The sequence below is a fragment of the Simochromis diagramma genome, unplaced genomic scaffold (assembly GCF_900408965.1).
Source record: "Simochromis diagramma unplaced genomic scaffold, fSimDia1.1 OVJJ01000321.1, whole genome shotgun sequence".
Lineage (NCBI taxonomy): Eukaryota > Metazoa > Chordata > Actinopteri > Cichliformes > Cichlidae > Simochromis > Simochromis diagramma.
This window is the reverse complement of record NW_024386772.1, coordinates 5,072,125-5,648,260: the sequence shown is the minus strand read 5'-3', so window position 1 is coordinate 5,648,260 and position 576,136 is coordinate 5,072,125. Positions and strand designations below refer to the sequence as shown.

Here is a 576,136-nt window from a genome sequence, read left to right as displayed (position 1 = left end):
TGGGCGTAGCGTTTTGTGGGAGAAACGTTTCGTCACTCATCCAAGTGACTTCTTCAGTCTCAGCTGACTGCAGGTTTCAATCTTATAAACAGTACATTTGCATAATGACTGAAACCAGCCCACTGAAGGAACAATGGCTGGGAGGTCAGTTCCTTAATCTTAATTATGCAAATTCTCATGACCATTGATCAACAACCACTGACCAAAACCCACTGATCAATGACCATGAATACCATTCACAGAGAGTTGGGGAATGGCTGCAATCACAGCATTGTAAGATGGCGAAAGATGTACCCTTAGGCCCCCTCCTCGATTCAGAGATGGTCTTTCCCTTTTCATGTAAATGGCCTCTTTTACGTTAACGACTTAACATCTAGTGATTTGTAACGGAGATTAGCTCAAAAAGACAGTCCTATTTGCCATTTGTTGTTTACATGATTGTATTTTCAATCCACGTTAATATTAAAATGATTAATGCAAGCACTAATATATTAATAGAGTCCATGCCACGTTTTTGTTCAGGGCTTTAAAGCAGTTTAATCCAACCATACTCAGAATTACCTTATGCTTGGTGTTATTAAGTCCTTCCGTTATTTTAATTGTAGTGATTAACCACACCTATGTGTCAAGCATTACCGGGCAGGCAGGCAATCAAACAATCCAAATGTCCTGTGGGCCATTCAGTACTTTCTTAATCATTTCAGAGCCTCATTCTAGTAACATCCTGAGAAATTGACCTCATATATAAGTTGACGACACCCATCGGCACAGAATTAATGTTATTATTCTCCATGCTGCGGAGCAGCTACGCAGCATTGGTCGTTAATATACGACAACAGGGATTATTATATTCCACGGAGCCCTCGAGGACTCTGTGCTCCAAGGGTGGGCTGAACAGGGCAGCGGTGGGAGGAAACAGAACAAATGCAATTTAAGTCCAAAGAAATTTTCCCCTGAAAACCCAATTACGTCTCTGTGGGAAAGACAGGGTGATGGGGTCATTTTGTTCTTTCTAATGGAACGACAGAATGGCTGCGTGTAATGATGGGGTCTCTTTTTATTCTCTTGGCTTTCACTCACAGCCCACATCACTGTCACACTTCTTTCGTCACCCCCCCCCACACACACACACACACACACACACACGCACACACAGCCTGTACAACAGTACATTGCAGGAAGATCGTGATTAAAAGTCCTCCAACATAGTGTGATTAAAAAGTAAGAAACTTTTCAGTGTCTGAAGATGGATTTCGAATAATGTCTCAGAAAAGTTCTCTTGCTTTTGCTGAAGTCTGTGAAGTGAGGAATTGAAAAGTGGGAAACACGGGGAGAAGGAGATGTTCAATCTATTTGCAACTAGCCTCTGATGTCAAGGTGTGTGTGTGCTAGAATTTCTGAGATCATATTTCATCAACGTGCGTGCTTGCATGTGACAAGTACAATTTCACAGAAGAGGTGGCCTCAGACAAATGATTTGTCCGGGGAGGAAAAGTGCTTATCGGGCACAATGTAACGAGCAGAATGCAGTTGTAAAAGAGCAGAAAGAGACCAAAAAGAAGTACATCGAGGAGGGCAGAGAAGGGAGTAAATAGATAAATGGGGCATAGGGGGGAGCCGTTGCTTGTGTTTACAAGTTTAAGTCCCAGAGTTTTCATTTATGAATGCCAGCGAGAGTTTCATGTAATGTAATTACGGTGTAGCGGTGCATGGAATTACTTTTAAAAGGAGATGTGTGTGTGTGTGCTCCATTTGATGCTTTGACAAATGAACAGAAACTAAATGTCTACCTTTAGGCGCACAGACTCTCTTATACACACCGTTTGTTTTCAAGTATCTCATTATTACTCATTTAGTCTTTGGGGACTGTGCCTAAAAACAACAGTGCGTTTGTGAGTGAATACGCATGTGAAAGGTTAACAGTGTCATTAGGTTTCATTCATTGCAAGCTGCTTAATTGTGGTTTTATAATCACTCTATGATGCTAGAGGCTTGAACTTTAATAAATCAGCCCGCCTCCAACACTTGCTTTGCAATTGAATTCCCAGACGTGCTTAAGCTCTCACACCTACAAAAATGTGATAAATATTCACGAAGCCTTTGATTTTTCTTTAAACTTTGCAAGTTTTCACATATTTGTTGAGCTACAACATGAATGCTGGAAAAACATTCTTATTAATAGCATTTTATTGATTTCAGGTAGCCAGCTTTTATCCAACTGAAGGAACAACACAACAAGCAGCACATCCCCTGAAGCTGACAGGGGTACAACAGAAAATAAATTGCACTGAATATTCTACTTTTGCAGCCACGATGATTTGCAACAACTAGAAGAGGCTAATTCTTGTTTTTGTGATCATTACACACAGGAAGATATTATATAATACAGCTGCATTCGTGTCAGAGGTGACATAGCATCCAGTTTGGGACATCATGTCTTTGAAGAAAGGAGTGCAGTCGTGTCAGAGTGTCTCTTGTGTGCTGCTGTGATGAACAGAGCTCAAAGCTATTGATTTCTTGCGAGGGGACGGGAGGTCATTGTGCTAGGTTTGCACCAAAGTTCTCTTTCAGCTCTAGATGGACGTCCAACCTTCCAGTCACTCCCTCCACCAGCGGTCCCCGCAGAGCAGAGTAATTTTCCAGGCCTCCAAGCATCGGATTGCCTCGTAGGTCGTGGGTAGGGTTGCGACAGGGAGACGAGTATTGATTGGTTCAGCGATCTTTCTCTTGGTTATGTTAGACAGAGCAATGAGATGGAGGTCCCCAGAGGATGTTTGCACAGTGCGTCTTCTCCAAGAAGAACTATTCATTCCAGCAGTCCAGTCACAAGCGCCAGCTTTAAGACCCAGTATTTACACAATCCCCACAAGCAGCCCATGGGCATGTATTATGGTAATATATGCATGGAAAATCAATGCGTCAGCCATTCATTATTTTCAAAGCATGTAAGCAGTGGTTATCTCAATTGTAAACTAGACCAGTTGATATTGAAATGCTGCACAGAAAGATATGTGCTGGTGTTATTTGCCATCTATCTCTTTCTGACTCCCACAGGGTTTCTCTTCATGGATAAGGAGGTATAAATCATATGCTGCAGATGAGGTGCTAAAAATCTGCAGTTTAGATCAGCGGCCTGCCTCATTTGTACATAGCAATGTGCAGACACACAAACAACTCAACCCAACCTCCTTTATTTGTAAAAAGTAAAACAAATGAATAGCAGATTTTATACTGCAAGATTCAAACAACACCTAAAGCAATGCAAGTAACACCAATAATAATGAAATCCTGTTTTGGAAGGAACTGAACCAATATCAATAAATGCATTTAATAAATGAATCTAAAGTATTAGGCTACAAACCAGAAACCAGTTTAAAATAGACGTCTTTAACTTTTAAGTATATGCATGAGTGCACCATTCTGATATCAAGAGGCAGAGGCAACTTATAGATATATAAAAACAGAAGGCAGTCTCACTGGCACTCTTAGAAGATGCATTTAATGGAAAAGCAGTTGAGGATCTTAATGATCTGGCGGGCACGTAAAATTGAGAAAAGTCTCTGAGGTTATTTAAAGGTGTGCAAGCAAGTAAAAGAAAGCTAAAAGTAAGCTGGTGTAATGTCTCAAGCAATGTGGTAACATGATCCATTTTCCTTGTCCGGTTTTATAATAGGTGAATCCAGTGAAATGGAAATTGCAACAACTAAACAGCTAGTCGTGGGCAAGAATACGAAGTTTGGCCTCTCACTGAATTAGAAATGATCTCAGTTTGATATATTTAAAATGGAAAACTGATCATCCTGAAATGAGAATCAAAATTTTATTCAGTTTTTGTTTTAAGCTGTTTGCTAAGACTTGCTGGTTGTAACTGTTAATCATCTGATGGTAATTAAAATGATGATTGTTGATGGTATTCGTAATATTTTCTAATGCTTCAGTCACACTAAGGGAAATGGCGGCTGTGGCCATGTGCAATGAATATTCAGTCTCACTGCTTTTGAAATAGTTGCTTTGAAGACAAGGGCCAGGTCTGCAACCACTCACAATAAGTTACCATCTTATAAATGTCTTTAGTGCATTAAGACGGCAATAAAGTGGTGATAAGACGGAGCCAGTCTCCTATCAGTTTGCGATTGAATGAGGCTAGGTCAGCAGTTACGTGCAGTCTGTGATAATACACATTAACTATTTAGATTTAGAGTCTGGCCTCAAAACCTTTGTTACTTTGGGACAAATTCAGTTGCCTCAAGGCGCTTTATATTGTAAGATAAAGACCCTGCAATACAGAGAAACCTGAGAAACCCCGAAAATCAGATGACCCCCTGTGAGCAAGCGCTTTGGCGACAATGGGAAGGAAACACTTCCTTTTAACAGGAAGAACCAGGCTCAGGGAGGGACGGCCATCTGCCTCGACCAGTTGGGAGCGAACGGAAGAACAAAGGCATTCAGTAATCTCGCGTTTGTATAAAAAATACAACCAGCTGAGTCGTGTCCCTATTGCAAAGAGATGTATCACAGATGCTTTGCACTCATTGCGCAGACTGACTCAGGCTGTTGTTGATCTGTCTGTGTTTATAAATCAGATAAATTAGATACTTTGCAGTCAGTCTGAGTCAGATTGTTATTGTTGGGAGACAGGTTGTCGCCCATCAGTCAACCAGTCATGTGAAAGTGTTCGCCTAGAGTTGGGGTGTGTTGCATGCTCAAGCCCTGGGCAGATTTAGCAGTAGCAAGGAAATTAGTGCCCTTTTTCTACTTTAGTGTGACTGAGACATTAATGAATCATTTATAGAAAAAAATTAATTTAGGCCCAGAATGGTTCCTTGAGAATTACCATATTTAATACCATGTCTTTAATACCAGAGAATCCAGGCTGACAAATAAATAAATAAATATATAATAAAAATAAACAGCCTGTCAAGTGGTTAACATTTTAATTTAGCCAAGACAAAACAATGGCACAGTGACCCAACCTGTCTAGTGCATGAATTAAACATTGTGATCACTTGTATCAAAATCTACACTGAGGTCTGAGACAAGAAGGACAGTACCCATGTTTGCATTCACGAAGAATTTAGGCCATTAACAGCTGTCTCAGTGCTCTGTGATGAACGTTAAGCAGATGGAAACTTTTTTAAGTAGCTGTTGTTGGTTGATTGAAACGCCCTTTCTCTAAAAGTGGAGAAAAGAAAGTAGGATGTAAAGTGAAGAGAACAGAAATGATGTAGATAGATTAGATTTCTTTGAGTGTTTTTACCACTGAAAAGTTGTTGGGAGACACTTGAGTTAAGAGCAGACTTCATTATCTTTGTTGCAGCTTGGTAGATGCTATAACAGCTTTGGAATTGGAATAGTATGTGGAGCTCATCATACTAGTATTTTAATGATTTAGTGATTTTCTTTTTTAAGACGCCTGCTTAGTAATCTATGAAGAGATACAGAGAAACAGAAACAGTAAACACAGAAACAAATGAATTGCAATATTACTCTGTGATGCTGTTAATCTGGTAATCGCTCATTTTAACCTTTTAATTGTATTTTGTAGTTGGTAAACCGGTGCCATCTTTCTCAAAGGACCAGATCGCTGATAAATACTCATGGCGGGGGACATCCCAGAGGTGTTTTTTCTTTGCATATGCAAAACAAATATGCAAATGAGTCATTATTGAGACTAAATAGAGATGGATTTAGAAGACTGTCACGTGCTGAAAAACCACTCGTCCCTCTCTCCGTTATATATAAAAATTAAATACTGTGTTTAAATTTCAGAGTGGGCAGTGGAGAGCCCTGAAGAAGAATACAGTGAAAGATACAGAGATCTCCATACTCAAACTCACATATACACCTCCGCTGTGTGCTTAGCCCCCACTGCCGGAGCGCAGAGAAGCTCCCATGTTGCCGTGGTGACTGCGATGGAAACAAGGGGCTTGTTCTTGACTGACGGCCGCTGCATTTGTTTGTTGTGTGTCAGTGTGTCTTCAGATGCACATGCATATGCGTGTGGTTCACTCAGGCACGTTTCCCTTTTAAACACCACGAGTGGCCTAATTAACCATTCATTCACAGTTGGTGCAACACAACACAAACAACTGGCTCGCTGTGGTTCATAAACGAACCAGTTATACATCAAAAGATCCCCCAAACAAATCCATCTAAAATAGAATAACAAATTAATTTACTTTTTTTTTTCATAGAAAAGAAATTGGTGTTCTTTGTCATTTAGGACATTTTCAACCCCCTCATTTTTGTGCTGTGGCATAGAAAGGCTACTAATGAGCCTCTCATTGCCTCGTCTTGTTATTAAGTATTAATGTTCCTGTTATTTTTAACATGTGGAGACATCAATTTTGGGGTCATTATAGCAGAGGCTCAGACCCTCAGAAACACCTCTGACTGTCTAAAACTGTGTGCCCAGATGTTACTTTAAATAAGCAGAAGAGGTGGCAGCGATGACAGTGCCACTGCTGGAAGGTTTTTACATTTGCCTGTGGCTGTGACAGAAAGTCTGTTGATCTATGCGTGTGTTAAGAAGGTTATATATATTTAACTATATTTTTGTGACATAAATAATTTCTTGTGAATCTCATTCCCTTCTCTTTTTATCCTGTGGAACATTCTTTTGTTTTATTTGTTGACTTAACTTTGGTTTTATATTTATCTTTATATTTCTTGCTTTTGTAGGAGCTTTTCATCATCCCCGGTATAAATGTTAATTTCCAGTATACTGACGAATCAGGATTCAAGACGTGAACCAAACTTGTGACTTTAGCAGTGCTAGGGAATTTGGACTGCTTATTTAAAACAGTCATTTTGATTTTTTCACCCCTCCTCCTCCTCGTGTTGTAACACAGAAAATTAAAATAAATCTAATTTTCTGCTTAGTGACATGCTGTAACAGTTGTCAGACCACAATACACGTATCAGCTGTTTAATCGGCATAATTCAGGTAAGCTTCAGTTTGTTGGACTCGGATGTTATTCTCTGCTGTTTGATTTGGGCAAGCAAAATAAATAAACCGCCATCCAAACATGATGTCAGAATTGATAACTTTTTCCACTATTGATGGTAGATCTGTTGCACACCATAAATCTATGGTCGTTAACTGGCAGGTTTGAAACCATAAGCGTCTGATGAAACTTTGATGAAGCATTTTGGCAAATGAACTTGTTTATTGTCCCAGTTAGCAGCTTATGACACTCTATTTATTAGTAAATAGAGTGTCACTTCTGGTTTTGGCCTTGGCTCGGTGCTGAATTTGTTGGTTTTCAGATTTGTTGCTATATAAATATAATTGAATTCCCCTGAATTAAATTATGGAGCACAAAGAAGTAGTAAACCAGCAAATAACGCTGCATAATAAAAGCAGTCTGTCACTTTTGGACATTTCTGTTCTGTTCGCACTTGGTATGGTTTTCATATCCCTTAAAAGTCAGAAACTGGATTAGTTCATTTGAGTTTGACTATTTTTCTCAAACTGGCACATAAAACTATAAATGGTCTTTCAATTACCCCTTTCCAAATTTCAGTAATAATTGCACTATGGGTGGCTCTCAGCTGTTGGTGGAAAAATGATTGCTAAAGAATGCATGAATACGATATGAGGTTATTAATATTTATTAGCCTATTACATAAAAAACCATAATACTTCAACTTTATTGATCATTCAATCAATAGATTGTGAAATAAAATGTAAAAAATGAACCACAGCTAGCTACATAAAACTGTCTCACTCTCATCAGAACTTTCTTCTTTCTCCTAACTTATCACACTCTTTTTTTCAGTAAAGCTATTATTATCCACTTCTGGCAAATCATACACAGCATGAGAAGAGTGGCAAAGCACATGCGTAGTTAGCAAACATACAAGCGCACTCAAAGCTCTCAGTGCAGCTATATTACAGGAATAGAGTGTGTGAAGCATATGTAGGCTCTTTATAAAGTGAGTGGGTGGTCGAAGCTGCAGATTGATGGGAGACCCCGTGCGTACTGTTAAAGCCAGTCAAAAATCCTTTTCCCTCCCTTCCTTCCTCGCAATAGGAAAATTGAGGCTTTGGTCTTCTCTGGATATGCTGACTCTGTATTTGATGATGATGATTTTGTTTTTGTTCCTTAATTGCATCCATGCTGTGTTGTGTGTTTATACTTGGATTTCATTAAGCCCTACGTGTTCAGGGTTGTCCTACACTTTCAATCTACTATTTCACCTGCTTTTGGTACAAATGCTGACCACATGCAGAACGACAGTTCAATAAATCTATTGTGTTGGCATAAGTTGATAAAAAAACAATAAGCCCCACTAACCAAATTGGTGTAGTCGTGTGTTCTGAAATATACTGGCGTGAAGACGGTACACTGCGTTTGGATATGCTTATTAAACAGGATGCCTCAGCTGACCACATTCAGTCTGCAATAACAGGTCATCTATAATCAGCTTCCATTCTCCAATAAACACATGTTTATATTTTCCATCTTAACAGCAGTGTATCTCATTATCATCTCCCTCTCTCTGATAGCCACTTACTGCACCACGGAGTTATGGGATTGTTCCTGCATAGTGTCGCTTGCCAATGTGGTAAAATTACGGGCATTAACAACAGCCTATTAAAGCTACAATTGCATCGCACTGCTGGATTACTTATTGATATTTGGCAGAATTGCAGCACTAAAAATTTTAATGTAAACATAATAAATTCTGGGGGGGCGGTAATAAAAACACAATAAAGAGAAAGATCAAACAGCATTTATTATCATCTTAATATAATTTATATTTAGATAAAACTAAGATTGACAGTTAAGTGTAGTGGTGCATACATTAAACAATGGATTTAGTGTATACATGCACAACTCTTGCAGAATAATCAAGTTTGCTTTAAGCTCAAAGTTTGTGTTTTCTGGTTGTGTGTACCAAAGCGTAAATTAATAATAGCATAGCCTCTGCTAAGCACAAAATCACAGTAATTCCAGTAAAGATTTAGTCTCAAGAAATAAAAATGAATAAACCTCTTGTTTTTTTGTTTTAATCAAAGCCTCCAAGGGTAAAGTACATCTTTGACTCTTGTTTTCATGTGTTTGTGGTCAGAGGTCACTGTCTGTACGTTGTTATAGTCCAGGACTGTCTGGATTTCAGCGGTCGGCATTCATCTTCCTTAGCTTTGGTGGCAAGTTATCCTCCAACCTCCCACCGGCTGAAAGAAGTGGGCTGTGCATGGGAACCGGAGCAGGGGACAGCGTGGATGGCAGGCTGTGTTGGTACAGGTCTCCAGTTGACTGGGTCATGGGTTCAAAGCCCACCTTGAGAGACTTTAACCCTAGACGATTTGCTGCCTCGGGGCCAGGTGAGGAACTGAGACGTTGCAGCTTTAGGGGGAGGTCTCCGGTGCTGCAGGCCTTCTCTGAGTGCTGGGAGCTAAGCATAAGCACTTTCCTCTGAAGGTCCTCCTTCCCCGATGAACTCATCCTCTGCAATTTGCTTGGAAGTCGAACCCCAGTCCCTACATGATGGCCCCTTTCCTCAGTAGTGTTAATACAATCCACAGAAAACACGCGGTCACGTCGGGCACCGTGGCTCTCAGTCAGTGCGGGGGTAGGAGTAGACAGAGGCGAGGGGAGAGAATTCTTCTCTTCGTGCTCCTTGACACTGTACGGTGGTGTCGGCACCTCGAACGTGCTGTGGAACTGAGAGTAGTCGACCCTGAAAAAACCCTCTTCCAGGGACATTACTGGTAGGAAACGATGGCCCCATAAAACCTCATCCTCAGTGTATGACGTTCTTGCCTGGCATGTCATACCTAGAAGAGAGTGACGGCAGTAATAATTTTAATAACTGCTATTAAATGGGGTTTCAGCAAAACAATTATAGGCTGATAACGAGGAATCTGTAGGATCGGCATCACTGCATGCTATCTCTTTTCTCTCTCCTTTATTTCTTGTGATGACAGCTTCGTGCTTTGCTCTGTGTGATTATCCAGTTCAGTTTAGTCACGTACTAGAAGATTTAAAATAAACCCACATGAAAGGGCTATTGCATTTCCCAGTTCATAAAAGTAACAAGAGGCTTTTACACCCTAATGTTTTTATTTTCAAAGCTTGCCATGTTCCAATACTGATGTACTGTAATGGAATATGTGAGATGAAGATCCTACATATGCATATATTTCTTTCCTGGATTTCATAAGCTTTGTAAGTTTATCTTTCCTTGATCTGGTAAATTATTTTCATATTTTCTTCCATTAATAGTGGCTAAAGCTGGCAGATGGTTTAGGCAAAGCTGGTTGTGATAATTGCTCATTTAAATCTGATCATCGTGATGCTCTTACATCAAAACAACATGGCATGTGTTCTGTCTTTACTTGTCTTTATTTAACTCTCTGTGTTGATTGCAGCTTCAGTCTTCGGCCAGCTAGAAGAAAATCATCTGTTGGCAAACTGGGATCAGTTTTCATCTCGCTCTGGTGGAGGGCCTAAATTATAGATGATGTATTAAGCAAAGAGTTCTAGTAATGGGGGTGCCTGTGCGTCTGCTTTGTGTACACGTTTTCCATTTGACCTGAGGCTTGTAAAGTAATTTTCTTGACATTTGGATGTTTGTTGGAGGTCATTCGTGATCAATAATCACTTAGTTTGAGTTTCTTTTCTGATCCAATGGCTTTGCTACAACCTGAGCTCTTCTGTGAAACACTACAGTTGGCTAAAGAGTAGGAGTCTGATCCAGTCCCTCTGAGGGATGATATGTTCTGTGTTATGTCATAACCTGATGCTATTCCAGGCACACGACTCATCTTCATCCACAGAAACTCTTCACCATTTCTGTATTTTTTTTCTAATTGCCTTAAGGCTCAGCTTTAATTGCAGTTGCAAGTTTAGGATAATTTTCCAGCATTTTCTCCTCTCTAACCAGTAAAAAACTGAACTTCAGTTGATTATAGTTGCACAAGACAACAGTAATATCAATGCAATGGAAGCTTTTGGGTCGAGTCTGACAGGCATGCTAGTTAAGGTTCATCATTTAAGCATACTTTAGGTATTCTGGTTAATGTCTACTGCTTTTTGCATAAAAATAAAAGCCCTCGGCACATCAAGACTTTATGTAAAATTCCTGACACTGGCAGAGGTTAGAGAGTACATCAACTTCATTTGCTGAGTGTTATGTTAGGGTCAGCGAATTTACATAGTTGCACGTCATCTGCATAATATTGTCAAGGGGCAGCCTAAAGATGAAGTCGATATACCATTAAAAGGACAAAAAAAAAATCTTATGCCATGTTGACTGCCCTTTAGTTTTATAGTTTCTTATATAGAGCTAACAAATTCTGCCATTCTCAGTTTTCATCTCATTAGGTTGCCAGAAGTCAGCACCAGCATGGATCTTGTGTGATGCTGGGTTCAAGCGACAACCCATGTGATCCTGTTCTATTGCCACACAGAAGAAACTAACTATAACTCGTTGTTTAAAATCAGACCTAAACGAGAGCTTGGAATTGATTTTAGCTGTCAGAATTTTTTTTTTTTATCAGCAATGAAATTAAGCAGTTTTGTCACATTGTTGAAAACAGGAAAAAAAAATGCCTTGAAGACACAAACTAAAACTGACAAGAATTAGAGCCACTGCATGGTAATCTGTCAGGTCTGGTTGAAACAAAGTGAATGAGTAGGAGAGACGATCAACAAGCTGAACAGCTGTGTCAGCAGCAGCTGGATATACCGGGAAGCTGTTAATGTGTTTGGGGTAATGGGATGTGGGTTAGTGTGAAGATGCACATACGGAAATGACATTTTAAAAATATGCTTATTTTTATTATTGTTATTATTTTTAAGCATTCCTTTTCCATACAGTTGACAGCATATTGTGGACAATTGTAGGCGACACTTCCAGGGCTTTCCTCTTCTACTCCTCAGCTCCGAGTGCTGTGCACTGCGACACTAGACTTCTAGCTGCACCCTGATTTAATGGTGTTATCAACAGAGCACAGCCGTGTTGCCTGCCTGGCTTCTCGCTTCCCGCTGATCCTTCCCTTCTGCTCTAAGCCTATTCAGCTCCATGGTTTCTCCTACAACAGTGACACAGGCAGGGTTATGGGGGGATGCCTAGAAGCACGGCTGAAAAGAAAAGAGGAGGATGGATTTATTTGTATTGGACTTTTGGGATGAATCATTGTGTTAAATATGCAACAGAGAGATCTGTGTTGTTGCTGAGGGTACTCCAGCATGGCTGCCTGTAGCGTACAGCAGCGGCTTTATACCAGTGTCTCACACCCTCTGAATTACTTCTGCTCTCAGCTGTCATGTGAAAAATAGAGTGGAACTTCAACTAAAACCTCATTCATCAAAGTGACACACGCATCTATGACCACAGGGTTTTATTATGCATAGAGTAGACATAAACTAATTCTGCAGAAATAAAATATCCCTTGAAATTCAATCAGTGCGTCATTCTCATGTGTTGATGTCATCCTTGGTTTCTCCAGTTCTCGTGCTGTTCAAATATGCCAAACTGGGAAGGTGGGGAAATTAGATTCCAGATTATGAGTATCTATTTGATAGGAGCGTTATGTGGCTTGTTATTAATGTCGGACTTTACATTTAGATTGGGAGTGAGTAAAGCGGGGAGAGAAAACAAACAATGGGAATGGGGAAGGACACAGTTTAAAGAAATGACATGTAAGATTGCTCACCGGTAGTTTCAACGATGCCCTCGAGGATAACGACAATTTCAAACTGTTCACTCATGAGAGAGCGCTGGGATAGGTCGAAAAAGGGGCTCTTGGGATTAATTTCATGACAAATGGTGAGAGGGGATACCAGAAAGAGCTGGTCTGCACCCGTTCCAAAGCCTACATCCAATTCGCACTGGTCCAGAGGCAGGAACTCGCCCTCAGGTGTCTGACGAGACTGAAAGATAAAAGTCACACATAAGTAGACGGAGACAGAGGAAAGTGTAAAGAAAGCGAAACAAAAAGGTACAAAAATAAAAGAAAGAGACAGGGAAGTGATAATTACATTCATGTAGTCTTTAAAAAGTCAATTCAGTTCTTCTGTCTACCTGTAAATGAAATATTTTTTTGTATTCTACTTGGATATAAGTACTTTATGACAATGTTAAAATGCCCAGTATTACAAGTCCAATGGAAAAGTGTCCTGTGTGGCAAGTTAAGTACCTCATTTGTAATTGAGCTGTATGTGAAAAACTATTTAAGCTGCTTTAGCATGCTTGTACTTTCTGCCCATCTGCAAACTGCTTTGCAACCCACTTCTGCTCCAACTACTCCTTTCATGCTGTTCTCAATGCTGCCTGCTTTCTCCTGTGCTGGGTTTTGTAGTTGATGTCTACCTTCAAATCTAAAGGACAGCAGATTGAAATAACATCAATTAATTCGAGTATAGTGGTATTTTAAAAGCAGACTGATAGAATATAGAAATATTATTACTTTCATCTAATTAATAAGCGTTCCAAAATTTCACGAGTCAAAAGGTGAGAAAATGCGTTTCTCTTAAAATATATAACTCTCATGAAAAAACGATGAAAGAGATTTCTCTCTCACTCTCTCTCTGTGCTATCTTGTTTGCCATGTCCACAGACTTTGCGCTTCACATTGATTTCTAGGAGAACTTGCAGGCAGACGTATGAGACAGCTGTGTTTGGACAGGACTTGCCCACAGAGCGTTAACTGGTGCGGAAGCATTTAATTGCCCAGATGATGTTAGAGCTCAGCACCGGGGTCCTGGATGTATTTTCTTCTTTCCTGTCTTATTCTGTCTAATCAATCTGTTCACCTTTTCTCTTCACATTTTCTCAATTAGCAGTCTGTTTCACCTGTTATTACAAAGTCTTTTGAATTTCAAGACATTTTCTGACATCCTGCTGCAAAAAGGCTTTCCGATTTTCAAAAGCTTCAATATATAATTAATATGAAATATTTTCATAGCTATAAAAATGTAGGAAGGGAAGATAAAAACAGGTGTGGGTGGGGAAAAAAGTCTTTAGAATCAAAGATTATTTTGGCAAAAATCCACATTTAAGATAATTAGGAACGATATCTTCTTTGGCATCGTGGAGCTCAGTTAAAGTCAGTTATCAAAAAAAGATGCTTAAACTCCTTTTAAAGTAAATTAATGTCATTAACTCCAAAGAAAATAATCTGCAAAAAGATGATTTTACTCTTTTCACAGATTAATTTTTAGATTCTTTTACATGACACCCTGCCTTCTCTACTCTTCTCTCTTTTTTTGGGTCATTGTTTTACCTCAAACCAATTATTTGGATGCGTCACTCACCAGCCACCCACCTAACAGCACACACTACTCCTCCACCTCAGCTCCACGCAGCTTCATAATGAACTCCCACACAGACTACCACACAGCCTCACCAGCTTCTCTGTAATGCTTTCTGCCATTTCTGGATCTTTTGTTCTTGTTGTGAATCTTAATAATAATCAACACACTATTCACTAAAACACAGTCCCCTCTTTCACCCCTGCCCGAAACACCAATGAAACTGGAAATTGGCCATTTGTAGGCTGCTTAACACACCCCTAACCTAGCTGGGTCATCTGTTTACTGATCTAAGCCATTCTGTTTTACTCTGACCCAAATGAGTAACCACTAATTTTGCTCTGGCTAGAATAGAAATTATCCACTGGAGTTAGCTAGTTAAGCAGATGCTTGCTCCATGATTTGGTTAAAGAGCCAGTCTGCAGACTCATTGTTGATGTTTTCAGCCCACTGGTCACCAGCTGATTGAAGAGAGCACGTTAAATTAAAGACACGGCTGTTGAAATATATTTGCATGCTTAGCCTAAACACTTATCTAAGAGAAAGCTTTCTGCTTTCAACTTGCAATAGAAAAGGAGTGAGAGATGAAGAGGGGCTGTAGTGTTTGGAATGTAGCTAAAAGTAGCTGAAGTTGCAGGTATGTAAACCTAAACCCTAAATCTGAGAGCAGACAGCTGCTGAAAGTTTCAGCGTTCAGGGAATACTTCTGGTAAATGGTAAATGGACTGGTTCAAATATAGCGCTTTTCTACTCTATCTGATCACTCAAAGCGCTTTATACAACTAATTCATTCACCCAATCACACCCATTCACATGAGCATTTTTTCTAAGCTGTTAAGTGCTCCCTATTTAACATTCATGCACATTCACACTCCGATGGATCGGAGAGCAACATGGGGTTAGTATCTTGCCCAAGGATATTTTTGATCGAACCACCAACCTTCCGGTTAGTTGCTGGCCTGCTCTACCATCTGAGCTACAGCCACCCCACTTCTTAACAATAGGGAAATAAATAATGATGAGATATTTGGCCTTGAAATAAACCAGACCAGGTGATGTGCTGATGCCGGTCTTGCTACAGGTGCTCGACAGAAAACAGCAGTTGGAGATCACAGCACAAACAACCTTTATTGTGACTCTGTGCAATGAACTTGCAGTCATGTTTCCTTTGAAATGGTTGCTTCAAAAATGGGGTCTGTGACCACTTAGAGTCAGTTGCCATCGTTAAAGCAACTGTGGTGCATTAAAATGGCAATAAAGTGGTAATAAGAGATTCCTGGTTGAAGGAGTCAAGTTTGCAATTCCATTAAATTTTTTTGTGATAACAGTGATAAATAGGTGGAAATTTACAAATCTCTTGCTGTCTGTTGCAATTTTGTTGCTATTTGCAAACACATAGACTGCTTACATTCAGAGTCCAGCCAGAATCTCAAAGATTTGAAACAGAAATTAGTGATGTCATTGCTCCAGGACATCATCTTAACAGCCGAATCAGACAGGAACTCAAGCAGCTTTCCTTTCATGTAAGAATATAACTAGAATACGACCAGTTGAGTGGAGTCCCCATATTACATATATTGATTGCAGAGTGTTTGCAGTCTGTTAGAAATCAGCAATTACTAGCAGACCTTCATTAGTCTAAAGGTGACTACAATCAGGCCCAATCCAACCTCGACTGTTTAGAGACAGTCTACCTTTTACCAGGAGACCTATGCAACCACACTGCGATTGAAAGTGGCTGCTGTAGTACTTTTAGATTGCTAAATGTGAAGAAATTAATTGGAATCATCTAAAAACTACAAAGGAAATTTCTGTCCTCTTCTTTATTCTCCTGTGTCTGGGCCATTAGATGAACATGTCTTCAAGAGAGCTTAAACACATAAGCACACTTTTTTCATGTATAGTATAAAGTTTATGGAATAAAATACACTTTGCTTGAGCGTTTCTCTTGGTTTTTGGTACCTTCTTTAAATGTGATGAAGTTTAAAGTTAACTAGGCTATTTTTAGGCTAGCTAAGCTATAACTGAGCATGACGTGAATGTAGGTAATCAAGGCATTATACCGAATGGGAAAACAAAAGTAAAAGCAGAAACTGTTTATAAAATAATCCAAAGACGATACATCATATTTATCTGAAACACTGATGCTGACTAGTTTAACAAAATGTCATCAGGTAATTTTTCTGATGCATGCACATAGACTGCATATTAGTCTTAGCTAATGTGACGGTGCACAGAGATGGTTCTGCATTTTTTTTCCTCGTGTAAATTACCTCAAAATGTTGCAGCAGGTAATCATTAATCCAAACTCCAAACAACCGTGCATATTAAACAGCATGTCTATAAACATGATTTATTGTTAGAATCTGTATTCGTTTTACTAGATAATAAAGTAGCTACTGCTGAGTTTGAAGTGCTGCAAAAATAAGTTTAATTCATGAAAATTTTCTTTTAGTGTGAACGCTCTGGCTTCTTTGTACTTCCCGCCCCCCGCGCTACAGTTACTAGTCCTAGTCCGATTTCATCCTGACCTGCCGGTGATATTGTCCTATCTCCCAGATGCAAACTGTGAATAAGGTGCGAGTAAACAGGTTTTGCATTGCCAGAAAACACTGCATTCTATTTCTATCTCCTGTGAATATCAATGAGATGCTCGTCTGGATTTATGTCGGGGAATGACTTTCGTGTCGAGCGGGCATTGTTCACTTGTCAGGTGCTTACAGGCCACTGAATACTATTTGGCATTGTTCCTCCTTTGAGGGTTATCTCATGTTAGCTTAGGGAAATTCTTCTTTTCACTTTCTGTCTTGGTCGCTTAAGATTAAAAAGATGGATGACTGTATGCAAACATTGACAGGCAAAGCTTCTTACAAAGGCCCCCTGGCACTCTCCTAGACTCCTTCTTGCACAAAGATCCCGAGATAGCTGAGCTTGTCTGCTTTTTTTCCCCTCCTGTAAATCTGACATGCTGTTTCAACCAATCAACAGATTTTTCTCTCCAAGCTCTCACATAGTCAGACAGGAACTGTTTTTATTTCTTCTCCACAATATTTTTGGGGAGAAGAAGCACTGGATGAGCACACAAACATCTCTCTTTGAATTTTTACCTGTCACGTCTGATTGCTCACCATGCCCATCAACGACTCAGCTACTCATTATCATTAGAAAAGCGAGGCGTTTTTTTTTTTCCCCCTCTGTGCTTGCAGTGGAAGTGTCTCAGTGGTGTGAATGATGCTCATGGATAAAGACAGGTGATAAATAAAACTGATTAGACCTAAAGGGTCCTGGTCTTCCTACTCAACTCCACTCCTGCTCGGCCAGACCCTCATCAATCAGCAGCCTCAGTGGAGATGGGGGTGGAGGTGCTTATAGGCAATCAGATCGACCGGCCGACAGTCCAACCAAATCACGCGCGCTTTCAGGCTGCGAGTTATGCACAGCCTAGTCATTAGATTTAGAAAAGCCTTGGTTAACATTTCATTCAAGCCAATCCAGCCAAGACTGAGTGAGATTAATTAGAAAAGTTAAATCACAAGTTAAATTAATTGGGAAAAACAACCTGAGGTAGACTGCATGGTGTTCTTCTGCTCTTACAAACGAGACTGCAACTGCAAACAACTGCTTGTGTTTAAGACTGCTTACGGTTTAAAATGAATGTCTGCATCTTCCTACACTTTCAGCTGTTGAAAGGCAGAATCGCTTAATGTAGCCAGCCTCTGGTAAAAGCATAAAAGACGGCTCAGTTTCTCTGCAGAACCTTTGTTGCACCATCGTCACCAAGATGTGTTCCTACCACAGCAACTCAAGATTTCATTTTTCCTATTTAAATGTGTTACTTTTCTCCTTTTATATAACTGAACAACACTTACATAGAGCTTTCATTGCTTCGCCTAAAAGCTCCCTTTACGCAGTCAAGCAGCCATTTCTGCTTTACTGTAAATCGCTTTTTACATCATAATCAAATACAGTTTAATACACCTCTGCATGATCTGTTAATGAAAGAGCTCAGAGGGGAAACCTCACTGAGCTGAGCAGGCACACAATTACACAATTGAATTGTGAGACCAGCATTTGGTGGATTTATCCACTTTAGAGAGCGTTTGTCTAAAGGTGCTCTTTTATGAGTGTGGAAATGTCAACTGAGAAGAGGCGAGTTTTCCTATTTAACATGTTTTACCGAGGGTAAGGTCCAGGTTACTTTTCTTTGAGAATGCATATTTTTGTTGTGTGTACTTTTTACATAATAGAACTGAAAGAAAGCTATTCAAACACACATGGGCGCATTAATCGGACACACATAATTGAGTCTTGAGGCACAAGAACAATGCGGCTCATCCTGATAATGTGAGACCAGCTATTGTGCACAGATCAACTGAAAAGCTTCCAAAGATGACACCTACTCAGGGCTGTACAACAAAGTTAATAGAGGCTCTCTTCTACACAACAGGGGGAGATGAATGATGGCAGAAAGATGTTAATCTTGAAATTTCGTAAATTAATGGTCTTATTTTTACTCTAAACGCAATCTTAATGCTGCCGTTCATTTCTAACGTGCACATTAGCGCCCATAAACTTTAAGCTCGGGCCAGTTAAACATGAAACTTAAAGAAGCATATTTAGGTCTAACACTATCCTTTAATGAAGGAGACGTGGGAATCCGTTTAGTTTTGGACGAGATCAAAGTAAAATGAATTTTATTGATCGGAAATTCTCTGCAGTACATACTAATAGACTAATCAATCTTCTAATCTGTGTTCTGTTAGTTGCAGCAGTGCAAGATGGGCTTTGCTGCTAATTGTGAATCCATGTAAATTGCCATGACAACATAAGCAGTGCGTTTGCGCTGCTCTAACTTTACTGCACAGCTTCATTTGTGGCATTATTAACATACAGCTTAACGGGCTCTGCATACGAGCATGAGAAATTATATTGTTAGGAAATAAATTCCTTTTAGTTATTGAAAATGTGGCGCTTACACCTGATTTTAATCTGGTTAGAGGTGCACGTTGGTTAAGCCAAATTAAGAAAGAGCCACTTTTGTGACTCATGTAGCCCATTAATGTTGAATTGTAGTACCCATGCAGTCCCTCAAAAACCAAAAATCTTCTGAGAGTTGAGATTAATTTTGGGCGATTGTTGAAACATGTTCACATTTTTGAACATTCCCTGCAAAAAAGTGGTATTTATATTTTTATGCTGCATCTGCATGTGGCTGCTCCACTGTACACTGTGCGCCTTTTAACAAATAGCTCACTTTAATTAGTTTTGGGATCCAATCTCAAGCCTCTGGCAGTGAAGTCAGACACAGCGAGACAACATGACCTCCACTGCTCCAACACCTCGCCTCTTCTCCAACTTCCCACACTAGACTCAGCACACGGCTTCATAATTAGTTTATTGCTAAATCTTAACGTGGAGATAATACCAAAGGATGCTTTGCTGCTTTCTCGGTGCGTGAAAATATGCAGTAGTAGTAGAGAGCGTACTGCAAAGTAACAACCTGCCACATTTGCCTGAGTACAGAGGCATGTAAAGTCATACTGATGAGGTCGCTGTAGAGGCTTAAATTAAATTAAATTAAATTAAAATGAGACAAGATTAGGTGTAGCTTGAAACGCTGAGACCAGGTTGGAAAGCCATTCAATTCTTCATGTGGCAACTTTGTGACTTTGGCAGATATGGTGTCACAATGTTCTTGGCCAAACTGTGTGTTTGTTGTCAGCGTGCACCCTGTGAGTTCTTCTTGTGTGGAAAATTCTTTAACGAGGCTCATGCTTTTAGTATTGTTAGGAGCCTAAAGATGCTGTATTTATGCAAAAATAATGGTCCAGTGCTTTACCCCTGATAGAAGAAAGAAAAACTTCACATTACAGATCCGGAGCCATAGCAAATGCCTCAGAAAGAAACCTTGGGAATCCAAGCTGTACATCTGTTCTTATGTATATTTGAGAATGCACACTCCTACATCAGAATGTTCTGTCCTGTGTGGACTGAATTATTTAAGTATAGAATACAAACACACGAGAAACATGAACAGAGCAGACTTTCCAGCTCTTGGACTCGCTCATCAATACATGCAGGGATTCCAGGTCTGTTTTTTCCAGCCCTCTGCAGCCTGATAGTATAATTGAGTCTTTTCTTATTAGAAAAAAAAATGGAAATCAATTCCAGTTCTAGTGCCTGTGTAACCTGCTGTGCAATCCTCTGAGGAGATATACAGCCACGACTATTTTACTCCCTTGTATATCTCTGAAATAGAAGGCACCATTCATACAGTGAAAATATTAAGAAAAAAAATCTGCCAGGCTCTACCCAGCTGTTTCACTGCTCTCCATCTCTTTCAATCAATGTCCTGCACACTCACACCCGCCTCCCGCCCTCACAGCTACACCAGAGTCATATTTTCAGCTTGGATGTTCCACCAGGATGCCCTCTGAGGCTGCCGTGGATGCCTTCCAAAGCTGCATTTCAGCTGCTTATGGTGGGACTTTAAATGTTGGCTGTCATTGGTCAGTCTTTTCCTTATTTCGTTTATAATGCAGGGATTCAAGGCCTTTTTCCATGTCCAGTGATCATCCACAGCAGTACTACAGGGCTCTTTCCAAACACAGCAGCAACAGCAATAACTTTTTGCAAGTTGAGCTGAATCCCTTAAATTCAAATTTTTAAGAGATGAGAAACAGCATATATGGCACAAGATAATCACAAGGCTGCTTCCTGTCTGAACATCACAAACACACTGTGTTAAATGTTGATTTTTGACTTTATCTAACAAAGATTGTGCTAAATTGTCCCTCAGTGCGGTGCAGATTTCTTCTTGGCTTAAGAAAGCAGCGAGCAGTGTTCCCCTCTGCTAATACGAGCCACAAACCTCTCTTTGGCTTCTTGGGCATGACCAAAATGAGAGGGAAAACCAAAAATTTTGCTCGTAGGTGTGAGCTGATGGCCCAAGGTGCTTTTCAAATGAAGGCTCAGTGTGTCCATGAATTCCAGTAGGAGGTGAGACAGACTGATATGTGATTTTTCTGTGTGGTATTTAGTGTATTTTAGTTGGCAGAGTACAAAAGGACAAAGAAATAAAGCAGAAATAAGGTTACTTATTACTTTACGTTTGTTCTTTCACAACTGGGGAGTCTGACAACAGACTACTCTACCTTTCTTTTTACATATGCATGAGGGGTACAGCCCAATTCCCTTGATTGTATCCGCGTTTCGGTCAATTGCGTCATTCTCTTGCATCTTATTTCCTCTCATGAAAACACAAGGCAGGAAAAAAAGGAACTGTCTTTTTGTCTGAGCCTTCATCTGAAGCAACGTCCATTTTTTATTTAATTTTTTTACATTTTTGTCTAGTGACAGGGACACAGCTGGTCCGTCCGTCACTCTGATTTCAAAGTACGATGGCAGCTTTTGTTCGTTTAGAGTTTGCACAAGTAATGTTACTACCATCAGCGCAGCGGCCACAGCACACGATATTTGAATGTGTTACCTGCACTGCATTTATATTGTGTTTATTTCTGTCAGACTTCACTGGTAGCATAAATAATGGCAACAAATAACTAATTTGAATCAACATTTTTTTATAAAAATATATTCTCTTTATTATTTCATATTAATCCCAGTTGTAACCTTCATATTTTTTCATTTTTGGGCTAATAAATCAAACTGTCTGTGTAATATTTATGGTAAGTGATTAAAGGCATTGCATAAGAACACTAGGGTAAAAAAAAATCTTTATTAAAATGCATGGTTCTTTTGACAGTCAGACCTACAGTTGCATGGTTCTAAATTTAAATGATGAAGACAAAATAAATAAAAAAATGCTATTGATGCTGACTTTTCTCTTATTCTTCTATTTTCTCATTTTAATGAGCTGACAAAAGCACTTTCAATGTGGAATTATTTAAGAGTAAAGTGAAGACTGAGTCTGTGGATTTACCTAAATTCTCTTATTTAATTGTTCTCCAAACACTACAAAGACGAGAAGATGCTATTTAATATAATAGAAACCTTGAGAAATGTGCTGGTACAACCCACCAATGTTTAAAGACATTAAAAAAATGCCTTGCAGTGCTGGATGAAGGAGTTGGTTCAGCTTTGTGCAAATCTCGTTTGATGCTTGTTTTGATTCCCACAGGAAACGGAGCTACGCAGGTGTTTTCAAATTCAATTCGGCTAAAGTGGTCCATGCAGAGTGGAGGGAAAGCTGATTGTTGTCATCTGTGGTGTCCCACTTCTTTTTTTGTTTGTTTTAATGAGTTTGGTAAGAAATACTGCGCAATGAAAAGATTTAGTAAGGAAACGAACTACTTTAACCACACTGGTGGCAGCAGGAGAAAATACCCGCTCATTTACATCTCTGCATGTAAATGAGGCGTTGAATGCTTTATAAGTTTGCAAGTTACAGTTTATGAGAAGCAAGAGAAAACGCCTCAGTTAGAAAGACCAACGAGTAACGAACATCGTATTGCAGGCACAAACTTTCTGGGTTGATTTATGTAGATGTTCAAAGCTTTTCCAGATAAATCTGCAATAGTTTTTAGTATTTGAACCCCACTGATACAACTATGTTTCCGCTTGCAGTTCAAATGATAGAGAATTACAGTTGAAGTTGAATTTTGATGCAGTGTAAAAACATTTGTTTTGATTTCTGAAGTTTGAGGGCTGTTCGCGTATTCCACTTTAGTTTCTTAAACTCTGCCTCTCTTTTAAACTCTTTCTAAACAAGTTAAATGATTCCACTGCCACTAATGTCTTTGGGTATCTTATGATGAGGCAAGACTTAAAAAAGGCTGTAGTTCAACAGCACCACCAACATTTCTATACAGGGACTGCACTAAAAGGCATCCAACTTAAAACAATACAACTATGGCAGTAGTTTAATTCAGCATCGTATTTGATGATAAATATTTACACGTATGTAAATCCTAAACAAGGCTTGTGGTCTGTGCACTGACTCACCAGACTGTTAGTTTTTTTTCTTTGTGTGTGTGTGTACTCTGGCAGTGCTGCTACAAATATTCTGTCTTGGTAAGAGAGTCTTTGAAGCGAAAGAATAAGGTTAGACCAGAAAGCCCTTGAGCAAAAAATGATAAAAAAAAATCTAAGAAGCACACAGTGGATGCTGTATTTATTGTATTTCACAGAGAGGGGGAGTGTAAAGAGGATGTGGGGTTGGCATAGGTCTTGGAATATATACTGATTGTATTTCTGGCCGTCTGGAAAGGAAGCAAATGGGTTTTACCTCAGCTCCATTTAAAAAAAATAAAATTAAAAAAGGAGTTTCCATTCTTTTTAGTGATTTCATGTCTGTTCCAATCTCATTGACACTCCTGTTTGTTAAGTTCTGGATACCCATGTTATTAAAAAAAATTGCCTTCATTTTCAACTTACTTAATTTAACACTGAGCTCCAGTGTACTGATGTACTGCAGTTCACACTATCACTGGTGTATTACGCAGGTGGAGAGAAGCCTATGGTTCAGTCTTACAAGGGAGGCGAGTGAAATCATCGCAAACATGTGCAATTTTACTTTCTGCCTATGGGGTTGTTCACTTTCTCCATGCTTGTAACTGTGGAATAGCACAGTCCTCCCTGCCTCCCTCTTTGCCTGCATGCATCATTAAGCTGACCAATGCTGTGCTTGATGTAGCTGTGCGGAGGAGAACACACATATAAACAAGCTCCAAGCACCTCTCTAATGCTGTTTGTCTTCTTTATGGCCCATTTTGCACATTGAACATGGATGTGGCTGAATGGAGCTCTATTACGATAATTAACACAGGGGGGCCTGTCAACCTTGGTGCTGTTTGTGGCAATTTTCTGCATTGCTGCCTGTTTTTAGAGTTTGAGGTTTATTAGCTGTATTCTCCCAAAATCTGCTAAGTTGAAGCCAAAATGGCACAAACCCACTTCAACAATGCATAAGCTTCTTCTTCTTTTTTTGCAGATAAATTCAAACACTGCAGTGCTTTCTAACTCTTTTTAAATTTCAGAAAGGAAATTTTTAAAAAAATGCATCACCTTAAATACTTTTTATGTCTTAACACTCTCTCTCCAGAGCATTGTTTTACTGAGTCCAGTGATCTGCTGCGGTGTGTCAATCTCAGCTCCCTACTGATTCACTGAGTCTAACTTTCTATCAAACACAAGGGGGAGGGGCATCTGTCTGTCACATCTGCTTACTGATACACTTCTATCTGCCCATGTGTCACCAGTTGAAGCGGAGCTGATGCTGGACACAGTAGGGACCATGCACACTGCAGCCCCCCCACAATGACAACACAGTCTTTTCTCTCTTATTTCAGTGGTTTGTGAGGCACCCATCTGGCTGCTGCTCAGCTTCACCATATATACTTGTTATATACTTGAGCAATTTGCAGCTTGTCTTTGGCCTCGTGGGCTTAGGTTAGAGATTCAGCGATGCAAGCTGTCATTCAAGTGTGCAGTCACGCTTAAAATAAATGACCGTGGAAGCTTAAGGAAAGTAAAAAACAAACAAAACACGGGATGCCAGCCTTCAAAGAAAGTGCTCCACGCTGATGAGATAACGCAGTGCTGCTGAAGCTCCGGTGTATCAGCAGGGAGTCTAATAAGTTAGTGTAAGTTAACTACATTGCATCTATTTCAAAGTCATGATTTGCTTTACTGATGAAAGGAGATGTGGTCTAAAACGAAGTGCTCTTACTCTTGCAGATTTAGCTTCTTTTTAAATGTATTTTAATGTTATTAGCCGAGTGTGTCGATATTAAGCTTACCTTTATAAGCTTGCACCTGATCTGTGCGGACACCATGTGGCTGTTCCGTAGGTTGCCCACACGGAACATGAGGCACAGTTTGCCGTCTCGCAGAGAAATCACCGCGTCCTGACTGAACATGAGCGTTTCTGCGCGTTTCTTGGGTTGGGACATTTTTATGAACATACAACCGATGAGAAAAGCGTCCACTATGGAGCCCAGCAGCGATTGGAACAAGAAAAGGATTATGCCCTCCGGGCACTTCTCCGTAATGTACCGGTAGCCGTAACCAATTGTGGCCTCAGTCTCGATGAAGAACAGAAAAGCTGAGGGGAAGTTGTAAACATTGGCCACACAGGGGGTGTAGGATGAGTCGTGGCCATGATTTAAATCTCCTCTGATGTACGCAATGACCCACCACATCGATGCCATGACCAGCCATGCGATGGTGTAAGTTAGGATGAAGATCAGTAGGTTCCATCGCCACTTTAAGTCTACCAAAGTGGTGAACAGGTCAGAGAGGTATCTGCTGGTCTCTCCACCGAGGTTTCCGTGCTGCACATTGCAGCGACCGTTCTTCTCCACGAAACGCTGGCGTTTTTTCTTGACCGGAGCAGAAAAAGATGAAGCCCGATTTGTGTTAACCACCTGATAGTCTTCGCCAAATTTTCTACGAAGTGCCGCCATTTCAGCTCTGCTGAAGAAAGTGGGGAAAAATACTTGCAGTTTAATCCATGCTTTGGTTGTTTTAGCCTCCAAAACACTGGTTACCTGTAGTGCGTAAAATGCGCCATGGCCACTTTAGCGCGCACATGAAATCCTATGAATAAAAAAAAAGAATCGTGCGTATTTCAGTGCTTTTAAAGCACAGTCATCATCCTCTCAGATAAAAATTTCCACTGTTCTGCCAGTTACTTTATATGACATCTGAGGATCGCTGACTGTAGCTGTGCGCTCTGCTCAGCCTCCCCACACTCTAACTGGTGTGATACTTGCCAGTGGAACGAAATACGATGAGTTGTCTACCATTCACAGCCTCTGGTGGGCTGTAAAGAATTGGAAAAAAAACGGAAGAGGGAGAGATGTGAAGAGAGGGAGGGAAGGGGCAGGGAGAGAGGAGGATAGAGTTACACAAGAAGGCGTTTGTGTGTAAGAGAGAGATGGAGGGAGGCGTTCAGTTTGACTCTTTTCTGTCCAGTTCATTCATACAGGTAGTCAGTGTGAGGCTTAATTGATATATTCATCAAAGCTTTGGTTAATTTATTCATTGATTCCCTTTGAGTAGTCATATTGCCTTTTATATTACAGCTGCTTATCCTGCGTCTGCACTGAGACACACAGCCACACAAAGTAAAGAGACTGGAGACATTTTGTGCTTTAAAGTTAGATTGTGCCATCTACTGGATATATAACATACATACATATTTATTTTAGTGGACTGGGCAACATGGGGGCTAGGGTATCACTAACATAACTGCTGATAATATTTGGTCTTCTGCTAGCCTGTGCCAAATTGCTAAAAACCTAATAATCTGAGATATAACTAGTAAATTAAGAGCAACTTAAAAGACAAATGGAGTAGCGGTTTATGTGTTAAATATTCTTCTTGAATGTCAGTTTTTATGCTGAAGACATTGGGTTTAGGACATTTTGAGAGATGACCATTCTTGGTTCCCTTTTGGCCTCATTTTAATCAAAGCCACAAAAGGTCTGCACTTCATGCAAGTGCCATTATCATTATTAACTAATGCATAATCACACTTTGAGTCACACAGATAGCATAGTCCTCCAACCAACCCTCACCTCAAGTGTCTTTGTTCAGCCCTTTCATTCGTGTTGAGACCCCAGTAGGAGTATTTCTGATATAAAAGAGCTGTGCCCTCTGAAAAACAAGATCTATAATCACTTTGTTCCTCTTTCAATGTATTTTTTAGCACTTAATCAATAAATGATGTAATGGCCTGATTTTTCTGGAACTTGATTTTTTTGGTTTTTGATCCCTGTGGACTTTTTAGTTGTTGCTTCTGGTAGGCATGACAGCGGAACAAAAAATATTTTTAAAAATATATGGCACCAGACAAAAAGTGCAATTTTAAGTAGCTAAAATGAATCCAGTCTAAGGAAACCGTCCAGCAAGAAATCCTGCTTTAAATATTGTAAGTTTTCAAGTAGATGTAGGCGTGTAGCCCTACAATTATTTTGAGAAAATTGGATAGAAAAAAGCACAACCTGCTCTTGCTCTGACAGTTCAAAGATTTCTGTTCAGCCATAATCAGTAGAAACAAGTACTCAGAGCAGAAATCTGACTGCTCAAGTTATCATTCATCACAACCTCAAGAAGAGACTGAGATAGCATAGATGCGCTTGTTCTAGCTCATTTGAAATTACTTTGTCACTGTAACATGAGTATATTTTTGCCCAACACGTGTTCTGTATCTATTGTTTGTCTTTGTATAAGTCAATCCCCTTTAATGATTTGTTAAGTAAGGCCGTCCGACTGCGGTCTGGGGTGTGGGGCCTCCCTGCTGCTGCGGAGTCGGGGTGGTCTGCCTCTCCCCACCGCAGGGAAAAGGGTAACACCACCTGGGTCTGGGTGCAATTCCCCCCTCCAGGGGCAAGGGTACCTAGACCCGGTTTGTAGAGTACGCTTGGGGAGTGTGATTGTGTGTACAGCGTCTCTTTATGTCTGTCTCCATGTTGGTTGAGTGTGGAGTAAGTGCCTATGAGAGCATGAGGGTGGGAATGGATGTTTGTGTCTGTGTGTGCCTGTATGTCTGTGTCTATATGTCAGGTTGGGTATCAGACGCCACCTCTCTGGGGACATCTCAGGCCCTCCAAGGTTTGGAGGCCTATCTCCACCCACCACCACTTCCCCTGCCAGTGGCGGACTCCCTCAGGTGTCGGTGCGTTGGTGGTTCTTTGTGTCTGGGGGTGGGCGTCCGGGTACACACCGGCTCACTCCTTGGCGGCCGCTTATCGGGGCCTGGAGCCTGGGGCTCGCTCGGGCCACTCCGGAGGTGGGGTGCCCCCGGCCTCTCGGCCTGGGGCTCGGTCACTCAGGCACAGCTGGCTGCCGACGGAGCTCACGGGCGCGTCACTGCAACTCCCCCTGGCTTCTGCTCCGCGGCTGCTGAGTGAGCCCTCATCTGGGACTCTCCTCAGCTCTTACTGGGACAGTGGCGCGGCTGCCCCTCTGTTGGTCTTCCATGGTCTCTTGTGTTCTGGGGGCCTCTGCATGTCTGGAGTTTTGATCTCCTCCATACCTGCTTCATGCCCTGGAGGACGGGGCTGTGGCTCCCCACACTCCCTAGCAGATCGTTACATGGAGAAACCTTTGGAATGCAAGCATGCTGATCCACACAGGTATGCACACAGGTGTACACACGGGTATTCACAGACGCGGACTACAGCTTTCTTGGCTGCTGCCTCAAAGCACATTGTGCGCTGTCTATCTTGCGTGCTGCACAATATCGTTTATTATTTAGTAACTATTGATATCTATGACTAGCTAGTTTATTGTGATGGTGCTTTGTTTTCTCTATTATTATGTTGCTCTTTGTTGTTTGCTGTCTCCTCTGTTTGTTTGTTTTTTGTTTGTTTTTTCTTTCTCCATACAGGTGACCCAGGAGTTTTTTTTTTTTTGTTGTTTTTTTTTCTCTCTCTTCCCCCCCCTTCTCACAGTCTCTTCTCCCCTTTGGTTTTCTCTCTTTCTCTCCCCCTCTTTCTCTCATTCATTCCCCCTGTCCTATTTATTTAAAAAAAAAAAAATGACAAAGGATGAACTGAAGCTCTGCCATCACGTAATGTCGCATACTGCTGTTTCTGATGTCATTTAGAAAAAAAAAAAAATGAAAAAAAAAAAATTATTTGTTAAGTAACAGCTTCTACAGCTTTATTTTTCTTTTATAATCTGTTCTTTTGTACTACGGGTTTACCTGATGGCTGCTGTTTTGTTGTTGTTTGTCAAAAGCACCTCTATTGTCCCTTTGGTGACAATAAAAGTTCTCTCATTTTGAAAGCAAAGGTAAGAAAAGCTGAGGGGTTTTATTATGCCAAGTTTAGACAAACACAATATCAGCTCGATAATGGCCCAACTTGAGAGATGTAGGGCCCTCGGCGAGAGGCAAGACAATTCTTCCCACTATTCTCACCTCACAGCATACTGACAAATAGACTCACTTTTTTTCTACCTTTCCCTGCCCTATAAAACAACGTCTGCAATGTTGAAATGCAAATTACTATCCCAGATGCTAATATACATGGAAAAGTAAAAGATAAGCTGATGAAATTAGGATCACGCTGTTCTCTTCAGACAGCCCACAGCTATTCTTTACTTTCTGTTTTTCAATTTTAAATCAGCCAATACTTGCTTTGAACATCATTCTTTATTTACTCTTTTGGTGAAATAAGTCGGTTTACACCCCTGCTCCAAGACATCGTCATGCCTGGTTAAAGTGCACTTAGTTGGGGACCAAAGTAACTGCATCATGTCTCACAGGCAAAAATTTGTAACACATAATTTTAAATATTATAGTTATTTAATATCTGTTATAGTCAGAATATCCGATAGTTTGGTTCTATAGCACCGGTAGCATAAATAGTACAGACAAACACAAGTAATTTTAGGGTACTTCATGTTGCAAGTTAAAGATCCTACAATATTAGAGAGAGCCAAGCACTTTGTTACTGTGGAAAGGAAAATTTCCTTTGAACAGGAAGGAAGAGAAGACAGAAAAGGAGCATAGATATATAAACAATCAAGACAAAGCAGGAACAGACAAAAGTTAGTGACATGCAGTAATGGCAAACAAAAGCACAGCATGCACAGAGTGAAAACAGCCATGTGACGGAGAAATGTTCAGTGCATCACGGAAAATCCCCGCACCTAAGGGATGGTTCAGGGTCACCTGACCCAGCCCCAACTATAAACCTTATCAAAAAGGAAAGTTTTAAGGCTAATCTTAAAAAGTAGAGAGGGTGCCTGTCTCCTGAACTTAAACTGGGAAGAAGGGCCTGAAGGTTCTGCCTCACATTCTCCTTTTAGAAATGTTTTGAAATACAAGTAAGCCTGCAGTCTGACACAGAAGTGTTTTATTTGGACGCTGAGATACTCAGTAAGATACATAATTTGTAAGTGACTTCAATTCAATTTTGCATTTAACAGAAAGGAAATTAGCTACATCCCTCATATTAGGTACACCAGAGTAGTGAGTTTCAGAGATGCACAAGTGCTCTTTCTAGCACCTGTCAGTACTCTCGCTGTGGCATTGTGGATCCAATTAAGGAGTTTTAAGGAGCATTTTCGAACAACCAAATGATAAGGTATTACAATATTCCAGGCTGCACATAGCAAATGAACAACAAACAGGATGTACCCAATTTTGACAAAAATCACATAATGACAGAAACGAATCCAAGAAATTTTGCAAAATGTGCAGGTTAAAGGAAACACTCTGTTCACAAATGTTGAAGTAAGTACTGAAATTTGTACGGTCAAATACGATGACTGAATGTTGTCTGAATTTACAGGCATGAAACTGCACATAATCCAGGCTGTTGTGTTTTAAGACATGCCTATAGATTTGTGCTGTTCTGTGAAGTGAGCCATAATGATAAAGGCTTTATATTCACCACATCAAGAATTTCATTTGCAGTGTCAGTTCTTCAGCATTTTTACTCAGAGTGACTATTGTGCAGTGTTAGAGTCTGCTTTATATTATGCTGAGATTCCTCCTAATGGAAAAATCTAACAGAATTTGAGGAGAATTAATGGCAAACTGAAAGCTTAATCATTTGAACACAGAAAAAGACGACTCTGCACTATCTTCAGGTCACAAATGCAAGAAAGGGATGAGAGAGAAGGCAGACCAGGATGAACAAAAGAGCAGTTATCAAAAGCACTTGGGAGTACTTCTGGAACACTCTGAAATATTTCTTGTGATAAAGACAAATTCTTGTAGACATTAAATTGCCTGGTATGTTAAAGTGTTTCACCTCTTAGTTATAGTAAAAGGCAAACCTGCTCCACAGTCCCAGCTGTGGGTGATAAAACTGGCATGATGCAACAAAATGGAATTTAAAATGCAATTTTCCAACTGATATTTGTTTTGAAAGGTACATTTTTATTAGAATAATAATAATTCTCATTATGAGCACGTTAGCTTGGAAACTAAAAGTGAGAAAAGTTTGTACACGTCACAGGTGTTGCATTTTATCTTTATATCAAAGCACATGAACAAACCAGGACAATAGAAACTCCTTCAAACAGATTTCTGACGAGATGAAAAACAAAAAACAAAAAGAGAATGGCTCATTTATGATCAGTTAAAAGTAGCGCTGTGCTGACTCGCACTGTTGAAAGGAGCAGCTGTTCTGGGTGATTCAGAAAAAAGCTTTTGAAACAACTTTAAATGGCTCCAGTCAACACGGAGCCTTTGAAAATAAGTTATTATGGCCCTGCCTGATAATGTTGTGCTAAGCAAATGTTTATCGTAAAACAAAATGTTTGCTTGCTCATATTTGTGCTGCGAGTTAAATGAAAAGATTGATAGCACTTGCTGTGATTAATGAGATGCTACTGGCAGCAAATGTTTTACTCAGCTTAATGTTAAGAATGAAAATTAAAAGAAAGCAGCCAGCACCAGTCTCTATTAAGGTAACAAAGATGCCTCTTGGTGACCATCCCCAGGCAGCCTCTGCATCTGCTGAGCTGAGCTGTCCTAGTACACCTTGAAAATAACAACACCTACATTAGAAAGCTGTTGCTCTCAGCTCTATATTCAATGCTGCCACACTGATTAGCATTCTGAGCTTGAGTGCTATTCCCTGGAATTGGTTATTGGTCTTCCTTACAAACAGACCGCACACACTTTGGGTTGGCAATCACATCTTCCCCACTCAACAGCCCCCGCGGTTTAGGTGCTCAGTTACCTCCTGTTCACGCTGCACATCAATGACTGCATGCCCAGACATGGAGAGAACACTGGGAAGTTTGCAGAAAGCATCATCATCATCAGTGATCTTTCTGTGTGATGCTGCTTAACATCAACAAAACTAAACAGGCAATCGATAAAAGGCAAAGACGGTGAAGCTGAGACGGACAGTTTTAGATTCTTGGGAATTAATTTCACAGTAAACTTGTCATGTGATCATACATCTCCACCCTGGTCGGGAAAACTCAGGATAGATAGATCATAATAGATAGAAATAGAAATTATGGGTTTTATATTATATCCGTCTGCTAGGATTGGCTGGTTAAAATCTTTATCTTAACAAGCATAAATATATACTGGAGTCTGTAACACATAATAGTGTGGGTTTAGTATTGATAGTGTTTTCTGATTTGTTTCAAATGAGCAAATATATCTCTTTTAAAATCAATATATAATATACCAGCTGCACAGATTAACTAATGAGGGACTTGTTTCAATAGGGTGAATTCATATACAGCTGTGACCCTCGTGACAATGGAGGATTAGAGTGCAGACAGCCAGGATCGCCATCTGTTATGTGAAGGCATCGGGCTTTCCCAGTGAGAGGAATTGAAATCAGCACAACAAAGGAAATCTCCAAACCTTGGCCCTTAGCTCTGCACTTCTTCTTCTTTTTGGCTTCCATCATTAGAATAGAGGCGATATTGGCGATAACATCCAGACTGTGTGCATATGTGTTCAGGGCTGAGGTACATGCTGCAGAGAAAGAAGGAAACAAAGACGTGCAGCACAGGATGAATTATTAATGAGCAGTTAGAAGTGCTAACCATCTGTGTCATAAGATACACAAATTGCCTGAGATGAAAATGTCAGATTGGTTGTTTTTTTTCTCGTGTTCCACCCTTCTTCAGGTTCAGACACGCTCACTCTTGTGTCTCCTCCACAACGAGGGCATTCATTGAACAGGAGTCCTAATGTCTCTGACCCTAATGTCCCAAACACTCAGCTGATAGTAGACACTGAGGGAAAGTTGAGCCATACATTGATGTTTCCAAACATTAGCTTAGACTGACATTGAAGATTCAAAACATGACTTTGTATGTACACCATATAGTTCCAGGGTGTCTCCTCACTGTCTGCAAGCTTGTGCGGACCATTTTAGATGTGTTTACATACCTTTTGTTTTGGGGTTAATGACACTTTATGGCAAATCTAAGCAGACTAGAGTGAAGTATAGTTTAAAGGAATAGTTCAAAATTTTTTAGAATGAAACATAAATTAATGTTAAACTTATTATGAAGTTATAAATCCAAGGCAGTTTGATTTGGGACAACCTTCAATATACCTAACAGTATATCTGACCATTGTATTTATAATTTTTGCATTGCCCCCATAATTCTTTTATTTTTATTTTTTGTGCTTTAATCATATGGTTGTCACTACTTAACACCGTATGCTTAAATAATCAGATTAATTTATTATTCATTTAATTATCTGGTTTGAAACAAATGCAAATTCTCAAATTCTAATGACTATTTTTCTACTAGACTGGGCTCATCAGGCCGACATCAACGCCATGCATATTTAAACACTCTGAGATGAGAGTGATTTCAAAGATATCACTGTCAGCCGTGTGGGTTGTCAATTTTGATATATGTAAAGATCAGACATCAAAAATCCATTCCCTGACCTTTTTTGCATTTCTCCACTCTCTGCATTTTCATTGTACCTCACTCTCTGAATTAATTGGTTCATTAGTGAAGGCAATTAGGAGCAGAGGGTGCGAGGACAAACTCTGATGTCCTTTTAGATGTATACAAAATCATTCATCCAGCAGGTCTGAGAGCTTCCAAGAACATCTGTCATGGTCCCTTTAAAACGCTGAGCTGAGCATCTGAGACTCGCTGTGTGAAAGAGCAGCCTCCGATATGTGAACCTAAGGAAGATTTATTGAAAACAAAAGTTGAAAACTGATGGGTGTTCTACCACTTTTCCACTTTAGTGCTCAATATTTTCAGAAACTGAGGTAGAATATTTATTGATATGTACTGACGCACTTGTTCCTCTACCTACTACTTAATGTCACTCCACTACATGTCATATGTCAAATTCTGTACCTACTTAAGGTACTGAGAGAGTAGTGTTTAAGATTTTGTTTACTAGATATTAATATACTGTATAACAGTATTCTGCTGTAAGGAGAGTCCTATTGTGTAATCACAGTCTACTGGTTTGAAATTTTAAGAAAGGGCTGCTATTTATCTTAGTGCATTTAACTGTGTATAGGTTACTTCACACCATGTATTTTTACATACCCTAATGGCAGTCTGAAGTCAGTACTCTTGCTTACAGTCGATGCTTTAGCATTTGTTCTGAACACATATTTTGCAATTACTTATTTATTTAGTGCTTTTTTAGAAAGAAAACTCCAGTAGATTTTCTACTTGCTTTTGAAAACATTACTCTGAACTGTTTTTGGTAACTGTGGCACTTTACCAATCTATATTCTTCTGTCCTATCTGGCTATTTTGTAATACCTTCAGAATTTAAAGGTGTTAAAACAAAGGCTTATACAGAAGTTGAAATGGTGTCTGTTTGATACTTTGCATAAAATACATTAATTATAGCGGATTCTCAAAAACTAATAAGGTTTATTTTGAAGGTTGTTGTTTTTTAAGACAATGAGTGATGTGAAAGTGAAAACCGAAATACTAGTACGGTAGGCTGTACGTGAACATAGGAGGTGGTTTGTTTTTTCTGTGTTTAGGACGCGTCCGCCTGCGAGACCCAGAATGCTCCGCGCCGAGCAAAGATGGAAGAACCCAGCAGCTGCGGGAGAACAATGTTTTGGCTCTAGATATTAAAAAACGGACAGCTGAGGGTAAACCACGCGAGCCAAAGCAGCAGGGTCATGGTCCTGCACCGGTAAGATAAATTTATAAAATCCAACTTTGGTTACAGGGTCGGCGGGAGCTGTGTTTGAACTCCTCGTACGGGACAGACAACAAAGCGGAGCGCAGCAACGTTACCGCTAGTTAGCGGCTAAGTTAGCCGTCTCGGCTAGTCGGGCGAGCATCATTGTTCGCTGGGGTTGTGTGGGCCGTTTGTTATGGGTCATGCCCGTGTTGTCGCTCCCATCGTTTACAATCGGTTAACTGTCCGGGAAACAAAGCCAACATTTAAAGAAGCCCCTCAATAATAGCACACGATGTAAGTTGTAGTCATTTATTTCATGTTCCCACTCAAAACAGCTTTTGTCCTTGATCATTTCTCCACCTCACAGATTTAGTTTGGCTTGTGTGTACCTCTGTGGTGATACCTGCCTCTAATTCAAATATTCAAACCCAGCGTTAAGAAAAAGTACTTAACTAACTTGGTTCAGATGCTTTGAAAGAAGTGTCTCTCTTCGTATTACAGTCGTTTTCCCGTTCGTATTCGCATCATTCGGCGTTTTTCTCATCGTAAATCTGCTTGCTGTTATTGCATGGCGATATTAATTATTGCCTGCTCCTGCATCACAAAGAAGGGCCCCGCAAGAGTCGTTAGCCAGATGGTTAGCCAGGGAGCTAATTTCATAGAAGACGAACGGTAGTTTTCCTAAATGTCCATATGGGAGCACACAGTTTATCTGCTTTAGCGCATTAAAAAAAAACCCATAGTTAAGTACTTCGACTAAGTTTTATTTACTTATTTATTTATTTTATTTACAAAGTTGGATTTTTGCTAGCTGAGTTGGTTATTTCTGCTAGCGTACCCCAAGAGGCTGCAGGCAGAAAGCACTCGCGGAGTGGTGAGAGACATGTTCAACATATAATTGTAGTTTTGTCCGGTTGTATTATTATCCTGGGAATCATAATGTAAACAGACATCTTAGCAAATATTGATAAAATTAGATTTGGATGTAAATAATGACGTTTTAACTCCTGATCTTGTTCAGATGCGTGCATTTGGCTCCAGCCTGAGTATGTTTACATGCACACTAATATCTTGGTTATGTGTTAGATGTAAACATCCCATTCTGGTTTCAGAAACTGGAAATACTACCTGGAGCTCTCTGTGATGGAACTTGCTTTGTGGTCTAGTACACGGTGGGTCAGATAATAAACGGGTCCTGTGTTCATGCATTATCCTCACTATGATCAAAACTGGCATACTAGCATGTGCTCTGATCTGTTCCCCTTGGTTGCTGTTGTTTATGTAGCAGCCACGTAATTACACCATCAGCCTTTCTAATACAGCCCGTGTGAGCTCTCGTTGGCAGATAAGCTCATTCAAATAGGATGACTGGGTCAGACAGCACCATCAAACAGATTAACATACAAGTTCAATCCTGTCCCCTCTTCTCATGTTGTGGCCAGAACAGCTCTGGCTGTCACCTTTTTGTCCTGTAAAATATCGAGCATGCACACAGTAATTGGGAAAAGAATTTTGCACAGTGTACCACCAGCTTATTTGCACTTGTCATTGTTCGAGACTGTAGCCTTTTGTTGACCCACAAATCGTCACTTTAATCCGACTAAGCGTCTAGTTGTGAGATCAGAGACCGTGACACCGATTCCTGTAGGCTAAGCTTAACCGGCTCCATAACTGTTGTCTATTGACTATTATTTGTATGTCCTCACATCCTGATAGCTAGTTATAGTTATCCTTTAAAGTTTATTGTGATTATGTAATATTATAGTCTTGCTGTCATTCTTTTCCTCACAGGATCACATTGATTTTCACCACATAGTTTTCCTGCCCGCCAGCCTTCACCATGAGCATCATTCAAGACAAACTAGGGAATGAATTCCTGCGCTGCAATGGGAGCATGGACTCCAGTTTTGGAGCAGGCATGATTATGTTCAGCCATCTCCCACCTGTCACCAGCTTCACACGGCTGGCTGCCCATTCCGTAATGCAGGACCTTCCACCTCAAGAAATGATCCTGAAGAAGGAGCGTGACTCCCCTGATTGCACCATGGACAACCAGGCTGGCAGCCTGGGATGTGCAGGTGTGGGAGACTATGTTCACACTATAGGTATCAAGCAGGAGAAGCTGACAGAGCACGATTATCGCTTGCCTCTCTACCCTGGTGGCCTGGTAAAGAGCACAGAGCTGCTGGAGGTGAATGTTGGTAACAACCAAGATTTATTGGTGCACGATCTCAACATGGGCAGTGTAAGTATTTCTGAGAGGATTGCAGACTGTGATTCATTTCTAGCAGTTTTGTGAGTCATACATGTGTATGATTTTTTTAAAAGTTGAATTTCTTCCCATTATCAGGTTATAGATACAAATATTTTAAAAAGTCATTTAATTTATTAAAGTGATCAATGGTTTTTCTTGAAGCATTTTTGAGCCTTCGCTGGACAAAACAAGAGAACAATCACTTGCGTTATTTTCTGAATTTATTACCCCCGAATGTACCAAAACAAAGATTTGCAATAACATTTAGAAATATTGAATTTTACACCATATATAACAAAGAAATTGAGCATAAAATCCTTAATTGTTTGTGCTCTAATCATAAGATGGCCTCATGTGGTTTTGATGAGTAAATAATATAATATTGGGAACGTACATTAGAGAAAATTGGTAATATGCATTTGATCATGAGTGTGTTTTTGGGTCTTGGATAGTCTGATCCCCAAGTAGCGCTGCTGTGTTGTCAAGCACGTCATAAGCTGAAAAACCTGAGGTGGAAGAGCCTGACGGAAACTAGTTATATGGCGTTAAATCTATTGACGGCATGAAATGCAAAGTAGTTTCTCTTTCTGGTTAGAAGGGTGACGTCATCCAGCCTCAGCATGAATGAGAACGTCGTGGCGAGGACACAGCTGTCTTGTTTGAGCACGTGCTTCATTTCAGATCTCCTTTGTGTTCATTCAGATACAAATATACACATCCATGTTCTCCTAACAATAGCAAGCCGTCAGAGTTCGCCAGTGTTGTTTATGGAAAAACAGCCAATTATTGTCTTCATTGAGCAGCATTCATTTAAAATTGATGTTTAACATTTTTTGTTACACAACATTGGGAGCCTTTAGAATCCACAGATTTTCATAGCAAGTTGCAATAAAAGAGTGTTTTATAAATGTAATACTTAAAAAAAAAAAAAAAAAGAAAGAAATTGCTTAATAATTATCATAAGATAGTGAAAAATATTTACATTTTACCAGATGTTTTTTTCCTTTTCTGGTAATAAATCAATGCCTACAAAATGTTGTCTTTTAAATACTCCATAGTCTAGACAAAATTGGACCCTTTTTATTTTGGTTGGACTTTCCCCAGATTGACCTAAAGACTGGGCTGATTTGAAAACAGCAGGTGCACCCACATTTGTCCCATCAGCCTCCATATGGCAGTGAGGAGAGTAGTGTGCTTACTGGGAAAGAAATTGCAGGGCAGGAAGGCAAACAAATAGAAGAAAAGGCACTCATTTTCCTGTTCTCTGAATTAATGCCATTCGTTGCAGGGAAGTTTACTAAGAAGTTGTCATTTTGAATGTTTAGTTTGCAAAGTGTGCAGTTTCGTAAGAATAGTAGATGAAAAGTGGTGAGTTAGAGGCTGCTAAACCATAAAAGAACAATAAATTCTGCCCGCTAGAACCACATCTTGCGCAATCACTTTCCAAGAGACAATTACAAGAGATTGTCCAAGCGTTTTGTTTGTTTGCATGAGCAGCAAACGTGGATCTGTTTGCGTGATAGTTTGAGACTGCAGGCCTTTAACCTTCAATCAAGTGATTTTTCTTGTCATGGCTCGCTCTCACGGCCCTCTCCCTCTCCTATTGTCATCCTCACAGCTGCCAAGTCAGTTAGAAAAGGAGCCCACTGGGAAAAAAGGTCGAAGGTCAAATGGTGATGGACAGGAGGGTAAACCAAGAAAGAAGAGAAGTGACGCAAAGGTTTGTCTTGTATTTATAAAACTGAATGCAACCATATTTTAGTTAGTCCTCATCACATCAATAATTATCACAAAGAACATACAAGTGTGCTAATTTGCTTTTGGCAGAAACAAAAAAAAAAGAATGTTGGGGGGGGGGTGCATAAAAAAAATGATTGGCACAAAGTATTTTGTCTATTTCAATCAATTTTAATCAAAGCAATACAAAGTGAAGTAATACAATCACTTTACATTTAATACAGTTTTGTTACTGGACCAGAGATTTCAATGTATTTACAAACATCTGTTTCATTTCAATTCTGTTGCGAGTTACATGGAGCTTTAAGTGCAAGTTGAGTTTAATGTTGAAAAAATAGATTATGCATTTTGAGTTAGAAGATTTTACCAATTGCAAAAAAGTGCAATATTTTTCAGACAGTGATATTTTAGATACATTCTGTAGAGAATGTATCTAGAGAAAGATGGCTAATTGTTACCCATCCCCCTCTCTCTTGTATTGTTCTATAGCAGTCAGTGATGCTGGATGCAGATGGAGGTAACCTGTCTCCAGGATCCAGGCCTCACATGTGTGAACATTGCAATGCATCCTTCAGAAGCTCCTATCATCTACGCAGACACGTTCTCATTCACACAGGTATTGTAGTGTGTCGATTTCACCACAGTGCTTAGATTTTTCTGCTCTGTGCATTTCCTTGTGGGTTATCAGTGGTTAGCACAATAAATACAAGGAAGGAAATGATGATGTCATTTGGCAGATGCTGCATTGGCCCATGCATCGTAGCTTATTGCTTTTCTACTGTAATATTATCTTCAAATAGTTCTTTGTCCAGTATTTACTAAGTGCTTTGGATTAATCAAATCTATTGAATTTGCTTCATTTAATAGAGGTTATCCCAGGCCATGAGCTTCACTGCTATCCTAACATTCAGGTTGTTTTAGATGCTCTTTGTTCGTGAAAGGCAAACACAAATATGATGCGAGGCCTATCCTCTACCTGTACAGCCTTTTGTCACTACTCATCATAGGGGAACCCATGCCTTTTTTCTATAATTAAGCTTAATTGTAAATGTGTTGTTTGCTGCTTACAAGGGCACATGATCGCACTAGCTGCCACTTCTAAATTAAATCCATCTTCTTTTAAGGTTTTGTATTACAGTTTCTGGTTACAATAAAGCTTAATCCATTTGCTGATTGAAGTTCCTGTAAATAAAAATAAAATCCCTGTATGTGTGCATAAGTGCACATGCTGGTTAATCTTTCTGTCTCGTTATCAAGTAAAATATAATTTGGCTCCTCCAGACCTTGTCTGAGAAATGTTTTATTTCCTTTGTTTGCTCTTTGTCTGAATGTTTAGCTGTGGTGTGATAAATGTATCGTCATAGACGATAGAAAATTGATTAAAAGAGCAGGCCAGGAGCTAGTGTTAATGTGCCAGATCTCCTTTGGGGTGTACAGAGAGAAAACCCAAATTTCTATTGTAGAATTTGATGTGGAAGATCATCCCTGAAGTGCCAAGTGCAGAAGGGGCAGATTTTAGGAGTTTTCTGTTGAGGAGTCCAAGCTTTAAGGTGGCACATTTGATGAGGAGCATACCATAAGCATTATGTCATTAATGGGATTTTTGCTTCGTGAGTTAATCTACAGAGGTAAGGCTGACAATGCAGAGTTCTACTACACACTAAGGTGTACCTTACATATCTCCCCATCCGTCCACTTTGTGTCACTTAATTGTGTCCGTATCATGGATTGTGTGTACCAACATGAGGTGGGTCTAAAGCGCAGAAGTTTTTGACCTGCACAAACATCCAGCTGATTCTCCAAATTTTCCTCCTTCCTTGAAAATGAAATTCACATTTAGTGTTTTGGCTTAATGGGGGTACACTAGTGGAGATTGCAGAGGCATAAGTACAAGAGGTCAGATCAGGACTTCCACAGCACTTTCTAAAAGTGGCAGGTGTGCTGAAAGTCACTCTGTATTTTCAGGAAGAGGATTTTTAAGTTGAGATTTGTCATACTTGAATAAATTTAAATTGAGAATGGTCTTTTGATTTTTGTGCGCTGCTTCCTTTTTAATAAACAGACCTCATACATGCCTTTTATAAAAAGAAAAGTTAGAGAAGAAGTTTTTCTTTCTCTCCTCCTTAAAACAATGGGCTTTAATCTAAGAGGCAAAATTGAGAGAATAAGGTATGGTAAGCACCTCTGAAATCCAGTGCCGTGTGTTGCAATAGCAGTGACACACCCACACACACACATTTTGTGTTGAGTGAGCCAGGTATTTGTTCAAGCTGCCAGACTGCCAAAGTTGAATAAACACCTTTATGACACACAGACGGCTTGTAAATACTGTCCTCAGTTGCGTAAGTTGTGCATGGGTACGTGTTATGTGTATATCCTGCTTTAAAGAACTATATCACATGAGTTATTATAACATCACAGTGATCATGTGATCTTATTTCAGGTGAAAGACCCTTTAGATGCACTCAGTGCAACATGAGTTTCATTCAGAAGTACCTTCTCCAGCGACACGAGAAAATCCACAGTGGTGAGTAATTTATGACAACTAATCATATGACCCAGGGGCCTAATGCAAACTCAAGAGTCATTATGTGTTTTTTACCACACTAAAGGATGACTAACCTATAGAGTGGCTGTTTTTGTGTAACAGGAGAGAAGCCATTTAGCTGTGACCAGTGCAACATGCGGTTTATTCAGAAATACCACATGGAAAGACACAAAAGGACGCACAGTGGAGAAAAGCCGTACAGATGTGAGACCTGCCAACAGGTTTGTGAACTAATTAAAGCCTCCTCTTTGCTATCCATCAAAAGGGTTTATTGGTACTGTTGTTATTTTAAAATAAGTTGAGTCATTTTTAAATGCAACTCGTGTTGTTTCAGTATTTTTCTCGGACAGACCGACTGCTTAAGCACAAGCGAACCTGTGGAGAAGCCATAAAGAAGGGGCTGGATCCTGGGATGATGGACTTGAGTTGTGTAGAAATGGGTAATGGCAGCTATGGGATCACTCAGGGAAATGCTGGGAGTGGCGGTAGGAAGAGGGGAAGGTCTAAAAATTCTGGAGAGGGAGGGGAGCGCAAAAAGAAGAAGGGAGATGGAGGGGGGTTGAGGGCATCCCACATGCATGGGGCTGTATCTGGAGGCTATACTATCCATGAATACTCACTGGAGAATCAAGCGGTTTCTTCCTCTACTGAGCCAGACCCTAGAATGCAACAAGGCCACAACGGCCAAGCTCCAAAGATGGCATTCAAAAAGGCCAATCGTAAGGGCTTGGATAAAGCAGGTCTGGGACAGGTCAAAGCAGGTACGTTGGAGCAGGGTGGGGGTATGGATGGCCTTGGGCTCCTGCAGGGTAATGGGGCTAAAGTCGGACCCGCCAGCAGCAATTACGATGACGCCATGCAGTTTCTGAAGAAGCGTCGCTACCTTCAAGCAGCAAACAATGCAAACGCCTCGGGACCTCCTGTAGCTGGAGGATCTAGCACTGAGTATGATGTAAGCATCCACTTGTCTTCCCAGCCTTCTGTAATCCAGGGTGGCATTTCTGGTGTAATGGACAGCGATGCTTCTCTTAGTCTTGACAAGTCAGGGATCCCCGATGAAGTGTTGCAGAGTCTGCTGGACCATTATGCCCAGAAACCTGATAACTCACACCAGGATGTTCACTTTGACATCAATGACCAACATGTGGCACTGAACCCTACCACATCTGATGGTGCTGACATCAGCCACAACACCAACACACCCAGCCCATCAGGAGACAAGACTGTGATGATGCACGAATACTCCCGCTTCTTGCTGCAAGCTTTGGAGCGCACCAGCCACAGTGCAGGCTTCCCTCTGGGACCTCCTGCCTCAGGACCCTTCACTGGTTCCCACCCAGGAAATCCCATCTACGCTGACAAGAACATCTACACTACGTCCCCACTGGAGTGCGGGTTTGGCCAGTCGCTGCCTTCGCTGTCCTCCTCTGTGCCAAAGTCTCACTTTGCGATGCTGACAGGCTCCTCACCACAGCACAGCTTCCACCTGGGCAGCCTGGAGGCCTCCACACACCAGCAGCTCACCCCTTCTCAGGAGCTCACCGAACAGATGGAGAAACAGCACTCCTCCACTCCCCCTTCATCCTACCAGATCAGCCCATCTGACCTGAGTAGCCAGAAGGACCACCCGCCTGTCAAAAATGGTACAGCGGCAGCCTACCCTCTGGCCCCCTCGCAGGATCTGGCCTCTCTGGACTCCTCTAAGCCTTCCTACCAGATTGAAAACTTTGCCCAGGCCTTTGGCTCCCAGTTTAAGTCAGATGGCAGAGGCTTGTCTTACGGCACTGACTCTGGCAGGGAGGTGGATCACAGGATACGGACACCTGTGTCTGAATTCTCAGGGTATAGTAGTTTGTTATCTGATGTCAATGAGCCAGTAAGTACAGGTTCCAAAACTCCGACAAGCCAAAGCTACAGATGAGAGCCTGAGAACGAGTAAATGCTCTGTTGTTAAAGTTGATGTCCTTATTTTAATTTTTCAGTGCTCCTATTTTATTATTATTATTGTTATTTTTTTAAGTGACATCTATATTTTAATTATACTGATGCTTTGTCTTTGTGCCCACTCCTCTTCCTGCAATGAGCCTGGAAGGCTTCCTGCAAATGCAAGTTTTTTATTATTTTTTTTTTAAGTATCTGTAATTTTAAGTTAAATATGTACTTTACTGTTTATTCTGGTCACATTAGTGACATTAGGTTTGGTCATTAATTATGAACTTTTTCAGTAAGTGTAGGGTAAGAGCCAGACGTATTTCTTTTTCAACGAGCTGAAGTGTTTGAGCAATCAACTTTACAACATAGAAATAACCACGATGGCAGGGATTAGCCCAGAATAAAACTAGCAAAAAAAACAAAACAAAATAAAACATGTGTTTGTCTGTTACAAGGTTAAAGTATTACTCAGGAAAAAGTGAGAAAGGAGAGGCTTACGAGGTGCAGTGAGCACTCTTTTCAGAAGTGTAAATTTGCGACTTCAAAGATGATATTTCTTATGTTTTATTACTTGTTGAATGAGTGTGACATAAACTGACTGCTGCCAGCTCACTTGAACACTGAGAACACTTTCTACTTGGCTATATAGAGATTATGGTACTTTAATGTCAATGTGAAACTCATGTTTGCTTCAATAAGGGCCATATATAAATACATATATCTATATATATATATTTATAAAAATATATATTATGTAAAAGAACAGTTTTAATCATTCTGGGCATCTTCCAGTCCAAATTGAGGAAGAAAGGGGGCTGGTTCAGGGGTCAAATGTTGTCCTTGGTGTATTTTTGGAGAACAAAAATGATGTTAAGGCTTTTCTTTGGCCAATAGAGGTTGCTGTTGGACAGCGATAGAATGGCCTTCCCCTTTTCCTCTTCTGTTCTTCCTCTTATTTCAATTAGCACTTTGAACCGATTTCTTACATTGAGTAAAGTACCACGTCGGATCAAGGAAGCTCAAACATCAGACATGTTGTATGCAGATGGGGGTTCTTGGGGCTGAGCATATGGGATGAGGGGAGGGTTGATATGGGAAAACCGGGATTTGATCTTTCTCCTCCTGTTTTTAGGGAGGGGTTAGAAATGCTAATATTTAATTGGGATAATGTAAATGTAATTCAAACCCCCTAGTTTTAGTTTGACTTGTTACTCGAGTTTATCAGCTTTGCTTTCATATTGACTTTAATGACAAAATGTGATAGTGATCAAGTATTTCTTCAGCTCAGAAACATGTATACACATAGAGAAATGTGTTGTATACATTTAGAGCTTTTGCTTGTGCTGGCAGTACCAAGCCTGTTTGTCCTGTTAGAAATTGGGTGCCTATTCCTTAGAAGTACAGCAACAAAATATTGTCTCGTAAATGTTTAATGTAATTTCTCGCTGGTTTGAAAATGTACTTTATGTAAAGACAACAACATAACAATAACTGCGCTGTCTTCCATAGAAACGACTGGCCCCGAATGCTGGAAATTATATCACTTTGCTGACCGAGTCGCTGAACCCCTTTGTGCCCTAATGGCCTCATTTAAGCAATCATCAAACATGGCAGACTGAATGCAATGCTGTAATATCTGAAATAATATGTTGCCATGTTGAGGCAAGAATTTGCCTCACGTATACCTCATATCACAGTAATCCAGGGACAAAAGGAGTGACGGTGTGACGTATGTAGCAGAAATGCTGTTGTGTGTAGAAAAACGTCATGATTCTGTGCGACTGTTTTAAAACATTTGTGTACATGACATTTGTACATGTGACCCATTAAGATGCTGTTTCTGTAAATGTCTCTTGCCAACCAGTGTTCAGTCTCTTAAGTTCAACCTCCTCTCGCCCTCACATCTTATTTTTGCCATATTGTTTCGGTGTTCTTGTTTACAAAAAATGTACGAAACACTACACATTACTGAATTGTTACCCCTGTATAAAATTAATTTTGCTACCCTTTTTTTTTTTTTTTTTTTTATAACAGCCAGATGTTTGCAGCTGATATCTTTCACTTTTATGTTCTTTCAAGTTCATGTGACACATTTCGCGAGGCTGATTGTCCAACGAATTAAGAACTGACAGTAGGAGAAAAATAATAAAAATTGTTACCAAGAAAACTGATTTGTTTCAAAGTTCTTATCAAATGTGTAGTTACTCATAATGAAGATCTTGGCACATTAGTGTAGTATAATTTATAAGAGGCTTACTAACGCTAGATAGAAAGATAGACATCACCATCTAGTGACAGCAAGCAGTTCTTTAAATAACTCATTTCTTTGGAAGGGGTGGGGCGGGAGTTGCATAAACAGCACAGACTCTAAAATGAGTTTGATAGATCATGTGTTTGTGATTATATGATTGTCATTTTTGACAAAGCATATAATAATTAAGGCTGGATCAGGTGACAAAGGTTTCTTCCTGTTGAAGGGGAGTTTTTCCTTTCCACTGTCAACAAAATACTTGTTCATAAGGGGTCATCTGATTGTTGGGCTTTTCTCTTTATTATTGTAGTGTCTTTACAATATAAAGCACCTTGAGGCCACTGTTGTTGTGACTTGGGACTACATAAATAAAATTGAATTAAATTGTGTTCAGGAAACAGATTTGTAACCAGTGAGTTCCTAAGGAGGCCTAATGGGAAGATTAGTTTGCTATTTGTTAATGAAAGATGAATCAGATTACATTCGATACACTGGTGTACATACACTCACGGGACACAGGTTGCCAGTAAATGGACTGATTCTTATGTAGCACTTTTCTACTCTCCCGGAGTACTCGAAACGCTGTATACAACATGCCCCATTCACACAAGCACTTCTAAACTCAAGTGCAAACTAATAAATATTCACACACATTCACACCCCGATGAACACATCGGAGGGCAACTTGGGGTTAGTATCTTGCCCAAGGATGTTTGGAATGCAGACTGGAATTGAACCACGAACCTTCCACTCAGTAGCGGATCTGCTCTAACACCTGAGCCACACTCACCCCAGTACCAGGTTGGACCCACTTTTGCCTTCAGAACTTCTTTAATTCTTTGTGGTATAGATTCAACAAGGTGCAGCTTTAATCTGAGATGTTGGTCCAGGTTGACATGATGGTATCACAGTCCATTCATGATGGAACGCAGGTTTTCATGTTTATGCAACATTCTGACCTTTTAATCCAAATCCTGCATCAGGTTGAGAAACAACAGACCAGCCAACATTTTTCCAGTCTTCTGTTGTTCAGTTTTGGTGAGCCTGTGGAAACCACAGCCTCGGCTATCTGTTCTTAGCTGACGGGAGTGGCACCCATGTGGTCTGATGCTGGAGCCCATCTACTTTAAGGTTCAAAATGTGGTGTGTTTAGAGATGCTCTTCTGCATATGTTGGTTTTAATGTTTTAGTTACTTTTACCTTACTAACAGCTTAAAATGGTCGGGCCATTCTTGTCTGACATCAACAAAGTGTTTTCAACTAGAGAACTGCCGCTTGCTGGACATTTTATTTTTTGGACCCTTCTCTATAAACCGTAGAAATGTTTGTTTGGGTAAATCCCCAAAATATCGTCAATTTCTCAAATACACAGACCATTCCATCAGGTAACAACAACATCAAAGTCACTTTTATGACCTTTCTTTTCCATTTTGTTGCTTGCTTTGAACTTCGGCAGGTTGTGTTGACCATGGCTATATGCCTAAATCCACTCAGCTGCTGCCGTGTGATTGGCTGATTACACATTTGAGGTAACAAGAAGTTGAACAGGTGTACCTAACAAAGTAGCTGGTGAGCATATATGACAGAAAAAAAAAAAGGAAAAGCAGCAGTAAATGTAAATCGTGTTTTGTGGACAATTGAAGAATCCTTTTACTTCTGCTCGTCCACATTTGTCACTTTCCGTGACAGCTTAAATGACATGGCACGGATTGTTTTAAATGCCACGGACATTCAAAACTATACTTACTTTGACTGGGTTACAAACATCTGTGTGTTATTGATGACAGACTACTGTGGAAGTAAATGGATTCGAGGCACTGTGTGCTTCAGATGAGAATAACCTTTAACTTTACCTCAGGGGAGGGTGATACTTCTCATTTCCCCCTTATTACCTATGAGGGGAATTAAACTGCTTCCTTATATAGAAATGGGAACCAGACTGTTTTTCTGTCACCACAAACAAAACTTAGCTGACTTCTAGGTGAAGTTTACCTAGGTTATGTTGTCCACACCCAGACTTACTAGCTCCATCTTGTTAATAAGTTACTGGATTTTCTATCAAACAATGACAGATGTTCCCATTCAGTTGATTTATTTCAAACTTTGACATTACCATAGGGTCATTATTGATGCTGAATTGTTGAAAGGAAGACCTAAATGTTGAAGCAATGAATTTGTGGGCAGAAGTGATGAAATTTTATTAGTAAAGTCATGTGTTGCTCGGAAAAGCAGTAACCTACAGCATTGTTGCGTTTGGCTGAACAGTTGTTAACCCTGTGGGAAGGTTGGCGAGCAGGCTGTGAACTCTGTCCTATGTGCTCTTGTTGACTCCTCCTGCTTTCAGAGGATGCAGATCTGTTGGAAGAGTGACGTGCATGCTGTTCTTATCTGTAGAGCTGAGAAATGGCCACCTATTGCATTGTGTACTCAGTGAGATAGCGTATGGGGAAATACAGCAATAAAGAGAGGGAGTGAGTTATAAAGAGGCTGTCTGTTCTGTGGCTGTCTCCTTCACAGCGACAGATCATAATGACTTTGGGGACTCAGATGTTCCTCGTGTCCATATTTCAGGTTTGAGAATAGGATGAACAGATCCCTACAAAGAAAAGAAAGAAAACAAATAGTCACTGTACAAATCTGACATTTGTTTTGTAAAGACAAATACACCAAATTATGTTAGAAAGCAAGCAACGCTACATGAAAGCTAGAGTTTGATTTTAGGGTATAACTGTTTTTGTGAAAGTACTACTTCAGCTCGTGTTCTGTAAAATAATCATGTGTGTGATTATTGGGGCTGCATTGACAGATCAGTGAATGTCCTCATGTTTCTTGTGAGACTCACATGTTGATGTAAATCACAATGTAGGAGGGATGCCAATTCAGTGTGTCCCCACATAAAGAGGGACACCTAGTCACCATATGAAGACACTGCGGTAAATGTCCTTGTGAGGAGAGTCGTGGTGCTGGATGCCTGTTGAATTTCTTGTGGTTCTAGCTTTTGTTTGGGAGTTTTGTGCCTGCTGCTTTTTGATCTCACCACTTGTTTTTAGATTGGGCTCCTGCACAGGAAGTATATTCTAAAATGCAATATATTTCCCCTCTTTGCTGTGTGAATTACTTAATTGCTTCTTCTGCCTCTCTGCTTTGTCAGTTTTAATCATTTGCATCAGGACTAGAATAAAAAAATGAAACGTGGTTAATGTGCAAACACAGTTAAGTTGACAATGATATGCTTTGATGCCAGCTCTTCAAATGTTTTCTTCATTTCGGGAACCCTAGAGGAAATCTTCAACCGGAAAATAAAAAGAAGGATAAATAAGTAAATCATTGCACGATATTAAGAAAGACTCACCTTTTACCAGAATCCAGCTCTGAAATAAGACACACTTTGTGTCAACTCTAAAAGGCTCCTCATGCCAGGCTGAAAATTAACATAAGGTACTGGAAAATGTTGCAATGTGAGTATTTGCATGAGATAAGAATGAGGTCATTAAGGTGTGTGTGTTTATGCACTGCTGGATATTTGGTATGGCTTTCATGTTTGAGAGCAGAGCCATATAAACTGAGCAGTTGGAGCATGAAGAATATGAAGAAGGAGAATGTGAATCTAACTGGAAAACTGACCATCTTAAGGTCTGATAAAGGCATTTTCTTTTCAAACAAAACAAAATTACTGCCTCAATAAAGTGTAAGCATTTAAATACGGTCACTGAAACTCGTAACACGAGCAATAGTAGTGCTACACACTTATTAATCTCGTAACTGAAATTATGGCACCATCGTTCACACTTTACAACTACAGAAGACAATAAAGACAATAAAATGCTCCTGCTCAGTTTCCTTAAGATAGAAACTTAAGGAAACTTTTTTTTATCTTTATAGTTGATCTATCTGCTTCCATAGTTCAGCAGTGTGTCATCCACAATTACCCAACAGTAGTAACGGCATCGCTGGTGTAATATAACGGTAACAATGCACGTCTCATGCCTCACTTCCGGAACAAAAAATGAAAAGCTGCAATAAATTTTCCAACGATGAGCTTTGTCATGGCGGTATAAATTAGCAGCCGTGGCCTTGATACTGTAAAACGTGAAAATCAGTGTTGGCTCAGAGTGAGAAAGGTCAAGCTGTTCCAGATCTCTTTGTAGGTGTTATACAGGGATCCTTGACCGCAACTATTTCCAGCCATTAAAAGTTAGCAGAGTTGTGGAGTTCTTGTGACAGAGCTATGGAAACGTGGTTCTGTGGAGGGGGAATGTTATTTATGTAGTGTGGTTTGGTTTTTTTTTATGTTGTAAATTTGAATGCACAGGCTTCCTGGAACATTAGCATTTTATTAGAGACATGTCAACAGGTAATTATGTTGTATGTGCCACAGAGGACTTTATGGCCACCTGAAGAAGGATTTATTGATCAAGATTCTTAATTAGTTGATATCGGTCTGAATTTCACCTCAATAACAGATCAAAGGATGAGTCTTTGGCACTTGCGACACAAGATTTCCACATAAAATAAAAGCAGTGGATTTTCTGTAGTCATCACATAAGCAGCCCATGTTAAGGATTACATATGATAGTCAGTGACAGTCACAGAAATCACTTTTGAAATTTTCACTTAAATAGAGTTTTCGTCGCTCTGTCTTAAGACATCCAGTCATCACTTTAAATGCATGTTCTTTCTGATAGTTAAAGGATAATTCTCCGTCAGACTGTCAGCAGGAGATGACAGGAATCTGTGTTTAAATCTGCATTATCATTATTTTCTCATTGGGAAATTGTTTCCACAGATACGTTGCTGAGTTTTGTGGGGACAAAGAGAGCTCATTGCACTGCATCTTGTTTGATTTGATGTTTTCTCACACTTGTTTTTTGTAATTGCACATGTCAAATTAGTGATGTTGTTTACTTGTGTTTTTTTCTTTCTAAATGTGTTTTCTTAAGATAGTGCGCACACTGAGCTCCTCATGCGTTTGACCATTATGTTTGAAATTCAAGTGAAGCTTTAGCTTTAGTATCTGTTCACTTGCTTTCTGTCTTTACTCGTTTTTGGCTGAATATTATTCCTGCTGTAAGAATCCTTTCAAAAACGATTCCAATATCTTCGCTCTTAGATGAATGGTAATCTTTCTGGCTGAGTCATTTAGTCCCTCTGCTTTAAATACAATTGCAATCATGTATTTCTAGCTTGCATAACTAGCATTATATGACCCTTCCCTCCCCCTCTTCTCCACCTCATCCCCATGGATGTTCACAGTCTGAGCCCTTTCATTGAGCAATCCTGCACCACTCCCTGGGCCTAGACTCCAGGGGATCCTGTCCTGTCTCCTACCTTTGTTTGAGTCCATAAAGCTACTTTTCATCTCTTAATCACTAAACACTGAAATATACTTCGAAATGATTTCCCCAAGTTAAAGATTTTCTTTGCTACAAATGAGTTGTTGGTAACGTAGATCTGAAAAAACTAAAGATAAGTGGTAATAAAAGCAATTTGTTGAAGTAAACTTTTAGGCTTTTAACTTCGGGAAAAATAGCAAAGGTCTGGGCAGAATTCCTTGTTTTGTTTACTAGCTTCATTGGATTGTCTGAGTGGTTACATAACAACTGCAAATATAATAGAATGCTGTACAGAACATCGCTTCTTTTCATATCCTGACAGGACCAATTTAGCCTGAATAGTCAAACCCATTTCGAAGTGCATAACAGCATGAAAGAAAGAGAGGATACTGTGCAGAGTTTATGTTTTCATCCAGAGGACTCGGTACTCTTGTGCTCTAATTCTTTGAACGATGGGTCTTTTTAAAGGAAAAAAAACAAACAACTAAATATATTAAAACAAAACAACACAAAAAGAACACCACAAAACATAATGAAGCACTTAAATAAGAAACACATCTCTCATTCAGGTTTTTCCTGCACATCCCATCACTCCATCTCATGTGCTAGTTTCACATTACTTGTTTGCCACTGAGATCACAGAACTCTCATTCTTTTCAAAGTCAGCATGACCTGATCCTGGTCCAGGCTTGTAGAGGCCAGAGTTTGATCCAAACCGGCTGAATTAAATGTGAGACAGTGCATCTCAATGGGAGGACAAAGAGAGTAGATTATCAAATTAAAAAGCAACTGTACCAAAGGGAAATATTAGGATATATTGAAAATCCATCGTGAGGTCAAGGTTTGCAGCTGAAGCACTTTTGGCTTTCATGTACTGTATGTGTCATATTCTTTCTGGAAGATAAGACTGGTGCTTTTTTTTAGAAACAGTCAGTGAGGCTGTAAAGCATCCACCTGATATGTGTATTGTGGGTTGGTCACTGAGTCACATTGTAAGAGAGATTTATAGTCAATTGATACAATTGGTTAAATATGAGTGGAATTTCTTCAATGTGTATTATTGTTATCTTACAAGTGTTTAGTTGAGATTTCAGTGGGTATATTCATTCTTGTAGGACTTTTAATCTTCTACTTTTATGGTTCTGGCAATTGGTCTATCAGCCTACCATAAAATTGTTACTAGGATAAAAGACTGAGTTTTCCTCTAGTTATATCCTGAAGTTCATCTAGTAATAGATGATTAAAAAAAAATCCTATCTGCCTTAATTCTTAAGTATAAATCCAACAAACTGCTGGAAACATTCCTGATGGTCCATGTTGACATGATGACATCACACAGTTGCTGTGGATTTGTCAGCTCCGTGATGCATATTTCCCATTTCACCAGGTGCTGCTCTATTGGATTGTGGTTGTGATTCTGGTACCTGTGGAGGCTAAGAAACAAGTTTGAAATGATTTGGATTTGGATTTTCCACTTATGTTACGCCCCACTTAAAAATGAAGTGTTGACTGGGGTGGGTGGTAACACAAAGTGAAAAAAGAAAACATAAACTACTGAAAAATAGATGTCATTAAACACGATTTATTGCACAAAACTACTAAAGTAAAAATGGTATAGAACATAAGTGTCAAACTCTGGCCCGCGGGCCAAATTTGGCCCGCAGCCTAATTACATTTGGCCCGCAAAGCCATACCAAATTACTATTAGAGCTGGCCTACTGGTATTATACAGCTAATATATATATATTGTTTAGTATTAAGCTTTGCTTGTTCCATATTCAGTTTTTCAGCAAAATGTGTTTGAGTCCATAAGAAAAGATTAATTCTTATATCTGGAGGAATAAAAATATTTCAATAAATATTAACGTTAGCCCGCGACTTTGTTCCAGTTTTGAATTTTGGCCCACTGTGTATTTGAGTTTGACACCCCTGGTATAGAAGATGGTATAGAAGCAAGCTGCTGGAAGCAGCCATCAGAAGATGGCTACACTGTGGTCGAAAAGGGATTGGCATGTTCAGCAACAACACCCTGGTAGGCTGTGGCATGTAAACAATGTTCAGTTGGTACTAAATGGCTCAAAGTGTGCTAAGAAAACACCTCACATCCTTAAACTCCTCTTCTATCTACTAGCCTGAACATTTGATAGTAAGCAGGATGGATACATGCTTCCATGTTCTGCCACTAACATCTGCATGCTGCACCGGAAATTGCTGACCTGATCAGTGTTTTTAAGGTTAATACATACCACCTCATTATACTATAAAATCCCCTATAACTAATACTGAAATGAATGAAAGTTAAACGAATGTAAACGCTACCAAACTGAAACCAGCAAACCCCCAGTGGAAAATAACTGAAACTGAGGATTTGTCTCAGAGCCTCTGAGGGGGGCAGCCCTAATTAACATCGTCACCGTGACCCCTTTGTTGTTTGATGAATTTTTCTTTGCGACTCTTTCGTCATTGATAAGGCGCTAATTGCTCTTTTTCAACTTTCACGTCATTGCAGAGCTAAAATTAGACTTGCACACTCTACCAAAGTCTTCTTCTGTGTTGTTGCTGGCAATAATTATAACCAAAGCCCTGGTCCGTGGGTGGAGGCAGAGCCATTGCAGCTCCGGTACAGTAATGATAAGTGACAGGACAGGCAGCCAATCAGAGGAGGGGATAAAGCTTTTAACCGTGTCAAAGTCTGCAGCTCCCAGTCTGAGATCCCCAGCCACCTGTAGCAGACCAGAGGAGACAGCGCCTGAAGTGAACCGTTATACACTGTTACGCCCGCCGGACACGAACTTCATAACCGGCTAACCACCTCTCTGAGGAGCGGCTTTACAAACTGTCAGAACAACTTAAAGATGTTTCTCATTTGTCTGTTTGCGGTGTTTCTCTTTGGTTCTGCAGCCAAAGGTGAGTGAAGTTTACTTCCAACGGCGTTAGACACCGTGTAGTTACTGTTTATTGTTCTGTAGTTGGGATTAAATCTCCACGTGAAGCCTTAAATTGTGATCAACGAAATGTAATGTAAGTACTTTTAGTTAAAAATAACACACAGTAAAGGTAAAATCTTCCAAATTGTACTTTAATCCGTACAAGCCAAGCAGCAACAATATTAGAATTTATTTTAGGGTCAAAGTAAATATAGCCCCTCTTTAAATTTAGTGCTGATACATTACAGAATATTGCGCCTATTTCTAACAAGAAGAAATCTCATTTTACTGTGCACACTGTATGCATCTATAGTTAGATATTTTTATTATAAAATGCAAAGTGGATTTATCATTATTGGTCCCATGATTACATTTACATGACCTGTAGGACAATAAAAGGGATTATTCATACAGTATGGATGAATCCTTTTTTTTAAAAAAACAAGTACAAAGATACAAATATCCCAACTTCCCCAAAACGACAAAGTCATTTAAAATACAAGATGTTAGATTTAAACTAAAGTAAATCCTTAACATATTCATACTGCGGTGGATAAGTGGAAGAAAATGGGTGGATGGATATTTATACTGTTACAGTGAGTATACAATGTAGCTGCTACTTAAAAGGATGTTTCTCTTTCTTAATTAGGTTGTTACATTGTTTTTTCAACAGTGTTAATGCAAACAGCTTCATTACTTAATTTCAATTAGAATACGTGATTTATATAAGTTTTTAGTTATATTGAGTTGTATTTTACTTATATTGAGGCAAGAAGAATGTAATTGGGCATTCTTGTTTAATTTAATGGTTTGATTTTTCTAAGCACAGAAAGCTCGTGGGGCCGTTGGTGTTGTGTTTAAATCCTTAATAGTGCCATTACTTCAGCTATGATTTAGTTAGACTTTGATTTTTCTGGATGGGTAATGTGGTTTCCAGCGCTTGTGTGGCCAGGAAAATTGTAAATGTTTAGCTATTAACAGGCCATTATGACTGAGACTGATGATTAATGACTCATGGTCAGTGTTCGTGTTCGCCTTTGTTGTACAAATGTTAATAAATCCAGTCTTCGTGTGCAGTAACCGAACTCACCTTCTAAAGAGTTTAAGGCCATTTATTGTGAGTTTGTTTAATAGTCAATTTAGGAAATTAAGGTTGAATAAAGTGCATAAACGTTTTTCCTTGGGTATACTATAATCAAACCACGTGTCTTATCCCCAGTAAGTGCTGCACACTCAACTTTTTGTTTTTTAACTAGACTTTCATTGGTGGGGATTTTCCCCAGATAGTTTTGAACCTGACTCAACTCCTTCAGTGTGACTCAAAGCTCTCTGGGGGTAGACTCATGCCAGGGAGAAGGCATCGTTCAAACACCAGGCGACCCCCTGAAGCGCAACACACTCCACACACAAAGTTTACTCTGTGCACCCTCCAAACTGTAGTGAAGCTGCTCAAGTTATTCTGAGAAAAATCTTCACTAGAGCCTTTGTCACTAAACTTAACTGCAGTTAAATAAATCTGTCGCTCTTTCTATTATCTTGCCTCTCAAGTGGATCTTTGTGTTTTAAGCTCCTCATATGATGACTGAGAGTAATTGTCGCTGTCATGTGCCGGAGTCTCACTTGAAGCCTGCAGGCTGCGTGTTTCTCTTTTCATGTCATGTGTTTACTTCTATAGCGACGCAGTTAAGCAGGCAGGGAGAAAACTGTGGGGAGCTGACGCACTTTAGCGAGTGTGAAGCGGCAGTAAAGAGTCCAGATGAAAAGACCTCCTGAAGGTTGTGCTCCTCCTCCTCTGAAGCTGCCGCCTCATGTTTTTGAGCCTCCTGTACGAAAGCAGCAGAGCACATTCAGTGCCTGTCTCTCCTCTTCCCGCTACTGCTTCCTCTCACGCCATGTGCTGCGTCTTGTCTGTTCCACGTGTCGTGTTTTCAGGCCAGTCATCATTAGGTCAGCATGGCAGACTCGGCAGTTAAGGAACAGATGTGGAAGTTAAAAAAAAAGGAGTATTTTTCTATTGAGTTTCTCTTGTGGACAGTTTTTGATTCACACATTACTAACCCTGCTTTTGCAACAATCATTTGTCCTACAACACAATTGCCTCTCAGTTATTCTTTGCTTCTGAATAATGGTAATTGTTCTGCCATATTAAACATTCCTATCTGTGCTACTATCTGCTTCACTTTCTCATTTCCCTCCATCCTACCTCTTGGCACCCGGTTTTATATCCACTTCTCATCACGTTTTCGCTGCTGTTTCTTCTCCTTCTTTCCCTCCTCTGTCACAGTGTCCCTGCTGTATCCAGATGGATTAGACCTGCTTCAGGGCAGTAAATCTCACTCTGTAATTGGAAAGCATGTGCTGGCGGAGCTTTAATTGGATATGATATGTGCAGAAGCCCTGCAAGTGAGCTCTTGCTCCAGGGAGCCATCTGTTACTCCAAAGTTGCAGTAAAAGAGCCCTGTTTGCTCACATACAGAGAATAGAGAACTCATGTCTGTCTGGCTCCTCCCACTGTTAATACCACAAATTGGTCTGTCTGATAAGGAAGGGGCCAAAGAAAAGACTAGAGTATGACATCATCTTCTGGAATGAATAGAAACTCAGATTAGATATCAGGTCAGGTTCATGTATTTATGTATTCATTTATTTAACTCCCACCTCCGCAGTAAATATGTTTCTATGCGTGATGGCCAGCACATGTGGGTGTCAGGCATCAAGCAGCAGGAAGAGCTACTGTTCTGACCAAGATTACGTTTATATGATAATCCAGATGTAAGTAAGTAAAGATTTAGTAATAGACTTTATAACCTGTGTTTGGATCATAAAAAATAAAATGTGTGATAAAGAATTTAAGAGTTTAATGAAAGGACTTCAAACAATAATGACATACAATAATATACACACTCCAATGCTAGCCTTTTAGATAGCATTTATTCAAGACATCCAAAATATAAAGATATTTAATATATTCATATATAAGACAATTAAAAATATTAAAGCCTTGCACCTTTATTAACCTACTGATAACCAACCAATAAGAAAAATGCATATTCTTGACTGTGAGCGGATGTTAGATGATGCTGCCTCCAGGTGGGGAATCTACATTTTTCCTTAGCATCCCAAGCCTGTGTGATTGAAGCTATAGCAACAGATTTTATATCAAGTGACAGCAACAACAACCAATCGCTAATTTAAGCTGTCTGGGAATCGACATGTTTTCTTAGAGACGTGTGGTTGTCAGGGGCTCAACAACTGACCTCTAGGCCTGTGTGATTAATGATCACAATCAAATTAAATTTAAGAATAATTTTTTTTTTCAACTTTTGCATTTAGGGGGCACTTTTGCTTTCATTACAGTAATGCGTCAAAGTGATTCAGCATCATGCCCTTCTATGATTTAGGCTATCAGTTGCATAAATATTAGGTACACCAAGCTTGAATTACTGCAGTTTTCTATCTGAACCAATAAATTCTGGTTTTAAGGTATTGACGAAAAAGTGCAGTAATCCTGGGTGCTGATAGACTGGATTTATTATATAACTTGGAAAAAAAAATACTTGCAGTAGTTAAAAAGCTGTAAATGCAAATTGTTTGTTGCTACTAACAAAAAGTTGTCTGTTAATTTACTATTTGCTACTCTTATCAGTTTTGTGTATATACTGTAAATAATTATATGCATATGATTAACTACTCTATCCAGCTTCTGAGGCATCTGTGTGCATCCTCTTATCAGAGCTGTTAACATGAGACAGTTAGCTGCATGACTGACTGTTGGTTAATGAATATTAAAAGTCTCTCTGTGTCCTGTAAGGACGCTCCTGCTCAAGTGGCATCAGCTGTGTAGCTTTGATGTGGCCTCCCTCAGTCCTGGTTTTACCCCTCTGTGGATACAGCAAGAAACTGACCTGTGTGTGTATCTGTCAGTGCTCCATGACATTTAAAACAGCTTTTAAATACCAGGAGGTCATAAAACAGCATGCAAGACTTGTTCGCTCCCATTAACCTACAAAGTGTGCGCAGTAATTAGCTGCGAGCCATGGTCCAATATGCCTGTAGCATTTTTGCCTTGGAACAGCATGTTTCAGATGTCATTTTAGATGATTTTAGGCGCACGACTACTGCACACACTATTGGCCAGACTCTTCTTTCTCCTTAATGAGATCCTGCCTTCTGGCTTCGGGCTCTTCCTGGCTATTGGGTCACAACCTGTCAGTTCATCTCCTGCTCTGTGTGCAGTCTTTGATCAGCTGGTCCAGCTCTGTGCTGCTGGACGTAATAGACAATTATTTCAAGACTGCAGTTTGCACTAATGAACTGAACGAACAGTTTCATAGCAACACAGAAGAGAGGAGATTCTTTGTCTGCAGCGCTGTACTGTTCCTTCTAGATTCCACTGGCTCTCGCCCAGTGTTATCGGCAATGACGGCCATGTATTATCTGGGAGTGGCAGCATTGAGAGGAAGTTAAGGATGTGTGTTTGGGGAACAGGATCTAACGGTCTGTTCATGAGCAGGTACTTTATAGAAATTCTACTGCGTCACTAAAGCCCTGAACTGAAACATGAGCATCAGTGCCAAAGTCTTGTTCTTTCTCTTTCTATTTCTGTGAGTAAATTGAAGTCTGGCGAAGCTTCGGCAGCTAGAAACAAACATCTCCTTGACTACAGATAAACTTCCCCATTGTGCTTGTTTGATGTTAGCATTGAGAAAATAAAGGGAAAGATAAAGGTGGACAGTCACAGGAGCTTTTAGCGATAGTTTATTAAACATCCTTATTGGAATCGGAGCAAAGCCGGACCTTCTTATCCATATCCTCCCGAGTGTGTGTTCACAGGTCGACCTTAACCCCACTTGTCACCCTGCCTGTCCCAGTCATCTCTTTTATATTTGCAGGGGATTACCCGGCTGTAGGCTAAATCCTTAGAGACAAGGCTGCCTGTTAGGCTTGCAACACAGAGTGTGCTCTTAATTACTCTTCTTTCAACAATACTACTCACTGATTGTCTGTTTGGACTGGGTCTTGGGTTTTTGGTAACCTTTTCCATTATGGCAACTTGCCAACTGAAAAATAAAGGCCTTAGGCTGGGCCTTACTACACGTAGTTTGGAAATGATGTGGTCTGTGGTCAGGCGGGCACAATTTGTTGCTATTGTGCCATCAGTCTTCAGCCAGGACGTCATCGAAGTGTGCTGTTCTGTACGGACTTTTTCAGACAATGTTTTCATGTGAATGGAATTGGAGAAGCGGCAATAAACAAACAATAATATGAAAATGAGGACAAAAAGAGAACCATTATATTTGTGTTTCTCATGACATATGCATTCATATCCGTGACACCCTATTGTCTGTTACTTCCCTCTGTCCATAAACAAACTATTGTTTTTATGATGTGACCGTAGCATGCACTAATCTTCATTCAGATAAATATCCGAACACTCAGTGTATCAGCAACGCTTTTAGATATTACCGTCCCTGCATTTTGGTTCCAGTTTCTTTCCAAGTATTAAGCTGTAAGCAAGAGATGAGATGAGACAGAGCTCTGACAAATCACGACTATTGCTTCTGAAAGCAAGATATTTCTTTTGTTCCCTTGTCATAAAAGCGAGAATGAATAACAGAAAATAAACAATAAATCAAACATTTGCGTTGGTATCTGCTGTTTGCCAAATCACTATGTTAAACTTAAATATCGACCCAGAATTTCACAATCAGTACAGCCCTACTTTAAATGGCTGTTAAAGTACACCGCTGAATTCAATTACTTTTTACTGCTGCCAAGACATTTATCTATAACTAATCCTCAAACGGACAAAGTGCTTTCATGTCTTGGTAATTAAATCTGCATTTCATTTAGTTATTGCCACATCAGTGTTTGTAAACAATATGTCCCGCAGACGAAGCCAGATGTCTTTCACTGCCTGAGTTGTTTTTCCAGTTTTGCGTGGCCAAAGTGGCAGATAGTTATTAAATAACATGCAGTAATGAACCTCTTGGTTTGTTTATGTGATTATGGCATTGCATGTGAACATACTTCCCATTCAGGTGCAGTGGTTATATTGCATTTATATGCATATATCCTTCTCCTCTGCAGCTCATGGTGTCAGTATTCGGTGATTTAAATTAAGATTAGATATAAGTTGTGATTTGATTTGTAAGATTTTGTATTAACCCAATCAAAACATTACAGCTTTGTTACAACAATGCCAGAAACCTGACCCAGTGACCTTAAAATGAATAACCATTAATCATTGATAGTTAAGTACTGTTAACTAGCAACAGGCCTCTGGGTGTGAAAAAGGAAGAGACAAATTTGACAAAGAGAGAGGCAGTCAATTGATTTGGACTTTGATGTTAAAAACTCCAAATGTCCAACTCCATCCTAAAATTGACAGACTAAAAAAACTGTTTTTGTGTCTATAGTTGATTTGTTGCATCGTAAAAGGAAGCGGTGCATTTTTTTTAAACTCATCCATCTCTCCGACAAGACTACTCGAGCATTATTGGCAGTGACCAAAATGCTAAAGTCGATGTTTCAAAAGTCAGAGCTGAGGAACAAATGGGTGATGTCATGGTGGTTTAATATACAGTCTGTGACTAACACTCACCATTACTTTGACAGTAAAAAGAAAAACCACTTCCCAATTGATGACTATTGACACATCAGATACAGCTAAAATAAACAAAATAAAATACATATTGTACTTTTTAATGCTTTCTTTCTGGCGGCAGTGTAAGGCCAAGAGATTTCACATCTGTTAAAAATGATTTTAAAGATTGGATGACTTGACGCTGCGGTTGGGATACTGCGGTGGGTACTATTATCTCTCCATATCTCTAAATTTGGAAACTTATTTGAGAGCATTGGGTTAGCATACATTTGCTTGCCAATTAGCTCTGAGCACAACTGTAGCTAATGTTAGGAATGGTAAATGGTAAATGGCCTGCATTTGTATAGCGCTTTACTCAGTCCCTAAGGACCCCAAAGCGCTTTACACTACATTCAGTCATTCACCCATTCACACACACATTCACACACTGGCAATGGCAAGCTACATTGTAGCCACAGCTGCCCTGGGGCGCACTGACTTTAGTTCCTTATTTTAAATGACATTGATACATATTTACCAAAAACTACTGCAACTCATGGAGACTGCCTGTAAACTTTCCAATCTGACCAGTATATAGAAATACTGATAACAAACGATAAGGCTCTTTGACAAAGTTTATTATGACTCCTTATACTTAGAATAAGTGCTACTATTTTTTTTTTTTTTTTTTTTTTTTGCTACTTCTATGGGGTCAACAAGATTAATTGCAATTGTAGAATAATGCTGTGTGCTCAATCGGCAGTGCTACTAAAATGTTCAGAATTTGCAGTGCCTCAAATCAGCACGAAAATGCACCTGCTGCTGGCAGTGACATTAACTCGGCTGTAGTGGAGTCACGCACCTGACAGGATGGTGTGCTTAGCTGAAACTGGCTGTTTAGTTTCAGTTAAAGCAAAACAGTTTTTAAAAAAACGATTAAAAACTTTATGTACTTTTGATAATAAATATTATTAATAAATATTTTTGACATAAATTTGATGTGAGATTGTAGAGAGTTGAAGATATGCAGGGAAAGATGTAAAAAGGTACAAATTGAACCTTCATCTTTAGTTGTTCTTGGAAACACGTCTACATTATATCTTATTAAAATTTCACTGAGAATGTAACGTCACTGCGTGACTGGCTGGATCTGATTTAAGAGGTTTTTCCATTAATCTAAATCTCTGGTTATCCAGTAAGATTAATAAGATGTATTTAAGCCATGATCTTGAATATCCAGGAACTGATATGCATTTCGTAGCAATGATTTCATGCTCTGTTACCTCATATATCAATATCTAGTTCTGCCACTCCTTTAATTTATGATCACTGAAAACGTCAACTGTGACAGTTGAATTTCAACTATCATTTGTTACTTCTTTATCTATTTAACTGCTCAATGTCTTATTTTTGTCTTCCAGTACATGACTTTTGAGGTTGGGTATAGGTGTGTGCTCACTGAATGCATCACAGGGTGTGTCATGTTGGAGCCTCTGGTTTTTCATCTTTAAATGAGTCTCGGTTACTAAGTGATAAAGACATTAGGTCACACACTGGCCTTGTGCACACAGTGTAATCAAATCAAGCTCAGGATCTGATATTAGTCTTGATTTTTTCACCACTGGAGAAAACTATTTGTGTAAGGCGTCCACCCATCTGACTCCTGGCAGTAGAATATCTATCCTCTCTGGCTGCTGAAAAAACATGCTTTGAATGTAATCACTCATTATCAAAGACCACCTACTGTTTGTACTGTTCCTAAAGAATGGGAACAGGCTAAATGAGAACAGGCGTCAGAACAGCACAGTGAACAAACAGAAGGCAGCTTGTTTACGGTAGTTCTTATCAACAAATTCAGTATTTTTTTTCAACTGTTCTATGTGCTGTGTTTTAGATTTTTATTTAAGTCATGACCTCGTGTGATTACAGCTTAAAGTCCTTGTCCATCAAAGTAACAGGGTCAACTGTTGCTGTGGTGGACAGTCCTGTCGACTTTACTGTTTAGGTTGGCGCTCATTGTGTGATTTTCAGCAGGATAATTCTGCAAATTTCAGTTAAAAATGATCTCTGTACAAGTCTGAGATGGTTGTGACATATGCAGAGGAGGGGTAGTGGATATGTTGTAAAGATGTTTAGCATGGAGCTACCAGGCAGGAGGAAAAGAGGAAGACAACAGATGAGATTTATGGATGTAGTGAAGAAGGACAAGCAGAAGGCTGGTATGACAGAAGAGGATGCTAGGGATGGGGTTTGGTTGAGATGGAGGTAGATGATGTGCTATTGGAGCAGCAACTACCTGGTGAAAGTAGTAGAGTATTTAGGACGTAAAGAAGGACATGTCCCCCAAGAAATGCTAGAAAGAAAAAACACACACACTTTAGTCAGTAGACATACCTGTTGGACAAAAACACAACATCAAATTTTATTTGTGACTGAATACTCTTGAACATTCATTTATATATTGTTGATAAAATTGTACATAAGTAACACATTTTTGTTTTAAAACCTCATCAACTATTTTACTGAAAGGTGATGCAATTTGGTGTTTTCAGCATACTTGCCTAGACGCCACAGCAGCAGAAGTCCTTTCATTTTTAATCTAGAGTAAAGGGCATCTGGACTTGAAAAGCATTGATAACATTTTCAATGTCAATTTAATTCAGTCCACGAGTAAACAACTACCCGCTCCACTACAGGTGGGATTGATTTAAATAGGAGAGTGTCTTTTCTTTTAGACATTGGATGTTTAGCATTAAAATCTGGACTAAACACTTATGCCTGAATTATACCTGAATCTATGTCGTAACTTGGGGCATAACCGATAACCCCTCTTAAGCTTACACCACAACCTTCCACGCCATTCAGTCAGTGCGGACTTCATCGGTCCGACATGTAGTTACATTTCTTGGGAGGGGCACTTCAGGTTACGTGGAAGGTTATGGCAGATTTAAGAAGGCTTTTCGGTTGCATTGTAAGTTATGACGTAGATTTCCCACTAAAGAATAGTTGAGGCAGTATATATATATCTGTCCTATACATGCCCTTTTTAAAAAAAAAATCATTTTACTGTGGCAAGCTTTGGACTTGAAGAGAAGGTAAAAATCTGATTATTTTTGTGCTTTTGTGTTCATTCTAGGAGAAACAACTGAAACAAATCCAAGCAGTGCCCTCACAGACGGCGGCTTGACAACTGCTTCAGAAGTGACTAGAGCAACAGAAAGTACTACTCGAGAATTCACAACTGTGCACACAACTCTGACCAATGCAGAGACAATTAATCTGAGCACTCAGTCCACGATCACTATTAATACTACGGTTACTGAGAACGGTACTGTGACCACTGGCAGCCCAGCTCCCTCTCCATCACCTCCAACCACTGACGCAAGCATGTCGACTGCAAGGCCAGGGACGAGCAATCCTACCAGCGATAGCGAGACTGCAAATACAACCACGGTTCCTGTTCCAGCCACGAATCAAACAATGAGCACAAGTACATTGATCCCACACACAACCACCAACATATCTCTAAGTACACCACACTCCACCAATGGCACAACTGGAAGTACACCAGTCACCCAGACTAACAATGACACCACTAGTAGCACAGCAGTTACAGACACTGGGAACGGCACAATGATGACATATTCAACCACCTACACAACTCATAGTACACCGTACACCAACAATGACACATCTGCGAGCACAACAGTGACAAACTCAACCTCTCACACAATTGCAAGTACGCCTGTGACCCAGACTAGCAACGACACCACTGTTAGCACACCAATGACCAACACCAGCAATGACACAACTACAGTTATGCCAATCACAAACTCAACTACCCACACAATTGCAAGTACACCAGTCACCCAGACTAACAACACCACTGCCAGTACACCAATTACAAACACCAGCAATGACACATCTACAAGTGCACCAGTGACAAACTCAACCTCTCACACAATTGCAAGTACGCCTGTGACCCAGACTAACAATGACACCACTGTTAGCACACCAATGACCAACACCAGTAATGACACAACTACAGTTATGCCAGTCACAAACACAACCATCAACATAACTGCAAGTACACCAGTCACCCAGACTAACAACGACACCACTGCCAGTACACCATTTACACACACAAGCAACAGCACGGCTATGGTTACATCTCCCACAAGCAACCATTCAACTAACATTACTCCAGTCACACCCACAAGCAACAACACAACTTTTATTACAGCAACTACACCACTAAGCAACATCACAACTTCAACTACTGAAGAAACCAGCAACAGCACAGCAATTACAACGACACTCACCCCAGTAAGCTCTACAGCTGTGTTAACTCCATCTACTCAACCAAACACTACTAACACCTCTCCTGAGACTGCTGCATCTACTACTGCACCCTTGTCCTCAACTGCTGCCATAAACACAACACTCACAGCTGGACCCTCACCCTCTTCACCCACCACCATCTCCAACTCCAGCTCTTTCCCTCCAAGCACCTCCCCAGGCAATAGCACCGTACCCCCCAGTGGAAATGCCACCACCCTTAGTCCCTCAACAGCAAGCTCAGGAGGTAATACTAACAGCATGATACATGTTGATGTGTGTTCTTGTAAATAATATACTATATCATGGAGGTGAGAAGGAAATTCATGACAATCCATCCAGTATTTCATGAGAGTGCATACTAGGATATAGGTTAAAGTAAGGTATTGTGTTTATTAAATATGCTTATTCACACAGTACCATACTTTAATACCCATATCCATGTATTTTCTATCTCTATTTCTGATCTGATTGTTTCTCTTCTTTTGATGATATAGTGACAAATCACACTGCAGTAACCGCAACTACAACTCTTTCAACTGAAGCTAGTGGCATTACAACTGCCATTCCAACCACCGTCTCTAACATCACAACCACCACCCTGCAACCAACACAGATCACTACCAGCAACCAAACCACTCCAGCTCCACCCACCACTACGCAGAGTCCAGTCATAGGTTTGTACCTTTAAATTGCTTTTCCATAGACTAGAATACACATTATGAAATCAGACATGCACCTTGACATGAATAATAATGTTCCCACATATCCTGGAGATATAAAGAAGCAACTGTTAGCTTGCAAAAAAATGTTATTTAAAAGCTGTATATAACTTATTTTTGTGCTCACTCCATGTGGCCAAAAAAGGTATTTTGTAATTAACAAAACAGAAATAACATTTGTTTATGGGATACATTTTCTTTTCTTGCTTGCCAGTGTGTCCAGCTGTCCCATGTCCACTTGAAAGCGTCTGTCTTAATGGCACTTGCCAGTGTCTCACTGGTACCTACCTGCTGAATGGACATTGTGTACCTGGTAAAAAAAAATGAAAACATTTTATGTCTGTTCAGACAAAAAGTCTAATGCGTAAATGAAAGTGTAATTGGGTGTTAATAGTGAATTTGTCGCCTTATATTCTCTTTTCCTCTTCATCACGCAGCCCATGTGTTCCCAGGGAGGCTTCATCTTACCACCTTAAAATTTCAAAATGAAATGTTCAACAGGTCTTCAAAGATATTCCAGATGACGGCTGCTAACATTTCAGCAACAGTAGGTTATGAAGACAGAAACATGTTGGGTAGCTCTAGAATTTGTCAACTTAATCAATAAACTGCGTTTATTCTGTTTCACAGCTTAGCGATATCCTCAAGAAACAGCCAGGGTATATCCGGTCTGATGTTGTGCAACTTGAGTGAGTGCATGTTTCACTTTCCTGTTATACAAAGATGCGATGCCACATGTTAAAAAAGGTGTCTAACCTCTGTTGGTTGTTTTCTATAAATCTCCAGACCAGGTAGCGTGCAAGCAACTGTAAATAATGTGTTTAGTGACACCACTGAAAATCAAACTACCGTTAATAACGCCATAAATGAAGCTATAAAAACTTCCACTGGACTTCTGGGTCAAGCTACATATACAAGTAAATGCTGACTACATTCTATACAAGTCAAGTGATCAGTTAATAATGTATCTTTGATTTACATAGCCTGTTCTGTTCTCGCCCCTTCTTAGGCATAAACCTGTGTGAGCTGAGCCCATTACCTTGTGAAGTCTCCACTACAGTGTGCACAAATACAAATGGCCAGGCTGCATGTACCTGTAAAGATGGCTACATCTCCAATGTGTACTCAAACACTAGTTGCAAAGGTAAAAGTGACTATTTCGGATTATTACTTTTTCCGTAATCCAGACCTGTGTTGGATTTAAATGAGGAAACTACCACATGCTCTAGTATTTACATCAAGTCTTTAATGTTTTTTTTTGCCTTCACAACGTCCTGCTGCAATAGTATTATACATTAAAGGCTCATGCATGGACCACTAAAGCTGACCACCTGCAGCTTTTAAGACTAAGCTCAAGCGAAATTTCCCGAGCTCGTCTACAGTCACGAGAACCGTAACAAAACCTTCTTATCCTTGCAAAAAAAATTCTATGTGGGAATGAGAAGAAGAATCAACAGGGAGTGAGACTCACGTACAAGGTCAAGAGCTGTAGCCTTTTTTCCATGCTGACCCCTGACACTTCCTTCATTTATCTCTCTAATTCATTTCTTTTTTAATGGGGATGTTTCCCTGGAAACATGTGGAAGAATTGCAGCTTTGCCTCTGTGTGTAGGGTTGTGACCAAGGAGATCGGCTATAGGAAATACTGTTAAAGAATAAGACCGTAGGCCTCAAACAAATCCAGCATACAACTCGTAAACTGTTTAATAGCAAGCCTTTAAGTGAAGAGACTCCCAGAGTGCTCCTATTTTTGGATGTGCCATCATGAGCGCTAAATGTTTCTGTCCAGCGAATCTGAAACATTCATTGGTCAAAACATTATCTCTAAGTTACAATTGCTATTTCTTTTTGCAGCGTGTCCAAGCGGACAGAGGCCAGTGGGAGAAGTGTGTGAAGCGTAAGTACACACATTTTTTTAAATTCTGTCTACTGGTTTTGCACGTCTTCCCACTGGTGCACAGTGTTTAAACATGGCTCCCCCATGTGGATTTATTGTTGAACTCCATTATGGTTCTGGGGAGTTCTGAAATGTGAATGTCACTGTGCTTTCTTTCAGATGTCCCTTTGGGTATGCTGGATTCAACTGCAATGACTGTGAGTATAACATCAGTATTACAAAGGGGAAATGCTAAAGAAGCAGAACTCATATAGACTGCACAGTATATGGACTGGTTCCTATATAGCGATTTTCTGCTCTCCCAGAGTACTCAAAGAGCTCTATACAACATGCCACATTCACCCATTCACACAAGCACTGTCTTCTATGTTTGTTTTAGTGCTTAGTTAGTGCTTTCTAACTACCATTCACACACATTCATACTCTGATGGATGCATCGGAGAGCATCTTGGGGTTAGTATCTTGCCCAAGGATATTTGGCATGCAGACTAGTGGGAGCCAGGGATCGAACTACCAACCTTCTGATCAGTAGATGATTTAAATATATATCTGAGATTTCTAACTAGGATATTATTACCTAAGGGAATACTTCTGAAGTAGCCACAGGGATATGTTAAAAGTTCTACTGTTTAGTTGAATAACTAAGTGGCTCTAAATATGTTAGACAGCCAAAGGTTATACATAAGGGATTAAAATAAAGGGCTGTCAAAAAGTATTTACCCGCTTCCTGATTTCTTTTTTTTTTCTTTTTTTTTTTTTTAACATCGTTGTCACACATGTTTCAACTCATCAAACTGATTGTAATATTGGACAAATATCACCAGAGTAAATACAAAATGCTGTTTTTAAAAGGTGATTTCATTTGCCATATCAAATCTTTGTGTTCCCAAAGACTTTTGGGAAAATATTCTTTGGACTGATGAGACAAAAGTTTAACCTTTCAGAAGGTTACTAGAGCTATTGTCCTAGTCAAATTCAGGTCCATGGCGTGAATTAAACTGGCTGGAAAAACCTCCAATGTGGCTGAATAAAAACAATTCTGCAAAGAAGAGTGAGCCAACATTTCTCCACAGTGAAGTAAAAGACTCATTGTCTGTTTCTGCAAATGCTTGATTGAAGCACTTGCTCCCAGTGGTGTTACTACCAATTATTAGCTGTTGTTTTCTTTATGTAGGGCTAGGTACAGTACGTTTGGTTAGTCCTTTTCCCTTAATAAATAAAATAATCTTTTAAAACTGCACTTTGAATTTTCTGGGGTTATGATTAGCTAATATTACAATCCGTTTGGTGATCTGAAAGTTACACAGTAGTCAAATCGATGAATGGTTTTGTAAGATGAAAGTAGAATACATCCAGTTTAAAATGAGTTTCAATAAGTACAAAATGATGATTAGTGTTGATGAAGGTGTTCTTGGGTCCATCTGACAGCACAATGTTTTTAATTGTGTCTTCACAGCGGCCCTGCTGGCAGTGGTGATCATTTCCTGCGTACTAGGAGGAATTCTACTCATTCTTATCCTGGCTTTGTTCATATACTGCTGCTGGTAAGAATATTATAGATCACTTATACCCCCCCCCCCCCCCAAACATTGCTCATATGTACTGATTGCTCTGCATCTTACAGCTCCACTTATCTGTGCAAATGGTCGTTTGTAGCTTGGACTAGATTGGCTGGAAATGGGCAAGTTGTCATATGCCCAGAATAAATAAAATGGCTATTAAAAATCTTTAGGACTCGGGGCCAAAGTTGTGATCATATTCTGCACTCCTGTGAAAAACAAAGGCCTCAATCATGTTAATTTTTCTCTATGAAAAACTATACTTAACTAAAGACTTAGTGTGTCTGCAGAACTGAATCCAAAACTGTTGGACCAGCAGACGGAATAGTTTTTAAAAACTGGCACAAATTTTAAGATTTTAAAAAACCTCAAGACTTTGTGTATATGCGGCAACTATAGCATTAGCAAGCAGGAGTAGCAAAATTGCTCAGCTGCAGTTAATAATAAACGATTGTTGCTGTGTCTGTGGGAGTTCACTGCTGAATTAAATAAGCAAGATATAAAATAGAACATAAAATGTGACTGTTGTTCTATTTTCTGTATGTCAGGAGGCTGTGCTCAAATAGAAAGCAAGACATTAGCAGCAGCCCTTACTCAACAGAAGACTTAAACCAGCCCTGGCCTACTGGCATCATGCCCATCCCCCGTGCCAACAGTAAATGGGATGGAGCTCCTCCTATAGAGATGACAGAAGGGGGCAGCAGTAATGTCCTGGTGGACAAAAGGCCTCAAAGCAACGGAATGGTGAGTTACCGCGGCTGTTTTTCTGCTGTCTCAGTTATTTACTGCTAATCCTCAGTCTGAAAGTCCTGCATATTGTTGCTTACTAACTAAATCAAATGTTTGTTCATTCAGTTGCTTCATTATCTCACATCTAGATTGCATCTGCTTATTAACCCACTCAGTAAACAAGGATTTGCAGGTTGAAAACAAAACAAATTGCATGGAGATGGAACATGAAACAGTACTTATATAAAAAAGTTTTTACTATAAGCCTCATGCACATAAATACATTTAAACAAGTGCTTTTTTCTATGCTTAAGAACTTAAAATATTTACACACTCACATGGATGTACTGGGGACAACTTCAGTAACTTGTCCAAAGATACTTCAACACACAGACTGGGAAAAACCAGGAACTGACCCATCAATCTATTGATTAGTAGGCAACGATCGCTAGCTCTCAACCTACAGCTGCAACTATGTGTGGGTAGAGCTTGCTTTCTGGCAGATTTAGCTAGACTAGACCTTTGTTTTTGACCTGCAAATTAATAACTGGGCACATGACCTTCTTGCATCACTACCCAGATAAATCAGATGCTTTGATGATGCATTTTAACTCCTGTGATCGTAAATAAAGTGCTAGCATGTAGCCCCCTGCCACGCTCCCTGCTTTGCCTGACTCCCAGTATGTTGCTTTAGGGGTTTCAGCGGAAGCAGAAAGGATGGAAAAAGGTAAGGCATGGCTTTGCTTTTAGATTCTTGATTTGCCTTGATACACCCCTGCTGATAACTTAGAGATGCCAGAGTGAGAAGGTGATGGGTTTTCTGGGTGATGGGGAGCTTTAACGGGGATTTCTCAGCAGTGCGCTTTCATCTTCACACTAAATCCAGCATGTTCAAAGAAATTCATCTGACAATATTTTTGTGAGTAGTGATAAATAATTTTTCAGTCTACACTGGTGACTGGGGTTACCTTTGTGTGTGGGTCTTGAGTTTTGTGGGTAAAAGTGTGTGAACCTATGAAGTCCCTGCTTCTTTATGAAAGTGTCACACTCACTCCTTCTACTGACTTTTCAGACGGGATCGTACGATCTCAACCCAGAAGAAATGATGACCTTCAAAGGTAAAAATACATCTCGTTACTCGTATCTGGTTCAAGGCCATGAAAATCCTTACTTCTTACCTGGAGACGAGAAGAAAAACTGAAACGAAAACACTAAAACCTACAAATGAGCGAGGAAGACGGGATCAAAAAGAAGTAACTGGTTTGAAACTCTGGGACGACAGATACATATCCTGAGAAGAGTTATTTATAAAGATACTTTACCCTCTGAGCTTATCTGCATTAATGATGAATCACAAATGACATTTAAAAAAAAAAATCTTGAAAATTACCAAAGAGATTCATTTGTGTGCATCATGTCTGCTCTTAATGGTTACAACCAGTGGATGTCGCTGTTGCTCCTTACATTCATATATAGTATAATAACAGTTTTTTTTAACAACAGAGCTGACTTTTAATCCTTATTTTATGCTTTGATGAATTCAAATAGAATTTTAAAAATGAAGCATCTTATTTTGCTAATTGCACTAAAGTATATAATAAGTTTACTATTAGTTTTTATATAAATCAGAGGTAAATTGAATGTGGGTTCTTATGGGGTACCTGCTATTTTTCCTAAAAGGATGTGATTTTTTTTTTTGTATTAAGCAAATCGTGAATGACTAAAGGGGCTGGATCCCTGTTTGGGAGTATTTAAAGGGATTTATGTTGTAGCAGTCTGTATCTGTTGAAGCTACACTTGCAAAATGTGCCTGTTTAATAGTCTGTTTGATGAATAGGAAACATTGTGCTAAGCTGGCAAAAAAAAGAAGCCTGTCTGCTTTTTTTCGATGTGCCAAAAATCATTTGTAAACATTTTTTTAAGGATTCTGTATAAATTATATATTTATCTTTGTGCTTCTGAGAGAATGGACTGTTTTATAAGTGTGTGTTTTTGTAAAGAAAAAGACTGTGTGCACACATCCAGCAGAAATAAATTAATTTAAAGAGCCTTGCACTTGGTTTTCATCATTCACATATGTGAGTCAGTGTAACTGTAGATTTTGTTGTAAAATTATAAATATATGTAACCAAAACTTGGAATATAGAGCTACAAGAATATTATGGCTGCATGCAGCTTGCACTAAACTCCCACTAAAAGCTCACATTGTCCAGTCCAGAAACTGTTAAATATTATTTTAAACCAGGTGTTTTGTGCACAGTGGAATTAAAAAAATGTGGGTTATATTAAACGACTGTAGGTTGTAGTCGATTAACAATAAGTAGCTGTTTTTGTTCAAGAGGACTTCAGTCTTTGGGACCTAGCTGCATCCATTAGTAACTTACATGTTCTCGCCCCTTCTTAGGTACTTACATGTCACATGTAATGCTTTCTTTTCTTTATTGTAAAAAGAAAAAAAAGGTTTGTGGTAATCTCTGTTTTATTTTCACGCATTTGTCAAATGTGCAACCTCTGGTGTTGAGAAAGAATAGCTCCGCACTTTAATAATCTCAATCAAGAACTTCCCTCAAGGCATTCCTAAGAAATCATGTTCAACAGGAAGGCACAGACAAACAGCCGACCTAAAAAACACGTTGCCTCCAGTCATCGCTGTTGTTGCCACTGAGGCATGAGAATGAGTAATTTACAACAGATACATCAGCGTGGCCTTATAATGAGGAAATAAAACAAATATAGTGACCCAAGGTGTTTTATTTTTGTATTCTTGATTTTGTTTTTATATCACATATCGACCAAAGTCAATAATAACAGTGATCTAGCCTCTGTTTGTTTATTAAGAAATTATATGCATAATTAAACATTTAATTAAAAGTATTGCTTTTGCAAAGATTGCCACTGTCATCATTTAAGCTGAATACGCAATAATATTACAGCTGCAGAAGGCTGTGAGATACAATTTAACTGCTATATGAATCTTGGTGTTGATGGGACTATTCTTGGAGGTAGATGCAGATGCACTTTACCTAGAAACTCTCCGCTCTGTATATTATGCTGCACTATGTCACATAGATTGACGAGGTGGTTGCTGCTGTGGTGTTGCAGTTAGCCGGCAGTCAGCCAAGCTCTTAAAAACTGGGATTTGGTTTGCTGGTGCTAAATCTGGCTTTGCCAAACCTTAATCTCGGGCACTGGGTCACTTGAACAGGCTGTGGCGAGTATACAGGAGGAACAAATCAGATGCACATCCTTGATGATTTGCATGTAAAGATTAAACATGTGTGTAGAATCCTGATCCTTAATAGCAATGCATCGTACATGGCTGGAACTTAACTAATCTGAGAGTGAAATAAAATTTAAATATACGGTCTGGCCCAATAATATATGTGTATATAAACCGTAATTCACAGAAGGTTGGGCCATGTGCTATTAAGAATAAAATGTGGATTTATGAAATTTACAATCATTTAATTCAGTGTTTATCTACATTTTACACCTTTTAAAACTGTGTTTGTATGTTATTGGTGCTTACAAATGTTTACAACCATTTTATTATGGAGCAGTGTCTCCATTTGGTTGCCTTCATTGTCAGTTATGGTAATAAAGATGATTTACTTTTAAGTCGTGCAAAATAATCTTTTAATACGTTTGATTACTTTGTTGCATTAATGAGAATTTAGGTGCTTAGAGGCTGAGTAACATGGGTCAATTACATTGATTGCTCAAGTCATGGATTTTGTCTTTTGGCTTCATTATCTTCTGTTACTTGCAGCAGTTGAGACTGATGTGTTTTGTCAGAGCTTTTGGGACAATTGATTGAAATTAGCAGTCTTCACACAACGTCACTTTAGTCTGCGAAGCAGCAAAACAACTTAATATTGCTGATATGGTCAATACTTATCTGAAGAGGCAGGAGAGCGAGGGTTCACGAAAATCTCTGACTTTGGGACAAAATTAATGAAAGTTTGTTCACACACATACAGTCGAAATCAAAAGGCTTTATTTTTTTTTATTTTTTTTTATTTTTTTTTTGCGCCTGTCCTGTTTGGTTCTTTTGCCATCAGAATTATTGTCTAAAGGCGAGGAAAGATGCCCAATGGATTTACTTTACCAAATAGACCTTGCTGTAATGGTCTATTTGATTCACCTTTTATTGTTTATTTTATTTATTTTTTATTTTCACTTGCTAGATATGGGACAGACTTGAATGAGGAAAAGAAAAGGGAGAAAGGAAGAGGGGGGAAAAAACAGCGGAGAAGAGGGACGGGGATAAAGGGCAAAAAAACAAAAACCAACTAAATAAGCAGACAGAAAAAAATACATATATCGATCACCTGGATCACCTGTTGAGAAAGAAAAAAGAAAACAAGCAGAAGAAAACGAGAGCAATACAATAAACAACATCACGATGATATATGGGAATATAACAGTAAATACTAAATATTAAACATTATTGTGCAGCACGTAATATCGACACCGCACAGTGTGCTTTGAGGTAGGAGCCAAAAAGGGTGTAGTTTGTGTGTGTGAGCACCCGTGTGTACACCTGTGAGCATGGACGCGCTTGTATTTAAAAGGTTCCTTCATTTCAAATTTTCCACCACTTTTTGAACACAGCCATGGAACTATATACTCTGGTGCTTCTCATCTGTGTAGGAATGCTTTGTATTTTACAGCCATTACCAGCTTGCCAAATCCTGGCCGAGTCTGCTGCAGCACATCCCATCAGCCCACAGGCTCAGCTGACTGATCGATAGACCACTTAGCGGCCGTGAGCTACACATCCCAGTCATTTGACCTGCTGGAGCTGTGGGAATGGGCACGCAATTCAATAAGCATCGAGCCACTGAAACAACTGAACTGGACCGCCAACTTGAGGAACTTCCTCCTCCCGGATAGATCCACATACATCTGCTCTGACTGCAGAGTAGGTGCGTGAAAGCTATCGTCACACACTCATGGTGAGATCAAGACGCGGATTAACATGGAGCTATTGATTCCTTCTTGTTGCATATAAAGAAATAGTTGAATTAACTGAAAGCTTATCCCTTGTATAGTTCAGGTTCTGGACTCGCCTTAAATGTGAGTCTGTGAATATATCGTTTTAGGATGAAGAATATTTCTGATATATGTATAATACAGTTTTAGTGCAGAGATACATTTAACATTGCAATGAATCTATTCAGCTTCAAAACTCAAAAACATAAAGAGCTGATTCAATCTAGTCTAACTTGAGATCACCACCTTCTGCAGCTTTGTCGAATTTTAAGAACAAAATAAGCAACAAAGTGTAGCAGCGTTGTGGTTTTGTGGTATTCCTCACACATGACCTTTAAGGTCATCCAGTCCCCTTACAGTAAATGATCCTTTTCATTCGGTCCTTTTGAAAATGAAGGTATTTTATATCAGTTAATAAAAAGACTGACATTTTGAGGTTGCACACTTTTCAAAAGACCGCACAGAGCATCAGATAAAATGAGCCGCTCTTTCTTTCATTTACGGCCAGTTATTCTGTCAGATTCTCAAAGCCCTTAAGTTCAGCTATTTAACATGAAAAAAATAATGATGAAAGTTTATTTTCAAGTTCATAAAATATGCAAAACCTGTCTTCTGTGTATAATATATCGCATGAGCAATGCAATTCTAGGACTTCACGCTGAAACAACAGTGGAACTGCAACATATGAAGCAGATGATTGTTTGCAAACACTAAAATTTACACTGCACCATTGCCAACAAACCAGTCTAATAAATTCCTGCCAGGAGGCCCACAAAGGAAGCTGAAGCCACCTGCTCTACCATTTTATCCATTTTATCGTTGTGAATGAGCAGAAATCAGTCGCTTTCTGTCTTCTCCCCTCCTGTCTCCCTTTCCCTTCTCCTTCTTTCTCTATCGGGTCACACAGAAGGCTGTAATTCACTTTCACTAATGCCGTTCGGCAGCAGCCTGTGAAGGACATGAAATTGTGGAACATTTCCCAGCAACGTTGTGTGTCTGGCATTAAGCTGCCAAAGTATATAAATAAATGAAAATAAAAGAACTGCAGTCTTCCTCTGCCTCGCTTTTTGATAGAATTATAACTTTTGATAAAGGGGTCCCTTAACTTGAGCTCAACATTTTTTTTTTTAAATGTGAAAAGAAGTTATTATTATTTTGATTCAGCTTACACCCCTCCCTTTACATGTTATATCACCTGTTTCCGGGGCAAATTTAGTGGACGTTGTGCACACGGTAGTGATTGTATACAGTGAGTAATAGTTGTTTTGTTTTTTCATTTCTGTGTTTTGCAAGTTGTGGTTGCTGGTTTGAATTTCTTTGCGGATTTTTTTGAATCATTTTCTGGTCAGAAGAAAGCATACTTAAACAAATTTCAAATGCAGGTTACCAACTATCTATCAGAGGTGGTGGAGCATGCTGCTACACCCGTCAGCTACTCTGTCTGCTGCGTCTAACCATGCATCATCATCATCATCAAGTAAAATATGATCAAGCAAGATAAAGTGTTCCAAAATTATTGCTTTAGCCTTGTTTCTTATAAGTTCCCTCTGACAAAGTGGTCAAATAATCTAATTTGTTATCCTTTCATCTTGCCCTCGGTATCTCAGGCATTGGAGAAGGGCTCGGCCTGAGTGCCAGCAGATAATGTACGAAGGGCCAGACAGACAATCAAATTGACGAGTCCTGGAGGAAGAGAGAATGGTGAGAAAGTTGTGGCGCCGGGCAGACGTTAGTCTGAAAGGACGTTAAGCCTTCTTCTAGATGGCTCTTCTAAGCAGCAGAGATCTGACTGAAGGGAGAACAGTAAATATGCATATCTTCTTCCTCATTAATCAGCCGCCACTTACAAGCCAAGTGCAGACTAAACTAACCTTTTAAAATCCACACGCCGGACGATAACATTATGACAAAATTGATTTTTTTTTTCTTATCCTTAAAATTAATCTGTGTTTGAATGTTTAGCTTTTAGTGTAAGATAAATTAGGACATTTTTAAAAAGTATCTAGTACACAGTCATATTGTGACATCCCTATCCCTGACGCTTTTATCTCTGGTGTTTTGGGAATGGTTCCGATTGAAACTGCAGTTCAAATAGGAATTAAGTATGTTTTTCTGCTTGTTTGATAAAGTCATTTCTCAGTTTCATTGTTTACTTACTTCATTCAATTTGTTTTTTTTTTCTATTAGTGCAGTAATAGAATATATTTCACCTTCATTCTAATTTAATTCACTTCAATTTTCAGTTTTTCTCCATATAATTAAATGAACTTTGCTTAATGTAAACTGTAGACATTTGTCAGATTTTTATCAACGTCAACTGAACGTTGGTACATTTTTGGCTCTTGAAACTGCTGTATTTTATTTTGAAATTATATGTTTTGTTTGTTATGCCTATCCTGTGGTACTAATTATTAATACATGAATTAATTCAACAGAATATCTAAAATTGGAAGAGGAATGCAATACATTTTCAGGATATTATAAAGCAAATGACTCAGTTTTCTGAAACTGAAGTCACTACCTCCATTAAACCAACATGGAACATCCAATCACTTGAGGCAATGAAAGAAAGTCATTCTCTGCCATTTATTTATATGGGATACACTGTCATTCGAACTGCAACATAAGATGGGGAACTCCCCATCTCACCCCTTAGTCAGTGACACAGCCTTGGCCAATCGTGTGACCAGCTCCACCCTGCAAAGGTGCCAGCTGTTACAGCTGTGCAGTAAATTTCACTGTCTGATTGTTCTCTTCAGTTTTTTTTTTAACTTCATCGGGCCTGTTGTTTTTATTTATCTGGTTGTTTGTGCATCATGCAGCTCTTGGTGGGAGGTAGTGGTGCAGAGATGAGTCATGCTCAATTTAGACTCAATTTTTAACAACTATGCGTAATAATCTACTGCTGCTTTAGCTTTTCGGTTCCTGCAGTCTGCTCTAAGTGTTACATAAGGCTGAGTTCTCATAGATTAAAACAAAGCAAGGCAAATCTGTAAGGAAACAATGAGAAACTCTCATGTACCAACTGTTTTGTTGGGTGGCTTTTTTCGAATAATTAAAAAATTACTACTAAATTACTTTCCTGATACTGATAGCGGTTTAATCGTGTGAAACTTTAGCTGTATAGGAGATGCTAACGCTTTCTGTCTTTCGAGACACTTATAGCACTCATATAAAAGTATGTTTTACATCTTATGTTGCTCATAGCTTTGCTGCTGCCAAAAATGTAGCTTCTCATACGCTACTTGGCAGTTGTGATGTTTAAACCAGTTACTCTCGTAGTTCAGTTAAGTTTAATTTCTTATAATGTCTTCTATCATCTTTCAAAAGGTTAGAATTTCGATGTTTATGGATATTTCCTGTTACCAGAATGTATTTAGAAAGGTTTTTTACTGTGGACAGGAATTTGCTATAAAAAAAATTACACCTGTTAGTACCCACTGCTAACTGATTATCATAATTATATTCACATCACTTTCATTTTTTCCGCTTGAATTCACAACATCACTTGCCTGTTGTTGTTGTGAATTAAAAACACACAAAACCACATATTTGTTTGAAAATGTGTTTTATATTTCTGACAATGTTTCCAAATATTTAGAAGTGATTCATAGCAGTTTCCCAAACTCTTTGTTAATTTTTAAAAATCGAATTTCATTTCATTTCATTATTCATCTCGCATGATGAGAAACTCGATGACAGAACACGTTAACACAGTAATATGGGTGGCTCTTGGTGCTTTTTAAAATGTAAGTAAATACAATCTGTGCCCCAGCACAGTCTCAAAAGCATGAAGGAGATTTTAGGAGACAAGCAGTTACTCTAGGAAAGCTGGACAAGGCTGTAGAGGTTCCTTTACCCCTCAGCAAGACTGATATCCTCTCCTTTGTGCACAGAGGATCAGAATGAGCATTGCCAAGCTCTATAAAATGACCTCCAGAACGAGACTGGTGTGAATGTTTCTGACCAAATAATCAGAAAAAGATCTTGTGAGGCTGACCTGAAGGCCTGATGTGGTCTAGTGGGCCCTGTGTTCACTGCCCGGCACTGTGGAGCCAAATTTGGCATTTACTATAGAATACCAGAACTCGGCAGGTCCACCAATGGCACCCTGTGAGAGCAGCTTCAACCTGAGCACATGTGACAGACATAAAAGTATCTGGAGAAGCTGTAGAGAACATTATGCTGCCTGTAACATCATTCAGCATGATCAGTTTGCTGATGGTCTGGGGAGGCATACCCATGGAGGAATGCACTGACCTCTGCAGATCAGGCAATGGCACCCTGACCACTATCAGGATGAAATCCTTGGACCCATTGTCAGACCCTACGCTGGTGCAGTGGGTTCTGGGTTCCTCTTGGTGCACGAGAACCTCATGTAGCAAGTGTATGCAGGCAATTCCTGGAGGATGTAGAAAGTGATAATACTGACTGCCCTCCACACTTGCCTTACCTAAATCCAATGCAACATATCTGGAGCTTTATATTTTGGTCTAATCAGTGCTGCCAGGTTGTACCTCGCACTGAACAGGAGCTCACTGATACCCTGGTCCACCTCTGGCGTTTATACAAGCACAGTGGGGCCTTGTAGGAGCTTTGTAGGTTCATCATTTTCATTTCTATCAAATCCTAACACATTACCCAATCCATATTAGTATTGATATCCAGCTTGATTTTTTTTTCCCTTGAGATGTGGCGTGTTTTCAAAGTGCTCCTTTACTTTTTTGGAGCTGTCTATATCAGAAGAGACTGGAAAAACATCCCTCTCCCAAAAGTCCAGATGTTTACACCATTGTTAAAACATAAGGAATGCTACACAGTAGTAAACGTGGCTCTGTCCCAGATTTTTGGGAGTTGTTGCTGCCATCAAATTCAAAATGAGCTAATATTTTTTGCAAAACAGTACATCCTCTTAGTTTCTTATTTTAAACACTTGATATATTTTCTATGTTCTATAGTATGTAAAATATGGGTTTATGAGATTTACACTGCGTTCTTTTTGTATTTAGATTTTATGCAGCAGCAAAACATTTGTGGAATTTGTTTTGTACTTGGCTTCAAAATTCTGGTTGCATCTGGACACAGCGTGGAATAAATTCTCACACAGTTTCCTGCATGTGTTCTATTATCTGATGACAGCTCCATCCCTTTGGTCCCGTTGGAGCAGGCTGAACACAGAAACCCAGTTTATGGCCTATTTGTGAGGTCAGGGGACAGCTTAGCCCTCCTGCCCCTCCTCTCACTGCAGAGCCGACCCTTCCTGGTCCTCGGAGAAGGAAGTTAACAGATGCTTCTGAATCAATTTGCCCAAAGAATCACAATGACCTTTCAGAATCCCTCCGTCCAGATCACCTGCTCTCACTGAACAGCCCTGGCTGCAAAAGGTCAGAACTCAAAGCTCTTTAATAAGTTTATTTCACAGATACTCACTGGGATAATAATTTATTTGTTAATAATACCGAAAAAACCCAAACAAATAAAAAAGATCATATAGGAGAAAGAACATGCACATAACATATTTAATGTTTAAGATAACATATATTTAGGTCATTCTCTCAGTGAATGTTGGCTTTAATATCATTAAAAGCTCAGTTAGTGGCAATATTTATAAAACATCAGAAAGAAAAAAGACATTTTGGTATTTCCCATTTATCATTGTACGTTTGATTTGACTGCATCGTGTACGCACATCCCTGAGAACAGATGGAGGTCACCAGTTCTCTGTGATTGAATTAAATCACTTGTTGGCATGTTCATGCCATATTTGTACGTGCAGTTCACTTCTTTGTGTACTGAGAGCTGTAAAGGGCTGCCCCCCCCAAAAAACCCCCAGAAGAGATCCACAAACACAGACTGGGAACGCCCCCAATTATCATAAGAAAGAAAGTCTGTCTGTGTGTGTGTGTGTGTGTGTGTGTGTGTGTGTGTGTGTGTGTGTGTGTGTGTGTGTGTGTGTGTGTGTCCACTCGGAACAGCATGCATGCAGACAAAGCGAGCAGCCGCTCCCTAACTGGATGTGGGCTCAGCTTCATCCTGCCTGGCTCTGAGAGGAGGGGGAGGGGAACTCCCTGTTAGTGGCAGCCAATCAGATCCAGTAAGTAACCACAACATGTGACAGTGAAATTGAGTCAAAATAAAAGGAGAAAATATTATATTGAATAAAACAATATGTGGATTCTTTGGCAGCATTGTGTTTGTGCCATTTTGTTCTACTGCTATTACTTTCTTGACAAATGAGTCACACAGCTAAAAATATAGATATTTTTAAAATCTATCTTGAGATGTTAAATCAACAAGGCTATAACCAACCCTAGTTGAAAGACTTTGAAAGTGTGTAATCAGACTGCTCTATCTGCCTGTAGATACAATTTTGGCTGCTGTAGTTTTGGCTCTGCTTTTGGTCTCCACCAAATTGTTCCCTTTTACCTGTTGTTAGTTATAATGTGTTAAAACACAAGATGAAAAACAATAGAATTTGGTGATATTTCTCAATACGTAACCTTGAAGATATTGCACAGTATTTCACCCATTGCTAATTAAGTACAGCTTTAATGGCATTTTCAACGGAATATTTTCATTCATTATCACATACTTGTGTTTTTTATCTATTTTTTTCTTTTCTTAAATAATGCAACTCATATTACAAAGACTGGTCTATTCTAACAACCCCCTGAAAAAAGAAGATTAGATAGCAGACTCAGGGGCATTGAGTATGAAAAATGTAAAATCTTAACCCCACTCTGGCATTCTTTACTGATGTTGTTAGCAGAAAGAGCATCAGAAATGTAAAGGGAGGAGGATGGGGAGGGGAGGGCTGAGAGAGGGCGCGAGGCAGAGAGGGAGAGGCGCTCACTCAGTGGTAGCAGGTTTGTGAGACCAGCAGCCAGAAGAGCAGGAAGAAAGAAGGAGGAGGGAGAGGATTCAGAGCGAGACAAACAGTGTGGCTGCAGTCAGGAGACACAAACGGAGAGAGAGGAGGAGATACGGAGAGAAGCGAAGGTAAGAAGGCAGCTTCTGTCCACATTGATCTGTTTAACACCTTTCTGTTTTTCAGAGTGAACGTAGGGTATCAGCTGGAAGAAAGGATGCTCTGCTACCCTGTGCGAGCTCTCCTTTTCTTCCTCTGTCTGCCAGCTGACGGCACGCTGTATGTCGGGAGAGCAGAGCGCTGTAGCACTGCAGGGTGATGCAGAGAGATGGAGGAGAGAGGAAGAGGAGGGGTGTGGGGGAGGGAGGGATGGGCAGCATTATGCTCTACAGACATGAGGAAGTAAGAATAGAGAGATCAGGTGGAAGAGAAGTGGAAACAGGAAGAGATAGCAGACATCTGCCTCCGTTTTGCTGTGTAGAATTCAGGAAGTGGGTGTAGGGGGATTTAGGAGGGGGGAGCCTTTTGTGTGACAGTGTGCAGGAGCAGGAGTGTGTCAGCTGTCAACATCAGTAGTTTCCCTCCATGTTGGAGATGATATAAGTTTCTGTCTGGCCACACCCTCTGCTTGCTCCTGTGAGATGAGATTAGATGATGGGAGGTTTTTGTGGTTGCGCAGAAGTGATGGTGTGAGCCTGGGAAGTGTGTGTGTGTGTGTGTGTACGTTGTGTGTGTGTGTGTGAAAAACATTTTGGATGTTGGCCAAAGATGCTTAGTATTGCCTCCCATTACTGTCAGTTCAGTGGATTAGCCGTATGTGAGCGGTGTTCATTCTCGAGGCAGCGACAAGTCGAGCCAAGCCGCTCAATCATGTGCTCACCGAGATGTTGCTCTCAGCTCTATGTGTGTGTGGAGACCAGCACGGATTCTCCAGTGTGTGTGTCTGTGTGTGACTGCCTATGTCTTTATGTGTGGAATACTGTAGTGGAGCACACACAGCTGCAGCTGTATACAGATCGAGCCTTTAACCCCCGGCATGATTCCTCTTTACAAGTTCCTCACATCCATTTTTTAGTGACACGATACAGAAATAATATACTGTAAAAGCACACTGGACAGACAGAGACCGGATGCTCCTGAAGCAGGGCTGACCCTTGCCATCTGGCAAACTGAAACAGTCTCTGAAAGGCAGCACACTTAGAACAGCTCGACCAAGCATTTGTTGCTTTAGTATCTATACCGAGGCATATTACAGCAAAGTAGACAATGCATTTTCATTAAGCACTGCTATGTTCAAGAGGGGGTTTCTAATGATTCCTACACACGGGCTTCACAGTAAGCACTGCAACTGGCCTATTTTGTGTTGTAACATCTTCAGATATACACAGAGAGCAAGGGCATAGTCTCTGTGCACAAAAACAATAACAAGCAGCACCACGATGACTGAATGGAAATATACTGTGACAGGAATCAACAGTCTGAATGATTCCAGATAATACTGTATGAAATATATAATATTTATGATGGCAAATCAGTTCTTTGTTATTGAAAATAATTACCAAAGAGAGTTTTAGCCCTGTTTGTTGGCCTTTAATGGAAATATAATTCTGTCAGTTGCATAATGAGCAGCTTATTTCATATGTGAACAGACTCTAGTGTGTACCTATAAAACACCTAGTTATGAATTACCTACAAAGAACCTGGAACCTTTGAGAACAAGCAGGATATAAATTTTACATCCATACCTTCCAACTTCTGCTGGAAATTGTTTATCACACATGTCATGAAAATGCACTTTTTTTTCCCTGAAAAAGCCATTATTTAAATGTCTAAAAGAAATCATGTTTTTGGAAACTGTAAATGTAGGAGGTAATAGCAATAAATTAAATAATAATTAAATAATTAAAAGAATTAAATTAATTGTTTGCGTCCTTGGAGCAGTGAGAAGTCGTCTTGTTTCCATGTAGAATTAGATTTATTATTTTAAATTGAATATATTTAAAGTAAGACTGATTTGAAACAATTTTCTTACATTTTATATTGAAAAATCTTACAAAACCCTGGATCCTTTAAAGGAAAGAGGAAAGCTCTCCCTCTGTTTGTTGCAGGAGAGCAGTGGCTGCTCTGTAGCTCTCTTAGGGCTAAGATTTTGCTGGATGAGGCGTCACAGAGACTCGAAGCGACCTGATAAAACTCTTGGCAGTGCGCTGAGTACTTTGAGGGCCAGTGACTCTCATGGTGAACCGCCTGATATCATGCCACCCCCGGGGCTCGTGACTGAATGCAGAGGAATAAAAGGCTTGTGGACCAGCTGTGTGGTTCTAACAAAGATAAAAGATGAATCAGGACAGAAGAGTGGAGGAAAAGTGAGAGCAGGATGTGGTGGGAGGAAGATAGAGGATGTCTGAGTATGTTGGTTGTGTGCTCACGCGGGGTGTAACCTGTTTGTTTTCTGTTAATGTGAGTATCACTTTGGATAGAAATCACTGACATTGCTGTTTAGAATATTTTTGATTTTTAAATGTTTTATTTAAGGCAGGATTATGTTATTAAAGCAGTAATAGGAATGTTTGCATTTTAGCAAAGTCCAGAAGAATACTATATGACGAAAGCTGTTATCTGGTCAGCTGACTTTTGAGCTGTGGCTTCACCACTCCATCGTGTTTATGTGATCTGCAGTTAAGCTCTTAACTAGATTTCAAGAGACATCAAACGTCATTTTTGCTGGAACAAAGTGCAAAAAAACGTAATGTCTGAGTCTATTTCTGGATCAGTGACGCTGGGCGATTTGGTGATTGTAGTCCTGCTGATGTTTTGAGCTACAACAACATGAACTCAACTGTGCGGGATTTCAGAATTCAGGGTGTGACAGAAGAGGCTGATATAAATATGCATGTTGACGGTGGATCTTCTGGCGCATTTCATACCAGGCCTCAAGATACCAAAATGAGAAGAAATTTCAGACTAAAATACATCATTTCAATGCACAAGACATCACTGCAGTCTGAGGTTTTGCCCTTAAATCCACATTAAATGTTCACAATGTTGTTTAAAATGTCCACCAAGTTTACACATGTAGCAGGTTTGTTCACTCAGCATCTTCCGGTCTCCTAGGAGTGCTCGCTTAATGGGCTGGGTTTGAGTTGTGTTGTGAATGATACAAACTTTGACCAGAATGCTGAATGTGCAGCATAAACAGCATCTTTGGATTTGCTTTGATTAAAAATGCTTTCTTTTTTAATCAAAGCACTTTTTTAAAATGCTTTTTAACCCCCGTGACCTTGAATTTGATAAGTGGAACTTTAAACTTTGTGAATTTGATGCACTGTTTGGCTGTAAACATCTTGACAACACTGACCTTTGAGGTAGCAAAGAGTTAAAAGCGAACAGGTGTTATAAACTAATGCGTAGCATAGTATATGTAGTACGTGTACTAGCTTTTAGCTTTCTGGATTAATCCTAAGCTACTAGTACTGTAAGACAGCAAATGATGATTAACTTTAACACACCGGTTCTTTAAAACCAGGTTCTAAAGGATGACACCCATGTGTCATCCTCTAGCTTTGAGTTTGGTATTTTGACTGTCAACATATTTTTGGCAAACAAAACCTAAAAAAAAACTAAACTGCTTTAAAGACAGCTCAATACAGAACATAAAGAAAGGATCTCCATCTGTGTCTGTGTGCCTTTTAGTGCATATCCTTAAACATTAATACAATGTAAATGGAGCGTTATTGATAATCAATCAGCAGACGGTCGCTATGATGGGGTAGATTAACTACTGAAACCAAACCTGTGTTTTTACTGGAGAGCAAACATGTTTAATTCTTTTCAGTTTTTAAAGTGGGATATTTTAAAAATGCAACCCCTGAAGGAACTGAACAGCTATTTGTGGTTTTGGCTTGTGTACACTATTTTTCATCTCTGGAGGTTGCCACTTCAGCAGAGCTAGTATTTTAAAAAAGAGACTTTGATTAGCATAATTTTAGCAACAATCCTTTTTCCAAACCAGTTAGGCAGCTGGGGGTTGTGTGGAGACTGGAGCCTATCCTAACTGCCACCAAGAGACTGGGTACCCCTGACCAGGTCACCAGTCTACCACACAGGTCTAATGAGGTGACACAGACAGCCACAAGTAATCATATCCACACCTACAGTAAATTTAAATTCAACAATTAGGTAATATGCATGCACAGGAAGGCCTGACTTAATGAAGAAGTTAATGAAGAAAACTAGGAACCTTCTATTTACCATATAATTGCTGACATTAGTGCACATGGTAATAATGTATATTTTGATATCTTAGTGTAAATGTTTTAGCAGGAATACATATGCAGTGATTGTAACAAGAGCAGCAAAGGGAGATGCAATAAAGCACGAGCTTTTGATTGTTTGAAAGCTGCAGTTTCAATCGTCAGTTTAATTATTCAGAAACATATCACTTGGATGCAGTTTCTAGCAAATTAATCTTAAATTCATGAACACATTTTCTTTCGTGCCAAGTCGCTTTTGTTTTTGGATTTTGACATTGTGCGTGTTGGGGATAACAAATGATCTGAACAGATCCTTCTAATTACCAATAAAAGGCAAACATTCATGTAACATGCTGTAAGCTGCTGAAACAGCAAGTTCTAAACTGAGTCAAATATTTGGAAACAAACGTCAAGCTCCAGGATCCTGCACACATAGCAAGTTCTACATACCCGGGATATCTTTCCATTATTTGGAATCACTTACCGCTACACGGTAGATCAAGATACGCAGTCACACTAAGCTGGTCATCAACTTACTTTGCCAACCCAGGGCTTTCTGATCTTAGGTATGAAAGTAACACAGCTGCTTCAGATAAATCTACACGTGAGCGCAAAAACACTATATAGTAGCTAATAGGGGTGCAACGATATTCGTATCGATATTGAACCGTTCGATACAGTGCTTTCGGTTCGGTACGCATATGTATCGAACAATACAATTAAAAAAAAAAAAAAAAAAATAATAATTTTTTTTTTTTTTTTTTTTATGTGTCCCGTTTGGATCTATAGCCATCAGAATTGTTGTCTTGAGGCCAAGAAAGATGCCAAGAGGATTTATTTTACCAAGTGGATCATCATATTGGTCCATTTGATTGACCTTTATTATAATTATGAATTTATTTTATTTTCAGTTGCAAACGGGACAGACATGACTGTGGGATAGGACAGGGGGAAAGAATGAAAGAAAGAGAGGGAGAGAAAGAAAGAAAACCAAAGGGGATAAAAAAAAAAAGAACAATACAAAATTTGTAATTTATTTTATCAACTTTCCTTCTGACGATGCTGTCTGTGTTGAGCGCTCAGTGAATCTGCATTTGACTACTCCGCCTAGGCTCGAGAGTGCAGCCTAGGCGGAGTAGTCGAACGCAGATTCACTGAGCACTCAACACAGACAGCATGGTCAGAAGGAAGAGCGCAGGGCAAGCTAGCGAGACAGAAGTGGACCTCCCCCACCCTCATTCAGATCTGGCGTTTGGAATTATTTTGGTTTTCATGTGACGTATGACCCTGAAGGTAAGCGAGTCATGGACTAAAGTAAAACAGTATGTTGGATGTGCCATGCAATGCTCAATTACATGGGTGGGAGCTAGTGTGTTAGCGCAGTTAGCTCGTTAACGTGTTGGCCGTCTAGCCCCATGCACGGGGCGATCGGTGGTAGCTCTTAACGGAGATTTGCCGTGTTGTGGCGTTAAGGTTATTTCAACGAGATTAACCTGAAAGCACTAGTGGGAACACAACGAATATGACTGCACATTTATGCCGACATCATCCTAGTGCAAAGACAAAAACAACAAGCACGCATGCTACAAACTTTAGCCGAGTCATTTAGACAGCTGTTAGCACATGATTCTCCTTATGGGGACCTGATATGTTTAATATGCTGCTGAGAATATAGCCCAGAAGAAGCGGATAGTATAGCTTTTATTTTGGAAAGAGACATTTCTCTGTAATAAACTCTCTTTTCCAAAGATGAGTGATTCCTCAATCAGATACAGGGCTCGCAATATCGCTAGCCCAACGTCCCGGGGCTATCTCTGCCCTGCCTGTCGGGCTATTGTAGGAAGGAAAAATATATGTCAATGCTTTTGCATTCTTTCAGAAATGTAGCTGGGTAATTATGTCATTGGGTGAGCCACTGTCAATATGTGACATATTGAAATCGTGTTTGAATTTGCGCTTGTTTTTTTGCTTTCACTTTGCAATCGCGCGAACTGTGTATAGAGAGCGACAGTACTGATCTGTGAGTGATGATAATTTGTGCACCAATTCCTCTGACATCGTCTTATTAATTGTTAGCTTACTATGCAAACATGACAAGTGAAATCTCCCGCAGCTTAAACATGTGAGAGGTTGATCGCGCAGAGAATCACTGAGCTTATGTGAGTGTGTGTGTAAAAGCAGCAGGATATATATTTTAGTTCTGCTGAGCCAAATAAGACAGGTCAGGGTGAAGAAGTGACAGCCAAAGAAAAGCTTACCACAAAACGGAGAAGTTATGACAAATCAGACTATAAGGCAAAAAGAAAGTGCAGCTTTATGGTTTCATGGACAAAAGAATTTCTGTGGCTGCAATATGACGAGCTAAATAACCAGGGCTGCACATAAGTGGTCCGCAGGTGCGCATTCGCTGTCAAAATAAAAAACACGCACAAGGGTTAGGGTTAAATTTAAAAACTGTACTTTTGAGTTAAAATATATATTTATAATTTTAATAAATGACAAATTAAAAATGCATGAACATTTTTTTGTATCGAAAAAATATCGAACCGTGACACCAAAGTATCGAACCGAACCGAACCGTGAATTTTGTGTATCGTTGCACCCCTAGTAGCTAAGTGTTAAAAGAACTGTATAAACGCATGGTTATGCTTTAAAAGTTTTGGTCAGTAAAACAGAAAAAGAACTATTATATTAACAAAAATTCGGCCTGTTTGATGGCAGGAAGAAAAGCTGGCAAAAATCCTAATTTTGTGAATAAACAAACTTATCAACATCCCAATTATTATGACAGGGAAAACTCAAGTACGCCATTAAATTCATTCTTAAATTTGCATAAGACAGTTTTGTTTTGTTTTCCTTCCAGCTGGAGCCCAGGTCGTGTTTAACTGAGAGCGAGTAAGAACTAACAATTAATAAATAACACAATTCAAATATAGGCTTAGTTAATGTTCAATTGATATAATAGCTAATAATTAATAATAATCCAGTAACTATCCATGCACAAAGGTCTGAAAGATCTGACACTATTTTCTGAAGTAAGGGGTGATGTCATACTTGGTGATAGCTAATCTCTAGCAATAATAATAGTAATTATAATATAAGTTATCATGGCAGTGTAACCTGGTAAGAGCCCTGAAATTTTCTGGATAAAACAAAATCCTGGTTTGTGGTACAGGCCTAAGATCAAGTATCAATCTTTGTATGCTAATGAACCCAACAATAGTCATCACATATCAGTTTAGTTACATGTTTTGTTTTACAGTGTTTTTAAGGTCACTGTGAAGTTGTTCACAACCTTTTCCAAGTCAATTTAAACAAAAAACAAGCCCCTCTAAAACCCACTGTGTTCCACCATCAGCACTAATAGATGAGCTTGCAGGTGAACGCTGAGTATTTAGCAGCTGCAGAATTAGATGTTTCCCAAAGCAGAAACCCCAAATCATCAAAAGAAAGAAAAAAAAATGCAGTCAGTTTAAAGGAGATTTGTGGATTTGTGGATCTGTATTTTTTTGTTTTTTTGATTTTTATTATCAGACACTGGAAGTAAAAGTGAAGGAAAATCTCCAGTATGTCTGCGCGTTTAGTTTTGCCTGAGTCAGGCTGCAGAGTAGGAGCTTAATTATTGATCCCACTTGCGGGAACTTTTCACTAAAGTAGCTTGGCTGCCTCCATGAGATGTTTGCTACATGGTGTCATGGCCATTATTGCTGTTCTGACTTCTGAAGTGGTCCAAATCACACACAAAAGAAACAAAAAAAATCAAAAGGAGACAGTGATAAAAGCTAAAACTGATAAAGACATCTAATCAAATGTGCAGGACTGACCCTGTAATTCTCTACAAGCATCAATACTTAAGCACAGTCTAACCATATATTTAATATAAATGAGCTGCTTGCTCATTACAAAGGAGGATATTAAATTTTCATCAAGTAGAGGATAGTTGTGAGGAGATGAGAGGAAACCTTTAAAGCATTCTTTGATGTAAAAATGTATCAGTGAAAGCAGTGACCACTAAAGCCAGTCTATCATTCCTAGAAACACAGAACTGGCATTTTGTTTTCTTCCTGTGAGTTAAGAAGTAAAATCTAGCTGACATAGTTAATAACAAAAGGTTGTCTCTTGTGTTGACAGTACAGAAAACAGTGCAGCCCCCTCCCTCTCTGCCTCCCCCACCTCCTGTAATATCATCTCTGTTCATTATTCATGAGCTCGCTGCTGTCTCTGCTGAAGTTAATCAAATTCTGATTGTGAACCATCAAAGGCCTTGAATAGATTTAAAAAATGCTTTAGGAGGAGTGAGACAGAAAGAAGAAGCAAAAGAGGCAAAGATGATCACACTTGCAGAGATTCAAGATCTCTCTGTACATAACAACATAATTTCCAATTTCTAGATGCATGGCCCAGGTGCACATGTCAAAATACAGATGGAAACAGAAGATTCGTGTTCAGGTGTGATTTATTTAACTGTAAGAACAGCGCAGATGAAGAGAAACTGAGCCAGCTGCAGTTTGTTGATGTTGCTCTGTCCTAATTCAAGAAGTCTTCACTTGCGCGCTGCATATCAGTGATGATATATTTAGGTTACAGACCCTAAGAATACACTGCTGCTCTGTTAGCACACAGGAATGAATGCTGTTCTATGTCACTGCAGACTCTTCTCACCTAATGACCACGGGTTGGCCACTGTAGTAATCCACCGCTTTGAATTGAATGTTCATCGCTACGTGCTAACATCCTCACTATGGTCACTGTTGGTGTGACTACCTGGTTTTATATTAGCATATACCCTATAGCATTAGCATTTACATTTTCTAATAGTGCTAAAGACGAATTTTAAGTCTTTTTGTTGCAGTTTTGCCACAGTTTGAAGGGTTTAATTGTATTGCTAAGATATTACACTGTAAAATCGAATTAGGTGTGAGTATTGCAATAAATGAATAAACATGCAAGCTTGTTGTATTAGAAAAACTAAAGTAGAGTTTACTTTAGATATTTAAGTTACGGTAGTACTTAGAATAACTTTATTATTTTGAGTGACGATACAAAATGAAGTAGTAAAGCTAACACAATAATTTTAAGTTCAGGGAACCTAAAGGAAAGCTTTGGAGTAACTCAGCTTTTGAGTACATGACACAAATTCAAGCCAGTTTAATCACTAGCCCTATATGACAAGCTTGTTAACTTTCCACTGAAAGAATTCGAGTACTCTTTCTATCAATATAAACATTAAATAAAAAATAATGTTAATCTAAAAATGCATTTAGAACACTCACCAGGCTCAGTCGATGGCACTAGAACTTTTATTGCCACAAGTACTTCAGCCAAGATTCAAAACTGGATCGATCTAGTGAAGAATAAATAATTATATTTCCATTATTACTGCAGCAAAAACAAAGATATATATATATATTTAACCAGGAAGACTAATCTGTCTCTGAACACTGAACAAGATCCAGCTCTCTAAAAAACGTTATATCTCACCTCTGCTCTAAGCTCCTTATCCCCTTGTATTTCTAATCCCAGACTTGCTATTCATCACCTGTCCTCTAGTGACTACTGCCGAGGCCCAGTCACTCCACCGCCCAGCCTCCACCTTATGTCAGTTGACCCAAACTGGACTGGATGGATCCTCAGCCTGGATTTTGAAAATCCACCTGCTAATTTTAGCTTACTGCTTTCACCCCACTGGCTACTGTTAAACCTGCCTCTGGAAATCCACTGCTTCACACCTGTTTCTTCAATGTGACTGAGATTATACAGTAAAAAAAACGGCTAGCATGCTGTGCTAACAGTACAGAAGCCAACGTTACTTCTTGGATTTATTTTCACTGACTGGATTTGTGGGTTGGGTATGTTTAGAAAAACACTTTGCTTAGGTGTTACTACTTTTAAAGTATGATCATCTTTGATAGGTAGACAGACAGATTGATATATGGATTGATATTAGGGCCTCATACTGTGAGATATACTGTGTAAAGTGTTATTTATGCAAACAGTGAGAAAAAAAACAAAGGAAATATGAAAATTAAACTCTATCTTCTAATTTGCCATTTCCTGACATGACTAAAAGAAGTCCCAGAGTTCATAAATGTCCAACATAACTATGAGAAACAACTGAAAATACTAATACTCTTTGTTAATGTTTTAGCCACAGACTGCGGTTTTGGCTTTGCTGCAGTTTTCTGTTGTTCTGTCATCAGATTACAGTGTGACATGAGTGACTCTGTGGGGTTTTTTTGTTTTGTTTTGTTTTTTTCATATTGATCCAGGTTTCCAAGTGAGGAAATATGGAGAATATTGAATCAAGTGACAAAGTTATTGATTGGCTGGGACTGCAATAATGCAGCAGTCTGTGCTGGGCTTACACTAAATAGATCTTTGAGTCACTCACAGGTCTGAATACTGAAGAGTGCTGCCTTCGTTTGTTACTTTAACTTTTCATTTAGCCCTCAGAATCCCAACTAAAGTTGTTGCGCTCATCTGTCTCATTTATGATGGTAAATTCCTCAAGACAAACTGGGATAAGCACTGCTTGTTTTGTTTTTAATTAAAATAAGCCTCAGTTGTTCTGAATTATATTAAAAGACTTGTGACAATAGATGGCTTTTGGTTTGTATATCACTGAAATTATTCCTTCAAGCAAGGAAGGGTGGCTCTTTTTTATGCAGCAAGGAGGACAGATTTACAACAGCATAGTGTACTGTAAATATGTGATAGGCATCCCTTCGAGTCCTCGTATCAGCAGCTTCTTCCACTGCTTGTTTCACACAGGTTTGTGCCAGAGTATCCCACTCTGCTCGTTTCACACATACCAACACAAGCTCAGACAGCCTAACGAGAGTCGGTGTGATTAATAGTACCAGCAGTGACTGTTTATCTTAGTAGTACTGCCCTATAATGCGAGCAGACGTGCAGATCCACACCTACACATTCACAGATGAGGTAACTACACTGCAAAATGGAAATTGCAACCCCAATTTATTGCTTGAAGTAGAAAAGAGGATGAAGTACAGCTATAATTACCAAACATGGGTTTCTAGGTACGTCAATCCTACATGCTCACACACAAACACACCCTTGCATTTATTTTTTTAGGAAGAAAGAAATTCTTTTTTTTTAATCACTCAATTAAACTTCTCGGAAAGCAACCGCCAGAGTCCAAGTGGAAGTGTGAGGAAATACTACTTATATTTTCTCCCCTCCCAGGTTTCCCCTCCTCACCTCACTGACCCATGAAAGAAGCCATGCCGGTTCTCACAGCAGGAGCGGGTAAGACAAGCGAGCGCAGATGCTCAACACATACTGTCCATACTGCTCAAGGCTAGCTGTGCCCCATCTGTTCATGCTAATATACATGATGGATTTTCTAATTCATGTCCTGTGCAGGGCTACATGAAACGCTGGCCCTGCTGACCTCTCAGCTGAGGCCAGATGCCAACCACAAAGAGGACATGGTGTTCCTCAAAGATGTCTTCAGTGAGAGGAGTTTGGGATACCTGATGAAGGTGAGGAATTATGATTCTTGTGAGGATGGTTCAAGCTTTACAAATGATAATTTGTAATATAATTATTTGGATAACTAATTTCTAAATTGAAACATCTATTATTTGTTTATGCAGTAAAGGTTTATTTTCTTTTTTTTGGATGACTACCTGATTTCATGGAACAGGAAACTGGTATCTAGTAGTTTCTTTGTGAAACGGTGCAACTACAGTAGCATCATGCCAAAATGCTCCCAATGTCTTTATAGTCTGTCTATAGGTCTACAGATGGCATAATTTTATAAAAACAAAACAAAACTCAAAACAAATCCTAAAATTTGATCATTTTGATGTGCACGATAATAAAAGTGCAGAATTTGGAAATAAAACCAGATCACACAGCTTTCATCGGAGGTCTGCTCTTCATGGAAGTATGCTCCTGACATAAAATAAGCATCTGAAGACATTTAGTCTCAATTATATGAGCATTCAGTCTGAATCAAAAGCATATACCAGTTATTTTTTATTTGGCTTACTTTCGATGTGGTTGGTCATTCTACTTGTAAAATATTACAGCTGATGGGTGGAATAGTCAGGATTATGTACTCTGACCATAGACTGTAGATAAAAGATGGACATAGTTTCCCATAATGCAGTGCCTCAAACTGGCTTTTAGACATACAGAGGGTGACTGTTTTGGTTGTATAAAAGTACTTGGTAAAAGGATCCAACTCACTTGATCTATGACCTCCATAAAGGAGGTCATAGATCATCCCTGCAAGGAGGTCATAGATCTCCTTTATGCCCATAGATCTTTAGGGCAGGGATGGGGGAACTCCAGGCCTCAAGGGCCAGTGTCCTGCAGGTTTGAGATCTAACCCTGGGTCATCACACCTGAATAAAATGACTAATTCATTACCAGGCCTCTGGAGAACTTCAAGACATGTTGAAGGTGTAATTTAGCTATTTAAATCAGCTGTTGGATCAAGGACATGTCTAAAACCTGTAGGACTTTGGCCCTTGAGGCCTGGAGTTCCCCCACCCCTGCTTTAGGGCATGGATACCTTGGACAAGTTGGTTCAGAACTTGAACCAATCATGGTGGCTGTGTTCATTTGTTGTTGTTTTTTTTATATCTAGTTGATTTGAGGCCAGCGGATTTATGCTTATGTTTTGTGGCTGTTGGAAAAGAATGGCATGAAGCTGGTACACATGTTATGGAATATCATATTACTGTACTTCACTTTTTGGCCTAACTATGCAGCACTTTATTAAAATTCTTCCTTCTATACACTGATTGTGTTTTTTCCTAGATTCACGAGAAGCTGAGACAGTATGAGAGACAGAGCCCAACACCTGTCCTCCACAGTGCTTCCTCTCTGGCAGAGGATGTAAGTTCCTCACGCACGCACGCACGCACGCACGCACACACACTGTAAATTACTTTTCCACTTGGGCACAGCATTCAGTCACCATGAGTTAGCTCCGACAGAGAAGCAATGTGGGTATGAAAAGTGAATTTTAATGTTCTCAAAGTGCTGAATCATCCCAGTGCTCCTCTAATGAAACTCCATATCCTGCTGCCCTGTTGCTCTCACCAGTTATCAGAAGAGCAAACTGCTGACCCTAGGTGCTTTCCACTTATCTTTCCCACTCTGCATCTCTGAATCTGCCTTCTGTTGTTCTACAATAAACTGTGTGTGTTACTAGTATACACATCCAGAGTTCATGTGTATTGGGATTGGCAGGTGGCAGAGGAGCTACAGAGTGGTTCGATGAGCACAGAGGAGAAGGAGCTGCTGAATTTGCTACTTTCCCCTCATCTTAAGGTAAACACATTTTCAATTAGTGGAGATTTTGTGGCAGTGACACACAAACTCTTATTTCATTCACCTCCTGTTGTGCTGGGTTGTTTCACTTGCACTCATATCAAACTGAAAATTCATTTCTGATGCAGTTCACAAGCTCGGGCAGATGTCAGACTGCTTTGTGTGCTTCCCGACAGCTGAACGTCAGCACTGTAATCTCAGCATGTATGTTTTCTGTCCCATCAGGCTGTTCTGTCAGTGCATGACACTGTAGCTCAGAAGAACTTTGACCCTGTTCTGCCACCGCTGCCGGACGACTTTGAGGACGATCTGGAAGAGGAATCTGTAAAGATTGTCAGGCTGGTAAAGAACAAAGAACCTCTGGTGAGTTGTGACGTAAAGTCGAGAGTGGGAATGAAACTAGAGAGCCTTCAAGAGAAGCAGATGAAACAGGAAGGGATTATGGGACGGAGACGTTTGGCCTCTTCTGCTAATGGAGTTGTTACTTCTTTGTACTCTAGGGAGCCACCATCAGGCGTGACGAAGCCACTGGAGCAGTGATAGTGGCTCGGATAATGAGGGGAGGTGCAGCTGATCGAAGTGGTAAAATGCTATTCATTTTCTAAAAGCTTGTATATCTTATAACTACTATAACAATATCTGTGGTACCAGCCTATGAGCAAGAGGATGTTATATGATTATCAGGGGAGAAACTAAGAGCATTTTTTAAAGGTTCTCTATTTTTATTTTCAAATAAAGATCTATCACGTTATAAATTTAATCAACAATCAATTCACAAGAAGAAGAATTACTTTTATAAATGATGTCAGTATCTGTCTTTATAAAACCAACAATTGGGTAAAAGTGTACTCTTTGCTGCGTTTCTGTTGTTTTTAATAGTCAGAAAAGGGGAAACTGTCATGAAGAAAAACAGGCCCAGCATGAAACCAAACTGCTGTTGCAGTAATGTAGCGTAGACTTGAGCCAGCATGATGCCTCAAGAGCCTCCTGATTTTTACAGTGGTGTGGCTTCATTTTTCTTCTTGCAACCAGCGAGAAGGAGATAAATAATTTCATTAAAATAAGCCAAGAAAACTTGATGTTCTAATGAACCCTCTGGTAGAAAGATTGCATCAGGACAAAACATTCAGCACAGTTGTTGGAAAAGCAAAAACCTCTTCATTAGTAAGTCATCGTGTACAACGTGCAGTGGTTACACCAGGAAAATATAAACTACCGAATGAAAGTAAGCAGTGAGTAATCTTTTTTTCTTGCTGTCAAGTGATGAAAAAATGCTCATCAGTATAATATCGTGTGCTCTGTGCTTCTATCCTGAGGGAGAAATATATCGACCTCCCTTCTCTCGTGCTCTTTGGTCGCATTGTTGTGGCTGCAGATAAACAGATCGCAGCCGAGGACAGAAGCTGCTCGTATCTGAGGATCTAACAACAGCACTGATCTTAAGATACAAATGCTAAACCCCAAAGACCCGGGAAGCACACTGAAGTCTCTTTGAACATCATTGATGTTTCTGCCAGCTCATCCAGCGTGTACGCTCTTCACAGGTTTGGTGCATGTAGGAGACGAGCTGAGGGAGGTGAACGGGGTCTCTGTGATCCACAAGAGGCCTGATGAGATCAGTCAGTTGTTGGTAAGATGGACAGAAGGACGTGTGAATGTTGGAATAACTCCACTAAAAAAACAAATGTCTTTTATCCATTAAAAATAAAGTTCACTGCAAGTTGACAGTTAAGCGTATTATATTTCAGTGTTTGTCTTTAATGTAAGGATGCAGTCATAATCTTCCCGTGCTCTTGTTTATTTGTGATCCAGTCCCAGTCCCAGGGCTCCATCACTCTAAAGATAATCCCCGCTATTAAAGAGGAGGACCGGCTGAAGGAGAGCAAGGTGAGATAAAGTATGATGGATGGATGGGTTTCCTCTGAGCTGCACTCAGTATTCAGAGTGTGCAAGGGAGAGAAAAAACAAAAAACGAAACACCTTTTATTGCGCTACGATTTACATAATATTCAGTCTTTGTGTGAATTGCTGAAAGTCCAAATCCAAGGAGATTTCAAATGTGGTTTTTGGCATTTAAGCAACGACAGTGACTGTTTACACTGAATAAAACATGAAAGATGGTAACCCTGTGGTAACCCCATTTAATTTCAGCAAATAATATTTATATTATTTTTAAATTTTTAAATATAATTGTGGCACATTGTGTTTTACAATCACCTTCTCACTTTGCCCTGTGTTTTACATCCAGCACACTCTGCTCAGATAACTCTAAACTCTAAAATATGGTGTTTCCACCACCTTGTGCATTTGACTCCAGGTGTACATGAGAGCCTTGTTTGACTACATCCCCTTGGAAGACAAGGCCACACCCTGCCAGGAGGCGGGACTTCCCTTTAAACGAGGAGACATCATTCAGGTTGTGACGCAGGATGACCCCACTTGGTGGCAGGCCAAGCGCGTGGGAGACAGCAACCTGCGTGCTGGACTCATCCCATCCAAACAGTTTCAGGAGAGGTGAGAACGCTTAGAAGAAGGTCTTGTCTTCACAATTAAAATGAGCCTGATGTCACAGAAGCTGAACGGTTCACCCATACACCACGGATATTTATTTTACCCAGACAATAATCTTTTAAATCCACATTCATGTGTTCCACTTTAAAGGGTCAACTGTGATTAGATGGAGCATCAGATCATTGTGGAATAAATTTAGTTGAAACTCTGACTTGAATAGGCATGCGCTGAAACTCTAAGTGTCAAAATTGCTGTTAAAATGATCTCAGCTGATCTCCAGCCAAACACCGCAGCATCTGGTGGATTAATAACCATAGCTTAAACACTGAAAGAGATATGGTTCAGAACTACCTAAAATTGTTTGGTTTTTTTCAAGTTTGGGACAAACAGATTAGGGTAAAACTGGATTACATTGATTGTCACTGAACAAAAGTGGCATGAGCTCAGGTCTGCTCATCAGGGATGGATTACTGAATAGGCCCAGATGTCTTTTTGTAGTGATTGTTGCCATTTCTTGCTGGAAAGTCCAATCTCTTCAGCAACACAAAGTAAGCACAAAAAAATGTGCAAACTGCTGTCTTATTTGTCTCTGCCCTCATAATAAAGCCATCCATCCATGTGCTTGTATATTCCTCTGCCTTTTCAGATTCACATCTTTTAGTCCTGACAGTCCCCCCTTACTTTTTGCTTACTCTCTTTCTGCCTTTATCGTCTCTGGTTCTTTGTTCCGCTGCAAACTTCCCCAGGCGACTGGCCTACAGGATGAAAATGGGCACACTTCCGAATCCAAAATCCCCTAAAAAGTCTCTCTGTAAGTTTCTGCTTCCTAGGATTTCAGTGCATCTTTTTATAATTACAATTTATGACTGACACTATCTCTCACTATCAGCTCTCCATTCTCTACTGTGATTATATTTTTTTCACTGGCTTTCATTTTTCTAACCTTTTTTTGGTTATTAATTAGAACTCTCACAGCCATTAGTATCAACTGTACATTCCCTAAATGCTGCAGTGTAGACAGGTTTTGAAAAAAAGATTAGAGTTGGAGGGGAAGAAAGACACTGGGAGGGATCACACATATGAATTAATCTCTTTCATGTTTAGTCCATCTGGCCAGTAAGCAGGCTGCAAATTCAGCTTAACTCAGACTCTGTAACAACAGTCGTCAGGTGGGAAACAAAGCCCTGTTAATATGCTGCGCTTCTCACTTTTCCAGTTGATACTATAGTGGGTTCATGTAAACAGCCAGGTGAGTGGATGATGTGAGCGGTGGCTCTTCGTGGCACATAAGCTGCAGGCGATCCGATTAGGCGGGAGCTGCGTGGAGACAACAAGAGCTTAGCAATATGGCAACTAGCCCTGCTATGCTGCACAGCAGCAAACCTGCGAGGTCTCTTCTGTCCCAGCCTCCATCCACACTCCCCCAGCTCTCTTTATTAATTCCACCCAATCCCAGCAGGGGCTTTAACATGCGGGTCCCCCTCCTCGTCTCAGAGTGACGTCAGTTTAAGGCCAATCTCCTAAATTTAGACTAGCTTTCCTCTGTAACAAATTTCCAACGTTCCTAGAGATTATCAGCACAAAATAATTTTTACTTTAACCGTGCTTAACATGTTACTCTGCCCTTCACTGCTGCATCAGATGATCCAGGATGTGATAAAGGTTGGTATATGTGCAGCCACAAACACAGCAAAACAACCAAACACAAACTACAGAGTAATATTGCCGTTTGTGTGCATATTCGTGTGTGTGTGTATGTGTGTGTGTAAAGCTTGCATGTGTGCTACTGGGGTGTGCATTTGGGATTTCTACAGCTTCCAGCTTAATTCCTTCCCTCCTACCATTAGTTACCCAACCAGAATAGAGATTCTTTGTGTGGCTAGTTTGAGTGTGTACGTGAGTGTGTGTGTGTTTCTTTTGTATCAGGTAAGGTGCAGGCAGAACAGCGTCCCTGGAGACTTTCGTCTAGCAGAGATTGTTGAATAGAACAATACCTCCACCCCTCTCTTGCATCAACCTCACCTCTTCTTATTATCTGTCTTTTGTTTTTCCATATTTGTCTTTACATGAACGCTTCCTGTTCCCCTTTAGTCTATTAAAGAAGCGTAGAAAGCACACATTTTGCTTAGGAATTACAGATGGGTTTGTATAGGCAGTTTGTACACAAGCTGCACATCTTTGGGGACACAGAGCTTGTTTGCGTGTGTGTACACAGAGATCTGTCTCATAGCTGACTCACATACAGATGTAGAGCCATCTCTCTTCTCTCCCTTCTACTTAAATCTCTTTATCAAGCCTTTGTTTAGTGGCTGTTGCCTCTAACAGCACATCTTCATCATCTCTTGGCTGCCCTTCCACTCTCTCCTCCTGCTGTCTGCCTGCCTGCCTGTTGCCCGTTGGGCCCTGCTTCCCCTCTACAGCTACCATGGCCCGCCCACCCCTTTCTTAAACTCTTCCACATCCCTTATTCCTCAACTCTTCCAGGTCTCTTACCCTGTGCTTACCCCCCTCTTTTCCCTGCTTGCCTCCCTACAGAGGACTGTGACTGTGAGGGCTATTTCAATGGACAGTACATAGGTGAGAGTGTGCACATCTTTCTCCACCTCCTTCTCCCTATCTGCTCTGTGCCTGCTGCAGCCTGGCTGTGTGCTGGTTCCCTGGGTGCTTTGGGCTGGGGGCCAAAATAACTGCTTGGAAGGTTGTCTCTTCGGGGGCCAGGGTTGAGGGATAAGAGCAAGGGTGAAGGTTTTGAAGGTTCAAAAAAGATGGTTTTCACAGCAGTCCGAGAAATTAGACGAGGGTCAGGGATTCATTTCTGATAGCTGAAGAGACGGTAGATATGCATGTGAGTGAAACACTTAACTGCTACAGTGTAAAGTGAGGAAGGGCAAAGGAAAGTGTAGGAAGTACCGTCTCACACTCACAGCAGGTGTTAGTAACAGAGTTGCCTCTTTGAGGACTCCACTGAATAATTAGTTAGGAGAGAGTTTAGGGATGCATCACTGTGTCAGCTCCTGTGGTGCAGACTGTACAGTTCTACATTATGCAAAACAAGTTATTATTTTGTTAGAAATTTCCTGAAGGAAAAAAGAGAAAACAGCTCGCTACTTGCTGCTGTTTAAAGCACAACTTTCGATTTCAAGCTACTGTGCTTCCACAGCATCTCTTTCAATGTCATGGAAGGACAATTTGAAAAATCCACATTCAGGTGGGGGATTTTTTTGCACATTGTTAATTGGACGTTTATCCATACAATCACTGGTCACTTTGTTAGTGCTATTGCTGGGTTGGACCCCTTTGGCCTTAATTCTTCAGGGCAATAAAAATGAACAAGGAGCTGCAAACATACCAGCAATATTGGTTCATATTAACATGATGGCATCACATCATTGTTGTTCCAGATTTGTTGGCTGCATCTCCATGATGTGAGTCTCTCATTCCATCACATCTAAAAAAGTGCTCTAATGCCCTAACATTACCAACATCCTCCTTATTTAAGGCTGGATGGCTCCATGGTTTCATGTTTATGCCAAATTCTGACCTTAGCATCCTAATGTCAGATGCCAGTTTTACTAAGCCCATGTCACTTCCAGCTTCACCTTCCTGGTCTTAGCTAACAGAAGTGGCACCCAGTGTGGTCTTCTGCTGCTGTGGTTCCATCTACTTCAAGGCTCAAAGTGCTGTGCATTCAGATATGCTCTTCTGCATACCTTTGGTTATAACGAGTGGTTATTTGAGCTAATGTTGCTTTTCTATTAGCACAAACCAGTCTGACAATTCTTCTTTAACGTCTTGCATCAACAAGACATTTTGTCCCAGACAACTGCAGCTCACTGGATATTTTCTCTCTGTAAACTCAGGAGATGGTTGTGTGAGAAAATCCCAATAGATCAGCTCTTTCTGGTATACTCAGACCACCTTTAATCCCCGTTCTGGTGCTCGGTTTGAACTTCAGCAGGTCGTCTTGAGCACGTCAACATGCCAAAATGTATTGACCAATTAGATATTTGGTTTAACGACCAGTTGAAGTAGAGTACCTAACAAAGTGGCCGGTGAGTGTTTTTTGCAAATGTAACACTGACATAACATGAAAAAAAAAGTAGTGCAAAAAATAATTGTGTAACTTTTATTTTTTTACTATATCTTTACCTCAGTAGGACTTAAATTCAACAAATGTGCTGGTTTTGTTCTTGCCTTTATTATTACTTTTATCATTATTATTATTATTATTATTCACTAAATACTGAAACTTTTAGAGAAAGATTTTTTTACTTGATATAAGTATAAATGAACTCCTAGCATACTGAGCTGGCTAATGTGTAGCATATACATTACATAATAATACAAATCTATAAAATAATCTAATAGCTAACGACAAAGTAGTTTATAAAATGTTGCTTACTGTATTTAAATGGACAACTAGGCCAAAGGTATGTTGCAATAAGCAATCTTTACTAACGTTACGCTTTGGAAGAGGGCAAAAAATGAGTCCCCAATTTTCTTCCTGTGCTCTTTAGCCTTCCGCTGACCTTCACTCCCTCACCCTTCTTTAACCCAGCCTGACCCCTCATCTGCTCCCCCATCCTGTGAGCTGCTGTAATAAGTGTGACAACAAGGAGCGATCTAAACACAGCCCTTTCTCACTGTAACACAAAATACTTCAGTAAACAGTATTTGTGCTTCCCGTTAACCTGCTTGGAGCTGTTAAACCCTTCCCATTCTCATCCCTCCCCCCACCGCCTTCACCTTGCAGTGTTTGGATCCCCTTAAACCTGCCCCTCCCTCCTGCCCTGCATCTAACTAACTGTCCCTGCTGCTCTGGTTGGTGCACTGCTTACCCCTACCCTCAGAATCAACCCCTTCCCCCATCCTCTCCCCACCCACGAGGGCCCTGCTGCGTTGGACGCATTGCACACTCAACCAGGCACGTTTGTTGCTTGTTCACCCTGTGTGGAGGTGTGAGGCTGGGTTGTGTGATGCTCTAACGCCAGTTATAGTCTCTCCTAAGTGTAAAGCAGTGGCGCCCTCCTGTGGCCAGGTGTTTTCCTGGGAATTTTATTCAGGTACAGTGCCCGGCTCATTCCTGCAGGTACACATCACTGACAGGGGAGGATACAGACAGTCCTGATCATGGGAGATCCAGTCTTTTCCTTTTAACGTGGCGTCTCCCAGGGCCAGGTTGTCCTGTCTGTCCTGCCTCAGCACTGTAGCCTTGTTGAAAGCAGCATGCTTTTTCTTAATACATAAAAGCAAAATGGTATTTACATTGGGTCACTAAAATCAGTTTTTAAATGTGAAAATTATCAAAATATGTAATATAACAGACTTTCACCTAATATATTTACTGTCAGCTGCATGTGATCCAATTTTTAGTTTAAGCATGACATCCAATTGGCTTCTACTTACAGTATATCTCACACTATCAAATATTATAATTGATATATTAAATATATTTGATATATAATATATATATATATAATATTATATATCAAATATTTAACTATTTGCACTTTCAATAGGATAGATCTATATTCATCCATGTGCACTCTTTACAAAGGTTTTTTAATGCATGATCTGTGGGTTGGTCTTTAATTTATCCAAAAGGTGTTTGTCCACAACTTTATCAAACTGCTGTGCACTAGTAAATGTTGTCGTACATCTGACCAAAGACCTCTTGTTTTCTGTTTCTTCTTCCTTCCCATCTGTGACCTCACTGTAGCTGGTTTGCGGAGGAGTTTCCGCCTGAGTCGTAAAGACAGGCAGGGATCATCAGGAGAGGGTTCTGATCCTGGAGAACCAGAGTTCCTGACCTATGAGGAGGTGACCCGCTATCAGCAGAGGCCAAATGAAAGGCCCCGCTTGGTGGTTCTGATTGGTAAGACTGAAAAGCACAAAAGGACTCCTGTGATGATGGCGACATCTAGTGGATTACAACTTGTGTTACAACATGCTGTCCTTTTGTTCACATGTATATTCACCATTTGTTTCCGAAAGGTTCTCTTGGAGCAAGAATTAATGAACTCAAACAGAGGGTGATTGCTGAAAACCCACATCGTTATGCAGTAGCTGTACCGCGTGAGTCACTCCACATTTTACACTTGCCTAAATGAATCGCCAAAACTCTAGAAATATCACTAAAGTACTCCTGTGTTCCCACAGATACAACCAGACCCAAGAAGCCGCATGAGAAGGATGGTGTAGAGTACCACTTTGTCACCAAACAGCAGTTTGATGCAGATGTTTTGAACAACAAGTATGTTTCCGTTGAATCCATGTTGAGTCGTGCAAGTTTGGTTTATTGTGTCTTTAAGAAAAGGTTTAATTCTTGCTGCACAGGTTCATAGAGCACGGTGAATACAAGGAGAACCAATACGGCACCAGTATCGAGGCTATCCGCTCTGTGCAGGCCAAGAATAAGATGTGTATAGTAGATGTGCAGCCTGAGGTAAGGGTCACATTACAGAGAACATCCTGTTTAATGTTCATCCAAAGAATCCACTGTCATAACATGTCACAATGAGTTACTTAGTCTGCAGGCAGCAGCACTTTACTGAGTACCTGAGTGGGCAGGGGCAGGCAGTCATGTCAGGCCTGCTCACCAAGCTGTTGACTTTGCTTCTTCCCAGCTCCTTCCTGACCTCTGTTTTCTCTGTTTGATGTAAACCTTCCACTACTCCAGGCTCTAAAGAGGCTACGGACATCGGAGTTCAAGCCTTATGTGATATTCGTCAAGCCTCGTGTTCCTGAGAGCAGACGTCGTCGCAGTGCAGCCACCTCCCCAGGAGGGGGCGAGCATGGCCGCATTACAGTGAGCCATGTTTCTCTAAGCAGTAACAGACGTCCTGTTAAAAGTTTTTTTTTAAATGTAGTTGGGCCTGTCATGCATTCTTTTGCTTAATAGATCAAAAGTATTGCACAATTCTTATCAACTCACAAGCTTTGTAAATACGCAGCAATCTCATTATACAAATGTACTATAGAATATCACTCCTGGAGCATTAAGCCAGTGCAAAACTGATGTGACACAAAAGATAGAAAATGGTCACTAACATCAATATATATTAGCATATTTTTTTCAAAGGACACTATCAATCCACAACATCCACTGTAAAGAAAAGAAAATTCTTTAATTGCCTTTCTTCAACAGGATGAAGACCTCCAGGAGATGCGTCAGTCTGCCATTCAGATTGATCAGCAGTATGGACACCTAGTGGACCGTGTCCTGATCAAGGAGGACTCGGCCAGTGCTTGTGCAGAACTGCGAGGTATTTTGGAGAGGCTGGAGAGAGAGTCCTTCTGGGTGCCTCTCAGCTGGGTGCGGACCTAAGCTTACCAACGCACTCCATAAATCGTTCCAGAAGAACTTCACAGTCTGTTCACCAAACCCTGCACTGGTCCTCTCCCAGAGAGCTGATATTCTTCTCTTCTCTAAAGGCCTGCTGGCCAGCCTTGGAGTCTGCTGAACTTCCTCTACATAGTCCTCTGAATGCTACAGGGCTGGTCAGTCAGCCAAAAATCGAGGCACCAAAGGGAGAGAATGATGTCAGAGGAATACCTCAGTTTTAAAGCAGGTTGGTTAATTAGCCCAAAAGTCAGTCTTACTTCCTCAAACAATCACTACTTTGTCTTGTCATATTTATTCAGGTTTTGATTTCAATTTATTTAGTTCAAAGACAAGGATGGAAATTGTAGTTTTAAATGTTTGGTACTGCTCTCTTCTTTTTTTAAACAGTCCCATATTTTTTTCAACAGGTTCTCCAAAAGATCTCCACAGTTTAGACTGGCCAAAACAAACAAAAAAAAAAACCCAGCTTAATAATAGATAAAAAAAATGTATTTGTTAAGCTTGGAAAGAGTTTATAAAGTTAGGAAAAGCAAAGTTTTCATTCATGCAGAAATAAACCTTCAGGAAAATTGGATGTTAAGCAGAAAATATAGATTTACATAGTGGCAACCTTCCAAACAGTTATTTTGGCCCCCTCAGCCTAAAGGTTTACCCTCTTACATTGAGTTATTTTTATAGCCCCTTCTACATTCACTTTTCCTTCATCTTAAGTTGGATAAATGAAGTTTGCTGCCCACAAGGCTTCCACAGATAGAAAACAGACGAAGCCCCGGCAGATAATTAGGTGGATCACAGCTCTACTGTATATGACCTCTTAAGAGCTGGCTGTCTTAAAAAATAATAATGGTAAATGGCCTGTATTTGTATTGCGCCTTACTAGTCCCTAAGGACCCCAAAGCGCTTTACACATTCAGTCATCCACCCATTCACACACACATTCACACACACATTCACACACTGGTGATGGCAAGCTACATTGTAGCCACAGCCACCCTGGGGCGCACTGACGGAGGTGAGGCTGCCGAACACTGGTGCCACCGGGCCCTCTCACCACCACCAGTAATGATAATGATGATGATGATTTCTTAGAAAGACTGAAAACACGTTTGATTAGATGGGACGTGACTGTGCTGTGTGTCAAGAATGGTTTAAGTTGGTTTGAAATGATTACATTTTAGCAGTTATGTTTAAATGATAGAGTATCTTGTACTTTATTGTGAGGCTGAAATACAAAAAAATAATTCCCAGCACAGGTGACAATTACAAAGAGACATCCAAGTTAATAACAGGTGTCAGAAATGAATGAATGTTTATCTTTGACAAATGACTCTTTGATGCCTGGCACTTCATAATTAAACTGCAGTTTTAATAAAAGTGATGAATACTGATATCAGCTAGTAGACTTTTTCATCTTGAAGAAAATGTGGAGTTTCTCATTAACTGCAGCTGTTCTGGTAATTTATAGCAAACTAGTTACTTTGTTGAAAATATGGGACTCGTTAAAAAAAGCATAGCCCAAATGTTTTACTCCTCAAACTATTGCACTTCTAGCTGAGTGTGTCAGGTTTGGTCTCCCACTCAGAGGATTGCTCAGTCAGTCAGTTTATTGTGACTCCTGTTGGAGTACCTTTTGGTAGCATGTTTCTTAATTTCAAAGCTTTATTCAACTCAATGCCAATTGCAGAATGCTTCCTGTTTATTCCTACTGCTCATGCATCATGTAAAGTATAATCACACAGTGACCAGAACAAAATAAATACACGCAAAGTTAAGTGACTATCATTTGACACTAATGCATTCTTTTCACGCAAACAAAAACGAAACAAAATAATCAAACGGAATGTGAAAAAAGTATTTTCTACAAGAGTTTGTTTTTAAGAAATGCATGAAAAAAACTGATCATTTAACCGCAGTTGTAAATACTGTAAAAGTTACTCCTCTCGTGCCAACGAAAGATCTCGTAGCACTTCAATGCAACCTGTTTACCTTGGATCCCTGGGAACCCACATGAGTTTGTGTGTAAAATGATGTTGTGCACAAAGTCTGTGTGGATGGATGTCAGAGTGTGTTTACATGCACCAATCTGTGATGCTCCTTTACATGCAGAAATGGATTTTGTAGAGTTTTCTTGCAGATATCTGTATTTTTGACTGCAGAAGTGATGAGTACTCATTTGTTTTTTCATTACTGTTGTAATGTTGCGCTGAAAGACACTGTGTCCGGAAAATCTGAATTAGAAGAACTGAACCAGTTTTTTTATTGAGTCAGAAAATAAGCAGGCTAGCCATCATTTCACCTTCTTTACTATGATGTCATTTTCTACTTCATCTGCTTCAAGTCATACAAATCTGAATTTGACATTTCACATATCAATATTTTATATATCATACTTTGAGCTCTTCCAATATAAAGACCTATATAAAGTCTAAAATGGATTTAATCAGAACGTCAATGAAAGAAAAGGGTCAAGTTATTATTTTAATTACCAGCACTCATAATTTCTCAGCTGTATTTTAACATTTCCCTCCACTGGTTGTGAAAACATCTAGCCCAGTTTTTAATAGGCAAAAGCAAAATTCAATTACTAAGTCTTCCAAAGTAAATTCTCTTATAAAATTACCTCAGCTTATGATGATTTCTGGTAAAACACAAGGCAACTTTGTAAAAGAAATACTTCACTAAGCTAACTAAGAGGACCCAGAACAACAGACTGTACATAAAAGATAGACATAGCCACTGACAGGCATAGGGATGGATATGACTGAGAACACTAAAGCTTAAATTACATCATGCTTCGTCTTTTTTAATTCAAATGTGACCCTAATCTACAAAAATGAACATAAAGATGTGTTAATGAAAATCGGAAACTAACGACTGAGAGTATTAAGTAATATGAAAACTGTTACAAGCTATTAAATAAAAAGGAACGGGGCAGTTTTATTTGAACTCTATTGTGCCCCCTCCTTACCATTAGAAAACATTCACTGACTCTATACGCGAAACAATTTTCACTTAGAAGGAGAACCAGTGTACAGAAGGGGAATAACACCCAAAAGCTGTTTGTATCATTCTAAGACAGGCCTGAAAAATATCAACCTGTCCTTAAATGACACAAAATCAGAAAACCAATCAGACACTCAGACTGTCTCACTGGTGATTACAAAAAGAAATGACTGGTTGGAGAAAATTTCAGATAAACTGTCACTACTAGACTGGGATTTGATTGAATGTAAGTGTCTGTATGTGTGGTAAAAAACTAAGCAGCTTCCAGAACCCTTCTGTCTTTTTTTTATGCAATGAAATAATGTTTTTGATTGTTTTATGTGCTATATGAACCAAGAAACCTAGAATGTTGAGTTTGTATCCTGACATGTACAAAGTGCCATAATAAAGCTAGCTGATTCAAACTTTCAGTGTTTATTTAAATACAGTTTGGTGGGTTTTGCTTTTAGTGCTACAGCTTGCACTGACATTTTTAATGTCAAAATGTTGAATGTGTGCGTTTACCTGTCACTCACTCTCTTTAGTGCCATTGCAATCTACAACACTGCCAGGAGTCCTGCCTTTGGTCCCAAAGAGCTCTCAACACATCGCATTTGTATTCTATCACCACTGTTTCTCCGGTGTTCTGATAAGTGGAGAGATTACTGTCACGGTGATAAATAAGTTGAAAACAAGCTAAGGTCCTGGAAAGGAATTTAAATGCAGTTCACCAGAACCTGAGCACCATCATTTCCATTCCTACGATGTGGCAGTGGAACTCAGGAACTAGAGATGTGCGAGGTCATCAATCTAATGAAGCAGTTGAGCATAATGTTGATTAGAAAATCAAATATTTATTACAATGATGATGGTTTCTTTTTATGTGACGAAAACTGGAATTTTAAACACAGTATCCTCATTTCCATCAGCAGTTGCACACTTCGTTTGAATGACCAGTCATTTATTATAATTTAAGAACTGTCCTTGTGGGCCAGTGGAGAACGGCACCGCCTATCAACAATAACAATAAAGATATCACAAAAAAATACAATGTTAACTTCAAGCTGCACTAATCATTTTCTCTAAAAAAGGCTATCACAAAATCACTTTTAGTATCTAAATGAGAGTTACAGTTTTCGATGAGCCTGTGTGGGAAAATCCCAGCAGATCAGCAGTTTCCTTTTCTTGAAGTTGGGCTAGCTGGTATATAATGATGTGCAATGTGGTGGCTAGCTACCAGTGATGGGAATAACGGCGTTACTTTTTTCAGTAACAAGTAATCTAACTAATTACTATTCCTATAGTTACAACGCCGTTACAGTTACTAACAAGAAAATGCGGTCTGTTACTATTTTTCAACAAACAGACGGTTAAAGCTGTGTTCAGCTCACCGCATCTTATATCAGTTGCACGGAAGTAGCTGTAAGTAATCTGGACGCTACAGCTTTAAGTAGCTGCGCGCGCTCCCGCGGACGGTAATCACGATCACTGTCTAGCACAACACCTGGAGCTAAGGGGGCAAAACAATCGAGTGCTGCTGTTTGACTGAGGAAGAATAAAGTAGGCGTGGTAAGCCAATCACATGACCACTTAAAGACAAAGCAACAAGGTGAAATATACCAGTTTTTAAATTGTGTTGATAGGCCACGTAAAACCAGAGTCATGATAAACAATATATACGCGGCGTTTTTTCGTCAATACTTTCATCACGTTTACTGTCTGACAGTGCAGCAAGCACTCTCTGCTTATGAGCAACACCCCCCCCCAAACAACAAAACAAAGCAAAACAAAACAAAAAAACAGGGGAAGTTTTAGGAGTGACGGCGAGAGAACGAGAGAGAGACAGCAGAAAAAGAGAGAGAGCGAGTTTTGAGATGTGAGAGATTTGTGACGTTTAGCATGTTTGGAGTGTGTAGTTAATGTGTTTTCTTGTGTAGTTAGTGTGTAGTGTTGTGGATAGTTTTGTGTTGTGTGTCAGAACAATGAGGCGACTGCTGTCTCCAGGAAGAAACAGGAGTGATACACCTGCTGCTGTCAGACCTGCAGGTATCAGGCTGTGATGTTCTCCTTTATAGTGGACAGAAATTATTTTTTTGGAGTGGCACAAATAATTTGTGTGGCATCATATTGAATGCAGAACAGCTGATTGTTCTGTAAATAGTTTGAAATGGTTATTTTTAAAAAAAAAGGTAAAATGTAAATGGATGCAAATAACTTGTTGTTTGCAAAACGTGTGCATAGGATTTTAAAATTGACAATTTATATTTGCATTTAAAGTTATGAAATATGATTCATTAATCATGTTTGTGGTGGTTGTTACAGTAAAGAATATAACTTTTTCTACTCTGATTTTATGTTTTTTGTCTGATTTTAGATCACTTGTGTTAATGCAGTATGTAAAAAATGAAAACATAACTGTAAATTCAGACACGTGAGGTTGTGCTGAAAAGGATGATTCCAAACAAGGCAGAGTAAATCGTTTTTAAAGGTAAAATGTGGAGGGAAAATCAAAAGTAGTTAAAAATGGCCAATTATACCCTGGACCCCAGAGGGTTAAACATTTTTTTTTTAAGTAACGCAATAGTTACTTTTCAAGTAATTAATTACTTTTAGAATATTGTAACTCAGTTACTAACTCGGTTATTTTTTTTGAAGAAGTAACTAGTAACTATAATTAATTACCTTTTCAAAGTAACTTGCCCAGCACTGCTAGCTACACAGCTATGGTTAGCATAACATAAACACAGTGAATCTGAAGATGAACGCTAACTTTTTTCCACCTGATAAAAGCTAATGTGAGGGTTCCCGATGGTCAGGGACAAATGTAATTGCATGGCAGGATGCTGTAAATGGACCAAACTTCAGTCAGGAGAACAGCTGAGATAATCCATCCACAATTCAAGGTTAGTCACTAATATACTGCTGCACGGGCTGGGCTAGTTACATCGTAAGGTTTTAAAAACTGAGCTTTAAAACTAATAGTAGTAATAAAAACCAAGAGAGAGGCCGACAGTGATCACTGAATTTTTTAGGGGCTTGTTCAGATTAAATGGAACAAGATACAAAGCACTAAAACATGTTAAAAATGAAACAGCCTTAATAAACACAGAGTAGTAGCAGAGAAGCAGGGTTCATACGGCATCACTTAAGACTGGATATCCCATCTGCTGTGAATGTTTTAATGCAGTGTAGTTGTTATTATTATCACTTGTCACATCTTGTTTATGACAAATAACATTCATACAAGAAATTGTCTCATGGAAACTTTATGTGGTGTTAAACAGGCCTTCAGTCATAAGGGTGTACTTCAACAGCCATATATTTTATGAGGTGGTACTCAATGTGAAAAGTTTGAGAACCACTGTGCTATCTGATCAGCTGAATACATATTTCCATTAACGAGCAGCTGAAGAGGTGTGCCTAATGAAATGACCAGTGAATGTGTTCCAACCATTTTTGTGCTTAGGTACAAAAAGTGACTGCATCACCCAGCTTGAGTCCAAGAGTAGAAGACTTCTAGTATATGCAAATAAACACAAAATACAAAATGATAATTAAAGTTCGATTTTAAAGACAAAGCAACAAGGTGAAATATACCAAAGTTAGACATGAAAACATGTCTCACTTATGGTGCAGGTCTTCAAAATTGCAGCGTCTTTCTGTGGAGTCTCAGACTCTTATTCCCTTATTATTACTTCTCTGCAGTGAAAAGTGGTCTTCACACTAATTCTTCATTGCAGTCCCCATTCAGTTTCTGTAATTGAAAAAAGATAGGAAACCCATTATTGTGCCTGTGAAGAGCGGCTTTTTGGGAAGTTTTGCAAGAGTGCATCAACCACTCTCACTCTGTCTCCTATGCAATTACCTCTGTGAGCATCCTGTGACTCCTGAGACTGCTGCTGGCAGACCCAATTAAACCAGTTAACAATCATTCTAATTAGCAAAGTTGCTCTGCTGAGAAAATGGAGCTACGTTAGTTGAAGGTGTGCTGCCGCTGCACTCAGATCCACATTCATTACGGACAAACAAAAGATGCTGCGTTTCAAAGGCTCAGTGGTTAATATGGAGGCCGTTTACTCCTGCCAAGTGAAATCTGTTTTAAAGGACGGATTACAGGAATCAGCCTCCAACCAGAAGGGCTGTTGTTTACGGTTAAAAAAGCCTAGTGTGATGTGATGCCACCAACTCCATTACAAATTGCCTAAAATTTGTTGTTTGAAGACACAGGGGTAGATTAACTGGGATTTTATACACTGACAATACTAAAAAAGGAAGGACAGGAATTGTATTTTAGGAAAATATTGAATTGAAAAGTTCATACATATTGTCAAAGCAATCTGTAGCTGCTTTTCCTCGGGAACCATGCACACATAGGCAGGTAAACAACCATGTCGGAGCCAGAAAAACAAAGGAGAAGAAAGGTGAATAGCATATGTTGCCAAATCATCTGGATCCTAAAATAAAACTTTCCAGTTATGACGAGCCGAGGGCTTAAAAGTCAAAACTATATAACTAGTTAACATATGTAACAATTTTTTTGAAAATTATATCACAGATTTAAGTATTGAAAATTTGTTGCACTTCCATGGCGCAACCTACATTACATTTTAAGGATTAAAGATGGAGGATATCATTATGTTAAACACAAACGGGACAACAGGAGGTGGAATGTTGGAGCTAAATAACACAAAGTAAGAATTTAATGGCGATACTATATTTAAACACTGCTGAGATGAGCAGTGGTGGGATGTAACTAACATTTAACATGTTTTAGTTTATAGTTATAAATGTATTAAATAATTTAGTGTATTGTGAGCTTAATATGATGCACTGATGTTTATAAATATAGTCTGTATGTATTTCTTAAATTAAAATATTTGTAGACCTGTGATTGAAGTGTTAAAAAACTATTCTCTACTCTTTTCATGACATCATAGTTTCCATAAATTTGTTTTGACAGTTGTCTGGACAAGACATTTGAACACCTCAGGAATTTAGGATCCTGTGAATGTAATTATGTAATTAATTAGAAAGTTAGAGGCATATTTAGCAGTTATGACAATGATTCTGCCAGCTTATTAAAAATTGTTCAACCTCAGACAGCAACAACATTAAAATGCCACTTTGATATTAATGCAAATGTCCATTATCTGTAATAATATACCGCTCAAACCAGAGTCTTTGATGTCTTTTTTTTTGCAAGTGTTCGGATATGGGAAAATTTTCAGCGCAAGATTGCTTCTGTATTTCTGTTTTTGCAAATACTATATTTGAGAAATTTTTATAGTGGGTTTTATTCTTTTAATGACTCTTGTGTGTATCTAGTTATATCTTGGACTTTAGAGACCTTGTTTATTTTCAGATTTATTTCCTAGACTTGTTAGTTCAATCTTTAGTTTGTGACTGAGGATTTTATGTAGTTAGCTCCCGATTGTATTTCCATTATGCTTCCCTGTCTGTCTTGTCTCAGGGTGTCTTTTATATTTACGCGTTCCCCTGCTTCGGTCTGTCCTGTGCCAAATTAATCCTGTTCTCTTTTCTTATTTCCTGTTTTATTTTAAGTGACTTTTTCATCTAGTTTCACTTCCTGTCCTCACTGATTTCCATGATTGTCTCCAGCTGGGTTCTCCACCCGTTTTCTCTCATGCGTGAATAAATTGTCTCAAGCCCCCTTATTCTTGGTTGCATTGTCCCTCACAGCTGTATCATATTCTGATTTCTTGCTCCTGTCCTCCAGATGTTTTTGGACTTTTTGTACTCATAATGTGCCTGCTGCACAGCTGAACAGTGTTGAAATTTGAAGTTCCATATAACCAAGCCATGAGAAAAGGCATTTTAATTAAATTTTATTAAAAAAGAGTGAAAAAATAAAATGTACGAGTCAGCTTTTTTAAGATTTTGGTGCTTTTAGATGGAGCCAGTCTACCCTACCCATGCTGTCTAAGAGAATATTTCCCATAAATTACAAACCATTAGGATCTTGAAATAAATAAAATAAATCCACTTGAAGCCTAATGTTTTTTTGTTTTACAATTAAATATCCAGCAAAGCTTTAGTTCACAGAGTCATGTTGGGCCAATGCAAAATGATTCAACTATAATGAAAAGATAAATTAACCTAATTATCAGATGATTGATATTCTTTGCAAACAGAAGAGCAGTGCATGCTTTAAGGAGGTCTTTAATATAACATTTTGCATGCTCAAGTGATTTCAAGACTCAAGACAAACCACAAAGGGCAAATGCCAAACTTGGAGAAATAGTTAAATTATAGAGAGGAACCATGCAGGGAATTGTAATCAGTCTTGTGTCATTTAACTTGATGATTAATGATGTTTTTTAGTTTTGCATTAGGTTCGTGGTCTGTTGTGTGCTTGCAGTGGTACTTTTATTTAAACACTGCAAAACCTAATGAAAGCAAAAGGTGAAAGCCTTAAGAAAAGCAATGTAAGCTTTATAAATGAGTATTTTCAGGAATGACAGAATATATTTTTTAATGATTTTTTTTTACATTTTCTGTGGCTAGAACTAGTCCGGGTCTTTGAAACAGCTATAATGACGGTGATATATTGTGCCATAATTGAACCTGAATTCAATTACAGTTACATGGTGTTCAGCACAAGCATTTCAGTATGAGCCAGACTGGATGTAATTCAAGTTAAGTACCGTAGTTGAAGATAAAGTGGAATTTGGAGAATAGCTCTCTGTCTCTGGGTGAACTTTGCACTGAACTCATATTTGAATTACGGGGTTGAATTAGTTGAGATGCAAATGACTGAGAAAAGTAAAGAGTATTGACGTATTAAATATTGAGAGATGAACCTTTTTAGGTTTAGAGACAGAATAAATTGGAAAAAGATGATTTTTATAATAAAAACCAAGAAACTGATGAGGTAATAGCGAATAACATGCTTCCACTTAGCACATCTTTAAATAGTTAAATTGTTGTCTAAAACTCCTTCATGAGTTTAAATCTTATCTTGCAGCATTGTCTTCTTTTTGTGGATGTTCTTTTTTCTTTAAAATTGTGTAAACAGTGATAATTTGCCATAAATTAAGACACCACCCATCTGGCACTTTCATCTGTGTGCTTGTTCTTCTTGATCTGAAGCTGGTGATGACAGGTGTTGTCAGTGAGTTGATTTCTCAGCTGCATAGTGGGTCACAATTGTTCAGGGACTCGCCGTCTCCTTGTAGAAGAAGAACAGCTGCTGCCAGATGTTGCAATTATACTAAAAAGTTTAGAATCTGTGTATATTTTAGTTTGTTAAGGAAGTCGTTAAACATGAATCTTAAATGGACCCAATTTAGGGTATTTTGGACTAATGTGATCTTAAATGACTTCTTTATATGCTGTCATTTTTGCTGTCAACTAAAAATAAATACAAACTGTGACACCAAGCATCTTAATGCCAAATTGCTTGTTTAATTGGTTTTTTTTTTTAAAGACTCAATATTCTACATCTACAGCTATATATTCACCGAAAGAAGACCATGCCAGAAAAATGCTGGAACACATACTTATTCTTGAAAATGTGCATATGAATGCCCACAACTCTTTGGCAACAATCGGACTTTTTGCTGGTTTAATTTCCCAAAGCTCAAAAGTAATAAATATAAATAAAAGAGAGCTGAGTTAGAAGAAAGTATTTTAATGCTAGAAAAAGCTACATCTGAGAGGAGAGACAAATCTAAAGAACGCCAAAGTCACTGAATCCTGCTCTGATTTACAGCAGCTGTACACCACAATAAGAGCAATGATAAGGAAGTGTTATGTTAACATTATTGTGATGCATAGTCGCCTCACACTTTTAATCTACTGGTTGTTCTCTTTGGAGTTCAAAGGTATACATTTTAGGTTAACTGTGTGTTAACCCTCAGTTAGACTACCAGCATGTCCACCGTGTACCTCACCTCTGGCCCCGTGATAGCTGGGAAAGGTTCCAGCCCCACCACCACAAACCTTGAACTGGATAATTGGAAAATGGCTGTACAGATGGATGGTCCATAAAGGTACTGTAAGGCTTTATAAGTTTGGAATATCTGTACTCGAGTCTCCAGATCAACCAAATTAATATTTGGAATTCCGGCTCCAGAAACTTTACACTCACTGCTGTAGAGATTGGAACATTTTGCTTTCCGTCTTTCATTTGAGGACCTCCTAAGTGGACTCCATCTTATTTACTGACAATGGATATAAATGCTTTCTCTCATGCTTACCAGTCTAACCTGGTATTGGGTGTGTTGATGAATTAGATATGTTAATAGACTGAGACAGTCTTCCCAATTTCTGGTTTTGCATTTTTATAGTCTTGTTTGAAAATACGTCTGCATCTGTTTGTAGCTTGAGAGTTTAAAAGACAAATTCCTGTCTTTAACCTTATTTGGCAGTGTGCTTCACTTGCTGCAGAGCCGTGCACCATGAGGGCAGAAACACTGTGATGAACTGGAATACAGGCTGTGAACCACGCCTTAATCATCTAGCATCAGTCACCTATCTCTGTGTTGCTCTTGCATTCCTGCCTGGCAGCAAAATTAGAGTCAGCATCTGCTGAAAAGCCTTTCTGGAGAAAGAGAGCCTGTAACAGAGACAGATTAATACCCACGGTTTAAACTTAGATGAAAAATTTCTTTTTTTTTTCCAGTGTGTGTATGTGTGTGTGTGTGTGTGGGGGGGGGGGGTATTTGTCACACTTAAAGGTCCAAGATCATCACACAAATTTAAATATTAGACAAAGTTAATCTGAGAAAACACAAAATGCAGTTTTCAAATGATGATTTAATTTATTAAGGGTGAAAAGATATCCACACCTACCTGGCCCGATGTGAAATAATACTTGACCCCTGAACCTAATAACTGGTTGTGCTACCCTTAACAAAAATGAATTACAATCAAGCAATGAGTCTTTCACACTGCTGGGGAAAAACAATTGGCCAACTTTTCTTTGCAGAGATGTTTTAATTCAGCCACACTGGATGTTTTTTGAGCACGACTAGCCTGTTTAAGGTCATGCCAAACCATCCCAATCAGATTTAACTCCAGACTTTGACCACGCCACTGCAAAACCTTCATTTCTATTCGTTTTTTGGAAACCTTCAAATGAGGATTTGCTGGTGTGTTTCAGATCATTGTTCTGCTGCGTATCCCAACTGTTCATGAGCTTCAGGGCACAAACTGATGGTAGGGGATTTCTCTTTCAGGATTTTCTGGTAAAGACCAGAATTTGTAATTCCATCAGCAAGTCGTCCAGATGCTGATGCAGTAAAGCATGGCAGACTACCACACTGCAACCACTGTGTTTGACCAACGTTCTTTTTATGAAATGCTGTGTTCGTTTCATACCAGGTATAATGGGAGTCAAACCTTCCAAAAAAGTTAAACTTTTCTCTCATCAGATGACAGAATATTCTCCCGAAAGTCTTTGGGATCATCAAGATACTTTTTGGCAAATGTGAGATGAGCTTTGGCGTTCTGTTTGGTCAGCAGTAGGTTTTGCCTTGGAACTTTCCCATGGATGCCATTTTTGCTCAGTCTCTGAATTATGAAATCAGACCTTAACTGAGACAAGTGAAGCCAGCAGTTCTTTAGATGTTGTTCTGTTCTCTTTTGTGACCTCCTAGATGAATCATCAGTGTGCTTTTGGAGTGATTTTGGCAGGCCAGTCACTTCTGGGAAGGTTCACTACTGTTCCAAGTTTTCTCCATTTGTGGATAATGGCTCTTACCATGGTTTGCTGGAGCTTGAAAGCCTTAGAAATGGCTTTGTAACCCTTTCCACACCGATAAAGAGCAAATGGACTAGTAATATAGCGCTTTTCTATTCTAATTGAGCTTTTTTTTTTTAAACTAAAAGCCTCATTCACTCAATCACCCACACATTCATAAAAAGCACCTTGTGTAACATACATTCACACTCCGATGGATGCATTGAGGGCAACTCAGGGTGAGGGTAACCCATGGATACTTTGACATTCAGACAGGAGAAGCTAGGAAATGACCTGGTAGATGAGACTCTGAGCTACAATGTCAAGGATTCTCAGCTGTTCTCGAGCTTCTATCTATCGTGGCATGACGCGTTGCTTTTAGAGATCTACTTCACTTTGGCAGAGATTTTATTTTTAAGTGATTTCTTGATTCAGCGGGTCTGGCAGTAATCAGGCCTGAGAGTGACCACTGAAATTGAGCTCAGCTCCACCCCAGAAAATGTAGTTAATCACAATGAATTCATGGTTTAACAAGGGATTCCTTTTTCACATAGGGCTGTTTCTTCTTTAACTTTTTTAACTTTTTTCCTTTAATAGAGAAAAATGATCATTTAATAACTGGACTGTTTATCATTATGAATAAAACTGACAATTTAAATGATGTCTACATAAAGTGATCAGATATATAAAGCAGGCCAAAGAGAACATAATTAAAGTTATATTAGCTGAGCTGCTCTATCGCCACTAGATGGCACAAGCAGAGCACGACACAGTCTGCTGGGTGACATGTTTCTGGCAGTAGATGTGGTTGAAGATGTTTCCCACCCTAAAATCATCTTGTAATGATAATCCTAACATCCTAATTGTAATTGCTTTCAGGCACTGAGAGCCATGTCACACTTGACTTTGTTTACTCACTTGTGCTTTGAGATACGAGATGAAATAAAAAGCCTGTAAATACATATTTCTCAGGAGTGATGCGTTTAAAGGCCATGTGTTATTGAATCAGGACTCAACATCTGGCGATGATAACGCACAGCAACGACCTGCTTCTCTGCTTTCGGGCAATTTAATCTAATCTGTGCGGCCTCTTAGGTACTGTATAGCACGAAGGCCACGTAGTAATCTCCCCAGATGACTTTTTTTTATAATGTAACCCCGACCAAGTACATTTTTCAGTGATGGATGAGGCACAGAACAAATGACTGCAATTGTGGAGGCTCTTCTCTAAAGGTTTCCCTGAAGCCCTCTGTTTCATTGCTGTGGCACAGATCTTCCCCACAGGTAGCGTTATTTATCACTGTCTGACACAAAACATTTTAGTGAGGAATACACACATACACACCACCAATAAAATACAAGCACACATAAACACTCACTTACTGTGACTCATTCCCCTCCTGGTTCCACCATTATCACTGTTTGTTTTGGGATTTGTGGTTTCTTTTTTATCACATTTAATTTAAAATCAGCAACAGAGATGGGGTTTTTTTTGCTTAAACTTATCATATGAGATAAAAGTTGCCTGGACATGTAATGGCTATAGAACAATTATGCCATCTGTCTTAATGTAAAATCTTGTTGGAAAATGAAGCACAGCCAAGTGCAAGAAGATGGCAATGCTTTTTTCTTCCAGCAGTTTTCCCCAGTTAGATAATGTGTAAATGATGCAAATGATGGAACAAGTGGAAGAACTGGAAAGAAAAGGAAAAAAGCCAACATCCTTGGGGGAGGCAAAGAAAGAGAAGAGAGAGAAATTACGAGCGAAAGGTGCAAACCTTGGATGAGCATTAACTCAATGAGGAATGCTCTGCAAAAGTGCAAGTGCAACATTCATTCGCCAGCGCTTTTATCAGTGACAAATCAGTAAGGAATGAAAGCTAGCTGTACTTATCAGATTTGATGTAAAACTTTATTTTACCTTCACTGACATTCTTGGTTGCTTTACTTCAAGCACAGTTTCCCAGCAACAGCCATGTAAGTCAACAGTGGAAAACTCTTGTAAAAGAGTAAAGCGTAACAGAAAAGCAATGACTGCAACTGATTTTAATGCTGGTAGGGAGACACACGCTACTCTTAGAATCCTGAATGGAAATCTATAGAAGAATCCTGTAATGCTAAAGATAGCTTTTCTCCCATGAGAGTCAATCAGCTACTTTATGGCAGACCAAAGCCCTACCAAGATGGCTGCACTGCCATGTCCTGGGATCTACACTACAAAAAAATTAACATAACCAGGATACCATCTACTCTTACCCTAACATGAGAAATCAGTCTAAGTGGTCACTTAAAGGTGGTTATCATCTTGATAAAAATCAACCCAATCGGTCTACATGCCTGTTCAGATGAAAAAGGAGGCACTGGCAGCATATAACAAGTTGCAAATGGAGCAGCAGAGCGACTGATTTTATAAAGTAGGTTAAAACTATGACATTACAAAAATATGAAGAAGTTAGCTGAAAGCACCAGAACTGCTTCAGACAGATCAGTGTTATGAGGAAAATCAGTACACCGTAGTGTAGTATTAAAAGTTCTGAATAAATGTGAACAAGCTTTAAGCTGTTTGGTCAGGAAGACTGGAGAAGTAGCACTATACTGAAAAAGGAAAAGAAAAACAGCAAAAATACATCTGTTTCACAGAGTTATCATAGTCACAGCTGTCACTAACACACTGACAGACTACAGTTTACTATGCCATTAAAGTTTAGATCTTTCTAAGTTAATTTCTCTCAGCTGCAGCACTGTTGGTGTTTAACAGTCTGTAAAGGACAAATATTAGTTAAATATAGCCTTAGACTACATGCAAATTTGATAGAAGGTCCACAACTACAAAAAGATTAAAGGATCATATATTGAAGCATATAGCATTAAAAAAAAGTAAAATTATTTGCAGCCAATAGCGAAGAAATGAAGGGAAAAGCGGAAATAAAGTTCTGCCAAATATGTTACCAACCCTCTTACTTTCTATGCGCTGAAGTTCCAGGAATATTCCAGGATTGGTGACCTTATTTTCTATTGAACTGACTGGTCAGTAGGCAGTGGTTTCATACCTGTTTGCCGCATAAGTTACCATGGAAATCTAAACCACTTTCATAATGCTGGAAACAAGGTTAACCCTGACGTTATCTCGTTAAGCCCAAATCCTGCTTGATAGCACAGAACACAAGTCTGACCATTTGCAGGTGCTCATTTGCATTTTCCTGTCTTTTTCTAGTGCCACCTGAGGGCACAGTGATCACAGCCATCCATAACAATTGGCTTTCAGACAATTGCATACAGAGATCTCCCCAGTTTCTTTACTGACAATATATAGTGCAAAGGATGAAATCCCCAAATTCTATGCTACTGTCCCCTCTGAAATATTATTGTTACATTGTTACTACACTCACTGGCAACTTTACTGGTTCATGGCACAGATTCAACAACGTGCTGAAAATGTTGATTCATATTGACATGACAGCGACATGATTTGTCAGTTATAGATTCATGATGTGGTCCCCGTACTCCGCCTTATTCCCCAAGGTACTCTGTTGGATTGAGATCTAGTGAATGAGCTCAGTGAATTCATTGCCGCCATCTGAATATGGGTACAACGTGGTCATAAAGCAGGGGTGGGCAATTCCAGGCCTCGAGGGCCGGTGTCCTGCAGGTTTTAGATCTCACCTTGGATAAACACACCTGAATCACATGATTAGTTTGTTACCAGGCCTCTGGAGAACTTCAGGACATGTTGAGGAGCTAATTTAGCCATTTAAATCAGCTGTGTTGGTTCAAGGACACATCTAAAACCTGCAGGGACACCGGCTCTCAAGGCCTGGAGTTGCCCACCCCTGTCATAAAGGGATAGACATGGTCAGCAACAATACCTGGGTGGACTGTGGCATTTACATGATGCTCAGTTGTTATTGAGGGGCCCAAAATGTGGCAAAAAAATATCCCCCACACCATTAAATCAGTAGCAGCAGCCTGAACTGTTGGTACAAGACAGGATGGATCATCTGTTCATGTTGTTTATACCAAATGCTGACCCTACTATTGGAATGCAGGAAACTCTTGTCCAATTTTGGTGAATGATAGCCTCGGGGTTTAACACGTTGTGCCCTCAGAGATGTTCTTCTGCATACCTTGGTCATGAAAAGTGGTTATTTTAGTTACTGTTACCTTCTTATCAACTCTAAGCACTCCGGTCTTTCTCCTCTGACCTCTGGCATAAACAAAACAAACTGGGTATTTTCTCTGCAAACCTTAGAAAATCCCCACAGATCAGCAGTTTGTGAAATACTCAGAGCGGCCCATCTGGCACCAACAACCATGCCACATGGTTTCAGCAGGTTGTCTTGACCATCTCTGTATGCCTACATGTCTGTTGAGTGGATGCCACATGATTGGCCAATTAGATATTTGCATTATCAAGTAGATGAGCCAGTGATGAGAATGAGTGATGACCCTCTGGAAAGCTCTTTTTAAACTCAGTCAAGTTAGCAAGCCTACTGAATATTCTCATTCATTACTAGTTAATTTTAAGATTAACATTTTACACTTAAGTAAATATTTAATAAGTTCAAATGCCTTATTAAACATTAAATCACTGGCTCCCTAGTAATAAAAGCATGGACATAAAAAAAAGCCTTGAAAATACAGAGAGCACTAATATCATGGCATTTCTTAAGTCAGTAGAAAAAATGGCGGGTTCATAAAGTGCCATGAGTTTGCATTTTCATCCTAACCAGTCAGTTTGCAGAATGCACCAATGAGCCAGGTCAAGATCTCAAGGGATGCTTCTATTGTGCACATTAACATGATCCAATACATGTATCACTTTATAGAACTGTACTTGCAAAGTCTTTCTGTGAATGTCATTAAGGGACTTTGTTCCAGGGCTTTAAATTATCAGGTCATGACGAGCCTGTAGCAGCCCTCTTTCAGTAATATCACTGCATAGACTCCTCAATGCATTCGAAAAACTCTCCTGAGGATGTTAGGGATGTTGACACATGATTTGTTAAGAGAGCTGGTCAGGTGGATGTGTATGTTGTTTCATTAGCTGAAAGGATTATTAGCCTTGTTAACTGCTCTGAATGCCACTGATTTCCCCGGGGCATGCTGGAAACACATGATGGGAGCATCCTGATGAGGCTGGGGCTTGTGATTAAATTAGTATTCAACTCCCCTTAACCAATAAACCGGTCAACAGGTAATTAAATATGATTCAGTCCCAGGTAGCACTCGGGAAGAGTATACGCAAGATTTAACGATGCAGCATCAGAGTCCTAAAACAGATCATAGTCAGTGAGATGAAGTCAGCACTTCTCAAAATGTTGTGTCTGTTTTGAGTGAACAATGCAATCATCTTTTCAAAATTGCTTTTGAGAGAACAAATTTGTGCAGGTATAAATTATAAATCAAGGTTAAGTAAACATTTAACCCTGATGTCCTTGTTTAGCTTTGCTTTCTCACATCAGGTAACAAAGAGCCTCTAAGATTAGATTGGAAAAAGAAATGAAAAATCCCCAATTCCCACTTCGGGAATGACTTTTATCTGGCAGAACTAAAGGAAAACTCAAACTCTGTTTTTCTCCCTGAAGTTCTCTCGTTTTTTCTACAAACCTCTCCAGTGGATGTCCCACTGTCAATGCCCAACTGTGTCTTTGTTCAGACTCCAATTATCTCTCATTTTCTCTTTAATCTACTCACTCTCCACTAGCTGCTTTTATCTCGCTAACATGAATGAAAAGTACCAAGTGATGTGGTGTCTGATCAACTGCGTTAACTGGTTTTAAAGGTGCTACTTGATGTGTGTTGTCTGTTCACTGATGAACATAGTGTGGGTATTTATAACAGTGTGAAATAGTTTAGATGCTACTATAATCTATGGCCAGGCCTCGGCCTGCAGGAGCCTCGTGGGTGGATTCGGGGTGTAATGGACTGTCAGGTACAAAACTACACAGCTCAAAAAATTAAAGGAACATTGTGAAAACACATCAGATTTCAATGGAGGGAAAAAATCAATCTGGATAGCTATACTGATATCAATTGGATAAAAAAAGCTGTCGGGTCATTTGATGGAAATAAAAATGATCAACAGATGGATGAATTGGAAGACACCCCAAACATCCGAATGAAAAAAATTTGCAGCAGTGATTCCAAAAACACACACACACACACACACACACACACACACACACACACACACACACACACACACACACACACACACACACGTTTTAATGTACCACCCTGGAGCAGCAGCAATACCTGGTCCTCTGTAGGGTCCAGGTATTGGCGATTGCTGCAAAACTAGTGGAAAAAAACAGTCAAAAAGATGAGGAGGGGAAGAAAATGTCATTGATCTGTAAAACGATTCCTGTTTTGGGAGTTCTCTCATTGCTCCTCTTCTTGTGCACCTGCTAATTTAATTAACACCAAAGCAGCTGAAACTGATTAACCACCCATGCAGATCAATATCCCAGAAGTTTAACTGACTTCATGCTATAGTCTGATTGCAAAATGTAAAGTTTTTGAGCAGTGTCTTTAGACAGTGACACAATTTTGTACACTATAACAGTGGACTTATTTTTTTTTAAAGATGTGGTTGAAGTCCCTACTTTCAGCTTTCAGGGTTTAACAAAACCACTGCAAGTGCTTAGGAATTATTTTCAGAGTCTCAAAAATAATTCAACAATTGACTGACAAGATGTTTTGTGGCCAGGCGAGGCCTGTTCTCTCATTATTCTTTGGCAGATCACATCAATAAAAGCTCTGGAGATGATTCAAAGTTTGATTTGGTAGCTAATCACTGGAATATGAGGTTGTAAGAGACGTTGATAAGGTCAAAGAGGCCTTGACAACAAACTTGACAGCTGATCCACTGTGCATACTCAGGTTAAATCACATAAATCATTTTAAATGATTTTCTCCAGTTTCTTAAAAGTAGCTTTGTAGTACTTTTTCTACTTACTTAAAAATAACACTCACATGGTGCTATTTATCATGTATGACTTACTGCTTTATTTGTTGTTGGATCTGAGGACAAAGGAGGATAATATGTGAACCTAAGATAGACAAAAAACCTTTAAAATAGACAAATTGGAAAATACATGGAAGGCAAATATTGTGTGTGATTTGGGTGAGTTTGCCCTGCAGCTGTAATGACTCCGGTAGTTCTGATGCTTTGTAGCACGGGTCATGGATACTCGAAGAAGAAAAACAAAACAAAACTGTATGGACGGTAGAAAATGGAGCATGTTTTCAGAGGCGATCTGTAAATTTAATGTATTCTTATGAAGACTGGATAAAATTTGAAGTTATAAAAAATTGAAAAAACAGCTAGAAATCTCTCGAGACATGAATAAATAGAACGCCAACCTTGAACCAAGAAAAACAGGAAGAAATCATCAGCCGTTTCACCCGTAGGCAAAAAATTTGCTTCAAAGTTTCTTCCCTGGCCCAAAGCAAAACTAATTTAAATCCATGTTTTTAAGTTAATCTGCTAATGAATACTGAATTTAGAACAGAAAACCTCCCTAACAGAGGCAGTATTTATTGTACATCTATGTGAATTCTTTCTATATTTATAATAAACACTGACTTCAAGTTAAAGTGTAAGAATATTTAGCAGATAAATGGTTTCTTCAAACTTAACTTTTTAACTATAAGTCATTTTTTTCACAAGTTTAAGCTTGTAAAATGTAATTTTTTGACATCTAACTACATAACTTTGGGATTTGGACTCGCGGTAAACACTGGGTATGTCTGCTTTTTTGTTGATGCTTGTTTGGTTCCAGCTGTTCAGATAATGAGTGTTTGCTTTAACCCTAAGAAGTCTTTAAAATTATCCTTCCCTTCCCTCAAATTAACCCTCACATTTATACTCGTGTCTAAAAGTAAACAAACCATGGCAAAAAACTGTGTCCATTATTACATTTGCAGGGTTTATAATGAGCGTGCAGACAAATGAACTGTGGTTGTTCAGATCAGAGAGCCTTTGGCTTTCCCTCGTGAACACCAGCCTGAACAGATGGATGCACATTTCTTTCTGACACGGGATTTGTTTTAAAAATCCATATTTGTGTGATCTTGCTTTGACACACAAAACATATAAACAATAGGCTTTTTAGAAAGTGTTTTTCATCTAGAAACAAATGCATCCTGACATATTTGGGCACACAGCCCCGTTGTGGACTCTGACATTACAAAACCCCTCTCCCTTTTTGTGTTTGGCAGAGCTCAGCCATTTTCCATTCTTGCTTTAACATGCAAAATTGATTCATGAAACACTTTAATGCACCGAAGCATTTGATTTTATTGTTTCTGCCATGCTCTTTTAAGTACTTGTGCAACCTTGTCTTTGTGTGGCTTCCCGCTCTACCAAGGCAATCAGTGTGTTTACATAGAGTTTCTGATGCACTATGGCTGACCTGCCGGCAATTTCTGATTCCTAAATATCTGTTAAACGAACTAAGACTGAACTGAGGCTGAACTCCAGCCTGCAGCAGCTCCGAGAAGACAAAAAGGTGTGAAGAATACTAATTTACGTAAACCAGAAGTAACCCTTTTGGAAAACAGATAACTCTGAAAATGTAACTGCTCCTTATCTCTGAATTTAAACAAAACTGGATGTCCCTGTGAGTATAATTCCCTCAGTGTGCCCATTAATCATTCTTTCTTTTAACTTTGATGCATTTCTAAAGTAGAATATTATCTCTTTCCTTTAACCTTCATCCCACAGACCCTGGAGGAAAACGCTTTTTTAATCATGTCTCACAGATGCTTCTTTCTATCGTACCAATTTTTAGGACTAATGATTTCATATCATTGGTTTCTTTTGCCATTTGGTGCTTTCTAAAAACGAATTGATGTATTGAGATTCTTGGGGACACTCAATTATATAAATGCAGTTTTTAAAAAATGGAGCTCTTTTGAGTCCATGAGTCCTGATTTAATGTATCCTACAGGATCAAAGGAGGACTGGCACACTATCATCAGGAGGCAGACACAGATGCAGCAGGCACACATTTTCTCGTGCTCTGTGGAAGATGACGCCCTATAGCATTAAAGCTCTACGTAAACAACATTCACGCCACCTTATCTACACATCAATAAAATGATTTTAAATCATATATGTTACCCTAATTGTTACAGGTGGCGATAGTATTCATCGTACTCTGTTAAGTAAATTTTTAAAAACTTGAGAGTAAAAGCTCTTCATTGACAATTAAAGAGGAAAAAAACTGAAATATCGAAAAGTGTGAAATCACACAGACTCTCGGTGAGTTCAAAGGTTCATTACAGCCACTGTAACGGTGTTAGATTTTCTTAAAAGCACTGATGCCTAGTAAAACCTGACCAGCGAGCTAAATTGGGTTTCGAGAGGATTTTTTTCAGCTGCTGTGGTGTGACTCCTTCTCTGTTCAAGCTTTTGTAATCATCTGAGACTGAATAGGGGAACATTTCTGTCGATAGTGCATGTTGCACAGATGTCAGCATCTCACCAGGCCACTGTACAATTGATCCAGCTTGATTTTCTTCAGGTTTTTTTTTTTCTGTAGGAGTTGTGTAGGTGCCTGTGAGCTTCGGACTATATGGCTGCCCTTTTCACAAATTTTGCTTATAACATTCATGGACAAAATCTCGTTGCACAGTCAGGGGATGGATCGAATATGTCCAACTAGTGGGCTTCAGATTTGCGCTCCTGTTGAGCGGTGCCCTCGAGCGTGTAGTGGGACAGCAATGTAGCTGAGATGAGAATTGCCAGTTTTGAAGCCATGATTCTCAGGCAAACAGGTGGATTGCCTGCTCCAGGCCTCATATGGAGAAGTCAAGCATCTCAGTTCTTGTTCATGGTCAGGAATGACAGGCTGTTTGATGTCATTTCTGCAGCCATGCTCACCGTCCTGGTCTTTTTTGGTGAAGTGGGATCAAAGTTAATTGGTGGATCATCTTCTGTTCCAACCACACCTATGTCCAAGAGAAACACTGAACTGACTGAACCTTCTCAGAAGAATGTCCCAGCATACCTCTAGAGACCAGCTGAGGAGCTCAGTCAGTCGTTTGGGAGCGGCTCAGGGCAGAGCTGCTGTTCCTGCAATACAGGAACAAGTTAAAGAGGTTCGGGCATCTGTCCAGGATGCCTCCTGGACGGATCTCAGGTGAAGTGTTTTGGGCATGTCCAACTGGAGGGGAGACCTCAGGGCAGACCCAGGAAATGCAGGATGGATTATATTTCTTGGCTGAGGTGATTGCCTAAGTTTCCCCCAGGATGAGCTGTAGGCAGCGGCAGGGAGAGAGAGGGCAGCACAACTTACTGCTGTCTGGGATAAATGTTAGAAAAGCTATGGATGGATGTCAGATCTTATTCTTGTATTCTTATTATTATTTTAAATTCTCCAAAAGAATTTCTCAGATAAATAAAGAATAACTCATTGTATCTTACAGAGTTCAGAATGTCCTTAAAGACGACTCAGAGGTAACTTTCTACCCATCACAATAAATTACACATTAAAGAACTACTACTGCCATAGAGAACAGCAGATTAACAAGCTCAGAAACACAAAGCAAAAACAATATCTATTGGAATAAGTGTGCAGATAAGGAGGTAATTCAATGTCTCATTTTTAAACTTAAATAATTATATTATAGTCTAGCAGTTTTTATTGGCTTGCTCAAAGGGGGTCATACGTTTTGGGCTGTTTTCTGTTGCTGTGATTTATTTGCTATATAAACAAAATTGAATTTAATTGGCTGGATGTGACTGGACTCACCGCTGCTGGGATAGATCTTATTTGCAAAAATCAAATAAATAAAGAAACATCCTGATACATTTTGGCACGCAGCCTACTTGTTGGCTTTAATTCTACAGTCTAGATGCCTTCTTTTGTTCGGGAGAGCACAGCATTTTTCTTCTTTAGTCATTATACACTTGAATGCACTGAAGTATTTGATCTTAGAGAATATGGTCATGTTTTTAGCTTCAGTGTGGTCAACAACATGCTTCTCAGAAGTTACATTTACATACGTTTACATAATTAGCTGTAAATATCATGAATGATGCTCACGTTTATAGACCAAATATTAAAATAATCAAACCCAAACTGCATTGTAACTCTATTCTTAAGATTCTTCTGTTTTATTCAATTGTTGATCATTATTGTCTTTATTCTTTTATTTTCTAACAATCACATGTTATTAAGCTGTCTACACAGCTCTTATTATCCAAAACTTTGGATCAGAGTGAGAAATTTCAAAGAAAAATGGATGTTTCAACACGATATTTAGTACAAATATGTTTGTGTCTTTACCACTTTCGTTCCTAACCTTAACCAATAACCATGTCAGTAATTTGGTATGATCTTTATGTCTTAATGTTCTAACCTTCTTATCAACGCATTTTGCTTAAGGCTAATTGTTAGCATGCTAACAAGTTAAATTAAAGTGAAGGACTTTTATCCTCTAAGGATCTACATGTAAGCAATCAGAGAACTGCTATTTCCATCTGCAGTAATTTATAACTGCCCATTTTCCAGGACCTTTTTTTCTGCATATTAAAGGGTGGGGACCCTTTAATATGCAGAAATTAAAGGCATAGGACATTTAAAACCCCAGCACAGAACAAAGAAGGCATCAGTGACAGCATATATGACATCGATTAACTCAGGAATAGTAGTAAGAGAAGGATCTGGTGCGTATGTGGGTTGCAAAGCGGCTTACAGAGACGTAACGCCATTATTTCAGCTGAGGTTGCAGATGCCTGAACTCCAACTATCCTCAGTTTTCATTCCCAGCAACTCTTCTTCTGATCCTCTGTTTCCTGCTTGATGCCCTTGTAAAACACATTAAGTTTCCTTGCTGTTCACCGGTGATACGCAAACAGGCTTGTCTTGCTCATCCGTACCACAAAAACACCCCAGCCGCTGCAAAACAATGTTTTCATTTAATCATTTCACATTAAAAACACACACTGTATGCTGCATCACAAAATGAGAAAACGCTGTCCTCCAATAACAACTGAAGCTGACGTAGACAGAAGAAACAGCCAGTGTCGGTGCCGGCGAGAGAAGAGACACGTTTATGTTCCCCCCTGCAGGGTAGCTGAGGACTGTGTTCATCTGAAGCCACAACATGAGATACACACAGACAGCAGGTTGAGCCACAGATGGAAATCATAATTCAAACAGTCTAACAAAGCACTTGAATTCATTCCTACCTGTAATGTATATTACCATGATGACAGAGACCAAGCCAGGATGATCATGGGCTAGAAATAAAAAAAAAAACCCCAAACAAACAAACCCAAAAAACTCAGATACACTAAATCTTCCGAGTAGTATCACAAAAGCTTTTGGTGTGAAGCCACGATGTACTATGTAATGGTTGCTTTTGAGTACACTCAAGGTTCAGCTAAACCCGTACTGAAAAGCATGGGTCTTTCATTTTTAGCACGACATTCAACTACCTCAATAACATACTGGCCTACTTAGAACTGCTGAATGAGTAATATTCTTAAAGAAACGTGACATATATGCAGTCAATTGTGGACCTGGAGTTGACGTTTCACCAAAGTTCTTTTGAATAAGAGTTGCTTCAGGCATCTCTGCGTGGTACCCGTTTTTATGAAAGCCATAGAGAGAAAATAAAACACAATTATTTACACCATAACACAGCAGACCCTGTATCCTAACAAACATCCTGGCCAAACACTCCTCATGGTGCTTTTGTAATCATTTTTATAATCATGAAATTGGTTTAAAATCGTTAAGCTTGGGGATTTCTTTTGGCCGAGGACAAAACGATGCCATTCTTGATAAAATGGTAATAGCTGTCCAAAATTTCACCCTGACATTCTCTTAATGAAATAATGGTTTAACAACTCCCTGGCCGTATTCATTTACTGCAGTGCTTTGTACAAGGCTTGCTGTCTGGCAGGCAAATAAATCCTCTGGTGAAGTGCAGCAGCCAGAAGCAAGTCCTTTATTCACATAAATTAAATGTAAGCATACGGCATCCCTTTAAAGATGCCTGTAAAGAAGGGCTTAGCACTGCACGCAACAAATTTGCCTTCGAGTAAACTCGTTAAACAGAAACTGAAAGGTGAAAAGAATATGCAAAATGTGGGCTCCTAAATGTTCGCACTGTTTTCAATAAACAAAGCAAAAAATATTACGTTTTTTTCTCCCTCACACTTCACCAACTCCTACTACAAAGTAAATTAGCTGCATATTAAAGAAATGATAAACTGCTCATTAGAATAGATTTCAGAGACGGTTTGGTCACAACCTGAACTATGATTTTAAACAACCATACGTTCAATCTGTACATTCGAAGTTCAATATCTCACCTGGGCCCTTGTTACAGGCCTGTGCTGCAGATGGGGGGCGGGGCAAATGGCGCACATATAGAGTAAAGCAACACTGCAGTCCAACGTATGCATCAGCAAAGAGAGCAAGAGAGATCGACGCATGCAGTTTGGACAGTCGAAACCAATTTTTGTACAGTTCGTTTGGCAGTGAGCAACATATTTGTGTTATTTTACATAAATATGCTGCACAGGGATGAGTCCCCTTTATGGGTTATTGTCCCACCCAGTCACATTTTTTGTGTGTGCGTGCATGTGGAGACTCAGACCCCACTGCGGGTTTGGCACAGCAGAGGCCACCCTCCCATTGCAGGGTGACAAAAAGTGCTGATAAGTCCAGCTGACAGCTCCTTCATCCCTATTAGTGCCTCAGACGGGGGGAGGGGTGTAACAGAGCAAAGCGCTGTCCTTAGACCAACCAGTGTTCTTGTCCTTGTCTCCTCCCCCCCCCTTTTTAAGGTCCTGCAGGATGCTGTAGCGAAGGATGTAGCGCCACCTAGTGGAGGCAGCCGCTGGATATGTGTTGCTCTGAGGGGAAGGGAGACGGGCTTCAGCAGGCAATCTCCTCCAGGGTGCCCAGCGTTGTCTGCAAGGGGACAGTCACAGTGTGGCTGATGGACTCTGAGTGGTTTGCCACAGGGTCACAGGAACTCTGGGAAAAAGAGTGAAAGGCCAAGGGCTAGGTCACATTATAAAGTGGCAAGATCCTACAGGTCATATTTAGAATGACCAAACTTCCACCTGAACTCTGAAAACTGAATTAGTATAAGTATGCAAGGTCTGATCAAAAGGTTTTTACTTGACCAATAAGATGCACAAACCCTCATTGGCTTAATGTGTTTTCATTTCCTTAATCTGAATTCAGGAAAACAAAACAAATGATAAATCTGAGGTTATTGTACTCGGCCCTAAAAATCTTAGAAACATGGTGTCTAACCTAATACTAACTCAGGATAAAAACAATTAGTGATGCTATAAAAAAGTTGCTTACTGCATTTATTACTTAGGTTGGACTATTGTAAATATCAAGTTGTTCTAAAAGCTCCCTCAAAAGCCTTCAGTTGATCCAGAACGCTGCAGCGAGAGTACCGATAGGGACTAGAAAGAGAGAGCATATTTCCCCTATACTGGCTTCGCTTCATTGGCTCCCTGTTAGTTCAGAATCAAATTTAAAACCCTTCTTCTCACATTCAAGGTCTTGAATAATCATGTGCTAGCTTATCTTGAAGTCCTCATAGTACCATATCACCCCAACATAGCATGTTGCTCTCTTTAAAAATAGTTTGGGAGGGCTCCCAGTTTGGATTTGGGATTTACACGATGTAATGCACCTAGGCTGCTGGGAAATTTGCATGATGCAGTGTGAAGTGCAGAAGTTCGCCACTTTTCATTTTTTGTGCATTTATATACTACTTTGTATTTACTCATCAGCTATCATTAAAGTCTGGCTCTCTCTTTATAGTGTGTATTTTGTCCTGTCTCTCGCTGCTCTCTTCTCTTTCCATCATCCCCAACTGAGTGTAGTAGATGGCTGCCTCCTCCTGAGCCTGGTTCTTCTGGAGGGTTTTTTCCTATGTAATGAACCCTCTTGATGTGAGGGGGAAAGTGCTAACCTCTGCACTCACATAACTGGGAGTGCTAACCAGTAGACCAGCTAATTATTCCATTATTAAAACTGAAACTCAGTCATGACTGGATAACTTTGTTAGCATAGGAGATATGGATATACACATGAGCAATTTTTTCAGTTTTAATAAAGTGCAGCAAAACAAACAATAATAAATACACAAAAACTAAATAATAATAATAATAACAACAAAATCAATTAGCAAACAAAAAGTAATGTCTAATAAGCTGCTACTGAAAGCTGATAATTCTCACTGACTACTCTGCAGATATCCTCCTTCAAATTTATATTAAATTAGGGCACAGTTTGACAGTTCTGTCCATCAACATTATGGTACTCCTTATACTGTCGCTGACATTAGTAACACTAAAGACAGTGGTTGTTGCTGCTTGGTTTCATCAAGACATCTCTTTTGGAGCTAAGCTTTCCTGCCAAATTGCCATGACATGGTCAGAACACAGTCTTAGTCTTGCTTGGGTGCCCTTTCTACATGCTTGTGTGGAGGAGCAGGAATAGTGCACGGTTTGATATGCATGATCGGAGTGAGTGAAATTATACCAGATTTACATGCTCCACTTCCAAAGAGCTCTCAGTGAAGACTACTAACAAGAAAAAGTGTAAAGGTCACTCTTACCACGTCCTCTCCATGACTCTCCTCCTCCTCCTCTCTGCTTAGTAAGTCCAGTAGTCTGTCTTTCACCACCTGCAGATCAGAAAATAAAAATCAGAAACACTTAATTCCAACTGTTAGAGAAGATCTCTGAGAGCTCTTCTTGTAATTACTGACTGTAAAGAAACATTTGGTTTCAAGGTAAAAACGTAATTAGGTGGGAAATGTGGCAACAAAGTACGACATTACAATAAGCTCAGCGTGAAAGCAACAGCTTTCATGTTGAAAAAAGTTGCTTTAGAAATGCTTATGTCAGCGACATGAGGCCTTCTTATCCCCATAACCCCATAATATGGTCATTAAAATGAAGGAAAAATTCTTCAAAATGACTTTTTCTGTGTATCTGTAAAACCCTAGGGCAGGTGAAGACTGTTATGTGCTTATCAGAACCCCGCGAAGCTGAAAGCAGCATGAGAAGCTCTAAAAAAAAGGCGCACAATAGAGTAAAGGTAATGGAAAAGTATCATCCCACAGTCCTTTATCTCAGCCAGAACCAGAGTGAATTTAGCTTTTTATCTGCTTTTTGTATCTGTGACATTGATTCTGTTGTCACCATTCACGATCAGGGCTCTACCAAAAATCAAAAAAACAAAAATTATTCAACTCTATTGAGAGCAGGGCTGGTGTTCAGGATTTATTAGTCCTTTCAACAGGTATATATGACGGTAAGAAATTTGAAACAGACCTCATACGCGTAGTCAAACAGCTCTAAGATGGTGAGGATGCTGGCTCCAATGAACAAACCCATCTGGCCACCAATATCACCTGTGGAAGGACAGAAGTACAGTACAGACACACCAAGAGAAATACAAAGCGAAGACACTCTTTTATTTTTCTGGAAAGATCTTTGTGTCATGGTCAGGGGAAAGACTTGATTTGATTTGCTTGCAACACGTAGGCACAGATAACGGGGACAGACAGGCAGAAAGAGAGACAATTTTTTTTTCATTGTGAAAACAGCCTGGTGTTATAAATTGCAAGAGGCGTGTTGCTACTGGTGAAATAAAAGATGTGACCCAGAAAGTCGAGCGACACTGACAGATCCATGGGTTTGATGGCTCATCAGATGGTGCTGCAGTTTGTTGGACCAAACTGATACAAAAGATATGTTAGGTCTTGAAAGGTCATTAAAATGCACTAAAAAATTGCACTTTTTAGTGCATTTATTGCCTTTTAGAAAGTAGAAAAAGTAGAAAGGGATCATTTAATTTGGAAATAGTCTATCAGAAAGCTCTGCACCAATTCTGAAGCTGCTCAGGAGGAAAAAGGAAACACAGCAGGGAGTGATAGGACACCTAAACAAAATGCAGGGCATGAACCACAGTGCTAACTACTAATGCCGACTTTATTGCTCTCTAAAACAGGTCTGCTATCCGTCTGCATCTAATATTGCTTTGGCACATAAGGGCAGAGATGCTGTCTGTGACGTCAGCAGCACCTGACTGAACGGCCATATTTGACATGGTTTATTTTCTTTGGTAGTTTTGACACCAGAATCCCAGAACATCTCAAACCATCACAGCTCGTCTCAAAGCCACTGGCGTTCATAAACTATATAATATGAAAACATAAACTTTACTGAGCTTCCTGTGTTCAATCTCTAATAAGGAAACATGGAGATTATTAATGGCTAAATTTATGAGGTATGTTGGAATTATCTTTTTAAGACAAGATGCTCCATTACCAATAAGTAATGAGTAATTTAGCTACGGCGAACATCCTTTATATAAGAAATAGAAATAAATCTCAAGAATACAGTAACCTAACAAAAGCAACATATTTTATAACTTAAATATGAATCGAGTAAACAGTACAATCTATGAAAAATGCTCATGAATAAAGATAAATAAGATAAATCACACTTTTAAGACTTGTACATAAAACAAACATCAAGATTTTATACATGCGTTCTGTTTGTTTTCCATATGAAATCCAGGTTTGGAAATCAAGGTAATCAATGAGCCCACCTACCCAGCAAGCCTGCCACCTCATAGGCTTTCTTCTGCTCGATGGTCTCGTAGTTCAAAGCTTCAAAGAACACATCCAACACCAAGATGTTGTCTCTGTAAAAGGTAACAGAAGGTTCATTTATTTTTCCTAATAAAACCCCACTTCAGGTAAAAACTTCAGTTAATAATAGTTCATTTATTTCAAGAGTGACTAGAGGAAAAACAACTTGCTTGCTACCTTAATTCAACTTTCAACGATCCCTGTTATCTACAACCTTTATTTAAAGCAAGAACAGAGAAAAGGCCAAGTGGTTTGCGTGGGTAATTCGCAAGGAGAAACTGCTTAACCTCTTTACAGGCAGAGTTTGGTTTTCTCCTTTTTTTGTCTGTCTCCCCTTCAAATGATCAATTCATAGACACAGTAAGCTCAGCTCCTTTTTTATTCAGTTGTAAAATGTCATGTTGCATATGTTTACGAGTAAACAAAGTGAACAGTTCTAATTAATCAACAAAAGCACATTAGTACTCATTGAACTGGGTTTAATTAAGGTTAAAGATAACTATAAATTATAAACTGTACCACAGGATCAGTTATAAGTGTAGGAATTTTGTATCTGGAAGCCATCGTGCTTTAAAAGAAGTTTGTGTGTTTATTTTTTTTCTCCGAAAAACTCGTCCTGCACGATCAGTAGCGTTGAGCAACCAAACTTGGCTGACAAAGAACACCCCAGGTCTCTGAAGGTTCTCATCTATATTAGACATTATGGTTGCATCATGTTGCCTTGCACCAAATGGCATGTTTTCATTGTTCACAAACCCATAACAACTTACATTATTTTCATTTTATGATAATAACACCTAATTTATATTCACAAATCCTCAGTTATGCACAACATATTCTGAAATCATCAGGTTGCTTGGCAACCACCTACCAATGGACTAAAATTATCTGATTTTTTTTTTTTGCCTTCATGCACTTTCAGCTACTTATCACACCTTATTCTGTCAACATCTGCAAAAGCTGAATTATACACTATAACATCATCATGTTGCCTAACAACACCATGCTAACGGGCTACAATGGCCTATGTTTTGTGTCTATAACACCTTATACATGCATAGTGTCATTTCCAACAGCAATAACAGGACAAACTGTAGCATTGTTATGTACTAATTACTATAATATAGCAGATACAGAATGATAAGGAGCGTTATCTACTCACGTGATGTACTTCTCTGACTTGTTGAACTTTTTCTGCAGGTAGCGGGCTGAAGTCTTGCTGGGGATTTTGACCATGGATAACTCTTTGTTGTAGCGGGTCATGTTGCATGGCGTCCTGCACATGCAGTTACTGCTTTCCACAGCAGACAGTTTAGCTTCATAAAGATGTGGTTATGGAGATGGGGGGGGGAGTGTATTTTTGAAATTTTAAAAAAAGGAACAAAATGACAGAGGATGGGATGAGCATGATTGACACAAGAAAAAAACGTTAGATTCCAATTCCTGACATCGTCAGAAATCCAATCTGAAGGCAGCAAATGGACCAAACTGGCTCATATCTACCTGAACAGTGTTTTCATAAAGAGTTTCATAAAGTATTGATTGTGGGTGTGAGGCTCCTGATGTGTTTTTGAATATTAAGCTGACAATCTCCGCATTTTTTTAAGCCCTTCATCCCACAGGCAATTCATATCAAACTGGCGAAAACGACTCATCCCATTTATTTAAAGAACCTTTGCCCAGACCGAAGTGGTGTAATAATAAATTTCAATAAAAATGTCCAGGAAGTGAGTCATCTGCACAAAGCGGTCGATATATTAATCTAATATTGTATGAGAAAATCAACTCACCGTTGAGACTACAGAATATATATCTCTTATTACAAGATATAATAAAAGACTAAAATAATGTCTATACTATAGGAATTGTCCCCTGGGATTGCAAACCCTTTTCTTTGCCCTGCTCAGAGGATAGTGCTTTCTGGGATTTTTAGTGGGGCTTACTGTCCTTTCTCAGTTATCTAATGGTGAGTGGCCACAAAAGTTCATAAAAGCCGTTTGCTTATATTAAGGTATAGAGCAGTAACTGACTGCAAATACATCTAGACTTGGGCCCAAATGCTTTTTTAAACCACTGAGAGCGAGAATAGTGGACAGTGAGCAGCATAGAGAACGAAGAGTGAGAGCAGCATTTGTGCAGACAAACAATGAATCAGAGAAATAAACTAGTTTGCTTGTTTCACTAAAGTGATGTTCTGAAGGACAAAACCCACCCACACCTCCACATAACCCCATTTTTGTGTATGAAGTTTAAGCTTATCCAGTCCACAGTAGTCACTCTGCTCTCAATTGTGTGTGCACTGTAGAAGCACCAAAAACAGCAGTTCCCTGAGTGTCCAGCTGAAGCTCCAGAACTCAATTCCTGATGTTAAGATGCTTAAAACGCTCAAAATGATGTTTAACGTCACAGAAGAAGAAGAAGAAGAAAAAAAACATGGTTACAGCCTAATAGAAAAGCAGTTTTGGTCTCTGCCTCTTCATAGGAACATACAGAGTGATTTTGAAACTCACCCTTTTTAACCCTTTTAAACTTAATGCCAACTCAGGCAGCTGTAGCTGATATCCATCTTTAAGACACTAAACTGGATCTCTAAATTGTGCTTGTGGTTTTGAAGCCTTTTCTGGATGATTATCTGGATATCTGGCTGTATTTACTTTGATACTTAGTAGTTGGCAGGATCTGTATCTACACGATGCACCCACATTGTTCACTGATGTAGCCTGCAAACCCGTCATTCTAATGTTAACTGATAAATTCACCCTTTCATTTAAATGTGGTCACTTCTGACTACACATTATTGAGGTACTGATACACATTTTTACTTTTTTAATAGTTACTATAGTTTCCAACTGCAAACCAACACAATTATTTGACTGACGACTTTTACTATTCTTTTCCTTGCTCGTCTGGCATTATTATAACTAAAATTAGAGGTCACGCGTGCTGTACGTACAAACACCGGCATAGAAATCAGCATAAACGCCTGCCCACATTTAAAAAGTTCTATTGTGTTATGTGGATGTTTACTCAATCAAGCCCTAATGAAAGTGAATGTCATAATTAGTGTCACAGAGAAGAAATTATAAAGCATCAAACATAACCATGTGCTCTGTGATACACCCTTTACCCTGACGGAGACAAAGTCCTGATGCAGAAACATCAAGCTCTACTCAAGCTTCTGCTTTGGCAGACTCGGAGGAAAAAGTACTTGAATACACCGAATGAGGTTGTGTGAAGTCCACAGCCTCCTATATAACACCGACTCTCTCAAGAGTGATGGTAATATCAAGCAATGTTTTTTCAAATAAAAGGTTCTCGGGTACTGAGACTGCTCACCCATCAATCTCTTAAAGTCAGATTTTCTAAAATTGTTTAAATAGAGCTCATTGAATTTTGCCAGAGATTACTGAACTCTTTTTCCCACAATGAAAAAACTTCTCTTTTCAGAGCTAAAAATCGTGGGAGTTAAAAAAAAAACTGTCAGAATGGAAAAGAAAGCAGAAGTTAACATAATCAGACCTTTTTTCTGACCAAGGCAGCGCTGTGGCAGGCCCGCAGATCACAGAGCAGGAGGCAGATATTCCCCACGGTGCACTAATAGCTGGCGGGACCACACAGTCACGTAATTGCAAGAGGAAATTCAATATGGCTTCACAGTGGTCTCTTATTCTTATTCAAATGAGACGTTATTGGATACATGAGAGCAAGGCCTCATGCATTCGAATGATTGATTTCTTTGTCTAAGCCTATAACCTTTGTCCAGCTTCTCCACTCTTTTTCTCATGCACATTTTAATCTAAAACATGAAATTACATTTCCTTCTGATAAATTTCATAATTTTCACAATGCTAGCATTAACAGCTAGTTATACATTACCTGACAAAAACTACGAACATGCTGCTTTATGAAGCAGCTACATGAGAAACTGAAGACCGTTTCTGCCTGGATTTATAGTTTTAAGCCATCTACATTTCCTCAAAAGCAAAGATAAGCAAGTTGTTCACAGACAGCAGATGCAACTGTCTCCTATTAAAATATATTTTCAAGGCTACTTCAGGACTTGAGTGACGCAATTATATGGGTAAAGAAACCCAATCAAACTCTGCTGTGTGAAATCTCCTGTGGTGGGTATAGCAAATTGGCAGTTGGACTTTAAACTTGAATTCATTTGCATTCAATGATCCAAGCTGAGTAAGTGAGCGTGTTGGAATTATGAAAGCCTCACTGTTCCAAAAATGAAGCCAATTACAGAAGAGAGAGTAACAGAGCTGTCTGGAATATGCACCTAAGCCTTGTGCGCTCCATGATCGTACCATGTAACTTGTGCTTTCGAGTGCATGCTAACAAAATATGGGCGAGTTGCACCGAGGGCTCTCGTGGTGTGGGAGTGCTGCGGCTTGGTGCTGATTGCCTCAAAGTTTGGTTGGACTGTTTTGTCTATTCCTTGCTTGCCAGAAATAATTTATGATGAGATGAGAAAAGGTGGGGGCTGAGCAGGGAGAAAGCTGTAGGATGAGAGCAAGTTTTGCTGATGAACTCCCACTGGCCAGCAGTTGAGGTTGATAAAGGTCATCATTACTCATTGTGCTTCTGAATCTAGTTAATATTCAGTGTATCTATGTACTCGCTCAGTGTTTATGCGCTTTTGTTTACCATAAAAATATATTAGATTTGAATTAACATGGCTATCAGTGGCTTTGGTTAACAGTTTCAGGTGTGCCATGATGTCTTAATTACTAGTCTTTCCCCCCCAGTAACAGTGGAAATGTCTTGCATTGCAAAGGTCTTTGAGTCTTTAAACTGCAGTGGGACAGCGGAAAACCAAGCCAGACATGATGTGCATCAAAGTCACAATTCTTATTGTGTTTGTTCTGTTTCTCAGTTCCTTTCAAGAGGAACTTTTAGCCACATTCCCACTTCCTACATTTTTTGTTTTCCCACTGGTCCGCGTTCAACGGGGCACATCCAAAACTCATAACTTTTTTTGCTACGGTTCACAGGTTGAACAACACATAGACAGTGGTGAGCTATAGGTTTTTCTGTGGCATTTTTGCTTGCCGTTCAGTGGGGATGTCAGAAGCGTTAAACTATTAGCAGAAAGATGCTCATAAATCCCTGGCGTATAAAAAAGGCGGCGCACATAATGAATGAGCTGCCATAGGTGCAACTTTGGGTAACATACCAAGGTTGCACCATTTCTCTTTTTTTAAAAAAAAAAAAAAAAAAAAAAAAAAAAAAAGAACATGCTGCTGTGTGTCTTGATTTCCCTGCAGCCCTCCACTGACCTGTTTCCCATTTACTCATTTTCTAAGCATCTATTCAGGTCTATGTTTACCTTCTCGGGGCTACACCGTTGCTGTCCTTCATGCTATTTATTCTTGCAACCTAGCCTCCATCATTGTTATCATTTCTTCTGTATGTAATTGCATCATAGTGAGCTCCAAACACCAACCTTTTTTATGCATTTTCAAAAAGAAGACACATTGAAAAGGTGACAGATGATTTTTTTTCCTAATTAAAAATGGGCTTCTCACCACCACAAGCATTAGATTGTTGTTGTTGTTGCATAGACTATGTTTAGTCAGATGTTGTATAATTGTCCTTCTTTTCTCTTGTCAATGTGTTTACATGCATTTATGCATAAACTCAGAGAAGGCCTTTGCTACTGTATGCGAAAAGATAATTACCAAGTGTCTGTCCTCATCTTCCTTACTGATGCATTCATTCTCTCAAGTACAACGTGGGGACTTAACGTTCAGTGTATAGTTACATTAGCTATGCAGTAGACTTTTTAACAGTGCTGCCAGGTTGGTTAGCTGCTGTAGTTTTATATTCCTTAAAGTTTGGTATTTAGGTGTTGTGCGTGCCTATTAGTGTTTCAATGAACTTGCTACACATAAGCTCCACCTCTAGCCTAATCTGAACTCTAACACTGCAGTCCCTGTCTTGCTAGCACACCCTAACATGACAATCATATATAGGAAACGGGGTGAGAAAACACCTTATGATCTAGCGGGCTTGAAAGGCTATCACTTTTCAGGATATTTAATCAAGATAAAATCACAAAAAAAATCAATACTGCCTGGCTTGTGTGTCAATTTGGTAAGATATCAGACAGATGTATTTGCAGAAGCATTTTCATAGGAAGTCGTTGGATGAGCCTACACTTAATAAAACTGGCAAAGTTAATATAAATCTTGACTCTGAAAAAGTGAGCCAGGCCTGTCAGAACTTTTTACATGGTTGTGTCTTTTAGCTCAATGCAGGAAATATGACGCATTATCTTTCTGACCATCCAGGCATTAAATTGAACTCTTACACTGCAGTCCCTGTCTGCTCTGATGGTGGTTACAGACTTGATGAGCCCTTCACGCACAAGGGGAAATATTAAGATGACTCCTCTTGATTAATTTAAAAACTTCATAAGTGACACATACACTTACAATATAATAGACAGAAACTTTTGACGCCTTAGTGGAAGAGCAGCATTGTGTCTGCAGAGCCTATGTTCTCTTACAAGCAGGATGCGCAGTGTGACGGTGGCAATCAGTTGTTGTCCATGTGTTTTACCACATTACTCTTAACCTGAGCTGTTTCCCATTTAAAATTCTCTCCAGTGTTGCTTACTTTTAAATCAGGTTTAGCATTAAAGCTCTGTGTCAACAGAAAAAATAATCCTAATCCTTTGCTGAGGCAAAAATTATATGTAAACCAGAATAGGCTACATGTGTATCATCTTGAATCCCAAGTGTGTGTATCCAAACAGACTTACCAAGGGCAGGCTCAGCACAGTCCTTGTACTGCTCAGGTGTGCAGTACGAAGCATCTCCTAGGAGCAGTTTAAATAAGACACATTAGAAGAGGTGTTGACCCAGTGGTGTTTAAACATTAAGTTCTTGAAACCCTCGCACCATAAACACATAGATAAATGAATCAATCTGCAAGGCACAGCACCTTTTCCCCTGCCAGACACATAATCCCAGGGCTTTTTAAATGCCAACACCTGATCCAGCATTGACTTATCATATCATTATGAGGCCTCTCAATGGAGTTAAATCTCATAAAACTGTGCTGAAAACTCTTGCTGATGAATTCGTGCTCAATACCACATCACCTCTACTTTGATGTTTTTCTGCCCAGTCCTGTCAGAACAGCAGGGGAGCTTACCAGGCATGTGCACCATCCTGCAGTTGCAATTCTCCACTATGTAGCGTGTTTCACAGTCGATCCTGCAGGCAGTTACACTGTAGACCTGGAAAAAGCCAGACTCCAGAGCTTTCGACTCACACTCGCCCCATGGGGGAGGCAGGTAGGTCAGCTACAGGTAAGAAATAAAGTGGAGGTTGGTTAAGGATGGATGTCTTTGGAGGCCTGTGGTATTACATAGTAATAATACATATAATGATGTAGGCCAAGAACTACACCTATTTATAGATTTTTATTGACATTTCTATTGTGCCTGTATGCATCATCAGTTTGAAAATATTCAAGATTTTTATGCTATTTTTTTTTCAAAGACACTTTTCAAAACCTGCAGATACTCAACAACCATCCACAACGCGGTCTGATAGTGACAGCAGCTCTACAAAACACCTTCCTCGGCTGCTGAAATCTAGCCAAGTCGGAAAAGCAGAAGAGCCTCGCAACAAACCAGGCGGTGCAGAAAACAATTCAACAGATAGAGTCTGTCTGGGAAAAAAAAACCCACATCACCCAGACATGGGAGCACAACAACTCCAAATGTTCTCCTCCTGCTCCTGCAGCTCTGAGGACTGGGACAACAGATGAGAAACGAGGGACACCGGGCTGAGCAGCGTGGAGGCCCATCTGCTCCACAACAGAGGCAGTGAGGTCCAGCCGTGCACTGTATCCATCACTCACCACCCTCTGCTCCTTAGTTCCCTTCATTGTCATCACAGCGCATCCCAAGAGAAGCAACGTGCTCTGCCAAAAGACCACTTTTTTTTTTTTTTTGGATGAGACAAAATGCCACTGCCTGCCAGGTGAAATTTGGCCACAGTCTGCTTGTTAGCGGTGACAGAATTTAAAAACTCTGCCTTGCTATCAGGTAATGTTGTATCTCTGCTTCCAGACAGACCTAATTCTGTATTTCTTGCAGATACAATCATTTTACCAGCAATTAGAACAATACATTCAAACACAATCCAAACAACAATCTACCATGTTGAATGTTTCATAGCCCAGAAGCCTCTAGCCATTTCTGGGCAGGTAAGAATGTCTCCTGCGATAATTAAACATGTCCTGCATGATGGCTGGAGGAAGCGTGAGCAATGACTACAAACACCCAGGCATTATTAATTTGTTAGAGATTTACAAAAGGTGCCCCTCATCCTTAACCTTTAAAACCACCTTCACACCTCAGCTAATCTTCACTTCTGGCCTAATTAGAGTCAGCTGAGGCTGATTCAAAATCTGATTATTTCTAGTAATCAGATAATCTAAGGTGCTCAATATCACTTTTCACTGCGTTGAGACCTGCTGACCTGATTATGTTTCATCTAATAAGAGCTGAGGCCTGTGCCCCAGTCAAAGTGTTATTAATCAATGTTCCATTCCCCTTGTTATACCCCAGCAATGCAATTAGGCTTTACAACTTAGTCAGCAAAGAAAAAAAAAAGTTTACAACAGGGTGGGCTACAATAAATTCGTGCCGGTTGAGTGAGCTGAAAAGCAAATTTGAGAGTTGTGGCTTAAGCCTGACCTCAACAAATCAGAAGCAAGTTCCAAAATTTGCACTTATCCATGTTATTTTTCTTCATTCTAATGCTACCACGGCAAACTGCAGCATAATGACTTTGAGCAATGGAATAATAGTATAATGAAATATTTTTTTTATCCTTGGGAAGAATGACTCTGACAATGAAGGGGACGCCATGCCCTTTTAGCTTCAGCTAAAAGCCCACAGTAGGGCGATTTCTGCATCCGGGGAGCTTAAACTTGAAATTGCCCTGCTCCATATGAGGGCTCATTCATCCCTCACCATAGGCTATGTATTTTGTGCCTCAGCACACTTGATTAAAGCTGCTTTGATCTCCACCTAATATTATTAACCAAAAATGAGTTCATTTATAGTCTTTGTCAGTCATTTTAACATGAAAACTGATTGGTATCCATTACAAAGATTCACTAATCACCAAGCTTCTTAACATCTTCCACAAGGCCTCTTTCCATATCATTGTCCCAAATTACCCTACACAATCATCATTATCCTGATTGTTTTGGGACATATTTTAAAATGCCCTCCAGGTTTACGGAGAAAAAGCTTGAAAAGACAGGTGGGAACTGCTCAAAGTGGTAGGTTTTTCCTCTCAGACTCCTGATACAAAGTGGAGTTCTGCATTAATTAGCTGGAGTGGTGTTTCCCACCGTGCAGGCTTGTGGAGAGGGACAGTGTTTTCGCAGCAGGCAGGCAGGAAGAGCAGGGGCTGTCTTCACCCTGCCAGTCACAGAACTGGGCTGACAGATGAGCTGAGACAGAAGCCCTGGAGGCTCATTGCCCAAGAGGCTGAACCATCCCTGGATAGATCTCCTCCTCTCCTTTCTGCCTCTCACTGAAGTCTCTCTTTGTTGCACCGCAATGAGCTGTGATTTAAAGAGGCAAGGTTTCAACTACATTTTGTTCACGATAAGTTCCTAACATTCACGCTGGAATACCTTACTGACTTATCTTTACTTTGGCCTCATTTTCCAATGTGCTGGGCATTGCTAACATAATTTTGCTGGATTGGAAAATATAACAACAAAACAGAAAACAGCACTACAAGTCCTGTCTCCGATATATTTAGACCATTGTTTCTTTTTTTTACTTTTCTGCATTACCATCGTGGCATATTTCACACACCTGAGTATACTGTCACTGTCCAGTCTACTCAGTTATAAGACAGCAAGACACATTGTATAGATATGACATCTAGAGGCTGTGTGCACATGCACATATAATGTATCTTTGTAAAATGTGCGTTAAATATGTTCTTTTCCAATCTTAAGTATTTTTGGTGCCTAAATGATATCAAGTTCAACAGATGAGCCCCGAGCTTGTACGGCACAGAGAAGTCAAGTGCTTTAAACATCCTCCTCTCTTCTAGCCACTCTTCGTGTTTCTGTGTGTGTGTGTCAGCATGTGTGGAATCACACTGCTGATAGTTATTTCCTTTCCCGTGATGTGATAACCACCTAGACGGGAGAGGAGGTAACATACTGACAGCATGCAAGGGATTGATAACAACCATCCAATTTCCTCATAAGATTTGAAACTGGAAACATCCCAGACAGTGATGATACAAACCAAAAAATACACAAAAAGTAGAACAACATGTTTACGACCAGCTTCTTCAATGATGAATGCCGACGCTTCACTGGCTGATGAGCTGAACACGTTTTACGCTCGCTTCGACGCCGCAGCAATTAAAACAACAAACGGCTGCGCGCGCTCGGAGTGCACCAGTGGAGACAATGCATTCATCATCACAGAGCATGCCGTGAGGAACACTTTCAGGGGGGTGAACACCAGGAAGGCAGCAGGAGCAGATGCAATCCCTGGCCGTTTCCTGAGAGCCTGCGCTGACCAGCTAGCATCGGTGTTCACGGAGATCTTCAACCTTTCCCTGGCCCAAGCAGTGGTTCCCACGTGCTTCAAACAGTCCATTATTGTTCCTGTTCCAAAGAAACAACAGCCTGCTTGCCACAATGACTACTGTCCAGTAGCACTGACTTCAATTGTAATGAAGTGTTTTGAAAGACTGATGAGAGATCACATCACTTCTTCACTTCCTGCCACCATCGACTCACTTCAGTTTGCTTACCGGACTAATCGTTCCACAGACGATGCCATATCTCACCTGCTCCACACATCCCTGAGTCACCTGGACACTGGCAGAGGGAATTATGTTAGGATGCTGTTCGTGGACTACAGTTCAGCATTCAACACAATAATTCCCTCTAAGCTTTTCACCAAGTTGACGGATCTAGGACTCAGCTCATCACTGTGTCAGTGGATCCTCAACTTCCTCACAGACAGACTCCAATCAGTGAGTGTGGGAGAACAAGTCTCCCCCTCCATCTCACTCACCACTCTCCACTGGCACGCCAGTGGAGAGAGTGGACAGTTTCCGATACCTGGGTGTCCACATCACTCAGGACCTGTCATGGTCCTGTCACATCAACACCCTGGTTAAGAAAGCCCGTCAGCGTCTCTTCTTCCTCAGAAGACTTAGAGACTTCCATCTGCCACTGAAGGTGCTCAAGAACTTTTACTCCTGCACCATCGAGAGCATCCTGACGGGAAACATCTGCACCTGGTTTGGGAACAGCACCAAGCAGGACAGACAAGATCTGCAAAGAGTGGTGCGCTCGGCCAAACGCATCATCCAATCAGAGCTCCCTGACCTGCTGTCCATCTACACCAAGCGGTGCAAGACCAAAGCTAGGAAGATTATGATGGACCTCTCCCATCCCAACAATCGAGTCTTCTCACTGTTGAGGTCTGGGAAGCGCCTCCGCTCCCTTAAGGCCAAAACAGAGAGAATGAGGAGGAGCTTCTTCCCCCAGGCTATTCAGGCCCTGAACCAGGTGTAGGACTGGACTCTCCCACACACATCACATCACTATAAGACTGGACTCTCACACACATCACATCACCACACGCACTCTGGTTCTTCTTCATGCACACTTCCTATAATTTATAATCTCTTTCTGCTATTTGCACATTTTTACTGTAAATTTCTAAGTTAAATCTGTAAATTTTGTAATAACCTGTAAATTGTAAATACTGTAAAACCACTGTCATTTAATGGTCGGGCATTGCATTGCACAGCTACAGGCATTTCACCTCATGTCATACTGTGTATGGTTGTGTGTGTGACAAATAAAATTTGAATTTGAACCTACTGCCTTACTGTAGAGCTGCTTGAGGCCCCAAAGATAACAATACGGATTATTTAGCAGATCCCTCACACAGAGATTTTTCCAGATTCACAGAATATTGTGATGATTAGATAATGAGATGTTTCACAATTTTTCACAATTTTTCACTGAAGAACATTATTCTGAAACTATTCTCAGATTTATAAACAATGTTTTATTGCAAACAGGTCTGTTCATCTTTACTTCTGAGAAATTCTGCCTTTCGAAGATGTTCTTTTATATCAGCCTCTTACCAATTAACCTAATGGGTTAGAAAATGTTCCTCCAGCTGTTTCCTTTTCCACTTGCCTTTCCAGTCATTTGTTGTCCTGACTTTTTCGTGATGTGTTGTTGCCATCAAACTCAATATATTTAGCATAAAATAGTGCAATGTGTTAATTTAAATAATTGATATGTTTTCTCTTTTGTTTGTGAAGAGAACATGGGTTTGTGACATTCCTAAATCACTGCATTATAACTGTATTTAGATTTTGAATCAGTCTTCTTGAAATTAGGATTGTAGGTCTGAATTTTACCAGCTATTTAAGCACTAAGGGAACCAATTATGACTTTCAGCAGCTACTTTGAATAAAAGATTGAAATTTAAGTGTAACTTGATCTGGTTAACCATCATTTTGACTCAGTTTTGTGGATATTTAAAGCCTGGCTTGATTTTCTGGTCCAGTGGGGTTTTTTGTTCATTATATGGTTTATCTAGTATCCAATGGCCTTGATTGGCCAAAATAAAATCTGTTTTTGTGTGTGCTGTAAACCTTAAACGCACTAACTGACAGCAGCAGTTTTCAAAAGATATTTCATTTCTCATGCCAGATGCACAGGCCATTCTAAAAATGAGATGGCAATGAATTTATCTTGACAGAAATCTGCCTTCTCAAAAAAGGGCAATCTAGTCAACTCCTGCTATTGAGCCAGACAATATATTTCTAAAAGCCTCACTGTGAGAGAGGAAAGGAGAAGGAGGTAGGCAGAAAGAAAAAGAAATAAGACATAGAGCCACAAAAGGTAAATGTGAAAGACAGAACTAATAATCTCAGTAAACTGACAAGGCTCACAGGTGCTAAAGTAGAAATATATTCACTCTGGCAGTGCAGAAACACCTTTTGTGGAGTTTTATCAACTCAGGTCTCAAGAAAACAGAAAAAACCCCAACTGTATGAAGAAGAGAATGGTGACGCTGAAAATGCTATTTACATCATATACAACTGCTATGCCTGTGAGTCTTGCAGCCTTTAAAACTGGCCATGTATGATGTGAGAAAGCTTCAGTGTGATTGAATAAGGCTGAGACTGAGTGAAGATCCTCTCTTCCAGAAAGGTCAAAGCCAGTAAATGGAGGGAAGTTCATCATTTGTCTGCCAACAATCATCAAGAGACCACAGAGGCCAATTGAAAGTTCAGACTACGGGGACCCACATGGGCTTCCACACAAATCCACTCACACGCCTGCAGAAAATCTCACAGTCCTGTTATGGCAGGTTATTTATCACATACTTTTTTGTCCCATTTATCACTGTGAGATATGCTTTATATGTGAAAAAGGAGTGAAAAACTGCACAAAGACGAGAGAAGATTTTAACTAACCATTAACTGTATATGAGTGAGAGACACCTACCCTCTGCTCCTGTGTTGCTACAAACGTCTGGAAGCCAGGCGCCACACCGAAGCCCAGTTCGTGAATGAATGGAGGCTCTGCCTGGCTGTGGATTTGTACCCGCACACCTGCCTCAAAGGCTGTATCTTCTGGAAGAAAAGAAACGGCGAGATCTGTTAGTTAATGTAATCTCGTAATAAGCAGAAATTTGCTCTGAATGTCGCTGGCTTTCTGAGTGGTTCAGGTAAGTTGTTTGAAAGCTGTTTGAACTCAAAAGCAAAATTAATGTTGGAAACAATCATTCAGTGACGCATTTCAGGGATTTTGAGTCAAAGCCATAGACGTAGGATTGCCTTTATTATAATAAACACGCTTGAGAGGTGCTATGTGATTTGTTGTGACATCATAGAGACAGTAAAACAGGTTCAGTGCTGACTCCGTAGCTGAAAGGACTATTATCCTTTTATTCAGAGCACTTGTATGCACTCACACACACACTCACAGAAGCAAGCACCAAAAGGGCCATAATATTTATGGTCAAAGAGAGAGCGATTTTTGCAGAAATCGATAATGTTCTCTCTCCGTGTCCTCACATTCAGCCGCCTGCTCCTGGACATTCAATCACGGCATTCCCCTGCCAGCTGATCAGCCTGACACCTCGGGGTGCTCGGCAGCCAAGATACTGGAGTCGTTCGCAAATCGACATACTGCTCACACAGATGCACAACGGCATCAGCCCGCACTGATCCACTCATCAATCAAACATCTGCAGTGACTGATATGACGACGGCGTGGATGCAGTCACGTTTAGCATCAGATGAAGGGCTCAAACGTGCTTTTTTTCCTGCTCTGTGTTTGAGAGCATCAGTTGTGTGTAAAAGGGTATGAAAGAAACATTGGCTGTATGAGAGAGATAATCAGTCCACGTTTCTGAGAGAGTAAGTACAGGGAGGTGTGTGCATGTAAAACAAGATGAGAGATGCTGACTCTGTATTCATGTGTAGGGGAGGAATTGTTGTTGTTCTTCATCCTGTGCACTGTTGAATCTTTCACGTCGTTTGAATAGATCATCTCTTTTGTGATGACAGCCTTATCTGTAGCTAACAAATTTAATGTCTCATCAAAATTTCCACTGGACTAGGGTGATTTACATGCAACTGCAGCACAACATCTGTGCATGTTGTAAATACCATATGGTCAAAAGTATGTGGGGACATGAGCACAGAGCACGCTGCTGAGATTTGCTTGCATTAGAATACAAAAACATTGACATGGTTTGCAGCTGGTCTCGCTTGCAGTTGCTGTTTCAAGGGTTCTGACCTGAACGATTAAAAGTATAGCGTCAATCAAAAAGTGTATATGGAGTTTTGGGGATTTTTTCCCCCCCCTCTGATGCTTGATCCAAATTTGGCATATCATTGAACACGAATTCAGTTTGACGATGGTTTCATCTGCTCAAGGACGGAAACTGCAGGGCTTAATTTTAATCTTCGGTTTGGCATGTTGGCAACTTGACAGCCTAGTGTGATCTAATAGGAAACACAAACATGTGTAATGTGAAAACTCGAAGCCTCCCCTGCACATACACTGAGATTGGACTATTCAGTGATGCGAGAAATCTCGTCTGTCTAGTTACATTTTTTTTAATGAGCATCTCTATCATAGATTCACCATTTTTCAGCTAGTTGATATTACTTTACATAATTTTAACTATTTTTTCACCCCACTGCTTAAGAACATGTCACAGAACAATAATTATTCAGTGTAGCATATTTGTCTTTATATGGTTATTTATAGTGGGACTTGTTAAAAGAGAAACACAATACCCAACTATGTCTTTTTTATACTATTACTGTTATAATGCTGTAACAAATGCCCCATTAGCACTGTAAGACTGCACATAATTAGCCACTGTTGTCCAAAGACGATTAAAAACCATTAAAGAGCCCTTCTGTTGTACTGGATGACATAATCCTTCATTAAAATGAGCACTTAACAGTGTAAACAAAGAATTTCATCCCTGAGCTACTGACACTAACTATGCTGGCTGTTTATTTTAATAAAGGAGTATGTCACCCTGTGAGACTGTGTGCTGTCTAATGTCTTTTAATCGTATATATATGACAAAACTGTATTTATATGAGTAGCAAATAAACAAAGGCTGTCAGCATAAACAATAACTGCAGCATATATTCTCTGCTGGTTTTTATTTTGCCAAGGGACATTTAACAAGTTTTTACATTGTATTTCTGCAAGCAGTAGCTCAATAATATATATTTTTTCCAGGTTCCCCTAATTTTGCATAAAATGGGTAAATTTTTATATTCATGAAATATTTCAAAATTAAATATTTCAAAATATTTCAATTGTTTGTTTTACTTCATTTTTCTTTTTGTGGGCTACAGTCATGAGGAAAATAAAGTTTCCATAGGGTTCTATACAGTGCTGTGAAAAACTAAATATAATGTTACTCCTCCCACAGCAATTAAGGGGATAAGTGACAGTCAAGTGCTGCTAATGAAATGTACTTGATTAATTGATCAACAGCAAGTGTGAGCACCTCTACAAAACGTGATCAACTCAGTGTTTTTTCTTTTGTGCCTGGAAAGACAAAATTGGCCAGCAGGCTTGGTTGTCCAGGAAACCAATACGTCGCTGTGAGTGCCGTAGGGTTTCCATCTTGTTCAACGATGGACTCGCACGTTAGACGCCGTTGTTTAAGATCATTCAATTTGCTTGATCCGAGTCTTCTTGGGCGTGTCATGCTTGATTCTCCAGTGGGCGGGCCGCTGCTGCAGCAGAAGGCGATATGGCAGGCAATAGTTGCTTGCATGCGGCAGACGTGGCCAAACCATTGTAGTCGTCGCTTCTGGACCAGCTCTTCCATCGAGGGCTTCTGGTGACATTGACTACATATTGCGCTGTTGCTGAGACGGTCATTGAGGGACACTTGGAGAATCTGACACCAACAGTGCATTTGGAAGACCTCGAACTTGTTGAGGTCATGCTTGAGGATGACCCAGGTCTCGGATCTATGGAGAAGAATGAGCAATACCAGTGTGCGTGACAGGCGGATTTTGGTGATGAGGCCTCCTCTTCCAGAGGCACCATCGGAGGAAGGCGAATGCTGCTGCTGCTTGACCAATTCTTGAGGGTAACTCAGTGTTACCTCAATGCAACACACAGCTGAATGTACCTCAAAGAACTTAGGCGACATTGTAAATAAATTGGGCCAAAATTCCTACAAAATAATGTGAGACACATAAAGTCATAGTGAAAGTCATTATTTCTGTCCTCTTTACAGGACTGCATAGCTCACATCATGTTTCCTAAGATTAATTAAAAAGTTTTTATTTTCATCCAGTGTTTGGAAATATGTTCATTTATACGTTCGAAGACTGAGTAGGGCTCCTTTGTTAAAAATCATTCCATGCAGTGGAATGGAGGAGATCAGCTTACTCATCTCCCTCTTAATAATAGTTCAGGTCAGGTGAGTTGGCTGGCCAATAAAGCACAGTTATAATGTGGTCAGTATAGTAGTGGTAGTTTTGGTACTTGGGGCAGGGGATAGGTCTTGCTGGAAAATCTGCACCTCTCAAAAGCTTGTCAGCAGATGGAAGCATGAAGAGCCACAGTTAGAGGGCCAAGTTGATTTTGGACTGGATAAAATCTAGTGGACCAACCACTGCCAACATCAGGAAATGGCATGGCACCGAAAATCATCACAAACTGTGGAAACTTCACACTGGACTTCAATTACCCCTGATTCAGGGCCTCTCCACTCTTCCTCCAGACTCTAGGATATTGATTGCTAAATGAAATGCTAAGTTTACTTTCATCTGAAAAGAGGACAGTGGACCACTGAGCAACAGTCCGGCTCTTTTTCTTCTTAGTTCAAGTAAGACACTTTTGATGTCATCTCTGGTTCAGGAGTCCCTTGATATTAAGAATGCGACAGATGTAGCCCCTTTCCTGAAGACGCTGGTATGTGATGGCTCTTGATTCACTGACACCAGCTGCAGTCCACAGCATGTTAAGCTCTCCCAAGTTCTTGAACTGACTTTTAAATATTTTCATTTTTCTCTTCCAGTCAAGTTTTCATTCTCTGTGAACAGCCACCCTTTTCAGCAATGACCTTCTGTGGCTCATCCTCTTGATGGAGGGTGTTGTCCTCTCGAAAACTGTCAAGTCAGCCTCAATCTTCCTCAAGAATGAGGCTGTCTCTCCATATCAGAGTTATAAAACAGCCTACTTGATGATGATTTTTCTGCTTTTCTGAAGAGCAGAAACTGCAGCATGTCACCCTATTTTACCCAAATCTGCAAATTTCCAGGCAGACAAGACCCGATCATTCACTGAGATCAGTAGCAGACTTTTGCATTTGACAGCTAATAAATATGAGAAAACGACCTGGCTCTCTGTGAATGATGGTCATGTTCGGGTTGATCTTTTTACACGGGAGTGTGTTTGCTCCTCTCTTAGTAGCCCATCGCAGCAGCTGCACCATCAGGCGAAGCTAACAAACTGTGTGCATAATTTCTTCCGAGATTCCCTTCAAATCAAAAGTCTCTACAGGATGTCACAGACAGCAGTTCTAGTACTCACCAGGTAGCTCGCCTTTCCAGAGTATTCACATATCAACTATCAATTTTATTTTATTCCAACAGGGGATTAAAATGTTATTTTAGCAGAAGCAGACACATATATAGCTCCGAATCAAGCCATGGCAGTATTTTTATTAGCAATTAACCACGATTTTTCAGTTAACGTGTTGGTCTATAAAATGTGGAAAGAGCTAATCATCATACTTGTGCTGATTTGTGTTTTCCTGACAAAAAAAAAAGACATTAACTTCCCACATAGCCTACAAAAAGCAGCATATTCACGCAAATGACAAGCTGGAAAAAGCTTGACTTTACATTAGCTTTTATTCACACCCAGTTGTCTTGCATTACATAGCTAATATAAACAAATCCAGCAGTGAAGAGCAACTGCATAAAGGTAATAAATGATGATAAAGAACACCAAATAAGCTAACCGTCCTGCAAATGAATGTTGCTTAGTTGTAAGACACTAGAATCAGACTGTTCGAGACCTTTATCTCTCATAACAAGACATCAATTTACACAGAACAAGATGCAGCACATGAAACAATGATCTCTTGCTGTGATTGAAAATGTGTTATTAGTAGTACATATGTGCCCGCATGTGTGAGCATAAGAGATCAGAGCAAATGGGAATGGCTGTGCTTGTTTGTGCTCCTATCAGTTCATCTTCCCTTATCAAAAGATGATCAAGGGGATCGTGAATAATGATGTTTGCTACATATGACCATAGCTTTAGCAGAATCACAGATCTGCAGTTACCATCTATTTCATCACTGCAGTCACACTCATTTGACTTATATTGCCCTCTGTGCAGTCAGAGGGCTGGACTAACTTAGGATGCTATCAACAGCTACAGTCATAACCTGAATCCTGCTTGCTTTGTTTGACTGTTTAAATGCAGGTGGTGTTCTGATTTCACCTCCATTCCCCTTCAGGTTTCAGCTCACTATGGGCAAACAGAGAAGTAAGCAAAAGAAGACGATCGACTGATCTGTGCATGCAAGACTGTGGGTGCATGAATAGTGTGTAAAAGATATGATGAAAAAGTCCTACCACAGCCTATCACCTTCCTCTCTCTATTTCACCTTTCTACAGGATTTGTCACATTGAGGACTGGGCATGTCAGGCTTTATAAAAGGTCTGTATTATGGGTGTAATGTAGGAGAGCAAAAATGACTTGGCAGCTGGCAAGCTGAAGAAAAGTTTCAAAAGAAAGTGAATATAAGAAGCCTTCACTCATAAACTCTGTATAATCATGTGAATGTCTTGGGGCGACCGTGGCTCAGGGGACTGGGAAGCTCATCTGTAACCAGAAGGTTGCCGGTTCCATCACCCTGCTCTCTCTGTCCTGGTCGTTGTGTCCTTGGGCAAGACACTTTACCCTACTGCCTACTGGTGTTGGCCAGAGGGGCCGATGGCGCGATATGGCAGCCTCGCTTCTGTCAGTCTGCCCCAGGGCAGCCGTGGCTACAACTGTAGCTTGCCTCCACCAGTGTGTGAATGTGAGAGTGAATGAATAGTAGAATTGTACAGCGCTTTGGGTGCCTAGAAAAGCGCTATATAAATGCAATTCATTATTATTATTATTAATGCTCATGTATTACACTTAGCGACTGACTACATTTTATATTTGATGTGCTTGTCTCTTTTTATTATCATCTTGATTTTTTGCATTCCTCTTGGTCCAATAAAAAATGTATGATCGTCAGTTGAAAACAAATAAGCTCTATTTCTTACTCTCTTTCCTTCTAATCAAGCATCAGTTCAACATTTAAATGTGTCCTTTTATTTCAGTAAATACATACTTACTGAGACAGATGGTAATCCAAACATGATAAAGTAGTGTGCAAACAGTGCAGATGTTAACCTAGTCGTGCACATGCTTGTGTTGGGACTCATTTACTCATTACTATATTGATCTGTTTCTAAAATTACAACCAGATTCTTACAATGTGTGAACCTGACACTTTTATCTTTACCAAAGTGCATAATTTAGCAATTTAGAATCATTCTGAATTGCTGATAGGCCTGCTTGCAATCAGAAATACTGCCAAGACCCCATTTCTCTTTATAGGGAAACAAAATTACCTCAAGGTGCAACATGGAGAAAGCCACCAGAGACTATGGCTCAGTGGAAAAAGAAGGAAAAAAATCACCTTAAAGCTGACCTGTATAAAAATAAATTAAAAAAAAAAAGCTACTCTCTTGTCACAAGGGGTGGTCACAGTGGGTAGCTCCGCATGTTTGATTTGCCTTTCCTGACACAACCCAGAAGAGAATTTGTATCTCTAAATGGAAATGAACCAGCAACCTTTTGCTTGCCAAACAAATGTGTAAACCACTACAATAAGGTTTTATCTTTAAAATAAATAAATAAGGAAGCTAGTGGAGCACAAATGTCGGATGGACATTGAGGGCTATCATGAGGGGCTATGCGCTGCTGCTCTCTGGCAGGTAGCTCCATGCCCTCCTGGGTTTTAAATGCACCTTAAAACACACATACATCAACACTACATATGAGCGGGCGGAGGGATGTTTGGAGTCTTCACACCCCTCCCTGTTCCCTGTTGCCTGTTGGGGTGGGGGTGTGTGTGTGTGTGGGAGGGTGGGGGTGGGGGGGGGGGTTGTGGGAGGAGGAGTTGGCCGTCCGATTGGGAATGTGGTCTGGAATGTGGAGCCTCCCTGCTGCTGCGGAGTCGGGGCGGTCTGCTTCTCTCCACCCCAGGGAAAAGGGTAACACTACCTGGGTCTGGGTGCAGTTTCCCCCTCCAGGGGCAAGGGTACCTAGACCTGGGGTATAGAGTACGCTTGGGGAGTGTGATTGTGTGTACAGTGTCTATTTATGTCTGTCTCCACGTTGGGTGAGTGCTGAGTAATTGCATATGAGAGCATGAGGGTGGGAATGGATGTTCTGTGTCTATATGTCAGGTCGGGTATCAGACGCCACCTCTCTAGGGACATCTCAGGCCCTCCAAGGTATGGAGGCCTATCTCCCCCCCCCCGCCCATCACCACCACCACTCCCCCTGCCAGTGGCAGATGCCCTCAGATATCGGTGCATTGGTGGTTCTTTGTGTCCGGGGATGGGCGTCCAGGTACACACCGGCTCACTCCTTGGTGGCTGCTTGTCGGGGCCTGGAGCCTGGGGCTCGCTCGGGCCACTTCGGGGGTGGGGTGCCCTCGGCCTGAGGCTCGGTCACTCTGGCACAGCTGGCTGCCAGCGGAGCTCACGGGCACGTCACTGCAACCCCCCCTGGCTTCTGCTCCGCGGCTGCTGAGTGACCCCTTATCTGGGGCTCTCCTCAGTTCTTTCTGGGATAGTGGCGCGGCTCTGTTGGTCTTCCTTGGTCTCTTGTGTTCTGAGGGCCTCTGGATGTCTGGAGTCTTGATCTCCTCCATACCTGCTTCATGCCCTGGTGGGCAGGGCTGTGGCTTTTTTTTTTTTTGCTTGTTTTCTCTTTCTTCTTTCTCAATAGGTGATCAATGTGATTGATATATGTATTTTTTTTTGTCTGTTTGTTTTGTTGGTTTTTTCTTTTGCCCTTTATTACCGTTCCTCTTCCCTGCTGTTTTTATTTCCCTCTTTCTTTCTTCCCTTTCTTTTCCCCAGTTGAGCTGCAGCTCACAGCACAAAAAATGCCTTGTTGACCTCTGGAATCAAGAGGACTTAAAGCACAGACTTGTGAGCACATGTCCAGCATTTAGCGTCAGGGATCACTGTGACTAACCACAGCCCCAGAAAGATGATGCTGACTTCTATAGCATATATTCATGCGCTGTGCAGTTTCATATATAAAAATTCAACTTGTGTTGAACTAAAATCAATTTCTTAAATGCACTCACATTTTTCACCTTCCAAAATCTCACCATGAGGTCCATTTAGCAACTTTTCTGGACTGTTTGATCATACCATATGATCTTTAACAGCTCACAAGTTTTCCAGTCTTCATGGAAAAGTTCACATCTCTACATTTTTTGAATACTCAATCTATGTTTATGTTCACTTGTTTAATCATTCATTCAGTACTCGGCTTCTCTGTTCAACATAAATGAATTCAACCAGATTCTGTATTCAGTCTTATGTCTGGCATTTTTTTGTAAAAAGCTACAGCAACATCAATTCAATTCATATTCAGATAGAAACATTGTAGATAAATCTGAGCAACAGACAAATCACACAGAGCTAAAATGCTGTCTTTGCAAAATCTTGACATGAAGAGTAATAATAGTTTCCAAGCAGACTGAATGAAACAGCAAAAAGCAGCAAATGAGCAAAGCATTCAGATGTGCCACCTATGCTACTGTAGCTAAGATTTTTTTGACCCACAATCCTGTAAAAATACCCAACTAAACATAATATTTGGATGGCAGATTGATTAAGAATTAAACTGATCCCTTGTGTTTTTTCCCTCATCAATTTAAGAAACAATACGGTTCAATCAAAGTTGCACTCTAAATATCCAAGAAGAAAAACCCCACACACAAAAGATTGCAATTGAGAACATCACACTGACATCACAAAAGGAAAAGATACAAAAAGTAAAGATAAAAGGATCAAGGACTTTCCAATTCCACTTGCACTTGGCTTAACCTGCTGCTGAAAAAAAATACCTGCTCCCTTTCTCAGTGTTTTCACCATCGCTTTCATTTCCTAACAGCAGACAGAAAATGTACAGACAAGGCACGATTTTAACGGCGGACTCTGAGGCTTGTTTGGGTTGCACTTTCCTGTTTGCCACATAAGATGGAAGCTAAAATCTGATAAGATGAATGGCAAACAGAGGGAAAATAGACAACAGAAGAAGACAGAAACTCCTGACTGTGATTCTTTGCATATCTCTTACAATCTGCATCCCTTCAACCAGGGCACAATACAACTGGCTGTTTAGAACAGCCTATTTTTTTTTACACAAGGGCTGACTTTATCTTTAAAGAAATCCTCTGTGATGATGATGAAAACACAAATATATCTGATATAAGAAAGGACTGGACTTCAGTGTCATCACAGTTTGCGGCTTTGCCTGTAATGTGTCTGAGGGGCTTTTCATTATTCTACAAACACTGTTGTGCTATTGAATGGACAGGCTGCTGAGTGCATAAAGACTGCTTGCTGACTTTAAATGGAAAAACAGATGAACTCTAGGTATTATGAAATTTTCAGAGGTTTAATGTAGTACTAGAGCGCTCCTAAAACAGCCAAAGCAAAAATATTTACTTAATAATCCAGTTCCTTCCCTCCTTACATTGAATATGGCACCCCTCAAGGATTTTAGATCCTCTTCCTTTTCCACTCTACCACATGCAATAACTCTCTACAGTACAGCCTGTCTGTCTGGCAGAAAGACAGCTGCCACATTATAATAACAATATGCAAGATAAATTATTATATACTATGATTACTTATATGATTTTTAAATCGTTTCAACTGCAATGACAAAATGGTTTTCAAACTATCAAATACATAGACTGATATAGATAACAGCAAATATGTATCAGGTCATACACAACTGCAAAAGAGGAGCTGGCATGAATTTGAGCTGACAAATTTGCTCACTGATGTACAGCTACTGTATGCATGCTAAACAAGCCTAAATAGCATGCCCTATATGAGATTTGCCAATTAGATGGGTAAAATGTTTATCAGATGACCCAGTAGAAGATGATGTCCTGGCACTCAGATTTGCTCTGACGGGGCTGTGCTTCAGTTTCTGGCTTGCTTAAAAGAAGGTCCTGCACATGTTTTCTTTCTAAAAGCAGTTTGTCCTTATGCATGTGTTCTTATAAGCCCCCATCCAGTATAAAATAAATACATAAAAAAGCTTGGCTGAAAACTCCGACCATATAACAGTTTTCTGTGGAAACTCTTTCGAGCAGCAGTTAAGCAGCAGGTAAAATAAGTACCGATCACGTCATCAGCTTTCTAAATATATTTCTTAAGATTCTATTGACATGAAATTCTCACCAGACGTTGGTAACAGCCCACCCAGTCCACACATGCAACAAAATCAAGCCATAAATTATTTGTAATAAGAAGAAATGACATAGGGAAAAAGCTTTGAGCACGCTTACTGAAATGTATTTAACACCTTGTACACAAGCATTTGTTGCAATGACAGCTTCAAGACAGGTCCTATATGTTAAAACTAATGGCATGCATTGTCCAGGTCTGATTTTAGCCCATTCTTCCACACAAGCAGTCTTTAAATCCCGAAGGTTCTGTGGGCTCCTTCTATGAACTGTGAGCTTCAGTTCTTTCCAAAGACTTTCAATTAGATTCAGTTCAGGCCAATCTTGCAGACTTATTTTCTTGCTCTGAAACCAATTCACAGTTTCCTTGGCTGTGTGTTTGGGATCATTGTCTTGCTGAATCACCCACCCTGATTTAATCTTCATCATCCTGGTAGATGGTAGAAGATTACTTCAAATATATAAAGTGTGCCAGGGCCATGTGATAAACATCCCCACACCATAATGTTTTCACCTCTAACCTTCACTGTTGGTATGGTGTTTTTGGGGGGGAAATATGATGCCTTTTTACCTCCAAACATGGTCTTGTATTATGGCATCCAATGAGCTCATGTTTGGTCTGGTCCTGGGACCAGACTATATTTCCCAGTATTTCACAGGTCTTTCTAATTGTTGTTCAGCAAACATGCTTCAACATCCCTTTTCTTCAAATGCACTCAGCCATTGCGACTCAGTGCATTTAGTCATCTGATCTTTTCACTCCTCTGCCTGAAATCTTGCGATTGGCCCACTGTTAACGGCCGGTTCATGGCGAAATGATCTTCTTTCCACTTCCTGATTATGGCTCCAGCAGTGCTCATTGGAACCTTCAATAGAAATTCTTGCTGTAACCAATGCCATCAGCGTGTTTTGCAGCAATAAGGTTGCAAAAGTCTTGAGTGAGCTTGGTTTTATCCATCCTGATGTGTTTCTTGTGTGACACCTTAGTAATGAGACACCTTTTTATATGCCATCAGGTGGGACTAAACCAGCTGGTATTAATTTGCACTAAGTATAAGCATTGATAGATTTCACACCAGCTAAAATCTATCAGTGATAGATTTTAGCTGGTGTCATGAGCTTCCATGCCTTCCTGCACCTCCCTTCTTCATATGTTCAATACTTTTTCCCTGTGTTACAAAACTGAATTTATCCACATTTATGGTTTGATATTTTCTTTCCATGTGTGGATTGGATGGGTTGTTACCAACATCTGGTGAGAATTTCATGTCAACTGCATATTAAGAAATATATTTACTTTGAAAACCAGTGATCCATACTTACTTTACCCGCTGAATATAAGAGGAAAGAACAAAAAATGCGTGATCATGAACCACAATGGTGTCCTAATTACTCTAATTAATTTCCTGGTGAGAATTTAACTATTTAAAGTCTGGCTGAGGATGCACTTTGCAGGCAGCAGTATGGATAGGAAAAACAGACAGATCCTGTCCATTTATGATTTCCTTCACTGAGCAGTTTGGTCAGTAGCATGGCGAGAAGAAAGCTGCGTTTCCAGGCAACAGGCCATCTGTTTTCTCCCACCTCTCAAAGTTATATCTGTCTTGTTCATTTTTCACAGAATGAAACACATTTCTTGCGATGTTTGTCCGTCATGATAAAGTGAGGAGTATCATGGTTGCCCTGCAGCATCCTGGATACTGTAGTGTGCTAATAGAACCCCTGAGACCCAACTGCTGCACTTCTGGATGATGGACAGTAGGGGAAGCCATGGGAGGAAAGAAGGTGGGTTGTCTGGATGGAGAAAAAGATAACTGGTGGGAGGAGATGTGGAATCAGGGCCTGTGCAGCATGTTGCCATCATGTCTGGACAGCACAGAGACCTGGCTCAGTTGAGGAAGCAGCATGCTCCATGCTGAGGCTGACTCAGTGCATCCAGGCTAATTAAACCACAAGGGGATAAACAAGGGCACTGAAAACTGGAGCCTGCTGGGAGAAGGAGTTCCACATGCTGTCAGGGTGGTGGCAGAAGTACAGCATGTTCAAACTGAATTAAAACCTAAAGGAGGTTTGGGTGGAATCCTACAAAACCCAGTGTAAACAGAAAGAGATAAGGAGTAAGAGGACGTGGAGTTTCTGATGATAGTTTTTTAATATCCAAAACTAATGCCCATCTGCAGAGCTGTGCATTGCTTGGCTAGCTGCTGTGAACTCCCCTGTCTACCCTTCCACTTGTTTTAGCCGTGAGCTGGTCATTCAATGTGCTACAATATGGCACTGCTTACAAAACAAGCCTCCCTTAAACAGTCACCCTGCATCAAAAATAAGATATTTACATGCATCTCACTAAATATGATAATTTAAAGCTCCACTATTTTACAAAATAAATTAGAGAGGTTTCAGTGTTTGAGTTGAAAAGAGTTTGAATATGTATTATGATCTGTAAGACGTCTACATTCTGAAAGGAAAAATATGCCCACAGTTGGGCATAAATGAAGATGCATCAAATGAAAATATCCTGAGAAATTTGTTTAGAGCCTTTCTCAAAGAGAATACAACAGCAGTCGTGCAACAAGAAGTGCTCAATGTGGGCTAGAAAAGCTATACAAATAAGTCTTCTATTCAATTAAATCCTTGGGTATTGAGCTCAATACAGTGCAATACTTTTTACTTTTTAAAAAGACAGGAATGGTAATAACATTTTTCATCTGATTTACAAGTATAAACAAGAAGAGATTTATAGTTGTTTGGATTAAAAAAAAACTGATGACTGTCATCTCATGCATTTTAAAATTTCACATTGAGTTTTCTAGAACTTTGATTTGGAATTTCTCAGTATGACTCTGTCCCTAAAGAGATTTCATCAGGAGAAACAAAAAAAAAACAAATTGCTTTTTTATTTATTATGTCTAAAGTAAATAAAGTGAATAAAAAAAATAACATCAGCCCAAAGGATCAGTTTGGGCTACAACTTGGGAAATAGCTTTTTAAACATTGCAATGATTTTTACCATCTGAAATTCACTTTGCAAGAGATCAGTTAAAATATCCCCATAACACAGACAGACAAATAAATAAACGATGAAAAAAAGAAATAACTTTGAGAGTTGACTGAAACAAGTGGACTCTCAAGAAGTCCACTTGTTTTATGTGGAATAGAATAATGTTTTGTAAGCTGTGTAAAATGCATTTTATGAAATATTGCATGCTAACGCTGAAGCTTAGAACAACACAGTTTTTGAGGTATTGAAAAAAAGAACACGAAAACAAGCTTTTACCAAAACCAGGAATGACTGACTCATAGGTGGATGAATCTAAAGTGCAAGTGTTGCACGAGTTCATACGGCATCCTGGATGCAATCACATCAAGGAAAGAGGTACAAATCAGTCAAAGTAACTAAATATTGCTGTTGCATGGATCATATAATCAAGCAAAAAGCTAGAAGTGAAGAAAAAAGCGGAGAACAAAATGAATCCTTCATTTGAAATCGCCTCATTTAACTATAGTGGTCTTGTTTTTAACCTGGTACTGAAAGGGAAATCAATCAGTAATGAACTTATTTTTGAACATCATGGTGAGCATGTTTCCAGGCCTACCTGTGTCACCCCATACAGGCAGGTATTCATCTTGCTGGATGTCGAGCATGATCTCCAGGCCATTTCCAGTCCCTCCCTTCATGGTGGTGCGCAGCGTCTTCCCCTCCTCTGCTGCGTTGAACATATAGCACTTCCCATATCTGGTGAACACCTAAGCGAAGACAGAGAGAAGTGATGACTTACGATTTATTAATGATGATACAGAGACCTCAGACTATAAAAATATCACTGAAGTAGAGACATTTGGCTGCACACCGAAGGGTCTAATTTAAAAGAAGATTTATTTCACACCAAAGGCATCAATTTAGCAATTAAATTTATATCTATAGAATGATAACGAGCTGCGATTAGATTTTTCATGAGCCTAATGTTTCCCTCTGAGTTGTCAATTATTATGTATTTCAATATGAATCTATAAAGGTTTCAGCTTGGTTCTCTCTCTTATGACATGCACAGTTATGACACTGTCACTACACATCTGTGCACCTTATCTCCCTATTTGGAGCAAGTCGGTCTACTGTGACATGTTGTCATTTTGCACGTGCACGTAAACATGTTCCACGGCTGCTTTTATGAGCATGAACCAGTGTAATTGTAAATTACCTTTGCTTACACAAGGTGGAATACAACAGGTGCTACATTCACTGCGCTAGGGAATAAGCAGTGGAATTAATAATACATTTCTGCTTTTGTGCTTTCCTTTGGCTTTTCAGATGGATATGGTTTGACAGCATCTATATTGCTTTTGGTAAAATACTATTATTGTTTGCAGTTTGGTGCGTCTAAATGATAAAATATTGTGCTGCTGAACTTCTATCAGTTCCTGTTTTTATTCAAACACCATGTTTAAAATCAAAAAATTGCTCGGTATCAAACATTATAATAATAATAATAATAATAATACATTTTATTTATGAGGGCCTTTCAAGTCACCCAAGGACACTTTACTGTAGGATAAAACACTTTTGGGGGCAGAGAGCTCCACAGCCTGGGAGCAGAGCAGCTGAAAGCTCTGCTTCCCATGGTGGTGAGGCGGAAGGAAGGTACAGCAAGCTGGATAGAAGAAGAAGATCGAAGTGAACGGGCAGAACAGGTAGTGGTTAACAGGTCAGAAAGGTAAGGAGGAGCGAGGTTATGAATGACCTTGAAGGTGAACAGAAGAAGTTTGAATATTATCCGGAATTTCACAGGGAGCCAGTGAAGTTCCTGAAGAACAGGGGTGATGTGCAGCAGAGTTCTGAACCAGTTGAAGCTTATGGAGGGATTTTTGGGGGAGACCATGCAGAAGAGAATTGCAGTAGTCAATACGGGAGGTAACAAGACTGTGGACAAGAATGAACGTAGACTGGGTGGAAAGAGAAGGAAGCAATCTGTTAATGTTGCGTAGATGGAAGTAGGCAGAACGGGTGAGATTATTGATGTGAGATTTATAGGAAAGTGAACTGTCTAGGATGACACCAAGGCTCTTAACCTGAGGAAAAGGGAAAACTGTGGAGTTATCGATGGTGAGTGAGAAATGGTTTGCCTTAAAAAGGTTGGATTTGGTGCCAATAAGGAGGATCTCAGTTTTATCCTCATTGAGCTTCAGAAAATTAGAGGTAAACCAGGATTTTAACTCGGATAGACATTCTGAAAGGGAGGAAGGTGGGAGGGAGGAATCAGGTTTGCAAGAGAGATATAACTGGGTGTCATCAGCAAAACAGTGAAACTGAAGATCAAATGTGCGGAAAATGGTACCTAGAGGGGGGATGTATATTATGAAGAGAAGAGGGCCTAAAACTGAGCCTTGAGGTACACCAGAGGAGACGGGGAATAGACGAGAGCGGGATGATCTTAGTTGAATAAACTGGGAATGGTCGAGGAGATATGATTGAAACCAGGCGAGGGGTGTGTCAGAGATGCCGAGAGAGGAAAGTCTGCTTAGAAGGACAGAGTGAGAAATGGTGTCGAAGGCTGAACTCAGATCTAAAAGGACGAGAATGGTGAGAAGACCAGAGTCAGCTCCGATTAGAAGATCGTTAGTGACTTTAAGTAAAGCAGTTTCTGTACTGTGACATGAGCGAAAACCAGATTGAAATCTCTCGTAGATACTATTATTATTAACCAGGTGTAAATGAAGTTGAGCTGCAACCACTTTTTCGAGTATCTTAGAAATGAAGGGTAAATTGGAAATCGGACGGAGGTTGTTAAAGTTGTGAGGATCTAAAGAAGGTTTTTTCAGTATAGGAGTGACTAGAGCAGTCTTGAATAAGGAGGGAACGATACCGGTGGTGAGAGAAGAGTGAATGATAGCAGAGATGAGTGGGAGTAAAGAAGAGAGGCAGGATTTCACAAGCCCCGTGGGCATGGGGTCAAGATGGCATGTGGCAGGCTTTGATTTACATATGAACTCGGGAATATCAGATAAATCAGGAAGATGAAAAGTGGAAAACGGCTCAAAAAGGAGAAAAGGTTCTGGAGAGGGCGTAGACACAACATTTGATCTGAGTTGCTGGTGGATGTTATTGATTTTCGTAGTCCAGAACAGCATCAAGGAATTGCAGGTTTCAGAGGAATAGAAGTGCGGTGGTAAAGCGTTGGGGGGTTGAATTAGTTTGTTGAGAACTGAAAACAGAGTCCTTGTACCCTCATAAGAACTGATAATACCAGAGTAGAAGCTTTGTTTGGCCTTGCTGATGGAGTCTTTATACTTAAGTACGTGGTATTTATAGATTTGTGAATCAACAGTTAAACCAGATTTCTTATATTTACGCTCTAGCTGCCGAGCTTTATACAGGCAAAATGTTGATTGAACAAATTTCCCACGTGTGGGACTAATAAAGGTTATCTTATCTTATGATTGCTGAGGTGAGGGTCAGAGGAAGTACTCTCTTCTGCTAGTACACCAAAAGCACAAAAATGGAGACGATATTAGATGACAAATTCATACACAAACACGCTATTATGAGTGATGGAGCTGGACGTGACCGCTCAATCGGTATGTTGCCCGAATTTCATCAAATATAACATTTTCCACTACAGTACAAGGATTTGTGCCATATAAGAGGATGTCACGGAGGAGGTGTAAATTTTCCCTCGGGAAATGAAGAATTATGAGAAAATCTACACTAATATAAAACAAAGCATCTGTCTCCACACGAGACAAGGACAAGAGGATATAGATGTTGTGTGGCGTATGAAGCTAAGGTTGCCCAGCAACACCCCAACCAAAATGACACACGAAAGCATTTTCAGGTGATTGAGAACTCAAGCATCGAGGGTACAAGGCTGACATCTAAGCCGTGTACACACTGGAAGTGATTTGTTTGCCGCGCATCACTTTGAATCTGCCACTTGTGATATTCTCGGCTCTGGTTGCCTAGGTGACCCTCTAATGTCTTTACTAGGAGGTTATATGTCAATCAACAGTATTCTTTACTTTAGTAGTTTCTTCAGGTGCTCGCCTTAAAGTTTACTGCAGGTCCTGCCCACTTTGCATTGGCAGCAGTTACTTCGCCTGTAGTCACTTGAAGTCGGCAAATATTATTCACTTTCTATAAACTTTGGTTGCAACATCACCACAATTCACTTCCAGTATGTTCAAGGCTTTAGGAAGTAGTATCATATATACACCATACACAATCTATAGCAAACCTGTTAGAATAGGGGGGAAAAAAAATCGGAAAATCTTGATCACAATCAGGAAAACTGCACAAGGAATGAGAATGAACATGCAACAATCCTGACTGAAATGCAGAGGTTTGTCCTGGAATAAATATAAACAAAACTAAATAATGAAGCATCCCGTTTTCATTATTTTTAAGCTGTTCTTTTGTGTGCAGTGTTTGGTCAAATTGTATTTTTTTTTCCATAGTGCACACACAGAAACACAACACTGACAGTTAAAGCGTTGTTGTTTAATATGTCTACGTGAAGGTCAGCCTTGGCATTAAACACATCCTGCTAGAGGGGCACTTCCCCTCATTTCCACATCATCTACCTTTCTTTCTACAGGACAGTTGTTCACAGCTCTAATTTGCTAAAGCCAAAAATATAGCAGAGCCCACAGAAACACGCAACACGCACGAATCCAAAGGCAATGTTCTACATAATCACTTAAAAGCAGAGAGCGTTCGGCCTGGACTTGAACAGGGCTTCAGAGAATATGTCTCACAAACTTTTTACTCCTTTCATGTGTGTGTGCACAGGGAGGGAGAATAAACAAAACAAAGTCACATTCCTAATTACTGTATGTGGACAACAGCTTCGCCCTTCACTAATATCTCTCTGTGCCCCCTCCCGTTCATCAAAAACCAACTAATGGCTACAAGGCATTTATGAGTAATAGGCTGAGTTAAAATTGCAGCTTATTTGAGTAACAATGTGTGTTAGTTTGTGTGTAACACAAGCAATGATGGATTTGATGAGATGAATAGCAATCACTGTAACGACCATCAACTTCGAAGCTGATTGAAAGGAAGTGACTGAATGAAACAGTTTAATAAATCAGGAGCACCACTGTTCCCTGAACCCTAATCAGCAAAATAAAAAATATACCCATCAATATCACAAACACCTCACACTGTGATTTAGTACAATGCAACAGCACCACTGACTGCAGTCTTTAAAACTATAACAAAGCCTTAAATATTAAACACTTGTCTCAAATAGTATTGGCAAACCCAGAACAATATAAGCTATAATAATGGGCTACTTTAATAAAGTACACTGGTTTAACTTTGTAACTTACACATGCTTATATTGTGAAAATGCTTTTCTAATAAAGGTGTAAAGTGGAAAAGAGGGTGCTTGTTATGACGTTCCCACACTCTCTTTGTGCCGTTACAAGCTGCCCATGAAAAAGCTGCAGATGAGTAAAACAAAAATGAGCAGAGGCCATAAAGCAGGTTGTGGTTGAACTGGGTTTGCTAACAAGCCCTAATCTTGTTATAAGTGAGCAACATCACACATATTTTACGAGTGCCGCTTGATTTTCACATCACAGCGAATCCTCAAGAGTTTAGTGTTCTAACTCCCACACTGATATTTGCTCACAATTTGGAAACGGTCGAGATAATGAGAATCCTTTTGATTATCAGCTGAAATCTATGGTCATATGCAAATATCCAGATAACACTCAGACACAGATAATGTTACCCCATACTTCCTAACGCTGACCTTGAAAACCTGAGAGATAGTTTAAACACCTTGTAGGGACTTTATTAACATCAGTGGCTGAAACAGTAAAATTTCATGGTTCTGGGTCCTTTTGGTCCAGCATTTTGTGTTTTCTTGTATTCTTGTGGTATTTTGTATTATGGGTTATGTTCTGGTTCATTAGTAGTCTTTAGTTATTCTGCTGTGAGTTTCTTATATTCCCTGTTTAGTTCCTTAATTTTTTTTAGTATTTTCCTCTTGTGTCTTTGCCCTCGGCGTCTTTCTCTGTGTGTCTGTGTTTATATAGGTTGTGTGAGTTCTTGTGTCTTGTTTCCTCCTCATGTTTCATTCTGTTTTCCCCTGCCTGCCATGCTTATCCATGCTTCCCCAGTCAGTCATGTCTCTGTGTCGGATGATCTGATATCGTCGTGTTGGTACAACATAGTAAATGTTGTTCCAGGATCAACATTGCAAGTGACCAATCACATTCTTGTGACGTTATTCTTTGGCGCGCCAAGCCATTCGTGCATTTATGAAATTCCAATGTTGCAAGGACAATATCAATTCTGCTTAACGTTAGGGTTAGGGTCAGGGTCCGTTGATCGGCGGACAAAGGCGGTTTCTCGCAGCTTAAGTACAGTTTTTCGTTTTATGGCAGTTTTTCCCAAAGTCGCAAAAGTATGACGTCACAACATTCTGATTGGTCACTTGCAATGTTGATCCTGGAACAACATTTACTATGTTGATCTGGGAACAACACCAACACGACGATATCAGATCGTGCCTCTGGGTCTGTCTGCGCCTCTGTGTGTTTGTTCCCATTACTTCCTGTTTTGAGTTAGTAGTCTCCTGTGTGTGTGCGCCATGTTTTGCTTTGCTTCTCTTACTTTGAAGGTACCTCGTCTCGTGTGTTATGTTTAGCTTTATGTCCTCTGTCTCGTTGAGTGTAATTTGACCCAGTTGTGTTCCCCATGTGTTTCCTGTTCCCTCGTCATTTAAGCCCTTTGTATTCGTCTTTCCAGTGTCGCGATCTCCCTCATAGTTGTGTGTTTCTCTGCGTCCTTATCCGTATGTTTTGTTTTCTTATTTATTCCCAGTATAGTTTTGTACTATTTTGCCATTTAGCAAATAAAGCTCTGTTTTTCAGTTTACTTTACTCTGAGAAGTCTGCGTTTGGGTCCTTCCCTGCTTTCACACAGCCAAATTATGACAAATGTAGTATTGAACATACATTACTGTAAAGACTGAAGTATATGGTAGCATACCCAGGTATACATAGGTGTGGCTAACTCTACGGTTCCACAGCTGTTTCATATTGATCAATAACACGTAAAAATGGGAACATTTTTCATCTCAACCCTCTCTCCTTTTATTTTGAGAGTGGGTTTGTTAAAAGCAGCTGTCTCCTCAATGTCGATGGAGGGAGAAATGTTGATTGTGACTCCTCAAGAGGCAATTCAGCAGACAAAAATGTGGGATTCATGCCTCTTACTAAAAAATGCCATTTTATTTTTTGACTGCACAGTATTATGGGTTAACAAGGTTGTTACTATTGGTTGGAGTTATTATTAACCGCAGCCTCTCCCACACAAACAGCGCTCCCTATTCAGGACTGGTTAAAAACTCAGAGCTGAGAACATAAATCTTCAGTTCTGAGGGTCTGATGTTGATATTTTATGTTTCTGTAAAAAAAGGGGGGGGGGTTAAAGTGCATGGGTAATATTCGGTTTTTCACTGCTGCTGTGTTTTTGAGATGGGTTTTTCATTTCATGCTCCTCCTCCTTTATTGACACTGGCCCTCTCATGGATGGTTTACACACATGATTGATCGACTACCTGATGCCACGCTGCCACAGAGGTGGTACGCTTCGGAAGAATATGAAGTACCACATTAGAGGTTCATTCACCTCTGCAAAACAGAGGTGCTCTAGACGCATATGTATGTGCACAAAACAAATGACAGAGAAAATTCCTGGAGCAGTGTGATGAGGACAGCAGATAAATATTCATGGCACTATCATTCTTCATTTGCAGGTACAAGATGCGTCAGGGTTTTTCAGGTATCGTTCTGCGCTAGTGCGAACGTCTTGGTAAAGCCGGGATAATCGCTATACCAGTCAGCTCCGAGACAACTTCACAGCAATGAACTTGGTTTCATTAGCAGAAACCGTGTGTTGACATGCATCACATCACCACCATTTTTCCTGAATGAAAGCATTTTCTAACGATGCCTCAGATGAACTTCATTTACGCAGCTGTCTAAACCCTCCAGAGACTGAAGTGTTCCATTTAACCCTCACTAGCTAATTGGTGGGGGCCTGTACCATTAAGCGTAATTACCCAACAGTTATTTGCTATTCCGATACACATTTGTGTGTGCAAGTGACGAAAGCACAGTTTGAACTGAATATTTTCTTTTAAAAATGCAGTTGTTGCCTGATTCTCAACATCTCTATCATCTCTGGATTTTTTTTTTATAGGAGCGAATTGCATTCAGGGGGACACTGCTTGCCCTTCTTTGCCTCTTTTTGTCAAGACTGATGATGTTTGACAGACAGGACCAGGGTCGGGTCAACATCTCATTAGACCTCAACCAGACAGAAAGGCTCCTCTTCAGCCACTTGATGACAAAGACCCTGACAAATCCTTGACAGAGGGGTTCTGTTATTTTGCAAATCCTCGCTACTGACCCTGCCTGCATGTCCCCCGTCTTTGTCACTTCCTCGCTGAACTGCCACTTCAAGCAGAGATGTCACATGGTAGAAGGTAATGACTTCTCAAACCTGTCTAGAAACCAGAAATGTAAAATAGCACAGAAACCTTTGCTCTGCATGACAAATGTCTTAAGGAGAATAGGATTATCAGTTCTCATTTAACATTTAATTAGCAACAGTGAAAAGGCAAATTGATCAATTATTAACTATCGCTGCTTTCGGAAGTTTGTCGCAGTTGCTCTTTGGAGAAAGCTGTCTGTAATGAGCATGGCAATGACACCTTTTCCAAGGTTGGCGCCAGTCGAGATAGTCTTAATTTATTAACAGTTTTAATATAGGGTTAACACATCACAGAGCAACTTGGAGTTCTGTATCTTGCACAAGGGTCCTTTGGCAAATATTACGTCAACAGTCACATATTTAACTTGGAAGTCTCACACATTCCCAGAAAGTGTACTTCAAGTTTCAGATGGGATTACCCTGCAGATGTGTTTTTGTATTGTGCTTGCATACACCAGATTCTTAGCTCTGTTCCAAACGATCTGTTTCAGTGTTTGTAGTTTTGAATGGAACAGGAACTCCAGCTGACCACGCCCTTTAAGCAAGACACGTATAAGACAGAGAAAAGAAGCTAACGCTAGCAATGCAGCGCATTCAGTTTACGACTCTGCAGCTGTTACAGATCTGAATGGGATATTAATAATAATAATAATAATAATGGATTGGATTTATATAGCGCTTTTCAAGGCACCCAAAGCGCTTTACAATACCACTATTCATTCACTCTCACATTCATACACTGGTGGAGGCAAGCTACGGTTGTAGCCACAGCTGCCCTGGGGCAGACTGACAGAAGCGAGGCTGCCATATCGCGCCATCGGCCCCTCTGGCCAACACCAGAGGGGCCGATTCACCGCACAATCATAGTTTTTGATGCATGTGTACGTGTAGGCTGATTTTGTCGGACATGTCATGATTATAAATGGGGCATTTTAGTACACGGAGCAGCAGCAGAGTTAAAATCGATGCATTGGTCATTGCTTTTGCAATCAGTGACTTCTGTACAGTGCTGTAATCATTTATGCTGATGATTGAGGCATGTCTGACTAGCTGTCGTCTTTGCAAAACAATAGGTTTTTGCACAAAATCAAAGCGATCACGCAGTTTTTCCCCACTGTTTTTCTGGTCTCTCATCTTTTCCAGCTACCTGGGAATATCTATGTCCCTGCATAGACATATTATAGACATATTTGCAGACTTGTGCTTTAAAATGCAAACCAGACAGGTGAGAAACAAAGGCAAAACAACACAAGACTACACAGCATGCCATCAGTGATATCAAAGCATGTTTGATGTAGTTAGTGTGCAATACTGTTTTATCAAAGATTTTTATTTATCCCGAACATCTAGTATCATTATTTATCACATGTAATATTTAATATGGAAATGTCTCAGTTTACTACATATAATGTTGAAGCTTCTATATCGGCAGATTTGGATGCACATGAAAAATTAATTAATGTTTTTTTACTTAGTGTTGTTTAAACTGTGTTCATGTAATACATTTAGAGGAACTGCATTAAAAATAATGAATGCTAGTTTAACTTTATACCGTGCGTTGCTTCTGCTACACTTACACGAGTCAGTGTAGTGTACAAAGTGTCAGTGCTCAGTTGATCTCAGTTGCTGCTGATATCGCATTAGTTTTTCCTCTATTCAAGCCAGAGGTCTGAGAGCCAACCTGTGAGTGAGAGAGCGCACATTTGGGCTGCCAATTAAAATGCCTTTTGACCAGCACAACACATCTCATTAGTATTCACAGCTGCAAGTGTGAATGTCTGGAAGACCAGAGCTGCAAACATGGCATGACCTTGCCTATTTGCAGTGCAACGCCTCCCACAGAGAAGAAGCCAAAGATGACATGGCCATTAGTGTCTATTCCTGTCATGATGAAAGGTCACTTGTTAACACTAGCCACCAACAAATTACACTCTTAAACATGCTCCCGTGTAATGCAGAGCCTAGTAAATATGCATTCATAGCATCGACAAGTTGATCAGGTATGCCAGTGGAATATAATGAATACCAATACAGCAGTTCTATCACAACCACTGTCTCTACTATTTTTTAAGCAGCAGAGCTCATACCATAGTGGTGGTGTTTTAAGTAGTTTCATGCTTTACATACAGGCTGTTACAGGATTGCATAAAGTCACAGTATATGCAGGTAAAACATTGTACTTGAGAAATTCTGGCTGGAGGGGTGTCTTTAAATTTGTGACCTTGACTGAAGTCAAGTGGCTGCTCCTCATGTTGGACTGTCACACACCCCTTCTAGTCTAAATTCATCTTCTTTTCTTCCATACAATTCTATTTTGTTATCTCAGCTTTGCAAATGGCTTGCTGACACGATGCCAAGTCAAAAAAAAAAGAAGAGGAAAATGGCACATTTACGCTGTAAAAAGAATATGTTCTGTTTTCTTCTTTTTTGCCCTAATGCCATTGGCTTCTTACTTATCTGTTTCTGCCCACGTGGTGTCCAAACTATCAACATACCCTGAGGTGAACCTGCAATATTTAAATATCTTACTTTTAGCATAAGTGACACAGCAAAGCTATCTACTAAAAGTAAGTGTTTTGCCATATTACCTATGCTGGCCCTTGCTCAAGGTTTTTTTCCATTATTTGAATAGATTCTGTGATGCAGACGAGCCATTTTCCGTTGAAAATCGATAAACAGAAAGACCAGATGATGACTCCTTTGCATTTGTAATATTATGGTCTGTTTGAGATTGGATGTAGCTTCCTGAAGTGCTTATTCATCAGCTATTGGATGCTGACTTTGTTATTACTCTTCTGTCAGTTGTATTGTTTATGCAGCTTTACTATGAAATTCCCTTCCACAAAACTAAAGAAGGAAGAGCTGTATTCATTGTTATTTATTTATTTAGTTAAGATGACATTCCACTGTCAGCCCTCTTTTATTTTTCCATTACAGTATAAGGAGGCAATAAGATACTTTTCTTATTCGTCCCATTTGCTTTGCTGGCAGGTGGAATATAAAGTGAAAAGCACCGAAGAGTAAATTGAAATGTTAAGCACAAGAGTCAGCCAACCAGTTTAATCAGCTCTCATGAAGCACCTCCAACTTTCAAGGTTATGGAGCTTTTGCACAAACTGTCTATAATGATCTGCTGTTATTGTTTGACAAATCAATATCCATTATAAGTGAATTTAGATGGCGTTTTATGATAAAAACAAAGCATAAAGGGAGCTCGAGGGTAGAAGGAGAGATGAAGGAAAAAGGTGCTTTATCCTTATGGCTTACTGGGAGAGGAAGAAAGGAGTGAAGTTTATAAAAAAGGTCTTGCAAGGTGTGCACTTTCTCCGCTGTGTGGCAGCAGTAAAAGTGGTTGTACTGCTGTGGGGATAAATAATGCAGAGGGCTGCTGCGTTAGCGACAGGGTTGGCACTGAGCACGAGAAAGGAGGGGTTTAAGCACACACACACACATGCACACAGTTGCCTCACTCATCATTATGACTTTATGCACGCAACTCTACTACTTGCATGCCAAGCCAGCTTCCCGAAGGAACTTAAACACCCTTGCATCCTAAGCATATTTCATATCACATTAAACAAATTCTGTCATTTATGTGACATGTTTGGAACTTTATGGTACACATTTATCATTGCACCCTAATGTCATTTTACCATGGCAGTCTATAATATTTTATTTTACAAGGCAGCACATAAGTGAGGCAGGGCAGAGATAGGACACAAAGGATTGCAGGGCTGCTAGCAGGATATTTATGCTTTTGGAGAGAAGGGAAAAGGTGCAGCGAACAACAAGGAAACGAACTATAAAGAGAACAAGAGAAATAAAAAGAAGAAGGGAAACAGAGTGAGTGAGACGCTGGTATCAAAAGACAAGCACCCCTCGAGTACAGAAAGAAATAAAACCTCTTTGGCCAAACCCTAACCAGGATTACTCGGCATTGTTTGCGGGTTCAAGAATTTCTCGGTCTAATGGCATTAACACTGGGAGAGGTCACAGAAATAAAGGGTCTGATCCCTTACGATGCTGCTTTTGGAAGAAGGGCGGTTGTTCTTTTCATAATGGCATTCTGTTTTAATTTCCTGTCCTATTCATCACCATCAAACTCCTGTCATCATGTGCCTTTTAAATAATCTTCATTAAGACCAGCCTGAACTGAATACCTGCTGTGATTCTTCTCTTCTTGTGTTTTATGCCAAAACTACCATGTTGCTACAGCGTGATTATACTGTTACTAAGAGAACACGCCGCAGAGGCAGCGAGGATCAGGATACACAGAACTGACAAGTGTGTTGCAGTGTAATCCATCAAGATATACAGAAGCTCCAGCGCACCTATCTCTAAAAGGCCATCCTATTGCCTCAAAAGGTGTCTTAAAGGAAGAGTTCAGTATTTGAGGGGAAATATAATTATTTGCTTTTCCCCTCCAAAGAAAAAATGACATGAGATGACTGATATGGACCTAATGTCTCTGTCGAGATGGGAGTCTGGACGTGGATAATGTGTGTTATTTGAGGCAGGAAAAAATGGCTACGCTGGCTCTCTTAGGGAAAAAAATATGTCCACCAGCTCCTGTAATGCTGAATTACTGTCATAATATATCTCTCAGTTTTGAGGAAAACAAGTGTAGGTACAAATCTGAACTGTTGTCAGTGGGGATGCACCAATTCAGCCTTTGCTTTTCAAATACCAATTCTGATACTCAACATACAGTAAGTACAGATAGACAGCACCAGGACTCTGATTTTCCCAACTTTAAAATATGCTTGTGAAATCAGTGGAAAAATAACAAAGATCAACTTAACATAAGGCAACACATGTACAGATATTTTGCAGTGGCGGCAAACGAGCTGATGTGGCTTGCTGAAAAAACATTTAATTTTATAAAAGGATTTACATTGGTCACTTAATGGCATGTAATCACATCAGTGCATAATCATATCAGTATTGATGCCACTGCTAATCTGGCATATTGGAGCTACATTCTTTTTATTAGCCAGTAATAAACCCTAGAAGGTCCTAGCAGATAGAAAAAAAAAACGAAGATGAATTGTTTGATTTGCTGTTTCAGACTCTGCAGCGGTTTGAAACTACGCCATATACCCTTTTAGCCTTAAAGTAAAAATTGAACTACCTTCATCGAGCAGAGCAGGACTGGCCAAAGCCAGACGTACTGTAGGCACCGAGCCAGATTACTACTAATAGGAGTAATTGCACAGAAATGTCCATCAAACCTTGTCTGCCCAGGAAAGCAGGGAGAAATCATTAATGAGGGTTAAACAGAATGATTGCGAGCGCTTTCGTTGGAAGGTAAGTTGTGTTTTCAAATTTCCTCCAGCCACTTATCTAGTCAACACACGCATTAGCACAAATGTAAAAACAACAATTTGTGATAATCGTTTTACCTCAAAATACATCCTCAGCCACAGCAGTAGCTGGACATACATGAACACACGTGTTGGATTCATGTCTCAGTGGCACAAACTTGGTTAAACTGTGAGATCTGTAAGATCAGACAGACTGGATAGTGTAAATAATTAAGTCAAATGAGATCAAACATGTTAATTACTAAACTTGCATGTTTCCCTGTTGTAATCTTCCTGTATCAAGATTGGGAACAAAGTGTAAAAGGATATTTGTTAAAAAGCAAAACAAAAAAATCTCTTTAAAGCTCAAAGTCATTTGTAGCTTGAAAATATCCTCATGAGAGAAAAACGTTTTGCTCAGTAGGCACTACGAGCCAGTGTATCTCCATTGAAAACAATAGAGAATTAAAGTATTTACATTGGAACTCTGTGCCCTGAGCCACAGCATTCCTCACCTTATTATAGAGTATCATCCCCAAGGTCCTCGGGTTCAGATTGTGCCTCAGAAATGACATCAAATAAAAGAAGAGTTACTTTGGGTGGAACATCTTGGCCTCCCTGAATAATAATTATATTGCTCGCCTTCCCTTGAACCACACTTTCTTCTTGCAGGAGCAGAATATTTTAAATATTAAAATGACATGTTCTCTTTCGCTCTTCGTCTCCCGTGGTATGTCATTGTGAAGGAGGTGTCCATATATAGCTACGGACTACGAGCTGTCATCTCATTCTCATCAATCACATAGCACATACCCAGTCATTATTTTTAAGAAGTCACCTCTCCCTGATGGCCGGTGGGGCTCTATCTCACCTGTCACAATGTGGCTGCCTCTGCCAGAGCTGATGCAAGGCAAAGTAATGGACCAGAGGTGAAGGACCTGTGGCAGCCCCTAATCACCAACAGAAAACCAAATCATCTGACTGGATGGCATGTCTCAACTCACAATGGTATATGCAGTAGATGCCAGTTCTGAGGGATTGCTAAGATGAACTGAAAGTTAACTTGTTGTGCTTTTCATATATATATATATGTATGCACACTCAAACTCACACCTCACACACATAATGCTGAAAACTCCAATTAAAGGTCAACATTTTCAAATGTTCAGATCTACATATGAGCTGAAATCTCAGGGGCTGGATTGTTCTAAATGTTTAGTTTATGACATATTAGGAAAAAACACTTTTAGATGTTTATGATCAATGAGAAGTAGTTAGAGGGTAGCCAACAGAAGACAGGGGTAGAACTGAAGAGCTGCTCTGAGTCCCATTATCAAAGTAAAAAAGCGTTATTTTAAACTAGCACACAAATCATGCAAAGCTACTTTAGTAACATCCAGGAATAAATTCATGAAGTTGGAGATGAGAATAATATGTCACATTTAATGCATTGCTAAGATTAGAATTTTTTCATCAAAAGCTGGCCTTGAAGATTGGATACTCCAATTTCGAGAATGTCAAGAAGAGCCTTTAATATCGAGTTTGCTCAGTGTGAAGGACATGAGCTCTATCTTCAAGCAGACAGTATTAATGCACATGTAGGACCTGGCAGCAGCTTAACCTCATTCCACCAAGATCTGACACTGAAAGGGCCGCCCTCGCTCTCTATTCTGTTCATATTTTTGCAGATGATGTGGGGTGATGTTTTTCTTTGTTTATTTGTTTTTGTTTTAGTGACACAAGGTCGCCAGCTTGCACTAGAGAAGTCTGCAACAGAGTGTGAAGCAGTTTGGATGAGAGTTAGCACCACAAAGTCTGTTCTCAGCCAGAAAAGGGTGGAATTCCCACTCCAAGTTGGGAATGAGTTGTTCCCCCGAGTAGAGGAGTTTCAACCTCTCAGAGTTCATGAGCGTGGGAAGAATGGAGCAGGAGACTGACATATTAATTTGTGTGTCATGTGCTGTTATGCGGAAGCTGCATCCATCTGTTGTGACAAAGAGAGAGCTGAGCATGAAAATTAGGTTGTCAAGCTATGTTCCTATCCTCACCTATGGTCACAAGATGTAGAAGTGACCAAATAAATGAGGCTGCACTCACAAGTGGTTGAAATGAGCTTCCTCCAATGGTGTCCAGAGTACAGCTTCCAGTTTAGGTGGTTTGAGTATCTGGCTAGGATGCCTCCTGGGCACTTCCCAAATGAGGTGTTCCAGACATGTCTGATGAAGAGGATGTCCCAGAGCAGACCAAGGACACCCTGCAGAGATCTCTTGGCTGCCTTGGTCTCTCTATAGAAGAACCAAGGAGGGTGGCCAGGGAGAGGGAGTTTTAGGCATCTGCACTGCCCCCACCTGACCTGACCTGGACCTTCTTGGTGTTTGCATGGGCAGATGGATGGTATCCAGTGAAGGTTCTTAATGGCAACCAAAGGGCTTAAAACAACACGCCTTGGAGCGACATTTTTCTAGATTGCTAAACTAGTGAAGTAGTTAATCTCTACTTTGAGTAATCTGTAAATCACAGTTTACAATACAAGAATTGTGAAAAAGAGGGTGGAGTTTAACTGGCGGATAGTATTTATCAGTTCTGACTTTGACATTGGAGAAAGGGAAACTACTTTCTGCTGCTCTCTTATACACAAAGGGTTGCCACAGCGGTTCGCTCTGCATATTTGATGTGACAGATTTTTATTCCAGATGCTTTCATGAAACAATCCCCAAAAGGACTTTTGTCTCCTCCCAGGATATAACAAATGATCTTTGGCTTGTTATGCAAATGTTTTTCACATGCAAGATTCAACGAAGAAAAGATAATCAGATAATCACCAAAGGAAAAATTAAATGATTCTTGTGTGCTGAGCCATTTTTCTCTTGCACCGCAAACTGGTTTTGATTTTTAGGGGTTTTTTTGTAAATAGGAAAATATTGGATGGACTTTAATAAAACCGGTTACACTATTCACGTCTACCTCAGATAAAACCTGTTTTTGTCATTATCATGGAGTCTGTCATCTTTAATTTGTCTAATGCTTGCTGAAACATAGTCATTCGCATCAATCTCTGGTGTACTTTTTCAGTTAATTGTTAACTAGAACATGGTTACATGGTTAACAAAGAAGAAAGAACATGTAGCATTGTAGCTAAAACACAATCTTAATACTGTGAGAAATGTAACATAACAATGATAGATGGTGCAGTCACTAGCATGGCTGTAATTTTCTATTCTTATCTTTATTGTGCTGCAAAGTATTTTAAAACTAAACCATACATAAATATATATTAGTTGGAATTATCCAATGATTTCCCCTATACCAACCATACCTTATTTGATTTACAGATTTTGCAGTTAAAGTACAAAAAATATAAGTCAAATCAATCCCGTCCAATAGCAACATTATTTTCCAGTGAGTGCGATGTGGTGAACAAAAACCATCCCGAGTACACGCTGAAGGGCATTCTTTGTACATTTTACTCGCTCAGACTGAGCTGCTCTCTGAACACATATCCAAACTGGCCGAAGACGTACATCCCTGCTGAGTTTAATTGTAAAAGTTGCTGGATCAATGTACCGGATTACTACATCAAATAACTCACATGTGAATCCACATCCACATTTCTAAGGAAGCCCCCGGAGTTCATATGCCTGCCTCTGAAAAGCAAAGGCAGCTCTGTGAAACAACACAACTTCAAATTTGTCTTGCAAGACTTTCTGGTGTTTTTCAAAAGAATCTTTTTTATAGTGGTCAATATTCAGACTGCCAGTTGCTTACCTCTTTACAACCTGCACAGGGATTGTGTTTCCTAGTTCCCTGAGATGTCTACCTGTAACTCTTAAACTACTGAAAGATAAAAACACAAAGAAAATATGAAAGAGATTCAATCTTTCCTTGTCTTAGAGTCTCTGTGAATAAAATATTTTGCTTTGGCACAATGACAAGGTTGGTCTTTTTATTGTTTTAGTCAAAAACAAAAGAACAGCAGGCCAAAATAGAACTGAAAAGTCTCTGTTGAGCAAACAGCTTTCACTACACATCACTTTCCTTTTTGTGTAAGAGACGCTGCCACATGAATTAGTGATTTTGGCTTAGCTTCCCTGAAAATGGGGAAGGATGACCCTGGGATAACACAATTTAATATACTGACCTGACAGCAGCTTCCAGCCATGCTGGGGCAGCATTTCATATCTGCTGTGTAGTAAAGTTACTGGCCCATGAAATAACAGACCCAAATGAAATAACCACTGATCACAGCGACTGCTAATGATTTTGGAGTTAATTTAAAAGATCATGTGTGTGTATGGTTGTAATCAAGAGAGAGAAGGCAGGAGAAGCTGTGCGTATTGTCAGGTTTGTGCAATTCATTATCAATCAAGGGAAAGTGTCCAAGAAAATCTAAAAGAGATTACCAAATCAGTGCCTCTCTGGTGATTTTTTTTTAAACTCATTGCTTCAGCCTTATTAAACAGAAAGCATGCCAAAGGTGTGAGGAGTCCATTGTCTACAGAGGGGTATGTGTAATACCTGCTATTATGTGAAACTATAATTACTGCAAAATTAGAAAAAATAATAATAATCAACCACATGCCAAACCCATCTATTTGCAAGTTAGTAATTGAGCAGTTGGGCGTTTCCCCACAGCTACTCAATCAGCATGTAAATTAACATAAATATGAGGCTGTCTGTAACCAACGGGGATGCTTACAAATGGAGCGTGAAAATTTTGTTTTTCTAACAAGCAGCTCATGATCAGAATTCACTGAACAGCTGACTTCTAAAGAATAAAATCTGCAAGGTGTAGAAAGATCATTTTTGAAATGATCCATTATATTCTTCCATTCTTCCAAGTTTATTTTGTGAAACATATAGAATACGGCAGATTTTTGTTTCAGTCACAGCGGTGCAGTCGGGTTCTTAATGGCCTGGAAATGAGCTCATCAGCAATACAGCAGACTCACACATTTTAACTCCATGGGAACAGTCAGTACCTGCCTCAAACGTACACGACCCGACTGTGAATTGCTCTTTATGTTTCAGCCTCTAGAATACTCTTGCTCAGTTCAGACAACTTGTACGTCAATCCGCAGCTATCCTCAGAAACAATATACAGTGCTGGAGGGGAGAACACACCTATGATTGAATTTACCGAATGCTTCTGTTGCATTAAAGTTGGCTCGGATGTTTACAGACAGCAGCTAGTTTCAGCTTTGATTACTTCCAGCGAGTTCATATAGTATTGGGAGAACACGCGTATTAAAGCATCCAATAACCATTCATTTGAGCTTTCTTTTTAAAGCCAGTAGGTGATCAGGAGACCATTTTTCTTTCAAATAAAAGATCATAAAGAAGTGGGTCATAAGGGAACACGGTAAGTCTGGTAACCTCAAACCAATGCCCTTCACACTTTTAAAAAAATAAATAAAACAGGTGTGGCGACAGCACTTTCTCCCTGTTGGTGATAAGCTCATTCATTATAAGCTTTGTAGGAGGATTAGTAATAGGGATGCCAGATTCCTATAGTGAAGCCAGAAAAACCACTAGGACAAATGGTGATGAGCCAGTGAGAGCTTTGTGTTGGATGAGTTTGCTCAACATTAGATTAACTCTGTGCTGCAGATTGAATGCTTACAGGATGTAGCTGGAAGTTGATATTCATTGGCTACTAAAACCTGAAATATACTGTCGTAACTACAATGTCAGGCTGAACAATGAATAATGGATAACAACATTAAAAAAACATAGGATTGTAGGATCCACTGTCCAAGTTTATATCTATAATTCCAGGAGAGCAATATATGGAGAAGTCGAGTGATGACTTAAGCTCGAGGATAACATGTGCAGTTCCACTCTGCCTTTCCTGGAAAATGCATTCACAATGTCGTATTTGATAGCACACATAAAAATAATGGAACCAACACAGCAAGTTAGAGGATTGCTTCCTTTTCTAAACTCCGAACACCTGACCAATCACAGAAGTAGATTTGAGATTGCTGGTTTCAGAGATTTAAATAGAGGGTTGAACACAAACGCCCCCTAATCTGCAATCAGCAAGGTTCACGGAGAGGCAGTTTCTCAAACTATTCAACTGTCTGACAAGCATTTCTGGTGACATATTCAAACCTCTTAAACCAGCTCTGTTTTTCAAGAAGGTGCAAACAAACATTTCAGTGGGAAAGCACTCAACAAGCATTTTTATTAGCAATGCTTGTTGAGTGTTTTATCAGTTCACCTGCCTATTCATGCAATTATCCAATCAGTCAATCATCTGGCAGCAGTGCAATGTATAAAACTGCTCAATGACATTTTTAAAAACGCAACAAAACAAAAACCTTCAAGTAACCAAGAGTTTCAAGGATAAGTGTAAGACACAAGAGGAGAATGAGCAAATGCTTGATGCTGGATTATAAACGATAAGAATATATAGAGTAATATCCTTAAAATATAATACAGGGAGTCCTTTTATAGTATGAAAACTAACAAGATTTTAATAACTACCTTAAGGAAGCTTATAGAGACTACAGACTAAAATATGGGGACTACTACTAAGGCCATACACTTATCTGTGGGTGCAGCAACTTTTCTTACAAAGCAGGAAATGCTCACTTCCCACAACAAACCTGTTATGTTAAACTTCACTCACACAGGTGCAGCTGCTTGTTGTTACATTGAGTAAAACCCTGGAGACGGGCGAGCTGTCGCAGATTTAAATCTTAACTCACAAGTGTGTTTACAGGTCTAGAGTTGTTTACAAGCTGGCCTGATTGACAATATGTTGTTCTTTCTTTATGATTGTTCTGCATAGTCTTTTTATACTTTTTTATGTCCTTTATATTTTGATATTTTTACATCTTGATAATAATTCTGTTTCCTCCTTTGATATTGTGACTTCTTTCCTAAATTTGCAGCATTACTGATATCAAGACTTCTTCCAGCCATGATAACCATGTAATGTAAATTTGACATAGCTGGAGCTTTGAGGTGAATTGGCCACAATGGCAGAACACAATGTTGGGTTCCACTCCACTGAGCATAGGCTCACCCAAAGTGAACAGCTGAAGACCGTAGCCTGGTCTGATGAGGCTTGATTTCTGCTGAGGCTGGCAGATGGTGGGCTCAGAATGATTTCGTGAACCCAGCCTGGATTGTTACCAGTCCAAGCTGGTGGTAGTGATGGAGATTGTGAAATGTTTTGTGGTATATTCTGGACCTTCTATAAACAGAACTTTGTACCTTCTAATGGCTATTTTGTGCAAAATATGTGTCCGTATCACAAGGCTAAATCTGTCTTTCAGTGGAAGTTACGGTGTATATATCAATGCAGATCAAAGGGAGGCTTCATGGTGTTCCTAATAAAATGATCATTGGGTATTTACCAGCTTTTCAGTGTGTTTCATACTAAAAAGGCAGGGTTTAGGCGGTTTATTTTAAGGTGAGGCCAGAATCTGTTGGGTAAGCCCTGAATAATCACAAGGCATAACCTGCTCTTACTTTCACAAAGAACTGTTTGATATTCATATAGAGGATCAAAGGAGAAGGACACTTAGAAGCTATGTCTCAGTCTTTATAGTTGATGCTCTTACTAATCCCTGCACTCATAAAAGTAGGTTGCACTAAGTATCCCATATAGAGAGACTAGAAATGTGCAAGAGAAGCATATGATTTGCATAGCTGGGAAATCAAATAACAATATAGCACTAGGTCCTTGCTGCGGTACAGTTAAGGAAGCAGTGAGACGACAAGTGATATGGACAGCTAAAGTGTAATTGGGGAGCCATCTGCATAAATGTGTTCAGCTGATCTTGCATTTTCAATATGTCAAAGCTTTACAATGTCTCCCTGCATTAGAATCCATCACATAAGCGCTCATCGTGGAAGCTCCCTGTAAGTTCATTGCTGGGGGAAGGAGAAAAAGAAAAGGAAATGTCTATATTGCCTCATTCAGCTGCATGAAATTGAATAAAATGATGTGAAAAAGACGTGTTGTGATGCTGGGAATCACCAAGAATAGATATGCCAAATACATAAAGACATTTTTATAGTAGTTTGTTGTACAAATAGGAAGTTAGTGGAAGAACACAGCAATATGAATTCTGATTAAATGATTGTGGGCTGTATGTAACGGTGAGCACAGCGGAATGACACGGATCAACCAGTCGTCATTGACAGTATCTCATGTGGATTCGTTGAAGGAGCACTTGTGGGCAGAATCTATTTTTGCATGCACTGTATGTGTCTGTGTGAGTGGTTTTAATGAAGTCAAATGAGTACAAATGAGTAGCTGAAATGATCATAAGCTGGAGCCTGAAGTGACAGAAAGCTGATATTCAGAGTGAATGTACGTCCACTGGTAAGCATTTTGTCCCAGAATCAATGTTAGCATCTGCAGCTCAAGCACGGCTTGTATTTATCATGATGAAACCTTTGGGATTTAATTTTCCAAAAACACATAAAACCCCCTTGTTTTGTACAATGAGTTTACAAAGTCAAACAAATGTTCCACTTATTTATTAGTTTTTTTTCTACAGCTTTCTTCTATTTTCTGACAAGGAATTCCAGACTAAACGAAACAATAATGACGGTATATGTCTTGAACTGTTTCAACACAGTGGCTGAAAACCCTGCTCCTCCTTTGGTTCTTACTAATCTGCATGATGTACTTTAAAATGCCTCATTTACTGGGAGGTGTTTTGAAGGTCAGGAAGCAGGAATGACCCCAGTCGCTAGAAAAACAATTTTTTTGAGGAACATATCCAGAGATAATTAACCACAGCAAATTGAAGCTGCTACATCTGCCCCAATCTGTTTATGCCAGCGTGAAAAATTTCCATTCAGTTCTCTGCAGTGTGATTTATTGGCTTCTGCTACAACAATAATGGCTGCAAAACTAGTTTAAACAACAGCTAAAACAGAATAGATTACTAGTGCTACTTTCATATGCCTGTCTCTGAGTTCACAGTCTCACACTGGAGCTAGGTTTGTTCTTTAGAGCCATTGGTAACACTGGTCTGTCATGTAGTTACATCACGAATACATCAATACATCCAAACTGCTCCCCTGGCATTATCAACTGATGAACAGAACATCGCGTGTTCAGTCTTAGGGGGAAAAAAAAACAGTCTCAGAGAATGTCAGCAACAGGGCAAGTAGTCCCTTGGCTTCGTCAGCATATGAGAAACTGACAAATGTCAGGGCCTCCATCATGAGCTGCTGGCCTTTCCAAAACTGAGGGAGCCAGACACACCTGTTTCACCTCCAAAAGACAATGAAGACAAGAAACACAAAGATTCACAGAGACAAAGAAACTGTCACCTTCAGTGCATCACCTTCGCTAAATAAAGCCGTCATCACGCAACATTACCTCTCTTAAATCAAGGACAAACTCAGAATTTGAATAAAATCTCTTTGAATATCTACCCGCACCTATCCCCCTCCTATCTCTGTGCGCACATACACAAAGGTATTGATTCTGTTCTTTTTTTTTTCCTGATGGCTGAACTTGAGACACTGGCTGAATCCACGCTGACGTAGTACGAAGTCATAACGCTTCTCCCTATAAGACATGTGAATGCTCAGAGGTGGAGAGCGAGTCCATCTGTTCATGTACACGTCCATCTGTTCCACAGATTCATCCTTTCTATCTACATTAACATCCACACTGGCCTATTTCTCTGACTGACTGACTGGGTTTTGCATCATACAATATAATTTAGCCGTAATTAACTATCCAAAGCCGTCTGCTTAGAAGTTATGGAAACTAAAGCATGAGTTTGCAGCTCTGCACAGCACTGAGAGCGCTGAAAGCACTGACCTTTCATTTTTAGGTCACAGAAGCCCAGCATCCCAAGCTTAGTGCGTCTTTGTGGCCCTGTGAATTTTAGTGTGACATTTACTTGTTTTATTCTGCTTCGAAAAAATGGAATATTCAACCACTTAACGCCAGTTGCAACAACTGGTCTTTATTAGCTGCTACGCTGGTTCTGAGAACAGACTGTAACCCTGAAAGACCAGAGCAAAGGAAATAGAAATGTCACCAACACTGAACCAGAGGCCTGCACAGAGAGTATAGAAACCCTCTGGCTGCCATGCAGTCTAACTTAAACATGAAATGGTCCACAGGGAAATAAATAAATAATAGTTGTGAGCAGGGTAGGATTAGAAAATGATAGAAAACTTGAAAGATAGTATATGCTAAGCATATAAATATGAACATCAGTACACAGCGATTGATGGTTTTGGAGAAAATTAAAGTGCATTTACTGGTTTGCTTGGAGGGGAAAGCACTTGTTAAAGTCTGAAACAATTGAGCTCAGACCTCAAGTGACATCAAGTTTAAATAGATTTGCAACCTCTAATTCAGCTCTTCATTTTTTTACACACCCAGTGGAATGGCAACGTTCATCTAATGTAAAGATCTATTACGCCCAAACTTGGTATTATGGGTATAGCCTTACAGGCGTATACTATATTGTAGACAAAAAAGGCTCAGATGGTGCAACTGCTCTAACAATTATTTCAGACTTAAAACAGGAAGTTATGACTTATAGCTTAACCCCAGATGTGATTAGTGCAAATAAACCCCTGGTCTCAAAACAAAATTCAGCCTCCATAGTTGAACTTTTTCAGGCCATGATTAATATCAAGTCAGTGCCAATGCTGTACGCTGTTATACATCATTAATGTATGATCTTCTGAAAGGACACAGCATCAGGTGAGTGTCTATAATGAGGTGGAATAAGTTTGGTATAAACAAGGATACAATTTAGCAGAGAAAAGGCAGCTTTTTGAAACTGCAGGTATTATTTTTTTAAAAGTTCCAACATAAGTAAATGAATCTCCCGAGTTTCAATTCTATATGGCCCAGAGATTTTGATATGGATTGCAAATCTGATGGTGCAGCATTTATCATTGGTATACGGTAAAACGCAACACATCCGCCTTTATCATCACTGACAGGTGCGCAGGTGGTTTTTCTCACACTAACATTCATTATACTTTTGCAAAGCTCAAGCAAAGTGAGAAAAATGATTGCCGGCAACATTTAACTGGATCCAGTCCTGCAGGCTGAATAATAAACAAGAAATAAATACATAAAAAATAATAATAACCTGGCATCTACTGGCTGATATTGACATGTATTTGTTGACTCATGCATGTAGGCAGAGCAGTGCCTTAGTGTGATGAATAATAATCTTTACTGGCAAAGAGAATGATTAATGAGCTTCCCATTACTGACACAGAGACCGTATGCAGAGAAATGTGGTCGTCTGCTTAGTGTAAAATTTAAGGGGTACAAGCAGCTGTGTGGGATGCATTAGTGTTTAGTATTGTGTGTCTGTGTGTGGATACAAGTCTACTCAATGTGTCTGAGACATCAAAAAGAAAACAGGTGCTCTATGTGAAATGTAAAGCACCGTATTAAACAAGGTTTGGGGGAGCAGTGTGCACTGGCTTAATTAACACTTAAAACCGGCTAACATCACTGGGCAAATTATTCTCAAACCATCTGAAAACATGAATAAGGTGTTCAAAGTATTATTTTGCTGCTACGCACAAATATGAGCCACATCCAGAGCAGGTCATTATTCTTTTTCTGTATTCGGATGCATCTCTGCATTTCTTAAATTCACTTCTCTCTGTCTGTTTTACAACACTACGTTGACTCATTAAAATGACCCTTATTTAATGAATGAACACATATAGTGACAGAAAACAGCAGCAGGAGAGCTCTACAGTCTATTTCATTAATCATTGTATCTCACATACGCTGGCTAATAACTAACCCCAATTACCTAAATGTGAAAGAGAGGAAACAGCCGTGGTTATTGTAAGTGACGTCAAAGATGACATGTTAAAAAAGTGCTAAGGCTGTGAGACAGCACGTACAGAACACAAAGGACAATCAAAGTTATTTGCCTATTAAAGAGAAATGGCTAATTTTCTAGCAGGCATTGGCTTTGTTTTTATTAAAAAGAACATCTTAATTTTACTCCTTTGGTAAGAAAGACGTGAGAAGGCATTGAACACTGAACAGAATATTAATAACAAGCTCAAAGGTGGGTTCAACTGTTAGATAGGTTTATCTATAATTACTATAATCAGGACAGAGGCAAAACCGTGTGAATGCTCTTCATTTTTTATTTTATTTTATTATTTATTTATTGGTATTTACACCTTGAAATTGCTCCTGAAACATCTCAGGGAGGAAAGTTTGCAGAAACAACCCGAAATGACAACTTGTGCATCTTGCTGGCTACACTACCGCAAAACTACTCGCCAGGCACAACCAACAACTTCTGCAAAATAAACCGGAGACTTATTGTCCACAAACAAAGAAGGAATCTCAAAACAACAGGAAGAGACTGATATATTGGAACATATGATGACTGGGGGGTCAAAACTGATGTCGTTGAGACTGTCAGATTCTGATCCACCATCTCAAGAGCATCTGGTTGGGAAAGGCTCTGCTTTTTCAGAATGACAATCTGAAGATCTCAAACACACTGGCAATCAGTGTTGGTCAAGTTACTTGAAAAAGTAATCAGTAACTAATTACCGATTACTTCCCCCAAAAAAGTAATCCCGTTACTTTACTGATTACTCATTTTCAAAAGTAATTAATTACTTAGTTACTTTTTAAAAACACGATTTACAACCTGAATAGGTGATAAAGTGATAGATCTTTCAGCCCAATTCTACTTTTTCTGCATAATCCATCATACAAAATGCAATCAAATGGAAAAGTCTCTTTTTAAAACTTGTTTTATTAGTTTTAACCTTTTAACTTTATGCATCAAGCAAAAATTTTATTATATGCAACATTCTCCGACTGGAAGAAATTGTTTAACATTTAAACTTATTTTCTGCACATTCCAGCACATAAAATATTTTGTGTGTGTGTGTGTGTGTGTGTGTGTTTACACTCACTCTTTCAAATAGATGCAAGTAAAACACAGCAGAAAATAAATAACATCATAGACTAGCGGTCCTGTTGCTCTATTTTCACCTGTAAAGCAGGAGTTGGGTAGGCGGAGGTTTGCCCTGGTGCAGGTGAGCCGCAGAGGTCAGTTGAAGAATCCGCGAGTTTCTCTGTGAGTTTCCCATTACGTGGTTGCGCACTCGGTGCTTGCTTGGAAGTTTAGGGGGGGGGTTTTCGCTGTAAAAAGAAGTTTTCTTCCCACGCACACGGACGCTAATGTTTTTGTCACTTTTTATGGAATCAAGCTCAAAGTAAGGTCAGTACTTCCACACTTTAAACGCTGCACGCTCACACTCTCTCCCACACTTGATATATGATCCACTGTTGATCTGCACACAGCTGTTGCCACGAACGTCGCACTCGCTTACGTCACTGTCATGAGACATTCTTGCAAAAAAAGAAAATCACGGTTTTAGTAACGCAGTAACGCAGCGTTCCTACGGGAAAGTAACGGTAATCTAATTACCGTTTTTGCAATAGTAATCCCTTACTTTACTCGTTACCTGAAAAAAGTAATCAGATTACAGTAACGCGTTACTGCCCATCTCTGCTGGCAATGCAGTAAAAGCATACACACAATGGAACACTATTAGTCATGAATTGGACTCCCCAAAGCCCGGACCTCAACAATATTGAAGCAGCGTGGGATCATCTCAACAGAGAACAGAACAAAAAGCCAGCCAACATCCAAAGAAGAGATTCAGAATGTCCTTCAACAAACTGAGAGAACTACTCCTGAAGTCTACTGAAAAAAAATCTTTCCTAAGAGTATTCAGGCTGCACTGAACAATAAAGGTGTTCAACCTACTATTCAGTTTCAAGCTTTTGAGAATTGTCCAGACACTGTTTTTGGCTTACATATTCCATGTACATATATGTTTGCACGTGTTTCATAAATGCCTGCACCAATTTCCTGTTTTTGTAGCAAAAAAAAAAAAAAAAATGCGAGAGACTTTTGTGCAGTACGATATCGTTTGTGGCGAAAGATGCTAGGACTAGAGAGTTACATAACATATGCAGTGGTTTTCAACCTTATACCATGTGAATAGCAGGTGTTACTGAAAACAAAATAAATAAATAAACAATTAATATTACAGCAAGTATTAATAATATATATAAAAGTAAAGCTCTGTGGAAACACCTTGTAGATTTCCTGCTCTACCTTAAGCCTCTTGGGTGGAGCTTCATTAATAAAGGAAAGTCACGTAGCGGTATTTGCCTCCAGCTATGTTGTCATTCTGAGCTCTCAGCCATTCTCACACAGCTGTAATTGCCCAAAGAGAAATAGCTTGATGAAGCGTTTCAACTTGAGCCTAAAAGTCGGCATGTCCCACGGAGTCATGCCAGGATGGGAGGTGCGATGAAAGCCTTTTCACAACCTTTCAAAGGCTTTGCTCTGATAGGTTTTCTGCATGCGGAAAGCACTCCTCGGTAAATGTTCATCTTTACCTGATGCAGACCTGCAAGAAGTTAGGCTGAAGTGAAGTTCTGAAGCGATAACAAGCGCTGATCCACTTCTCACTTTCTTTGCCTGTAAACCACTGGGGAGTGTCCTCCAATTCTTCCAGTTATCTCTGAGGGGAACTGCACTAACAGCCTGCTTTCAACCTCGGAGAGTGTTAACAGGAAACTGCAACCAGCTTGGATGTTTGGCCGTATCAGAACACTGATTTTTACAAGGACATGCAAACTCTTCCTCAAGCCCTCAAATTTATGTGGGCACAAAACAGACTTTCAATGCAATCCTCCAGATGCCATCAATAAACATTCTTGTAATTAATCACAATGGCTGATTTGCACAGTTTTGCACTGGACATATGGCGAGGCTTCATGTTTCCACTATTTAAAGCTCACAATAAAGTGTTTCCACAAACTACCAATCAAAAGTTTGACGTGCACACTTTTTAACATATGGAATAAATAAATGAATCAATAATCATTTTAACAGAATACTGTATCTACATAGGTAGAGAGAGGCGTGTTTTAAAAAGCACTGCAAGACTGTATAACCCTAATATGACTTTATCATGTTAAAATGCTGATTGTTAGATTGTTTTAGATTTTATTAGATGATTATTAGATTAAAAACAATTATATTTGTAAAAACTCATACCTGTATTCTTGTTCTAAGAAATTAAGGACATCTCGTGCATGAAACTGTCAAAAGCTTTTAGGCTGGTTTTGGACAAAAAAGTCTCTTTATTGAACAAAATAAAAAAACAGAGCTTTAGCCAGAGAGACAGTTTGTAAAGTGTATAACTGAGGAAGAGGACAAACACATCAGAGCCTAACCATTCTTCAACTAAGGGTAAGAGGTGGGGCACACCCTGGACGGGTCAACAGTCCGTACAGGGTGCGTCACAGAGACGGGCAATCATTGAGGCTCACACTCATTTCCAAACCTGTAACAGCCTGGCAAACCAGGACCTTCTTGCTGTGAGGTGACACTGCTAACCACCACACTAATATGTCACTCAGTTACATTTAATAGCATTCATTTCTAATTAAATATAGATTACAAAATTAACTCCAAGGACTGGCTGGTGCAGTTACTGGTACTCAAATCTATTATGCTGCTGTGGGAACAGTTTAATAGGTGGATCGTATGATCTGTAGGAAGGGCCTGTTTAATTAATTCAGCTTCCAGAAACCACTTGAGGAATTAACAGTCGAATTGTCTTTAGAATATTTCATCTAATTGAAGGTCGCCAAGCTGTGATTGTTCTTCCTTACAAAAAGTAACGTCTTAGAGGGACGAAAGTATAATTGAAAATACAAATGATTATTTATAACCTTGTTGATGTTTTGATTTTGTTTTCTCTTAATGAATAAAATGTAGCTTTCATTTAGAACATTTTGCTCTCTGTGTGACCCGTGTCTTTTAAACAGGAATTTATTCCTCAGAATATCATATAAAAAAAGCAAGTCAGTCATTGTTAATGAGTTTTCAGCCATTTTTAAAACACTTTCCACAACTTGTGATAAAAATAAACTCGATCACCTTTGTGTGACTGTAATTACAAAATAATGCACTGATCAGGAAACCAGTCACGTTCTCTTTTGTACCTGCATATCTGTTAAAAGCTCAAACTAGCACACGCATACAATCGCACAAATTATACTGAATGTAACAGGTAAGACCTTTAAACCTAAGTGGGAATAAATTCTTCCTTTGATCCATTTCCTTTTAAAAAAAAAAAAGGGAAAGTTTTTTCTTGGCACAAAATCCATTCTTAGTGAGCAAGTGCCAGAAAAAAACTGACTAACCAATATTTGGTTTTCCCCTGCCATTACAGCCCAGGAAGTTTGGTAAACACAAGCGCGATTTGCATACTTTCAGACACTGAAAAAAAATGGGCAACATGGTGGTCTGGAGATTAGCACTATTATACACACCGTGACGCTGAATTTGATCAGCGGAAGAGAATGGATGGACAGATGGAATTGGAATATAAATTTGAAGATACAGTATTTTATTGTATGCAGTCTATGCTTACTTTGACACGTTGACTGCCTATGTATCAGACTAATTCCTGAAAGATGGAGGCTTTACCTCCCATTCTACTTTGAAATATCCTGGGAACCATAAGTAAGCGAAGTGCTCCATTGGGGCAAAATGCTACTATGAGGTTTTTAATTAATAATATTATGCGGTTTTAATTAAATTTGATATTTTTCATATCACAGTCATGTTTGCAATAAGATGAAGTGCAATTTTCAGCACGACCGATCTCGTACAGGGGCAATTATAAAAAAACTACAATAATTTCTAGTCAAGGTTGATCACTGGATGTGAGTCATCAGCCACTTTTACAACACAGAACTTTTTCTCACCCATAGACTGGGATTGATCACAAGGACCAAAGACTGAATTAAGCTCTGGGGGAATTATTTTATTCCACGGGACGTTCTTGCTCGGGTGTAGTACTGTCTGAATGTTCAGGAACTCTGGAGGTGGGTTTGCAACACTCAGCATTTCTCATTATAGCCTCTCAAGCAGCTTACATGCAGCATTTCAGCCAATCTGCCTCACTCGTCTCACAGTGATCTTTAGTTCAATTTGCTTGTGTTAAATCACAATGTAGAAATGGTTTGTTATTATATGTATGTGCAACTTTCAAATGTATCCCCCATTTAAATGAAAAAGATCACAACGGTGGTCGGTTGCGGTAAAAGACGAGTTGAAATGGGGAAAGAGGTGATACGCACACAAAGAGATGTTTGTGAATGTAACCACATGCTGAGGATGCTCTACTCTGTGTGTCTATACCACCTGCAAAACAGAGACACGGACCTGCAGCTCTGACACAGAGAGATCAGAAGAAAGACTGATAGCAGAGGTGTAATCTGGTCATTTAGAAAACAGCCATGTGTACAACAAAAATCTTTAGACTGCAGTGGAAGCATAGACAATAATGCAGGAGTTCCTTGAAAAAAGGTTTCTGGTACTGAAAAGTTTCTAAGTGCTTTGAGTAGAAACACAATTACTCAGTGAGGAGCAGTAAACTACATGGATTACAACTTGCTTCAGATACTCTTTATCTGCTGCAGACAGTTTATTTTTTAGACCTTTTTTAGGTCTCCTTTTGTCCGCCACTCTTCCAGTTTCAAATTTTTTAACGACACAATGCAAACCAGGCTGAAATATGCCAAGTTTCTGGCTAATAGTTCTTTGAGAATTAATGTGCTGGAGCAAAAATATTATTTTATGCTTGTCAAAGTGTGTTATCTCTGGCGTTTTTTTGTATTTCAACTAAAGAAATAGGGAAACTTTTTTGGGAACAGGCTGCTAATTTAAAATGCGTTCCTTGTTAAGATGTCTGTTATGTGTAGACACACCCATGGTTCATCGCTTGACCTTTTTTGTGCTTGAATGATTTATAGGTCCGTGTTACGTGGCTCAGCAAACAGGAAAATATCCCTCTGAAACTGATCAGATTCAAGGACTGAACCTAACATGAGTGAAAAAGCAACAAACATGCAAAACGAAGCTTTGAAAGACCTTCAGTAAGCCCGGAGAACTCTCGCTCGCGGCCGCTTTAAAAAGTTTCAAGAACATCTGGCTGCTTGCAAGCAAAATACAAAGAAATGAGGAGCAGCTCAACTTGTTTGCACGGTACTCGGCAATTATCTCATATTTTTTGTGATCTGGTGCACTGCTGAAATCCTATTTTAACATTCTTCTAATGAGTATTTGTTGGCCCACGCTAAAATCAGTGGTTTTGTCTTTTATAATTGTGCCAAATCTTTCTTTTTTTACTAATTGCTCTTGAGATTTACTGATACTACACCTCTTTAAATCTAGTTTCGGTGGCAGATTTATCTTTACCTTTCCAGGCTGCTAATGCCTATCTCTTAACATTTGGTTTTGGGCTCTCTTAGGAGAGAGATAAATGATCCGATAGTCAAGCTTCTGATCCAGCAACAGGATTTAGTGACACTTTCCTGACAACTTCCACTGCAGCAGCCAATAATTACTCAAACTGGAAAATAAATGGCAGCATTAAGTAGTATTAGTGGTAAATGGTGGTGAGGGTTTTGACTGAGTGTTCTCTATTTCTCTCACCATTCAAGCAACAATACAACCTTGAAAGCCAAAGAGAAAGCCCGTCGGCCCGACAATTTCAAGACGAAGAGAGAAGCAGCTTCTATCAAGAAAAGTCGAGAGTGTGGAGAGTGGAGGCACTTAAAAAGCCTTATTTAGAGCATGCACGTCTCAACAATAGCAATGTTGTGATGGTCAGTAGTTACAGCATAGTTTGTTCCCCGTGTTTAATTCAGATGTGATTATGTCTGTGGTCTATAATAAGGCAGACAGAGAGACAGATGCAGGGGGACAGACAGTATGAGGTAGCGGTAAATAGAAGGATAGGGACAGTGTCGTGGTAAATAATGAGCTTGGGGAGCTCTTCATATCCCCGTTGCTTCCTGTGTTTAAAGAGGTCAGTCACCAAATGGACTGCAGGCTAATTGACTTTTAATTAGTGTCTGATCAAACACTTAAGCAGCCATGCCAATACACACAAACACTGCAGCCTCTATGCAGAGATCCCCACAAAATGCCTCTCAACATCAAATGTGAATTTAAAGCAAACGACTGCAAGACGCGTCTGATGAGCCACCGGCTTTGCTTGCAACTCAACCTGGTCTTTAAATCTTCAAGGAAGATAAATTACCTTGTAAAATGCTACTTTTAATGACCGTGCATTGTGAGGAGTCGTTGGGGACCATTAATTTATAAACTAGTGAGCATCTTGTAACTCAGAAACAGCTATCACTTCTTTTTGTGAACGCAATAAAAACTGAAAAATAATTTACAGGCAGATGGGCAAAAACGAAGCGGTTATTGTTCACTCCTCCTCGGTCTTTTCCATGTCTGCTGTCTCTTTTTTTTCCCACCCTCATCCTCCCTTCACATTTCTATTTGAAAGCCGTAGGTCTGTATAATGACATTTAATGTGAGGATTGTCGTGGCTTTCTGATTGCAGTGAAAGTGCCTGTCACCGGCAGATCAACACCTCCACTCTGAGCTCAATGCCCTGTCACGCCCACTGTGGCTGAGTGCCGCTTCGGTTTGGAAAAGAATTGGAAAGGAGGAAGCAAGAGTAAAAAACAGCAAAGAGGATAAGATAAACATCCTTTGAAATTAGAGACAATGTGGCAAAGAAAGATTCACACCAAAGTTAGCCATGAATAAAAATACTGCCAGCACAAAGGGAAATGTGCAATTCCAGGAAACATTTAAAGCCCTTGTGTGTGTCTCCTGCAGAGCAAACTGAGGACTATGTGGTTTAAACACGCAGATAATACAGTCTAGCATTTGCCACCGATGAGTATCTGTGTGGGTGTGAAGAACCATCTAAGATATGGTCTGATTGTTCTCTCCGATGAGGTGAATGTCAATAGGCATAGCGCTCTCCCAGTGTGAGTGTTGCACCTTGGGCTACGGTGTCACTGACATTTAACTCTGACGGGAATAAAAATCCTTCTGTAAGGTGACTGATGATACAAGCCAGCTGCAATGACTCAGCCACACTCTGCTGAGCTGCAGTGATAAGTAGAGAGAACTCAGTCCATCTCTTCTCTGATTGAGCTCATTGTGAAGCAGGAACACTCAGTGACAGCCCAGCGAGGCAGCCCGGCAGCAAATGAGAAGCCACCAAAGATTAATATCTGCTACGGCTCTACGTCGCAATGACCGTCAACAAATTAATGTACTGTGCATAGAGTCCAGCTTCACAGAACTGTGGAGTCTCTGTGATTGTCTTTTATTGTGAAAAAGAAAGGGGGAAAAAACACCTCTGCGATGGGATGGAATCACTCCGAAATCATGAAAGGTCAAAACCAAACACATCACTTTTCACTGTACCAAAAGGTCATGTGAGGCATAATTTCCACTGTGGATATCTCTCAACTGGATCTGGTTACTGTATGATCACGGCAATGGAGCGTCACGGTAGGATGAGTGACTTTTGGCATCTGATGTTCCACAAGAAGGTAAGGCCATTTATTTTCTCAATAGACAGTTAGATTTAGACGACTCACACAGTTGGAGCATGAAACCTTGCTGACTGAATTTCAGTGCAAGTTTTGAGAAGGTACATTAAAACATATTGGTTCTTTGATGGAAAATTTTACAAGCCTATGTCTGCAAAAGATTAAATTCAACCCAGGGTTGCTGTGGGGCTGGAAGCCTATCCCAGCTCGCACTGGTTGGAAAAGCTCTAATTAGCAGCATTAAAATTTTACATATTTGTCAATTTTCCCATAATATTTTGGCCCAGATTTAAATAGAGCTTACAAAATATGTTTTCAGTTTTATGATTATCTACAGCCATCCTCCACATCAACCTGCTGGAAAAACATGATTTCTCAGAGATGCCCCTGAAATACCTAAAATGTGTTAAATTATCCAGGTGTCTTCTGTGTGTTCTACCAATTTTCAGTTATACCAGATTTATGAGCAGCAGGGACTGCCTTTCTGTCCCATTTTTTTTTTCCAAGCTACAAATCACACTTAATTTTTGATTAGTGGTGCTCTCTGAAGAGGTACTCAACTGGGAAGCAGCACTGGATATGCTTCCTTACACAGATAAAGAAAAGCTTTGGACTCAATCTGCATATTTTCTGGAAATAAGAATATGTGATGTGCTGCTATAATCAGTGTGTCCTTCCAAAAACATGCTTATCTTGAACATACAGTGAACTTATTTTTAGGAGGAAATATTACGAGCATGCTTCCACCTGGAGATTCAAATCCTGCCTGCTATGACATGTCCAACTTTGCATTTACTTGCAAAACTTGTGCAAGACTCGAATATTATCAGAGGCATTCCCTATACTTAGCAGGTACCCTGGAATGATTGCAGAATCAGCAGGCTATCACACATATCTTTTCTCAATCTCCACATCTGTGTGCAAAAATGGTCTTCAGGTATCAAATCATTTGCTATTCCAAAAGCTGAGCTTAGGAATGAGACAGAGGACATGCTGAACTCTGGAGGAAGAAGTGACAAAGAAATCTAACAGCTTTTCTCCCCTTAAGGAGCAAAAGTTTCTAGGTGGGAGGTCTTTAAAGGGAGGTAGGAAAAAAAATTCTCTGGGGAGCTGTCAAAATGTGCAACAAAGCCAAAGCAAACGTCTTCTTAGCTCTTTTAGCAAGAAAATGTGCAATATTCAATTTGCAGCATGAAAAACTGTTGCACAGCTAAATGCAGGGTAAACGCAGGTACAACGTGGCGTGAGGAAAAAACTCCCACTGAGTCCCCTCCAGCTATAAAATGGCAGCCTCATATCTTTCAGATAGCCGCCATCAGCTCCCAGTAGAATGAATCCTTTGAATGGCCCATTAAATCATTAAAACAACCTCCCATTCAGAAACCTCCGCTGCATAAGTTATTAACTACACAGAGCGTCACACACAACACTAAACTCTCGCTAAATTCTCACAGGAACACTTGAAACGATCAAAAAAGAGAAGATAAAAAGATAAGGGGAAAAAAAGCCCACTAAAAGTTTAACATGGAATTTCAAATCTACATGAAATCATATTGCCTCTATCTTACAGCATTTCTTTGAACAGCCAATAATGAAGCCATCTTCTCATTTCACAGAAATAAAAGTTCGACTTCAGGCAGCTCTGACAGCACGTGAGAATGCCAGCTGTAAAAAAAAAGATGTTTCACCTCATCAATATAAACATTTTTATAGGCTACATGAAATATGACTTTATTAGATTTTGTTTTTTGTTGCTGGATAAAGTGCGATATTCAAAGTTTCTACAAACAAGTGTCGGTTTAGGCCAAAACTCTGTGAATTCTATCACATGAGCACAAAGTGTTAAAATTAGTCATCGACAAGAAACCCAAAAAGCCACTACCTTCTGTTAGGTCAGCCCAAGTCTCTTAGTGTCCCATGCATTCATTGTGCAGAGGTTATATTTTCTTTTAGCAGATGGATGGTGAGAGCCAGTGCTAATGAATTTTATGGTTTCCATTTGTCCTCTAGCCTCACATCTGTCCATCCTGTCCCTGAGCTTATTGCATTTCTGTTGAGATTGAGTTTAATGCTTTACAGTGGCAGTGGGAGTTGTATACTCTTTTTGCTACTACTACAGTAGCCTCAATAAATGTGATGAATCCCAAGAAGGCTTTAAAACTGCACTGTAAATTTCCAAAAGTGAAGTGCTACATCACTCCATAACTGCTTTAGCAGAACTTGTGGTTTTAGGCAGTTTGATCTTTGGCTATTTATGAAATGTAGTTTGTGCATTTTTCAAAAAGAACAAGAGGAGGAAAAAATATTTAATGCCAGATTCTTTTGCTCCAGGTTTATTTTCTTTTGTCTGGCACACAATGCTCCCTTAAAACCCCTCCACTCATATTTCCCTTTATTTGAAGTGTACACAACCAGCCACACAGAAAGAAAATATAAATAAAATATATCCCTTTTCTCCTCAATCGTCTCTAAATGTGTTCTTTTATTTCTTGAGTGTCTGGATGTCTAGACCTATTCTGTACCTACGACTCAGCCTGCCTGGCTGCATAGCCATGCAGTCACAAATCGTTCTTCAAATTGTGAGCGACAGCAGGCTGCTTGCTGGAGGCGACCGGGAACAGTCGGAAGCAGGCCGGAGTTTTGTCATCCATCTAACGTTAGGATGCACAAGCGGGAGGAATGTCCTGGGCATAAAGGGGGATCCATATAAAACACAATATAATTTAGAATTTGTGGTGAAAAATTAAGCTTGAAGCTTGTCTACTATATTTTTGGTTATTTTTTATATCACTGGCATATTTCTTTAGAGTAAAAGAAGACAGAAGACCTGCAAAGGGTAGAAAAATAATGAAAATAACTCAAAAAAAGAAAGGTGCTTTTTTATCATGGAAACACTGCAGATAGAAAACTGCCAGAAGACCAGCTATATATATATAAAAAAAAATGGCCAGAGTATATATTGTTTCAGTGTTGAACCCCGAGGCTTGGACTGATAGTTTGAACCGCAGCGCTGAGGACACAGTGTCAGGCCACTCAGTCCTTCTTACGCTGAACTGTTGGTGTGATGCTGCTGCCCGAGGCTACTGTCTACGCTGTCAACCACTCCACCACTGTCTTCGTCACTACTTTATAAACATCTCCTCTTCTCTTGTCAATGTTTTGAAAGATTCAAATAAGAAAGTTTTGGAGTTCAGTGAGATTTGTATTTGAAAAGGCAAAGCAATTCAGAATCTGAGACAACAGACGATGAAGCGCTGGTGAAGACGAGAACAGCTTAGCATCAAAGTTTACTCAGAAAACAGGCTCTATATAAATACACACATTTGCATACTTTAGCCAGACGTTTATGTATGAAGAACGGGGTGTGATGGCTGAGAGGAAACAATTTGCAAAACATAATCCTATATCCTAGATATAAATAAAACCAACACATTAATTCAGCAACTCCCAAAGCACCGAAATTTTAGAAAAATACTAAAAACCTGACAGACACACTTGATCTAAAGCATATTTTGTAGGTACTACTGTCCAAAATTACTCAGAAAAACTGACTTTCAGCATTTTGCATTAATCTGCTGCGAGAAACAATAAAAAAACAGCATTGAAGAATACAGGATCTTTAGTAGAGCCCTTTTTAGCGGTCAACTTGGGAGATGGGTGTTGCTGAAGTCCAGAGGTTTGCAAACCACACTGAAGTTGAGTTATACACAAAAACTAGAATCAAATCAGGTTTTGTGTTTGAGGATGTGATTTGTCATAAGCAGTGAGACAGTGTGTGCAATCTGAGCCCTCAGAATTTATTCTGTGCCTGATATCTGGCTCTGATGCACACGAGAAGGCAAGCTGCTCTCCAAATCAGAACGTGCAAACAGTACTGTTACCTTTTCAGTGCCTGAATAAATCTAGAACTTCCCAACTTCTGACTGGATGGGAAAGACGCACACTTGATTGGTCTGAGCCAGGCTCAGCGCAGAGCTACAAATAAACTTTGTGTAAACATCTTTATTTTTGATTTTATTTTCATTAAATCTATTTGGTAACCTCAGTGTTCCTTGCCAGGCTCTGTGGTCTTGCCAACAAAGTACAGCTGGCAGATAAATAATAGTCCAGTAGTGATACTGCAGATTATCAATTGCAGAGACATGAACACAAACCTGCAGCAAACAGCGTATGAAAACAGCTCTTTGTATCTCAGTAATGAAGCTGTTTTGCCATGAGACTGCCGCCTTAAAAAAAATGTAATCCAGCAAAAGAGACGAGGCAGTTTGACCATATCTTTGTGAAAACAACAGTGGGAATTTTAAAGAAAGGTCTGATTACTAGTCTTTACCATAAAATGAGATCTTTCCTTTTCAAAGAAAAATAAGGCAGAGAAATTGTCTATTCTTCCTGTTTTGACTGGAGCACTGCAGTTGTGAAACACCGAAAAAGAAAATCTTATATCCCTTTAACACCGTTTGCTGAGCTGACCTTGGAGACACTTTTTTCACTCTGTTTCATGTTGATTTCCCTCTTCATCCTTCATTTTATCTTTTCCCATTCTCCTCTCTCCCCAAAGTCTCACTCTTGCCTTATCTTGCCATTCCCCCTCCACATCTGCCTGCGACCCTCCATTTCATCTCAATATTTGCTCCAGCAACTAGAAAACAGTCCCGGTGTGAGAGAGAGACGGTATGCCCGACACACTCTGTATCTTTAAATTAAAAGAAAAACGCGGATGACAAGCAAGCGATGATGTCTTGGAGGAGAGGGAGAAGCACTTGAAGGGTGAGTAACACTGAAGCATGAATACTGGATCATTCTTTGAGGAGGAAGTGAAACTAAATATAGAACCCAAAATGAAAGAAATGCAATCAAAATGAGTCAAATTATTGGTACGTCGGGGAAGATAACAAGGGGAAAGTCAGAGTGCACAAAAAACTGACCTTTCAGCATGAAACTTTTAATAACGGTATTCAGACAGCTCGTCATTAAGTTTGTAACTGAAGTCATTAGCTGACCTGTTCACTTACAACATCACCCTCCTCTATCTTCAGCCATCTGCATGTTGGAGAGTCTACCATCTTTCCTCACTTGGCCCTTTGGCATTTTCTGACTGAAATGGAGATGAGTACCACACTTTCAAATCTCTTGATTTGAAAGCGTGAAGATGAAGATGAAGAAGACTGAAACACCATATTTGGGCTACTTTTCCTGTGAATAGGGCATTTTTTCTTATTCTGATAACCTTATTCAGTGAATTTAACAGCGCAGATGAGTCACACATGTTCACGTCAATGCTAACTAAAGACTAAATTAGATAAAACCTAAAATGTTTTGCTGCAACGATCAGGTTTTCCCCACAAAGGTGAACATAAATCAGCACCTAAAAGAAAAAATAAATTATTCATACTTTCGGGTCTCATGTAGGGCGCAGTATTATTTTTAAAAAATAATTTTCTGACTCATACCTGACTTTTAACAGCCTTTTTTCCCCTTCCCTGCTCATCTCAAGTTTGGTCTCCAGCAAAGTTTTTCAGCTCCTCCAGGGGAGATCCGGAGGCGTTCCCTGGCCAGATGAGATATACTATCATTCCAGCGCAATCTGTGTGTTCCCCGATGCCTCCTACCAGCTAAATATGCCCAAAAACCCACAGCTTGTCTCTTCTCCTTTTACAAAAGAAGAGCAGCTTTTTACCCCACATGTGAATTCCACACTCTGTCTCTCAGGTCACTACCCAAAGCTCATGGCCAAAGGTAAGGGTTAGAACATAAACCAACCAGTAAATCGAAAGCTGGGGCTTCCACCACTGCCCCATCTTACTGATCTCATGCCGCTCACAAAGAAAAGAACTAAAACCCCTTAACCTGAGGCAGCAATTTACTCTTAGCCTGAAGGAAGCAATCCATTGTTTCTGGCAGGGACCCTTGGCTTCAGACAAACTTTTCTGCACCATAAAGTCCAGTCAGAATCAACAGAAAAAGAACCAGTGACAATTCATAACCCCAACTGAGGCCAAAACCTGCTGGAAAGTTGCTTGACTCAGTACGAAGAATACAGAATCAGCTTTCACTCTGGTTATTTAAGGGCAAGACAGATATCCACACAAAACTCTCCTATGAACACGAACATAATCCGAAGTCTTCAGACAGTTCACAAAACACAGGGAATGGTGAAGAAACATGTTTATAATGAACAATGTGAACAACTTGAGGGGGTAGGGACGAATAATACTTCTGCCTACTCCTTTTCAAACAAATAATGGAATGATATTTTGTAATGATTGCGAAGGCACATGTTTGAAATGTTTGAAATAAAAATGAACTGATGTACAACATGACTAACATATTTGACTCAGCTAACTGAAGAGCATATGTACGGATTGCAACTGTAGAAAATTCCATTAAAACAAGAAACGGTTCAAGTATAAATATTCCCCATCAAGCTCCAGCTTGTGCTTACTTTGACCAATCAAAAACGTTTTATTTCAACCGTGTATTTTAACGGGGGCCGGCAGACAGAAGCTTCTCTGAAGCGAAAAAGCTTGTTTGCTGGATTACACTATCACTGCACAGTAGGGTACAATTGCCGCTTTAGTGAAGACGTTTCATTCATTTTCTTAGGCCGGTTACCAAAGAACAGCGCTGGAGTTTTATATTCAAACCCTGGAACAAAAAAAGACTCTTTGCATCATGTTTCCTGTAAACCACTGGAATAGGGCTGATACAGCTGGGAAGAGGGGGATACTTGGTTGGTTTGGTGGACTTTTTACTGACAATTATAATTTTTTTTCCCATTAAAAATAATGAAAACGATACTTTGGAATTTATTTTCATCATTTTTACTCAAGGAGGGAAGAGCTTTGTAATCACAGTCAGCTGGTTCTTTGAAACATCAAACCACAGTCAAATTCATGGTCGTCTCTTACGATCCGCACTACCTCACGGTGGAAGCACAGCTGTATTCAAACAGTCCAACCTTTTTTCAGCACACTCATGCAGCTTTTCATCCTCCCTTTATCTGTCCAATTTAATTAGAAGTCTTTCGTCCCCGTGCTCCTTTATGCTTCACCTCTTTCATCTTCTGTCCAACACAGATCAATTCTTCATGGCACACTTTCCCGGTCCCTGCTGATGCTGTCGGGCTTTCTAAGAAGCACGCAAAACTTTGCTCCCCCCCAGGTTTAACATATCTGAAAAAAATATGAGAACTTCACAATCCACTGGTTGCCCAGCAGTTTTTAAGTCCAAGTGTACCTCTGGTGGAAAAAAATCAAATGGGAAAGGATCTTAAAGTTACCATGTTGCTGATGGCATATTGATAAATAACTCGTAGAACATATGGAGTACTTCTCCAGAGCAATTGCTCTATTCATTTTGCATAGAAGTAGAGGATCAGCAGGGGGGTGAATGGGATGGGATAATCAGGAATACAAAGGATGATTGGAGGATGGTTACAGTGAGGCTAGGGGGGGAATGAATCGAAGACACTTCGGTATGAATAAGAAATAGAAAAATGAGCTTGTAGGGGATTAATGGAGAGAGGAAAATTTAATTTAAAGCACCATGTGTATAATGTAAATGTGGCTTCCATACTGTTCACCCCCCAAGTTGACTAAATCCATTTGTTAGATTTCTATTGTTAAATGTGATGTGAATCCATTTGACTCATGACCAGTGGAATCCCACAGGTGATTAACTAGTATGAGCTCTTGCAGGTCAGAGTGAAATCATCTCTGTTTAACCCATTAGCCAGGTTATTAATCAGGGCACATTTATGGTATCTCTGCGGTCTTCATTACAGAACAGGGTCTTACAACCCAGCCACAGGGGGAACATGATATAATTGTGGTAATCCTCACATCCTCTCCATGAATTACTGTGATGTGATTTGATGCAAACCGCAGTGTTTTGTCACCCTGTCTTTCAGGAATCAAGATGCAAATGGATGCTTCAAGTACTGATCTTTATTCATTTGACTGTGCACGTAACCTGGCTCACAATTAAATGCTTTTATCCCTAGTGAGATTACATTATAAACAACCTACCCTGTTTCATTCGGCACCTGCAGCAAACCACGGATATCTATCCATCGATTGTCTTTATCTGTGTTCCAGGTGGTTGCTGCTCCAGCTGGAGAGAATGCTGCTAAGGCTTAACAGAGGTAGCAATAAGCCCAGCAAGCAGCAACAACAGGATCCTGAGAGGGGAGAACTGGGAGTGTACTTTATGCGAGTGAGGGGAGCTGGCTGTTAGTCGTGCTGGATTAGAATCTGACAGCCAGCATCTTTAGATACTCCCATAAAAAAAAAAAAGGAGAAGGAGGAGGAGGTCTCCTGTTCTACCACAAATGGCCATGACATAAGGTCCACCCATTATTGACACCAAGAGAAATGGAAAGACATGACAGAGCAACCCTGAGACCCTGTAGAGCCATTTACTGTTCTTCAGGATGCGACAACGGATGAGTCTAGATGTGTACTTTTTTCAGCCAGAGAGAAAAGCTCCGCTGCCCAGAGCAGAGGATGGAAAACTAATGACGTCTCAGTAAGACTAAGCCCTAATCCCCAATGACATTTCTGAGAGGAATTGTTTTTGTAGTCCAACTATAATGACAGGGAATAAAAGGGAAGATTTTGCTCCTGGTGAGGTCCAATTACAACCACAAGGACACACCAAGGAAAAAAAAAAAACCCCACTCATGTTTGACATTGAACAACTTCAATGCAACCAATAACTAAAGCGCTGTCAAGATCAGCTGGTGAAATATCACTGACCCTTCAGATATATTTATATTTTTAAAAAACAGTTAGGCTCCTCTTAAATAGAAAAGTAGATGGATGATCCTAATTATAGATGAAATATGGACACACCACTGTACTCTAATGCCTCATAAATTACCACAGGGATAAATCAATGCCTCCATGACACTTTTTACTTGTTGATATGAGAGCAGCAGATCATTTACTTTATTTTAACTGTCATACTAGGATGCAACTTTCTTCGTATCATTTTCTGTTATGATAGATTTTAAGTCATCAGATACAAAATACAAGTAGCTGAAGTACACAAAATGTCATGGACTTTATTATATTTTATATGCACTGTACAAGGATTTGTAAATGTACTGCAATATCTATCAGTATCACTGCCTGAGCTCTGAAACTCATTTAAAGGTCCAACTATATTTTTCTGATGTAGTTAGTGAGAAGAAAAATCATGTTTTTTTCACCAGTTTTGAACATGCTTGTTATTAAAAGAGAAACTGGAGGCTACATGGGCACTATTAATACCAAAAACCCATAATTACATCAATGATATCATTAATTTAAGACAACCTAAAGTGATGTAACTTACTCTCACTCGGCAAAAGCAAAGTAAGTGATGTGGATATCATGCATGTTAACTGCTGTGCTTCACTGACTGTATAGCACAGTTTGAAGAAGCAAACACTGCAATTCTGCCAACGGCCACTAGGTCAATATCTGTACATGTTAAAATCCGCTATTTAATGAGATTATTGCCAGTGCCAAAGCATCTTCAGAGCCTTTAACAACAAGTGTACAAGGTTTCCTTTCCCCATTTTTCTTTAAATTAGTCGCCCATTTGGATACTGTTTAAACTCAATTGGACAGACGGCAAAACAGATAGCCGGATCTCACCTTCAAGCCACGGAACTATAGTCTGGAAAAACATCTTGTGTTGGTCCGTTCTGGAGCATTTTTAGTGGCAAGTATCACTAGTTGGGAAGTTAATGTGAAAGATTCAAAATAAAGGTACTATAGCCATCCTATAAGTCAATTCTAGAGTCCCATGCAGGGCCAACCCTGTGCAAGATGTATTCAAATAACTAATGAACATGCTGCAGCACTCAAAGTATTTTTAGAGTCCATAGATGAATCTTGGGTTTTGTTCAAGGATAAATTGATTGGTTGTCTGTCTCAAAATGGTCTTCTGTAATATGGATCTGCTGAATGAGTGAGCGAGAAGGCTTATATGAAGAAAAATGAGGGAAGCATCTTTTCACCGAGACTGTAATGTCTGAAGAGTAATAACTCTCAGTCACTTTTGTCTGCACTTTTTGTGACAGTGAAAAGTTCTGTATCTAAGCACTGAGACATTTGATGAAGACACACAGCTTGTATACATGAACACCGAGTGTGGACTAACAATTAATTATTAGTAAATTACCAAGTTAGCTTGTAGTGAAAATGTGGGGAAAAAAAATATGAATTTCTTTTAAAACAGCACTGGATGTAAATCCAACCCCTAAAAACGCTGCTGGAAAATAAACCAAGTATATTTTATCCTTCTTAAGACCTTATCTGGCCGTTTGTGAGCACAGAACCATCTGTGTTTTTTAAATATTGATCGATTAATTTCCAGAAGCCAGATATTTTTTCTTCTTCTGTATAGTTATGAAGAAATTTGGATTGAAACCCCTCGTATATTAAGAGGCATTTGCTCCCAGAAGCTTCAACGAACAGTATCATCTTTGAACATATGACACTAAACACTGCTTCCGGTCTGTTCTTCTCTTCGCTCTTCCAGCTCCAAGTAACACTGCAGGAATTTCTTGACTGCACTACATCCTTCCACTCTCTACATACAGATTACTGCATCACATCTGTTTGAAGAACAAACAGGCATACACTCCAACCTAAAGCAGTAATTGCATCCTGATTTCTAAACCTCTGAATAAACCTGGAAATATGAACAAGAAATAATCATAATAAGCCTCTGTAAACACAGCCAAAACCTGCTTGCAAAGCCAAACAAGCATCTTTATTTGACGCACAAATGTTAAAAATATCTGGTAGAGCTAATTACTTGTTTTATTGTGAATGAACACAGGGCAGACTTTAATCAGAACTGAGGGAGGAAATAACTTTGATTGCTATTAAAGCGCCGTAAAAATCCGAGGGGAAAGAAAGGGGAATTTGAATAATTACTCACACTTGAATAATTTAACTGGAACACTGTATATTCCTGAATAATGAGTAGTACACCCCTTGGGCCAACTAAATTATTTGTGGGACCCTGTGACCACTGGTGTTATTGCCAGTGTACTTTTGATGAGGGGGGTAAGGGGTGGAGGGGACAAAGAAAGTAGAGCTTCCTTTTTATCAGAAAACAACTGGGCACATAGCCTGAAACAGTAAGAAAATGCTGGCAGCAGCAAGACAAGAAAATCTGCTCTCCGGTGTTACAGTAACTGTTGCTCGTTTGAACGAACTTGGCTTCAGGGACAATTTTTCTGTTTTGTGTTGCCATTTTCACAAATCACTGTCTGCACTAATTTAAAACAGTAAAATAATCAACAAGTTGGTAGTTCTACCAGTCTTAGACTTACATAAATGAAAAAGGTGGTAAAAATCACATGTTTAATCAACATTACCTATCCCCTGTGTCAGTTGAATATGTGTCAGAAGACAAGAGGAATATGGATGCCTTTTTTTCATTGCTGAAATATACTGATACTGAACACATGCTTTTAACTTGAGGTATGACTTTAAACCATCAGACGTAGCTTGAGTCATTTTTTTTTCAGCAGCAGAGGTTAAAAGTTTGTAGAAAAACCTTTGGAAAGTACATCAGAAGACAAAAAGAGAGACGATTCTAGCTGGCAGGCAACAGAAAAGAGGAAACACACGAAGGCTGAGTTTCCCGGAGCACGGGAGGACGTCTTTGCACAATTTTTTTACTTCTTTTCAGAATAAATTCACACTGAACGTGCACGTAAGAGGTTTGTGAGAACATTTTTTGATCAATAATTTCTAAAGTCATCGACTTTGATTTTAGATGCAAAAGCATGTGTAAAATAGGGCGGGTGCGCGTGAATGGGAAAAATGAACCTCCAACAGAATCAGTTAAATAGTAGAACAAATTCCTTTGTTTGTGGTGAAACACGATCCAGACCAAAACGCTGCAAAGAATCAAAATAGGTGGGGCTTGTCCTGAAATGACCTGCTTCGTGTTGAATTTTGACAGAGCAGCCTGCAGCAGCTTAACATTTGCTGTTCTGTTGGATACTTTTGTTTTTTTCTCTTGCGCTGAGCCTTTTTCATATTGAAGATGTCAGTGGTTCTGCTCTTGTCCTCAGTGATTTTTCAAATGGCACTATTCTGTCGCATAAAGACAAAACTTGATGCACTCAAACTGATGTGAAAAAGACACGCTTATCACACAACTTATACAGCTTGCTTATTTCCTCATAAACCTCCCCTGACCTACTTTTTTAAAAATCTGTCTTTTCCCTACTCTTCATTTCACTCTACATAAACCTACCAAACACACTATAAACACTCAGGCAAAGCAGTACATGTCAACTGTATACCGTATATATGTGTTAGAGGTCTCGCTGACCCATTTGTGGTACACATACATTAGCTACATGTATGATGTATTACTTGGTAAAGCCTAAATACAAAACAACATGACAGTTTCAGCTTGTCTAATACAAGCTGATGCTGTCCTTTGTGCACTATTTAAAGTAGCTTCTTTAAGAGACAAAAACTATTCGAAAAGATTAAAGTGTGGGAATCTTTGACATCTTAAGTGGTTTTCTGACATTATTTTATATACACATTCAGTCAAACTGTCAATGAAAATGTGTAAACTGCTGCAAGCAACTACAGTAGAAATGATAAATGAGCACTACGGATAATCTTAACCTGCTATACACCTCTCGGTCCAGCTTTCTTGTTAAAGAAAGTGGGGGAAAAACAGCTTTCTATTATGATACTAATGATGCACTTTGTAATCAGAGCTATTCAGGCTCAGGTTAGTGTAATTGGGGTATTGACTCACAGACCAGAGGGCCATGACAATAGCCTACTACAGGGCTCTGACCTGATTAGACCAAACAGTAATTAGCTAATAACAATCTGATAAGAAAAAAGTAGCACACATAAATAAAACCGCTGTAAGAAATGTAAAAAAAAAAAAAAAAGTATTTTTTTTTTAATTTGCTGTTTATGATCCAACCTCATCGGAAATTAAGGAGGCACATTAAATAAATAGCATTCCTTGTTGGGGCTTACAATGGAAGCATTTTTTATGTGATCGGTTCTGTTTGTGTGTTAGCACTTTAGCCTCCACAGTTTTCACGATGTCATTTTCAGCTTTTGTGTGTTGGCAGATATCGATAGTAGCTTGAGTTACTTTTATTTTCTGAAAATTGGGTCGAGGTCACACAGAATGTGACAATCAGTAAAAACTTTACATTACCCACATTTTTTTATGGATCTCCTTTAAACTTTGCAACAAATACCAGGTCGTAGATATGTCTGTCATATACCAGGTCATGAAGGACATGACTTGACTTTGACCTTCTTTCTTAGCTCTCAAGGTCAAAATAAATTTCGACAAACCATGTCAAGTAACATATCATATGAAAGGGCATGAAGAGAGCTGTGCAATACATGTTCCAACATAATACGTAAATATAATTCTTTAAATACGACACTATACGACAATGACGGACTGAATTAACATGACTTAATGTCTCAGATTTCAGCCAATTCTGCTCCAATCATATGGGTAAAGATAACAAAGTACACATTTTTATTATATGCTTCAAGCTCATAGGTTAAAGGTCAGGGTAACACAGATTAGGAAAAGGCTTTAGTTTAGTTTCCATCTCCAAACTTTAAAGCAATTTATTAGCAATTTGGGGACATAAGCACTTTCTTTGCTTGAGTGCTTTAAAGCATTATTTTTCAATACAACATTATATAACACAAACCCATTAATACACTACACTAGATTTCTATATTAATTGTTGGGAATTTCCATATTTCCAAGGCTGACATCAGCATAAAACATCAAAGTTTTACTGTTGCCCTTCCCCTTTTTTTTGGACCTTCAGAAGGTTCGTGAATCCATCTCAATTCAGATCACAAATCAGGTTTTAATTAACAGCTGAATTCATCTTTAAGGATTCTTACTGTACAGTTATGTGCAGTGGGACTCTGGTCCTAAGTTTGTTCTTTGAGACGGCGTTTTTCCTTTTCTTTCTTTTTTTTAATCTAACCTGATCTCCTCACTTTAACCTTAATCTCGTACTGGTTGAGCCTTTAGGGGGTGTTGGTGTAATTGCTGTCTAAGAGAATGCATTCAAAGCCCCTTAACCCCAGCATGAGAGGAGACCTGGGCTTTGAACCAGTATCTGAAGGCTTCATCTAAAGTTGTGTATATTTAGAGTGGCTGCCTTTGTCTTGTAAAATTCATGTTACAGCCTGGAGCGAAGCAGTCAGATCTTTCTCTTGATCTCTTAACATTTTTGCCTTGTTGTTGTTGAGAAGCCATTTGGGGATTGTCATGCTTCCGATTTTACTGCTGGAGCTTTTAAACGGGGGCCTCGTCATTAATGCCCTCATCTTTACGACACAACAAACAAATCAATGATTTTTTGGTTATACAGTGCAGCTGTTAACTTCCTTCTTCATTTCATTTCATTTCATTGTGTATACAAAATCAATATCTTGTAATATGGTGAAGCGTTTCTGCAAGGCATCCTCGCAGGCTTAATTTCACATTTCATCATTTCCTTTATTACTCTTACAAACATACCTCAAATCAATGAGGTCATAACAAAGCTTACCTGAAAAAAAAAAAGATAACTTCATTTTCTCCAGCCAAGATTGAATATTTCTGGTCCTGTGTGCAAAACTGATAAAGATGAAGGAAATTGTCAGTTTGAATGCAACTAGCCAGGAGCGTGAAAAGGATGTCGGTGGTAAAAAATGCAGAGGTGTGGAAAGGAGGAGCTGAGGAGAATCTCCTGACACGGATGAGGCCGTGTGAAATTTGTAAATCCTTGATTAGGAGGGATTGTCTCTTCCTCTAAGAGGAGATTAAAGAGGAATGTTTTCTAAAAATGATGCATAAAGTATGAGAATTTGAAACAACGGGGGGACTTCATGAAAACAGAAGTAAACTTTGTTAAATTGGTGTTTCCACAATTCGGGCAGGTATTAGGTAGAACACCAGCTTGAGGAAAGAAGTCCAGCAGCAGGTGATGGGATGTGGCTGGAGCTGGAACAGCAGGGCATCCAAGGTCTGATTTCTACATTTTAAAAATTCAGTACTCCTCACCTAAATTCAGGTCCAGCAGAGTTGAGATGACGTAACTCAACTCGAAAGAATATTAAGAACACATCTCACTTCAGGGCATATGAATTTTCAACATGAATTTTCTATTTTGCTGATTTCCGTACGGTGTTGCAATGGTTAGCACGTTCAGCTCACAGCAAGAAGATGCTGGATTTGAACCCACCGACCGGCTGGGGCCTTTGTGTGTAGATTTTCCACATTCTCCCTGTGCTTCTTTGGGCTCTCTGTTGTTAAACCTGCTTAAGTCCAAAAAATGTATGTCAAGAAAACTGGTTATTCAAAATTGACTGCAGTTGTGAGTGTGTGTGTGTGTTAGCTCTGGATGCTGTACAGGTTGCATCAGCTGAATGACAGCTGGGATAGGCTGGCTGGAATATGCATTTTGTACTATATTAAGGAATTAAAAGGAAAACAAATAAGTAAATACGAAATAAAATAAATCACTCTGCATCCAAACATACTCACAACTGCTACTTGGTGGAGTTAATCGATTTAATATCACCATCAACTGGAAAACCAGACTGAAGACGCAGACTGAAGAGTTTAAACTGTTCACTTCATGGAGATTACTTAACATTTCACTGCGTGCTTGATTGAGTATCCAAATTAAAGCAGATGGTCTGATATATTTTCATGGAGCACGCAATTATGTTGTTGAATTTTTATTTTTTTATTTATTTATTTATTTCAAATCTATTGCTGGAGAGTCTCTAATATGCTGTTCTATTGCAGCCTGGTGTGGGATTTTTATGATGCTACAGAAACAGCTGAGAGGACACTGAGCTCATAAGAGGAGAACAGTGGCTGATGGCTGATGTAAGAACTGTGTCGAGCTTTAATTCAATAAGCATAGGCAGTTTTAAAGCATGAAATCTTTAAGAATGATCACTTCTTTCCGTTCCCTCTGACGCCAGATAAGCTTAGCAGGCAATTTTAACTCGGTGGCAGCTGCTGTCTTCTTCCAGATCTCATGTGTTTTGTTTTTGTGTGTGTGTCTTTTAGGTTTGCTGGTTGGCTGGATTTGGGGCTAATCAAGAAACCAGAGGCAGCTGGCTTCTCTAGATCGATAAAGCCCACCTCTACCTGGTATTCTGGTGAATCCTTCATCTCTGAGATCATTTTCTCTTCTCTTTGAGTTTTTGCATTTCTGTATAGTTTTACTTGAGTTCATTTGTTAGCCTTGATTTTTGTCGCTTTTGTCACGAAACACAGAGAATGCATTTCATACAAGCTCTAGCACAATGCTTTCCAAGAATCCCTTTTCCAAAAATGTTGAGCATTTATCAGAAAAATTAAAGCCTTCTGATTTTTTTGTAGGAGAAGATGAACCTGGTAAAAAAAAAAATTGTATTACATAGTTATACAAAATTCCTGAAAGCACCTATAAAATGAATACAGAAATGAAAATAAGTCCAAAGCAGATATTGTCAGTATTGTGACATCAGAAATTATGGTTACCATGCAGAATGCACACAGTACTGTCAGATGCCTTGTGTGAAACACGGTCGTCCTGAAAACCCCAGACCATTTGATGCTTTACCTGAGTCTCTAATTTGCATAATCCCTGCCTGAAGAGTGAGGGCGATAAGCTTTTAGGTTGAGGTTGTCAGCTTGTGGCAGTCAGCAGTTTTGTCCCAGAGGCATGCTGGTCTTGTTCTGTGGACAAACATAAAAGCCTAGACACGACCGATAATGGTTTAACAGGTCTGCCGGGGGACAGCCTTTGCACGCACACTCAATGAGGAAAAAAAAAGAGACAGTAAAACAGCCGTGCCAATCTCATCCAAATAAAAAGTTAAGATGGGCTGCCTAGTTTCAGAGTGCTGACCTGTTAGTCTGGGAGAATTGAAGCTTATCAGCTCTGCTCTCAGCATTTTACCAACAAAAACAACTCCCTTTGAATTGAAGCAAACTGCAAACTTTTAAGGAGATGAGATCGCAACACTTAATAACCCCAAGCTGATTGGTGAGGTCAGAAGCAGGCCAGATTCTTAATAAGACAATTTTTTTTTATGTCTCTGATTTTCTTCTGCTGTTCCTCTGCCTGATCAAATGTGATGATAGGCAGGGGGAATGCATTCTGGTCTTAAAATGACTTCCGCCAGCTTATCCGCACTGGTCCATCCAGGTGCAGCAGCCCCTGACCTCTGCTGTCAACCGAGTGCTGCGCTTCCAACTGAGGCAGCCAGTAATAAAGTAAACAGAGTACAGAGACTCTCATGCATACCAGTACACACCATCAATGTCCAAAGAACACCCACACTTGGAAGCTGGTACAAATACCAAAACAAACAAGCAAACGCTAAATAATTTTGTGCACTTGTACGCTTGTGAATTCTGTCTCACATGTTAATTTTCAGAACAAAGAAGAAGCCCATTAAAAAAGCAGTCACATACTAATCACAGGAAAAACATTTCTTGCAGCAGATAGGTGAGTAAACTTTATTTCCACACTTTTTTGTCAAACTCCATCAGAGATACTCGATTCTGTTCCAAATCTCTGCGCTCAGCTGCCTCAGCCACATCATTGGCAGGTCCATAAAAGCCAGGACAGTCTAAATGATAAATATATGACAACTTACAATGAAGTGGATCAAAATGAAGAGCTCAGCGGTACTGTCTTAGGATGGCATCTTTACAATAAGTCAGTTTTTCAAATTTCTGTCCATCCAGAGTTGCCCCTGTCAGCTGTAATTGGGCTGTTATTGTGATGTGGAAATACCTAGGAGCAACAACAGCTCACCCATGAAGTGGTATGCCACATAAGCTCACAGTCAGAGATTGCTGAGTCCTGAAGCACACAGTGTGTAAAAATAATTTTGTCCTTGGTGGCAACACTTACTACCAACTTTCAAACTGCCTCAAGAAGCAACATCAGCACAAAAAACTGCACCTTAGGAGATTCATGACATGGGTTTCCATGACTGTGTGGCAGCCAGATCACCACCCATCATTTCCTGCACTGCCACTGCTCTGAAGCACTGGGAGCATATTTTCTGAAGCTCAGTCAGGCTTCAGAATCTAATGGAGGAATTTGGGTTTAGTGGACGCCAGGAGATAAATCCTTAATGCCACAGCAAACTGGAATATTTTAGACAGCAGGGTGCATTCCACCTTTTGGTAATCTGTTGAGTTTCCTATCAGAATACGATCAAGCCACCAGAGATGATAAAAACTGCCCAGAAAAGCAGAAATCAGAGCTGCTTTCAATTTGATCTTCCCTTCAAAGTAACGTCTTTAAGCATTGATGCAGCACCTCCGGTGAGGCTCCTATTTTTTTTCTCCCCCGCTTCCGACCACATGCACTTGTGCTTCAACAAAAGTCAAAATATTAACCTGTTTACTTGTTTTTCATTTTAGGAGAATTCAGTTCAATTCGATTTTATTTATACAGCACCAAATCACAACAACAGTCGCCTCAAGGCGCTTTATATTGTAAGGTAGACCCTACAATAATACATACAGAGAAAAAACCCAACAATCATATGACCCCCTATGAGCAAGCACTTTGGCGACAGTGGGAAGAAAAAACTCCCTTTTAACAGGAAGAAACCTCCAACAGAACCAGGCTCAGGGAGGGGCGGGGCCATCTGCTGCGACCGGTTGGGGTGAGAGAAGGAAGACAGGATAAAGACATGCTGTGGAAGAGAGACAGAGATTAACAAGTGTGATTCAGTGCAGAGAGGTCTGTTAACACATGTTGAGTGAGGAAGGTGACTGAAAAGGAAAAACTCAGTGCATCATGGGAATCCCCCAACAGTCTACACCTATTGCAGCATAACTAAGTGAGGATTCAGGGTCACCTGATCCAGCCCTAATTATATGCTTTAAAAAGGAAAGTTTTAAGCCTAATCTTAAAAGTAGAGATAGTGTCTGTCTCTTGAATCCAAACTGGAAGCTGGTGCCATAGAAGAGGGACCTGAAAACTGAAGGCTCTGCCTCCGATTCTACTTTTAAATTGAGAAGATGAAGGGGAAGTGGTGAATGATGACTGCGTTAATGTGGCCAAAAACCTCTGGCCTCACCTCCATCCACAACTTTTCGAGAAAAAAAAACCTGCACCAATGAACCATGAGCCCAGCCACATCACCCAACATTACTACTGCAAAAACATGTGAAGGAAAAGAAATAGGAATAAGTTTCAGCTGACAAAGAACAAAACAAAGGGCCTGAGACAGGCTGGTCTATTTCATACGCAAGAGGAGGATTTTTTTGACACGGTGTCTCCACCTAACATGTTATTTATCTGACGCAGCTAGTCAAGTTTGTGCACGAATACACATACAGACTGCATAAATGTCCCTGGAGATTGTTGGTTGCCATGCAGCTTCGCGGATGCACATCATTTCGTACTGTAAACACACAGCACGTCATTGCACGAAGCACAGAAGGCCTTTGATGTTTCTGCTGCAGCACTGCTCAATGTGACCTCAATTCACATTCTTCATTGTAATTGAGGGGAATAGTGTAGCGCTCATTATCCCTCCGCCTTCCCCTGTCAATCCAAAACTACACAAGCGTAAAAGTACAAGCAAAGCGAGTATATGTATCATCACCTGCACGCACACACACACACAAATCACGTACTGCGTCCACACACACACATGTGCACGCACAGGGAGCAAGAAGAAAGTTGAGATTCACCCAAGAGTCTTCAGAATAAGCCCATGGCTCAGCGTCTAGCCAGGAGTTATTTTATTTTATTTGTCATTCTGTTTTCTTCACATCAAAAGCTTTCAATTGGATGACAAGTAGTGTCAAGGCAGTTCCATCTTGGTTGCCTCTCAAGTCTTTCAGTCAAAGGATGTCTCTCTCACTCATTCCCCCCTTTTCCTTCTTTACTTTGCATTATACACCACACTCTGAGACTGTGACAGCTGCAAAAAAAAAAAAAGTGGAAAAAAAATCACTGCGTCTCACAGATTGGTACCTGCAGTGCTCATGATAAGGTGAAGTGGACTGTGATTTATTTCATATTTGCAGTTGTCATCGTTGTCATTGACATGCACATTGTTCTCTCCCCTCACTTGGTTTAATACACCAAAAAGTCACAGTAAAGCAGATGCACACTGCACTAGGGTGTGTTCTCCACCCACTGATGGATTGACTGATCATTATAACAAACATCTGCTTTGATCTAGTTTAATAAAAAAAAAAAAAAGCCTAAACAGAAAATATTGTACTGCAGGGTATGAATAAATGAAACGTCAAGAAAACAGTGAGGGGAAATGAAGTCAGACTGAGTGAAGAGGACAGTGGGAGGGGAAAAGAAGGCAAGAGCAAAGCAGCTCAGGGAGTCAGTGAGGGGAGAAATGATAATGATGAGCCCTGAGACCGCCGACTATTTTAAGACTCCTTAAAAGTGAAACAGCAGCTTCGGGAAATTTATAGATAGTGCTCAGGCTGAAAAGTACTGTTTCCATTATTGATCATTATGCGGGCTGTTTTCTTAATTAAATTATTAACTGTTGATCCTCCAAAATGTCCCAAAGGTAAAAGTTACTTCAGATTTTGTTTATTTTCTCCAAACAGCACATTTCACATTTTTTATATAGAGATAAAATTGCAGTAGTTACTTTTAAGTTGTAGAACAAATAATGCAGCGACAGGTTGCACCAGTTTGCTGGATAGGTCTCTTACTACAATTTGGAAAGGGAGTGATGGTCTCTCATTGGCTACCAAGAGCTTTAGCTAGACCAGTGGTTCCCAAACTTCTTTTGCTAGGCCCCCCTTTGTTTTACAAGAAAAATCTTCGCCCCAATCTACACGGGTATTTTTGAAAACGCAGGTGTTTCTATGCGTTTGTGCCTTTCGTCCACACGTAAACGGCGTTTCAAATCACCAAAAACTGAGATTTTTGAAAACTCTGTTTTCGCGTTTACGTGTGGACGAGGAATACAGAGTTCGTCGCGCAACGTCAAAGGTATGTGCCTTTTTTCCCGTCACACTGTACGCCGCATTATTGTTTACATGAGATGAATTTCCACAATCACGGATAGAGACAAAATACTGTTACTCCTAATCTGACTATCTGCAGTTTTTACACGCTTACATATACACACGCAGTTACTGTCCCTCCATTTAGAAAGGCAGAGGCGTCACGGTGGAATTATTTTACGTGTAGTTGGTTTTCTTTCCTGTGTAATAATCAACATTGCTTTCAATACATTTTTCAAAAAATGCCTCTCAGTGCAAAATGGGTTGAAAAACATAAACAGCTGTGGGATACTGTTAGTCCGTGATTTGGACAGGGGGAAGAAATTACGGCAGGATCAGCCTGATGTTATTTGTATCCCACTTTAACTTTACCGTATAAAGAGCTAACATCTCTAAAATGTCAGGAACAGTTTATGAACTAAAAATCAAGAATGTGAGATACTGTTTGTCCGTGATTTGGAGAGCCCAGCACGTACTCCTGACGCATGGAAAACCAATTCTGCAGGGGAGACCTACCTTGGCACTTGTGCCGGTGAAGCCAAAGGGAAGATATGCTTCACCATATTTTCTAGTCTTTGGCTTGGAGGGAAGTTGGTTTGGAAACATATTTGGCGATGCTTCATCTCCTGCTAGCAGTGTCCAAGCATTTTTTTTTCTTTTCATAACCCCCACCCACCCACCCGCAATGGCTCTGCACCAGCAGGCGAGCCCCACACTTTGGGAACCTCTGAGCTAGACTAATGTTGTATATAAAAGATGAATTTAGCCAAAATGCATTAACTCAGTGGTTTATGGACTACCAGTCTAAAGCCTCGGGTTCAGCATTTTAAACCACAGTCCTGGCTCACAGGCAGTGTTCCATTTCATCCCTAAGGTGTTGGACACTTTGCTGGATCCTGCTGCAGCAGACTGGTTTTATACACTGGGATCTGTCTTGTTAAGAGTGAAGAACCTCCCAACAAATGATTGCCATGAAGTTGCAGGACACTAGTAAATAAATTCTTACTGTGTAGTGCAACTTTAAAAGTTGATTGAACTGGAACTCTAGCATATATCATTAAAAATCGCCAAAAATCAACTGGATTCAGATGCAATGACATGTAATTATTCTTTTGGGACTATTTTGTTTTCAGCTATCTAGATCTGCCCATACAGCACAATCCAAGCATTTAAAAATATAAATACCAAGTGTTTACACAACACGGGTGCAAATATCGATACTGCATATGCATCTCTGCTTTGTCATCTCATGCAGGCAAGCTCTTCACATTGAAAATCTTTGGCCTCATTCCTCCTGTGGACGTCACACTTTATATAATGCGTTCTGACAAGAGCGTCACACCCCCTGAATTTGCAATACACCACAAAAAGGCACATCAAGTTCCCAGTGTATGCACAGAGAGGCACACGTTCCCACCACTAGCGGATGAGGCAATCAGCATTCAGGCCCACCTGGGAAGCGTGAGTGACAACCCTCTAAGAATGATGAACAGGATGTGAAACAAAATCTTCAAAAAGGCTGATCTGTTCCAGATCCTTCACCAAGAAAACCCCACAGCTGTTGCAGCGTTTTTAAGCTTCACACCGAGGCTCAGGGTTATACATAATTTGCAGCAAAATGTTTAAGTGGCATTGTTTGGATGAGATGTCTGGGTACATGTTGGTTAAAGTCAAGAAAAAAAGAAAAGGTGATGTGACTTTGCTTACTCACGTATCTCTGAGCAGAGGAGTGTGCTCCTGACAAAACGTGGAACAACTGTAAGTCACAGTGAGGGAAGAAAAATGAAAAAGGATGTGAAGTCAGGGAGGAGGAGGCCCTTTACCCCGTCTGCCTCCTTTTATCTTTAAGATGTTACTTTAAAGAAAGAAGCCGTCTTTGTTACTTCTTCTGCTATCGAGGTGCAGAGAAAAGACAAGAAGCTGATGAACCTGATTCTAAACCAGACAAAGGAGTAATGGTCTGTATGTCTAGACTAAGTAGCTTATCACGATAAAAACGACTTCTGAGAAACAACAGCAATCTTTAGATGTCAGCATTATGCAGCTTTAGTTGCAAGTAGCCATCAAGCATCTGAGTCATCCATCTGTCATCTCTCCTACAGAACCGTACAACAAAAGAGTAATTACTAATTATTATCCCTGTACATGTTTTGCCTTGAATGTATAGTCATTTTATTTTAATTTAACTACATCATAATAACAAATATAGAAAATCTAATGGTGCTACATGTATTGTAAAATTAGATTTCACATCAGAAACAACTTTGTAAACAATGTCTCTAGGTAGGTTTCCATGGCAGCAGGTGATTGACATCTGCGAGCCAGTGTTGACATGCATCATGCTGTCAACTTCTATTGTGTAGTATGAACTAGAGAGCTGAAGAGCTGTTATACTGTAACCTGCCAATAATAATACACGTTTAGTGTGCATGAATTAACAGGCCAAAAACTATATAGTGAACATTTTAGTGAGCTGTGTGAGCTGCCTGATTATTATATATATTATATTTAATATTTGTAATCATGGTATATTACTGTTATCACAGTTATTCCCTGGAATCAATGAAACCCACATGTGATGCCATTTGAGAAGAAGTCACCATCCAAAGGGAGATCCCAAAGGGGCTTAAAGGAAGATTCACCCTGTGCTCCTTAAAGCTTTGGATGTTGTGGACTGTCCTGGTTAGGCACATCAGTCCTGCACTGTATGAAAGTCTGAGGCACTACCTCTGAATTGGCAGACTGTGCACAATATTTTAAAGACGAATGAGATGTTTTCCAGCTTCAGGGAGCTCACACTCCTCAGCCTCCCTGGGAATGGAGGATACTGGAGAGAAAAGTTCACAAATTAGTCCAACCCTGAATTCAGGAGGAACAATTCAGTTCTTGTCCTGGTCAAGGATATTCCCTGGTGCAGGGGAGTCTGCCAAACTTTGCTAATTCTCTTTTCTAGACTTTAAGGTACTTGAATATCTTTCTGAATAGTCAAATACCTTGTGTGGCATTTCGGGTCCTGTTACAGTCCATTTTGGTAACTACACAAAGGATGCAAGAGCTTGGTCTGCACTGTCAGCAACAAGTGCGACTCCTCCCTAGTGGGTTTTGGACTCCACGGAGGCCATAGTTCTCAATTGGAAAAAGGGTGGAGAGCTCACTCTGGACTTACTTACTTACTTACTGTTATTACCTATAGCTATACTGAGAGTGACGATATAACCTCTTAAATAAAAAACGTCATTTGTGCTCTCTTGGAGATGCGCAAGGGTGACGAGCTCAGTCATTTGGAATGAGCTCAGAATAGAACCACCACACCTTCATATCAGAAGGACATCTGACTAGGTAGTCTTCTGAATGCCTCCTAGGGGAAGTGCTTTGGGCATGTCCAACCAGCAGGAGACCCAAGACAGACCCAGGTTAGACTGCAATGATTATGTCTCTTGGCTGGCTTGGGAACACATTGGTGTTCTGCCAGAGGAACTAGAGCGAGCGTTGGGGGAATGGGAGGTCTGGGCATTTTGGCTTAGACAGCTGGCCCGTGACACAGACTCAGATAACAGATGGATGGACGGCTCTAAAGAAAACTCACTAAACAGAAAAGATGAAATGTGTATATGTTTTTAGGGATAACTAATATGCTAGAGTTTAAGTCACTAGGGAAATTATTTTGAGGGCTGAACATAGCAGATAATTCACCATACAAACTTACAAAAGAATAATATACAACAGTGCATCTGAGCAAAGCATCAAATCTACATTTCTGCTTTTTAGTAATACCTCTAAAATACAGAAAGGAGCTAAACAAATTTATGCGATACATTTTGATTTTTCACCTTGCGTGGAGACATTTACACAAGCTTGTGAAAGCAGTTTTTATGAGGAGATCAGAAATCTCTGAAATGAAGGGAATTAGCGAATTAAACCTAGAAATGTAAACCTAACGACACCAAAGGAAATGCAGCTACTTTAATCTCTCATAAAAAAAAACGCAGCAACCTGCAAAAAAAATAAACTCCTGTTAAAAAACAGCTCCTGCAGCTTTTTGAGGCTGTTCTGCAAAACACTGATAAATCAACGATATGGCATCGTAAGTAACAAAATTATCAGCAACAGCTTCTTATTTACTGGTGGTCTTACTTATGTGTGAGCAGCACATTCTCAGTAAACATTTACAGCTATACTTGAGGACTGTAGTCTACCAGTGGTAACCTACATAATGTTTATGTATTTAATGTATTTACTTTCAACTTCATGATGTCCGTCTCTGTTGCCTCTGTTGGTGTAGCTCAGGTCAAGCTGAGTAAGATCTGTGTGCTAGTGCCAGAAATAGCAGGAAGTGGTTTTGTAACGCAGAGAACAAGATGAGCAGATATATTTGAATCACGACGGCGCAAGGTCTGCACTGTGGCCTGAGAAGCTGCCAGCAATCCTGAAGGGAAGCCTCTGGAGACGAGGATAGTCTGTCAGGCCAGGCTGCTACAGACACACACCATGGCCCTGTTTGCCTGCCACATCGGAGCTCAGTGCCTTCGGAGGATATCGCAGACAGCAGAACTCGTCTCTAACTGAAAACAACTGATTAGCCTTTTTAAAAAATAATTTTCTTTTGGTTGCGTCTAAAGTTCCAAGTCGACCTAGATAAAAGACACGTAAACAGATATGCACGCCTCATATCTGGAATTAACTGACAGCTGATTCAAGTCTTCAAGGAATGGTGGATATCCCGCCACAGGGGAAATCATATTGGGAAGATTTCTGCAATGGGCATGCTATGAGCGTTGAACTATAACACACAGCCAATTTTACTTCCAGCCAAATCCAGCAGCTGTGGACACCAGAACGATGCCACACTGTGAGTTCAGGTACACTAATGACCACCCCAAACAGTTTTTCTTCTTCTCCAATTCACTCTGCAACTAATTTTTTTCATATTTTGTACTGAGGTTTTTCCTTCACATTAACCTATTTGTTACATTTTTTGCACTTCTGGAACTGCAGTACTTGTTGTCATCTTAAAGTTGACTTGCTAATTACAACAACTATATTATTACAAGATTAATAATCTCAAGTAATATCAGATATGCCACGAGAAGCACAGTAAAAGTTTTTAGTTTTTAAAGCACAATATATTATGAATCATATAAAAAAATGAATGGAAGAGGATATTAAAGAGGGCAAATGCAGTATGTTTTTCAAATGATTCAGAGGCTTGGAAAATGTGAAGGTCTGCCTCAATGGCTCTGCGTTTGCACTGGAAAAGAGTACTATAAGCCCAACTGTGATGGAGACAAAAGGTCAGGGCTATGCAGGTCAGAGCTGGATGGCTGGTCAGGTTACAAAGGAGCACAGTGGCAAAACAGTCATTTTGTAGCAGCATTTTATGCAGTACATGTAGTAACTTCTGCAGTTTTATCTGTATTGAAAAAGGTATTTGGGTTGAATGAGTTCATAATACACATGATTTAATATGACTGCACCGTGAGGGTCTTGGGGGTTCTCCAGATAATCCGTGGAAATCCGGAAATAATAAACAAGACTGACAGCCAGACAGAAATATCATTCTCGATTTGAAGCAGCTGAATAAAAATAACAGCAGCATAAAAGTGATAAAAAGCTCTGAAGTTTTCAAAATGAGCTTTAGATATATGAAAAGAAGTTCTCTGGCACAGAGATAAAGTGGAAAACTTCTAAAGCCACTTAAGTTCTTAAAGGCAGAGAGAATGCATCAGCTATATTGCATTTCACCTTGTCCTTCGGGATCGACACTAAAAGAAGGGTAAATATGTTATTATTATTTTTTATTTTATTTTTTATTTATTTATTTTTACCTTTATTTAAAAAGAATGAATCCAACAATGTTTTCTTGAACATTGACCAGAAAGCAACTCTGGTTAAGGTGTTTGGAACCACAGATTGTGTTTGGTTTGGTTAATATGCATCCTTGTTAATATGCTGTTGGATTATTTTCACACACAAAAATGAGCCCAGAACTTAGATGTGCTCCTTGAACCTAACTAACTCACCCCTCGCAGGTGTACACCACATAACTATGACAGTTTGGTTTGTGATTAGGGAACTTTTTTAGTTTTGTTCTAATCTATCTGCTCTGTTTTTTTAATCTCTCTACACTATCAACTGCACAAGAAAGGAAATCATTGGAAAGCCATGGGTGAATTCTATAATGCCAAATATGGCAGCTGTCCGAGTTGCTTCTACAAGAACTCAACTAGACATGATCCATCTAGATTTCAACCCTCACCAATCATAATATGTCTGATTAGCTGCAAGATCCCAAAATGCACACTCACGCTCTAATGTGGAATTGCCCATGTTTGTGTCCCCTAGTTTTCTCGTCTTTAGAGTATCCAGGATTTTTCAGAACTTCTAGATCAGTCTCTATTTTGCATCTTGATCATGGAATAACCTTCAGAGCACACTAAAGCTGAATGCTTCAATCTCCCTGGGAGATTTCAGAGTAACGGAGTATAAGTGCTATTCATAAGCTTGACTTTGTATTTATAGTATTTTGACTTTATTTTATTTTATTTTGTCCCATGAAAAACAAATGTTAATCTCAAAGGACTTCCTGGTTAAATAAAGGTTAAAAAAATGTATTAACAAAAGGATGAAAGCAGTTATGAGGAAAATTATGGAGATGAGTAAAAAAGAGAAAAATTTTTGCTTCCTGTTAGCTGACGAATTTATAAAAATACTGAAAATTATGTAAGTGACATTTGTTTTGTTATATAAATCTGTTGCACCTGCTTTTGTTGGTAAGGTGAAACATGTTTGGTGAAAGTGGGAGTGCTCCAACTCATTTTCATACAGTTGTTTAAGTATTGAAGATCCTTTACGTTTCTACAGTCTGGGTGAAATTGTGGCGTTTAATACTTTCTTTTATTATGACAATTAAATAAAAGAATTGAGAAAAATCCATATCAGGGGGTCACAGTAAAAAATCTTAATCAGCCAATAAAATTGCATTACAGTGCATTTTGTATTTTATTAGATTTCACTTGAACTGTTTTTTTTTTTTTTTTTTTACATAAATAGGATCAAATTATAAGAAAAAAAAAAGCACTTCTTGACGGGAAACTTTAGGAAGTTTTCGTTCCTGTTAAAAGAAAAGATAGTCTTCCTTTTAACAGTAAAAACCTTTGGCAGGGCCAGGGTCACAGAGGGGAAGCCTAGGGGGGTGAGGAGGAAGAAAAAAGAACAAATGCCAAGAGAAAAGGCAAAGAGAGCATAATAGCTACATGTGCTCTGACAGTGTTACATACGATATGAAAATGCCTAAAAATATATATATGTAGAAGGAAGTTGGGATAGGCATTAATATTTCCTCAATGAATTAATGTAGCTTGTTGTTTGAGTGGCCTGCGCCTGACATTCTAATCATCAGATGCAAGTCATGACCATTATTGATAAACAAGGGCAGAAGCCAATAATTCTGACAGATATCTGTCTGTAGGGCGTGTTTACAAGAAAATCTGCAGATTAGCATGCGTAGTACGAAAATGTGTCATGCTCTGCGTGTTCACAGTATGGGCTCACACTCCATACTGTTGTTTATTAGCTTGCAAAGCTGGACACGATATGCACTAAATTACCACTGGACCCCAGGCAAGGTCCTAAAGATAGAACCACACTGGTGCATGCATACCAGTTACAGTGGCTGTGAAGGTGCAGTCTATTGTTTTACTTCTCTGCAAACGAGCCCATGATATTCTGATCATGTACTGCTGAATGTTCAAAACAAAAAATTGCATATTTATGTAAGGACCCTTAGGGGTTCTTATTTGTGTTTCTCAGTGAATTGCCCGTTATGATAGCGAGAGCATGATATTATAATACTTCAAATAGATGATTATAAAATTCAGCTACAACTGCTAGTCAACAAATGCTGTGCTCTGTGGGTAAGGATATATTTAATCCCCATGAGATTTATGCATCTTATTAATGTGCTTTTAAATAAGATTTACAGTCTCTGTGGTGCTCAGGCCAATCTTAATGTTTGGCTAATTAGAAGTTTGATTTTGGGAATGGCAGGTGGTTGAATAAGAAATCTGCTGCTGGGTGACTCGTCACCTCCCAGAATGGCATACCGAGAATGGATCATAAAGAGGAAACATAATAGCTGCTATTTCCCCGGCTGAATAAAGCGAGTTATCCGGGCCATTCAGCTTCACACTGCTTCCTCGTAGCTAAGATGCAGGAAAGGCCTGCTGAACAGATGAGTTAAGGCTGTGCATCTGGAAAATTGGACATAAGTTACAGCAGTAATCAACATGGAGGTGGAGGTCGTTTCCTGTGATGAACGTCTCAACACATGCCGCAGAGTCCGTGCGAGTTTCATGTGTCTTGTTAACGAGGCTGAAGAGACAAGCAGGCAGACTTTCAACAAGAGTTAGGGAGATGGATTTTCCAGCTCGTCTACATTAATGGATATAAAAGAATAATAAAAATCATTACCTTCCTACCCATGCCACCACTGAGAATGAATGCAGCAGGTTCAGATACACAACACAGATCATTTTTAATACTTTCAATTTCTTCTTCTGTCTGGAGCGCTTGGATTACATATTTGCTAGAGTAAACATTGAAATCTTGCAGTGAAACAACATGTGTCTGCAGGTAAAGGCATTCGATGATGACAGAGTGAACGTCTCATTACACATATCAAAGCAGGATAAATGTGTTCATGCCACCATGGCTGCATCAGCATGCCCGTGTGTCACTCACACTACAGCAGCACATTTATAATATTACAATCTCATTTTCAAACTGATTTAATTTAACACTAGTTAATCTGCATTTGCACAAAGGCCAGCTCTTTCATACCTATGAGGTAAGGTCAGGTAAGGTCAGTGATAGTATGATGTGACTAAGAGGAGAAGCAAATAGTAGAAAAAGACAAATCACAGCTAAGATGACAATGACAAGTAGAAATAACCAAGATCCCAATATAGCATATCATCAATGCATTTTAGAGGAAAAATTGTGTTCACTTTATTTACTATACATCACAGTTGTGACAAAACCCCCCAGTCCTTTTTCAAAACTCTGTCATCCATCACTATTACAGCAAATTAACAACTTTGGGAAAATAGATTTGCTTATGGTAAACTAAGACTAAAATGTAGCAGAGTTTTGAAATAGTTACAAATGTTTATGCATTAAAGGATATTGTCCATGTCAACAGCTCCATGTGAACGAGATTAATTTGGCCTTTTGTCTGAAGCTGCTGGTGTCACAAAGAGAATACATGGTGGTTTTGAGCCCTAGGGCCTTGATGCTGCTACAATGTGAGATCTAAAAACCAGCAGAGCTGTTTTGGCAACTTGTTTCTACTTGCTGATTAGTTTCCTTTTTGCTTTTCATTATTTAGGTCCCAGTCACACAGGTCTAGAGAGCAGTCAGTGACCTCTGGCAAACATCAGTCACACTGTGTATTTCCTGACTTATTGGTGAGTTGTTGTTGGGGGCTTCTGGCTTTGTTTGGGTGAAACAGGTCATAAATTGGGTGCTGCACCAAAAGTTTGACTGCACTGGTTGCTATCATAATGTCGTGGTCCCATTTAGTTTGTATGGAAGATGCTAAATTGTCTGCAAACAAATTGCCGAGTAGTGAAACTGCAATAAAAACCAGAAAACTCTGTGGCTTACTGCTGCTCCCAGCATGTTTGAATTGATCTCATTTTGCATCATTCACAGTTTCACTACCCCTTGCTGAAAACTTTGTGAACACATGTCTGCAGTATTTGCAGAAATGTTGTTGTCTGCCACCAACTGGTCAAGGAATACACATTTTTATGAGTGTGAGTGAGGTCTTCACTCACTGCTCGGTCATATTCAAGCACATAAGTTACCTAGAAAAGGTCCTAAATCAGTATCCCAAACCATCACATCAATATATGATTAACAAGTGCCATGACCTGAGGTGTCACAGCAGATGCTAAACGGCTCCTCGTGCATATCAGACAAACACCAGTGGTTTTGACAAAATGGCAGAATTAAAATCGAGGAAATGAAGACTAGCTGGTGCATAATCAAACCTCTGTCTTGGTTCTCTTTCAATTTACTGGAGATGCCTCTTTATATATTATAAAACAAATGATATTAATACAGAGTATCAGTATTATTATTTCATTTTAATACATAACTCACTACATAATTGACTTACGGTACTAAAGTCCAATGACTGAGTTCATGACCTCTGAAAACAATTAGAGCTGCAAAGGAGTCAAAATTCATTTTGGCTTGAGGCAGGATTAAAATCCATCTGCACTATATGTACTAATAAAATGTAATTCTTCCAGACAAGTAAATCCCACATGACTATTTCTTTAGGGTCACGAGTGACACTGATGATCTTAATAGGAAATAAAGAGGTGATGAAACTTCAGCATCCAGTGAATGTGGAGTATGATATTCTTTCACATATGCAAAAGTTTCCCTTTTCCATTTCCTCAAGAGTCAAATTCATCGAAGGTGAATTATTTACCACAGCACACTTTCAGGCACATCACAAAGAATACCTAATAAATGGGCTAGGTCCTGAGGCAGTTATAAAGTTATAAAAAGGAGAGATCCTTGTCAACAACCAAGCATCTGTAAATATTTTAATGACTAAATGAATAAGGAAAAAATATTGAACAATTTAATTTATCACCCTAATTGACTAATGAAATCTAAAATATTGAAATATGCCAATACACTGTGGACTTAAGCTTAAAACAGAAAATAGAACAGGATGACTGAATAAGTTGAACTTTTACTGACACCAAAGAAAGTTGGGTAATATAATTCAGTTCAAGAACCAAGAAGGTGGGAAAGCAAAGACAAAATACAAAAAGCAATCTTATGGAGCACTTCTGGCTGTGAAAACGTAGCTACAGTCACAACACCATAGAAAAAAATTACAACAAAGTCATTAGACAAGTGCGAAAAAAATGAAATCTTGAATCGAAAAGAGTAAAGCATGTCTATCCATTAGACAGAAGGTACTTCATAGTGATGTGCGATACCGCTGATTTCCGTTCTGATCCGATACCAAGTAAAATTCAGGGTGGTATCGACAATACTGATACTTAATGTTTTATTGCATTTCAAATTATAGCTTCATAATGATTACAGGACATCAGACTACTTGTTCTTATTGCTTAATAATGCAGAATTATCATATAGAAATAAAAAACCTGAAGTTGTGCGCTATTTGAACAGGTTGCCTACCTGCAGCACCAAAGGACTCCGTGAGCGACGTCTGTCTCACCCTAACAGCACCTTTCCCTGTCCTCTCCTCCTCTTCAGTTTACCTCAACATATGCTCGTCATATCCTGCGATATGATTGACTCTGAGGTGTTTGACAGGTTAGTGGTGTTGCCACAACACCTCACTGTCTTGCCACATGTAATGTAAAATACGTCCACAAATGACTCCATTTATACTCAGCCATTGTTGTAAGTGTGCACGCCAAGGGGCTGTGACACCTTTATACAGCCATATTTCGCTTATGACTATGAAAGGCGGAAGAGAAAGTAGTTCCTTCCAAGTTAGACAATCCGAATAATATAGTTTCTTTCCACTGTGTTCCTGTTAATGATAAACTACAAATTTACTAAAATATTGATATTTTAATATGAAAATTGATTCTAGAACATAAATGACTGGTATCAGAGGAATCGATAGTTCAATACCGATCCGCACATCACTAGTATTTCTGACTTACCTTCGCTTTTTTAGATGTCGATTTGTTTGATATATTTAGTCTGATTTATTATAGTCAGTCTCAGAACAAGCAGCAAAAAATGATTCATTATTATTAGTTATCAACACTTATTATATTATATTGACTGTAAAGAGTAAATTTCTCAATGTATATTAAAGTGAAGGTATACATAACAAGTGAGCATGGTGAAGTAAGTATGAAAACCTTTGTGGTTCGAAATGTAATTTCTTTTTACTCGAATGACAAGATTTTGGTGACAATGACAAAGGTAAAACCCAACAGATCCCCAACATCAATAACGTCCAGTACCGACTCATGTGGCTCTGGTGCAGATCTCCCTAGGTGCCTTTGGATGATGAACCTACATTTCATCTACTTTCAGACCTAAATAACTTTATGTAGTGAAAGCCTGGGTAATTTCCCCAGAGGAATGTCACTGTGAACATAACAAGCAGGTTGTATGTACAAATCATCTGTGGAAATCTGTTGAGAGCTATCAGAAGAAGTTTGTCAGTGTCTGGACCCAAAATGATTTGGTGTAAATGCATTGACATATATCATGGCTATATGCGCCATGCTGGTAAGTCACCCGCTTTTTTATGTGCCAGATTTACGACACTGCATTCAGTAGTTGCGTAGCATACTGACAAATTGGCCTGATGTGTGCAGTCACCCTTTACTTTTGTTCTTGACTCTCAGAAGCTGTCATCAACTGTCATCGAATGAAGCAACACAGGAAGAACTTACCTTGAGCAAAATATAGTCTGACAGATAACATCATCATATTTGTTTATGTTAGGTTTATACAGCAAACAAGCCATCAGGGAGCTTTAAGTGTAGTCATGGATATCTTTAATATCTGATCATCAAGCTGACTTTTTCTTCTTTGGTCAACTTGCACACATTCCAGTACGCGAGGTAAGCTAAGGTGGATAGGCTAGTGATGCAGTATTGAAGTAGAGCGACGTTTTTTTTTTTTTTTAAAAAGGCAGATTATACAACAACTTCAGTTACCTTAACCAAACCTAATCCACATCTTTACTTGCCACAGAAAGATTCCATCCTTTTTCTTGTATTGAGAAAAAAGGCCAGTATTAATCATCCAAAATAAATGTTATTCTCAGAGACAGTGGGCAGCTAAAACGATACACACATGTGAAAATGCATGAATGCATCCAGCCATCCACCCACACACCTCTGTATCTTCTTTATCTTCTGCATCTTCCCACAAACACACAAGTTGGATCTGCTCATCTGCGACACAGGAGGGAGAACGGTCTGACAGCAGGGTATATTTGAACACTCTGCACGTCCTGCAAGGCACGAGTGAGGGACAGTGGCTCAGCACTGTCCCACATTACCATCTCCACAGGTCTGCTGGGAGGTCTAAAAGATGGGCTGCCCCAGTGCTCCACAGTCATGATAGGAAGACTGGAGGGGGGATACTGTAATGTTTAGACAGGACTGACAAAATACCACCTGTCATACAGTCACAGCTGAGTAACATGCTGACCATTAGTGATGCTAACTCCTGCTGACAGAAAGATGGAAACAGAGGTGATATTCGAGCAAGAAAATCAAAACACGGAATAAAACCAAAGAGTGCAAATGTTTCATAAGCCAGTTTTAACAGATACAAACAGGCAGTAATGCACAAAGTGGTGCTGCCTCTCTACCTATAAGGAAAGAAGGGATTCACATGCTTTTTCTGACTTTTGGGAAAACATAGCAGATGACACCTTGAACCAGAGTGCCTGCTTTGAGCCTGTCATTAAGGATAGGAGGGGAAGCAATTAGGAGCTGCCACATCGTTATGACATCCCCTTTAATTGTTCTCTAATGTATCGTATTTTTCATCTGCTTCATTACCTACTTGAAGTAAAAGGCGTTTAGTCTTGGCTAATTATTGGGAAGAAAACAAGTCTAACACAGACCATGTCACTAGAGGTACAATGAAACTAAATATGTAATTTGTCAGCAGCTGATGGTTTTACGCAATACTGATTAGTGCTGATTAGTGAGTGTTGCACGAGTTGTCCAGCAGAAAATTTTTCTTGGAGAACTATAGTTGTGAATCGGCACAGTACGTGTAAAATAGGACAAAACACTTTGCAATAAAAGTCTGGCGCCAAACTGAAAGGCTAAAGAGTGGTTACAAATAAAATACAGTGTCTCCAAATGGAGCTACAGCTCATCCACATATCACTCAGAACAACTTTGCATCATTTGCAGGACAACATTACGCAACCAACAAGAGCCCCTGAACGCTGAAGTCAAGGGTTCAGATTTTATTAATTAATCCCTCCATGCCTCTCATGCCAAAAATTGAAAACTGGAAATCATTAAAAAGTTGGCTTGATAAATAAATAATAGAAATAACTCCATTTTGATAAAACACTCAAAACTTTTCCCTACTTTTTGGTGTTAAACGCCGGAGACGAAAGATGAGACCATTATTAAAACATCACACGCAAAGTCTTTCATTAAATTATCTTTTTGTTACATTGTCTGACAGTATCAGATCTCACTGCACAAAATGTAATCAGTGTAAAATGCAATCACGACCACAGCAAATGATGGAACGTCAACGCTGCTTTCAGCTGTCATCTGTTAAGGGAGCTGTGAAATCAAGCCAATGGTGTATTCGCTCTGTTTTAGCACCTGAAAAAGAAGGTTTTCACAGGTTTTCACAGACTATGAAAAATTAAGTACATCTCATGATTTAATAGCTTCTAAAAGCATGTTTAACAGCAGTAACTTAATGTCATACAGAAAATGGAGGAATCTGGACCAACTCTTCTTTGCAGCGTTGCTTCAGTTCATTAAAGTCTGCATGCATTTGCACTAGGGCTAGGCCATATCATACCGTTCACGGTAATACCGGTATAATGTTGTGCAACGATAAGAAAATGAAATATCGCGATAGAATATGGGTAAAACGTGCATGTGCAGTGCCTTTGTTTGACTATATTAAAAAATGTGTATTCTTATTTGTGATTAATGGAATCACTAGCTACGTTGATAGAAAGGAATATAACACATTGCAACTGGCACAAGGCTGATAAGCAGCATGATATTTTGAGAAAATGAATGCTCTCAGGAAGAGGGCACTCATACCACAAAAAACCTGAGGCGCATAACTCGCCACGACATTGCACCTTTCCAGAGGCAGCATCACAGACTACAGCAAAATGCAGTGGGCAAAACATGAATCAGATGAGATTTCTATACTGCCAGCTGCCAGGTTAACATATCAGGGACAGATATTCATTTTGCATGCTTGACTTTGAAAATGATTTTTTTTTCCTGGTCATCCATTTGATAAGAATGATTCAGGACAGAACTTGACGAGTCCAAGGCCCTCCCTCTAGGACTCCCATTTATCTCAGCACGGCCATGCAGCCTGCCTGACTCGTGCTCTTCAGCTCTCTTTTGTGCATTAGGTTAACGTTTTTATAAAGCTGTCATCATCAGTATGGACAGCCCCAGCATGTCCTCTTTCCAAGAAGGTCCCCTATGGGCCAGAAGCACCTGTCCTTCAGAAGGACAGCTGGGTCTCTGTTTAACAGTGCTGTCAGGACCTGCATTCTTCCGGCAAATCACAAAGCCTTGAGGGAAGTGAGGAGGTGATAGGGATGAAACACTGAAATCCTGAGTGAAAGGAGTAGATAGTGGTGCACATCATTATGGTACAGGGAACAAGGCAATTTAGAGATTAGTAATCATTGCAGGGTTTACACCCGTCTTTGAAAATTCTCAATAAAGCTGAATTTGGCAGTTTTTTATTTTATGAATCTTTGTAAACAATCATAATATTATACATGTGTGCACTACTGTAATACATTTTTATTCATTTATTTACTTTGTATTTTATTAACATCGCTTTACTTTGTTTATTGTGTTCTTGCAAACAATAAAATTAGACATGTTTAGTGTAATCTTATATGCAGCATCTATACAACACAGTCTGTATGTTGCAAGCATATTTGATAAAACTATATCAACAAAAAAAAACTAAGAATTTGAGAAAAAAAAGTACAGTTTTGTACAGGAATGTTTTGACATGCTTCAGAAACCACTGCAGTGATTTGCATTTAATTTGGTTAGGGATGTTCTTTAAGCCTGGGTACCACTTTGCTCAATGCACTAAGCTCAGCTTATTTTACTAACTAGCCCATCGTGGCTGCTCAGCTCAGGCAGTTCACATGTATACTTGTCAGACTCTCTTTGAACAAAGTTACTTTGAGAGCTACCTGTCAGAGGGTAAAAGAAGATCAAAGAATGCATTTCAATTTTAAATTTCAGGTTTTCATGCAGTTGTGTCCATCAGCCTGAGTTGTCTGTGTTCCTAAGTTATCAACTTTTCTGGCAGAAGCTGTACTGTGCTTTGGGTCTGCTGCTGCTGCTCATTGTTTAATGTGTTTCAAAAAATGATTGCCTGAACTACTTCTAATGGAAACAGAACTATATTAATTCTCAGTCATGCAACACAGAAATCTGGGCTATCCATATGTGGTAAAAAGGTTTTTTTATGCTCTTCCCGTCTGTATGTGTACAGTATCTGCAAAAGTATGACATTGTGTAAATGTTATATATATGATAATGAGGTCAGTGTATACAAATCTAATTCCTAAGAGGCTAAACCGGAGGCTTCAGAATGCTCTCCACACTGTGTTTCTGGTGGTTTCTACTCTACTTACTTCTATGAGGTATCGTTAATATGGACATCCAGACAGACAGCTCTGGTTGTGAGCATAGCAGTCCCACCCATCTCCTTCTCAAGCCTGTTTGTGGATGGAGGGTAGCCTTAAAGGGACAGGAGCTAAAGCAGCTAGTTTTAGACAGTAGCGAATCGCTGTGCCAAAGCCAAGTGGAAGACACACAAGAAAGGTTTTTGAATTGTTTATTATGGGAAGCAACTGTAGCAAAGTCCAAGAAAAGAAAATGAACTATGTCACCTTCACCTTAACTGTTCTGTAACGTTGTGAGTTATTTTACCAACATGGAAAATGACTTCTTTCATATATTTATATCAGAGCATAGCAATAGCAAAAAGGGCTTATATGTTACCGTCTTCCTGCGTTTGACTCCATGAGCACAGACTAATTATATTCTTTTATTAGTTTCCAACATTTAGAAACAAACTCATTTTGCATTCAATATCAAGAGCCCCAAATACTGCACTGTTACAATACTCTTTATGATAACCTAAAAATAGATAGTCCTCTAATTGTAAGGACAGATGTCCTTATAGCGCGACATATCTACACTATTATGGCTCAGTTTCTTGCTCTGGTGATATAAGATTCACTGTATGTAAAGTTTAAAGATGACGGTAACGTCCAGAACCTAAACAATGTAGGAAATAATGAATACTGTTTGGCTTTTACATGATGTGCATGTAGGCTTATACTGTAGGCTTTATTTGTGGTGAGCCAGCATAGAAAGACTCATAACTAATGGTGTCGCTGACTGTACTGTGTATGTGTCTGCAAAAGTATGACAGAGAGTGAAAACTAGAAAAACACTTTGATCTTGCTGGGTCTGACACCGATCTCTGCCAGTCTAGCAAGCGTTCCCTGCCTTATTTTGGTATTGCTCCACAGCTTTTACCTGTATACTTGTTTGTTTTTCTCCTCCGCTGTACTCTTCTATATTTACACAGCCTGCATAAATATGGCTAAAAAACATGGGTAAAGAGGGGGGTCACAGCTTAGGATCTAATTTATTTAGCCTGTTTTACTTTTATCATTTATAATGAGGAAATGCAGATTTATCCTTTTTGAGAAAGAATATGTGAAGTATTTATTTTCTTTATGATATACATGCTATTTTCAGGCCATTTCTTTGTTGTCTCCCACACGTGTCCTGACCCATACGAATACTCCTTGCCGCAGTGGGGATGTGCTAACAGTAGTCCATAATTCCCTTTATCCATGAAAGATAACCCATAGGGGTTTGAATAATGAGTCAGTGCCACCTGTGCCCATGGTGCCACGGGAATGTGGACTATAATGCTGATGAGCTTCTGAGGGCCAGTGTGACACTCTGCTCCTCCATTCCCCCTCTTCATATGTCCATCTATCTTGGAAATGCTTCTTGCTAAAGCTTTGTATGTCTCCCATTTCACATATTTGTAAGAAGCGCTTTGCCTGCGCACTGTAAAGAAACATTTATGTGAAGGAGAGTCATGGGTCTCATTCAGTGAGGAGGGCAGTGTGGGAGAACACTGAAAGCACTGCAGAGCTAATGTGGGCTTTCTCATATAGTCTCAGTCTGGTTTGGGAACACACTATTTGTGAGGAAGAAACAAAAAAACACTAACTGCTGTGCTAAGGGAGGTGCAATTCGCTTTCACAGACTTTGTGAGCAGCTTTGTCAGCAGTGAGAGATGACTGAATGTATAGAAGACATATTCTATATGAATTACAGACATTTCTTACAACCCAGACCCCATTTCTGCACTTATTTGTGAAATTGTCCTTACCAGTAAGTCTCAGTGAGACTTACTGAGACTTACTGGTTGGATTGATTTTGTTGGTGACATGGAGGGGTAACTAACCTCTGAAGTTCTAATTAATCTAAGAACCTCTAGTAGCAAAGTCTTTTATTTTCGTACAGAGTGTAAATCCTAAGAAAAAACCAAAAGCAGTGCTGAACGGTTCCCGCTAACTTTCTGTATATCCAATGCCTAATATAACTTGCACCTCTTTTTGCCATAGAGCTTTCATGCCTATGCCCAAAAACTATTTAAAATCATATCAGTGAGTCACACTCTTGCTCTAGGTGACATGTTCCTTCGTCACAATGAACACAAACACTGCAGTTTATTTTGAGTCCCTCTCTCATAGATATTGTTGCTAAAAAGAAACTTACCCAATGTGCATTTTCACTCTTATTTCCAACTGCAGTCATTTCTATTTGGAAGCTTAGCTTGGTTCTCGTGCCAAGTGTTGCAAAAGTCTTAAGACACCGCTCATTTCTTTATATATTGCTTTGAACTACCCAGACTTTGTCATTTTTTAAAGTAGTTTTTGAGCTTTCTGAAGATCTTTAAAAGTTTTTCTTTGGACATCAGATGAATGAGCCCCCCTTTCTTTGTTACGTCACTTAACACTGAATAATTGAAGCATAAAAAAGGCATAAAAGTCAAAGGATGAACCAGTGTTGATACAGGGTACAATTTTAAATCGTAACCTGACACAAGGGGAAATTTCCTTGATACAAGGTTCAATTTTAAACCCCGATACATGCCGTGATCATTCACTTCAAACTTCAATCAAAATTTCACACAGTCTTGAATCATCATGATATACTGTGACATTAATTTTTTTCCCCTTCATGCACTTTGAAATTTAAGATATTTCTGTATTCAGGTCTTCAGAGCAGATCCTGGCTTTTATCCAACATCACAGAAAATGATCAGGTTTTGAATTTTTTTTTTCCATGAAAATACACTGAAGCCAATTTACTTGAGTCTTTGGGTCGTTGTTCTGCTGCATCACCCAACTTCTGCTAAGCATCAGCTGGCAGAGAGCCTCTGTGATATTATCCGGTAAGATATGCGGATAAACCTGGAAATTATTTTCCTTTCCGTGATGGCATGGTGCCCAGGTCCAGAGGCAGCACTTACAAATCATAACGCTCCCCACGCAATACTTCACCTCTGAGATGATGTTTTCCCGTCAGTACTGTCACAACCTGGTTATGGGTATGACAAAATAACCAAAGAGCTCATCTCTGTTGTTATGCCATCAGTTCTGCGATGTATAAACTCAACAAAATCATTTCACGCCAGGGTTGTAAACTTTAACAAGGTGCTCCCAGCCTAACAATGATAAAATGTGAGGCTGAGTCATTCAACAGGACAAAAGAAGGACTGCTTTTAGAGTGACAGAAGAAGAAGAGAATCAAGGTGTAAGAATGACTCAGTCAAGGTTGTGACCTAGACCTGAAATGCTGTTGCAAGACCTCAAGAGGGCTGTTATTAAGTGATTGCCCTGCAAACTTCATTGAACATAAGCAACACTGTAAAAAATGAGTGGGGCAAACTCCCTCCACGACATTGTGAGAGACTGAAAACAAGTTTAAGTTGGTGCTGATGAAGGTGCTTCTCCAAACTAATGAATTACGGGGCAGTTTTTCAAAGGACTGCATATGGAACGTAGGAGTACTGCTGAACACTTTACACCAGCCATGCTTGATAACTTTTCTTCTGAAGGTTTTAAAATTAATTTCCCTGGTTGATGAATTAAAAGGGCTGACGGCATGAACCAGAGTGGTGGTTTCGCAAGCTACCGAATAGATTTTCACATGAACACTATGTAAATTTTCTTTTTGTATAAATGGAATATAAATAATTTATGTTATATAGATTTTTTTTCTTCATAGCTGTAGTTATAATATTTAAAGAACTGACATATTTCAAGACACTCCTTTTTAAAAGTAGTAAACCTTTGAAAATATTTCCTTACTTTAACTTGCCACTGTAGTTTCTATCAATCTGTGTTATCTGATATCTACACACTACTTGAAATGGGTTTTTTTTGTCTATTTTAGATTTCTCTGAAAAAATCATTTCGCCATCAAAATCAATAACGATTAAGATTTCTTAATGACTGCAACTCTGTATGATGGTTGAAACACAGCAAAACTTTAAATAGTGAATAACAGAAACGAATACAACCTGAAGGCACACGGAGGGAAAAAGAAAAAAACTTCTGTTTCTTCAATGAACAGAAAAATAATTATTTCATTCCCATTTAATTTAATTAAAATATATTTATATAGCACCAATTCAGACATAATTTATCTCAGGGCGTCACTGTGAGGCTGAGAACGTACAATAGCATTGAAAGAAAGCATGCAGTTAGTGTAGAGGGAGAGGAACATATCTGAATAGTCTCAGCTGGATTTCACACAACGTTTCTTTTCTCTCTATTATTTCTGTTACAAGGGTTGACATATGGCAATTTCTTATTAATTAAGCCGAGTGCAATATTTAATTTGCCACCTACGGTATACGGTAGATATAAGCAATGGGTAATACTGAAATATTTACATATCTGTATGCAACATATGGGTGAGACTGTAAAGTTAAATTAAAATGTGCTGCCAAGTTAACAGGATGAATTGCTGTAAATAGCTCCTTTTATGAGTGTATTCTTGTCTGAAAGAGAGGCACAAACATCTGAGAGATATGTTAAATTATTGACAGAAGTTGAGAATCTCAGACAGGTTTCTCTCTTTGATATTGCTAAGGTTAAATCTGGCACATTGCTGTGTTCTTTGTCTCTTGATGCCTACTCCCTTTCTTAGCTTTTTACCTATTTCCCTCTGACTTACAAAACAACCTCCTCTCCTCTCTGCCTCCCCCAAAACAAAATGGACCCAAGGGACGCCATATGAAAGACTCACAGAAAACCCAAAATGATAAAGCAGAAAGGGAGTCACACGCAGACTCATTTAGCTGACTACAGTCTGGTATTTCTAGGCTGAACATACAAAATGTGCTATTTTTTCAAGCTACTAAAAAGGAGGTGAGAGTCCAAAATTGAACTACTGACATACTGAGGTAAAGTTATAAAATATGGATTAAGCCAGACATCAATAGTATCCAGTTCAACTGACAGGTCAGAAATATAAGAAATGAAGTCTATATGGGAAACGTGGACATGCGCAAGGAAGTGTACGCACAGGGTGTGAGTGAGGGAACGCAGCTTTGAGTGCTGGCTAAAGGCGCATCAGTAGAACCAGCTTTCATCAAAGATGCACAGCCTTAAAACAGACTGTCAGGAGAGTAGGCTGGTATCCTTCGTTGATTCTTCCTTCAAAGCATAAGCTTGTGAGATTCAAGTGAGAACAAACATCTACTTGCCCTTTTAAGTCTGTTTACATTTGCCTGTGCTGTGGTCCTTCGTTCTCAAACCTGATTTACACAGGTGTCCTCAGAGAAGCCTGATCTACAGCTACATTTGCAGGCTGTAGGAATTTTCAGACACACACACATCTGAGAGTCATCCAAAAAACAACCTCATACTGTTCACTACAGATCATCTAGGCTGAAGCAGCTTGGGAGTAACTGAACAAAGGTACAAGTAATGGAAATAGGAAAAATGGGGGGCGGGAGCTCTGACTGAAGTCTAGTTTCTCTCGCCTTAAGATATCTTCCCATTTTAAAATTTGAAGAAGAAAACTAGCAGTGTGCAAAGGAACTGCTAGTTGTTTGTCAGGTATCACCAGAAACCATAAAAAGTCCATCAGCAGGCGCATTTCCTGGATGGAATAGTAACACTGTAGCATTCAAAAACGAGATTTCAAAAAAACAATGGGAATAAGAAATGGCTGCTTTTGTCCTGAACATAAATGAGGTGGGCTGACACCAGAATCTTTATGATACATGAGTCTCTGATCAAATCAGACAATATTGTTATGCATATCCAGCGTCTACATATAAGGGAATGCAGCATGATAAGAAGGGATGCAGCTAGGTGGGACTAAATATGTCTAACATGGCTGAATCTGCTTTTTTCCCCCTCTCCCAGAGCCAAGGAACTTTTATCTTCTAATGCCAAGACACATTTTGACCCGAGCCAGCTGATTTAAATCTAAAAAAACACAAACCATATAATGGAAGAAAGCAAGTTGTAAAAGAAGGTCAAAATGATGTACTCTATGGTCATTCTGTATGTCATGATAACTCCCTTAGGGGACTGCAGAGCCCTGAATCTCATATTCAGAACGTGAAATCTGGAATGTACTGTATGTGGGATGTAATAAGTTGGAAATATGTTCTTGGCCTGTTTCCAGCGTGTTAGAAATTATATATATTTTGTGCAGTGCCAAATTAATTCCTGTATATGTGACTCTTAATACTTAATTAGGCTTTTAGGGTAGACCGTGAATTCAAAAAGAGAGAAGGTGTGAAGTTTAGAGTGCCGCTGTGAGGAAGAAAACATGCAGCTACGCCATTCTCTTCACACTCTAATAGCATCTTATGTGTGTGTGCATGAGTGTGTTTTTGGCTGCATGGGTTGACTGCTGCCCTGTCATATGATAAGAGACTCCTATGAGGAGAACCACACAGAGCCACTATCACATGCTGGGAAGCCCATATTAGTGTCAGTGCCGTGCCTGCTGCTGAATGATCCACCCCGTCTGTGCGTGATTTTGTTTTCTTCAAGCACTAACCGGTTGTTTATATGATTGATTCTAACACACGGGCTGTTACTGCTGTACTGTGTTTTCACAGAAGCAAAGGATCAGAAAGAACTGCAATCTGATTAAATTCTTACATAGACAAGCAGAAGTAGATGGCTTGTAATGATAGATGTAGCGATACCGAATGACAGCAACATCAGGAAGAAGGAACACTAGAAGCCAGAGAAGTACCAAGGGCACAGAGAAGAGCTCGAGAAGATGTGAAGGGTGAAGGTAACAGTGGTCCCAGTGGTAATCGGAGCAATAGGTGCGGTGATTCCCAAGCTAGGTGAATGGCTCCAGCAGATCCCAGGAATGACATCCGAGATCTCTGTCCAGAAGAGCGCAGTCCCCTCAAGCTCCCAAGGTAAAGGACCCGAGCTTGAACTGCCCGCTGGGGCGAGAGGAGAATTTATATATATGTGTGTGTGTGTATAAAACTACCCACTCTTGTTCTTATAAACTGTGACTCAAACAAATGCTACTACAACAATTACCACTCCCGATACAATGAAAATGTGAATCAGTTGTTGCATTATGAGCTGTGTTGGCAATTTGTTTATTCCTCGTTCTGATGTAAATGACGCAGAGTCAAATTAATTCACTTGGGTAATTCTCTTTGTCAGGGAAATGGAAAAAAATGTTGGGTTGGCTTCATATAATCTTATAGTAATAATTTTTTTTGACTTGTAAAAAGTGTTTACATAAACTTGCAAGTTGGAATATTGTTTTTGAATTTCTCTGCAAGGTATTTTGATCATTAAACGACTAACTCTGTAATCACACTTCAGAGCTTTTGATAAGCCCTCCTGTTGTGGCATAATTAGACATTTTAAGTTCACCTGTCTCAAAACCCATAAACACATCTAATTATGCTGAGAAAATCTAATGAGTTTATGGAATGTTTTAGCGTAGGTGGCACTTTACAAAAGCTGGAGTACTATAAACATAAATTGTAATGTAAGGAAATCAAAAGCATGCTGAGCACAGTCCAAAAAGAAAATGCCTGTGATGTGATGTAGAGATGATGTCGGTGTGTTTCACAGGGGGGACTTTGGAAAACTGAACTGTCTCTATACTTCTGAAATGCATTTAATATTCTTCTTACATTTTTATGCTCTGAAATTAAAATATACAGAAGTGCAATGTAATGCAATCTGATAAAACATCCCTGCAATAATATCTCACCTTTGCAAAGCTTAGAACATTTAGTGATTGTTGACTTTCTGTCACAGAGTTGTTGATGCAACTGTAGGGTAATCTCTGAGACAATGTTACCAGTGTAGTCTTTGCTCGTGTTGTACTACACAAAATGCTGGATCTCATATAATGTCCATTAGCACTGAGCTATTTGGCCATTTTGTATGTGCACAACACGGAGATGGTGCTGCAGGTGGGAAAAGAAACACCTTTGGGCAAGGTATTTCTTGCCCAAAGGTGCTCACAATGAATATAGATTTAAATCGTGGGCGTAGTTGTATGCATATCTTTAGAGCAGAATTTGTGTATGTGGGAAATGAGCTAGAAAATGGTGAAATGTTTTAAACTACATACTTTTTAAATACTGCAATCACTGCAATGTGTCATCACTTATGTGCTGTATAAATGTTAAATATACTAAACACATGTTGTGCCTTTAACCTTAACTACATCCCAGCTAGCACTTTAAAATGGAATTCTTATTCACAAAAGCGTGTCAGCACCGAGCACTGAGAGGAAATTTGGGTTTAACGTCTTTCCTGATGACATGTCTCGAAGTGTAGAGCCTCGGGACCCTGCCATTACTTGATATACCACTGCTTCAGTCACAGCCTCCTAAGTGAAGCTCAACAACGCAAATGTTTTTCTTAGCAGTATTACAAAGAAAGACCATGTGAAGCTCATTTGCTGGAACTCACACCCTTTATAAGGTGTAGTGGAGACTGGACACAGATTCTGCTAATGGAATTCATGGAACAGAACAGTATCCATTAGCTCTCTATTTCAAACACTAACCTTTTACACAAGTTTTGTGGTTTATGCATTGATGCGACCTTATGAATACTAACCATGTATAATCTTTTCATCTGCATTCAAGGCATGCATTACGCTGGCAGATTAAGGTGACTGTTCGTTGTGCTTGCAGTCAAACAGCTACTGGATGCCGCCTGTATCTAGTGGCATATCAATGACCCGCGCTGTGGCCATTCATACACACAGTACTATTACGGTTTTTAATGTGGAACCTGGAAGTTGGAGCTCATGAAACCACTCAGGCCATCTGTTCTGAAGAGGGAAATTGGACTGGGGCTGAGGAGCATGGTTAGCACCAGGCCACCTGTGTTAATGAGATTGCTCTCGTTGGAGCTGAAGCTTCCACCTGACTCCCACTATTGTTTACTTGAAGCCAAATCAATAGCTTATGGTCTTACTTTGTGGAATTCTACCGAAAAGGTCTATGACAAACGAAAGCAGGAGAGACCAGCATTATTACCTGGATGTGCTTAAAACTCAATCAGGGGCCTCTTCAGGCTCAGTGGAGATTGACGAGGCTTTGTAGGTGGCTTCGCAGGGCCCTCTGCAAATACGCCTCTTCATTGTGTTTATAGGCTCAGTGTGGAAAGTAAAAGAGGAAAGTCAAAAGGTGGTGCAGATCTCAGGTTTTCCCAGACAGACAATAAAATTGCAAATAATTAGAGCTCCAGAATGAAAATGGAAGGTTCAGCTGAAAATAGCCCCAAGACAACTGCAAGTACATCTATTGCCTAAATAAAAAAGTGAAAAAAAAAAACCCTATGATGTTCACAAACTTTCTGTTTCAGCTCAAAAACAATAAAAATAGGAATATTATTTTGCAAAAAGTAGCAGTTTACGCATTCACATAAGAAATAAAATATTCCCAGTTTGATCTTGGGAGTAGACAATTCTCTTTGGGGATGTTTTCAGAAAGGCCATCTAGTGATATGTGCCAGTCAGGGTTCAGGTCCAATCATAGCCCAGAATCAGCTTTTCCTGAAGTCATCAGTGGCCTAAAAATCAACAGTGCTGTTTTTGACTCTGCCGATCATGACTTGGGCTTTATGATTCAGTTGGTTTAATAGGTCAGGTTCTTGACTGGCTCTCGTCAAACCTAAAGGGTTGAGGTTTTCATTTTCAATTAGTAGTTGTAGATCTGCACAAATAAAAATTAAATCAGGGATTCCTCAAGTGTCTGTCTTGGTTCATTGCTCTTTAATCTTCGTATGCTTCCAGTTGGTGCTATCATAAAGAATCATAACATAGCCTACCATTCTCTTTCCGCTGATAGACAGTTGTACCTGTCCCTTTATGACGATCTAACGCCTGCATTGGTGGTATTATTTGCTGAATATCTCAAAGTTTTTAGAACTGAACAGAGGCAAGACAGTGAGCAAGTCAGGAACCTCTACATTATTTTAGACAGTGATCTCAGGTTTGATAATCATATTGATAAAATTAGCAGAAGTGCTTTCTATCAATGAAAAAATATACCAAAACTCAAAAAGACTGAGAAATTGGTCTTGCTTCCATGTCGGGCAGGTCAGATTACTGTAAACATTTATTTGCAGAACTCTCCAGATCATCATTAGGACAGACTCCTTATAAGTATAGCAAAACTATTGTGATCCCTTCATTGCCTCCCAGTGCAATACAGATGCTTTAGCTTTAAAATCCTTTTTTGCGTTCACAGAGCTTTTCATGGTTTTGCTCTCCAGTACATATCAGACTTGCTTACTGTTTATAACCCAGTCAGACCTCTCAGGTCATCAGGTGGAGATCCTTTGTTATTAGAATCAGATCCAAGTGTGCTGAAGGTGCTTTCAGCTACTGTGGTTCTGTTCTTTGGAACAAGCTGCCTGTTGACCTGAGATCAATTACATTTGTGCCGACATTCAAAAACAAACTCAAAACCTCTTTGTTCACACAGGCTTACACTCAATAGCTGAGTGTGTATTTTAAGTTTTATTTTGCCGTTTCACTGCCTTAAGGCATTGTAACCCTACACAGGTTTTGATGCTTTTATTCTTTTGTGTTGAACACATTGAGTTTATGTGTAATGAAATGCGCCATATAAATAAAATTGAATTGCACTGAGCAAATTAAACATATCTGTCGTTGATGGCCACAGAACATCTTCTACATGTAAGCAAATCAGTATTTTTTTCTTGTTATTAAAAAAACAACAACTTTTAAGCAATTTACCTTTATATAGATCTAAATTCTGTCTCATTTGTTACATGGTAAGCCTAACGCTACAGACAGTTACACCTTTAATGTCAGCAACATAAACACAGAGATGCAGAAATCTCCAGTGTGAATTCAACTAGCTCAGTAGAAAACAAAGCTGCAAACGTGAGATCACATGTTTTGCCCTTGAGATATTTTTGTTTTGGTTTGTTTGCTTTGTTTTATTCTAATCAATAAAAAAAAGCAGACAAACACTAACTTTCTCTTGTTAGAAAATCTAGCAAGGATGTCCAGGCAACATTCAACACCTCAAACCCACGATGAGTTAGCATCTCTGACTTCGGTTTGACTTTACATCAACATGAAAATCTAAAATCTAGAAATCTGGATCTAGAAATCTAAACCAATCTAGAAATTACATTAATCACCAGTTTAAAATCAAACAAACACACAGAACTGGCTGTTTTTTTGGATTCCATCTATTTTGTTTAATTTTGTAACCGTCATGTCACCAAACTGATGCAAGCGCGGATGCTGCTTACACGTATATGTGTGCAAAAATCTTTAATGTCATTGTGAGCAGAGAAAACAACAAACATTAGAAAATTAGCATTATAATGAAGCGCGTTTCTGTTAAGAGGTCACATAAGACAAAGACACTAAACAGAGGAGCCGTTAAAGCCATCGTCCGTTACACCATGCCTGACCCACAGCACCAATAGAAGATTATTAAATTTGTCATGTGCAACCCTGAGCAGACATCTACTAAACACAATGAGGAGATGAAGCTAATGAAAAATTAAAGTATGCTTAAAAGATTACTGCTAAAATTCACAAGAGACCTTGAGATCTCACCAGAGCAAAGGATTTGTGTTCAAATCTTTTTCTAAAAGGAACCTGGGTTTCCTTATTTTAGTGCAGTTGAATGTCACACTAAACTAAACAACTACCTTCCTGAGCAGATTTACAAAAACAAAAGGATTTAGGGTAAGCTATGTCTATGTTATATTGTGAAGAGGCAAACGTATATAATCAACTTCAAATTTAGGCATCCAGCAAACACAGAATATAGTTGCTTTGTGGTGCTGAGCGGCATGCAGAGGAAGCTGTAAGGTTGCTAAGAATAAACAAAAACAATAAAGTTGCTGTAAAGCCAAAACAACGAGCTGAAAGACTCTAAACTGTAGATGCAGATTTAAAAGTAGAATATACCAGCTCTAAGAAAAACCTGGATTCATTAATATTTGATACATGTACTGCATAATTCACAATTCAAAAACACGTATGAACCTCCTCAAGTCAAACCCCACAGGGGGTAAGGGCAGTATTAATAATGTGGCTCTGCAGTTATGAGATTTCTACTGAGATAGAGTTGATACATTACAGTGGGCAGACAGGGAGGTTCACCTTTTTTCATTCCCTACTTGGAGTATGATTAGGTGCTACTCTCCAACTCCAAGCAATGTTTAATTTGTCACTGCAGGTGCAGTTATCTCGTCCTTGATGGAGCTCTTAAATGTATGGAGAAGATGTATATCTGCTCATCACAGGAAGTGGCTCTGTTACCTGGGATTTGATAAGGTATCAGCTACTCCCACTGAGGATGCCGAGAACAGTTTGCTTGGCCTTTGACACTTTTCTCCAGATCTGTCATCCCCCGCTATTGGGACTAGCTGTGGGGTGGCTGAGAATACATCAGTATTGGAGATGTGGGAGCAATACAGACCACCATAAACCACAGCACGGAGCTAAGAGATTTATTGATTTGCCAGCTTTCTACTAGTTCGCTGTGATGCAGTAGATTTAGCACATGAAATCCTGCTGCTATAAGGGCTGGGCAGAATTATGGGAACCATTTGTATTTGCGACCTGATCAACTAGATGCTTTTTTTTTTTATGCCATCACTCACTTCCAACTTCTTGTCATACCTTTTTCCTTCCTCTCCCACTCAAACCAGAGACTGCCTGGCAGTTCAAAGGTTCCTCTGTACTCTGTAATAACCAACACATATTAAAACTACATTTCCCACTTCTTACTAAGACAGTTTTTACACACAAAGAAAAGAGCTCTCTCATGTTTATTTAACCACAAGTCTATGTACGTGTACTTCCTATGTCTTGTTTAATTCTAGCTGTTGCATCTTTTTTGGTCTTAGAGCGACGCTGCTTTAAATACAGTGATAATGAATAGGCCTCAGGGAGTCTTTGCTGACTTGTAGCAGCAGGCTAATGAGATTAGCAAAACCACTGAGGCCCGTTAACGCCACGAGGCCCACTTTAAGGTACAACAAGATGAAAAAGAAAACAGGACTGGAGCATCAATGTGATCTGCAGAGAAACTTATCATTAGCTGGCGTAGTATCCATGTAATAACTAAATAAGGAAACCTACATGGTGAAAAATATACGCTAATTCTCGCTTGGTTGGGGATCAAACTGTGCTAGCGCTGCATCGACCTAGCTCCTTATGGTTTCTGCCTTTTGGATTTACTGGTATGGAGATAGATTGCACAGATTGAGTCTTTATGTTTGGACGTTTGTATGTTGTGAAAGCAAGAAAATCATTCAGGACAGAACTGCTGCTTGAACAGTTCACATCCTGAATGGATTCAGTATCAAAAGTTTTGCATTGTTATATTGCAGCCAACCAACCGAATGCTTCTCCTTGACATCGATAGCAGCAACGAGCCCTTTCTACTGCTGCAAATATTTCAAATATCTGAATTTAAACCAGAAAGAATATGTATTTGTCTTTACTGCAATCATCAGCATTCTTAAAAAAATAATGGATGGCTTGGGGCATGGTTCTGATTGCACACTTAACTTGCATGGCAGCAGTCTGATGTGCTTTGTCCTGTTTCTGACAGAGGACAAAAAGACAGAATAAACACAAAGTTCAGCATGACAAATAAGTAAAACTAACGAAAACTAGTTTGATTGAAATGCACACACATAGAAACAACGAGATGTGTGCGATTAGTCAGCTGGATGATTAATACAATTGGCTACAGCAATTATTCAAACTTTATTAATGCACAACTTAAGTTCACTCTTTGGTCTAAGATGCTATGCAGCCACTCATCACTAGTTGGAGCTACAGTTATTTCACATGGCAGCACCGCTCTCCGTCCTTCTTTGTCCTGGAAGTTCTAAAATACACCAGGGTGGAAAATAAGAGATGAAACCATCGTGTGTCTGTAGATAGAAAATGGGTGTATGTCTACTAAAATGGCATGTAAGTGCATTCAAAATGTGATTTGGTAAATGAGCTGGTTCTTATAAAACGCTTTCCTGCTCTACCTGAGGACTGAAATCGCTTTATATTTCGAGTGTCATTCACCGATTCACACACATTCATTTGAGCACTTTTTATAATATTCACCCTTGCCCAAGTTGCTCATATTGGAGAGCAACTTGAGATTCTTTTTTCTTAAGGACACTGTGGCATGCATACTGGAATGGGCAGAGATTGACCCATTAACGTTTCAATTGGAAGATGACCTGCTCTACCTCCTGAGCTACAGCCACCTCTGGTTATTGGTTATTTAAGAATGTAACTAATGGTTTCAGATGGCTCTTCAATCTCTGGTATTGTTTTATCATTTAACACACTCCTTGAACATCCCTAAAATCTATTTTCCCCTTAACCCTAAGTTTTTTTTATAATCTGTGCTTTACTGTAAGGAGGTTTCGAAGCAATGCAATTATGCTGCTTTCTTTCTCAGCTTTTGTTTCTAAGGCTGCATGGCAAGCCATGTAAGAGCTTAAACACTAAAAGACTGAACTTGTATTAGACAACAAGAACAACTAAAAAGCTATTCATCTCTGAATCTCATTACTGAAGTGATAATGATGATGATGGTCTGCTCAGTTCTATTCAAAAGCATAAAGAGAGAAAAAACACAGTTAGCTATAGTTTTCTTGTTAAACACAACAACTGTAATTCACTGGGACTTTTAGTGTAATTGTGAGTATACCACCTGAAATGTCCTGCCGGTCTGACAGTATTGATGAAGAAGGAAAAACAAAACTAGCAACACATCTTGCCACGATCTAAAGAAACAGCTTTAGACAACAAACTTGTTGATATCTATCACTCTGTAAAGGGATACTAAGCCATTTCTAAGCCTTTGGGACTGCAGCAAACCAATATCCACAAATGAAGAAAACTTGGAATACTGGTAAACCTTTGTAGGATTGGCCACAGTGTTTTGAGTCCATGCTAGATACCATGTTAATTAACTAGTTATTAGGTTTAGGTGGGCAATCACTTTTTCACACAGGGGCAGACAGGTATAGGTTGAATTTAACTGAACTGAATCTCTAAAAATTTCATGTTGAACCTGTGGTAAAATGTTCTCCATTAGAAGAATCAGCATTAAAGTAAATTAAAATGAACTGTTGTAATGAAAGCATTACCTGACATTAACCTGAAACCTGAAGCCTAGACTACCCACAATGACACTTGACAATCAACTGTTCAGCCAGAGCACTAATGCAGCACTAGTAGCAGAAGTAAATGAAAAGTCTTTGGTAACATAGATCTGCTAAATTTACTTCTTGTCAGATTTGTTGTCTTCATTCAAAACCAAAACGATAGCAATTAAGACAGTAACGCTAGCTTCTTCTAAAAGAAGGAATCTATGTCAACACATGGCAAATGACTAATATTCCACCTGCTATATGTACTCCTCAAGATCTCAAATTAGACTTTGATTAAATCCGTGGAGTTCTAACTGTTTTCTTCAGCTTCACATTCAGTACACACCATGTGCTGTATGTGATGTTTTGTCTTCGTTCCTTTTACGTGGGTTATTATTTGAATTTATTGCAGTAAAAGCAGACAAAGCCACTAATGATGTCAAAAAATAAATACTAAAAGTCTAAACTAAAACCTAAAAAGTAAAATCCAAATATATTTAATTGTCACCAGTCGAAAAAAACAACTATAATTACGCTCACTATGGATTTGTTTAGATTTGTGTGCATTTCATACAGATACTTAATCCTTTCTCCTTCTGTTTCCAACACTGAGTACATAGTAGAAAAGGGAAAAAAAGACAAAAAAAAGTTTAAAACACAGCTTGAGCTTCAACATTTCCACAGAGAAAACATCTGCCATGGTTCAAACATGGCAAGGGAGCCCACGAGAGAGTGTGGGCACAGAAATCCACCAAAACTCACATCCGCAGAGAAAAAGAAGATGAGTGATCAGACACAGAGGCAGTAAACTAACCTGGGGCAGTACTGTTAAAGAACATTTTTGATATGTAGGGGTCGTTTAATAGCCATTCTTGCCCACGAGCCGATAATTAGCCCATTTCATCTGTGTTAATGTATGATAATGGCTACTGTCATGCAACTTCCGAAACAAATCTTCTGAAAATGCATAAACTCGTATCCCTTGGTTATTTTCTTGGCCAAGAGGTCTGGTGGTGATTTAATAAATGCAGAAAATGATGTTCAAACATTTCTATGATGACCAACAAAGTTTTAACAGCCAGTTATGCGTAAAACAGATTTTACAGTCTTGTGTATTCAGGCTGACTACCGCAAAAGACGAGTTGCTTCAGCATGATGCAAATATTATTTTAACTTTTATCTTGCAGTTTACTGCTTTCAGAAAGAAAAACACAAGAAGCCGACTTACAGAAGAGAAGTTATGAGCTCCACATGGCTCTCCTCTATATTTGCAGGACAGAAGCATGTCATCCAGTTGGTGGCTCAGTCTGTCCATAAACTCCAGGTTGGTCCCTTCAAAGTTTCTGGGTGGGAGAAAGAGCCTGAAGTCTGACAGTTTCTTGAACCAGGTGCGACGGTCCTCCTGAAGCAAGTCCAAAACCATGGGTCTCACTGTCCGGTTAGCAAGCAGCAGGCCCAGCCAGTGGCCAGCAAAGTACAGATCACTCTTGGTGAGTTTGTACAGGCGGATAGGGTTATTGTTACAGATAGTGACTGTAGGGAAAGCCAGTTCTTTGGCCCATTCAGTGTGGACTCGCGTGTATGTGGGAAAGGAAAGCCAGTGGAGTAAGCGGTTGGAGGACCAGGATAAAAGCAACCCTACAGAGGTGCAGAGTGCCAGAAGCCAGAAGGCCCTGCGGCCCACAGAGCCACCAGGGACGCAAATATGCCGCAAACCGTGTAGGCGTGTCCTTGACAGCAGAGTGGAAGTGACCTGGGCCAGAGTTGGCTTCGGATGAAGCCGCTGACGGCCTTTTCTGATCATGGCCGGGGATCCCCTCCGGAGACAGCGCCCTTCCAAGGCCATCGCTGTCCACAGTGCTCCTAAAGCTGCGGGAAAGGCTTCATTTCCCAGCCAGGCCTCAGGGGCTGGGGCCCACATGTAGCTCCAGGATAAATCCACTACTGTAATCCACACATGGATATGTGTTGGCCCTAAAAAACACTACAGACCTATAGACTTTGAAGTGCATTGACACTGCATGCACACACACACAAAAAGTGACCTTACGAAAGCTGTGTGTTTTGAAGCTGCCTTTTCTTATTGGTGCAGGAGCTCTGTTGAACTGAGCAGCAACTAGTTGTTGGTCATTTCTCTTAGTCTCTCCATGTGAGAGTGCTCCAATCATCCAGCTCAGCAGGGACAGAAAAAAAAAATCAGCTAGGCAAATGTGCTCCAAGCAAGGTGTCTTCTACATGAATGACTCCAGCATCCACGGCAGTTAGGGTGACAGTGAACAAGAGAGGATGAGACAGAGAGAGCAAAGGCAAGAGGAAGAGGGAGGGGAGGAGAGAGGGAGAGAAGAGGACAGAATACAAAATACCACGGGCTTAGTACAGAGGACAAAAAACAAATGAAAGAAGGGAAGGTAATTAAAATAATGAGATGACAGAGGACAGAATTGGTTGGTGTGGTGCAGTCCGCAAGAAGAGCCGTGTTCCAGCGCTGTGCTTTGTCTTCTTTTGGGTTAAGTATGTGTTTTTGAGCTTCACAGCTTAGCAGAAGCATTCATCAGCCAGAGGCAGCAATCACTTCCTTGTCACTATTAAGTATGTGGTTTAATTGAATTCGCAAAAGTCTACGATCCTCATTTGTTTTCTTCTCCCACTTTCTGGTCTCACTTTTGGTGCCTTTAGTTCTTTCTGATGTCACTGATCCGCTCCTCGTCTGTCCCTGAACTCGGTTTTAACCGGCGTTATTAGGTCCTGCAGGTAAACACGGGACAGCTTCATCTTGCAGCGGACCTGCTTCTCAGCAGCGCGGCCACAGTTAGAGACGTACCACAACACACTTTCACATGGAGAAGGAGGCACTCATGCACGTACACGGACAAACACTCACAGCGGTTTCCTGCGGGAAACCAGACCAGAGATAATCTGTTCTGTCACACTCACATCTCAACATCTCTCCCCCCTTATCTGTCTCCTGTTATTCTTTCTTCTTCTTCTTCCCCCCTAGTTTTTTCTCCCCCACTCACAGACAGGATCTCTAATCTCAATATTCCCCTCATGTCTCCGCTCCTCCTTCTAAAAATACTCTCTCCAAATCAAATCCATCAACTTGCCCTCATGCTCCTCCTCCTCTTGTCTTTTATGTCAGTCAAGCCCCGTAAGCTCGACCTCCTGTTGGGCACCCCACCTCCTCCTCTTCTTCTTTTTCACTTTGTCCGAGCACTCCCTTGCTTTTCTTCCATCAGGAAAGGTTTCTGTGTGCGCTTTCCTCTCTCTGTGTCCTTGTCAGCTTCATCCAGCTCGCTCCCTCTCCCTGGTCTGAATGACTTCTCTCCTCTCTGTGATCTCTCTTTTTTCTCCCCCTCCCTCTCTCGATGTCTCTCACGCTTTTGCTCCTCTGTTTTGCTCTGCTTTTCAGGCAGCTTGTCCCCCCATTGCTCTTCTTCTCCTCCTCCTGCGCCACAGCTCTGTCCACGCAGCCGGTGAGCCCGTCACTGATGAGAGCGCCTGTCTCTCTCTGTGCTAACTTGCGCCGTCCTTCGCCCCCCTCTGTTTGTCTGCTGCTGCTGCTGAGCCACACAGCCTCAGAGCGATGAGAGGCTGCTGTGTGCATGCAGTGCACAAAAAGCCACACGTAGAATCTCTTGTTCTCTGGGTTAATTTTTTTTTTATCTCATTCTTTTAAATCTGGCAATAGAGATTTTAAATTTGTTTGGAAAAACTGGATTGGAATAAAATGGGTTATGCACTCTTTGCCGACTTTAGCTTTGGTCTTTTAGCACTTTGTCTAGTAAAGGGACCGTCTTCCCTCAAGGACCTGCTCATTGAGATTCACTGGATTTTTCTCTTAACTTTAACTTGAAATGGTCCACTAAACCTTAGACATTTTAGTCTAGCAAAAATAATAAGCGAAAAGAAAATTATATAGACACATTTTTCTTTTGATTAATTCCAAGCTGCTCTATTTCACGTACATTTGTCCTTGTTCCATAACCTGAGATCTAAACTCAGGTTAAGGAACAACCACTGATTTTTTTGTTATTTTTTTTTAATATCTCAATAGCAAAATTGATATGACCCAAATAGACACTCTGGCAATGGTATGTTTAGTGCTATGAATTGAAAAAACTTTGTAAATCATTCATTTTTACACATATTTTCCATTTTTTATTTATTTGGTTCTTTGTAAGTAGCGCTGGTGGCCTCTGTAGTTCTATAAAGACAACGACCTTAATACATACCAAGCGAGGCTGCATGTTCAATTCTCTGAGAAAGCTCATTTTATTTTTCATAAAACGTAGAGGCATAGTTCAGTCTTTGAGCGTGTCCTTTGTGGCTCTGAGCAGAACAACCTTCCACACAACAAAATGTTATCTTATTACCTCGTTTCGGATGCAAACCCACCTTTTGTACCATTTTTTTCCTTTTTTAATGGTGAAGGATTATTGCATTCCTGGTCTGCAAATATCACTTGCGCCAACAAGCACTCTCCGTTTAGGACAGTCAAGTTAAATAGCCTTCGTCAATACAAGTAAACAGACAGCTTCAGAGCCAACTCGCTGTAAGGGCTCTTGTTCACCGAGTCCTGCAATGCATGGTTTTGTAAAATTCAAGGTTTCACTCATTAACATTCAGTAATGTTCTTGTGCCAATTATAGAGGAGACCATTTTCTCCCTGTGTGATGAAGGCTATTTTTCCACTTCATTTTAATTTTTTAGATTGCTTCATTAAACTCCCCTAAGCTGCTCTCTGTTTCTACAGAAAAATTTAAAATAAAGCTCAGAATATAACCCCGTCTGTATAATTTGTCAGAACCTGCAATGTGTGGTGGCTCTGAATAATTATCAGGATATTAGATCATTTTTGTAGTAGTATATAATAAATGCCAGAGACCAAACGAATTAATATAAAACGGTTTCTTAACATCACGGGGTGAATATCGAACTCCGCGTGTGGGTTTGACATGATTTTGACTGGAACCGTGTTGCTTTTTGCCGTTCAGCTGAAAGTTCTCGAACGCTGCTTGACAACTTCTTGTGATCTCATCTTTGAATGCGTAATGATAAGACGTTTTTTAACTTTGAACTATAGAGCCCACACATAAGTTTAAAGAAACATTTCAAGCTGTCAAGAGAAATTAGCACAGAAATCCAAACTGGCATGTGCTCGCATTTGCACACGTAATGAAGCGCATCGTTCCCAAACAGCAAAACGTGCACTGTGAAAACGTTAAAACAGGTCCATGTATAATGCATAACCAGCAAAAATACAAAGAACAGGAACACAGTGTGAAATCTGGAATGTCAAATGCGTGCATGTATACATATTTCTTCTAACGCCTACTGTATGCTATGGTGGAATGCATAAGCACGCACACATTCACTGCCTACAGCTAGAGGCAGAGGCAGCCTTCCAGAGCTTGGATCCACAGGCTGAATAATTAGCTTGGAGCCATAAAGAGGGTTTCTCAGTCCAGCTATGCAGCCAGTGTAACGAACAGCTCAAAGGCTCAATATATCCAATTTGCAATTCTAAAACATAAGGGAAATCACAGATTAATTAGGGACACAGCCAGCCCAAACATCAGATACAATTAGACCGCATTGTATAGCTGCAGCATCGTGGCATGCGAGTCCTATAAAATAATCCGGTATGTTTTAGTCAAATGCACCGTCACAAGATCAAAGGCCACATAGTGGCAAACTGGCAGCGAGAGAGCAGCTTGTAAATACAAACCACAATTAAACATTCATAGATTCATGTTAATGAGGCCTAGAATGTTTCAGAAGCCTGCATTAAACACTTAATAGTTAAACAGGAACTCTGCGAGGTTGTAGTTGATTCACAAGAGGGCAAGCTCCACGCTGGCCTTGTTGGTGAATGCACAGGTGAGGCTGTGTCAAGGGCAAGCAGGACACAGGAGGCAAAGAAAAACAGTATACATGCGCTGGGATGCCATTAATCAAAACCCCAGCTTAATTTAAAATGTTAGCGGTGGCAGGCGAAGCAATCAGTGGCTTTTTCTGAGCTGTTAGACTTTTCCAAACTAACGGCAGCAACACTTGTCATCAAGAGAAAAAAAGCTTAGCGGGCAGCTTCACTTTCCATCTTCCAGCTGGACCTAAAGCTTTTATTTTTTTAATACAAAGATAAGTCCCTGGGTAGCTACTGATTAAAACTTAAAGACTGATGTCTCATGATAGTAGCTCATTTAATCATTATTCCATCTAATAGTTGTTGTCAGGGTTCATAGAACCATCTAGAGATAGCTTCCTTTGTGATGTGACAGAGGTTTGGCTTGGACTTGTCTATCATCTTCGAGTCTGTGTCAGGGATAACAATATGTTGAGGTGTGGCGCTCATTTGAGGCCAGAAAACTGGCTCCAGTGAAATCCTCAGCACGTTCCCCATCAAAGAATTCATATACTCAAACAAAGGTAGTGAATGCTGCTGTGCTCATCAATTTAGCTTAATTGATTTAACCTTAAAACAGCTGCTGCCTTGCATTAACACGAAAAGTGTCTTTGATGTAGCTGATGCAGGCAGAACTGTCCTCCGGCATTCTTCTCCTGTAGAAGGCAGTCTCTTTGGTTTATAGCAGCACCTGCTCTAGATATTTTTTGTGTGTAAAAATAAGCCAGACTAAACCTTTACTAAACATTTCTCTGTTATAGACCTTGGAGACACTTTCCAGAAGTTTTTCAGTGACTTATTCTTATATTTAGAATCACCCACTAAAATGCATTTTCTGTAAAACCTACACAGTGTTCACACCATTTTTATCCAAGCAGTCACTCTTTTTCTGTTAATCAAAAAGACTGACCTCATTAGTAGTCAAAATCTTATCAGTGTATTTTTAAGCAACATTTCTTTTGCTCTATAAAATTCTGAGGATTAAGCTAAATAAATCTGATATGTCTCGGTTTTCTTTACTTTGTTTGTTTAGATAAAGTATGTCACTCTGTACAAACTGCCTCCATGTGCAGCAGCTCAAAAGACAAATGCTGGTGAGACGCTTAAAAACAGTAAACCGAGACAAACAAAGGAGACTGTAGAGCTGAAAGGACGTGAGATAAGTGGCAGTTATCTGTGGATTTGTTACCAGTAGCAACACCTTCAGTAATCAGTTAACATGAATATTGATCACTGCCACTTTTAGCTACGAAATTCAGTCTTAGTGAAGAGGACTATAAATACATAGGGGTGTTCAGACATATATACAAGTCACATATACAGGACTATAATTTTGTAGCTAAAAGTAATGTTTACTTTTTTCAGTGAACAGAATGAGATAAATAACTGGTCTATTTTTGAAGTAAAACACAAATCAGCATGTTGCTTAATTGAACATAAGCAATCAGTCTGCTGTGCCAAATTCAGAAAAAACTGGTTCTACTCAAGACCGACTATTACAGAAGTTGCCCTTTGCACTCACCTGCATGCTCATTTTGATTGAAAAGTCTGAGTCACATAGAGAATAATAGGGCGCGTGGTGATCATCCTACCTGTAAACGGCACAGCTGTCTGCTCTGTCGGAGCAGGAGGTGACATCACTCAAAGAAAGCCACCAAAAAAACAGTCTCAGCAAGAAAACAGTTAGCAGTGATGGAGATGCTGTAATTTAGCCTGCAGGCTGAAAAAGAAGCATCGTTTTTTGTGTTAAGAAAAAACCACAGGAGCTCTGTTGCACATAGTCAGAAAGACTTATTTTAAAACTAGCTTTCTATACTGCGAATGACTTCAGCAACTGTCTAAAAGCAGCTCGACTTGCACAGTAGGTGTTAAGCTGAGATTAAATAATGTTAAATTGCATGAAGCCCTAATGATATCTGTGGGATTGATAATAAAAACACACAATTGTAGTGCAAAAAGAATATTAAGAACACATTTAGAAACCTAAGAATAAAAACTGAGCACAGCTATTATTTAATCAGAATTTTGAACTCGTTTATTTTATTAAATGTACGTATTATATTTTTCTTTGTCAAAATTAGAGAGAAATAACTGAGGGTTACTAGCTCCTCGCCGGCTAATGAAAAGCAGATTTACTTCATTTTCTGCTAAATCAATAGAGGTGGAAGCGGAATGACTCCAGCCCTGATGGCTCGAGGGTGGCCTGGAGGAACCCACAACACCGGTGCTGTCGATCGCCCAACATTACAGAAGCAAACTGTGCTGAACATGATCACCTCTATTTTTATTAATTGTCAGTGGTTACAGAAACATAACGAGGCACAGCTCAATAAAAAGAGACCACTGATGTTAGGTTTCACCTGCTCGTTCAATATACTTATGCCACATCTGCTGCCACTGCTAAATGTTTTTAATTGATTCTCCGCATCATTAGGGAGTAGATTATGATGTTCCATATATCTTATATAACACATCAATTTGTCTGACTGATTTTGTTGCTCGTTTTCAAAACCACAACTTATTTAAAATAAATCAGGAATTTTATAGCACATCATTAACATTGTACTCTTAGACTGCTGGAGTAAAGTGGACAGAATCTGACAAATCCTTCCACCTACATTACCAACAACCAAAGCTGACACCTGCAGCTTAGTCAGGCGTTCATACTTGTAATGCTAATAGTGGTTAATGAAGCCTCAAGTTGGTAAAGCTTCAAGTTGCTAAAGCCTCCAGCAGAGATGAGGTGTGTGGGACTGACCAAGACCTGTCAACAAACAGTAATGTGAAAAATCAGATATTATCCCCCCAGTATCCATAATTTTATACAGTCACTGAACCTCTTCGTAGTTGTTATTCAAACGGATCCTGTGCTACCTCCAAAATCAGCTTCTCGTTTGAGGACAAAGGGAGCAAGCCAGGCAAACACTATCCTTTTTTTTTTTCATCTGCTTCATGGTTGATTAGGTTTGTTTTCATGCTGCTGCTCTTTTTTATTAAACTACCACCACCTTTTTTGATTTAAAAATAGCGGGAAGCAGCTGCTTTAGATCTATCCTCACACCTGGCCCACATTTAGACAGAGCAGAAGGACATTTAAAATCTGACGAGCAAGTAGTTACAACAAAAAAGGGGACGGTGCTTAAAATGTGGGCGTGCACACATCTCAATGAATGTCCCAGTTTTAATAACCCCGAAACTGGTGTGTCATTCATCCAGCTGGACTCCAGTCCCCATGATTACACAATCAGCTTCAGTTACACTTAGAATTTTCCCCAACTGACACTAGCTAAACACTGTCTGACAGGTTGGCAGCATCCCAGCTCCACTCTGCAAACACACTCCTAACCTTTATGACTCCCTGCGGCCATCCACACACTTTGATAACCCCGGCCATGGTTCAGTCTGCACACCAAAGAATCAACAGAAAACAATTGATGTCTTACCCTGGGATAAACTTAACACTAAAAGCATTCCTGTTTCCATAATTGTTGGAGCATTGCTGGAAATTGAATTAAATGCAAAAAGACATAATGTGCAAGTCATTGAAATTCTATATTCAACTGAATTTTGTACAGTTTGTTTTTATAATGCATTAAAATAAATTGGTTAGCAGTGGTAAATGGTAAATGGACTGATTCTTATATAGCGCTTTTCTACTCTCCCGGAGTACTCAAAGCACTCTAGTGGTTTGACATTGTCTTGCAGAAATAAGCAAGGCCTTTCTTAAAGACAATTATGTGACATCATGTTACTCAAGCCTGTCCACAAAGCTACATAATGCCTCTTCCCTTTAATTTGCATGATATGGTACTCTTGATTTTCAAACAGACTTTCAGATTTTGTGTATCCAGATGGCAATGGCAGCATTACTGGCTCTTGTTTGGGTGCTGGTAGAGTTCTGACTTGCATTTGTGAACAATCTTTGCTCACTGAACATATACACACATTTTCAGAAGTGTTACTGAAACATTGCTGTGAGCCATTTAAGAATTGTGATTTATTTATTTATTTTTATGCATTTTTAAAGGAGTTCTTAGAGGTATTAGCTAGTAGATCATGCTCATTCAGCACTGGAGTTTTCCCTTATAGATAATTGTCTGGAACTGTTACTACCGGTTACTACAATATGATAGTATCTAGAGATTATCAAGTTTATGATGGAAATATTTTCCTACACAAGCTTAAAAAAGAAGAACCCATTCTTATCTTTACTTCTGAAAGACTGAGATACTCTGGTATACTGTATTCAGTTCTGATACCGACACAGGTTGACTTTTTCACAACTTTTCCACTCTTTTGTTGTATAGGGCGTGAACGGTTATATAACACTGCCCAGACCTGTTGGTAGAAATAGTAATGGGGGTAACTTTAGGTCAGTGAAATCTAATTTACAATGTTTGTTTCTGCCATAACACTTATTGAGCACCAACTGCTGGCTGTTATGCAATAAGCAAACTATTTTAATTCTACCTTTTTACAAAATGAGGGTACTTAAATTTGCATTATTTGCATCGAAACTACAAATGAAATCAGCAAGTCTAGCTGGGTTCTACGATGGGTTTGTCCGTTTTTCCCCCTGTTATACTCACTTTGAAAGTTACCCATGAATCAACACTTAAACTTTGCATGTCACGTATTTTTCCAGGTGAAATTACTTTGTTTTTGTTTTTTCAAGGTAATACAGTCCATAAGCACAAACTGAATTAATAAAGTAACACTATCATGAAAATAGGCAGAGTCTCTGAAGGCAGTCACAAATATGTGCAACAAATAAAGCTAAAACTTTTCTCTTTCTTGCTTCGGGCAACTAGCAAACATTAAAAACTCTCACCATGCATGCTCACAGCTTCTTGAGTGTTTCAGACTGTGACTTGGTAGTTATCAGCTTGCTCTTGTACAGCTGGTAAAGATTAGCATGTTGGTCCTTTGAGCTCAGACGGCTGATTGATCATGAGAGAAATCACTCTGCTGCACATTTAAGATGGCTGGGAAGACAGAATCTGCAGCTTTGACACATAAAAATCTTGTTAAATCAAGAATTGAATTTCCAGCTGTTTTTTTTTCTCTTCTGATTGGCAGGAATTCATAAAGTACACCAAAAGCAAAGTTTCACTTGTGTCACTATAGGCCCCGGACCTCACCTACCCCCTGCAAAAAAAGAAAAAAAAAAGTCCATCATGTTTACGTACAATTAGCATCCAGGTGCAAACGTATCATTCCCTTACTAATGATACAAGTCTCACTGCAGCTTTGCTTGCCGTCTCTCTCTTCATTTTTTTTCTGATCATTTTTCTTACAACAGGATTTGTTCCAGGGTTTCCATGGTAACACTCGCTACAGCTTAACTAACAGAATGACCAAAGACTGAACGTGGCAACACTCGGGGTTAAGGATCTACGTTTTTCACCTTTACTAAAAATAAAGCCAATTAAATTTAAAATGAACCCATCCTAGTCTGGGATCTTAATAACAACAGAAAGGATAAAGAAAATCTCTGTTAGGGAATTGAAAGCTCAGAGCCGAGACTGCCACAACAGTTCCAGCTAATGATGCCATTAGTGCTTTGGAGCACCACAATCAATCAGAGAAGTGATTAGCATGAGCATGTACAGAGAGTCGGGCCATTAGTCAAATGGGCCGTGTATAACCTTCAAGACATCGAGTCATCCGACATGCTTACACCTGCACACTAGGAAAAAAAAAGGTGCATCGCAGGGCAAACAAAAAACATACAAATAGCCTTTATTAATACATGTTAAAAAGTATAATTATGTTGAGAGGGGTGTTGTGTTTCCATGGTAATTTTAGAGCGAAACAAAACGAGATCCAAATTTAGTCAGAGATTAAGTATGTAGGTAAGGTACCGCAGAGCTGTCTGACCTGAGCAGTAGAAGCAAAGTTTACTTTTTAAGCGAGATGGATTAATGGTCTACCTCTGAATGCATTCTGTTGCATAATAAATGGAAATGAAAAATGTTTCAGGCAGATGATTTAATGGAAAAACAGCAAACGCCGAGCTGACACTGAGCCAGGCCAGATGAGGGTGCTGAGGTGAAGCAAGAGAGAAAACACAGAGGGCAGTCAACGCTTTTGTTAAAATGCAACCATGGAAATCCATCTGTCCTTATCTCCATAACTTATGTCAAAATAACAACGATGTCTCTGAAGTGATTCGTTTTGTGCAACTTTGAGCAAAACGTCATCTGGATTTAAAGTGAGTGGAAGCGTTCGGCAGATGTAGCAGACGTGGCAGTGACTGATGGTTAAAAGATTTAGTTAATTTTGATCAAATGCGACACTAATTTATTTCAGAATATGCAAAGAATTGTCAAACACTGATACTTCATAATTAATGCAATTTTAATGACGCAGGGATTTATGAGAGTCGGGGAGATGGCATGTGCCAAAGTCATTTAGGGAGTTGATGACTTTATGTTAACCCCAAGTTAATTTATTCAGAGCTTCGTATTTCTAGCTCGAGTCTACCTTAAGAGCTACAGGTTTATGCACGGAGGGACAAAGCACAAGCAGACAGGGAAGAAAATATGAACAGCTTGGATATACTGGCACTGCATGTATTATTTATTTATTTTTTTTCACACTTCAACACAAGAGAACAAGAAGAATGTGTCTGAATAAAATAATCAAAAATCTTTTGTAAGCAGCGAGTGAGGAGAATATTTAAAGAAACAACTGAAGCACAATTCAATGAGAAAATCCTGGTGCTGCTCAGTTTTCTCTCATTTATGAACTTCAACCAATGTTGAATAGCGGTATTATATTTGTATTGTAGAGATCGATTTTCACAACTGTAATGAATACAAATCACCACTGAATTAGCACCTTTATATCTCACCTGGCTACAGGGCGACGCTCAGCATTATTAGTTGCAGTATCCACAATAACGCATTTAATGACTGAAAATGAAATGAATGAAAAAGATGTTAAGAAAAAAGTAATTAGATATTGCAAATAAAATCCATTTGGTATGATTCAATAAGACCCACATCATAACAGATAAAATGGGGAAAAAACCCACACACACTTTTTCTCTCTGTCTTGAAATTGCAGATCAATAAGAAAAAATTATGTTATTACGTCTTTACTGTACCTCTAATTTGTCTTAATTCCTGTGATTTATTGGGGCTACTTGATTATGACAAAAATCGTTTAGTTTAGAGAAGCTTGGTCAAGACTGAGATCTCAATTACTTCACACGATTGCTCATAATTTATTGAGCTTTTTGCTATTCTACATGTTCACCTATTAAACGCTTGTGACGTTCATTTCCTTTAGATGGGTCCTTTTGAACAAAGGGCTCTTTTACCTGCATCTTTGGGTGAAACGGAGTAAACTAAGACTGAGCTTAAGTTTTAAAGAAGGAGCCAAAACACTGCACTCGATTTATATTCAACATAATATAAAATAAGTGTTTAAAAAAAAAAAAAAAACAAGTAAATGCAAAAAGTTGTTTCTCTGTAAGGAAAATCTTGTAATCATAATATGTTGAATTCATATTGTGATCAAGCGTTAACAGTTACCCAAGATTAAAAAGACTCACAGTTTCTTAACTTAATATAAATCCTAGAATTCCTCTTTATGATCAGTCCTGTCATTACATCTTCACACGCTCAACATTAATACTAGGTGTGCTGTTCCTTAGCAACTCAAACTAGGGCCAAACATCAAAGAAATAACGTCCCTTCTCTTTCCATGCCATAGCTTATTAACCAGCAGGTAGTTTAGAGCATATAAGCTATTTTGAATCAAAGTGCACAGCAGAGGCAGCAGTGTAGCTGGAACTGAAAATCTAACACCGTCATCAGCATCAGTAAAAATACCCTCAGCAAGACTCCACTCTTTGATTTAACTGTGAAAATTATTTTAGTGAACTTTGTGGCCAAACTACAAAAAAACAGGCAGGCAAGTCATCGTTTTCCTCCCAGATCACAGTAAATTTACACCCAGCATTCAAGTTTTCTGTTTCACTCAAATACTGTATCTCCTGAGAATGTATGTCTGATGAGTCTCACAACAGTACAAGAACCTTGCAGCTTTCAAATTTGCTGGCTGAGCTGCAAAGATAATACCCAGGATCAAAACTCCTCACACTTGTCAACAGTGGATGCTTCTCAGGGAGACGGAGGAAGGACGGAAAGTATGAGAACTGTGGAAGACATTCAGTAGGAAGCCTGCTTCCAGCTGTTTCCCTAAGGAAACATTGACCCTTCTGAGAATCTGCTTTTAGCGGCGCGCAGGAAGAAGACTGCCCTGGCACAGCACTGTAAGTCCTCCCATGAATTAAAGATGAGCTCAAGTTATTCTTCTGGCTTGAACTGACTGGAACAGATTTACAATTTGCATTTTATTTGAAAAGAACATAACCATCACATTCTTTCATTTCAGGATCATATGTGACACATCTATGGTCAGTTTTCCAGGTTGCTCGGGAGATGATGGAGGCAGCATTTTAGAAATAACGGTTAACCGTGTTTGCGTGAAATGTGTTATTTCAAGGCTGGGCAACGCTCAGAAAAAAGGGATCTTAACGTGAAAGATGAAACCATGTGAAAAGAAATTAAATCTAATTATTATTTTATTAAGTAAAGGTTTGTGATGCAGAACATCATTTTAAAAATGACTGAAAATGTTATATTTATATTTGTGAAAAACACTTTCTTTTTGTTTGTAACTTATGTACAGAACTTGTACATCAAACTTAGACTTGTTAATTCAGGATTTTCTTCCTAGCCACATTCTTGTTATGCCAAAACCAATTTATGTGACAGTGAGCTGAAGAAAGGTGCTGCCGTCTCCCCGATGCAAGTGTGCAAACATCCCTGCTGAAAGGTTGATGCATTTGAAGCCTGTAGACGATATCATGAAGACAGATGTGGTACACAGTACAGCTGTGCTTTAATCTAAACACAAACATCAGCCTCACAATGAAAACGTCAACATGCTGTTGTTAAGTGGGTATAATGTTTGCCATCTCAGTTTACTGTGGTTGTATGCTAATTTGGATTAGCAAATTACACAAGTACAACAGAGGCTAATGGATATTAAGCAAAGTACTGACAAACTGAAGCCATTTTCACTCGTGCACTGCAGTTGTGAACGTTTCTAGTCACTACTTTAAAGATGTACTTCATAGTTTCATAGTAGTTTTATGTTGTGTCGATTTTCGTGGGTTTTCCAATTGTTAAATCTTTTCAAACATTTGTTATTTCCAACATTTATTGTGTATGTTCTAGCTTGTTGTATTTTGATATGTTTTGTCTTTTTAATCCACTACATTACAACAATACTAATTTGATGATGATGGCAGTGTTCATTCAGGTGATTGTCCAACTTTATAGGATTCTTCCCCGGAACACCGTGGGTATGAAACTTCAAGAAAATCTAGACAATCATTATTGATCAATGATAAATAATTTAAACTTTTTCTTCTTTTCTTCTCCTTCCAGCTGCCCCATTAGGACTTGCATTGTGTGTGCATTCATCTGCCTCGATCCCACCCTATTCCTACCATCCTCCTCTGTCACAGCAACCCTCTGGACTTCTTTACTGCATCCTTGAATCTTCTCTGTGGTCTTTGTTTTCCTCTACTTTCTGGCAGATCCATCTTCTACCTCCATTGCCCAGTATATCTACCATCCCTCTGATATACCCATTTCTAATCTTGTCCATCCCAGTCCCTCCCAATGAAAATCGTAACATCTTCAACTCTGCCACCTCAACATCATAGCAGGTCTCACTAGCATCTTGTAGACATCCTCTTTCACTCTTGCTGCTATCCTTCTGTTATTAATCACTCCTGACACTCATCTACACCCACTCCATTCTGCCTACACTCTTCTTCACCTCTCTTGTGCTCAGTCCATTGGTTTGAATGGTTGATCTCAGGTCATCAGCACGAGCCTCCTTCTCATTCATAAGCATGTATTCTGTCTTGCTTCTACTGACATTCATTTATCTTGTCTTCAGAGCAGACCTCCACCTCTCCAGGGTTTCTCCAGTGCTCCTCACTCTCGCTACACATCACAATGTTGTCTGCGAATATGCTAGTCCACAGAAGCTCCAGCATGACCTCCCCTGTCAGCCTATCTATCCCTCTGGGGACACAGAGCTTAAAATACAAATGAAACACATTTTTTTAGTCATATAAGCCTGCACTAAGTGAAGGACAGTCTAGAGCTGTTACAATATTGTGCAAAAACTGTTTATTAATGTAATTAAGCATATAAGCTGATGGATTAGAAATGCTTAAAACATGTTAGATATAGTGTGACTCCAAAGAGCAGCAGGTTAACATGACCTCAAAAGCCACTCACACAATGAGCCATTATTTTTCAGGTAGAAGCCTGTGATTGTAAAGTACAAAGTACATTATCTGGCAGCAGCTCTTACCAAAGTTCAGTGCTTCTCACAAGAGAAGTGAGAAAAACTGCTCTAATCTAGAACTTGTTCTTTAGACCTAAAGAACATCAAAAGTTATTTCAGGTCAGTGCTGGTAAACTGAATGTCTTTTTATCTTTTTTCTTTTCTTTTTGTTTTTAATATCCACACCTGGTTGAGTAAAAAGGAAAGAGCGTCTGAAAGAAAAGTGTGGCTGTGCACTCCAAACAGTGTCCAGCCAGATTATTTGTTATGCTGACAGTGAAGGCACCTTGCAAACCTATGAGCTGGCAAACTCTCTCAGCACACTCAATTCAGAGTATAGCAGCGGCAACAACCTTGCTGCTTAAGCCAGGAAAAGCAGCCCACTCCAATGTGACCATCTATAAATTGGGATCTATTGTAGGGCATCATGTCCCTGTCACATTGTATGCATGTGTGGCTTGCACACACATTCAAAAGCTGTTATATATAATGCTTATATGTGGGATGTGTAGATATTTTGGGGCATGATCTGCTTGACAATGCTTAACCTAAAGAATTCTGATAACTGTTCTTCTGTGTCCTCTTCTGCTTCTTCACTACCTTATGAAAATCCCTCGACGTGGAAAATCTTTCAGCTAGCTATATCAGTATCTTCAGCAACAGCTACATGCTGATGCTCACAATAAGGGACACATAATCAATATCAACTGCACATCTTGATATATGGAGAAGAATGCAATGTACACACATGCCTCTTACAGAAAAGTCTGTGTGAAGCATGAATAGCTGTGTGTAAACACATCATTATCTTCTCCAAACACATACAGTGAAAGAACTGGGATTTGTTAGAAGCAGTACACAACTCTCAGGGCAACACTGAAATATACCAGGTAGATGTGAAATATATAGAAACTATTTCTTTTTTATTTCCTCTTATTGTATTTAACCTTATAGCCTTTACATGTAGCCATCCCTCTCATGTTGTCTTTACTCTTGCAAATACAGGTGATGGAGTTTAACTTGTAAAGGTCAGAGATGTTGAGACAAAGCAATAATGCGATTTGTTGAAGGGCACCTGTATTAGGTTTACACCAGTGTGTGGCCTTTTTAGGTTAAAAATAGAAACTGTAAGAACAACAAAGACCTCGATGTTTTGGCACTTCATATTTAGTGACCTTTTTATCTAAAAAGCTTTGGGTGTTTGGTGTATTACTGCAACACTGTCTGAGCAAATGATTATCTTTTTATATAAGTGTGATTAAAGTCAAACAGTAAGTCTGCGTAGGGTTATTCCATTAGGTACGTGGCATAAAACACTGCAGGAGGGGCAACAACTGAAAACACTCAAGTTACAAAACGTCTGACATTTAATACGAAAGGTTTTTGCTGAGTACCAAACAATTCTTTTTCAGATGACTCCATCCACTGTACGTATAACTGCAACGGAGGTGAAGAGGAGACACGTTTTTCACTAATTGTCACACATCGGGATTTTTTTTCCTCTGTGGCAGTAAAATGCTGTCAGAAGCTCCCATAGATTCAAACAGGCATTCAAACACTTTAGACTTTGAAGGTTAAAAGAGACAATGCAAACAGACATTAAAAAACTTAATCTCAGTAGCAACAAAAGACTTAGCTAGAATTAGCACGTTCAGCCTAGATATTCTCAAAAAATGAAAGTACGATGAAAAATAGCACAAGAACTAAAATTGACATAGAAAATGATAATTTTGCACATAATTCAGAGGAGTGGTCTTTCCTATACAGAGCTTCAGAACAACACGGAAGTTTGCCAGGCATATAAAAGACACAGAAGCCATTTCTTTTTTTTAAATCTTGGCAAGGACTGGTACGTTAAAGATGCACCTATAGTTATTAAAAGCTTCATCGTCACAGTGAGGATTCGTTAGGAGTCGGCACAATTGCAAGCAGAACACTAAAAGTAAAAACTACAAGTACTGTAAGTATTAATTGTAACCAAAAGAAGAGTGGCACAGAATGACCAGAGACAAAATACAGATTACACAAACATTAATTATCAAGGTTGTTCCTTTATTCTAAATGGGTATTAAATGAAGCAATGCTGCTGCTCTATGTTTTTGAACAACAAGCTTAATGGACCCTAAGAACATGCTATTAGGGTCACTATTAAAAACAGCAGTTTAACGGCATCACCCAGTGAATAAGTATTTGTACTGCGATGATACTGTAAAGAAATAATGTTGAAATAATGATCTCTGAAGAGAGCTGGACCTCGAGGTTTTACATGAACGAGTGCACTGACAACTGTTAGCAGAAAGCATTGCATGTCTTTCTGCACAATTTTAGCTTTGCAACACGTTGGAATAACACCAAGCAGGAGAGGAACGCACTGTGATTTAGAAACAATACTGAAGTGCAACATGCCCCAAAACAGCAAATACATCTCATCAGCATCTAAACAGGCACGGAGTTTCGAAGACGCTGTTTCAGCTGCTGTCTGTTTAATAGCAGGATGCACATGATAAACTGCTCTACAGGATCTGATTTCTGATCAATTGCTTGAGTGCTGATGTTTTCACAGGAGAATACTGATAGAAAGTTTAACCCATCACTCATGTGCTTGTCTTGTAAAATGTCTACAGAACACAGAGGCAGAATTTTGTTCCCCAACACATATTGATGGTTTGGCAGGAACTCTGGTCCAGTCTAAATGGGCTGAAATCTTCCACTCCTTCACTGTTGCAATGGTAGTATGGAAATGCGACTATAAGGCTGTCAGTGCTGAGACTGGTCACCACTGGGAATGGGAGTCTTGCTGAGTTTGGTTAATTTGCTAAATTATTGAATTGCAGGCCTTGGAAGTTTAATAAAAACCTCATAAATACAACCATTGATGTGAAAAAAGGTTTATTTGCATGAGCCAATATTTGATTACACAGTGTGAGAAATACTACGTGATGACCACAGCATCAAGTCGAAATCTTTTAACTAGGGTTTCATGGATTGTAAGTGGGGCTCTTCAAGGATGCTTTTGCTCCCCTACAGATTTGTATAAATGTAGGTGATGATATTTATTGTTGATGGACTTGTCAAACAGCTGCAGTTATTTTGAAATGGTGAAAAATACTGCATTCCACCAGTCTTGATAAATAAACGTGCTTTCTGACTTTAGAAATACACCATGCACAGCCACAAACTCTCCAGTTGTAGTAAGTTATTCTTACTCTCAGCTGCCCATATTTCAATCTGTTTGATGATAAAAATCACAGAGCGCTGCCGTACCACAACCAAAGAGCGGACTATGAACTGTAAAATGTTTCTGACAGACGGCCTGATATTTTATAGCAGAACACACAGACAAGCTTACAGATAAAAATATTCACAGCAAAGCTTGACTTACGAAAATGTTGGTTAAAGCTATTACGACCTATCCTATGGATAGTATGATGTAATATTTTTGGATTTTAACCTCATGAAAAAACAATGAAGAGAAATCCCTTCAATGATTTTATCACAAAATACATTTCAAAGAAAGAAATGTATTGAAGGGCATGTTGGTGCACATATAATCATATGTGCTATTTATTAGAATTCCCTCTTGTCAGAAAATGACAAATATTCAAACATGCTCGGGAAATACAAATTTGAAAGTATTGGGGAAACATAAATGTCTCAAGGATATACTGCTGCAAGCATTTGATCCAGACTTATTATGTACAGTGGACACACTGCCAGGCAGCTGATGCTGACGTATCAGTACACAACTTCATCAATAAATGACCTTGAAGGTGGCTCTGGATTTAAAATGGACAATGAAGTTAAAAAATTAGCACAAATGGAGCTATTGGCAAGATCTCAGAGGTAGTGATTGGGATGGTACACAAACACTAAAACTGAAAACTAGTAATAAATTATTATTATTATTATCATTATCATCAGACATGGTGGCACAGTGGACATGTGGTTAGTGGCGTGAGGTTAAATGGTTATTTTAAACTTGTTGTAGGTGTGAATGTGAGAGTGAATGGTTATCCGTCTCGCCCTGTTAGCCCTTTGACAGACTGGCAACCTGTCCAGAGAGTACCCCACCTCTTTTCCACCATAGCAGCTTGAATAGGCTCCACCTTCACTGAATTGGATAAGCGGAAAAAAGTGGTTGGGGTTATTATTATTATTATTAGCAAATGGTGTTTAATGGGTCCCTTTATCATAAAAAATGTCCCTTAATTTGCCCCATTACAGACCTCATTTTCATTTGTTTCCAAGAACTCCACACACAATTTAATTATTTTTTCAGTAGGTCTTTGTTTGCACATTTCTCTTTTACCAGTTTAACATGTGCTAGTTTGCAATGTCCATCCATTCATCCATCCACTTTCAGACGCCTACACATCCCTTTCCTCAGTCACATCCTCCAGCTCCTGGTGTTTCCAAGGGGACACGTCAATGTGAAGGCGTAGCAACTCTACTCTTAACCCACTTTAATGTACAAACCAACAGTTTTTAATGTATTTTGCTAGTTTTGTTGTTTATTAGCGATCGTCAAACAGTTTATAGATACAGTAGCACCATGTCCCACTGCTGTTAAATCAAGGGAAGATGTACATTTGAAGATGAGGACAAAAAGAAATTATTCTTTTAATTTTTTTCTATCAATGACTGAAAATTCAAGACTCATGTTGAAATAGAAGCACTGAGATGGGGAGGTCAAGTGCCAGTTTTATCAGAATCCTTTGCAATAACATCGCATGCAGTGCCATCACAAAAAAACAAAAACAAATGCTAGCTTCACTCAGATGCTTTACTCACCTTCATCTCATCAAAGTTGATTTGTGAAGATGGGGAGTACAAAAAAAAAGAAATCAGTTTCACTTGCGAATTTAGCTTCAAAAGGCATTTCCTGCTTTTTCTGAATTGCAGCAACACAAACATTAATAATGAGTTAAAAGTAAAACAACTCACGGATGACACAGTGAATACGCAACCACATGTGGTGGGTGTCGCAGAAATCAAGTTCCTAAAGGGTCCTCAAAAAAACAACATCAACACAAACAGCACAAAATCATTCCCCAAAAAGTGACCATGATCAAAGCCAGGCAAACAAACAAAACACCACTTTACTGATTTCACTGCTTCTTAAATTATTTCTAAAGACGTCTCTGTTCTCTAGTTTGGACTGCAGTGACTTGCAGACTGGCGTAATTGTTTTCCCGTTTATTACTTTAAATTATGGGCCAAGAAAACAAAAGAACACACAGTGCAAATAAGCGTGGTGCTTGGAAATAAAGCATGTAGTAAGTGAAAGGGAGAAAAAACAAAACTTTAACCACCTTTGCCTGTCAATTTCAAACAATTTGTCTGCTGGATATAAATACATCAAATCATTTTCTTTTCAAAATTGGCATCAAATTAAGGTTCACTTTTTGTTTAATATGAATATGCTGTATTTAGATTTGTGAATTTGCCAGGTACTTTTTTATTTCATATAAGGTCATCGAAAGCAAAAAAAATTCCTCTATTTTTAAACACAGTGTTGGTGTGCAGCAGTTGCTTTGCTTCAGTAAATGTCATACTGTTCAACAAGATAGCAGCTAACAATCTCTGAGAACATCCTACTAAGAAAACCACTTAAGATGCAACATTTTTATGCTCCTTACATTTTTTAGAATCATCTTCTTTTCGGCTTTTTCCGTTAAGCAGAAAAGACCCAAATTAGGCTCCAAGATTAAAAAGACTTCAGGGAGATCTTCCTTTCGATGTATAATCCTAGATATCTTTTATTAATTGAAACCATTATTAGGTGTTGCGTAATGATCAAATGCACGTTACGGCACTGATATAAAAAACCTCAATAAGAAATCAAACACCAAAAACCATCAAAAAGTGAAACTTACATCCTCTTTAACTTTAAGCAAAGAATTTTGTTTTGTTTGTGTTTTTGTAAATTTCATGGCATTATCTTTGTCCACAAAAACTTCCAGGTTCACTATAGAGTTAAAAACCAGCTGGAATACCGTCATGAAACTGAATGACAGAAATAACACTGAGCATCTGAACAATGGTACTACTGAGTAGTCACAGTTGTTACATTTTAAGGTAGTACAGAGACGAATGCTGTCAGTAGTGCAGTAGCGCCCTGCAGGGCCAAAAATTTAAAGGCGATGTCTTCTTACTCAACACCCCAACATGATGCTTTTAATGATCTCTAAGGCCGACATACTCATTCATTTGACTTCCAGGACCTGGAATGCATTAAAAATACCTTCCATTGTAATTTCCTGTGTGCACGATCTGTTCTCTGATCTCCTGAAAGCTGACAACGTCATCATCGTCTGACCCAGGACTTCTCCTCCCTTGGAGGAAACAAATCCATCTTAGTACACATTTTCCCTCTCAGATAAGATGTCACCTTTCATCTCCTGTGACAGCACATGCTGAGATTACTTCAGTATGTGCTGTCTACTTCACTGTTCTTTTGGCAGATGGGGGAACTGCTAATATCTTGTCAGCCAGTCCTATAAACTGGGCTTTGAAACCACAGAAGCACACGCTGGGCTACATTGTTTGCCTCCACTAGCATTAGCTTGGAGGGAGATCCAACTGTAAATAGCGTGCATGCGGTGTAGTGAAGGTTAAATTCAGATTAAATTATCAGATTATTTAATTTAAACATCAAATTTGCTGGATATTGTTGATGCAGAGAGGTTTAAATGTGCACTCATGTGGTCCTCAAAGCCTTTATTTCAGGTTAGACGCTAAAATAAAGGCATATGGTAAGAAACTTTTGATCAATTGTTCAAAGTGGTATGTATTTTGGTGTAAGACTTTAACCATTAGTTGCTGTCCACATGCAGCAGCCTGGATTAGCTCGAAAACTATTTATTAGCAGTAATTCCAATAATAAATCAAGTAAATTGCACACAAACACACTGAAGTTAAAGAGTTGAGTTTCCAACTCAAGAAACTGTGCCAACTGAGAAGCATGTGTATGCTCGATAAATCAGCTTCACAACCCAACGTCAGCTGTGTTTTTGTGTTACTGCACAGCATTCTATAATCAGTACTGAACAGAAACAGCTGGAGTGCAGTTAGAGCCCAATGATCTCTTACAGAGGCTGGACAATAAAAGGACGGCCTCCTGTTGAATCCGCCCACCCGGTGTCTGTGTTTCAAATGCTAATCTGAGCTCGTTTCTTCAGCTCAAAAGGATGCACCCACTGTGATGACACTGACACCTGTGGGATCAAACAGCACAAGCTTTTGAACTGGTGAGGAAAATTTGCTCTCATGCAAGTATAGATTTCTGTTACTTGTGATGCCAGTGCAGTGATTTATATTAGGCTGCCATATAAGGTGTTTTTGGCAACATGTTTTTGTAATATTACTCACCAAAGTGCACTGAGGGCGAACAAATACATTTAATTCATTGTAAAAAAAAAACCCAAAAAGTAAATAATAATAATAATAATGATAATAAATTCAATTTCTCTACCTGTGTTGGCACATTATTGACACCACAGATTGACTACTGTTGAAGACATTGGCAGGAGTGTGTGAATTATTATTATTAATTATTATTATTATTATTATTATTATCATATTAGAATAAACAAAATAATAGATGCTTGTGACTGAAACATCGTGCAGCACTAACATCCTTATGTGATAGCTGATTTGGTTAGTTTGGTAAGTTAGTTAGCTCAAACCTATATTTGACATTTCTATACATCTGTGCTAAGCTAATATTTATGACTCAGTCACATCGCTGCTTTATCAGCATTAAAATGTGCTGCAAGAAACAAAGACCTGTCAAAATTTGGCGTTTCTCATTGAACCACACGTATCCTTCAGGTGTAACAATGATGTTGAGCGAATTTTGCATGTCATAGAACATTTGCAAAATCTTCTTTGTTGTTTTTGCAGCAAAGAACTGGAGGGTGTGTTTCTTTTTTTTTTTTTTTTGCTTTTTTTATTCATTTATTATCTATTTATTTATTTTTATTTTAATACTGTTCTCATCCCTTTTCTTTCATCACATTTAGGCAGTTTTTGCTTCTTCTGTTTTTAAACACCATTTTTGTGACCTTTTGTCTGAATTTAACAATAATATTCATGAAACATTTGCATTTCAGTCCCCTGCAGGAAAATGGTTTGTATTAATATTAATTACACGCGCACTCGGTGCATATATGCATTATGCACAGATTTTTTTTTAGAAAACATAAAAATACACGAGCACTAAACAATACTCCCCGTGACAGAGTCACTGCAAAGTTGTATGTGGACAATCATGGAAAAAAATATGAGAAAAACATGGGAAAAGAACAAATGAGACTTCGGTTCCACTAAAATTACCCTAGATTATTTTTTATTCATAATATTTGTTAATACGTGATAGAAGTTACTAAGTATTAATCATGAAAGTTTTTTAATTTTTGAAGTAGGACATGCTGGAAAAAATCTGACAACCGCTGCTTTAGAGGTCCCACGATTGTGACTAAAATTGTGATTCTACTCCAGTCTCTTGTTCCAGTTGTGTTAACTTCAATTATTTTTTCCTTTATGGGTTTGAATTAACTTTTGCTTTGCAGTTGTATACCCAAGGGGGAATATGACATTATTTGTAATAAGAACACTGCCTGCATGGTAATTTCCTATTAAGAGTTTCCTTCACGAGGTCACCATCCAAGTATTACAAGCGATGTAAACAACTGGTTTCCCATCAACCATCGTCGTTATTTTAAATTCAGATTATTTTTTAAAAGTTAAACAGAAATTTAAGAACTCCTCTGAAATTATTTCTCCAAGTGCCTGAGGGAGCATTAATGTCAGATTGGATATGAATTTACACAGTCTGTTTCTAGTGTGGTCAGTGGATGCGTTTGTGTTAACACAGGATCATTTAATGAGTAGGGCCTTTTTTATATTTGAGTTGTGACACAGGATGCATCACTAGTTCATATGTATGCAGGAGAGTAAGGTCCAGATCTTGTCTGAAGATGGCCTTTCTCGCACGTAGCGTGCAACAGGAATTTGTACACATTAGCTGCGTTTTTACTACAATGACTAATCTGATTGGTTAGAGTAAGAATGAGGGGTGGAGCCTGGGCAGAGTCTGTAGGTTCCTGTGAATTCTGACATAACTCAGTCCAATGTTACATAGACAACTGATTCAGACTGTTACATTGTAACTAGAGCTCGCCAGCTGATATAGTCATCCACTGACTCTGTCATTGTTTTGGCTCACCGTCCACCTCCAGGACTATATACTATCATTTATTTCTTTGTTTGTTGTTGGCATATATTTTTAATGCTGGTTCATTTTCCTGCAAATTACAGCAGACATTTAATTGATCAGAAAGAAACAGTGAGCTAAGTCAACAACCACAGAAATGGGGATGAGAAGGAAACAAATGTATCTGTGAATTTATGTAAGAGATTTATTCCCTATGAAAGGTTTGTTTGCAAATGTCACAACACTTAACAAGAAGATAGCAGAAGATATTCATCACTAAATGCTAATTTAATTGTTTTTGAAGATGAATGAAAATGATGCAGTGCTTAACAAATTTATTAAACCAGTTGCCATAATAGCAACAAAACAAATATTTTAGAAATCTGTCAAAGATTAATTAATCATAACATTCAACCACGACCAAATCTTCCTGTACAGAAAACAACTTTATTTATAAAATAATAATAATAATGTGCTGAAAAATGATTTTTTTTAATAAAACAGAACATCGTGGTTTAAAAGTTTTTTTTTATAATTTAGCAATAAAGAGTTTGCACATGATTAAACTATTACACACATATACACACATATATATATGTGCGTGTGTGTGTGTGTGCGCGTGTATGTACGCATGTATGTATGTGGTGTGTGTGTTAGTTAATGTAGGGCAGCTGTGAAAACCTTAAAAAACCTTAAAACCTTACATTGGCTGGCAGTCTAGAAAAATGAAATGGACTTCAGTGCTAGACAGTAGTTAATTTTACAGACCTGACTGACTGTCTGCTTTAGTTACCATAGAACAGAACACCAACTAATTAGATTCATCCATTTACACACCAAAGTCAAAATTCACAGGTTGAAAAGGTTGAAAAACCAAAGTTTTCTTCTTTTTTTGTTTGTTTGTTGTTGTTTTTTTACTTCAAAGTATTAGAAAGAATGTGAACCTGAGCCTGACCTAGATGGGGAACTCGATATACAGTATATACATCAATTTAGAAATTACAGCCTGTTGTCATCGTCTGTGCATCAACCCTTTACGCTAACTTGTTAATTAAGTATTTAAGCAGTTTCAAAAAACAGTTTACAGTCAGTGCTATTAGAGAAGTGTAAATGTAATCATTCCTATTCATCTCTGTTCATAGGGACCTTTTCACTGTCCCACATAACTGCAGACTTCTCTGACATCAATTTATATTTAAATGTATATTTTGTTATATAATAATAATACAGTTTATTTTGTTATTATGCTAAATACTTAACCTTCATTTAGTGAGATTCACCTTAATTCTTTCTGGTCTCAGCTGATTATCATTCACGCAAATGTTACTTTGCATATTAATGGAACAGGTGTTGAATGTTCGATTCCAATTAATCAGTAATTAAATTATTTTTTGATGAAATAACTGTATGGAAGTTTGCATACAGTAGAAGCTCATCATTACCCTTTTCAAAGCTTAAAGCACATTAATCCCTAGTCTTTGGAGGATTTAGAGGAGTATGGCTTTACTCGTAATGAAGAGCTAGTAAAAGAGAAGATGATGAAGAGAATTCTTTTTAATTTCAGAGCCACAGATGTAGGTTAATTAAAAGAGAAGTGCCACCCGGATTCTATCCTGGAAGGTCTTCGAGCTATGACCCAACAATGTAAAATTTTCTCTTGAAAGAAGTATGTGAAAGACCCCGAGTTTCTAAGGAGTTTCAAGTGACAAACTGATGTAAGGTGAAGAAATACAGATGCTTGTTAAGTGCACTGAAAAAGCATATTATCAAAACCCCAGGGTGGATACAAGGACTTCAGAAGTAGGAGCTCTATCATCAGAAGAATGACAAATGCGCAGAGGTACTGTGTAAAAGGAAGGTAATATATCAGTGTTTGTCTATGTATCTGCCTACGCTCGCACACACATAGGTGCTGATAGTGCTTATGTAGCTATACCTTTTTTGCATTTCAAGTCAATACTGTAAGATTAATAGTGGGGAAGAAATGGTTTAGTCATCAAAGCATGTGGCCCCGTTTTCCAATAGTACACTGCACAGAATGCTGAATTACTTTCACAAGCAGTGGTCTAGCTGCTTTGATCTGAAAGCTGAGACTCAGACCATTTAATCATCTTTTCGGCATAAAAAAGGAAGAAATTTGATAGGGTGTGCATGTCCTGCCCAAAGGGAAACTCAATTGATTGAGAGAATGTAATCTGTGGTTACATATACAAGTGTGAAAAAGGAATATTGGAGTTTGGGTGGCAATATGTTCTCCACAGAATGGGGCAAAAAATAATATAACAGAGGAAATACAGAAAAAATACCTGCTTGCAAGTTCATACACTATTTATAGTTTCTGTTTATTAAAACAGCGGCCGTGTTTTAAAATTTGTAAGGAGATGTTTTATTTCTCTTGCTCAGCAATGTCTTTAAGCAGATTATTTACTGTTCTATAAACTGTATCATCATCGTGATTAAAAACTCAAGAGGAACCAGATTTAAAAGCCTGATTATTTATTTAAAAGTTGTAATGCTCGCAAGGCAGGCTCAGCGATTAAACTGGAAATCTGATGAGAGGAAGTCAGTGGGTGATGTTAAAGGTACAGTAAGTCATTTTTTTTTTACTTTATTTAATATTAAAAAAAAGCATGTTGCACACATATATATATATATATACGCTGATTAGTGTCTAAGTACATCTTCCAATAAATTAATCCATTAAAAGTACATCGGTGCAAGTGCTGGTGTGTAGAAGCCCTGTCTTAAATACAGTGGTTGAGACACGTTGGGACATTTCCATTCCACCTAATTGAGTTGTATGTTTGTGGCTAGAGACTGGTCTCATACAAAGCATGAAAACAGAGTAGAGGTGAACTGGTAGGTGTTTGTGTTTTGTACCTTCATACACAAGATATGAAGGATTGTACCCATTTTTTAATCACATTTTCACACCAAAGAAGTGAAAATGTGAATAAAAGAGAAAGTGATGAGCATTTGGATAATACAGTATCCTCTTCTTCCTAAGGTCAGGGCTCTAACACATGAAAATGTGCATAAATATGCTTCTTTATTCCAAATATTTTCGCAATTGTCAGCAGATTAGCCCTGTCTCTAGACAGCTGACAATGAGCCAGCTAAACAACAACAGCTGGTTATAATCTAACATTATGCCATGGTCCCCAAGTCCTTCTGTGCTGGCCTTCCTCTCTCCCTCTCACTGGCTTACTTTTTCTCCTTGTCTGTGTATGCATGTGTGCTTCCCTCTTTCAGAGGTGGTTTCATTGGGCTTCCTCGCTCTTACCTGTTGAAGACCTGCTGATGAACTCACCTGCTCCTCTATGGTCATCAGACTGGCTATTTAAGGCTGAAGCAATCCCTCAGTCATTGCCACATCCTTGCATCAGCAAGAGGTATTATGCTCTGGCTTTTGTCCGGTTCATGCTTGCTGTCAGTGTGTTCTCAGCTCTAACCTCTGTTTCTGTGCAGATCTCTCCAGTGTCCCTCCAGTAACTGTGAAAGCGTGTGCATGTGCCCACGGGCATACCTGCAGCTCCTCTGTCCACTCTCAGAAACCATGGCTTAAGACATTGCTTTTTGTTTTCTTTCTCTGCACTAAGGAAACCTGTAAATAAACCGGTGTAAACCGTGTAAGTGTCCTGCTAGCGAGTCCTTTCTATGAGTTTCAGGAGAATATGAGAGTTTATTTGCTAAGTGTCAGAGTCCAGCAACGCTAGAACGACTTTAAAGAAAGTTTCACTGAGGACAGCTAAGAGCAGCAAAAAAACAGCAGCACTTACCAAGAGAAAAGTTCAGGATAACCTCAACAACTGACCTCAGTATCGCTGTCATCAGACAGAAATGAGCTACAGTGACTTCTCGATTCGTATCAGACTCCTCTGTAGAGTGAGTGTAGAGCTTTTATCAGCAAAAAAAAGTATCACTGCAAATAGCAATCAATGTGCAATACGTTGATTGTACTATATTCTATATTCAATGTATACTGGAACTTCATCATCTGCTTTGTACATCTTAATCCAAAAAGCACCTGATACTACTCCTGTCAAAATAACGTAGATTAAAGTAAATTTGTTCCCTGTGACAAAAAAAGAAACACAATCTTAGTGTTATGTAATAATGTAATAAGAAAACCCTCGAACTTAAGCATTAGGTGGTCATTTCCACGTCCATAATCATATATATATTGGAACTGTCAAAGATATTAAATTAGTGTCAGCAGAAAAATCAATGAGCAGCTCACTGTGGAGTTTGAGGGGGAAATCATATGCTGCTGTCATGCTTCCTGCATTGTGCAGCCGGTGTAGATTTTATTTAAGCGTCTCAAGAAGACTAAACCATATGCGCTTACAATCTGTTTCTACTGGCCTACAGAAAGTTTTGCACCCTGGAAACTTTTTCTCATGAATGTAATGTTTAAATCTGTCAGTTATACAAAGAGGTGCTATCGCTCTTTACAATTATTAAAGACTTATTTTTAGATCTGCAATTAGAAGCGTTGATGCATTTTTACAATTCAAGTGTGCCTCAGTTAGCTACTTAGAGAAAAAAATCAGCATATAGACGCAGTCTAAATCTGCGGTCCCCAACCTTTTTTGTGCCACGGACCGGTTTATGTCCGACAATATTTTCACGGACCAGCCTTTAAGGTGTCGCAGATAAATACAACAAAATAAAACTAGTACCGGTACCGAAAAAATAAGATTTATTCATAACACACGGGAAAAGACGCAGGGAAACCAAGGAAACGATAAAAGCTAAATAAAGCAAACTGAGCACGTAAAAGCAAGTAGTTTGTCTGTCCAAGACAAACAAAAAAAACAAAAAGGATGACATTATGCTGGAGACAAGAAGACAAGATCACTTTTAATTCTCCAACTTCATCTCCAATTTAGAGCTTCTGTTTCTCTTTTGTTGTTCTGTTTGATAAGGAGTGATTTTGTTTATCAACAGAAATACTGAAAAATCACAGGACACTGCATAATAAGATGATAAGATCATTTTCACTTCACTTCTATTTAATAAGCTCTCCTAATTTGTTTTCATTTTTAAAAAAAATGTACCAAATACTCTAATCAGGTTGGGTTTTTATACATAATAGTTTTGTTTTTGTTGAACAAATGTGTGAAAAGCAATTGCAAAAACAATGCGAATGGGAGCATAGTTTGTAACGCTTTAGTCCAGTAAATCAGTTACTTCAGTGGCAAACATAAGAAAGAAAACATCCAGTCTCCAAAGAATGAGGAGGGTCATTTATTTACACATTAATATGATCTCTGTCTAGATCGGCATTTTAGAGCTGATGATGCCATGTCACATGACCTCTGTTTTGAGTTTGCTGCTGTAAAATAGGAAGCAGGCAGCTGATTGTTTAGTTAAGGCAAAGTTAAGGTGCACATGTAGTAACTGGAAAGATCTAATCAGAAAGGATTCATGGATGAGCAACCTGAAGGTCAAAATGACTCTCCTGTTAAACTGCTTACCGATGAGAGTTAAATGCACACGCTTCTTCATTTTAGGCACAATTTCGGTCATGTCAACAAATGCCATTCAAGGTCCGAGAGCAATCATTTAAAAGGTCTGTGTATCTGCAGCCTCTGTCACATTTTACCACTGATGTCATGAAATATTTACTTCAGGGAGCTAAACGTACACTGAGTGACGGCTTCGTACATTAGCATGAATGTGGACACTGGGATTTGTTTTCACTCAGTTCCACTTTCACCAGCAACTGCCACAAGTTCACTAGCGCAGTGTTTGATACGTCAGTTCAAAGCAGCTCTCGGGAAATGCACTACGGAGTTTTTGTGACCCATTTCGTGACCCAAAAAGAACATCTTTAGTAGACTTGAGTGGGAGCAGGGTGAGAGCCACAAAAAAAGAAGGGAAGTCGAGAAGTACGATGACATGGAGTGACACACTGTGCCTTTCAGGGGATTTGTTGACAAAACAAAAGTGTTACACATCTCCAGCCTGAAACAGGGAATATGTTACAGTGGCGCCTTTTTGTGAGGTCTTTGGAAAATGAGGACCAACAATGAGAGAAGGAAAGCAGATAAAAAGTCTTAATTTTCTCTGGATTCGTATCTATTCTGATAAATTAATGAACAAAGCTGCGGTCGACATGGGAACAGTTCCTCCTACTGCCTGTCTCAGCACTAACACACGGATCTATAAAGTAAAAAGGAGCAAACATATTTTTGTTTTTTACTCCTAAACAACAATTTTGAAGGCTTTTAGTCTCCATAAAAGAAACAAGGGCAGAGGATGTGATGGGAGCCTCACAGGGAGGTTCTGGTAAGACGCCTGGAAGACAAAAACACCAGTGAGACAATTTGGTACCTCCTCTCCCAAATAGTCAGTATAATGCACTCATATATTTTTCTTAACTGCCACAATAGGCAAGGTCAGCACAGACAAACACTCCAGTGATTGCAAAACCATTCTATCTTTATTTTAAAGCTTTAGTACAGCCTGCTACTCACTTAGAAATACAACATGAGAGTAAACTAAAAAATGGGCATCATTTGAGGCACATTTATCAAAATCAATTTATACATAATTTTTAAAAAGCATGGCAGAGTGCTTTTTTGCTGAGCAGATAAGGAAGAGAACAAAACTAAACCCACAAACAGGGTATACAATTTTAAAATGACCTTAATGTATTAAATTCAAACAAATGCATCTCATATTGAATCCATTAGCATTACTCTTTTCTCAGGCCATTTCCTTCTATTAAGTTGTTCCACTGTACTACGCGTATTATGCAAAGTGTTTCCTTTTGCCTCGTTTCCAGAACAAGAGCTTTTGCACCTTATTCCATTGAGAGGATAATCATATGGGTCTGATGTGAGGCATTACTGAAAATAATTGCTTGTTGTTTGCGTGGTGGTTAGCATTGTTCTATTTATTACAATCATTTCATCATGCGGTGTCTTCACCTGAGAGATTTGAAGGCGTGAAGAGGACGTAACAGATGCTGAGAATGAAGTGCAGCGTGTAGGAAAGAGCAAAAGAGCTAATTACTGTAGCAACTGTTGGGACTGCCAGTCAGAGTGGCACTTTTCTGCTCAACTGGATCCTTATTTCTTCTCCGTTTTTTTTTTTTTTTCTTAGTGACGAGTGCTCGACTTTAAAAAGCTGTCACTCTCTGCTTCACGTTGATGACAAAGAAGCAACACGCATGTATTCATACATGTACACTGCTCACTGCATTTATGCAACATGCAAGGATGCAAAGAAATGGTAACAGTAATAAGACATGATCATCTGACTTTGCTTTCAAGAGATACTTTTATGTCTCATGTCTCTCAGTCTGCTGTGAAGTAAAAAACAAAACCACAAGAAATAGTAAGTAATTTCAGAGTGCACGCTATACAGGAGCGCAAGCTATATTTGAGGAATAATAGACAACAGTGCTTTGATTCTTCACACTGTATCCTGTTGTTTTTAGTTTAAAAGTTTTCTGTCCTTAACGCCCACTCACAGGTGCATCTTTCCCAACCTGATGTGATAAAAATGTAACTCAAGTATTATGAAATCAAATCTTTTTCAGGTGATAAGATCCACTGGGTAGCTGCAAAGATGCATGAATTAGCTCAGGGCCACAAATATAAAAGATGATCAAAAACTATTAGAGTGTAATTACATAGCACTTGAATTAAAAGATAAAATTTTAAAAAGTTCTTATAACTAAGATTAAGAAGCATTCGTGATGCATTTATTCTAAGTCTTTACGTCTACGCAGGCAAAACACATGGATGGACAAACTGATGCTAACAAAGCTATTATCTCTCTTTACTCGCTGATGAATAGCAAAGCAAAATTTGGGTAGCAGTTTGTCAATTTTAGGCCACGCTGACGGTCATTTTCTTAGACTAAAAGGACAAACATAACAGCTGTTGCTAATCTATTTCAATTCTGCAAGTAAATTGATAACATTAACCTTTATTATTGTCTGCTTAAATTGCTCTTTGAAGGTCGGTGTCTGTGTGGAGCCAAAAATCATTTGAGATCAGGTTTCAGCAGATACCTGACGTAAGAGGACGTAGGAGTGTGGACCCCGAAACCTTGACTGGAATATTTAAGAGATAATAGTGGAAAAAAGTGAAATGCAATAGAGATAAGGAAAAGGATAATTAGGTTAATTGGTAGTAGGTCAGTAACACGACTACTTAAAAAGAGCATCCGAAGTTTATGGAAAGATGGCACACAAACAGGACATTTGGAAATAGTGTTTCTCAAAAGAAAATACGAAAGATTTTGTGGACTAGACTAAATAGTATTGCTGAAATATTCAAAGAAATCTATTTACACTAGGGAAAAGGCCAAAAACCAACACTAAGTGGCTGTAATATTTGGACCCTAAGGCAGGAGTGGATTACGAATGCAGCATGAGCTAAAGAACGCTTCTAAATATTATTTTCAGTGAACACAGTCTTTTGCTAAAACCACCATTAACCATGCAAAGAGAATAGGCAAGAGGTATAAATAATGACATTTTCTTTAACCATGAACGACGGGGATTCCTGGTTTGTTATCAGCTCAAAAGCCAGAACGCTGATGGTGTATAGGTAATAAGTGCAGGTCGCATAAGCTGCACAGTTCAATAGATATTGCTGTCTAGTCTTTTTTCATTTCGTGTGTTACACAAGTATGGCTCTGTTATTACAGAAAAAGTGTTGGGATAGTGAAATGGCCTTTTTACTGTCAGGAACTATTACAGGAAATATTTCAAACATTTGAAAACCAAAAGCAGCAACAAAGAAGCCCTGAACTACCATGCAGCTAAATAAACTGCTACATCAAGCAAGAATGAGAAAACATTTCACTTTCAAAACCACAACCCGTCTCCTTAGTCCCAAAATGTGTACAAAGTGGTGTTCACATAAGATGTGATGCAACACAGTGTTAAACATCAAAAATTGCCAGTTTTTAAATCTTTGGTGAGCATCAAATTCAAACTGAGCACGTAAAAGGAGATAAAAAATAAACTTTTTCTTTGTTGAAACATTTACTGTGTTCAGCTTGATGTATTTCTCTCTCTCTCTGTGTGTGTGTGTGTGTGTGTGTGTGTGTGTGTGTGTGTGTGTGTGTGTGTGTGTGGACTTGATAAGAAGACCATACTGAGGATTTTATAAACAATGCCTGAGTGACTCATTTACGTGGGGAAATCAGCCTCTGCTGCACCAACAGAGGTGCATAAAAGATTACACTGTTTTCAGTGGATCAGTCTAATTTCTGGAAAATTTGTGCTTCTGATTAGATTACAGAAGATTCTTTTACATTGATTTTTGTACCCCACATGACAACGTGTGAAATATTTCTGAAACAACTGCTTCCTTTGGGATTTTTACAAAACAGAAACAGCAGCCTGCACGCATATTCACAGAAGCACATACATGCATGTCGTATTGAATGACAAACAACGCACATACACACTAACAATTCCCCTGAAAGCTTATTTGACAAGCAGAACAGACCATGTTTTCCTCCCGACTGCCTTGTTCCCTCTCTGCAGACGCATGACATTGTCTGACGCTGATGGATGACGCTCTCACTTCTCCTCATTAAGAGACTCATCTGCTCCAACAGCTACGTAAATCACTGGGTTTACCTCACCTTGGCCTCCCTCTGCTAAATACTGTAAGAGATAAATGATTGTTGTGTCATTTTGACATGCCTGCTGCAGCATGTTTTTGTCAATATTGTGCTTTGCAGTGTTTGACCAGGAGCGGCAAAGCCTTCAGGGTAGAATGGCTTCAAGCTGTTTCCTCTCAAATCTGCATCACCAATGCTACTTAAGCCTACAAACTGTTTCAATTAATGTAGACTAGAATATTAAATGTAAACAGTGTAAACATACCAATTTAAATTGTTTTAATTTGTTATAGTTTTAGGCAATCTTCAACTCAACTTGTCCTCAGTTCCTCTGCTTGTCCCCACACAGTGAGATGCCTCTCCGCAGCTTCACACTGACAGACTCTGTGTTGATTTCTCTAAAAACTAAGGAAAGCAAAGACACGGAAAATGAAACAGCAAAAGGAACTTTAACACAACTGGATACAGGGTTGAAGATGAGCCCATTCTTGACCAACTACATTCAGAAATAAGCTAAGAATGCTCATGTGGTTGAATTATGAGGATGAACTTCTCAGCTGATTAATTATCAGTCACAGCACATGTGTGTTTTGTACAGGTGGCACTCTAGGGCCTGACTTTTTATAAAGTACTGCCTACTTGAGATATTAGATTTTCTGTTAAATGTGTAATAAAAGAGATGGCACAATGTGCAACAACCACTTACCAAAAATCCCCAAAAGTTGATTCTGTTCATCTGGACGTCGCGTTTTCAGTGGGAGAAACATTTCATCACTCATCCAAGGCTATGTTCACACTGCAGGCGAAAGCGCATTAAATCCGACTTATTTGGCCCTATGCGACCCATATCCAATCATGGTATGACAGTTTGAACAGCACAAATCCGATATTTTCAAATCCAACCCAGGTCACTTTCATATGTGGTACTGAATCCGATACATATCTGATGTTTTAGAAAGTACCTGCTGTTTGAATGGTCATGTCGCATTAAATCTGTTTTTTACGTCACTGACACAAGACAGACTCCAATTATCAGCTCCAGAGAAGACAAACGAGAAAGCATGGCAGCAGAAACTGGAGACGGAGCGAGTCAATGGACAGAAACTGAGGTTTTGGACTTGATTAGAATATGGGGAGACAATTCTATTCAAGCTAAACGACTCCGTGTCCATATATACCTCCGCACAAAGGTAGCAGCCACTGCTCCAAACAAGGCCATTGTTAAAGCACGAGCTCTCTTTTTTTTCCTCAGTGTCCTTCTCTCTCTAATTAATCTGTCAACATTCTGTCGGTTACGACTGTGCAGAAATTGTTAGACTGCTACAACAACACCTACTAGCCCTGTAGCCGCCATCTTTACTTACGTACACAGAGCACGTTGTGTGTGACGTCTTCTTTTGCGCATGCGAGCCGCTTTGAGGGCCGTGAACCGTTCACAGTGGAGTGCGTTTGCTGTCACATTTTATTTGTAGCGTGAACAACCAGACAAAAAAATCTGATTTGATCAAAAAATTGGAATTGAGCAGTAAGACCTGCAGTGTGAACATAGCCTAAGTGACTTCTTCAGTCTCAGCTGACTAGTAATGTGTCGATCGCGAACGAAACGGCTCTTGGAGCCGGATCTTTGACATGAACGAATCGCGAGCCGTGTTTTTTTTGTTTTGTTTTTTTCTTTCTCTTTCTACCCTCTCTCTCGCATTTTTTTCCCGCTTCACTCCGCACGTGAGCCTTGTGCTTGGCGCTGGGAAGAGGGGAGGGGCGGTAATTACACTCGCAGTACCACAGGAGAGACAGAGAAAGAGAGCCAGGGACAACAACGTCACATTAGAAAGGTATAGTAATCATCCACAACTATTTTCAGTTGCGGATGATAAAGGATTCAGAAAGTTTATTCATGCAGGCCCATATGACAGAGAATGTGCATCTTCTTTTTGCTGTCATATTTTAATTTATATTTAATTGTGTTGTGGTTTGCAGTGTTTTGTGTTGTTTCGCTTTAAATTTGTTTAAAACGAAAAAGCTGAAAATTTAAATAGTCAAAAGTTGAAATGTAAATAGCTGTTTTTTGTATTATATGATTTATTTATTACATTTTATGTGGAGTGAATAAATAAAAGTATATTTACGGTGGCCCCTAGAGGCAAAACACGTAAAAACTCCAAAACACGTACAAACTGCAACGCACGTACAAACCCCAAAGCAAGTACAAAAACATGTAAAAAACACAACAGAAGTGCTCCAGGATGCTAGGCGCAGTGTTGAGCTTTTGTTACCTAGTGGCTACACAAGCCAGGAAGTACCAATGACTGGATTTGGTGTGTGGTAATAACAGGTAAATGAACTTTTTTTTTTTTTTAATTATTTGAATATATTTGAATGCTTGTGTATAAATACACAAACAATACACATATGCTTTCAATTGTGTAATTTAAGTGATCTAGGTAGCTCTGTTTTGGAAGTTCAGTTAACGCTAGAAATGTGTTTTGGAGTTTGTACGTGCTTTGTCTCTAGAGGCCACCGCATTTATTTATATATAAATAAAACCACTTTTTTTTTTACATTAGTAATTCCTTTTGTGTATAATTTTGATATTATTGTTAATAATAAATTAATTAAAGCAACAAAACAACCTGAAGAGCCGGTTGGGAGCCGAAAGAGCCGGCTCTTTTTAGTGAGCCGGGCCGAAAGAGCCGGTTCTCTAAAAAGAGCCGGAAATCCCATCACTACAGCTGACTGCAGGTTTCCTAAATCTTATAAACAGTACATTTGCATAGTGACTGAAACCAGCACCACTGAAAGAACAATGGGCTGTGAGGTCCAGATGCAAATTCTCATGACCATTGATCAACAACCACCGATCAACGGCCATGACTACCATTCACAGAGAGTTGGGGAATGGCTGTAAACACAGCATTGTAAGATGGCGAAAGATGTACCCTTAGGCCCCCTCCTCGATTCAGAGATGGTCTTTCCCTTTTCATGTAAATGGCCTCCTCCTGCTCAAACGTTTCTCCCACTGAAAACGCTACATCTAGATGAACAGAATCAACTTTTGGGGATTTACTTACCTGGATGATTGACCATGCATCAAGACACCAAAACCTACCTCTGCCTACTTCAGCACACTGCCCCCCCCCCCCAAAAAACAAAACAAAATCAAATAAATAAATAATAATTAATTAAAGACATAGTAGCACTCCAGTATCTAACAGACAATGAAACACAGTTTAATTTCAGTTGAACTTAAGTTGATGCACAATTTTTCATGTCTCACTCGACACTGAAAAAATAAATTTACTGTCAGTGTGAAAGAGATTATTTCATGGCTCCAGGCTATGTTCACTGTTTCAGTCCTCCTGGTTGGAGGTAATGAGCATGATATCCTAGATCTTTGGCCTCAGCCTTTCCCTGTATCTAGCTGTCTTACTGCTGGGTGACATCTCTGCATTTCACATAACTCGATGCAGAAACTGAGACAGAGGTGTTTGTTAAATTTTTTGTGTCTGTTACTCTGCCAGTGAGGTTACACCTAAACTAACAAAGTGAATTTCACAACACTTGGTGGACAGCAGGAGCATGGGCAATGAATAATGCATTAAAATATGGAACTCTTTCTTTAAAATTGAGGATTATCTTTAATAACATTTACGATGACCACAAGTGATCATCATTAAATACCTAATTAGATACGTCGGTACATTATAAATCAGTATGGTTCCCCTTTTGTTGTATCCTGCAGTAGTGCCCATGCTTTACCTTGCTTTTTTCACCAATTATTTTCACTGATGATCCATTGTGTGTCGCATACATATGCTTCCACTTGTTGTTGAACCCGTAATTTGCTGGAAATATCTGCATTCACTGCTGAATACTGGTGATTATTGGTAGTTCAACAATTCAGTCAAATTAAATAACCTATTTTATTTATGTAATGTAAATATATATAAGGATAACATAGAAAATGTTTAACTGTAATGATTACAAGCTGTAGACTGAATGTAAGTTTTCTGTGGGCTTTTAAGGACTGCCGTGGTGTGGACACAGGGGAACAGGTCCCTCAAGAAATGAGCTTATTGACTGCCACTGTGCCTGATCTGAGGAACTGATAACACCCAGTGAGCCCCGAGGTTGCTGTTGCCACTGGGAGGATGGTGTGAGTGCTCTGGCTCCATAGTCATCAATTTGCCTAGCTCCGCGTGTCACAGAGCTCTGACATACTCCTGACTTCCTATCACTGGCACCCAAAGACCTCTGAGACAGGGAACAGAGTCAGAAATTGATGGCCTGGCTCGCTGGCTAGGGGCTAATATGCTATAATAAAAATGCCTGTCATGAGAGAATCATTTTAAAAACGCAGCGTGCTTTGTTATAAAATAAATAAATAAATTCACTAATGGCATGTGGGTTCCAAAGATCAATTCAATGATTCAAGTATGTAATAAATCATAAAATTCCCCTATGAAAATATAATAAAAGGAAATTAGCAAACATGCAATAGTGTTTACATATTTCTTTCAGTACAGATACAGCCCACAGACAACTGAGTCAGACCCCTGGCTGATGTATAACTATTAATCACAATAATCTAAATGGAGCATGTTTGTTAGTCACCATATCCACAATAAATTGATTTTAAATATGAGAGAACAACAAATTGTAATAGCCTTTTAGATATTGTTTGACCTTAGCATATTTAATCCCTAATCAAGCAAATCCTTATGAGCCAAATAATGGAAAAACATATTTTTTTCCTGGTGCATTTTAATATTATGTTGTTCAATGTTTCAAAATTAAAACAGATGACTATGGGGCTTACCAATGGAGAGACAAGAAGCATCAGAGAGCACAAACCTCAGCCAATGCAGCCCACTCTTTGGACAACTGAGCCTGACCCCCAACTGATGAATAATTATTAATGAATAACAGTACGCTAAAAGAAATCTGTTTGTTAGTCACTATATCCACAATAAAAGTATTTTAAATACAAAAGACGCACAACGCATTACTGTAACTTCCTGCTAGTAACTGTTTGACTTTAGCATATTTAATTCCTAATCACCGAAAACCTCATCAGCCAAAAAGATGGCGAAATTTGAAAAATAAGTATATTTAATATTAAATTATTAAGCCTATCTCAGGGTCTTGTTCACGACTGATGGGAGAAGGGAGCGGGAGATCGACAGACAGATTGGTGCTGCGGCCGCTGTACCGGCCTTTTGTGGTGAAGAGAGAGCTGAGTGTAAAAGCGAAGCTCTCAATTTACCGGTCGATCTACGTCCCTACCCTCACCCTTTGATCACGAGCAGTGGGTAGTGACCGAAAGAACGAGATCCCAGATACAGGTGGCAGAAATGAGCTTCCTCCGAAGGGTGGCTGGCCTCTCCCTTAGAGATAGGGTGAGAAGTTCAGCCATCCGAGAGGGGTTCAGAGTAGAGCTGCTACTCCTCCACATCGAAAGGAGCCAGCTGAGGTGGTTCGGGCATCTGACAGGGATGCCTCCTCGGCGCCTCCTGGGTGAGGTGTTCCGGGCATGTCCCACCGGGAGGAGGCCCTGTTGCAGACCCAGGACACGCTGGAGAGATCATATCTCTCGGCTGGCCTTGGTGTTCCCCTGGACAAGCTGGAGAAGGTGGCTGGAGAGAGGGAGGTCTGGGCTTCTCTGCTTAAGCTTCTGCCCCCGCGACCCGGCCCCGGATAAGCGGAAGAAGATCGATGGATGGATGTTCAGCGTATCCCACAGAAAATACATGACTGTTACAGCTTAGAAAGACAAGTAGCGCAAATCTTCACTAACTCAGATCAGTCTCTAGGCAGTATCAAAATTGTGAGGGAACAGTACCACGTTTTGTATACATTTGTGTTGTTTTCTTGGTTCTTTTTAAATGTACTTTAAGAATGTTTTAGTGCAGTAAAGTTAAAGTGTAGGGTTTTCTTATGCGCCCCCAAAAAACCCATTTTAATATACTATATCTGACATAAATTATTTATTATTTATGTGGATATAGAACATATGTAGCATTCATGAAATAAAAAAATGATCACAAGTTTATTCTGTTTTTAAAAAACAAAACAAAAAAACAATACCTAATCAGAAACAGTGTACATGTACTCAAATTGTTAACTCTACCATAGAGGTTACATTAGAGTGTGCTTGTGCCTTTTTTTCTGTAAGCACTATAGATTAAAAAAAAAAAAAAAAAAAACTTTATAGGGTTGTAGAGGGTTATGTTACCAATTCATTAAAGTTTATCTTACATCCGCCAAGGTCTTCAAGGCAAACTTAATCATTTATTTATCAAAAATTGACAAAATGCCTTATAACTAGAATCTTACATTTGCACATCTAAGAATCACAGTTTCTTTTGTCAGTTTTTGACCAATAAACAATTAATTTGACCTTGAAGACCTTGGTGGATGTAAAGCACATTGTAATGTATTGTTAACATGACCCTACCCCTACAAAGTTTTATAGAATCAGAATTTTTTAGAGATATTGTGTTTACAGACAGAACAACAGAATGAACATGAACTCAGGCCCAGGTTACCAAAAACAAACTCCTTGGCAGAGGTAGTTAGAAAGAGTATGTACTATATGTCAGAGTGTGCAAGTTCCTTTCTTACTAGTAATATTAGTCAAAGTAAGAATCACTACCTGTTATAAACTGCCTAATATAAAACCATGTAATAATCTCATTACATCCTCCTGAGAACTGACCAAAAATGAATCTTCCCAATCAACTTTCTTTGTGATTTCCTGCCTTTTTGGAGCTAAACAAGCCCACCCAAACACATGATAGTTTCCTAATAACATCTCGTTCATGGGGATCAATTTTAAGGCAACTTCAAGAAACAGCAGACAGAGCAACTGAGATTCATCTCTCAGGTCCTGTGCTGGGTCTTTGATTTTATATTTCTTAAGGTCAAACTTTCATATATTATTCATGTAGTGCTTTCTTCTTCTTCTTTTGTTCCCCACTTGTCCAGTTCCCTCAATTTTTTTAATACACTGCACACCACGCTGAGATGTGGCTAATAGCTCTTTTGCCCATAAAACTGTGTTATCTTGGACATTTGTCTAGATTTAACTAAAGAGATGAGAACAAATGATCAAATTATCTGTTTTTGTCACAGTTTGCTATTAAAAAAGTGCACATATGTCGTGTCTAAATTCATGGGCTGCATCCTCCTGAGGACCAGGCCTTCGCGGTCTACGTGGGCCGGGTCCTCAGAAGGTCAGGTAGGCCGGAAGTAAACGGCTGTGAAATTGGACGGTCTAGGCTTCTGATTTGCGTCACCGCTGTCTCGGTGGAGTTTAAGAAACTCAGCCGTCTGCTCCTTGCTATCTAAAATATAACAGGGCACTGGTGCAAATTCTCGACCATCTCACACTTCTGTTTAATCAGTTTTCTGTTTGACGTTTATTCAGCTGTGTGAAAACCACCCATTAATAAAGTTTTATTTCATCTAATCTAATAACTTTAATCTCAGCTAAACCAATTTACTCACGAACAAATAAAACACTGAAAAAAGCCAAACAATAACATTTTTAGGTTGTCTAAGTGACTTATATATTACGTTTAACCTGAGTAGCGAAAGACCGCGGTGATCTGAAAATGATGTGCCGGTAGATTTGCCGTTCTCGGCGGCTCCACTGACCCTCGAGCTTCCGGCTAGCTATCGAGCTGGTGGATAATAGAGCTCTCCGAAAACGTCGGAGCACTTTTGCAAATATGTGATATCTTGGTAAACCGAGCAGATATTTGAAGTTTACACAGCTACATTCTCGCCTGAAAATATGTTAAAACTTTATTTAGTGACCCAGAAAGAGTAATAAGAGTAATATTAAAAACTTAGTAGCGGCCGCCATTGTTAAACTGGAATTGGCTGGGCCGCACTATGAATTCTGGGATATGGTGGGCCACGAAGGACACACCCGTCCCATCCTTCAAATTCGGGGAAAAGGAAGACGCATTTGTCGGCTGCATTCGGAGGAGTCTATGAATTTGGACAGCCTTCGTCGCGTCGCTGTGACATAATCGGCCCACAAATGCGGCCTCAGGAGGATGCAGCCCATGAATTTGGAAACACCCTCACAGATACAACTTTGAACCCTGTTTTGATGTCTGTTATATCTTGGCACAACACTGGTTCGTCCTTTGAAATAGTCGCATTTTACTCTTGAATCAGTCGATGTTAAGTGACCTAATCATGAAATAAATAAATCAATAAAAATAAAACATATTTTAAAACATAAATAGCAGTAAAACCCCAAACTTAAGTAAAAAAAACACCCAAATTGCAGCAGTTTAATTAAAAATTTATTTGCTAAAAGTGTATCCACTTCTACCCTGAACAGACGTCTGGGAAGCAATGTTAGTGAGACTTTTATTATCGATTATACTGACAATATTAATTTACCGAATGCTGTCGTACTGATCTTTTAATAGACTGTGCCAACTTTTTCATCAAAACATCTGTGGGGATGGAATCGAAATCCTTTTAGCCTGCTGACATTTTAGTTATTGACATAACCTAATTTGACATTGTAGACGTTACAAAACATCCACGTTGTGTAATCTAATCCTGGCGTTGGATTAGTGAAATGCCACAAGGCCATCAATCACGGGACGAAGGAAAAAACAAAGCAAAACAGGATGACATAATAGTGTTCATCATACTTCACCGGACGATCACGCTCATTTACACTCTGTTACTCCCACTCAAATATTATTAGTTACCTGAAACATATTTTTTATGATTTCTTGTTCAATAAGTACTCGGGTCGTGAAGTGAGGAAACTGCAGAAGGCTTTAATAATGGCTTCACCGCTTTGTTTACCTGGTTCGAGCTTCAATCACTTTAATCTATTTGACCCTACATCCTCACTGTATATTTAGACTGAGAGAATCCGCTCTTGTGCATGATTCAGCTTCTCTGTTACTCAGACACAGCAGATAGTATCTTGGTTTTTAATCGCAGACCAAAAATGAGACGTTAGGCAGTCTGTGAAGGGGGATGGGTGATAAAACCACACATTCATCACACCACAAAGTGTTGCAGTCAAACTCAATTAATTTCCAGAATGTGCTGTACACTTTGCATTAGTGCTCATTTAGTGGGTGGGGAGCAACTGAGACAAGTAAGGCAGACAGGAGTAATATTCTCTTCATAAGTCACTGTGTTAAATGAGGGTGGTCTGATATTTGTGTCACAGAGAACTCCAGCTGACAGCACAGTTGCAACAGAAGAAAGCTAATGACCGAGGAGACGCGGCCCAATTAATAATCATCTATTATAAATATGACAAAACAATTAATTTAATAATATTCTCAACCAACAGCTTTAAGAATAAAAAAACAAAGACTTCGACTCAAGGTGGTCGTACCATTAATTGCAGGCGTACGTATATTAATCAAGAGAAGGCTTACTGGAAAGCAACCTACTTTTCAAACACTCCATCATTAAAGGAACGCTGTACTCGAAAGACTTCTTTCTATCATACAATAAACATGACAGCAATGAGCACTAAAATAAAAGAAAGGCGCATGGTGAATGATGGATGAGCCAATGTGCAGGATGCGTCTAGACAGCGGGTTAAAAAAAACAGATCAGAAACACAGACAAAGGCAGTCTCTGACTATTGTTTGGCTTCCGCATATTATGATTGACATATTTTTCTGATTAGCAAGTATCTGCTCTACAGCGTAAGAACAGGTGACAGAAGAAGAAAGCTAACATAGAGATGCACACCTGTCCATGGAATTGAGCCTCAGACAGCTCAATTTGGTCATACAAGAGTTTCAAGTAGACATGATGTTCAGAACAATAACTCATAAAGATAAAGACAAAAACACACACACTTACTTTCTGGAATATGAATCTGCTCAAATGATTTTTACATTGAATATTATACTTTAATATCACGACGAAATCCAGAATACACATTTATTTTTAGCTAAATAAGTTTAAGTGTGGATAGACAGACTGTATCTTGGCATTCACTAATAACTTCATTTCAGTGTATGCTCCCACAGTACGATGTCATGACTAAGCTAGTGCTGAAATCACAAAATCTGGTTCATACTGGTTTAATCAAAGGTTTGATGTAAGCTATTTATGCACTTTAACAGGCAATTACTGCTATTTCAAAACAGTTTGGTAACGAGTGTGAAATATGGTTCCCTGCAAAAATCTTAATAAATAACTTAATTGGCATGAATAACAAAAAAGACTATTGTGTGGGAATGAACCTTATAATAGATTCTGTTGATCTAATCAAGTTGTACCAATAAGAAATCTCAGTAATTCTCCGTGTAAATGCATTTTTAGGTCACTCTCATGGCCTGTTCCTCTTTCCATTGCACTCGGGTAAAGGTGTGCAGGTTACACTGTTTTCCTGCAGTTCAGCTGGTACGCCTGTTCCTCGTCACATCATCGCCTACCAGCGTTTATGGTTGGGTTTGAGCTTCCAGTTTTCAACCATCTGTCATCGCAGTGATCAGGTTCTTTGTTGATAGTTGTTGAGAGTTTAAGTTCCCTGTGAGTTCCCAGTGTTAATGTCATTCTCTACTCTGCTCCTTAGAAAATGCTTCTCATAAAGTGTTTTCTCCTTATGGAAATTACTCGCCTGATATCCCAAGCTGGTCTGTTCCTGAGAATAAAAGATTGTGTTTTCACTTACCTCTAAAACTCGCCTGCCTGTCCACTCTCCTCCATTACATGCCCCCTGGGAAACTGGCCAGTTTCCTTAGCTATGCACGTAAGAATCTTATTTGATCCTGAATTCCTAAGGCTAGAGGCTGATATCAGCAGTACAGATTAACCTACTTCTACTTTCTGACAGAATTCTCCTCCTGTACTGTGAACCAAAGCTTCCCAGTTTCTCCACAGTTGCGTATCCTTGTTGTTATTCCTTAGTTTCTGTTAAATAAATCTTTTGAATTGCACACTGACCGTCTTGGGTTTTACATCAGAGTCTGCTGCATTATTTATCTACATTGGTTATGACAGTGCATACATAAACACACAAATAAATAATCTGACACTGTTAAAACATTGATACCATGAAATCTATCTAAGTGTTGACCAGCAGAAAGCACGGTGCAGAGCGCGGTCCATGCTCCTTTTACTTTGACAACAGTAAACTAAGGAACTAGGGGTGACAAGGGTGACATTTTGACAAAGATCAAGGTGCAGTCCAAAGTTTTATGTCTAATACAGCTGGTAGAGCAGCTATCCAAAGAAGGAGAGGTTTTTGCAAACATAAGATTGGTCTGTTGAGTTATGTCAGACTATGTCCTAAATTTGATGTGTTAGAGCTGACAGATGACAACTCTGCCTTTCACTGTGTGTGCTGGGAAAGGCTCCAGTTCCCTGTTACACTTTGAAAGGTACAGAAATGAGATAGATGGACTTGGTGTTATAATACAAGACAGAGAGATGGGCAATAACACAGCATGACTCACTTAAACCTTTCCAACACACTCCTCTGGAGCTTTAATAGAGCGAGTGCAAGGTTTCAGCATGGTTCACTGAAACATGACACCTTTTTACTACCATGTATAATACAACACAAATCTCTGTGAAGATATTATGGAAAACCAATAGCAATGTTTTAGCGTTCATTATTTATAATCACATTATTAGTATTTGCAGCAATATATATGTATAATTCCTAATTATTCATACTTGCTTAGCCTGCTTTCACTGTAATCCAACTGTAAGTGTTAGAAGATGGATGGATAGAATTAAATTTCATAGTTTAATGTCTTAAATATTTTTAATGTAATTAGGGCTTCAGTGGTTTACATTCAGAATAATAAATATTAACCAAGTCTCATCTTTATTTATTTGGTCACTCAGTCTGAGTTAACATACGCATGCAGAACAGAAAATGACTTAATTCATATTCATGACGATCACCATGCATTTGTTCCTGATGATTTTCTGTGAAAAATAATATTTTCTTCATTCACTGATGCAGCCATTTATTCTGGTCCTAAGCACCAGTTTCGATGACACCTGATGAATGTGATGTGGCATGAGTCTGTATTTTTAAAATAATATGATGTTTTTCATCATTAGCTTTTGCAGCAGCACTAGCAAGACAGAAGCTCATTTCAAAGTTGATACAGCAGTGAGTGGATGGCTTTATGTATGAAATCTTTTCATTATAATCTCACATTATGAATCAATATGTGTACTTAAAAGCAACAACTGGCATTTTCTAATGGAAAGGCTCTATTTTTTTAAAAGTATCACAACCTTTTGGGTTTCCAAATATTGTACAATAAAGAATTTGAATATCCTATTGTAAAATAATCTGCTATATCTACCAAATTCATGAAATTTAACAAAGGTCAGCATTGTGTCATGTTAGAATTCTACATGTGGCGATTTGCTGACTTTCTCTTAGTCAGTAATGCTTGTTTGGGGGTGAGGGGTGGAAGCTCTAGACCAGGGGTGTCAAACTCAATTGCACATTTATTGAACACACTAAAACAATGTTTTTTAAACATAAATATGAATAAAACAGACAGGAATATAATTCCAGAATAAATAAAGTTAAAAAAAAAAACTTTAACTTTAAATATTTTGCTCTCCATAAAAATATATCCTGTCAAGAAATAAGAACATGCTGCCAAAAACCCCAGAACATACACAAGGTTCGAGCCGCATGTAGACGGAGCAGGGCATTGCTTCAGGAATGGAACTAATAAACTCTGCGGGCCATTCAGTGTCGTACTTTGCCTTGAGTGTCCCATTAGAATGCAGCTCCATCTGAATCTGCACAGGTGCAGTTTCCACGTTAACTGTAAATGGGTTGTGAAGCAGCTCGAAATTCTCATTTTGTGCGCAAACTCAGTGCGCTCAGCAAAGTTTATCAGCAAAGTGCGCATTCGGTAACACTGTTGCGCTGACTTGGTTCAACATTACTTGGCAACAGGGAACGTGAGACAGCTTCACTTGAAATGCCTTCACCGCATCATACATGTCATGTCCATGAACTGACAGGTTTCCTTGCTGAGCTCAAAAACTCTATTGAGAACTTTTATCCCAACTCAGCCAACGGACCTCTGTATGATAAGGAATGCCGTCAAACTCTGAATCTATTTCCCACATAAAAGACTGAAATTGACGGTGATTTAAACCTTTAGTTCGGATAAAATTTACGGTTTGCGTTATGGTGATCATTACATCCTCCATTTTTAGGACTTTACCACACAGCGTTTCCTGGTGTGTGATGCAGTGATATGCTGTTAACTCACTGGTACAGTTCTCCTGCATCTTTACTCGTATCCTGCCGACTAGTCCACTTTTTTCACCGCACAACACCGGCGCTCCATCTGTTGTAAGTCCAACAAGTTTGTCCCAGGGCAGTTTCATGTCGGTTACACTTTGACATACATCTCTGCTCAGGCTCAAATTTGCCAAAATCTGCGTTTTGTCTGGACACAAGACATCTCACACCTTCATCACGCAGCCCTCCCTCGGTAAATGGCCGGGCTGATTTGGCTGTCTCCTCTGCTACAATAAAACTTGCTTTCACAACAGCTTCACTTTGTGATTTTGCTCTGGTGAAAAACGTCTGCTGAAATGTCAGATTCTTCTTTAGCTCTTCTACTTTCTGTAGTTTCTGCTCTGCATTTAGGTTTTTCAGCTTATCCTGTTGTTTTGTCTCATAGTGCCGTTTTAAATTAAATTCCTTAATTACTGCCACATTAGCTCCACAAATAAGACACATGGGTTTACCGGCAATGTTTGCAAACATATATTCCGTCTCCCACCAGTGCTGAAAGGCTCTGTTTTCAGAATCAACTTTTCCCTACTGTCTCAAAATATGTTGCTGCTGGAGGGAACAAAGTTCCATAAACTGAACGATTTCCCGAGTCAGTGATATTACTTTTAAATTTAAACTTCATACAAAAACAGAGAAAGTGATTATTTCTACTTAAGAGTCCAATAGTACAATAAGTTAGTGCCTCCCCTGCTGTGTTACCTTTAAAACTCTCACCCTTTCAGATTCTCCTGTATTTTTTTCCCTGGATCTTAACATGACGGATTAAAACAAGTTTGATTTAGTAATGCTGTTTGGTCCAGTATTTAAAATTCCACGTGTGGAAACATTTAAGAATGAAAAGTCAAGGTGCTCCTCCACATCGAAAGGAGTCAGCTTGAGGTGGTTCGGGCATCTGACAAGGATGCCTCCTGGGCGCCTCCTGGGGTTGGAGTTCCAGGCATGTCCCACCGGGAGGAGGCCCCGGTGCAGACCCAGGACACGCTGGAGAGATTATATCTCTCGGCTGGCCTGGGAACGCCTTGGTGTTCCCCCGGATAAGCTGGAGGAGGTGGCTGGGGAGAGGGAGGTCTGGGCTTCTCTGCTTAGGCTGCTGCCCCCGCGACCCGGCCCCGGATAAAGCGGATGAAGATGGATGGATGGATGGAAGTCAAGGTGACTGGAAATACACTTCTGAAAATACTTGTTATTACTCTAAAATACAGACCTAGGAGGAAACAGTTATGAAAGTTCATTTCAAATTTGAATTTGAATTAAAACCAAATTTAGTTTTCTCACTTCAAATGACTAATAGTATACACCGTCCTAGCCCAACCAGTGTCATCAGCAGTCTCCTAGACACAGCTGTGGAAGTGCAGCACGCAACACGTGTTTATTTTGTCTGTGAAAACAAGGCCAAAGGCGGCGAAAGCACTCTGGGGATTTTTCAGCCTTCTGAGGAGACTAGATCTAACGTTTGGGCGTATTTTGGATTTTATACAGAAGGAACAGTTGGTAAATCTGTCTGTAGAAAATGCAGACAGGAAAATTCCACTAATCACTCCTTTACAGTGAATGCATGGCTGCGTGAATGATGTGCCGAGCTCAAAGTACATGTCATGGTTTGTCTCCAACTCTCCATCACCTTGTCAATAATCTGAAATATATAGATATATATATTTATTTTATACTATAACATTATAATTTACACTATAATTAAGGAACTAAAATAAAAAAAGTCCAAAGCTTATTTCAGTTCAACGTTTGATCCCAGAGACACATCTGAGAGAACTGGCTCCAGCTTAGTCTGGGGAAAACGGCCTTTACTGAATTGTTGTGGCAGGACCTGAGGTCTGCAGTTGATGCTAAACAGCCTCCAAACTGAAGTGAAGCAGTTCTGCGGGGAACATGAGCTATAATTACTTCAGAGTGCTCGGAGAGCAAGATTAATTACCGCAGAACACATTTAATGCTATTGATAAAAAAGGTGATGTAACTGTGTTTTGTGGAATAAAACTTATAAACAGGGTCAATGTTTATACTTAACTGGGCAGACATTAGTTGCTGGTCAGGCATATGTAATTTGGTTAAAGCCAGTTTTCCTCTGTAAAGTTCACACTAAAGGCTGATCTCTTAAAGTGAGTGTCACGTTGAATGAAAGAATAACTTGAGTCCCACTTGTTCTAATGCTTTTTACTTGTAGTTTTACCAAACTGAATTTTTGTATTGTATACACAGTTCTTGTATAAACTGATCTATGAGGATAAACTCCTATAAAAATTCCCCCTTAAATAATTCATGTTATTTAACTACTTTTCTTGATTTTTTTGCAACACTTATTGTATTTTCATTCGGAACTTTATTATAAAACATGAAACAACCTTTGGATCACCGTGTTTCTCTACTTACTGACATAACATCACTGCAAAGAAAAGGTCTAAAAAGGTAAGTGACTGGGAATTTGATTCAATATATTTTCAATTACTTTCAATCTAATTTACTTCAGCAAAACTTTTATAGAAAAAAGGGACTGTGGACTCTATACAGCATGAGAAAAAACAAAATAAATCCTTTTTTTTTTTTTTTTTTTTCCATAGTTCAACATAGTGATTACCATAAAATAAAAACAATCACACAAAGACAAAATCGAACCAAATAACGACACATTTCACCAGAGACCATGCTGCAATGGGATCACACCAACCGTGAACCAAATGAGTTTTTGGAAAGCACTCATCAAACTTGCCCTTCATTTTGATCTCAACCACGCACCGATCTCTGTAATTACATCTGGCACAGATGCACAGTGATGCCGTTTTGTTGACAAAATCTGTTGCTAGACAGACATAATCACCTGCCAAAGTGCTCACAATTGCCTTTGTGGTAGTTCCTGCTACAAAACTCATGTTTCATCGGGAGCATAATTTACTAAGACGAGTAGAACGCAGGTAGACAGACAGACTCACAGTGTAACAATGGTTCATACACCATTACAGCTATGAAAAATTCAATGTTTCTACAACAGATAAAGGCACAGTGTTTGTAGAGTTAGAAATACATGGGAAAGGATAACACCACAAATACTGACACCCTTCTCTCAGAACTCATAGGTTAGACACAGCCTAACCTATATTTTAACTGGCTGCAAGATCAAGATAGGGACAACAAAAAAACAATTAGGTAAACGAAATTGCTCATAACGTGAGATAACAGCATGGAGGGTGTTTAACATTCACAATTATGCAGTTGGACATCTATCACTAGTATAATCATAACAGAGACTGAAGAAATCTGTGTGCAAGGGACAAGGCTGAAAATCAGTATGCATGTGATCATAGGGCCCTGAGGCCGCACTGCATTAAAAAGAGATTTGATTATTGACATGGAAATCACTGAATGCGCTCAGGAACACTCACTGAAATCACAGGGCCATCCTCATCCTCAAATGCTCAAATTAAAGCTGTATTGTGTAAAGAAGAAGATACATTTGAGTATGATCCTAAAACACAGCTTTCTTGTTGGGACCAAAGCTTTTACATGTACTGTGTCTATTACAACAGCAAGGTTTGGTAGCAGAAGCGTCCAGGTGCTGAACAAACCTCCCTGCAGTCCAGACCTTTCATCAAATAAAAACAAGTGGTGAAGATTAAAGACGACTAGCTAGAATCCTGAATGCAACAACACGACTCTCCCTAAAGTTGAGTAGCTGATCTCCTCAGTTTACATCCTGTTGTTCAAAGAAGAGAGGATGCTACATAATGTTAAACATGGGACTTCCCCAACTTTGACACGTGTTGCTGTTTTCAGAATGAGCTTGTATTTTTACTAAAATCAAACTTTTTCTAAGTTTAAACATTTGATATGTTTTCTAAGTTCTACTGTGAATAAAAGATTTGCAAATGATTCCATTCTGTTTTTATTTACATTTTACACATACTTTAACTTTTTGGAAACTGGGTTCACGTTCATTTATTTGTTGCTGTGGTGCTGGAATTTTACTTTTTGTCATTAGTGATGGCTGCATTATTTATTAGGAACAAGTGGTTCGAAGAGTGCTGCGGTAACGGAGGGGATATGCCACAACCTGCTTAACAGTTGTTTATGATGCCAACAGAGCTTATGAGTGGCTCTGAAGTAGTGTCAGGGACTTATGAACTAGGGTCGTAATGACTATGTTGTGTAAAATAATGAGCGGCCAAATAATTCCGGAGTTGCTTGCAATCAACAGTGAACTGGGAAATCAAGGCAATACAAGCAGTATGTGAAAGTTACACTGTTAAGGATCAAACTGAAGTTAGTTAAGTGTGCTGTTTTCATTTTGATAATACCCCATGAATATTCACAATAATGTGGAAGTCTGAAGATACTCAAAAGCTCAGAACTTTCATTTTCCTCCCAAGTAGAAAAGAACTGGAACAGTCAGAGGCAGTACTCCTCTGGTGCTCCTTTCATTTTTGAGCAGGTTTCTTGTGATCTCAGATTTGTCACTCATGAAAAGTAGGATTGTAGCTGTCGTTGTACTTGTCAGGAACAACGTGTTTCCATCCAGCTTGGGAGATGTCAGAGTGACAGAAAATTTTTACTTATTCACTAATGAACTGTGTAGTCAGTAGTAACCCTGCTTTGTCTGATGTAGATGCTGTAGATCACAGCTTTTGGATTAGTTTACTTTTCAGCACACGTACTGTTTTCTTAAAATTCAACTCTCAGTGGAAGGACACCTGTTCAAATTTTGCTCTGCTAATATTTACTGTTGATGTGAGTCTCAAACATTTCTCTTTGCAGCTCTATTAAAAACAAAGAGTTTCAAAACACAGGAAAGATTTTCCTCACTTTTATGACCCAAATTTAGATTTTTGCAAAGCACTAGACTCGAACTATGGGTTGCTTATACGTCACATTTGCCTCTGATTCCTAAATTCGTTTATTTGTGTGATAACTTGCATGCAAATTAATTATGTCTATATTACTGCCACAGGTTTTCATTTCTCTGCTACACTTCAGAATGCTTCCACATACTCATTTTACTTGTCAACAACAAAAGTTGTGCTCGCTGCCTTTATATAAATGACGTTACTTATGTATAATGATAAACCTTGTGGTAACACTCAAAAACCACAGAGTGCTCTAAGCAACTGTCTGCAGAACTGGAAAAAAAAGCTATCAGTTAGTTTACAAAGCACGGGAAGAATAAAAGACATAAAAGTGCTTTCAGTTTGCAATATCTGCTGTCTGAAATGTCATTATAAAATGCAAAGCAAAGGAGAACAGTCAAAGTCAAGACAAGATCAGGAAGATGAAGAAAACTTTCATGTCACTGCTTTGGAGTTGAGTGGCACCCTCCGGTACAGCAGTGCTTTGCATATACAGCAAGGAAGAATGGATTGGTAGCAAATTCTGGATGCAAATTGCATGCAGTCAGTCAAAAAAACTTAAACAAGTCATACTTCTGCAGCATGATTATAAACCAAGGCAGACATCAAAATCTGCCATGAGCTACTTTGAGGAACACGTGCTGCAGCTTTTGGTCCAGGCCCCTTACCTGGAGTGCCCAGAAAATCTATGGCAAACTTTTGAATATGCTGTGTTTGCAGTGTAGCCTAAACATATCTTTAAAGCTGAATAGTTAATGAATGTTCTTGAATCAAAAGAAAGGCTCAACTGGCTACAAAATATAAGGTATGTGCACCCTGTGATATCTGATTAACTACTGATTCACACAAATGTCGCACTGCAGTTTTCTGTTTTTAATCAAAAACATGCAGAGGAGAGGAGGTGCATTAATATTAGACCCAACAACCTCCAATCAACAAAGCAACTAAGCCCATTAACCCTGAGTGGTGGAAAAAAATGTCTTTAGACCACTCATTGTGCCACACTGCTGGTTATTAAGCCTATTACTCTAAACTACTCAGATGAAAATATGAATATTTTATTAACTGCTCTCACTCTCATTTCATTTCCCTCCTATTTGGACTTTGGTTGCAGCAGAGACTGCAACAAAACAATGCTGGAAAAAAAGTAACTAAAATTAGTAATTGATCTGAAAAACTGGAAAGGAAAATGAGAAGAAGAAGCGATGGGAGGAGCAGCCTCTGGGCAAATTGTAACCATGTGTGATTGTGTGCTAAGAAATTAATCTCCACTTTCTCATCAACATGATGGCATAATGCACCAACTGACTTAGAAAGTATATCTCTTTTTATTACTTTTATTTTCTGTGCCAAGAAGCCAGAGGTATGCGATCACTGCTGTTTTCTGGACTGCCTATTTGTTTGTTTTTCTCTGCTGTCTCTCGAGGAAACTACATAACGAACATTGACCTGAATTTTAATGAAAGATGATTGAGAGGCAGAGCGTTGGCACAAGAGGAACTTATTAGGTTTTGGTGCTGATCCAGATCACTTTGTTTGAAAATTGCCAAATTGGGCACCGAGTTCTCCGAGTGCCTTTTTAGTTTTCACTGATGTCATTATCATGTACTAGACAAAAGACCAGTATCAATAACAAAATTTGCACATGTGCACTATTTGCACATCTTCCTCTTACATCAAAAACATCCAGCACTGGACCTGAATAGCTAGGCTACAAAAGTGAGGCGGAGCAAAGAAGCAGAACTATGACACGTTTAATTTCATACACACTGACACTAAACCAAAGATAACCACAACCGACTAGACAGCAGTTAAAGTGGGTTTGAAATTCCAAAGTCTTTAAACATAAAACTGTGTCTTGAAACAGAAACAGTGGAAGACAGTTGTGACACAGCACTGGCAGAAACGTGAATTCAATGATGGACGTCTTAACCTTTGATATAGGCAGGCATCAGGCATCGCTGTGGACGGAAAATGACAAAGGACAGATGAGAGACTGGTCAATGGTCAATAAGTGCCAACTTTGTTGGGTTGCTAACATGGTTATACATATTTATTGTAAATAAGCTCCATCTCTGGAAGGAATTATAACAAATTTTAGTTTAAAAAGCAAACAAAGACAAAGCAAGCAAATTTAAGTTACTTTTGTGTATTAGACAAAAAAACAAAAACTTTCTGCTAATGCTTTTTCCAGAAACAAACAAACAAACCACATCTGATAACCATTTTTCTGCAAAAAGTATCCTTGGTATTTTCCATAAAAATATGCAAAATATGCAACATGCTAAATCCTGTGTGAAGGACTTCACCAAGGGTATAAAAGTATTCCAATGTTACATGGCTGGCATGTAAATTCATTAGACTTCAGGTAGGAATGAGTCTGATGAACTCAGTGGCAGTGACATTTGCTTAGAGAATATTAAATATATGAGGCCTTCTCCATAATATCCCCCTGCACGATCCATAGAAGTGCTCCATAGCAAATCGCTTTAAAAAATGAAATATCTTTTTCATAACCCAAAATTTCATTAAAGCCTGCTTGAAGTATATTGATTGTTTTATAATTAGGCTTCAGATGGCAAAGATGCACCAAACTATTTGACCTCCATTAGATTAAAGAAAAGCTGCGACTCAATTAATACAAAGATAAATTGAATACATTTGTGGTTTATTGTTTAGTCATATTAAAGTAAATCTATGCAAACAATTCATTCAATCAAATAATAAAAATCAGAGAAAAACAGTTCTGCAAAATTTGAAAATAAAATCTGGTTATACAAAACTAGCAGCTACACTGTGAACACGCATATTAATGCTGATGTTATGAGCATAAAAAGATGAAAGAAGAGTACATTCTTGTTTATATACATAGCATAACAAATGGTCTATGAAATTAACACAGCTTGATGTGCAGCTCCACAGCCCTACCTATACACAGCAAACACCTGCCTCAGAAACAGAACAGACAATGAAGTGAAATTTTGAGACCGGGGTAATTGCCATGAATGAGATGGAAGTGCAGCTATTATGTTCTCTTGCTTGGCAAAGATGGTGAGACAGACCTCTGGCATATTAGAAATATTTCCAGATCTATCTAAATCTGACTTGTGATGAACAGACAAATGGACACGTATACCAATGGAAAGAACGTTCAAGGAAACAACATAAGGGAAGACGCAGCAGAGCTCTAGGTCTTTGGGGCTCCTCAAAGACTCCAATACTCCTCAAAGACAAAACCAGATGACGAGAGACAAAAGGAGGAGCTGTCATTTTCACACTGCACTCTCAGAGCACCAAGCATAATTTAAATTCTATTTGGGAGGGGGAAATTAAAATCCCGTTGTGTTAGCAACAAATGAACTCCTACTTGTTTAAGTACTATCCTTTGGGAATTCATACATTGCATAGAAAACATTAGGAGATGAAAGTGTTCATGTAAGACAGCAAGAAATGAAAAATAAGATAAACCACTGGAGGCCACGTCATTAACTTGAGCCCCCTTTTCAAAGCTTTTGCTGGCAGATGCTCGCCCCCGTCTTCAGACGAACATCTAGTAAACTGATCTGGCACCAGCCTACCATGCTGAAATCTAGTCTAATCCTCAAAGCACTTCAAAGCTGTGCATGAGCGTGCGGTCTGAACTACCCTGTGTTGTACTCTTTTAGATGGGAAAAATGCTCTCCGCAGCCTTTCGACAGATCTCATTTACATTTGGTTTGAAGCGCAAAACACCATCTTAACACTTGTCTCATGTGATTTGGTTTCAAAACGTTATTTTCATTGTGCTTTGATGCTTGATAATATTGAGGAAGAATGCACAAGTGACAAAAAATAATATAATTATATTGTTCGAGCATATAGATGTTTACTTAAACCCAAGGTTTAGTAGGCTTCTTCAAGATAAAATGTACATATCAAGTTTCATAACTGGGGCCTATATATAGTAGGGCTGCCACAAACGATTATTTTGATAGTCGACTAGTCACCGATTATTTTTGCGATTAGTCGACTAATCAGATCATGCATCCATTGTACGTAAAGCGTACAGCTTATTGCACCAGCATGTGTCTGCTCTTATATAACTATCCCTAGCTTACAGCTTGAAGTGTTTAAGGTATGTGTTAACTAAAAGAAAGACAAGATGGTAGTTTATTCAATTTTAATGAAATGTGCAGATTGTTTCGGTGGAGTTTAATAAACTCAGCCGATTTACTCAGGAACAAATAAAATACTGAAAAAAGCCAAACAATAACATTTTTAAGTTATCTAAGTGACTTATATATCATGTTTAACCTGAGTAGCGAAAGACGGCGGTGGGTTTGAAAACGCTCTAGTGAGCCTTGAACCCCGGCTCGCTATCGAGCTGGTGGGTAACAGACGTCTCCGAAAACGTTGGAGCGCTTTTGAAAATATGTGATGTCTTGATAAACTGAGCAGATATTTGAAGTTTACACAGCTACATCCTCGCCTGAAAACATGTTAAACGTTTATTTTGTGACCCAGAAAGAATAATAAGAGTCGTATTAAACCTAACTAGCTGCTAACTAGCTGCTGCCATTGTTGGAAACTGAGCTGGGCCGTGCTATGAATTCTGGGACAGAGCTACTTCTTCTTCTGGGTTTACCGGCAGCTGGCATCCTTGTACATGCAGTGCTGCCATCTTCTGTTTCAGTCCGTTATTACACTCTTAAATCCTACTACGGTACTTATTCCTGCGTCTTTTGGGATCTTACAAAGCTTCAAACGACGCGTCGACTATCAAATTAGTCGTCGACGATTTTGATAGTCGACGTAATCGTGACTAGTCGACTAATCGTGGCAGCCCTAATACATCGATATAGAAACTGATCAGGAGTAATTGCTTCAGTCAGTATGAATGATGGTTTTAATGTAAAAATATTGCAGTCATTTCATTAGATATAACTGTCATCTTGTTTATGTTGAGTTTTTCTAACAATGATGCCACAAATATACATGCAGCACTGGAGTCAAATTAGTAGTGATTCAGTTGTTTCCTTGTGTTATAAAAGCACAATGATTCAAATTAAAATTGAAAGCAATCAAATTGGATCACGCACACACAATCCTGATGAGGCAAACAATACTTCTGTACGGTTAAATTTCTGCTGCTCTTCAGGGCTATATACATGTTTTGATGTCTTACCCAAGTATAGAAATTATTAACATTTAACAGTTGAAACACAGCACAGATCTACAAGCATCGCCCTCCAGTCACACCAAGCCAGTGGGATCTTATCCCTGGGTCCCCTGGGTAAAAAAGCTGGGCTTACTTTTTTCATAATCATACTTTTGCATTTCTCTTATTACATGTTTTTTCTATCAACAAATGTCTCCTGACATCTTTATTGCAAATTATAATATAGCCAGGAGCGACGGCAAGTCACACGAGATAAAGTTGAGTCCAAAATAACAGAAATGCTAAAAAACAAAACGGCCTCCACAACAGCAACCTTAAATTTAAGGTGCTATAAAGTTGTCCTCTTAAAAACAGTCAAATAGTTGGATAATACAATTTCTGGGCAGCATGGTGGTGCAGACCAGCTGAGCCCTCATCGTGTGGAGTTTGCATGTTGTCCCTGTGTCTGCATGTGGTTCCTCCCACAGGCTAAAGGTATGCATATTATCTTAATGGATGATTCTAAATTGGCCATGGGTATGAATGTAAGTGTTGATGGTTTCTGTCTCCCTCTCAAATTCCACCTAAAACTCTACTATATGGAGCTAAATAAACAAAATAGTTGCTCTAAGATATCATGTTAATAGTGTTTTAGTTGCAGGTAAATGGCTGTGTACATATTTGACAGTAGCAGATGTGCAATATGGGTACAACATGTTTTACTAAAATCATGTATAACCTTCAAAAAGTCTTCGTCCAAGCAAAGCTTTGCAAAAGAAGATACTTTCTTGTAAGCAAAGTCAAGGTTAATGGCTGTAGCTTTATAGGCCTGTAATGTTAAATAGAGTGTAGCTCTTGTGTAAAAAAAAAACAACAAAAAAAACATTTAATAGAGTCTAAGGAACTTGGAAAGAAACGTGTCTGGACTTCTTTAAGTTGCTTGAAGACTACGATGACCTGGATGACTGAGAACCTCCACGGACACATTTCCTTGAAGACGTTTCACCTCTTATCCGAGAAGCTTCGTCAGTTCTAGAGTCAAATGGTGGAGAGTCCCAGATTTAAGCCCTATGGGAGTGTCCCCAAGAGGGTCATGGATCCCCTATTGATCCTCTACCTAATCACTCGAGCCAAGGTGTGAAAACAGTGGTGGGTCACAATCAGCCAAGGTTTCGGACGGACCCATTGTGAAAACTAGCCCAACCCTATCATGTGATTTACTGAGGCTTTTCTTTCCAAGCTCCTTAGACTACGACGACCTGGATGACTGAGAACCTTCACAGACAACATTTAATAGATTTTCCTTGTGTTGAAGAGAATAATGGAAATAAACACAATCCCCAAACATGTTTAAATGCATGGCAAACAGCAGACAAGTATGTGTTTTGCAGAGGCTACTGTATGTTGAATTAGGAAAAAAAAAAATCTGTATCATATATATTTGTCACTTTGTTAATCAATGCCTGTAACCAGCATCGTAAACTGTAAAACTCAGAAATAAAAAAAATTATAACACCCAGCACGCCCCTGCGGGCGGTTTATCCTTCAAGCTCGGGTCCTCTACCAGAGGCCTGGGAGCTTGAGGGTCCTGCGCAGTATCTTAGCTGTTCCCAGGACTGCGCTCTTCTGGACAGAGATCTCCGATGTTATTCCCGGGATCTGCTGGAGCCACTCGCCTAGCTTGGGAGTCACCGCACCTAGTGCTCCGATTACCACGGGGACCATCGTCACCTTCACCCTCCACATCCTCTCGAGCTCTTCTCTGAGCCCTTGGTATTTCTCCAGCTTCTCGTGTTCCTTCTTCCTGATATTGCTGTCATATATATATATATATATATATATTTAAATAATAGAAATCCCTGGGATAAATGTATCTAAAGTGGACAAAGAGCATCTGTTTATTTAGAGAACTAGCAGGAGACCAGTTTAGTTTATCATTTAAGCAAGGATGCAAGATCCTATTGATTTCAGTGGGTCTTTCTGAGTAATTTCGCCTAGGGTGCCATGCTTTTGCTGAAAACTGGCAAGAAAATGTCCACTGTCTTTATGACTCAGACCGGAATAAACTGTGTCAGCTTGGCAGAACCCCAAAACTCTTTCACAGAAATGAAGGAAAGGGAACTGGGGGGGAAAAAGGAGGATGCAAGACACAAAGACTGAGCTCTCCACTCTGGTTGTGCCTCATTGAATCAATAAAATAGCCCTAAATCAGGAATTAATTATATAAAATAGTCTGGGATTATTCTCCCCTATTCACTTCAGTTAGATTCATGATCATTTTACAATTTATTTTCTCTCCTTGGTATTCAGATTTGGTCAGGCCTCGTGTTGTGTTGTATGATTGATGGCAGGCCCTAAGCAGCGAATGAACCCATGTAAAGTAACAGCTATGTCTCAACAGTTCTGTGCAGCGACTTTGACATCTGGCTAAAAAAATAAATAAAATAAATAATCCAGCAAACACCACAGTGCTATGGTCTGGGTATTCATGCTGGCTAACATGATGGCCACTGACCTGACAGTGGATGAAAGCCTTGGGGCTGGAGTGAAGTAAACACCCCCGCCTGCCCTCATTATGTAGAGCTGTCAGTGTAGACTCCAGCCCACTAATACACTGCAGAGGAAACAGGGAATAAACTCTCTTTAGACCAAACCCCCACCTAACCCCATTCATTTCTCATTTCTCCTTGGACAGTCTAATTAATTTAGAGATAAGAATTAATTAAAAATGTTCACCCATCTGGGAACTGATACATACTACACCAGCAATGTTCATAAAAGCTTTCAGCAAAATGACGAACCCGGTTCTTTAAAAGGTTGACATCCTAAAAGATTTAAAAGATACAAGATCTAAGGTAGCGTTGGTATGGGAGCTAATTAAATCTAATTATATTAACAGGTCTACAACACTGAAATTACCAGATTTAGACAAAGAATAACACAAAAATTGTGCCTAATTTAAAATAGAGATGACATTGGCCTGTTAATGAAATACTTTTCTTTTCTTTTCTTTAAAAAATGCAAAACAAATGATTAAAGAGAAAAGGTATTTATTTTGCACGCAGAGCTCATCCACCATTTCTAACACATATACACTTTAGCAGGACTTACTGAAAAATGCATAACCCTAAAATAAATTATAGAGGAAACTGAACAGAAACTTTTCCCCTTACTACTTCTTAGATTCCCCAATTGTGAGGACGATTCATCTACTTATTTATTTATTTTTACATTCTGGCAAACTAACTTAACCAATCGGAATGCAGGGATTATTTCACTGCTGGGACAAAAACAACTGGCTGGATTTTAAAACTCGTACAAAGAAATTGGTGAAGGATGAACTTTGTGTTGAAATGTGAGGAAAGATTCTCTCTCACTCACAGTCAAGAAAACTGCACCAATGGGACGCTTTTTCTGTGTGTCAAAAGTGCACAAACTAAGTGTTCTGTAAGTGCACCATTTCTTTTACAATGGAAGAACTAAAAGGGTAAGGCACTTTGAGGATAGACTTTGTATGATCTGTACTAATACTTTTTTTTCTCCAACAAAATTCATTATATTTAATAGATTTTTTTCAGTTACAGTCACAGGCTGGCAACATACCCTGGCACAGATCCCCCCTGCTGTGTCTAAAAATTACTCATCCAGGCAGAAAGTGCAACTAAATAGAAGAAAAGCGTTTTTATATGGTTTTGATTGAATAACAGTAATCAGAAATTGGTGGAAACTGTTAATTTCCATGAATGAAAGAACACTAATTTTTTTGTTCCCAAAACAATTACCTTTTGCTTAAAAATGCACTTTTAGGCCACTTTATTAGATCCAACAATAGATTCAACAAGGCGCTGGAAACATGCCTCAGAGATTTCAATCCAGATTAACATGACAGAATCACACACTTGCAGCAGATTTGTCAGCTGCACATCCGTGGATCATATTCCCCATTGTACCACATCCATATTGGATTGAGATCTGGTACAAGGGAGACCATTTGATTACAATGACCTCGCTGTCACGTTAACCACACCAGTTTGAGATGATTTGATATTTGTCACATGCTGCATTGGAAGCATCCAGGAGTGGCAACAGGTGTAGTCTATTGCTCTAAACTTAAAGACATGTTGAGGAGGTAATTTAGCCATTTAAATCAGCTGTGTTGGATCAAGGACACATCTAACATCTGCAGGACATCGGCCCTCGAGGCCTGGAGTTACCTATCCCTGCTCTAGCCCATTTGCTTCAAGGTTTGATCAGTTGTGTATTCAAAGATTCTCATTTGCATATCTTGGTTATAATGAGTGGGTTTTTTTTGAGTTTCTGTTGCCTTTCTATCAGCTCAAAGCAGTCTGGTCTCCTCTGACCTCTGGCATTAAAAAGGTCAGGCAGAGAACTGTCACTCAAGATTACCTTTTTAAAGAAATTCTAGTCACCCAGCAGTTTCTGACCTACTCAGACCAACCCATCTTTCACCAACAACCATGCCATGTTCAAAGTGACTTAAATCACCTTTCTTCCCCATTCTGATGCTTGGTTTGAACTTTAGCAGGTCATCTTGACCACATATACATGTGTAAATGCGTTTAGTGACTGCCATGTGATTGAGTGCTAAGATATTTGCAGTGACAGTATACCTGTTCAATAAAATAGCTGGTGAGTGTAAATCCTTCAAGGTCTAACAAATCTGTAAGCTTAAAAGCAGATAACCGGATTACCTTTAAAGAAAGACCATGGAACCGTTGTATTAATTCTGGTTAAAGTCAGGGAACTATTATGTTCAGGAGTTAAAGAGAACAACACTGAAAGTCAATAAGAATCTTTAATGCAATATTATGTAATGAAAAGATTTGCTAGAGTTATTGGCTCTTCATTTTTCTTGGGCCCACATTCTCATTTAAAATTGTAATGAGTCTATACAGAATGAAGCGAATATAATGTAAAAGGCAAACAGAGCTGTGTGTGTATGTTTCTGATTACTTTGGCAAACTATTAAGTCTTGTCTGATAGCTTCATCCCAACCATTTTCCTCAGCATTGCAAGGTAGTGAACATAACAACACAAAAACAGAGTGGCAACAGTCAAGGATTCTGACTGTTGCCACTCTGTGTATATACAACATAAAAGGCCATAAGGACACTGTGTTTTTGCATCAAGTCATTTTTGCACAGCAGTATTTATTAGCGATTTTTTTTGTCTATCACACAGGTCTTTGCCAATCTGTAATCTTTTGTCTTGTTTTTGTTATCAGCAAAAACAAAACCTCAGGACACCCTGAGAAACTTTCCCCAATAAAAATCAAAGTTACATAGTAAATATGTATGAAAGGTCCTCATTGATGCCATAAATTATCTTGATCCTGTGCATGCTGGGAACAGCTCCAGTCCACCTCTAACTCTGATTATAATTAGGCACAAAAAAGGCAAAAGTCTTTGCACTCAATACTTTCTTATACTGCAGAATCCTCTGCATTGCACTCATTGATTCGTCTCTGTGAAAGATTTACGGCTTCTACATTAACCCACAGGTACTTAGTGTTCACAGGATTACAGGTTGTAAACACAAAATCAGCTTGAAAGTTATTTATAGAGGCGTATATCCAGACTTGAGATAAATGGAAGCAGTGGGATTTATCAGCAGAACTGTTGCAGCTTGACATTCAGTCTTTGGGTTGTGCACAGAAGCTTATTTAAGGAAAGTACTAAACAGCTTTCCTAAACCTGACGTTAATATAATGTGCTTTGAACACATTAAACATATCTTGTTAGGAAAGTTTGTAAAATGCAGTGATGTCTTTGAGAAAGGCTCAATTTCAAATACTGCAATTTAAACCTTATGTACTCTACCTAAACCAACTGTAATTTAAACTAAACACAGACAGCCATTTGGGCTTCAGCTAATACCCAAGCCCTAAAAGCAAGTAAGCCAAACTATGCATTTTGTCAATGTCCCTGCCCAATTTGATGCATTGGGAATTTCTAAAAAAAAAAAAAAAAAAAGGTTATTCCAACAAAAGTAAATATTTTATTTCACTCACAGGACTGCACATTTAATAATATACATTTAGTAAAACAGTGAATATTTCCAATAGCAGGACAGTGTGTCTGGGATTGAGATAAAAACATCACAGTGACCATGTTCATGGTAATAAAGTCACAAGTGATGTGTTAGTTTAGGGCTGTTCAATATAACGATATATATCGGATGACGATATAAAAACGTCTATTGTTTCATTTTACGCCATCGTTTGTTTTGTGGTGTCGCAAAATAAACTGTTTACGGCAATATTTTTTCATCGTTTTGATGGTCACTGTAGTGGCTATATTGATTTTTTAAAGTTCTCTCTTTCTCTTATATTTAATTTAACCACACTACGGACGGACAAGCGCCCGTTTTTATGCGTTGTGGTTAGTAACAACGACGGTAACACCATCGTGCGTCCGCTTGTTTATGTTCCACATAAACCTTTCACAATAAAACTCAAGATCCTGTTGAGACTTTTCAAAATAAACTGAATCACGTGAAAGAGCTGATTATTTACGGATGAGAAGTAAAAAGAGCCGCCAGGTGCTAAAAAATAAACCTTAGACTCAAGCTTAGTTTGTGTTTTGGAGAACAATGTAGCTCCACCATGCAGAGCAATAGACTTGATTGGGATTTTATGAAGGCACAGTATTGTGAGATCCTCATAGTGAAATCAAATAAAATTCATTTACTGTAGGGGTTAGGGCAACTCGTCATGACCCTAAAGCTGTAGAGCTTCCTCTAGATCTGAACTTTAAACCATGTGTGCAGCACATCCATGTGTCGCATAACTATGTTTTGCAATGAAGAGTAATAGCAAGTCTTTTCATGACACACATCACTTCTGCTCAGTGCGTCACGGACTCTGGAGGGTTCTGGACATTTTGAGGTGAAAATAAACATGCGGGAAATAAACCCTCCAAATAGCACACTAACACACAATGAGTAACAACATTTTCAAAGAGCCATCAAATCTAATGAGCGTCAAAACTGTGCATGATTGTCCTCCCCCTACTGGTGTTGTAGAGCTTCCAGTATGAAAGGCTAACAGTGAGTGACAAGCACCCCTGATTATTTCATCACTGAGTAAGGTGTGCTGAATATAGCACTGAATTCAAAAACAGCAGCCTCTCAGCCTGTCAGTAGACTCGTTCCTCGCTTCAAATATCTACTAATGTCATAGACAGCGGTTTGAAATAAAAGGGACAACTCTAGTAAGAAAGATAACCTCCTGAGATGTATCCATAGCGTGTTTCTCGGCTGTGCTTTTACTGTCACACTATGTAAAATTAGGTCATTATATCCAAACCAGTATAAGGGGGAAAAAAACTCAAAACAAAACAAAACTTATTAATCATTTATTCCACTGTTGAATAAACAAACTGAAATTAGCATTCCCAAACTGTCAAGCAGAGATGGTTTCTGCAGAGCTGCACATTCGTTTTAATGAATTAAACAGCCAAGAAAGAAGATGTTCCATTCAGACAGCACAAAAGTGACTCATGTATAATTGATGAGTGACTCAGTGTAGGGAATTTTATGTCAGGGCTGGGTGTTATCATTTGGAGCCCCAGTGCAAATGCGCAGCAGGCAGTGACACTCGGGAAGTTTGTTCCCACGATTCAAGTCCTGAAAGTGTACCAAGACCTATGCAGCGACTTGTGTGCATTTTGGCTCCATCTTAGTTCTGTCATTTATGGCACTGTTGCGACTTCAAATAACAACACTTTCTGGCACCTCAAAGACTAAAGCTGCTTGAGTCGATACTGTTTCCTCTGCCATTGTCCCTGGTGTCTAACCATGCTTCACACATCAGCAAACTTGCACACTTTTAGATGTAAAAATGCCACATACAACTGAATAAACAGCCAAAGGCCACCATGTACAATGCTTTCCAGACTCCTTAGACTGTGAAAACGTGTTTGTCCCATTCCAGCTGTCATAAGCTTTTCAAAAGGCTCCACCCTCCAAATCCACCCTCAAGTCTTCAGTCCTCACAACTAAAAGTGAAGTCTGCAATAGCTGAAATAATAACTTTTGAAGCTTTAATGCATGACCATAATTTCAGCAGGAAGGACACACTATGCAAATTCCACTTAATTATTGTTTTAAGGGGGGCCAGTGCTTGTACAGGGCAACAAAATGAGCAAAAGCCATCTGCTGATTTTTCCTCTTTCTTCATATATCAAAAAGACTGTGTCAGAATAAGCCATTCAGTCCATGGTGATGTCAGTCGGATAAGCACTACGCCCTGGCGGGTGAACATATCCGCCCTCTTAAGTTCCAAATGAGCAGCTGCCTCGCAGTCCACCAGATTTATTTCCTTGCTAGAGCAGCTTCTGTTAACTGCAGAATGTATCAGCTATGAGCAAAGCACGCCAAATGTTTTGTTTTTGGCTCCAAGAGTGAACACAAGTTTTCCTGCAACGTGGCATCTGAGCAATGGAAGATCCAGGACATTAAGTTTTGAACGTGATTGCGGTTTCAGTTTATATAAGTCATAGCAAATTTCATAGGGTGATAATGATGACAATGCATTTTGGAAAATGTGCTCGATTTTAAACAACTGGGGTTGCTGTCTTTTCGTCATACCTTTTCTGTTGAGCTTTGCCTGTCTGCGGATTACATACATGTAATCAATGAAGGGGCGTGAAGGTCATGTCATGAAAACATTCTTGACTGCAATTTAAGAATACCAGCTATATTGGGGCAAAGGTGGCAGCAGCACATGTCAATTAAAGCTAATAAAGTGAGTAAAATGTAATTGCACAGCATCTTTCAAGAAAAAGTTCAAAATGCTTCACAACAAATTGCTAAAACATAAAAATTAAAAAAAAATTGGTTTTAGCTGTGTGCCCCACAACAACCACAGATCTCATGCTCAGAGGGAGAGAGTACCAGAGTCTGGGGGTCACTATTGCAAGAGCTCTGTCTCCTTTAGTTTTCAGCCTTGTATGCAGTATAGCCAGCAGGCCAATCACATGACCCCGGGGAACTCTTGAGGATGTATGGATATAAAAGTTCTCTGATGTATGCTGGTGCCAGTCCATGCAGAGATCTAAAAGTCAAAACCAGAATCTTAAAACAGACTCTGGAGTAGATGTGGAGCCAATGCAGCTGGGTCAGCAACAGCCTGACATCTGAGTACTTACTTAGTCAGAAGCCTTGCACCAGCATCCTGAACAACCTGCAGATATTCCCAACAAACACTAAACCAGCCCATTTGAAACCAGGCAAAATAACACAGGTAAACAGGTGTTATGGAGTAAACATATTTGATGTATTTTTGAGCTACAAATGGGGCTGGGTGGGTGAAACTTGGGAGTTTTAGAAATGCTTAGAAAGGCAGTGTAACATGTTAAAACTGAAATGTTGTTGGCAAAATGAGTCTTTCTGCTGTTAAATGCTGTATTACCCTTCGCGTAATGAATGATGATTAAGTCTAACTGCAGCATGGTTATATTTAATTACTGGTGCCAGCAGTAGTGCCAAGCCAGTACCTAGCACATTTGTGAAAACGTAGGGATGTGCATCATTGTGCAAAAAAATGATGAAACAGGTAAAGTCAAAGCACACATGTAAACTACTGACGGATAAAGCTGATTAAATAAATAAATACGAACAGACTAGAGGTTATTTCAAGTCAGAAATACTCACAAAGGTGGTAACTTGTGACTCAGCTTATTTCATATCTATCTAAAACCAAGCAGGTGACTCAGCTTCATCTCAACCTGATGTTTCTGACAACAAATAAAGGTGCTAATGTTTATTCTCATTCAAGAGCTGAATAAAATTTGAATTGACTTTGCATTTTCACCAGTGTACTAAATGAGGGTTTTTTTCCCCTCTGGATGCTAATATGACTTATTATAATAATGCACTCAGACAAGCAGCCAGTTGTTCCAAAAAACATCCTGGCTTTAGGAAAAAAAGAAAGAAAAAGAAAAAGCAATGCCTGCCAACTCACTAACTCGCTTAAGGGTGTTTCAGATTGTGTTAACTTTTTCAAATCCATGAAGAATTTCACTTAATAGTTAAGACGAATCTGTTACTGCTGATATAGACGTTAAAACAGGACGTTACAACAGGAATATTTAACTGTGCATTGCATTTAAATTGCATTTTGTTAAGTGATTAAGGTAACAACAAAATTTTCTCTAAAATTAAGTTGCATGCAGGTTGTGACTCCTCTTTCTCCTGGATGTGTGTTAATTCTTAAACCCTGCAGCTGGTCCTCGCAGAGGGCTTAATGGGGGAAAAATCAATTAGTTGACTCCACTGAGAGGTACCTTGTATGTACCAGAAGACTGAGCAACTATCAGAGCATAAACAAGTGATTTGTGTACTTATTCTGCAGAGTGGGGGCATATGTTTATCACGTATCTTAAAAGTTAATCTACTTATGGTTATAATTAAACCAACTTTCTGCTAAGTGTGAATCAATGTGAAGTGAATTGCATAAATATAAGCTACTTTGGGGGATTGTCCAGCCGCTAGAGGACAATTCAGATTAAACAGCTGGTAGTACTGTCATTACAGAGGAGAACTTGTTTTTAACCTGTGACAACAGGAATTTCAACACATGGGAAAGGAGAAACAATCTGCAGCACAGGCTGTCCTCTGAAGCTCATTATACGCTGCAATGACAGCAAAGCTGAGAGATGACAATCTTACCATTAATTTGGACAAAAATCAGGTGTTCACAGTGTTTTAGCTACACAGCAAATAGTTTGCTAACATGCAGTGTCGTCATAGCCAGCACAGCCATGCTCTACAAAACTGATATCATAGCACACCTTTTATTTACTTACAAAACTCTAACAGAAAGTCTAACAGATTAAAAACATCAACACATTAATAATCAAGATTTCAATCAGTTTATATAGAGACAATGGTGCTTTCCTATTTTTTTTTCTAAATTTATAATAAGAATAGGAATCAACTTGTCCTTTCTTGGCATTGTGCTGCAAATTGGCAAATTGAAATCAATACTGATCTGTATTAAAACTAGAGATGGACCGATCTGATCTGTCGGTATCTGTCCGATACTGACCTAAATTACTGGATCAGATATCGGAGAGTAATAAAAAATGTAATCCGATCCATTAAATATCAGGAAAGCACCTCACAAATGGCGTAACTCGGCTCATAACCTTAGCACTTCGGAGCAGTACGCGTCACGTGATAGAGCGGCTGTGGCGTGTGAGACCTGTCGGTGGTCTTGTTGAATATTTGGAGCCTCGCTACCAAATTTCATCTCCAAGAAAGTTATCCCAGAGAAGTAAAGCAAGTGTGTAAGTTAATCTCTGAATGTTTGTAAAGCATTCCCACGTTAAGCTTAGCAACCGATATATGGAGCGACTGCCTCTTCTCTCTCCCTCTCTCTCCTGTTGCTACTTCAATCATGGAACTGCTTAATGATCAGCTGATCGGCTTTTCTGTCGCTAGTCCGTCTCTCTTGTTTGTTTTTGGCCCACTTTGCACCAGAAAGAGGAAACCAGCAGCTAAACAACAGCAGCGCGTTTAAGCTTGATAATCTGTTGTTAGAATTTATTTAATATTAGTTTCTACACCAGGATCTTTTTCTACATAGCTGACAGCTGGTAACTGTGCAGGGGCGGAACTAGCAAAGTTTAGCTAGGGGGGCCAATAGGGCATTAACAGGGAAAAGGGGGGCACAAAGAAATACTTTTCTTTCTTATTCTCATTTAAAATGTCTAGCTTTAAATAAAAAAAATGTATATAGGCTAGATAAATAAGTGACTTATACTTCAAGCTGAACTTGTATTTTTGCACTTGTTCCTTGTCTGTGAATGCTTGTAATGTTTCAGTCAGCTGCTGGACCAATTACCCAAACCAGTCTGGAATTCATGCACAAACTGACTTCTTCATCTTTGACCGTTTTTGTTGTTTTTTGTTTTTACTGTGCAGCAGTTCAGACTCACACACGTCGTGCTGCTTGTTCATATCTCACAGGTTTTAATGTATTCTTGCTTGTGTTGCTGAACAGTCCACTCAGAGAGAAAGCTGTTTTTCTGTGGCGTGCCCACAGCACAAATCAGGTAATTTATTTGTGCACGCACGGTGACCAGATGTGTACATTGTCTTTTCATCAGACACAGTGCATGCTTGTGAGTTCATAAAAAATCCAAAAGATGTTTTTTGTCTACATCCATTAGCAATGAAAAAGATGAAAAGTTCTATTAAAATTCCCAGAAATTCAGTAAGTTGATATCTTTGCCTCCAGTTTCTAGCATCTGAATATTTGCATTGACTAACAATTACATTGTTCTTTCTGGTGTCAGACAAAGAGTCTAATGGAGTTTACTTGTACATTTGAAATCTAGTTTTCTTACTTTCTTACTTAATGGTGACTAATATTGCTTATACTTGATGTCAGTACTGCATGTTTTTAAGTATGACAACATAAATAGTTATAAGTAGTATTTTAGTTTCACAAAGGACAAGACCAGGGCAATTATTATTATTACCTGACTGCCACCAATTACTATAAAGGCAGGTCAGTGATGGCATACTGCTCCTTGGGGTCCTCTAATGGCAACAGGAATGTAGTAGGAGGGACCAGGACAAGGGCAGAATTATAAAAAATACAATGGATAATTATTACATGCTTTTAAATAGAAAATGATGCCAAGGGCCAAAATTAAAATCTTTAACTAGCATAAACTGAAGACAAAAATGTTCGCTAAGAGGGCACAATACCAAGTAAGAGCAGGTGATTGAGCACTACCTGGGGTACCTGTGCACGTGCCTAAATGTGATACTTCTAGTGTGATTTATTAAATATGGAGAAGAAAGAACTGTATGTTAAGAGGTGAAAATCTGAATATATTACTTTTGAAAAAGGAATCATTTTGTGAAAGACTGCACAAGTCAGTCAAGCACAAAGAACATTAAGCTAACATCAAATGACTAACGGTTCAATTAACCCCCCTTTTTATTTTTCCCCTCATTTAATTAAATACTGCCTTGTACATTAAAATGAGGCTATCCACTACAGGCTTTCAAGATAATAAAACTGGTATCAACAAAAGTGAAGTGATCCATCTCCCCATCAGCCAAAGGCACTCAGTGGTGAATGTGGCTTTTATCCAACCGTGAAAAAAAGGGTGTGCTTGCTAGAAAATAACAATTCTAGTTAAAACTGACTAACGTTAATGAACTTTGCTAAAATTAAATCTGTCAAACCCTCATTAGAGGATGCAGTCAGTATTGCTGGCATGTAAGCATTGCTCTTCTTCTCCTTATAAGTTAAAATCTTTGCTTTGCCTTGTGCAAAGCGTGTTGTTTTAGTCTTGTTCTAAGTTTTAGAAGAAGTCTTTAGATGTCTTTTTTTTCTACTTGAAGACTAAAGTGGCCCTCTGTTTGGCAGCAAACAAGCTGCTTTCAGCTGGAAGTAAGTTCTTTTTTAAAAACTAAAGTTAGCCTACTGCAACTACCGTATTTTCTGGCTAATAGAGCGCACCTGTGTATAAGCCGCATCCGCTTTATTTTAAAAAAAAATTTAAAAAAAGATATACAAGCTGCACCCAGCTATAAGCCGCAGATATCTATGTTGAAAAATTAGATATTTACTGCATGTACAGAACGATTTTGTACTGTAAATGTACATGTATGTACCTGAACAGATTCTTTCCGAACAATGATTTTTAACACGCCAGCAACTTTCCTGATTAAAACGGAACAGAACCAAGAGAAAATAACCGGTATTTATTTACCTTCATTTCTCCTGTGTTTGAAACCACAAGTCACTTTAATCATCTTCGCTGAAACCCATGAAGTCGTCTTCTTCAGTTTCAGAAATGAACAGGCTCAGAAGCGCTTCATCACATCTGTCTCCATGAGATGAGATGAGATAGCCTTTATTTGTCAGTTGCAGGTCTTTTGCCCACAACCGAGATGACAGACCTTGCCGACCGTACATACAATACACAAACATCACATTGGGGAGACAGGTCAGGCTAGGTAGCAAGGAAAAAAAAAAACATCGAAATGTGTAACACAAAAGGATAATACAGGAATGCACAGATTTCAACACACCATAGCACAATAAACACAGACAAGCAACATGGGAGAGTATTCCAGTGTGTACAGCTGATCTGGGACCGCTGCAATCTTCGATTGCGCCTCCAACTGATCCGGTGTCCACATCGGATGGGAGGTAAGCATGGGAGGAGGCGTTGGATCCGGGGTAGGGAGGGTGATGGATGAGTGAGTGCTTATCAGTGTATATGTATGTGTGTGCGTGTCCATAGTTCAGCTGAGACAGTGTCCTTCGCCCTGCCAGGCTAAGTAAACAGTCTTCCAGCCAACCCAGGTGGCCTTGCATGGAATGGGAAGGAACAGACTAAACACAGTCGTTATCAGGGAGATTTTGTTGTTTTTCACATCAGTCTCGTTCTCCGTTTCACTGTCATCCTCCGGTGAAGTTGGCTCTGAAGGTGCGCCGCTCTCATTGCGCAGCAGTCCAGCCTTTCGGAACCCGTTGGTGATGGTGGATTCTTTCACAGCACTCCACGCTGTTAGGATCCACTTACAGACATCAGAAATGGATGCTTTTCGCATGCGGCCAGTTTTTGTGAATGACTTTTCACCGCTTGTCATCCAAGTCTCCCACTCAACCCGTAGTGCAGCTTTAAATGCCCGATTTACACTGATGTCAAGTGGCTGCAAATCACCATTGGTAGAAGTTTTTGTCCGGTTGTCGTGCATGCCAGAACGCAGGTGAAGTGCGTCCTCTCATGGCCTGTTGTTTTCAACAACACGGATGATGCACCTGTCTTGTTAACAGTCCTGTTCAGAGGCAGATCAAACGTTAAAGGTACTTCATCCATATTGATTATGTCGTCTGGTCCGATGGAGTTTTCTTGTATCTTTGTTTCAACAAATTTGTGGAAGTTTTCAACTTTTTCCTGATAGTCAGGGGGGAGTTGCTGACAGAGAGTGGTCCGTGCCCTGATGGACAGGTTTTTACGTCTCATAAATCTGAAACACCATGACGGCCCAGCTTTGAAATCTTCAATATTCATTTCGCGGGTGATTGGCTTTCAGTCGGATCTGTACAGTGGATACACCTTGGCCACCTGCTCTCTGTGTGTTCACCCAGTCTTCCAGGACATTTTCAAGTTCAGGCCACCTGCTTTTATGTCCTCTGAAAGCTTTTCTCGACTTTTGGCATTGCATTAGCTCTTCCCGCTGCCACCTCCAACATCGCACCATAGAGTCATTGACGCTAAGCTTGCGTGCAGCAGCGTGGTTTCCCTCCTGGATAGCAAGATCGATGGCCTTCAACTTAAAACTTGCATCATACAAACTTCTTCGTGTGGTTTCCATGATGAAGGGGCGAGGATTTGAAAATAATTACCAGTTGGTAATTTGTCGTGCGTGTTCTATCTGCTAAAGAAAAAGTAGCGTATTCTTCTTTGCATTGATTTTTCGTCTATCTTGTTTTTGATTCTAATTCTGGTTAGAGCGCCCCTAGTGGTGGAAGAAGAATCCACAGAATAGCCGCACCTTTGTATAAGCCTCATGGCTCAAAACCTAGGAAAAAAAGTAGCGGCTTATAGTCCAGAAAATACGGTACCTTGTTTTAGTTGTGGTAGCTACCTGGGTTATGTGCCACTTTAGTATTTTCCATGTACTATTGCTGTGTGATTTATTAGTATTTAATGAAGGCTGCATTACAACTGATAGCTGCAAATAATCATATGCAGTTCTGAAAGCAGACAAAAAGAAAACATATTACTGATACAGAAATAGTTTTCTATATGAGATTGCTGCAAAAAGTGCAGCCTTTCCTGATGTCCACCCTACTGCTACTGATTTTATATTTATAAATTATATAATTTAAAAATCTAGTAGGTATTGGTATGGCGAGTAGTAATACATCACACAGCAATAGTGCATTCATGTAGTTGTAAAAAGCATGATAATATATTAAGTAATCCAAAGTATTCAGAATACGTTACTCTCATTGAGTAACGTATTCTATATGTGTTACAAAATACATTTTGGGGCATGTAATCTGTAATCTGTAGTGGAATACATTTAAAACCTTCCCAACACTGCTGGCAACAAACAAATGCTTTCCAGTCCTAACCTTCACTCCAGTTAAAACTTTAAACCTATAATATGTGTTTTCAAAGCTGATACATTTTCTTTTAAGAAACGCTAAAGAGCTGAAATTCTTTAAATTAACTTTTGAATGAACTTGAAAATAGATGTATATTTAATCAGCATTCCTTAATTACAACTGTAGCAACATTAATAACTGTCTGTCATGAGAAATGTCTATTTGCTTTGATAGCATAGTGGATAGTTTACTTACCTAACACGTTTTCTTTTTTACCCAAAAAGAATTTCTTCTTTTATTCAATGAGAAATACATGATATTGAGGACAGAATTTTATTGTTAACTTTATAGGAATGTTTTAGTTATTCAACCTAGAAAAATTCAAACAACCAGAATGTTTGTCTAAAAACTAAAATCTTAGGTCAATAACAACAGTGAAAAGTTGAGAAAACCTGAGGGTTTCTTTTCTTTCCTTTAACAATGTATGACCAGCTCTGCAAAAGTAGTTTGACAGATGAGAACAAAATGACAAAGTCAAGTCTTAATGTAAAGTACCAGATTTGGCAAAAAACCCCAAATAAAAACAAACAACAGCATATAAGCACAAACAACCAATGCTAATTGTCCGAGATAGCAGTTTAGGCATGACGATGTAGCCACAGGACCTGTTTACCTTGGAGTCATTGAGACAACCTGCACTAAAAGTACACTGCATACTAAAGTATCCTTGAAACTGGGCCGTGCTACAGAATCATGATCTCAGGCGCAGAAGCAAATATACAACAGAATGTCTGAAAAATATGGCAATGGTTCAATCAAAGTGCATCCAGAATGACATGCTATAGAAGACATTAAGAGAGTTGTGCATAAATTAATGTCAGCAAGCTTCAAACTAAAGCAACGTTGAAAAGTGAAGCAGGCCAAAGTGATGACAATGATAAATTCATAAAGAATGCACAGCAAAGCTCATCCTAAAGCAATTTCTTTGCATCTGTTAACTATTATTTGTTGTTTGACAAGGTAGGTATGTGAGGTTCTTCTGCTAGTCAGGGTTTATTCTTTAGCTCTGTCTTCAAGAGGATGTAATAAGAGGGAGCACAGACTATGCTGTGAAAAAGAAAACAGAGAAACCTAGAATTTAAAGACATTACCATAACTTTATTCTTGAGCTGTTTTTTTTAACTTAATCTTTGGTTAGTTTCTGCAGACCTCATAGACTGAAGTGCATGCTTCTATTCATCATTTCATTCATTCATTTAATTTAGCTTAGTCTGATTCTTAAGATATGTGGAGACTGTGAAAACTATTTTAGGATTTTATTCAGACTGGAAATAAATATCTGTTTTTAGAGTTTTAATTGCTTGGAATTAATAGCAATGCGATGGTAACGATATTCATGGATATAATAACTGATGGTTAAGGACGTTTTACAGTGTTGGGGATGAAGTCAACAGAGTGAAATTAGTTTTCTTGTTCTTTTTAGTCTTGTTCTTTAGCCCCGTTTCAGTGTCATGTCTCTGTTCTGTCTCTTTTCTGTTGCCTGCTCGTAGAAGTCTTGACGTTTAAAGAGCCATCGCAGTGCAAAATATCAATAGCAGTAATCCATTGCCTGTCTAATAGACCGGGCACACCCCCCTCTTTTAAAATGCCTACCCTGCTTTTAACAGGAGGCATTTTCATATTTGCAATGTCCTTAATCACAGCCTGTACCTACAGGCTCGGCACTTTGTCCTTTTGAATTGATGGTACTTGTGTAGTCGCTGATATTTTTGTTGCAAAATTCTCTTGTAAAAGAAGAAATATGTCCCATGGAAACAGTTGGCTTTTTGAGACAAAGTGATGACAATGATAAATTTATAAAGAATTATTTCAAGTTCCTGCTTATCTTTTATTCAACAGCAACAACAAAAAAAATACACTCTCATCCTTTAAGTTATGAAAAAGGCTTAAGTACTTTTTAATTTATATCTATGTGAATGAGTATGAGTATGTAAACCTTTATTAGAATGCACAGATTCAAAGATGAAATATGTACTGGCTCAGTATGTCTCAAAAAGCCAACCGTTTCCATGGGACATATTTCTTCTTTTACAAGAGAATTTTGCAACAAAATTATCAGCGACTACACAAGTACCATCAATTCAAAAGGACAAAGTGCCAAGCCTGTAGGTACAGGCTGTGATTAAGGACATTGCAAATATGAAAATGCCTCCTGTTAAAAGCAGGGTAGGCATTTTAAAAGAGGGGGGTGTGCCCGGTCTATTAGACAGGCAATGGATTACTGCTATTGAGATTTTGCACTGCGATGGCTCTTTAAACGTCAAGACTTCTACGAGCAGGCAACAGAAAAGAGACAGAACAGAGACATGACACTGAAACGGGGCTAAAGAACAAGAACAACTAATTTCACTCTGTTGACTTCATCCCCAACACTGTAAAACGTCCTTAACCATCAGTTATTATATCCATGAATATCGTTACCATCGCATTGCTATTAATTCCAAGCAATTAAAACTCTAAAAACAGATATTTATTTCCAGTCTGAATAAAGTCCTAAAATAGTTTTCACAGTCTCCACATATCTTAAGAATCAGACTAAGCTAAATTAAATGAATGAATGAATGAAATGATGAATAGAAGCATGCACTTCAGTCTATGAGGTCTTCAGAAACTAACTAAAGATTAAGTTAATAAAAAAACAGCTCAAGAATAAAATTATGGTAATGTCTTTAAATTCTAGGTTTCTCTGTTTTCTTTTTCACAGCATAGTCTGTGCTCCCTCTTATTACATCCTCTTGAAGACAGAGCTAAAGAATAAACCCTGACTAGCAGAAGAACCTCACATACCTACCTTGTCAAACAACAAATAATAGTTAACATATGCAAAGAAATTGCTTTAGGATGAGCTGTGCATGGTCATTTTTTGTGGCTGTCCTGCACTATCACATAAAGGACCAAAATATTGTCCTTATATTCTCATAATGGCACGTTTATTATTTCTGGTGACAGCATGAGGACATTTCCAATGTGGTCACTGAAGTCATTCAAAACAAATTTCTCATTTCCTAATACATTTTTAATACAGTTTGAGAAAGGAAGTAAGAATCTAGCTATTAAAAGCAGGAAATTATTTATTTGTTGTTTAGTCTTTATCTCTCTCTATGTAGGATTATTATTATCGTAGTCAGAGACAAGTCATTGCAAATCATGCAAAGCGAGTTCCCTCTTGGTATATATATTCCTGTTACATCCCAAACATATTTTTGACATTTTTTCTAGGTTTATAGAAGAAAAGCTATGCTTCAAATAACTCAGTAGTAGGGCAGTTAATTTTTATCATTACCTGACCAGATGTGAACCTCATTCTACGCCTTTCTCCAAGAGTAAAATCCTCCAATTCATTGGGGTTTTCGTAAACTGATGTTAAGATCTACTGTAGATATGCTGAAGAAGCTGTGATTCTGTTTGGTGTAATATTACACCTCATAAACAACCCCTAAATTTGTTTACCAGAGTGTCAGGGGGTAATCATCATACTGGCATGTGAGAACATCAAAGGGGAAGTGTGTTTGTACCTTAGGTGCAATTCTTTCTGTCTCCAAAATAGATGTTATATCACCATGCTGAGGTGCCATCAGATAAAATGACAAGACTCGGCATGCTATTATGGAACCAATCCTGTGTTAAACTATCCTCGGCAGATAGTGCTTTTATGTTTCCATATTTGTTTTATGCAAACCCACTGAAAAATACAAGGTCTCTGGTCATGATTATATGAACTCTGTTTAAGTGTTTGCGTCTTACAGTTAATTAGAGAACTTTATGCCTTCAGCACAAGAGGTCTCTGCAGTAATCCTTCCAGTAAAAAAAGATAAATGGGATAAATGTTTTCATTGCACTGAAATACTGTTATATATTTGTGGCATCATTTCTTAGGAACAACAAAACTCTACAGGCTTGCAGTACATTTCCAATACTAATCAATTTTACACTAATTTAAGAATTTAGTGGCTATCCAAGTCTGACGGCATTAGCTGTTTCTGGGTCCAAACTCCGTCAGCTTCAGGTCCCAAAGTCAAACCAACACTGCGGCATCACTGAGAGTTAAAAACTGTCTAAATTCTTTTATCTTTAATACAATGATCAGTGTGGCTGTTCTACCAGGTGTAACAATTAAGTTTAACATCCAGGCATCCATGAAAACAGAATTTATGAAGTTTAACGGAGTTAGAAGTTAGCAGGAAGTTATCTCCTTAGTTTCCATCTAAACATGATATAGCATGTTCTGACTGAGCGATTTCTGAAAAATCAAAGCATACAGCTCTGCTATCACTTCCAACATAAATGAAGACAGAAAACTTAACAGCAGTGGCGTTTTTAGGGTTACTGAAGTTGGACTAGCTGGTATATAATGATGTGCTACATGATCGCTAGCTACAGAGCATCATATAAACACATTAGCACAGTGAAGCTGGAGGATGAACGGTAACTTTTTTCCACAAAAGTTGATGGTCAGGGACAAATGCAATTGCATGGCAGGATGCTGTAAACGGACCAAACTTCAGTCAGGAGAACAACTGAGATAATCCAGCCACAATATGAGGTTAGTCATTCATTTATTGCTGCATGGGCTGGGCTGTAGTTATATAGTAAGGTTTGAAAAACTGAGCTTTAAAGGGAATAGTGGTAACAAAAAGAACAGAGGCCGACAGTGATCACTGACTGTTTTAGGGGCTTGGTCAGATTAAATAGAACAAGAGCATTAAAACAAGTTAAAAACACAAGAGCCATAATATAAACGCAGAGTAGTTTGGACATGGAAGCAGGATTCATACGTCGTCACTGAAACATTGGATTACCCATGTAGCTTGTCTTTATTATGAAGTTACCGCAACCACTTTGGTTTACTTACAGGTATAAGATTTGCTATTCAGTTTAGTGTCTTTGTGAGCTAACAATTGCACTCAACACAAAAGAAAAGCTGGGGTTACCTGGAACAGTTTGAAGAAGCCTTTCAATGAAAAGTAATGAAACCACCAAAGTGATTACTCAGATTATGTCAAAAACCTGCAACTAAAGGTTAACCACTATTTCAGTTGGGTCCAAAGTAATTGAACTAAAAACACGCCATCATTGTCAAAGCTAAATTCTAGCCTCTGGTCTATAAAATGGCTAAAATGTCATAACTGGAATTTTAAAATAATAGCCAACATCATGACTCATTCATGACACATGCTACAGATGCGCATTAATTTGAAATTAATAACTTGAATGTAGCTGCTTTTGTAAATGTGGTTATATCATTCAGTAACTAAAACACAAAGCCATTTGAGCTCTTTCAGCCTGCCAGCATTGTGTTGCACCTCTAGACATAAATATTAATACCCTTTAGCTCGGAGAGAGTATAGTCATCACAAATTCATCAAGGAAACCTAACAAACTGAGCTTTTGTTCCTGCCAGCTTTTTTGGAGCTGACATTTCCTCTCTGAGGGAGAGCTAAACCAGGTCAGCTCACAGCCATTGCCTGAAAATACAGGACACCACTGGGGTACAGGAAGATGTTCTCCCCAGTGGGTGAGGAGTGGAGCAACATTTCTACACATTTCCAAACTCCACACCCCAGAGAACATGCCAGGAGACAGTTTCAGCCAATGAACTGTGATCCATTTGTGGATTTTCTTTCTCCCCGAGCTAAAGAGCCAGTTAACGCTGCAGTATAGATAATGGCTTGACACATGCCTGGACAGAAGTGGTAAGAGCTCAAGTAAAGGGTGTTACTTTAAGCATTTAGCACTTTTAAAAGGTGAAAAGGAAAATATGAGAAATGGTCGTATGCACTGTAAAGTACATAACAGCATAAATGGGCTTTTCGCCTTCAGAATATGTTCAGGCAAGCACAAATAAAACCAGAGCTAAAATCTCATGCTTAACCTTTTGTCTGCCACCTTTTAAACTCAAAATACGAATCCAAGATGGCCATTCTGTGCCAGTTTGCCCCCTCTTTGAAAGGCTGTTCATCGTGCTACAATCTTTCAGAATAACTCCTTGTTACTACTTGTGTTGCATGAGTAGCATGTCTATCAAAATCAAGGCGGGCCATCTTTGTTCCATACATTAGTACCCATTCAAAAAACCCTAGTTGTTTTATTCCTGTTAGGGGCTATTGTAATCTTTATTGTGCATACACTCATGAACCAGCAGTTTAAACCTGAAAATCACTAGAGGACAACTATCTTTTCCAAAAAATGTTTGGCATGACTAAGAGGAAAATGCCAGAAAAACACAAAAGACAACAATAGAGTGTTATGCGGAGTATACAATAAAAAGGCTCAGACTCACCATTACAGATCTTATTGGAGTCTGTGAGAGAGCTCAGTGGATTAGAGCCTTTGGCTGATTGTATGTTTTCCTAACAGTATGGGATAAAAGCGTGGCATTGGCAGAGTAGGGGAAAAATAAGTTAATTACTCCAGCTGAGAAAATATTAAAGGCAAGCAGCACACTCAGTAACAATCAGCTAAAAATACAATACAGTATGTGAAGAATAATTCATGGTGCACAAGCACTAGGGTAATGGTGCTAGAGTTAGACTTTCAGCATGGTTCACTTCAATGTCTGTGGATGGAATTCTCATGGGTTTAATCGCAGCCTCTGCCTATAAAACACCAAATCTATACTCGTGTTTTCCATCCAATCATACTTTAATTCTGCCAAAGCAGTAAAACCCAAAGAATAGTTTTAATATATTATATAATGCTTTGATTTGCCAGGCTTTTCACTGAAGTCATAATTGAATTGTTCTGCTACATAGTTTTACTTTTAAGTTTTCCAACCACTTACTTCCTCAATCACATTCAAAAATTGTGACAAAGACAAAAGACTCTTGGCTTTCTTGCTAATGCTGCTGCACATTATGCAGAGTCATCTCCAAGATTTTCAACCTCATAATGCTCAATTTATTGTAAGCTGTCACCTTGAACAAATCTTTTACACAATTAGATCTACTACACTCACAAACTAAAAGAAATTAGGAAATATCTTTCACAGTACCAACATAATATCAATTGTATTTTTGACTTAGAATAATAGTGTTTATATAGCCGTCCCTGGTCAATTATACACACAGCTTTGTCTTTTACTTTAAGGCCAGGCATGCAGAATTACTGCCCCTGAACGCATTTACTTACATTTCATGCAAGCGTCCAAAAACAAGCTTCAAAGTCATAAAGAAGAGTCAGCACAGAAGCTGTCAGTCATTTCAACACTTCTCTGTTGGTCTATAAATACCATATGCAGCATAACAAGTCTACTGATGTCAAACGATTGGTAAATATGTCATGGTCCGTGGTCCTGTGTGTGTGTGGAATGTGTGATGCTCGGGTAGCCACACCCCCAGGCTGGGCCATCACCGGCACACCCGCTCTCCATCGGGGTTATTACCTGAAGAGCTACTTAACCCGGCACTGACGGATGCTCCACGCCAGTCCGTTAATCACCTCTCTGTGGTTTCGATCCGGCGTTCAGCATCTGCCACCTGCCTGTCCTCCTGCTCAATTGGATCACCCGGTGCATCATCTGGCCCATTCACTACCTCCACGGATTCCCTTCTCACGGACTTCCCTCCCGAGCTCCCACGGTCCCGCTCTAATCGTAAGCCAACTAGTCTAACTCAGTCTTGATGTGTTTCCCCCGCTTCCCGGCTCCCTAGTAATCTTCTCCCCTTTCTGTTGCAGCTTCCGGCTTCCTCGCGTCATTGTTTCCCCGGGTTTTTTAGTTCCTCGTTTTGCTCCTCTGGTTTTCCCGGGTCGCCTTTTGTTGTTATAATAAAGTGTCATTTTCTGCTAGCGCTTGAGTCTGCGTCTGGACCCTTTTGTGCATGCGCGCCACGGCGCATGACAAAATAAGCCTAAAACACAAGTGGGAAATTCATTTTCCCAAGGGCCCACATGAGAAACTGGGACTGTTGTACAGGTCAGCTCCAACAAGGTAAACAGCGTATTGCTGCAGCCCTCCACAACAGTCCCAGTGTCTAACATAACTCTATCACTTATATAATGCAATCCATCACCTATTATATGTACAAAAACCTCCATCCACACAAAGTTGTGGAAGACGAGTACTCTTGGCACATGCTCAAGACACTGGAATGCAGATATGTGACATCATCACTACGCTTTTTCGCAGACTGTAGCGCAGACTTGCAATGCATGGAAGTTTCAGGCTGTGGATTCATATGCGACTGTACCAAATTATCTCACAGAGGACTAGCAGCTGTTTTCTCACCTTCAAAATACCTGCAATAGCAAAGTAGTCCTCACATGCATTGCATTCAGTTAAGACAAACTAGACTATAATACAGTTCGGTTTGCCAGGTTTATGACAGACTTTAATGCCAGCGTTGGTCAATGTTGCGTCAGCTTCACAATCTCATTTTGTCGTAATAAAACTGAGTGAAGTGAGAGAAAGAGTGAGAAGTTTATTGTGTCAGACAGAACAGATGTTGACAAAGTTTATATTGGAGACATCATTTGCCGTTGAACAAACGTGGTAAACTGCAGTAAATCCCAATGTATTGCATACAGCTAAACATTTCAACAGTTTAACAATACTTTCATGATAATATATCTTGGTATATTTCATCTTTGTGATAATAAATTTCCCTCCTCTTAATATACAGCCATTATGTTGATATAGGGCAGAAGCAAAAACGTTTATTTATAGACATAACTATCTATTGTCAAATCGAAAACAGTCCCAAGCTGAAATTCTGACACAGTGTCAGAGACCCTTAAGCCCTCTAAGACTCCATGACATGGTGAGATGCTGGATATTACATATATGTCTTCTTTCTTTTGGCTCTGATAATGTCACTAGAAACTGGTAACTGTTGCAAAAACCAAGATGAAAAATGTAATACAGTTATTGTCTATGCACTGATATATGCATAAGTGTGACTGCAAATACTTGTCTAGTGTCACATGACCAGTGGAGAACATGTAGACACCACACAGAGGACCATCTCAGGACACTTTTGACTCAATACTGCTAACCCCTGACCCACCATGTTGCCATATAATGAACCAAAAAGACACAAGACTCTAAAGCTGTGCTAGCAGTTGTTTCAAACTGCACTTGGCAACCTTAATAGTTGAAAGTTGTAACGCCTTAAAAATTATTTAAGTTATTAAAACAAAATGAGAAGAAAGGGAAAAAAAGATGAAAAAAAAACAAACAAATGAAACTTCTAAAAGGCACTTGGAGGTTTAGGGAGCAAAATCATACTAACTAAAGTGGGCGCTAAAGTAATTTCCACTCAGACACAGTGGATGGCTCATCAGTCATGGAAATCACCTCCTTTGTCCAATGTGCAGCCACCTCATCAAACACCAGTGATAAGCTCTCATTTCAGAAATAGACATCTCACCTTCTCTCCTGTTTAGTCTTTCCTTCCTCTGTCTTTTCACAGATGTGTGTATAAAATGAATTCTACCTGCAGTGAGCAAGCCTGGAGAGTCGTCAACCAAAACAGTAATGAAAAACAAATCCCTTCAGAAAGAAATTCCAGCCAAAAATTTAACATCCGTTTCTGATTCCAAATCCTCCCTTGGCATTTCCCTATCCCATTGTCTTCAGCCATACCTGTGCATGTTTTCCCCTCATATGGAGCATCGTAACAACAGATGCCTGGAATATTTAAAATGGAATCAGAAACAGGTTTCGAAGAGTAATTTTAAAAAGAAATATAAGGAGTTCTTCAGTTTGGTTTCAGAATACATTTTTTCGTTCCAGCTGTGGTTCATATGCAGGCTTTGGTTTGGTGCTTTAATAATATTTTTTTTGGCCTTGCACTCACTAGGGGCAAGGTTAGAAACAGTCCTCAAATGTGACAGCCATACTAAGTAGCAGGTAAAAGCTGCAGGGCCGAGAAGGTGCAGCTGCTGGAAACGCGCATCATAATAAAAACAGTACCACTATATTCCTGCAACACTGTAACATTCACAATATCATGAGAGACAAAGCGTGAACAGTCTGAGATGGGGCTTGAACCACAAATATCACCCAATCCGTTGCATTCATTTGGCCTTTTAGTTATCCCTGCCTTCAGAATCTAACCTCAAATATCACGAGTCCAGGAGCTCATGGTGTATTTTTAGGAGAACCGGTCAATTAAGAGAGCTGCTAATTAATCATTGTGCCATGTTCAGTAATACTTGTCCAAATTTCCCCATACTCACGCTAAATGATGAAGAGGCTCTGGACTCACAGTTCTTCTCTGTCAAGACCCGCATTCACAACAGTACATTAAGAAATGAAAAGTACCCTAAATCCTCAAACTATGGTTATTAATTATGAACATAAGGGTGTATTAGGAACAGATGGGCCTTTATTCCTCCGTTTCTCTGTTGTTTTAGTGTACTTAAATGATAGTTTTGGAAGACACATCACTCACTGCCTGCCTGCTGGGTTTTCTCTTTTTAACAAAAGTTCTGTTTCCATCCATTAATCACGTTCAGCCTATTCTACTTTGCAGTTTCTTTCTTGCAATACTTAAATAGATTATGTTACATTAAAATACTTTTTGCAATGTAAACGCATAGCCTTCCTGGTATACATTTTAATGTAGGCATGTATTTTTTTACAAATCCTACAGCTATTGGAGCTTCTAATGGTTGTAGCTTTAATGTCCTGTCATTACAGGGCATCACAAACTGCCATTTTATGGCAGATATCCATGGCATTGCAGAGATTAGCAGGTGCTGTAGCAATTTCAGAGACGTCAAAATAACATGGTCTTTTATAGAGCTGCAAAGTGCCAGAATGTTTGAGTGTTGCTAAATTGTTTCATTTTCACTGACTTTCTACCTTCCCTTTTAATCTCCAGTATTACTTCACATAGGTAACATGACCTATTTTCTCCTGGTTTTACATCAAGACATGTCCAGATGACCAGTTAACAATACAAACATTAGGCTTAGACACTCACACACTGACATAAATCCACATCCTAAAAAAGGAATACACAAGAGTTTCATTTTATTGTTACCAGAAATATAACCAGAGCTGGCTGTAAGGTAAAAAAAAAAAAAAAAGGCCAAAGTGAAATCTTGTGGCCACAACAAATGTACTGTCTAAACAGGTATCAGGGTAGAGATTCAATCCACTTCAATTCAATTTTATTTATATAGCGCCAAATGACAACAACAGACGCCTCAAGGCGCTTTATATTGTAAGGTAGACCCTACAATAATACATACAGAGAAAAACCAACAATCATATTACCCCCTATGAGCAAGCACTTTGGCGACAGTGGGAAGTAAAAACTCCCTTTTAACAGGAAGAAAGAACCAGGCTCAGGGAGGGGCGGGGCCATCTGCTACAACCGATTGGGGTGAGAGAAGGAAGACAGGATAAAAGACATGCTGTGGACGAGAGCCAGAGATTAATAACAAGTGGGATTCAGCAGAGAGGTCTATTAACACATGTTGAGTGAGGAAGGTGACTGAAAAGGAAAAACTCAGTGCATCATGGGAATCTCCCAGCAGTCTACACCTATTGCAGCATAACTAAGGGAGGATTCAGGGTCCAGCCCTAACTATATGCTGAAATATGAAAGTTTTAAACCTAATCTTAAAAGTAGAGATAGTGATAGAGTGATAGAGATGGAGGCTACAACCCCAAAAGTATTTCTATATAGTATTTGTGCTCATCCCTGCTTTTCTAACCTAATTGAAATTTAAGGGTTCTGTGCTCTAAGCTTTGTCTTAGCAGCATGCTACTTGGTAGCTCACTTGGCAGATGCCAAGTTAGCAATGGCGTGTTGCACTTTACAGCCATGTTCTTGTTCTTTCATGCAATAAAAATTCAAACTTATGTCCATAAGTTTGAATAAGGCAGTCTGAAACACTCTTCAAATGTTTCAGACTGCCTTATTTTCTTCTCTGTCTTCCCATTATGCAGATATATTTATATTCTCAAATGTGTTCATTTAATAGATTTATTAAATCATTCTCAAGGCGGTGTTTACTGCCTTGAGAATGACAAGAGGCTGACTTAACAGCAGAAGTATTAATTCATTTGCTGGTAAACACTAAATTTGTAGCTAAGTATTCTAATAACCAGTTAAATAATTATTTTGAAGAAACATGTATCAAACATTCCATTTTCCAACTCTTTAATTTCAATAATTAGACTTTTTTTCTTTTGTTAATTGTGTGACAATAAATTTAAACCTATAATTAATTTATTCTCCTAATTGGATAAAGCAGTTTCTGGAAGCATTTAGCAAACCTGAAACCAACTGTGAAATTACAACTAATTGTAATATTATGACCAAGCGGTTAATTTAATACATTTATTGAGCAAACAGATCATGCTTCCATTGCTGCACAATGTTTAAATCGAAATGGAACGCTCATTTGAGCATTTACAATATTTTGGGGAATGCAGAGGAAATGTTGTAGAAAAACAATTGTCATGCTTGATTTAATGAGAGCACACACACACACAGTTGCAATTTGATCCAATAAGACAATGCTTAGTGTAAACAGGCACTGATGCAAAATGCCCCTGTCAAACCTCCAGCTGCATTGGATGTTTCATTGATGCAACTGAATGACAAATTAAAATTCAGTAATAATACATATTAACAAACATTACTGAGAAGGAACAGAATACCACAAATGACTATGTTATTTGGGAATGCCCATTAATAAGGAGTAAATGGTGAAAAGCCTCTCATTATCCAGTTGTCTCCCTGTCCATCTCTGCTCCTGGCAGCAGTGTTCATAAGCTTCCCTTTCTTTGAAAACGGGGTTTCTGTATCTCTGTGTGGAGAAAAGAAAAACACGCTCCACCCCAGAGTTTTCTATTGAAGGGGTCTGTTTTATATCTCTGGCCAGTGTAGAAGTTTGACTTTTCCCTTGTGTACTTTTAGACTGTATACAACTATTCCACAAGAAAATCCAAAGCAAAAAGTTTTCTTCTGTTCTCAATTTCGATGTTGCAGAAGGTCAGTTAGATAGGTAACTATAATTTATTAAACAGCATGATGGCAGAGGGTCATTGCCCTTTTTTTGTAAATGGGGGCTTCATGTCTCTTACTAAAAAGCAATGTTTAAAAAACAGATATTCTGTACACTTGCTTTCCTTTAGTTTGTACATGGAGCAAAACAGACAGAAAACACGGTTTCGTGTTAATGTCTGCATGGTGCCACAGTGACTATCAGTTCATGTGAGTGGGTTGATAGCGAGTAAATAAAGAAGTGTGGTCCATGAATAATGTATGAAGAGATATCCAAGGCTTAAATGTTTCTTTTATATGTTTTAAAAGTGAATGGGATAAAGCATTACACTTTATTAAAAGAAGGGGCTATGTTTTCCTTCTAATAAAACTTGAGGCAACAATTTCAATGAATACAATCACTCATGCCCTGTAATTAACATAAGGCTTGCATAGAGTGCAGCTGTTTATCACATCCAGAGAGCCCTAAAACTGACTTGGAAAATGAGACACTTCCTCATCACACACAGCTTTAAGCAAGGAAAAAAAAACCCATTAGCAACTCTAACATTACCCTATTGTCTACTGGCACTCTTATTAACTGTGTTTAGTAACTGTTTGTCTCACAGCACGTACAGTATAGTAAAAGATTGTATAATACCACGGGGTATATAAGCACTGGACTTTTGTTGTAAATTTGAATAACAAGTAGTCCAACTAATGTTACAGCAGTAAATCTGTTTTATGCACAGCCTAACATTGCCTCTTTCTATAATCTTTTTCAATATTTGCAGAGCATTGCCCTTGCCAGTAAACAATGTCAACAGCATTTTCCATCCATACTGGTGCCACTTAAGTTTTCTGTCTAGACAGAACCATGTGGCGGCAAGTTAGGGTGCACAAACACTCGAGATATATAATATATTTCACGCACAAATCACTTTAAATACTGATTCTTTGCTGACCTGTCCCAGCTACCATAAGGCAAAATGCGGGGTACACCCTGGGCCAGGTCAGTAACATGAATTTAAAAAAAGAAAAGAACATCTTAGAGGGGTAGACGTTCAGAAATCTGCAAAAAGCTACATTTACAAATTGTGGAATAATTTCAAAATAATGTTATTCAATGTAAAACTGCAAAGACTTTGAATATCTGTAACAGCATTTCTAGTACATAGTATTATCAAAAGATTCCATGAAAATGGGGAAATGTTTGTGTACAAGGGGGAAGCCCAAAAAATCAGCACTTGATAGCTGTGATCTCCTGAAAACAGGCATGATTCTGTCATGGAAATCACAGCATGGGCTCAGAAACACTTCCATTATCTGTAAACACGGCTCACCATCCCATCTACAAATACAGGTTAAAGCTCTATCATGCAAAGAAGAAGCCAAATGAGGTAGAGATAATCCAGAAACCTTACCTTTTTCTGTGGGCCATGGACTAAGGCAAAGTGAAAAACTGTTCTGTGGTCGGTTGAACCGTAAATTGAAATTGTGGTTAGAAATCATGGATGCCTCCAGACTAAAGAGAAGGACCGTCCAGCTATCAGCTCTCAGCATCTTTGATGGTAAGGGGTCCATCAGAGCTCAATGCTGAAAGGTATATACAGGTTTTAGAGCCCATTGCTCTAAAACGCTTCATCTTTTCCAGGTTAGGCTTCAATTTCAACAAGATGATGCTAACCCACATCCTCCATCTATTATAACAGCATGGCTTTATAATAGGTGTAGAACTGGCATGTTTGCAGTCCAACATTTGGCGCATCATTAAATGAAAAATATGTCAAAGAAGACCCAGGACTGTTCAGCAGCTGGATTTCTTTGTCAGACAAGAGTGAAAAATGTTCTTCACCCAAACGTCCAACAGCCGATTTACTCAGTAAAAGAAGAGGAAATGCTACACAGTCTTGAACATGGCTCTGTCCCAACTATTTCGTCATGTGTTTTATGTGTTGCCAGCTATTTCACACTGATTTTATATTTTTTTCTCAGTTTAAAATTTTGATATGTTTTCCATTTGCTTCCATTCCTTTTTATTTGTCTTTAAATTGTACACAATTACATTATTTCGGTAAATTGGCATTGCAGGTTAACTTTGCTGAATAATTCCTGTACATGGTTTTGATATTTAGTATGCACAAGTGTGAACTGAAGCATAAATGATTACCTAATACATGCTTTTTTTTTTCTCTCTCTCTTGAAAGGATTACTGTTGCTGAGCATTACTCACATGCATATGCCAATAAATGGTTAAAAAATGAAGGCAAGTGATGGCGAATTGTACCAAATGAGACCAAAAAGCCTTCCAAGACACAGCCAATCAGGAAGCCAATTTCTTGTCTAGACTTCCTCTCATCAATCAAACCATCAAAACACTCAAGCACTTGGCCTTCACTCAATAGTCAAAAAAACAGTAAGAGCCATTGTTAAGGACTCCTTGGTGTAAGTGCTAATTTTCCACGGGCAAGAAAAGGTCAGGCAATTCATCTGTAATTTTTACCATGGCAACCGAGGGACAGAGGGAAAAGACTGGATGTGGCTCTGAGACTGTGAAGAAAAATATGCAAGAAATATACAGTATTTTTGAGTGACAGCAAAATCCTTAAAAATTCACTGCTGCAACTGCATTAAGCTGATTAAGATAATATTGTAGATAGTGTATCTAATATAGTGGCAGAGCTTATCTGTACTATTTTAAGTTCCCTGTGTCCAAAAGGGAAGGTGGAAGAATCAAATGTTGATTTATGACTCTTATAGGACTCTGTTTAGTTTTAGATGACTGGCAAAGATCAGATTACACTACCACTTACAAGTGTGTCAAATATCTTTAGAGAACATTGATGTCATGACAAAAGCCTCAAGACATCATATTGTGGCCTTGTGATGATTTGTCTTTTACAATTGTTTAGTGCTGTCCACAAAATGTGGACATGCCTCAGAGAGCCACAGGTAGCCTGAGGGTGAGAAAAGCATTTCCTTTTACAAATTTTACCAGCCTATCATTGCTACCACATGGACATGAACAAATTATATCAATTTCCGTCATGCTTCAAAATGTTACAACTCAGCGTGATAGTTTATTTGACATTGCTTAATACCCTTATTTCTTTTTACCCTGAAATTCCACATGCATCAGTCCCGCTATAAATAAAATTACTTTGTCTATCTCTATGTTCGTCCTTGTCTTTGTTTGTTTTTTTAAAACAATTCGTCCAATTAATTTCACACTTGTCAGTCTGTATTGCTGGGGACCAAAGCAAGTCTAGTGTGGATTTTGGAGTTTATTGGATAACTGGTTCCCAAAAAACTCAAATCACCACCCTTGATTATAATGATACATTTTAAAGGGAGCTACACCTATTCAAAGCACAGATTTCCAACAAATGAGCTATAACTTAAAAAGACTATGATCTAAAATTCCAGTGCACAGAAATTAAATAAAACTAAACAGCTTATCACACCGGTAACTGCTTTGCACCAGCTCTTGAAACAAAAATGCCAGCAGCAACAGCAAAACAACACCACCATGTTTACACGTGTCCCCCACTGAGGCATGATGCTGTGTATCGGGATTACTCAAGAAGGAGAACATGTTCCATTAGTAGTGGTTTCTTCATTTTTTTTAAATGCATGCTCTGCTGCTGATGGGGCCATGGATACACAAAGTGTTCAGCTAATGATGTAATTAGGAAGATTTATATGTTCTTGTCTTGTAGAACATTGACAGGAAGTAAATAAATACAAGTGATTTTTAGTTTTTCCAATTATTTGTCTTGCTTCATAATGACAGAAAAATATATCTGCCATGAACTGTGACAACCACGTACTCTAGCAATCAAATTATTCCAAGTTAAAATCAAGTTTTAAGTCTTACACTTAAGTAAAACCAGTGATCTTCAAAAAGTCAGCAGTGGTGTGCATATTATCAGATTGTTAGCTTAAACTATCATATTTGGGACAAAGTAATTAATGGATCAAAGTAACAAACAAAATCCATATAATAATGAATAAAATGTAAAGATTTCATTATCATGATTATTATTATTACAGTTTTTACTACTTTTCAAATCTGTAATTTTACTCTTCTTTTTTATGAATGTATTACATTAAGTTGTCACTTTGCTACTTGTTCACTAATTATATTTACACTTGAAATGATGTATTTATTATTTATCTTTTGAATTATAGTCCAATTTTTTACTACCTGTATTTTTATATTCAGTAAGGTGATCCAAGTACAAACCACTTAATGACTTAAAAAGCTTCCAATGCCTAGCTTTAATGCTGAAAGGTTTAATTGGGAACCAAATTTGCCTTCGAGCAAGTTTTCTGCTCACTGTGAAGTGGTTTCACTTTACAATTTGACTGCGTCTCACTCCCTTGTTTTACTAATCTGTGACACGTCCCTACTTTGGTGTTTTGAGCTTGGTATTAGATGCAGAATAGTCACTTTAGACACAAAGAATCCAACGTTTTCTTTCCAAGCTCTAAATTTGCACCTACAATTTCAGCACCAAAACTGAGAAAACTACACTAAGCAATTGGGGCGTTCCAGATGGGCACATTTTGAACAGGCGCTGCACTGGTTAAATGTAATTCAGAAGCTGTATGAATTCTGTGTGTAATTCACCATAAAATCCAAAGTACCGAAATTCAAACAAAAACTGCTTTCAGAGGGTTGCTATTGTTTTGAAAAGCATACGTTTTCAGAGTAAACAAACAAATAGTTTAAAAGGAATTTCATTTTGTATTTATATGCAACAAAAAAGCCAAAAAAACTGACTTTTGAGAGAACAAAGAACAAAGAAATCATGCTGTGCACATGCAGAGTGCCATCAGCCTGCTAGGAGTTATTCATTGGTCCCTTTGGATAAAAAGAATTTTTCTAAATTGACGGGGATTTTTCATGGATCATTGTCATTTGCTCATTAGAACAAGTAGTTGTGGATTAAGACACCCTTGCCTGTCAGCGGCCAAACCTCATCTGGCAGAGGCCTTACCCTCCCCTTTGAAAGCAGTGAAAAATAAAACTAAAAAAGAAGGAAGAGCATTGCATACAAATAAAAATATGTATGTAATTTAACACCCAACTGAAAACAGTCATCGCTACCCAAGATATCAAGCAACATTTCTGGTAACTTTTCATTTCTTGTCTTATATCTGACAAGCTGCTAGCAACCTTTGCCTCGTGCTCTTCACCAAATGTGAAATGCCAACAAAAACAAATTACAACACCAATAAAAACTGGTGTTTCATTTTATGTGATGTATTGTTTTCACTTGATATTTGCAAAATGACTGTTTGCAAAAGTGATTCAAAGACTTTAAAGAGAACAGACATCACATCTTACTGATGGATTCTGCATGCAATCATAACACAAATTAAGCTTTCAACATGAACTTTTTCATCTCACACACGTCTCCAGCTTGAGAAAACTCATGCCAATTCTTGTTTTTCTGCCCATTTTCTATGGTGATTATCAGGGGAAAATACACGAACAAAGTTTATCATCATCTGAGCCTTTTATATTGCACATTGAAAACAATTTCAAATTAAACATCAGTACTGTTTCAATTTTGCGCTACTTCATAATTCTAACACACAGCTTGCTGTTGCATCTGGGTCACATAAGTGGATTCGGCTGTAAAATTTGACTACAAATATATATTACAGTTAAAAAAGTCTTGGAAAACTTGTGAACAACTATGTTTAAGATCTTCAGGCATTTCAGTACATGCCCCAGATGTACTGCTTGAACTACTGAACTTTTCTGATAACTATTTCTTGTTCTGAATGTGAGATTTCCAATACACCACAGAGATTTCAGGCAAGTGTATTAGAGATATAAATGAACTGCTACACACAAAAAAGAACTTACCACACTTACAACAATAACTACAGACCTGCAGTGCCCATAGGTGTCCCATTTTATGCTAGACTGCATTTTTATCCCTTGTCCCCCCCCATATTGAGATCATTCTGATTGGGAACAGTCTTCAAAAATCAACACTGCAGGATATACACTTAAAAGTGTGTCTTACATCCAGTGGCTGGAAAGAAAGCAACAAATGCTGTCATCACAGGTCAAGTGCAGGTTAACCTGTCACTTCTGCTGCGTAGCCCACACCCCATGAGGAAAATTGTGAGTCACTGCAAGTTACAAGCTATGCAGATTTCAGCAGCATTTGACAGAAACTGCCACAAAGAAAAGCAAACGCAGCTGCAATAATGACTTGGAAACAGCTTAGAACTGCGTGAAGCTAGTGAAAGGTGATTTTCTGAGATTATTCAATTTCGGAGTGCAAGAATCTGACGTGAAGTCACACAATATATGTGAGCTTCATGACAAACACCTGGCTTTGAACAAGACATGTCCTTAACTATGGAATCATCCATACTGAATACCAAAAGTGAGTAGCAGAGAGAGCAGCAGCTAAACCTCAATGCCAGTTCCTGCGATCACATTTGATGGCATTTGATATCAGAAAACAGCCTAACAAGTTATTTTAGCTTCATTTAATGTCTACTGTATTTAATTTTTAGTAACATTCAGATAAACTATAATCATATTTCGTGGCAGAAATGTGACACCTGTAATTTGCTTTGCTTTGTACTTTCACATACTTCAGTCTTGGTAAGAACTATATTATTATACAAAAAACTGGCAACCACCAGTGCTACCCCTCAGCCTCCTAGTAGACATACCTATGATACCAATTTCAAAATCCTACATCGCCTTGTTCTCAAGTTAATGCATTCACAAGATTTTCAGAAAACTTGAGTTTCAAACTGTCTGAGAGTTTTAGTAGATGCCTTGAACCTATATGACTTGACCTCTGACCTTCAGGTCAAGGTCACTGTGACTTGAACTCTGACATTTTTAGATGCACCTATTGCATCAATTTCAAACTCCTACGGTGCCTCATTCTTGGTTGCCTACACCGCCCGCCCACCCGGCCTGCAGGGTGATGACAATACCCCATCGGTCTTTTACGCCTGAGGGTTAAAAGTCCAAATCGATGAGGTATTTTAATCCAGAATAACAAGAATAATGCTTAAATTCTCTCAAAATGAAATAACTGCTCTGATCTTCCACAAGTCAGACTGTGTGTTCTGTGTATTTCAGGGATATTTTCATAAACATTTTTATGTTCAGTGAATGCAAACAACATGATTCTGCAAAAAACACGAGATTATTAGAGATTCTACTGAAAACCCAAAGTAAATCAATAAAAGAGCAATGTGGCCTTTTTACAGTGATCCCTTTGACTACAACCTGAGGTGCTGTACAACATTATCACATATTTCCTCACCTTCACAAAGACAGTACAAATAAATAGATATTATCCTTTTATAACCGGGACACACATGCCCTGAGATGTGAAATACAGCGCACTCACGCCAAACTTTACACATGCATACACGCTGCAATTTCACCTTGGGTGGCATGTTGCAACAAGACTGAAAACAACAATAACAGCTCATACGACAGCTTGGGAATTGCATCCTGTGAATAAAAGTGTGTCATCTTTGCCCCTCATCACTGAAATCTGCCTGTTGTTTTCTCCTGCCCACCCGGTATACACCCAGGAGGCACAAGAAAAAGATATGGATGAATGAATATATTCATATAGCAGGTTTGTTGTATATTATTACACATGTACAAAAAGGTTTGGCAAAAACTGTAGAACAGGTGCTTCGCTCAGGGGTAGCACTTCCTTTTAAACGCGCTGTGTGATTGTTTCACTTCTGCTGCCAAAACACCAAAAAAAAAAAAACCCCAAAAAAACAATAAAAACCCCAACAAAGGTTCAAATCTTTACTTTTAGGATTATTGGTGATTTTAGCTAATTCTCAAGGTTTTCCTGATTTAAATCATGTTTAAATTATGTCTTAATTTGCAACAATGAAAACACAGATTGATAAAAGAAAATAAATGTTTTAAAACAATGTAAAAAATAAATAAATAAGCTGATTTGCAATTTAATAATGAATCTCAGGTATGAGCATTTGTTTTGATTACCACCCAGTCACAAGGATGGTGCATGCTTAACCATGATAAATGCACTCTCACTATGGCCAAAATTAGCTTTCAGAAATCGAAGAATATGTGTCTTATTTAAATGCTAGCTCAAAAAACATTGAACCAATTTAAAATGTAACCCTGAATACTTCACATACATCACCAACCAGCCTAGCACCTTAAAATTCAGGAAGGCCCAGCTGGTTCCTTCACTCAGACTTGCAGCATTTTCCAACTGCACTTTGTTTCAAACCAGTTAATGAGCTGATAACTTTAACTGTCCTCTTGGTTAAATTAACTGCACAGAGAAAAACAGATATCGGCATGTTGACACACTTTTAATAAGATGTGCCTGGGACAGGAGCGATAAAGTGGACACATGAAGAAGGTCCTATCTTCCCGAGTATTGAAAAGGCAATATAGTTCAGGTCAGACAACTTCCTCTAAAGGTTTCTTTGGTCCACCCAAGATAGATAATGAAAACGAAGCCATATACAAGTAGACAAAACTAGATTCTGCCCATGTGATGGATGAATGACTGGACAATAACATGTTTACACTGAAGGTGTAAGTTAATCTTTAATAGCATTAAGACTCTGCACTATATAACTTTCACTGGCCTCTAAAAATCTGTATATAGCTACTAAACCTGAAGAGATTTCTGTTCCCGGGGCTTCTCATCTATCCATTCTAATGATGTTGTCGATGAATACTGAGTCAATATGCAGCCCTGCAGGGCAGAGCCACTCGCTCCTATTCTCTGCTTCCCATCAGCCTCAATCATCACCCTCTCTGCAGGGTTCCACGACAAACCACACTTTACCAAACAGCTTTGCTCAAATGACAAACTGGCACCCATAGGCAACGCTTTTAGTGGAAGTGAGAATGTGTGAATCCTCGGGGTACGGGTGGGCAGGGCTTTTGCCGGAACAAAGGACCAATCTAATCATAGCATTTAGTCCTAAAGCCAACTCACAGCCCTCAAGAGACAAGACGGCAATGGCATGAGTAGTTGATGCACTTGTTTCAAGCTCGTTTTAGGGCCGTCCTCTGTGGTTCTCTTAGGCTACGTTCACACTGCAGGTCTTAATGCTCAATTCCGATTTTTTGATCAAATCCGATTTTTTTTGTCTGCTTGTTCACACTACAAATAAAATGCGACAGCAAACGCTCTCTAGTGTGAACGCTCAAAGCGGCCCGCATGCGCAAAAGAAGATGTCACACACAACGCGCTCTGTTTAGACCTAGAGCAAACAATATTGTTTGACTGATGGCCCTTAATATAAAGACTTCAGACTTTACGTTTCCCAATTTTTGCTTTAAGTTATTTTGTTATTTACATAATAATGTAAATAACCTAATAATGATCCTTATTGCTGTTTTAGATGAGCGGTGCTTCAAAGGATTCTGCCAGAATCTGCAGATTATACAGTACAAATAAAATGTTCACGTTTCTCCAACGTTGTCTTCCCAACAGTTTCACTGACATCTACACTGGATGGCCAGGAAGCGTTCGCGATGTGTTCTCGGGCGCTGATAATTGGCGTCTGTCTTGCGTCAGTGACGTAAAAGACGGATTTAATACGACATGACCGTTCAAACAGCAGTCGCTTTCTAAAACATCGGATATGTATCGGATTCAGTACCACATACGAAAGTGACCCAGATCGGATTTGAAAATATCGGATTTGTGCCGTTCACACCGTCATACCATGATCGGATATGGGTCGCATAGGGTCAAAAAAAATCGGATTTGATGCGCTTTCGCCTGCAGTGTGAACGTAGCCTTAATCTTCTAAAGACCGCAAGTGAACGGTAGAGCATCCATACCTCAGTGTGGACCAAAAAAATATAAATAGAGTAGAACATAGATTTGGGTTTGAAAATCAGATAGTGTGAGGATAGGTGAGAGTGTTAAACTCATTGGGTCACTGAGTATGTACTGAATGGTTGCAATTCCAATGTGCATCACTTCATTAGAGGGCTGATGGCTTCTGAAAGTAACTGAGCTGGAACTGAACCACTACCGGTCCACAGGCGCTGGATTTGTACACTCTCTATGATGCTTTGAACTGTTTTTGACTCTTTCCCAAACACACTCACCACCCAGCATGCAAAGTATAAATGATGTGCTAAACGTCCCGCTGTGTGCTCTCAATATACTCCACACATAGATTACAATTCAGTAAATAACAGCCAAAGCGGCGTCCACTGCAGCATACTAATTCATGGGAAATTGTTTTCTCATTTCCTGCTCCTTCTAAACACCACTTTGCAATATGTGAAGACATATCCAACTCTCTGTGGGCAAAAATATCTCTTTTACTTTTACACTGACTTTGCTAAGAAACTTTATGATTTCTAGCCGTTATTTCCTGCAACACAGCAGGAGACAGGCTGTCTGAGAGACACAATTTATCAATTTTTTTGTTCCCCTCTTATATAGAGTTGCAAAACAGCATGATACCTGTTTATTCAGTTTCATATGCATGAATATTTGTGAAGCAGAAATAAAAGTTTATGTGTTTCAGTGTGTTCGTGTGTATGGTTAAGTGTGCTTGTTGTCATATAAAAAGTAAAGACCAACCAGCTCACTTCATCACCTGCTGATAGAATCAATTCTGGATCAACATCCAGCATGGCTCATGGTGCCCTCTCCTCCCAGCAATGCAGGTATATGCACAAACACTCCTATTCACCCCAGACTTCAGGACAAATCTGCAATCATTAGACCAACAGGCTTTCCGTAACATCTAAAAACACTGAGAGAAAACCTTTCCTCCTAATCAGACAAACATAAGAGTGTATTTTTTTTAGCAGCTGCCAGAATAGAAACGTTACCCAATGATTGGACTCGAGCTGTGTTTGGTCTACACGCTTTGGTTGCTGCAGATAAGTGAGAGTTTAGGGGGGCAGGAGGGTATTTCATCAGTTTCAGGAAGAACAGACACAAAGCATGAATTATTGAAACGCTTAATCTTATTACGGTGATTTCATTATTCTGCACACTGTAACATACTAGCAGGTTCTGCAGGCAGAGAAATGTCTTAGGAAATGAAACCCAAATCTGAAACCACTTCATTACGCAGTGCTGAATTTTATCAGAGGAAGAGAAGGAAAACAAGGAGGATAAAAATAATAATAATAGGCAAGACAAAGTTGATGTAACCAAAGTGCCACCTGATGCAAATAAATACACTGATAGCCTGACTGAATGCAGCTAAGCTGTGCAGTAAGCCAATTCATGCCAATTTAAATTTGATACACCTGCACCAATCTGCACATTGCAGCTACAAGCCAAACTTCTTGAGCTTCTTCAGCAGATAATCTGGTGCTGGATTATTTCTGTACTGTAGGAATGACCATCAACCCAAGCAACCCCATCTACTGAAAGTATTTCTTCATACTTTAGTTTTAAGGAGTTTTCTTGGACATAGCCTAAAACAGTTAGATGGAATACAATCTTCTAAGCATCCGCGGAAGATCACGATGAAATGCAGCACTCTGAAACAAGCTGTCATCCAATATTCACTGTTATGAAGACAGTATTTATTTAGCTTATTCAGACTTTAAAAGATTTCTGAAACATTTAAAAGATTTGTTTTTTTCTTTTTATTCAAAAGTAGAAAATCGGATAAAGATTTCCTGAAAATCTGTGAAGAAGATTAATGCACATTTCCACCCATAACTATCTAGGAACTGGGGCATTAAGATAAACATTTGGTGATGCTAATTGTCCAGTCCCACGTAATAAAAAAAAAAAAACAGCAGAAGAAAAGAGTCTGATTTTGTCAGTTTTCCATTTTGGATTGAATTCATTGTCAGCAAAATTAAAAGTCACAGGCAGGAGATTATATCAGCTGTAGCTAATTAACATCAGTTCTGTAACAGCTCTGCTGAAAGCTTTGGCTGTTTCCCTCTCCGGAAAACTACCCTCTTCACTTGGCCAAAGATTATTTAGAAGTCAAATAAAACATCATGCATCAATAGAGTCTGCTCTCTCACTTAAAGTGGGCTGTGTGGTCCATATTAATATCTTAATGCAATAGCTGCAAGGCATTTACAAATATACTGTAGGGGCAGTAATTTATTAAACACGAGCAAACATACACAGAAAGACAGTTTATAAGCCAAAAATAGAGTTTGCACAATTCCAACAAGCTTGAAAGTTGAAATATTTAGCATGACCACCTTTATTCTACAACACAGCCTGAGCACTCCAGGCTGCTTGAAGGACATTCAAAGCACATTCAAAGCTACTGCCTTTTGCTCCATTCTCTATCCACATCTTCCCAAACAGCTGATGTTGCGCTCTAGGTTTTGGGAAGGACTGACGTTGTTCCATTCTGTATTCTTCAACCCACGTATTGTTTTGTGCATTGCTAATGTATTCTTCCTAGCATGGTAAATCAAAAATCTGACTATACTTTTTTTTTTTTTCCATTCATAATTCCATTAATTAAGATCCCCAGCAACCACGACAGAGCCTCTACCATGTGTTGTAGATGGCTGTAGACAGTCACTGTTTACTACTTCTCTCCTATACAGTTTGACTTGTTGCTATTGTTTGTCAATAGCCTTTTCCATATTTCACTTCTTTAAAAATAGTTTCTTGATAGCCAACCCTACCACTGAAATCCTTTCTGATGTGGCTTTGTGGAGCAGTAGATGGCTCAACTGAAGGGCCAGATGCATCTCTGGAAGACCTGACCGTCAGGTCTTTGATGGATATTTTTTCCTATTTCTTGAGCACCTGGCCTTCAGATACTGTCCATCTGTTGCAGATAGCTTACTAGGCCTCCCACGTCTTCTTTTGTCCTCCACTTCTCCAGTATCCTTGAGGTTTTCAAGGATACACATCACAGCCTGTTGAAATATACCAAAGTTTGTGGCGATTCACCTTGTTGGTGCACAAAAATCTTATGCCTGCCAACCTGTGTTATCTTTGGCACTGTTCTTAGATTTAACTAACAGGCTGGGAACAGATTATCAGTTTTTGTGACAGGCTGCCAAGTTGTCTTTCATGTTTGGCTCGTCCTTTAAGTTAAGTACCTTTTTTTTTTTTTTTTTATTATCCTTAACTGATTCACGGGTCGATTTTAAATGGTTTACAACAAAAAACAAACAAACAAGTGGTCAGGTACAAGGGCTGAAGTAAAAAACAAGCTACAAACGCAGCAAGTGACCAAAAAAAAAAAAACTGTAAAAGACTTTCAGAAAGCCTGAAAAACTTTTGCTTAAGAACACACAAAAAAAAGATTGTAACAAAGTCTTGGAAACAAAGACAGAAATAAGCAACTATTGCTTGTGCTGGCTTACCTCACTTTAGGATATAAGATACAAGTTGCAACATAAAAAGGTCACCTGTTAAGTGTCCAGCTTATTTGCCAACAGAAGCTCATAATAGATAAATACTACACTATTGTGCGTTGATTATAACTGAATCTACTCTCAGTTAATTACAACAAAATAATAATTCGATTTGATCATTCAAACTGAATATATTTGATTTGTCAGACCTGCTCTTGACAGAATAAGCAATTACTCAAATCCAGGCTACACAGCTGAGTCCTCCATTATATTCTGTAGCAGCAGACATAGGCGTCTATGGCAACACTTTAATTCAAGGTGCTCTTCATTTTTGTCCACATTTCAAGGAATATGTGCCATTGTAATGTGAACAACTGTACATTCCACACATAGCAGTATTCTGCATTTTAGCTCTCAGTAAATCATACTCCTCCAAATCCAGAGAAGGTAGTGATAAAGAAAGAGAAATGGAGCTATGAAGCACCTAAGAACCCTCTGTTATGACTGGTTATCTCAAGACTCGAGAAAACAACGCAAAAAATGAGGTAAGTTTTATGAAACTACAAATTTCAAGGGCCGCTCAGCGTCTCGCAGATAGCGTGCGACGCATGGGTAGACAGTGCAATAAAGATAAGCAATTTCTTTGAGAGTGGTGCAGAGTAACATTTTATTTTTCATCTCACCTGGATTCCCATTAGCTGCTTCCAACATGACCGCAGATCTTCCCAAGGTAAACACAAAAGATAAACAATTTATAGAACAAGAAGCATACAAAGAGATGTGAAGCAAAGGCAGGAACAAAAAGCAGAGTTTTTATTGTGACTATAACATAACTCTTGAAAATCTACTGTGTGCTGCGGTGTATCCACCAGCAGAAAACTTCACTCATCTAGCTCGTGTAGCTATGAAACTAACTTAAACAATTATGAAAATCTAGGGCAGGATACAGAACAGCTGTGAGAACTGTCAAGTCTCTTTTTTTGCACTCACTGCAGGGATTGCTCTTTCTCTTCTCTCCTCTTTTTCAACAATAAAAATGATTTAACAATCATGGAGATACTAGACTAATTCGCACTGCCAAACCATACTTAGAGTCAGCATTTAATGTGCTTTATTTAATCTGCTTCATTTCATTTATTTAAATTAAGTGAAATTTCACAACTTTTTTAATATAAAGATGCAAAATTTAATTCCCAAATGAAGAGAGAACAATAAGCACATTGTGAAACAAATTGTCTATTTAGGGAGCAAATTAACATCAGCTCTGCTTTTTACAGAATGCAAAGGCCACATTGCTCCCTACTGAACCATATTTATCACAATACCACCTGATAGGCTGGCTGCATTTTCGTGTGCATTAGTATAGCTACACAGTTCTGGTTAATCTTCTCCGCTGACTTAACTTTTCACCCCCTCTGATTTTAAAAAAAATGGTTTGACTTGGAGTCTTCAGCCAGTGTCTGTTTTTGGTTTTCTAGATAATGACTGCTCAAACATTACTCAAGCTGCTACAGTTCACAGCGAATGCCCCAGTGCATACAGAGGTACTAGTTCAATAAGGATACGGTCGTGGAGAGAGAAGAAAGGACCCTGTTTAAATTCTAAAGTTTTAAATATCGGGAGATAAAATGAGGGTAAGGAACATCGAGGTGCTCCGAATCAGACACATGTAGAATGCTAAAGTTGATGACAGTGCAATTAAAAAAGAGTAAGTATGGCTAGTTTGGAAATGACGCCAGAAGAAAGCCTCTTATTTCTAAAAAGATCAGTAAGACTTAGGTTTGCAGAGTCATGTCTGAACAAACCACAATACTTCTGGAAAACGTTCTTTGGAAGAGGATAGAAGTGGAAATGTTTTGGCCATAATCCACGGTGTGACAAAATCAAACACATTATATCACAGCAGACACCTCACATCAGCTGTCTAAGACAGTGGTGGAGGGTTGATGATCTGGGCTTGCTTTGCAGCAGGAGGTCATTGAGTCGAACATCAACTGAACAACAAAGTATTCTCAAGTCTAATGTGAGGCCATTTGTCTGACAGCTAGAGCTCGGTCAAAATTATTTCAAATCAAAATCAAATCAAATCACTTTTATTGTCACAGCTCACGTGCAGGTACACTGGTGCAGCACGTGCGAGTGAAATTCTTGTGTGCAAGCTTCACAAGCAACTGAGGTGTGCAAAATACAAGACAATAACATAAGAACAAGCAAAATATAAGAATGGGAATGCATGCATCTGTGCAATGATCTCAAGCACAGAAGCAAATATGCAACAGAATGGCTGAAAAAGACAAGAGTCAAGGTGCTGCAATAGTCCAATCAGAGTCCAGAAATGCTTAGGTGGAGAACTGAATGCCCAGAAATGAACCAAAACAATTCTGTAAGGAAGAACTGGACCAAATCTGTTCACAATCACATGAAAAATGAATAGTGTCATAAAGAAAACTTTTAAAATCACATGCCGCTTTTGCATTTTGGCTAAACTTTTGTTAAATAAATAATAACTTGGTGTAACAGGTCATGGTATGGTTCATCTGAGGTTACATGTACCCAATTTTAAGAACAAGTAAGAAGCAGATAATTCTTTCTATTATTAAGTCCTGATACTTTGAAATTTAGAGTTGACAAAAGGTTGACTTTCTTCTTACCAGCAATTTCTACTTCTGCAAACAATTCCGCATGAATTTTATAACCTTTAAAAAGGTGAACAACTGTGACTCACTTTTAGCTCGGCTTATTCAGTAACCCAACACTGAATTTATGGATTCTGAACTCTAGCTGTTGATTTTTATACAGTTTGTTTTTTACAGATGCTTATTTTTTCAGCTTGAAAAACTTGTTACTTCTGACTGACTCTTTACCTACATGATAAAAACCTTAGATATTTTTAAACACCGCTTGAGTGTTCAACAAAAAACATCTCCAGTGCAATTAGTGTCAAATGTTCCCTCATATATGCAGCTGTCTAAAAGCTTCAGCTCGTCTTAGATGAACCAAAGCAAACCCTTCAGTGTCTTGCCCACTTCACGTTGAACTTCATAACTAAAGATATGAGTGCAGTTCTCACTCTGAGTATTAGAGTTTCTGTGAATCGCTCGCAGCAATGACCACAACTTCGTCTGAAAACTCCCACAGCACCTCCTACAGAAAGCCTGAGGCACACTGTATGTAGGAGGTGTCCAAATCCACAAATCAGGTGAAAAGTGGATTAGGAAAACTGGCTGTGCCCCGAGTTTAAAAAAACAACATACCAAGTCTAACATCAGATTCACTTTGTTGGGTTTGTTTATGTCTATACGGCATAGAGGATCCATTTGAAATGTGAGACATTGCTTCACAAATATGACAAAAGTCCCAAGAATCGTATCCAAATCCCCATGGATTAATCACTATAGGAAATGCTTTTTCTGTTATACACGTTCATCTGATCGTTTCCTATTATAAATAGTATAAATGCAGGTTTAAACATTATTGTAATACTTTATGTACAAGTTATGGTTCAAATGCAACAAGCCTCGGAGGTATAATGTCCAAGATACTAATGAAAATCTTACATTTATTCATGTTAAGTGTGGTTCTGCTATTTTGCATTTGATAAGGACTGGAAAAAGAAAAAGAAACTGTATGGTAGAAAGCTCCCATTGCTTCAAAACTTTAAACCCTTTTAAACTGTAGAATCTTTTTATGTTTTTCCCCTCACATCTGCAGATTTATCCACTGATAATATCGACTCTCCAATGACTGGAACCATTAGAGTAAATGACCTTTAGCAGGCAGAGCCACTGGTACAGCTACTCATTGTTATCATAATTAGCTCTGACTCTGACTGGGAACACGAACACTGATTAGACTGAACAACACTGCCTTGAACTTCGTTTGGGGTTTTGTGCAAATTAACAACCTTGAAAATCTCGTGGCCTGGAACACAGGAAGTGACAGAGAGAGCGAGCGAGACTGTTTTTTTACACCGTTTTTAATACTAAAACTGTGCTTTGGCTATGATGTAAGTTTTCCTGAAGCCAATTTAAGATGCCAGTCTTTCTCTTTTTTGGGGGCGTTCACCCAAGTGTACTTGATAAACTAAACGGAGATGGTTATTTAAAACATTCATCTAAAAAAAGTCAAGGACAGGTTAGCACTTGAGGCAAACAGTGTCAGTTACAAACGACATCCACTATGCAAGCTGGGAGATCAGAGTGATAACTTAAGACATTCCTACCTCTGCCCCTAGTCTGCTTATGACACCAGCTGTCATGAAAAGGAAGCTGCTTATTGTGTTGTGGCCAAACTAATGTCCTGAATGTGACGTAGCTGGCTGGCAAATTATAACTGACAGAAGTAAATTACAAGTAAATAAAAAAGTAGCGTTGATTTGATTCCACCGATTTACAGCTGAAACACTGACTAATCCCTGCAACCTACTATCTTTAAAGACAACATCTGCAGTTATTTTCTGCAGTTAACCATCAACACTTGGTCAGTTCTCATGATCTTCCCACCCAGCAATCACTGTCACAGCTGATTTCAGGTGTGGAGCCTCATTGCGGATAATGTCAGCAAACACAGGGGCAGACAGACAACTGACAGGTGTAACTAGGTGGATATCTACACTGACAAGTTCAGAAACTCATACTGACATGTACAAAACTGCTTACACTCCCTCAACCACACGAAACCGATACTCGACTTTGAACCGAATTCACCCCTAAGCCGTGACAACGAGAGGCGTCACGGGGAGGATTGACAAAGGTAAATGTTTACCCTCCGTCTCATGAATAGAAGTCCTTAATCTGATGAAACCCTAAGACACACAGCACACACAGTCCAACAACGCCTTCCCTTATCGCCTACTAGCAGCAAGTGCTTCACTCTTGACTATGCTATACCATCTAGTGGACCACTCTGGTAGAGCACGAGGTGGAAAGGAGCTGCCTCAGTATCATTAAAAACAAAAAACACACACATACTAACATCATGTGCCTGTGAGTCTGAGTGACAAAATCCTCCACACTGCTATTGCCTAGAAGAGAGGTAGACGTGGGTGGGCCCTGGCACTGTTTGCACACGAGGAGTCCAACAATAGACAGCAAATAAATCTCTGAGGTTTTTATGGCTGAGAAGAATTACTGTACAGTATAAAACAATAATAATATGAAAATAAAATACAGCATCTATCCAGAGAGCAGACACAAAGTGTTAATGTCACAGCAGTAATATAAACACATATGCAGAGAAGGTGGAAGCCCCTGAGATGCAGTCTGGGTGATTTCTGTCAAATATTTAATTCACCACCAGGGGGAGCAGTGAGTATCTTTGTCCTTGCTGTCAAGTTAGTTAAACAGGAAGTGGAAAAAATTACATGACCTAGAAAACATAAGATGAATAACGTGAATGCTCAGCCATCTTTGAGCGTATACAAGTTTCAGAACTCAGACAGCAGGAGGGCTGGGTCATGTCACAGGAAACCCAGGACTGCCTCAACAGTGAAAACCACTTCAAGGCATTGTTTGTTCCAGTTCCAGTAACACACGTATTCAACAATCCTACAGTCACACTTTGCTTTTGTGACGCTGCCTCTGAAGTGTTTAAACAGCTACGTGGAAACTTATTAAAAGACTTTTGAAACAAAAGAGACTTTAAAAAATAAATCTAGGTATGAGCCACGTGGGTGTGAAAAGACTCTAATCCCCCCAAAAAATGCTAAAAAACCAATTTTAGTCCTGTTGCACTCTATTTCTCCTAAAATACCCCAGATTTGTTCCACTTCCTTTTTTCACTTGAATTTTTTTACTTTTCATTTCTATATCAATGGACAGATTATACTCACAAACTTAGCAAATGCAATTTGTAACAGCTACAAGGCTTTTATACCATGTACACATCAGAAGAATATCTGATGCAGTCAGGTCACGGTGGGATTATTGTGTTTGCCATTTCATGTTGTTTCTCTTACAGATGATGTGTTGGCTCTACCCTGCTTTCATATCAGACTACATGTTTTTTTTTTTTTCCATGTGTCCTTAGACACTTTGCTAAAAATTGAGAAAACTCATTTTCTGGCTACATGAAAAAAAAGTGAGGTCTAACCTTGAAGTGCAAACACGGCTAGAAAGCATTATATGTCCTCAGTGGAGCATGTCTCTACAAGCTTTTTTCAGGGAATGAATAGGGAGGTCTTGGAGGGCTCTGGGCTAACTGTCCAGTTTAATCCAGCCCAATCAAGCCTCGTCGGGTCAAATGCTAAATCTCTGCTAGACCTCTACCGTGAGTGGAAGCCTCTATCTGTGGAAGAGCATCCTAAAGAGCTCCTACACCACAGGAGGCAGACTGTGAGTAATGCATTAAAAACAGTGCACTTACCTAAGAGAGACATCCGAAAAAAGCCCAAGGGGAGGCAACGGAGCCCAGAGGAAACCCACGATTGGAGGTGGAAAGGTGATAAAGAAGGAGACCCAGCAGGAGCAAGGACATGAAGGACAGGTCAGCCAATCAGGAAGAAAAGAATAAAGAGAAACAAACATTCAGTATTTAATAATGGCCAGAACTCAAAACAGCGCTAAGATCAGTGCTTTCTTAAATAAAGGTAAACACTAGGGGTGCAACGATACTCGTATCGATATTGAACCGTTCGATACAGTGCTTTCGGTTCGGTACGCATATGTATCGAACAATACAAAATTTGTAATTTATTTTTATCAACTTTCCTTCTGACGATGCTGTCTGTGTTGAGCGCTCAGTGAATCTGCGTTCGACTACTCCGCCTAGGGCTGCACTGTCGAGCGCAGATCCACTGAGCGTTCAACACAGACAGCATTGTCAGAAGGAAGAGCGCAGGGCAAGCTAGCAGGACAGAAGTTAAGCTCTCCTTGCAACATGGCCAATTGAACCTCCCCCACCCTCATTCAGATCTGGCGTTTGGAATTATTTTGGTTTTCATGTGACATATGACCCTGAAGGTAAGCACGTCATGGACTAAAGTAAAACAGTATGTTGGATGTGCCACGCAATGCTCAATTACATGGATGGGAACTAGTGTGTTAGTGCAGTTAGCTCGTTAACGTGTTGGCCGTCTAGCCCCATGCACGGGGTGATCAGGGGTAGCTCGTTAACGGAGATTTGCCGTGTTGTGGCGTTAACGTCATTTCAACGAGATTAACGCTGACAGCACTAGTGGGAACACAACGAATATGACTGCACATTTACGCCGACATCATCCTAGTGCAAAGACAAGTGGAAGCAGACAAAAACAACAAGCATGCTACAAACTTTACCCGAGTCATTTAGACAGCCGTTAGCACATGATTCTCCTTATGGGGACCTGATATGTTTAATATTGTGGCGAGCTCAGACAAGGAGGAGACAGAGGTGTCGTTTGGTCTTGCTTCCCATGAGCTAGCCAGGGAGCACAGCCGTTTATTGACATCTGCAGAAGAACACTGCCGCTAGCTAACTGCTCAGCGCGGCAGCCGCACAGCAACAACAACAACAACACACAGGGCGCACTCTGACCCCGGAAGGACACACCGTCACAGCGAGAGGGCGTCACCCGTCACTATGGCAACATAAACAAAACATAACTGTACAAACAGAACCCCGAACAGCCCTGACCCGCTACATAGCCCCCACCTAAGGGGTCAGTGGTCCCCGACGACCCCATTACCCCACACAAAGTCCTGCAAATGTCCAGGTGCCTTCTTTTGGCGCACCGGCCGGTCATGACCGGCGGGGGAAAAGTCACTCGGGTCAGAACATGGGGTGCCACCATCATCCCACTTCTGACACCAGTGTGTCGCGCTCAGACAAGGAGGAGACGGAGGTGTCGTTTGGTCTTGGTTCCCGTGAGCTAGCCAGGGAGCACAGCCGTTTATTGACATCTGCAGAAGAACACTGCCGCTAGCTAACTGCTCAGCGCGGCAACCGCACAGCAACAACAACACCACACAGGGCGCCCTCTGACCCCGGAAGGACACACCGTCGCAGCGAGAGGGCGTCACCCGTCACTATGGCAACATAAACAAAACATAACTATACAAACAGAACCCCGAACAGCCCTGACCCGCTACAATATGCTGCTGAGAATATAGCCCAGAAGAAGCGTATAGTATTGCTTTTATTTTGGAAAGAGCCATTTCTCTGTAATAAACTCTCTTTTCCAAAGATGAGTGATTCCTCAATCAGATACAGGGCTTGCAAAATCGCTAGCCCTACGTCCCGGGGCCCGTGGAAGTGACAGCCAAAGAAAAGCTTACCACAAAACGGAAAAGTTATGACAAATCAGACTATAAGGCAAAAAGAAAGTGCAGCTTTATGGTTTCATGGACAAAAGAATTTCTGTGGCTGCAATATGACAAGCTATATAACCGGGGCTGCACATAAGTGGTCCGCAGGTGCGCATTCGCTGTCAAAATAAAAAAAAAAAACGCGCACAAGAGATGAAGTTGCAACGCGTGTTTGCATACATAAGATTTTCTGGAGGAGGACAGACATTTGTTTAGAACTCTTAAAGATATCGAAGAAGCTCCTTTAAGCAATTACTTTGGTCTTCCTCCACCTCCAAACAAATGTCAGAAGGAGTCCGAACCACAAAAGAAGCACGTATTCTCAGAAAAGTGGTTGCAGGGGGTGAGCTGGCTTCAAACAAATGATGAACGCACAGAGATGTGGTGCGGAATGTGCCGTGAAAATCCCACTCTAGCGGACAAAAACAGTGCTTTTTATATGGACGCAAACGCGCGTTGCAACTTCTTATCTGGTGCGCGTCTTTTATTTTGACAGCGAATGCGCACATGCGGACCACGTATGTGCACCCGTGTAAATAACATAATGTTCTGCCGGGTGTGTTGTTGGTTTTCTCTCGATTTCTGAGTCGACAAGCGCCTTTGTTACTGGGACCAGTCATTTTAAGAAAGGCCCCATTAGAACCCATGAGAAATGCAAGAAATGCATTATTGCTCAGTCTGCAATATCTTTCCCAGAACAAACACCAATTGCAAATAACATACTAAAAATAAACCTGAAAAATCTGTTTAGAACAGCGTACTATGTTGCAAAGAGTGAACTACCACTGGCAAAATTTAGCAGTCTTTGCAAACTTCAAAAAGCAAATGGCCTCGATCTTGGTTCCACTTGTCTCTTACCCGTGACTTCAGTGGAAATTTCAAATTCAGGATCTGACACAGACTGATTCATGTCCTACACAGTTCTTACAAGTTCATAGAAATTTCTGTTCAATTAGAACCAAGTATTTGAGTTGATGATTGTAATTTGTATACAATGTTGTAATTTGTTTTTCAACAATTTTTTGATTAATGTTTTGTTTCCTTTACAATATTATACATTAAAGTATAATATTGTAAAGGAAACAAAACATCAATCAAAAAATTGCTCTCTTTTTTATTCGGGCTACTTACATTTATTTTGGGCTACCAAAAACTGAAGAGTCCCTGCCCGGAGGGCTACCAGGGATTTTGAAATTTTGAGAGCCCTGAGATATATTTATTTTTTTAATTACTTTTGTTTCAGCAACATTAAATTTAAAAACTGTACTTTTGAGTTAAAATATATATTTATAATTTTAATAAATGACAAATTAAAAAGGCATGAACATTTTTTTTGTATCGAAAAAATATCGAACCGTGACACCAAAGTATCGAACCGAACCGAACCGTGAATTTTGTGTATCGTTGCACCCCTAGTAAACACCTGTCACTTTAAATCAATCTTTTAGTCATTTATGTAGATTTTTTTTTCTTTCATTACAGATTGCATATCTTAAAGTGCCAGACTGCTGTTTAGAAACAATAGACAATATTTTTCTCTGCACAATTTAACATTTTATGGTCAATTTAAATTATTAACAAGACAAAAAAGACTGCTATCATTCCCCAACTTAAACTTTTGATTTCTTTCATCCACCAAAAGTCTAATGATCACAAATTACTAACTGCCTCCTCTACTGCAAAGTGGAACTTAAGACTGTTTTATCTCCCGATCAAGTTATTGCACAAAATTCAGCAATAAGAAAAGCCCTAAAATTAATTTGTGATGATTATACTGACTATGGCTTTGCATATGTAACAAGTAAAATGCAAAAATAATTAATATTGTGGCTACAAATGTTTATAGTTAAAAGAAGCGTGCACACTGAACATCTGACCTTACATACAAGATTTTTTGTATGACTAAAACAGGAACAGTCAATGAACACAGCACGAGAAACTTGTGCCCACACATGCTGCTATGCTATATTGTTCTGAGAATAAAAGCCAAGAGAGGGAGCCCATTAGGGACAAAGCTTTCAGGGTTTGATTGTGAAATACGATACAACTATCTGCTCAGCATCAAGACCAACACCATAACTCTGCGACTGATCAACAAACTGCTCTGTTTGTTTTTAGACTTTGTAAGCCACTGAAATTTAAAATACCTGAGCCCTCTCACTCTCTCCCTGCCAACAATTTAAAAGCAAGGGTAATGGATTCTTAAATTATTATCATCGCAAAGCATTAAGCCAGGGCAAAAATGTGTTGTATTTATAGAATCTCATTTAACAGAGAAAGACCTGGAGTTGAAGTGTCAGTGCTTTCAATTAATGAAAGACAGAGTTAGCCTTGACTAAAACGAGCAGTCTCAAAAAGGGACTCAGGAGATGAAGAACACACCTCATATTTTACACTGACATTAGCTAAACCCAGATCGTTTGGAGGGCAGGGATTATAAAACCACTCCTCTGCTTGTAGCCCCTCCTGTATACTCCAAATGAGGGAGTGGTTCATCTCTACTACGTCTCATTTTCAATCTCAAATAATGCACATTGTGCTTTTGCGATATGGGAGGTGTGTGCATCTTTTTTGCTAGACTCTTTATCCTACAGCCCATCTCCCTCCTTCTAAACAAAGTTCTGCAAACATTTAAATCTTTGGAAAAGCGTATGTACAACAGCATTTACAATTCTTTCACAAACCAGATCTGAATGATCCATATAAAAAAAATTTTGCTGACATATAAGGAGCCTGCTGGCTGTGAAAGGGTTTAATTAGCACACTGTAAACTGGAAAGTCTCCAGTTCAAGTTTTTCTGTATCAAAATCCAAACAGCAGGTCTTGTAGGTCTAAGTACTGAGACTACATGTGAAAAAATCTTGATTGTGCTAGCATTCCTTTCTTTCTGTATTAAAATCTACTGTTTTTTTTCTTTGTTTTTTGAGACCTTAGCTGTGGTCCTGCTTCTGCTTCTATCCACTACAGGAAAATGTAACCTCAGCCCTTTACAGATGCTGACAAACAGCAGCAACAGACCTTCTTTAATGATGTTGAAGAATGGCTTTATATGCTCCAAGGTGGTGATAGTGCAGTGAAGATGCATCAGCACCTTATGGCTGCAGTGACACAATGGGACACTATAGGGAGGACTTGTGCTTTAAAATCTCTGTCTTGCGTTGTTCCCAAGGTAACACTTCCCTCTTCTTTTCCTGCGTCTCACCATTTGGCAGAGCATTATTGGCTGGGGAACAGGAGACAACGACATGATCAAGTAGAAATACTTGGTCAATACAGAAGAAGCTGCAGTAGTTTGGGTTAATCCCTTTAGTAGGAGCAGAACTTTACAGGGACTTAAACTGCTGATAAAACGACTTGTCTGTTCTGCAGCAAACAGATGAAGAAAAAAAACTGCTACTTCTGAAGTAAACTATAAAAAACAAATTGAAAAAAGCTTTCTTGTGTGCTGTTTCATAGACATTCTGTACGGGCAGCATTGCAGAACGGTTTATGGAAGTCGAAGCAAAAGGATGCCTGATCAAATCAACAAAAGTAAATGAAACTAATTGCATGAACAGATGACAAAACTCTGTCTCGCATGCTCAGAGCTGTGCTCCGTAGCATCACCGTAGAGAGGAAGAGTGATTACAGATGAGAGGGATTGGCCCTCCTTGTCTCTTTTTTAATTGCCTCCCACACTTTAATAGGAGCCATCTATCACTCTCTAGCCCAGAAGCAGAATTCTCACACCACTGAGGAAGAGACCATCTAATACTTTTCCCAGCACATCTACTACTCCAATCCACCTTTCTCTAAACTAAACACACAAACACACTTCTGACCTGAGCGCTGTCACACACACTGAGGATCATCCTCCCACATTTCAGTCATTTCCCTTCCGATATCAGCTAAAGGATCTTAAAGAAGTTGGTGAAGGGCTGACTTTTTTAAGAGTCAGCATCTTTACTTCCCCAGAGGTTGATGAGAATCTTTGTTATAACCACCAGCACACTGCTACAAACACATTACACTCAATATCACTGTAACAATATAGTGTTTTATCACATATATTAAATCTGTGCAAGCACCATTAAACAACCTCTGCAGGAGCAATTCAGTATGTCTAACATCCCACTATAAACCCAGCTGCCTTTAATTATTCAAAGAAAGACTTAGATTTAGCGGGCGGACCATTGCAAACTGCCTTTTTGCTTCATTTTTATACCCAATACTTTTGTTTTAACATTATTTTTAGTGCCTTAAATGGTTAAAATACACTATAGTATTTGACAGTTATTGTTCGCTGTCCTCACAGGATGTATCTCTGTGACAATTCAAATCTGCAGATCCCCTCAGCTTTATAATGCTTTCTAAAGTCACAGCTTTAACTTACTCTTTAGCTGTCCACTCCTTAACTTTAGTCTGGTGTCCCACTCCCATTGCGTTCATTTTCTATCACAGCAGGAGGCAAATTTTCAGCAAATAGCTCTTCAAACCCACTTGACCAGCCTGCTCAGCACTGATAAAATTTAACTAAGTTGAATTTGTGTCAACCTAAAACTGAACTCAAACATTGCTCCAGCTCCTGTAATTGCTGGATGTTGTCCATGCTGGAGCACCTGTCCCTCTGTGGGTTTGTCTCATTCCCAGGATTGCTTTCTGCATTGATCCAGAGTGGAAAACAATTTCGATTCAGAGCATTGTCACCAATGAGTGTTAATACCCATTCAGTTCCACTGGTGTGGAACAAATCCTTCTGTACATTCACAGACCATTAAGGTGAATCACAGACTCGTGTGCAGAACAACAGCAGCTTGTCACAACACAGTGAGCAACGACAAACAAACAAAGAACAAGCAACTGTGTGAAAACTGCAATTTTCTGAACAAAAAGCTGCACCGTGACAGCTGAATAAAATGCATACATACATATTTATAGTATTTGAATGAAGGATGGCAGAATTTTGAAGCCAGTGTACACACGGTACGTTATGACCTGGCTCGCATTAACAACCACTTTATCGATCTGTAGTTAAGAGTTTTTAATGGAAAACACAAACTAAGCACAAAGTTTACACGGGGATGCAACTCAATGCATAGACGTAAATTTAGCTTTCTACCAGAAGTCACACAGCCTTTCCGGCCTCTCCACGAAGTAGAAATTGTCTTATCATACAACAAAGCATGAACAATAAGGAGCAGATTAGGTCTAACTAATATGCAGACTAAATACCTGAACACAAATAATCTCTTTATAGACAAAGATGAGACATACTGGCAAGCTGCTCACACAAAATCCCAACACTGAATGTCAAGTTAGCTACACTTTTGGTGGAAGGCAGAACAAAAAGGAAGATGAAGCACCAGTCAGGAACTGGGGCTGGCGCATACAAATTTTAACACAACACCAGATGGCAAACTTTGATTTATAGTCTTCTGCCTGCCTGTGTAGAGAAGGATTGTGGTAATTCAACCAATAGGGAGGTTACAGGGAAACACTTGTAAGAAATCCTCTGAAAAGCCAACAGCTCTTCAGGCAGTGGTTATGATACTAACGCGTAAGTCAAATGACTGTTGGCTCTTAATAGGAAAGGTAATGACAACCGAGTTCACTACGAAGAGTTAAGAAGTGTTAACCACCGCACCACCATGCAACAATGTGACCTTGCACCGAGAAAGTTCCTGGTTTGTAATCTCCTGGTGGGCCGCACTGTACAGAGTTTGCATGCTGTCCTTTGCATCTGCTTTAGTTTCCGATGCTGTATAATATATTAAACGTACAAGATTTAGAAAGAAAGTATAAGAAACCCAGTTCATCATCTTAAAAACCTAAAGATTGATTTCAAGTTTTTAAATAAAAAACATTTTTCTGTACATGGCTGTATTTTTGTGTAACAGTATTTGAAGTCAAACAGATTGTTTTATAATATTCATATATCTCTTCATCCACTCCACCATTCCACAGACTAAACACTACAAATACAACCTAACAATACCTTGTTATTTATTTATTTTTTTTAGATGACATTATGTCTCTTCAAATGACAAGTAATTATGCTGAAGTGTTTTATATTCTGACTTTTCCCTTTGACTGAAAAAGAATAATGACTAGCAGGCAGTGCGGTTTGTTTTGCATTGACAGTTGATGTAAATGATTACACTTCACACGAGCTGCTCTTCATCTTATCCAGACACAAAGCTTTGTTTATATTTCAGAGCGGGACACACACACACACACACACACACACACACACACACACACACACACACAGCAAGATGATTTAAAAAAAAGAATCTGGCCAAGGTTTTAATCTTTGTAGAGCAAGTCTGACATCAATCTGACTCACATCACCGTCAAGTAGGCCTTCAGCAAACACAGCATCTATCCACCTCTTCAAATAATAGCCCAAATTCACGCAGTGACAGACTTATTTTTTACTGGGTATACATCACTCTACTGACAGTTCACTCTGATTGGAGATGAACCCCCTTTGAGGGGCAAAAGTATTGATATATCACAATATATATATATATATATATTAGGGGTGCAACGATATTCGTATCGATATTGAACCGTTCGATACAGTGCTTTCGGTTCGGTACGCATATGTATCGAACAATACAACATTTGTAATTTATTTTATCAATTTTCCTTCTGACGATGCTGTCTGTGTTGAGCGCTCAGTGAATCTGTGTTCGACTACTCCGCCTAGGCTGCACTGTCGAGCGCAGATCCACTGAGCGCTCAACACAGACAGCATAGTCAGAAGGAAGAGCGCAGGGCACCTCCCCCACCCTCATTCAGATCTGGCGTTTGGAATTATTTTGGTTTTCATGTGACGTATGACCCTGAAGGTAAGCGAGTCATGGACTAAAGTAAAACAGTATGTTGGATGTGCCACGCAATGCTCAATTACATTGGTGTGAACTAGTGTGTTAGCGCAGTTAGCTCGTTAAAGTGTTTGCCGTCTAGCCCAGCCCCATGCACGGAGCGATCGGCGGTAGCTCGTTAACGGAGATTTGCCGTGTTGTGGCGTTAAGGTCATTTCAACGAGATTAACCTGAAAGCACTAGTGGGAACACAACGAATATGACTGCACATTTACGCCGACATCATCCTAGTGCAAAGACAAAAACAACAAGCATGCTACTAACTTTAGCCGAGTCATTTAGACAGCTGTTAGCACATGATTCTCCTTATGCTGCTGAGAATATAGCCCAGAAGAAGCGGATAGTATAGCTTTTATTTTGGAAAGAGACATTTCTCTGTAATAAACTCTCTTTTCCAAAGATGAGTGATTCCTCAATCAGATACAGGGCTTGCAATATCGCTAGCCCGACGTCCCGGAGCTAGCGATTTTTTCAGTCGGGCTACCAAAATCTATCTCTTCCCTGTCCGTCGGGCTATTGTAGGAAAAATATATGTCAATGCTTTTGCATTCTTTCAGAAATGTAGCTGGGTAATTATGTCATTGGCATCGGTGAGCCACTGTCAATATGTGACATATTGAAGTCGCGTTTGAATTTGCGCTTGTTTTTTTGCTTTCACTTTGCAATCGTGCGAACTGTGTATAGAGAGCGACAGCACTGATCTGTGAGTGATGATAATTTGTGCACCAATTCCTCTGACATCGTCTTATTAATCGTTAGCTTACTATGCAAACATGACAAGTGAAATCTCCCGCAGCAAGCTTAAACATGTGAGAGGTTGATCGCGCAGAGAATCGCTGAGCTTATGTGAGTGAGCGTGTAAAAGCATTTCAGTTCTGCTGAGCCAAATAAGACAGGTCAGGGTGAAGAAGTGACAGCCAAAGAAAAGCTTACCACAAAACGGAGAAGTTATGACAAATCAGACTATAAGGCAAAAAGAAAGTGCAGCTTTATGGTTTCATGGACAAAAGAATTTCTGTGGCTGCAATATGATGAGCTAAATAACCAGGGCTGCACATAAGTGGTCCACAGGTGCGCATTCGCTGTCAAAATAAAAAACACGCACAAGGGTTAGGGTTAAATTTAAAAACTGTACTTTTGAGTTAAAATATATATTTAGAATTTTAATAAATGACAAATTAAAAATGCATGAACATTTTTTTGTATCGAAAAAATATCGAACCGTGACACCAAAGTATCGAACCGAACCGAACCGTGAATTTTGTGTATCGTTGCACCCCTAATATATATATATATATCAGAATATTGACTAAACTCGCATTAAACAGGCTCTCAAACTGCAACATAACAATATCACTCACTAACTTCTTTTCAGAGGTGCACCTGAAGTGAAGGAGCCATTTGCTTTGGAGCAGACTGACAGCACAGCATCACAGCTTACTGCCAAAATAAAAAATGAATTGAACCTCCCTCTCTGTATTCAATTAAATTCTATTTTATTTATATAGTGCCAATTCACAATAACACTTTATATTGCAAAGACCCTACAACATTAGAAATAAAGCCCAACAAGGAAAAACTCCCTTTTAACAGGAAGTGATCACCACCAGAACCAGGCCTGGGAGGGCAGCCGTGCATCACGACCGGTTTGGAGTGAGGGAAAAGAAAAGGGAACAGAGGAAGGCAGGACAAGAGACACACTATTAGAGAACAAGCCAGAGTTTAATAATTGCTCATGACTTAATACAGTAGTGGTGTATAAACACACAGGTACTGAAGGGAAAAGAAATTCTGAATGCATCATTAGAAGCTCTCTAGCAGCCTAAGCCTATTGCAGCAGGTAACTAAGATGGGGTTCAAGGTTACCTGATCAAACTAGAAGCTTTGTCACAAAGGACGGTTTAAAGCCTGATCTGTCTGTCTCTCAAATTCAAACTGGGAGCTGGTTCCACAGGAGAACAATTTAACAATATCCATCCATTGTCTTCCACCTACCTTTTTTAGGGTTGCCTGGAGTGTATCCCAGCTATCATAGAGCGAGAGAGGGGTGGGGTAAACCCTGGACAGGTCGCCGTTCAATCGCAGGGCCAACACAAGAGGAAACAACTCGCACTCAGTGCCAACCAAAACAACTTAACCGAGATCTTTGGTACAATTCCAAAAGAACTTCAGAGTGCTTTGTTTATGTTGCCGAAGTGATTCAGTTCCAATCCAAACCAGTTACCAGGTGTTTGTTACAAGTTTGAGCTAAAGAACGTCCTGTTTGCATGGTGAATAAATTACTTACTGATTCTAAATTTAACTGGGAGACAATAAAGATGAAGTAATATGGTAGAAATATGGCCTCTCTTTCTCAGTTAAGTCTTGGTGCAACATTCTGGATTAACTGATGGCTTTCCAGGAAGTTTTTAGAGCAACCTGATGATAATGAGTTATAATAGTTCTGCCTAGAAGTACTAAATGCGTGAATTATTCAAGAGACTTTCCCAAAATCAGCATCCTCCAACCGGAACAATGCTCATGTATATACAGACTGAGCTCGCACTATCAAATGAGGTAAGGTATCTTTTGCCTTCCCTTCATAAAAACTTCTGAAACCTCACTGATCTTTAAGTGAAACAGTTCAATTTATTTTCCTCTGCTTGTTATTCAAAAGTCTTCCCTGAAACTCATTCACTGGGAATTACAGCACATAATCCATTATGAGACAAGCTCCTCATCTCCTGGTGCAAAAGCCAAAGCTCTACATTCTTTAGCCGACTGACTGACAATCAGACAATGGCTGAGTGAAGCTGATTTTTAAAAGAAGAAGAGAGAAAATGAAAAGTAAGTGCAGAGGATGTAGCAAGGACATGTTCAGATTTCTTTACAAGTATCTTCAACACATTTCTTTCCCCTTCACAAGTTTTGATCACGTTTTTTCACTCGTCTCAGCCACCGAGGAAAACATTTCATTGTTCAATATTTGCACTTCATCTGTTCAGGTTCACACCAAGTTCACACAAATCAGGGGCTCAAAAGCAAAGTCACCTTCCTATTAAAAATGAATTGCTCACGAGGGTAATTCAGCTGAATGAAATGTCTGCATACGCTGCCTCCTGAGGTCTTTGAGAGGTTTAAAACTTGAGCTTGTCCCCATATGACTCTCTGAGGATAGAAGTGTTTTGATCAAAGAAGGCCCCCCCCCCCAAAAAAAACCCAACAAACTGCAGCCCTGTATTGTGAAAAACAGATAAAAATCTGAGATATGCTGCTGCCATGGGTATGTTAAAAAGTTGAAAGTGCAGCAACCCAGTCTTGTCTGACAACTATGTAACAGGAAATCAAAAACCTATACAAACAAGGAAATCGTATCTTTAGGAATGTTTAAACAATGAATATTTAACATTTGAAAACTTTGCTACAGTCTAGAAAACCTGTGTGTGTTACATCATTTAAGTGTTTACTCAGCAGCATGCCCTGGGGTAACAGAGGAAGACAAGGTACAAACAAACTGTCAGTGTGTGTGTGTTTTAAGCGACTCAAAGGTCACTGAATGAGCACATCCAAACTACCACTAAAGATTAATTTATGCTCTATTTAGGGAACCAGAAGTATTTGTATAGAAACAATATACACATTAAGTAACGTCAAAGGCATTACTTATATTCAGAAACGTCAACCATCAGCTCCACTCAGCTTCAGGGTGCCTTCAAGGGAGTTCAAGTTCACTTTTGAAGCAGTTCAGCTTCCAGCTTTACTCTTTTCATCTACCCTTCCAGCCTCAGGGTCCTAGCTGCCGCAACAGATCGTGGTTTTCCACAGAAACCTCTTTACATCCACTGTTCATGACCTGCTTAGCACCACATAAAGTCAGATCAGATAGCTGGTGAGCATGATGGGACATTTACCGTCGTAAAAGCCAATTTTCCCAATCTGCGAACTTATCAGCGACCATGCTTCGACTTTGCCTGTGGGGACAACAGCAAATATTTTGTAGTTTCCACTGCAGCCAACAAGTATTGGAGCCACTTCCTGTAGCTGTTTACAAATGCAGACGCATTTAGGAAGCTAATAAAAAATTAAACAGTTGTCAGACAATAGCTGGTGAATCTGATTATTGGTATGCAACTAAAGCTTGCTCAAATGTCACAATATTGCTCTGACTACATGCAGTGTAAATGTAAACCAGAAGGCTTCTGCTTATAGACATTAGATATTTCTAATGTCTGTAAAGAGACATAAATTTAAATGAATGAAATTAAAGAAGAATAGCATCATCTGTTTGGCTGGCATGTCTCAGAAGAAAAATTGCTCTTGTGGTTCAGCGTTTGGTTTGATCAGTTTGATCGTCAACACAGAGTCCAAGTTTTCATTGGGTTTTTTTCAGTGCATGGTCTTTATTGATATGCTAGATAATTACAAACAATTTCACAATGGGGGGAGAGAACATTTAGTTCTATATTGGGCAAAAATTACAAATTATTTCACCATAAGACCCTGCAGTGGTGAACCCTGATAGTGTTGCTGACTCTCAGCCAGAGCAATAGATCAGTGCGTGCCAGTGGGAGGATGTTAAGAGGATCCTCTCACCTCTGGACAGATGCACACACACACACAAAGCACAAGCCAAAGTGTGTAGCCAGTAGTGAGCCTATTTAATCTGTTACAGCATCCTCTGTGGAGCACTCTGTCAGCACAGGAGGGGGACGGAGCAGGATTACGACTCAGAGCCTCTCAATTTATTAGAGCCCTGCTGACTCCTGATGCTTCACTTTAGTATTCCAGTTTACCCTCATGCAAATGGGCTCCCACCAAGTCAAGACACAGAGTCTGCAGCTGACGATGCACGCCACTAAAAATGCAATAGTGATGACATAAGGTGAGAATGTGATGCACACAGCACAGAGGATTGCTTGGGCGGTTGACATATAAGCGGAGACGGGAGAGAAATGGCTGACCACATGGGTCAGTTTATATTTGTTTATCTTACTGAGACTTTCCTGCAGTTGTTCGCAGATGTTGCCGTATCACTTCTATCAGCGCCATTAAGGCAGAGATGATTTTCAGGCCATTTGGATGTCACAGTATTGCTTTATAGCTCACTCCGCAGCTGCTTTCTGCTTTAATTATTTCCATCTCCGTTCGCGCTCTGATACACAGAGTTCAGTGAGAAAGTCATGTGAAGAACAAAACACCTTGAGCTTTTTGGCTGAAGTATAATGTTAGCAAAAGCAGACAGATCCAAAGTATGTCTGTCATTTGACAGTAAAGTAGATGTGTTTTATGAGCCCACTGAGTCAAATGGTTAAATATTTATCTAAAAAATATACAGTTTGACTGAGTTGACAGTCGGTCTAACATTTTTAATGTCAACCCCAAAATAATGTGTAATCCTCAAAATAAGTGGATATTTCAAGCAGGAAATATTAAACGTCCAAAATCTTCATAACAGCAATGTCTGGGCAATCATACAAATTACAACCTCCAGCTATCTTCAGGCTAATTCCTTCATACATTAATCAATAATAGGATTTCGACTCTTTAAGTGGACTTGTTATTTTCAATTACATCTGCATAGATTCATCTTTGCATGATTCACAGTTTAAAAAAAAGTCCCTATTTATCACATCACATACTGATGCATCCTTTCAGCGAATCCTTTGTCTGAAATAAGCAAGCTGCAAAGTGATTGCAATACATCTTCCCATACTGTTACGTACTTGTAACTGGTTTTACACACATAAAACAACTCCCAGTGATTAGAAGAATTATAAATAACAGCTTAGACACACTGTGAATGTGCCCATTATCTACACCAAAGCTAGTCACAAGCTATTCAATTTGATTTTCAATTAAAGATAAAGATTTCAGGGCCATAATACCACAACTCCTTAACATCGTTGTTTAGCAGTCGCTTAGAGGAGAATCCAACTCTATGGTGGGCTCCACTGATGAGCCCATCATAGAGTGAGCTCATCAGTGAGACACAAAAACAATGATATAGGGGGGCAGTCTGAAAACCAAGTGTGTAGAGCAATCTGAAGTCTGAGCCACACACACACAAACCTACACATACTGTGGATGTACAAAACCTTATGTACTAACTGCACTATCACAAATTATGGTCATACTACAGTAGGTCTGTCATTACTGTAGTATACAAATCACAAGTTCATTTTAAATTATACTAAAAGCCTATTTTATGACTGAGAGGTAGACAAACCCATAAAAATGTTAGTACTTTATATTGCTCATAATTAAACCCAAATCCCTGTTTTACTTTAGTGCCACTGACCACATATTTCTTTATTGTAATTGAGGTAAACATTCGAGCTGTAATGTGCGATTGCACTGTAAATGTTGCCATTATAATTTCACAGCACTGCTATTCACGAAAGCATGTACAATAGCATGTGGGGCATTGCAACATGGCCAAAAAAAAAATGCTCCCGATCAGACTTTGCAGTTGACAGGAATCAACAACCTTGAAAGCTTTTCGGCACAAAAAAAGAGAGCAGCCTGACAGAAGGAATGCATTGATGAGTTCTGTGAAATCAGTCATGTCAGCCTGCAGGAAACGTCTCAGTGATCCATTTTCAAGTCAGTGAGAAGATGAGTGTTTGGACTGATACACTAGCCCAGTGCCATAATGCATCTGTGCGTGCCTTTTGAGTAAATAACAATGAAAAAGTCAGCAGGAGACTTCAGATCATGCTCTAAAGAAAAAAACTGCAGTCATGGACAGATGGAGATGCTGACGCAGCCGAATCATGTCAGTTACAGAGCATCAACAAGCTGCACGGGTCCACTTTAATGTCCCCAGATTGTCTAAGGCACTTACCAAGCACCCATCTCAAAAACACTTTCGAAGTGCATTAAATTGATTATGAATTAACCAAATGCATTTAAAGTGGTGCCTTAAAGGCACATTTAGAATAGTTGTAAAATTACTAAATTACAAGTCAGCCTCTATTGAATTAACAAATTCTATTAGCAAATTGTATTAAGCCGAACAGTAACCCAAGTTCTTCATACAAATCAATGGTTTAGGTTTATGATGACTCCCAACAGTTTGTGATCCATCAGTGTACAGCATGTGAATCACAAACAGCTTGGCTTAGAGACTTCTTTATTAAAATTTCATGGAGATTCCACTTTTTAATCAAACATCACAAACAAGACATTTTAAAAATATTCTGTGAACTATGTCTGCGTCTTCTTGACAGATTATAATGAACTGACATATGCCAATGCACTTCTGATGAGCTTTTCTGATCAGCTTTTGCCAAGCATCACACTCAAATGTTTGGAATTTCTTCCCCTTGATCCTTAAAATAAATTCACATCATCTATTGGATGAGAAAACTTTATTTACAATGGCTTACATCAGTAGAGAAGACGAAGGCAATGATGGGTGAAATGCTCTGCAATGAAGCCTCTGTCCAGTTTCAGCTGATAGAAACAGCAGATGGCACTATTTTGTGTTGCTATTTTCTACTGTAAAATTGTTTTAACCTCATGAACACCATAACATCACTGTCTCTGCCTTATCCTTAACTTTATTTTTAACTGTACTTTCTGAGTTTATTGGAACTTTAAACATGATGGAGTTGAGAGGTATCCGAAACAAAGTACTTGACTTATGTTGCTTCGCTCCTATACACTGTAACAACCAACTAGCAGTGTCAGCACAAACTTGTTTAGGTCTGAACCCAAAACCATAAATCAAATCTCTCTCCCTTGTTGAGCTTGTTTTTGTTTAGTTTTCGTGAGGCTGTGGGTGTTGCAAAGCAAGTCCTGTGCAAACTCAATCAAACGCAGCACCTCTGCAGTTCTTTTCTGAAGGCTCTCTTTCCCTGTGATTGACTGAGTGTGAGCCTCAGTCCAGGAGGGTGTAGTGGAAACAGAATACGTGATAGTGTTCCATAAGAAGAATATCATATTGATTTCATATGCTTTCATCTAATGCTCACGCTCTTGCTTTTAATAAAAAGAGACACTTTCGTGTTGAGAAAGAAATTAAAAAGGAGAGAAAAAAATCACCACCAGTAAGTGATTTATCACCTCTGTGGCTGTAGCTTTGTCTAACAGCAAGATGTAATGTGTCCCTGAATTTTGACTATAGTAACACAGCACTCATACTCCAATGAGTCATGTTAAGGTAGCAACAACTTCAGCCTTTTTTAAGCTCCGTAAGCTTCCTGAAGTCAAAGTGCACATGGCATTAAGCCCCCTTACAATTCACTAGCAAGGTCTTGAAAGCTTCTGCTCTCTTTCTACACTGCAGACTAGTTTCTATGCAACAAACTGATATACAACAGATGAACCTATCACTCAACACCTGTGCCTGACTGCTGCAGCTTTTCAGGAAATTACTGTGGCACCAAACAACTCCAAATTAAATGTTTTAATGGAGTTTGTAATTAAGTCAAAACCCCATGAATATATTGCTATAATTAACACTTCTTTACCAATGGATTTGCACAATTAATCCGAGGGGAATGTAAAAAAAACTCCAGCACTAATAAGACTCCAGTGGACTGTGCCAGTATGCAGCTTTATATAGCTATATATTCAAATTCCCCTACTTATTTTAATGTTAATCTACTTCACTAGGAATGAAAATTTGAATATAAATTTGAAAATCCACACTGAAGTTTGGCTGAAAGGAAACAAACAGAAGCTCTACACAGGTAATCAACATGACTGACATGAGGCAAATGTTTGCTGCAACACTTGCAGCAAGTGATGCTGATTTGGAGAAAAATAAATTCTCCAGTAGACCAATCAAGCCGCGGCTTTGTGTTTCGGTTAAACTGAGGGCGGCATGGTTGACAGCCAAACAACCTGTACAGTGTAAGAGTGTGCATATCTGAACCACACAACTGGAAACATTAAATCTGTTTGATAAAATTTACACAATATATAGGAGAAAGGGGAGTAGTACAGCGTGAAGAAGTCAGGGGTGGCAGAGAAGTATGTGAGGGTGGTGGAAGACATGTATGAGGACAGCGAGCCAGTGGTGTGAAAATTGGGTTTGAGGTAGGGGTGGGATTACATCAGGGATCAGACTGATCAGCTATGATGTTTGATGTTTGCAGATAACATTGTATTGTGTCTATTGTACTGTAGTGAGAGTAGGGAGCAGGGGGACGAGAGCCTGGAAAAGGTAGAGGTATGGTCTCGAGCAGTGGCCCCCAGCCTTTTTTTGCGCCACGGACCGGTTTAGTGTCAGGCAATATTTCCACGGTCCAGCCTTTAAGGAGTCAGGGATAAATACAACAAAATAAAATGTTATGACCAGGACAAAAACTGTAGTATTTTTTAAATATAGTAATAAACGCGAATTCACTGTGTAATTGTGTTTTTTAGCAGCAGCATCCTGAAATGTGCCAACAACACTGAGAGTAACATCCTCCTCTCTGCTCCTTAATGCTCTCTGGTCGCTGTGGTAACGTGTAAACACAACTACAACATGGGAAAAGACCCAGGGAAACTGCGTTAATGATAAAAGAACCCTGAAATCCATATATTCCACACCCGAGCCTCAACTCTCGCAACCCGGTACCAAATGAGAGCAGAGGTAGTGAGGTAGGGTAGGTGAGTTTAAATACCTTGGGTACGACCATCCAAAGCAACAAACAATGCACAAGACAGGTGAAGAAGAGAGCGCAGGCAGGGTGGAGCAGATGAAGAAGAGTGTCAGAGGTGATTTGCAACAGAAGGACAGTAGCAAAAGTGAAAGGATTTCCAAAATGGTAGGTTTGGTGTGGTATGATTTTTAAGACGGTGGAGTTGAAAATGTTAAGATTTTAACTAGGAGTATCATATTAAGTGGTTTGGAAATAATAATAACAATAACAATAACTGAGACCAAAAACAAAAATGTTTTGGAAAAACATACATTTTTGTCTTTTTTTGGACAGACGATAAAAAAATAAATGCAGAAAAATTAGAGCACCCTTGAATAAATGGTACAGTACACGGAAGTGTCATTACTTCTCTACACTGTAATGACCCGACAATGATTTGCTCCCTGTAAATTAATTTCGTTTTGTCCGTGTCAGCCTGACCTCATCCTGCTGCTTTACGCTGCTCTACACTGCATGAAGCTTGAAGAAAGATGACAAAGAAAGATACCGCACAATGAAAGAGGGCACTGGTCATCTTGGCCGGCACCATCTGGGCTCCCTGGTCTGAAAATGAGTGGACACGGTGCCAGCTACAAAGACAGATAGAGCTCAGATTCTGCATTGTGGGCTCTCACATACAAGAGTCACCTCATACACTGCACACACCGAAGAGCTGAATTACCAGGCTGGAGCCCAGCTGCCAGAGCATCATATATTTCTGACAGGCTATTTATCCCGGAAATTTATACTTCTACTTAGCAAAACAGCCAGAGGGCAAAGAATGGCACAGTGAGGAAAACTTCACAAACATCTACACATCATGTCTTGATGACATGTCCATGTCAACAAGTGATCTGTGAGGTTAGAAATGTGTCAGATGCTGACAATTCAAGATTTTTCCCATTTTGCTTGGACTATCAGAATAACATGCCCATTGCCTAAAGACGGCGTTCAGATCATTAGAATCTAAATATAACAAATATTGACTGCTTACATAAGTACATAAAATATCATGTTTTGTGAGCCTAACTGTCCAAAGCAGACAGATGATCCAAGTACCATCATGCTGAAAATGAAAAAGAAAAGCAACCAGGGCTGGGCACAGAGCTGGTGTGCATTCATAGTGGCTGAAGGACATCAGGACCACCAAAACACAATTAACCCCAGTTACATACAGCAATTGATGACACAACCTACCACAGTGAATCAATGTAGTCTCTGTACCTGTTAACTAATATCCACTAATTGAACTGAGATTAATCATGCTTTGCTACAGATGAATACAGTTAGCTTATTTTGTGTTGTCCCCATGCTACAGCCTGCAGCGCTCTCTCATCATGGGGGAAATTGTGAATAAACTTGCCAGTCTTTTTCTCAGTGTCTGCACACAAGTGGCAAGAACTACACTGCTCTACTGTTTCATGCCCCACAATTGAAATGTGGCAGGTGGATGGCGGTACGTGAATAGACTCCAACATTTACTGAACGTACCACTCCATGTGACCCTCCAGGACTGCAGTTAATACTAAACTCATTTTCTTTAATTGAGTATTAGAACAATTAGCTCACTGACTAGGAACATAAGCATTAGTGTTTTAAAGTTCATCACCCTTTGGAATACACGAAGATATAAAAATATTATAATGTAATCTGAAAACTTTAAAGGGCAGCTGAAAGAAAAAAATTCAAAAGCAGATCCATTTGCTTTTAGCCCTTTATCAGGTGAAGCAGGTGAAAAAATCTTCAAATATCTTCCAATAAAACTGCAGGGTTGATATTTATGTTTCCCAGATATTTTAATAAATGCCCTATGAAGGGTTAATAATGCAAACTTGAATACGTTGATCCAGTATGTAATAACCTACCTTATGAGATGTTTACTACTCTGCTAATACTTATATGTAGGAATGTAAAACGTGCAATGACATTCATTCATTTCTGGGAAGGATTGCAGTGCATTTTCTATGACATATATTTCAATAAAGACACTGAATACTGGAGATGGTTCAGACCAATAAAAAGTCAAATCACACTTTCTTGATTACCATGGTTACAGTACCCTTGTGAATGAGCGGGGGACACATTTTTCAGCTATTCCTGTCACACATCAACATCGTCACCTTATCGTTTGTCTTCCGAGCTCGTTACTGCATCGCCGCATTACTTCTCTGACCCTAGATTGAACTCTATTTGTACACACTCAGCTCAGCTGCGACCATGCTGGCTATTCACAACTCCCGCTGGGTCCAATTTGCACCGCTAAATTATGTGACTCACGAAGCAAAACCAATCAACAGCCAATACTGCTTGGCATATCCTCATCTGTCATTCATCAGACTGCAGTAGAAGTCCAGAATGGAACAATGAGAGTTTTTGGTTTAAAAAAAACATTAGTTTTTACCCCTCTGCAGACTACCTTCCTAACAGTTTTGTTGTCTCAAAAGATCTTCTTTGTTAGTATGCAATCATTTTTCACGAGTAGAGCAAACCAGAAAACATTTTTTTCTTGTATCAACTGCATGGCATTGATTAGTGTCCAAGACTATGTATGCCATGTGCCAACTCGAGCAGCAGCAGTTAAGTCTGGGTGAGCATCTGTCAAATTTCATTTGCGGTTACCATACAAGCAGGGATGATCTGTTTCACTAACAATTACACCGATGCTGGACTCTGGTAATATGTGTAGTTGCTCTCATGTTACTGTTTTTTGACTTGAGACTGAAAAAATGAGGGTCAGTGATGACAGGCAGGAAAGTTGTTAAATATCTATAAATGAAAAATGACAAAATTTAAATTATCTTGTTTGAGCTTTAAAACAACACAAATGTCCTGGTGGATCAACTACAGTAATGGGCTCGTCCTGTCCAACTTTCTCATCACGGGTCAGTCAGTCGGTAATCATTACTAGGGGGCCTGGAACCCGCCCAGACACTTTGGATGGCTGCCGTCACTGCAGGACAGCAGAATCTGTCGTCTGTCAAGTTTTGGGGGTTTTTTTTCTTGTTTTTTCCTTCTATCATCCACAAGGTTTTCCCAGCAGAGGGACAACATGCAGAAATCTGGCTACAATCTGTTGACTGGTTGGCAGGGATCATCTGAAAACCCAAACATTCCCCACTGTCCCAGCATGCATCAGCACAAAACAATGGGGAATTTGCGGCAAACCAAACCTGTATAGCTGCTGCAGCATGCTCATTAAAATGAGGCAATTTTTTGCAAAAGCAAAATTTTAAAGCAAATAATAAATTAATTACTGGTAACTCGTATGCAGAGCTAAAAAAAAATAGTCAATCAACAAAAAATTAGTCAGTGAGCAACAGCTTTGACACTTTATAGTTAGCCATTTCACAAATGAACATGTCAAAACCTTCAACATTTCACAGCTTTTCAATAATGAGTATTTGCTACTTGTGTTTGGAGTTTTTTTCCTTTTTTATTTTTTTAGCAAACAATTGAAAAAAAAAAAAAAAGCTTGAAAAGATAAAGACAAAATAGCATAGCAATGCAAACAGCCAAATACAGTGTAAAATGTGACTAACATGCAAAGCTTTGGTTGGTCAATGATCCAAAAATTTACAAAGCAGAGAAAATTCTATAACTTCAAAGACTAAAGTCAGTGAATATTTTAAATATTTGCATGAAAAATGCATTTTTCTGCATTATTTTTGCCATTATAACAGAGTCAAAGGATCCCTTCTATTCGTCTTTGTTGCAATACTGCATTCAGCCAGCTGGTATGTCTGTAATGGCATTCCAACATCATTCCACAACCCAGTGTGTAGTGCTGCAGAACAATTCGAGTAAATTCACAGAGCATTTCATCACGATCTGCATCTTTTCTATATGCAGCAGCTACATATTAGACGCAAGAAGTCACATGCTTTCGCTCATTTTACCATTTAAATCACAACTGCAAAAATACAGAATGATTTCATTTGAACATGTTGTTACCATGCTTTTAAAAAGGTTAATGAACCACCTTCACATCTCTTTGGAGGGAAATAAATTATCCAGATTAGCAAACTAATTATTGTAGGTACATTTCACGGTGGTTACATAACAGCATATAAAAAGCCGGACAAGAAAAAGCAACTTACTCTCACAGGAATTAAAGCCTGTAACCACCAAGACAATGCAACAATGCAAGAAAAGAGGAAATATCCATTTAGAAAGACTCAAAGAATGCTTCATCCATTTAAACCATTTGGTCAGCCCTATAGTGCTACGTTAGTCTTATGTAAACAATGTGTGTGTAATATGATAATTTGCATAATGTATCAAAGCAGCATACATGATTCATTAAAGATTCCCAAATGTTTAAATATTCATGTGAGCTGTAACTTAAGTGCTTAGACACAGAAGAACAGTTAAACACACTCAGACAGTCGTTCCATCTGCCGTGCAAATGCAGTAGAGCTTTTCCTCTTTTTGTACAGTGACCAGTGTCTCTTCATATAACCTAAAAAAAAAAGAAAATGGAATTTGTGCGCAGCACACAGTGTGTGTTGTTCTTGAACAAATGATCACTACCATCCGCTGGTACAGTGCATCTCAATCTCCAACACTCAGCAATGACTTTCTGCCCATGATTCTCTTTTAGTACAATTACATCATCTAAAAGACAATTACTGACAAAACTACTAAAAGTTGAACTGGCCATCACTCATGAAATCAATGAAGTGTTGAACAGAGAGCTCAGCTTTTACAGCAGAAACTGCTGGGCAACTTTTAATGTTGCCACTAAAAGGAGACAGTCACAGTAAATCACATTTTTACTGTCTCTTTCAACGCAATTAGGCAGCACAATTACGGGAGACAAAATAATAAGAGAAAAGGTTACTGGGGAAATTTGTATGGCCCATAACAGGGGAATTAACAATGAAACAGAGCTCATGTGGAGGTTATAACCCCAAAGAAATAAATTCACAAAGTTCTCATGAAGATTTAAAGAAGAAAAAAGGTGTGAAAGTGTGAACGCAAGAGTTGGTCACCTTCTATAATTAAAGTTGTATTTGTTTGGTTTTCAGACCATGACAAAAAAAGCATATAGAGCCTCTTAAAGATGGAAGGACTCGTGTATAGAAACACTAGTGGGGTGCTGGGACCTAAAATGTAATGAAGCTGCCAGCCATAGCCTGCCATGAGCACTGCTTGTTGTTCAGTGGAGGGAAGTTGGACTTTGGCCCGACTGAGATTTCTTTACCCTGGGGCCCCAAAACAAGTTATTCTTGCCATGAACTCTGCGAATTGAAGAAGTTTCAGTTCCAAACAAATATCCTCTGGAGCCCATAGTCACCAACCAACAGCAGTTATCATGATTACCGAGGCAAATACACAGCTGCTTTGTTATTTTCAACTCGTCTCCACTATGTAAAGGTGCTTTAACATAGTGGAGAATAACAATCAAATGTTTCTCATTCAAGAGGGAGATACTGAAAAACAGGTAGTGAAAATAAATGCAAAAATTACATGGCTCAATGCAAGCCCAAAATGAACTTGTGAAACTGACGAAAGGACAGAGTAACAGACTCCCTCTTATTAGATTGTTACGCTAACTCTTGTAAAAAGCCAGTGAGCATTCTTTGTGTCTTCTTCACAACTCACAAACACGCTCTACATAGATAAAACCTTTTCAAACACAATGTCCTCAGAGGAATACGGGCATTTTGTAGCACAACAGCACAGAATCCTCCCCAGCGATATTACCATAACAGAGGCCATTCATACATTTTGCATTACAGACTGGAATGAACAGTATAGCCTGCTGTACAGACACAATGTATAGAGCTGTTGGAAGCACTGAGATTAAGGTGAGGCAGTAACAGCTGAAAATGGAAAAAGAAAAAAACAAAAAACAGCTCTTGCTTTCAAAAACGCTATCTGAGGTGCTCTACTGTGGAAAACATGCTTGTACACAAGCGCGGACAATACGGTGTACTGTGCTTATCTAAATCAGACTCATAACACCCTAGCGTAGGCTTCACTCTGAACGCAGACAGGGCTCACTGTTATAATACTGAAGAGAAACAAACTAAATAAATAAAAACCTAACCCACTCGCAGGCCACTACCATTAAACCGAATATATTTTCAGCTAATCCTATGGCAGAAACTCTGTGTGTAGATATGGTCACAAGGATTTGCTGAAAACCAAATCAAGCATCACAAAGAGCAAGAAAATGACCGTGGTCTGGAAGTTGGGCCCAAACAGGCTAGTTTGCGTATTCAGAAACTGCTTATCTAATGGGGCTGGATATACAAATGGACATACATTATATTGCCAAAAGTATTCACTCATCTGCCTTTAAACACACTGCGTGATATCCCATTCTTAATCCGTACGATGTAATATGATGTTGGCCCATCCTTTTCTGCTAAAACAGCTTCAGCTCTTTTGGGAAGGCTTCCCACAAGGAGTGTGCTTATGGACATTTTTGACCATTTTTTTCAGAAGCCCATTTGTGAGGTCAGACACTCATGCTGGACAAGCAGCCGCAACCAAACTCGCTCATCTATCTCTTAATGGACCTTGATTTGTGAGCTGAAGCGCAGCCACGTTGTGACAGAAAGGGGCCTTCTACAAAGTATTCCCACAAAGGTTTCCCCTCCTCCTCTTTTACACTTGACACAGTGCAGTCAGATAAGTGTCGTTCTCCTGGCTACCACCAAACCCAGACTCATCCATTGGACTGCCAGACAAAGAAGTATGATTCATTCATCAGAGAAGAGAGCTCCACTGCTCTAGAGTCTAGTGGCACTGTGCTTTACATCCCTGCATCCGATGCTTTGCAATGCAGTTGGTGATTTAAGGATTTGATGCAGCTGCATTTCATGCACTAATCTGAAGGCCACATGAAGTTTGGGATCTGTAGCTGTTCACTCTGCAGAAAGTTGGTGGCACTATGCACCTCAGCACACTGTGACCGTACCCTGTGATTTTATGTGGATACTACTTCATGGCTAAGTCGATGTCATTCCCAGCTGCTTCCACTTTGTAATCATAACACCAAATGTTTCCTCTGTAATATTTAGTAGTGAGGACATTTCTGGACTTGTTACACAGGTGTCCATCCTATCACAATATCACACTGGAACTCACTGATGCCCTGAACGTGACCTTTCATAAATATTTAAAGAAGCAGTCTGCATGCCTAGGTGCTTGGTTTTATACACCTGTGGCCATGAAAGTGACTGGATTTATTTGGATGGGTGTGTGAATACTTTTGGCAGTACGGTGTAGCTATCATCTACTGTTTTTTTGACACTGCCTTTTAAAGCCTCGGTGTTTGCATGTTGAATGCTGCTATGTTGTTTTTCTTGTTTGTTTGCCAGAAGTGACCATATCTAAGCAAGCGGTGCAGTGCTATGGGCTAACACTATCACACTTGAAAAAGCATGTTCATGCATGTGTCTGGGGGTGCAATATACATCACAGACACCTGCTAATTAGTTCTGCCTAACAAAACTGCATCACACAAAAGGCATATTAATAAAATACTTTTTTAATAATATGGGGGATTTTTGTCTTAAAAACACAATGAAGAGGTCTGGTGTGGTTATTTAAATTAGTGTGGCCTGGCAGAAAGCTGCTACATGCAACCTCAAATGTCAAAGCCTTGAAAGCAGCCACTGCATTGTTGTTATGAAGAGGGAAAATATTCAAAATATACAGAACAAAATAGTCTGGGTATTTAACCATCAGAGTGGGGCTGTGCCATATAATACCATTCACAATATTGCAGTGTTGAATACAGCTAGGCTATGCAGAAATGCATAGTAGGAGATACAGTCAGCTGGTGATGTGTGGCCCAAAAGTTAATAAATGACTCCACTGAGCATTACAGGAGCCCTCGTTTGCTGCCCTCCATGTTACGGGAAGAGTGGATGTAAATTACTGATGCAATTACATGGTGCAAAAACGGGGTTTTAAGCAGCTGCTTAAAGAGCTTGACAAGACACAAGCTAGAAAATATATTGTGTGAAACTATTATTGTTCAAGTGTTTAGGAGTTATATTATACCTTAACTCAAATTTTTCTAGGGAAAACACTACGTAGGCTACTTTTGTGCTTATGTTTCACTTACTTATATTTTACATTTCACCACTATTGCAATACAATGGTGCTGCTCCCAACTTGTGACAATAGATGCACACTTTGAATTAGGTAGTTTGTCATCAATGACAGAAGCTCACTGTAAAAGGATAATGAAACATACAATAACCTTCACTTTGCTTGCACTAATAAATAAAGGCTGCTTCCTGCAAGCTGCAATCACAGATAAAATGTTCAGAGTTTATTTTTGTCTACATCATCATAATTATTATCACAAAATATCTCATATTTCATAATAGAATTATGAGGCTACATCGCCCGACACTACATGGGAGTGAGTGAGTGGCTCTCAGCACAGCAGTGGAAGGACACATGGTCTGCAGAAGATGGAGCATAAAAGGGAGGATATACGAAACATTAAAACAGGTCCTGAAGTGGAACACTGAGGTACAGTATGCCACAAATAGTGAAGTGAAGGAAGAAAAACCCACTCTTTATATTTTTTATACATATATTTTTTGAAAGTAAAAAGAAAAAAAAAAGGGTTAGCAGTAACAAAAGCTATGTGTAGGTCTAAAATATTGAAAACAGCACAATTATAGACAAGAGTGGGCCATTAGAAGGTTTAAAAAAGCCCTGAAGCCCGGCTGATATTATTTCAGTTTATAATTTTTAAACTGAAACCAAATATTTGAATTTGAGTTTGTACTTGCAGTAAATTATTTAAGTCTGATGTGTCAAGTTGTTCCCCCTCTATCTGATTTATAAAAGGTTTAATGATAGACATCTCGGACCCCAGCTAGGCACCAGTTTTATCTATTTATTTATGCATGTATGTATTTGTTGACCTGCAGATTTTGGAAGTTTTATTTGATGTTTTAAAATGAAATGAAAAGGCTTCTAATGCTTGTCGAAGATTACCACTCAGAGTTCCATCTCCACATGAAAACATGGAGTCTGGGGAGATTTCAAAGCTGTCTGAGGGCATAACATTAGTTTGAATGTTGTCAGAGCTGAAATACAAACAGCTGCAAACAGCTGCCAAGTTTTAAGATGACCCAGTGGAAGTTTGCCTTGAAGAATTTTAAGACATTAGCTGGAAAGATCAGTTTTGGTGAAAGTTGTTCTCACGGTTTATTATGCAGGCTGAGGCCTTTCCAACCTTCTCCCCGAGTGATCATTTTGTCTGTAAATATAGTCAAAATCATCTATTTCTCACTCAAATTTATTTTTAAATATGTCATTTTTTCCCCACACAATCATTTCTGCTTGCTGTTGTTCTTTTGTCCTTTGATCTTTTTTTTAAGATTTCTTTTTGGGCTTTTAGGACCTTCATTTGGTATTTCGCTGCATACAGAAAAGTGGGATCCTTAGTTATGCAGACCAGTTTTTATTATTTACTGTCACCTAATGACAATTTATTTTTTAAATTTGCAATTTCCACTTTCTAAAATGTCATTAAGAAATAGCAGTTAAGGGGAAGTACTAAAGTCAAGACTAAATTAGAAAGACCAGATAAGACAAAACCTGCAGGACAGAGACAAAAAGCAGTCTCATCTTTCCAGGAAGGAAACAGACACCTTGACATTACTGTCCCCGATGGGTAACCTCTCTACCGGATCAACATTGTGATCCATGCTAAGCTGAGTGGTCAGTCAGTCAGTCAGTCAGTTACACATGTAACCAGTGTCTGTAGCCAGACACTGGTTACATCACTTATTCCTCTCTTGCAGTTTTTGCTGCTGTTGTTCTAAACAACAGTTAATCTGTTAACCGAACACTGCTTTTCAGTGTCGCAACTGGTTGCCAGGTAACATCACTGTTACAACAAAATTCCTCACACTGTTTGTGAATAACATTGTTTAGTGTATTAAAATTAGCTACAGTAACACAGCAGCAATCCTCTCTCAGGTCCACAGAAAAACTCCTTAATTGTATCCCAAAGCATTGTGACAAAACAACAAACAGAAATATACAGTATAATGAACAATCTATTACTAAAGCATGCTGTAAACTGTAAACTGAGCTACTGCAGCATCAGGTTTTTTCCCTTACGCTATACTTTGCACCCAATCATCTGTCATTTGAGTTAAAGCAGCAGCTGTGAAATACCCATTTCTGAATGTATGCTGAGTTGTTAAATTATTCTTATAAAACGTGGGAGTCTTTCACTGAAGTTCCAGGTTATAAAGCAACCATTTTAGGCAGTTTCCCAATCCATACAGTGAACATTTTGTGCTTTAGTTTTAAAATAGCTTTAAAATAAGCTATTCTAGCATCACCAGGCTGCCTGTTCAGTTGCTGCTAGCCCCAGCCATTCTCTTCTTGAAGTGCCACGGTGGCCAACTTGATGGCCATGTCACTGTTATGGTGGTTGCCAGAATCATTCAGGTGGACTGAAACCAGTCATTCATCTCAAGGCAGAGCTTGATTCTAAGACAAATCTGCAGTTATTGCAAAGGGACCTGATCTGATGCAACACCAGCCACTGCTAACATCCCAACCTGTGAGAAGCACTATGCATCGTGTCACACCCACACCATATAAAATACACTGTTGTGATTAGCCCCATATAAAACAAATGAAATATGATTCTCAGGCTTCCCAGGCTAAAAGTTAGAAGTAACGCACTCCTATATTACAACATTTAAGCTACATCACACCTGCAAACCCCACAGAACCCCTACAGTGTAACCTGACATGAACGTCTCTAGAAATGGAAATACAAAGGTCTGTTCAGCACCTTTATTTCCTCTAAGTATTTTCCAGCTACTTTTTCATCACAGTTTTTGAATTTATCACTAAAAGAATACTTCACTGTCCCAATATCCATCCATCTACTCTCGCTCTGGTATGATATGGTAGCATATCCCAGCAACCCATTAAGCAAGAGGTGGGGTTCACCGTAGAGAGGTCACCAGCCTGTCACAAGGCTAACACAGAGAGACACACAACCATTCACACTCACATTCACACCTATGAACCTAACCCTGCTAACTGCATGTTTCCAATTACTGGCAGGAGTCAAAGTATCCAGAGAGAACCCATGCAGAACCCACACAGAAAGCATGTAAACTCCACACAGAAAGATAGTGGATTCAAACCCAGGACCTTCCTGCTCTGAGGCAACAGTGCAAACTGCCATGCCAATATGAAGAATAATGACCATGGCATTAATATAAGGACTCACAAAAAAGATAGACTGCTCAAACTATTGGAATCAACAGGAGGAAATATACAAAGACGTTAGAAAAAATTGAGAGACAGACATGTTTGTCCCCCAAAAAACACTGATCACAACAAAGAGTGGGGACCGAAATGGTGCAAAAAGTCCCAGCACTTTTTTAGATTGGCTGGCACTCTATATAAAACATAGGTTGTGTCGTGGACTCGAAGATTCCCAGCAGAAGTCTAAATCAGGCCTTAGTCTACTACTGCGGTGCCTCCTGGCACTGTCCATGGTGCTGAAATGTTTATCATGACAGACTCCCTAAAATACTTAGCTGTCACAAGCCTCGCATAAGTTTTAAACTTTAATTAAAGGGATCAATGTGTTTTTAATCAGAGGTTAACTAATCTGTCACTGCTTTAAACTTATTAGGATTCGAATGAATTCCTAAAAACAAAGGAGTAGAATGATTTACCCTTATTAATTCTGCACATAATATCCTGCCCAAGGTTTGTTTATTTTACCAGCATTTTTATATCTCATTTTTACAACAATGTCTGCATCTGTCTACACAGGTCTGCAATAACTTTTATACTGAAGAACAAGGATATAACTGCAAGTAGCACTCAAAAACCTTTATAACCGAAAGTTTATTTCAAGGCCAACTTTAAAAACAGCATTATGAATAAAACTGGTTTTGCTTTGCCTCTATATGATGTCTCTTTCAACAGCTCATTAAGAAGTAAGACCTGAGGAAAGAAGAAAAGCACGATCAGCTGTTGTTCATCATTTATAATCTTCAAAAAACAACAACAACAACATGTATTTGTTATTCAGCTGTGGCATTATGTTGCCCTGCAACATCAGGATCAATATTCTGATCATTCCCAACGTCGTGTCTTTCTTGGATTGCTCTGCAGCAATGCAGCACCAGGTGTTTCCCTGAAAAACAACCATATGACTCTTTCTGATTATCGTATCGGAAATTAAAGCTAAAATCAGCAACATCTGGCATATTAAAATCTTAGACTGACAACTGTTACGAGAATAAAGACCAGCTTTGTCCTCAACAGAGCAGAATTAATGATATTAATCTGAAAGTGGTTCCAGATGAGTTTCTGAGTAGAATAACATTCAATTACTTTATCAAACACTGTCCTCTCACATTCATACAAAGGAGACTGTGTTCATCTTGATTAGTGTCAATCATAATACTTAAACAGAAGTACCAAGATAACGGTATAAGGGGTCAAACAGAGACAGACAGCAGCTTTATTTACAAACAACAAACAAACTAGAAAACATGTGTTTGCACATACACAACAGCTTGATGACTAAAAAGAAACCTTTGTATGGAAACATCAGAATTATATATTCTGAGATGAAACAAATCATAGTATTCTCTTCTTTTCATGTACAAATCAAATGGTGTGGGAAGCATTTTTGCATTATCTGAGTGTTGCTTCGTCTAGTTTAGTTGGAGAAGACTAAACTGAAGAGTGACTTAATGTCTACTCACAGCACTAGCTAGTAAACTACTGCAGCTGGTGAACCAAGAACACCAGCCGCATGATAGCAGGCAAGAGGTAATGGTGTGTGTACAAGATTTACTGTGCCAATTTCAAGCATGGTGATTTGTGAGGCAGGTTTAAAACCTAAACTAGGTCATGTTGCCTTATTTCCAAGGTCCAGTATCAGCTAACAGGACACTCCATTCACACAGTTAACATGCACATTTACTTCTTCAACATATACTTACTTTGCCCAAACATGAGATTTCAAGATTGGGTGATATTTTCATGACAATCTCAAGTCGCTTCAGTGATATTACCCCAATCAATGTTGTCCACAGATGTTAAGTACAAAGCCTCTTGGGTATGGAGGGAAAATACATCATTAATTTATGAATATGAACTGCTTTTAGTTTGTACTATTAGATTTGAAATTAAATGCAATTAATGCATATTATTTTGACTGTTGGTAAAAATTTGACAAACACTGGTTATAAACCTAAAATTAAATGTTTCAGTGGTTATTATAATAAATACTTTATATATAAACAGTCCTGATAGATACCTCTGCCTCGATTAAGGTTGTGACCAAGTATAGTCTCTACAACCCTTGTGGATTAAAAACCAGCTCATTATCTAACACAACGTCATTGTCACCACTAATCCTGCCTTTGAAAAATCACATCCGCCTTACATCCAAAGTGTTATTTCAGACCAACAGGATTCCCGTGACTGCCTTCTTGGAATGGACCGCCAGAATCTTCGACCAATCCCATCATCCTCAGAGAGTCCTGTGTGTCTATGGCCCTGCTGGATCACATTAAGATCACGCTCATCGAAGCTGACAGGCCAGCAGAGCCAGGAGAAAACCAGCAGAGAGCGGAGGGATTTTAGAAAGTGTGGGGACACAGATGTACTTTCAGTCCTGTTGCAGAAACACAGATAGATGCATCCAGCAGTGCTGACATTTCTACCAGCGATCTTGCTCTTAGTTTGCCTGCCTGCCTTTACTGTCATTCCTTCTAAATCAGCTCAAATCTAAAAATGCCTACAGTGCTTCTCCCTGGTTTAGCGGTCATGTTATGATGTCTGTCAGCCCATCAGAAGGCCACAATACTTTAGAAGTTCACACTCAATATCTCTTCTGATCTCTTTAAATTCAGCTTTCACTACTTTACGTCTGGGTCTGCAGCAGAATTACAACCATCGACTCGAAAAGTGGAAGCTGAAGCGATGTGGGCATGGAGAACTGCCTTGCATCTTCTCCCTGTTCATGCTTCCAGGAGGACAGCTGCTTTATACAGTGTGAAAAAACCCATCAAGTTTCCATTAACCTCATGGCCTCCCTGTTAGCACGAGGATGAGATGGAAAAGAAAGTGATGGCCAAAAAGATCACACATAAAGCACTTTGAAGAGGATCAAAGTGCCATTAGCAAGATTATTGCCATTATAATATAATTAACAGGAAACATGATGGCTAATTTGACTTCTGAATATTTCATTTCAGGACTCGGGACTCTTTGCGTACGTGTGTATGTGTGTGTGTGTGTGTGTGTGCGCGCGCGCAGGCGTGTGGATGTGAGTTCTTGGAAATTTATCATCACAAAATAATTTGATGACCACAGTTTTGTTGACGAGCAGAAAGAACAAACAAACTGAAATTAAAAATTCAATTATAAATTCTTTGCAGGTTACAGCTGTAACCGTGCCAATATAACTCTATTATTGTTGTGATGAAAGCGCAGCCTTCATTTATTTTTCATTGCTTCTCTGCCTCTTATCACACCTGCCTATTCTAATACTTCCTGTCCTTCCAGACTCTGATTTTCCTCACCACCGAGCAGTTGTCCCCAGCTCCCCCGTTCCCTAGTCAACTGATCACTTGCCTGTGCAGCTCTTATCAGTCACCTTGTACATGTGCACGTCCACCAGCAGCTCACATTTGCCAGCTTGTCTACAGCCCTGGTTCTGTTTGCACAGGTTGCTTCTGGTGCTCACTACTCTTTGTTTTGGGATTCTTTTTGTTCTCTGAATACCTGAAGCGCACTGCCTTTTCACTATACCTGCTCTGCTTCTGATTCCCTTTTTAGGGGCAACAAAAAACAGTCATACATGAGGGTTTTCAAAGAAGTTGTAAAGTCAGCGTCTGAATTTGTTGTCAAGCTTTTAATACAGCTACTGATAATGCTGATTAATGTATTCAACCATATCCAAACTTGTACAGTCCCTGTACACATGTTGTTGATATTCTGGGGAGCATTATCGTGCATTTCATTTGTTTACAACTCACTCTGTTCCCCAGTAAGAGGTTTTCTGTCTTCTTCTCTTTTTTTTGCAGTAGCAAAACGTATTTGCAATTGACAGGCGCAGCAGAGTTTCTGCTGTAGAATTAAAAAAAATAATAAAAATCAGAGCAGCAACATGTTTTCCAGTGCCGCATTTTTATTTTTATCTGGTGTCATAATGCCTTTTTGAGAACAGGATGGCGGGGCATCAAATGCAACCACAATCTTGTACAAATTGCCTGCAGATTTTCTCTCTCTTTTTAGTGTCAGTTTGTTCCAACACAGAGCAAATAACTTTTCAGTCTCGCTCATCTTCTTCGGCTCTATATGGTAATGAAGTGCAGTGCAACATGCACTGTGGCGGCGGGAGGTTGTCAAGGCCCATGTTGTTTCTAAGCTCATTTTAATAAAGTCGTACTTTTCTCGATGACTGTTAAATTTTTATTTAGTGAAGCAAATTAAGTGCAACACAAACATCGTTGCTAGTCCGATGGCGTTGCCTTTTAACATGCATCACATTATCACCAAAATATTTTAGTGCTCGTCAGCAAATAACACAAGCGCCTGAAGCAAGATAACATACAGTCGTGAAAAAGTACACTTTCACGGGGCTGTGATATGCTCTTTAAGTCAAGTACACTCCTACTGCCTCCACAGGATTTAAGTAGCAACCAGGTGCTAATCAAATGCAATTGGCAATTGGATGTGCCTGCAGATTCACCCCAAGTTTAGACTATCCAAGACAAATACTGCAAAAAATTCAAGCGCTACGTCTCTATAGGCAAAATTAGTGTGCTAAATGTGAAAGTTCATGACAGTACAATTAGAAAAAGACTAAACAACTACAGCTTGTTTGGAAGGGTTGCCGGGAGAAAGCCTCTTCTTTCTAAATAGAACATGGCAGCATGGCTTAGGTTTGCCAAGTTAAATGTGAACAAAACATGGGGCTTGTGGAACAATGTCCTTTAGACAAACAAATCCAAAGTGGAGATCTTTGCCTAACCCTAACACACAGCACCGTGTTTAGTGACAACAACCAGCAGCATATCAGCACAAACACTGGTGGTGCATGGTTGACGGTTTGGGCTTGTTTTGCAGCTACAGGATGTGGGAAGTTTGCAGTCATTGAGTCAACCATGACCACCTCTGTAAAACAAAGTCAAATGTGAGGCCATCTATCTGGCAGCTAAAGTTTGGCCCAAACTGGGTCATACAACAGAGCAATGATCACTTACACAAACGTTGTAAACTATTCTTGTCTCACTAGAAAACATAATTAACACAGTTTATGCAATTTTATGATCTCTCACTTCCTCTTCTAATCTTTACAGCTATGAAATAAACCAGAATAAAGACTTGTATCTGGAAGAAGCAAATATGGTAACAAAAAAGTAACACATGCACTAATTAGCAAGAGAGTTGCACAGTAAATCATGTGTCTTCTGTCCTGTCTCCCTCTCCTCACCTCAACCAGTCGCAGCAGATGGCTGCCTCTCAATGAGCCCGTTTCATCCTGTTAAACAGGGGTTTTCCTTCCCCACTGTCACCAGCTGCTTCCTCATAGGGAGTTGCGCGATTGTGGCAGTTTTCTCTACATTATCGTAGGGTCTGTACTTTACAATATAAAGCGCCTTGAGTTGACTGTTGTTGTACATTAGTGCCACATAAACAAAATAGTTTTGAAAATTAAAGCATTCGATATGTCGACGTAGTTAATATTCCATCCAGTCCTAAGAAACAGTGAGAGTAAAATCGGCTTAGGACAGTTCACTTCCAATTACAAAAATGTGAATGGAGCCAATTATCATCAATTTACTCAAACAGAGAACACTCTGCTTCTGTGTGTTCAATTCCATATTAAGTAAATGAAGCATTTATGTATAATGTCAGCACGGCAAAGGCGCATTTTTATAACCGATACTATATTATCAAAATTTCATTACAATAAGAGGAATCAGATCTTTGTGTTACACAGAAAATACATTTCCTCTCACATCTGCTACAGGTATGATGCCTTCTGTAGGTGAGCTGAATTTTTCAGGTTAATAGTCCACAGATGATATGTCTTCAGATACAGTTAAGCTGAAATCCAAATTGCTTACCACATTAGTTGTGTGCCATTTCTTATCCCTGTCTGAGCTCAAATTGGTGAGCAAGAAATATGTTGCACATAAAGAAGATTGACACCTTCTGGTAAACTGAAACACAATTTAGCTTTTACAATGACAGTGAAATCCCGGTGCTAAAGACAGAATGCGATAATGGCCAGTGAGCTTTTTCTCAGCGTAATGTATTTTATGTATTTTACCACAAGACATGAGGGATTTTTGGTTCATTTTCTGTTCCAGAGAGAAAAATGAAGAGGAAAATAGCCAAAGGAAAGAAGGGAGAAAGATGCAGATAGAGACGCTAATGACTGCTGTTAAATGTGTGTCACAGTGACTATCAAGAGAGATTTCTCTGGTTTTCTTTATAAGCAGAAGAGCTAATAGATTTCTTTTCCACAAATATCTCATGTGCCAGTTATATAAAGTCTCAGGTCGCGTCTACACTTTGTTTTAAACAAATGGAGCCAAAAAAAATATCAAAAATATATCCAATTTTGGATGAATGTTCTCTACACTGAGAAAAGGAAGCAGAGTAGTGTACACATCAAACATCTGCCATCAACCTGAACAAAATCAAAAACAAACAGCCAAAATGACTCCTGATCAAACACCACGGGTAGTTCACCACAGGGGGAAAGAAGACAAACCATATGTGCCACTGTAACCAAAAATACTAAGCTGAAATGTGTTTCGGTTCATGCTGTGCAGGATATCACCTTCAGTTCAAGCTTTAATTACCTCTTGCACTGAGCCAAGTCCAGCTAACAGCCTGCCAGAAATGTCTAAACAGAGTAAAGCAATACATGAAAAATAATATTACTTACATAAGAGACCGATGGAGTGCCATAAGAGTAATTTGACAATGTTGCTGGTGCACAGTTCAGCAATAAGTCCCTTAAAACTAGCTCAGCTAGCTTATTTTGTTTTGCGTTAAGTGCTTCTAATTGCTGATATCCATTCAGTGATGAAGTGTCTTAGATCATCATTTATATTCTTTACAAACAACTCCAACTAAATAAGCTGATGTTTTAATGTTTTCTTAGTAACTGTTTTGACAATCTGGTGTAATTGGAAGAAGTCATTATTTGGTGTAAAATCGCCAACAGTTCTTCAACCACGGTGAGATCAGCTGACTGGGGGAAGAAAAAAAAAAAAGCACAGGATTTATTTTCCTCATCATCAAACTATCCAGTGACCTGTTGCCTAAAGATGGGGACATTTACATGCTGTAAAAGACCACTCTAATGCACATGTTAAGCCATAAAATGAAGCTCATCCGTCAGAAGTGCTTTACATTGAGTTATACTCATCCCTACAGGGCTCAGTGCCATCAAACCTCCTCCCACGGCATAAAAGTAAATCGCCCTCACTGTAGAGATCTACTAATTAGGTTTTTCATCTGCGTGTAACTAAATGTTTGTGCATGTTACATAAATGTAAGCCATTTTAAACAACATCATGAGGAAGTCTTTCTTTAGTACTGGACTGGACATACTCAGCTACCTGTGATCGGGTAGTTCTGCCAGGGAAACTTCTCAAACAGTTCTGTGGAAGAACATTTTATCATTTGCATCGGAGTTTAAAAATAATTTTTAATTATTCTCACGTGGCAATTATTTGACTTGTCTTGCACCAATATTCATTCGCTAATGAGTAAAAGGAAAGCTCACCATGCCTTCTAGCTAATATAACATCCAGTTTTAAGGGCGCATGGTGATATCTGCTGATAACTGTTCACGGTGTTAGTCACTGAGTATGGAATGAGACTGTAATGAATCAGACCAGAATATAAAGCATTAAGTACATGTTATTAATTTAATTAAGAGTAGACATTAATCTACGTGAAAAGGCTCTCGTATAACGCTCTGCATTTTCACAATGTGTTAAAGGACTTTTTTTGTTTGCAATAAACACTTAACATTTTATCGAACAATCATTGCAGTTTTTCAGGCTGAATGGTACAGCTCTAAATCCCTAGTTATGTCTAAATTGCTTCAAAAGTCTAACATATTCCTCTAAATCAGGTGTGTCAAAGGACACCTTTGATGGTAGCCTTTTGACAGACTGGTGACCTGTCCAGGGTGTATCCCTCCTCTCAGCCTATGGCAGTAACTGGCAAGATGACCTTGCTCCAGCACACCCCCTCTCAAATCCTATACTAAAATATAATTGCTCTATATTACATATATGCATGTAACACCACAACAAGTAAAAATCTTTTATTGAAAAATCAAAAAGATTATATAAAATCAGAGAAAGAGGCACCAGTCAAGAACTCTTGTTCATAATATCAGTGTAAAACAGGACAAGGTCTCAGCCTACACAAAGTGCAGCGCTCTGTGAAAAAACAGCAATAACAATCATTTTAAAAGATATCCAAGAAGGTCAGAACTGGATCTATTGAAGTGTGGGTGGTTCACAGGTTTTAAAGAAAAAGTAAAAGTTAAACAATAAAAATAAATACTTGTTCCCTAACATAGTCAAGGTTTTACAAAGTTTCCCCTACACCTACGAACACAGAGGATATAAATCTAAATAGCCAATTAACATTAAGAAGCTTTAAAAGATTGCAGCAGATCAGGATGACAGCACGGTGGTTAAGTGCTATTAAATGAAGATGACCTTGGTGCTTAAAAATTAGCCTTTGTGCCAGCCCTCCTGTTCTCTTAAGAGAGATAAATCTCGAAGTTGATATAAATGACTGTCTGAACCAAATGCATTCAGCATAGCAACCAGGAATGCTTTGCACATCCTTAATGCATTTAGCCAATAAGATAACAAAAGCTGTTGCATGCTGTGATCAGATGGTTGGGTGAGATGCACAAAAACAAGCTAAGCCTTTCATTTTCTATTGCACACGGCAACCATCACCTTTGCCAGAGATAGCTTTCTTCTCCGCTGTTACCCTGCCAAAAAAAAGAAGAAGAAAAAAACCCTGCTAAATCCTCTCACACAGCAGCGCAGTTTGCGAGAAAATGAGCCAAGGCGAGACTTTCCCCGCTGTATTCGGGCCCGTAAGAGCTGGATTTGAAGTCAGGAATTAGGAGCACAGACACCTTGACAGGCTGGAGGCGCCGGATGGGGAATGTGCTGCTGATTCCACAGTGTGACTGATGCCCTGCAGTTGCACAGATCCACCCAGATCCCCCAGAGTCTCATTTCAACACACTCCACCTGCTGACAGCAAGTGCTGCACAGGGACTGCTGAAGACGCCAGCCTCACCTCAGTGTTTATTATAGCTTTGTAATGTTTGCAGTCAACAAGGGGAGAAGAAGGCAGCACTTCCAAAATAAATCCCTACTCAAACTGTTTGTCTGTGTCTTCTGGATGTGTAATTATGAGTCTATACTCAGACATCAAGGGATGAAATTCCGATATGGTTTCAGAAAACGAGCTCCTTATAAACGTGGCAGCAGTGAGCATCGTGGCTAATTAAAACTACTTATAAATGTCAATAACTAATCAAAATCAATATATCAATAAGTTATTATGCCTAAGTTAAGGATGCCAAATCACATAACGCAGTGTAGTCATATTTCTGGCCCTAGAGGAACACATAAACATAAGGTTTGCTGTTCTCCAGTGTTTCTGTTTCTCCGCTCTCTGTTTCTGTCGGTTTTCTTGTACGTGACTATTACTCCCTATTCCTTACTAACATCAGCAGGTGTCATGTCTCCTCTTAGTTATCTCAATCTTCCCATTTTTAAGTGCTGGATTTCTTCTTGTGCCAACGTTGTCTCTGCTTCACCTCACCTTGCAGTTGCAAGCCTACCAACCCACTTGATGTCATCTGCTTTTTCTCCCTCAAGCCATCCTCCTTCCCTGTTCACCTCCCAATTTGACTCTTCAGCCTCCAGCTTTCCTGTTCTACTGTTTAATAAAACAGCTCATTAACACTACGCTACACGTATCCGTTGACTGCGTTTGCTTTAAAAAATGTGCAAGTGAGTCACCGGACCAAATCTGCCTGTGTGTACAAATCAAGTGACCTGAACTCGATTCTGTACTACTTTCCCCCCCACACAGAAAACTGATCAATACGTGATCAGACAGGGAATTGGACCTGTCTGCAGAATTAATGGCAATGCTATCAATAAAGTGAACACTACACATCAATTTTATGCAACATAAGAAATAGTCCGAGGAAGAAGACAAGAAAGTGCAAGAGGTACAAAATTTGAAAAGCACCACGCTGGGATAAAATACTGTGAATGAAGAACAGATGTGATGCCAAAGACTTGTGTGTGAGATTTGAATTAGAAAGCTGTGACTGCATGGACTGCAGAGATGGGCCATTCAGCATCCAAATTTTGGCATCCAAACTAACACTGACTGTATTTATAGTTCCAAAAGACCAGATCCCCAGCAGTAAGAGAAACAAACGCTGAAACAACAGCAAATCTGATTTTTTACAGGGTCTCAACAGATAATGTGTATGCTTGAACACTTGATTCATAACAAAAAAAAAATGACATTTTCACTGAAATGCACACACGCACACATACATTACCTCTTCCCCCCTAGAGCACCCTGTTCTGGGTCAAAGCTCCAACTCGCACCATTCTTTGAAAGCTACTTCGTGTGTTCACTGGCCTCCTACTACAACCGGTACATATTACAATAAATACCTGTTATGAAATAGGCATAACACTCGGTGTTATTAAACTTTTTGGTAACCAGACTCCAAAGTTTGGTGCGTCTGGTGCTGCAGACTTTTTCCTTGCTTTATTAAAATTATTTAATTTTGCCTATGGGTCACAGTAGATGTCATATTGAGAACATTTTCTATTAAAATGATTTAGGTCACCAAAGCTTTGAACTGGTGCTTGGTGATCTCACATACTGATCTGTGACCAAAGATTAAGTCCTGGTGGTCAAAGCTCATGAATCACTGATTAAAGAGACATTTTGACCATACAGGATACCACATATTGATATTGCAATCACAATTTTCCAGGATGCTCAAACACTAAAATCCACCTTTTTATGTATTCTCAATTTTGACATCAAAGGGAAAAAAAGTGAGTTGCATGTATCAAACTAGGAAAATGTCTAAAGTGAGGCAGCAGATTGAGCGCAGCAGTTGCTCTGGAGCATAAATTAATTTGTTCCCCCGCTTATCACAGCAATTAAGTTGTGTCATTACAGTTAAAAGAGGGCGGAGCCTTTTGCTTCCTCTGTGGATGCCCCACATTTCTGTACAGTAAATGTAGCTTTTTCCTTGCATTCCTTGATAGGGGCTCCACCAAAAATTACTTACTAAGCTACTGTTTTAATTATCTAACATTTAATCAACAAGCACCAATTACAACCTCAGATGCTGAAAAGTTGTCCTACAAGTGGTTCTGTGTGCAGTTTTACACACTAAGTGCAAGCAGCTTGAGAGAGATTTAACAAAGAGAGAGAGATTAGCATCATACAGGCGTAATTTTTGCACAGCATTAATGAGACAGGCTGGAGGACTACTAATGACCCTGACAACTAGTGCAATTATCCATAGATTAATTTGCTATTAAAACTACCACAGCTCTGTTTGCATGCATATACATGCATACGTGCACTAATGAGAGATCATGGCACTTCTTACTACTGCATTATTAATCTTCATGAGACATAGAAGAGTAGCAGCATCATGCTGAGGAGGATGGCTGTGCTTTATAATGATCAGTCAAATGTGTCACTGAGGCTCTCAGTAATAGTTTCAGCCCCCAGTCGGAATTCAGAAAAAAATCTGGCAGCAGCCAGCAAAATAACACTCTCAGTCTTCTGCTTGTGCTCTTTTTTAACATCCCATTTACTAGAGATGTATAACCATTTGATGCAATAATCTTTTCTGTTCTGATCTGAGTCATACACCCTGTCAAACCTTGAAACAGCCATCAAAGAAGCTGTCGACACTCAGTTTTCTGCCACAGCTGGGGACCTCGGCTTGCCTGTAAAGGTCTGAGTTGTCTGCTTGAGCATCACAAGCTGGAGGCTTTATGCCAACTATTATTTTCACAGTTGTTTCAGAGTGTTTCTAAGATTAACCCAAAATAAAACATCACTTTGCACCGAGTGCATGGATTAATTCTCCATTGTTTAATATGTAGCTGTTTAAGCATAAATCTCCCCATATTAGGCTCATAAATGTGCTGAGTATTGCTGTACTTATGTTAATCTGTGAAACAGTTTGTAATCCCTTCTTTATTCGAAACAACTAAATTCTTTGTCCTTGATTACAGACTTCAAGTCCAAAAGCTGTGTAGTTCTTTTACATTCTGTAGTCTATGCGCATATTTAGTATTTATTAAACTGCAATTAGCCTAATTGCTATATAATGCATCTTTTGGATAGTCACACACATTTACCCTGATTGCAATCAAAACAGCAAACTGTCACATGCAGATTTAAATTACTTCCAAGTTAGTGTGGAAGTCAGTAAATTCTTATGCTGCTGTTGACAGGAACTCACATTCTACTGTCCTCACACCTCATCAGTCAGTTAGTTGGGAGGGAACATAAATATGGATGAAACCAAGGGAACCAAAATTGAAAAATATACTTCAGCAGCTTAAAACTGGCAGGCAGCCGCTGATAAAACGAAGTAAAAAGTTGTTGTGAACACAAAACCAAATGGAGGGGGGAAATGAAAAGAAAATGAAAAATGTGACAGAAGACTTGGGTGAAATCTCATCTACTGTATGACTAGAATACATGTGTGGACTGGCTGAGTTTTATTGTGATCCATACAAGACAGAGGAATGTTAAAGTAAAAAAATATATACTTTAGCCAATAAAACAGACACACTGGGAGTAATAAGCACCATCCATCTATTCTCTTCCGCTTATCCTTTCAGGGTCACGGAGGGAGCTGGAGACTATCCCAGCTGTGTAAGGGGGAGAGGCAGGGTACACCCTGGACAAATCGCCAGTCTGTCTCAGGGCTAATACATAGACAGAGACAACCATTCGCACTCACATTCACACCTATTCTGCAATTTAGACTTTCCAATTAACCTAACCCCACTAACTTGCATGTCTTTGGACTTTGGGAGGAAGCCAGTGTACCCGGAGAGAACCCATGGAGAGAAACATGGGGAGAACATGCAAACTCCACACAGAGAGACCCCAGCCTGATGGTGGAATTGAACTCGGGACCTTTTTGCTGTGATGCAACAGTGACCACTAACCACCATGCTGCCAGGAAATTAGTAACACCTTTTAAAGGTTTTGGTCAAATGAAGCAATTTAGGAAAATAGAATGTATGGGCCTCTCATATGGTCTCCCCCAATTTAACACTAAACCAGTCGTTTTCTAGGAAGTCTATTCTCGCAAACTGCTGGCCTGACACATCGACTGAGAGGCAACAGACATAATATATTATCTAAAGCCAGAACAGCTTTGGTGGTTAAATATGAGTTACAGTAACAGTGACCTCCACTTGCAAATCCTTACTATCACCATGTCCCGACGAACTTCCTGAATGTCAATAACAGTGTAGGTTGTTCAATTACTCTGTAAAGACTGGAAAAAGAATTTTTTTAAATAGGGGATAGATGGTGATAAACGTTTTACTCACTTTGGTGATCATTTCCAACATTTTAGCTTTTAGGTGAAATATCTCAAACCAGTAATGGACTGTGACTCTGATTTAGCATCTCTATTGGGTCATTTTCACTTTTTATATCTTCAAGATGGATAGCACAAACCAGACTCTGATTTTCACATAATATCAGATTATACCTTTGGTGATGATCTCTTTACTCATCTTCTCTGCTACTTGATACAAAGTGATTAAATGTGCCTGATCTCAATTTCACGGTCATCTTATCATGCACCTCTGGACTTTTTGGATCAGGGCTGCTATTTTTCAGCTCTCACCACTAATGATTCAAGTGAGTCTGAAACAGAAGTTGGTTGCTTCCTCCAGAGGTTTAAAGTACAGCTTTCCAGAGACCAAACTAGAAGTAGGATTGGAACAGCTGTCTCGACATGAAGGTGACTTTGATTGGCTAGCATTTATAAAGCATATGAAGATTGTGTGCAGGAGTGTTTGAGTCTCAGAAGTTGGTTGCTTTCTCCAGAGGTACACCAGTGCTTCGCTGGATCAACAACCTCAAGTCAACAGTGTCCTCAGTGTTTTATTTTTCTTCATTGAGCCGGGTGTTTTTTCCCGAAGCACATCCATCCGCTTTGCAGCATAAAAGGTTTCTACATGTGCGTCATACTTCAAACAAGGCTAAGTTTCTTATGAAAGCATGACTGGGAATCCTAACATTCATCACGATCGTTGCAGCAAAGGAAAACAAATCGGCAGCTTACACTTTACAATAAGAAAATGAATAGATAGATGGCTGGAAAAATGGATGAACGGATGGATGGGCTCTTGTATTGTGGTTGTAACTGAGTTGGAATTAAAAAAAATCTGCGAAGTAACTGAACTGATTTATTTTGACGGTTGGAAAGAAGCAAAAAATGTCAAACTGCCTCCCTGATCGTGTGACGGCACGCATGTCTTTTGAAGATATAAATGCCACAGTACACACAAATATGCACACACAGAAGCTCATTCACATATCCTCAAATGCAGATCTGTCTATTTACACTCCCTGGGTGACATTAAACAGTCACATTCTGCCAAAAGGACAGTGCTTTCATCAAAGCGGTGACCTTCCAACACCCCACACTCCCTCCATCACCAATAACCATCGTATATACTCACTTTAACAGGTCATGACATTTACGCACACACATGAAAACGTGTGATGTCACATATGAAACAGCACAAAAAAAAAAAAGTGGTGGTAACCAACTTCTCAACAAGACAGTTGAACAGAGTTGCCAAGAGTGTGGCAAAGTAGTCAGAGATGTTTGAGCTCTTCACCCACAGAGCGGAGACACTGCTTAAGGAGTGAAACTGCTGCTTCATCACAGCAGGTGACAGACACGTGGAGAAGAATCATTTTTCTCAAGTGAAAAAAACCTGAAAAGAACCTCTAATTGGCCTCCAGCATCCCAACATTTGGGCTTCACGTTTAGGGCACACACGCACACACACACAAGTCGCATTTCTATTCGTTCTACTCATGAATGTTCTCCTCCGTTCAATGCACACCTTGACAGACTGCCAGGCAGCAGCAGGAGGCAGAACAGAGTGCTTTGAGCTGTGAGGTTTGCTTCTCCCCCCCTCTTCGTAACGCCTCGTCATTTACGTTGCTCATACATTTTTTTTGTTTTGTCAACCATCACTTTTCCTACCTCTGTTTACCACTTTCATACTAAAAAAAATGTGCTCACATTTCCTTTTAGACTGTCGTCTCCATCAAAGACATCTTTAAATATCACAGCTCCATTCAAAGACAGGTGTGAAAGTGAGCTTTTGAGGCAAGAGCAGCAGTTAGAGGAGCAGTAAGTACAAGCACTACACAAAACAGACAGATAACACTTAAGACAATCTGTTAAAAAAAAGTTACTGTACAAGCTCCCACGTATAAAGCGCGTTGCTGGTCATGCTTTTTGTGTCTCTGTCGGTGATACACAACATTCACTAATGAGCTGCATAAACAATGAAGTCTGCAAATCATTTCCACTGAGTCAATGTATCATATTTCTGTCTTAGCAGTAAACACAGATTATAGGTGACATTTCAAAAGACGTGACACAAATAATTCTGTTCTGCTCTCACTCTGTATTAGCACAGCAGACAGTCCTCTCACTGACTTTCTGTATGTCCTCTGTCCCTGTGTGTCTGAGAGAAGTTCATTCTGGTCCCTACATTGTCATCTCCCTATATATTCTCCACACATCCTAGAATAAATGGTTATTATGAGCCTAAAAAAGAAAAAAAATGTCATTTTAATTAGCTCATATGGCATTAAGACCCCAGAGAGACAAAAAGTCATTTTAGCAACATACTAAAATCTAATGCCAATTTTATTCTTATTAGGAATTATTTAAGTCAAACCTTCTGGGACAGGAGGGTTTAAGTGTACATTTAAATGCAATTCAGGGGCAAATATTAAGCTTTAATGAAATTAAACAAATAATGAGTTTTCTTATAGAAGTAGACAAAAATAACATCCTGTACTGGCAGACGTGCATTTCCATGGAAATGTTAAATATGCCATTTCTTGATCACCTGCACTTACAGTGTCTAGGCAACCCAGAAGAAAACGACTGCTAAAATAGTGGAAATAAAGATAATGGAAACTGCACTTGAGAAATGATTTAGAAATAACTGGAAAGTTTTATTTTTATCTCCTCCAGCAAATCAGCCACAAATGTCAGCTTAATTAATGGGCAGAGCACGAGCATTTTTTTTAAAGTATTATTCTGAGAAGTTAGACTCTACGTATTTAATTTATGTTTCATGGAATAACTTCAGTCCTTTGGGTCTTGAGTGGTATATCTTATTATCGCAAAAAATTAATTTTTAAAAACCCACACACAAAAGAAAACTTTCATCACGGTGCAAAAACCATCACTGTGACTAGGACCACTATTACAATCATTTTGGGACAATTTGTCCATCCTTTCACTTTAGCCTCTCATCTATTTCAGACAAATTAGGCCCCACAGATTTCTCAGGAGTACAGCAGGATCACCATGACCTCAGTCAATGAGACCTTGAAAATACATTTCTTCATTTTAAGTTTACTTAACTTTTTAGTTAGTAGATGTTTAGATGCACAATTCACCCAAGCTCACCTGTAATTATGAAAAATAGAATTTAACTGACCAAATGTTGACATTATCACATTGTGAAATACAATCTATATAAAAACTATGAGTTTTTCTCCTCTTGGATTCCTGCAAAACTGCAGTTTATTATTTAAAACTGTAGGAGTGATTTCTTTGTATTTCAGAAACCTTTAAATTAGTGTTGTCAGCGTTAATCTCGTTAAAATGACGTTAACGCCACGCATTAGCGCCGTGCAGCACCGCGCACCTGGCGATCCGCACTAACTCGCTAACGGAGATTTGCTACGTTACTGCGGTCATGGCGTTAACGTAATTTTAACGAGATTAACGCTGAAAACACTAATTTAAATATTTAAGATGCATATTCTACAGATGTTGAATAATAGAACTAGTGATGCTTACAATAGACATGACTGTAATAAGATGAATAAGTCAGCTGACCTCCAAAATTAATACAATTGTTTAAATGTATGCTTCACCCTGGTAGATGTGCCATACTTTTAAATTCAGCTCATCTCGGTGGGTCATGTGTCTCCGCCTTAGAAAGCTGTTATCATAAAAGTACAGGATGGGCCATTTATATGGATACACCGTAATAAAATGGGAATGGTTGGTGATATTAAAGCCCTGTTTGTGGCACAAACCTGAGGTGTTGCTATCAGTGTGTGAAGAGTGGGAGAAGAAGGTTGCATTGACAATCCAACACAATGGTCAGCACATTGAACATGTTTTATAAGTGGTCAGAAACTTGTAAATAACTCATGAAAGAATAAAGTTACGTTGAAACCGAGCACACCATTGTTTTTCTTGTGACATTACCAATAAGTTTGATGTGTCACATGGCCCTCTTCCTATTGAAAAAACAAAAGTTGTATCCAAGATGGTCGACTTCTAAATGGCCACCATGGTCACTGCCGATCTTGAGGAGTTTGCCCCCTCACATATGCTAATGTGCCACAAACAGGACTTTAATATCACCAACCATTCCCATGTTATTACGGTGTATCCATATAAATGGCCCACCCTGCATAATGCAGCCGTAACCGCTCAGAGAGGTGTTAATAAGCATCACATTTAAATTAAAGAAAAAATTAAGGAACATGCTTAAAAATGTGTGATTTTATTTATAATTTTATTTTTTTCATTTTTACTGGGCTACTTGATGTCTTTGAAAAAAGTGAATTTAAGATTTAGTTTTGCATATTCATTGCACTAACCGCACCTCACACCATCTTCAATTTTCCTCATAACTAATTTATTCTTGGGGGGGAAAATGCATGGTGGAAAAAAAAACTGTACCGTACAACTACTCTAGCTGTGAAATGAAGCCGTGTGTGGGCACATTTAAAAGGCAGGGAGAATCTTGTTTAGAAGAAGCATTCAGTAAAAATCTGTGAAAATAGACGCAGAGAAAACTAGGACACAGTGACTTCCCAAGGATCAAGTGGCTTGGGTTCAAATCAAGCATAAAGGCTGAGGAACAAGAAAAATATTATTCTGGGAGTAATACATTTATTAAATGATACAGCTTTACAATCAGCCAAGAATGAAAACACATTCATTTTAGCTGGCAAAGCTTCAGTTATCACTAAAAAAAGGATTTTTCTTCTACAAATTTGAATGGTTTCAGGTAGCCTCATTACGCTCTGCACAATATGTTATCAGTCAAAAAACGAATCTGTCAAATGGGGTTCAAATTAGCATTTAGTGAAGAAGTAATGATGGATGGAAGAATAAAACAGATGAAGATTTAGAAGAACCACGTTGGATCTTAAACAAAAGGGCACAGAAGCTGAGAAAATACTTGTGCTATTCATTCACAGTGATGTAATTTATTGTAAACACATCTCTATTATAACGGTAGTCTATTTCATGATTATCATAGCTTGAAAACTCATCTTATGTATGCATTAAGAGCTGAAAAAGGTCAGACTTTTTATTCTCCCCACTAAGACCACAGTGATCCGCTGGGAGCAAAGAGAAACTGCTGCTGACTTTCATGTGTCATCAGTCTGCCCATCTCTGCTGTACACTCCATCCAACCATCTGTCTTCATCTTTCTCGTCAGCCTGCGAAGGCTTGAAGAACTAACTTCACATGCCGTTCAGCAAGGCTCTTCTCTGCAGTTTCTCACAAGTGTGTCTCTATGTGAGAACAAAGTCCACAGTGCTGTTATTTGGATCTTTCCAGTGAGATGTAGCAAGTAACCACAATGAAGAGTGGGAAAAAAGGCTCTTTAAGTTTGACCTCTCTGTTTCTCTTTTTCAGTTATGTAACCGTTGTTTGAACTTCTGACATGTGCTTTTCTTGTCAGAAGCACTTATTTCAAAGATAGCACAATGCAACAATCATTGTGCATCATTGTGCTGTTGGAACTTCTATCACTCACTTTCCCCGTGTTACAGAAAGTCTCCCCCCCCCCCCCCCACACACACACACACCACCTTATATTTACATAGGGTTTTTCCTCATTTAGAATTCTATCAATAAATAAACTTTATATGAGAAAAGGCTTGATCCATAATTGCAGGCTCCCTCAGCTATCATTTCTGTCAACTGCTCAGAGATGCCATGACTCATAGTGAGTGGATTGGATTTAGTCTCTAGATATGAGAGGTTTACTGCCTATAGTAGCGAAATAAAGTATCATGCACAATGATCTGAGCATGCATTTGCTCTTTAAGCAGCCTGATAGTTTTTATTGCTTCTAACGTCTAAGTTCCCCAAAGTACACTTAACACTGATGAACTATTGGTAAACACTTTTTAAACCAGCTGTAGGTATTATCTGATTCCATGTTCAAGGAGTCATTTAATGCATGTATCTTATAATTTATGATTTCATATTGTTCCTTCATCTCTGCAATATCATCTATAGTTACTACTGTATGACTGTTTCTTTTGCTAAAAACACTTTTAGTTGGATTTCAGCAAGACCTTAATCTGTATTTATTTGTATGGATTACCTCTGCTACATTACTGCCTCTTTAATCAATTTCTCTCCGTTTAAATTTCCTGCTAAATAAGGGTTTACAAGCCCACCATAGAAATACTAGTTAGAGCATAAATTTGGGCATTTTCTCTACAGGGGTTTGTTAGGGTTATTGATCAATACCAATGAGTCGGCAGTTGCTTCACAAAGTAGCTTTCAAAACTCAATTTCTGGCCTATTTCTATTTGGAACAGAAATGTCCCTCCACTGCAGCAATTTTTAACAGCTCAGTGGTAGAGAACAGCGCTACAAGCAACTGCCTTCAAAGACATTTTGTTCTGAAGCCAACAAAGCAAGTTATGGGCCAAGCAGCAGCTCGGAGGACTGCAGCCTTAATTTTCCTTGTTTCCGACTCCCAGTTTTATCCGGTAAATTGACCGATTAGAGGTCTAGAGGGCGAAAAAAAATGAGTCTTTGTTGCTGCTACGGGGAATTGCAAGAGACAGATAAAGTCCAACTGTGAGATAGAGAGGATTAGCAAGTCCAAAAGTGTAACAGATTATTGAAAGGATTCATGTAAAGGCAGTACACATCTTTTTTTTTTTACATTTTCCAATTTGTAAAGAAATTAAATACTTAGCCATAGCACATTATTAGGACTGATACAGGGTTTCATAAAAGCAATAATTCAGAGTGAACACTTAGCTTAAAATTGTCACATTACACTCTCCATTAAGAATGCCTAATGTTTTGTGAAGCACAACATATCCTGCACAGGTGTGAGATTTATTTGTGCCATTAGCATTTTTTTTATTTGCAGAACAATAACCAAAAAATAAACAAATCATTAACACAGACTGCAAGCCAACCTGGACTATGTCCTCTATTACTGGTTTATATGTTGTTGTTAACCAAGGAACCTTTAACAGATGTATGCAGAAGCAATATAACCTTAATATCTGTCCAGTCACATGACAGCAAAATTTAGTCATCTTTGCAGTCACAGCAAAGCAGCCTCAAGTACCCACAATTCTATGCTGACATTCACTAGAAACTAACTTCACCAAAAACAGCATCTGTTCTGCTTGGTAACAACAACCATGCAAAACATTTAACAGCATGCTGATTTACACAAAGGTGCTTGTTCTTTGAAACAAAATGTAAAATATCAGGGGAAACTATAGCTATTTTAGGGTGTTACTGTAGCCACTACGCTGTACTGTTTCTTTGTTTCAAACTGGATTTGCCTGGGAGTTTTCTCTTGTTTTATGAATCATTAATTTTAGTTAAAGCAACTGTCATTTAAAATCTATTAGCTGGGGCATGAACCACCCAGTTCAATCTGGATTGTACAACAAAAAGAAGCTGAACACAGCAGCATCGTAACACCGATCATGGAAACAGGTTGACATCAACATCATAGTCAGTACTTATTACCAGGCTCATCTATCAGCAGGGTTTTGTGGTCATTTTTCTTCTAGGAAGCGTGTCGATGCTGAATTGACTATCTTGGAGATGTCCTGATCGCTCTGCATTCTGTCACACATGCTCAGATAATAACTGGAGAAACATACAAAGGTGTAAACAAAGCTATAGAAAAATTAACTGGTATAAAAAAACATGTCCTCCACCCTCAGGAAAAATGGGACTACAGAACCTATAGGAACAGTATATAAATGATGTTTAAATAGTCTACGTTTGATGTTGAAAAGATCCATCCACGTAAAACTGGATGTCCAAAAACTGATATAAAAGACGTCACTCAGACGCAGAGATGGGCAGTAACACGTTAAAACTAATGTTTTGCTGAAATCCGATTACCTTCTCCAAGTCATGAGTAAAATAAGGGATTACTGTTGCAAAAAAAGTAATAATATTACCGTAAGCATGCTGCATGACTGTGTTACTAAACCATGATTTTGTTTGTGAGAGTGTCTCATGACAATGACGTACAAGCGTGCGACGTCCGTGGCAGGAAACAATTTTTAAAAAGAGGCTTTTTCATTTGATTCAATTTTATATGATGGTTGACGCAGAAAAAATAGAACTGGGCTCAAAGGTCTATGGCTTTATAACGTATTCAGGCTGTGTATCATGTTTTTAAAAAGTAGCTAAGTAATAAAATAATTACTTTTGAAAATACGTAATCAATAAAGTAACAGGAGTTAAGTTACTTTCTTGGAGAAGTAATCAGTAATTAGTCACTAATTGCTATTTTCAAGTAACTGGACCAGCACTGATCACCATGTAAGAAGCTAGATAAGAACTCCACACTATATCACTACTACTATTTTACTACTTCAGATACACTTAAGACTAGCTGGTGAGGACACATTGATTGCAAACACAATGCATTGCACTAAACAACTAATCAGTACTGACAGGACTTCTGCTGGCTAACAACACAATCCCATATTCTTGCACCACAACAAACATAGGATGGAAATCAGCAGCTTGGACTGTTTACATGCAGTGACATTTGCACTCAGAAGTGTCTCTGTGAGGCAGAGCCACAGGCAAAACAAACAGAGAGAACTGGAGTTCACTGAACTTTATAAAACGAAGACAACTTTAACTATTTGCATGTGTGAAGCTAAGTCAGCATCACTCCTTTGATGCACAGTTAAAGACCCTGCAGCTGGTAACTTATAAAACAGGATTCCCTTAACATTAATGTAGCGTTCCAGCATTGCAGCAAAGCTTACTGTTAATGCTGTAATAAGCTATGAATGGTAGCATGACAATAACCTAAAGGGAAAGTGGCCAGCTCTGTTCAAGGCAGTAAACTGCCATCTGCCGTGGCCTGTGATCAGCCAGTAGTTACTTTTTATTAGAGAGATGTGTGGCATACGTGGGGTACTACAAAATCATCCATCATCTTTCATTTATGCTTTTCTAACTATCATATTTCAAAACATCTGCAGTGAAAACGTATTCTCAATGCTGAGCAAATTAACAGGGCAAGGACTGATGTCTGATTCAGTACTGGATTGAAGATAGTTGCACAAGCCTACATAAAACTGTAACCTTTACTTCTCAAAACCTCAGTAGAGTGAAGAGACTAGAGAGAAGATTAGACTGACATGAAACAACATTTCTTGGGGTCTAAAATGAAGCTTACAATGTTTATCTGAGAACACGGGCACCCACACTATAGGAAACAGTGTTTTCCAGTCTATCGGGTGAAAACAAATAGCTCAATTTCAATGTGCTTCATTAAGTGCTCTTGGTGACTAGAAAATAATCAGTACAAGTGCAAGAAATTAAAGAAATCCTCCTTTTAAATCCTCTCAAACATTCTTTGAACCATCATGTCTTAACCCAATGGCAAATACTACACTGTTGTTTTTGTCTGAACTAAGATGCGAGGAAATGAAAACCAATATTTTGTCCTAGAAGAAATCAGACTTCCTGTCAAACAGCAGCAAACGTACACAATAAACATCCATGATGATTGGATTAAAAATAAATCAATAAAAAAAAAACAATGGAAGCAGTTGTGCTCAAAATGCACCTCTGCAGGGTTATACCTTACATTAACAGGAAGTCTTATGCTGCATCAACTCAAAAAGAAGAACTGCAGCAGTGCACAAGGGTCTGAGCCACTTCGACAGAGCCAGTTTCTTGCGATGTTTTAAAGTGGTCTGCTTGAGCAATAATTCTCCAGGCTTTCTGAATATCTTTCAAAGTTTTTCTTTGCACGCTGGCTTTTTTTCCTCTCCACTCATTTTCAGTCCGGCCCCTGTAGCTGAACATTTTTAGATGAATGTTTTTAAGCCCCTTTTTAGGCACTTACCAGCATGTTACAAAAACACATTCTTTAGTTGAATCTACAATAAATTCTAAAAAAATAACACAAACTTGTATTTCTGCTCAAACAAAGTGAGTATAAAAAACCCACATAAACACACTATCTAACACTATCAGTCATGAGTTGGAGCACAATCCACACATTTGTGAAACACTGTGTCCTGAGAAGAGCTGTGGGATGTCCTTCATGAAATCTGGAGAATTATTCCTGAACAATAATAAAACATACTTGTACTGGCTTTTTGCACAAGCGTTCTTATACTAAAGTACAAGAAGGCTTCTCTAAGAGGGTTCAAACTGCTTTCACCTAAGATATTACATCTTCACTTATGCTTTAACAAATGGCTGCAACTATTTCCCATTTCCACTGCAGAATACAAAGAAATGGGTTATGGATCAAGAATTTAGTACAGAACTGCAGGTGAGTATTCTTACTTACCAGTTTCAAAGTTATAAGCTTAAACTCACGTGTGGACACCACCAACTTAAACCTGATTTCTCACAGAAAGAGCTCATCTCTGCAGCTTTGCAAGGCAATATCTTTTTTATGTCACTTTCTTTATAATGACACAATGTGTTGTATGGGTCTGAATATGTCTCACCTTTAACTTTTTTTTTTAATGTGGCTTTGAGGCCAGAATTAGGTCAGTGGCATAAAGTGCCATGCGGTTGCCAGTCACATGCCTGGTCCCAGCAAGTGTGAAGGCTGCACATATACAAAATAATAATGTGTGATAGCATGCAATTGTATTTTTATATGGTTTTATTTTATATGTATACTTATAACATGCAAGCATAGTTGACCACAAAAGATTCAGTACCCAACTAAATACTGAATCTTTTGTGAAACATCTACAGCCCTTTATTTCCTGGATTATAGAATTAATGGATAAAGTATTATGATATTACTATAAAGTTGACCTTTTGAGTATAAAATTTCAGTAATTTATGGATTGGATATTTTGGTGAACTTTAGTAATAACCGAATTAAGACCAAAAGTGATTTGGTGAAGTCAAAGTGACCTTTAATCACCAAAATCAATCAGTTCTCCCTTTAGTCCTCATAAACATTTGTGCAGTAATTCACGAAATTCCCAAAGGACACAAAAGAAGTTCATAGCTGATCTAAAAGTGTGCTTTGAAGATACCTGTGACACCTGAACACGCTGCTGAAAATGAAGCAAGTTGCTGTGTAAGTTACAGGCTTGCAGACAATGCAAAATTAAAGTTAATGGATACAGTGCAAAATACAGCGTAATCTACTAAAATATAACAAATTCTATTTATTTTTTTAAACTTACTCTTTTGTGAAGTGGACGTTGAGGTTGTAACTGAAATAAATAACTGTCACATGCTTTCAATAGATATTATTAGCAGTCAATTAAATTGAGAAGTTGTTTGAGGGAGTGGATTTGTTTAAAGATTTATCAGATTAAGTTGGATTAGAACTGCCAGTTATGGTGGAGAGTGGACCCTGAGGCAGACACAGGAGCAGTAAACAAAACCATCATTTTCTCTTTTTTTTTTAATAAAAATCAGGAGAACCAAAGTCCAAGGGGCAGAAAAATAAAATAGAAATGAAAAAACAAATGCTAGGGGAAATAAACAGAGCACAAACCCACAAAGTGACAAGAACAAAGGTAAACACAGGACTACAGGCTTTTCTCATTTCTCTAATTTGAGTTTTCTTGTCTCCTCTGTCCTCCTGCCTGTGGCCCCAAAATTGTCGGTATGTCATGCTGAAGGATGACTTTATTGCTAAAATGGATCTGGAGGAGAGAGAAGAGAGAAAACATACTGGAGGATCTTTACACAGATGTATCCTTTGCCCAACCATGGCGACAGGGGCGTGCTTACAGCTAGAGCACATTTGGCATTTTGTAAAGATGAACAATTAACTCCTTTCACAAGTATGTGATTTCAAAAAAAGTTACATCATGTTGTTGTAAAACATATCATGAAACCTAAGAGATACATCGATCCAAGTTTTTCAGTTCTGATCCAAAACAAACACCTTGGTTTAAGGTATTTATGGATAAAGAAGGCCACAACTACAAATCTGTGTGTTTAATACAATCCACCCAGGGGTATTTAAGCATATGCTACCCACCTAAATAGGTGGTGCAATGCAAACACATATAAGCTGTTTTTGAGTCTGCTTTTGAGTCAGGATCAGACCGATATCAGTGCATCTGACATCTGATATCATTAAGTATATCAGATGTCAGATTGTTTTATTACTATGTGCATATTAGTATTGTACAGCACTTTGGTCTACCAGGTGTGTTTTTAAAGTGCTATATAAATAAATAAATGATGATGATGATGATGATGATGATGATGATGATGATGATGAAGTATAGCTGTAGATGAGCTAAAACAAAACTATCTATAATCTAGCTGTGACTCCTGTCATATTTAATTGACACCACTTTTCAGTGACACCCTGATGATTTGTGATGAGCGAGTATTTACTCACTCGTTGAATTAAGCTGTTCCAGTCACTTCCATGGCCACAGGTGTATATAATAAAGCACCTAGGCATCCAGACTGCTTATTCAAACATTTGGGTCACTCTCAGGGGCTCAGTGAATTCCAGCATCGTTCAGTGATTGCATCACCTGTGCAACAAGTCCAATTGTGAAATCTTCTCGATAATAAATGTTTGACAATCAACCGTTAGTGGTATGCTAACAAAGTGGAAGAGACTGGGAATGGCAGTAACTGAGTCAAGAAGCGGTAGGCCTCATAAAATGCTGAAGCCCAACTTTCTAAAAAAGTCGATCACTACAGACCTCCAAACTTCACCTCTTGAGCCACTGTTCATGAGATTAGCTCAAGAACACTGCATGGATGGTTTCCATGGCCGAGCAGGCGCATCCGAGTCTTACATTACTAAGCGCAATGCAAACTGTTGCATACAGTTGTATAAGCATGCCACTATTGGACTCTAGTGCAGTGGAGAGCTATTCTCTGGAGGGAAGAATCACTCTTCTCCGACTGGTAATTCAATGGACAAGTCAGGGTTTGGCAGTAGCCAAGAGAACAGTACTTATTTGACTGCAGTGTGCCAAGTGTAATCTTTGGTGAAGGGGGGATTATTGTGTTGGGTTGTTTTTCGGGAATTGGGCTCAGTCCCTTAGCTCCAGTGAAAAAAACTATTAATGCTTCAGCATACTAAGATATTTTGGATAATTTCATGCTAACATTGTGGGAACAGTTTAGAAAGCTTGGTCCCTTCCTCTTCCAACATGACTGCACACCAATGAACAAACCAAGCTCCATAAAGTCATGGATGAGTGAGTTCGGTGTAAAGAACTTGCACAGAGTCGTGACCTCTGACAGAACACCTTTGGGATGAAATAGAGCAGAGACTGCGAGCCAGACCTTGTGGTCCAACGTCAGCGTCTGATCTCACACACGTGCTTTGCGAAGAATAGTCAAAAATTCCCATAAAAACACTCCCAAACCTTATGGAAAACCTTGCCAGAACAAGGTCGTGAAGGTAGACGAGCGAATACTGTATCTCTGTCAGGAGTGAGGCGCAAGAAGGAAACTAATCTTCAAAATAAAACAGTAATTAAATTAACAAACAAAACTGAGAAAAAGATATTTAGCAGGATGACAGAGACAGGGGAACACAGAAAGCAGAAAACAATAAACATTACAGAAGCAGTACAACACCAAATGTACAAAAAGTGTACAGTACATTCTTGGTAAGGGCTACTTATTTACAATTCCTGTGTCCCCCCATTAATAACAGAAAGGTGATGATACTGCACAGCAGTTGTTTATTGCTGCTGTGGCAGAACAATCAAGTGGTAAACTCTGAAAATAACTGCAAATCAATTCTAAACACCTAAGGCATCTGCCGCTTCACAGCAGCTTCCAGCCGACCCACGCACAGACTACAAAAGTGAGGAAAAAAATAAATAAAACAAAAAAAATCAACCTGCATCTGCAAATTTTACAATTATGGATCAGACCTGACAACAGCCTCCACTACTGACATCACCTTCTGGAAATAAAACATCTTTATTGGTTTATGAGCCTGTGTCAAACTCACGACTGCACACTCAGCAAGTGTTAAGCGAGTGAGTCAGCTTGTGTGTGTTTCCAGCTTAGTGAGGGCATGAACTTATCCTGTTAAGTTATCTTTCAGTGCCATTAATGAGCTCCAGATAGCATCAATCTCCATCTCCACAGTCCCTTCGGACACAAACATAGTAAAGTAAACACACAGATGAGTGATGGAGTGACGGAGAAAAGATTTTATGAGTTCAAGGGAGAAAATGTTCAGATTATTCAGAAGTAGCAGATAATGAGGTCTGATTGAGGAAGCAAGTTTATCGGAAAATGCCCCATGGTGCCAAAAGGTGCCAAAGCAATAAGCAAGGCTCCTGATAGATGTAACGCATACGCACACATACGGGAAATACTACAGGCTGTTTATGAAATGGTACGGATGAATAACAACAAAAAGAGAATAAAGCTTTACTATTTAAAGCTGATCATAAGCATGTGCTTCCTGTCAGATGGGATGCTGTTATGTAGTGCAGTTTTTCCACTCCCATCATCTTTTTTTAAACCTCCTTTTTTTTGTTGTGACATGCAGTTTATTATTTCTTTGTTTGGTTTTGCTCTGTTTTGATTGGATATCTAGTTATATGGACATTTCACAACACAAAAACCTGGAAATTAAATGTAATGACAATTTTTTCTTTTTATTTTGCATTAAAACACACATATAACAGAGAATTATAGCAGGTTTTCTTTTGCTTAAGGAAATCATAAAAAATTTAGGGGAAAACACGCTATGAGAGAACTCTTCACTAATTACAATTTCTCATGTGTACAATGACCCAAATTGCTGTGTCTTCTGCTCAGCCTGAGACCCACAGTGATTACATTTGATAAATTAGCATCCAGCTGTGTTTTCTACTGTGTCGTCTACAGAGTGTGTGCTTGTTTTTTTTGTTTGTTTGTTTGTTTTGGGATTTTTTCCAATTTGTTGTGGTTTTCTGGGCTATAACTTTACTGATTTGATTTATTTCCTCTGCACTAAAACTCATTTCCAGCAGCAGGCAGCTGTTTTCACTGGGGGAAAAAAACAAATATAAACAAGATACACAACCCACGCGCTCACACAGGAGCTGACAATGACTTAAGACTCATAATTCACCAGTTTAACACAAAAATACATTCAAATAAGTGCTCTGTCTCTGTTGGATGAATAACCAAGAAAGTTATGATTTAGAGTTATGTAGGAACAGTGAGAAGTGTATTAAGGAGACGATAATACCTCTGTCTGTTTTCATCATGGCGTCACTATGTTTGATTAAAAAAGGTCACTACAAAATGGTTTGTCCACAATCATTCTCACGTTCTTTGATTCTTCATCAGCAAGACAAATGCCATTTATTATTGATGTTTCAGATAAATAAGCACTGTGATACTCCAAGATTGAACTACTGTATTGGAAATAAGAACAATTGTACTGTATGTATACGTTTTTCAGTGAGTAAGAGGAACTACATTAGTGCCAAAGTCATGAGTCAATAATCTTAGATACAGTGACATTCAAAGGATTGTCAAACAAGCATGCATATGTTACATAAATATAATTTTAAGCAAGTTTATAGTACTATTTTTGTTCTGCAAAATAATCAGAGAAATAGATAATGCCACCTTCTTCCCCATAAAGAAAAACAGTCGACGCTTGCAAATGCAGAGCAGCGAGGTTTGTGAAAAGAAAGCAGAAAACTGAAAGGGATGAACATATTCATCAAAAAGCATCTTAGCAAAATATTAAAAAGTATATAAAAGAGACCCAGACACCGCAAGAGAAGACCATATAAAAATAAAATAGGCTCCAAGCAATATGGACATCAAACTGGAAGATATACATCAAACTAAACGGGACACCAGAAGAGTCAAATGGATAAAGGACCGACGTGAAGCACAGTATAAGTTTTTGTGTTCACTAACGTACTTCATGATTAATATCCAGTCTAATTATCCCTCATCATTTAATAGTAAAGACAGGAATACAAAGTCATTAAGAAAATTAGAAACCTGATATTGATCCTGACAGCAGCATTTTCAATCATATCAAGAACAGCTGTAATTATTATCAGGAAAAAACTAAATGAAATTACAAATAGAGATCAGATGTTGTCAATAATTAATACTAATAGCAGAAGTATATAGGGCAATTTTAATAATATTAAAGGACTTATAAAGACCCCATTTAGGATTATAGCCATCTCGAACAATTATAGCGTTTAACGACGATTTAATAATTCAACACCGGGATAATAATTCAAGAAAGATGTGGATATAGCCTTCAATAAATTTCTAAGAATATTTAAATTATTATATGATAACAATCCAAAAAGTTAATAAAAGTTAGAAATATAAAAATCATTTATGGTTAACCAAGGCGATACGAAAGAAAAACAATCTTTATACAAATTTTATTAAAAGGAGAACTAAAGAATCTGAAAATAGACAAAGTCTAGAAAAAATAGGTTAACTGAAGTTTGTATCTTCAATATACAAGTTTCTTGTTTACAGTCTGAATTATTAAAACTTCATGATTTAGTTCATTACAATACAGCACAAATAATGTTTAGAGCTTCAAATAAGCCATTACCAGTTAATATTTAAAATTATTTTTTGCAATACAGGGATAGAGGGTTTGGGGGAGGAGGGCATTAGGCTAAAAGAGGCGTTTCCAATATAGATATTTTTACCGCTAATGTGTTAAATATACTCGGGGAGCAGGTGCACAACCATATGACTGAGCTATAAATATGTGAAGGGGGTGAGAGTACATAAGTGTTACTTCTTCCCACTGCTTTTTGAGCAACTGTTGTACTACAGGAGAGTGTTTTCCTTCCTGTATATTTGCTCTGTTTGGTATATATGCTCTAAATAAATGACCAAATGAATGAAATGAAGGTGACAAATGCAAATGTTTGGCCACCACACATATCTAAGAGCTACAATATTTTAGATATGGCATTTTCAAGTAGATTTCACATCATAATGTATTTAAGAAATAGCAGTTAACAGGAACAGTGCAGGCTAAATCTATGGTTCAGAAAACTCTCTGAGAAACCTGTTCAAAGATTTGATGAAAGGCTAAATCAAACGTGTTTGATTTCAAAAAGCCTTCAGGAGAATTAAGACTCTGGAGTACTCAATTCCACAGAGCAGTCAGATGAAAACATTACATTAAATGTCTTTGGACAGACCTTAAAAGACCAGTACGTGCAACACAGTCCCAGAATCTCTCTAAACTCAAGGGCTTTTGCAGGAAATATTTGTATTAATCCCACTCCAAAAGAGACAAGGTTCTAAGCTGCTACAAAGTCTCTACAAGCTAAGGTTCTTGTCAAAGATTTAGTTAGTAATGACCCGGCAGGATGTGAAAAGTTCTTTTGTTACTTATAAATAATGACGAGAAGCACCACAGTCCAGGATGAGACAAGGAACATCCACGAATACATCACGAAGATGGCCCCAACTGACAGCGTGCTCAGTGAATACCTCAGGCAGCAGAAACCCAAGAAAGTGGAGGAAGGCGATGAACCATCATGGAAGGACAGGCCCCTGCACGGTATGTACCACCGGCAGATAGAGGAGGTGGCTGATATCCAGAAATCCTACCAGTGGCTGGACAAAGCTGGACTGAAAGACAGCACAGAGGCACTAATCATGGCAGCACAAGAACAAGCTTTGAGTACAAGATCCATAGAGGCTGGGGTCTATCACACCAGGCAAGACCCCAGGTGCAGGCTGTGTAAAGATGCCCCAGAGACAATCCAGCACATAACAGCAGGGTGCAAGATGCTAGCAGGCAAGGCATACATGGAACACCATAACCAAGTGGCCGGCATAGTGTACAGGAACATCTGTGCCGAGTATAACCTGGAAGTCCCGAGGTCAAAATGGGAGATGCCCCCAAGGGTGGTGGAGAATGACCGAGCTAAGATCCTGTGGGACTTCCAGATACAGACGGACAAAATGGTGGTGGCTAACCAACCGGACATAGTGGTGGTAGACAAACAGAAGAAGACGGCCGTAGTGATCGATGTAGCGGTTCCGAATGACAGCAATATCAGGAAGAAGGAACACGAGAAGCTGGAGAAATACCAAGGGCTCAGAGAAGAGCTCGAGAGGATGTGAAGGGTGAAGGTAATGGTGGTCCCCGTGGTAATCGGAGCACTAGGTGCGGTGACTCCCAAGCTAGGCGAGTGGCTCCAGCAGATCCCGGGAATAACATCGGAGATCTCTGTCCAGAAGAGAGCAGTCCTGGGAACAGCTAAGATACTGCGCAGGACCCTCAAGCTCCCAGGCCTCTGGTAGAGGACCCGAGCTTGAAGGATAAACCGCCCGCAGGGGCGTGCTGGGTGTTTTTTTTTTATTTATATATATATATATATATATATATATATATATATATATACACACATATATATATATACACACACATATATATATATACACACACATATATATATATACACACACATATATATATATACACACACATATATATATATATATATATATATATATATATATATATATATATATATATATATATATATATATATATATATATATATATATATATATATATACATACATATACATATGTGTGTGTGTGTGTGTGTGTGTGTGTGTGTGTATTCTTTTTTTTCTGTTTCTATCAGGAAACAGAAAGAAAGAATTGTTTTCTTCTTCTTTTCTTGGTCATATTTTCTGTAATTCTTCTCACCTTCTGCTTTCTGAAAACTTGTTTCTTGTCTGGTCTCATCTATCATCCTCCAGACTAACTAAGATCCGTGTCAGCGGTTCAAAAGACAGAAAAAGTCGAAGACCGTTCTTCTATTACAAGCTCTGTGGCCTTGATGTTTAACACACAGATATAGAGGCAAGGACACAGTCGCTAACCCATGATCCACTCATTGTCCTTCTAAATGGCCCGGATCAACAACAGACTGTGGGGATAAAATGATCAGCACAGCGGCTGAACTGCAAAATAAGAAAAATGAAAATGTTTTGCAAAGACAAATCCCTCATACTCCGATAGAGAGCGCCTATTTAACTGAGAATAAATTATGTCTGATAAAAGCCTGCTGTGTAATTGTCTTCTCCAAGCCTTTGTTCACAACCGATTGTTTTTAAAAACACAGTTAAGATATTATTTATGATTTATGACTGAAAATGTGTGACTGTCACTGATTACCTTCAAACGCTTACCCAGGCATTCTTACCTCCAGCTGCTGTTAGTTTATGGATGACTGTTATCATCTGACCTTTTCAGTTTGCTAGGTAATCAAGAAATCTTTACTGCATCATAACTGCATCTGTATCTTCTTTTCACTTGACTATGTAATAAAGGCTATATAAAATGACTTAAAATAAATCTGTCCCACCTCCCGGATCAAAAACATTTGATTAAACTTAAAAAGTGAATTACATTGCACAATATGAACTCGCCATAAATGAAAGCCTATGGCTAATGTTTGTGAAATGCAAACGGTTCAACTGCTTACCAAAGTTATTTGATGAACACAGATTAGCTTCCGTACTAGCATATATCACAAAAATGCTAATTTTAGAGGAAAGTGAGAAAAAAGTTGTGTTCGCTGTAAGACAAACTGTCAGAGAAGCTTTCAGAAGAATTTGAAAAGGCTGTTGTCAAAATAATTTTAAGTATTCATGAAGAAGAAGATCTTAAGATTGATAGAAGCTGTCCATCTGTGGCATTAAACTTGAGTAAAAGCAGGCACCAGCTTTAAATTTGAACTTCCATAAGAAGTATGTTTGACAGTGAGGAAATGTCCCATTAATTACATCTTACAAGAGAACAGATAGAGACATACAGATTATATAACAAGCAAACTTCCTGTAACAAAAAGAAGTCTTGTGAATGAAGAGTTACACTGAGCTCATTTTAACAGTGTATGACAGACCAAATGACAAATACACATGCAACGTCTGCTCTGCTCTCCTAAACATAAGGCCTGCTAATGCAGCAGGCAAGGCATATCATTACTTCCTCTTATCTACCTCACAGCACAGCCTGCCTGCCAGCCAGTCCCTCCTCCTTCCCAACTGTCACCAACCCTTCTCAGCCCCCACAACCTCCCATCTGCTCACCAGTTCACTCAGGGACGAGGAAGAAGGCGAGCAACCATGCAGGAGATTCAAACACCCGGCAAATATGTTCTGCGTACACGACAAAAGAGACTCAACCTCCTAAGGACTTCATGCTGCATCTGCACCTTCTAACACACTTGCCTATATAATGGAACATGACGAATGGGCCAAACAGAACAGGAATTAACAGGATTAACTATAAGTATTGTTATAGAGCTGCAAATCCACAACAAGCCCAATAACCACAATAAAGTTCCACCCTCTCAAACTATCAACCGTTACTCATTAGATGTAATTTTACATGGTCTCTGAGCGATTTTCCCAGCTGTCACACAACTGTTGATTTTCAGTTAGGGCTGTAATTGATTATTGTAATTATATTGATCAAATTACAATTATCTGTCACATTTTTTCATTGATTTTAGTGACAACAATGCTTTTATTGCACCGTCATGTAAACAGAAAACTGCTTTCACTTCTTCACGTTTGTACCGATCTTTGCATCCCAATAAAGTCAGGCCTCCTGAGTTGCCTACATTCAGTGCATCACCTGGAAGAAAAATAAAAAAAGATCAATTAAAGAAACTGTACCAGTAAAAAGAAAAATATAAAATAACAAGGCAACACTATCACTTCTACATAGTGTGACATGCCTGTAAATTAAAGCTCCCTTGCACAAAAATAAGGTGTTTATTGGTCTAATTTGGGGTGGCTGTACCTGCATGATGGATGTGAAAAGACCTGCAGCAAAGTATTCAACAGCAGCAAAATCAGTATTTCTCTGAGGTTTTCCATAAAGCAGAGATATTGCCATTTCAGAAAAATAATTATGCAATAATAATTATAAGACCTCTTTTATATAGTGAGGTGAACATGTTCCTGAAGCCTTTGTTACTCGTGTTTATTGAACGCATATTTTTAGCCAGATGGAATACGACTGTGTTGGCGATTTCAATGTGTCTTTGTCTCTGTGCAGGAACACTTTTATGGATGTTTAGAGCTAACACTGGACAATTCACTCAAGCAAATATTGCACTGTTTTTCTTGGTCTACAAGCATTAAGTGGAGTTTGTAGTGCATTTTCCAGCAGTTGAAAAAGTTGGTTGCCTTGCTTCACAGTGCAAAAGGCACTCTTTGCTATGATTTGTCCTTGGTTAACATCAATAACATCACTTTCTTTAGAAATCCAAAGTATTTCTAAAGAACCGAAGACGATCTCCTGTGGGCTACAAGCTTTTCACCGTCTGTTGTGCCAGACATTTGAATTTTTCTCTATAACAGTCTTTAACATATTATTACTCATCCAGACTACTCCGGGAAACTGCAAGCTGCACGGTGCAGGGGACAGCTGCGATTGGCAGGTGCAGACACATGGTCGTGCAGTGATTTAGCGAGGGCTTGATTTGCTTTCGCTTTGCATTCTATTGGCAGAGCACACATTCTCAGTATTACTGAATCATATTCCTTTAAGCCAAAATAATCATCAAGATTAAAATTTGATTAATTGTGTGGCCGTAATTTCAGTTGTAACTCACTCAAGTGCCCATTTCTGTTGCATCATATTTACAGACGTGTAGCATAAAAAATGGCCGAACCTGCTTAAGTCTTAATGTATTGCTTTTGAACTTAAATAGAAGACAAGAACAAACTGTGGTGTAAGTTTTAGCACCATCCTTAATTACTCCACGCTCTGGTAGATTTTAGGCAGTTGTGCAAATGATGATTAAATTTCTGTTTTAGCAGCTCGTGATGGATTCAGTCTCCTCTTTTATCCCTGTGGTAGCAAACAGACCTTCCTCAGTTCCACTTTCAGTGAAGTTTAAAGAAGTTCACAGAATCCATTTTCTTTACTTTACCACGTTTCCTGTACAGCAGACTGGCACACAACACTAATTAGGAATATTTCAACCTCAAAGGCTAACAGTTGGCAAAGTGCCGATTTCATCAAAAGCTGCTGATTTTCTTTATCAATCGTAACGTTAGTGACTGTGAGCAGAGAACTACCTTTTAACTTGCTTTTGACGAAACATCTGTTCGCCAAAATTACTCTGACTCAACCAGATGTCGTTTGTGCCAAGTTGTTTTCCAAGTTGATGAGGTTACAGGTAATCTTTCTGAAGTTACCTTGTTATCATATTTGGGTTTTGTTTTGCTGTGTTAAAAAAAAATCAAAATGTTTTAGATTTTTGATCTAACTTACTCAGTTTTTCTGGCTTTTTAGTCTTTAATCAGCTGCTTTTGTTGTTATGAAAGTGACTGAGGATTACTCGCCCAAACTTTTGCAGAAGATGAAGTTCCTATTTCCTCTGGGTGCTTTTTCTTTTCTTTCTTTTTTTTCACAAAATAATAATTAATTTTTGGATGACATATGAAGACAGCCTTGCTTCAATATCATTTGCTGCACAATATGTATTTACTTTGTTTCATGAGACAAGGTTAAACAAGTGGGAAGATGACCACAGGTTTACATAATGTCAAAGGAGAGGAGAATAAACAAGTTACTTAAAGAAGAACCTGAGAACCTGAGAAATGGAGAGAGAAAGATATACTGTAGGGAGACAAACAGTAATGGCAAGGAGGGGATTGTGGGTATTGCTTTGCTGGATCATAATGGATTTTCACATGCTCTAGTCAGTTGGTAATGGGAGCATGTGAGCTTTTAGAGTATGAGTCAGTGCTGGCGGGTCATACAGAGGTCACACGTGAACAAGACAGCACCTGGGGCCAAAGGACGACTTGAATTTGACCGATATTTATCACCACACATGTAACATTTGGTGAATGTAATCACATACAAGAGGGAGTGTGTTAAATCAAGATCGACGGTGGTTCAGCAGAGTCAGTGTAAAAAATACTTCAGATTAATGTTTGTATTATACTCCTCTACCGATCCAGCATGCAGAGCACACGGAAATATGAAAAGAGAAGTAGACCATAAAAATACTGAATAGGATGGTGCCACAGGAATGATGGATGAGACTGGCAATCATACAGACACATTGTTTCACGGAGACAGACCTGACTCCTCTCTTTGTTGGCCACTGTGCTTGGTAGGTCAGTTATAAATAGTACAAGTCTCGACAACTGAAGCTAATCTTTGCAGATGGGATGTTTGCAGCACAGCGGTAGCAGCAGGGATGAATGCAGTCCGAGTCCACTGCAGAAGAGGATGTAAACCTGTCCTACACACATGGTTTTTCCTTGAAATGTCAACTCAAACTGATTTTCTTTGTTTTTCTCTCATGATTTCTAAGTCATCTGGCACTCTGAGTCATATCTTCCTATATTTGTACAGCGATAAACGGAGTTGCTCTTTCCTGCCCAACGCAAACACAAATAGAGATATGGAAATAGATAATAATAATATGAGCAAATGTATGCATTAGGTTTGATGGTAAATGATAAGAAATGTATTGCTGGCATTTGTATAATTTTCTTGAATCAAAGCAAATACAAACGTGAAGCTTAGAATAAGCTCAGTTATACTCTTTATCAATCAAAGCGCCTTCTTTTAAACATAACTGCATTCATGGTTACAGATTCAAATTGTCCTCAGTGAAACTTTTTTTAAAACACTTTTTATTTTAACAGACTTCTTTTTCTGTGTGTTAAAATATTCACACTGCGGTGTTCCACGTTGCACTTGAAAGTGTTTTTAACAAAAACTCAATGACATCCCTTTTAATTATCGGCTTTGCAGCACAGCACACCTCTGCAATCCTCTCCTTTCAGGCACCCTGAAATGTTTTTGGGCATGTTGTACCCTTAAACATTTAGTGAGGTGCCAAATCAGTCAAATTAAAACATTTATTTTTAATGTTTATTTTTGCATTTATGGGAAAATTTATTTTCCAGGAATCCCTCACTTGGTGTTTCCATCTCTGTGGTACAGAAAATAACACTACAAGTTGCTCAATCATGTGCCTCCTCTGGGAGCTTTAAGCATGTAATTCACTGCAGCCAGAGATGGAAAAAAATTAATATTTTATCTTACGATATAGAGCTACATTCCCACACACAGCTGGCATTCAGGAGCCTTCCCTTATAGAGGAACGTGAAGTTTCAGAAGCTCCATATGGACATATTTACAATACGCTAAACATGTGGATCACTACTCAACACTGGAGTAACGATAATGTTGCTTGTATGCAAAGTTGTTGCAGAAATTCCAAAGTATTGGTAGATCTGTCAGAGTTTTAGACTGAAGACACCGCTCCCTGAGGGCTGTGTACCAAAATGTGTGAGCTAATTTCTAATTTGCAACCTCGACTGACTGCAAATAACAGTCAGTTTGGCCTGATGTCCTCATAATGATTCAATTACCAAAGAATGCCGAGTGGAATTAAAACCACATACACCCAGCTCTCTGTGCTACAACCGGGCTCCAGATGAAGACGGAGTTCAACTGCTGCATTTAATGAGCTTTAGGCAAACACAAAAGCATGCATATAAAATAACTTTCTATAGAGTCAAAGAATGCATGTGTGTGTGTGTATTTGTCCTCGGACTTTATTACATCTGCTGTCATGTATTTTTAAAAGTGTTAAGTTCCCCTTTTCATTTTGAAACATTAGCTTAATTATTTCATGTAAACAAAAGCGTTGCCAAGCAGACTGGCAGCCTTAACACTGTTGATGTGACACTGGTTCAGATTTGGCAGCAAGTGTGCTGAAGTGGCACCGAACAAGGCTGAAACTTTCTCACAGTGTCAGATGGTGCGGGGTTTGGGGAGCTGACAGACGAGTGGGAAAAACCTCCCAACATGTTTTTCCCATTTGACAAAACTCAAGAAGCAAACTAATAAAGCGATACAGAAGCGAAATAAAAACTTTATTGTGGCGAGCACAACCACCAGACTGATGGGAAATGCTCGCCTTTTCTCTTTGTTTTAAAAGGAAAAACAATATAATTACTGCAAATGGGGTCCAATTTCACATTTTTATAAAGGTAATGGAGAGAAAGCAAATCTCTTCTTTGGTTCCTTATAACTCAGTTTGTTATTTAAATTTGCCCTTAAGTGACTCATCTATGGCAGTTTACAGTATATATATGTAATCTATATTTTCTGATAACAACACCTTTCTGGAGCAAATCTCTCTCTTAATACAACGCTAATAAAAACAGAATACAGTGATTTGCAAATGCTTTTCAACCTATATTCAATTGAATACACTACAAAGACAAGATATCTAATGTTCAAACTGAGAAACTTTAGAGTTATTTTGCAAATCCTCACTCATTTTTAATTTGATGCCTACAACACGTTCCAATAAAGCTGAGAATTGGAATTGGGGTTGGATATGAATGCCTCAAACATTTACGTAGTTAGTACGGTCCAAAGTACACATTTCAAAAAAATGCTGGACTTATTTTGAATTTTCCCAGTGAAATATAAAGAATTTAGGAAAGATTATTCCACAGTATTTAATATGAAATAGATATATTCAACAAAAATAGTGTATAACTGCACATTATTCTCCTGCTGTAGTAGAAAAACCGTATGATTTTGGCTTTAAAAACGACTTCCTTCCTTATTTTAATTAGCTATTTATTAACATTGTTGTTAAATTTGAGTCCAAGTCGATAGTTACAGGAAATGTAATGACTTTCCTGAGAATATCAAATTCACAAGAATGGGATAGATGTCATGTTACTGATCTTTTCCTACAAATTTGAATCTGTTCATTCTTGAGATCAAATAAATGTTCCCACACTTTTCAGGATGAGACCACCCACCTGAAGACAAAATGTAGCCACTGCCGTCCCTGGAAGGGAAGCGTACAAAGTTTTGTAACAAGTTTAGTTTGCCAAACTGTAACAATACCTGTTTTTATATTCTTTAACAAACTGAGTCGAAAACTGAACGTTACATCTTGTTGAAAAGGTCCTTATTGCCAACTGCTTCCCAGTTGAAAAATTAAGATGATGATTTTTCTTTGAGGTGGGTAATGAGGATAAAACAGAGCTGTTGCTGAATAAGAGACGTACAGAAAATACATGAAAATGAAATGGATATGTAACTTCACAGGTGATAAGAAAAAAGAACATTCATGATTCACGGTAAAATGAAGAAATTAGGTGGTTTCTGAGAGCCAAATTCCTTCAGTTTCCACAATTTTATGCAAATTCTTCACTATATAAATGGTTGTGTGCCTCACTGGGTGCGAAAAACAGCAATCATCCCTCTGTGCCCTGTGGGCACGAGTGTGTAATGAGAACAGATCTACAGCAATAATACAAAATCTGAGTCTGAGCACACACAGAGAGCCCTACATGCAGGTTTTCGGAGACATCCGTTAGTGTGTTTGTATTCATCTTCGATTTCTCTCTTTGCCAAATGAGGCCACGCAACGTGTGTGGGGATGGGGAGGGGTAGAGGGACAGTAAGGGGTGGAGGCAGCAGGCAAGAGGATGCTGGAAGAAAGCACAGTTTGTCCTCAAAGGGAGTGACAATATGAATTTCAGACTCACTGTAAAGGGAAGATAGTTTTTGATGGTTGGAGGTTGTTGTCGTTTGTCATTTCCTAGGAGCCACGTCGTAGGCCAAGGTCAAACAAACCTGACTCATCCTCCACCCGGCTAATATTCCTCACTGTGCTTTTGTTTATTCAATGCCTTTTAGCAAAGCAAACAGAGAGTGGAATCATGGGAGCCATAGTCTTTATATTTTTCTTCAGGGTTGCAGGTGAATGGCGCTTTGGGAGCAAGTATAAAACCGAATTATGGAAAAATATATATGGATGAAGAAGAAATTACGCTCTGCAACACCATCGTGAAAATCCCACAGGACAGCGGCCCACAAGAGGAGCTCAAGAATGAGAAAACGCCCCTGTGCCACCTATGACAGCTTCAGGCTGAGATAAACGAAGGAGGGTGGAAGAGGAGGAGGACAAAGATGAAGGCTGTAGGAAAATGAAAGATGAAAGCCACAGCGAATACCCCACAAGAAGCCCCGCTTTGAGACTGGAATATAAGTTAATTTGCACCTCAGTAGAGACGGAAAATGATGCATTACTGATGGAGCTCTGTGTTGACTGCGTGAGTGCTCGAGTTAGTTTGCTGCAACTGAGTCGTTATAACTATGAATCTAATGTTAGCACCAGAGCATGTCCCATGTCACAGCAGCTTAAATTCAAGCCTGGGGCACTGCAGCTCCACTGGTTTTCTGTCCAACCAGCCAGCTGATTGAGCTCTGTGTCGGAATCACTCACCACGAAGAGCAAAGGGACAAGAACAAGCAGGGCTGCAGGCCTCGAGGCTCACACTGAAGGCTAAGAAACTCTTATGAGATAAGTTGAGGACAACAGTCTTCTGGGCAAACTCATCAAGCAGTTTTGTTAGAAACTCAACAGACCAACAACTCGCACTCCAAACAACGAGACTGGGATGACTTGCAGCAGGACAGCACACAAGTAAGTCAACACCTTGCTGACAAGGAAATACAGGGTCTATGTGCTATGTAGGTTTTTGGTGACAAAACAGCACAGACCTTTAGCGCCTTCTTCAAATGACGGTAAGCTGCTGAAAGCCTGGGATAAACAAGGTTAAACCACAAATGCATGTAAGAAGCACTGGCAGGGATTTTGAGAGTAAATCTTTATTGAATAACTGAACATTTCATACCACTATTTGAGGCTCATAAATGACACATTTAATTCATACATCTAGACTGTTCTTGAATACCCAGAGGCTGACACACATGCCATCATTCACGAACCCAAACCCACCTGTTGCAGTAAAAAAAGAAATCAAATCAAAAGGAAGATAAATAAAGAAAAAGGTTATGTTACACTTATAACAAGCCAAGTGCAAAACACATGACAATTACTTGAAGAAGCTACCAACAGATGGCATTTATAGTTAAAAGACACTTTCTAAGACTCACTGGTAAAAGGATATTTGTAAAACACTCCCAAGTATTTTACAAGATCATCCACCAGAAAAATTTGAGCTGTTTAGTTAGCAACAACTTTTAGGGGGGTGACATCCACATGAATGCAACACCCAAGGTTCTAAGTTTACCCATGTGGCCACTTTGACAGGACCTCTTGACAATGAATGTGATGATGGTGCAGAATTATGTGATAAATAACATGTACATTTGAAAGTAAAATCTCAGCCCACACAAATATATCAACAACAGTGATCACAAAACGGTGTATAACTGAACACAGTAGTGCAATTTTTAACCAGGTCTTCCCATTAACACCTGACCTGCCCAGAGGGTCAGTCAATGAGCTCGTCAATAGCTTCAATGCTAACATGTTAAATGTAATGGACACTATTGCTCCCATTAAGGTGAAGGTTATCTCTGGGAGGAAAAAGTCTCCATGGAGAAACTCCACACTGGTGAAAAATGAAAAAAGAGAGTGTAGGAAAGCTGAGCGCAGATGGAGAAAAACAAACCTCCAGGTTCATTATGACATCTATAAAGAGAAACTTCACAATTATAATTTACAACTGAGGAATGCAAGGAGGTCCTACTTCTCTGACATCATCACTAAAAACAGCCATAATGCTCGGGTCTTATTTTCTACAGTTGACAGGCTAACAAACCCTCCTGTGTCAGTGGCAGCTGAACTTCATTCGACCATGGCCTGCAATGACTTTGCCAAATTCTTCACTGAAAAAATCCAAAAAATTAGACAAGCAATTGGTACATCAACAGCAGATCCAGGATATGTACTGTGTCCACCAAAAAACTGTTTAAACACCATGAAACAGTTTCAACCTATTAACAGCAAAGACCTGGAGGACATCTTAGGTCAACTGAACTCCTCCTCCTGCTGTTTAGATGTCCTGCCAACAAGTTTTTTCAAAAAGGTCTCAAAGACTTTAGAGTCAGACCTGTTACAGATCGTCAACTTTTCTTTATTATCAGGTGTGTTTCCAGAATCACTAAAAACTGCTGTAATCAAACCTATACTGAAAAAGGACAATCTTGACAAGACACAAATGAACAACTACAGGCCGATCTCAAATCTCCCGTTTTTAAGTAAGATCATTGAAAAAGCAGTTTCTCAACAGCTCAGTTACTTCTTAAAACAGAATAACTGTTATGATGCCTTCCAGTCAGGTTTTAGACAGAACCACAGCACTGAAACCGCTCTGACCAAAGTGTTTAATGACATATGTCTGAATACAGACAGTGGAAAAATGTCAGTCCTAGTTTTACTGGATCTCAGTGCAGCATTTGATACAGTTGACCACAACATATTACTCAAACGACTGGAGAACTGGACAGGTCTTTCAGGAACTGTACTAAACTGGTTCAAAACATACTTAGAAAACAGGAAATACTTTGTATCAATAGGTAACTTCACATCTGAGCAGACAAGTATCACATGTGGAGTTCCCCAAGGTTCCATCTTGGGACCCCTTCTGTTTAACATCTACATGCTCCCACTGGCACAGATTATAAAGAACAACAAAATAAACTACCACAGCTATGCAGATGACACACAAATATATATCACAATGTCACCAGGAGACCGAGGCCCTGTACAGGCTCTTGGTAAATGCATTGAGGAAATCAATGACTGGTTGTGCCACAATTTTCTCCAGCTAAACAAAAACAAAACTGAGGTAATAGTCTTTGGCGCCAAAGAAAAACGATTACAGGTCACCAGAGAACTTCAATCTATACATCTAAAAACCACAAACCAGGCGAGAAATTTGGGTGTAGTGATGGATGCAGACCTAAACTTAGAAAAACACATTAAGACAATAACAAAGTCAGCTTACTATCACCTCAAGAATATATCAAGGATAAAAGATCTGATGTCTCAACAGGACCTGGAAAAACTAGTCCATGCATTCATCTTTAGTAGGCTTGATTACTGTAACAGCATCTTTACAGGTCTACCTAAAAAATCAGTCAGACAACTACAGCTCATTCAGAACTCTGCTGCTCGAGTCCTCACTAAGACCAAAAAAGTGGACCACATCAGTCCAGCTCTGAGGTCCTTACACTGGCTGCCTGTCCGTCAGAGGATAGACTTTAAAGTTCTGATGCTGGCCTATAAAGCTCTGAATGGTTTAGGACCAAAATACATCAATGACCTCCTGACCCAGTATGAACCATCCAGATCCCTCAGGTCATCTGGATCCGGTCTTTTATCAGTTCCCAGAGTCAGAACCAGACACGGAGAAGCTGCATTCAGCTTTTATGCTCCTTATATCTGGAACAAACTCCCAGAAAGCCTCAGATCAGCTGAAACACTCAGTTTATTTAAATCCAGGTTGAAGACTCACCTATTCTCAGCTGCATTTGAATAAAGCACCAAATCCACACTGTTAAGCTTAAATTTCAAAACTAACATTTAACTACTGATTTTATCTACTGTTCTGATTTTATCTGTTTTGATTTTATATACTGTTGTTTGTTTGTTTGTTTGTTAATTAGTTAGTTAGTTTATTTGCTTGTTTTAATCAATTTTAAATCATGCTTTTTATTTGTTCTTGTTTCTAATGTCTCTGTAAAGCACTTTGAATCACCTTGTTGTTGAATTGTGCTATACAAATAAACTTGCCTTGCCTTGCCTACATGTAACATAACTCAAAAATATTTGAGCTACAGTTTCAGAATTTAAACTGTATTGTATTTATACAGTAAGTTACTTTGCAATGCAACTATACAGTCAATAAGTGCAGCCTGCGAGGGAACCTTGCTAGAGAAATAGCTCAGCCTTCGAGTTAATAATGTGGGTAACTTCTGGCCACAAAAAAAACAAAACAGCTTCAGCTAAAATGTTCATGTCTAGTCTTCAGACATCACACCAGTGAATCGTATGTGTTGTGTCTATTTTATTAATCCAAACTCTATTTGAACAAAAATGATCAATTTAAATTCATACTTGTGTCAGTGGTTTAAATGTTAAACCCTTTGAGAATTTCACTTTCTAATTAAAACATGAAAAGATCAGCATTCCCATTTTCCAACTGCTTTAAAATAGAATAGAATAGTCTTTATTGACATTGTACATATACAATGAAATTATGGGTGTTCCATGCCAACTGTGCAGGAATAAAATGTAAATAGGAATAAATAACAAACAGGAGGAATACATACAATCAAGAGGAATCTATAGAAAACAATAAAAAGGCACAAATTGGAGAACAAAGCAGTGCAAAGGACTTAGTCTGAGTGGTGAGGGTTACTCAGACCATGGCTCAGATTTGTGAGGTGAGTGGGCAGGGTAGGGTGTAGGTGATTGTGTTTGTGAGTCTGGAGGTGTGGGACCTGATTGACCTGAGGCACCGACCAGAGTGCGGGAGGTCAAACAGGTAGTGCGCGGGGTGCAAGGGGTAGTATAAGGCCACCACCAGATCCAGTCCACATTATTCTTCCTCAGGACACGAAGGAAGTTCAGCTGCTTCTGGTCCTTCTTTACCAGAGTGTTTGGTAACGCTCCTGTTCTCCATTTATAATCAGACCTGTGTGTCCCTCCTGAAGTCCATTATGAGTTTTAATGAAGTTCAGTTTCAGATTATTTTGTGAGCACAAGTGGGACAAGTTCTCACATCTCCATCAGAGATGAGCCCAACCACGGTGGGGTCATCAGCATACTTGATGATCATGTTGGTTAGGTGGGTGGGTGTACAGTCATATTTATACAGGGTGTACTAAATTTGACAAAGGCATGCAACTGACATATCTGCAGACCAGCTACTTATTCCAGCTTGTCATAATAACAAAAAATGAAGAGTTATTATTTTGCCTTTTCTTTTGCTGACAGTCTGCAAATGATCAAAACATCTCCACTGACCCCCACACCCCATTCTTCTCTGCTCTAAACCTCTAGCATCCCGTCCCTACTCTGCATGCATGCTGTGTTGCATTTTTCAAAAGGATGTACATAAAAACAAAACGTTCCTCTGAATGCTGATAAAAACACGACACAATAAACACTCCATGACTAACATCGCATAGAGAGAAAGACAACTGCTTAGTGTCGGGAATGTTGATGTCTTAATCCAGTCATCCTTTTTTTATTATTTAGTTTTGCTATTCTGTCTTCAGACTAGACTCTCTCAAATAACTGCATGTTGCTCAGACAGCTTTATGTCCCACTTCATTTTAAGGCTCAGAGGGCAGGATATTTCTGAACAGCTTTCGAAGAAACACGCTCTCAATAATTTCAGAATCCTCCCGTCTATTTCTGCATTTCTGTACATCTGTCAACTCATGGTCCTTTTTAATGGCTGCATTATAAGCATTCAGTGTCAATCATAAACCAACTTGGCCAAAGGACAATTATAATAAGAAAACAAGATGACCTTATAAAACCGGTACTAGTAATTCAGAAATCTGTGGCAGGCAAAGCCTTTTGAAGCTACATTAGAGAGCAGAAAACCTGGATGTTCTGTACTATGTATGATCCTTTAGTACTATGCTGTGAATAGAAGTAACAGTTTAATTTGCAAGATTACTGATTAAATCAAAATCATAAAAAGAATATTTCCATCACCAGGCAACACTGCAGCTGCTCCCTGAATAATCTTCAACTCATTTCCTCCAGAGAGAAACTACACTGAAGTCCCATGTGTGAAATAGCTTGTTGTAGTGGAACATCATTGCAAATATATACATCCATACACTGTTTCTTTATGAAATATGCAACATGTCAGTTTGATATTTCAGGACAATGACACCCTAAACCAGCAGTGCATTACAACCAAAATTAATAAGCCTATTAGTCCTTGTTACAAGTTTGGAAAAATAAAAGAAAACAGTCAGTGACTGTGACCAAGAGTATTTCTATCTTGGCTGTCTCACAGTAGCTTCCAGCAGAGAAATGCAGATTTAAATGAGAGTGGGAGTAACAAAGATCTTAGCTGGAAAAAGTAAAAGAAAGACAGAGTGAGAAAGATCTGACTGCTTACACTGTTGGAATTCTTCACTCAAGAAGCCTAATGCAAAGCTCTGAAGTGTTCAAAAAGCCAAGCTCATTCTGCGGACGGACAAAAACTGAGGGTGTTTTCACACCGATGGTTTCGACAGCTAATGAGTTTGTAGTCTTGTAGATTTTCCCCGTGGTCTGGTTTATTTTCACACACAGAAAAATCTAAGCAAACTTCAAGAAATCAACATGCGTCCCTACAAACCATGTGACAATGTTCAGTCTGCTCATTGGCTGGATTCGTGTGGGATAGAAGCAACAAAAGTAAATACAGGAAGAAGGTGCTGTGTGACAAAACTGACAATTTACGTGCATTTCACGGCTAGCTGCTAGCTCGTACAGACCTCGATTCTGTCACTAGTTAGCTAATATAAACTAATGTACGTCTACCCGGTCTTTAAGTGATTACGTATGAAAACCTACTTCCGGGTCCAAACTACTCTGCGTTTATTAAGGCTGTTGTGTTTTTAACATGTTTTTATGCTTTGTATCTTGTGCTATTTAATATGAAGCCCCTAAAAAAAGGCAGTGATCACTGTCGGCCTCTCTCGGTTTTTAAAACCTTACTATATAACTACAGCCCAGCCCATGCAGCAATAAATGAATGACTAACCTCATATTGTGGCTGGATTATCTCAGTTGTTCTCCTGACTGAAGTTTGGTCCGTTTACAGCATCCTGCCATGCAACTGCATTTGTCCCTCACCATCAGGAACCCTCATTTTATTAAAGATTAAAAAATTTAGACAGTTTGTAACTCTCAGTGATGCCGCAGTCTTTGTTTGACTTTGGAACCTGAAGTGGAGATGGGACCCAGAATGATATCAGACTTAAAGACCGGATTAGCCGCAACCAACCACCCACATGACGTCATGTTCCATACTGACAGAAGATGGCACTAAACATGTTTTTAAAACTTTAAGCACTTCTTTCTTAAATCCAGCTTCACAGGAAGAGTTACATCTATGTCAGTTTTTAAGAGCAGGGCTCAATGGTGTAAATTAGCCTTTATATGTGTAGCATTTCATATCCCCTTTAAACAAATTAAACACTGCAGGTGTGAAAACATCCTTTGACAACTAATATGTCCAGCAACAAGTTCTACCAAAAGGTTTCTTTACATGTACTTAAACAGACTTTTAAATTATTTAAATGGATAAAACATAAAACAGCTGCAATTCTCAACAGTTAATGATGAATGCACCATTTTCTTAAATCTCTTAAGACCTACCATAGAACCAAGTCCGCCAGAGCTTATATTATATTTTTACATGGTGTGGTGCCATTTTTGGGAGCATTTCAAGTTGCTATACATCAATACAACAATTATAGCCCAGATTTTAATAATATGTATTCATTAAGTGCATAGTAATTACATAAATTGCAAAAAAGTGCAATAAACTACAAAAAATTTGAAAATCGTTTTTGCTTTTTTAACATATATTTCTAGTTAGAGAAATTTAAGAGGCTTATCCCTCAAAACTGTAAATACAAAAAAGTTGCACAAAATAGTTTCCTACCACAGGAAATTTATTTTGAGTGTCTTCATAGTTTTATTTTTGAAATACGCCAATTTTTATATACTGCAGGAAAAACGAAAATAAATATTATAGTGCAAATTTGGAAAAAAGCAGCATATGCATCAAAATAAATTATTTCCAGCAGTGCAATATGAGTCCTAAGCATCCCAGAAAAGACACATAAAGTCATAAAGTCAAAGATAACTTTTGAAAACACCAGTATAGGCCCTGAGGCCCTGATGGTAAAAAAACTACATTTCCGCGAAAATGACGTCACTTCCGGTTTCAGGCAGGTCATGGCGGACATGCAAAAGTTCGCACTGACGTCTGTAGGAAGTGTTATGAACAGCTGATCGGATCGGCAAAGCGTGTTTCTGGAATATTATGTTTTTGTTGCTGCAAGTGCTTTTTATGCAGTTTTTGCAAAGCTATGTGTGGAAGGAAACTGTGACCGAGGACAAGCTGATGGCATAAGATGTAAGTACAACTCCTCCGGTTTCATATGCAAAAAAAATTATTGCGCTAGCTTACATGGTTGCAGAGCTACCGGGATTTAAAAATAGTTACGCAAAACAGAGCGTTCCCGCTCCGACTGGCTCTAAAGGGTTAATCAAAGTCTAACCTAGAAAATATCATATCTTGATTACTTAACTTCAAATCCATTGCTTTGTAAAGTGTACAAATAATGAAAATCGTGTCACTTTCCTAAAACCTGTAGACCTGACTGTACAACATATCATAAAATCTTTTGTTGTGTTTTTATGAGCTTATCCTGTGTGAGATAAAGTGAACATGTCCAAACCAGGATGTATTTCTATTTATTTTTAGATGCTTTTAAGGTAAACATTGTGAAGCCACAAATTACACACATAGAAGACAGTCACAAAATACCCCTTTCAGCCCTATTAATAATCACATAAGTGAAACTGAAAGAGTAATTTGTTCCATTACTTTGACAGTTCTGTTTGATCAAGCGTTTCCCTCCATGCGCTGACTTAATTTTCACCTCTATGTGTTCAAATGCAATTATGATTTCATCAGTGCTTTGAAGGCCCCAATCACACACACACCAAAAGAGAAGAAATATGGGAGGGCTCCTGTGGGTTCTAGCCATGCCTGTGTTAGCACAGAAGTGGGCTGAAGTCTCTCTGAATCTCTTTCACAGTCACCTGTGGCTTTCACAAACCAGCAGCAGAACGAGAAGAGTGCCCAGGGTCCTTCACTGGCACTCAGCAGCAAGCAACTTTTATTAAGTATCTTGCAAATCAACTTTTATGGTATCAAAGCTGAATACTTATTATATAACACATCTGCAGAGAGAAACTATTCTTTATTAATGGATGCTGAGATCAATCTGGCCAAATAACAGAGGGAAAGATTAGTTCAAGTTATGGTTTCAAAGGGCCGAGTATAACTACACAGTATGCAATTCAATTCAACAACCATGGCATTTATGTGACCTTTGGTGAGCTAGTATTCATATTTAGTACAAATATTTTTTTTCCTCAACAAGAGAGGAAAATGCATAACATAATCTAAGCACAAACAGTGCATTTTTGAAAAGAATTAGTGGAATTTGTGTCCACACATTGGACTTTTTCATAGGTAACCATGCAAACATCCTCACCACTCTACACATCATCAGTCATACTGGCTTCCAGATGGTTCCTTTACCAGTTGAAATATGAGCTCAAGACACAGCTATGATCACTTATAAATCAAACAGAAAATGGTGCAACGGGGGTACAGAAAGGAAAGATTCATAAAAAATAAAGAGAGGAAGTCAATGGTGGAATAAATAAAAGATGAGCAGAGGACAAATGAGCAGTTGCACATGGCAACTACAAAACTTGTGAGATAAAAGCCAAAGTGAGCACATGTTTTGCAAAGAACCTTGATACTCTAAACAGAAACGGGTTGTCACACACACAGTTTTACATGAATATCAATACTTCTTAATAGTTCATCTGATCACAGAGATGTGCAGATAAACACTTCAGAAGCAAAAATAAAAACACAGAGCGAAAGTATAAATGCACAGGCGTGCATTTGTTACAGGTTAAAACAGCCTTTCTGCCTCATGGCGCTCATAGTGAATGCACTTTTAAGTCACTAACTTTCTTGTGTCAGCTCATTTCCTCCTTGGCTACCCACCTCTCCAGGAAATACTCTGTGCCACCTTTAATCTCCACTTCCTGCCGCTTGCAGGATTCATTTATCTGAAGGCGAGAGGAAGACAACATGCCTGATGAGGCTTTGGCAGCATGCAGGGCCAAGGCAGAAGTGTTCAAGAGGAGAAAAGAGGAAGCAAAGAAAGGCTCTTAAAAACTGTTGTCATGGAGACAAAACATGCTGGACATGGTGAGAGGTAGCCGTTCCTCCCAAAGAAACAGCAAAAACAAAAGGCCGCTTACTGAGGAGGCGTTGACCATTAATACGCTGCACGGCGTTAAACAAAATGACGAAGATGATATGTCACCCAGCGTTGAACTGAGCTACAGCGAGGTGACAGCAGTGAAATAAAAATGTCATCTCTTCTGCATCTCCAAAAATAATGCTGTAAACAGTCACCGGTCCAGAGAGACACCTAATCTCAACACAGCAAACTGCAAAACAAGTCACACCTGAGCAGTCTGCATGTCCTCGCCTACACTCTCCACTCGACCTACTCATCTCTGCCTCACTTCAGTATTCATCATGCGTAAGTAAGCATGCAGTCAGTTAGGCCAAGCATGTATTAAGAGAGCAGAGGGCCAGAGGCATGTTCTCAGCATCCCAGTGAATACAATATACCTGTAGATAATATACTCTTATTTATGTTCACGCTCCACAAAGACATTACATTATATAGGTGCAGACATTTAATGCAACTAATATTAAAGGCAGTAACAATGCATCGCTGGAGTAAATATATTTATACTACGCATAGTAAATGTAGAAATTATATTTTTAAAACTTAATGTTTTTAGACCAAATCTTAAAAATGCATTAGTGTACATGTTGTCTCAGTGGAAGCAACCAAACAAGAACTTTATCTGAAAAAATACCCAGATATTTAATATTGCTTTCCACAGCCCCATGAGTGAATAAGGAAAATTTAAGTCCACACCAGCGTGGGACAAAAAAATGCCAGAGAAGTCTAAAACCTGACCTGTGAGGATATACAATACAATACACTGAATAGTGAAATAGAAACCAAACCAACTATCTGGTGTTGCAAACAACATCTATTCTCCCCAAACCACTGTGAATGCAACAATGTAACCTTTTTTGTACAGTCTACACTCCAAACACAAAGCTGACCCATATGGAAAAGAAATAGAAAAAACGTATAAAAGACTTGCATAAGATGTGGCCTACTTCATATAGTGAATCATATAAGGCTGATATGATTTACTCATGAAAGTGGCCACTTTCTCATTAATTTCATATATTGTCTTAGTAAGTATCCAAAACATACAAGTTTCATTTATATAATTTTTCAAGCGATCTTATATTTGTTTTCACTCTTGTATGCTTTTCACAAGTTTCACACAAGACAGATACAAACTTTATAAGATTTATATATATCTTTTCCATATGGGGATAGCAAAAGTACCCAGTACTCTTTAGCGTTCAAAAATGCAGAGATGTAATTTTCAAGCTAGTACTAATGAAAATGATAATGACTGTTATATGATATAAACAACTATTTGCTGAAACACTTTAGAATCTTGCCTAAATTTACAGTGGATGCTAAATGCAACCTCATTTCTTCTGCCTGGGATGTCCCACATATCAATTACCTTGCAGTGCTCAAGCCATTTTAAGTGCAGGTAACAATTATTTTCATTATTGATTATTTTGTCTTTTAAAATGAGAGATTAATGGTTTAGAATGTTAAATGTGAGTCAGGGGGGAAGAAAATCTCCCGAAAACTGAAAGATGTACCTCTCGTTGCCTGCAAACAATCTAAACATGATATATCATTTTTTTAAATTAAAGAAAACATGAAATAAGAGCCAAAAGATAACATATGCTATATATACTAATATACTAATATACTGAGTGCTGAGTATAAGCAGCATTTTTTTATTTGCTCTAAATATACTTTAACTGTTTTTATTCAGTGGAACGTGAGAAAATATTGTATGTTTTCATTTCCAAAACTCCATCCATCCATCTTCATCCGCTTTATCCGAGGCCGGGTCGCGGGGGCAGCAGCCTAAGCAAAGAGGCCCAGACCTCCCTCTCCCCAGCCACCTCCTCCAGCTTATCCGGGGGAATACCAAGGCGTTCCCAGGCCAGCCGAGAGATATAATCTCTCCAGCGTGTCCTGGGTCTGCCCCGGGGCCTCCTCCCGGTGGGACATGCCTGGAACACCTCACCCAGGAGGCGCCCAGCGGGCATCCTTGTCAGATGCCCGAACCACCTCAGCTGGCTCCTTTCGATGTGGAGCAGCAGCTGCTCTACTCTGAGCCCCTCCCGGATGGCCGAACTTCTCACCCTATCTCTAAGGGAGAGGCCAGCCACCCTTCGGAGGAAGCTCATTTCTGCCGCGTGTATCTGCGATCTCGTTCTTTCGGTCACTACCCACAGCTCGTGGCCATAGGTGAGGGTAGGGACGTAGATCGACCGGTAAATTGAGAGCTTCGCTTTTACACTCAGCTCCCTCTTCACCACGACGGACCGGTGCAGCGTCTGCATTACTGCAGCTGTAGCCCCAATCCGTCTGTCGATCTCCGGCTCCCTTCTCCCATCACTCGCGAACAAGACCCCGAGATACTTGAACTCCTCCACTTGGGGCAGGAACTCATCCCCGACCCGGAGTGGGCACTCCACCCTTTTCCGGCTGAGAACCATAGCCTCAGATTTGGAGGTGCTGATCCTCATTCCCGCTGCTTCACACTCTGCTGCGAACCGTTCCAGTGCGAGCTGGAGGCCCTCACCCGATGAAGCCAACAGAACCACATCATCCGCAAAAATCAGAGATGAGATTCTGAGGCCACCAAAGCGAAAGCCCTCCGCCACTTGGCTGCGCCTAGAAATCCTGTCCATAAAAATTATGAACAGAACCGGAGACAAAGGGCAGCCCTGGCGGAGCCCATCACCCACCGGAAACGAGTCCGACTTATTGCCGGCAATGCGAACCAAGCTCTTGCAACGGTTGTATAGGGATCGAATGGCCCGTAGCAATGGGCCAGACACCCCATACTCCCGCAACACCTCCCACAGGACACCCCGAGGGACACGGTCGAATGCCTTCTCCAAGTCCACAAAACACATGTAGACTGGTTGGGCAAACTCCCATGCACCCTCAAGTATCCTCGAGAGGATAAAGAGCTGGTCCAGTGTTCCATGACCAGGACGAAAACCGCATCGTTCCTCCTGTATCAGAGGTTCGACTAGCGGACGAACTCTCCTTTCCAGCACCCTGGCATAGACTTTCCCAGGGAGGCTGAGAACTCAATATTCTTAATTTGAAAACCCATAAAAACACTTCCTGGGGAGGGTCACAGACACATTTAGGTCGTTTCGGAAACTAAAGGAAATAAATGCACATTGAGAGAATATGAGAGAAGACTGCATTAACAAAAGTCCTTGACTGACATCAATTTGTGTGTCCGCCATTAATTATCTGTCACTTTATTTTTCGGGAAAAGGAAAACACATGATAAAAGTCTAGTTCATCTGATGCACTAAACGTGCACTTTGTTTCTTTTTTGTGTGTGTCTTAAAAAAAACATTGTTTCCACAAAAGGTTTCAGTAATTTCTAAATCATTTAAACTCAAAAAATGTCATGTTAAAAATGAGATTGTCTGAAAATATATGTTTATTTTGACAAATCAGGGTGGGGGCAACGCAAGCTGCACAGTGCTAAGCTGGAGTTATTAAATGTAACTACAAATTTTTTTTAAATTTTTTTTAATATTTCATAACAGAATTGGACAAATATAGACAGGTGAAAACATGTGGATAACCCAACTTTCAGTGCTTTGTAAGCTACTGGTCCACTATGCTCAACCAGAACAGTGTGTTGGCACTGATCGTAGATTTCTGAAACTTTACTGGAAGGATGAAACATTATTTGATGTTTTTATGATGGTGGGGAAGAATAAGTGGGCGAGGGGTGGCTGGGGTTTTGTATCTGACAACTAAAAAGGCCACAACATATGATTCACAAATTTTCCACACACATTGTTCCATTCAGTGATCCCTTATTCCCCATAGCTTGTATCGATTTGCTGTAATCCTTTTCTCCAAGACGACAAAATGCCCCCCATCACATAACAGAGTCACCAGATCCCTCCACTGTGGGGGTTCAAGCATTCAGGCGTGTACAGTCTCTGCGGATATGTTGAAGAATGACTAATCTGACCACATCACTCGTTTCCACATCCCCATGTAACAACGCCTGCAGCTTCTGGACCAGTGAACTCCTACATATCCATCTATCTCTGTGATGAGGTGTTTATGTACTGCCTATAATGCTCCTCTTTTGATAATAGCCTGCAGTCTGCTCTTGTAGACCAGTGTCCCAGCCACTTAAAAGGAACAGTAAGTAATTTTTTGTGGTTATTTAAAAGAAAAGGTTGTTGTACTTATTAATATGCGTTTATTAGTGTGCAATTATGTCTTTCAACCATTAAATCCATGAAAATACATAAAAACAAGCACCATCACCAAATCTTTTTATGTTTCTCCACAAAGTATTGAATTACTTCTGTGAATCTGTCATCCATCTGTTGTTCGACAAATTAAAACACTACTAAACATAAAACTGCAAAAAATTAGCCCAGTTGTTCTCCTGACTCAAGTTTGGTCTGTTTACAGCATCCTGCCATGTGAATGCATTTGTCCCCAACTATTGGGAACCCTCGCGCTAACTTTTATTGAGGTTACCTTTCATCCTCCAGCTTCATTGTGTTTTTTATGCTAACATAGCTGTGTTGCTAGCGATCACGTAGCACATCATTACATACCAGCTAGCCCAACTTCAGTAACCCTACAAACATCATTGCCGTTTAGTTTTCTGTCTTCATTTATGTTGGAAGTGATAGCAGAGCTGTACATTTTAATTTTTTCAGAAATCCCTCAGTCAGTGGAAACTAGCGAGCTAACTTCCTGCTAACTTCTAACTCCGTTAAATTTAATACATTCTGTTTTCGTGGATGCCTGGATGTTAAACTTAATTGTTACACCTGGTAAAGCAGCAACACTGATCATTTTATTAAAGATTAAAAAATTTAGAAAGTTTTTAACTCTCAGTGATGCCGCAGTGTGCTGGACCTGAAGCGGACGGAGTTTTGGACCCAGATTTCTCAGCGAGACTCCTGACTACAGTAGCCGTAATGCTTTGACAATCCATGCGGCTTCGTAGCTTACCAAAGTCATACTAAAACATTTTTTTTCAGTAAGCACAGTCAGTAAGCACAACCAGAATTCATACATCAGGTGCCCCGGATTCAAGGATTTTAAGTGCGCCTTATAGTGCAGAAAATACGGTACATGTTGTGGAGGAACCTCTTATGTGGCCCTGCGTTTTTCAGTAAGACAGTTCTGTGTATGTTTGAAAATTCCTATTGGTAGAATATCACTGGTGGTTATTCAACTCTCACCCTGGCTAAAAGACTGTTACTGACAGAACAGCGTAAGTGGAAGACTTATTGGCAGACCGCCACTAGAAAAAAAGAGCACATTATCACAAAATCTTATCAACTGCCAAACCCTGTGCCTTGGGGGGTCTTTTTTAGGTTAAACGTGACCATGTTGTAAGAATAAAGCAATATTAAAATTATTGTGCATGAGAGTTTGAGTTCTGGCCTAAATATTTCAGTAACTTCTTGGTTTGCGAGCAGTTTCTAAATGTAGATAATGTCAACTTCCAAGCCATTTGGTATCACCACCTTTTTCTCATTGCTTCCCCTCTGTCCATGTTTTCTAACCACAGACATGCTCATAATACCCGACAGCCGGTTGGCTTTTTTCATGCCCAGTGCTGTGAATGATTTAACATATGCCCAGTCATGTCCTGGAGCACGGAGGATGAATAGAGGAAAATGCAAGTTTCATTACATTTGTGCTGTGCTGCAGGCAAGTAATTATACTCAGGCAACAGCAGATTTTACTCCTTCCTTTGGATGGCCAGGTTGAATGACCCTAGCTTTGCATCTACTCAGCAAAAAACCTTTTATTGTGGATGGCCTGAAGGGCAAAAAAAGGCAAGTCTTTTGACTGAAAATATATTTTAAAGTCCTTTATTGCACATAAAGCTCAAGTGAGTTGGTGGCACAGAAAGAACCAGAAGCAGTTAAACAGTGCTCCTGTCTCCAGAAAGATTATGAATTGTCACTTTATTTTTGATTGAGGTCAACTTAAGTTCAATATTCTTGGGAAGGTATATAGTTGAAGACCCCAGAGGATATAATGCCAGCAGGCAGACTGATGTGGATCTGTGCAGAGCTCACATGTTAACCAGGCATAATTTTACTGTATGGGTCACAACAGGAGCCATTTCCATCTCCAGAACCAACAGGAAATATATGAAATCAAAATGTCATCTTAGTAAACTTGCACAAAGCTGAGATTATGCATTTTTCTCTCCAGTTTCCAGATGACATTTAAGGAATGGAAATATCCAGCTGGTACAGCAAAAAAAAAAAAAAAAAAAAAACGGATCATTTTTACACAGAAACGATAAAAATCCCGTAGTTCTACTTTATCAGGTTTTGTTACTTTCTTTGTTGCTGTGATTTCAAACAGAATTTCTCAGTATCATATCATCTGCAATGATACTAGTATAAATACTGGTGTAAATTTTTAAATGATAGGAGATATCATAGGACACCACATGGTAAGGTGGTTAACACTGTTGCAAAAAGATCCTGGATTCAAATCCAGTCTGGCCAGGGCCTTCTGTGTGGAGTCTGAATGTTCTCCCCATGCTCATGAAGGGTCTCTCCGGGTCTCCGGTAAAGCAAATAATTTACAGACGAAGACTTAAAACTTTCCTTTTTGTTTTTCTGAGTCATATTTTGTGTCTAAGACGGCTTATGACTGTACTGACTACCTGGTGGACACTTCATCGTGGGTATTCTGAGTCAATCTAATGGTGTTCATTTTTAAAATCTAAATCCTGTAATAAATTACAAATAAAAAAATCAAACTAATCAGCATTTTCACATTTTTTCTACAAGTTGCAATAACTAACATCTCAATAATATGGTATCCCTCCTGTATAAGGATTCCAGACAAATAATCACTTGACTGCACTGTAATGGTAAATGGGCCTCAGGGTTCACTTATTTGCATGTAGAGGAGAATAAAATGCAATGAAATCTAGAGGAGAACGTTTAAATAAAATATCATGGGTCAACATACTGTACTTAGCAGAAACTAATAAGGGACATTTTATTTCTCCAGTAGGTTCAGCATAACTCCCTAATGACTTGTCTGCATTTCTTTTCTCAAGGGATAAATTTGGTCAGTAAATTTGAATTCGCACAGACTTTTGTCTCAATCAAACCAGATTAGTGCTCCAACAAGAGCAGAGTAATGAAATATTTGACAAGCTCCACAGTAACTCAACTTATCATTCCACACAGCATTTTAAGCAGTAAGAAATCACAGGATGCAGGTTGTAATTGGTCAAGCATTTTTTTTTGGGGGGGGGGGGGGGGGATCCCGCAGATGTCTGTCCGGTCTAGATAGGCACCAAATGTGATAAGAAACAGCAGGCACTTGGGACTGTAAATTTTATGTGGTACAGGGGAAAAAATGACACATATTTATATACAAGCTTTACAAGAGTTTTGACTCACTGATTAAGGAAGATGATATTAAAATCATCCATCTTTCCCTGCTGAAAAATAAATGCATTTATTCTCTGTTGTTGCAATACATAAGCAACACACGATTATGTTCAAATATCAAGAGGTGCCTTGATAATTACAACACTCCAGTATGAGCAGAGCTTTGCTTGATCAAAAACACATGCTGTTATCACAAAGAAAACAAAACTTAACCAATATTTGGACTAAATATTGGTGAAGTGATGTCCGGTTATGTTTCCACACTAAACGGTAAGTTTCCACCTCTAAGTCGCTGTTTATTTTACATTACACTTTGAAGGATAAAAAAAAAAGTGCCCTTCTTCAGTGCAGGATTTCCCAACCACTGTGCCACATAGGCATGTCGTGAGAAGTGATCAGGTGTATCGTGGAAGATTATGTGGTTCCACCTGATTAGTACTCTAAGCCAGCGGTCCACAACCCCTGGGCCACGGACTGGTATCGGTCCGTGAGTCATTTGGTACCGGGCCACGAGAGTTGAGGCTCGGGTGTGAAAGTTATGGTTTTCATGGTTTTTATCATTAACTCCGTTTCCCTGCGTCTTTTTCCCATGTTGTAGTTGTGTGTCTTATTTTGAATGAAATATTTACGCATTACCATAGTGACCAGAGAGCATTCAGGGGCAGAGAGGAGGATGTTACTCTCAGTGTTGTTGGAGCATTTCAGGACGGTGCTGCTAATAAAGTTACACAAATACACAGTGAATTCGTGTTTATTATTATATTTACAAAATACCACAGTTTTTGTCTTGGTTGTATGATTTTATTTTGTTGTATTTTTCCGAAACCTTAAAGGCATGTCTGTGAAAATATTGTCTGACATTAAACCGGTCTGTGGCGCAAAAAATGTTGGGGACTGCTGCTCTAAGTGATCAGCGTGAGTAACGGGCAGAACAATTACATTCTCTTCCACTAGAGGGCAGAACAACTACCTGCTCTAATTAAATAGGTTGCCAACTGCCAGTAAAACAGAAAAAGACGAAGAAGAAATTACATAATAATCATGCTGAGAGTGAGACAATAGCAATAAAGATTTGAAAAGAAAAAGTGGTCAGTCTGACCTCGGTCCTGGAGACAATTCTGATCCAGGCGAAGGCCCTAGCATGAGTAGAGATCAGAAGAAAGCAAAAAAGACATACTGGGGACAGACTGAACCAATTCTGTTATGCCTGGTGCACAGGGAAAAATTATCAATATTCTTTTTTTGTGACATTTTTGTTTGGTGGTGTATCGTGTGATTTTTCTAATGTGAAATATGTGCCGTGGCTCCAAAAGGTTGGGAAACAGTCCTCTAGTGTGCGAGGCATGAGACATGAATACATACCCATATGGAAAAGATATATATAAATCTTATAAAGTTTGTATCTGTCTTGTGTGAAACTTGTATGAAAAGCATACAAGAGTGAAAACACATATAAGGTCCCTTGAAAAATTATATAATGAAACTTGTATGTTTTGGATACTTACTAAAACAATATGGGTTTCCATATGGGTAGCAATGACAGAGGTGGACAGAAGTAGTGTTTAGACTGCTGATCAGTCGGAACTGCTGAGCACAGAGTTGGTTGGTAGTTGTTAGAACTTCAGTTTAGTTTAAATAGAAAAAAAAGTTTATTAGGTCAAGTCACTCAGAAGACAGTTGTTCAGCTTTCTAACTGCAGGAGAGAATTTGAATGCTGTGGCTATAGTAGGAACATTCAGCAGCTACCAGACAAGACATATTGAAATATGATGAACAGTAAGAAAGAAAATGCACGTAGTATTTTTTTTTCCCCCCAATGAGCAGTCCAAACTCTGACTCGGAGGGAAAATGTTGTCATGTCTGAGGTGAAACATGACTGAAAGCCAACATATTGGAGCTATGCAGATGTAGTAAGCTGGGGTCAGATGGTTGGTAAGAGACTAATTATTGCAGAGTGATTTGCACTAATAAGATCTGAAACCCTGCACTGAGGTCAGCTCCACTGAGGGCAGAATGGTGATCAGTTCAGAGACCAGACGATAAGTTTCCCTACAGGCAAACCCGTGCCTCTAATGAAACCATTACGCAAATGTTTCTCATTCAGTATCCTTCAGTCACCCTTCAGTTTCCTCGCGTCACATCTACTGCTTCTCCAAACCTCTCCCCTCCTTTCACTCTCCTCTTTCCTTTCTTTCTCCCATTCTCCTCTTTGTGTTGCCTCTCACGCCAGTAGCTGCTGAATTATTGATGGGATGTTGAGCTGGTGAGATTTCTCCTGCTGCGGACTTGTTTGTTGGTCTGGGTTTGTGTTGCTTTCTTTCTGTTGTCATGCTGCGTCTGTGTGTGTGGAGTGTAAGTATACATTTGCGTTCGGCTAATCAAATCTTTACCGCTTCACCGCAAGACTTTTTAATCAGCGAGCACTTGTTCTGAACCATCAATGTATTTTGAGAAGGAGAATTAGATGAAGCGCAAGCACAGGAATATATAGTCTCCTAATATATGGGTACAATCAGTCCACAATCCTTTCTGAGTCATGTGAGTCATGAAGGATTGATGGAAACAGCATGACTTACGGTACATAATTACCAAAAGCTTTATTCCCCATATTTTGGTTCCTGCAACTGGTCCTGGTTCCTTGCAGTCTGTTTGGCCTCTCAGGGCCACCATAGCATATACCTTTGTTGTTACAAAACAAAAACTTTGTGTTTGTGAAAATCTTCACCCTGGAAAAAGTTTTGATTTAATTATGTTTTATTATTAATGTCTGGCTTTCTTCCACAGCATGTCTTTTGTCTCGTCTCCCTCACCTTACACCCAACCAGTTACGGCAGAGGGCTGGCCCTTCCCAAGTCTGGTTTTGCCGTGGTTTCTTCCTGTTAAAAAAAACTAGTTGTAAATCTAGATGATGATACATTAATTGTAGTGCGGGGCCTGTTTGTGAGAAACACATCTTTATTCTATTATTTAGGTTTTTTCCTGAATTTAACAAATTCAAAACAATGCCCAGCTCTAGCTTCTGTGTATCATAATTATAAGCAGACAGCAACAGTGCGTTGGCCAGGGTTTGAACAAGTACAGATGCAATAATGACCACTAAGAACTCACCATCCAAATCTATTCTTCATAACATACAAAGCCAAGATTAATGCTGATAGTTTTTGTTTCTAAAGTTTATATACCACATGAGATTTCTCATTTATCAATTAGCTAAAATGAAATGAAAATGTTATGTAGTGTTTTTGTTTCTTTCTTATAAACAAAATTCAATCTGAGGTTAAAAGTGTAGTATTTTAAATTTAGATAGTTCACTCAGTACTGGGGAAATGAATGGTTCGTCATATTTCCTCATGGATGATTCAAAAACACCAAGAAGCATGATGACTCAATAAATAAATAATAGAGCACCAATTAACATTAATTTCCAAAGCAGGGGAGTATTAACTAATAAAATCAATATTGTGATGACATTAAGATGTTCCAGGTTTTGCATTTTTGAGTAATTTTCTGTAAACATAATGTCAACATTACTAAACACGCTCATATGTTTAGGGCAACTGCAATTTTTCATCTAACAAAGTGTGTAATGTTTACTGCTCCACTAGGATACAGCAGCAACCTCCTACACAAGTACTGCAGGGCCAACGTTATCCCTGCCACACTTTCCAGACTCAAACTCAAGTGAACTGCATGAAAGCCTCAGTCTACAGATCTGTTGCCACACAGGCATGTAGTGCAGTCCATGTCCCTTGGAAGCACTATAATTAACTAGACTGAGAAAAATTAACTCATATGTTTGTTCCATAGCTGCATTAAATCCAGCTATATTTCCCCTCACTCAAACCAAACTCTAAAGTCTGTTTGTGAATAAATAAGGTATTTCCCTGGATGATTACAACATCATAAAATGTAGAACATAGGTATGTCTTGCCATCAGAACACACTAAGGATTTAATGAAGAGTTTATATTCAGAAGTACTCATTTGTAGTCAAAGAACACTCTACACAGAGCAAGGTAATATATTCCGTCAGCATACAGTGTTCCCACACTGGAGATTTTCTTCAAGCGTTTCATTTCACAAACAATCAGCGAAGCCACCTTTATTGTAACACACATATCCAGAGATCGTGACTGTTGTTTTACAGCTGTGGCACTTGACATGAATATGCAACATGTTGTAGTCTACTTTATTTCAATAAATGTATCTTCATGCTAAAGGGGTTTAAAGCTTGAAAGAGACCTTGAGACATGATTAAGCTCCAGGGAGCCCTTTTCCCTTCAGCATCTACCAACAAATTAATTACTTTACACAGTATCAGTGAAAAGGACAAAAGTACAGACTGTAGTAGCTGACACAGATGAGACTGGTCTTTAGCTAAAGGCTGCTTGATCCATCTGCACACAGAAACTCTTAGAGAGACTCGAACAGTGAGCTACAGTTGCAAGACAAATTTTGTTAAACCTTTTGTAGAGGATGATTTCTACAATCACTACTCAATAAATGTGGTCCAAGTTGTACGTTTTAGATTCATGTATTCCCATTACTTCCCATTTTTGAATGGGAAGTAATGGGAATACATTACCCCACCCCGCCAAAAAAAAAAAAAAAAAAAAAACAGCAACAACAACTTAATATCAGTGGTACCTTACAAATTCCAATCCAATTCCAGTTCCAATAAACAACCTGAACTCTCCTTTGCTAAAAGTCTCCTGTTCTCCAAAAGAGTGTTTTTCTGTCAACAATCAGAAGATCTATGTATGAGCTCCTCTACCTAGGGGTGGATGTCCTGCAAAGATCAGAGCAAGAGCAAAACATAAAAATCCTGAAAGAGGTGGAAAATAACCTAAGGCTAACAGCAGGTAATGTCTGCAGGAATCTCTACAACTTGCTAAAATCTTGGTTCTTGTGTTTATTACAATAAAAATACTGACAATTGTGTTATCAGAAGGACATCACTTAGGAAGCCACTGCTCTCCAAAGGCACAAAACATAGTAGAGCACATACTGAAAACAATTATAAATTAAAAACTAGATAAAACATTTTTACACATCAGTATAAAAGGCAGGAGTCCAAAGCTTATAAACTGTCAGATGATGCAAGAAGACCAAGACCCAAAGCATGAATGTAAAACAACAACAGCGTGAATGAAAAACCAGTAAAGTCATGTTTTTGGGATGGCCCAGAGTCCTGACCTTAACCCAGTAGAGCAGCGGTCCCCAACCTTTTTTGTGCCACGGACCGGTTTAATGTCAGACAATATTTTCACGGACTTGCCTTTAAGGTGTTGAATAAATACATCAAAATAAAACCATACAAACAAGACAAAAACTGTGGTATTTTGTAAATATATTAATAATAACGAATTCACTGTGTAATTGCGTAACTTTATTAGCAGCGTCCTCCTGAAATGCTCCAACAACACTGAGAGTAACATCCTCCTCTCTGCCACTTAATGCTCTCTGATCGCTATGGTAACACGTTAACATTTCTTTCAAAATAAGACACACAACTACAACATGGGAAAAGACCCAGGGAAACTGAGTTAACGGTAAAAACCCTGAAAACAATGAATTTCACACCCGAGCCTCAACTCTCGTGGCCCGGTACCAAACGACTCACAGACCGGTACCAGTCCATGGCCCGGGGGTTGGGGACCGCTGCAGTGGAGGATGTGGCATGACCTTAAGTAAATCTAAAAATATATTTGAGCTAAGATGGAAATGAATGGTCCAAAATTCTTCCTCCTTCTTGCGAGCAGTATAAGCAGCAATAATAAACTTATCATATAATGATCCATCGGTGCAGGAATCCTCCTAAACAGTCCAGTTTGGTGTAAGTTGGTGTTTTGAAACTTGACTATCAACTAAAGTAACACATCAAGTTTTCTGCTAGTATTTCATGTTCTTTTGTGATTTGGAAAGTGAAAAAATACAAAAGCAATGTGCAACAATACAAGCGTTTTTACCCAAGTCCTGTTAAATAAATGAATTCACAAGCATCATTGAGCTCTGCACAAAAAAGAGAAGCCTTCTCTCTTTGCTTAACATTTTAGCTTATACTGTGAACTAATAAGTAAGTATACTCATTAATTGACTTTAAATTTCACTCACAAAACTGTACAGAACACAACGTGGCATGTGAGACATCTGGCTTACCATGCATGTGGAAAAAAAAGCATAAATAAACAATGAAATGCCTTGTGATTTGTTTTTAATCTTTTCTTAGTTTGTTTAAAATCACAATGGATGCAATGGATCTAAAAGAAAAAAAGCTACTGTAAAACATAAGATGATCAATATTTGACTAACTGCTTATTACACTTATTGGCTCATAGCTGGCTTCTCAGCTGGATGGAGGAAAACAATGCTGGGCACCTCTAGGTTATCAGTAAGCCAGTTTCAAGCCTTTATATGATATTATTTGTGGAAAAAACAATATAAATCAGGTAATCCATAGTTGTAGCACATCAGCTTGTATTGCACTCAGCAGGGAATCGCACTCTCTCATGGTTGACTGCATGTTGCTGAGCTAAAATGAAGTAGGAACTACACCTTCCATAGTAATTTCAGAAAATATACGTTGCTTTTACTAAGGCACCCTCACTTTTACCAGACACACAAATAACAGTGTTAAACCTAATCATGGCTCTACTCTACAAACAAGTTAAAATCATGCCTTCAAACATAAAGAGATAAATCCCTGGTGTTTGAATACTTAATACTCCCACTTTGCACGGTTTAGGTGCACTGATGGGAAAACGGTAATAGAGAAAAGTCAACAGGAGAAAGGGGGGGGGAGGTGCAAGAGAGAATCCCATCGGTAAATTTTGGCGGCTGGCAGTAATTTGTCATTAGCTGTATTAGAGAGACGTTTGTCTGTTTGCTTCCACTGGTTTTATCATTAAGCTAATTATATGTAAGGCTTTTGGAGACACGTTTATTAATGCCAATAATTCTATTTGGATTAGGAAGGAATCCAAATCATCTGCTGCATTTGCTGTTCTGAGACGGAGTCAGTACAATAGTCAACAGTCTCTCTCTTCTTTTCCCTCACCCTGCCTCACTTGTATAAGAAGGCCGAGCTGCACACTCAGTTAGTTCTGCTTCTTTGTGTCAATGGCCAACAGAAGGGTAAAGGAGTCAACTCAAGTAGAAACCATTAAACAACAACAACAATAATAATATACAGTATTAGACTATTTTTACACTGCAATGAAACTCCATTCTTTACTTGCTTCTTTACGTTAAAAAGTCAGAGGTCACTATTGGCTATAGCACTTTACCATTAAAAGTTTTGATCACAGTCCACTACACATTCATCTCTCACTTAACCACAACAGACTGCTATGAAATCTGCATTACCACAGATGGTGCACCAAGCTGTCTGTCAATCTTAAACTCCATTCTCCCCTCAATCATAAATGAGACCCCCACCCATTCATCACCTACTTAGGATAGCGGAAGAGTTTAAGTACCTCTGCTAACTCATCTACAACCTGCAGTGGGCACTCCAGGCTTTTCCATCTGAAAATCATGACCTCAGACTTCCCATCACATCTATTTCACACTGTGCTGCAAACCACTGCACTATGAGGGCATCACTTAATGAAGCCAAAAGAATCACATCATCTGCAAAAACCAGGGCAAAGATCGTTAGACTACTGAACCCGACAACCTTCCCACATTGGGGAAGCCTAGACATTCTGTTCATAAAAATGATCAACAGAATTTTGTCCAAACACCCAGCTTCTTCTACATAGGTTGTGTCAGTGGGTGTCAGGAAACTTTTTCAAGTATCCCTTCCACCACTTGACTCTATTCTTAGTTGGTTCAGTGTAGGCAAAGAACTTTTCCCATCCAAGTTGATCTGCCACAATTGCTACAAAGCCAACCAAAGGTCTCGCTCCATGGCCTCAAAGTACTCCCACACCCAAGTTTTAGCTTCAGCCACTACTATAGCTGTACTGCTATTGGTTTGCCAGTACCTGCCAGCTGCCAGCAACGTCCCACAACTCAAACAAGCTCAATAATACTCAGCTGACATATTCCTTTACCTCCGGTGTCTATCATTTGGTTCACCCCTATGACAAGCACCAACTACCTTAAGGCCAAAGAAACATGCGGTCATCTTCTCCTTGTAGATGCATTCACACTGAATGTCCCCATTCTCCCTCAGAATGCTGCCCCGGGCGCTGCATTGGTGGCTGCCGACTGCTTCACTGGGTGAATGGGTTAAATGCAGAGGAACTATTTCCCCAAGGGGACTAACACACATACACACAGTTTGGACACAGAAGTGCTACCAGAGATTGGAGCTGAAGATCTACTGGATCAAGGGCTTCCTGGTCCATCTTCACACTTTGGGGACTTAGGGCCTGTTTGGCATCCTCCCTATTACCTGACCCAATTCATCACAAAGAGGTGATTAGTTAATTCCTTGTCTGCCCTCTTCAATTGAGTGTCAAAGCCACAGAGAAGCAAGCCTCTTATCAACTGGGAAAAACCCCAATGCACTGTTTTACATGACATTGCTATCCCATTGTGTTCAGCTTCTTCACATACTTCAAATAATGCCAACTAGCCCAAACAGATAAAGTTGAACTTGAGCAAATCAAATTATTTTCTCAGAAAATTACAGCAACAGAAAAAACAGAGGATTTTGGAATTGATTAAGTCTATACATGGATTATCCAAGCAATGAAAGTGGGTAAAGATGGCAGATGTTACACTGGTTGTTTACTAGCTAATGTTTTATTATTATGAGAAACACGTGGTCTCCATTAAATTGATGTGGAAGATACATTTGTAGACAGCTGAACATCAGGGTGCAATGGTTCACCAGAGAGCTGAACATTTCCAAGGCTGACCAAGGGTAAGTGATCATGGTTGATCAGCTGAAAACCATTCGACTGTGGTCACTGACCTGTTGCTCATGTAGCTCAAACTCAAACTTTTCCTTAGACATCCCAGTTTAACAGGATTCACAGAGACTAAAAATACATTACAAATACTGTAAGGAAACAATAACACTTTAATCCCCTTCCTCTGCTCTCTGTAAAAAGCCTCTACTACATCCTGAATATGTAAAGCATCACAAAAATGCACAATCGACTTTCCATTTCATTGTGGTTAATTATATTGAGTTAAATACTGTATTGTTATACTTAATTATTAATTATTTTAGAACACATTATTTGAGGTGCAGGGATATGCTGTATTGAACTTCGAATAGTCCTGACTTTATTCTTTCCCGACTTGTAGTCTCAACTGACAGAAAAAGAGTATCGCAGCTTCTGGGCATATGTTTTTAAGTTTACTGCATCTTCGCTGTCTAACCTGGGGACATACAGCAAGGGCAGTTTTATGTGTATTTCTGTACAAAATGTGAGCATAAAAAACAGAAAAGGTGAAAACACATATCGTGGCATCAGCACCAGCAGTTGAGAAAATAGAAGACCTGTTCTTCCAATTTCCTGTAAATATGTCTTCAGTCATTTAAGCTGAATATTGCTTCTTTACCTGTAGAAATCAGCATCACAAAAATCATATTCCCTTACCTAAAGCTGAGATTTTATAGCTTATACAGACTATGAAATACCTGCACATATACCTTCACAGCCACAAAACTTAAAATCAAAAAGAAATCTCTCCATCTTCTGCACATATACAAACTCGTTGGTTACCTTTCAGGCTAATAATTAATTGTCCCTGCTAAACTGGCCCAGACTAATATGCCACTTCAATTTGGTAGACTGAACCTTGTTTACCCTACTCTTCTGTTAAATCCACAGCAGCTCTGCTGCTCTGAAGCTCACCTCAAATTTAAAGAGACTGGTTGAGAATTGTTAGAGGTATTCTCCTATGAATTTAAGAACTGAAAAAGAGCACATATTGAGCTATTAGTAGGGGGGGGGGGAAAAAATCACCACAAAGAAGCTGCAAAAGATGATTTATTCAGCACTGATTTTAATGTAGCTCTCTGAGCTGTAATGAGACTATAAAAAGTGCGACACAAACCAGAGGCAAAAGCAAAAGGTCCGCCTTATAAAACACGTTAAAAACAGCTCGGGAGCATAACTTTTACTTTGAAGGCAAGCATTTTACATTTGTGTCACACTTTTTCGAGTTGTACTGTTGCTCAGCTAATTTGAATTTGAATTTGAATTTAGTATAAATATTTGCAGATAAGCATTAAAAACTACAGGCAACTGTTGCAATCTGATAGCAACCACAAATCACTAGGTGGTTTTTGGTGCAGCACCTTCTTTGCCTCAGATTTCACCCAGCAAGAGCCGGCAACCAGTCGTTTTTTCCTAGCAACTGTTTGTTGTATCACGTTGGTTGTAATATGGTGGACAGCTCTTAAGTGACTCTTAATGTGTATATGACATCACACATATTGTGGCGATCGTGGCGCAAGAGTTGGGAGTTCGCCTTGTAATCGGAAGGTTGCCGGTTCGAGCCCCGGCTTGGACAGTCTCGGTCGTTGTGTCCTTGGGCAAGACACTTCACCCGTTGCCTACTGGTGGTGGTCAGAGGGCCCGGTGGTGCCAGTGTCCGGCAGCCTCGCCTCTGTCAGTGCGTCCCAGGGTGGCTGTGGCTACAACATAGCCTGCCATCGTAAAGCACTTTATGCTCTGCTTCTGCGTAAAGTTCAGTTCACCATTAACCTTTTATAATTATTTGAACATCACCAGTGTGTGAATGTGTGTGTGAATGGGTGGATGACTGGTTGTGTAAAGCGCTTTGTGGTCCTTAGGGACTAGTAAAGCGCTATACAAATACAGGCCATTTACCATTTACCATCACACAAGAAACATCAGTAACAGCCTTCATTATCAGGAAAGGCAGTTAAGTTGCCCCTTGGTGTCTGTGTGCTGTGTGCAGAGAAATTTATGTTAACTGAAAAAAAAAGAAAAAAAAAAACCCTGCTCATCCTTCCGTAGCCCTTGGACAGTGTAAAAAGATTTGATGGACAGATGTCTGTAAGGGGATCACTTCCTCAGAGGATGTAGCCACTAGCAAGCTGACTGAATTACTGTAGTGAGCCAGTTCCTCTGTTATTCATTCCTCTCTGAATCTTTCTGAATTACTTTCCCTGACAACATTTTCTATTCTGTCTTTCTCAGCTCTTTTTATGTGACAGCTGTGTTTCTTGTCCATTTGATTTTGGGGGGGGACTTTCTTACTCTTTCTGCAGTAAGAAAGTCAGGAGTATTTTCAAGAGAAAATACAGCGGGTAGCTTAAGTACTGAACACATCACCAAATCTCTAAGTAAATATAAATTCTAAAGGTGCTGTTGATATTGAAATTCTCACCAGTCGGTAACAACCGATGCAATCTACACATGCACAGAAATCAGACCACAGATGTCCATAAATTATGTGTAATAATAACAAACGAACAAAGAAAAAGTATCAAACACGTGAAGAAAGGGAAGTACAGAAAGGCATGGAAAGTCATGACACCAGCTGAAATGTAACAGTAATTAGAAGCAATCCTGCCACTTAGTGCAAATTAATATCAGCTGGTTCAGTCCCAACTGATGGCCTAGAAAAAGGTGTCTCATTACCAGGGTGTCGCACAAGAAATATCTCATTATGGGTAAAACCAATGAGCTCTCTCAAGACCTTTGCAACCCTTATTGTTGCAAAACATGCCGATGCCGTTGGTTACACAAAAACTACTGAAGGTTCCAGTGAGCACTGGTGGGGCCATAATCCAAATATGGAAATAACATCATTTTACCATAAACTTCAGACAGAGAAGTGAAAAGAATTATCAGATGAGTTGTCCAACAGCCAAGGACCACTTGTAGAGAACTACAGAAAGGGATGGAATCTGCAGGTACAATTATTTCAAAGAAACCAATAATTAATGCTCTCAACTACCACGGCCTGTATGCAGGCTCACCGTGCAAGACTCCATTGCTGAAGAAAAAGCATGCTGAAGCCTGTTGAAAGTTTGCTGAACAACATTTAGACAAGCTTGTGAGATACTGGGAGAATATAGTCTTTAGAAATATATTTAATTAGAAAACTGGTGACGTGATTCATACTTATTTTACCCTCTGTGCTCTGTATGTATTTGCCTAACCATCTAAACAACAACGCAGCCAAAACATTTATCTAATTTATTGTTCTGTTTAATCCACTAGTGTGTGGTGCTTCACCAGGAAGATCCCTAATCCTAAATATTAAATACTCCCTCTGAGTTTTCTAATTGAATCACTTTATGTCAGTATATTTGTCCAAATCTAATTCAGTTTCAAGTGAGCTTGACAAGGTTAGTCATTCTTTGGTGCTTGGTGAATGCGCAGCTTAAGTCACATATTGAAAACCAACTCTTTTTTTCCCTTTTTTTTTTTCTTCTTTAAATGGAACATGAGGTTTTTTTTGTTTTGTTTTTTTACAGGGGTACTGTCCTTCCAAAAAAAAAGGGAGAACAACGTGTTGGTAGACGATATAAACGATATATAAAATGCCAAGCTTCAAAGATCTTCCATAAGGGTGGCACAATAGTGTACACTTATTTGTTGCACTCACTGAACTCATTGATTAGTTGGACAATTAACATAAAGATTTAATAAATAAAAACAGTCAAAAATAAAAACAAAAAACAAAACATCCAACAAGAAACATTTCTTCTCCGCTTCTTGTTTATTATTCATTTTACAAGTCTTATTTTTCTCTTTATCCCTCACATACTCTGTCACTGTCACACATTCTCACTATCACACACACACAGACACACAAATACACACTGTGAGCTTGTCTCCTCCTGTCCTCATTAGTAGGCAAGGCCCCCAATCTTGTTTGCACACTCCACTGTTCTGACTAAATGAGAAAATTAATGAGCTGGGGTGAGCTAGAGGGAGCACCACAACCTTCGATGCCCCCTTCACCCAAACCCCGTCCCGCCCCACGTCATCCACGTACTCCTCAGTCCACCCCTTTTTAACTCTTTCACCTTCCTGCTCTGTCTCCTTTCTTCATCTTGCACATCCTTCTTAATTTCACGCTGTGCTGCCACTGATGCCTGTCTTGACCCTGTAGATGGGCCTTTGGTAAGCAAAGATGGTGATGGAAAACTTGACCCACGCCTTCTTCAAACGTTCTTAATGTTTGGCTGGAGGTACACTACACACTTAGTAAAGAGGAAATTGATGATCAAGAGGAAATTGATGATCAAGAAGAAAAGCTGTGTAGCTAAAGAACTGCTGTTTGATTATAACTTGTTTTAATAAAACTGTAGAAGAGGCAAGATGTGCACAAAAACAAATCACTTAAATGTACAGTTCCTCAAATAACTCTTTGTTTAAGGAATAATACTCAACATAATGCTGATGCACAGAAGCTGAGTCACCCATACACCTAGACATTGTTTACACTTTCATGAATATAGGAAAGAAAGGATATAAACAAGTAGCCACTTGCCTTGCACAGAATGTTAATAATGGATTGTTCAGATTTACTGAATGCTTTGAAAATGCATACATAAATACAAAGACACAGAAAGGTGTTAAAAACATTTGCAAACAAGCTCCAGGGAGGTTGAAGACTTATTTAAAGCCATGTTTGTACTGGCTGCTGCCTCAGCTCAACCACGTATTTGATTTGTTACCTAACCGGTGTGAGACAAAAAGTTAAAAAAGACAAAGGCTGCATCTTTTAAAAAGAAATAATTCAATTTTTTGTTCATTGACAAGAACTGGCTCAAAGTAGGTGATAAGAACAGTCCACGCAAGAGGTTTTTCTTAAATAAAAAGATAGTAACCGAGAAAAAAATAATATTAGTTCATGCCAGGTGGCAGTTCATCTGAACCAGCTTTTATGCCCTGGAAGACACAGGCGAGCTGCATTAGCTGACCTCCCATGCAACTTCCAGCAGCAGGTCAGGAGAGTGGGAGGGTCATCTATTCCACAGTAAACAGCAGCATTCTGCAGCAGTACAGCCTTCTCTCCTGAATTAAACTTCAGTGTCTTTATTGTTGTTTATCAACCTTGTTTCATTTGAAAGGTTGACAAGCATCTACCTTTCAAAGTTTTCAAAAATGTGTCCTTGTTTTCAGACACAGCAAAAGAAAATGTCACTTCAAGTCTCTGAATGCCAATTCTGTCAGTTGAAATGACATTTGTTGCTGCCGCAGATGTAACTATCATGCACGACACACTGTTCTTTCAGCACCAACAGACTTACATTAGCTGCTGCATGTGATTAATACATATCTTAGACATTTGGTCATTTTTCCAATTTATTTGATGAAAGGAACTGAGACAGCAGATGAAGTATGATTGTAAATTTTCTTTTTTAAAACAGATCTTGAATGTTATAAATAAATATCTTAAGGCAATCATAGCACCACAAGCCACTTTGCAGAATGAGCCATTTTCTTTTTTTTTAATGCATCAAAGAAGTGTCAGAGCATTTTGAGCAGAAGTCACTTAAAAGCAGTCATTTTCAACTATAACTACCAGCCGGTCCTTACACACTTTCAAGTGTCTGTTTTAACTAGATGACTAAGATCGGATGGACAGAGCATCTGAGAAGTGCTCACACTGCTTCGCTTTTTCACATTTTGTCATGTTACAGGCTTAATTCACCTCAAACTACCACACAAAGTGAAAAAAGTTAGCTTGAAATGAATTAAAAATAAAAACAAAAATATAACATGCACATATGTATTCACAGCTTTTGCCATTATACTCAAAATTGAGCTCAAGCGCATCTGTTTTCCACTGATCAGCAACCAGATGTTTCTCCAACATTAGCAGAGTCCACCTGTGATAAATTCAGTTGACTAGACATGCTCTGGAAAACCACACACTTGTCTATATAAGGTCCGATAGTTGACAGCGCGTGGCGGAACACAAACCAAGACATGAAGTCCAAGGACTTTTTCGCAGGCCTCTGAGAAAGGACTGTATCGAGGCACGATTCTGGGGAAAGGTACAATTCTGCAGCACTGAAAGTCCCAGTGAGCAAAGTGCCATCCATTATCCATAAATGGAAAAAGTTCCAATCTGAGTAATCGGGGTAGAAGGGCCTTATTGAAGGAGGTGCCCTGATGGTTATTCATACAGAGCTCCAGCATTGTTCTGTGGACAGAGGAAAACCTACAAGAAGGAACAATTGTTCCAGTCGCTAACTCTGGTAATCCAAGTTATTACTTTTTATTTAAAAAAAATATCTGTGACCATAAAGAATATGGAAAAACCAGATAAAAGAAAAGCTACTTTTATGTAATTAATATTATGCATATATCCCTGTCTGGTTGCTTATAGTAAGTAGGCTTGTGCTGATGGGATGAGTGGCATTATGTTACTTAAACTGCTTTCATAAAGTAATTTGTTACAATAATCTGACATTAATCCGTAACGCAGGCTGAGACATAATGTAAACGTACTGACACAAACCCCTATCTCCATAAAGAAATATAAATGATTATTCTGAGGTTCTTTCCCGCTAGCTTTTTGTTAGCGTGTCATCTTTACAGATGTTTGCTGAGAGGCGATGTAGTATCAGCAGCGGCTGTTTCTGGCCAAGTTTGCACTTTACCATGACATTCTTGTCCTTTTGTGTAATAAAAATTAAAGCAATGTCCATATCTCTACTCCTCAAAACCTGCAGAGTGCACTACCATTGTCCTACCTGCAGACAAACTGAAGTCAGCAGACTGTAGTGCAGCAATTACCTACCCATTATGTAGGTAATTGAAAAACTCTGTGTAAGTAATGACATAACTGTATCTGTAATGTGATAAATGAATTTAGCACAGTGATGTGTTATTGCACTTTGCCATTACAGCAACATATTACACCCAGAATTGCTAATATTACTGTCAATTATAACAAAAGAAACAACGGACTTGGTTCAAAGAATACTTCAAATACCTCCCACCTCACTCATGAAACCCAAATCTGGTTTCTTCTCTTTTTTTGGACATTAAGTGCTTTGCGTCCTCTGCTGATCCATGGTTATCCCCAAATAAAATATTATAAATGAGAGCAAAAAGGAAGCAGTACCATTAGAGGGCTCGTGTTGTATGTTTTATGCAGGGTCTAATAACTGAATGGGTCCACGGGGGAGGTATTGCACTGACTCCAGAAAGCTCACACTTGGATTTTAATCACCATTTGAAATGAATAAACCATTATTGCATCCCTTCCACTGCCTTTCCATACAAAGCAAATGGCCTACAGGAATCAGATCAGCTGATATATTAACTAAGATTAAACCTAATACATTTTAAATACAGGGGATGATAGGATAGTAGATGAGAATGGGGAGCTATTTATTATTGAAAAAAATGTAAGAAGAAAACTAAGTGATAAGGGCGGTAGGGAAGAACACGTCACCAAAACAAAGCCAAATTAAGTACCACTGATCACACGATGAATCCTCAGTGTTGCAGCTACTCATTAAGAGCAAAATCTGAATTATATTCTAGTCCTGTGATAAGACATGTGCTCAAGGAAGTAACTCAGGTCTGTAAATAATAGAAGCAGTTAGAATTTAAGAGTGACACACACAGAGGGAAGAAGAAAAAACCAAAGCTGGTTTGATCAATCAGAAAAAGCCGAGAAGATGTATTCTTCATTTTAGGTGGTTATTTCATACCCTTCCTTGGAACTGCTTTTATTTCACAAGAACATCTTATGTTTGTTTATCCAAACCTCTCATGGGAGAATGTCATATGAAAGAACAGAAGGTAAGAATCACTGGAATTCCCTCAACACTGGATTAAACCTCACACACAGTCTGCAAAACTTCTCCATCTGAGACTGAAATGTAAGTCTGTCTTTGTTTTGATTAAACAAAATATTATTTTTTTTTTCCCAGTGATAATATTGTGAGCTACTGTAACTCGCACGGTTATTTAATTCTGATGCTAAACAGAGTAAGAATTTATGGTCGCTTCAGGTGAGGATCACTGTTCCAATTAATTACATGACACAAACTGACTGCAACTTACATCTTATTCTTACGATTTTTGTTAACATTTCTATTCTTAATAATACTGTCTGGTTAAGTTGAATGATGAGGAAGTAGGTAAAACTGAACATCACAACCAAGGTATGCACAACCGGGCTACAGCGGCAGACGACCACACTGGTTGCCTTTCGTGTCAGCTAAAAGCAAGAAACTGAGGCTACAATTAGCACAGGCTCACTAAAACTGGACAGCAGAAGATTAGACAAATGTCATCCAGTCTAATGAATTGTGATCTCTGTATAGCTCCATCTCGCCTTTTAATCATTGATCAGGCTGTTGGTGGTGGTGTAATGATGTGGGGAACATCTTCTTGGTGCACGTTGGGCTCCATAGTCCCAACTGTAATTTAAACCCTACAGCCTACCTGAGTATTGTTGCTGACATGTAAATCTCTTTATTAACATGGTGTACCATCTTCTGATGGCTGCTTCCAGTAAAATAACTTGTTATTTTACAAAGCTCAAATCATCTCAAAGTGGCCTCTTGAACATGACAGAGAGTACTCAGATGGGCTCCACAGCCACCAGATCTAAGCTCAATAGAGCACCTATGGGATACGGCGGAACTGGATGTACAGCTGAAAAATCTGCAGCAACTGTGTGATGCTATCATCATCATCGAGCAATCGTTCCAGAACCTTGTTCAATCTATGCCACGAAGGCAGTTCTGAAGCTAAAAGGGCGTTTAATCTGGTCCTGGCGAGTTGTACCTTACAATGTCTGGTCAGTGTAGGTCAAACTTAAACCAAGAAGCTGATCTCCAAGTTGTGCTTTCAACTTTGCCTTTGTTCTCCTAAATTCTGCTTTAGTACTGCTAGTACAAATGACAATACTGACACCATCCAGGCTGATGTACTATCAATGTGTTATCTGCCACACCGGTACATTATCTGGATTTAAATACAAAAGCAGCTAAATATTGTTACATTCCCTTTAAAGAATGTAAAGAGGAAAAAAAAAAAAACCCAAACACAAAGTTAATGTTTTCCATGCTGCTTCCAGGTCCTGACCTCTGAGTTCCTCTCCGCTTTCCTATTGGTTGCCAGTGTTCCTGTGTTACAAGTCACTGGCTGTGCCAGTGGAACCAGTGGATGCTTTCCGAGGCCTATATAAGCTGACTGAAGCTACACTTCAGGGCCTTTTGGCCATTTCTGCGGCTGCCGTGCTGTCGAGTGTTGCGTATGTTGCTAGCCTAGGTTCACCTACATGTTTTATTGTTCAGCTTACTGATTTGACCTTTGTCTCTCTACTTTCCGTTACAGTGCCCAGAGGAAGCTTGTAGGGAAGAGCTGCCATTTCCTTTTGATATCCACCCTTTTCTCCTGTTTGACTTGGGTGATAGGAAGTTGAGGTTTGTGATTTTTTAGTCTGGCTAATTTAATCAGTTTTGTTGTAAGTTAAGGCTTTTTTTTGTTTGTTGTGCTGGTCTTGGGACTCCTGAAGTTATGTATGCTTCCCTCTGTCAGTCTCTTGGCAATAAAACTTTTCAAACTGACTCAATAAGCCTCCCTGCATTTCTCTTTCTAGTTATGTTACATTTCTTCACCCCCTAGAACTTCTTGGGGTTGTAACAATATGCACATCTGTGTGGCCTGCATAGCACATTTGTTTCGCTGAAGTTAGTTGGCCCAAATGTCATCCTCTGTCTCCTTATATCTACAAAACTGGGCTTGTTGAGGTTCTTGGTAGCAATTTCACTTTATCATAGTGTCACTCCTAACAACTCACGAGGAGGAAACACCGGTTACCTATACACAGTTTTCTCACCAAACTGACAGAGAAAACGTAGAGAGCAGGTGGAAGGAAAGGAATCATATTTATGGATGATAGGTTAATACCCAACACAAGCACTGAAGGATGCCCAACTCTCACACTCACTGCAGTAAGCCTGCAAGCTTGGATCAATTCTCAGAGTGAAGCAAAGAGGAGAAGGAGATGGGGAAGCAATCCAGGCAGCCCCTACATCGCTCAGCCTATCAATACCATTTGTCAACTGTCATGGCCTTGCCCCAGCTCACCCTCTGTCTTCTCATGAACTCGTTATTCATTCAGACGTTTTCATACTGGCAGACAAACCTGGCTCCAACATCTGCCTCTCAACCTTGAGACAAATCACCTGAGAGTGTCTGACTGATGGATAGTTTCCTGAAAACTGTGAAGAGCAGGATCTCCCAAAGCTCAACGACAAGTCAGTGTCAATTAATCATAATCATCTTGAATATTAAGAGGCAATGTCTTCCAAAAATGTTAAAGATAGGGGACCATGACAAGACTATTACAGTATGCACTCACCACGAAGCCTCAGAACACAGCAGTATTACTTTCTCCACACTTTTTCAATCTAACACCACATGATCTAGCTTCTTATTAAAAATCATCATGTCAAGGAAAGATTTTTAGGAAATATCCAACTCCAGGTTAACATAGAATTGATTCTCTATAATGCCATTTTTGTATTCATTTCATTTGAGCTGAATGCATGGCTAATCTGCAGTCATTTTAGTTATATTCATGGAGTAATGAAACTGGTGCAGGAAAAGAGGCTCAATGCCAGCATTTTAAAGATGTATTAATACATTTCATCTGATATATCAAAGAAAGAAGACCTAAAGTGATGAAATGGGCGAGATAACGTTGAGAGTCATAGAAGATTTGATGAAAAATTGTAACTAATAAAATGAATGAGAAAGGAGGTGTTGTAAAAATGATGAAAATCAAGAGCTCTAATATGACAAATGCTTTGGATACTTTTCCAGTCATTAATATATTTTTTCCTAAGTTGAACCACTTCTTTATCAGACCTTGAGACAAAAACCTTTTTAAAAATGTATTTGAAATATAGAAAGCAACAGTATCAGTCTGACAACCATTATCTTCCACTGTGACAAAGTGAATGATTATCCCCACCATATTTAAGATGGGTGGAGGAGGTGATATGTAAAAAAGTATTTGATACAAAGCTATAAGTTTCTCCATATTTGTTTTTTCAAGTATTTTGTGACAAACACAAAAACTTATAATATAATATAATAACTTGCCTGTTCAGTGCGTCTGCAATCTGGCAGATGAACTTAAACTTCACTACAAGTTGTGACAATAGTCCTTGTTCTGCTGTGCAGGCATACTGAGCTCAGCTTGGCATTAATCACCTCCACAGTGCATCTCCAGAACAAAACAAAGACTTTGATTAACAGATGCAGTCCACGGTAGAGTAGATCTTCTATGAAGCAGCTGAATAACATGAAGGGCCACCACAATAGCAACAGGGCTGATTAGCCATCTGAGATAAAACAAGATGGTATGGGCAAGGGCCACCTGGTTATTAACGACTGAAGTCTTAAAATGCAGTCCAGCAGATTTCCTACTAGGAAATCAATCACAGACTGCATCAATCTCTGAGATGGATGAAAGAAAAATGAGTGAAATGCAAAAATGTTTTTCTTTACTATTAATCTTTAAAGGGACAAATACAGCCTGAACCATGTCAGAAATCACAGTATTTAAGCCAAGCTAAAAGCTAATCTGCCCCATCTAATGAGAAACCTATACAATAATATATACAGTAAACATCCTAAGTAACATTATTCATAATTGCAGAAATGACCTCACTAAAAAATAAATAAATAAATGTAAAATGGATCTGAATACCTCCTCTCAGACATTAATGTAGTGGGTCATTTATACATAAACTCAAGTTAAGTCAGGTACCTGTTAAGTTTCAGAATTCATTGGTCTCTAACACTAAAATTAGCTTCTAATAAACGTTTATACAAGTATTCTTCAGGTTGTCATTTTGTAAAATAAAACAAAAAAATAATGGCCTTCTAAAAGCTTTTTATGGTGGAGAGTAAGTTCACGGGAAGCTAATTAGCTCAACATCGAATTAAAACCCAGCAGTAGCACATGAAGAAAAAGTACTTTTTATTCATTAAAGCTCAACTGAATTACTTAGCAAAAGGGCACCTTACTTTGTTTAACAATTGTACATCAAATGATTAGCAATGCCAAATATAAACACTGTATATGCTATAATTATGTGATTATACAGAAGGAAGTGTATTTAATCACTTTTAACAGAAACACTGAATAATCAGGCTCTGTAGACCTCAGTGATGATTACCACAAACCCTATTTACACATGGTATCAATTAACAAAAACTTTTTTCCACAGAGGAGAATTAAAATTAAAAGCACAATATACATTATAGAATTACGGACGGATGAACTCCATATAGCTGCTCACTGTCACACTATTATGACAGGTATTCCAATAGAGCGTTATTATTTTTGAAACCTGCTCTTTGCTTGCTATGAAACGTCAAAATGTGCTGTGAAACAGGGCTGTGTTGTGCAATTATGAAGGCAGAATTGACAAGAGGTCAGACAACAGTGATTACATTTCTGCTGCTGTACTTGGTTTCCCTTTACCCAAAACAGGGTTTGTAGTTTCTGCTTAAAAGCATGCAATGCAGAGTTAGGTGACCATGGGGAAGATCATTTTTATAGCTGTGTGGTCAAATTAAGTCATAAAATTGCATGTGAAACGCTGCTGAACTGGTATGTGGTTTGTCAAATGTTCCCTTTTTTTACTTACATTGAATTAATATGGCCTTTATCCACATAGGAAATCAAATATAGACTGCATGCGTTTTCAGTATTGGGTGCACATGGCCTTAAAAGTACATTAAGGAATTTTTTTAGGTTATTTAACGGGGAAAAAAAATAAGTGTTGTACTCACAAATTAGGGCTGCCACAAACGATTATTTTGATAGTCGACTAGTCACCGATTATTTATGCGATTAGTCGACTAATCAGATCATCATCCACTGGACGTAAAACTACAGCTTATTGCACCAGCAGCATCTGCTCTTATATAACTATCATTAGCTTACAGCTTTAAGCTTTTAAGGTGCTAACTAAAAATAAAGACAAGATGATACTTTATTCAATTTTAATGAAATTTGCAGATTGTTTCGGTAAAGTTTAATAAACTCCTTGCTATCTAAAATATAACAGGACACCGGAGTATATTCTCCAGCATCTCACACTTCTGATAATCAGCTGTCTGCTTTACCTTTATTCAGCTGTGTAAAAACTATAACTTTAATCTCAGCCAAACCGATTTACTCAGGAACAAATAAAATACTAAAAAAATAAAAATAAAAAAAAAAAGCCAAACAATAACATTTTTAATTTATCTAAGTGACTCATATATATTTAACCTGAGTCGCGAAAGACGGCGGTGGGTTTGAAAACAATTTGCCGGGAGTCCGGTGTTCTCACGGCGCTAGTGACCTAGCCCCCGGCTAGCTATCGAGCTAGTGGGTAACAGACGTCTCCGAAAACGTCGGAGCGCTTTTGAAAATATGTGGTGTCCTGATAAACTGAGCCGATATTTGAGGTTTACACAGCTACATTCCCGCCTGAAAATATGTTAAACGTTTATTTTGTGACCCAGAAAGAATAATAAGAGTAATATTAAAACTAACTAGCTACCGCCATTGTTGGAAACTAAGCTGGGCCGCGCTATGAATTCTGGGACACAGCTGCTGCTTCTTCTTCGGGGTTTAACGGCAGCTGGCATCCTTGTACATGCAGTGCTGCCATCTTCTGTTCCAGTCCGTTATTACACTCTTAAATCCTGCTACTTCTGCGTCTTTTGCGATCTTACAAAGCTTCAAACGACACGTCGACTATTAAATCAGTCATCGACGATTTTGATAGTCGACGTAATCGTGACTAGTCGACAAATCGTGGCAGCCCTATCACAAATATACATTGTTTATTGTGTAATTACATCGTCCTACAATTTGATGCGTTCTCATAAACGTAGAATTAATCCATTAAAAATGTAAAGATCACAAATGACTATTTCAAACTATAAATGACCATTTAATATTTGTAACATCCTTTTCTTGTCTTTCTTCTCCTCCTCTTCCTCTGCTTTCTCCACAATATCTCTCTTGCCACCCTCATTTCCACCTCAACCTCTTCGTCACCTCAAACCTCACCTCCTGAGCTGAAGTCAGGGCTCTAACACACATAAAAATGTTTATTTGTTCCTGATATTGTCACAATTTTCTTTCTTTCATTTTTTTTTGTCAGCAGATCAGGCATGTGACCTTTTTGTCTCCTGACAGGTGACATCGAGCTGGCTAAACAGCAACGACAGCTGGCTATAAACTAACATTGTGTTAGGCTTGAGTGTCCTGAAAGTCACACATTCCCTCTGATAACAGTTTCATTACATCCTCACACTCTCATACAGTGTGAGGATGTCAGAGTGAAGGAAAAACTTCAAAGAGCCTCACTAAGTTTTTGAGATGGTTCAAGGGTAAAAATGTATGACACAGCAAAAATGTTTAAATGACACATATACATTTTTTTACATTTCTGATTTATAGTTAAGGGCTAATATTATTCAAATATGTTAAAATATAATTTAATTGGGAAGATGCAAAGCAGCCATCCACGGCTGTAATTGGGTGCATTTAAATTAATATTTTTGATTTCTTTTGGCTGACTAAAACATGTTTGTCCCACAGCAGCTACTGTAGCAACAGTTATGAACTTATCCAACAAAGCACAGGTCAGCTTACTGCACTCTGCGATCTACTGACATCTAGTGGTGAGATTTTGTACACCGGACCTTTAAGAAGAGTTTCCAGTATGGTGTCTAACATTGTAACATCAAATGTTAGCATCAATTCTGATATTATGGTGAACATCACAATCTCATCAGTCAGTGCTGTAATGTGCTGTTATAATATTCCGCTTATCCTTTTCAGGGTCGCAGGGGGTGCTGGAGCCTATCCCAGCTGCCATAGGGCGACAGGTGGGATACACCCTCAACAGGTCGGGTACACCCTCAACAGGTCGAGTACACCCTCAACAGGTCGCCAGGCTAACACACATTGACAGACACATTGACCTCACTCACATTCACACCTATGGGCAATTTAGATCAATCAATTAACCTATCCCCACAAACTGCCTGTCTTTGGTGGGAGGAAGCTGGAGTACCAGGAGGGATCCCACACAAACACAGGGAGAACCTGCAAATTCCACACAGAAAGACCGCGACCTGATGGTGGAATTGAACTCAGGACCTTCTTGCTGTGTGGCAACAGTGCTAACCACCGTGCTGCCCCTTGTTATAATATTTCCCAGCTTTATTTGTTAAAATACTGTATGTGCCATGTTTGATATGATGAGCTAGGTGTCGTTTACAAACTATAACACATTTTCTTCATGTGTGAAATATGTATTAGATATTCTTTGTTTTCATTTATATAATATGCTTTTAATCACATGGATAACTAAATTCTAAATTTCTGATCTTGTGATGAATTAATTTACTGCATTACCCATTATTTCTTGTTTGATCTTGCCCTCGCAGCACTTATCTTGTCTTACAAAACAGCCTTTAAAGCATCATGCAATCAGTAACTATTATTATTATTCCACCTCAGCCGATGATGCTGATTTCTCACAGATAACATTTCTTACCGTCAGTGTGGGGGTGTTTGTGAGATGCAACTGTTGAACCTTCCTATCAGTAAATATTAACAATGTCCTAAACTTTTACTGGAACAACAACACCTTTTTATAAATACAGGTTTAAAAAAGAATGACCAGGCTTAACCTGACCACAGCTGTTAATGACAACAGAATCTGTAAATTGGATTATGCTGTAACATCTTACTCAAACGAGTCAACACGATCAGAAGAAATGTAGCATCATGTCCCAGAGTAATTGGGTATTTCATTACAGCACATTTAAGCATGTCATTTTAATATATGCACAGCCTACACACCCTCCATCCTTTCTGCTTTGTCTTCTCATGCTGTTTCAAGCCCTCCAGCCTACCAGAGCTGAGAGTGATTGGATCACACATCAGTATGCCAGGTTCTTACACCACAGAAGGAGGCGAACGCAAATAGGCACAATGCATGGACAATCATGCTCACAATCATCAAATGGGAAAATGTGAACACGCTAACCATATATACACAAAACTGCATGAAATGATGAAATTAAAATAAGAGGAAACATCAAGTCAATAATAACGACTGTTTAGCCACTTGGCATGACCCCAGAGAGCATCAGCATTTCAGATTTAAAGTAAATGTTAAATTTTGTCAACGTTATGTTATTTACTATTTTTAATATTAAAAGATAGTCCTGTCAGGAAGGGTGAGTGTCAAAGCACAACAGTCACCGTGGGAAAGCCCCAAAGCTGAAAAACTAACACTGAATTACAAACAAGTTTTGAGGTGTCATTTGATATATGAGTGTTTAGAAAAATAAAAGTAGAATAATACTGTGTATTTGTATGATATATACACAGATAGAGACTACAATATGGTGTCTCAGTGCATAGTGACAGGCTAGGTGGATCACTACAATTTACAGTGTAAGTCCTTCGAATATCTGCAAATAAAAGGTGAAACATCTGGAACAGGATATTCACAGCTTTGTAGAATCACTGTTTCTCACAGCTACAACTGTTGAGCATACAGGCTATACACCAAAGAGCTTAAGTTTCTTTTTAAGTTATAAATGTTGATGTTTCAAAGTTGACCACTCTTTCTTCTGCTGTGTTGCATTCCCTGTTGTTGTTGTTGTTGTTGTTACACAGATAAAAAATGAGGTTCATCTTCTAACGAAACTTTGTAGATCTTTTTCTGCATCTGTCCACCTGGGTACGTTGAGCAGTGCAGCTGTAATGGCTAGTTGTCTGCACAGAATAAGCTTCCCTGCTATAAGCGGCACTTTCTACACTTAAAGTAATATAATGAGATGTAATCAGCTCAAGTAAGTACTCCACTTCACTTGTGTACTCTGCTCCAACCCACCAACCATGCTAGAGACATTCCTGCTTACTTTACTAGCCAACTTAACTACAGCAATTGCTGGTTACATACAGTCTGTAAGGATACTACATGTGAGTGTGGCTAGCATTTGGAGTGCTAGCACCAGCAGTCTCCTGTGTTTGCAGGTTAAAATTCATTCGCCTGTGAAGAATGTGGTTAACACACTGCTCCAGTCGACTGATTTTATGCCAGTTTTCTCTGAGACATCCCACATACAACTGTTCATGTTTTGCATCAAAATGCTGCAGAAACAGGCAGACTGACTGTCATCTGTCTTATTTTCCATCTGCTTGTTTGCAATCTCCTGTCACAGAGAAAGAAAGAGAGCCTTAATGACAGATGATATGTGTAGCTTTAGTTTTTGGCTCAGGGAGTTTGCATCTGCTCCCGTAAAGTCAACACAAAGTGCACTTGAGGTTCCTGCAGACTTTTTAAAATGCAAAAGAAAAATTCAACTACAGTTTTCTTGTTTGCCATATTGAAATCATCTTATCACACATCTCCTGACAAACATGTCCACCTTGGATAGTGCCTAAACTAGACACAGTACAGGAGATCATAAAAATCTATGTAATGGCTGCAGTTGCTAAGGATACAGAAAAGGTCGGGCACCTTAAGAAAAAAGAAAAAAACAAAAACAAAAAAACAAAACAAAACAAAAAAAAAACAGCATTCTTCCCGAGACTTTTGTGCTAGACAAATAGAGCGGGTGAGAAAATTAAAGATAAGTCAGTCATTTCTCTGCTCAGATGTTTTCATCATTTCTTACACAGTATCTGAACTGACATTTTCAATCAGAAAGCTTCACTCCGTTGCTTTCAGGGATGATAACCACTATGACAGCAGAAAGAATTAGAAAATATGAAAATCTGTATTTTATAAAACTCGAGAAATACAGAATGCACAAGCTTTGAGACAATACATCATCTGATCTGTCTCTTCTCTTTTTGTTACTAAGGTAAGAGATACCTTTAAGGAAATTAACTCTCTTCTACAATCTGTAATGTTTATGTCTGCAGGTTATGTATTATGCATTATGTCTTCTTTTTGTTAAAGACATCATGCTGTAGTTTAGCTGCAACCTCTCTTAAATACATGCGCACACTATGAACAGGAAAAAAAGCAGCATTAAGGATTTATCTAGTCCCATCCCTTTAGCAAAAAGGCAAAGCTGCAATATAATTACTTGCCTATAATTAAGCACCCAAACTGCAGCTACAGCTGATAAGTGCTGAACTCAATCTAGATTTCTCATTTACATGCCAATGCTTCCGCATCAAAAAGGTCCATCTAGACACTGCTGATAAATTTAAAAATATCACCACAAAAGTCACAGCATCAAACTAAATGTACTGGTCAGAACGTTTTAACTGTCACAACATAAAGGTGCCAAAATGCTATAAACAATTTCAGACATATAACATTCAGGCATTTTACCCTCCTTCATTCATTTGATTGGTGTATCAACAGTTTATGCTTTGAGGTGCTTTATTCCCTCTCAGAACTGCTGTCATGTAAGATTAAATTATGCCACTGTACTTCATTTTGCACAAAAACAGGATGCCTCGAGCATGGTGCAGAAGCATAATTACTCAAATTACTTACGCATCATTGCTTAAAAGTTATGGGTGGATGCTTGCACACACCTTTAAGTCACCATTTAGTAGTGTGATTAATTCAGACTCAGATGAGCTGATTTTCATTCCTGTGAGAAGAAAACCCACACTGAGAGTAAACAGGAAGAGAGAGCGAGAGAGTGGACTGAAAACAAAATAAAATAAAAAAGGATACAAAAGCAAATAGGATGTGGATATAGGTATTCGCTCAGGATAAGATCCAGCTGGGGACTGAAAGATTGGCCAGTGGTGTAGAGTTTTCTCTTCTGTCTGCTCATTATTGCTACAGCCTATGTGTCTGTGCTAGTCATTGGTCCTCCTCGGCCCTGTGCCGTTTCAGCCCCAGGGTGGACGCCGTGCCCTAGGAGCTAATTGCTAAATGGTCCGATCCTAATCCGGTCTCTGATCCGTCTTTTCCGTCAGTAAGTCAGTGGTGTTGCCCAAAGCTGATGAGATAACCACTCAGGCAACTCATGCGACCAAGATCGATCAGCTCTCAAATAGCTGGGAGTCTCGACAGGTCGCCTCACTTTTCGTCACATTTCCGCTGATTTTCACGGATGAGGTGGTGTTGGGATGAGAAGGCTACAGTGAGCCAAGCTGCCTGCTGTGTACTGGATGGGTTACAAGGGAGCAGGGCCGTGCACCACTGCACCAGTGTGCTGGACCACATCAGTGCTGGAAACATCAAACAGGCAGGACTCAGCTGAAAGGCAGAACAATGTGTAAAGGATAATCCTAGCATTGTCCTATCCTTCTGCTGTTGTCACTGAATTCCAAGAAAAGACCCCCTACTAAATCCCCATCTTGTTCTAACTTTTCCTAATGACAACACACGCTAATTACAAAACACTGGCAACAACTGTGACTTTCTATATAGACACGTCTAGACACTCTTAGTGTCAAAAAACCCAAGCACTCATTCACCTCAACTGTCCAGAAACGTAACTTATCAGATTTCAACTTGTCTTTGATTAAAATAAGAAAAGCTACACCAGGCTTTGGATGAATAAGTAATGTTTGGAAGTGAGATCAGTGGCTGTTTTTGTCTTTTCATGGGATTAGTAGAAGACATCAACAATCCCTCTAAAGTGATGAGAACTCAAACAAAGAGAATTATTCTTAAGCTGCTGCTTTAAATTATCCTGATAATTAGCTGCGCTGTCATCTTGCATTAAAACCATTTTTAACAAATTATTCACATGTCACATCTAAAAGTGCAAAATTACATATTCATGAAATAAGTAAGTTTTTTTTGGCATTTTTATAAAATGCTATCTGCTAGGAGTAGAGAGAAAAAGAGTGTAACACGTTTTTTCATAATCAGCAACTGTACAACTGGTAATACACTAGAAAATGTGGTAGCAAGTCAGGAAACTTACCATCCAAGAATCCCAAACAGATGTCATTTAAATGTAACATGGCTCATCACACAAATATGCACTAATGATCCACCATCAGGCTACTTTTATTAGAGCTACTGCTATGGTCAAACTGACCTTAGACTGCTGTTGAACAAGATGTCAGTTGAGTGGAGGCGGCTCAGTTGCTCTTAATTGCGTCAACATCACAAGAAGGAAGATGTGATCTTTCACAGTAAAAATTAATTGCCATCAACTTTGTTTTTTGGTACTTTTGATGAAGGCTTCCAAAAATAGTTTTTGAGTTTCTTTCTGCACTGAAAGACCAGTACACAGTTATTAATCTTTAAAAAGAAGACAAGAGGGACAGACTGCTTTTGGTAATAGGCCATCATGACTTGTTTTGGAGTGTTCCCTGAAAGATTGCTTCAGGGAAACGCAAGTTATTTTTGCTATTACTTCAGTGACCTAGATAAACACCTCATTATTCTTCAAGTGTTGAGGCTTTGTATCAACTTGTAATACAAAAATGTTGACTTGCAGAGTACAAGTTTACAATTAACATGAGGACAGACGACTAAAACCTAAGTGGAGAGAGGAGATTACCATCATTGGACAGTCACTGGACACTTGACCACTTAATGATAGTCTGTTCTTCCTTCTGCTACATTATTTTTTATCACCTGTTGGTTTAAAAATAAATCTATTTATTAAACTATAAAGCTATGGCAATTCTCATGATCCTGTAACAATAGAGACACAAGATAGGGGGGATAATTCATATCCCATTCCTTAATAACTTTTCAGCATGCCACCAAGCACCATGGTTGTCAACATGAAAACTACCATTAACTAGATAAAAGAAAAACAAAAAAATTCAATTCAACTTCTTTTTACATAACAATAAATCGAATAAGCAGTTCCCTCAAAGCGCTTTGTACTGTCAGGTAGAGCTTCACATTGTACAGAAGACTAACAAAATCTAGAAATATTCTGAGTGTTAAATACATACCTGCTAGTCTACATCAGAATTCCCTACAAAGGAATAAGATCCAAACCTTCTTATTTCAACTTGTTAAATACCAGTTAGGGCTCCTTCTGTGATATCTTGCAGTTAGAAAGCCTTGCTATTAAGGGATCTATGAAGAAATGCCACACACACACACACACACACACACACACACACACACACACACACACACACACACACACACACACACACACACACACACACACACACACACACACACACACACACACACACACACACACACACACACACACACACACACACACTTTTGTTGGTGTTGCAACTGATTTTGCAGCCATACTCCCATGTGAAAAGATCATCCCAAAGATAACCATCATTCACTGCATCATTTACCAGTTGGAGTTGCAGTCCATGGTTTTGTAAAACACAAAACAAAGCCATTATCACATATTTATAGACTCACAAACTCAGAACGTGTGTCTCAGCAAATGAAAAGGTTTGCCCTCTTCTCTGTTCAAAGATTCGTCAATGAGCAGTGTGCTGCACCTGACCCTCCACAGGAAAACAGTAGACTGTTTTCTTAAGTATTGGCGAAGCTGAATATTTATTTGTTCTTTTTTAAACTAGCAACTGTTACATTTTACATCATCTTATATTAAATATTCAAGTCAAATGGCCAAATTGAACTAAGTGAAAGGCATGGTAAAAAAGCATCTACAACCCATGGACATCGCCAGAAATTGCATTGCCCCCCTCTTTTACATGTTTTCTGCCAAACTCTACTCTGGCCTTTTTGTCTGAGATAGTAACCACTGTTTGCATCGTTTTGTAAACCCTTTGTATTTTCATTCATAAAGCTGTCTTTCGATTGGAGACTTTGACAATGATACTGCCTCCTTAAGAATGTTCTTGATTGGTTGGATATTGTGAAGTTGTTTTTATTAACAAGAGAAATAATTCTGTCATAACCCATTTTACTTGTCTTCTTAGGTTTATGGGTCTTCTAGTGTTGCTGAGCTGGTAAGTGCATTCCTTCTTTAAGAATATACCAGATTGCTGATTAAACAAGAAGTTTTTACTAACTTACTAACTTTTTACTAACTCCTATTACTTAAAATTACAGTAAAAGGTTATAAAATACAAATTCAATATTTTAAATATTTCATCTTCCGATATTACATTAGCATCACTGTCATTAAATAACAAGGGAACAGTCTTCACCCAGTCATGAAACTGCTTATCAATTATCCAATGTAATCCAAATTTTTGGTTAAAAAAGATTTATGTAAAGTGTCCACTTCTAAAACAAGTTAACCGTTTGATTTGAAATCCCCTGTGGTATCGTACAGAGGCAAAAATACAAAGTTTGCTTCATTTTTCAACAGATTATTGACCAAACTATGTATTTGAGAAACACTGACATTTTTCCCAAAAGAATGACACTAGCATTGTCTTTTAGAAACAATGTTGTTGTGATGGTTATATCACAGAAATGATAAATATGGGCTGTAAGTGCACTGGAAGAAAGATTTAGTAACATTACTCTAGACCCCCAAATGTAATTAGTTCTGACCTGCTGGATTTGTTTTCAGAGCGAGTTGCAGACTTAAGCAAAGAAGCCCAAATGAAAAAATGATGGCTTTACTGTATTTATTATTGTCCTATCAACTTCAAATTTTAATCTTGCACTGGAGTTCATACAGGGCGGTATAACACAATGTAAGTAAAACTATAACATTTAAATACAATTATTGAGCAGGTAAGACTACTGGTTTAATAAGGTGTTGGGATAAAACAACATCAAAAGGCCTTTGCACTGATGATCCAAGACAGGGACTGACAACCATTCTTATAAAAGAGGTTTCCTTATTTGGTTTTGATGACTGTCGTGTCCAAAATACTAAATATTTGGTCAAAGGACTTTAGATCTGTTGCTCGAAAGCCCCTTATGTTCTGTGGGTGAAAACTCTGGCATCCTGTGAGACAACACACAGAAATGTTTAATGACAGGATTCTAGTGATCACTGAAAAAAGACTTGCATTGATTTAAACTGATCCTTTCCTTGGAGATAAGCAGACTCTGAGCATCACAGCAGACTGTCTCCAAAACATAAAAGACTCTTAACCTCTGCTTTCAACTGGATTCTTAAAGTGAGACATCTCCGGATGGATTTTGGTCAGCATGAGTGAATAATTGCAAGGCAATTTTTATTTCCACCCTGTCCCTGTGAGGTTATAACTTCAAAGAGATATAAACTTAAACTGGTACAATGTTTTTTTTCTGTAACCAGTGGACACATTATTGCAGCCATGTGGGCTCCAGAGCTCTTCATGCCAGACGTTCTCAGTAAATTAATGCACGGAAAGATGATTAACCTTATTAATAACAATTTTATGGTCGTTTTGGGTTTATTTTTCCATCATTGTGATCGGAGCACAAGAGCACTTCTTTTAAAAATGGGGGGGGGGAATAAAAAGTTGAGTGAAACACTGTAGAGCCATTTTCTTTTTATTGCTCTGGGATGCTCTGTAGTGTAAGACACAAGCAAGTAACTGACTTTTTTCATCAAAATATGAGCTATTTAAATATGCATGCTGCTGCAGTAAAACATGTTTTAAGTCATTTAAAAGTAAAACTGAATTTAAATTTACAATGTTTTATTACTTTATCCATGGTACATGTGTTTGGGTTCAGCTGGCTAAAACTGAAAATATCTTTAAGCATGTTATGTAAACTATTTGCATTAATATTAGGTCAAAGGGCTGTGTTGTGTGGTCACTAAACCAAACTGACCAGGTCAAATAGGATTTGTTCAAAAAGAAATGACAGGAAAGTAGTTCAGCAACACAGAGTACTGACTGAGTAACTAAAAGTTATTATAAGCTTATGCTACTCAGTTAAAGTGTCTTACAGGGAACTGGTTATGGAAAAAGAACAGTAAAATGTACTGGCTCTATCAATTAATTACCTACTGCTTATAATCACTTAATGTATTATAATATTGGGACACACTTTTTGAACTTTTATTCACAATTTTTGTTCAGCGAATCTACTGATGCACACAAGATTAAATATGCTAAACAAGCTCATTTCCTAGACAGCAGAAGCTGCATTTCTGTGCATCTGCCTGAAATTAAACACTCGTAATTGCATAAATTGCTTTGAATTTTTGTGCTAAACTTGCTACTGTTATCACTTAACTGCATTATGCAGCATACAAGCATAGAAAGCTCAGTAGTTTTGGGTAATGGCCACAAATGGAATATAATTTGCAAAGAAAGGCAGCACAGAAATGTTGTGTGTGCATACAAAAATCAAATCACTCTGACTCTGCTCAGAGACAAATCTTCAATTCAGACCTGTGTGAATTTTGAAGACATCATCACTATATATATATATATATATATATATATATATATATATATAGTGATCCACAGACATTTATTGAGCACTTTATTCTATGCCTTAAAGCATGTTTTACATATTGCTCACAATCCACTGAATGCATGAGGGCAATTTGGGGTTCAGCATCTTGCTCAAGGATCTTCAACATGCAGAATGCAGTTGACTGACCTTCCAATTAGAAGACAACCCACTCTACCCTCCTGCCTGATGATCTCATAATGTATTCAAGGGATCTGTTTCTGAACCGGTGTTTGTCAGAAGCTTACATGGCATAAAGATTTTTCAAATTCACAAAATCCACAGCGGAGTATTTGTGATTCTTTTCCAATTCAAAACTTTATCCAAGTTCAGCCTATTGTTTTGTCCTTAAATGTCTCAGTAAAATGAGATTTATACTCTGATACCAATATAAATCTCTGAAGGACAAACATGGGGATTGGTCTGTGTGGAAAAACACGCATAAATAACACACACATAAAAGGTGAGCAGTTGTATGATGAGGTTGCCACAGCAGTGTTCCTTGAAACACCTTTTCCAGTCTTTTTCATGTAGCATGCAAGAACACACCAGATAACTACCTAAAATTGCAAAATAAACTTGGTTATTTCAGTAACAAGAGAAATTGTTGTTTGTTTTCTTCTTTTTTCACTGATTAGTACACAACACGAGATTTCTCTAAAGGGTCATGACCTTCATCTTAAAAATTAGACACAGCCATGAGCGGCATTTATTTCAGAATTTATGCAGGGAGCTTGTGGACACAATACAGCCAGAGCAAGAATAAGTGAAAACCTGAAGTACCTGAAGTGGTGAATGATAATTATGATCGTCAGATGTGTATAAATGTTTTTTAGTGTCACAGTAACCTTTCCGCACAGACCTCATGCACCTCTTCTGGGATTTGTTTACAGGCTTTGGAAAATCAGCATAGCTTATATTTGTCAGAATGTATGATTTTATGTAAAGTATGTTTTCTTCTACACTCACCATGTGTCTAGATGCATACATCTGTAATAGAAGCTAAAGTTAGTAAATCACTTAAGGTTTTTCCCCCTAGGTGGAACATGATACTTTGAAATAATAGAAATGTGTAATTAATATATATATATATATATATATATATATATATATATATATATATATATATATATATATATATATATATATATATATATATATCAAAAGCTAAATGGAGTTATTACAGTAGGAGGAAAACTTCAGAAAAATGACTAACTTGTCAGACTCAATTAGGTTCTGAAGTCAGTCACAAGTATTAGTCCAGATAAATTTGAAAATCTAACAAAGCACACTCCAAGTGCAAACCAACGACATAGATGTGGGCAGATAAAGCACTGAATGGAACTGATACAATGGCAAAGAACTTTAATTTCTTGAAGAGCTGGAAGAATTGCTGCCTCAAGCTGTAATCTGCAAGAAAAATACACTTGTAACAAAAATGTGTTGTAATGGATTGAAGTCAGACACACTTTAAAACACGCTGCCAAGAGCAGTTGTTGCTTTAAGAATGTGGTCTGATGCAATCGCAAAAAAAAAAAAAAAAAAAAAACAAAAAAAAAAACCAGCATTTGTAAAAGTGACTGGTTGCAGACAATGGCAATGCAGATAATGGCAATACAAAACGGAAAAAAAAATAAAAAATCCCAGATGGCACAGGTTGGATGATACTGGCCAGGTTCTGGTTTCAGATCCTTCAATTCCCAAAACGGCAACAAACAAAGAAAAACACAGTCAATGTTTAGGGCTAAATAACTCCAATTATGGAAGAAAAACAAGATCTTTATATGGTTAGACATTTCCACGTTCACACAGACACAAAAATTACAAAGCTCTTTCACCAGAGACATTTTAGTCCAGGCTCATCCTGCCAGCCCCTCGATTTGATTTAATAAAATTTCAGTTTTTCTCCCATAGGGAACAGCAGTTAAAAGCATTCCCGTGTACTTGTCCTTGGGCCCAACCAATGCCGTCATGGCTTTTAGCTCCAGCTGCCTTCTCTGCATTTTTGTTACAGTTTTGACCATGAACTTGGCCTCAGCCTGCAGTTATTCTGCAAGATGACCCATCACTGTAGTCTTTACCCTGGCTATACTGACTATCCACACAATCAGCTCTTAGTCCTTGTCAGGAAACACAGGCTGCTTCCCACCTCTCGGTTCATACATCCATTGTATATTTGTCTGCATAAGATGTTCCAGCGGATGCAATTTGGATGACCCACTAAAGCACTTCCTCTGCATATACAGATAGCCTCTCTAAGATATGCTCTTTAGAAAGCCAGACATTTGGCATGATAACACTATTCATGGCTTTTTCCTTGTTGCCAGTTACCAACATCCTGAATTCAAACGACACGTGCTAACTTTTCGTACCTCATGCAGGCTATGCTCTAAAACACTAAATCATACTTTTCCCGTATTTCAAATCCCTGACATCTTTCACATTCCCTGCTTGGTAGGTGCTCGTATTTTTTAAACTCCATGCACTGGCTTTCTGTCATAAATTTGGAGCCTCTGAACTCAAGCCAAGAAAATCGTGGTGAGGTAATTTTCTCAGTGTTGATAAAACTTCCCCAGAACCACCGCAGAAAGTTTCAATAGTACACCAAATCACAAGTAAGCTTATGATCATGTATAAAAATCAGCAGAAGTCTAACTAAAAAGATAATAACAACATCAAATAATTATTTGCTATGCACTAAAGTTGCTCATAGGGTAAACAAACTTAACAAAATGTGTAAAATATATCAGCATTTAGCTGGTAGCTAATAACATTTTCAGCATTTTATCTGCTCTCTGTTATCCCCAAGGATGGATTCTTTTTATACAGCATCTGCCTGTTTTAACCCAAGGTATATGCAGGAAAACACAAAAGTACATCAACAAATCCAAACTCACAAGCGGTTCTTTCACTTTATGAATCTGCTAAAGCATTTTGTGGCCTCATAACAGTTCATAACCACCTACTAATACCACTACTAATCCACAGAGCTCACTACAGTTTTAAGAGAAGATAAATTATGGGCTTAATTACAAACCTTGGTTTTAACTCTAGTATATGCAAACAAAAGCACAGATACGCACTTACATTTACAAGGTGTTCCAAGAAAATTATGTTGCTTCTGCACAGTTAACTTATTTCACACTACATAACATTTCCCACCTTTCTCACATTCGCAAAGACCTGAAACTACCACTGGGACTAGAGTTAAAATGAGTTGAAGTAATCTCACTTAATGTCCAAGAGACGAGTTAAAAGAGGGCATTTTTGTCACCTGATATTATAATCGTCTGTCATCATTTTACCTGCGGTGAGGCACACAGGCGAATTTACAGAGAGGAAGAGGTGGCAGGAGAGGATGGCAGGTTTATCACGACCGCCTCAGTCACTCGGAATAGCCCCCTGAGCAACGACAGGGAGCTCTTACAGTTATTTCTTTTCCTATCTTTTCTTATCCCCAAACTCTCTCACTCACTCACACTGCATTTGGTCACTTGAATATTATGACAGCCTCTATCTGATGTTCTGCCTTACTCTCTTTCCCCTTCAACCCTCTATGCCCTTTTCCCTGTTCTGTGCCATCTATCTGCTGCATCTATTCCCTCCATGTTGACGGCCTCTACCAGTTTTACTGTGATCCTTACTGTAATGATGTCTCTCCATCGCTCTTTCCATCTCTCCTTCACATGCTTTCTCTCACAGGCAGGGTGTCAGAGTCACGCTGTCATCCTTAATGACAGTCTCTCATCTCATTTTCTTCTGCAAGTTCTGACACCCTAGAGACAAAAAAGAGCAACCATGGACTTATCTGACATTATGGAAATGCATATTTTTAATATCTGGGCTCTCTAATTGTCTTTGAATGTACATGTCTTTCATGTTATCTCTCTGCTGCCTGAAGCTGCTTGATTCTTTGACTGACTGGCATCTATTTGGGGGTGAGGAAAGCACTTAGGGAATAATTATTATCGCTATTTGCATGAGAATGCCACAGCCGTCAGCATTCCCTTCACACACTGCAAGAGATGAGATTAATTTTGGGTTTCTGTCCTATTGATTGTCTCTGATAATCACAAACTGCAAAGAAAGGGTATCAATCAGCCATACTCCCTGCTGTTGGGTGGGCCCAATTCACAACAAAAGCAAACCAGAAGGGTTTCATCTATTTTTTCCTCATTAAGATTCTTGCATTGTAAAATTAAATCCTACTCTGCCAATAGAGTAGATAAAAAAAAACAATGCCAGATTAATAAATATGACAAAATTCTCCATGAGGTGACAGAAATGTGTCAATGAAAACCATTTCTCACGCTACTTTAATATATCTACTTGTATCTGGAAAATACAACGGGATCTCTTTAGAATGACAATTAGGGCAGTGAAATAACTTGATTTGTAAAGTCCTCGTTTTTACTCCCTAAGACTGACTGACTAGTCACTTTGGCAAATTGTTAGAAACATTAGGTCCAGTATTAAGACCACAATGTTAAAAATGTTGGCAATATGATGAGATGTTAAACATTTTTACGTATGAAAAATATTTAGCTTTCAGTAAAATAGTGCGCTTGTCACTGTCAGTCCTTACCCAGCTATCCAATCACAATGGAGTAGGGGTGGGTCAAACACATCGAACGTCAATTAATCAGCACATCTTACATAAACATGTATTAGACAAGAGAGGAGAAGTTCATAATGCTTCTCTCTACACGCTTGTAACAAATGACATACACTGTTAATACTGAAGTTAAAATTAATGCCTTGGTTTTAGCATGCATTTTATTTCCTGTCTGGCAGTTCAGTACTCACAACATTACTTTTTGTTATAATACAACATTATCGTGTCTCTGCTAATAAAATACTTTGCCTGTGAAGCGCTTCCAGCTGGAGATTTTCAGCATAGCTGTTGGCCTTTTAACTTAGCACAAAATGCATTGGTTTACCCCTTACATTTACTTGCTAACATACCAATGTTAAGAACAGAGAAAACTATTTTGCATATTAATTTATTCTGTCAAGTATTTTTTTTTTTTTTTTTTAAATACAGTTAGGAAAATACTAGGAATAGACTCTGCACCTCTATCTACTACACGTGCTGGCAATGGTGCTTAAAGCATTGACACAGTGGAGTCTGAGTCACTCTGCTACACAACCAATGTGAAGACAACATTTCTAAATTAAGTCAAGGATCTTCATGTATTTCTCCAAAAAGAAACATGTTTCATGCCGCCATTGAGTAAATACGTAGATAAATTTAATCCTACAAAAACAATATAAAGCATATTTAAACAGCATCAGTAAATTTAATAACATCTCAGCTAACAGATTGTGAGAAAATCTGCCTGATTTGCATATGTTTGTCAACTTATTTTTTAAGAAAATACGTTTCCTTTAAGTACAAAGTCCACTGTAGGCAAGCTTATAAAGGAGCACAGTCCCAGCAAACCCAAACAATAGATGGAACTGCTTGTTCACAAACATTTATTCCTGCAAACTAACAGAACTGAAAATGACTAACTTCTTCTCAGCTGGCCTGGAGCTCTTAATTTGTAGTGGTGTGAAATACTCATGCTATTTATGCATACAGTGCAGGGTTTGGAGCTCTCCATAAGTGAAATGACTAAGAAAGACTGCAGTGCTGCCAAGCAGGAAAGAAGACCCCTTCCAGCAGGGGAAAGTTCCAACTACCATGATGTAAATGCAAAGCAGAGAGCAGCTGATACGCCTTCAAGCTTTTTAATGCTCTCAGACCAGAAGCTGCAAAACACGGATAAGTTGACTGCACCCTGTTTCCAGTAACCCCTTAACCTCATGCCTCTGTAATCCACTACCACAGCTGTAGGGCTCACAGAGCATACAAAAAATAGAGAGCACAAGAAATAGTCTTGTTGAATAAGTGGTAAAGACCTATGATGTAAAGGTGAGGAAGAAGAAATACATTTAAGGAGTGAGGTAGGAGGGGAAAAAGCAAAACAGCACAGGCCAACAGAGAAAGGTAGATACAGCAGAGAAACGTGGAGATAGAGCAGAATAACATTAGTTATCCAGTGACTTTAAGCTGTAAAAACAATGTTGAAAAAAATTGTTGCAAACGCTGAATTATGCATTTTCATTAAGGTGTTAGCAGCTTTTGTCTATAATGCAGCCCCATTTCTAGACACCCATGAGAGCTTAAACTACAATCAGGGAGCCACTAGGGAAAACAACTGTTTGAGACCATAGCACAACAAAAACTGTGTAGAAAAAGTTGTGATCTTGTTGCCATTGAAAATGGCTGCTTCGAAAACGGGGGGCCAGATCTATAACCGGTCACAGTCAGCTGTCATCTTCAGAGCAACTTTGGTGCATCAAGATGGCAATATAACATCAGTCACACGGAGCAAAGCTATGACTTTGCAAATAAATGGGGTGAAGCTGGCAATTGGATTCCATCTGTTTGGAATAATACAGCGATTAATTGTGATTAATTGACAAAAACTGCAAATTTGGTGCCATCTACATACATTGAAATTCATATTAACTACTTACATTCAGATTCAAGCTGGAATCTGGTCAATTTCTTTTGACCTGTCCTCCAGCCCCCACCCGTCCCGATGACAATGAACTGGATACTTGGAAGACGAAAGACTGATGGATGGATTTTTTTTTTTTTTGCCTTTTTTTGATAGTACAGTAATATGACGTAAACAGAAAAGAGGGCAAGAGAGCGTGGGAAGACACGGCCTCGTGGGAAGTTCCCAAATCTGGGCTACTGCATTTCATCTGTATAACTGACTTGCCTGCTCAACCAGTGAGGTAAACCAGTGGTCCCCAACCCCTGGGCCTCAGACCGGTACCGGTCCGCGGCGCAAAAAAGGTTGGAGACCACTGAGGTAAACCATCCAGAACCTCATAGATGTGACACAGTAAGTCAAACAGGAATGGTGACATTGTTGTTGCAGTACAGTGATTTAACAGCAAAATGACATAAGAGCTCAGCAACATTGTTTTTATATAGGTATGTAACAAGAATTCAACCAGTTCCCAACCAGTTGGGTCGAGTATCAGCACAGATTGACTGCAACATATTAGCAATATGTTTGCTTGATTAAAATAATTTCAATCTTTGCCAGTCAGTCCAAGTTAGTCAGGCTGCTTCCCTCAAGGCAACCTGGTGCAATTGGCTTGTGATCAAGAGTGGTCACCCTTAGTCAGAATAAATACTTGCAATCATTCTCCCACAGAAAAAAAAGAATTTGTATTAACTCTGTATGGGCTTTAACAGGGGAAAAAATTCCAATAAAAAGGAAGTTTAGTGTTTCCATCACAAGTAATGGTAATACTGTGAAGCCAAAAAATAGCTGACAATAGCTAACATAAAGCAAAACCTAAATCCCAATACAATAGTACAACAGTACATTAAACAACTGCACAACTGCACAGTATTGGCTGTTTTTGAGAGGTGCAGGGCAAAAACATCACAGCAGACATGGTCATCGGATTCAGGGAGTAAGTGCAGCAATAAAAAGGGAAACTATGTTTCAGTCTTTAATGTAGACTTCAAGGCCAATGAAAAAAATATGATAGAAAAAGGAATTTGAAAGTAAATCCTTTGATTAGCACTCAGAGCCAATTAAAATATTATATAACATAGCACGAAGAGGAGCTTTCATGATTTGTTTTAAAATATTTTATTTCTTTTTGAAGTTTTCACTATTTTTACTCTTTTTTTCTATTCATCATTTTTCAGTCTTACATTTGTCTGGAATAATGTGCTGCTGTTTTACATTTATACTGTGTGAACAAAAAAATTCCAGTCAAGGGAATTGTGCCCCGTAGTACTTTATCTGCCTGCCTTATTTTACAATTTTAAAACAAAGCTGAATCCAAATATTTAAGAACACGCATCACCTAGCGAAACGTGTCAATTCCTTTTACGCTCTGCAGACGTCTCACAGCAAAAACATCTAAGGTCATGTTGTGGTGCTCAAAGATGGCAGTAAACAAGTCAGTTTATCAAATCACAGGCGAGATGCACACATGCTAAACACACACACGCACACACAGAAAAAAAAAAACACTGCAGAACTGGAAGTACACACTTGAACACACTGAGTGTTTCAGCACCGTGTGAATCAGTTTGTCACAAAGTCACACGGTAAGCTACAAATCCCTGCATAACATGGAATATTTATGGAGAAAACCACAGCACTGGTACTATTGTTTACTTTCAGTTCCTGCAATTTCAGAGTTTTATTCCTAAACTGTGTCAACTTGATAAAAAGTTTAGAGTTGCTGCAACTGACAGGTCATACTGCCTACGATACACACACAGCAGCGTTCTCCTGTTGTGCCACAACAATAGATACTCTGTTGTGGTTCGAAGCACTGCTACTCCTTCACCGGCTCAGTCAGGAAACCACCAGCTGCTGTCTCCTGTACATCATGATTTTTCTTTTTAAAACAGAATGGAATAAAGTGGCTTTGATTGTCACTATACACTTGTACAATGAGATTTAAAAACAACTAAAATAATTTCATATAAATGGATATATATTCATCATATTCTTGTTATCCAATTGAGCATTTTGGGGGGCTGAGCCTGTCTCAGCTGCCACAGGGTGAGAGGCAGGGTGGACCCCAGATGGGTCACCAGACCATTGCAGGGCCAACTCAAAAAGACAGATAACAATTACACTCACATCAAAAAATCCCAACAACATATAATTCTACAGCTCTGGCCCAGAGTGAGATCACAGAATGAAAAAGATAGTTAAAATGCCAGACTGTGTCTGAGTCCATGATGAGAAAAATCCCTCACAAGTGACCTTGTACTATGACAGCAAGTGGGCTGAACCAGTGTCTCAAGCATTTATCACCACAAATGCTGAAGACCTAGTATTCATTCAGGGCACAAACACAAAGTTAACATCGAGGCGATTTAAATGGGCAGCTATTTACACCAGATCAACAAGAAGGACTGTAAACTGCAGGTTCTCTCACACTTTTAATTAAGTAAAAATGCCAACAGGGTGCAAAGAAGAATCAATACAACAGCTAAGAGAGAAACAAAGAAGATAACACAGCTTAAAACTGCCACAGTCAACAAATTTTAATATTTACCTTGAAATACAAAATAAAATGCTGACTGCATTTCACCCTGTAATTAAATTACCATCACCATCCATCGTATTCCAAACACAGTTGTAATATATTCATATTGTCATTTTGTTCAACTGAATAAAAATCAAATTTTATACTGATCAAAACATCCAATGAAAGACAAAGAAAAAAACTTTGCCTTTTTCCTTCCTGTGTGACAAAGGAAAGTATGAGAGTATAAGAGGTGGTTATACAGAAAATTTACTTCAAAATTAAATCTGAAATAATAAGATCTAAAAAAAAATTTTTATCAAATCCTTCCTTCATTGCCACACTGGTGAATTTCTATGATTTTTTTATTCCAATTATCAGACTGACTTTTCACTCCAATTTTATGTAGTATGTAAAGATCAGAGCCTCTTGATGTTGCACTGTAGTATCATCATAACAAAGAATAAAACGCTCTTGTTGGCCACAAACTGTGAATACAAGTATAGTAAAGATTCCCATGGAGCTGAGCTGAAACAAGAGTGAAGAAAATTGTCTATATAAAATCATTTTGTCTATTTCTTTAATAACATACTGTATTTTTAGGACAGTAATAAGTTAGTCCAGTGACTTAACCAGGAGAAGATCATGCTGATGTAAGCATGAGTAATGTCTTTACATGTGAAAAATGAGTAGGATTTATACTTCATGATACTTCATGAGCCAGAGGTGTCTAAAATAGCACTTCCAACTTTACAACTCTTTGGATCAAACACCTGACCTATTTGGATGACACCCACTTTGTGGGTGTCGGTACACAGGCTGGTAACCAACTTGCCATCATGTGTGAGGGCTCTGTAAGACTGTGAACCTCTTGTATTTATCTTTTAGCGAGGACAGTATTTTTATAGTCATGTGGTCATTATTTTTGAGGATGTGGCTCTGAAAGTCATAAGAGAGACAGAAATGTCATCTTTTCAGGCTGCTGATGGAATAGAAACTGATTTGTCATATTTTATCTTCTATTTACTTTCATTTGATCATATTAATGTGGCAGGTTTGTATATGTCTGTAAAGCTGATATTTTTATTGGTAGCATTTATTCAACAGTTGCCCCAAACAAGGATAATTTCAAAAAGAATAATAAAAGCTTCTGACAACTAACCATTTTGAAAACAAGTAATTGAGATTGTATCTCTTTGGCTTTATGTCATCTGTCAGCATTTCTGAGATTTTTGCTTTAAAAACATGTCCTAGTGAGAATATGTTTGGTGACTGGAAATAACCTGATTTTTCTAGCAGTTAGCATTTCAGTCTGAAACCGCCTGAAATTTCCGTGGCTTGATTGTGCACCCTCTAGTATTGTTAAATGGTAAAAAATGGCCTGTATTTGTATAGCGCTTTACTAGTCCCTAAGGACCCCAAAGCGCTTTACACATCCAGTCATCCACCCATTCACACATGCATTCACACACTGGTGATGGCAAGCTACATTGTAGCCACAGGCACCCTGGGGCGCACTGACAGAGGCGAGGCTGCCGGACACTGGCACCACCGGGCCCTCTGACCACCACCAGTAGGCAACGGGTGAAGTGTCTTGCTTGGCTTGTCAAAGAAGGAAACGTAATGTTACTGTTGCTCTGGACATCAGTCATCATGAAATAATGCACAATGTTTGTTTGGTTTTTTGTTTTTACATATTACTCTGTTTTGCTCTGAATGACTTAATCTCTCAAAAGTACAAGTTATAGTAACCTCCAAAACTCCTTTGGATTTTTCATTCTCAGTCAATCACACACAATGAGAACATCAGTGCATCTGCAGTGTTCTGCTGTGTTTTTGAAAAGGGTTAACTGTGCTGTTTCTTTAACCTCCTAAGACCCGAACTCTTCCACGGCATGCATTTTTTATTTCTCTTTGATATTTGGGCTGATTGGCACCTGAAAAATGTAAAAACAAAGAATTAGCAGATTTTTTTTTTTTTTTACCTAATTTTTGTTTCTAAGAAAAATAGAGCCACATATGAGGGTATTCATTTAAAATTTCAATAAAACAGTAGCAGTATAATGTCCTCGTAAGTGGATATCAGGCCCTTGTAGAGCAAAATTGAGTATTTTGGTCTAAATAACCCAAAATGTGATGTCCATATGTGGACGCCAGGTCCTAGGAGGTTAAGGCAACACTGATACCTCTGCACCCATCATACCTCCTAATCCACCTCAAGACATCACAATGTGATTCAGCTCCAACTCCATTGTCTCAGTAATGCAGCTGCCAACAGCTGTCCTCTTTCTTTGTTCTGAGAGTGCCACTAGAAAAAGGAGGGTCCCAACTGCAGCATATGGCGAACTGGTTCATTTGCTGCTGTGCTAAGCTGACTGAGGCTGTCAAACAGGAAAATTATTAGGTTGCTGCAGCAGATCAAATATGTGCAACTGGGGCCTGTCAGTTAAATGACATCAAGGAGCAACATTACAACAACCTTGTCAGCTTGTAGGTAAAGAAACACAAACAGAAAGGGGATAAAGTAAAAATCAACATATTTTCATTTTACAATCTATATGACTCCTAAGAGTCAAATCAACTTCAGTTGTAGATCACCATGATATTAGATCATCAGATTGCCAACTCCTGATGCCAGGCATACATTACAGTGTTTTGATTTATTCCAGCTTTCTAATTCTTTAGGAAAAATCTTTTCCAAAATCTTAGCCAGTAATAATTTTCAGCCCAGATTGTTTGGTAATGTGAGGGGGTTACTGAAATATTCTTTAGCGTGAACTGGTGGTGGACTCATTAGAGCCATCCTGATAAAACTAACATTTTTCACATTTAAAATGTGATTGATTATGATTAAATCAGGAATTTCACAGCAGCAAATAAGTGTTAACTGTAAAAAGAGAAAAAAGTGAATGATAGGATGTTTAAAATGGTGACTGCAAAACAAAGAAAACAAAGAGCCATTGTAATTTTGATTTGCAGATCTGAGATGGAGGAAATCTTTCTGATGTGTGACAACAATACGACCTAAATAGCATCAGTCTCATAGTAGCCAGCTGTGTTGCCAAACAGTGTAAACAATATTGCCCTTGAGGCTAACATTAGCTAGCATACTAGTGTTGGCAGGTATTGCTGAGAGTTAAAATCTCACTTCCCTGTTGTTTACTGTTTCTTCCCCCACTATTTCATACAGACTCATTCAGCCTCATGCTGTTTTTTTCTTCCTCACTGCAAAGTTACAGCAAGCTGTAGTTCCAAAGCCTTCATTTTTATTTGTCTGTGTCCCCATGAGGACGTGTGAGATAGCACAATGATCCCAATAATCCCAGTGTGTAATGCACCATTACCTGGAAATCATTTAAGTATGTTCATGTTTGAGATTTCACACAAAAAAAATATATTCTAGTTCCTTTTCTTTGAACAAACACAATTTCAAAATTGGCTAAGATTTTAAAAATCGTATAGCCTAAGCTTGACATACCGGTAAGTTGATTCATCATTCATATAGCTTAATTACCTTCTGTACATTTTGGAGTCATGAGGAAATGTCCTATGAAACGTCCTTATGCAGTTTAATCAGCTTTAACTATGAGCAGAAATATTCCTGTTTAGAGATGACATTAGAGACCTCATGTAAATGTAGCCTTGAGGTCTAATTGATATGCATAGCGACATCAAGCATTAACACAGATACTGACCAAAGTTGGTGTAGCTGCTGATATTTTATATGCACCTCAGGTCACCCGTTTTATTTTCTCTGTTTTAAAAAAATAAAAGGACAAAAAGCTGCAAGCAAGTCATCATAAGCACAGCAAGAACTCAGATTTAATATCACATATCTGAGTACTAGAAGGTCTACAAGATAATTTGGTTTTATTTTACTGCTAGGTATTGCAAGTGACTATCAGACATCTAATAAGAAAAAAGAAACCCAATTATTTTAAATTCATTCAAGAAATTATTAATAATTAATTTATTGCTACCACAGACCCCTGGCAAGTGAAAACAACAAGAAACTGAAAATCTCCCTGAATGTTCAGTGGAATGCAGAAAACTCACATCAGCACTGTGGCACTACGGCCCAGATTTACTAACACTGACTATGTCTACATGAGAGTTCAAAGTTCTGCAAGTGATCCACTAGGGCTGGGCCATATTGTACCGTTCACGGTAATACCGGTATAATGTTAGGCAACGATAGGAAAATGAAATATCGCGATAGAATGAGAGTAAAACGCGCATGCGCAGTGCCTTTATTTTCATACGCACATGGCCGATTGTTGAGTGAAACAGATGACCCAGAATTGGTTTGTAAAAATGGTGCAACTTCAGTGATGTGGAACTGGTTTGGTGTTTGTCCGTCAGATACACAACAAAGCACATTTTTTTTGCAGAACATGCAAGCGGCCGTTGTTATTGTCGTATTTGTCGGACTAAGATGCTCTTAAATCTGGGAGTAATCTGGGTCCTAAACTCTGTATCCTTCAGGTCAAACAACACTGCAGCATCACTGAGAGTTAAAAACTGTCTAAATTCTTTCATCTTTAATAAAACAATCAGCATTGCTGCTTTACCAGGTGTAACTATAAAGTTTAACTTCCAGGCATCCATGAAAACAAAAGTTATTACATTTAACGGAGTTAGAAGTTAGCAGGAAGCTAGCGGAAGTTAGCTCGCTAGTTTCGCTAGTTACCTAAGCATGATATTGCATGTTCTGACTGAGAGATTTCTGAAAAAATTCAAACGTACAGCTCTGCTATCACTTCCAACATAAATGAAGACAGGAAACTAAACAGCAGTGACGTTCGTAGGGTTACTGAAGTTGGGCTAGCTGGTATATAATGATGTGCTACGTGCTTGCTAGCGACACAGCTATGTTAGCATAACATAAACAGTGAAGCTGGAGGACGAACACTAACACTTTTCCACTTATAAAAGTTAACGTTAAGGTTCCTGATAGTTAGAGACAAATGCAATCGCATGGCAGGATGCTGTAAACGGACCAAACTTCAGTCAGGAGAACAACTGAGATAATCCATCCACAATACGAGGTTAGTCATTAATATACTGCAACAACATGGGAATAGAGCAGCTGCCAGAGAATTCAACATTAATGAATCAATGGTACAGAAGTGGAGGAAGCAAGAAGAATGAGTTTAATAAAGTTTGATTTATCTGACTGCTTTGTTTCGCTTAATGTGCCTTATAATCCTGTGCACCTTATGGTCCGAAAAATGCGTACTGCACACTGCAGTTTAATGTTGCAAAGCACCTATTTTTAACTTCAGTGGATATTATACATGGTTATGCTCAGGATATGTCAGCCCATTTCTACTGGAAATGCCTTTTGGTCAAACTTTCAGCAAGGAATTTGCATTTGCACTGTTACATTTTTATAAAGCTTTAATGTACATAAAAACCAGCTTCTTGTTTAAGTGAAAATAAATGGAAGGTTGTCTTTTTTTGCGCTAGTAATGTTGTGGAGTTGTATTTTGTCTTGCATCAATTATATCGTCAGTTATATCGTTATCGCAAATTTTCAAATATATATCGTGATAAATATTTTTGGCCATATCGCCCTGCTCTATGATCCACTAACTGAAGCACTTATAACTAGTGCAGTCTACCAGAGCAAGTGATTCAGTTTAATAATAATTCACTTTAAACCAGGTTTTATGTATGTAATTCCCTCCAAAAACAGTGAGCCAATTAAGCTCAATGAGAGCTTAATAGCTGACGGAAAATCAATGTTTTTGATATACCAGCAAACTCTGCTATTTGGAATTGCTTGTGAATGTGTGGATAAATTTGTGTGATTTCTGCATAAATTCTGTAGAGTGCAGAATTGATCTAGTGGAATGGATTGATAAAAAATATCCCATCATGTAAATCTGCTAATCTGCTGAACAGCTGCTCTGTAGGATGTGTAGAACATAATTTACCATCAGATCCTGACCCATCCAAATGTTAATGTTACTGAGTCACTTGCTCAAATACATACCTCGCTCTTAGGTTTTATGGCTATCACGTAAGGCTGCACATAATTATAAAACTTAGTATGACATATTGTACTGTTAAGGCATTATTTTACACTCAATGTCATTTACCCTTACCTGAATATTGTATATTGTATATTGCATAGCTTTCTTGTTTGCATATACAAGCCAAACTGTCAAGAAGCATCTCTGTACTGAGTAAAGTTAAATATTTTTTGCCTTCCAAATCACTCCGGGTACTTTATTGTTCACTTATATTGCCATATTTGGAATACTGTGTGGAAATTTGGGGAAACACATATAAAACTGCACTTCAACCAATATGTAAAATTCAAAAAAAAGCAATCAGGATGATTAATAAAGCAGGATTTAGAGACCATACTAACATCATGTTTTTGAAATTAAAAATACTGAAGTTTATGGATCTTATAAAATATAAAACTGCAAAAATTATGTACAAGGCCAGATACAATATGTTACCAGGAAATATACAGAGGATGTTCTATGACAGAGAAGGAGACTATGAATTGAGGGGGAAATTGAATCTAAGGATTCTTAAAGCACGGTCAAAGGTTAAAACCTTTTGTGTCACTATTTATGGGGTAAAACTGTGGAATAGTTTTACTATAGATCTACAGCAATGCTCAGGAATTAGTAAGTTCATGAAAATACTTCGAAAACTGATTTTGGAAGAATATGATACCGATAAAGATGATCACCCATTGTATGTATAAAAATATCAAATTATATCCAAATTATATCAATCACGGTAGCCAAGTTTATATAGGTTCTCCTCGTGTATCGTGTGGAGTATGTGATGATGGGAATTAGGTGAATTATGTGGGATCAATAAGATGTTGAGCAGGGGTAGGAATTAATAAGTATGTTCATACTTCTTCCTACTCCTTTTCAGACCAAACATTGTTACATTATGTCAGACGATTTTGTTTTATTTCATTATATATTTTTTGTTTATCTGAACACATACGTGTGTGTGTGTATATCTACATATATATTCGTATCTGTAAATGAAAATATATGTAGTGTGTATATATTGTTTTTTGTTTTATATGTCTGAAACAAATAAAGATACAATACAATACAAAAAAAATTGTATTGTATTTATTTAAATTTTTACTTTTTAATTATTTTATTTGCATTTTTTAATCACTCTCTTATATTTAAATGTTCATTTGCTATTTCATCTAGGGTTTGAGAGTAACGAAATTTCTATTCTCTGTATGTCCTGTACATGTGGCAGAATTGACAAATAAAGTTGACTTTGACTTTGATTCTAACATACTTAAGGTAAGTCCCATTAACAGTTTTAATTTGAGATACATTATAGTATGTAATAGATCTTGTACTGCAGAAAGTAAAAAAAAGAATACATAAAAGTCATTTTCAAGTGCAACTGAAAAATTACAACTGAAAAAACCCCTGAAAAATCAGCTGAGAAAAGACACACAAATACTTGTTTCATTGGGTAATAAACTGTCCCTGGAAATGTGAATGAGAAGATGAAACACTTGTGACGCTATAAGGCACTAGTTGTCTCTGGTCTTTTATTTGTCTTTGGTTTTGTGCTGTGCTTTGTTCTGCAACAGCTAATGGGAAGAAAATTAGTTGTGTGGGCTATACCTGGGTCCACTAAGTTAGACTAAAAGTTTCCTCCTTCCTACAGCCACTCTTTCCATCTTTGACACCAACTCCCTAAATTTACCAGCATAAGTACAGCATGATTTCTCACATTTCTTTTGTTTTCCATACACTCTTCCACTCGCACATGCCTACATTACACAACTGACCTGCTGAAAAACATGTGCTCTTGATTTATTTATGTTCTTGTCAATAAATCCTCAATTTTTCAATTTTAATTCTCAAGTTACTTCCTTAAATGGTCTTACACTCTTTGTTACAGTCAATGAATCAGGCTATGACAAATGGGGTCTTATCCGGGATGGAACTGCAAAGCCACTACTCGTTGTAAAAAGTAACTTTGTTTCCTGTAAAATAAGACACATTCCACATATCTTGTATTGGTATTCTTCCCCTACTTTCAGTGGTCCACAGAAATTAGGTTCTGCTCTGTATCATAAAAATACCAGTATGATTGAGAATCCAAATTTTGTAAAGCTCAGCGACTTAATGAAGTTGTTAAAGGACACAACAATTGTTCCAGCACTGCGTTCACAGTAGGACTGCCACAAACGATCAGATCATGCATCCATTGGACGTAAAACTTACAGCTTATTGCACCAGCATGCATCTGCTCTTATATAACTATCTTTAGCTTACAGCTTAAAGTGTTTAAGGTATGTGCTAACTAAAACTAAAGATGATAGTTTATTAAACTTTTAATGTAATTTTGTAGATTATCTCGGTGAAGTTTAATAAACTCAACAGTCTTTTCCTTGCTATATAAAAACAAAACAGGACATTGGAGTAAATTCTCAACCATCTCATTCTTTTGTTTAATCAGTTTTCTGCTTGACGTTTATTCAGCTGTGTGAAAACTATAACTTTAATTTTAGCTAAACCAATTTACTCAGGAACAAATAAAACACTGAAAAAAGCCAAACAATAACATTTTTTAAGTTATCTAACTGATTATATATAATGTTTAACCTGAGTAGTGAAAGACCGTGGGGATCTGAAAACGATGTGCCGAGTTTGGTGTTCTCGGCGGCTCTAGTGAGGCTTGAAGCCTCGGCTAGCTATCAAGCTGGTGGGTAACAGACATCTCCGAAAACTTTGGAGCACTTTTGCAAATATGTGATGTCTTGATAAACCGAGCAGATATTTGAAGTTACATTACCTATATTCTCGCCTGAAATCTTAAAAGTTTAACCAGAAAGAGTAATATTAAAACTAAGTAGCTGCCGCCATTATTGGAAACTGGAATTGGCTGGGCGGCGCTATGAATTCTGCAATAGGTTGGGCATGTACATGCAGTGCTGCCATCTTCTGTTTCACTCCGTTACTACACTCTTAAATTCTACTACTTATTCCTGCATCTTTCAGGATCATACAAAGCTTCAAACGACGCATCGACATTAAATGAGTCGTCAACGATTTTGATATTCGATGCAATCCTGACTAGTCGATTATTCGTGGCAGCCCTAGTTCACAGCTTTGAAGGAAGCACTTGCAGTGGAACAAACTTCAATCTCATCCAACATGTTTTCTACCCAGGTCAAATCGAACAGTCGAGTAGTTACAAAAAGACAGGTTAGTGCCACAGTCTCCAGTCAAATTATTAAAGGGTATTTTCTACTTTATATGCAGATTTACTTTATATATAAAATGAACAAGCCACAAAGGTAGCAATCAAAAATGAAAAACAGTTATAGCAATGCTTTGATTTAATAAAAGGATTTATCGTATTACTGATTAGTTGTAGTTCTACAAATAACCAAATAGGTTCCTATTTAAACTGCCATGTCACTGTAGAAATATTGTAAAATAGGCAATATAGTTAAAAATATTCATTTTTGTTCAGACCTCTCTATATAAATGTGTTTATCCTGTGTAGTATTTCCAAAGATTGTGATTTCAGACAGAGCTAGGAAAAATACCATCATCTTACCAGGGCCATTCATCCCAAAAGGAAGAAAATATTGCATTGCATTAGATGTGCTCATTTCTGACTAGTCTCTTGTCACCTGCTGAGATAAAAGATGTTTTTTCCCCTCTTACAGAACACTAATTACTTCAAATCATCTGAAACATGTCTCCATGACGATTCATATTCAAAAACAGACTAAAGATGGAAAATATTGACAGAAAGAGAAAATAATACCAAATTGTGCCTGCAATCTAAAAGTATCAGATTGCAGCATGACAAGACAGCTCAGTAGTGTCTCGGGTGTTTGTTGCCCTGTCTCCACACATTACATTCTTTGTCGCAGGCTCTGGAATATTTGCCAGAGAAAGAAAGAGAAAAGTTGCAGAAATTTCTCCTGCAAAGTAACTGAAGTGAGCTGACTGGAGCTCAATAATTAGTAATTTTTATTTATTTATTTTACTTCTACCAGCTTATTCTGGGGACAATTGAAAACCGCATATAATGTTGAGGCCCAGACATGTCTGACAGCAAGAGTTATTTCAGCCTCTGATGACAATATATTGAAAAGGGATCTACTTTAAAAACCAACAAAGTAGTCTAATGCTTTGCCAAATATCCAAGAAAATTGTTTTACCAGTTGAGTCAAAAACACCAAATGCTGCTTCCTGCAAGTCACAATCACTAATAAAACACTGTTCAATCTAGGTTTGGGTTTTTCTTTCTTCATTATATATTATCATAAATCTCCCTGCATTGCTTGGATATAATTTTAGGCTATATCACACAATGAAAGATTCTGACCTGGATAGCCTTGGTCATAAAGACATTTTCAAAAATTCATTCACGCAATTTAATAATAATAATAATAATAATAATGTATACTTAATTGATCCCCGTGGGGAAATTCCTCTCTGCATTTAACCCATTCAATCAGTGGGCAGCCACTGGCCGCCCGGGGAGCAGTGTGTAGGGACTGTACCTTGCTCAGGGGTACCTCAGGGTAGCCTTTCAGTGGATTCAAACCCCCGACCTTCCGATCATGGGGCCACCACTCTACCTACTGAGTTATCCCTGCCCACTAATTTATGAGAGATTTAAATTACAGCATTGACCAATTTCTGAAATGTGAGAGTTAATGTTTTTCTTAATTACATATCAATACAAATAAAATATTTTGGCAATTAGAAACTACAATCAATTCATTCATAAATGTAAAATAAAAGTTTTTTACTGCAGAAAGCTGAATTGTAGTAGGTGACTAAAACTGCTACTTGCAGAACAAAAACAAAATCTCACAAAGAAATAACCTTGGTGTCCTCAACAGTTCTGCAATCGATTAACTGAGAGAGGGTTTTCCAACTCTGGGAGGTCATTGTGGCAACAGTGATTTAATCACCTGTCCTGACAATTGCAAAGTAAAGAGCAAAATAACCGACCCAGAGTGTGAACTCAACATTGCCAGATGACACTGACAATGACAAATTGTCTCACAGAACAAGTTCATAATATTGGCAGATGATATGAAAGGGGGAAGGAAATGGTTATAGGTGTTTTTCCATAGCAGAGCTGAAAAATATCGGTTTTATGTTTGACTGCCCAAGTCCTGAAATTACCTTCAATAAACAAATACTTGGAATGAGAACAGATATGGCTATACACTGACAGTCACTTCATTATGTACACCTAATGAAGGTTTTGGTTTAAGAATTAAAAAAGCTTCTCGAATAAGAGGTTAAACGTCTTCAAGAAACCTAAAGACGACTTGTTTTCTTTCCAAGCTCTTAAGACCAGCAGTCGCCAACCCCTGGACCACGGCCGTTTGGTACCAGGCCACAAAAGTTGAGGCTCGGGTGTGAAATTTCTGGTTTTCGGGGTTTGTTTTTTTTTGGATTAAAAAAGAAATTGTTAACTTTATCGTTAACTCTGTTTCCCTGGGTCTTTTCCCGTGTGTTATGAATAAATCTTCTACTGGAACTGGTTTTATTTTGTTGTATTTATCCGCGACACCTTAAAGGCCGATCCGATCCGATTACTGCTCTGCATTTAACCCATTCACCCGTGAAGCAGTGGGCAGCCACCAGTGCAGGGCCCGGGGAGCAGTGTGTAGGGACGGTACATAACTCAGGGTAGCCGTTCAGTGGTTTCGAACCCCCGACCTTCCGATCATCAACCACTTTACCTACTGAGCTATCCCTGCCCCTGCCTTAGGCTACCATGACCTGGATGACTGAGAACCTACAGAGACATTAGGTACACCTGTTCAACTGCTTATTAATTCAAACAATGAATTTAGGCATGAATACATGGTGCTGAAGTTCAAATGAGCAAAAAATGAGGAAAAAAGGCGATTTGAGTGAGTTCAAACATAGACTAACTCATTTTGCATAAACAACCAAAGTATTTCAGAAACTGCTGATCTACTGGGTTTTTCTCACACAGCCATCTCTAGGGTTTGCAGAGAATGGTGTGAAAAAGGGAAAATATTCAGTGAGCAGCGGAGAAAATGCCTTCTTGATTTCAGAGGACAGTGGAGAATTGCCAGACTGCTCAAGCCTCAAGCTGATAGAAAGGTAACTCAAACAACCGCTCATGACAACCAATGCAGAAGAGAATATCTAAATGCACAACAATGTTGAACACTGAAACATATGGGATACAGCAGCAGACTACAATAAGTGTCACTCCTGGCAGCTACAAACTAGAAACTGAGACTCTCCATTTGGATGCCAGCTTCATGAATGCATACATCTATCCTGCCTTGTGTAAACAGTTCAAGCTGTTGGTGGTGGAGTAGTGAGTATTGGGGCTGAACATGTCCATCCAATGATAGTTCACTGTGTTAAATGGCCTCCACAGACACCAGATCTCTATCCAACAGAGCACTTTTGGGAATTGGTGGAGCTGGAGTTTTGCCTAAATGATGCAACTGGACGTGCAACCAGCCACTGTGTCATGCTATCATATCAACATGGACCAAAAGGAATGTTTCCAGCAACTTCTTAAATCTATACCGTGAAAAATTACGACAGTTTTAAATACAGAGAGAACAAGTATCAGTAAGGTGTATACAGTGAGTGTATACAGGAATGTTCCTTCATATTCTTGACACGACACCACTGAGGAGTCCCCTGAGATGCCTAAAATTCATTGTGCATTATACACCACCATGCATAGAATCTAAATAACAAAAAACTACCTTTAGTGACAAGCAGAACAAAGACTCCCAGTGCCAGCGCTATTTAACATGAGCTCTTTTACATTCTCATCTCAATGTTAAATCCTCCTTATTCAGCCAAATAACACATTTCAAAAGATGTGTTATTTTTGACATGTTACCATTAACAGCAGAGGTATAGTTCACTAGATGATTCACAGATGTGATAACCTACAGACCATGTGTCTGTGAAGGTTCTCAGCCATCCAGGTCCTCCTTTGACAGACCATGTGTACACAGATGTGTGGAAAAGTCTTGCCTGTTTACTGTTCCATGCGTCAGTGTCTGCTGGTAATAGTACTAATTTGGTAGAAAATTGCAGGTGGGACAAAGAGTGTTGGCTGCAGAAGAAAATAACAGCCAATTGCTACCTTACCAGAGCATCAGTATTTCATTATTTAGTCTCCCTTCGCTGGTAGAGAAGGGGTAAAAAAAACAAAAAAAGTGAAAACTGAGAGTATAATGTGACACAAAACAGTAGAGCGGAGTTCAAAGCAACAATGACCATCATTCTACTGCAGTCCCAAGAAAAACAGAGTTTTATAACCTTCATAAAGGGAAGATTTTATTGCATGGCTGTTGTTTTAGCCCATCTTTGTTCAAAAGACACTGTTGGGCTGAGTGTTTTTCATTTCTTATTACCAATATAATTTTTATTCCAATGCATTTGCAAAACATACCCATGTTTCCCATCTGCACCACCACTCGTGCCAGCGGACTGTTGAAGCAGTGTTACTACTGATCCTACCGGGGCCTTGGCTGTTAAAACATCAGACCATATTACCTAAAAGATCTTCATTCTTTTTCAATTTCTTCTGAGATTGCAAAGAGGTTAGTTAATTCATGAGCTAACCATTAAACATCTATTGAAATGTGTGGCTAACCAATCTGTTTTCACCCTCTGGCTTCTTAAATATAGGACAGATTCATCTTAGACTCTGGTTAACTATTGTTTTCTTTTATGTTGAATACTAAGAAGAGCAAGTAAATAAATTCTTTAATTGATAATGAAAATAAATGGCTGTAGGGGCCCTGTTGTAACATCATGTCTCTTCTTTTTTCTTTTCCTGTTTGTCAAACAAACACAAACAAACTTTGCCCAACTCTCTACCCTCTCATCCTGCCCTTTTCATGCAGTCAGCCAGGCATGAGACGGCACCTCTTTTGGTGTCAGCAGTCTTCTCCTAGCCTGCTGTAACATTAACACACATGTCCGAGCTGAGCTCACCCTGCTTTACTCCTCCTTTCCCACCTGCCTGCCTGCCAGTCGTCCTCACACTGAGTAAATGTCCAAGTAGATCCCAGATCAAACACTGCCTCTGCTGCTCGCCTGCTGTCAGTACATATTCATAACAAGTCCAAACGCCACAACCACCGACCTTCCCGTATCAGCTGATGCCGACAATGACCTGGCACATTCACTTCACAAAGATGCACTCATCCTGTCAGGAACACCAGCAGGTATCACTGCCAGCAGTATGTGAAGTGTTGTTGCAGCATGACATGATAGAGACAGCTACTAATGTTACAAGTCGCCGCATGAGGTGCCGCATGAGGTATCTCAGGATGAAGTTTGGATCCAGATCCGTGGACATCCAAGCAACCACTCATTGAATAATGAATGGGAAGGGAAAGCGAGGCGGTAACTGCCAAAGCAGAACTGAGTGTGAATGCAGACGAGAGAAAGTAAATAAGGCAGCACTGACACAAATGCAGCTAGATATAATTAGACTGAGAATGACTGAACAGGTAAGAAGGTAAAAAGTACAAGGTGAGAACAGCAGACTGCGATAAATAACTCAGTGCATTTGTTTGCAATCCTGTACGATAATGATGCTAATATATGCGTAATTTACACAAAATAAAAACTGGAGTGTATTTTTTTAAGTTTACTTTCATCATAGGAAAAGAACGTCTAGTTAAGATACAGAGTTGGAAGAAAGGATTATGCCTGGTAAAATATTCATTCAAATGAGCTCCCAAAGGATGCTATGAGTGCTGCAGAATACAATAAAAGCACAATGCTCCATTATGTGGAATGTCACAAGTTCAGATTTATGCAAGACAGCATATCAGACATCTGAGATGTCTCTTATCGAAGGCTTTTGTGGTTTTCACCATGGTGTTCAGTAAATACCCAGACAGGCACTTCAAATTCAGTGTCATCACTGCCCATACCATTTTCCCTCCAAGTGAGAAAATGGGGACATGTTATGTGCTGGTTGTGCCATCACTTGTGTCTTTATACTGGTGTGCTATTTACCGCATTTCCTCAAACAGTAGCCATGGGTCTTCTTTTTTTTTTTTTTTTTTTAACCTTAACCACAGATGCCAGCAAGTTGGTATTAGAGGCAGGCTTTTACGTCCAAAGTACCTCTGTTTGATTATTAAGTAGTCATCTTGGACAATTCCCACTCTAATTTGCTTCCATTTGTCATTTCGAAGGTCGTTTTAAGCTAATTGCACCAGAGAAAGTAAAAACTGATACATCAGTAAGATCAGTGAGAACATTTCAGGTTCTCTCATTTAACACAGGAGCAGACATCACTAAATGCACTTATCTACACTAACACAGGCATGGTCCGCAAACCAGCTAACCTCTGCTTTAAAAAAAATCAAACATGACAAAACAAATATAAAAACACCCCAATATATAGCTGACATTCACAATCTTTGCAGCTGCAACATGAAACCTAAACACTTGCTGTCCTCCAACATTTCATTTGCAGCATACCAGCTTTTATCACTGACACTGAAATCAGATCCAATATGAATTTCAGTGAAACAAAAATCAACAATGTAGCATCAGCAAAGAGGTTGCCCAAGACATCCAATCCATGTCACTCTCATGCAGTGGCAACAATCACTTATGGTTTATGAATCGGGTCTGTTCTTTCTAACAGTGTACTTCAAGATCTGAGGAGCACTGAGTAGACAGAGAACAGAATAAAATAGTGTATTCTTTCATCTTTTTCAACATGCACAAACAAACTTTAACCATGCTAACAAGCAAATAAATGGTTGTTAATGCAGGTTTTATTTTATTTTGTACACAGCGCTGCCTCTCTCCTGCCAAATAGAGGAGAGAGGCAGTGATGGCAGCTGAAAGTGAGACTGAGTTCAGTCTCAGCAGAACAAAACTTTAATTTTTAAAAACAGCAGAAATCAAGTTTTAGGGTCACACAAGTTCAAAACACAGCAAGTAAGGCACAGTCAACGGAAGAGAGAATTCTCCAAAAACTATTTTTTGACAGCTGTCACACACCAGAATTAAACACAGCTTGGAGAAATGTATTTTAAATTAGCATCATGATTATATTTACTTAATATTGGTCTTTGAATTCTGTGATTTCATGATCCTTTTACACAAAGAAAAGCCAGTTTGTAAAATTTAAGTTAACTGAAACCTCACTCACACAGATACTAGCCAATAACCACCTGGCAACCAAAAGTCGCTGCGACCTCCAACTACACCAAAGTGGCTGGAATTCAAATTTTTATTTGGCAGGTGATTGGTGTCAGGAAATACACACTATTCCCTAGCGACCAGTGGTTGCTAAGGGGTCACAGACGAGTCTCTAAGCCTGCGCAACTGGGGTTTGGTAAATGGTAAATGGCCTGTATTTATATAGCGCTTTACTTGGTCCTAAGGACCCCAAAGCGCTTTACATATCCAGTCATCCACCCATTCACACACACATTCACACACTGGTGATGGCAAGCTACATTGTAGCCACAGCCACCCTGGGGCGCACTGACAGAGGCGAGGTTTAACTAAAGTGGAAGTGCACGAGGTAGATAAACAGCTAAATAGTATTACAGGATAAAAGTGTGAGATTACTTAACTGTGAATAATGCAAAGGGTTGCTTTACGAATGTGCAGTAGGCTCAGCATTAACATACTTTTAGCTCTGCTCTTTGGTCTCACCCAATTCTTCTTTTTTTATGTCATTACTTTTTGTAAGACTAGGTTCATCGCATTTTATGTTAAAATACTGTTAGTGCATTTATATAATCAACGTATGTCAGATGCTTTATTGGAAAAACTTGGATCTATTGCTAACATTTACTAGCAATCCAAACAGAGGATTGAACATAATGAAGTAAACTGACCAGAGATTAGATAACAAATGTTAAATGTTTGCAATTATATTTCACTTAAAGATATACTCCAAGATATAGTGAAAAAAAAAAAAAAGACTACAGTCAGACAAACTCAGAAGCAGACAGAGAATCAATCCAACCTTGGCCTTGTGGGGCCATCGTCTGTGATTTCCAGTCATGCTGTCTGCACACTGTCCTGTGTCATTTTGATAGAAATATCACACATTGTCCTGACACCAATGTAAGATCCTTTCTAGGAGAATAGCACCCATACCTGAAGACAAGGCAGATCCTGACAGATGGAGATGTTGAAGGGGTTATTAAGACATTTAACTCTTCGTACTAGAGCAGGGCAATATGACCAAAAATATTTATCACGATATACATTTGAAATTTTGCGATAACGATATAACTGACTATATAATTGACACCAGACAAAATGCTTTACAACTCCACAACTTTATTAGTGCAAAAAACCCCATCAATGTATTTTCACTTAAACAAGAAGCTGTTTTTTGCATTAAAGTTATATAAAAATTTAACAGTGCAAATTCCTTGCTAACAGTTTAACCAAAAGTCATTTCCAGTGGAAATTGGCCGACATATCCTCAGCATAACGATGTATAATATGCACAAAACTTAAAAAGAGGTTATACACACACAATACGGTAATATTATGTTGAAGCACAGTACGTATCACTCCGCGAGGCGCCTGCCTACGACAGCCGTAATGCTCCGACAATCAATCAAGCGGTGCGGGTTCGTAGCTTAGCAAAGTCGTACTAAAACACTTGACAGATTTTCGAGCGCCGTGTACGACATAAAATTGTTTCGAGGTCAGTAAACACAACCAGAATTCATACATAAGGCACACGGGATTATAAGGGGCTCTGTCGATTTTCAGAAAAATCAAAGGATTGATTTTAAGTGTGCCGTATTTTCCAAACAACACGGTAATAACGACGGCCCGCTAGCATGCTCTACCAAAAATAGTGCTTTGTTGTGTATCTGACGGACGAAAGCTAAACCAGTTCCACACCACTGAAGTTGCAGCATTTTTACAAACCAATTCTAGTTCATCCGTTTCATTCAACGATCCGCTTTCGCTCTTCTCATTCTGCGTCGCCGCCATGTGCGTATGTAAACATAGGCACTGCGGATGCGCGTTTTACCCATATTCTATCGCGATATTTCATTTTCCTATCGTTGCCCAAAATTACACCGGTATTACCGTGAACGGTATGATATAGCCCAGCCCTACTTCGTACCATTCCTCTTATTTACTTAGGCCTCGTCTCCCTCTCTAAACTTTGTACTGTAAAGCACAAGCAAGTAATTGATATATTTTCTGCACAACATGCAGTTGTTATGAATTGACTGAAAAAAAAAAATACATTAAGAATGCTTTCTAACCTTGTATATTTAAACCACAATTAACTGCAGATGTATATGCAAGTAGTTGTTACATAGTCCTTAGAAAGATGATAATGGCCATCATGACTCAACAAATCAAATGTATCAGTTTAACCAATGGTTGCTTTCCATCAAAGTCTCTGTATCCTGGCAGAAACAGGGCCCTGAACATCCAGCTCTCACATGCGTATGACCATCGAGATCAAAAGAGCTCCAGTGTAGCTTACGGAGATTAAAAGAGACAGGTGGACAAAAAGGACTCTGAAAGAGTCAGCCACCCTGTTTAAGGAGAACCTGTGATTTTTTTTACCATCAACTGGTCAGTTCTGGAAATCTAATGCTCAGCTTAGACACTGTGAAAGATTACAGAAAGGCAAAGAAGGCTAACATATGAAAGGTAATTACTTCAGATATCATGAAATCACATGTTTGGCTACTGTGTTGATAAAAAGTACCCAGCAGTCTGTGCTCTGCTCGCCTGCAGAGGCATTGTTGATGTAGTCATCTTTATCAAAAATTTACACAACAAAAAAGCTGACTGTCAAGCGTGCTCAAATCCCCATAGCAGGAAATTAAACAGTACAGACCATGCGGAGAACTGGTGATGGATGATGGATCAATTACATGTCCCATGTTCAGTTTAGTGTTTTAATCCCTCGGTGTAGCTCCTATTTAAAATTCAAATACTTTATAGCTTTTTCTAACAATAGAACGATCAGCATAATTTTGACAAGATTGTAAATCATCTCTTTGTAAAGTTAATTCTTTACCGCAGTGAGATCACTTTAGGCACACCACTCAAAATGCCACCTTGCGAACTGATGTAGAGACAGCCAGTCAGTCCTGTGTATTATTGGTATGCACCATTTAAGTACCTTAAGTAAAAATTTGACAGTTAGAAACTTAATCTTTTGACAACATGTGACAAAAATTTGCATTTATACATTTGTTTTCTTTGCTGCACCAACAAACTTTCTGAACTCTGAAGTGACGTACCAACTGAACAATGAATCACATCCAACCTCAAAAGAAATAACTAAGGACCAAAAATGTTAACAGAGTGAGCTATAGCAGTTCAATGTCCAATGGCCAATTCGATCTAATAGCACTAATTCATGAATATTTGATTGCAGTCAATGCATTCCTTTATCAGAGTACTGAAACCAAAGTAGGTTTTCCAGTAGCAGCAGATACCCTGACTGTAGCATTCAATTTCAGTTCTGTGCATTACCCTTGAAGGCTTGGCAATACGTTTTGCACACGGTATGTGAAGTGTAAAAAAAAAAAACATTACCAGTTAAACACTGAAACATGAACATTTTTTACTTTGATCTACCCCTGAAAAGCACTGAAATTTCAGGTGCCAACTGAGAAACCAACAAAAATATATTCAGGAGCTTCTAACTCTGTAGATGATGTAACAACCTGATCATACTTAAGTACAGATTAAACTTCAAAGTAATATATTAAATGATTGCTTTCCAAAACAGCTTTAGGGATGCAAAGCTGTTTTATCAAGGGATTTTCACATATATGTCCACCTATTGGCAAAATACAGCTCAGGAGTCAGAACTGGTCTACGGACTATCTCAACATCTAAGAGGAAAACAAACAAAAAATACATTATACATACAAAATAATAATAGAAATTGATGACTAAAAGCTGTAGCTCCAGGAGGATTTCACCTAGATTTTCTTAAACAGTTTTTGATAATAAATAATGGATTAATGTCAGCTGTCTCTGTACAGCTAGTAAGTTTCTTTTCACTTGAACAGACCTGAACTCTACCATCTTGAACTTTAGACTACGATAATACTCTTGGTTCTTTTCTGCAGCCTAAGCTCACAGCGTCGCCACACCTGAACCAGTTCTCACCCAGCTTCAAGTGCTGGTTTTAGTGACCCCCTAGCTCACAGATATTAAGAAAATATCGGGGGGTAGCAACACACTGCAGCCTAAGATGGTGGCGTTAGTTTATCAAACTGGAGGATGAGTCTCACAACATAGGAGTGCTATGATGGCCATAGAAGTGCTGGTGCTAACGGTTCAGGTGTGACTGAACTTTCAAAATAAGAGCATGGGGGATTTCCCAATACCTTAGTGATCACATAGTTTTCAAAGACGGACAAAACAAATAAAATCAGCAAACAACTCATAGCCAGTAATATTATATTAGCTAGACTAATTAACACATCACACTTCAGGAGTCGTGACGTGTGATGCGTTAATGTTAGGTTAGGTACACAAGTGAAAACAGTCTTACTCAAGAACACAGGTCACCACAGAAAATGATTTAATTCATTCGCATGAATATGACCATGTTTTGTGACCAATGTTTATTTTATTCTTTCACTGATGCAAACATCAGTGATTTTAAAAAAATAAATGTGTAAAACTGAGAATTTAAGGTGACTGCACAGCAGGCTGAGACAGAAAAGTCAACATTTTCTAACCTTTGGTTTCTGAAACAGTCACGTAGGCTTATTTTAGAGTCATTTGTTGTGGCCACTGAAATTCATGGATTTCAACACATCTGAAAACTAAAATTGCACTGAAACTTCAGGAAGCATATAAATATGATTGCAATCTCAGGCTTTCACACAGCTTTATGCCTTTATGTCCCAGGGTGCTGCTCCCAGCTGGCTATACTATCTGCAATACTTGTAGACAATAATACGAATTCTCAAGCTGATCAATAAAGCATGCAAGACGGTATTTCTGGGAGGTTAAGTACTGATTCAGAAAACATAATTTTCACTCTGTGGCTGCCAAACAGACTAAAGGAATTCAAGTTAACTAGCCACTTGACCTTTGATTTCACAAACAGTCAATATCTGCTGGAAGCAACTGATGGCTAATTCATCAAGAAGCTCTTACACACACAAATACAAACACACATGAGGACTGATTGCATATGACAACACAACCCATGCACATGAAAATATAAACATAGCCTGCAGTACATTAAATCACACACATCATCCCGTCCTCCTCCCGTGGCCAAGATGAAGTAGGTCTCCAGATAGGTTGCTTAGGTAATGGGACATTACACTCTCCCCTCTTTCAGCTTTCTCTTCTTTCTTTGCTAGTGTGAGCGCCAGCCAACATCTACAACCATGACTTCATGGACCGCCCTGCCACAGCTCCATGCCTCTGCCATAAACCTCTCATTTTCTGTTTCATGCAGGGAAACGCTGGGTGGTTAACTTATTCACAAGAATAAAATGTAGTCTGGCCATTAGTGATGTCCTGAGCTAGTCGACAGGATGGAGGCAGTTTTTCTGAATGGGACTGCCTACAGTTTTAGTGAAGGAAGCTTAGACCAATTAGAGCTGCTATTTTTTATCTTATGAATCAATTATTTGATTGACTGAAATATAATCAGCTTTCCATGGCCATTTGTTTTTCTTTTCTTTTTTTTAGCAAAATGTCAAATGTTTTCTACTTCTATTCTGTTTTTTCATCTTAATGTTGATAAAGTAAGATAGGATAAGGTATGACCATGGCTTCTGTTTTTTATGGACCAAACAGTAGATCAGTTATTTAAGAAAAAATATAAAATTTCCAGCTTACTGACAAATGAAAATAATTATTAAATGTAGGCAAAACCTATTATCCGAAAGGCTATATTATGTCAACATCCTATAACTGAATTCAGCTTTGGGGCAAACAGTATGGGCAGTATTTTCTTCATGCTAAGGACAAAGAGCTTAATGAACACATTTCCATAAACACTCCACTTCCCATTAGCAAGGCACATCAGGCCATATACTGTCCACTGGTATAAATTATGTGTCACATCGCAATATCTATGATATACCAACACCACACATGAGTGGTGAATGAGGCAATCTCAGGCATGCGGAGGCAGTTTAGTACTTAAAAACAGAGCTACTTCAACAGGCTCCATGAAAACACCTTGCAAAATATGGAAGACTACACTTGCCAATAAACGTGGAAATCACAAACTTGTTTCACTCTAGGCAAAGAAAAGTACTGTCAAGCAAAACCAGCCTATGACAGTTATCCTTGGAGAAAATGCTAGCAGCTAGTGATGTGCTTCCCAGAAGTAAACAAATGTGTCAACTGAGCATCACTCCACCTAACTCACTAGATAGACTACCACCATTGCACTATAATGCTGCTACTGATACCTTGTGTCAATAGAGTCACACTAACAGAATTAAGTAGCCTGTCATCAATGACAGCAGCTTATTTGAAAAGAAGACTTTCAGTGGGTTTCAGTGATTTTCAGAAACCAAGCAAAAACAAGGAATAATAAACCATTAAAAAAATACGTTTCAAATTTAGGCCACTAGGTTTTTTCAGTTCGATGATTTCTGATTTAAACTCCACTTTAATTTCTTTGAAGCAAAGTTCCAGCACGGCTCCCTGTGACTACTATGGAAAGCAATGCTTCTGATGCCCATATCATAAGTTAAAGTGTTTTTTTTTATGTGTAATAGGGTTAAGGTAGCCTGATAACACAGTTATAGGTTGTAATTTAGGTTGTAACATGCCTCTCATCACACTAAGCCAAAATCACATACAAAAAGATAAACAATTGTTCATTAAATCTAGTATCCTTTATCATTGCTATATAAAAAACAAGCTGCTTTGGGGCAGTGTACTCTATGTCTTAATGTGATAAAGGCCACAATGTTCACTGATGTATTCACTCTGTTAAATTAACAATTTACCCAAGAAGACTTCCTTTATACTTCTTGGTAGACTTAGCTCAGAACAAAGCTGAAACGCCATCCTTCTTAATAATTCTATGTGACAAAAAAGGACACACGAGTATGCTCCTCGTGATTAAAGCTGTAGAAACGAAGCACTTCACTTTCACGGTCACACCCAACATCTTGTGCATTATTTTAGTCGGGGGAAAAAAGAAAAACTTTGTTTTGACACAAATAAATTAATCATTACATTAATTACCAAGGCAATTATTTTTAGTAGAAAACCCCTTCGGGGAAAATTACTCCTTTTACACACACTCCATCTTCAACCTACTATAATACACCACTGCAGACAGCTGCACTATCTACTACATAAGCACTATCCACACACTAAGCTGTCTGTCTGTGGCTACACTCCAACTTTTCTTCCAAGTTGGTTAAACAGCACAGGTTGCCTGCCTCTCCAGGGTGTTTTAGAAAGGCAGGCTTGTGGGTGGCTGTAGTGCTTTCCATGCCCTTTAAAGAGACTGAGATATCATGCCTGCAGGGAATGTAAAATGCCACGGTAATACCACATTAGTGATTAATACAGTACATCCACTAAAACCTAATGTGACGCACTGGGCTTTCAAATGTTGAGAAATGAATGCAAAAGTGATAAAATGCTGTTAGTGAGATGGAGTGGCCAGAGGAGGAGGAGAAGGGGGAGGACAGATTAGAAAGCACATAATCCCCCAACACATTGGTGACTGACAGTAAGCTACTCCTGCTCTACTGGTGAAAGCGAGGCAAATCTAGCCATGCAATAATTAGCCTGTGAAGTGCTAAGGCCACAGGTTGCATGTAATGACTAACTGCTGTTGTTGTAAACAGCCAGCACCATTACATTGACAATGCTGCTCCAACAAGGTTCCGGTCAGAGGAATGGATGAGTAGCTAATTAGTATCTGTTTGATACAGACCTCTGGGTCTGGCTGCTATCAGGTTTCACATTAAGCCTGAGAGTGTGATAGGGTCATCCCAGGATAGTCCTACTACAGGGGTATTTATATATATTACTGAAGCACGCAGGGAATGCAGGAGAGGCCCAATGAGCTGATTCACTCTGGCAGACACTGATGTGTCTTGTCAGTGTGATCAATCAGCATTTAATCATGGCTGTAATCACACCCAGCAAAACAAACACAGGCACAGGGAAATTGATTAAACACATAACACATGATAGGCTTACGCCTACACCAGCAAAATTTTAAGGATGGGCAATGGGGTACAATTTATGCCAGGAAAAGACTGAGTTAAAGTTATTAGGCACACAGTTTCTTACAATTTTCACTGCATGATCAATTTGGTTAATAGAAGAGTCTCTAAATGATAGTCATGCTCATTAAATTAAAGACATTTGGCATCTGCTCCATTTCCCCGAAGGTTAAAGTTTCATTATAAAGTGTAGGTATGATATTAACAGGATTCTTCCAGAATGACAAGCCTTAGGGAGTGAGGGGGTGTCTATTAGGGTTAGGGTTACAATTGGAAAAGGTGGTCTTTGTTTCAGGCAAAGCGGGACAACCATTAAAATAATAGCATTAATAAGTATAATAACACTAACCCAATATATAGTACTTGGCTCTGATTAAAAATATTAGATGTCTAGAAATAAATTAACCACATTTCTAAAATACTTGACAGACAGGTATCGAATCAACACTGCAATGCTAAGCTAAAAAATTATATCAAGTGCTATTTACAAGCTAGAGTCAGCAAGCACTTAAAGTCGTTACACTGCATAAAATAATGGAATTAAAAGCAGCACAAACAAAATCACATCTATTATCCATTTTCATTAATAAAAAGATCCCTCAGGCACAAACTACTTATGTCACTATTTCTAGACTATCTGAGACATTGATAGGTATTGACATTGATACATTGATGCGCTGCAATATTTTTCCGGTACAGAACATCAATAACTTACTGTTAGTTTCCATTTTTTGAAAGGGTGATATAATCATATCTTTTTGGGACAATGCAAGTGATAGAAGTTGAAAAAACATAAAATTATTCCCTGTATTAGACAGGTAGGCTCTGAATTTCTTTTCCACACTCAGCACCACAACTTTCTCACAGATTCACAGTCACAACTTGATACTTAGGATGGAGAAGCACTACGACCACTCAGCATCCTTGCAGATGCTGCGTTGAAAGAATCAAGTGGGGGGGGGGGAGAAAAAAAGGCAGGCTTTTGTTTTGTTCACTGGCTGTTTGGAAGCGAGGATGCTGAATTTGGCTTGAAATGCGCCCTGTTTTTCTGGCATCCTTGAAAAACGAGCACACCAAAGTGCTTATTTAGAAAGAATCACATCAAGTAGGTTGCACAGGCACTCATGTATAAACAGAAATTAACAGGACGAGCAGTCTGCGCATTTTAAAAATGCTAAAAAAAAACAAAAAAAAAAAAAACGAAGGCAACACATAATACATGCATATACGTGGAAATGTGCACACTGTTGCTGTTTCCCTTTTGTGCAGCACTGTGTTCCAGTTCCATCAGTCACATCACACTGACTCTCGTGTCCCCACAATCCTCCCCACGGTCATTCATCACAGTGTCACTCAAGCGCTGACTCGGGTCCCTGGAGTGTCATGGTAATGCTGTCCCTCAGTGTGTGTATACTCATTCATGTATATGTATATTTTGGTGCGTTTGTGTATGAATTTGTCTGGATCCATGTGTTTGAGTCCATTCATGCATGCGTTTTTCTATTTTGGGGGTCCTACTGTTTTTTCTTTTTTACTCAGAAGGCACCGGAGATATGAAGGTGTGTCGCTGCAGTGACAGAGAGAGGGAGAGACAGTGCAAGTCAACAGAGAGCAGTGGGGAGAATTCAGGAGGAGCTCAGAAGCAGCAACAGGCAGAGGGCAAAGAGGATGACAGTGCCTTCTAGTAGCCGCTCTGTCAACACGATTATCTTTGAACCCGGCTTTAGGTCAAAGACGCGTCACACAATATGCAAGACGGTTACTAAAGGGAAGTTACACTGACTCACTGAGCTGCATGGAAAGGAACAGACACAGCCAAGCCAGCTCTGAATTAACTCCCTGAAGATTCAACACAATGAAATTATGAAAATCAAATGTTCTCCTGGCAGATATAAGCAGAGAATTGCTCACCAGCAGCTTTGCTGGAGCTTAGTGCAATATGCTTCCAGGGAAGTATCCATATGAAGGCATGAACAGAAAATCACTACTCCCAAAGTGTGATCTACCATTGTTGTTTTTCCAATTAACGTCTGCATCGAGCATCTCTCAGGATAAAGCACGATGATATCAATCCTAAAATAAGTGTCACAGAGCGAGGAGCTTTAACAGCTCGGATTACACACATCAGAGGTTCGATAATGCTGTTGATGTGTTCTGTGAGTCCACTTCACAAAATTAAGAGCTCTTCAAAGAAGATCAAATCCCAGTAGCAGCTTCAACAAGCTGTTGTATGCATTGTACACGCATCACTGATCAGGTTTGGGGCAGGCACAAAAAACAAAACATCTCATTAATGCAGAGCTATATCAGCAGCATCTTTAAATAGAAATTCAAGCTGTTGGGCAACTTCCTAAATGACCCCATGCATCATTTTATTACTGCTCTACGATGAAAAGATGGACCAGTAGATACAATTCAAAAAGATTCACAGAGTATACTCAAAGTAGTTTTGCATGCTTAAGCTTATTTACTTCATAGATTTGATTTTACACACACACACACACACACACACACACACACACACACACACACACACACACACACAGCAAAGCTTTCTTTAATCAGCACTGTGGATTTTTTCAAACCACTTAAAATACTTTCCATCTCTTTTATGCAAGATTATAATCTATTGGTGAATTTTTGAAGTTCATAACATCAAGTTGGCATCATTTTTAGTAATTTTCCAAATAGCAGTTCTATTTTAATACGGTTCACAGTCTTTACATTTAACCTGAAAGGTGAAAAAGTTCATGCTTTCTCTCAACACCAGTGTCTTTACTCAGCCAAACAGCCAACTTCCTCAATTAAAAGTAGTAGTTGAGGAGTAGTCCAACATGAGGCTACACTAAAGTTTGTAATACTATTAAGGTAGAAGCAGTACATCAGACCAATGTGTCCTTTGAAGAAAACTAGGCCATTAAAGAGACTGTGTCGATGACAGCACCAACAAATGTTTATGAAAACACAAATCTTGTAAATTTGAACATTAACAGCTGAATAGTTTTATTCAATTTTATTTATTTAGCACTAACACTAACTTGTGCATAAGGAGTGAAAAAGAGGGGACTGGAGAAGAAATACTCAGTGCATCATGGGAATTCCCCCAGCAGCAGCACAACTACAAGATGGTTTCAAAGCGCCTGTTTGAGTGAATGAAGCCAATCAAGAGAATGTGATCAGTGACTGATATTATTAAGTTGATTTAAACCTGGATTCATGTTCAAAAACACAATCAAAATCCCATTAAACTTCCATTATTGTCATAGTTACATTGCTGCAGTCACATAACAATGACGAGCAGATTGATGTTGAAAAATCTTTAGCTTACCAGGAAATGATAATGCCACACCATTAAAACTAATGCAGATTCTGTGTTCAGTATGATGAATTGTATAACTCAAGAGTCAGCCAACAGATAAGCAGCAGAATAAATAAAACATGCAAATCTCCGATACTGCACAGGATGCATTTAAATTTGTCTGTAAAAATATTGCATATGCAAGACTTAGTTAAACCTTGAAATAACTCTGGGATACAACTCACTGTCTTGGGACAAGCAACGAAATCCATGATTTTCATAGCTATAAAGTCTTTAACAATTGTGTTGAAGAATTCTCAAAGAAGAAAGAGCCATTTATATCCTCTATGTCTACAGAAAGAAAGAAAAACACTGCACTGTTCTCTTTAGTAACATTCACAGACTGCATCCACTGCACTGTTAACAGAATCAGTAATAGATCTAATTGCAAAATCCAAGTATGCAACAGATGGGCGTTGCGAATGCTGTCTTTATGTGTTAAAACCAAATTTACTGCACAACTTGCTCACTCTGACTGCCAAAAAGTAAAATATCACAAACACAGAGGCCAAAAAGCCAATTTCCTTTTTATTCGTGCAACCAGACACACACATTTCCCCAACACACCTCCACTTTGCTCTGATCAATGCCCTCAAGTTATACAAGCACACTAGAAACACAGAACAGACAAAGGGGTCCTACACCTGAAAAGATTAAAATAACGGTATGTTTTAGCTGTGACTTTCCACTCTGAGATAAGCCAACGTAGTGATTTTAGTGGTGTGATTTATTTGGTACTTGGTGTTACTGGATTTCAGAGAACAAAAATACTTGAGTGCAGAAGTAAAGAAAGTGCCAATCGGATATGAGGGAATTTATTATTCGCTATGGCCCAAGACAAATCTGTTCCTCTGCTTCAGTGACTAAAACACTTTAGACTTGTCACTGAAGTATATTTTGTATTTTCCAGCGAGGTGATGCTATTGTGTGAAGGATGAGGACAACAACAAAGCAACAGAAAAGAATAGATTTTCAACAAAGCTTAAACTCCAACCTGTGCAGCCAAACATAGTAACTCAAAAAAGAAACAGTGAGGATGCTCTCAGTCTTGCACCATTGGAGAGAAAGCACAATCATCAGCCGCCAAGTCATTTTACGTTTTTTTCTTCACTGGAAACCTTCTACGCGTAACCTGAACACCACAGAAACAGGGCCACCTGATGGCTAAGAGACTGCAGAGAGGGTCCGATCCCAGCTCAGCCCAAAAGAGCTGACATTTAGAATACAACACATAGAGAGTATACTCACGGTTTTGAAGTCGCTGGGACTGCAGTCTTCACCTTGGTATCTGCAGTAGAGCATCATCTCTTCCAGGTCATGGCCAACCCTCTCAATGAACTCCTTCATGCTGAACGCTTTGGGCCTGTAGGCCGTGAAGTTTGCCTTTTCCTGTAGGAACGCAAGCACATCAGGCTCCGCCAGGTGTGGCTGGGGGATAGCCAGGTGCACATCGAGCAGGGCTAGCAGCTCTCCGGCGTGGTACAGGTCGTTGCGTGTGAGACGGCTGAAGCGATACACATTGAGGTTACAGATGGTCACAGCAGGGAAAACCAGGCTGCTTGACACCACAGCATCCACGCTGGTCACGTGAGGGTAGGAGAGGAAATAGGCCAAACGCTCTGTACTTTCCAGGGCTAACAATCCCAGGCAGGCCAGCAGAGCCACAGCCCAAAGCAAGCGGCGTGCACTGGGCTGACCATAAGGGAAGATAAAGCGAAGTCCATGCAGCGTGCTGGTGTGGACGAAGGCCTGCCAGGAGGTGGGATGTAGGCTGGAGCTTTCCTGGCTCCCCTGACTGCCACAGTTCTCCTTCAGATCCATCATCAGCTCTCCACTTCCTCAGCCAGGGAGCACCCGTAAACTCACACCTGCACAAACAGAGATGGAACTTCAGTAAAAGGCTTAGATTCATAGTGTAAAATCATATCGACTGCACTGATACGATGCAGGGAAATAGGCTAAAAGACAAAAATGGAAAAAAAAATTAGAAAACTGGAACAGAGATCTGCAGCAAGCTCTGACAGCAAGCATGCAAATACAACAGATAAAAAAGATAAAACAACTGAAAAAGGAGAGGAAGTAGATACAGGAAGACAAAGATCTCCACAACCCACATAACTACTATGAAGAGTAAGAAGCAGAGGAGAAAGATGCTCCCTCAGGGCATCCCTCTCCTCTCCACCTCCATTCTCAATCACTCCCTTGAGCTCAGAGTTAGTGTGGCTGCCAGACTGCCTGTGGCTCCTACTACACCCAACACACACATACAAACATCCACTCAACACACACTCTAGACAAATCCCAAACTGCCCTGCTCTCTTTCTTCCTCAGCTGCCCTCTGTGACTGCTAGATTTCAGACAAAAAACACCAGAAGTAAGTCCTCTGTGAGACCCGGAGCAAGAGGTGAAAGTCACTTAAGCCGAAAGCCAGAGAAAGCTGCCTCTGTGTATTTAATGTCCCGACTCATCTCCATTCAAAAGCACACACATACACACTCTCTCACTCACGCGGTAACTCTCTTATGCATGAGTGTGCATGCGAGCTGCCACACACATATAAGCGCACACGCACACAAGGCTTCTCATGGTTTCCGTGCCCTCAACTAATGACAAGCCTAAGCACCTCTCTCGTTCAGCCTAGCGAGAAGACATCCAGCCGGCGCGAGCGTGAGTCTGACAGCGCACGTGTGTGTTTGTGTGCGTGTGAAAGAGAGAGAGGGACACAGAGAAAAGCATAAGAGAGAGAGAGAGATGATCAGAGCCGCTGCTTAGTCTCGTATGCCGATCCAAACTCCTGCTTTCCTGTGGCCAGATACATCCGCTTTCCCTCCTCTTCCCAGCTCATCTGTGGTGGCGGCGAACAACAGCGGAGCCGGGAGAGACGGAAGGCGCACACACCAATACACGCTTGTACAGAGAGAGAGAGTGGAGAGAGAGCGTGAGGGAGGAGGAGGGAGAGAGGAGGGAAGACAACACTCTCCTCCCTTGCTCTCTCAAAAGCAAAGTCTCTTATTGAATAGCTTTCCTCCTCCTCCTACAAACACTGCCACCTTAGCTCGCATTTGTATCTGAGCCCTTCATATTTTCATATGGCACCAACCTCAAACTGAGTGATGGATGGATGCAAAACAGGAGGCTGTCAGGGAGGAAGATAGTAGACGGGAAAACAGTGGTGGCTGCTTGGCCAGGGATGGGGGGGGGGGGGCGTATGTCATGGGAAGTGAAGCAGAAGTAGAGACGGAGGAGTAAAGGCTGGGAGATGTAGGTTGAGGGGAGGGATAAGGACAAAAATAAAATTGGAAAACTAAAAAAAGAGCAAACGAGCAAGCGTGGTCACACAGGCTGCACAGCAATGGCACACAGAGGAAAGTAATTTAGACGTGCAACGTCACATGAGGAAGAGGGAGACACGGATATAAAGGGAATAACAAGCACACAGAGTGTGTTTGCCGTGTGGAATGCAACATTTAAATCACGAGCTTGTAATTCATAAGGAGTCTGATCTTTCTCAGAATGAAGCGAGAGCGAGAAAACAGCGAGTTTTGTGAGGCAACATAAGGAGACAGGAGCAGCAAAGTGGTGAGGAGAGAATAACACGAGGGTGTGAGGGTGTTAAAGGTGGTAAAAGAGGAACGAGAACGCCTGTGTGTGTATTTGGACTGACTGGAAACAGGTTGTCAGAATGATCCCTAAAAATATATACGAATTTCACCTCCAACTGAATAAGAAATTGGACAGCTGGAGAGGAAAATATATCAGTTTGACACATTTTATTCAATTGGAACCGCTAATACATGAGCTAATATTTGTCTTTAACTTAAATCCACAATAAACTGATTACTCCTTAGGTTAGAAACTTAGACTTTAATAAATACAAAAGCAGTCTTTTGCACCAGGGAAGCTTTTACATCACTAAATCAAATTCAAATAAAAATATGTTAAAACTACAAGAAGAAAGAAATGGAAAATATTGTTACAATTTTACCTAACATGTTAATCAGAGGTTATCAGGATTCTGACAGGTTGGCAGGCTGAATTACACAGTAGGCCATCTTGCACAAACATGTTACATTTACCATGTTATTGAAAAGATTAGCTGGGACATCAACATAACACACAGAGCAACTGATACTGGATGCATTACACCTGCTGAATCTGACAGTACACTAATACTCTTATTCTTTTAGTCCTTATTCTGGTCCTCGTGTCTGTATGCCATCCCCAAGCACTTCAAGTTTCTTAAAACATGCACACACAACAATAAAGAAAAATGTATACTAGACAACCTCCATCTCATCAAACTTAGACTCACTAATAAACACCAACAAGCAGACACAGCTGATACTTGATTTGACAATTCCAGAATAGTACAGAATGAGAACTAAGGAGTGATTTAGGTGAAGTCAGTGACAAACTTTAAAACTTTAGGATCCCTCTTGGTGAAATCCCAACATGCTGTCAGCTGAGAAGCTCATTTTCTAAAATTACCGGGCAATTACAGCATACCCCTAATCAAGTGATTAAAAAGTAATGAGCAGCCCAAATGAAACAGCCACTCATAAAACTATGTGTCGGTGCCTGGAGCACAAACCTCTTCACTATTTCTAAAGATACGGTTTGATATTTAATCAAAGGTACATCAAGTGCCAAACATTTTTAACCATGTGAAGTTACTAATGATAATTCATGCATTTTTAAACTCCTGCCATTATAATTAGCCTAACTTCCTACCTGTATGCTTGTTTTCTAAGGCACATCAACAGGTTGATATGCTGCTGCACATCCTGTTCAACCTATTTAACAAATGGTTCATTTTTATTAAATGTATTACACTTTTATTTCAGTTGAACATTTCTCAAGACATTAATACCCTATTAAAAATTTGGTGCAATGGCTAGCCCGCGGCTAATCTCAGCTCATGCAACAGATGAGGTTTTAACTCCTCCCCCTTCGTACTCTTTTAAATAAGTTCATCATTTTAGCCAGGGCTCCTTCTGTTTGTTTATAGGATATAGAGAATATTCTAATATTAAGATTATATTTATTTTTCTAACCACAATATTAAAGAATACAGACCAGCTCAAGAGCTTGTGTTGTCTTCTGGACCGACTGTACACTTTCACCTTTAAAACAAAGATGGCGACCGGAAATTAACTACTTCTGCCCGGATTTCACAACAAAATAAGTTGATGACCACTTAAAAAAAAACCATGTATAGATAACCTATTATACCAACAAAACCAACCTAGCTCCTGTAAGGACAAACAATGTAATATCTTTTATTTCTTTGTTTAACCAAACCAGAGAGAAATTTTGGGGGAATGGTTGCTTGTTTAGCTACTACTTCACAGGGATATAATAAGTCAGTAGCTTATTGTATAACCAAGGAAAAAAAAAACAGACTCCTGCACTATCTAATATAAAAATTTAAGTTGTGCCTAAGGCACAAAGTGGGTTTGTATCTCCAGCAGTTATTTGATCTACAAAGAAAGTCACAACACAATGTTTTTTTTTTTACTCTTTCTACTTTTTATTTGCCATTTAAGAAAACATGTTTGATATTGTCCTGTACCTATGCATCACTTTGCCCTTTCACACTTATTTCAGCAATTAGCAACAACACACAAATCCTAATCCCAGAGAAGTTGAAAGATTAGGTTATTTTAGTGTTATCTTTCTGACAAGCACACACTCCGAAGCGCACTCAAAGCCTACACCCACACACACTGTCAGTCGATCACACAATCTTTCTCCGAAATGAAATTTGCTGTGGTCTCAGACAGCTGCAGGGTTTGCTGGTTTCTTAACAACTTAATTACGCAAATCTCCCCTTTTTTCACTGAGGTAATGAGCATGGTTTTACAGGGATTAAACAGTCTCCAGGGTTGAAAATAAGGCTTTATGTGTTAGCAATCTTATCTTCCTTTATCCATCCAGCCAACTTTCCATGCACAGGATTAGTGAAGGCAGGAGGATTGTTAGCATTGCCATATATTTCTCTTTTTTTTTTTAAATTTGCGTGGCATTAATGCTAAAAAGCTTAGTGCAACATTCTGAAATGAGTCTGTTTATTATTATTTTTTCTGTCATTGGGAAAAAGCATAATATGCTACTTGACTTGGATTAACACCGACAGCCGGTGATCAGTCACACATTTAGAAGTGCCAGGAAAAAGATGCACCTGCATATGAGTGATAAATAAATGGAAAGGGCAAAAATTAGTCTTGGTGCAGCTGTTATCTTGTCATTGATTTATCAACTACACTACACATGCATAAGATTTTTTGCTATTTTCATAATGTCTATCGCCATAAAACACATATGATTCTTATTATCAAATCAGTGGTTCCCTATGCTCCATGTATCTGTTTGACTGGATTGAACTTTTGTTATTATTATTATTATTTGTCTTCAATCTAATGGCCTTTCTTTGAGGACCTCTATAACAGTAGTGAACAGGATACTCGTGGGCTATTTTCCCAACATTTCAAATATCGTGCGGCATGAAAGATGGAAAATTATATTTCAAAAAAAGACAGTGGGATTTTTCCAGATTTTCTCACAGAGTTAACACTACTTTACATCAGACATGAGAAAATGTTCTTTTCTGCTGGGATACCAAATCAGAGCAAATCACAGACAGAAAAGAAAGAAAAATCTTTTTTTAATTTTTTGCGTCACTAGGCAGTTCGTGTACTCTATGAATGATGAGACTGAAAGAGTAATTACACTTTGACTATCTTAATGGATTATGAAAAATAATAAGCTCTTACCAGGAGATAATTAGGATGTGTACAGTAAGTACCAGACTTGGCGAGACTGGGCACAGCTGATTATTACCTCTGGCGAGAGGCGATTGAAGTAGAAGGGCAAATTATTCCAGTATCTGAGCAATAGCGGCAGTCTGGCTCAAACCATAAACCCCCTCCCTGTTCCCCGTTTGTGAAGATCTTAATTGGTAGATGTGCAGATTAGGAAAAGTGCAGCTCCTCCTGCACATACACAGAAAGACCGACAGTTTCCCTCCAAACAGGAGTTTTATCATCAAGGCTCTTAACTGGGTGTTGGATGCTTGTTTGTTCTCATAAGCACATGAACTGGGTTAATGACGTCCACTAGGACCTGCCAAGGAGGCAGTGCAATGCAATCCTTGCTGCTATCTGTGCAGATACTTTATATCATATGCAATATATATATGGAGCTACTGCAGTGGACCTCAAAATGTATTTATTTATTTATTTTTTTCTTGGATTGCTTTTCACTTGTGACGACTTATCCCTGAATATGTAAGAAGAGCATTTACATCCCTGGATTGGTTCATTTTAAGTGCTTTCGGAGAAGCTATAATTTTACAGGGGAAAAAAAGGAAACTTTTTTTTTTTTAAGTTAACCGCAGCAAGGACCTATTCATAGACAGGCATCCATTATGTTTAACCAGACCAGTCTCTACAAGAAGAAGAAAAAGCTACTTCTGCTACAAAGAATTATTAAGGTTTTAAAATACTACAAAAGAAGGACTTATAGTCCCTTCAGTCTTTTGCCATAGGTATCGTGTCCCTCAGATTTATGGTAAGGAGGAAAAAAACCTTCTTGAAGAAGTCTCTAGTCTACAGGGGTAATCAGTGTCTGGGAAACTGGCTGAATACGTTACATGTTGTTTTATTATACCAGAGATTTGCCGGGTACACTTTCAGAGGATCACAGGTCACGTCAGATGAACAACTAAACCCACCTGTGATTCTTAGAGTACATGTGATTTTTCAAAATCCATTTGTGTGATCACAATGTCTATAGAAGCTGGACCAAAACGAGAAAAGATAATAAACCTTAAAGGATAAAGTAAGGCTAATCTAAAATCTCTTTTCAGCAAGCTTGAGGCTAGATTATAATGGCAGGTCAACTATTTCAATGCCAGCATTTGTTTGCTTTTTTTTTTTTTTTTTTTTTTTAAACCAGACTGTACTCCTGTGGTCTTAGCATATAGAGTTAAAGGACAGACTTATTCAGTATTTTACACCTCCACATTATGTGTCCATACGCCTGTTTTCTCACGGACTCGCATGGATAGCTCGTGATTCATCTGCTGTAGTAGCAGACCTTGCATTTCACTATGGTGCCATTTTCCTTTTTGCACCTACTCTCTGTGCTGTCGCCATCGCTAGAGTTCACTAGATGAGAACAACCTGATGTGCCTTGCTTTAGTCCAATCTGTTATGTTACTTATTCCACTGATCTTATGCTGAGTTTTGCCCTGCTCAAAACTAACGTGGAAGCCACACAGCCGCTCCTGCTCTGTACACTATATATGCATCTATTGTTGTCTGAAAAAACTGAATGTTTCCTTAATGTAAATTAATAATTGTACTTCGAGTTTACCAGTTTAATTTCTTGTAGATTTAAATGACAAAAACAGTTACGTTTCTCTTCGTTAAGCCCACTCAGTTAGCTCTACAAGAAACCACTCGAAATACACAAGGCCCTCACATCCCTCTACCAGTGCGTAATTTAAAAGCAGATTTGTGCATTTCCACTACAAAACATTGGTAGTACCAAAAAACTGACCCTGGGAAAAGTGCCATATCATTGCTGGGACCTAAGTTGAAAGCACTGATGGTGGCTGTAGAAAAGGCTAGTGTACCAGATTCACAAATTTGCAACCCACACATTCGGTCCTATTAAACCCACGTGCAGTGGACTGGTTCTCAAAAAGTAGCCTGGCAGCTATAGTTCTTTGAATGGGTAGCATAAACACACAGTACAGTGTATAAACTGCCTTACAGTAATAGTATGCAGGTTGTAGAGAATATCACTGCGAAGGTGAAGTCTTAGTACTCACATGTCACACTGTTACTAATTCAGTTGCACTGGCTCCCCATTAACTTCAGATTTCACTTTAAGATTCTGATTTTGACTTTTTCTCTGCATGGAGAAGCACCAACATACACGAGTGAACTCTTACATGCATACATCTCCAGATCATCCCAGAGGCCATGTAATCAGGGGCTGCTGGCTATGCATCATATAAGCCTGAGAACTAAAGCAGAGAGTTTTGCAACAGTGGCCCAGACTCTGCAACTCTCTCCCCCACAGAGCCCCGAGCTCTGTGGACTGATCTCTTAGATATCAGCTAAAACCTCATCTTTTTAAACGTGCTTTTGCAGAACTTTCTGGCATTTTTGTCATGAAGCGCTTTGTGCTGCTGATCTTAAAGACCCTAAATGAAATTTGACTTACTCAAATATGCTTATTTACATTTAAATGAATCAATGGGTTTTATATTTTTAGTGGTGACTGAGTTTTCAAACTGAGTTTAAGGGTTTTAGATCAATACTCAGCAATGGCAATGTAACAATTTAAAAGCAAAAAGCTGAACAGTATGATTACTTTCTAGAAAGGACACTGTTTATTGTGGATGAGCCGCTGATCACACTCTCAAACCTGCCTTATAAAGTCAGTATAAATGAATCGAAGGAGGACATCACGTCTGGATAGAAACATCAGTTAATCCATAAGGGCAGTGACAGGCTACAATGTAATCAGCCTTACATTTACACTGAAAATCATTACTCTCTCCTCTCATTTACTGGCCCATTACAAATCCAACGTGCAGAAACAGAGTGCAAACAGATCATGTGTAACTGTCCAAATACTTAGACTGCACTGTAAATGTACTTATTTAAGCCACACGGCTAAGTTGAAAAACTGCAAATACAACCCATTTCATCATCCCTGTTCTCTCCCCCTCTCGCTTTTCAACTTAAACCAGGCAAGTTGAGCAGCTGCATCATACTCAAAATGAGAACGAGGATGAGGATTAACCTGAATCTGTTATACTCAGGCAGGAGTGCTGAAGAAGTCTGGATCTGAGGAGGAGATGTCGGGAAAGCCACCATATTAGCCTGTTAGTCACAGTACGACTCCACCCTGATGCACTGCACAGTTGGGTAAACACTGCTTAGGTCAGGAAACCACATGGGACTCAGACTACCTCTCGCAATCCCAAGCCAAAAACCTCTGATACACCTCTTAATGCACCGTAAACAAGCAGCGTAAAAATCATCCAGTCCACTTTGAAGCTGAAAACTAACTAACTGGAAAACAGCCGCAGCCTCACCTTGGTTTCATTTTGCATAATTAGTAAATCAATGCTGTGTAGATTAGTCTTCCATTTCAAGGTCAGTGGAGCAGGTACAATGAATAAGAATGAAACAAAAAGGGAAACATCTCTAATACGCACATAGAAGAGGCTCAAAGTCGCTACAAGAACACAGGATGTGTAGATGAAATCAAAAGAGGCAGATTTTTGGAACTAACGAGCAACTTATCAATTATCGGTGATACAAAGCATCGGCACACTTACAACAAATTAATTCAAGACTATTCTCTGTATTTATAAACAGATCTGAAACAGTTTTGAGTAAACAACATGTACATCGTTTCACCAGTATTTCGGTGTTTAGAAGGTGACTCAAAAGGAAAATGAGGGTAGAAGTGCAAGGTGAGTCAGTCATAATGCAAGTCCTGGGAGACAGTCTGTAAAGTTTCATGTGAAGTTTCCATCATAGGCTGCAGGCATCCTCGGGCAATTCTCCCAGCAGTTCATCCAGGTCATCATCTGTGCAACAAACACACAGGTCAGCACATGAGACAGTATTTTAATGCCTCAGACATTTGATTAAACAAAAACAAAACAGCAATGATTGCAATGTTTCAACTACAATCATCAGGGGTTAGTTATTAAGTAAAAAACACACATGGTACTGGTTTCATCTTGTAATGCTCTAATACTCAGTTGGATAAAAAACAAAGCAATGCATTTTTTATTAGGTGCCGCTGCAAATGCAAAATGCAAAGAGTGATTTGATGGTGATGCCAGATCAAAGGCCATGACGGCATCATAACGGATTTGTAGAATAAACAGTCTGAATATAGCATTTTAATCCAGTTTTCCTGCTCGCATGCATCGAGGCAGTGAGCTGCTGTGACCACTGGAAGCAATTCAGTTTGTTCTTTCAACACGTGGGCGGAAGGAGCTGGAGCTCAAACAGCACCCCCTGTGACCACCGGATGTCGTTGCTATTATTGGTTTTTAGACTGCGCTCCAGAATTTTAGACCATAGCTAGATGTTGATCAGCCTAAGATGCTAACATTTCACATTTCTGCATGGAAATTCTCAGCTGTGGATTTCTTAGGATTTGTCCTCCAAAGACAGTCACTGTGTTTGTCATTTAGGCAAATTGAGGTAAAATTCTGGGACTAAGAATCCTAAACATGGCTTGCCTTTTTGCATCATATCATTTTTAGATATGAGATAAATATTTGCTCATCAGACAAAAAAAAAAAAAAAAAAAACCAGTTTAAAAACAAATCAGGCTATGACTGATAGGGTTTCAGAATTGCAGTCAAATGCCAATGACCAAACATCATTAATGTTTTATTTGGAAAATAACTCATTATATTTCAGAGCGACAGCAGGCAAGCTCACGATGTGAGAAGAATTAATCTCTCTTCTGCTTCTCTACAAGTGTTGCTTGTACTAAGCTCTTTTCTCCCTGTCTGCAAGTGTTACTGCATGTGCCCCACCTGCATCCCAGCTTGGCTCCTGTGGTGCTGTGCTCCCACCACGCTCCAGGGAGCCTCTGCCACTGTCTACAGGGGCTCGAGGGTCTCCCTCTCGCTCTGTGTGTCTTTCCCAATCTTTTCCCTCGTCATCCTCTTCATCAAACATCAGCTGCATGCAGGAAACTGGCTCCTGAAGGACACCGGGAGACTGAGTGGGTGACAGCAACATCGGCTCCTAGAAAAGAATTAATATGTTTCAAAGGGACTGATGACAGGTTGACAGGACATATATCTAAAAAGAAAAAAAGTAAATATGTTTTTGTATTTCTTGGAATGTAGACGTGCTAATCTTATTTTCAGCAGCAGCCATCCTGCTCACCAGGACCAGAGGGGGAAGCTGAGTGGAGGTCAGACTGACTCCATCAGCAGCGTAGATCCTCAGCAGGTTATTGGAAGTTACATTCAGGTAATGGTTACGATGGGAGGGGGAAAACACACCCACCTGTTCACAGAAGTAAGAAACTGATTTGTAACCACTGTATAACTCAGATACAACACTATAGTTATATGATTGTGGGCGGTATGCCTTACTTGTTTGAGCAGCAGCACAGCCCCGACCTTAAGCTCCTCTGCTCTGTCCTCTAAAAGACGCCGATGAATAGTTCCCTGAATCTCCCCTTCAGTCCAAAGCATTATAAAGAAATAAAGTACAAAAAACATTTAAACACACACACACAACTACTCATAACTTCTCACAAAAGATACAGCTTAGCTTTAGATTTAGCTGCATAAACACATCCTCACCTTTTCACTTTCCTTCTTGAATACAAATGTTTTTATCCATAATCTGCATTTTATGATCAAAATGTATGAAACGCTTCATTATTTACCTTCTTTTTTTTTATTAATCTAGCAATAATTTTTTTTATTTTCTGGACAGGCAACCACCAAAAAGTCTGATAATTCAATGAAATGGCATGAAAGCTCTCACTGTAATGTGCATGTGAGTGTGCACGTTTGCACAAGATAAGAAGAAAACATGGAGAATTCATAAAAAGATACCAGTCAGAATTTCTTTTCCTTCTATTCACATTTGAGTAGAAGACAAACTGACCCCCAAACAGCATAAAGGTAAAGATGAAAGATTCCTTTTAATCTGCTGCTACCAGATTATATAATACCCAAAGGGGTATTACTCCAAGGGAAGTTCAACACAGCCAGGCTTTCTTTGCTGTAGCTGGCTCAACAAAACCTAAAACCTTTCACTGTTACGCCAGGCTTTCTGCTTCCCGCTCTGTGTGACGCTCTCATAAAACCGGGCATTACATACATCACGACTCTTATTCACAAAATGATCCCTATGAGCGTCCCTACTACAATCAGAGAGCTTATCAGGTGATGATAAATAGATAAAGAACATAAAAAATGTAAAATGTAAAATGCAACACTGTTGCAGTTAAGATGATACTGAAGACCAGAGATTTAGCACCTGGTAAAAATAAATATAATTCTAATAGTGGCCGTTCCAGCAGTGTTAAAGAAACTCGACAGCAGATTAACGAATACAGTCTTGTGAGAATTTAATGCACAATTAGTGTTTCATTCAATGGTTTTACTAAGGTGCAACTTAACAGTGTGCACATATAAAACATCTTTGGAAAGCAGAGAATCTATAATGCGCTTAAAACAGGCTGTAAATAAAACAATCAGTGAAAACACTGCACTTGTACTCAATTTTAAAGTGAAACTTGGAACATAACCGGCTCCTGAGCAGTTTGTGTGTTCAGCAGTAATTCAGACAGGTAAAAAGTATCTTGAGCCACAGGAAACTCCGTAAACCCCTCAAGTGATCCAAATTTGCAGGATTTATGAATACTCTGCTTGCCAACTCGACCAGCTCTGCCAACTCTGAAACCTTGACCCAGCAATCATTAGCTACGAGCTCCAGCTGCCTAGCACTGAAAGTTAAAATAATTCATGCCGACAAAGCAGGAGAAGGCTCCAAAATGACAGCAAAGTGTATTCATTCAGCTGTTTCTTCAGTTCATAAAGAGCCAGCAGTTAATAGATCAAGGTCAAGTTGATGTTAATTACAAGAAATTCATATCAAAATCACCATGTGACACCAAAAGACCTTGGGGAAGACACAGCAGACTCCTTTGTCTGAAAAATAGTTGAAATTTTGCAAATGAACATCTAAAAGCATTTTGGAACCAAAAATTTGACTAATGAAGTTGAAGCGAGGCGTAGAAAGGGTGGGCGCAGCAGCGAGTAGCACTTGGAAAAGTTTCCTTAGCAGAAGCAAGACTGGATTATACTCATTACCAGCAAAATCTGAAGACAAAAAAAATATCATAATCTCTGTAAAAAACAAACAAAACTCAGGACAAAAACAGACAATCATAAGCACAGATGCCTTCTGCAGTAGCAACAGAGAGAAAGGTCTCTACCAAAAGTCTCTCCATGCCGTGATGCACACCAAAGGACATTATTAAGAGTCGACCATCTAGGATGCCCCATAATTTGCTTTGGGCCTTTTTTGGGCCATTTTGAAACTAAAACAGGAAACTGCGTGTGAAATTTAAAAAAATAAAAAATAAATAAATAAATGTAAATAAATAAATGGAAGAATCAGGTCACATTTTACATGCCTAGCTATTCACAGTAACCCAAAGTTTTGCAAGCCAATCCACGCTTCTAACAATGTAGGAAAGCTTTTTCCACACTTTGTGATGTGATTATTCCGAGTAAATATTCAAACCCAAGAGGATTCAAATATTCACGTTTGACGGAAATTTCCAAAAGAAACCAGAGACAACAGCATTTTGCACACATTTCCATAAACTTTCTGACATATTTAGTGTAACGGTTTGGGCAAAAAAACCAAATTAAAAACACAACAGGAAAGCCAAAAAAAAGGATATGAACAGTGTGTCACTCTGAATAAATCCGAGATTGTATTGAGAGCTTCAGAACAAGCCTGGAATAAAAACCTTTTAACACCACAGCTTCCTTCTTCAAACTCATAAGAATAAAACTGCATGTTTATTAGACAGCTAAGCTGCATCTAAAGATCCTCATCAGCATCTCCCAGATATGGTTCTTCTGTTTTCATACAAATATAAAAATATCAGAAAATAGTGAAAAACTTTCCTGAAGCTCAGAATGACACCTAAATCCACAGCAGACTCTGCTGTCAAGAACGTGATCTAAAGATCCGTGTTTCCGTTTTTTTCCACCACCAGACTGCTGTCATACGCACCGAGTCGTGTTTATGTACACATTAGGAATATTTTACCCATTTTAAACTGCAAAAAGTCCACAAATGGAAGCTCGAGGGATCGGCAGCGACATGAAAGAGTTCATCACTCACCAGAAGCAAGTGTTTGAATCCCCATTTTTCATACTTATATATACACACACACATTATGATGAAAGCCCAATATTTTTTGTTAATGATAAATGATTACGATACTAATATGTTGATTAATTTCTCCTCAGCTTGTTTTTTTCCCCCAGCACTAGTGGATGTTAAGCGTGCGCTGTTAGCAGCTTCTCAGATAACACTGTCTGCTGGGTAAAAAGCGAAGAACCTTCCAGCAGGTCAGGGTCACATGACTAAGCAAACAGTTTCTTGTGGTGTCAGAAGCACTTAATACCCGCCCACTACTGATGCCAATCTGTGGCAATTGAATCACTAATAAGCACTTAAGTCCGGTGTTGAGAGCAACATCCACTCCTGAGTGATGATAATCAGTTCACCTCATGTGGCTGCTCTCTGGGGGCCATGGCAACAGACTCAGCTTAGAGGTGCAGCAGACAAAAGTGGGGGGGAAAGGTTTAAGAAAGAGCGGGAGAGGAAACGAGCGGTGGGAAGAAAGAGGCGTCCTGCTGTTTGGGCAAGACGGGGTGTGTGTATGTGTGCACGCAATCAAGCGTGTTACAATAGCTGAACTTTGCTCTCGTACCTCGTGGAGCTCAATCAGGCGAGCTCCCAGTGAGCAAATGTCAAATGTGCAGGAAAAAGCTCGCAGCTCCTCTGCTCCCATGGTTCAGCACTAGTTAACATGCTTTCCTGTTTCTTTTCCCTACCGAAGTTTGCTTTGAGGCTCAAGTGCTCTACTAGAGTCGAGCATTGTAATCGACTCACAATGAATCATCATATTTATTTTAATCTGGGTTTGTCTGTTACCTGTCGGGTCCTTAAACACTGCCTTGGCATCAGCATGCGTGTGGACGATGCTCTTCAGAAGCACAGCCATGTTTGGAACTTTATTTCTGACCAGCTGTTTCAGTGCAGCCTAACAAGAAGAGGGAAAATACACACACAGACACACACGATAACTTTTGCTAACAATATTGCTATATAATTAATGGATTAACAGATTAAATATAAAAAGTTGATCATTCATCTTTTTAGTAATGGTTCAAGCAAAAATATCAAATTCTTTCTTGTAAAATGGGTCTGAAGCATTTCTATGTTGAATACAGTAGAAAACAGGACACAATTAAGTGTTAAGAAAAACATGGAAGCTAAATAAATCAGCTGAGGATTGTGTGATGACAGTCTGATTTCATGGCACACATTTTACTCACATATATATTTAATGTTAGTATTATAAGAAAATAACCGAATCAACTGTTTGTTTGATTTTTAAATTGTGTAAACACATGTTCTGTGCTCCAATTGGATACTGAATTTTAAGAACTCTTGTGAGCAATTTCAGATTTTTTTTCTAAATCTTCAAATTTAAGCCCTAAATCTATCAGCACATCAGGGATAATGGGCTTTTCACATAAGAGCCTACCACCTGCACTATTTATTACATTTTCGATGGGAAGAGTCGGAGGACCGGAGGTCTAGCTGGGCTGATTGGCTGGTAGTACAGTGGGCAAGTGCAAGCCCAGACAACTGCTGGCTGTGCACACAAATCAAGAACACGCTCGTCTCCCACAAAGATAAAAAAAATAAATGAATAAAAAAAAATCATCTTTTGAGGTTCTGGGGCAGAATTACGCTTGTTTATCCAACAAAATGCTTCTGCAATATAACAGCATGGAGGAAATTTTATTTTGGCAGTGGACTACCTGCAGCTGTAGGATGTGCAATTTAAAATTTACAGGGACATAAACATGAAGGTTGGTTTCTGGGAGGCGGCTGGGGACTTGGCACCGTAAACGGCCAGCCAGGACGCCTCGCAAATGGACAGAATTATTGCTTTTTACCTTGTTTGACTGTGGCCTCTGATGTTTTGGTGGCTGCGAGCACAAAGCAAGAGAAAGCCCGAGTATATTTGCAGCCTTCCTTCTCTCAGTGACGGCCAGTTTAAAAACTTCAGTGTTGCTGATGCAGCGTGGTGTTGAATTTAAACCACATTCGCTTTAATTCACAGCACTGCCGTAAAGAGAGTGCAAAGTGCACTGTGACTGGGTGAAAATATGGCATCATATTGTCCAGGAGGGGTTTGACTTCTGTGCAAAGCCACATGTTGTCTTTTACGCAAGTGCTGAAGGTACAGGGTTTGGAGTTGCTTAAAAGTGCCTCATGTGGGTGTAATACTTTTGACATCAACTAGAATGCGAGGGTCTGTTTGAATCTCTTCATGTGGACATCCATGTGCCCTCCAATGTGCCAAAACTGCAAGGTCGCCAGCTGTGCAAGCGTCCCTCAAGTGGAATAGGAACAACTAATCATCTGTGATGTCCACAGCTGTCTGCAAGTGTTTGCATGGGATTAAAAACCCAGCCTTATTTACTTTAGATAAACTGTAAGTGTTCAGTCATTCCAATAATCTATGATAACCTGATGCTTTGAAAGAAACTTTACAAATGATATCAAATCTTCTCCAGTGTACCAACCTACTGATTAACCTCAGTTTTTAAATTAACCCTCGACACAAATCTGGTGTTACGAAGATATACTGATGGAAGTAAATACACAGCAGTGAGCAGGATTTCCTCTTGAGATCAACCTTTCTTTACACTGCATTTGTTAGAACACATTGGGGCAGTGTGGTCATTTGTTTATTCACGAAAAACAAGGATTTGGGGAAGCCGACATTCACGTCAACGGCTTAACCTGAGCGAGCTTATCCAGCGTCCTGCCACCGACTCTGCTCCTGTTAAATGGAGCCAGTGACAAGCAAACACAGCAGAAACCACCGTGTAAGGTTTCAAAATGACTGCCACTCAAAGCTACTTCACACTGGCGGCCCTTCACACACAGCTACAGGAGAGCGACAGCAGAGTCCCCATTAGTGTGACTGATGAGCGATCGTACCGTTTATAATTACACAACACCTCCAGGACAGCGTCGTCATTTGTCCTGATTATGCCAATAGACCTCCAACGGCGGCAAACGGGCCGTTGTGGTGTGAAGACACGTAACTTGTAAAGAGGCTTGACCTAAATATTAGACAGCGCTTGAATAAACAGTACCAGTGGGACTTCTTCTCCATTTGTGTAACGACGTTGTCAGCTCACCTTGCGAAGCACCATGACCACACTGTAGGAGTGCAGGAAACATGATGGATGCCTCTCATCCAATCCCATCTCCATCTTCATCGCTGCCCAGGCACCGCCACTGAACTCTTCTTCCTCAGTCTGTGAGCTGGAAGCCTTTAACATAAAGTTTTTACACCCACAAACATACAGCGACACTATAAATGGAATTCTTGACCTTTGCTGGTTCTTCCAAGTGGCTCTAATTAATATTTCACACAAATAACTGTAAATAGTGTTATGTAGAGTACTGCATCCTGTACAAACAATGCACAAATTGGCAGGCAGCTACTCGTCCTACGTAGACTAGCTGTTGAACAGAGTGGAGCATTAAGCAGCTGATGTGCCAGATGTTTCCTTCAGGAGAGCAAAAGTGAGAGAATACTGCACTTGACATCAGGGGACTATTAACAAGCTGGATGTGTAAATAGGGCAGCTCTTTTCCATGTCAGCTCATAAGGTGGTGTCAGTGCTGTTTTAGTCATTCATTTCCGCTGCCTCCATGTGGCCAATACAAAATCTGTTCATGATTTACTGGCCTCACACAGTGTGGACACCTGGCATTTTCAAGCCTTTTCTGTAATCTCGTCTGCTTTTGAAGGTGCAACAGTGATAGAAAAGATGGAAAAAAAAAAAACCTGCTTATTTACCTGACTTGGTAGTCGAGCCACAGCCCCATGGGCAGGAGTCTGAGGAACAGAAACCACAATCTCATCCAGGTTCTGACCCTGAGGCTGAGAGAGGAAATTTAAATCACTATATGCCAGCAAGGTGGGAAATAAAAACAAAAAAAAAACCCAAAACAGAACACATAACTAATTCATTTTCTTTCTGAGTTCTACTCAGGCGTCTTTGCCTTGGCTTGACCGTGCTTGTGCTTTCATTTGCAGAAAGCCAGATTAGGAGAGAGTGCATCAGCATCACATGAGACCAACCTGCTGTGGCAGAAGCCCAGCTGGACCAGGGAAGCGCCGGGTCCTGGGCTGGCGTGGCTCTGAGCGAGGCCTCTTCTTGGGAAGCTTATTGGAGGCAGAGACTAGCTGGACCAGGCGATTGGTGAGTACTGGCGTGTGAAGAGGATGAGAGTTCACAGAGGGAGAGGGGGAGGAAGAAGGTGCCGGGGAGACTGTATCAAAGAGGTTGCGGGGCTGAGAGGAGGGTCTTGGAGTTGTACATGTTTTCTGTGGCTGCTGAGGTTTGTTAACCGTCCTGGAAAAAGAACTCAGGGCTGGAGAAGTTGCAGTGAAGCCACGGAAAACGTCAGACTTCTGTGGAGGGGCTAATGGGAAAGCAGGACATGGATTTGGATGTTGGACAGGTGGAAAAGGAGCCAAATTGTGACCAGTGGCGCTAGAAGTCTTGGATGCGGCGCTAAGCTCCCTCACTGTCCGAACAGGTAGTGTCTGAGTCTGTCCACAGGTCGAGGGTCGCAGCATTTTGGCTGGAGGCTCTACTGTGGGTGCACGTGGAGCAGGAGGTTCAGGCATCCGTCCCATTTGGCCATCACATTCCTCCAGGTCTGCTAGGTCAACATCCCAGTCATCAAAGTCATCCTGAGCCACACAGGGCTTCGGCAGCCCCTTAGCGTGAGCGTGACTCTGTTGTGTTGCCCGATTTGGCTCAGAGTTATTCAACGTGGGAGAAGGAGTAGGGAGAGGAGAGCGGGAATGAGAGGAAGATGAGAGCCGTCTCAACCCCAAAGCAACAGTTTGTCCCGTAGCAGTAGTGTGCGTGCTGCTCTCTGATGCTGTGCCATTGCACGGGGCAGCTGATCTCTCTCCAGTTTGCTGGAGGCAAATTTTCTCCGGCTCTCTGTGAGTAACAGAGGAGGCACGCAGAGCACAGGATGACACAGCAGCTGCCACATTGGCTGGTCCAGACACGGAGCAGGAAGCCCAGTCTGTCTCGAGCAGGTCCTGGGAAACACACACGCACGCACGCACGCACACACACACAGTGGGATTACGAGGGAACAGAAGGAGGACCATTATGTGACAGAAAGCAGCCTGAAACGACAGTTAAATAAAATCAGGTGTTATTATATTTACTGATTATTACCTCATCTTCAAAGTCCTCGCCAATGCTGAAAAGGCCACTTAATTTACAGGTCTGTAACACAAACACAACAATAAAACACAGCACGAGTACCAATAAATGTCAATAATAGTAATAATATGTCCTGGTAAACTCGAAAACATGCCACACATTTGAGCTACTTAACGTGTATTAGCTTAGTTAGCCTCAGCTGCGTTCAGTTTGCTGGACTTACCATTGCAGTCATGGGCTATCGCGATAAAAAACCGTTGTTGATCACTTTGAACAAATATACCAGACTTTGTAAGACATTAATTGCCATTTAATGCCGGCTTACAAATATGATCTCTGCTATTTCTTTTCCTTTTTAACTACAGTTAAGTGAGACTAGCTTGCTAGCTACAGGTAAAGTTTATCTGGGCTGTATTGCTTGGTATCGCGCCGCCACGTTCAAACACGACGTGATGACGTAAGGAATGTTTTTACAAAGGAGGTTGAAGTGAAGCGAGATGATTCAATCCCCATTCCCATTAGATGTAGCTCCGTTTTTGTTCCAAGTTTAGCGACGTTACGGCGTGGTTAATAACAAACCTATCTTACTAATAAAAATAACCGATTCACGCAAATACTCTTTTTTCTTAAAAGACAAAATTCTTTAGCAATTTTGTAATGTCTCCCAGACGAGACATCCAGACGAGCTAGTATCATCTCTGAGAGAGCAAAACATTTTCATTTTTTTTTTACTCGTGAGCAGTAGATGTTCAGGTAGACAGCTGTCGTAGTTGTGAAAGCTATCAAGTTTATTCGTAATAAAGTCCAAATTGGCTTTTCTTCTTACCACCTTTCCTTTACGTGAATTTCGGGACGCTATGAATTTACTCACTTTTTAAAGTTGTGATCACGTGGCCTTCCTCGTTGATTTGTATAGATTATCTTGATACTTCTATGCTCTTTGGCGTTCATGACCGCAATAGAGCTAAATGCTGGGTCGATACTGACATCTAGTGGTCGCTGTGGAAACACTTAGTATCAGCTTACGTTCTGATCTATTAATATTCAGTGCTGAACTTGTGCAACAATCTTGTGACTGTAGCCACCACGGAAGGGCATTTAATTTGGAAATCGCTTCATAATAGTTTAATTTCAAAGGGAAATGAACCTGATTCTAGCTGTGAAAGTATTTAGTTGACCTCTGCTTGGACTCCTGTCACTCACAGCTGTTCCATTAAAGGGTGAGTAAACGCTGCATGTTGCTATTTTCAGTAAACAGTACTTCCCAGTGCTTCAGAGGCTGGAGGCTGGCTTTAGCGGGGTGAATGTGTTAATGTTCTGCTGTGATAAAACTGGAAAATGGCATGAAATCAGTACTTTTAAACCTGTGTTTTGACTTTAAGGCCCCATGTCAAAGGACACATTTCCATTTACCTCTACTTCACTGCGCTCTCTGAGACTGGAGCAGGCGTTTCAGGAATGGGAGGATGCACGGCAGGCACTGGCTCACAGGAGAGCCATGACTAGAGCGCCTTTGCCTCGGGCCCCAAGGCCTCCTCCCCGTCAGCAGCGGCTCCAGGAAGTCAGGGCCCCTCCGCCCCAGGTGAAGTGCAGAGACACTGCCGTCCACAACACCTTCATGTGCGGGGACATGAAAGGAGTGTATGCAGTGCTGAAGGACCCTGCTATGGTCAATGCCTTGATGGAGACAGTGCATGAGGAGATGGTGTGGGCTCCAGAGATGGGTATGACTTTACAGATCTCTATCTTTTAATCTTCTATAAACTCTTTAATTGAATGAACTCCCTTTTCCTTCTTCCGCCAGGCATGTGGACCATGAGCTCCACGGTGAAACAGACCTCAGCCTTACGTCTGGCTGCCAGCAGAGGACACACAGCATGTGTGGAGGAGCTGCTGTTTCGTGAGGCGGAGGTGAACGCTGACCCTGGAGGCAACACAGCCCTCCACGATGCCTGCATAGGTGGCCATTCTATTTGTGTCCAGCTGCTGCTCTCTCATGGAGCAGAGCCTGATCTGTTGGCTGCAGATGGCAGTGCCCCTCTTCACCTCTGTACCTCTGCCCAGTCATTCCAGTAAGTGCTAAAAAAGCTGACGACTTTATTCTTATTGTGCTTAAGCAGAAATATTCAGCCGAGGGTATTGTTGCCAAGGAGTAGCTGAAGCAAAGCTTTATATTAATCTTGTCTTATATGAAAAATGTCCTTTAAAGGTTATTTTCTCAACTGCGGTAAAAAAAACAACAAAAAAAACCCCCAACGTAGTTTAATAGAATGTAATGTAATAATACAAATCTAGTGAGCCAGGAAAAAAAACATTTCTGAGATATTACGAAAAATATCTGAGGGAGATGGATTTCTTATGGACTGAATGTAGATATTGTGCATGTCGTGACCAGTAAATGTACTATTCTTTAAAGCTGCGCTGAGCTGCTTTTAGAAGGAGGTGCAGAGGTCAATGTGAGGACCAGGGAGTCGAGACTCACACCTCTGCATGTGGCTGCTCGGCGAGGCCTCGAAGAGCACGTCCAGCTCTTTCTTAGCCACGGAGCTGATGTGTTAGCCACAAATCGAGAGGGCGAGACCCCTCTGAACGCTGCATGCTCCGGAGCCGAGAGACCATCTGAGGCCGGACGCTATCTTCGTGTGGTTCAGAAGCTTCTGGACGCAGGAGCCGATGCTCGAACTGCAGGCAGGAAGCAGCACACTCCACTGCACAACGCCTGTGCAAACTGCTGCCCCAGGATTGTAGACCTCCTCCTGCAGCATGGGGCCAAGGCTGATGTCACCAACTGTGCAGGATACACAGCCATGGACTGTTTGCTGCAGGTAGCAAATGCTATGTATAAGAGCAACAAAGTACTATTTAGCATTGCAAACACAGAAACACATTTTTAAGTTTGAGCATTCGGATAAAAACTTTTCTGTTTGGTTCTTAAGGTGGTAGAAGATTTCCCGGACCAGCAACCTGAAGCAATTGCACGATCACTTCTGAACCACGGAGCTAAGCCTGTTTCACCAAAGGTTTGATCAAACAGCCACGCTGTGAGGGAATGTGAGAACTGCTGCATATAAATTGTAGTGTTATCTAATGCGCGCACACTGACAACACTGACTCATTGCCAGTGCTGTCAGTGTGGTGATGAAACTTCATGAGGCAACAGTTTCAAAACATGTAAGGCTTAGATAAATACTACATCAGGGATTGTAAAAAAACAAAAAACAATCTTTAAATGAAATATTAATACATGTCAAAGTCTGAAGAGTAGAAACAAACAAGAAAAAAACATTATGAAATATTAGATGGGGGGGTGTCTATCTACATTTTTGTAAATCTGCAACAAAATATGTAAATAAAAAAAAATGTAAACACTTTAAAATTAGACAAAACCAACAAAGTTAGTGAGAACGTAAAAAGCAAAAAGTGAACATGGAAAAAAGGAATAATGTCAATATGTCCTTTTTATTCAAATTAAGTCTTTCTCTCCATTTCAAGAAATCCTGACTTTTATAAAGCTGCAAGTTGGGTTTATAATACTTGTTTTAAACAGCATATAAGTAAGCTAGTGTGCTGGCTGAAAGAAGACGGCTGAGACGCTGTAGTCTGCAGTTTGCTTCCTGTTTCGGCCTTTCTTTAGTTTCGTTTTTACTACCTCTTTCATTTAGGGAAAGATCATGGTTTATGTTCAAATATGAGAAGTCAGGAGTGAAACCAGGCTCTCTATTGCTGCTAAAGAAAGTTATGCACATCTCTGACTTTCATTATGTTTGACATGCCTGAGCTGAGAATAGACTCAGTGATTAGTGATGAAACCTTCACAAGATCAAATATTTGATATAGTGTGAACAATTATATAAATGCACCTGCCACTTTATTAGGTATACCTGTTTAACTGTTTATGAATGCAAATGTCTAATCATCAGCAACTTAGTGCATTTACGCATGAAGACATGGTAAAAATGCTAGAGTTCAAACAGAATGGGGAAGAAAGGTGATTTAAATTACTTTGAAGGTGGCGTGATTGTTGGTGCCAGTGTGGTCTGATGCTTCCAAAACCGTTCATCTCACACAACCATTTCTAGTGTTTACAGAAAATGATCTGAAAAAGAGAAAATATCCAGTGAGCATCAGTTTTGTGGGAGAAAATATCTCATTTATGTCATAGCTCAGAAGAGCTGATAGAAACCAGGTAATCGAGAAACTCAAATAACCACCTGTCACAACCAAGGTGTGCAGACGAGTATCTGTAAATGCATAACAGATCAAACCATGAAGCAGATGGGCTCGAGTAGGGGTGTCCAGCTCCAGGCTCAAGGTCCTGGTTTTAAATATTACCCTGAGTCAACACACCTGAATCAAATGATTAGTTAATTACTAGCCCTCTGGACAACTTCAAGACATGTTGAGGAGGCAATTTAGCCATTTAAATCAGCTGTGTTGGATCAAGGACACATCTAAAACCTGCAGGAGACTGGCCCTTGAGGCCTGGAGTTGGACACCCATGTGCTCCAGCAGCAGAAACCACGCCGGTTGCCACTCATCAACTCCTTAAACGTGACAGTGATGTTACTGTACTCAAATGGCCTTTAAAGTCACCAGATCTCAATCCAATAGAGAACTTCTGGGACGTGGTGGATGTGAAGGTGACATATCTGCAGCAACTGCATCCTGTCATCATTTCTACATGGACCAAATTCTCCACTGAATGTATTCAGTGCTTTGTTGAATCTGTGAGATGAAGAATTAAGGCACTTCTGAAGGCAAAATGGAGTTCAACACATGAGTAGCAAAGTGTACCTAATAAAGTGGGTGGGGCCCTTATGTGTCAGTTGTAGATGGGACCTAAATGTGCTCAGCAGAAGCAGGTGAAATAGAGAAGAGGTGAATCTTTAATAGAGCGTCTCTCAGCTGTCATAGGATGCGAGGCCGGGCATGGCCCAGGGCTGGAACAGATTAGGAAGACAAGGAAACTAAAGCACAGACAAAACAGAGGAAGTCAAAGAAACACAGGAGACTCTGGAAAAATGTGCAGAATGAGAAAAACGTCATTTAAATCAAAACAGGAAACAAAAACTTAACAAATACACAGCAAAAAACATGGACTGTGACACCAGTGTCATCAGCATGTAATAGTTATTGGTACCATATGACATAAAATTCATAAAGTAACATGTTTTATTACCAAAATAACATCACATAAATGTAATAAGCTATTGAATGATTAATTAGTTACTGTCAAATTTTACAAGCAGTGTTTTATTTGCAGATGCTGAAGCAGTGTGTGCTCTCCCTGGCCACTGTCGAGGTGCTGCTGAACTCGTACCCCCACCTCCCGCCCTGTGAATGGATGGATGCTGTGTCTGCTGAGATATATGAGGTGAGCTCTCCGCAGTGTTAAATCTACTCTCCTCTGCTTGTTTACCTTCAGCACTGTAGTGTTTCTGTTTCTACCTCCCTGCCTCAGGAGCATCGGTCTTTCTTCCAGTTGGTGCGTCAGCGAAGTGCTCAGCCTCGCTCTCTGCAGCATCTCTGTCGGTGTGCTTTACGTCAGCATTTAGGAGCCCAGTGTCACTCAGTTGTCAGCAAACTGGACATTCCCAACTGTGTAAGGGATTATTTGTTGCTCTGTAATGATGGCACGTTCTTCTGACTGTACATATTGTGTATCTTGCCTCATTGGAAACTTATATTATTTTAGATTTCAGGGGTTTTCAGGTGGTGACCCTCAGATACATATGATAGAAATGAGCGTGTTACTTGACTTTACAAAAATAGTTGCACTGAAGAACACAAATGTATGTAAATTAGATTTAAATGACATGTTTGTGATACTATTTTAAACTAACAATTGTTGTTTGTGAAATTCAGACACATTTAATGGTTTTATTTGTTCATGGGGAAGAGAATAACCAAGAAAACGTTCAGATGAAGTTCTAAGAAGTTTCGGGCTATTTACTGTTGATTTGGATTAGTTGGTGCTATATGTGTATACGAAATGTTCATGGAAGTAATGAAGAAGGAGCTGCAGACAGAGAAGTCAATGAAAAGAAGCTCCTGGTGCAGTTTTTCTCCTGATGTTAATGTCAGAGGAAGTTTGAAATGCTCGTTGTCGCCTCTCTCAACTCTCATGGGGCAGAGACTGGGTACACACTGGACCCACCAGTCGCCAGGCTATTACAGGGCTAACACAGAGTTCACATATTTATTCATTTAATTAACTGATTTCGTTTTGAATCCTTTGTGAATACTGAACCTACGAACAACTTTGGGCCATACAAATCATAGGATTAGTTTTTTTCCTTAGGTGCTTTTATATATAAATTAATAAAATATTTAAATATTTTCAAATAAACAACTAACAACGATGTAACAATAAAACTGTTTTCAAAAAAAACTACAGTTATGTATTTATTTACGTTGTATCATAGAAGTGGAGCAATGGGCGCGCAAACAGTTTCCAAAACACGCGCCCACCCCGCTGGCCCGCGATGACGTCACGCCGCCGCTATGTTTATTATGTGGTTTTTAAGCAGCAGCAGCTGCTAGCTAGCATTAAGCCTCGCCTTCAACCATGCGCTGATTTTACAGCTGGCAGGTGAGATCATTTGATGTTTATGCATATCGGTACATACGATAAAGACTTTTATATGTCTGGCCGAAGCAGTTGCTCTGTCGGACAACTATTATGCGACAAAATAAATCGAACTATGAGAGCCGTAAACAACGGAAGGTCGTGTTTCCCCCCCCCCCAGTTAGCTACTTAAGCTAGGTGGGAAGCTAAGTTAGGTCGTAGACAGCAGCGTAAACTACACTGTTGTAAGTTGTAAGTGCAGCAGAATAGCTTTCGTTGTGGCTAGCGTCTAGGTTAAGGCTGTACATCGTGTGGAACAATCATGACAGGAAGAAAAAGAGGGGAAAACAATAATGACACGGCCCTGAATTAGCCGGATGGCTGGCTGAGACTTCCCTGCTACACGAAACAGCTGTTGACCAACCTTGGTAAATGCTACGTGTATTTCTGTAAAGTAATTCTGACGCCGATGAAACCAGGCCTTGATTTCTGAATTTGTAAATACACCTTGAAAGGTTTATCTCCCCCCCCCCCCTACTACAATTCTTCTTTAAAAAAAATTAAAAAGTACAAATGTAAATATGCAACTGCATGCAGCTACTGAGCTTTGAAGTGCTTTCACTAGAGTTTGTGTCTACAAGAATAGAAGAGTAAATGCACAGAAAAACGGGTTGTAAGCATGAATGAGTGTCCTACACAAAAAAGTAAACTTACACTTCAAGAAGGAGGAAAAAAGATATTACACTTATGTTTCCCCCCGTCATCATACAGCCTATGGGTGGAACATGTGAATCAAATCCTGTGTCATGTCGTTTTCATATGTTTTCAAATGGGCTGAAATTAGAAAATTGATCAGTAAATATTTTGACAGTTGAATAACCCAAACCTCTCCTTTGCCCAGTTCCCTTGTTTATCTGCTTTTCTAGTGTTTCATAGATATGTCAGTAATAAATTAATTGTTTGATGCAGTAAACCTGGGGTGAGAAATTGCTATGAGACGGACGGTAGTTTGTCACAGTTAAGTAAACCCAGTGCTACCATATGGCTGTCTTGTTCAGTGTACTGTAAGACCTGTAGAGATCTCGGAGTGCAATTGACGTTGTTTAGCTGTAACTGAATAGATGTAGAGGAGCCTTCTTGCTTGTTTCAACAAAAAAAAAACCCAAAAACGAATAAAAACAAATTAATATGCTAGAGTATTTCATGGCTTCAACTATGGATGTGTGACTATAGTCTAAGTTTCCATTAAGTAAGGATAATGAGTCTCTGATACATTATATAACAACCCCCCTCTTGCTTTGTTATTTATCAGTTCATAAATAGAAGAAAAATTGGCAAAAAAAAAGGGGGAAAAAAACTTTACAATGCGCACATTGTTTTTGGCTTAGGCTAAAACCTTTCTGTAGAGTGCCAAAAGGTTTGTGCAGGGGGAAAAAAAACAAACGCAACAGTATTACAGCTGGCTTCCTTTGGATAATGTCATGCCTGCCACCTCATTCAGTGTCTTTGCTGTGCTAATTTTGGTTTTCCTTCAAAGAATAAACACCAGATTATAATAGAAATTGTCAATGACCAGAAATAACAGGAAAATTCCCAAACGTATTCCTAACTCAAAATGGATCTTTGAGATCCCCTATTTTATGCTTGAGTATATAGAACCCTGATTAACAGTGGTTTAAAAAAGTAGTTTTGTTATTATGGTGATTTTTTTATTTGAGGGGGGAAAAAAGTAAACTTGTCTGGGGATAACAACAAATCACATATTTGTAGGAGAAAAACCATGTTTTCATGTAGGAAGTTCTGTGTACATCTACAATGTTATTTTAGAAAGTTTAGATCAGTTTGTTTAGATCATACTATCACATGCAGTCTGAGGCAAACTGTTGAACAGGCTCTACAGCACTTGGAACCACATTTGAAATTGTATGCTACGAAATGTCTTAAACCTGTGTTTTCTTCAGGATTAGAGGACAGAGATGGCAGTGTGTGCACTGACCATGTTGGATGGGATGGAGGATGAGGTGACAGCAGCAGGTGGTGTATTGCTTCTGTTCTTGGCCCTCATCTTGGCTTGGCTCTCAACCCATGTGGCTGATCGGGGAGACCACATATTGGGCACGATCCTCACTGTGGGTGCTCATGCCTCTCTGATTGGACTGGGAGGCCATGACAACTACGGTGGAGGTTCAGCTAGTGCCGACACCCCTGAGCAGCAGACGCCTCCACCTTCTCAGGAGAACAAGCCGGACGAAGGAGAGCCGGCAGCTGACAGAGGAGAGGGTGAGGGGACTGTAGAGGGAGCCGAGGGGGTTTGGACAGATTTGTTGCTGGACATACAGAGCAAACAACCACAGGCTGGAAGACTGCTTGTCACTTCTGATGGAGAGGATGATGAGGCTGATGAGGAGGATGAGGAGGAGGAGTTGGAGGAGGAAGTGAAAAAGGCTACAAAGCCTATTCCAATTTTGACCAGCACCACCTCTTCTCCTACCATCACCAGTAGTACCACTTCCATCTCTGTCCGTCTGAAGTTTTTGAATGACACAGAGGAGGTGGCTGTTGTAGAGCCACAAGATACAGTTGGGATACTAAAAAGGTTGGTAAAATAACTGTGAAAATCCACCAAACTTCAAGAATATCAGAATAATTCACAGATGATACACCCATTAGGCAGTTAGCTTAGCATAAAGATTGTGCCGCCTTGCAATGTTAATTTATCAAGAGCTTATACTTAGTTTGCTGGCTTACACTGGAAGGCTTTACCTTACTGTTGCTTTTCATGTTTTTTGTTTTTTGCTTAAAGCTTAAACAAGATGCCACATATTACTCAGTCAGCTTATAAATGTTCATTTAAGGCATATTTTATTACCTTTAGACAGAGCCAAAAGTTTCTTTTATTGTCTTTCTGCTAAGTAAGTTAATTGGCTTATGTCTGAAACCTTGGATTGATTGTACAGGAGTGGTATTGATCTTCTTGTCTAACTCTTGGAAAGAAAGCCCCTTATAACTGCTTTAATTTCTCATCTCCCTTCTTTTCCAGCAAATGTTTCTCAGGGCGGGAGCATCAAATTAAATTAATCTTCCAAGGCCAGCTGCTGCAGGATCCCAAGAGGACTCTGTTATCCCTAAACATCACAGACAACAGCGTGATCCACTGCCACATCTCTCAGACCCTGCATGATTCCAGTCCAGAGGAGGGGGCTCAGTCCGGAACAGGAGCAGGAGCCGGGTCCGGAGTCTCCAGTGGATTCAGGGCGGCAGGTGTAGCCATAAGCACCGGCAGCCTGGTGGTGCCTGTCTTTGTGGTGATTCTTGCTGTCGTGTGGTATTTCCGCCTCAACTACAGGCAGTTCTTCACCGCCCCTGCGACCATCTCCCTTGTGGGAGTCACTGTGTTCTTTAGCTTTTTGATATTTGGGATGCACAGCCGCTGAAAAGGCAAAGAAAGGGCACACACTTATAGTTGAATGTTGTGAGGTGAAATAAAAATAACTACAGCAGTGGGTGAGTGTCTGGAGAGATGTACTGACCATAAAGGGCCTCGGTGCAGATGCTGCAGCTGGTTTGAGAGCGTGCATTTGTGCGAGCGTGTGGGTGGTTAAGTGAGCCTGTTTGTGCATGTACAAAGATAAAAACATGAGTGACTGAGGAGTGTAAGTGCAGTTTAAAAAAAACAAGACAAAAAAACAGCAGTGAGTGAGCATTTGCTTTAACTAAAACTTAATTTAGTTCCTATTCAAAGATGTAGTGGTTCAGACCATGTTGTAATACTGGCTTCATCTCATGGCTCTTTATTGCTGTAAAATACTCATTATGCTTTCCTGTGCGCTATTCTTTGAGATGACTTTGTGTTTTAAATGTACAGTAAATACCGTCTACACTTACTACAGGTGAACGGCAGCCACCTTAATTAGCATTATGCACTTGAATTGGGAGGGGTAGCAAAATAGAATTCAGTTGACAACAGTCTATCTGTTGACATCTAGTGGTAAGATTTTACATACTGTACCTTTTAAGAAAACCAACAAAAAAAATGGCTTAAAATCATTTGGAACCACTCACTGTTGTGCTGCGTGTGCCAGTTTGAGTCTTTGCCATCATTGTATTATTTGAATGACTCGAGCTCTCTGTATGCAAATATAAATTGTACAACTGCCTCAGTGCAAGACTGTTTCTTTTATGCTACGTAGGAGTAGTTTAATTTAAACATTATGAAAAGATACTGTAAATATATTGTGTATTTTGTGTAAATAAAATTATACAATGAATCAATGTGCATCTGGCACTTGCTGTCAGACTGCTCTGGTTTCAGTTGCATCTCTTATTAAAGCATTTCAAAACAAACCCCTTCTACTAGCTCTTTGTGGTTTAAAGAAGTCAGTCTCATGGTATTGGTGTTTATTTATATACAAACATCAGTATGCATGGCAGTGGAAAAAAAAGAAAATAATTTATGTATCACATTGTGTTCAGATACAAGTTGTGCACACATGCACTTATTTGTGCTTGTGCATGGAAAAAAAGGAAAGTCACAACATTGCTTTCTTTTGTCATTGCACTTCTACAGCACAGAAATACACAAAGAGCCACAAATAAACCACAAGCAGTTACCCTTATTCACAAACAGTGCCATGACCATTGGATCATAGTTACCAAATTATCTAAAACAGTTCATTTAACATTAGTGCACATAGCAAGATTTTACTGGACAGATTCAACCGGGCACAGTCAGAAATATAGGGACAAAATACAAAATCGGGCTTTGGCAGATTGTCACGATTGTGAGAGAAAATTGAAAGCACTTGACTTTAAGGATTGTATTACATGACCCTCAAAACTTGAACAAATGCTTAAAAATAGAGAACCTGGTGAATGTGAACCCTTAATCAGCATCCGTTAATCCACCAAACAGTCTGGTACATGCAGCACCTCTGCGGTTGCAGATGTCGAGATCGCTTTCTGTTCTATTTCTTGGAAATAGCTGGTCCAAAAGCATCTAGAATGCCTTCACAAAGAGACATGATTGTATCTTCAAAACTGCCAATTACGCTGATGTTAAAAAATGTAACAAATGAGTTTGGACAAAAGTGCCAAAATTCTCTCTCCGAGGGCCTTTTAGTGAGACAGAAAGTCACAAAAATGTCCAACCTCATGAAAGGTATATATGAAAATGCAACAAAAAAGTGCAAATAATGAAAGATAAATTAAAATGACTGGTTTAAAACAGGCGTTACTTAAACTATTAAGTAAATCAATAGGTTGGCCTCATTTCAAACTCCACATTCTTATTCTTCGTATGATTAACAGTTGACAGTTAAAGCCCCACATTTCATCCATCTGAAATAAGTATATTTAGCTCCTTTGATTTCTGGTTGGTTGCCTCCTGCAAACAGAAGGTTCTAACTATAGGTGGGTGGGACAGCTGTGTGCTTGAGATGACCTTACTAAGGATATCCCCTCTTGATGAATCGCAGGTGCTTATGCCTGGCACATTGGCAACTTTCCCCATGTTTAATATGAACATTCAATATACATGAAATAAAATAAGAATAAACAGAATAGGTCAACTTTACCTTCCCTCTTTATGAAATCCTGATTAAAATAAAGCATCCTGGATTTGCACTTCAGATTCCACTACAAAAACTGCATAAAGTCTTTGGGTGAGCAATTTCCAATTTAGAAGAAAAACTAATTCTTCTCCAAGACCTGAAAAGTACAGGACTTTGGCATCTACAATATGTAATAAACCTCATAATTTACATCAGACACTGTTGGTTACAAGCTTACAAAATGCAACCTTATCGCTCATGGTCATTAACAACAAGCTGAACTGCTGGGCTGATCTACTTTTACAATGTAATCTACAAGCAAAGTGAGTGAAAGCACACAGGACAAGGCTTTCTAAGAAGGAAACAAATAAACGTTGAATTCATGATTTATGTCAAACATACATGTACTGTACATGTGCCCCAAAAGCCTACTGGCTCATCAAATATCAAAATTCTGCATTTACACACAAGTAATATGCACATCACCACAAAGGCAGTGACAAATACAAACTTAAATATACCGTTAATGTAAACGAGTTAAATATTCCAAATGACACACATACTTTCACAAGAGTCACATTCTAGGATGCATAGTTTTGTGAAAAGAATGATTACACACACATCAACCGCACGTACACTTACACACAGGCACGCACGCACACAAAATTGACATTCACGCTAAATGCAAATCATCATACAGACACACAAACACACACACACACACGCACGACTGTGCAATACAATGCTAGAATTAAAAAGCCACCGATGAGTACTCCAGTATATGTGTGTCAAGTGTTGAACGTGTCCTTACGACCGAGTCTGAACACAAAGTCCAAGAAGAGGGGCCGGTCACAGGCTCACCGATGACAGAGTATCTGAAGGTTTTAGAATTTAAGGCCTTTCAATTTAAGTAGAACTTAAAGAAGAAAAAAACCTCAACTTTCACTACCAGCTTGTGGTCTGAAAAGTTTTTTTTCAGTTCCAGGACATTGCAGTGCTTTGTATGAATCCAGGTGGTCTTATGATTGATGTCTTTTGTAACTTCAAGGCCCTCCGTAAAATAAAATTTAGAGCACAGGAGATATCATTTATTTTTCAAAGATTTATTTCTAAGCTTTTTTTGCCTTTGTTGCAAAGGATCGGCTGCAAGAGCGAGGATGACATGCAACATGGGTAGCGTGTTCTTTATTTCTATATCTGCATAAAATTATGTTTTGGTTCAAATAATCTACTTTCACTACTTTACAATTTTCTTTAATTGGCTGCAAAGTTTTCTGCAGTGTCGTGTGGAAGCTCCTCATTGAAACAGCCGCACAAAGCGTCAACCGAATGCATCAAGTCCTCCTCGATATCAGCAGAAGACAAATATATGTCGTAAATTACGTGTATAGCAGAAGTAAATTCTGTTTTACACTGGAAGTGAGCCAATCCGTTATTGCAGATACTCTGACTGGACTCTGACCGCAATTCTTAAACTCTGTGTTCATAATTTAGGAAGGACACATCTTTAAATGTAGATGCCTCAGTTATCAAGGCCAAATGATTACTAAGGAACTTCTAAGTCAAGTTTCATCCCATTCAGCTCAGACCTTTAAAGCTTGGTGTGAAAGAAGGGACTTAATAAGAGGAGGCGAGGGCTGGTCTGACAAATTGGCTTATGCTAAATCATCATAGATACTTGAAATAGGAGGTGCTGAGAGTTTGGGCCTCTTTTTTTTGGTCGATATACTGATATTACTCTGAGAGCTGCTGCCGCCGCCTCCAGCCAGGCTTCCACTCCCACTTCCTCCTCCTCCACTGTTCAATGGAAGAGATGGCTTCTTCTTTTTCTTGGGCTTCCGAGAATCTGAATGGTTGGTGCCTGCAACAAGAACAGGAATGCATTTTACTGATAAAACCTACATGTCATAATTACTAAATGAGTGTCCCTTCCTTACTGGCTTTAGATGAAGCAGAATCAGTAGGTGAAATATCAGAGTCCTCCCACTGCAGGCGGCTCATTAAGGGTTGTGCATCTGGAATGTCAAAGCTGTCAGTCTCCACAGCATCTGCATCAGGCAGCGTTGGCCTGTGACATAAAAAACAGACACAGTAACACAGTTTTAGACAAAGCCACACACAGATACACACACAAACAAAATGTCTATATATCTGTCATGTAATTGCACTTTTCAGTTTAAGTTTCTTTTCCCATCTCTATAATACCAATAACAACACCACTATTACTTTTAATAATAACAACTCTACAACACAAATGCACATTTGCCCAACATTTTGCTTATAGTTGTTGGACAAATGTGTGCTTATTAACACGTGTCCTTCTTTCTGACCCACACTGTTTTTTTTATACATGACTCCCTCTCACTGGGTTTTTGATTTTAGGTGAATTCTTGGGGAAAAAAGAAAATGTCTCGAGAATCAAAAGAATCAAATTTCAAGCAAAAACAATAACATCAAAAACTGCTTATTATTGCCTCTATCAATAACAAGATAAATAGCTTCATTTTCTGAACCGTGTGCCTAAAGACAAGGCCTGGAAAATTATACTCAACCATTTTCACCATTTCTGTCACTTTGTAGATGAAATATTTTATACATGAACTAAGATGATATTTCTGTTTAGGCGCAGTCTACTCATCTCAGCTGTTAAACCATACCTTCAGACTAAGATGTATGGAGTGGGTTTATTATTATTTTTAGTAAGGCCGATAGGCTGTGGTGTTTATGATAACAAATAGTTACAAGTGAGGGTGCTACAACCACAGATTTTGGTGTCATGTTCCTGTTCACAGGACCAGAAAAACTTCCTGTGGTAGTCTATCGATCTTTCCCAGTGTTTAAAACTCATGCAGCGTTCAGTTCTGTTAACAATGGCTTTACAAGTCATTTACAACAGTGCTTTTGCATAAAAGTCGTTCCTGGCAAGAAAGGCGTCCCTCTGCCAGAGTATTCACAACACCGACCAGCAGCATCGCTCTGTCACTGTCTCCAGCCAAGGCAACCATATCAGCAAACAGTGAACTGTTTGAGCAAACACCTGCACGATGAGGGTAACGACACCAACTCAAACATGACTTTTGTCAAGTGCACTCTAGTTTGTGGTTTTGGTGAGGAACGGGTCAGGGTACACTCACGCGGACGGCCCCAGGAGGAACAACCTGACGGCCCTCCTCTGTTCGTCCGTGTGTTGGGGACATCGCTGAGACCTGGTGGGACACAAGGTGGCATTATATATCCCTGACTGATGGCCCGCCCACACCCACCACATAGTTTTACACATCTCCCTGCCTGCAAGCCAGCAGGGAAGGTGGGACGGACTGATGGGACACAGTCAGAGACCAACTGATAATGGGCAGTTATGAGTTACAAACTATTAGAGGTTAGTCACTGATGGGTTCCTCATTATTATAAGTCTGTTGTTAAGACCTTTAAAGATTTGGCTCTTCACCTTGGAGAAAAAGAACAGGTCTAAAAGAGATCAATTATGAGTTGCCACTTGTGTTCCCTTGAGTTAGTTTGATCATACACAATTTTCTTATTTAATTAAAAAAAATATATCTTCCTTATATTTATGTATTTCATTTTCAGCTGTGACTTTCAGTTTCAGACAACAGTTCTAAGCAATTAAGATTTCAAGCTATGAGGACGCTGACCTCAGAATTTAGATTCAATTAGATGGTTAAACCAACACGAATCCAGGTGTTATGTTACCAGAAACTATGCTGCAGGGAGCTACACAAAAGCAGCTGGCTGTTTTCTCAAAACAGAAAAGGTTTAATTACAAGTTAATCTTTGTGTCAGAGGCTTAGACAGTAATTACCTGGTACACATCTTCTTTGTGTGCTCAGATATCACCCCACATTGCTGTAGAAACACACAATACTTTAATGATTCACACTTATATAATTAAATCAGTAGTTGGAACAATAAAAAAAAAAATGACATGCTTGGGCAGATTCATGAAAATTGCTCACCGTCGTTAGAAGGGATCTGACTTCATCGGGGCCCAAGGTTTCATAACTGATGCCAGTATTATAGTTGTACTGAATTTAAAAACAAAACAAACCTTTATGAGTATAGAATTTACAATACTCTATAGCCTAGCAATCAATTTGATCACAGGAGGATTTGTCACCTTGTAAGATTCGGCACCGACGCCACTTCCAAGCTCACCTGGAATGCATACACACAAACACACTGTTCATGTAACAGATTGAGACCGCTAAAAGCAAATCAAAATTGAACTATAAATTCCATCTGCATCTAAAAGAAAAATATTTGCATTTCACTTTGAATTGTTTCCTACAACTTTGAGCTATGAACTTGAAAAAAACAAAACAACAAAAAAACCCAGATAGACTCACCGTTTTTATGTTTCAGGGATTTGGATCTTCTTGGGGAATTTTGACTCTGCACAAACAAAAATGTTAAGATTAAAATAATGTTATGATACACATGAAAAATTCATTTATACTAACAATGTGTAATTTAAAAAAAACAAAAAAAAACATACCTTATCTGACTTTCTCTTCTTGGCTGTAAAAAGGAAATAAGAAATGTTTATTTTAAGTAACCACCTGGAGATTTTATTTCATCTCTCAGTACAACGCAATCACTCAAGTGCTCACTTTTTTTTTCAGCCCCATACGACCAGTCATTATCATTAAGGTCATCATTGTCTTCCTGATCACTCTCTGATTTGCTCATATTATTACTGCTGGCTAGCCTGTTAAAAGAAGATCAAATAATTAAATTAGAATTTCATGTATAACTTTGGATCACTGCAGGAATTTCTGCTTTATGACCTTCACTGACCGACCTGCGGTTGGCGATGCGGCTGCTGTTGCGTCCCATGCCAAGGCATTTCTCCAAATGTGGAGCAAAGCGAGAAGCTGCTATTAATCTTTTACAGTTGGGACACTCACACTCTTTGTTCTTCCACTGATTGTACACCTGCCCAAATATGTCCACTCCTGGTTGATCCACAATTTCTGGAGGGGAAAAACAAACAAACAAACAAAAAAAAAACAGTAAGCAAACACATTGAAGACAGACAGAATAGAAACCAGATCCAACGGCACCAACCAAACTCCTTCATGCTCTCTTGGTCCGTTTCATCCAAGAAGAAATAGCCCTGTTTAACAGCTCGATGCACCTCAAAACACAGGCCCAAACAGGCATCTTCCACCAGCTCAGAGTAGATGTCATGGGCCAGGGCCTACAACAACAAAAACATAGTGTAACACCAAAGACAAACCCAATGTTAGGTAAATGCATGGGTACCTGTATGCACAGGTAATACCTCACCTCCAGCCTGGTGTTGTCTGGGCCTGAGAGGGGCATATCCTCCATTTTCATTTGAAAATCTCTATTGGAAGTCTTGACAGCAAGGTAATAAGATTGATATCTGAGGACTTAAAAGAGATAGGATGGAAGTGAAATCACAGCATGCTTGAAAGGCAACAGATGTAAGGCACACAGATTCAAGATACCAGTCGCAAATAACATACTTTAAAAATATGTATTAGCACTTGTTCCAGGTCTATCTTCATCCTGTTGAAAAGAAGAAATAATCGCTGGTCATGTCCAAGATCACCACAGAAGTTTCATGTAAACATATGGTAATTAGCGGTACAATCTGACCACTGTAACCCCAAGCCTGAACTGAACATATCAGCACATATCAGCTACAGCAACATCCTGATTTTCACATTACTGGACATCACACACACAGAGAGAAATGTGGTTTTAACTATGTGCTCTAACCAGCTTTAACATTACATGTGGTTGATTGAGATAAACAAGATACCTATGTATCCAACACGAAAGCTCAAAAATAGCTACATTTTACAAAAACACATTCATTTAAACTACCTCACGAACGACTAGCTAACGTTAGTAGAACCTAAACGCAGGTAGTGACAGTTCCTTAGCAAATTAACTCCGGCTAATATCACCTTTCATGGTTTATATCTGCTGGCTCCACTGCTCTACTAATATGAGCTGAAGGAAAGGCCTTTGTGGCATTCAAATACTAAGAAACAGTGTAGCGACGTTAGGTGTGTTTTAATTTCAAACTGTTTCCTCTTACCCTGTCATGCCGAAAACTCAGCCTGAACCGGGCAGTTTCTCTGAAGGAGGCAACATGACCGAGTCCATCCAAATAAAACGCGTTAGCAGGAGGCCCGGTCTTCAGCTACAGCCATTCTAATAACACGGGCAAAACAAAAAGCTCGATAAAAGTGTTTGCTGTCGCAGGTGTCGGTTAGCAAAACTGACGGTACGAGCGAGGAGGCCGACAAAGCATATAAACCAGCTAACTTCCGGTTGTAGCAATAAAAATAAAAGCTTAACCTGCAAATGTGAAGCGAGTTGCTGGAACTCGACAAAAACAAAAAAGAAAAAAAAAATCAAGAATACAGTCCATGTTGAAATCGTTAAAAAGGATAGAGATTAAGCTAATTTAATCATTCAAATGCTTATAAAATATATAAAATAATGTAATGTAAGGTAATGTAATGTAAAGTAATGTTGCTAAATTCAAAAATACCAATACACATCATGACTCATTTAATTTTTCTGTCACTATTTGCTATATTAATGTGCATTTTTATATTAACAAGCAAGATGAGGAAATGTATCTTAATTTTTTTTAAAATCGAATCTTTTAATTTCTAACTGAAAGAAGAACAACATTTTAAAAACAATTGTTAACATTTTTGTTTAGCCACATATCTTTAACAGCTAGCTACTTGCCAGAATTAATTTTCATATTTATTTTATGAGCTGTCGAGCTCATTTAACATCACAGGGCACAAACAGCCAATTTGAACTAGAAATTGACAATAAATTGTGAAGAAAAACTTTATTGTTCATATATTATTTAATTATTTTGTCTTAAGGGACAGCTTTATAAGTGGGGAAAACGGTAAAAGCTATGAAAATACAATGTACAGTCTGAAATTTATGCCCTCTATCACATATTCCAAAGCAGTCCAGTGGGCCAGACTGTAATTTTCGTAGGGCCGATTCTGGCCCCTGGGCCAGCAGCAGACAAAATTAGCGCCACCTAGACCAGTTACACTTAAACACCTTAAACGGATCTAAAAAAACAAACAAAAAAAAATCTAAGGTCCTAATAAATTACATAAAATTATGTTTAAAACTGTGTTTAAAAATTTAGTGCAGAAGAAACTTAGTGACCTTCTGGTTATATGGCACCCTGCATAAAAGAAAAATACAAAAAACACAAAACAAAACAGAAAAAACTGTGGGGAGATTAGTGAGGTATTGAAGAGCGCGTTTATACTTTTACTTTGAAGGTACAGTTCGGGTGTTTCCGCTTTCACAGCGAGGTTTCTTTCAGCTCAGACATCCATAAATGAACGCTAGATTTTCGCTCTTTATCTACAATCTGTTTGTAGAGCCTGGGCGGGCTGAATGAGGTCATCACTTGAACTTTGTTAAATGACAGAAAGTATGTGGACACCTTAACATTACACCAGCATAGGATTATTGGACTCTAGCTCCAGCTACTTTTAAAACCCACAAGATTTTGGATTTTCTCCATCCCAGCTATGCTAGGTGAAGAGTTGGCCCTCCAGTTTATCTTTTATGTGTTGGATTTGGTTAAAGTCAGGGATTCACTAGAGGCCATTTTTCCATTTTGCGGAACTTGATATACACCACCAGAGCAACATCTGACATGATGAGTTCCTTGTGGGGGATCCTGCTTTACAACATCACATCAAGGTTTGAGTATTGCTTCAGTTTAGTCATGTGTAGCAGAACTACATTTGGGAATCACTGGACACCCCATGATATGAAATTATCACAATACGTCCAATATTTTTTGCCATTTTTAACATTTTGCAATTTTTCACCTTTTTACAAGTCAGATTGTAACTGTTTGCAGAAATGTTGCCACCTGTCAGATGACCTGTGCAATGTTTGTAAGTGTGCAACACTCTGACATCTGAACAAATTGCAATCAGTTGCAGAATATGAAAAAATTCAATACAATCAAAAGGCAGCCACACTTTTTTCTTGTAGATGTCCTATTTTACTTATGCGACTGAGCCATTAGCTTTCCTTGAAGTAGGAGGTAGCTTTGTCAAGTCTAAGCGTCCGCTCTTGGATGTTTTTTCGGTTGAGTCGATTTCATGCAAGAGAGATGAGCCCTCTTGTCTGCAGTTTCCAGAATGTTGATATACTGGCATGCAAAATATCATGACGCTATGCTGTATCCGTTCCTCCTAATCAAAACTGCTACAGGTAAAAAAATGTTAGTGCAACAAAAACTTTTCTTCAGCATTTTTTGCTTCGTGTGATCCATGCCCTGGATCCTGTTTGGTTAAAATGTATTCAGGACCTTATATAACAATTCTTAAAACTGTAAACAAGCACTGATTTGTGTGCTGTCAAAATATTAAATAAATCCACACTTTTAACTGTTAAAGGTCATTTATTTGCCCAAATACTTGAACTACAAGGACATAAGAACACCCTCAGCTATATAAAACATCAAATTCTGTCAATTTGTCAGCAGTACAAACTTGTAAAGCTTTGCTGTTTTAGATATCTCTATAAACCAACATAAGGGAGAGAAGAAACAACTAAAACAGGCGAATTTAACCAAAAATTCTCCCCCGTGAGTGAAAGACTCACTGGCCTTTGAAACCACAGATGAGGGCTTGCCAAAATAAAAGTACTAACAAAACAATAAGCACTCGATACAAAAACAGTATTTACAGAAAATTACAGTTGCTTTTTTTTTTGTTTTGTCTTTTTTAACCCCAAGTCCACTGGCAACTCAGTTTCCTAATTCCCTTTTACAAACTTTCATCATTCAAAAAGGAAATGCTTTGCTTTTCCCTCCCCCAGTTATTTAAATAGTCCACGCTGGTTTTATTTCAGTCTGTGATGAGATTCAAAATGGTCAAAATAAACCCATTATTAACAGATTATTAATAGTTGCCATGTACTTAATCTGTCTGGAGACCCAAAAACACAGTCACATAAGCCCATTTTTAAGTTTTCAATGACATGACCGCAAAGACCTTTGGAGAAAAAAAAATAAAAAATAAAAGATTTAACAATATCTACATTCATGGTGTTGGTATGATGTCCCCGCACAGGCACATACATGCACACTGCTGTCACGTCATGGTATGCAACTAAACGGCAAAAACAACACACATTAAAGCAAAGAAACACGCAAACGCCCTCATATATACAAAGTTCTGTGCATGCATGCACACAAACTCACACAGAGGGACAGATTTACAATAAGTGCACGCTTTTTTTGGGATAAGCATCAGAACAGAACCCATGTGGATTACAGTCAATACTATTAAAACTCGGAAATAAAAATGGACGAGTCCATTCAGCTCAACACCCACGACGAGTCCAGATAGATCAAAACACAACTGCTCACAATTAAAACAAACCTGGTAGCAAATTGCAATTGAACTGTAAATGAAATGGAAAGCAACAGTTCTGAAGAAAAAGAAAAGCATATTTAACGTTGCTTTTAAAAACAGAGTCAGACTGAGCTTTAAATATGGACAAGTGTTGCAATTACTAATTACAACCTGCTCAATGAACTGAGTAAGAACTGTTAAGACTGATCGACTACAACAAGTCAGTTTGGATAAATGAGATTTTTCAGTGACAGACACACGGCAATGTGCAATGTCCTGGAAAGTATTCAACCCCCATTGGACCTTTATGTTTTATACTGGAACCATAACGGCTAATCCGGCTTTATAACACTTTTATGGCCAAGTTAAAACAATCCCTATAAACCAATCTAAATTAAGTCCCAATATAAAACTAAACTGTTTACACAGTTTGACACTACGTTCTAAATCTGGAAGCCCAAACAGCTAGGTAGACATGAAAAGCACCAGCATGCAATCGCAGTCTTGTGTTTTAGATTTGTGTTTAATCTAGACAGAATCTAGCTGAGGGAATATTCCATCACGCCAAGGCTTAGATGAAGTCGATGTCAGTTCTGTGTTGAAAAGCTTTACAACACACCCCAAAAGATGCAGTCTGTTAACTTCCAATAAATGTTGCTATGCCGCCTTACATCCCGATGTGTGTGAAAAGGTCCAATTGAATCTTTGTAATGTTGAAAAGCAATAAAACATGAAAAATCCAAGGATTGAATACTTTATAGGCAGTGTAAATTTCAAATGAAAAAACATGGGTATGTAACAAACTCTCAAATTTTCCAGCGACAAAAAAAAAAAAAAAGACATTCATAATGGCTTGATTTTTTTTTTGTTTTTCCTGAAAAAAATACCACCTCTTTAAGAACCAAATCATAAAATCTACATCGTAAGTCGAGGACAACACAACAATGTTGTGAAAAAAAAAAAAAAAAAAGATTAAATGAAAATTTTTTGTAGAGTGCAATTTTCCAGTACCCCGCATACTCTCCCCCCTGCCTACCTTCAGGTGATCCACCGTACTGTGTTCTTTGGCTCAGCCTGTTCACAACTCAAGCCACCTGTCCTTAACTAATCATCGGAATAACAAAAATAAAAGACTGAACGGGTAATCAATTACCCAACACATTAAAACTCTAACCTTAAACCACTGAAGCTGCAAGTCAAGATTGAAACCAGTGCAGAAATGTTCATGACATCACCAAACCAGTGGGATGCTGTTTTTGGCATACTGTCAGTGGCCCGTGCTGTGAGATGACTACTGCGCTGGGGATGGAATTGAACTGATTTCCAGATAGGGGCAGGGTCTCTCCTTCTGTACAGATCGCCAGCGCAGCAACATAAAGTGGGTGAGTGTGAAATGGATGAGGCAATGCAGGGGCTCCCTCTGGTGGTGGGAGGAGAGCAGGGTTGGCACAGTGGCAGAGCTCCCTGGACTCTTGGCTCAGCTCAGCGCTGCTCAGTTTGTCAGTGATGGCGCGTTTCAGTCTGAATCAGAGTCTGACGACCCCTGTGAGTTCGACTCACTGCTGCTGTCCTCCGACTTGTTCTCCTTGTCGTCTGCTTCGTCGTCCTCTTCGTCGTCTTCATCGTCGTCGTCGTCGTCCTCCTCCTTCTTTAAACAAAAAGAAATATATACACGCATTTTCAGCAAAAACTCAAAACCACTGGTTGCAACTATCTCATGTATCTGAGCAGAGAAAACACTCACGTCATCATCATCCTCATCGTCCTCACTGGAAGAGTCGCCTTCACTGGAAGCTTTCTCCTGCTCGTCGTCGTCATCCTCCTCATCGTCGTCATCATCCTCGTCCTCCTCCGTATCCTGCAACAAGTGATCCCCCCCCTTTCAGATAATGCTAATAACATGACTATAAAAAATTAAAGTTTCTGCTCAACTCAGCTCCAAGACAGCAAACAAAGAAATAAGTCTGTACTCACAGATTTCTTGGCCTTTGCCTTGGGGCCTCCTGGTTTTGCTGTAGTTCTTCTTTTCTGAATGATTTGCGAAATAATAGATCATTAAAATATATCAAAAACAGATATCGCAATTTCAGCTGTTTGTAAATGCTAGCTGTTACAAATCAAAAACATTCCTTACTTGTGAATTATATTCTTTGTAAGTGTTTCTCTCTTGCGAAGACAAACTCTGTGGAAAGACGGAAATAGATTTTTCCAAATGTCTCAAAAACATCTTGCCTCCCCCCCCCCCCCATCCATTAAATTCTTCTTACAGCGAGCCACTGTTCCAGTTGGACTTTGTACTGCCTTTGCTTCTCCTCAGCAATCTTCTTGTAGCGGTCCTTTTCCTTCAGTGGTAACCTCTGCCAGCGGCTGCCAATCTCAGCCATCCGCTCTTTCATTGGGAGATGATTCAGCTCTCCATTGGACAGCATCTCCTGAGAGAACTTCTGATATCCATTTCTAGAGTCAAAGTAAAAGGAGAAAAAAAAAAGTCAGGCCTTCGAATCGGCTAAATCAGGCAGCACAGATGAGCTGAATGTCGCGAACTTACGATGGCGGTTTCTTGGGTTCACCCTCAAATTTCATCTTCTTCCCTGAGGCAATGGCAGCAGCAGGCGAGCGCATCTCACTTACTTCTCTCTGTTGAGGACAGGTAAATCAACATTTAGCTCTCACTGGTTTCATATAGAGAACCAGGAGATTTTATTGAGACTGTGTCCTAACCTCATATCTTTTCTGGTCTTCTGCTGCCTTTTTGATCCACATAATCTTCTCTTTTTTCTCCATGGTGCTCCAGGTTCCTTCCATTGCTTTCTGTGCCTTTGGCCGGTCGTTCTGCAAACCACATACAGGCATTAAATCCATTCCCGGGTATGTTATCTGCGTTTCCAGCACTCTGTCATCAACAGCATTACACATCTGTAGCTCATTGTTAACATCAGCATGATTATTAAGTAAATTTCTATTCACAAAAAGATTTGCTATTATACTGAATAATGTGGGCTAAAATACAACAGCTAGTTTGTGGATACCTTAAATCTGGCCAGGTAGTCGCCTATAACACTCTGCTGCCAGATGTCTTGTGCATTTTTGGGCGGATCTGGGAGTCGACTGCGGTCCTCTTTTTCCTTCTTCTCCGATTCTGCCTTCAACACCGATTCTAAGCGCTTAAACTTCTCCTAAATCATTAGAGAAATCCAGCACATCACAAAATAATTGAAAAATCCCACTTTCAGAATAACCTTTGACCTTGAAAGTCTACCGATGCGGCATTTCTGTTCCATAAACTAACACGTTACCTTCTTCTTATCTGGCAGCTCGTTCCACATGCGAGCAAGAAGTCTTGTGATCTCACTGTCAGCGAGGTCTGGCCGCTCCTGCTGCAGTTTGGGACGTTTCTCCTCAGCAAATATGAACATGGCTGAAATGGGTCTTTTGGGTTTTTCTGGATTTGCCTGCAAGTTCCACGTGAGAATATCAGAATAATACATGAAAGCATCTATGTAAATAGAAATCTAACTGTAAAGCACACCTGAATTTAAAATTCTTATTAAAATGTTATTGCATTACGCTGCAGTTTTCTCTTTCTGTACCTCTGAAAAACAGACCGATCGGCTCTGTCTGAACAGTTTCGCACAAATATATTTTCCTTGGCTTCATACCTTTGCGTGTTAGGTGAACATGTAAACAGCTACACTATATATCAGAAAATAACACGGAACAAAATCTGACTCGAGGACACATTGCATTGCTACACTGACAAGTTGTGTTTTTCTTAAATGACTGCATCATTATCAAAAACATAAAAAGTTGCTGTATTCTGGGACATACGTTTGCTTTAGAGTTTTTCTTTTTAGATGCGGGACTATTGGCTCCAGTGCTTTTCTTAAAACCAGTCTTCGCCTCACCCAAGACCCGCTGCTGCTCCTCCTCTGATATACTCTACAGATGCACAGCAAATAAACCACACATAAGAAACACTTCCAGTAAAAACAAAACATGTAAACAATGTTTGAGACTTACACTGAGAAATCTGTTCATCTCAATTTCATACTCTTTTTTCCTCTGAAAGAAAAAAAAGACAAAAAAAAAAAAAAGTGACAATTTAGATAAACTTGCTTTATTTATTGACTTTTTCCTCTCAGTTATTCATGATTCTCAAGTCACCTGTTCGCAGCGTTTTTGGTAGGCGTCCTTTTCACCCTGCTTTAGCAGCTTCCACCGCTGACTACACATCACCATACGCTCTGTGCTGGGAACGTCCTTCATGCTCGACATTAGCTCCGCACAGAACATCGAGTAACCGTTTCTGAAAGCATTCAAACACCACATGTTAAAACCAAATATCTCGCAAAGGCGGTGACCTACAAAAATCCCCTCCCTCAGATGTGTCAGGAGAGTATTTGTAGCCGTGACTCACGGAGGTGGTTTGTCAGGACGGCCGTCAGATTTGTCCTTCAGGTGCCTCTCTGCCTTGGTCAGGGTGGACTTTACGATGTCTTCCTGAGTCATATTTAACTCCGGATGCTGTTGGATGTATTCACGCATCGTCTCCTGGAAGATCGCAAAAAAATCCTCAGTTAAAAATTATTTTCTTTTGTCATTTTTTGTCATCTAAGGCAACCACACACTGATTCTTGTCTCACCTCATACTGCTTCTGCTGTTCCAGCGACTTGGTGATCCATTTGAGCCTCTTTTTGTCAGAAAGCTGCGTCCACTGTTTGCCAAGACTATCTTTAATGTCTTTGGTGGTCGCCTGGGTGAGACACAGAAAAAGTTAAAATCTCTGAAAGCGGCTAAAAGTTGCATTCTGTTTGTTGCGCAGCTAAACTCACATCAGGGTGCAGCTTGAGGAAGGCCTTCTTTTCGTGGTTGTACCACAACTGTTGGGGCGTCTTGGGCTTTTCTGGTACATTTGAGCCTTTTTTGGCCATGCTCTCCACCAGGTCTGGATGCTCTTCCCTGTTTAGGCATCATAAAAAACGTATTAAACATGTATTATGCATTTTAGGCTTATGTGTTATGACTAGTTTAAAAAAATAAAATAGTAAATCATCTCACCTGAACTTCATCATACTTTGAACAAATGTTTCCTTATCTCGTAAGAAGTCGTCAACATATTTTTTCTGTAGTTATGAAAAGAAACGTTATTTTTCCAAGGATATTATTTTAGGAAAAAAAACAAAAAACATGATGGTCAAAACAGTGGTGTTCGTCTTTGACTGACCTTCTTTTTATCAGGCAGCTCCCGATACTTCTTAGATAGGATTTTAGTCAGGTCCAGGTTGCTCATCTCAGGGTGCAGCTTTGCATACTTGGCCCTCTTCTCCATAAAGAAACGGAAGTATGGAGTCAAAGGCTTCTTGGGGAAATCTGGGTGTTTCTGCATTTGTGGGAGGGAAAGGGGACGGAATTACTTAAGCCTTGAACTCCACTAACACAACTGGTAGGCCATAAAATCATGTGAACGTTGACTTGAATTCACCTTTATTTTCTTGCCCTTGTATGGGTTCTTTATGTAGTCTTGAGCATCAACTATCAATTCTGTCAGGGTCCTGAATTTACGAATCTGCGTTTGGCAGAAAAACAAAACGGAGAAACTCAGAAGACTTGACTTAACAGAACAATCTGACTTGGAGAAAAATCGATACAAATCAACTCACCTCTTTCGACACCTCCTGCCATTTCTGCTTGCACATCTCAGCTGTGTAGGAATTGAAAGCAACTTTCTGCCAGTCCAGGTGGGACTCTGATGTTTTGTATTTAGTCAGGTCTTTCTGTGGAAGAGCCACTTTCATGGCCTCCAGCAGTCTTAAAAGGTCATCCTGCGCCCATACTGTGAAAATGTTAAAAGAGAAAGAGAGAAAAAAAAGACATAAAAATCACAAAGGAAAAAACACAGATCTGCCCAAAATGTCTTTCAAATTATACATCCTTTTGTGTATTCTGACAAGAAAAAAAAAATAAAATTACTATTCTATTCTTACTATTGGTAAACCATATATTCTAATCTAATCGGAATCAAACATTCAGTTTTAATTGCTGTAATTCTTAGAAGAACTAGTACATTAATCAAGTTTAATACTAAGGTCTTAATATTCAAGGTTATGTAAAGTGCTGCCTTGCCATGATTAATCTACATATCAACTCTGTTCAGAAAAACTTGATTTAGCAAAAAACCCACCTTGGTCTTGTGTCGTTGCCTCCATTTCTCCATTCATTTGCGGATATTCTGTCTTGGATCTGCGAAAAAAAAATAAATCCCATAAGATTATTTAAAAGCATATCTTTTATATATCGACTTCAATCAAGAACCAATCAGCAGTTTATAATATACATATTCGTGTATATTACCTTTAACCAGTTCGTGATCTTTAAAAATAGTAATTAATGTTATTTTGTTTTATTTGTATAAATGGGCTTAATTACCAATTAATGTGGCTAATTCTTCATAGAAAAGTAATAATGACGAGTCAAAGTCGTTAAATTTAAATTTGGCTCGACATAATGGTTTATGTTCATTACACCGCCCCTTAAACGTTTACGCTACATGGTGAGACATAGGCTATTGCTTGTGACGGCTTCAAATCTCAAATAACACTGCGGAGGGCTTCAACTAGCACATCTAGCTACGACAACAGGAGTCTCCGTCGAGCAAATTTTGCCAACCGGAATTTGGCGTATTAGTACTGTCCTTATTCCACAACAAAAGTATCGTGGACACACAGGAGCGACCATTTTCTCGCCTGGTCCGCTCAGTAATGGAGGATTTTCTGTCGGAGCTGAGGTTGGGGAGGATCCACGGAAGGAGGAAGCGAATGGACGTGGACGGACGGGCAGCTGTAGGCGACCAGCTGACCACGGACGAGGGATCTGCTTTCGGTCTCCGAGAAAGGGGAATGGTAGCTTGGAAGCACTGCAGCCAAATGCGCCACTCGACAGAGGCGCCTCATCACCGTTGGGCGCTGATCTAGCTCCGCCACGCAAAACCTATAATCTTCTCCTCGTAGTGTTAACTGAGACCGGAGCGATGAAATCGAAAATAACATTCGTTTACAGTAAATAAATGTGTTTTAAGGTTATCTGCAGGCCGTTTTTATTCACGTTTCAGGCGTTTCAGAGTGGGATTTGCTAGCAAAATCCAGAGCATTCTTCAGCGAGGCGTAACCGAGCTGTGTTCCAATGATGGCGGCTGCTCGTTGTTCATCTTGTCCTTGATGGCCCCAGCTCAATGTGGTGTCAACCGTGTGACCTAGCTACATTTAAACGATCGATTTCACCATTTATGTAACTAAATAACCTCCACGTTGTATATATAAAAAACTCTTGAAACATAAAATCTACCTTAAATTTAATTATTATGACAATATGCGTGATATAAATTTGAGTGTTGAGGCATTACACGAGCAAGGACGATTTGACACACCGAATGCGGCTAAAATTGGGACATTTTCTTTTAAATATTATTAGCTATGCCTTTTTAAAGGTTATTTAATACAAGGCTTTAGGCTTTTTGGCATCTAAGAACAATTTCGTGTCCTGCAGAGTAGACCTGGACCACATTGACATTAGCTGCTGTTTACAACCAATCATCTAAATCACGTAACGGTTTTTATTTAGCTGCCTTTAATAAAAAGCAACTAATTTAAATGGTGGACAGCGTAGATGGATTAGTAACAAATTGTAGAAATGCCCGTAAATATCGTGGTGGCTGGAAAGTCTTGCGGAGGCGCAGGAAGAAAGAAGAAAACGGAAAATGATTTTTAACGGGCAAATGTTATCGCGTCAAACTGATTTTTTTTTTTTTTTTTAAACCACGATTCAGTTTTAACCGTAGCTGCTTACAGTTCCGGTTGCAGTATTGTAGCATTAAACGGCATCTAAAATGGTTAGCTAAAGCTCCGAGGAAACATGTTAACAAACCGCGGCTGAGTAGCTTCTCTGGCGCGACAAACAGCTCCAGATCCGCCATGCTTCAGCTCTGCTCTACAAGGAAACCTACCGTGACAAGGTCCAATGGCGCACTGCAAACACAGAGAAACGGAGCTTAAAACTAAAGCCAGGGCGTCGCAGACTCCCTTCCCTCGATCCAAAAGCGTTTAAGCGAGGGCAAGAAGGCGGGTTCTCCGAGCTCGGTCGTCGGAGGTTCTGGGCTAGCCAGTGAGAGAGAGGGGGAGAGAGAGGGCGAGTCTCTGCACGGTGAGATATTAAACTGAGATCCCTGATGGCTAACCGAGAGAGGCGGCTGGCTGTTCCGCCAACAGCCGCATGGAGGTCTCGGCGCGGAAACCACCGTTTATTCTCCTACGCAAATACTCCCTGTATAGCAGGAGCAGGCGAGTTTCGATGAAGGGGTTAGCTCAAAATAGTCCTTTTTCGTGTTATTTTGAAAAGAAATTTATCACGTTTACCCCCGGGTCTTACATCCAGTTCCTTCCCCGCTGTTTGGGACAAGAAATTCGGGTATGGCCGCCGTCGTCTGTGCCCTACCACCGTCGGTTTATTTCGCTACTACAAAGAAGCTGCCGACCGAGGCGCTTTACGAGAAAACAAAAACATGCATTAAATGTATATTTATCGCGTTTTGGTGGCTTTTTCGCGGTTTGTTTATCACGTACGCGCATTGTATATTGAAACCGATCGGCTGTTGTGTTGGCTTACCTGTCTCTCAGCGTGAGTCTCGGTGTCGCTGTGGAGGAAGAAGGGGAGGGTTGAACGATAGCCAGCACTGCGCCGTCGGTCCTGGGCTCCAGTCCCCGCAGAGATGGTCCTTCCCCCCCGCCTCCATCTCACTCGCCGTCTCCCTCCACTCAGCGCGCAGCAGCTCTTTTCTCTCCATCCAACCATTTCGCTACGCCGAGACCTCCACATTTTTTCCGATCTCTCAGTTTGAATACAACCGAGGGCGATTATTTTTACTCCCGCAGGCCGACCCCGTCACATCTGCAGCGAAGTTTGAACCCACCGAATACTTTATCGGGTCACCGAGAGTGCAATGAAAGCCAACGTTTTACAGGTGATTGTAAAATTCATGCAACTCAATCAACTCACGTTTTTCCCTCAGATTTTTTTATATCAACTTAAAACCGAAACTTCACAAATTTTACTTAGAAACGCCAGATTTCCACTTAAAATATAAATATTAAAGTGGTCTATAAAGCAGAAACCGCGCTGTTTCTCGCTACACCTAACCTCTTTTTTGTATATTGTAAGCGGCTGTTTGACAGCTTCATTTTGGTACAGCATGTTTTGCTTTTCAACTCCACCTTGTGTGTTTGTGGGCGGAACCCCCGGCCATCCAATCCAGGCAGTCCGATTCAGGGAAAACAAATGACTTTCAGGCCCTCGGCCTTGTTAAACCGTGTTGCGTTCCCATGGTGTAGGAAAAATGGGTATCTTTGCATGTTCAGACAAATGAAGACATGCTTGAATGAATAAGTCACATAGAGCTGATCTTAACTTTACGAAATGTCACATTACCTATAGAAAACAAACAAAACTCATTGTAAAGAGGCAGGGGACTTAGCAGTGTGTAATGAAAGTTTTTAAAAATGTAAGACTCAGAACCAAGGGCGTAGATTTGGTTTTGGCATTGGTGGGGACGGATGATTCAACCACTGAACCCTGCCCTGTTTCTTTTTTTCCTTTTTGTCTTTGCTTCTTGATTTAAAAAAGGAGAAATATACTTGCCTACATATGCTATTCTGCATGCTTTTAAACCATTTAAAATTACAGTTCATAGTTTTATATGTGAATTATATAATGTTAAATTACTATTAAACAAATGACTAAGTATTTTAGGCTTTAGTTTACTTCAGCCATATTCCATATAAATCAGGTATCATACAAACATAAAAATAGCTTCAAATACAGTCATGACAATAAAAGAATATGACTTTAAGGACTTAACAACATTAGTTCAGTTGTAGTACACCAACATCTCTAACACATTAGCACTAAGGGAACACTGAATGACCTGGTGGTTTTTGTCCATAAAACTACTTCATCTAAGATTACCACAAAAGATCCCTCAGCAAAATTATGCAACAATTTAGGCACAATATTGCCCCTATCAAATCAGTGAGCTGGGATTTTTTTTATTCTAAACATGAACTACTGTTACAGCAACAGACATGGGCTACTGGTGCCCCACACAACAACTCAATGTGGACTACGTGAAGGAGCCAAACACATGCCTTCTCCTCTCGTTAACTGAGATAAACTGCTGGCATATTTTTTTTACATCTATACTGTCCAGTCTCTCCTGGTGGACCTTAGCCATCTTTTTAGTCTTCTGAGAGCACTGAAGCTTCTTTCAGCCTCAGTACATGTGTTTTATCCTCAGATTAAAATTATTATTGTGTGCTTGATGTGCCTCACCTTTGGCCCTGGCTCTTCCCCTCTGACTGCACTAGGACATATTGCTACCTGATAAAATAACACATGGATTCGTGCCATATAAAAAGTGAGACATGTCAATTCAGATTCTTTGTCAAATATACACTAATTAATCAATTTACATCAGCAGCCTAATTGTCATGATAATAAATACTAGTTAATCTATAGCACCAAATCATCAGTCAGTCACCTGTGACCTCGCCTCTTCACCTCTGTCCGAGCTACAACATGGCAGAGCTGCCTCTGTCACCTGATGAATAACAGTGAGACGTTCCAAATACATGCAGTCATACATGTGCTTCAAATACAGTAATGAACCACCAAGTCATCATCCAATTTCACCTGTGATTCTTGTATCACCATTACTCTATCACCTGACAAATAGGACATACATGACAATAAGAATAAAATGTGTAGCTGCTTCAGTGTTTCTGTCAATTTGTGCAGATCTTGACTCATCAGTAATTTTTGTAGGATGAGTGCATTTTTAAAACACTTTGTGCAAACTGCACTCCAAGGTGGAATATTTGCAAAATCACGACTACCTCATGATATTTTGTCTCAAAAATTAACCCTATGAATATGTCAGTGCCATTAGGAAGAAATTATTGTGTCACCAACATTTTAATGTTAGACATAAAATGTTTACAGCCTCTGTAAACTAGTATCCTGGCTTGCTCGAGGCTGCCGTTTTCTCTGACAGTTTCAATCAAAATTAGAAATGCTACTCTGGGAGACTGAGATAACTAATAGTGCTGCCTGTTGTGCAGTTAGTTTCCGAAATACTTTTTTATATCCACGTTCTTCCTTTTTGCTGCCATCCTCCTCTCCTCCTTGCAGGTCCTCGCAGCGCAGGCTTGCAGCTGCTAAAACTAAACAGAGCTCCCTGAAAGGCACAGCCAATCACATTGGCCATATTTGTCACATGAGGCAGGACTCCAGTAGAGAACGTAATTTAACTCTTTCTGCACCGCTGGCTGAATGAGACGTTGACGGATCGTTTTTTTCTTTTTATCGGGTTTGTTTTTCTTTACTCGAAGAGATTAAATTATTGGTGGGGACAATTGAATAATTGCTGGATATTGGTGGGGACATGTCCCTTCCGTCCATGCCAAATCTACGCCCTTGCTCAGAACAAGCAATTTACCCCTTTCCTGCCGTGATCATTTTCCCCAAAGGATTTTAACTATTTGTGTCGCAGTTCAGTTTGCCTCAAAGCAGTTGCACTATTTAAGGAATAGGAAAATCCAACTATGTTTGTCTTGACTGAATATTAGAAACATTATTAAAAAGTGACATCATGAAATAAAAAATACATAACAAAGGGCATATTTTACAACTTCACGGTTTTGTATGTTGTGTATCTATATATTATGTGACATGTCATTCAGCTAAACATGTTTTACTAGTCTGAGAAAGAAAACAGTATTCCGTTTAATGATCCCCTCTGTGTTATTATCATAGTTCAGGCTAATAATAAGTAAGAATAGGCCCCCCTTGTCTTCCAGAGCAGCAGGACTTTGAAGTTTCCTGATATCATTGAAGGCAGCATGAAGCTGAGTGGCAGACATGCTCCTCACGCCCTCTCCTCTTTCTTGCAGGGTAAAAATAATGACAAACTGTTGACATGTGATGTGACATATTGTGTTACTTAATGCGTTAATGAAAACATGCGTTTTAAGGTTGTCTTTATTTTTTAATAAAATTAAATCCAAAGCATGTACAGTGTTTTGCACACAAATGTGATGGGCAACATAAAATGCACGACAAGGAAAATGTATACAGAGTTTTACCTGATTATGTCATCAGTATAACAATCAATACAAACAATAAGATCTCAGCTTCAACTATCTACCTGCACTGCACATCTCATTTAAAATCACAAAGCATTTAAACACTTACACACAAGCAGTGCATTTATATTCTATATAGGCCAACTGAACAAAAAAAGTCTAAACTGTTGCATAAAGAATACACAAAGTAAATGGGAAAACTTCAGAAACAACTTCACACTTTTCTGAATAATCTGATACACTATGGACAAAAGGCACATTATAGTCTCACAAAATTAATTATTTTGTGCGCATCTGAAGAGCTGACATCAGCTTTCCTTAGCTTAAAGTAAGGTGAAATTACATTATTATAACATAGGCAGAACTACAATTTAACTGCATTGTTGTAATATTAAAGCCATGCTGTAATTGAGCACTAAAAGAAAATAACACTGTTATATATAAATGGATCTATCTAACATCTCAGGGGAAAATATCTCTTATTTTCAAAATTCATTCATTCATTTTTCCCTGAGAGAAAATGCCACTCTGTATCTAAGTACATAAACAGCCACTTATACCTTAAAAAACATTTTTGAAATCCTAAAACCTCAAAATATTAATTAGTAATACCTGATAGGTCTCGATGATGAAATTGAATACATTTTGGTTGTCTGTTATGGTTGCAAACACAAATTTAGATGCAGAAGTCATATATTAATAAATGTCAGGTAATGCCCTTTAAAGACAAACAATAATGGAACAGTTTGAATCTGCAAAGAAGTGGCATCACTAAATAAAATGTGACTATGAACGGTATGGTGATGTTTGTGGCAGTATGGATCCATCCTACTCATCCTCCTCAAATGTCACTTTGGCGTCATCAGCGTCCAGCTGCAACACATGCAGATCAGGTTACAACAAGGAAATGTACATATGAAATGACACGAAGAGCTACATCTGAAAAATATAGATAAGCACTTACACATTTCATTTCCATGGCAGAGAAGAGCCTGCCAGTCATGAACATGCGCAGAGGAACGGTAAGAATGAGAACAAAAGGCAGAGCCAGAGAGAAGCTGCTCATCTTCACCGCCCAAAGTACACCCAGGCACACGAGCTGGATCAGAGTGAACAGATGCATTCGCATGGTACTCACCTGTACAAATGACAAAAACAAGAGTGAGAAATGCACTAATTGACAAGCTATATGGTAATTATTACACCATTAGACTTGGATATATAAGAAAAAGCAGGATGGGATACATAATCTAATGCAAGGAGCTGTGAACCATTGGCTGTTTTTGAAAGTACCGTTAACAGGTCTGGGAAAGTGAGCAAAAATGAAAGCAAGGTAAAAAATGATCACAAAGATACAACAGAAGACACAAATGTGAGGCACAAAGCTACAAAGACATGCAAAAAATAGCAAATAGATTAAAAATTGTAAACGATACTAAATACTTTTTGTGCTCTGAGGGAAACTGTCTAACACAGTGAGTTAGCTTCAAAACATAAAGGTGTACTGCATGCAAATTATTTGTGATTAGCTGATTAGTGTAAAATAAACTGTATTGTCCTGAATAGATACCCTGGTGGCATAGGCATCAGGGGGATGGTATTTCTTGGGAGTAATGAGCAGAAGGATCCTGTCCCACATCTGGATTCCATTTAGAGAAGTGATACCCATATAGAGGAAGATGCCAAACAAGGCTGTCATTGGAATCATCTTCAGAATAGGCTCCATGTAAATAGAAACTCCTGAAAATTGGCATGAGAGGTAAAATGTTTATTTACTCTGACTCTGAAGTGCCTGCATCATTGCTGTAGATGGCAGCACCTACCAATCATGATGGCCACAATCATGCCGCTGACCCTCTGCTCAATCACTTTCTCTATCTCTGGTTTGGGGCCCTTAGACATGACAGTGAGAGCATTGGCGTGGGTGACAGATCGCACAGTGGCAGCACTCAGCCAAGGGACTCCAAAGATAGATGCGATTCCTCCCATGGTGACCAGGATGAGAAGGTCCCAGTGGAAACCTGACCCTTTTATCATTTTCCTTTCCGCTTTGCTCACAATCAGCCTGGGATTCACAGAGAACATTGAAAACAGAGATTTCTTAAATATTTTCTTTTTAAGTAGTTGAAATCACACAAACTAATATTGCATTCGTTTAAAGTGTCACTCACGTAGTAATTTGGGACTCAAGGAAGATGAGGATGAAGACAAGCACTGCAGGTATACAGCTGGCACCTATCATCCAGCCGGGGAAAGGCTTCTTTTCTCCCATGGGATTGATAAACCATCCCCTCACCGTGGGGTTAGTCACTTCAATACCTTTTGGCACAACCAGTTTCTATGAGAAGACAGAGTGATGATGCTAATTAGAAAGACAGTTAAAGGTAGATTCTTTGGACTTCCATCATACATTTTGAGAACTGGTTGGATTCAGAAAATTCATGCTAATGGGACAGACGTGGAGGGGGCAAGTTATCTTGCTTTCTCTCTAAGGGTTAGTTTAAAAAAGATAAGTTTAAGAATGCTAAACATGTGACATTAGAAAGGGTTTTGATTTGTCTTTGAATGTAGACACAGCTCTAACTGATCTCAAGAAAGGCACATTTCCATCTAATTTAGGGAATGTTTAAAAGCTCTGCACCTGATCACCATATAGGTGTAACTGGGTTAGAAACACTGAGCGTGTCAAATATGTATTTGGCTTGTGATTATTTGCACACAAAGACATGGATACTTTTTAAATAACTATTTTTATATGCTCATTTCCACAACACTCACCTGAGTGTAAGCATCTTCAATGCTGATATCTACTGCAATCATGAAGAAAATAGCAATGGGGACTCCGAAATCTCCAATCAAACGACGAAGCTAGTAAGAAAGAGAGCAAAGGACACAAAAAGGTCAGATTCTCAGCATCTAAATAAAGTGTTGAGTTGGAAAACTTCTCTGTTCAAGACTTGATCTTACCCAGCCAGGAAAGAAATGGCCATTCTTAAATTGACGGAAGAAGTATGCAATGAAGAAGCAGCCAAACATCAGGCACATAGAGAGCAGGGCAGTGTTGGGGTATGCCCTTTCAATTTCAACCTTCTTAACTGTTACATTTCCATCTGGATGAACCTCAACATGCTCCGTCATGACTGGGTGGAAAGGATTGTCCAGTGTATCATTCAGATGGTCATAGTTCAGGATCAAAGGATGGGTTTTGAAGATCTGAAAAAGAGAAGGAATAGAATAGAATAGACCTTTATAGTCATTGTACATGTACAACGAAATTATGAGAAAGTACAAGAAGATAAAGCAAATAAGACAGTTAGAGAAATCAAATTAAACCTTAAAGAGCTTATTGAAGGTCTCGTAGATGAAGATGAGAGAGATGAGGATGGAGAAGATTTCTTGGGTGAAGCGGGAAATGTATCGGACCAGGAAACTGCCCTCCATTGCCACGATGAGAACCACGATCACTATCAGCCACATACCCACCCATATGCGGCCTACGATGTACTCAATACCCTGCATCTTGCAGAACTGTTAAAAAAGGAAAAAAGGAAAGGAAGTTTTAAAAGTAGCCTTTAAGAAACTTGAGTTTTTGAGTTCTAACATGCAACAACTTTTACATACAACGAAAAAAGCTTCCTCAAACACCAGCAATGGTCCGGAAAAGCCGATGACAAGCACTGGCTGGGCGGCAATTAAACAGAAGAAGACACCCTGGACGGCAGTGGAGATCATAAGCTCTGACACGCCCATCATTTTTTCCGTTTTGTCAGCTGGGTGCACACAATAAGGATGAATGTTAATGAAACAAAGAAAATTTCTAAAACGAGTTAAGAATGCAAAATCACACATTTCTCTCTATGTCGCTCTCTTTTACCTAGAAGCCCTCCGAAGGTGATGGCTGGAGAAAGGGCAGCGAAGTAAATAAAGATGACGGCAGCAAGAACCTGAGGGTTCACAGCATCTGTGAAGTCGCTGATGTAGTGGCGGTAACGGCGCTTGATATCCTTCACCATGCCACCAAAAGGATAGCCCGTTCGGACTAGAGGATCCTCCTTCGGCCCCGGTGGAGGTTGCAGAGCTAGAGAAACAAACAAATCAAATACATTTTATTTACTGCCAAAATCCTTCAGTTCTTCCTTATGCACGAGATTCTTTTAGTTTTTTTGTGTCCATCTTTTCTTTTTCTGTTACTGTGTACAATAAATTAAATCTAAAGGAGTTTCATATTACTCCCCAAACCTCATTGGCTCATTTTGCTGTTGTAGGTGTTGTAGATATCTCTTTTTAAACGCCAAATAGGAGCTTCTTATTTTAGTTGTATGCTGACCTTTCACCCTTTCTCCAAAGGTAAGACGGGGGTCAGTGGAACGGAGTCTGTCACTCAAGAGTTTTTTCTGGAAGTCAATCACCGGCTCCAGCATTGCCTTATCTTGGATCTGAGTGGGTGGAATCACAATGCTGCAGTCCATGAAGTCAGCGATGGCATCTGTGATCTCTTTTGAAGTCTGAGCCAAGTGAGCTTCCAGGCAGAACACCTGACATAGAGACAGATATAAGTTTTTATTCACCTGAAACCAAACAAATGAGGTGTCCTTTATTTTGATTAAACTGCGCAATTTCTACAGAGGCATGTTTCCTCTTCTTGCTCACCCAGTCGGCCAGCAGAGCACCCATGGCACGACCGCTTTCGCTGTAGTTGACTCCACTGTGGCCGGGGCCCACCAACAGAAATATGAAGCGAACGGGGATAGAAGACTCCAGGACAGACTCCATCACTACAGAGTCACTCAGCCTGGCGAAGGCCACCGCTGGTTTCTGCAGGAAGTCCAGTTCACCTGTGAGAAACACGCACATTTTGATATATCTGTTCCAGAACTAGGTACAAAAACTGAAGATAAATGAATGGGAAATCAGAAAAAGTTAGGCATACCTGAGAGGACAATTGAAGCCTCTACATTGTCAGAGCTGTCTCTCTGCAGAGAGAACAAGTAAAGTAGTAAAACATGTAAACTCTGCTTCACTGACAATAAATAAATAAATACACATATAATAATCTGCATAACCTCCCCCCAAATTTGTACCTTTTTCGTGACAGAAAAGGTCTGCATCTGAATATCACCAAAGGGAGTGACCACAGGTCCCTCAGTTTGACTGGAAGGACAAATCAAATGAGCAGTCATGTTTAAGAATTTGGCATCTTGCAAAAGAAATATGTTGTATGGGTTACCTGCGTTTCATCAGGAGAACTCTCATCAGGTCACTGTGATCACTGGAACGGATCACATCCTTGTTCAGCATTTCATCAACCATTTTCTCAACCACAGCAGACAGATTGCTGGCATTCATGTCAAGGATAATAGCACCTGGGGAAATGTAACACAGGTTTTAAAGTTTGATTTTATTCAGATATAAACAGTGATTTGTGTACACGTTAAGCTCCATACTCACCTGTACTCATGGCCTTGCGGACGTGGAGCAGGCTGGTAAAAGTGAGATAGGAGACATGAGAAGGACCCCATTTTCCTGTGGCCTGGTTAAAGTTTTCCTCGTAGCCCACCCAGCGGCCAGTCTCCTGCCAGATGTTTCCCTCGAGCTCATTCAGCTCCACATAGGCCTATGATAATTCAGTGTGATTAGTTCATTTCATTGGTGAATTTTAATAATGGATTTGAAACACTAAAAACTGTAAACTAACTTGGGCATCCCCTCTTGTTGTGGCATTGGTATTCAGGTTCAGAAAAGCTGAAATAAAAAGACAGAGGTGTGATTTGTACGTAGGTATATAAAATGAAACCACAACACAGAGAAAACACAGACTTTAAGAAGATTTTACCCTCTGAATTGGTGGGAATGACGATGGGCTTCGGAGGTGGCTCATCCTCTTCCACCTCCTCCCTCCCCCTTTCAAGGTCAAAGTCATCACTCTGACCTGGTATGGTCCTAGTGATAGCACCAAAGGAAAACACTATTTAAGATCAGGGATCATCATGAATTCTGCTCAAAAACACCTTCTGACATCACATCAAGTCTTACAGGCAAGTCGTAAAGACAAGCAAGCAGTTGATCTGTGATTAGATATAAATAAAAAAAATTACATTGCCTTATCTGTGTTTTTAGAGAGATTAACTTTGAAGTCAGTGATTGCATTTAGCAAAGTAAATATCTTTCCTTGATTAAATCAGTCAAACCACTCACACAGTTAGTCTGTCATTAGTGTCATTCTGAAAATGGCCACAAGATGGCAGGCTTGCTCAACTAATTTGTTAGCTGCTTTGTAGCGTAACGATGATTGGCTGTGTATCTCATTGCTGACCTATAAACTTAAACTACCTCTGCTACCCGGAATTCATGATAATTAAACATTTGTCAGTGTGCGAGCTTTTGTAAGAGGCATCCAGACCTCTCTTTCCTACATGACTCAAATCAAACATAATTGTAAACTATGGCTATTGAGAGCAGCCCAACACGCTGTTAGGCAGGCACTATAATTGTAAGCAGCTGCCCATGTATTACACCCAGAAGGTATCTCGCAATATACAAATGTCTCTTTTTGATATTTTTCTGATCATCTGATAAGCATCATTAAGTTTATGTGCTATTCTGTTGCTAAACTGCGATCAAGTAAATGTGGGTGTTTTCACTTAATGCAGCTGACTACTGCTATTGCTATATCTGAAAACCTAAACAATTAGCCAAAAGAGCCTAAAAGCCTCATAGCCTAACTTTGTGATGGAAACTTAACAGACAAAATAGTTTGATTAGAACTTAACCTAAATACAGTCATGGAGGAAGTTGTTGGGGCAAGAGTATGCTCATTCTCATTTGAGGGCAGGGCAGGACCCACTTATCTTATCAGAGACACCACAATTTCAACATAAACATGGACTGCAGTTTTGCTTAACGACGCCAGGAGGAACTCACAGCATCACTGGAGAAGGGAAGGCTGAGCCATTGTCTTCATACGACATGTCACTGCCCTAGATATGAGCAAAGTTGTAAAAGAAGTCATTGAAACAGCTGGATGAAAATGGATTAAAAAAAAAGTGACATAGATTTTAGATGGATGAATGGATGGATGTAAAATCACAAAACAAACAACCTCCTCAAAAGTTAAGTTGTTTTCCATGGATGTTGGCTTATCTGTCCTCCCAGTTTTCAGATACTTTCATGCATTCCCTAAGGCAGAGGATGAATGAACATATAATTAAAAACACATGGGATAACTAATAAGAAATAACAACACCTCACTATGGACTAAGTGCAAGACAGGTGTTTTATCTGTTGGGATTTCTGGCATACTTTGATTCCCTAAATGATCACAGTAAAACCTGCTTTGATCTTTTTTAGGGAGTTTCAATGAGGAATCCATCATATATCATCCTCGTTCGTCAGCAGAGTTGCAGCTGAGGGCAGATAATCAATCAGCCGTTAAGAATATGAACAACGTTACAGCTGAAAAAAAAGGCCCTACAGAGTCTTATCTCTGGGTTACACCCTTCAACAAGACACATCTCTTATCCTCAACAGCACTACAGTAATAATTTTCAAATTTTGGACTATTTGGTATTGAACCATAAATTATAGAAAAATATTATAAATCTAACTGTAAATTATTTGAGTGTAGTGTATGTCAAGTTTTCAAACAAACGTACAAGTCTTGCACTTTTGGTATAAATGGCAACTGAAAATATTTGTTGTTGGACACCTAAAAAAGTAGAAAAATAAAGCCTTCATATTACACATCTACTCTATATCTGATCAGAATAATAACTTTGCAATTCTTGGAACAAATGACATTAGTTAGTTTAAGTCTTAAGAAGGCGTTGTCATTTGCTGATAAAGATATTTTTCCCGGCACTGAAAATATGCAGATTATTAAACATATAGTCAGAATAAGCAAGTAATATATATTTTAAACAATAATAAAAATCTAAACATTTCATGCATGTTCTATCATGCATTCAAATTAACAACAAAAAGCTGAAAAATAAAGCAACAAATATAAACAACAATTTTTTTCTTTAACAAGATTACCAGAAAATTACTCAAGCAAATGAATTAATTTCACTCTAAACTTCTTACAAACATGTCAGAAACATAAAAAGCTTGACTCTATGTTCCTACTGGAGTACATTCCGATATCCATCCTGTTTGACCCCTTCCCTGTGGATCATTAATGCTAAAAAGTGTGTCTGAACCCTACAACAGGAGGTAACACCCCTACCTGTACACAGGTACTCCTACCTGGTTTCCAGCAGAGGAAATAGGCCGATCACAGGCCGAGCCGTTCTGTCAGCTTCGACAAGCCCGGCGACAAAATGAGCCAGAACAAGCGAAAAGACAAATACAGCAAGAAAACTAGAGTAGCGGGAACACCCATATGAAACTACGTCGACCGTAAGAGGTGCAGTACCCTCCTGGTCCTCTGGTTGGCTGTTGGGGCAACCTGGCAAGGAATGGGTGGGGGGTGATAGAGACAAACATGGCTATCAGCCTTAGACACCTTGACATAGGGATATCCCAACCCTAATTTGGACGATCCGCCCTCTCAGCATGAACCAAGTCTGGACAGGGACAGCATGAAACAGCAAGCTGCAC

At 39.3% G+C, this 576,136-nt stretch overlaps 11 protein-coding genes and 3 long non-coding RNA genes across 28 annotated transcripts; 7 read left to right on the top strand and 7 right to left on the bottom strand.

Moving 5' to 3' along the window:
* Nucleotides 1–7,482: 7,482 nt before the first annotated feature.
* kcnj19a (potassium inwardly rectifying channel subfamily J member 19a) lies at nt 7,483–26,078 on the bottom strand. 2 transcript variants are annotated; one of them, XM_040044647.1, is made up of 3 exons: nt 25,025–26,077; nt 12,671–12,887; nt 7,483–9,787 (listed from the first exon to the last, which is right to left on the bottom strand). In XM_040044647.1, the coding sequence occupies exons 1-3, from the start codon at nt 25,688–25,690 to the stop codon at nt 9,123–9,125; spliced, it is 1,548 nt and encodes a 515-aa protein (XP_039900581.1). In that variant the 5' UTR covers nt 25,691–26,077; the 3' UTR covers nt 7,483–9,122. The 2 variants fall into 2 exon arrangements, with proteins under 2 accessions (XP_039900581.1, XP_039900591.1); XM_040044657.1 differs by lacking the exon at nt 7,483–9,787 and adding an exon at nt 9,795–12,095 and having other exon boundaries at nt 25,025–26,078.
* Nucleotides 26,079–34,713: 8,635 nt separating this feature from the next.
* On the top strand, nt 34,714–45,489 carry znf281a (zinc finger protein 281a). Of its 2 annotated transcripts, none has more exons than XM_040044510.1 (7): nt 34,714–34,860; nt 36,643–37,096; nt 38,724–38,825; nt 39,332–39,458; nt 41,286–41,369; nt 41,493–41,611; nt 41,725–45,489. In XM_040044510.1, exons 2-7 carry the CDS (start codon nt 36,692–36,694, stop codon nt 43,309–43,311), a joined length of 2,424 nt encoding a protein of 807 aa, XP_039900444.1. In that variant the 5' UTR covers nt 34,714–34,860; nt 36,643–36,691; the 3' UTR covers nt 43,312–45,489. The 2 variants fall into 2 exon arrangements, with proteins under 2 accessions (XP_039900444.1, XP_039900451.1); XM_040044517.1 differs by lacking the exon at nt 34,714–34,860 and adding an exon at nt 34,902–36,023.
* Nucleotides 45,490–53,429: 7,940 nt separating this feature from the next.
* si:ch211-198m17.1 (uncharacterized threonine-rich GPI-anchored glycoprotein PJ4664.02) lies at nt 53,430–71,713 on the top strand. Of its 3 annotated transcripts, none has more exons than XM_040044482.1 (14): nt 53,430–53,813; nt 63,556–65,004; nt 65,255–65,434; nt 65,694–65,792; nt 65,917–66,026; nt 66,110–66,168; nt 66,266–66,396; nt 66,489–66,623; nt 67,334–67,376; nt 67,536–67,573; nt 68,833–68,920; nt 69,484–69,679; nt 70,359–70,391; nt 70,737–71,713. In XM_040044482.1, the coding sequence occupies exons 1-14, from the start codon at nt 53,762–53,764 to the stop codon at nt 70,863–70,865; spliced, it is 2,742 nt and encodes a 913-aa protein (XP_039900416.1). In that variant the 5' UTR covers nt 53,430–53,761; the 3' UTR covers nt 70,866–71,713. The 3 variants fall into 3 exon arrangements, with proteins under 3 accessions (XP_039900416.1, XP_039900426.1, XP_039900434.1); XM_040044500.1 differs by having other exon boundaries at nt 53,435–53,813; nt 63,556–63,909; XM_040044492.1 differs by lacking the exon at nt 70,359–70,391 and having other exon boundaries at nt 53,432–53,813.
* A 9,779-nt stretch (nt 71,714–81,492) lies between these two features.
* Nucleotides 81,493–105,394, top strand: mpp3a (membrane palmitoylated protein 3a). Of its 3 annotated transcripts, XM_040044531.1 has the most exons (20): nt 81,493–81,658; nt 92,987–93,049; nt 93,167–93,285; nt 94,574–94,651; nt 95,009–95,089; nt 95,315–95,452; nt 95,590–95,671; nt 96,634–96,719; nt 96,902–96,976; nt 97,407–97,603; nt 98,347–98,411; nt 99,242–99,262; nt 100,136–100,177; nt 102,598–102,663; nt 103,320–103,475; nt 103,595–103,675; nt 103,760–103,853; nt 103,937–104,045; nt 104,280–104,408; nt 104,748–105,394. In XM_040044531.1, exons 2-20 carry the CDS (start codon nt 93,013–93,015, stop codon nt 104,925–104,927), a joined length of 1,836 nt encoding a protein of 611 aa, XP_039900465.1. In that variant the 5' UTR covers nt 81,493–81,658; nt 92,987–93,012; the 3' UTR covers nt 104,928–105,394. The 3 variants fall into 3 exon arrangements, with proteins under 3 accessions (XP_039900465.1, XP_039900473.1, XP_039900482.1); XM_040044539.1 differs by lacking the exon at nt 102,598–102,663 and having other exon boundaries at nt 81,494–81,658; XM_040044548.1 differs by lacking the exons at nt 100,136–100,177; nt 102,598–102,663 and having other exon boundaries at nt 81,494–81,658.
* Nucleotides 105,395–124,834: 19,440 nt separating this feature from the next.
* On the bottom strand, nt 124,835–518,989 carry asic2 (acid-sensing (proton-gated) ion channel 2). 5 transcript variants are annotated; one of them, XM_040044560.1, is made up of 11 exons: nt 518,777–518,989; nt 514,949–515,568; nt 162,991–163,141; nt 148,843–148,970; nt 142,456–142,606; nt 142,061–142,117; nt 136,451–136,604; nt 135,250–135,341; nt 133,964–134,043; nt 133,243–133,311; nt 124,835–131,633 (listed from the first exon to the last, which is right to left on the bottom strand). In XM_040044560.1, the coding sequence occupies exons 2-11, from the start codon at nt 515,522–515,524 to the stop codon at nt 131,532–131,534; spliced, it is 1,560 nt and encodes a 519-aa protein (XP_039900494.1). In that variant the 5' UTR covers nt 515,525–515,568; nt 518,777–518,989; the 3' UTR covers nt 124,835–131,531. The 5 variants fall into 5 exon arrangements, with proteins under 5 accessions (XP_039900494.1, XP_039900506.1, XP_039900492.1 ...); XM_040044572.1 differs by lacking the exon at nt 518,777–518,989 and adding an exon at nt 518,432–518,727; XM_040044558.1 differs by lacking the exon at nt 518,777–518,989 and adding an exon at nt 516,324–516,641.
* LOC120741657 lies at nt 181,076–181,601 on the top strand. The gene is made up of 2 exons (XR_005697661.1): nt 181,076–181,193; nt 181,568–181,601. It is a non-coding gene; the product is annotated as an uncharacterized LOC120741657 (long non-coding RNA).
* Nucleotides 192,236–215,177, bottom strand: LOC120741647. Its single transcript, XR_005697658.1, has 2 exons — nt 194,276–215,177; nt 192,236–194,091 (listed from the first exon to the last, which is right to left on the bottom strand). It is a non-coding gene; the product is annotated as an uncharacterized LOC120741647 (long non-coding RNA).
* LOC120741652 lies at nt 240,753–258,365 on the top strand. Its single transcript, XR_005697660.1, has 3 exons — nt 240,753–240,973; nt 242,318–242,320; nt 258,353–258,365. It is a non-coding gene; the product is annotated as an uncharacterized LOC120741652 (long non-coding RNA).
* A 2,660-nt stretch (nt 518,990–521,649) lies between the features above and the next one.
* On the bottom strand, nt 521,650–534,215 carry hrob (homologous recombination factor with OB-fold). The gene is made up of 10 exons (XM_040044524.1): nt 534,034–534,215; nt 533,823–533,873; nt 532,700–533,680; nt 532,415–532,498; nt 531,747–531,881; nt 529,456–529,564; nt 525,855–525,940; nt 525,643–525,765; nt 525,285–525,498; nt 521,650–524,315 (listed from the first exon to the last, which is right to left on the bottom strand). The coding sequence occupies exons 1-10, from the start codon at nt 534,043–534,045 to the stop codon at nt 524,260–524,262; spliced, it is 1,851 nt and encodes a 616-aa protein (XP_039900458.1). The 5' UTR covers nt 534,046–534,215; the 3' UTR covers nt 521,650–524,259.
* Nucleotides 534,216–534,371: 156 nt separating this feature from the next.
* Nucleotides 534,372–540,177, top strand: asb16 (ankyrin repeat and SOCS box containing 16). Of its 2 annotated transcripts, none has more exons than XM_040044590.1 (7): nt 534,372–535,030; nt 535,193–535,534; nt 535,615–535,882; nt 536,227–536,635; nt 536,747–536,830; nt 539,074–539,184; nt 539,293–540,177. In XM_040044590.1, the coding sequence occupies exons 2-7, from the start codon at nt 535,198–535,200 to the stop codon at nt 539,455–539,457; spliced, it is 1,374 nt and encodes a 457-aa protein (XP_039900524.1). In that variant the 5' UTR covers nt 534,372–535,030; nt 535,193–535,197; the 3' UTR covers nt 539,458–540,177. The 2 variants fall into 2 exon arrangements, with proteins under 2 accessions (XP_039900524.1, XP_039900516.1); XM_040044582.1 differs by having other exon boundaries at nt 534,373–535,030; nt 539,272–540,174.
* Nucleotides 540,178–540,295: 118 nt separating this feature from the next.
* Nucleotides 540,296–544,646, top strand: tmub2 (transmembrane and ubiquitin-like domain containing 2). Of its 2 annotated transcripts, none has more exons than XM_040044607.1 (3): nt 540,296–540,402; nt 542,340–542,974; nt 543,419–544,646. In XM_040044607.1, the coding sequence occupies exons 2-3, from the start codon at nt 542,355–542,357 to the stop codon at nt 543,810–543,812; spliced, it is 1,014 nt and encodes a 337-aa protein (XP_039900541.1). In that variant the 5' UTR covers nt 540,296–540,402; nt 542,340–542,354; the 3' UTR covers nt 543,813–544,646. The 2 variants fall into 2 exon arrangements, with proteins under 2 accessions (XP_039900541.1, XP_039900549.1); XM_040044615.1 differs by lacking the exon at nt 540,296–540,402 and adding an exon at nt 540,409–540,806.
* Nucleotides 544,647–544,809: 163 nt separating this feature from the next.
* On the bottom strand, nt 544,810–552,251 carry atxn7l3a (ataxin 7 like 3a). Its single transcript, XM_040044599.1, has 14 exons — nt 552,019–552,251; nt 551,438–551,480; nt 551,235–551,341; nt 551,013–551,145; nt 550,747–550,918; nt 550,556–550,653; nt 550,441–550,463; nt 550,292–550,337; nt 550,063–550,100; nt 549,902–549,970; nt 549,748–549,791; nt 549,062–549,133; nt 547,865–547,995; nt 544,810–547,788 (listed from the first exon to the last, which is right to left on the bottom strand). Exons 3-14 carry the CDS (start codon nt 551,283–551,285, stop codon nt 547,583–547,585), a joined length of 1,083 nt encoding a protein of 360 aa, XP_039900533.1. The 5' UTR covers nt 551,286–551,341; nt 551,438–551,480; nt 552,019–552,251; the 3' UTR covers nt 544,810–547,582.
* A 2,454-nt stretch (nt 552,252–554,705) lies between these two features.
* ubtf (upstream binding transcription factor) lies at nt 554,706–564,002 on the bottom strand. Of its 2 annotated transcripts, none has more exons than XM_040044461.1 (21): nt 563,350–564,002; nt 561,532–561,590; nt 561,011–561,183; nt 560,833–560,916; nt 560,575–560,730; nt 560,409–560,473; nt 560,183–560,309; nt 559,993–560,103; nt 559,767–559,900; nt 559,514–559,655; nt 559,370–559,411; nt 559,178–559,288; nt 558,646–558,801; nt 558,379–558,525; nt 558,071–558,181; nt 557,898–557,986; nt 557,617–557,806; nt 557,484–557,531; nt 557,324–557,377; nt 557,094–557,207; nt 554,706–556,997 (listed from the first exon to the last, which is right to left on the bottom strand). In XM_040044461.1, exons 2-21 carry the CDS (start codon nt 561,566–561,568, stop codon nt 556,866–556,868), a joined length of 2,223 nt encoding a protein of 740 aa, XP_039900395.1. In that variant the 5' UTR covers nt 561,569–561,590; nt 563,350–564,002; the 3' UTR covers nt 554,706–556,865. The 2 variants fall into 2 exon arrangements, with proteins under 2 accessions (XP_039900395.1, XP_039900404.1); XM_040044470.1 differs by having other exon boundaries at nt 554,706–556,994.
* A 3,418-nt stretch (nt 564,003–567,420) lies between these two features.
* On the bottom strand, nt 567,421–575,925 carry slc4a1a (solute carrier family 4 member 1a (Diego blood group)). Of its 2 annotated transcripts, none has more exons than XM_040044448.1 (21): nt 575,763–575,925; nt 574,638–574,714; nt 574,460–574,515; nt 573,372–573,478; nt 573,234–573,280; nt 572,987–573,152; nt 572,766–572,901; nt 572,620–572,689; nt 572,469–572,511; nt 572,189–572,373; nt 571,866–572,073; nt 571,413–571,616; nt 571,160–571,308; nt 570,872–571,066; nt 570,506–570,751; nt 570,317–570,406; nt 569,710–569,876; nt 569,362–569,603; nt 569,109–569,278; nt 568,503–568,676; nt 567,421–568,411 (listed from the first exon to the last, which is right to left on the bottom strand). In XM_040044448.1, exons 2-21 carry the CDS (start codon nt 574,662–574,664, stop codon nt 568,367–568,369), a joined length of 2,727 nt encoding a protein of 908 aa, XP_039900382.1. In that variant the 5' UTR covers nt 574,665–574,714; nt 575,763–575,925; the 3' UTR covers nt 567,421–568,366. The 2 variants fall into 2 exon arrangements, with proteins under 2 accessions (XP_039900382.1, XP_039900371.1); XM_040044437.1 differs by having other exon boundaries at nt 575,783–575,924.
* Nucleotides 575,926–576,136: the final 211 nt, after the last annotated feature.

What these genes read in the sequence shown, in the direction of transcription:
- ubtf (XM_040044461.1), bottom strand. Translation starts at nt 561,568, where the DNA reads ATGAATGGAGAAATGGAGGCAACGACACAAGACCAAG. An exon ending in GAACCCAAGAAACCGCCATC is followed by an intron (nt 557,807 to 557,897) that starts GTAAGTTCGCGA and finishes CTTTGACTCTAG; the next exon opens with AAATGGATATCAGAAGTTCT. An exon ending in ACGATGAGGATGATGATGAC is followed by an intron (nt 556,998 to 557,093) that starts GTGAGTGTTTTC and finishes TTTTGTTTAAAG; the next exon opens with AAGGAGGAGGACGACGACGA.
- si:ch211-198m17.1 (XM_040044482.1), top strand. Translation starts at nt 53,762, where the DNA reads ATGTTTCTCATTTGTCTGTTTGCGGTGTTTCTCTTTGGTTCTGCAGCC. An exon ending in CTGCTAACATTTCAGCAACA is followed by an intron (nt 66,027 to 66,109) that starts GTAGGTTATGAA and finishes TCTGTTTCACAG; the next exon opens with CTTAGCGATATCCTCAAGAA. An exon ending in TGGATTCAACTGCAATGACT is followed by an intron (nt 67,574 to 68,832) that starts GTGAGTATAACA and finishes GTGTCTTCACAG; the next exon opens with CGGCCCTGCTGGCAGTGGTG.
- atxn7l3a (XM_040044599.1), bottom strand. Translation starts at nt 551,285, where the DNA reads ATGAAAATGGAGGATATGCCCCTCTCAGGCCCAGACAACACCAGGCTG. An exon ending in TCAGATCCCTTCTAACGACG is followed by an intron (nt 549,792 to 549,901) that starts GTGAGCAATTTT and finishes GTGTTTCTACAG; the next exon opens with CAATGTGGGGTGATATCTGA. An exon ending in ACAAAGAAGATGTGTACCAG is followed by an intron (nt 549,134 to 549,747) that starts GTAATTACTGTC and finishes GTGTCCCACCAG; the next exon opens with GTCTCAGCGATGTCCCCAAC.
- tmub2 (XM_040044607.1), top strand. Translation starts at nt 542,355, where the DNA reads ATGGCAGTGTGTGCACTGACCATGTTGGATGGGATGGAGGATGAGGTG. An exon ending in ACAGTTGGGATACTAAAAAG is followed by an intron (nt 542,975 to 543,418) that starts GTTGGTAAAATA and finishes CTTCTTTTCCAG; the next exon opens with CAAATGTTTCTCAGGGCGGG.
- hrob (XM_040044524.1), bottom strand. An exon ending in CTGGGCTTCTGCCACAGCAG is followed by an intron (nt 532,499 to 532,699) that starts GTTGGTCTCATG and finishes TTCCTCTCTCAG; the next exon opens with CCTCAGGGTCAGAACCTGGA. An exon ending in TGGCTCGACTACCAAGTCAG is followed by an intron (nt 531,882 to 532,414) that starts GTAAATAAGCAG and finishes TTTATGTTAAAG; the next exon opens with GCTTCCAGCTCACAGACTGA.
- asb16 (XM_040044582.1), top strand. Translation starts at nt 535,198, where the DNA reads ATGTCAAAGGACACATTTCCATTTACCTCTACTTCACTGCGCTCTCTG. An exon ending in ACCTCTGCCCAGTCATTCCA is followed by an intron (nt 535,883 to 536,226) that starts GTAAGTGCTAAA and finishes TATTCTTTAAAG; the next exon opens with CTGCGCTGAGCTGCTTTTAG. An exon ending in CCATGGACTGTTTGCTGCAG is followed by an intron (nt 536,636 to 536,746) that starts GTAGCAAATGCT and finishes TTGGTTCTTAAG; the next exon opens with GTGGTAGAAGATTTCCCGGA.
- znf281a (XM_040044510.1), top strand. Translation starts at nt 36,692, where the DNA reads ATGAGCATCATTCAAGACAAACTAGGGAATGAATTCCTGCGCTGCAAT. An exon ending in ACACGTTCTCATTCACACAG is followed by an intron (nt 39,459 to 41,285) that starts GTATTGTAGTGT and finishes ATCTTATTTCAG; the next exon opens with GTGAAAGACCCTTTAGATGC. An exon ending in GATGTGAGACCTGCCAACAG is followed by an intron (nt 41,612 to 41,724) that starts GTTTGTGAACTA and finishes GTGTTGTTTCAG; the next exon opens with TATTTTTCTCGGACAGACCG.
- mpp3a (XM_040044531.1), top strand. Translation starts at nt 93,013, where the DNA reads ATGAAAGAAGCCATGCCGGTTCTCACAGCAGGAGCGG. An exon ending in TGATCCAGGATGTGATAAAG is followed by an intron (nt 99,263 to 100,135) that starts GTTGGTATATGT and finishes GCCTCCCTACAG; the next exon opens with AGGACTGTGACTGTGAGGGC. An exon ending in TTTCAATGGACAGTACATAG is followed by an intron (nt 100,178 to 102,597) that starts GTGAGAGTGTGC and finishes CGCCAGTTATAG; the next exon opens with TCTCTCCTAAGTGTAAAGCA.
- slc4a1a (XM_040044448.1), bottom strand. Translation starts at nt 574,664, where the DNA reads ATGGAAAACAACTTAACTTTTGAGGAG. An exon ending in CCTTCAATAAGCTCTTTAAG is followed by an intron (nt 570,752 to 570,871) that starts GTTTAATTTGAT and finishes TCTCTTTTTCAG; the next exon opens with ATCTTCAAAACCCATCCTTT. An exon ending in CTGATGCCTATGCCACCAGG is followed by an intron (nt 568,677 to 569,108) that starts GTATCTATTCAG and finishes TCATTTGTACAG; the next exon opens with GTGAGTACCATGCGAATGCA.
- asic2 (XM_040044557.1), bottom strand. Translation starts at nt 251,152, where the DNA reads ATGTGGGCCCCAGCCCCTGAGGCCTGGCTGGGAAATGAAGCCTTTCCC. An exon ending in GCCTGTATGGGGTGACACAG is followed by an intron (nt 148,971 to 162,990) that starts GTAGGCCTGGAA and finishes CTTTTCTTCCAG; the next exon opens with AAGATACAGCCTTTGAGGCA. An exon ending in AAGTCAGAGAAGTACATCAC is followed by an intron (nt 135,342 to 136,450) that starts GTGAGTAGATAA and finishes TACCTTTTACAG; the next exon opens with AGACAACATCTTGGTGTTGG.
- kcnj19a (XM_040044647.1), bottom strand. Translation starts at nt 25,690, where the DNA reads ATGGCGGCACTTCGTAGAAAATTTGGCGAAGACTATCAGGTGGTTAAC. An exon ending in TCAGGTGCAAGCTTATAAAG is followed by an intron (nt 12,888 to 25,024) that starts GTAAGCTTAATA and finishes TTTATCTTTCAG; the next exon opens with TCTCGTCAGACACCTGAGGG. An exon ending in GGGCATCGTTGAAACTACCG is followed by an intron (nt 9,788 to 12,670) that starts GTGAGCAATCTT and finishes ACTCTCTTCTAG; the next exon opens with GTATGACATGCCAGGCAAGA.